This window comes from Pituophis catenifer, unplaced genomic scaffold (genome assembly GCF_029215685.1).
Source record: "Pituophis catenifer annectens isolate HBS135680 unplaced genomic scaffold, rPitCat1.0.hap2 SCAF_3, whole genome shotgun sequence".
Lineage (NCBI taxonomy): Eukaryota > Metazoa > Chordata > Lepidosauria > Squamata > Colubridae > Pituophis > Pituophis catenifer.
In genome coordinates this window covers 84782070-85358785 of record NW_027256883.1, presented here as the reverse complement: position 1 = coordinate 85358785, position 576716 = coordinate 84782070, and positions in this window count along the sequence as shown.

The following is a 576716-nucleotide window of genomic DNA, read 5'->3' as shown; positions in this document are numbered from 1 at the left end:
CCTTGTCCTCGTCCTCCTCCATGTAAAAGCAATGGCAATGACAGTTCTTGGAAAAATGAAGCTTTATTTCTTTGCTTCTTCTGATACTGCTTTGTCTAATTTATTTATTAAATTCATATTCTGCCCATCTCATTGTTGAACGACACAGATGACAATCTCAGGAAGCAATACAGCTAATCCTTGACTTAAAACTGTTCATTAGTGACTGTTCAACATTACAACAGCACTGAAAAAAGTGACTTATGACCATTTTTCACACTTACGACTGTTGCAACATCCCTATGGTCACATGATCAAAATTCAGATGCTTGGAAACTGCTTCATATTTATGATGGTTGCAATGTCCTGGGGTCAAGTGATCAACTTTTTGCAACCTTCTGACAAGCAAAGTCAATGGGGAAGTCAGATTCACTTAACAATCATTTACCAACTTAACAACTGCAATGATTCATTTAACAACAATGGTAAGAAAAGACATAAAATGGGACAAAATTCACTTAACAAATATTTCACTTAGCAACATAAATTTTGGACTGAATTGTGGTCGTAAATTGAGGACTATCTATTGAAAAGAAGCTAAACTCTTGAGAGATCCTCATATTCCTAGAAGCCCATCAGCCTTTTTAGAGATCTCTTGATTATCTCATTAAATTCTCAAATTCCTGCTCACTCCTTTGACCATTCTGAAGAATTTCTGCAGATCTTTAATAAAACATCCAGATCTTTCAGACTGAATATCTGTACCTAATATAAATAAAGCATGCTTCTTTTGGTCTGCTAATCTCCACAGTAGATTCGAACAGAATTAATAATACATTTATGTTGCGGTGTCTGCTGGCTTGAATCAATCTGTATGAGTAGATCAGCTACTGCTTGCTTGTCTCCTATACCAGGAGTCTCCAACCCCCAATCTGTGGACTGGCACCAGGCCGTGGCATGCCAGAAACCAGGCCACAGAAACAAGTGAAGCCCCATCTGTGGGATGCAGGCAGCATGCGAAACCCACACACCCCTCCAGTCCATGGAAAAACCTCTCTCAGTGGAACTGGCCCCCGGTGCCCAAAAGATTGGGTGCCGCTCAGAGGTGGGTTTCAGAAGGTACTGACCAGTTCTGGAGAAGCGGTAGTGGAAATTTTGAGTAGTTTGGAGAATCGGTAGTAAAAATTCTGACTGGCCCTGCCCCCATCTATTCTCTGCCTTCCAAGTCCCAGCTGATCGGGAGGAAATGGGGATTTTACAGTATCCTTTCCCTGGAGTGGAATGGAGATTTTACAGTATCCTTTCCCTGGAGTGGAATGGAGATTTTACAGTATCCTTCCCCTGCTATGCCCACCAAGCCACACCCACCAAGCCATGCCACGCCCACCAAGCCACACCCACAGAACCGGTAGTAAAAAATTTCTGCACTAGGCATTTTTCTTTCAGCTTTGATACCTCTATATGCTAATAAATGCAGGTGGGATTTGAAAAGAGCACATACGCTAAATATACTATGTGGAGTTGATTTCCGGTTTCAGGGCGGGAAAGATGATCACCCGTACAAGGAGCAATCTTTGGTGCACAAATCTGTTTGGTCTAAGCTGGAAGTGATGGATAACTCAGATATCAGGATTCTTGCCAATATCAACTTTTGGGAAAGATAAGTCAGTTTAACAGCTGGCCATAAACAGTTGCATGACTGCTAGAGAAACAGAATGCTCAACTCTACAGGCTTAATCTACTCCAGGAATGCTCATATGATATTCTTTGCCATTGACATGAATTAAAGCAACACAACAATATTTGTGAATAATTTTAAGGATGAGAACTTCTGCTCCTACCGACTTCGGCATTGACTAGGGTAAAATTTTGAATGATGAAGAAGGTACTTGTTAAAATCCCCTTGCCCCCTCTTATTTGTCTCATACCCTTCCCCCCCTTTCCTTTCTTTAAAGAGGTTTTCTGAATTCTGAGTAAATCATACCGTGTTAGAGCTTGACAGCAGCCTTCTATTTCCATAGAAGCAAAGAGTTGCGACCGCATTTATCATTCCACTTCACTCTGTGAGGCTGAGACAATCAGATGCTCTAGAGAGCCCAGGATCTGTCTGCTTAAGCATTAGACTCCTGGAGCTTCATGGCAAGGCCGGTCTTGTTGACTCAGATACATTGGCTGACATTTCATGCCTCCAGTTGCTAGATTGAGTTAGGTTTGCATTTTGCAGCTTCGCAAATGGAAACTCAGTAACTGCGGAAGCTTTTCAGGGGTTGCTGTCTCAGAGCATTGAATAAAATATCTGTTTTGATTTACGGTGATCAGAGGAAAATAAGCCCCTTGCTCATTCTTTCACACCCAAGGAGAAATGAGGAGGTCACTGTGATTGCTGCTATGTTCGGCGATAAGTACTGCGTGAGACTTCAAAACAGGGGTCTCTTTAAATCATCATTTGGCACCAGATTATGTGATCTTTGTCTTAAATCTAAAGGTCTCTCCCTCTCTCTGTGTGTGTATGTATATAATGCATTTTCTTCCATTAGAAGTCAAATTTTGGCAATATTATGGCTGCATTCTGAGATGTCATTTAATTGGAACAAATAGAGGGTGATATGCCAGTTGCCATGGCAACAAGTTCCTGCTGGAGCTGCAAGAGAGCTCTCTGCACATTTTGAAATTACTTCCTTCCCATTAATGCCTCAGCAGCAAGAAAGGTAATGCCTGCTACAATTAAATACAAATGAATATAATTTTAAAAAAACAACTGAGCTGTGTTTTTCGAGTTGTTGGTGACGTGCAGAGGGAACCAGAATATCATGCAACGACAGCATGAACAAAAGCCTTTTAAGCAGCTTTTAAGAGCCTGGGTTGTTATAAGCTTGTCCCTTCAAAGTTTTATCCTATTTTCTTATGTGTGTACCTGGCTAGAAGATGCAATCTGTGTGTAATTTATGACAGACCAATCCTTCTTTTTCCTCATGCTCATCTGAATCTTATTCTACTGAGACAATCAGATGTTTGCTTTGCATGGATGGCTTAATGCAAGGGTTAACAAATCTAAATATGCATTATATTTCCTGGGAATGAACTTGAAAATGACTTTTTTTTTTAGAATCCTAGGGAGGAAGCGCTACTGCTACCTTTAACATTCCTAGACTACTTTGCAGCAGGGGTGAAATGCTCCCGGTTCGGACCGGCTCAGGCGACTAGGTAGCGATGGCGGTGGGCAGTTCAGAGAACCGGTAGCAAAAATCCCTGCCCCCCATGCCCAGCTGAGCAGCGCGATCATCAGAGTCTTTTTTTTCTTTTAAATGGCTCTGACGATCCAAGCTCTGACGATCCCAGCTGAGTTGCCTGCCGATCAGGCAACTCAGCTGGGATCGTCAGAGCCTTTTGAAAGCATTTTTTACATGATTTTACATGTAAAAAATGGTTTTAAAAGTAAAAAAAAAATGGCCACGCCCACCCAGTCACATTAGCCCCCCCCCCCCAAGCCACGCCCACAGAACCGGTAGTAACAAATTTTAGATTTCACCACTGCTTTGCACCCTGAGCCTTACCTCACATACAGCAACTGGAACTTTTAGTAATGTGGAGATAAAGACCCAATGACATTAAAATTGACCATTTTTTTTAAAAAAAACCCTAGACTCTATGATACATGGTTTAACAGAAGCCTGATCTACTATCACAAGCCAAGGAGAGAATCAACCTAGAACTGAGGAGAAATTTCTTAACAATTAGAACAATTAATCAATGGAATGACTTGCATCCAGAAGTTATGGGTGACCCAACACTGGTAGGTTTTTAAGAAGAGTTTGGACAACGATTTGTCTGAAATGGTTTACTGCCTGAATGGGGAGTTGGACTAGAAGACCTCCAAGGTCCCTTCCAACACTGTTATTCTGATTATGAGTACTGCTATGACACAAGAGGAGACCAAAGCATTTAAGACCCAGGGCACTTGCTGTGTCAAGTGTATCTTAGTTCTACCTGTAGAATCTTGAGATTCTCAACCTATTAGTAAAAAATCAAGACAGCCTGCTGATAAAAATCCTTGCAAAGAATACTTCAGGGATTAGTCCAGAAAGTCATCTAGAGTAAAAAACCGACTTGAAGGGAAATAAACAAACATACATACATACATACATACATACATACATACATACATACATATTGTACATACCATAAAATTGGAGGATGAGTCTACATTAAAGACTTTGGGGCATTTAATTGTTGATGTTGCTATGCAGCAGACATGTCAAACATGCAGCCCGTGGACCAGATCCGGCCTGCAATAGACCCAGAGTTGTCATGTGGGGCCTCTCCAGAGATGAGGGACTGGCCCTTGCTGCCTTGGCTCTGACCCATCCTAGCCATGCCCACCCAGTCAGCCATGATGACTAGCTCGACCCCCACCCCACGGGCAAACAAAATCTTGATATGACCCACAATGGGATTGAGTTTGACATCCCTGCTATATAGGAAAAGAAATACCTAACCACCTTAGGTATGAGAAAATTAAGGCACCCTGGAATTGTATATTTGGTCATACAGACCAGTTATAGGTACCTTAATATTCCACAGTCATATGGGAGCCATGGTGAGGAGCCAAGGAAGGCAATAGCATTGAAGTACCATAAAATTATAAAACAGGTCCCCAAGAGCTAATTCAACGGAGAGAACATGATCCATGCCATCAACATGTATGCCCTGCCAGTCATCTGATACCTTGCTGGTATAATGAGCTGAGTGATTTTACAACATAGTTAAAAGAAAAAGATGTTGTAAGAAATAACAGTTCATTAAAGTTCCATTTGAGTAAATTATACTCAAACAGAAGTCTACTTTTATTAAGTTAGATAAAATATAACTTGCACAATTCTAATTTTGCATAAATTAGACAAAAGATAACTCGAGTGTAAGAATTTTACCAGTCATCAGTTTTAACTTCACTGAACAAATATGATGTATTCTCCAAATTCTCCTTTAGCAGTACATTCTCTTTCCCACCTTACACTTTCTTTTTCATTAGTAACCCATTCTTTCTGTATGATTGTTATCCTTTGATCAACAGTGATACATGAAATTGTACTTGTACTCTGAATGGAATTCAGAGATTTGCATAATAGCAAAAAGCATCAAGAATAATATGAAGCTCTTTTTCATTTTGTAATTCGTTTGATCTAATTAGTCCTTTTGAATGAGTATATTAATTTGTTTCTATGTGGAGTTTCTTGTAAAATTTAAACCAAAATAGGAAAGGTCTTTTGCTTAAAGGCTTATTTTAGAGAGCTAGTCAAACAGATTAGCATATACTGTACATGCCCTATCATCCCCATGGTTCTCTGGTCATATGATCTATCGACTGAGGATCTCATTTTGAGGTGAAATGCAGCAACAAGTTGATCTGCAAGTTGCTTCATTTTGGAGCATGGACAGTGATCACTATAAAACACAGTTGGATCTATTTTTCCTGAGCTCTCTGCAAGAAGATGAAAAGACACCGATTCATGTCCTGCTGAAGATCAAAAGAGGAATTGGAAATGGGGCTGAACTGAGGTCAGGCAAAATTATTAACTTTCCACAATTGGGGTTAGTCATTTGCCTTAAAATTATATGTCTGATTTGATTGATGAAAATGTTTTGGGATGAAAATGTCTTTCATTGTAGTGATGGCACTAGGTTACACTGGTTGATGTAACTATCAAGGTTTGGGCCAAATTACTGGAATATTAGCAGTCAGTTCTGAACTTCCTTTTGGCACAGCCAAATAATGATGTTACCTTGATTTACTATGTCATAGTGGCATAGTGGTTTGAATGTAGTATTACAGACTAATTCAGATCACTGTCAATAATTGGAACCTCACCAGCTCAAGGTTGACTCAGCCTTCCATTCTTCTGAGGTTGGTAAAATGATTGTTGGGGGCAATATGCTGACTCTGTAAACCGCTTAGAGAGGGCTGTGAAGCACTGTGAAGTGGTATATAAGTGGTATATAAGTCTAAGTGCTATGGTTAAATCATGTGCCATTCACTAATGTCCTTCCACTATGAACCAATTAATATCATGCTTACACCTCCAAGCCTTAGCATTGTCTGCTATAATCATCATCATGCTTAACAATGGATATAACTGGATCAGGATACATTGTTATCTACTGAATATCTGAAAAAAATTAACATCAGTTTCCGTAAGGGAAAAATGTAGAGTTCATAAGGGATGCATATTTATATAGATCATTAAAATGTTTTAGTGCAGCTGAATATATTTTACATCATGCCAACATCCATTGCATTCTAACGGAGCCAAAACCTGAGGTTAATATGATCTCAGATTGGGAATATTAAAAAAAGTAAAGGTTAAATAAGAAACCAGAGAAATGAACAGCAGCCTCAGCAGACATTTTCTACAGAGTGGGATTCAGAATGGAACAAAAAGAGTTTAGCAGCAGCAGCAGCCTTTGGGCAAAGTCTACATCAATTCAATCTTGGCCTCTCTGCCTGGCTCACAGCCAAGCCAGGAAATGGATATGAGGTTTCAAGAAGAAAATTTAATTGGAATCATGCACAATTCTTCTTTACTTTGTGCAATGCTTTTGGAAGGCTATTTGGCTTTAAAATAAGCCTCTACTTATTAATATGCACAACATGCAGGTTTTATTTTCTCCTCTTTTTTGCCAGCTAAGCCCACTTTCTGTAAATTTAAGAACTATTTTAACTTGCCATAATACTTTTAAATAGCGCAATGCAATTTAAAGAATATCAGTGAGAAACGATTATTTTTCCAAGTTCTAATAAAAATAGTTGTGATATGTAGATGCTAAGGAAGGCTTCATGATTGTATGATGTAGAAGGGGGAGTTATGACAATTTCACCAATCATCTGATTTTCATTACTGATAAATGTCATGTATAAGTGTTTTGTTCTTATTTGAATCTATTTTTAAAACCTTTTTCAGTAATTAAGACCCAAAGCTTCCAAAACACTTGGATCCACCTTAGAATCCTTTCTTCAGCAGCCCTGAGCTTCTGAATCAGTTAAGTGTCCATTAGAGATTGTTGTCTTATACTAGTCTAGAGATAGCATAAGTTTGTCTATTACCAACTTTTAAAATACCAAGCATATACTGTACTTTTACAAATACATTCAAATAGTTTAAGTTTTTCTCTTTGTCTGCTCTTAAATTGATAGATAATTATATTTTTAGATTCTTCCCCGCTCTTTCATTTTTGCAGTTTTCATGGAATTTGGGTTTTTACTGATTTAGTCTGAGAAATTTCTTGTAAACTAGAGAACAGATTAAAAATTGCACTGCATTTATTTGCAACATTTGTTTATCATCCTACCTTATAATGCATAAGGCGCACATTATGCACATCAACAGCTAACAAGTTTATTCTACAAGAGTGAAAAGATTATTACAATTCAGAATATGTACTGTGTCCAGATAACATATTTCATTGATAAAACATCAATAAATTGCTCTAAGTTTGTTTTTCTTAATCAATGTTTGAGAAAAAAATATATGTTTTCTAAATTCTTCTTGGCCAGTAATGTTTGTACATGCTTATTGATGATATCTGAGTGGATGTCCTTCTGGTTGCATTGAGTTTTATACAATTTTAGCCTATTCTCCAAGAAGTACATTTAGAAAAGACATAAAGCTACTATGCAGAAAAACTTAATTCAGTTCTGGTTACTGGTTGAATTACTGGTTACTGGTGCAAACTGCTTACTTTCTGAGCTATCCATGGTACTGAATATTATGCATAGCTCATTGTTTCTCTTAAGACTTGATCTGGCCAGTTCAGCATTTTTCTAGCAATTTACTACAACTCAACCAGCTAATGATTTTTATGTCCATTTATATATGAGTGTGTTTCTTTGGCAGAAAATTGTTTGCTCTCCAATACCGAAACTACTGTGGCAAATATGGTAGGAGTTCATGGAGTGCATTTTGTGAAAATGATGAAGAATATTTTAAAAGGCATATATTTATTAAATAATGCATCAAAAATCTTCATATTACAAAAAGGCTGAACAGAAAACTGTAGAGAAAGCTATGAAAGACAAAAAATATAAATGCTCTTCCTTAAGAAATAACATTTTTCGGCAAATTAACAAACGACTATAAGCAATGCTGACTTGCAGGGCAATAATGTGTAGCTTTACTATATTGCCACTAGAATTTTCTAATTCCATTGGCTGAAATAGATGGGCTATAACACTGAGCTAATGGTATAATTCTCCAAGGTAGCTTATTTATTTATTTATGGCATTTACTAGTTGCAAAAGCACGACAAAGTTTCTGTGACCTCTGCAAATACTGTTTGACATCCCAAAGTGAGAGAACATTTTCATTATGCTAAAACAAATAGAGTCAACTGCCTCAATTGATGTAGATTGATATATTTATTGAGACAGATTATAAATATATCTCTTCCATTTCTAGAAAGCTGCATACTAGGATAACTTCTAGGAAAAAGATGTACCTGCTGAATTAAAGATACAGAAGTACTCTTCATATTAATTAGATTAACAAAGAGATGATTAATGGAAAATGGAATAACCTTTCAAGGAGGTAAATAATATTTCCCCCCTCTCTCCCTCCTTTCCTCCCTCCCTCCTCCCTCCCTCTTTCTCTCTCTTTCCCACCTTCTCTCTCTCTCTCTGTGATCAGTAGTGAGAATGGCATTCTCTCTTTATGTTAGTAAATACCACCTGGTTCTTTTGGTCTGACCCAAGGACGAGGTCAAGAAAGAAAATTGCTAATGCAATGAATAGTAGGAATAACCTTGAGAAATAGGAGGAAGAGCTACAATCAAGCCAACAGTCAGATAAAAGAAATGTAATTTGAGTAAGCATCTCAGGCATGACTCTCCCTAGTTCTCATCAAAGGAGGGAAGGAGGCGAAAACCACATTCAGCCTTGCAAGATTCTGTCACTGTAATCTTATAATAAAATAATATTAGCATTCATAACGCTGACATCCAAGCCTGGTCTACCTTGAAGGGCTGACAGTTAATGCGACTGATTGTGGATTTGCATTGATGATTTGAGTAAACCAGATTTTCAATCAGCAGACATGATTTGAAACCAAAAAAAAAAAAAAAAAAAAAACCAGGCAATTTCAACTTCTTTCATGTTTCTTGCAGGAGCTTGATTTAATTGTTTCAAACCGCTAAAGCCAAAAGGAACATCTCATTGTTTGCATCATGGTTTTTCATACATGACACATAAATAGCTAAGTATTCAGAGTTGAGCACAAAAGAAAGGTCACTAGGTTCTGCATCTGTGCTTCTATATTTGCCCATGTTGCTAAGCAATGCACGAAAATCATAGCCCTTAACTCCAAGATTGCCTTTTCAGACATCCATTATTAAAAGGAAATAAGCAACTGTACGTAGTAATATAATTTTACACAATTACTTGGCTGTCACTTTTGCTGACCCCTGGTGCTAGAAGGATAAATTGTTTTACACTTGACTACAAACACTCTTTGTTAGAATAAGGAAAGTATTGTTATTGTGTATAAAAGAACTTAGCTGACACTAATTCTATCACTGTACGTATCAAGAGATTTGAAATGTGAGAAATAGCTATACTTCTCCTAAGCAATTAAATGCTTTTTTGATAATATATGTTTACGTTCCTAAAGATTATTTTCTCATATCCTCCCGGTGATTCATCAGATCGCAGTAGTTAAATTGGTTGCATCTTTTGTTGTGGTTGTTATGATTGAGGAAGATCTTTCCTGCTGTGATGTCTGGATGGTATTGGAAGACTTTATCTGTAAATGAAGAAGATAAACTTGGAGACAACAGCTTTCAAGAAAATTAAATATATGCAAACAGGAATGATCTTGCTGCTTGGTGAATTCTGGGAATTTGACACAATAGGGCACCCAGCTGGGGAAATCTGCTGTAACAATTTCTTTTTTTTTTTCATGTGCCCATATTGTTTTATTTAAAAATTGATCTTTATTAATTATTTACAAATAAAAAAAACATGTACTATAATTATCAAACAGATGTGAGATATATATATACATACATACATACATACATACATACATACATACATACATATATATATATATATATATATATATATATATATATATATATATATACACACACACACACACACACACACACACACACACACACACACACAACACATAAAGACAACCACAAAGAAAGACTAACCGGAGATCATAATGATCCCCCAGATGAATTAACATTCATAGTTACATCCCGGTAAATCTTTTTGTTCCGATAACATTGACTATTTTGAATACCAAACACTATCTAATTATAACTAAGTATATATTTAATATTATATTGTTTACTCTATGTTTATCTTCTTCTTTAGCCATATATACCAGCGTTCCCAGTTACTGTCGTATATGGATTCTTTTTTCTCTCTTAGGATATAGGTTAATTTGTCCAATTCGGCACAGTTCAATATCTTATTTATTATAAGTTGATCTGATGGTGTATTTGCATTTTTCCATTGCTGGGCCAGTGGCATTCTCACTGCTGTTGTAATATGGATGAATAAGTGCCAATCTTGTTTGCCCATGTCTTTTAGCTTGATTCCGAGTAAGTAAGAATCTGGAGTTAGGGGGAAACTTGCACCTGTTATCTCGTTCAGCCATTTTTGAATCTTTTTCCAAAACTTCCTAATCTGAGGGCAGGTCTACCTGCTGTAACAATTTCTGTTCTTTCTTTTATGATCACTGTGATGGATAGCAGACATAAATAAAGTGACTTGTAACACACACACACACACACACACACACACACACACACACACACACACAAATTTGGATGGTATTTAAACAATAAGCAATGTGGTTTTAATTTGATTAAAACATAGTTTGCCTGTTTCAGTTTCAAATCTCATTATGATGAAACAAGATCAGTTGTCTTGCTTATATAAAATATATTGAAACCCACTTCTAGCATTATGGTTCTTACATCAATATATGACTGATATATGTTTTAGATAATTTATTTGTACATTTTAGTATATGATTATGAATAGTTGAGCTTTAATTACTGATTAATCAGTGGTAATTTAAAATAGTGGGAAAAAAAGCATATTTTACTTGATAAGGATCAGATGTAATACTTTTGCCCATTCATTTTCACATCCTTGATTTTATTAAATTTAAATGCCATCCATCTTGTGGTTCAAGGAGACTCTGATCAATTTACAATAATGGAAAATAACTTAACAGTAGAAGAGAATACTGTATTTTAATAAGTAAAGCTACCTAACTGTTTTGCCAGTTTTGGAAAATGCACATATATGGAGGATTTAATGATGTACAGATATATTTAAGGTTTTTTTCCCCATTAATTGGATTCCTCAGGTAGCATGAAATATTTACCATTTTAACTTTCATAATGAGTTGTATTCTTCTGCTTTCAATATATTTAAATTCCAAACTGCATAGATGATAGTTGCAATGATCTTAGAACTCTGGTCATAAGAGAAAGAGGAAGACTTCTCTTCATTTTTGGTTGGACTTTTGCACCAGATTTGAATGAGACCTGGGCAGAGTGGGCTTCTTCAATCAGGAAATGATGCTGTTCATTTTAAGGAGGATGCTTTAATAGTGAAGTCAAGTGATGGGCTGCTCTTCTTTTAACTGTCATTTGAAAGAGCCAACAGCTTCCCACATTCTCTTTTCTCTACATTTCTCTGGATCTTGTATTATTTGGGGGTTATCACCTGCTCCTTCTCCCTTCCAAAGTTCAATCTGGATCAGTGCCTCAAATGGGTAAAACCAGTATGTATGTATATATTATTTAATTACTCTTATAGGGATCTTTTATCCAATATACATAACATAGTCCATTACTATTACATGTAGTATACATGGCATAGTCCCTTCTTATTTTATCATCTCAGTATTCCAGTGAGACAGGTTAGACTGAAAGATAATCCACAGTCTTCCAGTTCCTACTCCTACTCATCATTATATGGGCTTTCTACTGCTGGACAATCTAGCCTTGCTTGAACGTAATTCTTTTAGGGAGGTTGAGGATAGGCGTGCTTCTTCTAGATCCACTTTCTAAATTTGGTTTTTGCTGACACAAACCTGATTGGGATGGATTGAATTTGAACATTATCAACTTTTCAGAGTTGCCCAGAGGTTTAAATAATAAATAGTTAATCTGATAATGATTGATATTTTGATATTTTTGTTAATTGTTTTGTTTGTTTGTTTGTTTGTTTGTTTGTTTGTTTGTTTGTTTGTTGTCCAAGACCATGTCACAGAATTTAAAAAGTACAGCACACCATTAATGCATATTTGTGTGTATATATGGAAGGGAGAAATCCTATAAAGTTAATATTGCATAGAAGGGACCAAATGGATCTTATAAACTAAGGCTATAAATAAAAGTTTCACTACTGCCTTTAAAAAAACTGGGTTTTGGTCACTGAATGAGAATAAGTCAATCTCCTCATCATGAAGAGGAGTTTTTCAAACAAAAGAGTGTGTGTATTCACTCTAATCGGCAGTGTGTGCATAGTGGACACTTTAAAAGGATGTGCAAAGCAGACTCTTGTTCTATATTCGAGCTGTTACATTCTCATTCTTCATAGGAAAGGCTGGCATATTGACCAGCTGTCACCTTAGTTGGGAGAGCATCTGTACTAAGAGAGAAGGGCCTTCCATATGGGGCATACAAAATCTTATCACTGTAATTGGGGGGTGTCATTGTATTTAATAAAATACTTTGGACAAAGGGAAGACACAGTTTGAGAACTATAAGTTAAACACAACACAAGTTAAACAAGCCACAATAATAGCATGGAAATTTATTTATGTTTGAGTTGGAGAGAAAGTCCAGAGGGATGAAATGATTTAAACATTACTGCAGTGAAACTTTTTATCCAGTCTGGCAGTAAAACTGACGAAAGTAAGTATTGTTATAGATATTATCCATTTGCTTGTTGTAGGATCAGCACAGCTTACATTGTGGTATTGATTAGACTATCAATGACAGGTGCAGTATTGGGAATATACACTAAAGTTCACTGTAGTATCAATGGACCTTGCATTTAAAGGGAAAGAGAATGAGAAAATGTAAAATTGGGCAAAACCATACTATGGTTATTAGTATGTTAATACTATGTTAATTAGGATCTAATGCCCAGTTCAAACTGGTTCTTACACAGAGAGATGACTTTTGATTTTTATGTTACCATATAATAAAATATAAATATTTTAAAATAAGCAACCAGCTTTTTAACAAATAGATCTCAATCTCTTTCACACAGAAAACAGACTATAGTTTTAGAATAAGCTAGAGCTTCCTGATGTTTCCATTTTCAAAAAATTGACTACAACTATCCAATTTTCCAATTTTATTGAAAAATATATACTTTTTTCCTCAAACATGTCCCCAAGATCCCAAGAGGATGGTATATTGGCATAAATAAAATGATCAACAATTTTTTTTCCTCATTGAAGGCATGTGTTGGCTGCAGATAGCCTTGAAATACCTCTTGAGTCTCTTGATTGGTTCAGATTTTTTTTCAATTAAAAATGGAAACAAAATGCCAGCTGCTAACATTAACTTTGTGCACAAATTTTTTTTTATGGGTTTCCTTTTAATCACTAAGAATTAGATGGGCTGTAGATGACCTTAATCATAAAAAAGATGAGTAGTGGCCCAGATCTTTCTTTTGAATAAAGCCATCTGAACACAGCCAGCTGGTTAAGATGGGACCTAGGAGCTAGAAGGGAATGGCAGGGACCAACCTCACCAGTTTGCTTTTATAAATGGATGTTTTGTGACTGGCCACATCTGCCATGGCAGTAAATTTGTGAATAGCTTATAGCTGTTATTTGGAGAATAACAGATTCTCCAAATTCCTAAAATGGCCCTTTAAATAAATTAGCCTTTCATATAATTAATGCACAAATAGAGATATACAGAGAGAATCAGTTTGGTGTAGCAGTTAAGGCATCAGGCTAGAAACTGGGAGACCATGAGTTCCAATCCTGACTTAGGGACAAAATTAGCCGTGAAACTTTGGGACAGTCACCTTCTCTCAGCCATAGGAAGAAGGCAACAGCAAACCATCTTTGAAAATGCTGCCAAGAAAATTGTGGGGAATAGTCCAGGAAGTTGCCAAGAGTCAAATACTGATTCAAAGGTACAAGAAATGGAAAGCAAAGAAAAAAGGTTGTAGGATGTGGCTAGATTAAAGCGTTTCATTGCTGATGTTGCCATACAGGGGGAAAAGAATGAAGCTATGAAGAATTATAATAGGACCATGGAATGTAAGAAGTATGAATACGGGAAAGCTCAATGCAGTATGGGATGAAATGAAACAATTACAAATTGACATCTTAAACCACAAACCAATTAGGTATAAATAGTACCGTATTTTTCGGAGTATAAGATGCACCTTCTCCCCCCCTCCAAAAGAGGCTGAATATTTGGGTGCGTCTTATACTCCAAATGTAGCTTTTTCGAAGCTTTTTTTCAGCCCTAACGAGGTGCTAACGAGTGAAGCGATCTTCCCAGCTTTGCCTGCTCCCTCGACTCTCCGCTGTGCTTTAACAAGGCACTAGCAAATGAAGTGATCGCCCCCCGTGCTTTGCTTCCCTTTCTCATTGCTGCTTCCTCTCAGCTGTGCCTTAGAAGCTGTTTTTTATTCCCAAGCAGGGGATAAAAAACCAGCAAACTAATGTGCTGAAGCTGACCAGACTAAGAACGCTAGCCAGATGAATACCTGGTACGCAGATTTTTTTCCCCTATTTTCCTCCCCAAAAACTAAGCTGAGTATTATACTCCAGAAAATATGGTATATGTCTTTGAGTTCTTAGAAGTTTGAGACTCAAGCAGCGCATGACAGGATGAGCTCCCATTCTTGCCCCAGCTCCTGCCAACCTACCAGTTCAAATGCATCCAAATGCAAGTAGATAAATTGTACCACTTCAGTGGGAAGGTAGCAACATTATGTGCGCCTTGGCATATAGCCATGCTGGCCATATCACCATAGAAATAGCTTTGGACAATGCTGACTCCCTTGGCTAGGAAATGGAGATAAGCACTGCCCCCTAAAGATGGACATGGCTTGACAGAGGAAACCTTTACCTTTTTTACATGAGTACTTCAGGACTGATCAGACAACACACAGTTCATGAGAGTCTTCTTGCAAACCAATATAGTACCCATAAAGGACTTTTCAAAGGTAGAAAAGAATTAGATTCTTTACTAGATTGACTCTTCCAATTATATAACTATGCAAGCAGCATTCAGCTACTGTAATGCAGCATTTCAGTTCCCTCTCACTTGTGGCTTTCGACTTCAAAGGAATGTAGCAAATTGCTTTATTTCCTACTTTCTCTACCATTCTGAGCTTAGCTAGCTCCCTGCATAGAATGTTATTGCTTCTGAAAATATGACTCGGTGCTCATAATAAAATGTAGTTGCTGTTAAATTTCCTGAACTTATTTTGGGAATCAAGAGCATCAATTAATCTAGTGGTTATTGCAACTCAGTTCCTTTCCAATTCTGTTGCTGGTAAACAAATTCCACGTTGCATCTTTAATTTCCTTGCACAGCAATTGGAACACTGGATGGCCACTCAACTCATTTCAAAAGCTCGGGGCTGCTGAAGACACTGGAACTTGCATCTATTTAGACCAGCTTTTCTTCTTCTTCCACTCTGAATTTAACTCCAGTATTACCACCTCCCTGCCAGTTTTTTAAAGCCCATGTCAACTTGTCCTCTCCATCAGAGGCTGTCAGTGTGTGAAAAGCCATTTGTCTTCTCTCAGCTAGTTCCCAGAGTATCAGCCATAACTGTAGTTTGTATATCTGGGAAATCATGTGACAGAGCAGCAAAACACCATTCTGCCACAACAATTCTAGGAGCGGTCAATTCATTATAACTTAAAATCAAATTCAAATATGATATTAATTTATAAATGATACTTCCCTAAGTACCAGTAACTCCTCTAGAACCTTGGTTAAATTTTACTCTAACATAGGGGTGTCAAACTCAAGGCCGGGGGGGGGGGAGGGCGGATCTGGCCTGCAGGGTGTTTAGATCTGGCCCACAGGGTCGTCCTAGAAACAGCAAAGGACCAGCCCGCAGTGCCTCTGCTAGCAAATATGGAGCTTGGGAGGGCCGCATGCTTGGTTTTCACTGGCAGAGGGTTGCAGGAGGCTGGCGTAGCTGAAAACGGAGCTTGGGAGCCTGTTTTCACTGGCAGAGCACTCAGGCCACCACAGGTGCCCCCAACATGAGTGATGTCGAGCTGGCCATGCCTACACTGGATACGCCCACTCCAGCCCCCCGAGGTCAAACACAACCCTGATGCCCCTGCTTGACAGTTTGACACCCCTGCTCTAACAAATACTAATTAAAGGAAAGCATTTCATCTTCAGGCCCAGATAGAATTGATGTGATTCTGGCATGGCACAGCAATTCTAGGTTTTCAACCTAAACATTATTTGTGTATTTATGTAAAAGAACATGTGTGCTGGCCCCACTCCCACGTCTGGGTATGTGCCTGTCTTGCCCTTTCAGTTTCTCAATTTTCTGTATTGAGTACTATGAATGGAAATGTGTGTATGTGTCAGTTTTTCTCATTTTCCTTCCCAACTGGCTGCATTCAAAAAATTCAACATGGCAAGGCTGGAAGTTGAGATGTCATTAACACCAAGTAACTAATTGAACAAGGCTCTTGTTTTCAAACAGGGTTCTGAAAACTCTGGTAAAATGCCCTGGGCTATAACAGAAATCTTTTCAAAAGTTGCATTACGGATTAAGTTGGTGCAAGAAAATCTGAAAACAAGTCTCTCTAAAGCACTGATTGTTTTCTATGGTATTTGAGGTTCTCCATCTGAATAGCTAAGTTGACCGATCCTGCTATACTGTCATGGAAAGTCAAACATTCAATTGTTTTTTCAGTAGGTTGTTGAAAGTTAATTTTTTTTTTAATAAAAAACAGGATTAACATTACTGCATTTTCCCATGAATTGGAAGAATACATAAATGTGTTATGGGTGTCTAGCTCTGGAGTATATAGCTGCAATAAAAGTTATAGGAAGAAGTACTACTATAATTCAGTTTAATGTTAGTTGATTCTAGTTATTTCCCTCTAATATCTGTATAGTAGAGGACATTTTTCGTACAGTTCTTCCATTGGGACACTAAGAACCCAAGAATAAAGCAGAGATTGTGTCAAAATTGAATTTATATGGTATTGGTTTGGTCTTTTTTAAAAAAAATTAACAATAAACTAGACAGGTAGAAAAAAGTATTAAATCATGATTTTGTTTTATTGTATACCATTCCATCCATTCCAAATCATGACACCCTAAAAATGTAATAAATTGCATTATATTAAACTTGTATGAAATCTATGATTTTTTGCTTTTATACTTACTTCTTTGAGAGAGGAAACAAAAGTATGTACTGTAATAGCAAATTTTGGATTCTCAGGTAAAGAGAAATGCTTCCTGAAAAACATTGAGGTTTTATTTTGCTTTTTTTGCCTCTCATCCCCACTATGTCTATGCTAATAGGATATCCTTTTAGGAGCAGAAAATGGATCTGGTATCACCAGCAGTAGTAGGAGTGCTACCGTGTTTCCCCAAAAATAAGACCCTGTCTTATATTTTTTTGAACCCTGAAATAAGCGTTTGGCCTTATTGCCGTGTGCGCAAAAGCCCGATTGGGCTTATTATCAGGGGATGTCTTATTTTGGGGGAAACAGGGTAGTAGTAGCCGGGCCAGTAGAAGAAAGTGAAAAGTTGAGATTTATTTTATTTTATTTATTTATTTAGTTTGTCCAAACATGTACGAGATAACAGGTATAAGTATAAACATGGACATGAACACAGGAAATGAGTACAAATAAATGGAGACAGTAGGACAGGGACGGTAGGCACGCTGGTGCGCTTATGCACTCTCTCTTACGGACCTCTTAGGAATGGTGTGAGGTCCACAGTAGACAGTTTAAGGTTGAAGCTATGGGGGGGGGTTGAGGATGTAACAATGGAGTCAGGTAGAGCATTCCAGGCATTGACCACTCTATTGCTGAAGTCGTATTTTTTGCAATCGAGTTTGGAGCGGTTTACCTTGAGTTTGTATCTTGGTAGTACAAGGGTTTAAGGCACCCTGTTATTAAGCTGCTTAAGACCAGCTGCCTGCAATTACCGCAGGGTTCGAATCTCGCCAAGGCTCAAGGTTGACTCAGCCTTCCATCCTTTCTAAGGTAGGTGAAATGAGGACCCAGTTTGTGGGGGCAATAAGCTGACTTTGTATAAATATACAAAAGGATGAAGGCTATTGCTGAGCACATTGTAAGCCACCCTGAGTCTTCGGAGAAGGGCGGCATATAAATCAAATTAAAAAAAAAAAAAAAAAAAAAAAATTGTTGGCCCACGTATTATTGTGGTCAAAGCTGAAGTAGTCGTTGACAGGTAGGACATTGTAGCAGACAATTTTGTGTACTATGCTTAGGTCAGACCATAGGTGGCGTAGTTCAAGGTTGTCCAAGCCCAAAATTTCAAGTCTAGTGGCATAAGGTATTCTATTGTGAGTAGAGGAATGGAGTACTCTTCTCATGAAATACCTCTGGACCCATTCAATTGTATTAATGTCTGATATACAGTGTGGATTCAAGGCAGACGAGCCTATATTCGAGGATTGGTCTGGCAAAGGTTTTGAATGCCCTAGTTTGCAGTACAGTATTACCGGAGAAGAAGCTTCGCAAAATTAAGTTAACAACTCTTAATGCCTTTTTGGCATTAAGATTTCATCCTCCCATTCTACACTGGAGTGATTGTTGCATCTAAATTTGACACTGATGATGGGACAGTATTCTTCATCACACCTAAGGCCATATGGTAACTTGGGGAACATGAAAGAAGCAATGTAGCATTCATTGTCTTTTCTCTCGGCACCTGGGCTAGAATGCCACAGGGAACGTTCACACACTTCTGCTTTGTGGATACAGCCTGCAATATCTTTCTTTGTTTCTTTTTTTTTAAACTTTCCCAATATTCCCATAATGATAGTGCCTGGAGCTATCCTATTATGATGGAAGGAATGGAAAATCTTTCACCATTTCTAGACGATAACATTACTACATTGCTAGACATAGTACAATACGTTCTTTCTTTCAGACTCTTTCTGAAGTCCACAATATTAATAAAAACAAATGTTATATCCTTGGAAGATTATCAGCTATTGCTGATAATATTTCTTCCATATTTAGTTTTAGGACCCACCTAGATTTTCAAAGTTCAAAGTATCATAGCACTGACATTGTCTTTAAACTCTGTCATGCGTTTTGTTAACTTCTACCAGTATAATAACACCAATTGATAAAGTGAGCAGATAGCAGAACTGAGGCAACCTCATCCAGAATCTCAGTGAGATCAGACATGGTTTGTAATGGGTTGGGATTCCAACAGGGAATACCAGAACTATAGGTTAATCTTGTGGGAATTAAAAAATGAAAGGAAATCCACACAAAAAAAGACAAAACAGTCTTTCCATACAGTTGGCAAGAAAGCCACCTAAATATCTCCATGTGATACAGGGGTGGGTTCTACTTACCTTTACTATCGGTTCGCATTGTGCCCACGCGTGCTCTTCTGCACATGTGCAGATCACCTACGATGACATCCCGGTCAGTGGACGGAGCCTCCCATCAGTTTTACTACCGGTTCTTGTGAACCGATCCGAACCGGGGGCAACCCACCACTGATGTGATATCCAAAATTGATTTTGACTGAAAGCCATGCTTACCCTTTAATAAACTGCAATTTTTGCTGTTGAATTCTGGGCTTTGGAATTCTCGCTTCTTATTTGACAATATGCTATGTACTTGTCCTTTTCCCTTATTTATTTATTTATTTATTTATTTATTTATTGCGATTTATATGCCGCCTTTCTCCCTAGGGACTCAAGGCGGCTTACAAAATGACAACTTCAATACAAATCACAATACAATACCAAATTAAAATCAGTAACCCAATTAAAAACGATTTAAAATTATACCAGTGTACCCCCAAACGGATCAGTTTAATTGGCGGAAGAGCCACGTCTTCAGCTCGCGACGGAAGGAAAGAAGGTCGGGGGCTGTCCTGAGCTCAGTGGGCAATCCATTCCAGAGGGTCGGGGCTCCCACAGAGAACGCCCTCCCCCTGGGGGTCGTCAGCCGACATTGGCCGACGGCACCCTGAGGAGGCCGACTCTGTGAGAGCGCACAGGACGATGGGAGAACGGCTGGAGATGGTCCTGCAAGTACCCCGGGCCTAAGCCATGAAGGGCTTTATAGGTGAGCACCAGCACCTTGAAACGTATCCGGAGTGCCACCGGTAGCCAGTGCAGCTCACGCAGGAGAGGTGTTACACGGGAGTATCTAGACGCCCCCGTAACTACCCGCGCGGCTGCATTTTGGACTAGCTGAAGCCTCCGGACACATCCCAAGGGCAGCCCCATGTAGAGGGTGTTACAGTAGTCCAACCTAGAGGTAACAAGGGCATGAGTGACCGTGGCGAGGGCATCCCGGTCTAGGAACGGGCGCAACTGGCGCACAAGACGGACCTGTGCGAAGGCCCCCCTGGTTACGGCCGTCAGATGGTCATCTAAAGACAGCCGAGAATCCAGGAGGACACCCAAGTTGCGGACCCTGTTGGAGGGAGCAAGGATTTCACCTCCGATCATTAAGGATGGAACCTCCAGATCCCGGGATGCCGGCATCCACAGCCACTCAGTCTTGGAAGGGTTGAGTCTAAGCCTGTTCCTCCCCATCCAAACCCGCACCGCTTCCAGGCAGTGGGACATCACGGAAAGGGCATCCCTAGGGTGGTCAGGGGTGGAGATGTATAAAGATTTAGAGTGTGGGGAGAGGCAAATAGAAGAGACACAATTTGTTATAAAGAAGATCAGCTGCCTAAATAATTCTTCTCTAAGGTTGGAGATCTTCTGCCAACCTAGCAGTTCAAAAGCATGTTGCATGCAAGTAGATAAATAAGTACCACTTTGGTGGTTACAAAACACCCTGGTGCTTCAAGCAACAGTATGAATTTAACTGGTGCCAGACCTGCTCGAATGCAACGCCCAAATGCGAGGTGATATTGGTGATGGGAGAGCCTCAGATGATGCTGCAGAAAGCCACCAAGACTTCTGAGTGTTTAGTTAGTTTGCCCCCTGTGGTGCACTCTGGATAGCACACAAGCATGAACTGAATGGACTAGCAATCGTTGGCAGCCAAACAATTACTTTGCATTGACACTATAGTCTCCTGGCTAATTTAACATCACCACATGCTAAATAATAATAATAAATAAGGTTGGATGCATTCTAACAAATGGTGCTATGGATCTCACTGCCATAGCAAGTCTCCATATAATACTGAGGCAATCACTTTGCAATAAATGTACATTGCCCACATAATCTTTAACTTCAGATTTTTTTCCTGGTCTCTTGTCCATGACAATAAATCATCTTTCTTTCCTCCCCAACTTTCCAAAGAAGTAGGCTTGTTCAGCTGATGGGAGTTGCATATTAAGGCATTCCTCCCATTATGTGCTCACTGCTTGAGCTCGACACAGAAAAATTCATGGGGGGAGGTTCTTGTGATTGGGGAAGAGACTGTACATAATTGTGGATGGAGGAGGGATAATGTTTTGTGGTAGAGCTTGCACTTTATCTTTTCTTAATATCTTTGGTCCCCAAAGACTACAAAAAAAAAAATGTGGCTGGCTAATGTAATTTTAGAAAAATGGGCAGGACATGAATAGGCTTTGTCCACTTAAGGATTCATTGTCAGGTTTGGAGTGGGGGAATCATTGAGCAAAATAAGTGAGTCGGACCTTGAAGCATCTTTATACATTTTTCTTATTTCTGGAAAAAAAATATCAGAAGCTCGACTAGATAATTTGAGAGCATTACCTGGAGATACTCTGGAGTTATAACAATGAGGCTGCAAACCAGGAGACACAAATTATCCACTATCGGCATAGGCTGAGGTAATCACAAACCTTTCTTATGTCAACAGTATACTGAGCTTAAACAATGATGAGGAAAACATGGCTGTCTAATTATTCATCTTCACCATGTCTTAAAAAAAATGAAGACACTGAAGAGACGGGAGGGGCTCATATACTGCCTGCATGGTATTCTGAAAGTATTCTTTTGAAGGTAGTTCAAAGACTGCATTACACAAAATATGAAAGATAGGAAGAAATATATAAAACCTATCAAAATGATTGCAGCCTTTTGACTAATTGGAGCTGGTGGGTCATGTCTTGATTTACTTCCAGCTACATTTCAGGTCTGGAGCATTCTGAAAGCAATTTAACCAAAAAGGGTCATATTAAATATACAAGCAGTTATTTGTCCATTTAATACCAGCATCTTGTGAGACGGTTAATTTTAATACAGTGTTGCTATCAGATGTATGAGACTGTTGGGGAGGGGTTATGTCCCACAGAGGATACATTTGAATTAACATCAAGCTCTACAATTATTATTTTGTGGCTTTTCCTGATTTAAATCGAGGTTCCAATGTGGGCTTATTTTATGTGGTAAACTAAAGTGGCAGCTAATGTTATATTGTATATTCTATTAACCCAAAAAGACTACAAGTGTTGTTCTTTGTGTGTTTACACAGAGATAACTATCATCTATCTGCCTGTGTCTCTCTCAATCATTAGGTTTGTCCTAAGATCCGATGTATCTTTACCTCTTATATCCATATTCTTTCTATGCATACAGCAATGCCATACTGTAGTCCCGTTTCTCTAATTTGCTATCGCAGATCAACATCTAGATCATTAAGTGCCTAATTGAACCTGATGTTGTAGCAATCTGATGCTGTTTTCCTCCTGGGGATCCGTGAAGTACACAGCACCATCTGTTGGGCCTGAACGGCACTGCAAGACATTTAATATTGAAAATAAACAGATATGAGCAATTTCCTGATTCTCCATGCTGAATGTGGGGGTGGGCAGGGAGGGGAGTGACTTATTTGTCTCTGTGCTGTAGAGCATTATTTATTTATCTTTTGAATGGTCTAACAACTCCATTGTCCATTACTGCTGCCTCAGTCCATTGTTTATGCTGTGATCTACAGCAAGGCAACAGTGTTTGATAGCTGTTTCTGGAATACCATTTCTATCAAAAGCTGCATTCATAGGCCAGATTTAGCTGCATGCTCAGATGGAAAGATCTTGTGATTTGTTGTGCTCAACTGGATGGGGGGAATAACTCCAGAGAAGCTTTGTTGTCTGTGAACAGATTCTCATCCACAATCACATGTAACAGTTACTTTCAAGAACAAGCTCAGACATTTGGTGAATGTTGTTTATTATTTATTCTAATAATATCAATACTAATAGAATCCAGTACAGGCTTTTTCCTATATTGGGACATTCAGGCATGTTGGAATATAGTTCCAATAATCCCCAGCCTGTCTGAGAAGAATTATGACTTGATATATCTAGAGGGCCCCAGGTTGGAGTATGGTAACAATGTTTGTTATACTGGTTAAAATGTTAGTTTTGGACCAACTTTTTAAATCAAAGGTTTTTATTTAGAGACATTTGACCACAACTTTGCTGCCTAATTTATGTCACAGGTTTATTGTGAACATATCTGAAGGGGAGGCAGATGTGTAAAATAAATCACTCTGAGCTGCCTAAAAGATATTATGGTTCATCGCACAATCAGCCAGATATTCAGACTGGATTTGGCATTTTTGTCTACCTATCGAGTCCTTTCCAAAAACCTGGGATAGGCAGATGTGGGTGTCTGGTGGTGTTACAGATATCGTTGCAGGATGGAATTTGCTCTGAGTAAAGCCCACCTTTTGCAATTGACTGGTGGTGAATTTGTCAATTCCGATGGTGTTTAAGTGGTAGTCCAGTTGTTTTGGGATTGCACCCAAGGTGCCTATTACTATTGGAACTACCTTTGCTTGCTTCTGCCACAGTCATTCTATGTCTATTTGCAGGCCTTTGTGTTTTGTGATCTTCTCCAGTTCTTTCTCTTCAATTCTGCTGTCTCCAAGTACTGCCACATCTACCATCCAGACTTTTTTTGTCTTTCTTAACGACAGTTGTTAAGCCTGGGATGTTATGTGGCAGTTGCTTGTCTGTTTGAATTCTGACGTTCCAAAGCAATGTAGCTTCTTCATTTTCTATGAATTTCTCTACTTTATGGTCCCATCAGTTCTTGCTTGCAGGTGAATTATATTTCTTGCAGATCTTCTAATACACCATTGTGGCTACTTTTGTCACGCTTTTGCTTGCGGTCTGTGTGATCTTCTTGCAAAAGCTACCCAGGTGGTCCGCTATTTCTTCAGCTTCTTTGTGTGGATTTTGCTGTCTGTTGCTGGTTTTTCAATTCTGGCTTTGTTCTTAGGGTATGAACTTGTGCAGCTAGAATTAGCCCCTCTGTCTCTTTCTTCAACTTCCCTGTTTTTAGCCATTGTCAGGTCTTGTTGTTATCTGTTTTCCCTGCTATTTTGTTTAATGTATTGGCCATGTAATTCTTTGTTTTCCCATGCCTTCATTCTGTTCTTCATTTGGTCTTTCTTGTAGGCCACTTTGATCTCTCCAGTAGTCACAAAATGTTTCTGGTATACCAGCTTCAATGCATCTTTTTCATTGTCCATCAGATATTCTTCCAATACTCTTTTTTCTTTTTCAACCATCTGACACATTTGCAACATTCCATGCCCACCTATTTTCCTTGGTAGGTAGAGTCTGTCTATGTCACTGTGAAAATGAAGGGCATGATTCATTGTCATTATTTTCCTGGTCTTCCTATCCAGGGCTTTTAGTTCTGCTTGAGTTCAGTCCACTATTCCAGCTGTGTATCTAATGACTGGAATTGCCTTGATGGCATTTCCTCCACTGAGTTGGTCTTTAAGATTTTCTTCGCTCTCTTGATGTATTCACTTCTAACCACTTTCTTGAGTTCAGTGTGCTTGATGTTGTCAGCTTGAAGGATGCTCCTCCTCCTCCTATTATGATTATGAGGCTAGAATGCTATTGCAGAGTAGCAGTTTGGTTGCCTGTTTTCCAGTTCTGTCAGGTACATGCTTGCATGCTTCCCACAGTGCACCCCAAGAGGGTGAGCAAGTTTCGTGCTAGAAAAAAGACAAGTGGCTCTTTCTGCAATTCATTCAAGCCCCCCCCTCCTGCCCTTGCCTCAGAGGCTCCTCACAAATTGGCATTGCAACCAGGAAGGTTCAGAGCTGCTAAGAATCTGACCGCCTGCATGGAACACCAACTCGTCTCCCCACTGAAGTGGTACCTATTTATCTACTTGCATAGAACATGCTTTCAAATTGCAAGGTAGGCAGAAGCTGAGGCAAGTTATGGGAGCTCACCCCCTGCCACACAGTGGAGTTACAAGCTAGGAGTTGAACTATCGGAGTAGAAACCATCTCCAGCATCATTAAGCCACTAAGCCATTATGCCTCTTCCCTAGAAGAAAGATAGCAGCCTAAAATGTGCTCCATTAACTTTTTCTCATGTTCCATTTTTCAGTGCCATAATGCTCCAAAATATATAAAATACCAATATATAAAATTTAAGAATAGCAAGTAAGTACTGGGAAAATTCAAAATGATAACTGAGTTATCTTGAGAAAGTAATATATTCTACAGTATTTTTCCCCCACTTCAGAGGGTAAAAATGGGATACTCGTGCCATAAATCAGCATTCATGATCACTAAAAAATCTTTACAGTAGCAATGAACTTCAGATTGAATGCAAAAGCACAATTATAGCTCTGGGTTTCTTTGTAATGCTTCTTTTTTGTGTGTACGACCAAGTCAGTGTTGAGTCTCAGTGACTATGTGGACTAGTCCCTGTAGTTTCCTTACAAAGGTTTTTGGAAGAGATTTGCTACTGCAAATCTGTTTTCTTCCTAGAGCTGAGAGAGAGTGATTGACCCAGGGTCACGCAATTGGCTTTGTGTCTAAGGTGGGACTGGAACTCATAGTCACTTGGTTTCTAGCCTGTTTCCTTTACAGCAATATAGTTCTCTACAATGCTACTAGAACTCAATTTTTGAAAATGAAATTCTCAAAGCTAACTTTACTTTGCCCAGTGCTGAGCTGATTTTCAGCTTTCTGGAAATCATTATGCAATGGCCTTATTACACTAATAAAGACAATATTTTATTTCCTAGCTTTTATTGTTGCTTATCTAATGCTGCGCAAGATTCAGCATTTTTTTTCATCAGCCTCCAGGCTATTTCTGAAAAGTTGAACAAGAAATGCTGTTTTGTTAAATGTACAATTGTCATGTTTTGTTATTGGAAGAATTCAGACTCAATTGGAAAGAATTCTCTTGCTGCTGCTATTTTCATCACTCTTCTCATTAATGCAAAAGATATTTTGTAGTTTTACGGTATATTAAGAAGTCAGGTTTCAGATCTTACACCATGTTTTTTCTCAAGTCGTGCACGTCCTCTTTGAAGTTTTGAGTTCTGATTTATATTTGTTGAAACACACTTGCACCTGGATTAGATTCATGCTTTCCCTCACAACCTGAATTTAAATTACTGTAGAATCAAAGATTTATTTCTCTTTTAACTAGACCATGCTGAGAGTTACAGGAATTGGAATCTAAAGAAGGACTCTAGATTGGGAAATGCCAGGTTAAAAATCCCTTATTACGGACTTCCGGTTTGCGAGCTTCGGTGACGGCGGTGATTTTCTAAAGACCGCCAGCCCCGCCGCCTGTAGAGCCGCCCCGCGAACGAGGAGCGGCTCGAAAACTCCGAAATCTTGAAGATTGCAGGAGCAGAGACAGCAGGGTACAGGTTGAGCCCCTGTAACCCCCCCAGGGAATCGCTTCTGGGGGTGAAAACAGGAGCGGCTCCCTTCCAACCTGCGGAGACTCCGGGCGGCGTGGGACGATTCTGCCTTCAGCAGAACAAGCCGATAGCAGCAAACTTTTAAAGTGAGAGGAACTAATTCTAACAAATAGCGGAAATATCAACTTGAATCCAGAAACCTGAAAATTGCAAGTATTAGTGCTTTATTGACTTTTTAAATCAAAGAGAAAGCGAGCGAGTGAAAGTGATTTGAAAAAATATGGCGTCCAGCACTTGAGTTAACGAGCTAGTGAAAGTGATTTGCGAAGCCTCTCTGCTTTGCTACAAAGTTGAAAAGTTGCTACAAAGTTGTTCTACCTAAAGGAAAAAAATTTTCTTGCTAAAATTTGACTTTGCTTTACTTCAGTTTTACTTGATTAAATCTGGGGGACTTTTTTAGAAGCTTCTGTGGAAGAGGGAAAGGAAAAAGAACTTCCCTCTTTAGAAAAACTAGCTTACGTGGCACGATGGCTTCAAAGAAGCAGGAAGGGAAGGCATCAGGGGGGGGATCCCCCACACACAAACATCAAACGCAACTTCCCCCTGCTCAACAGCTACAAACTCAGAAAAAAGAACTTGATGTGGGAGATTTAAAAGAATTTATTTCTAAAACTTTGGATGAAAAATTTCAAGAATCTCAACAGGAAATAGATCATAAACTTCAAAAATCACATGAGGAATTTTTGCAGGAAATTAATGAAGTTAAAGATATGGTGAAACAGAATCAAAATATGGTGACCAAAAAAATATCAGAAGTGGCGTCTGGCCTGGCAAATTTTATTGGGAAAGTTGATTTTAAAGTTGAAGAACTCAAATTAGAAGTTAATGTTAGGATGAAAGATAATGACTATAAAATTGAAGAAGCTGACAATAAAATGCAGAGAATTGAAGATGAGATTGTCATGATACAATTCCGGGCGATGGAATTTGCCATACGGCTTCGGGGAATTCGAGAGGAGGAGAGACAGGACTTGAGACAAGTTTGCTCTGAAGCCCTGGCTAAGATTTTACAAGTTAATCCTGATTTGGTATTTCATAAAATAGATAAAATTTACAGAGTGAACTCTTGGGTGGCCAGACAAAGACAACTGCCTAGAGATGTGGTCATATACTTTACTGAGAGAGAAATTAGAAATGAAATCCTCCAAAAATCTTTTCACACCTCTGTACAAGTGGGGGGCTCACGACTTGTAATTTTTAAAGAATTACCTCCTAAAATGCTGAAAGCTAGAAAAGAATTTGGTTTTCTTGTTAAGGAATTGAAAGATTTACAGGTACCCTTCCGGTGGGATGCACCAGCTGGGATAATTTTTAGATATAAGGGAGAAGGATATCGATTGAATACCGTGGAGAAGGCACAACATTTTTATAGTACTATTCTTAAGGAAAGAACACCATCTCCACGTACATCTACAGTTTTGGAGATTAAGGAGAGTGAAGAGAGGCAATTGGAAGAACAGTCTAAGCAGGAATTAGAAAATGTGCAAGGTGCAGAAGGAGGTTTTCTGAGTGAGCCCTTGCTGGATTCTTCTCCAATTTTGGATTTGATTCAGTTGACTGAAGTTAAAGATCAACGTATAACTAGAGCTCAATCCAAGCTACTTAAACAAAAGCAACAACAACAACAGGAAAGACAAGACAAGAAGGCAGCTAAGAGTACCCCACAAGAGAGTGGAGCTATGGGAGGAGCAAGATCGAAGCTATTGGATGAACTTCAAATATTTTGCTCTGCGCTCCAGAAACAGGCTGATGACCCTTAAGTGTCTATCTTGGAATGTTAATGGGTTGAATTCAGCACAGAAAAGGAAGAAACTATTTACATATTTGAAACAATTTAATAATGATATAATATGTTTACAAGAAACGCATATTACAACTCAAGATCAGAAATATTTGATAAATTCAAAATTAGGAGTACATTATATATCTTCAACTTCGCAGAAAAAGAATGGTGTGGTTATTTATGTAAATAAAAAATTAACAGCAAAAGTTATAGAAGTAGATCAAGATGGTAGGTTTGTAGCAATTGAATTGCTCACAGCAAATGGTCAAATTCTTTTGATTGGAATTTATGCTCCCAACCAACAACAGGATTATTTTTACAAGATGTTACATACTAAAATATTGCAATGGGACTATAGATCTATTTTATTTATGGGAGATTGGAATGGAGTAATTGATTCTAAATTAGACAAAAAGAGCTTGGCAAAGTCTAGAATTAGACTACCGCAGACCTTTTTTGATATGAAAGAAGATATGGAACTAAAAGATGTTTGGAGAATACATAATCCAAATGAATTGGATTACACTTTCTTTTCCGATAGACATAGATCTTTTTCTAGGATTGATTTTATCCTGTTGTCAAATGATCTACTTGTTAAGACAAAAAGAACAAAGATTTTTCCAAGAACTTTGACTGACCATAGCCCTGTATGGATAGAAATTGAGATGGATAAGGTTGAGAGACGTTCTTGGAGATTAAATGAGAACTTGTTTAGATATGAAAAAAATACAATAGAACTTAAAAAGCATTTGAAAGAATTTTTTGAAATAAATTTGAATAAAGGTACCCCAATTGAAATTGTTTGGGACGCTAGTAAAGCTTATATGAGAGGGGTACTTATCTACATGAATTCTAAACATAGACTGTTCCGACAAAAGAAAAGATTTGAGTTGGAAATGGAAATAAAGAATAAAGAACAGTTACTTATTAAAAACCCAACAGATGAAAGAATACGAAGTGCTATAAAACTTTTGAAAGACCAATTTCAAATGCTTATGGCGGAACAAGTTGCAACAAGTTTACAATACGCGAAGCATAATACATTTTGCAATGCTAATAAACCGGGCAGATGGTTGGCTTACACACTGAGGAAAAAACAAAGTATACGGACTATTGATAGTATTGACATTGGAGGGAAAGAAATTTTTCAACAAAAATTAATTAAAGAAGCTTTTGTGGATTATTATACTAAATTATATGCCAAAGAAGAGGTGCAGAATGGACTTATAGAAAAATATTTAAAGGATAAGAGAGTTACAAAAATTACTGATCAACAAAAAGAAAGAATGAATTATCCTATAACAGAGGAGGAGATAATAGCAGCAATTAAGCAGCTAAAAACAGCCAAAGCTCCTGGCACGGATGGTTTGACTGCAGTGTATTACAAAACTTTACAAGCTGAAATGGTGGGACAACTTAGAGATTTATTTTGCAATATTCAACAAGGGGGTAAAATACCCCCATCTTGGACAACTGCTTATATATCTTTGATACCAAAGGAACAAGTTGGTCCTAAAAAACCAGAGAACTACAGACCAATATCTCTTTTGAACACAGATTATAAAATTTATGCGAAGGTATTAGCCAACAGGTTGATGCCAGTAATCCAAAAAGTGATTCATGAGGACCAAGCGGGATTTATTGAGGGCAGATACATGAAGGACAATGTAAGGCAAGTAATAGACTTATTGGAATATCTTGATAAGAATAAACAGATTTCTGCAGTGCTGGTTTTTTTGGATGCGGAGAAGGCCTTTGATAGAGTGGATTGGAACTTTCTACTAAAGACTTTAAAAAAGATGGGCTTTGGGGACCAATTTATACAGGCGATTTCAGCAATTTATCAAGAGCAAAAAGCACAGATTATTATTAATGGAAGTTTGACGACAGAGTTTAAAATTGAAAAAGGAACAAGACAGGGATGTCCGTTGTCCCCACTTTTATTTATTTTAACATTGGAAGTCTTGCTAAATACAATACGGGACTCAAAAATTTTGAAAGGTATAGTGATAAGGCAAGAGGATTATAGAATAAAGGCATTTGCAGATGATCTGGTTGTTACCCTATCACAACCAATGGAATCAACAATCCTGATGAACGACATTATACAAGACTATGGTAGAGTTTCAGGTTTTAAACTGAACTCAAAAAAGACTAAAATGATAGTTAAGAATATGACACAAGATCGTAAACATGAGCTTGAAAGGAGGGCAGGTTTTGAAATTGTACCTAAGGTAAAATATCTTGGAGTTCAGGTTGCAGAATCAAATATGAAATTGTTTCAAAATAATTATGAGGTGTTGTGGCGAGAGGTTCAGAAAGACATGGAGACTTGGAAAAAGCTGCAACTGTCTTTACTTGGAAGAATAGCAGCAGTTAAGATGAATATTTTGCCAAGATTTCTGTTTTTGTTTCAAATGATTCCGGTGCTTAAAAGTGATAAACAACTGAAAGTCTGGCAGTCTGGTGTGAATAAGTTTGTCTGGAACGAGAAAAAGCCGAGAGTGAAATTGAAAATTATGCAAGATGTTCCGGAAAGAGGAGGCCTTAAACTCCCAAACCTACAGTTATATTATGATGCAGCAGCTTTAACTTTAACAAGTGATTGGTTTGGAAATAAAAAGGCTGGAATATTGAATGCAGAAAGTTTTGATCTTGAATTTGGATGGCATGCTTACTTATTTTATGATGATAAAGTTGATAAAGTATTTAAAAGTCATATACTCAGAGATTCTTTGATGAGAGTTTGGAAGAAGCACCGACTCAAATGGGATTATAAAATACCGCTATGGCTGGATCTTGGTCATACCTTGTGGAATACAAATATAATGTCACTCGGGGGGTTTTTATACAAAGAGGTTCTTTTTACAGATGCGGGCAGATGGCAGCTGAAGACATTGCAGACACTGTTGGACGAAGGGATTAATTTAACCTGGTTACAATATAATCAATTACAAATGAGATGGAAAGAGGACCAAAAAACTGGTATTATACTGCATGAGGAAGAATTAGTTAGACATATAAGAGAGAAAGGTCCAATGCATATTAAAAGGCTTTATAATGTTTTGTTAGAAAGGGACTCAGAAACTGAATTAGTTAAAGATTGTATGATTAAGTGGGCACAAAATTTTGAAGAACCAGTGATGTTGGAAACATGGGAAAAAATTTGGGTTCAGAATGTTAAGTTCACACAGTCGCAGAATTTGAGGGAAAATTTTTATAAAATGTTTTATAGATGGCATTTGGATCCTAAAAAGTTGTCATGTATGTACCCTAATGTTCAGCCAAAATGTTGGAGATGCGAATGTTTGGATGCTACGTATTATCATGTATGGTGGACCTGTAGGAAAGTTAAGGCTTTTTGGATAAAAATTTGGTGGGTCATGCAGAATGTTTTGAAGAAAAAAATTCAATTTTCTCCACAATTGTTTTTATTGGGTATAGTTAAGGGTTTTACACGGGGTGAAATAAAACTAATATTGTATATGATAACAGCAGCAAGATTGTTGATAGGTAAATATTGGAAGAATGAAGCTTTGCCTACTATCGAGGAATGGACTTTGAAGATGGCCAGTTTTGCAGAGATGGCGAAGATTTCAGCGTATTTAAAAGATTGTTCACAAGAGACTTATGAATGGGAATGGAAAAGGTGGATAGAATATGTTCAGAACAAATACCAAACTAGAAAGTATCAAATAGCTTTTATTTGAAAATAATGTATTAGAAATATTTTAATGTAAAGAGACAAAGAGGAAAAATTATATAGGGGGAGGGATGGGTTCAGGTTTATATATTAGTGTTATTAGTTATGAGTATGTAATAGGGAAGTCTGGGGGGGAGGGTTAGGGAGGGTTAGGGAGGATGGGAAGTTTGGGGAGGGAGGTGGGGGGGTGAAAAAAGGGGTGAAAATGTAATTGTAAAACTTTTGCAATAAAAAAAAAAATCCCTTATTACAGAATTTTCACTATTTCCTTTCAAGCACATTGTGAAAAATCTATGCAAGTAAAAAGATTACAGCTTTCTTAATTGCCCATCAAGTGACATTTGTTATATACAAAAATATCAGATGATGTGGTTGTTTTGGAAAGTAATGCCAACAATGAATATGTAGTGCCTTTTTTTTCTTTCCTAGCTACAGTATTTTGCTCCCTGTATAACAGGAAAATATAGAATATAAATATTACCAGGCACTCATGACAGCATTTCCAATAAAGTCATATCACCAAATAATAGTAACAACAGCTGTGAAAATAGGAAGTTTCTATTTATTGAGATAGTCCATTGGCCATTATCCCTCTAACTCTAAACTTTATTATACAGTCAGGTCCATAAATATTGGGACATCGACACAATTCTAACATCTTTGGCTCTATACACCACCACAATGGAGTTGGAATGAAACAAACACAATGTGCGTTAACTGCAGCCTGTCAGCTTTAATTTGAGGGTATGTACATCCAACTCAGGTGAACGGTGTACGACTTACAACAGTTTGCATATGTGCCTCCTACTTGTTAAGGGACCAAAAGTAATGGGACAGAATAATAATCATAAATCAAACTTTCCCTTCTTAATACTTGGTTGCAAATCCTTTGCAGTCAATCACAGCCTGAAGTCTGGAACGCATAGACATCACCAGACGCTGGGTTTCATCCCTGGTGATGCTCTGCCAGGCCTCTACTGCAACTGTCTTCAGTTCCTGCTTGTTCTTGGGGCATTTTCCCTTCAGTTTTGTCTTCAGCAAGTGAAATGCATGCTCAATGGGATTCAGATCAGGTGATTGACTTGGTCATTGCATAACATTCCACTTCTGTCCCTTCAAAAACTCTTTGGTTGCTTTTGCAGTATGCTTTGGGTCATTGTCCATCTTCACTGTGAAGCGCCGTCCAATGAGTTCTGCAGCATTTGGCTGAATGTGAGCAGATAATATTGCCCGAAACACTTCAGAATTCATCCTGCTGCTTTTGTCAGCAGTCACATCATCAATAAATACAAGAGAACCAGTTCCATTGGCAGCCATACATGCCCACGCCGTGACACTACCACCACCATGCTTCACTGATGAGATGGTATGCTTAGAATCATGAGCAGTTCCTTTCCTTCTCCATACTCTTCTCTTCCCATCACTCTGGTACAAGTTGATCTTGGTCTCATCTGTCCATAGGATCTTGTTCCAGAACTGTGAAGGCTTTGTTAGATGTTGTTTGGCAAACTCTAATCTGGCCTTCCTGTTTTTGAGGCTCACCAATGGTTTACATCTTGTGGTGAACCCTCTGTATTCACTCTGGTGAAGTCTTCTCTTGACTGTTGACTTTGACACACGTACACCTACCTCCTGGAGAGTGTTCTTGATCTGGCCAACTGTTGTGAAGGGTGTTTTCTTCACCAGGGAAAGAATTCTTCGGTCATCCACCACACTTGTTTTCCATGGTCTCCCAGGTCTTTTGGTGTTGCTGAGCTCACCGGTGCATTCCTTCTTTTTGAGAATGTTTCAAACAGTTGTTTTGGCCATGCCTAATGTTCTTGCTATCTCTCTGATGGGTTTGTTTTGTTTCTTCAACCTAATGGTGGCTTGCTTCACTGATAGTGACAGCTCTTTGGATCTCATCTTGAGAGTTGACAACAACAGATTCCAAATGCAAATAGCACACTTGAAATGAACTCTGGGCCTTTTATCTGCACATTGTAATTGGGGTAATGAGGGAATATCACACACCTGGCCATGGAACAGCTGAGAAGCCAATTGTCCCATTACTTTTGGTCCCTTAACAAGTGGGAGGCACATATACAAACTGCTGTAAGTCCTACACGTTCACCTGAGTTGGATGTACAAACCCTCAAATTAAAGCTGACAGTCTGCAGTTAACACACATTGTGTTTGTTTCATTCCAACTCCATTGTGGTGGTGTATAGAGCCAAAGATGTTAGAATTGTGTCGATGTCCCAATATTTATGGACCTGACTGTAGCTATTGATCAGAGATCCACTATAATAAATAAAACCTAAAACATGTCAGATTTTTAAACAGTTTCATATTTTAGCAAAATTAGCAATGACCAATTTTTTGTCTCATAAGAGTGACCATATCATGGTATAGCCTTGTTTTTAAATAGAATATATCACCTTAGACTAGCTGCTAAATAAGTTACATAAAATTCCTCACTGCAATCAGGGAAATAACTTAATGTAGGTAGTCCTCAACTTATGACTCTAATTGAGCCCAGAAGTTGTTAAGCGGGTCATCATGTGATTGAGCCGATTTTATGACTTTTTATTTGCAGCATTCGTTAAGGGAATCACCATGGTCATGAAGAGAATCTGCTGCATTTAAGCAAACACCACAGTCATTAAGTGAATGTTAATGTTAATGTTCACAATAGGCATTTTTGCTGGAAACTGGAAGTAAATGCCAGTTTCTGGTTTAAAAAAAATGTTCTAAATTAAGTTCATGTGACCATGGGACATTCAAACGGCTGACATTTGAATCACATGAACATGAAGGGGGGGGGACAGCAGCTGTTTGACTTTGAATCCAGGTTGTAAGTACCATTTCTCAGTCCCCTCATAACATTAAATGGTCGCTAAACAGCCAATCATAAGTCAAGAACTACCTGCAAAGGCTGAAATAGCATCTCAAGTCAGAATAAAAAAAAATACAACCTAAAAATTATATTCTATTAATTCAATCACTCTTGGTGCACATGGGTTTTATCCAGGGGTGGGCACTACTTACCTTTACTAGTGGTTCGCAACGGGATCACGCACATGCGCTTGCTTTGCTCGCACGTACCTTGCTTCTGCACATGCGCAGATCACCCATGATGACATTCGGGGCGGTAGGCAGGGCCTCCCGCCAGTTTTACTACCGGGTCTTGCGAACCGGTCCGAACTGGGGGCAACCCTCCACTGGTTTTATCTCTGCTATACTAGAATATTTTAAAGACCAATTTGTATCTAAGATGGGTGGCTGCAGCAGGTTCCAGGAAGGTTCTTTCTCAAGTCCTACATGAAGATGCTGCAAACTGAACCTGAGAACCTTCCGCATGCAAACCACTATTCTGCCCCGAGTTACAATCCTCTCTGACATTTCTACTGGATTATAAATGACAATATATTTTTAAGAGTCTCAGTTTAGATTTGAGAGTTGTCAATATCTACTGGGACAATACATTGTAAAGATTTTCTCTCAGAACCTTCTAGACATGGCCTCTCAGTTGTGTCCACTGTTAAACGTTTGGCTTTGCATCGTTTAAAAAAGGTTACGCAAATATGATGGAAACCCATTACAATGATAGCAATTTAGGGCTTGTCCTGTTACCTCATGGTCAGTTCAGCCTACTCTGACGCCGGACCTTAGAACATAGCTTTTAATTTCAAAGCATAAAAACAAGGTATATGCTTGACAAAACAGCTAAGTATAGTTTAAGGCTTTTTTTTTTTTTTACAGCCATGGTGATTTGACTTGAACTAGATTGACCTGGTTTAAAATCACTAATTAATAAAATATTGGGCCAGTTTTTCATCTATTAACTGATTCCCATTGGGTGATTTTGAGAGCAAATGCAGTTGTATGAATTGATATCTATACTGGAAATTTAGTATTAATATTAGTATTGCAATAATATTCAGTTCTTGACTGTGGTGTTCAGTATTAGAGCCCCTCTATAAGGGAGATGGGTGCTTAAGAAGATAGAAAGGGAGGGAGGGAGGGAGAGAGAAGAGAGAGAGACAGAGAGTCAGAGAGACAAAGAGGATAGATTACAAAGGAGCTCCTGACAATGATTCTATCATTACCTGCCAGGATTTCACACATGACATAGTTGAGAATACCTAAATTAATTTTTTAGGTAATTCATCCTATAAAATTAACCATGCCTCCATATCTCAGAAGAATCTCAGGCAGATGTTTTTCCAATTGTGCTGTCACAGATACCTAACTATTTCTCCTGATGATCACAAAACCTCTGGTGAACAAGGCAGTCAGCATTTTAAACAGATCCCCAATGTGTGAAAGAACAAAAACAACAACAAAAATATGTTGGGCAATGTGCTGCCTTACCCTCTTGTAAGGTCATAGCACTACTCATTTATTGCAATCAGAATCTCCCTTTGCAAAATTCAGGATTTAAGAAGGCTCATTTGGCAGTTCTAGTCTGCAGTAAAATTAAAAAGAGCTAATATTTTAAAAACTGAAAAGGTAGGATGATGAATTTGGATATATGTTGGAATTGCTCTAATTGTAATTACTGAAAACAGTAAATGTCCTTATTGATTTATGTCACTTGGAGCTCTCAGCAGTTCATATATTGGACTCTCTCCTACCCTCTCCCCTTTTCCTTAAATGCAGTGGTGAGCACAAAATACTGCTGCATTTTAATTTTGGAAATGACTGTCAGGTAAATTATAGGAAATCAATTTTCCAAAATTTAATTATACAATGGGCTTTACTATTCAGGCAATTATCAAACAATGACATGCACTTTAATTTGATCCATAGTTGACCATTCATTCTTCATTCTTAATGGAAGGAAAAACACATACAATCATTTAGACCTGACTAAATCTGACATACCCAGATTGCCACATTAAAGTGGAATCCACTTGTCCTTGGCTTGGCATAGAAATAGCATTGACATGACATTAGTATTTTTCTTTCAAGGGCAATTATAGTAAGGAAGGTCTGAGCACATGTCTCAATATGATACATCTGGACTCAAGGAACAGGCTAAAAACACAACAAGTACTTCTTAATGAATGAAGGAATATATCATAGTTAATGTTCCTATACATAACTGGAAAATAAAAAGTGATTTCAGAGAAGGAGAAGCCCTGGGAAAGATGACAGAATTTGAAAAACGCAGCATCAATCAATGTTATGTATTAGAATATATTTAAAATTGTTACTCAGGTATGACAGAATGAATTTAAAATTGTATGATAAAATGGATGCAAAGTAATAATTTTTATTCTGTAAGCATTCTTACTGCAATGGCATTATTATATGGGTGTTGCTTCAAAAGTTGTTTTAATCCTTTTTGCCTCCTAATAAAACATTCCACATTCAATATGTGTATCTGTGTATGAGCTTCCATGTGTCTGTCACTGTACCTCTAACGCCTGCAGAATTTTTGAGCAAATATTTTACATTACACATTTCAGGCATAAGAGTAATATTTTTATAGAAATGGATGCAGTACCCTAAAGCAGTGATGATATAACAAAGAAATGGTCCCAGAAGCATTTGGAATAATGGATAAGAAATGAAGGATTGCTCACCATACAATTTTAAAGCACTGTAATACGTAAAGTCTCATGAAGCATTGTACTGTTATTTTGGTACTTGAATTAATAGTAGATATAGCTCAGAACTATAGATAATATAACTCATTTATATAAACATTAGAGGATGTAGGACAAATAATTTGATATGCTAAACATTATCTTCTTGACCTCAATATTGCCTTGACTCCAGAAGCGGGCATCTGAAAATTTCCTTATGATATGGTCAGTCCTATTGGTTATAGGAAGAAAATAAAACTCTTATAAATATCTATTAAAAATTATTTATCATACTTGAGCCCATCATGCCATTAATTATGCAGTTATATTTTGTAAGCGGTCAAAAGGATTGGAACTCTTCCTCCTTTTTTGCATTCTTAAGACTATAGCAAAGTAAGATAATTCAGGCTCTTGAGGTGGTGTTTAGTTTGCAGGGTGTCCAGTTTCCTGGTCTAGTGGCAGTCATTTTATATGCTAAACATGAGATTTACTGAAGTGTTTTATGAAAACAAATTATAACATAGAAAAGATGGAGCAGAATTCAGCCTTTTGAAATCAATATGATATTTAGTCTTACTGGTTTTGATGGGAACCACATTTAATTTTCTCTAGAATTCATCTTTTTTCTCCTGTATTAAGATAATTATGCACATTCCACTCATCCTTCTGGTTTGATTTACACAGCATTCTAAAATAAGTTGTGAGTGGCATGTGGTTCTGTTCTTACATATTTGTTCCAATATTTTTCCCCCTCACACATTACATTTCTTCTCTATTAAAATGTGTGCTTTCAGTACATTATCATAAAATGAGAGTTCTGTAGTCTCTAGCATTGCTACTGGCCTTTGTATAAATAGTATTTGGGGAATGACATTTCCTTCTCTTTATGCATTTGTTTGCCCACAACCAAAAGAAATCATTGTCAGTGATGGATTATAAAAGAAGAAGCAGACAACAGCTCATTGTCAGTCTCTCTGTCCTACAAGAAATGAATCCAGCCAAATCTTGGAGAGTAAAAGCTGACTCAAGGAAAAAGGTGATAGAACCAGATTACCAGTGTAGCATTTTGAATCATTTACAAAAGCAAAGTAACACATTATTTAGCAATTACTTATGAAAAGAAGTTAGGTTGTTACTCAGAAGGTTTTTATATATTTTGACTGCAGGGCAGTTAACACAAAATATCCCCAAATGTTATTTGCGTTGAAGATTGACTTATACATGGTATATAAATGTACTTATACATTTATAAGTACATTTATAAGTGAGTTTTAACAAAGAAAACTTACTATATATATATATATATATATATATATATATATATGTATGTATGTATGTATGTATGTATGTATGTATGTATGTTTGTATGTATGTATGTATAATTCCAAATATATTGATTTGTGTATCACCCATCTAGTTTGGGCACTTTGGTAGATCTAACAGAAAAAGGCAGTCACAATTGTACTTAACCCATATTTTAAAAGTAGGACTATCAAATGTAATCTCCAAAAATCTGGATGATCATTATATGATAGCAAATGGCTAGGTTTTTTTTTTTATCTCTATGTTTCCATTTAATATCCTCCAAAGTTCTGCAAACCAAAATCATTAAATACTGATAACCAATGGCCTTATTTAAAGTTGCTACAAAAAATGGGTTGGAATATTGAAGCCAATACGTTTAACAATAAAAGTGGTTTCTACAGCTTTATGATTTAGCAGCTCAAGCATGCTTAGTCAGTAATTAATATATGATTGACAATTACTCTTTCTGTAGAGTTGAAGTAGATAGTTGAAACAAGCAATCTACTGATATTCTTTGCCATATTATATTTGTCAAGTTGCATATTATATACGTTGCAAAAGGTACGAGTGGCACCGTGGGCTAGAAGTGGAGCTCTCACCTCACAATCAGAAGGCTGTGAGTTTGATCTTAGCTAGCAGCAAATATTTCTCTCTCTGGGCGCAATGAGAAATTGTCTGCTGCAAACTCCACATTGGTGTCAGAGAGGGCATCCAGCCAGTAAACACTCAAGCTCCATTCAGTTGCCCTGATTCCACCCTGATGCAAGGGATTATAGTGTCATTAAAGAAAGAAAAAATTGCAAAAGGTTCAGTAGAAGCCTCAATTAGGTTATTTAAAGTTCCCTATAAATAGTTCTCTGGGACACTTACGTTTTTAATGGTTTTTGTAATAAGTTGTTCTAGACTTACCATATGTACTGTTCAGCCTAAATGCAGAGATAAATGGAATTTCAGTACAAATGTTTGAAGATTTAGACTATCTGGAGTTGCTGGATTTATGTGCTCTGTGTGTAGGTAGCAGTTTCAGATCTGGGATGACTTCACCTACCTAGCCTGAATCCTGGATTTTCCTGAAGAGGACATTTGAGAGGACCTCTCCCTTCATTTGAGCCTGAGCTTTGCCAAGATCACATACCCTTAATTGGTGTTTTTAATTTTAATTTTAATCGGTTATTCTTGACCTGGTCTTGAACAATTATCTAATTCACCCATTGATTGGGAGGGAGGGTGTTATGTATGTATCTATTTTGTGCGGGAAATTCAAATGTTCTGTGAATTGTGATTGGTTAACGGTTGCTCCTGAAAAATATATAAAGAGGGCTGTTGCCTGTGTTCCTTTGCTGAAGTCTCACCCTGAATTAAAGAACTGTTGTCACTAGCTTGCTTGTGCCTCTCATTATTCCTGCGCTACAACATTGGCGATGAAGGTGGGATTGAGGCCACAAGAAGCAAATAAAAAAGAGCTCTGAGTTTCAGCCAGGTTGACTAGCGAACATGGAGACACGGCAATGTCTGCCTACGTTCCACCAAAACCCTTCAATCCGACCCAAGAAAAGTGGGGATCGTATCTGACCAGGTTCGAGTGCTCCCTGGAAGCTAGCGAGATGCAAGGGCTCTCAGCGAACCGAAAAAGAGCCCTGTTCTTAAGCCACTGCAGGCCAGACATATTCGAGATGGCCAAGTCCCTCTGCGAGCCAACCCCAGTCCAGACGGTCTTCTGGGACGTCCTTCAAGCAAACCTGAGAGCCCACTACGCTCCAGTTCCTTTGAAATTTGTACAGCGCTACGAGCTCCGGCAACATGTACAAAAAGAAGGAGAACTGGTCAGCGCATATGTGGCTGCCCTTCGAAAAGCCACAACGCATTGCGACTACAGAGACCTTGACGATGCGCTACTCGAGCAATTAATTTGTGGCGTGAGAGACACTCGCCTACAGAGGTGCCTTCTGGAGAAGCCAGATTTAACGTTAGCCGGCGCGCTCGATGAAGCCTGAGCACACAAAGCGTCCACAAAGGCTTCTGAAGTGCTACAACAGCCACTACCAAGCAAAGACGGTCCGAAAACAGCCCCTGTTCACAGAGAGGAGGTGCGAACCAGCACGGAGGAAGAGTCGGATGAGGATGTCTTCCACACGGAAAAGAAAAAGAGCGAGCAAAGTCACCACCACGAGAACTGTTCTAGCTGTGACGGGGATCACGAGAGACAATCTTGCAAATACAGAGACGCCATTTGCAGGCGTTGCGAGAAGAAAGGCCACCTAGCACGAGTTTGTAGAGCTCAATTTCCGCGTAGTCGCAAGCCACATGACTACCACGACCAACCAGAACTGGCACGTTCAAAACAGCCAATGAAAGATGACGGCATGAGAAAACGGCATGAGATTCAAAAGCAGGAGACCTACAGCACGAGAATCGGCCAAGCCAGCTGAACCGATGACGAGAAAGTCTACACGAAAGTAGAAATCGAAGGGAAGGCGTGGGCACGTTCTGGGTCACCTACGGCGAGTTCCAGAAAGAGCTTCCCCTGACCATTGTTAGCAAGCCGCTACCAAGTCTCCTGGGCATGGCGTGGTTCTGGGCCCTCGGCATAGGCTTCATGGGTGTCCACAGGATTGGCGGGCCATCACTCAAAGAAAACCTCCTTCACGAGTTTCGGGACGTTTTTGAGGAGACTCTAGGCAAGTATGTGGGGACCCCTATCTCTTTTAATTTAGACCCCAACGTGGCCCAAATCAGGCTAAAAGCAAGACGGGTTCCATTTGCTTTAAAGCCCAAAATTGATGCGGAGCTCGACAAGCTAATCAAACAAGGGGTGTTAGTTCCCATAGATCACACTAAGTGGAAAACCCCAATAGTCACGCCAGTTAAATCGGATGGATCAATTAGAATCTGCGCTGACTATAAATGTACGATCAACAAGGCGTTGCAGCAGAGCGCCTATCCCGTTCGGATCATCCACCATCTACTACACTCCCTGAGGCCTGGCAAGCTATTCGCAAAATTAGACCTCGCGCAGGCGTACCAGCAGCTGCCAGTAGATGACGCTACGGCAGAATCACAGACCATAGTAACTCACAGAGGTGCGTTTAAATGCACTAGACTACAGTTTGGGGTTAGTGTCACCCCCGGGCTCTTCCAGAGCACCATGGAGCGCCTTCTTCAAGGCCTCCCAGGAGTCATCCCTTATTTTGATGACGTCCTAATTAGTGGCCAAGACGAGACACAGCTAGGGGATAGGGTTAGACAAGTCCTAACCAGATTCAGAGAAGCGGGACTTAAACTTAAAAAGTCCAAATGCAAAATAGCGGTTCCTTCCATGGAATTCTTAGGCTACCGAATCGACGGCACAAGCATTCACCCCATGGAAAGCAAAGTCAGGGCCATTCAGAACGCGCCCACCCCTAAATCGAAGCCCGAACTGCAGGCTTTCTTGGGGCTTCTTAATTTCTACACCATGTTTTTAAAAGACAAAGCCACCATTGCGGAGCCACTGCACAGGCTCCTAGGAAAAAACGTTCCCTGGGTGTGGGGCAAACCAGAAGCGACTGCATTTAAAGCAGTAAAAAAACTTTTGTCTGAGGACAGTTTCCTCATACAATACAACTCAGAACTGCCTCTAGTACTTGTGTGTGATGCTTCCCCCTTTGGCATAGGCGCTGTGTTGAGCCATAGACTGCTGAGTGGGTTAGAGGCGCCCATCGCCTATTACTCTCACACTTTATCTAGTACCTAAGGAAACTACAGCCAGCTGGACAGGGAGGCATTAGCGGCTGTAGCTGGGGTAAAAAAATTTCACGAGTATTTGTTTGGCCGAACTTTTGAACTTGTCACGGACCACCAGCCTCTTTTGGGACTTTTGGCTGGAGACAAACTGACCCCGGCTGCTCTCTCCCCCCAGATGACCAGATGGTCCATTTTCTTGGCTGCCTATTCCTACAGACTGCTCCTCCGGCCGGGCAGAACTCTGGGCCATGCTGACGCCCTCAGCCGATGACCCTTGCCCAAATTGTTAGAGAACCCGACTCCGGAAGCCCCTGTATTACTCATTGACGTTGTGTCCCTGGGCCCCATTTCTTCCAGCGAGGTGGCAAAGGCTTCTGCCAGGGACTCTGTTTTGCGCACTGTAATGGGCTGGGTAAGGCCTACCAAGGTGGACAGTGGGGATTTCCAATTGTATTTCAACAAGAAAAATGAACTGTCAATGTTGGGGGGGTTGCTTGTTGTGGGGAGACAGGGTGGTCATTCCTTCTCGGTTAAGGCATAGAGTTTTAGAAATGCTGCATGAGGGACACCCTGGTATTGTTCGCATGAAAGGCCTAGCTCGAAGCTATGTATGGTGGCCACACCTCGACCAAGACGTCACTGAGTGGGTGGGGAAGTGCAGGCCCTGCCAGGAATCCTGCCCAGATTCCCCTATAGCTCCCGTTAGGGAATGGGAAAAACCAAAGGGACCATGGGGGAGGATTCACATCGATTTCGCTGGCCCGTTCCACGGCCAGAATTTTCTTATCATTGTAGATGCCTTTTCTAAATGGCTAGAGATTGCCTTGATGCCATCGACAACTTCTGAGGCCGTAATTAAAGTCCTCAGGAAACTTTTTGTAACTCATGGGTTGCCAGACACCCTGGTATCTGACAATGGGCCCCAATTCACGGCAACTCAATTCGAGGGCTACCTGGCCAAGTTAGGCATACGACACACATTATCTGCCCCTTTTCATCCGGCTTCGAATGGCCTTGTAGAGAGATTTGTAAGAATGGCCAAGGAAGCACTATCCCGGCTCGATGCAGGGGATTGGCAAGCTAGGATAGACCAATTCTTAGCAATTCAGCATGCAACCCGTGCCCCACCTCGGGCCGCAGCCCAGCCGAGCTCTTAATGGGCCGAAAGTTAAGGTGCATTCTCGATCGCTTACACCCCAATTACTCCTCCAATAACTTCAAGGGGGAAGGGGGAGGATTAAGACAATTCCAAATCGGAACCCCAGTATTTGCCAGAAACTATACCAACGGGCCATTGTGGGTAGAGGGAACCATCGTAGGAATCACTGGTCCAAAATCATACACGGTCGATATAGGGTATGGTAAAATTTGGAGGAGACACATAGACCAATTGTGTAGATGTTTACAGCACGAAAACTCAAACACAGTGAGTCCTAACTTCCAAAGTTTTCCTGACACAGCTACCTCAAGCCTGAGTAAGCTGGAATACTTATCTGGCAAACAAGAGTTCCAGCGCCGCCCCAGCAAGTCGACACTCCCAGCCGGGGATAACCACGCCTCTGGAGAAATGCAGGAGGTTCCATTGGCGGAGCCAGGAGAGACGGGAGGTCCCTCTGACTGGCTCGATGCCTCGCCAACAACTGAACTGCACAGGTCAACCAGAATTAAGACACGCTCTGGTCACCTGCATGATTTTGTATGTAAATATGTAAATAGATAGGATAAGTGCCTCCTGGGAGTGGAGGGGTGTTATGTATGTATCTATTTTGTGCGGGAAATTCAAATGTTCTGTGAATTGTGATTGGTTAACAGTTGCTCCTGAAAAGTATATAAAGAGGGCTGTTGCCTGTGTTCCTTTGCTGAAGTCTCACCCTGAATTAAAGAGCTGTTGTCACTAGCTTGCTTGTGCCTCTCGTTATTCCCGCGCTACAACAGAGGGAGAAAGAGAGAGAAAGGGAGGGAGGGAGAGAGAGAGAGAGAGAGAGAGAAAGAAAGAGAATGAGAATATCCCCTTCCCACACACACATAATAAAACCAACAAATAAGCTTTATCTAATGTCTTGTTATAATTCTGTCATGGTGTTTTTCTCAATGCAGTTCAAGATGTTATTTGTGGGGACCACTTTCCCTAAGAAGACTTACCCAACCTATCAGGTTTGATAGTCCATTCCTTTAAACATTACACAGCAGCCCCTGCCCTATGGAACACTCTTCTCCCTGAAGTTTGGTGAGCTTCTACCCTACTACAAATTTTAAAAGTAACCATGTTGGTGATTTAAGATGTTTCTTCAAACAACATATTGAAGTTGCTTTGTCTTTCTCAAGATATAAGAGAGAATGCTTCAAAGTTCACATTCAGATGTTTCCTATTAGAACTGAAATACTAATATAATAAATACTAATATGGTTTGTAATGTTTTGCATGTAGTATTGTGGAAATTTTGTGGAAAACAATATGGTAATGTAGGAAATATTATTTTATTTATTTTATTGCATCAAGCAAAAGTGACATTTAGTTTCTACTGAAACACAGATTCTTGATTTAGGAGAAACAACTGCCAATTTCATTTCAATTGTAAATTCATATAGTTTTCAATCTGGGGTGACAGGATTGGATGACACTATTTATATGTAGGGATATTTTTGTGCACACTTTTTCTCTATTCCCATCTGGTATTTGAATCTGTATTGCTTCAAATTATCTCCCTGTTATTTTCAGTCTATTAACATTGGTGAGGATGAAATCTTTGGGGATAGGCAATGCATCTTTGCAATGCCTGATGCAGCAGTTCTTATAGCAGCAAAGAAGAAAATTGGCTAGGATATCAGTCTTTGCTGAGTTTATTTGATGCTGTTCAGACTTTTATGGGGGGGGGAAGGGGAATGTCTTGAAAACATTCCAGTATACCCAAAGAAAAACTTTTTGTGAAAATACATGGAATAGTATATTGAAGTTAAAAGGTATGTCATATATAATCTTATAAATATTTATTTGCTAGCAAACATCAATGTGTTAAAAAAGCTTACTACAAATCATACATAAATTGAAGTCTCTATAAAAAAGGACCTAGAGAGCAAACTGCAACTACCGGTACTGAGTAGAGCAAAGGGCTTTAAGCAGTGGTTGGATTCAAATAATTTAACAACCAGTTCTCTGCCCTAATGACTGGCTGGATGGGTGTGGCCATGGTGGGCATGACCAGGGGTGTGACAGGCAGCACTTGGCCTCCTGCACCCCCCTGGGAGCAAAAAAAGGCCACCCGTTTTGGGCCCAGTAGGCCTCCCTGAAGCCTCCTAAGAGTGAGAATGGGCCACCGGGGAGGGGGGTCCACCGCCCCTGCGCATCCTGTTTTGGGCCTAGGAGGCCTCCCTGAAGCCTCCTGGGAGTGAAAATGGCCACGGGGGGGGTGCGCTGTCCCCCTTGCACCCTGTTTTGGGCCTAGTAGGCCTCCCTGCACTTACCTGGGAGCCAAAATGGGGTGCATGGGGACAATGTGGAATACATTGCGATGTGTGATATTATGAGCCAAGAGAACACTACTGCCATACAACCAAGATATACTTTGGAGATAAGGGTTGTACAAAAAAAAATCAAAACTATTTTAATATTGTCCTGAAACTGGACTCTTGTTTTGTCCCCGTCCCACACATGCACCCCCACAGACGGCTCGGAGTTAATAAGCCACACGACAAAGTCTTTGAAGATAAAGCTGGCAGCAACCCAGTGGCTAGCTGCCAATTCAGACTTTACTCACACAAAACAAAGATTAGACTGCAAGCATTCTGATAAAGCAGGCAAAGTTTCAGCAATACAAGGATTAGTCCAAATGCAGTCCAACAAGGCAGGCAAAAGTCCAGTAATGCAGAGATCATGGATTATTTCTAGTTTTTGCTCATCACAAACTGAACTGGCCACCACACCCACATTTATACCCTGTGGGGTGTGGTCCAGTGACTCAGCTAATCTCTGGCACGCCTTCCCCTCTGCTGCACACGCTTCTCCCTGCGCCGCTGTCGAGGATCCAGCCAGCACTTATCTCCTTCGTCGCTGTCCACCTGTGGCTGCGGGGACGTGCTTGGCTCTGGGCCTATCTCTTGGCCTTCGGTGTCCTCCGGAGGCATTGCCAGAAAGGAGGGTCCTGGAGAGGGAGGCCTTGCCAACTCCTCTCCCTCACTCTCAGAGTCTGCATCTGTCGATAGCCCAGGCTCAGGCAACGGAGCCACAACAACTCTCTTATTGTGTGAGCACAGCAGAACAGGGATTGCCTCTCCCTAGTTATGTGATAACTTGATCATTACCTGGTAGAATGAAAGAGTAGCAACCAGAAAATTTCAAAGAGTATATTGCCTTTCATTTTCTGCCTGTTTTTACAATTCCCTACATGATTTAATATTGCCTTTTCCATCAGTCTATTTATTACTTCATCACTCCTTTTTTCCTTTTTTCTGAGCAGGTTCTTTACTATTGTTCACCAAAGACAGAATCTTGCCAGACTATTTTATTATTATTTTATTTATTTTATTATTCATATTTCTATGCCGCCCACTCTCCGAGGACTCTGGGCGGCTTACACCAAAGACATTATACTAAATAGCATATTGCCCCCAACAATCTGGGTCCTCATTTTACCCACCTCGGAAGGATGGAAGGCTCGGAAGGATGGAAGACTAAAGCAATTACAGTATCTACATAACTATCGATGTACTCTGTGAATTGCTAGGAATAGTCTTGTCATTGCCCTCTTCCTGCCTACCAGATACAGCTTTACTCCATCTTAGTCCTCTGAGAAAGAATCCCTCCCTCCAGATTAAATTCCATCACAGTTACTTTGCTAAAATCTCAAATGAAGCAGTTTCTTTGTGAAGAAAAGTGGCTCTACCTAAGAATGAAATGAAGCTAAGTGCTCAAAGTGCTTTCACTTATGCAAACTTCAAAATCACCTCTTCACTTTCATGGGATGAATCCAAACCATCTCATGAAAACCCAATTCATTAATGGTAATGGTTATACTTTACACGCACTCACACACACACAAAAAGGGGAAAGAAAATCTGAGACACAAGGAAAGAAAGAAAAAGGTGTTGATTTCTGACTCTTTTTAGCACAGTACGAGATAACAACATTACAACTTCAACTTTTTACTTTTACACATTAGTATTTAACTGTGATGGTATTCGCTTTCTTCCTTTTCCTGGAGTTCCAGCGTCAATCTGTCCATTTCAGCACACTCTGTTATTTTTGCAACGATTTTGTCTTTGGATGGGAGTTGGTCTAATTTCCAGTTTTGAGTGCACAGTAGTCTTGCTGCTGTCAAGATATGTATGATAAGATATTTCGTTTCCTTAAGATATTGTGCCGTTATCATGCCAAATAAAAAGAATTCTGGACTATTTTCTATTTGAATGTTCGTTATTTCTTCAATAATATTTTTTATATCTTGCCAATAGTGTTGGGCTTTCCTACATTTCCACCAATACTATCTTGTATGGCACCAATGGTATCAATGGCTGGAAAGGAAAATCAGCAAAAATGTAGAGGACAGAAATTAGGGTAAAGACTTGCATAAGGAGATGAACTCATAAATAATGTAAACTTGTAGTGTAAGGTTATAACATTGGAATCAGATATTTAATAATTACTCTTTATTAAACTATATAAGCTCAAAGACATATATTCTGTTGATGACAAAAACGTATATGTAAAATGTTAGGTGGGTTTGTAGGTGGTGAGTTTTTTGTTTGTCTTTGTATTGTATTGTATTGTATTGTCTTTATATCTGTGTTTATATTTTAATAATAAAAATAATAATATTTTTTTTTTAAAAAAGTATTTAACTGTGATGGCTATGGTGAGCCATTACTGTGAGAACACGAGCTGTCACCTTAGATCAGCTCCACCATGCATGTACACACACCTCACACCGACCAGCTGATTTTCGGGTCTCTGACACGCATGTGGGAGACGCGCATGCATGCCCATGCCACCCCACCCCTCCCAGGCGTCTCCACATGGCCCATTTTGGATACCAGGTAAGGACAGGGCTTGCACGGAGGGCCTCTGGAGGGCTGGGGGACCTAGTTTTTGCCCTCCCAGAGGCTCCAGGAAAGCCTCCGGAGCCTGTGGAGAGTGAAGAATGGGCCCAGAACTCCAGAAATGGTTTGTTTCTGGCCTCCGGAGGGCCTCTGGAGGGCCAGGCAAGGCAGTTTTCACCCTCCTGGAGGCTCCAGGAAAGCCTCTCGAGCGTCCGGAGCATGGGGAGGGCAAAAAACGGCCCTACCAGAAGTCTGGAAACAGCCCATTTCTGGCCTCTGGAGGTTTCAAGGAGGCCTGCTAGGCCCAAAATGGGGTGTGGGGGGGAGGTCACACAAAAAGGGGAAAGAAAATCTGAGATACAAGGAAAGAAAGAAAAAGGTGTTGATTTCTGATTCTTTTTAGCACTCGCGTGCATTTTTAGCACCCAAGGAAAAAAAGCTTAACCATGATGGTTAAGCTTTTTTTCCTTGGATGCTAAAAATGCACGCGATAGCATGGACGTGCATGCCCACACCCATAATGCAATGCCCACCCCCTGCGCATGTGCACGCAAACCCCCACGCTGCCCCACCCCCATTTAAGCCATTTCTATAACAACAAATCTACCTAATCCGCAAAACCAAAGTCAAAGTTTCATTTTTTTCCCTCACAAGCACAAAATCCAAAGTGATATCCAAATAAAAAAACATAAATATATTCTTCTCTTTGAATAGATGAATTTAACCATCACTGCTTTATCTTCCTTGCTGTTGAAATAATATGTATTTCATTAGCACTTAATAAACTTTATAAACTATCACCATTTATATTAACAAAATTCACTGTATTCGTTCAGATTCTTTAACCTTAAAGGGAAAATATTTTTTTCATTCATTTTAAAACACTAAGCTTTTCTTTAAAAACATTTCTAATATTAAATACATATTTTTAAACCTCCTCTTAGCATGCATAAAAATTATTCTACGAAGGTAACTTGAAGGGAGTGATCTAAATTTAATGAGTTAATTGGAGTTATTTGGAATTTTATTGGTCTGAAAGTGAACTTTAAAGTATCACTCCTTCTTTCCTAACTAAGTTACTTCTATCTGTCCATCTCAACACAATGGACCATATTCCACCCCTCAGCCCAAGCTGTATTTCATCTTCCTCTGCATTATAGTACACATCAAACTCCAATCTTCCCTCTTAATTTTTCAAAGTACCAAGAGATACCCAGTAAAAGTTTTTAAAAAATCTAATTTATTTATGATTACAAAACTAGAAAACAATTATTGTACCAATAAATAAATAGCTAATACCTAAAAGCGGATGAATTCAAAGTAATTATTAATTAGTAATACGAAGTAATTACAAAGTAAGTAATTATTTTTAAGTAAAGCGTTTGTAAAAAAAAAAAAAATCCTGGATGATAACATATAAGAAGTCTCAAAAATATTGGTTGAAAAATACTGTATTAAGCCCTTGGTTGTTATGGGCAATTAAAATATATCTTTTGTTTCTCTTTTCTTTACAAATATCTTTATTTTCTCTCCAGATGTAGGAACCTTCTAGTCTTCTAGCGAGAAGACCTCCAAGGTCCCTAGTTATTTTGTTATTCTCTTATTTTGTCTACTAATGCAACTAATGCAAGCTCCCCCCGGAGATACGGAGGATCCCGGATCTGCACACCTTCCGTCTCACGCTTAAGACTTTCTTATTTCATCAAATCCTAAATCTTTTCCCCTTTTAAATGTAAATTTTTATTTGTTTTTAAATTATTGGGTATTTTAAATTTGTCTCAGCCAAATTATTTAATTTGTTTTTATTCTATTTTAATTTTTTGTATTTATGTGTTTTATTCTGTGGCTGTTCACCGCCCTGAGTCCTTCGGGAGTAGGGCGGTATATAAATCCAATAAAACAAAACAAAACAAACAAACAAATTAGCTAAATAGAGATTCCTGTGGTTTCAATCCAATAGCTGTACACTTCCTACTGCCCTGCCCATAATAAATGATCATAATGATTTTGTAAAAATCATTTTGTTAGGAAAATATTGAAATAACTTGTCTAGCAAATCTGATAAACAGATGACCTTTAATAAGTTCTAGTATTTTCCTTATATTGCTCTGGATTATAGTTTATTGAGTTAAATATATGTCCTGCTAATTAATTCACTTCAAGGAAAAAGCTTTCTGGCAGCTTGGGATCTCACAAAATTGGAGCGGCATGTATTCTCACAGAATAAATAATAATTTGGGCTCACATTCAATCCTACTATTTGCTTAGAGTTGTGATTAATTAAGAGCAGCTACACAGATTTAAAAGAAACAAGATTTAATGTGCATCAACGATCTTCCGGGTGCTATAGATCACGGCTTGGACAAGATGAGTCTTTTCCAGCCTTACAGTTATATGATTATGTAGTGAAATGCAATGACAATTTAGATGCAAGACAGATGTACAATTTGCTTGCACTGCAATTGTGCTCCCGGGGAGGAAAAATCAATTGCAGTGGAGGAACTTGCTAGGAACAACATCACTGATTGCTATGAAAGTTATCGCTTGTTTTCAAATTACAGAATATTTTTTCATTAACAGACATAGCAGTGACTCAGACGTCAGACTGATACCATCTAGGAAGCAAGAGGCATTCAGTGTACAATAATGGGATCACACTATTTTACTGTATTTTATCTCTTGACTAAATATGTGCCAGAACAATTTTTCATGCAGTATTATGAATTTGGAGGATAGAGAAATAGCTTTTTGCTGCAGTATGTGAATGACATATTTGAATATTCTCCTGCTTTTTCCTTTGAGGCACATTGCCACAAAGAGGTTTTTCCCCCACTAGGTTTCTGCCTCCTTTGAGGAAGCAGGTTGGTTTCTGGTTGGTATCTGTACTCAAGTTGGTAAAAGCCAATCATCCCGCTGCACTTTTTGCAGTAAAAACCAATCATCCTGCAGCACTTAAAGAGTTTGAATACAATTTGTATATTACATTATTGTAATGTGGTCTAGGGGATGCAGTGGCTCAGTGGCTAAGATGTTGAGCTTGTCGATCAGAAAGGTCAGCAGTTTGGTGGTTTGAATCTCTAGTGCCGTGTAACGGGATGAGCTCCCATTACTTGTCCCAGCTCCTGCCAACCTAGCAGTTCAAAAGCATGTAAAAATGCAAGTAGAAAAATAGGACCACCTTGCTGGGAAGGTAACAGCATTCCGTGTGCCTTCGGCATTTAGTCATGCTGGCCACATGATCACAGGATTGTCATCAGTCAGCGCTGGCTCTTCAGCTTAGAAACGGAGATGAGCACTGTCCTCTAGAGTCGGGAACGACTAGCACATATGTGCGAGGGGAAACTTTACCTTTACCTTAATGTGGTCTATGTGAATTTGCCCTTGAAAAAAACTCAGAAATTTACAGTAGGTCTAAAATGAGATAATTAGGGCAAGGCTGCATTGGTGTACCACACTTTTGCTGGCTGAATTCCAGATTATTATACTAACATGTTGTTCTTGTTCAGCCACTGTTTGTGACTCTTTATGACCCATCATTATGACTGCATTGTTTCTCAGTTATCAGTTTCTTTGAGTCTTTGTAAGCTCGTGCGTTTGTAATATGATTATATCTAGACATTTTTGTTGTTTTTTATTACATTTGATTTTTACAATAGAAGCATCTTCTCCAATAGTCTTGCCTTTGCATTATATGCCCAAATTATTTAAACCTGAGTTGTATTATTAGTGCTTTCAAAAAACAATGTGGTTGTATTTCCTTTAGCATGAAACTTTTGTTCTTATTTTGGTCAACAGGTTCTGAATAATTTTATTCATCATCACAATTTATTTATTTTCAGGGGGGTGTTTTTGATTTTTTTTTGTACAATCTAGAACTCCAAAAACCATGGCATTAACAATATATTTTCAATGTGATATCTGTGTTTTTTAATATTTTGTCTAGACTATTAGGGTCTTTTTCCCCATAGCAGTTATTTCTTTATTTCATAGCTGTAGCCACAATTCCTGTGGAATTTAGAGGTCAGAAAGTTAGAGTCTATCAATACTTTCTCTTCATATTTTCTGGAATTCTGGGGAACAAATACCAAATTGAAGACAACTCTACTAAAAACACAACTGCAATCATAGTGGAATGAAAAGTTGCCAAGTACACAGGTTCATCATAATTCAAATCTGGAGAAGGAGAGGAATTGGTATCACCCACAAATGCTCCATACAGTTGCTTCTCATGAGGAGACCCCAAGACAGTGGATTTAGAGCTCTGAGAGATGATGAAATAGCTATCTTGCTCACATCACAAATGGTGTCTTTAAGGATATTAGATTCACAAATTTTTCAGTTTCAAATCAGTTTTGGAAATTGCTTGATAATTGCTTTTTGCCTATTTGGATCTTTTGGATTAACAAATCTGAAAACACTGGGTGAGTTTCCTTCAATACTTAGTGAAATAAGTTTTGAATACAAGTTTAAGGACTTTAAAAATCACATCAATAAATTGTAGTCAAAATTCAGCTGTGAAAAACTCTTAGGACACAGGTAACCTGAGGTTTAATAAACCTGTGTCTGAGACATAAACTTCAGTGTGCAAATTGGGATCTTATACTGAATGAGCATAAGCCAAAGCAAACAAGATCTTCCACATAAAAAAATATAGACTAAGGAAGATAGATATAATTTATTTCCTTTGTCTGTTATGAGTTAAGGAGAGGGAGAGAATTAGTGCGCTGACAGACCACTTTCAGATATCAGTTGTTGCTAATAAATCTAAGATATGTTTAAATATAGGACAGAGTTTTATTTCTTTCTATATATATTCCTTTTGTTTGTTTTGTCTTTACGTCTTCTCCCAACTCTAAGTCATCCATTTTGGACAGAGAGCTGTCTCACTTTAAAGTAAAAAATCAGTGTATGGGCTCCACTGAAAACATACTTTGTAGTTGCTCAGTGAGAAAATGTAATTTCAAACAAACCAGTCTATATATTATCATTTCATCATAAATAACATGTTTCTTTATAGCTTATGTAGAGAGCTGGCCAAAAAAACAAAAAACAAACAAACAAACAAAAAAAGATTGTCAGGCATTTATATCAAAACAGCAAAAAAATTAAAAATAAACCAGTACAAAGTTGCTATATAGCAATGAAACGATAAGCAAAATTTCCTTCTCTAACCAATGTAGCAACTGCAAAACAGGTGCTGCGTGACTCTACTAGCTTTCATTTGCAATAAATGGGCCTCTACATTTTGTAACAGCTGCAGTTGCTGAGGGATAGCCGAAGATAGCCCCACATAGAGCTCATTAGAGTAATGTCTGCTTTCTTCTTATACGAGAACCGATTTTCTTTTACAAAAGCACTGAAATACTCTTTTTAAGACAGGGGAAATTGCTGTAGTAAATTGGACTGATCTTTGGCAGTTTCCAGATTGGTAACTAGTAGGCAAAATGGCTGGCATAAATCCTCCAACAGCCCCCACCCCCATTCTTTTGTAATGTTATTAGGATGGAAAATAAAATGTGGTTGTAAGCCTATCAATACTCTGCTATTTATCTAGTCTAATTCTTAGATTAGTCAGTTTAATTAGTTGCAAAAAAATTGTCTAGCTCTTCGTTGTTCTCCAAATAGCAGCTCCTTAAATGCTTGGGATTTGTTTGCATAATTTATATAACTGCTTATCTGTTACTTTGAGCAAGTTACTTTGAAGAGCATACAAGAATTAAAAACAAAAATTTTGAGCAGCATGCGAGAATTAAAAACACAGCTGAGTTATTTAAGATGGACTATTTCACCTTTAGCATCTCCTTTAGCATAATATATTTCTTGAGAAGTTCAGAATAAAACTGAATTTATACCTTTTTTGTCCAAATGGATTGATTTTGCTAGACCTCTTCCACTTCAGGAAAAACAAACGATACGGGCCCCCAAAATGATTTACAATGCCTGAATCAAAAAGGATGCATTGCAGTTAAAAACTTTGATAATTAGAATTTAACTAAAATGGTCTGCCTAAAAATACTTATTAACACCCCTCATATATGCTTCTTTTGTGTTGAAATCAAGCTGCACCACTATCACACATGTCTAGAAAAATTATGAGAGGAGTAGTCTGATGTCTTATACAGTACCATTTTTACAGGCTCACAAGCTTCATTATAACAGAACATGGAATGTAGAATAGGAGAGTTGGAAGGGACCTTAGAGGTCTTCTAGTCCAACCCCCTGTCCATGCAGGAGACCCTATATAATTTCAGAAAAATGGTTGTCCATTCTCTTCTTAAAAACCTCCAGTGATGGAAAACCCACAAGTTCTGAAGGCAAGCTGTTGAACTGGTTAATTGTTCTCACTGTTAGGAAAGTTTTCCTTAGTTCTAGATTGGATCTCTCTTTGATTAGTTTCATCTAATATTTCTGCCTTTGGGTGCTTTGGAAAATAGGTTGACACGCTTTTCTTCGTGGCACCCCTTCAAATATTGGAACATTGCTATCATGTCTTCCCTGGATGGATGGATGGATGGATGGATGGATGGATGGATGGATGGATGGAGATAGATTAAACATTAGAGATATTATTTTAGTGTAGTGAAAAATTGAAACATATTTTGATTTGTCAATCTATTGACAGTAATTTCCTACATATTAATACTAACTTAATTAGGCAACAGCCAGGGTGGCGTGGTGACTAAAGGCATCTGATTAAAAACTGGGAGACTGTGAGTTCTAGTCCTGCCTTAGCCACAATGCCAACTGGGTGAGCTTAGCTCAATCACTTTCTCTCATCCCTACGAAAAGGCAATGGCAAACCATTTCCAAAAATGTTTGCCAAGAAAACTGCAGGAACTGGTCCAGGCAGTTGAAGGTGTCAAAACTGATTTGAAGACATCATCATTATGATCTCTCCATACCATTTGTTAGGTATGTAAAACGGTTCTGCCTGTATACCAGAGACCTTTCAGCAGGAAAATATTAATGTGTGCCTGAGGACAAAAGAAAAGGGGGAAACTGGAGAAAGAAAGGAAAAACATAAAGGGGATAACGTGAGAAAAATTGGAAAACTATAGGAGGAAATGGAATGGAATTCAATGTCTTGGAAAAAGTCATGGTCTTGGAAAAGGCTTGTTTTCAGAATGCTTTGTTGTTGTTTTTTCAGTGAGTCAAACAGAGAGGAAGAGGAGGAGGAAGAGAGAGGGGGGAGGGAGGGAGGGAGGGAGGGAGAGAGAGAGAGAGAGAGAGAGAGAGAGAGAGAGAGAGAGAGAGAGAGAGAGAGAGAGATCTATAACCTGTGTTAATTTCATATGGCAATCTTTTTCCTGAATGCCAATAAATGTAATATTTTGCAAAGATTTTTGATATTTTGACAAAATAAAAAAAAAACAAATTGATAGTGATTAGGGACTGCTTAGAAAAATGCTCCTAAGCGTCTAAATAATACTGTATATCCTTGTTAAAAATATCAGAAATGCTTCTGTCTCTTAAGTTTCTCTATGTCTTTTTATACGAGAACCCTCACATTTTTCAGATATTCAGAACAAAACAACAACTGAAAATAAACTTCAAAAACAATTTTGTTAAAGCTGTTTTTAAATAGGCTAATTGAAAACAGTGAACAGGATTATTTAGCTATGCTTACATGACACTTTCAGCTGAAAATCTCAACCAATGGGTAGGTATTTTAATTCCATTCACATGTGGATTTTTAAGTAATCCTTTGTAGTTTACTATAGTATTTCAACTCCTAACAACCACCACTTTGGGTTTCCAAAAATTGAATTTAGTCTACAATTCTTAAAGTTCATTTTATACTGTACATGACAATTTTATGTGTTGTTTTAAATGATTTTTGTGGGTTTATTGTCATCTAAATCCAAAACAACTACTATTGGGGGTTCTACAAATATCCAAGTTTGTTAGTACTATAGTCAGCAGCAATGTTTAGAGTTAGAAATCTTTATCATGAAGAGAAATGATTTAAAATTAAACAAAGATTCAACTCCATTTGTTGCTTGAACAATAAAAAGTGGTGGAAGCTGGGACTTCTTATACTTGGGAGTAATTAAATACATTTTAATGTGTGTCATGGGAATTATAATTTGTTTCACTACAGATTCAGCATTTTACCAGGGTAAAGTGCACACAATGCATGTGTGCACATATGCATTGCAGAGAGAATGGATTGATGCTTATGCTAAATTTTATTAACAATATATAGTACCTAAATTGCATTTGTTTCATTTTTTTATTGCTCTATTATTTTTGTTTATGTTTTTCATACTAGTTCTGATTGACAGACTGATAGAGTTGCCTAGAACAGATCTGCACTCCCCCCCTGCTTTGTCTGGAAAGCAAATTAATAAAGTTAATGACGAATCAATCATGGGATGTTAAACCATTCTTTGTCTAAAAATTTGGAAGATGTACGATTGTCTAGTTCAGCCTCTTCCTCTGTTATATAATTTCCTTCTGAACTGTAATTGGAAGTTGTTGCTTCTTTCATATGCACTCCCAGCAACCCAAGGATGACAGAGGAATGTTTAATATGTACAGTGTATGTTGCTCACCTTCAAATAACCCAGCAGACTTTTAATCTTCTACACCCTCTTGCCTGATCATTGGTAATTTCACACATATCTCAGCTGCCTCATTTGTACTGTCTGTGTCTGCAATATCTCTGGAATCATAATTGGAGGCCCCTGCATGTTATTTCTAGTCCATCTGACAACCTTTGATAAGCCCTATTTTGCTTCCCTGCTGTCAGCCAACATGTCATCAGAGCCTATGTTTTGTTTCACAAAATCTGAAAAAAAATTGTGAAATACTTTCTTCCCTGCAGCTCTCGATGTCCCCTTGTCACTTTAACCAGTGAAAGAATCGTAGCAGAATTTTTCAGGAATCGGAGGAGTTTGACTCAATAAAATGAGGATGTGGAAGAGCGATAGAGCAAGGGTCCCAAACCTCCGAGCTAGGTTTAGGAATTGGGTTGCACAGCTAGAGGTGAGCAGCAGGCGAGTGAGTGACCCAAGCTTCATCTATATTTGCAGCTACTCCCCAGTGCTAGCATCACCCACTCAGCTCCATCTCAGATCATCAGGCATTAGATTCTCAGAGAAGATCAAACCCTACTGTAAACTGCACATGTGAGGGGTCTAGATTGTGCATTCCTCCTCTCCTTCCCCCGATCTGGAAAAATTGTCTTCCACAAAACTGGTCCTTGGTACTAAAAAGCTTGGCAACCACTGCTCCTTGGGATACTATGAGAGATTTTACGCTAAAGTGTAGGAACCTTCAAGAACTGATATAAGACACTCTGTTTTGGGGGGGGGGGCTGTCAGTAGTGTGGAGGGATAAACACCTATATTTCATTTATTTATTAAATTTATTCACCGCCCATCTCATGCTTGCATAATATTTGAGAAAAGGTTATCTTTTGTATCCCTTGTACTGGCTCTAACACTCTGCCCTCAGTAGCAATTACAAATTCAGACCTCATATTTGAGGCAAGCATTCTTATTTATTGAGATTCATTTTCTAAGTAGTTATTTGAAGGGGAGAATCTGGCTTTCCTCCCCCTCTTTTCCCTCATACAGTTTGCCTTTTGAAAATTAGTCGGCAATGTGTTTTGTCCTTTTTGAAAGAAGAGACACCAGTCTTTCTCTGTGAGCACTAAGAAGAGATTTTATAAAGTACGTAAAGAGCAGTGGTGGGTTTCAAAAATTTTTACTACCAGTTCTGTGGGTATGGCTTGGTGGGCATGGCATAACTTGGTGGGTGTGGCAGGGGAAGGATACTGTAAAATCTCCATTCCGTCCCCAATCCAGGGGAAGGTTACTGCAAAATCTCCATTTCTTCCCAATCAGCTGGGACTTGTAAGGCAGAGAATAGATGGGGGCGGGGCCAGTCAGAAGTTTGACTACTGGTTCTTCAAACTACTCAAAATTTCTGCTACCGGTTCTCCAGAACTGGTCGGAACCTGCTGAAACCCACCTCTGGTAAAGAGGAAGGATTGGAAAATTTTTCTCTCACCTTTGAGCCAAGATATTAGAATTATGTCCAGCAGTCACACAAAATGCATCCTAGGGAACACCAGCTCAGATGCCACCCGTACATTTCTGAAATACTCAGAAGAGTTGCTAGAGAACTCTGAGGGAATAAGAACAACAATAGTGTGTGAAGTTTCCTTGAAATTATTGCTGCTAAATAAGCCCAGTATGAGGAAAGGGAATAGATAGGCAGATTGACGTTTTGGTTAGTAAAGCAGACACAGAATCTATTGAGCCTGATGTGGTTCTTCAGCACTAACCATTGCCCTACTTGCTGATTACTAATGTGACATTAGAAGGTTTTGATTTATTATGATGTCAAGCTAGGTCATCATAAAAAAAAAAGAGTAGAAGTAATCGAAATGCTGTTATTTTCAATGAATTATCTTCTCTGAATTGGTCAATCGGGGCTAAGTCATTTCACCGTACATTGCTACCAAGTAATCTAAAGGCTGAAATATATGACCTTACTCTCCTCTGTCTCTGCATGGGTTTCCAGATCCTTCTACTAGCTGTGATCCCCAAAGTGTCCTGAAGTTCACACATGAAGTTCCAATGGTTGTCCAACATTCATTCTCTTCAATGAATGGTATTTCCCACTTATTTGCTGCTTCTTTCAGCCAACTCAGCACAAAAGTCACTTTGATGTAATCATTTGGAAACTCCTCCAGCTTGCTTCTCATAAACATTTCGGACAGAGAGGTGACCACCCAGAATTGATCCTAATTCCCTTCAAACTTTTCCAACAAGCTGCCATGTGAATACTGAGCCATCTGTTGTGCTGTTGCAAGTTAGGGTGAATTCTACCCCAACTGTTGCATTAGTTGGAACTAATCATCTTCATCCACTTGCTGCTGCTGTTGCAACAATTTGTTGCCAGATGCATGGATAGTGGACTTCCTTGAGGATCAAGGGCCATTCCTGAAATTCCTCTCTATGGAAGAGACCTGCAAAATCGATGTCAGCCTTGCCAAGTGAACTAGACAGGAAATATCACTGGATGATCTAATTCTACTTTATTGTAAGGCTACATTAATGGAACCTTGCAACTCTGAAAGTAAAATCCTCTCCACCTTCTTTACACCTCAGAAATTAGGGAAAGACTCTTTTGAGCCTCTTGCCCCAGCTGCTGATTATGGTGTCTCGTATTTGACTGTTCCCTAGACATCATCTCTGGGGCCAATCTCCCAAGGCCATTTCCACATACCATTACATTTACCTTTAATAGCTTCGTGTACACAATTGGTTGAACTCAGTGATACACAATTTCACAGAAATGTAGAATCTGTCTAAAATGATAGCACATTAAAAACTATTTTTGAAGAGTAATGCTACAAAGTATCAGAGATTTTCAGAGTGAAGAGATTGACTCAACTTGACAGTGGAGTTATTTTTATAGCAGGGCTTGATGAGATTTCAGACTTAGCCTTTGAAATGTAAGATTCTTTTTGTATCAAAGTGAGAGTTTAAAAAAACAATTATTAATATTTCTCACACATTGATGCACTAAGCAACATAGTGGAGATTCAATTTCAGGACGTCAGTTAAACAGATTAATATAGAAATTTTTCTTTCCCTTTTTTTTAACCATTTATATTTATACCCATTTATTTTAGCTCAATTCTGAAGTATTTTCCAGAGGAGAAACTTTCTACTGTGTTTTCTTTTTTTTATAGCTGCACTTAAATTAGGGGCTTTCTACTTTCTGGAAACCGTTCCAAAATTGATTTTCCTACAGAAGAACTCTCATCAGTAACTGAATGTATCTAGGAGGTTCTAGGAAGTTTTTCTAGTAATTGTTACCTTGTGTACCAATGTATCCAAAACACATAGTTCTGAGTAAACATGTATAGGCATGGTGTAAAAAATATTGATCCTTCCTTCCTTCCTTCCTTCCTTCCTTCCTTCCTTCCTTCCTTCCTTCCTTCCTTCCTTCCTTCCTTCCTTCCTTCCTTCCTTCCTTCCTTCCTTCCTTCCTTCCTTCCTTCCTTCCTTCCTTGCCTTCTTGCAAAGGGTAACATAAAAAGATAGATGGTTGCTGGCTAGGGAATTGTGAGAGTTGAAGTCCAGACATATTAAAGTTGCCAAAGTTAAAAAACAGTAATGTAGTGCACAGTGCTTATACTTGACTTCTTAAAAGGAATAAAACATAATGTTTCTCAGCATCCTGTAATATTATAAAATATTATGAAAATACTGATATCACATTGACTTTAACTCATAATTATAAACCGAAGCTATTCTCTGACACATTCCTAATTCCATTAAATATTGTATTGTGAAGTAGTAAGGAATTGTTCATTTGATAATGTATTAAACATATTTGTGTTTCATCAAATTTAGTACCCTTAGTGTTGAATCTGTGCGGTGATTGTGGAGTGAGGTGATTTAGTGGGATGTTCATTTCCTTTTTCAATGACCAAAATGGTATTTAAAAAGTAAGACAGCCTTGATTTTGAAAGATAGAGTAAAAATGTTAAAAATAAAGAACTTATCAATTAGTCATTGGATTCTAAATGATGAATGAAGTATCAACATAGTGCATTTTGGAACCAAGAATGTAAGATCCATCTCCAAGTCCGTCCTAATATGAAACTTGCCTGGATGATTTTGAGCTGGTCATTTTCTCTCAGTGTAACCTATCTCATGGAATATTTGCGGCGTAGTGAAGGTCCCTGTATAAATCTCAAGGAGCTCAAGGAGAAAAGCTAGGATATAAATCTAACAAATCTATCATCATCATCAACAACAATTATTAAGTCAAGTAGATTTATTATTTTTAAAAAAGCTTAAAACTTATTGAACATCTCACTTCTTATAGTAATGCCAATAGTTACTATTTAAAATACCGTATTTTTCGGACTATAAGATGCTCCAGACTGTAAGACGCACATTAGCTTAGAGAAGGAAAACAAGAAAAAAAAATCTGCCTCTGCCTCCCAGCATCAGTCTGGTATTCATCTGGCTAGTGTCCTTGTAGTAAACAGAAAACAGCTTGGTCAGCTTCAGCACATTATCACAGCCCCAGCATGTGGCTCGTCAGGGCTCCCTTCCATTGTGCACACCACCAATCAACTGAGTTGAGCTGCTGCCACCGGCAGGGAACACTGGAACCTTCACTGCCGAGCAGCTGATTGGAGATTGAATTTCCCTCCTGGAATACCACCGAGCAGCTGTTCTAGGCAGTAGGGATCACAACCGCTCGTTTGCTGCTGCTGTTCACCGCCACCCATTTGGTGTGGTCCATTCACCACCTCTGCGGCCCATTTGCTGCCACCTGTTTGCCACCGCCCATTTGCCACCGCCCATTTGCTGCTGCCCATTCACCACTGCAGCTGCCCATTCACCACCGCCCATTTGCTGGCGATTGCCTCAATCAGTGGTGAAAGAGTGGCAGCAGCAACAGGCGATGACAGCAGCAATCCCTGCCACCTAGAACAACTGATCAGCACCACACCAACCCTCCTTCCCCCCACCACAATATTCGTTCTTTTTTGGGGGGGAGGGAGTGATTTTATAGTCCAAAAAATATGGTAACTTCAGCAGACATTCGTTGCAAGATGAGGACTGGTCTGAATTCACTGGGATTAAATCAATTACCACTTCACACCATGGTAATGATACTATGTGACAGTATGGTTTGAGATGAATCGTAGCTAAATTAGTCTGTATCATTTTGCAATGTTTTCTTGAGGTGCAGAAATTGAAATTGACAAGGATACACAATTAAATATAGGTACTGAAAATTATGTAGATATCATCCATTAAGAACTATGCATCAACTGGAAAGTTTTGGACTCATTTCTGAATGGAATCAGTATTGGTGGCTATTACATTTTTGCCCAATTTTACTCGATCTAATATCATTTTCATCTGGTAAATAGACCTGAAGTTAGAAATCATCCAAAAGCTCAATATATCATTCACAACATTTTCTTCAACAATTTTATCTCACAAACTCTGTGAGGTGGGTTCAACAGAGAGTGACTAATCCAAAATCATTAAGTCAATTTCTATGTGAAAAAAATAGACCAGAACTTGTGTTTTTATTATTTTAGGCTGCACTGGATCTTCTGATCTGTATAGCATTTTCAATTCAAGAACCTTAGGCAGCTGCCATGAGGAAACCTGCTTGGAATGACCTCATTTTTGTCAAAGTTGTCAGGGTAGATGAAATAATGACTTGTCCTAAGGCTGAAGTAGACTTGACTCTAAATATATCTTTCAATTTAACATGCAATTATCAAAATATTCAGCCCCTGAGAGGATTTTCCCCCTTTTCCCAAAAGACTGTTCTCATTCCACATAGAATAGCTAAAGATCAAGTATTACTGTATATTTAGTGGTCAGCTTTAGATCTTAGATTTTAGGATGACTGTGCTCATCATATGGACCATTATTTTCCAGGAATGCTGAACATGCTGGGATGAGTTTATTAGTTAGGCTTCTTCAACATCCCTCTGGACATCTATTAATGAACATCTTCATTCTTGTAACCAGAGTAGAGAGCTTTGTATTTTCTTTTTCTCAGCAACTTGCTACCTGCTGTTTTCCTAAATTTCCTTTTATGAAAGTAGACAAGATTGTACCCAGGTGAATTGAAGTAGAGCTGCTTGTTCATGCTTTTCCAAATGCTCCACTCTGCGTATCCTGATAAAAGCCTTTTCTGGAGATGATTACAAATAAAAAGTGTATATAAAGAATATATAGGATAGTACAGTCACGATAAACATTTTATTCAAATCATGGAGAAACATGATGGAAGAATTGTATTTCTCCAAATGTTGCAGTTATCCCTATCTTGGGAAATATGATATCCCACAAAGGAAACACAACTGAGGATAAACACCTGGACTGTACATAAAAATGACACCAACAATTGACAGTTGACAGCAACTACAGCACTCATTGTTTTAGAAGATGGGTATTCAAAGAGGATCTGTGGGTGAAAAATAATACTGGCCATCTAGAGCAGCATGAAGCTTAAACATAACATTAATGGAAAAGATATATCAAGTTTTCCACTTGTATGAATGAGATACTGTGAGCTCTAATTAAAAGCTAAACAAAATAGAAACAAGTAATAACAAACAGCGTGCTTTCCAATGGGGATTTGAAATAGTTCTGTGATTCACTAGGTGTTATCTAGTAACTTTAACAACTCTGAATGGGGTAACATTACTCCAGGCAGAAATAGTGTACAATCTGGGCTGTGGCTTAAGAAGTAGGTGGCAGCTATGGCCAGGAAAGCCTTTGTACCATTGTATCTTGTATGCCAATTGCACCCATTCCTTGACCAGGCAGCACTGCTCATGGTCATTCATGCCTTAGTCACTTACCAACTGAATCATTGCAATGCACTCTACATGAGCTACCCTTGAAGATCATTAAGAAGCTTCAGCTGATCCAGAATATAATGGCAAGGGCAGTATTGGGCACTCTACAGCATGTCTAATAACATTTCTGCTTTGTGAACTATACTGTCTCCCAACAAGCTTCCAGATACAATTCAAGATCATGGCCATCATATTCAAAGCCTTTTCTATGTAGAATGAGGCCAGATTCACAGGACTGCTTCTCCCTGATGTTTTTTCCCCCATCCAACCAGATCAAGCAAAGTGGGCATGCTCCGGGTGCTTATCATTGAAGCAATATTGCTTGGTGGGTCCTTGGAAGCAAACTTTCTGAGTCATTGTCCTAATTATGTGAAAATGTCTCCACATTGAGATTAGGATGATCCTTAGAAGGACCTAGTGTAGACCTAGTGTTTTCTAGAGTCATTGGAGCCAGGTTGCTAATGATATACACAGGTATGTCTGTTATTCATGAATTTTTTTAAAAGGCTTCAATTTAAAAAAACCATATTTATTGCTATGGATAGTGATTTTGTTCCATTTTATTTTGTTTGCTATCCAGAGTGCCTTTGGTAGGTGAGCAGCCTTATAAATATGTTAAAAAGCAATGCATGTTGTAATAACGGAGAATAGTAATATATGTGCTTGTAATAGCAAAGATAGAAGTTCCATATTTTCAGTCAAATTCATTCTGGTCATTTCTTGGGGAATTGTGAAATCTTCCTATTTAGAAATAGCACAGGAATCCAGAGTGTAGGGCAATTTTTGAACACTGAATGTACTAAGTTATAAAAGTAGTACTCAGATGTCTATGTTTCCTATGGCGCTTCTAACTTTCAACTTCCTACTTCAATGGGCAATAAAGATCTAATACAATGTTAATAAACTGGTCATGATTGTGAAAAATCCATTCCACAACATGTTAATGGAAATAATTCAAGTGATAGGAATTAACTCCCTCTCACCCCGTGCTCAGTTAGGTATTTCTATACAGATTTTCATAATAGGACAAAAATAATAACATTTTCCTCTCTCTCCTTGTCTCCTATTAGAAAAAAAGTATCATATCTGGGAGTATATTCATGTATTTGCTTTCTGAAGAACCACAATTCAAAAGCAGTAGATTGAATTTGATTTTTAATAGACATTCTGTTTCATCTCAACTGTAATATCTGTCCATCTGGAGAGATGCTTTATTTCCACGCTTCTAGAAGTATAAGAATTAGTAAAGTAGGACCATGGACAGCTCCCAATAGAATTTCCTAAAAATATTAAATTCCTTTTATAAGGATGAGTGTAACAGTTGAAGCAGCCTCAGTGACAACTCAAATTGTATAACAAAGCCCATAATCTTTTTACGACCCCATAATCCCTTGCAGAGTGGAGTCTGGGCAACTGAATGGAGGTAGCAGATGCCCTTCCTGATGCCAATGCAGAGTTGATTGTGAGGCGAGAGCTCCACCTCTAGGCCACTGCACCACTCCAAAGGTAACAAAGCCCATGATACTTGCAAAAGTAGATGATAGATAGATAGACAGGCAGGCAGGCAGGCAGGCAGGCAGGCAGGCAGACAGACAGACAGACTGTTTATTGACTGATTAGTCTTACTACCATATCAAAGAAAATAAAAGTAAAATACAAGGTATATAGAAATATACAAGGTATATTTCCAGCATAAAATAGGCAAAAGTAAATATAATAATAAAATACATATTTGCTAAATACAAAGCATTAGTGTTCAGATAAATATATTGATTTTACATGATGCCCCAATCTGTTCAATACAATGGATTCTTATCTGAGCTGCCTTATCTGCAGTTCTGCTAACAATGTATACATTAGAGCCCAGGAAGAAATAGGACAGTCTGGAATTCAGGCACAGTTGGATTGTTCTTTCAAGTAGGAATTTAAAATAACTAAGCCTAAGAAGGACATACAGTACAGTTGACAATCAAATAAAACATGATCAATATCTACAATGACTGGTGCAGTGCATATACATATCCTCTTATATGATACGGCAAGCTATGGTTGTAGTACCCATATTTGTCCCTGGAATCTAACAACTGATATCTTACTCTAGAATAGACACAAATAATTTCCAAAAAAATGTTTCCAGAAAAAGATGATTGACTGTCATGAAAGTTTCCAGTATCATTTAAAAAGCGAAAAACACATGTTTAAAATTATTTTTCAGGTATATTTTAAAGAGATATTTGGAACACCTGAAGCTGATGGACAGCCTTCAGTTTATTTGGAGAAGACACCATATAACTAAAAATGAAAACTACCTATGATACTGAGATGCAGTAACAAAACAAAACAAAACAAAAAACACCAAAAATATATTGAGATGAATCTCAAAACATATGATTCATTGTTGTTTTCCTGTTTTCTTGGATAAGAAGCTTATTATTTGTTTAGATAAGACCTTTATCTTAAATAGTTAGGTAAGGATCTGCAACTGACAGTCTTTAGGCTAAATCTAGTCAACAAAAAAAAAAAAAGGAAAAGGAATACGCAGCTGTTGTTATCTTTTGTTTTGATACCGAGAGTTGCAAATGGTTGTGAAGATCTCTGTGTCACCTCTGTATGTGATCTGTTGTCTTTCTTGCTTTAAAGGAACCAACCATAATTAGCTTGATTATATTTTAGAATCAGGTTGTGGACAGATCTTCTTGGAGAAAATTTATGTATGTGGTCAATAAGAGTTGACACCAATTTGATTTGCAAATAATGAAACAATGTTAGGGAAATGTCTAATGTCTAGGAAAGGAATCTTTCTTTTCCTTTTGGCTATGTTATGTTTTTCCCAACATTTTTTTTTCTACAATTGTTGCTAATAGTAAATGCCAAAATTCTAGGCACTGTCCTTGCATTTGTTGTGGTTGTTCATTTGCTTTTCGGTAACAGTAAATGTACAATAATGTCATCATTTGTGTAATACATAGGTAACTGTTGTGTTGAAGTAACTTCCATCTTTTTTCATAGTACAAACTGAGTTGGAGGACTATTTCATTTTGGTAAAATTGGTTAGCAACTAATGATTAAAATGGTTAAAAGTTCCAAGCATACAGTAGATGATCTTAAACCAGTGTTTCTCAACCTTGGCCACCTGAAGATGCGTGGCCTTCAATACCCAGAATTCCCCAGCCAGCTCTGCTGGCTGGGGGATTCTGGGAGTTGAAGTCCACGCATCTTCAGGTGACCAAGGTTGAGAAACACTATCTTAAACAAAAGAATAATAATTATGATGCAGTTTAAGAGAATGGTCTCAGTTGGAGTTATAACACACGTTAGTCATACTGTGGCTGCTCACCTTTATTTGTTCTAATGAAAATAGTCTCACCAGCTTACATTACAATGTAGCACAATTCTGGAACAGGAGCAAACTACATTTTTGACTATTTGCATATAATCTTCTTCTTGTGCCATATCCATCATCGGATGTTGGCGATCATTTTGGTGATCCTATTTTTTATCAACAGCCACACACATCAACATCTGCATATATGAGAGGCTAGAATCCATTATATTCCCATATATTTTGATATTCTTAAAATTAACCTCCTTTGTTCATTTGTTTGTTTTTGCTTCTCCCTGCACCCACATGGTCTATGGAATGATGGAATTAATGGCACTCAGTTCATGAACTATCTAGGGGCATCCATAAGGTGACTAACAAAGGGGGGGTTGCAGGTTTTTAATAATAATAATAATAATAATAATAATAATAATAATAATAATAATAATAATAATAATAATAATAATAATTTTATTTCTATACCGCCCTTCTCCCGAAGGACTCAGGGCAGTGTACAGCCTATTTAAAAACACAGACAAAACAGACAAAACATGATGATAATGATACTCATGCAAGAAAGGGGCAGTGCTTCTGTAATATGATCAAATGTTGCCATCTTGATCTTTTTGATCACCCTTGAAGACACTCTTGGAAATATCTGTTTTTAAATACTGTTTTTAAATAATAATGTTGCTTCCAGGAAGCCATCATTAGGTTTCAAGATCGATTGTAGGCTTTCTTATTGTGTACCCAGTACAATATATCAAAATAAATTTTGATCTGCTTAATAGGTGAAGAGAAAACCATTGGAAAACTGAAGATAAAATAAAGTTGACTTCAGATATTTTTCTAATACAGGTAGCCCTCGACTTACAACATTTTGCTTAGTGACCATTCAAAGTTACAACAGCTTTTTAAAAAAGTGACCTGTGACCATTTTTTACACTTACAACAGTTGCAGTATCCCTGTGGTCATGTGATTCACATTTGGCAGTATAGCAACTAGTTCATATTTATGATGTTTGCTGTGTCCCAGAGTCATATGATCATTTTTTGGTGACCGTCTGATAAGCGAAGTCAATGGGGAAGCCAGGTTCATTTAACAAACCTGCTATTAATTTAATAACTGCAGTGATTGACTTAACAAATGTGGTAAGAAAAGTCATAAAATGGGGCAAAATTCACTTAACAAATTTCTCATTTAGCAACATAAATTCTGGCCTCAATTGTGGTTGTAAGTCAAGGACTACCTGTATTTCTTTTCTGAGTAATAGCCTAGCCGTTCACTTCTGTCATAGACTAACCACAGATAACCCTGTCTCCACATTATCTTCTTTATTTTACACGAAGTAATTTTAACTCAATCTAAGAACGTTAACAGAGTGTGATAGAAAGTAGGTGAGACACAATTAGAAAGCAAAATGGGACAATCGCATGTAGACAAAGGATGTTCGGGATACAATAGCAGCAAGGAGAAATCTTCCCGGTGGATAAAAATTGATGCCATTTATAATTTTTGTCCTAGAATATAATTGGGAATAATTATAGATAGGTAAAAATATAAATGTATGAAAGTCATTCTGAAGCATAACTTTAACCTTTGAAAGGTGTAGCAATTATCTCAGTTCAGTGTTATTGAAAATAACATCCCTTCAATTCCCTGCTGTAGGTAATTTGTAAATAACCATTTATGATCAAGCTTTGAGTAGGATTGTTGCTGATCTGTCAGATCATATTACCCACTAGGCCACCTTATTATAAGATTATTATAAAAACTTTTTCATACTTTATTGATTTCATAGTCTAGTTTACATTCTAAGATTTCCTATGGTGTCTCATCCAAATATTAACCAGCCTAGAATCTGCTTAGTTTCTAAGGTTAGATACTATGTATTGAGACTTGTTATTAAACAAAACACTTGTGTATGTTAGACTTCCCTTTTCCTTGCAACAAGGAGCAAAATCACTATGACTTACTGCTAATGGTAGCAAAAACAGCAGATGATATCCTGCATCTTGATGATTAGCTGATCATCTGGGACCAAGTAGTGGGTGTGCAGGTTACACAGGAGTTACTACACCTTCTCTTGACGGTGGGCACGGCAGTCATGCCTGGGGAGTGACACTGCCTTGCTCCAATGAGACTGAGTCTGCTGTAAAGTTCTTAAGTCCCGCCTCTTCCTGTGTAGCCCAGTTTTTTGACTCGGTCTTCTCTGGGACAGTCGTGGGACAGTTCTCTACTATCTTTAGAGTATTTACTCTGCTTTTTAATTTAATTTAATTTTATTTTTTGTTATTTCTAATTGACTCTAACTGGAACAAGAAAGGCTTTTGCCAGACCCCGCTCTGAGCCGCTGGAGCGGCTTCGGTCTGCCGTCTGGCAGAACCATTTTAAAATTTTTTTTGACAATTCTGAAGGATTTCTGAAGGGCTGTGAGCTGTTTCAAGGGCTTCGGCTCTACAGCTGATTGGCGCGAAGTTCTTACCGTGCCTGTGTTTGTCGCACCAAGCCAGACGGCTAGCAATCCCAGCGTTCTCAAAACAAATACAACAGCAAGTATTTGGGACTTTTTCTATCAATTTGGCTCCTGTAATCTATTATTTGGTGGCTGTTTTCTCTAATTTGTGCTGTGGGAGGCTTGTGTGTCTTTAAAACTCTCTGAAAACTTAATTTGGAAATCCAAAATGGCTGACACTATTCCTTCTAAGGCTTCTCACAAGTCATCCAAAAGAAAACAACAGCATGGGCCTGACCCAGGGGAGGGCTGCTCTTCCCACACACACCCTTCTGCTAAAATAGCTTGATCATCTGCCTCTAAAGGATCTAAATCTTCTAAAGATGAGGAAAGACGCCACGGAGCCATGGAAAGGGCTTTCAAAAAGGCTCAAGCTGATAAGAACAAAGCCCCAGGCCCATCCCAGCCTTCCTCTCTCTCTGTAATGGCTCCTCCCACAGATGTTCAAGCTACTAGATCACAGCCATCTCATACACCTTCTCTATCTCCAGATAGATCATTGCAAGGTGATACAAATTTGGTAGATGCTTCCACTGTTTTTCCAGTGTCCACAGCAGAGTCCAGCATTAATCAAGCTGAAACTCAAGAGGTTGCTCTGACTGCACCTGCTCAGTCAGGTTCTGAAACTGGGGGGGGGGGGGGTTGTGTGTGTCATTCTTCTCCTGCCCAAGATGTTCCAGAAATTTCTCCTGCTCTAGCCTCCCTTATTTCTATGGCCATCCGCCAGGGTATTTCTGAAGGTCTTCAACAGCGGGCTCCTTCTGAGGCTTCAGAGATGCAGAGCCATCAGGGCCATTCTCATAGGCATCAGGAGTCCAGAGGTACTGTAATTCATCATGAGGCTCATGACTCTCCTCATTCGGATAGTCAGGATTCACTGTCTGAGGGTGAGATCATTCCAGATCAAGAACTTTCTAAGGATGAAGGCCTAGAACCAGACCAACTGGCTTTTGTGGGCCTATTCAAACCTCAGATGTTTAGATCCTTGTTATTCAAAGCTCAAACCACTACACGTATGGGTGTTTCCAGTTCCAGTTCTGGTTCTTCTTCTTTGTCCTCTGATCCAACAACATCTGTTTTTCTGGAACCCACTGTCCAAACTGAAGTTGTTCCTGCTCCCAAGCTGTTTTCAGACGTAGTTCAGAGACAATGGAACTTCCCAAGTACAGGTCCTCTTCCTAATTCACTGGACAAACATTTCTATAACTTGGCAACTGACTTTTCAAATATATTACAGGTTCCTTCTGTGGATTCTCCTCTAGTAGCTTTGTCTTCATCATCTCCAGTTTCAGGCCCAGCTGAAGAGGTCTTGCGCCAGGAGGACAAAAGAGTGGAGCGAAGTCTCATTAAAGGACATCAGGCTTCTTCCTGGTCGGTGCAAGCTTCTTCTGTGGCCTCTTTCTTCAACCACGCTACCATCCTGTGGTTGAAACAACTCCAGGAGAGAATTCCAGCCACTGATCATAGGTCTCACCAGGACTTAAACAAAATTTTGGCAGCGGTGGAATTCTCTGCAGATGCCACCTTCAATGCAGCTCGATTTTCTGCTAAAGCTATCGGTTCTTCAATTACATCCAGGTGTCTCCTCTGGCTCAAAAATTGGCAGGCAGATCAAAGAGCAAAATGGCACCTAGCTTCTTCTCCTTTCCAGGGTGACAAGTTGTTTGGGGCTCCTCTAGAACCCCTCCTGGTTGAGACTAAAGACCATCGTAAAATCTTACCATCTATTTCTAGGAGGTCGGAGATCCGCCCACAGACTTCCTTTCGTTCGGGATCCTTTCGGGCCCACGATTCCGGTTTCTACCAACAACGTTCCACTCGGTCATTTCATCCACGAGGATCTCAACAACAGGACTCTCAGGTCAGACAGGAGTACAGGTTCTCCTCCAGGAGACCATTCAGAGGCTCCAGAGGCCAGCTTTTTCGCCGAGCCTGTTAATTCTCCTCCTGATTCTAGGATTGGGGGCAAGTTATCCTTTTTCACTGACATATGGGATAACACAGTTTCAGATTCTTGGATTAAAGATACTATTAGATTCGGCCTAGCTCTTGAGTTCTGCTTCAACCCCCCCCAATTGTTTTCTGCACTGTCCTTTGTCCTTGGATAGAGCCAAACGTGCTCGTGTTACGGCCGCCATTGAACACCTTTTGCTGATAAAAGCCATCCAACCCGTCCCTTCCCTCCAACGAGGTCAGGGATTCTATTCCCGTTTATTCCTAATGCAAAAACCTTCAGGGGATTGGAGGGCTATTCTAGATTTAAAATCCTTGAACCAGTATATAATTTACCGCCAGTTCAAGATGCAATCTCTCCACACTATTCTTTTAACGATTAGAGAGGGAGATTTTATGTCCTCCATTGATTTAATGGAAGCTTACTTACACATTCCTATTCTCCCTGCCCATCGTAGATTCCTCAGGTTCTGTTACAATGGTAAACATTACCAGTACAAAGCCCTTCCATTTGGTTTATCTTCAGCGCCTAGGGCATTTACAAAAATTATGGCGGCCCTTATTTCTCACATTTCCTCCATTCCGGTCAAGATTCTTTTTTACTTGGATGATATACTCATCCTTTCCCGATCTGAGCTTCAGGCTCATCAGGATGTGGCCACGTCTCTCGATATCCTAAGGACTCATGGGTTTTCCATTAACTGGAAGAAGAGTCACTTGACTCCTTCTATCCGTCTTCAGCACTTAGGGTCTGTAATCGATACGGTGTCAGCTAAGGTTTTCCTATCCTAGGATCGACAAGATAGTCTCTGTGATATGGCCCGTAGTTTGTTCAGTCCAGGTCAGCTTCCCTACTGAGCTTGTCTAGTCTGCTAGGCAAGATGGTGTCCTGTTATGGTATTGTACCCTGGTCTCGTCTTCACAGCAGGGAGTTGCAGTGGCTTCTTCTACCCTACCAGCAGAACCTCAACAGTACCTCAACCTCCCTTCTACATCTGACCACCAATGCCGTCGAGTCTTTCAAATGGTGGACATCAGAGAATGTTTCCAAGGGCTGCTCATTCCTGGAACCACAATGGTTAGTCATAACGATGGACGCCAGCCTAGTAGGTTGCGGGAGCTCATCTGGAGATGCACATGATTCAAGGCAGGTGGTCCCCTCTGGAATGTGACCTCAACATAAATCTCCTAGAACTCAGGGCGATCTTCCTCGCTCTTCAGGGATTCCTTGCCCAGATCCAGGGCAGAGATGTCCTAGTCCTCATGGACAACATCACTGCCAAAGCACACATAAACAGAAAAGGAGGGACCCGTTCCCGAGCTCTTCTCCAGGAGTCTCTTCGGCTGGGGCTCTGGGCTGAGTCCCACCTAATTTTTCTCAGGGCAGAATACATTTGGGGGTGTCCTCAGCCACAATCCAATCGACCCGGCAGAGTGGAGCCTACACCCTCATCTATTCCAGAAGCTTTCCAGAAGGTTCGGCCATCCTCAGGTGGACCTGTTCGCCTCAGCAGTCAACCATCAACTACCCCATTTCTTTTCACATTTCCCAGCTCAGGGGGCGGAAACAGTAGATGCCTTACGCAACCCATGGCCAAAGGGAATCCTTCTCTATGCTTTTCCTCCATTCCCTCTGGTAGCCAAGGTAGTCCAGAAACTCATCAGGGAGGGGGCAGAACTGGTACTGGTGGCCCCCCATTGGCCTCGCCATCCTTGGTTCGCGGACCTAGTGTCCCTGTCAGTGGCCCCTCCCTGGAGGATTCCCGACAGTCAGGTGTCTCTGCTACAAGGATGGCTAGTTCATCCAGATCCACAGTCCTTCCAGCTAGCCATCTGGAGATTGAGCGGTTCCTCTTGACGGAGGCTCAAGTTCCCCCGGATGTCATCACAACCATTCAGGCCTCTCGACGAGGATCTATGACTCGTATTTATGATGCCACATGGACTGCTTTCTCCAAATGGTGTAGGCGGCGCACTATAGTTCCCATGTCAGCATCAGTTGTTCAGATCCTTGGTTTCCTACAAGACGGTTTCTCTTCAGGTCTCTCTCCGAATACTCTACGATGCCAGGTATCAGCGCTTTCATCTATTCTGTCTTACTCATCAGCTATATTGCTGTCTAAAGATCCTTTGATTCACAGTTTTTTACATGGAGCTACAAACCTCAGGCCTCCAGTCATACACAGGTTCCCTTCTTGGGACCTTACCAAGGTATTGTCAGCACTCACTAGGCACCCTTTTGAACCTCTTCGGGAGGTGGACCTCAATTTTCTGTCTCTTTCCTGGTGGCCATAACCTCAGCCCACCAGATTTCAGAATTAGCGGCCCTGTCGGTCCGTCAAGATCTGTGTATTTTTCATGCGGACAAGGTGGTCCTGCATCTGGATCCGGCATTTATTCCCAAGATCAACTCTGTCTTTCACAGATCGCAGGAACTTGTTCTTCCCAATTTCTGCCCTTCTCCTCAGCACCGACTTGAACGGACATGACACACTCTAGACGTTCGCAGAGCCCTTAAGATCTACATTGCCCGCACATCTTCTTTCCGACGCACAGAAGGCCTGTTTGTCGCCTTCCAGCCCTCGTCCATGGGCACCAAGTTGTCTTCTTTGGCCATTGGCCGGTGGATCAGGGCTACCATAGCTACGGCGTATTCAGTCCAGGCCTTGCCAATTCCCCGGAATATTATGGCACACTCCACAAGGAGTGCGGCCACATCAGCAGCCTGGTCCACCAGGGCCCCCCTGGAGGAAGTTTGCAGAGTGGCCACCTGGTCCTCTCCTACTCCGTTCATCCAGCATTACCGGTTGGATACCTATGCCTCGGCTGATGCGGCATTTGGAAGGAGAGTGTTGCAAGGAGTTCATCTGGAGACTGCTTCCCGGGTCCGGCCTGATCCCACCCTATAGGACATTGGCTTTGGTATGTCCCAGGCATGACTGCCGTGCCCACCATCAAGAGAATGGGCGTTGGTCTTACCTGATACGCCCTTTCTGTGATAGGTGGGCATGGCAGTCAGCCCCTCCCTGTTGGGCCGTTCCCGGGCATGGGGGTGGGTGGCAATCTCATGTATGTTCTAATTTTCCAGACACAACAGTCTGCTGATCTACCTCGTCTCAAAACTGGACTACACAGGAAGAGGCGGGATTTAAGAACTTTACAGCAGATTCGGTCTCATTGGAGCAAGGCAGTGTGACTCCCCAGGCATGACTGCTGTGCCCACCTATCACAGAAAGGGTGTATCAGGTAAGACCAACGCCCGATCTCTCAATTATACTGACTATCATGTGAATTGTGTTTTCCCAAATGATCGTTTTGTTATTTTTATATGAGAAGTAGCAAATACAATTATTTTTGTGAAAGACAGAAATGAGCAATTTGTGGCCCATCAAACTTTGAATTCTTGCTACCTTCAAAGCTGATGGAAGTTGAAGTTCAGCAACACTTATATGATCTCAGTGCCCAGCCCTGGATTAACAACAGAACTAGACAGAATTCTCATATTATGACAATCCCATGTTAAATGTCCTTAATTTTCCATGTTATAATAAGGATTGTGATCAATATTTCAACCCATTACACAGCTGCCATGAGATAAATTCTATTTGGTTGTTGCTCATACTCAGTTAAATCTTTAAGATGATAAAGATAGAGACTTATCAAACCTTTATTGCCAGAGTCTGTATTTATCTGAGTTTGATTATGAACCAGCAATCCAAGGTCTTTAGAAAAGTCTGCTTATTTTGATATTTAGAGGGTCAGGCTTCATGAACATTATGCTTCCTTAGAAGTTTTAACATGTATAAATTTGAACTGTATTTGCTCAGATATTGATTATACTGATTTTAATATATTTATGATTTGGTAAGATTTGACTTACCAAGTCATTGACTTGTTGGCACATAATCAATCAATAGCTTATAATTATTAAGATCAAAACCTACACAAATTCTAAAGATGTTTTCTCAGAAGTAAGTGCTACTGCATACAATGGGATTTACTATCAAGTACATTCACTTAAGCCTGTCAGAAAGATCAGCAAAACAATTAATTTCATTAACCAAAATATATATCTACATCAGAATCCATACTTTTGAGAATTTGGATATAGGTTGTCATTACGTCATGGATATAAACATTTATATATAACCATAAAATGTATTAATGCTAGAAGAAACATGCTCAAAAATGTGTCATAGTAGAAAATATATACTAAAATGTGTTTATTACAAGGAAAAGCAGATGAGCATGTATAGAAATATTTGTGCTGATTTCTACAAAATAAAATTGTCAACTACTGTAAAATGGACAGAATTAATATAATGTTGAGAGAAACTAATCCTTTTGGGTTAGGGATTCGTTAGGGATTCGTCAATCCCTAACTGTAACTTAGAACTTTATTTAGTTCACAGATAAAGAGCTTCCAAGAAATCTATAGCTTAAATAAATCTAAATATAACACTTTTAGCTTGTGCTAAAAACAATTATAACAGTATTATTTATTTATTTTATTTTATTGAATTTCTATACCGCCCTACTCCCGAAGGACTCAGGGCGGTGCACAGCCATGAAATAAAACACATACATATACAAAACTTAAAATCGAATAAAATGAATTAAATAAATTTGGCTGAATTGATACCCATAATTTAAAATACCCATATTTTAAAATACAGTAAAAATTTAAAATTTACACTTAAAAGGGAGAAGATTTAGGCGAGGCCAGCTTCATGAAATAAAAGAGTCTTCAGCTCGCGGCGGAAGGTGCGCAGATCCGGAATCCTCCGTATCTCTGGGGGGAGCTCATTCCAGATCATCGGTGCCCCCACAGAGAAGGCTCTCCCCCTAGAGGCCGACAGCCGACATTGTTTGGCTGACGGCACCTGGAGAAGCCCCTCTCTGTGGGAGCGTACTGGTCGGTGGGAGGCTATTGATGGTAGTAGGCGGTCCCGTAAGTAACCAGGTCCTAAGCCTAAGCCTAAGTATGAAAAAAGTTTATGGAAGGGAATGCTGATTTGGCCAGTTATGTGTTTGCAATAGATTTCTGAATGTTTTTTCAGGAAGCATATGATGCCCTTGAAACGTAATATAATTTCTACTTTAAAAAAAAAAACCTCAATGCAAACCAATATAAAATAAGGGGAGAAAAAAGAAAGAAAGCAAATATGAAAGCAAAAAATGTAAAAAAGAAAGAAACAAAATAGAAAATAAAGAAAAATGATACAAAGAAGTGACTTTCTATATTTTTCACAGCAGTTCTAAGGTCAATTATTTTTAACACTTTTCTCTACAGTTATTGCATAATATTCTTCTTTCTACAATCTGTCTATAATCACAAGTTTGTTTGTTTTTTACTCTCCAAAAAATCTATCAGAGATTTCAGTCACCAATAAAGGTAGTGTGTTTTCTCTAATCAACGAGATTTTATCTGCCTTAGCAAGATCCGTCAATTTCATCAATCATTCCTCCATAGTGGGTAGTGTCGAATCTTCCCATCTCTGGAAAGACATGCCATAGAACAGGGACATCCAACCTTAGCAACTGTAGGATTTGTCAACTACAACTTCCAGAATCCTTCACCCAGCCAATTTTGGCAGTTGAAGTCCACAACTCTTAAAGTTGCCAAAATTGGACACCCCTGCCTTAGAATAATCTCAATACAGTAATTATATATTGACATAATCTTCCATAATCTGTTTATCTACTAGCCCTAAAAAGAAAACTTCTGGAGTCAATTGAATAGATGCCTTTGAAACTTAGGAGAAAACCAGCAACAAGGATTTTCCTAGCTTTTCTTACTGCAAAGATGATTTCCTTGCCTCCAGAAGCTGTGGGTGCTCCAACACTGGAGGTTTTTAAGAAGAGTTTGGACAACTGTTTGTCTGAAATGGTATAGGGCAGTGATGACTAAACTTTTCTGGACCGAGTGCCCAAAGCGCGGCCGAACCCCCAAAATGCAATATGCATGCACCCCCATGCATGTACCCCCTGTGCATGTATGTGAGGGCCCCCTCACATGCCCTACCCCCTTGCATGCATGCATGCCCCCTGCATGCATCCCGCCCCTTGCGCATACACGCATGGCCCTCTGCATGCCCCTGCCCCCTGTGCATGCATACACAGCCTCCCCACATGTGCCCCCCCATGCATGCACATGCACCCCCCGCATGTGCTTCGCCCCACGCATGTGTGGCAGAGACCTGAAGACCAGCTGGTCGGTGGGAGGCATGCGCTCATGCTCAGTGGAGCTGAACTGGGGCAATGGTTCACGTGCTATCAGAGAGGGCACTGCGTGTCACCTCTGCCACACATGCCATACCATCATGGGTATAGGGTTTCTTGCCTGAGTAGGGAGTTGGACTAGAAGACCTCCAAGGTCCCTTCTAACTCTGTTATTCTGTTATTCTGCTTTCTGCACACTGTACATCCTTCAAAGTGGGAAAATACAGGGTTGGTTTTTTTTTTAAAGTTCTTATGAAGAACTCTTAACAGGGAGAGGTCCAGCTGTTTTTTTTTTTAAATTGCTTCAGTTATCTGAGGTTGCACAATATGCCTGTGAAATTAACTATTTGTCCCAGCAGGTCTAGTTAAGAAGTAAATTACATGTGTAGATTTTCGACTGGAAGAGGGCCTTTTGGATTTTGTTGCAAATAAAAAGAAATATGGATAGGGGGGAAATCCAAAATTTTTCCCTACCGGTTCTGTGGGCGTGGCTTGGTGGATGTGGCAGGGGAAGGATACTGCAAAATCTCCATTTTCACCCCTCCTGGGGGAAGGATATTGCAAAATCTCCATTCCCAGCCCACTCTGGGGCCAGCCAGAGGTGGTATTTGCTGGTTCTCTGAACTACTCAAAATTTCCGCTACCAGTTCTCCAGAACTTGTTAGAACCGGCTGGATTTCACCCCTGAATACGGATATTATTTTTGTTATGCAACCTTTAAATAAATCTAAATAAACTGAATGTATTTCCCATTCCCCTTATATCTTTTTTTTTTTTGTTAAAGCCCCTTAGTATTTCTGAGGGCCGATATTTTAAACATGATTTTAACTTTGAGGATGTGTTCCTATATATTATTGACAAATTATTCCATTGAGCAAAGCACTGTTATCAGCAGGTTCTTCCTACCCAAGGAGAAGCAACATGTGTAGTAGCTGAGAAGAATCAATGGGAAGAGCTCAATGTTCCGAGTCTTTGCTTGTATCAAATATCGAAACAGCAGGGGCCTCTGGCATGCAGTTTTGCTCAAACTCAAATGATAAATAAGTGAAAGTTACCCTGGCCAGGCCAGGTTTCCATGTGAAAACACCACATGCAGCTAACCTTCTAAAGCTCTATTGCTAAACCTAGGGGCTTCAGAAATGTCTGGGTGAGACTCAAAAAACAAAAACCTTCTGATCATTTGCTGCCAGTTAAGACATGTTCATCCTTTGTATCCAGAACTGGATTCAGAGACAGTGAGGCAAAACAACTGCTGGACCCTGGATAAACTTTTAACAAAAGATCCTCCTTCTTTTCCTCCTCTTTTGGCTATGTGACTCCATGCTTTTGCTCAGATGAGCCTATGCACAGCCCCCATTTAAAAAAAACAAAACAACCTATTCTCTTTTTAAATTATTATTTATTTAATAATTAATACATTATTTATTTTGTTATTGTTTTAACACAACTGTCACAAAAGAGAGAGAAGATAATACGTCTATCAAAATAAAAAGAAACAAAAATAGCAGTAAGTCGTACAAGCAGTAATATGTACAAGTCCTGCATCTCCATTTTTAAACAGTATGTTAAACTTTGATCTTGCATATTATCTATTCTTTACAAGACACTATGGAAGAACCATTTCAAAGGCTGAGAATCAGTGATGGGTTTCAAACTTTTTTACTACTGGTTCTGTGGGTGTGGTTTGGTGGGCGTGGCATAGCTTGATGGGCGTGGCTTGGTGGGCATGGCAGTAGAAGGATACTGTAAAATCTCCATTCCCATCCCACTACAGGGGAAGGATACTGTAAAATCTGCATTCCTACCCCACTCCAGGGGAAGGATACCACAAAATCCCCATTTCTTCCCAATCAGCTGGGACTGATGGCAAAAATAGATGGGGGTGGAGCCAGTCAGAGGGGTATTTATCTCTGAACTACTCACAATTTCTGTTCTGACCGGTTCTCCAGCCTTAATAGATCCAAAGTTCTTCAAACAGATTTTTTTTGGGGGGGGGGGCATTGTATATAATTGAACAGCAATTTTTTTTGATGAATTAGGCTTGCCTTAAGATAATAAGAAATGTGTTTAATTTTTACATAGCAAAAAGGAAATTCTGTATTTGAAATTTTCTATATAGTATCAATATTTATTTTTGTAAATATTTTTGTCCATAGACTTGAACTGAGAGCTTCACTTCTTTACTTAATTCATGATAGTTAAGTGTTCACTTAATTATCATGCAAGGGCTCAGTTGTAAAAGTTGTAAGTGAAGGACTACCTATACCTGTGATTTTAAAATAAGGATTATACCAAGGAGTCAATTTCTCATGGGAACAAAAAACGATCAAAATTTAATTTGTTGCCCAATAATTTGTTGCTTTAAAAGTCAAAAATACAATAATATTTCAGCTACAATTATAACCAAGTACTTGCTTAGATTTCAAAATTATCTGAAGTTATTCTAAACAATAACTCGTATTGAGCCAACATATTTGATTTCTTCTCATTCTATTAAAAAATTGTGTTTAGTATGTATGAACAGTAATACGATCTGAAAGTCCAGGAAAATTATTCATATGGGTATTGCAACTTTTAAAAAGAGAATCTTGTGATCTGATCATTCCAATCATTCCATTATTGATTGTTAACATTTGCTAATTTGTCTAAACTATCTGATTGGATAGACACTTTAAAATATATATCATGAAGTTAGATTTGCTTTCACAACATTTATTCTTTCCCATAGATATGCAGATATTTTAAACTACCTATCACTATGGCATGTAATCAATCAATCAATCAATCAATATTGATCTGTGCTACATAATTTAAAACTTTCAACTCTACAAAGAAATATATTTTGGCAGAATAATTATTTCTAAATATTTAAAAGAGTTAAAAGAACAAAAAGGAAATATATTTTTTTCAACATGTTTCCATAGAAACCTTATTACCTTTTGGGAAATATTAGATTTATTCCAGTGTATTGTATATCAAGAATATTTACCACATTGCCTCTGTAAAATTAAGTAAAGAATTGTCAATAAGGTCCAAAATATACTCTGTATACAGTAACATTTTTTTATTAAGGCTAGCCACCTATAGAGCTTGAATCCTGCCAACCTAGCAATTCGAAAGCATGCAAATACAAGTAGATAAATAGGTACCACTTCAGTGAGAAGGTAACAGCATTCCCTATGCCACAGCATATAGTTATGCTGGCCACATGATCACAGAAGTGTGTCTTTGGAGAAAGCCGATTCCCTCTGGTAAGAAAAGATGAACACCAACACCTTGAGTCAGACATGACTCAACAGAGGAAACTTTTTCATTACTGTATAGCTTGAATATCATTAGTTTGTTTAATTACACAAGGAAAAAGTTCTATAGTCAAATAAATTATAAGATGAGATAACTAGACCAGTAGTAAAATTTTTTAGAACCCACCTCTAATATGAATGCAGCAAAATCGCACAAACTGATTACAAAGCTAGACACTACCGAGTTGCCAAATTAATCCACTGGTTGTTATGTAAAAAATACGACTACCTGTATCCAAAAAGTTATGGGAACATAAAGTGGAAAAAGTTATAGAAAATGAGAAGGTGAAGATCTTGTGGGACTTTCGAATACAGACAGATCGTCACTTGGAACACAACACGCCAGATATCACAGTTGTTGAAAACTGAAACGTACAATTTATTGACATCGTACCAGGAGACGCCAGAGTCGAAGAAAAAGAACTGGAAAAAATCATGAAATATCGTGACCTGGCCATCGAAACTACACGGCTATGGATGAAACATGTAACAGTGATACCCATTGTCATCGGGGCACTTGGTACCATGTCCAAGAATTTTATAAGATACATCAACAAATTGCAGCTTCCTGCAATAACATCAGCGGAACTGCAAAAAACTGTGCTACTTGGAACATTGTACATCTTAAGAAGGTACTTGGTTGATACCTAGGATGATGGCAGCAACCCATATCAACCATTAGCACCAGTCAATGGTATTTGTGATGCATTTTTGAATGTTCAGTTGACTGAGTTTCATGTTTAATGAATAAAGTAAATAACAACAACAACAACAACAGTGAAGGTTTTATTTACCATGCACTTAAGCAGAAGGATAAGAATAATACACTGTAACCCAGGAAATGAACATGGAAAGAAAACAACAACAATTCTGCATCTGTTAATCCAGAATATTGGATAACAATATTACCATTGTAGAGGCCTTATAAAATATTATGGGTAGGGTCCCTTTTTCAAATATCTGTTCAGGAACCAAGATTTCTTTATATTTTGATACAATTCTGTAGAATACTCAGCTGGCACTGGCTTTCATAGAATCCATTGTGTCAAATATTTCCTATGTTGTTTAAAGTGGCTAAATTCTCTAAATATATGCGAGAAGCCATTGAAGTATATTTTATTGAAAAAGGCTTGAGTCTGTTCAGGAGATATCTCTATATTTAGCTATAAACATGTCTGTAGAACTTTTAAAAACATAAAAATTAATTGTGCTTGAATCTTTTTGTAATGCGCCAAAGGAATCTTTAATTATAGGAATTATGCTACATGATTTCAATTGGAAAGTCTACAGTTTCCCTGATTTTTCCTTGTTCTCAATATGTCTCCTTAATATATTTCAGTGAAAATTCTATGCCAGAGGCATACAATTAATCAAATACCAGTTTAGGTGTTTCTTGCCTATTTATTCAGGTTTCTTTGACTTTGCTTTCCAAATTTTTATAAGCTTTGTACTTTCTCATCTTCCTTGAAGCAGATGCTATAATCTTCCTCTCTATATAAGCTTTAAATGCACCCTAAACAAATCTTTAAATGATTCTCTTTTAGAGTAACACAAATATTTTAAAATTGCATTGTATTATCCACTATCAGATTTAAGTGTCACTTGAAGAAATGCTTCTAGTGTGGATCTCAAACAGAGGTGGGTTTCAGGTTCTGACCAGTTCTGGAGAACCGGTAGCAAAAATTTTGAGTAGTTTGGAGAACTGGAGTAAAAATTCTGACTGGCCCCATCCCCATCTATTCTCTGCCTCCCAAGTCCCAGCTGATCGGGAGGGAATGGAGATTTTACAGTATCTGTCCCCTGCCACACCCACCAAGCCACGCTCACCAAGCCACACCATGCCCACCAAGCCACACCCATAGAACCAGTAGTAAAAAAATTTGAAACCCACCATTGATCTCAAAGCATATGTGGTAGAAAAAAATAATAATGACGATGTGTATGTATTTGGACACCATTTCCCACATTTTAGGAAAAAGGAATGAAGACCTAAATTCACACTTAATTAGAAAACCAGATTTAAAAATTATTCATTCTCCTGTACGGGTTCTCTTTGACTTTCAACTTTCACTTGTCAGTACATCCATCCTAATGACAGTGGTGGAACTGCAACTTCCCCACCCACCAATCTCTGTCTGCCATCTCAGTCATCCACCCAGCTCAAAAAAGCACATAAAGCTGCCACAGCTGTGGAGGCCTCAGCCTGATCCCAGGCTACTTCTCCCTGTCCACCACGCTCAAGAGACCTTATCCCTCTTCCTGCTCCATCATGCCAGGAAAGTGCAGACTTTCTCTCCATCCCATCACACCCAGGAAGTCAGAACTCTCTTTCCACCTCACTATGCCTGGATTTGCTTACTTTGACCAAGATGCTGGTTCTAATTGCGGTGGTAAGTCAAGGACTACCTGTATCCTTTCCCCCAATTATGTAAAATCCCAAATGCAGATTAAAATGCCTGTTATTATACCCTAAATAGGCATAATTTATTTAGAAGCTCAATTAAAGGAAATAGCTGCAGTTTATTTTACATGTGTAAAAAATTACCTGTAGATGCAAACATGTAAATTTACCTGTAAATACGTTTACCTGTGAATGTAAACATGTAAAAATTTACATGTGTAAAAATGTGCCTGTGGGAATAAAAATGCAGTATAGCACTTTACAGTTGCTATGGTAACAAAAGACTGCCTGAAGCAAAAGAAAATCATCCGATCTGTGATGAGGAAATCATCTTCAGTTCTGCCTAATGTTATTACAATCACCTCCAAATGTCATGAGAAAATGACATTTTATTCCCCTTTTTAAAAGGCTGTAGACATACCAAGACATCCTCTGCTTTTATAGGCCATACCTGTGTCTCAACTTAGCCCCTGATCCATTATGTAATGGAGCATTGTGTAATGGAGCAGGATGATGTGACAAACAAAAATCCTTCTCTCTGACAGACATAACCCCAAATTACTTGGTAAAACAGATTATTGGAATAGGAAGAAACAGAGATACAGAGAAAGATCTACCTGGTACAGAGAATTCCAAATGGGTATACTTATAAAGCTGTAACAATGCCTGTCTGTTAACATCTCTCAGATATTAGATATGACAAGCTTGGTAACTAGCTCTCACTTCAAGCACTTTAAAAGAAAAGGAATTAGGAGAATACACCCAACCAAAGTCATATGTAAAGCTATAGTGGCTCACACATCTGGGTGGATCTCGGCTCTAGTTGGTAGCACTTCAACACTAAAAGGCTCCATAGGAATCACTGAAGATCAAATGCAAATTATAGCATTAAGTTGCTAGCAAGCATTTTACAGATGGTTACTTCATTCCCCCTTACCCTGCCCCACTGTCTTTGTCAATTCCTTGAGCTTTGAGGGCTGAGTATGGTAACTATTACCTAAAATGGGTCTGAATTTGCCAGGTTGAAATATATCTGTATATCTTGTCATGGCCTAATCACAGAAAAGGAGAGCAGTGAAAAACTGTGGCCTTACAATACATCAGTTGCCCACTCAACTAATCTATCTTGGTGATGCCCTGCCTAAATTTCTTTCTTCATTTTTTTCTCTCTCAAGTTTATCTTCCTTCCATGTTTTGCTAGGCTATATTTTCCTTGTTATTTTTTTACTGTTCAGGACTTGCTCTGAGGCATCAGCAACCGAGTGAATTTTTAACCGAGTTTATCCTGGGTTAAAATTTCTTACATTCTTAGTTTCAACTTCTACACCTTCCTGCCAACAGCAAGACATAACTGTGCTTTGCAATAGGGAAGGGGAATTCATTTTAACTGAGAACATATAAAAAGGAAGCAAGATTTTAATGTTGCATAAAGAAACAAATGAAGATAGAATTAGCCACCAGAGTAACAGAATAACAGAGTTGGAATGGAGGCCATCTAGTTCAACCCCCTCTCAAGCAGGAGACCCTATACCATTCCAGACAAGTGGCTCTCCAGTCTCTTCTTAAAAATCTCCAGTGATGGAGCACACAAAACAACCATGTCGAGTTTAAACAAATATCATGCGTGCTGTGCTGTGAGGCTGTTGCTTTATTGCTTATTCCACTATTGATATCTAATAACACAAGTGGAATAGAGAAACACATTGTGAGTTGGCATTGTAATAGAATTTGTGATATAGGTGTGACTGGGAAGAAGTGACTGTACCAGAGGGGTAATTCTGAATTTCATATTTAAATTACAGCTATCTCCCCAGAGCTATCTGCTTCACACTTAATTAATTATCTGGATAGTAACTCATGGGCTGTCAGAGGGTACAAGGATTTTGAGAAGAAAATAAATATTTCTAATGCAAATTCAAGGTAAAGTATGGCTTCTTGAGAAAACTGGAAGAAAGGAGCAATGTCATCTATTGCAATAAAAGAGAGGGATTTTATTGTGGTCATTCAGTTTAAACTATGAAGTGAGGTTAAATCTGGTTCACAATAAAGCAAACACACCCACTCCTGAGCACCTTTTCATACAAGCTTTCTTAGATACGACAGCATTGCATGCCAGCTATTATCTCTTGTGAAGCACATTGACTTCCAGTTTATCTCCATATAAAGTGCAGCTAAAATTGTTCTACCTGCATCTCAAATCATCTTCAGTGAAATAGATTGAAATGTCCATTCCTGTCTATGCCAGTTTGGACAGCTAGAGTTCTTTAGAATACGTTTATCTACTCAGTTCCCTTGGATCGGGGTGTCAAACTCATAGCCCGCAGGCAGATGCATCACGTGCTGGCCACGCCCAACCCCATTTTAGTGAAGGGGGGAAAAGTCACGATACATCACATGACAACAACGTGATGACGACACGAGTTTGACACCCCCACCTTGGGTAGTACAGAATTTCTTAAAGGCACATCATGCCACTCATCTTGTTGAGATGATTTCCTTTTGGGTGGGCAAAGAAACCAGGAAAACGAAAGCATTAATTGCATATATCGTCACTGATTTTAAGGAAAGTACTGGAAATCTGACTGCTTCTGGTAACCTTTGCATGGAGCTTTTCTCCATCTGCTGGCTGCAAGGAATAAACTCAGTTGGAATCAGGATTGTAGGACAATAATAGTAGCTAAGCTATATTAAATGAGAAAGGTTTTTTAAAGCATCAACCCCCAAGTTTAACTATGCATATCCATAGCACATAGCTTTAACCAAATATACCAGCTGTATATTTTGCAATATATAACCAGCTGTACTTTCTGTGCTTCTGAACAGTTCATATGTTGTTTCTGTTTGTGTTTTCATAGATCATACTATATACCTTTTTCAATATTTTTCAATTCCATTTAGTAGTAGAAAACTGTTACGATATTTTCAGGATCAGACTCAATAAATGAATTAAGAATTAGATGTTCAAATAAAACACTGTTTATTTACAGAAGGCATTCTATATTCACTGAATAATCACAGATAGAAGCACAGAAGGAATACATACAGCTCCTTATATATACATGGGGTGGAGCTAGATATGGGAGTGGTTAAATATGAATATATTAAGTAGTGAAGAATAAGTTAACCCCTGATACCCTGGTCATGTACTATTTACATAATGAAGAATAAGGCATTTACTTGTGACAAATCCCCCTCTAAATGCCGATTCGATATACTACAACAATTACATTCAGATTCAGAACAATATAAAACTTGTAACTTAGAAGTCAAGTATTTATGCTGCTTAGAAGACAAAGGCTTTGTCAATATGTCAGCTATTTGCTCTGATGTTTCGCAATGAACTGCTTTAATAAATCCATCCTGAGATAACTGCCTCACATGTTTGAATTTTATGTCTATATGTCTGGACCTTTGTCCAATAGCATCAGATCTAGATATTTCAATAGCAGCCTTGTTATCTTCATGCATGATAAATGGTAATGAAGGTTTCTTCCAAGTGTTTGACAATAAGTCATTAAACCATATGAGGTTATTTGAGGCTTTAGACAGACAAACATATTCTGCCTCAGTCGTTGAGGTGGCTACTAAATCTTGTTTACCAGTGTACCAGTAAACTGGACAATCGTTAAGGAAAAATATATAGCCAGATGTGCTTTTTCTACATGTGGTATCGCCAGCCCAATCTGCATCGGCATAACATGTGAGGATGGGCTCTTTGACATTATTAGGTTCCAATAATAAACAGAAGTCTAAACTATTCTTTAAATATCTTAATATTCTTTTGACAGCTTCCCAATGATATAATAATGGTTTGCTGACGTGCCTAGATAACAAGTTGAGAGGCAAAGCAATATCAGGTCTAGTCCAATTGGACATATATAGAAGGGAACCGATGACTGATCTGTAAAGTGTATTATCTTTAAATTCAGGGGATGACTCATCTGTGTTCCTCAAAAAATCAGTTTGCATGGGAATGTCACAGGGCTTAGCATTATTTAAGTTACATTTGTTCAGAAGTTCTATAATCTTATCTCTTTGAGAAAGTTTGAATCCCCTTTTTGTTTTACTGATTTGAACTCCAAGATACTTATTTACCTTACCTAATGATTTCAAAGAGAAATGTTCATTTAGTTTTGTTACAAATGTCTCTCTCCTCTCTTTATGTTTACCTATACACAAAATATCATCCACATAAATTAACACAAATTCTAGAGAATCACCCTCTCTTTTGACAAAGAAACAATTATCAGCAGTAGTAGCATTGAAATTCATAGTTTTGAGTACATTGACTAAACATTCATACCATCGTTTGCCAGATTGTTTCAACCCGTATAAACTTTTGTTTAGCAACCACGTTTCATTTTTGTTTGTGTATTGACTATGAGGTGCTCTTACATATATTTCTTTATCTAATTTTGCATGTAGATATGCAGTCTGTATGTCGTATTGGAATACATCAAGGTTAAGTGCTGATGCTATAACTAGAGCTGTTTTAACACTCTCAGTTCTTACTGTGGGAGAGTATGTGTCTGTGTAATCCTCGGGATATTTTTGTGCATAACCTTGTGCAACTAGTCTAACTTTGTATAAGGTGTTGCCTCCCTCTAAGTTTTTGATTTTATATATCCACCTGGTGCCAATAACAGTTTTATCTTTAGGTGCAGGTGTAGGTGTGAATACATTCAACTCTCGTAAACTATCCATCTCTTTAGTCATGGCTGATTCCCACTTTTTCTTTTCTTCGGAGGGAAGTTTTAACACTTCCTCGTATGTGTTTGGTGTTGATGTTTCTCCATCCATATACATTACATAATCTTTGTATTTGTTTGGCACTTGATTTCTGTTACTTCTGATTGTTCTTTCTGGTTTACTATCATTGTCATGTAAATACCTTGCTTCCTTTTTTGTTAATGAATCTGTCTTTATTTTATGTTGACTGTTTGTCCATGTTTTGATTTTGTTTTTATGTGAGTTGTGATTGTATTCTTCTCTAGTCTTTTTTTCTTGATGTTTAGTGTCTGGATTAGTGTTTGGGAATATTTCATTAAGATGTATTTTAGACCAGTTGGCCTGTTCATGGAATACATCCGTTCTGGAAACTATACATTTGTTATTATTATCGATAAATCTGTACCCTTTTGTGCCTGTTTCATATCCCATGAACCTAAGTCTTCTGGATACGTTCTCACCTTTACGTCTCAATTGCTTAGGTATGTGTACGTCTGCAGTGACTCCAAATATGTGCATGTGTGCTATTTTGGGTTTCCTACTATACATTACTTCATATGGTGTCTTGTTTACAATGCTGGACCAAGTTCTATTTTGTGTATAATTGGAATATTGTAAAGCTTCTGACCAGAATTGTTTACCTAAGCCAGCATCTTCTAATGTGCATCTAATCATGGTTTGTAATGTTGAGTTCTTTCTCTCTACCACTCCATTTTGGAATGCAGAGAAAGGGCTAGATGTGTAATGTAACATCCTTTTGTCTTTTAGCCATTGGGAGAATTCCTTTGACATGAATTCACATCCCCTATCTGTCATAATTTGTTTTATTCTAATATTATGTTGCGTTTCTACACGTTTGTAAAACTCCTTAAATTTCTGAAAAGTTTCATCTTTGTGCTTTAATGTATAGACAAACCCATAACGACTATAGTCATCCACAATGGTTAGAAAATAACGTTTTCTATATGTGATTGATGGTGTTAATGGACCAACTAGATCCATGTGTACCAAGTCAAAAATTTTGTTGGTTGATCTTGTTGACTTTCTGGGTTTGGGACTAGTTTTGAGTTTTGTAGATTTACATACTGAGCATTCCAAATAGTTTTTACAATTTTTTATTTTAACACCCTCAGCATGTTCAGTCATCTTTTGTACTACAGGAAAACTGGCATGTCCTAATTTCCTATGTAAGACATGAGCACACTCATCATGAATTGGTTTACCAATTTTAGGTTTTTTTGTCATTGGATGTGTCTTTGTGATTATGAATTATCTCATGTTCCTCATTGTCACTATTACTATTGTCTCCATTATCTATGTCATTGTTATCTTCCATGTTGGAACCAATGTTGTGTAACCATCTATCTTTTGTCATTAAATAAGGTAGACCTCCTTTGATAACCACAGTACCTATGTTTATTCTGTTTTTCTCTAATGTTGCTCTTCCTTTTGAGAACACAATATTTATGTCAGAATCTCTGCTTAGTTTTATTGCACTAAGTATGTTATGAGGTATTTCAGGTATAAACAATACCCCCTCTATTTTTCCTAGGCCAGGTAAGGTTATATTCCCTCTACCTATGACTTGGACCTTTTCTTGATTAGCTACTTTAATTACAAATTTATCTTCTACAAATGAAGATAATATATTTTTATTATTTGTAGTGTGATTAGTTGCACCAGAATCGATAAGCCAATCGTTGTCCTCTGGCTGTAGTATGTTAGTGTTGTCATGTTTATTTAACCCATTCAGTGAACCAGATCTTCTATCCTTTGAATTATCCCTGCCCCCTCTATGTTCTCTATAGTTGGGTGGACTTCTATATCTATGTCTATCAATGGATGACTGTCTGTTGTGGTATCTATTTCTATGGTCTGATTTTTGTCTTTCTCAGAGGAGTTTAGGACAATCTCTCCTATTATGTTCCTTGGATCCACAGTTGTGGCATCCAATTGGTTCATGATATCTTTCTTGAAATGCTACCTTCTTATATTGTTTATGTTCCATGTGATTTTTACAACGACTCCTCCTTGAATTATCTTCAGCTATTAGCTTATTAGATAGATTTTCTATGGATAAATATCCTAAATTGATGGTGTCTAAATGTGATATATAGTTATCCCACGACGGGTCTAGTGAGTTAATGATAACACTCTTCATTGTTTGATCTGAAATTATCTCCCCCCTTAAATGTAGTTCTGCTCTGATTTTGTTTAAAGATATTAAATGTTCACTTATGGTAACCCCTGGCTTTATCCTAGCTGAGAAGAAATCTTTAGACATTCTTGTTGTAGTGGCTACACTTTCACTGTGAAATAATTTAAACATGCATTGAATAATTTCTGAGACAGTCAGATTTTTCTTAATACTGTGGTACATGGCAGGAGAAATACTGGAAATTAATAAGAAAAATGCTCTATGGTGTAGGCAGTCCAATTTTAGAGTCCAAGGTCTTTTTGGGGGGTTAGTAATAAAAAATAGTAAGTTTTCTTTTAGAAAGACAACCTGGAGCTGCTGACACCATTCTTGCAAATTAATACCATCTATTCTCAGTTTTGGGAAGTCATTGGGCAAATTCCCAATATTGTTGGATCCATTACTTACAACTGGGGGTAGTCCGTGATCTTGTAAATGTTGAAAGTTGCAAAATGGCGTAGGTATGCTTGCAACGAGTCTGAATGGTTCTCTCCGTTCCTCATGTCCTCCGAAGCTGTCTGCGTAGTCTTGCACATGCGCGTTGTTCATTTCGCTCCTGAAGCCGTCATGAGAGGTTCTCGCTGCTGCAGCTCCCCCGCATTGCTCTTCCTCCGAGGAATCGGTCTCTGGCTCGATCTTGGGAGTCCTGGTGGTAGCAGGCACTCGCTTTCTTTCGTTGAGGACGCTGGTCCCTGGAATCGTCTGTGGTGTGGGGTGGTATCTGCAGGGCTCTCTGGGTTCAGGCGTCGGTGCTCTCGTCGTTTGGATAGAAGCGGGTAGATTTTGAGATGTTTGCTTGCTTGCTTGTCTTTTCTTTGTTTTTTGACTGCTGTCTTTCATTGATTCTTTAGTGATTTTCAATTTTGGTCCAAATGCTGCAAAGAGCGTTTTCATTGTTGACTTTACCCGCATATCTATTGAAGCTTCTTCGATTTCTGTGTCTGATTCTTCTGAGGTGTAAATTTTCTCCCTTTCATTTCTTGCATCGAGTAAGGCTTTTCGCGCCAGATATTTTGAATCCTGCTTTCTGATTGGCTCTGCTTCGCTCATCTTAGGGGTCTGTTGAAACCAAGATGGCTGCCATTCGAAATTTTGCGCGGGACTGTTAGTTTTCTTTTTCGCTGTATTTTTATCTGCAGGCAGATCGCTCACCGTTTTTGAGTTTTTAGATTCATCCGTAACGATGTGCTTCTCTCTCGCTGTTCCGTTGTTTTTTAATATGTCTTGGAGGTTCGCAATGAGATTTTCATCGTTCTTTTGGCTTTTTAAGAGTTTTAGTATCTCTGACCTGAGTTCGTTGTTTTCTATTTCGTTTTCTTCTTGGTCATCAGTTTCATCCATAATTTTTTCGTTGTCAGTAGTACAGTCTTCAGATTCTCTCGATATTGCATTTGTGGACTCATCGATCATTTCTTGATCTGCTTCCATTTCTTTGCTGTATGCCCTGGTGTTGGGCCTTTCTCTTTTGTTTCTGGAGTTTTCTCTCTCAGACATATTTAAAGTTTTATTGAGTCAATTAAACCATCCTCTGCTACCAGATTGTTACGATATTTTCAGGATCAGACTCAATAAATGAATTAAGAATTAGATGTTCAAATAAAACACTGTTTATTTACAGAAGGCATTCTATATTCACTGAATAATCACAGATAGAAGCACAGAAGGAATACATACAGCTCCTTATATATACATGGGGTGGAGCTAGATATGGGAGTGGTTAAATATGAATATATTAAGTAGTGAAGAATAAGTTAACCCCTGATACCCTGGTCATGTACTATTTACATAATGAAGAATAAGGCATTTACTTGTGACAAAAACTATTAGTAATTTTAATGTACTTGTGCTGAAGATAAACTAAATGCACTGAAGCAATCCTGATACTGAAATCTTATTAAAATAAGTACAGTACATTTAATTGTATTAAGCATCATATTCTATTGCTACTACCATCACCACTGTTACTATTGATGGTTATCAATAGTAACAGAAATAAAATGATATCTTTCTAACAATTTCCTTCTTTCTTTGGTTATTTTGTATCCTGACAAAATATGTATTGAAATTTGGAAATTCCTCAAATGCATGAGAATAATAGCAAAATGATCCTCACAATCACTATTTACTAATGCCAGCATAATATGGCTAGGGCAGGAATATTTTTTGTGAGTGAATGAATGATTAACAATCTCAAAGGAAATAGTTTTTGGAGCCAATATAAATCATATAAAATAGATTTCTTTTTTTATTTGTTTCTTTATTTCCATTTATCTTTGCATATAGATAGAGCAGGGGGCCTCAAACTACGGGCCCGCTGAAGCCATTAATCTAGCCTGCGCAGGACCACGAGGCTGCCCCATCCATCCGCCAGCTCCCACCCTTCAGTCAAGCACAGGACGTACCTTCACGAGCCCTGCGGGCTGGAACTGGAAGGTAAAGCCAACATTTTTGACCTGCAGAATGCTTCTGGAGATGAGGGAAGTGAAAAATGGGGTGCGCGGATGCCCTGGGAGGCCAAAAACATGCCCACCTCCAGAAGCACTCTGCAGGCCAAAAATTGGGCACATGGAGGCTCCCAGGGCATCCACGGACCCCATTTTTTACCTCCCCTGCCTCCAGAAGAGAGAGACAGAGAGACAGAGGGAGAGAGACAGAGAGAGAGATAGACAGACAGAGAAAAAGAGAGCGACAGAGACAGAGACACACAGAGAGATAGACACACAGAGAGATAGACAGAGAAAAAGAGAGAGAGAGAAAGAGAGACACAGAGAGAAAGAGAGAGGGAGGGAAAGAGAGAGAGAGAAGAGAGAGAGAGAGAGAGAGAGAGAGAGAGAGAGAGAGAGAGAGAGAGAGAGAGAGAGAGAGAGAGGAGACAGAGTTGTTGATTGTAAGCTCCTTGGGTCTGAGAAGAATTGCTGCAAAACTGAGTTTCCTGAAGTGAACCACTAGACTCCTAAACAACTGAAAAAATGATACAGTAAAAAGAAAAGACAACCAAAAGAACAACATGCAAACAAAAGCCAATAAATCACCCCCAGGAGCAAAACAAATCAAAGTTTAATTTGTGTGCATTGTTTAATGGACTGCTAAATTGGCCATGCCTACCTAGTTACATGACCACCTAGCCATGCCCACCCAGTCACATGACCACCTAGCCACATCCATCCAGCCAAATTCTCCCCCCCCCACCCACCTTTTACTTGGTATGCCTTTGTCAACCATAATTATTAACATTTCTTGGAAAATGTACCAGATTTTATACACGAGGGTTCCCTGTTAATGTTCCAGATCAGGGATGTCAAACTCAAGGCCTGGGGGCCAGATCTGACCCATGGGGTGCTTAGGTCTGGCCTGCAGGGATGACCTGGAAATAGTGAAGGACTAGCCTACGATGCCTCTGCCAGTGAAAACGGAGCTCGGGAGGGCTGCGTGCGGCCTTTCTGAGCTCCGTTTTCAGTGGCAGAGGGTCACAGAAGGCTGTCACAGATGAAAACGGAGCTTGGGAGTCAGTTTTCTCTGGCACAGCATTCTGGCTGCCACAGGCGCCCCTGACAGAAATGACATCGAGCTGGCCATGCCCACCCTTGCTATGCCCACCCCGGCCCCTCGAGGTCAAACACAACCCTGAAGCAGCCCTCAATGAAATAAAGTTCAACACCCCTGTTCTAGATGAAATTATTATTATTATTATTATTATTATTATTATTATTATTATTATTATTATTATTAATTGAATTTGTATACCGCTCTACTCCTGAAGGACTCAGGGCGGTGAACAGCCAAAAGATAAAATACATATAATACAAATGTTAAAAAACCATTAAAATACAATTAAATAATTTGGCCCAGAAAACAAAATTTAAAACACCCCAAATTTATAAGACAAATTTAAAATTTAAAAAATTTAAAAACAGTTTAAAAAAGCCAGGCCAGCCTGCTGGAATAGGAATGTTTTGAGGGTACAGCGGAAAGCGCGCAAATCCGGGATCCTCCATATCTCCGTGGGGAGCTCATTCCAAATGGCAGGTGCCACTACAGAGAAGGCTCTCCCCCTGGGGGCCGCCAGTCGACACTGGTTGACCGACGGCACCCTAAGAAGCCCCTCTCTATGGGAGCGTACTTTTCGGTGAGAGGCTACTGGTGGCAGAACGTGGTCTCGTAGATACCCCGGTCCTAGGCCATGGAGCACTCTAAAGGTGGTAACCAAAACCTTGAAGCGCACCCGGAAGACCACCGGGAGCCAGTGCAGCTCGTGCAGGAGGGGGGTCACATGGGAGCGCCACGTCGCTCCTATAACTACCTGCGCAGCCGCATTCTGGACCAGCTGGAGCCTCCGGGTGCTCCTCAAGGGGAGCCCCATGTAGAGAGCATTGCAGTAGTCCAGGCGGAAAGTGACGAGGGCATGAGTGACCGTATTTAACGAGTCCCGATTCAGAAAGGGACGCAACTGGCGAATCAGGCGAACCTGATAAAATGGCCTCCCGGCCACAGCCGAAATAAAGAGGCATCATATTTCTGTTCCCCTGGTGTTTCCAGTACTTATTGTATGTACTTATTGTATAATGAAATAAATGTGTGCTTTCCACTGGACAAAGGAAAATTGCATTCTACTATATGTTTTTGTGTGTGCATGAGATTATATACATCCTAAAGCTCCATAATAATGGGAAGTTTTAAAAATACAGTTATTTTCCAAATGTAAATAAAAGACCAGATAAACTCAACCCATTAAAAGTTTAAAATAATTTTTAAAGACTGCTGAATAGCCTTTGAATGAAGTTATGGAACAGAAACCATCCAAGCACCTGCACTAGTAATTTTAAATAGGTGATTAGTGCACACAGTTTTCCCCTTTAACTGAGGCCAATTATCATTCAAATGTACTTATCTAGCTTAGCTACAATGGGCTAATAAGCATGTGGTAGATTTTGTTTACTCAACTGTCTAGACAAAGGAGGTAATTAAAATAGACTCAAGAGCTGACAATGGGAAAGCCAATGGATTTAATACATACGGTAATGACTGAATGCAAATCTTATGAAGGAAAATAAGTCAGTTTGGGAAGGCTTAATTTAAAACATAGGTTTAGATGTCTTTTAATGGACAGTATTTAAATAACAGGAATCTAACAAATAACTAAATCACAATGCTTAGCCACTTAAACCAGTATTAATCATTCTTGACTGTCATCAGCTCTCCAAAGCCCTGTCTTTCAGATCAGTTGCTACTACATTATTCTTTTAACAAGGTGTGCTGTGTTTTGAACCTGCAACCTGGTAGTCATGTGCTCTGTTAATGAGATATGGTCCTACCCTAGAACAATCAGATAACTGATATAGATTTTTTTTTTTTAAATTGAAGTTTAAGGAAAAGTTAGGGCCACTTAAAAAAGTTAACATATACAAAACGTTCCAATAGAAGAGAATATACATGTAGCTCAGGGTTGAACTATGGAATCCTTGGTGCTTTCTGAGCTGGATTGTTTGCTTGGGGACATTTCATTATTCAACTGGGTAACATCGTCAGTGCTAGTGAGTATGGTGGTTTGCTCTCTATGTACGGTAGATTGCTATGCTAGTGCAAATATGGATTTATCTTTGGAAATACTGACAGAGCATGATACAGGATATAAACAGGAAGCAAACCCCACACTCTCTAGCACTGATTACGTTATCTAGTCAGGTAATAAAATATCTCCAAGTAAACTAGCAAGCTCAGAGAGTACAAGAACTCTCCAATACAGAACGTTATATGGAAGTATGCCCTCTCTATCACTGCCCTTGGCCTCTGCAACAGCATCCCCTCAGAGATACAGATTGGTACCTATTCTCCTGGCATTCAGAAGATCTTAAGATCTGGCAGTGTTTGCAGGCCTGAGATTTTTATTTATAAAGCCCATGCCATTTTTAAAGAAATATAAATTGCTTTTTAATCTGGGTTGTTATATGTTATGGTCATATTTTTAACTGTTTTAATTTTCTATTCTGAGGTCGTAAGCTGCCCAGAGTTTTTAAGAGTGAGTGGCCATGATAATACTAACAACAATAATTGTTTTAATAATAAACATTAACAATATTACATGTATCATAATATATATTTTAAACAATAATATTACCTTAACCTTGTTGATATCAACATTAAATTAAATTAAATGTGCAGTACATATAATTACTATTTAGTGGAACTTGAAGCAGTGATCTTTAAATATAATCTGTCAGAAAAAGTAGAATAAAAAAATACCAAGAATCTCTGGACTTGGAAAAAATGAACAGGAGAAGGAAACCTCTTAATTATTACATAAAACTGAAGATGATTTAATTTTTTTTAAAGTGCCATCTCAGAATGATCCTTTTCCTAGGAGAAATTAAGATGCTAAGAATATAAATGAGAATTTAAAAGTCTAAAAGATATGCAGTCAAGAGAAATTTATTCCGAATATCTGATATGTTTCCTCCTATAAGGCATTTAGGACTTTCAGAGAATATGCATATCTGAGACTACAAGTTGAAGCAAATTGACTAAACACATAGTCAGAATTGAATCCAGCTGAAAAAAAAATCTGTAGGGATCAATAGACACTTTTGTGATATTTTTCAAAAAGGGTTTTGAAGAAAAGAAACTCCAATTCTTTCCTATGTATAACACATATTGTCCATTTGTATATTCTTGTGCTTTTAAGAGTCTCTACCCACTTCACAGAAGACTTTTTTTAATTTTAAAAAAGTTTTTTATTAATCATAAGACTTTTTGAAGCTGAGTTCCAGCAACAAGAAGAAAGCTTTCATTTTAATGAATTGCTAAATTAGAAATGCCTTTTTCTGGAAAATTCTTTTTGCATTGCTGACTATCTTTATTTCTGTTTATGTTTATGAAAGAGGAAATGGATCTATTTGATAAAATACAATGAATATACCTATATTCATTGTATTTTATCATATAGATCCATTTCCACTATTTGCCCATGTAAGAATGGGCAAATAGTGACATTAGACAGTGCTCACATGTAATAACTTCTCAGAGAAGATCAAAAGCAAGCAATCCAGTTGTAGCTTTCTCCAATTATATAAAGTACATAAAATCTGAATCTGTATATACACTATGTGTGTTTGTTTCCTACATTGTGCCACATGCATTTCTTCAAGGTAAATTATTTTATTAGGGTTATGACTTTGTTTCTGGGAAAATGAACAGTCTGTTACTTACATCACAGGTTTCAGGGGTTTAACACCCTTCAAATGCCTTATCTCTATCTATGAGGCACAGCTTGAAGTTAATTCAGAAACAGTCTGTTGCTTCACCTTGGCAGTTTTGCTTATCTAGAAGTTACTCCCACTGGAAACATACTTTGGTTATCTTTAAATAAACTTTGCTTAAGCTTGTGCTTTTAATTTATTCATCATGACTACTTTACAAACCATTGACTATTGCTTATGGATAGTAATTAATAATGTAATTTGTCTATATTCAATTTTGTAAAAAGGAACTCTTTGCCCATCAAATGGATGGATGGATGGGTAGATGATAGATAGATAGATAGATAGATAGATAGATAGATAGATAGATAGATAAAAAGAAAGAAAACAAGATAGATGATATGATTTAGGTTTTCTTTGTTAAGACTAAACAGAACTCCAATGGGGTCAATGATATATAGGGGCTTAAAATAAATGGAAGGGGCATGTAAACCTTATGACCTGAAATTGATGTTTCAGATTAGATGACTTTTGATCATGTAGGCTGCATGAGAACATTGACTTGGAAACAGTCCTGATTCTCTTCAAAGTTGACAAATCTGTGTCTTATCTGTTGTGTACCACTGCCTTGAATTGTAAGAAGGTCAAAATGATTTGCATGCCCTGTCATCACAATGTTGATATCCTTTATCAACTTAAGTGCCTAAATTGTCTGCACTTTCTTTCCATCAAAAAATCATGAGTGCACTTGACATGCCTATCCATGGCACAAGTTCCCCAACAAGTCATAGTACGTAATGCTGCCAACAAGTTCTACATTTAGAATTGAAATTTGACAAATATGAAAAGTTTGAAAATTCTGAGGGCATGGCATTATTTATAACACTTCCCCCCCCTTCAACACTCTTTCTGTTTGTTATTGTATTTATGAGAAGGAAGGATGTGAAAAAAGATGTGAAAAATGGTAGAACTTAAAAGATTCAACAGGAGGTAAGCATGCTAGAGTTGAAGGTAGTGATATATTACCCTATTCATCAACCTTTTAAACAAATCCATATTTCTTGTTGTATGCAGGTTTGTCTAATGTGCATCCTTTTAAAGTACAACTGTTATATGCAGTTTTCTATCATATAGATTTGTAACATGTTTATACATCTTCCTTAAACAAAATTACACATAAAATATTTGGCATGCAATTTCCCTTATATTTTTGGTGACATCTCTCATTGCGGTATAAGATACTTTGTACAAAATATTAAGTAGATGATATATGTATGTATATTACATACTGATGTATTGTCACTTTTTTTTGCAGGGATAAACTTATTCTAGTGGGTCCATCATAATTTCTTTTACAACTCTGATTGTATGGGTTATGTCTATAAAATATACAATGCCTGTATAATTTATTCATTTTTACTCATGAAATAAACTGAAACATCTGGCAGAAAGTTATTATTTTTTTCTCATCAAGGGAACTGAATGCTACATAGGCTTGGATAAATTTAATTGCTCTTTAATAAGGAGGAATATTTTAAAATGTGTTCAGGTTCTGGAAATGGTCATACATTTTAGAGCTGCAGAGGTGAGCTAAAATTAGGACGCTGTATACTTATGATACATTATTTATTAATTAGATTTTATACTGCCTTTATTACATTACAAATAACTCAAGGCGGCAAACATTCCTAATACCTTCCTCCTCCTCTTTCCCCCCACAGTAACAACCTTGGGAGGTAGGTTGGGCTGAGAGAGAGTGATTGGTCAAAAGTCACCCAGCTGGCTTTCATGCGTAAAGCATGAAAGTGAACTCAGTCTCCTGGTTTCTATGCCAGCATCTTAACCACTATATACAGTATATCTGATTTATTTACAGATATCTAAATTGAGGATAGGGGAAGCTCACTGACACTATTCAAAATTATTCAAAACTGAAGAATCAGTGCCTCTTTATTCTTTAGCCATCAGGGCCACTGTTGAAAATTCTGGGAATTTAATTGAAGTCTACATTAACAAGTTGCCTTTTTTTTTTTTTTGTGAGACATGCTTTCAGTAAAAGATAACCTCTATAATGGGCTAATCTGAAAGGAGAGACGTGCATTGGATACTGGAAGTCGAAGTTAACTTCTCATTTCCTAAACTGTCCTAAATTCAGTTAGCTTCTGCAGATGGTAATCTTATTTTCGGAAGGGAGGATATCCTATTTCAGGCACTGTTTCATGGCTAACAAGAACAAGGGCCTGAATTCATTCGATGAGCCAAGCTAAAATAAATAACCACATGCTTACTTACTGAAAAAAAATCTAGCTCTTGTACAAGTTGACAGTGACCAGTTAGAGATGGTGACCAGCTAGAGAAGGAATGAACCACACGATACTGCAATTGTCTGAAAAGGGTTTTTTTTTTTTGTTTTTTTTTTCCTGTTCCTTTAAGAAGGCAGAAGAAGAACATCATGGCTTCAAAATCTAAGGGATTGGTTTGGACAAAACTCAAGAGCACTTTTTTGTGTAGCTGTTGATAAAAATAGGATCGCCAACATGATCGCCAATGTCCAATGATGGATATGGCACAAGAAGAAATTCCTTTAAGAAATACACTAGTTGTATGGATTTTTTCCCCAGATATTGATGTATATACATGCACACCTACAAATTAAAAACTATAAATATAAAGCTTTATGAGTTCCAAAATAGCACAAATCCCTCCTGACTTTCCTACATCTGCTTTCTTCACTTGATTAATGTAATGCAATATTAGAAACACACTAGTGTAACATACCGGTGTTAACACAGAAGGCCCAGCATGCTTTGGATGCTATAAAGATCTGGCTATATAGTCTGATGTAACAGAAATCAAAATGTATGATTGAACAATTTCTTTGTAAAGGAAAATGCCTTAGAGTCTCTTATATCCCAAGCAACATTTGAGCTGAATCTGTTGTTGGCCTCCTTAAAAGAATATTATAAGAAAGTAATTGGTACAATGTGTCTCCCTTGGCAAACCAGAACACATTGCTCCTAAATGACTGCTGCTGAACATATTTTGCTTTCTTTACCCAGATGAAATGTATGCTTAATTAATCAGAAAGCAGCGAAAGAGTAGAAACAGCTGGTGACAGGACATGTTTCTGAAAAGTCATCTTCCAGCTGTTCTGGATAGCTGCTTACTTATTGAAAATGTATGTTTTGACATTCAGGAAAAAAAAGTGTGCATGAGGGGTATTCACAGTTTACTACCATTATATAAACACCACTACAGTTAATGAGGTATGGTTCTTCATCATGGAGGCCAGAGATGGGATGAACTATGAAAGGGGTGGGGGGGCAGGAATGAAGCATGTTACTATGTCAGCCTTCTGACTGCTCAAGTATTGGAGAATATACAGTATATTTCCAAAGAATGCAAAGTCTTTCTTCTTTTCTCCAACTTCATATTACAACCCCTTGTATCAGAGGTGGGCTTCAGGAGGTTCTGACCAGTTCTGGAGAACTGGTAGTGGAAATTCTGAGTAGTTCAGAGAACCGGTAATAAAAATTCTGAGTGGCCCTTCCTCCCAAGTACCAGCTGATCGGGAGGAAATGGGGACTGTGCAATAACCTTCCCCTGGATTGGGGAGGGAATGGAGATTTTACAGTATCTTTCCCCTGCCACACCCACCAAGCCACACCCACAGAACTGGTAGTAAAAAAATTGAAACCCACCACTGCCTTGTATCATATCACATACTGTTGGGAAAGAATTTGCAGATCCTGGAATTAATGGGTGATCTTGACAGAATTTCGCTCTTAGCCTTAACTCACACATTCAAACATATTTGCATAGTGCACACATGCAGGGTTGGAGATGGGAAATGGATCTCTAGGGTTCTTTTTATTTATACAAGAAAGACTTTAGATTATGTAACTCATTTACAGAGAGAGATAGGAAAGCAAAGAAAAGCAGGAACTGATAACAGTTGTGGAGCGTCTATCAAACCAGTAGTAACAAGTAAAAGTATACCATCTCTCTACTAACCATCACTACATCTGCTGGGTGTAATGGTGGAAAGGATTTTAGGTTCAGGAAACTAATGCCTGCACTATAGAATCTCTCAATAAAAATAGTGTGTAAAAATGCTTGAAGGACATAGAAAACAAGGAAGAGAGAAGAAAGGTGTAGCTGGGGTGTAATATAGAGGAACTAAACAGATTTTATTCATGCAGAAGGTGGCAGAAGGAACAGCTTAGAACCCAAATATAAAGGGCTGGCTCACCACAGTTTGAAAACTGCAAAACAATTCACATTATCATCTAAGAGCCATGGTGGCACAGTGGTTAGAGTGCAGTACTGTAGGCTACTTCTGCTGACTGCCAGCTGACTGCAATTTGGCAGTTCAAATCTCACCAGGCTCAAGGTTGACTCAGCCTTCCATCCTTCCAAGGTGGGTAAAATGAGGACCCAAATTGTTGGGGGCAATATGATGACTCTGTAAACCACTTAGAGAGGGCTGTAAAGCACTGTAAAGTGGTGTATAAGTCTAAGTGCTATTGCTATTATTATCTAAGTGGACATAAATTCTTAGTGCAATATAATTTTAGCTTCAGTTCTGTAATACAGGAAACAGGTTATGTGATACAACTGTTTCTGGATTGTACAACTGCTGAAAATGAGTGCTTGGCTTGTAACCTAGAGCTAGTTTTAGTATAAAGACTTATCTTTATTCTTTTAGGGGGATTTTATTTTGAATATGTCTGCAGATAAAGAAATCTTTTTGGATACAGAGATAGCTTTTAAATTAACAAGGACCCTGAAAGGAAAGCTTCAGGATATTTCTACAGTTATTTCTAGAAAATAAAGGTGACTGATGCAACTGCTTCAATGAGTGTTTAAGAGAAATGGGAAGACACCCCTGCAGAGGTGGCTGACTGGGTGGGTGTGGCTGGGGTGGACTGGGGCCAGGGTGGACTGGGGCCAGGGTGGACTGGGGCCAGGGTGGCACAGGCCAGTCCCATCCCATCTCCGGGATGGCCTAGTGGGACAATTCTGAGCCTATTGTGGGCCAGATCCGGCCTGTGGGCCGTGTGTTTGACACGTCTGGTCTAGAATGTTGCAGCTAATATAAGTTTTTTTTGTTGGACAAAACCAAGTGCAGAGACTCTTTGACTTGCAACCATTTGTTTAGCAGCCATTTGAAGTTACAACAAGATTGAAAAATCTGACTGACAGCTGGGTGTCGGTCCAGGGGTGAAATGCTCCCAATTCGGACCGGATCACCCAATCCGGTAGCGATGGAGGCAGGTGGTTCGGAGAACCGGTAGCAAAAATCCCTGCCCCCCCCCCATGCCCAGCTGAGCCGCACAATCATCAGAGGCTTTTTTTCTTTTAAATGCCTCTGACGATCCAAGCTCTGACGATCCAAGCTGCGTTGCCTGATCGGCAGAGGGTTTAAAAACCCTCTGCCGATCAGGCAACGCAGCTTGGATCTCAGAGGCATTTAAAAGAAAAAAAGTTTTTTTTTTTTTTTAATTTGATTTATATGCCGCCCTTCTCCGAAGACTCAGGGCGGCTTACAATGTGCTCAGCAATAGCCTTCATCCTTTTGTATATTTATACAAAGTCAGCTTATTGCCCCCACAAACTGGGTCCTCATTTCACCTACCTTAGAAAGGATGGAAGGCTGAGTCAACCTTGAGCCTTGGCGAGATTCGAACCCTGCAATAATTGCAGGCAGCTGGTCTTAATAAGCTTAATAACAGGGTGCCTTAAACCCCTGTACTACCAAGGCTCTTTTAAATGCCTCTGACGATCCAAACTCTGAGGATCCAAGCTGAGGTTGTAGAAAAAATGGTTTTAAAAGTTAAAAAAAAAATTGGCCACGCCCACCCAGTCACATTACCCCCCCACCAAGCCACGCCCACAGAACTGGTAGTAATAAATTTTAGATTTCACCACTGTGTCAGTCACATTATCAGAATTTGGGCTCTTGGCAATTGGCATGTATTTACAACAGTTGCAGTGTTCAGGAGTCATGTGCAAACTTCCCAGCTGATAGAAACCAGATTTGCTTAATGGTTGTATGATTCTCTTAACTTCTGCAGTGATTTGCTTAACGACTGTGGGGAAAAAAGGTCATAAAATTGGGCATGACTTATTTAACAACTGCCCTGCTAAGCAATAGAAATTCTAGTCCTAATTATGGTCATAAATTGAGGACTACCTGTAATCTACTTTGAATAATCCATTGTGGCATGGGTCTCCATTGGATATATGATGGAAGAGTCACCGTCCCTCTGGGTTAGGAAAGCAGATATTAGCTCTTTCACCTTTTAATGGATGGCTTTATATCCTCCCCCTTCCTCCTTAATACCACAATAAGTTTTCTTGAAGGTTCACAGTTATGGGATTTACGCTCCTAGTTCTCTTCCCTGGGAATATAAATCGATCTTGCCCACAAACAAGATTTTAAAGGTCTTGTTTGCCTTTGAATACAAATGCAGAAAATCATTTTACATGCATGCAAGGCGATTGCTGTGCACCTTTGCAGTGAGAATGTCATCTGGATTTGAAAACTATCTTTAGATGAATTGAACTGGCTTATTAATAATGCAGTGATCACAATGGTATGTAATGCCTCTGACCAATAAAAAATTTCAACAGAACAGCTTGGCTTTTAAAAACTAGAATAAGAAATCAATATACAAGCTGGGATCCAGTTTAGGAGAAAAGGTTTTGTTACAGAATATGTGATGTACGTTTAAATCTCGGTATACATGTGTCAGAAAGGAAAGTACCTGACATGTTATGCCATCTCTCTGACAATTGGGAAAGAAATAGTTACAAATCTTCATAACATGCATCTTCTTTTAGGCATGAACTGAAATGAATTCAAATTAATCGGCTAAACAATTGTGAAAATCCTTGAAATCAGTAGGTCACAAAAACAGAATTTGATTCATAGTCACAAACAAATCAGTATATTATATATGGAAAAGGTACCTCTCCCCAAGATTTTTTTTTATTGATACTGTATATCAATTATACATTGGACTAGAACTAGGAAAAACAATTTTGAGTCTTTCTTCATCCACAGGAACACACTGTGTGATTTTGGGCCTGATACTGTCAGACCCAAAATCTCAGGCCATCATTGTTATGGAAATAAAAAGAAAGCTCTTGGAGGAAAAAGAGATAAAAACCTAATAAATAATTATCCCATGTTATTTTTGTTACAAATGTTTGTAACAGTAACAGAGTTGGGATCTTGGAGGTCATCTAGTCCAACCCCTTGCTCATGCAGGAGACCTGTACTAGGGATTCAAACCACCGAACTACCAACCTTTCTGATAAACAAGCTTAACATCATAGCCACTGAGCCACCTAGTCAGGCTCAGTTTGTGACAATATTGAACCTAAAGAAGAATTAATACATTTTCCTATGGGTTTAGGTTCAATGAAAGGCTGTAATGGTATGAGGGGATGACATTGAGAGGTTGGGCCTAGGGAATGGTTAGTTAAGAGATGTCATAGTCCATAACTGGATAATGGTAGGAACAAGAAGTTCAGAAGAGACCCTCCCTAACTTTTGGTGGTATAAAGGATACCAGGACAATTTTTTTTTCAGATTTGCAAGATTCTTTAATGTAGGCTTACAATAAAGTAGAATTAGCTCATCTGGTCATATTACTAGTCTGGTCTACTTGGTAAGGCTGACAGTGGCAGAGTTGATGGAAGAATCACCTAGGGTAGAGCTCTGAGAAAGAGTCAACTTTACTCCTACACGAATAAGGCAATGTATCTCTTTCCTAATCAACCCTCATTTAATTTTGACTGCTCCTCATTTTAATAGCTATAGCTATACCGTGTTTCCCTGAAAATAAGACCCTGTCTTATTTTTTTTTTGAACTCTGAAATAAGCGCTTGGCCTTATTTTCGGGGAGGTCTTATTACTTTGGGGCGCGTGGAGCAAGACGGGGCTCCTCTTGCCATCTTACCTGATTTCCAGCTCTCTCTTCCTAACTCTAACCAGAGGAAATGGCGGGGACCGGCTGCGCATGCGGTTAAATATTTTTGGGGTGGGCTTATTTTCAGGGAGGGCTTATTTTTTTTTTGGGGGGAGGCTTATTTTAGCACATGCACTCAAAAGCCCAATTGGGCTTATTATCAGGGGCTGTTTTATTTTCAGGGAAACAGGGCAGGTCCTCACAGCTGTGCCTTTATGAATTTATCCCGGATATCATTATGACAGCAAGGTTGCTGCTTAGCTTGTAGATTTCTGATTTGATTTTTTAGTATTCCATAACCTGAGATGGAGGATGGGGGGGGGGAAGGGAGTGTGTCTACAAAGACAGACATTTCTATTCGCATAGAAATATAGTAATTCAGAAAACTCTTGATTTGTTCCTTTTGAAATGTCTTTCTAAAGATTTATTGCCTTTATTTTAGATGGGAAAAAAAAAAAAGATGACCTGGGGGATGTCACCACTTTACAGATCTACATATATTACTACTAGGACAGTTGATTCTAATTGCATTACTGCTTTTTTTTTTTAATATAACCAAGCACTTAAATATAACTATTTCAAAATAAACTCTTCTGAACTCTAACAACTTCATTCAGAATGGCAAACAAAGCACAGGAGGCACATCTGTTAGGAGTATCTGAGAACTGAAGAACTATTCTAATCAGAGCTTTGGAAATTTTCATTCTCTATTTCATAGTGGAAATATTTGAGGCTTTTTTTCATTCTTTTTAATACTGCAGGCTCATTTTTGAAAATTTCTAAAGGATCAAATGCATTTTTGAAAAATACAGCTGATAGTACTATTCTTGAAATTTGTTAAGAAACACACATGCGTTACGACTGACTCATGTTAAAATTTGAATTTACTTGATAAAAGTTTACTGTACTGGTCTTTAGAAAGACTATATTTTTTTTTACAAATGAACATTTGAGGAAAATGTATGAGTGGCAGCTATCTGATCTTCTGTAGAATATTCTATTTGATAGACTGTGATTGCTAATAAACAAGAGTACTTTCAAGGTCTCTGAAATCTAGACCAATGTCATTATCACCATATGACAAATTTGGAACAGAATACTGAATGTTCTTGAGTGAAACAAAATTGAATCTGGAACATTATATCTCATTCTTTCTTTAAAAAATATTCCATGTTTAATTATCTGAGATTGATATCTAACAATGTGACATACTGCAAAGTTAAGGGATGGAGAATTTATTCCTGTTCAGATGTTCCTAAATTACAGTTCCCAGAATTCCTCACTTTTGACCATGTTGGAAAGTATGATTCAGTTGTTGGAAAGTATGATTGATCACTATCTGGAAGAGATCATGTTTGTCACTATTATAGAAATAGCTGAAGGATAGCTTGGTGTGTTGAAAATGCATAGAAACCTATCAGTTTTCTGTATTTTTGTTGAAATAAAGATTTCATGAGGAACATTAACTAGGAAAGTTCAATGTCAGTGTAATCCACTTCTTTATGGTATGTGCTCTGTATGGATGGTATATCTAGGAATACTAATCATAAACACAGGACTGATTTTGTGGGTCTTATCTCCCAATTCTTACAATACTTTCTTCTGAAAGAAAAAGCAATGATCATTTCTCTCCCTCCATGCATTTACCCCGCCTGTTAATATTGTGGTATTTGACATAATCCTAGACCATATGGGATTGCAGAACTAAAAAAGGGAAGAGATAATTGTCAATGGCAGCAGGAATTTCAGGGTGGGGGGGGTTTATATAAACAGGACCATTCAATCAGAGGAGAATTTGCAGATAATATTCACATGATTGCAATATTCAAGGTGCTGGTTGTCACCTTTAAAGCCCTTCATGACTTGGGACCAGGTTATCTGATGGACCGTCATTTGCTGTCACATCTGCTCAACCCACTAGAGCAGGGAGCCAAGGAATGTTGCGGGTCCCATCCCCTGGGGTGGCAGGGGTGTCAAACTCGTGGCATCACATTGTCATCACTTGACGTATGATGACTTTTTCCCCCTTTTGCTAAATTAGGCATGGGTGTGGCCAGCACATGATGCATCCAGCCTGCAGGCTGCGAGTTTCACACCTCTGCCCTAGGGAGATACATCTGATGGGACCCAGAAGAAGGGCTTTCTCCATGGTGGCTCCCTCTCTCTGGAACATCATTCCCCCAGAGATTAGACTGGCCCTCACTCTTCTGGAAGATGCTGAAGATATGGTTCTGCCAGTGGGCCAAAGCAGAATGGAGCCCATTAAATGGATTGTATGAATGTGTGTTGTTGCCAGGGTGGGAAGGTGGGGGGTGGGGGTTTATTATTTTATTATTTTTCTTTTTATTATTTTTAATTGTTTCATATGGTGTTTTTATATCCGTATAAGCCACCTTGAGTCGCCATGTGTGGGTAGGCAGCAATATAAATTTTCTAAAATAAATAAATAAACATCCAATTCAAATGATATCTCTGTTTCTAACTTGCACAAGGAACTGCTGAAAGTAACTACATTTACACATTAGCAGGCAATGTCATGCATGAACATTTTTGTAGCTGGTGGATATGATGTTGATTACTAATTTTACTTGTGATTAAATTAACATACAGTAAACTAGCCTTTAGCTGCATTGCCATAGCAATAGGAATAGTGTGTGGGTGGGACTGATCAGAATTTTTTTTATTTCACAGAAAGCACAAATAATTGTTGATGGAGATCTAACAAAGCATCCTGAGATACAAAAAGGGACAAAACAGGGATGCCCACAATCCCATTGCTCTTATTTATTTTAGTTCTTAAAATCTTGAATAGAAAAATAAGATGAGTAGATTGTGGGAATAAAGATTTTAAAAAATCATATTAAGGGCTTTTGCAGATGATTTGGGTTTTAAGATCCTTTAAATGGAATTGAATAATAAATAGAAAAACTATTAACTAAAACAATTTGGTACATTAGCAGGTTTTATGATCTATAAACAGAAGATAAAAATGTTAACAAAAACCATGAAAATAGAGGGTTAAACAGAATTGATGAGCATAATATGTTTTGAGAAGAAAGTAAAATATCTGGATATCACTACGACAAATATGAATTGTATGTTAGTTCAAAATAACTATGTTCGATCATGGAATGTCATTAAAAAGACATATTTAGTTGAGAGGAAATACAACAGACATTGTTGGGGAGAATTTCTGTGATAAAAATGAATGTCTTGCCTAAAATGATGGGTTTATATCAGACAATATCTGCTTTGACAACTGATGTACCATTTAAATAGTGGTAAGAGTATTCATCATAGTCTGTATAGTAGGAGGGAAGAACCATAGATTAAATATAAGATGCTATAAAATGGAAAGGAAAATAGTAGAGTTGTTTACCTTATTTGAAATTTTATTTTTCATCTTGCTGTTTGGTTTAGAGGAAAGAGTGGTGTGAGAAATAGAAAGCTTTTGGAGTTAAATGACATGAGATTTGAATAGCATGGATATCTCTGATATGACAATATCAAGGGTAATTTGGATTTCACAAATCACTATCTTAGACATGCAATGGGTTTCTTATTTACAGTTATGAGAAAGATTTTTGTCAATACTTTTACTGTCTTAACTACCATAATTTTACAGGAATTGAAACCAACAGATGTAGCATATCATCAAACCTTGGTTTAGTAAGATATAATTAAGCATATAGCCGAATTGAAAATTTCATCCTAGGATTTGCCTTAGATGATGAATTGACAAATGAGTCAGGAAATATTCCATTAACTGCAGATTTTTGTTTCTTCTGAATTGGTAAACAATTGTTAATTATTTCAGAAGCAATTATGATATTACATTTGAGTCATAAAATGTTCACACATAATCAGGTACATACACAGGTACTAGATATGCTGGCTTGGATCTCACTGCTTTCCATAGGAAGTTTCTAAAGCTTACGTGACCCTGTTGTATCTTCCCCACAACTCCTGGGGCAGCTCATAAAATATGTTCCCACCACTACGTCAGAAAAAGTGACTTACAAGAAAATAGATAAATCCTCCATTCTTTTTTTCCATGAGGTCAGAAGACATATACCGTATTTTTTGGAGTATAAGATACACTTTCCCCCCCCCCAAAAAAAAGGGTGAAAATCTGGGTGCGTCTTATACTCTGAATGTAGCCCTGCCCAGCTTCTCAAACGGAGGATTCAGAGGCTGAAAAAAGCATCAGAAATGTTGCTTCAGAAAAGAAGCCCCCAAACAGAGCTTCAGAGGCTTTTTTTTCTGAAGCTCTGTTTCAGAGGCTTTCAGAGGCAGGAAAACGTTTTTTTCTGAAACAGAGTTTCAGAAGTTTCAGAGGCAGGAAAAAAAAGCAAAAAAAAAAAAAAGCAAGGCACAGAGCTCACAACCAAGGAACCTGTTGCTAAAATTCACCTCTGGGAACAGCTGATTGGAGGTATTCCGGGAGGCTGATCCACCTGCCAAACAGTTTATTTCTTATTTTCCTCCCCAAAAATTAAGGTGCGTCTTATACTCCAAAAAATATGGGTATGTTAAAGACTGCATCCATTCCCAAGAATGCTCACACTGGATCACAAGAATTATAAATCTTTATCATATATTGTAGGATCGGAGACTCTAGAGGACAAATGGAACTCGAAGGATAGAAGGAAATGCTGATGACAAAGTAATGGTCCGATAAAAGAGACCAGAATTCAGAGCAAGGATGTGGAATGAACAAACACCTTAGACAACTAGACCCTCCCTAGTTCTCATAAAGTTAAAAGGAGGGAGGGAGAAAGTGTATTTATCCCAGATATGGGACCTCCTAGCCCGGAGTCGAACTTGAATCTTGATGATCACATAGTAATATCAATGACATCTCTTTGGCAATTTCTTGGTACAAAAATCAATCTACAGAAGGCCACTGCCTTCATCTGCAATATTTTCTCAACTTCTCATCTGATTTCTTGGGAGTCTCCTATCCAAATATCAACCAACATTGACTTTGCTAATTTTACTAGCCCAGAAAGAGTTGGCTGAGTGCTGATGGATGAATGAACACTACTTACAGGAAAAATATAGTTATATATCATCCTTCCCTGAATAAAACAGGAGGGAAAAAATGTATATAGGAACTAGGGAATTGTACTTTTTAAAAATGTATGAGAGATGGAGGGATCTTTTTCCTGCTTTGTTTAATCTTTAAAAGGATTTTCAGAGATATTTCTGCATCTTCCTTAGCAATCAAGAGATGGATTATTCTGAAAAGCAGGAAAGATGGAATGAAAACGTTGAAGACTGGCAGCTGTACAGTCTATCAGATTTTTCTTGACAGAGGACAGATTTTTCTTGACAGACAGATGCAGAGAGAGAGAGAGAGAGGGAGGGAGGGAGAGAGAGAGAGATTTACTGGATCTGAATAATAGAGATTTTTCAGGATTTGGATATTTCTAATGATCCCTTTTAGCAAATTCAGATGGACAAGGAAGGCCTTAATTCAGGGGTGGGGTGCTGGGGGTTCGCAGGGGTTTGGGGGAACCTCTAGCTAAGATTCTGTGCAGTTTGGAGAACCCCCAAATCCCACTCCTGGCTGGCCCCGCCCACCCCACCCCGCCCCTCCCAGGAGTCCCCACGCGGATTGTTTTGGATGCAGGTAAGTGCAGGGCAAAAAACAGGCTACCAGAAGTTCAGGAAGGGGCTCCGGAGCCTGGGAGGCCATTTTCACCCTCTCAGAGGTTGAGAAAAGCCTCTGGAGCCCGGGGAGGGCAAAATCGCCCCCCACCATGGTGCAGGAGGCCGACTAGGCCCCACCCACCATGGCCATGCCCACCCAGCAACCAAGCAGAGAACCCCTTGCTAAAATTTTTGAAGCCCATCCCTGCCTTAATTATGTGGAAGAAGAATAGGTAAGAGACTATCCTTAAATCAACCCCATCATGTTAAGGTTAGAGTGTTAGCATATTATAGGAGTAACATCAGTACAATATGTGGTAACAGAATTGTTTTCAGTCCTAGACATGCTGAGAAGTGCATTGAAGTTCTGGGAGAGAAGCAAGATTTCACTGAATGTCAAACACAAGTGACTGATACATGTAAATTAGCTATATACCAGTGTCTGTCAAAAACAGCTATATATAAGTAATCTTCCCTCAAATATGCCCATACTATATACCTGTTCTGGAATGGTGACACAATGTACAAAAAAATGATCACGTAGAAAGGCTAAGAGAGATACACATTTAGAGGTAAAAACTGTTGTTATAATATTGCTCTCTGTAACTATTCTGTCAAGTGCTGCCCCCTCCTTTTTTTTTTTTTAAGGCATGTCAAACACAAGGCTAAAGTGGCCACTGTACCTTGAACTTTAGGGTGGACCAAAAATAATAAATATGTAAAAGTGAGATATTATTTAGGCCAGATTTAGAGGAGGGGGGGAACTGACCGCTATGAAGAAAAGGCCTTTTGCAACATGGTAAACCTTAACAAAAATTTTGCAACAGCTCAAAGTCATTAAAACATTTTTCCCACCAAGAGTTACATTTCTGATTTTTTTTTATTTGGATATCGTATCGTATCATATATTGTATCGTATTGTATCTTATCTTATTGTATCATATCATATCATTATTCATCCACAGTAGTTCTGCTGGTGATCAGCTGTTGCGCGCAATCATGGGAAACTTTTAAAAAACTTTTTAAAAGCATTTTTTATTACCAGTTCAAGGCAAATAGGTAGTAAAAAATGCTTTAAAAAAGTAACAAAAAGACTTCGACAATCACAGCTGTGCTGCGCGATCGTCAGAACCTTTTTTTTACCTTTTAAAAGCATTCTTTTACTACCTATTCGCCCAAACCGGTAATAAAAAAATGCCTTAAAAGAAAAAAAAAAGGGATGCACTCCCTTTTTGACTTCATTGTTTTGGACAATATTTTCAAAGGATGCTGTGATCAAAGGAGTCAGATTATTGATTAGAAATGTGCATACTGTCAAAGTGATTTGGAGGAGTGCTTTGGGATCCACAAGGACATGGGTTCAGCAGCTCTTTAAAGCAGTTGTGTCTTTTTTCAAGCTTCCATGTAAACAGCCATGATTTTAACATAAGTCATTAAATCAGCTGTTCTTTATTTGTCTTTTTATTCCAAACATATCTCAAAAGTTTAAAATAACTCCCCTCCTCCTAAAAAAATTATTGGGTTTCATTTAAATTGGTTTTCCAACATGTTTGTAATATCATATTGAACATATAGATATTACTTGCTTGCACTATCCTCCCACATTTTCTCCATAAGGGAGGCACTGTCACATGTACAAATTGATTGATTGATTTACTGGAGGTTTATATATAATTCCAATCCAACAGGAATATTGGATAATTGTATGTATACATTTTGGAAACTGTCTGATTAGGTGAGAAGAACCAACTACTCTCAGAAGGATATGTTATGCTGAATCTGTGAGAGGCAGAAATAATCCCTGATTCTCAATTCTATGTTTCTTCCAAATTTGGAAAAGTGCTCATATTTTCAGTTAGTCTGATAAACAGACAGTGTTCTGTTTAGAATTTGCTTGCAATTGGTTAGTGTAATTTGAAATAATGGTTTGAATAGGTGGGAGAAGAAAATTCACACTGCAGTTGAATCAGGGAATTATCTAAATCAGAGTGTCAAACTCATGGCCTATGGGCCAGATCCTGCCCACGGGGAGCTTAAATCTGACCAGTGGGGCCACCCTGGAAACAGCAAAGGACCAGCCCACGGTGCCTCTGCCAGTGAAAATGGAGCTCAGGAGGGTCGCATGTAGTCCTCCTGAGTTCCATTTTTACTGGCAGAGCACACGGGCCACCACAGGCATCCCGTGCACCAGTGATGTCATGCCCCCTCACCCCCCCCCCCCCGAGGCCAAACACAACCCTGATGTGGCCCTCAGTGAAATTGAGTTTGACACCCCTGGTCTAAATAGACATTTCTCAGCATTAGCAGTTCTTACCTGACCTTGAAAAAATTAAGCAGAATTAGACCTTGTCAGTAGTAGTATGGGAAACTGCACCACTAGAGGTTATACTGGAAAGAAAAAAAAAGTTCTGGAAGAGGCCATGGTACGTTTCTTCCATAGAGTTGCCAAGAAAACAACATTGACATATTTATGCTGTCATCAGGAATTGATGTCCACCGAGAGGATTCCTTACGTCAATCCACATCTGCCAGTGGTCATTTAGTCACAACTAAACTGGTTGCTTATGTGTTTTGATGGACCTGGGGATTGGAACGTCTCTTGAAGTTTCTGTTCAAAATGATCAGTCACTAAATAGGACTGAAAGTAAAACTAGACATTATTTGAACAAAACCAGAATGTATCAATAAGGCTGTAAGCTTTCAAATTAGAATCAAAATATTTTTGCCTTAGCACAAACCTTCATTTTTTTTAAAAAAAATATTTAAGTTACTGGAGAAATTTTCAGACACATCTGTCGCTTGCTTTATTGTTATCTTATTTCTCAGTGATTATAATTGTTCCTTTGAAGGATTAGAAAAATGTGAGTAGGTATATGAGGCTGTAACAGTCTTTTGCCCCAATCTCTGTTGCTTCTTACTAAGATGTATGTCAACATTCAACATCTGTATCGAGTTTTCTTGTCCTGGGAAAGCTACAGTTTTTAAATGATCTTTGGTAGTTTCTATGAACCAAATCCAAGGTTTCTTTGTGCCATCTACAGGATGTCTCCTGAATTACTTCTAGATGCCTGAACAGTAAATGAATTCCAGCACTTTGTTATGTATTTGTGTCCTTACGGTTTTGTTTTTACTTTTCCTCCGGGAAACTCTTAATTTTCTTTTGCAAAACGATAAGAAAGACATTGGCCAGGAACCAAAGAGTTAATTTAGGAATGTTCAAGGCCATGAAATTCTATACTCTCCATGCTCCCCCCCATTTTTTTTAGCTTTTCTTTTTCTTTTGAACGCAGTCCCTAACTTAGTGTCACAAGAAGCTTTAGGCCAGTGATGGCTAAACTTTTTGCCATCGTGTGCCAGGAGATGGAGGGCGGGGCAGGGTCGCACATGCACGTGCCCACACGCATGCGCACGCAACCCCACCCACCCCCGCTCCTGGCACATGATGGCCTGGTAGGCCCGTTTTTCTTTCTTACCTGGTTCCAGATCCTTTCTATGCATCTGGGAAGGGAGAAAACAGCCTTTCCCACTCCCTTGGAGGTCCTACGGAGGCTGAAAGGGCCCATTTCCCAACTTTCGGTGGGACAGGAAGTGACATTTTTTGCTGTCCCCAGCCTCCAGAGTCTCTCTAGGAGTATCCAGAAGCGTCTCTAGGAGTCTCTAGGAGTCTCTGGAGGCTGGGGACAGGAAAAAATGTCACTTCCTGTCCCACCGGGAGTCGGGAAATGGGCCCTTTCAGCCTCCGTAAGGCCTCCAAAGGAGTGGGAAAGGCTGTTTTCGGCCTTCCCAGATGCATAGAAAGGATCTGGAGCCAGGTAAGAAAGAAAAACGGGCCTTCCCCACCCCCCTCTAGGCCCTCCAGAGGCAGGAAACAGCCTGTTTCCCTACTTCTGGTGGGCCCAGAAGGCCCGAAAATCAGCTGGCCGGGTGCGCATGCACCCCAGAGCTGAGCTGGCGTGCCCACTAATATGGCTCCGCATGCCATCTGTGGCACACGTGCCATAGGTTCGCCATCACGGCTTTAGGCTATCCTATCAACTTGAAACACAGTAGGAACATGTTCTGAGAAATACATGAAACTTTATGCCTGTGTAAGTAAACCTTTGAACTCAGGCAACCTAAATTATGAAAAAATATAGAACAACAATTTCAACTCTTTTCTAGTATTACTTTTCTATAGTTTTTAGACTTGGCATAGTTTATTCTATCTTTGTGGGTTGTATGCAGGGGTGAAATGCTACCGGTTCACTCCAGTTCGGGCAAACAGGTATTGATAAAAACTACCGATTTGGGTGAACCAGCAATTTTAAAAAAAAATGGCTAAATCGCGCAGCACAGCTGATCCCCCCTTGCTGTTCTACTTACCTTCCCAAGCCTTCTTTTGCTGTCTACTGCACATGTGTGCGTGCACAGCATGCATTTGGCGCACACTGTGCATGCGCATGCACTGTGCACGTGCACATGCAGCATACATTTGGTGCACAGCGCACATGCGCAGCCAGCGAACCAGTAGCAAACCGCTCCAGATTTCACCACTGGTCATGTGGAATGGTTACATAGGCTACTGAGGCCTTGTCCACCTGAAATCCTTTTGAGCCATCCCTCTGGCTATCAGCTTCAAATCAGGAGACAATATATAAAGTTGGAGTCAAAATTCCAAAATGAAAAGCCATGGATTCAGTAAACAAAAAGAAAATCCAGAACCACAGAATCATACAGTAGTAAGGAGCCATTTGGAGCACTGAGGGCACTCCTTTGCTCAGTAGGACACTCAAATTAAAACATTTCAGAGAGATTAGTATCTAAACTCCACTGCAACATATTCAGTGAAAGTGAGTCCTTCCAAGGAATATAGCAAAATCAAAAGCTGACATTGAAACATTGGTGCCAGTACTGAATATTCAGAAGTGAGAGAAGCTAAAACATGTAGAACCTTCACTAAGGATAACTTTTCTTTAGACGCTTAATGTGTCTTTGGACCTAAGCAACAACCATCTGTCATGTTTGGGGCCTGGTAAAGCTTTTGACTTGGATGAGGGACCCTCTGCTTAATAGTAGTGTATTAGAGCTAGCGGTATTGTTGTGATCCGCCAGTAGCCTGCGGAGCTGGCAGCAGAATCGGACAGTGAGGAGGCTGGGGAGGAACATCGACCAGTCCTAGGGTCTGGGGAAGGCTCAGACGAGGGCTCTGCATCAGAGGCAGAGAGGGGGCCAGGACCATCTGGGAGTTATGTATGGACTCCAGAGCCTCCAGAGTCAGACATCAGCGAGGCAGAGGAACAGGGGGAGCCTGTTCCTAGTGCACACATGTGCAGAGCTGCCAGAAGGCAAGAACAGTTAAAACAAAAGGGACAACTCTGGAGTAAGGCTTGGAGATTATTGGCCCCTTACATAAGACATAAAGGAAGAGCAAAAGCACATGGGCCTTTGCAGGAAAGCAACGTTGTGGATGGTGTCAGTTTGTACTTTGAAGCTCCGTTTTTGACTCTGTGTGGCCTTGCCAAGATAATTGCCAATTAGGTCTTTGGCAGTGTGTCAAAGAAGATAAAGGTAGGTGTTTACCACCCTTATCCAAAGGACTTTGGCAGACTTCTGTTGGACTATTTATAAACTCTTGGTGATTCAGCACATGCTTTGAATGAAAGGAATTCACAGCCTTTAAAATAAAAAAAAAGGGGGGTTTGGGGACTAATTGTGTGCTTTTTACTATATCAGGAAGCCTAGGTCAGAACAGGTATGATGTCCAAACTTCCAAACAAGTAGAACCTGTGATAGTCTCACTCCTAATGATTCCTGTGGAAACAGCTTGAGAGATTAATACAATATTAATACAATAATATTACAATTAATAATACAATACAGAGGGCAATGTGTGGCTCTGTTAGTTTCAAACCAAACACTCTGCACAAAAAGAGCATATATTTAGAAAAGCATGTAGCCAAAAGAGAATATTTGAATGACTTAATTATGACAGATTTGAAATGTTTACATTATGAACTTCATATACTAACTCAGGGGTCTGCAACCTTAAACACTCAAAGAGCCATTTGGACCCGTTTCCCACAGAAAAGAAAGCATTGGAAGCCACAAAACCCTTCCCGTGCCTGACTATTTCTTGAGCGGCCACAAAACTAGCATATGTAGTTGAATTAAACATTCTGTTTTCTTCTGAAACTTTTATTTTCTTGGATTTATCCATGGTTGGACTACCGGGGGTTGAAAAGCTCAATAAATTGCTTGCCGTTGGGTGTTGCACATTGGCGGTTGTATTTTGAGTGACAGGGAGCCTCAGCAGAGGGGTAAAAGAGCCACATGCAGCTCCAGAGCTGCAGGTTGCTGACCCCTGTCCTAACTAAATATTGTGGAAATCTATGGATATTAATAGTTGGAGATTTAAAAAAAAAATCTTTCAGAATAACAATAACATTGATATTATATAGTATTCTATATAGCATTCATAAATTGTGCCTGATTGTCTAGAGATGCAATTTACGGTAAGTGATTCCCTCCCACAACTTTTTTTTAAAAGGAGGAAAGTTTATGCAAGCCAAGTATTCTCATGAATGATGCGACTCATACTGACCATCTGCATAGGAAATAAAAGGCATTGCTGTCAGTTTCATGTTTTTTATAGTGATCACCTGCTGAATGTATGACCTGGGACTCAGTGCTCAAATCCTCCACACCCCAACACTTTTTCAGCCCTTATGGTCTTAAGAAAATGGTGACAAAATTAACTCATTTTCTGCAAAGATTTTAAAGAATTGTTGTAGTGGGTCATGGAAAAACCTTTCTCTTTAATCTCAAGATTGTAGCTGCACTTTATCTTGATATTATTATGATTTTTTTTTTTTTTGTACATCAGAAATTTGCTTTTAACATCTTCCTCCTCTCTGTTTTTAATGAAGGAAGACATTCCAAGCTGCTGAGATTTAATCTCTCCAGCCATGTGTTTGAAGTCTCGATTAAAAAACATTTAAAATCTGTTATCAATTACTCAGATGGGAACCATATTGAACCTACAAAGAAATATCTTCCTGGAAACATTGCTCAGACTGAAAGAAAAGGGGAAGTATGCTGATAGTAACAAGAGCTTCAAAGGATGCATGAGAAAAAGCATCCAGTTCTAAACTAAGTGAAATAGGTCTAATCAGCCATAATAAGTACACCCCAAATTCTTTTAAGAAAATGAATGGGAAAAACACGAGAATCTCCCGCTGCAGCATAATATGTGGTGTCTGCAAAAAGCTCTCTTGACTATGACCAAGTTATCATTTATTCAGATTGAGCCCTTCATATAATTTGTTCATAGGGTATGTACAGGTGATACTCGAAAAATTAGAATATCGTGCAAAAGTTCATTTATTTCAGTAATGCAACTTAAAAGGTGAAACTAATATATGAGATAGACTCATTACATGCAAAGCAAGATAGCTCAAGCCTTGATTTGTCATAATTTTGATGATTATGGCTTACAGCTCATGAAAACCCCAAATTCACAATCTCAGAAAATTAGAATATTACATGAAATCAATAAAACAAGTATTGTTCATAGAACAATATTGGACCTCTGAAAAGTATAAGCATGCATATGTACTCAGTACTTGGTTTGGGCCCTGTTTGCATCAATTACTGCCTCAATGCGGTGTGGCATGGATGCTATCAGCCTGTGGCACTGCTGAGGTGTTATGGAAGACCAGGGTGCTTCAATAGCGGCCTTCAGCTCTTCTGCATTGTTTGGTCTCATGTCTCTCATCTTTCTCTTGGCAATGCCCCATAGCTTCTCTATGGGGTTCAGGTCAGGCGTGTTTGCTGGCCAATCAAGCACAGTAATCCCATGGTCATTGAACCAGGTTTTGGTATTTTTGGTAGTGTGAGCAGGTGCCAAGTCCTGCTGGAAAATGAAGTCAGCATCCCCATAAAGCTCATCTGCGGAAGGAAGCCTGAAGTGCTCCAAAATCTCCTGGTAGATGGCTGCGTTGACCCTGGATTTAATGAAGCACAGTAGACCAACACCAGCAGGTGACATGGCTCCCCAAATCAACACAGACTGTGGAAATTTCACACTGGACTTCAAGCATCTTTCATTCTTCCTCCAGACTCTGGGTCCTTGGTTTCCAAATGAGATGCAAAAGTTGCTCTCATCAGAAAAGAGGACTTTGGACCACTGAGCAACAGACCAGTTCTTTTTTTCTTTAACCCAGTAAGATGCTTCTGACGTTGTTTGTTGTTCAGGAGCAGCTTGACAAGAGGAATACGACATTTGAAGCCCATGTCCAGGATCCCTCTGTGTGTGGTGGCTCTTGATGCACTGACTCCAGCCTCAGTCCACTCCTTGTGAAAATCCCCAACACTTTTGAATGGCCTTTTCCTGACAATCGTCTCCAGGTTGCGGTCATCCCTGCTGCTTGTGCACCTTTTTCTTCCACACTTTTCCCTTCCACATAATTTTCTATTAATGTGCTTTGATACAGCACTTTGGGAACATCCAACTTCTTTTGCAATTACCTTTTGAGACTTTCCCTCCTTATGGAGGGTGTCAATGATGGTTTTCTGCACAACTGTCAGGTCAGCAGTCTTTCCCATGATTTTGATTCCTACTGAACCAGACTGAGAGACCATTTAAAGGCTCAGGAACCCTTTGCAGGTGTTATGGCTTAATTAGCTGATTAGAGTAGGACCCTTTGAGCCTAGAATATTGAACCTTTTCACAATATTCTAATTTTCTGAGATTGTGAATTTGGGATTTTCATGAGCTGTAAACCATAATCATCAAAAGTATGACAAATCAAGGCTTGAACTATCTCGCTTTTCATATAATGAGTCTATCTCATATATATTAGTATCACCTTTTAAGTTGCATTACTGAAATAAATGAACTTTTGCACGATATTCTAATTTTTCGAGTTTCACCTGTATAATATGTTATGACCAGGCTGCAAACATCCAGATATCCCCTAGGTGTCAGCAGAGACTTACATTATATGGTTTTCCAGTCTATAACCCAGATATTTGAGACATCATTACAGCTTTTTGTGTTTTGTAATTATTATTATTATTATTATTTTGGCCACATTGATGAAGCCACCAACTTGACTGACTCTGGGCAGGTTACAATAAAGCAACCATTCAAGAACGTTGGTAAACCAGGACAAAAATAAAGGAAACCAGAATGGATAAGACACAATGATCCAAAATAGAAAATAAAAGCAACATCACCTCCCAGGATTTGGATGAAGCACCAGGTCTTTGAGGCTTTTTTTTTTTTTTTTAATTGATTTATATGCCGCCCTTCTCCGAAGACTCAGGGCGGCTTACAATGCGTTAAGCAATAGCCTTCATACTTTGGTATATTTTATACAAAGTCAGCTTATTGCCCCCACAATCTGGGTCCTCATTTTACCTACCTTAGAAAGGATGGAAGGCTGAGTCAACCTTGAGCCTGGTGAGATTTGAACTTGCAGTAATTGCAGGCAGCTGATGTTAATAACAGTGCTTTAGTCTGCTGCGCTACCAGGGCTTGCTTAAATGATGACAGGATCGACAATGCTAACTTCTGGAAGGATTCCATTCTAGAGAGTAGGTGCCATGATAGAGAGGGCATATTTCCTTGGATCCATTAAATGACATTGGGATTTAGTAATGAATGGGACTCAGAGCATGCCCATGCTGCCAGATCTTACAGGCAGGAAATACAGGAATCACATAAGTGATTCCCTCAGATAACCAGGTTTGTTTTTGTTTTTTTTGCCATGAGGGCTTTATAGATCTCACCAGCATCTTCAATGGTATCTGTTAAGTGCACCAGTGGCCAGTACAAGATCCATAGCAGAGATATCACATGGACATGCTAAGGCACACCCATAACTTTTTGTGTACTGCATTCTAACAGAATTACATCTTCAGAGTGGTCTTCACAGGACCCACTCAGGAGTGTGGGAACCCCATATAAACCACATTGTCACAATGTTCACTTCACGCTTGCCTATTCTGAACTAGTTCTGTCATGTGAACGACTAGTCTTCTAATTTTGAGTGATTCTATATTTGCCCCTAAAGACTGAAGTTTTTATGTTCAAAATGCTTATTTGGGGACGAGGGACAATATCTGCATCCTTGAAGATTGGCATGGGAACCCCCCAATCTCTAAAGCATCCTTGTCATCGAGAACTTTCCTCACCTGGGCTTCCACTATATCACTGCATATAACAGCTTATTGACTTAAAGACAAAGGATGACTGCTGTGGGATACAGGCACAACAGTACCATCAATGAGGTTTCTGCAAGGTGTCTTTATGGGATCCTTTATCTATCTGCTTATTTAACAGAAGTTACATATGTTCTGCATCCTAGGGCTAGGTTAACAAGTGCACTCCAGATGTTTTGCACTAAAGCTGCTATAGTCCCTCCAATGACCACATTCTGTACAGATTTCCATCTTGCCAGCAGTACCCTTTTCTTTTTTAAGAGTGTAAGAGAAAGGTAAACTAGTTCATGATTTCTTGAAAGCACAAATGGATAAAGGACTTTTGAAGCTGAAGGCATATATGAACAGCACATGTGAATCAGCCTGAACATTAAATTAATTTAATCAGTTAATAACTTGTATTGTCATTAATCTTAATGTCTCTTGATGTAGCAATATGTTAATCCAGGAATATAACTACATGACCTCCCTCTCAATTATTCAGAAGTTAATTTCCAAAATGAGAGGTGCCAGGACTGGAAATTGTAGTCTCTGGCCTTACAGCACCATCCTCTAACCTTACAGATATTGGTTATAGAGTAATAAGGGAGATGTTTCTTCTGCCTTTTCAAAGACGGAATATCATTTTTTTTTAATGTCAAAGAGACCCAACACTAGAAATGCCAGATCAGTTCAGTTTAAAATGACACATATCTATACAGAAAGTAGCACTAAGTAGGGTTCTTAAGCCAACACATTGATTTTAAATGGACGTGTAAAAGTTCCAACTAACAAACCCAAGCAAATCAAAAATTTGAGGCCAAAGACTTCCTCAAAGAATTTGTTTATTGGGTAAATCATATCAGCACCCTTGAAAGAAAGCCAACCCTGACTTTTTCCCCGTGGTTACAGTATAGTTAAAACCAGTAATGACCCCTTCCCCCCAGTGTCATTAATCATGTTAGCCAATTAGGTTAATTGGTGTGAGCTTCTCAGGTATTCATCTCCTCCTTCCTCCATTGCCCAGGAGATGACCTTGGTTCTCACAAGAAAGCTGTGTGTTGTGTCTAGTAATAATTTCCAACCTCCCCCCCGCCCCATACAGAGTAGCAATGTTGAACCAGGAAAATGGCTTCTGCCAAGTTCAGTTCAGCGTTGACAGGGCGTTTTGTTGCTATAAGGTGGCAAAAACATTGTGAATCACAGTCATATGACTGTGGAACACTACAAAGGGTCATAAATCTGACCTGCCTGACATACTGTCATGTGTTGGGGTGGCGTAACCATTTACAATGGTCGGGGGGGGTACTTTGCAGGTCACAAAACATCCATTTGTGGCAGTAGTAAATTTGAACGGTTGTAAAACGAGCAGTTGTTAAGCAAGGTGTTCTGTCCCCCCACCTCACATAGGCAGACACACGAGCAAAAGACGTCTACAGTAATTTATTTGTACAAGCCGACCTGAATCCCTTTGGCAGATAAAAATTCTGGCAGCTACTTTCTGAATGCCTGCCAAGTTTCTTATCATCTCTAGAAACAGGAGTCAGTGTATCTGTAGTCCGTTGCTGGGACAACCAAGAGTTCAAAGAGTAGTCAGAAGTCCTTCACAAAGTCCAAGCCTTAATTCAGAAAAATATCCCATCTGAAGCTCACAATATGCAGTTTTTGTCCGTCACAAACAAAGAGCAAACCCACCCACTTTTATCCCCTGTGGGGCATGGCTCAGTGACTCAGCAATCTCTTCCCCCACTTCTTCCTTTGCTGTGCACGCCTCTCCCTCCGACGCTCCCTGGGATCAATCCAAGATTGATCTTCATCACTCCCTATTAGTGAGTGCCCTGACATGCTTTACTCCTGGCCTTCAGCTGGAACCTGAGGCATTGCCAGAAAGGAGGGTCCTGGAGAGGGAGGCCTTGTCAGTTCCTCCCCATCACTTTCAGAGTCATCTTCCTCCATGAGGACAGGCTCGGGAGCCGGAGTCACAACACAAGGTCTACCTATAGAATAAGCCACACTTACACAGAATTATGGGGTATTTAATTGCTGTTTTATTTCTTGTTACATAGAAAGGAAATTTTCATACAGAATCTTCTTTTCATGGTGAAGGACATGCTGTACAGTAATCCATCAAGAAAGTTTATCTTGTGCTGAATTACCTCCTGTTTGGGGACCATGGTGGCAATAAGATTTTATGATTTTTTAATATTTTAATAATTTTATTATTATTTTTTATATTATACACTGCTCAAAGCCCCTCTCCAAGAGAGACGTTAAGAAATATGAAATATAAATAAATAAAGAGAAGTTTTCATATTCCAGACAGACACTAAATGAGTCATCATTTGTATGGCTATCATCTTAAATGTGCTTTTTTATTCTCTCTCTGTGTGTAGTTTCTTCAAGAATAAAAGCAAGGGGGAAAAAAAACTACCACATTTTTTTGCATCTCTTGGTTGTTGCTAAAGCGACTGTATGTTGCCAAATTGAGTGAAGAAATAATGCAGCTGGGTTCTGTAGAAATAAGCAACTGAACACTACATAAACAAATTTCTTTTCATGCGCATATAGATATATTACTCAGCATAATATGTTAATGCTCTCTTAACACACAACACACAACTCTGTCTTGGGTGAAGTAAGAAATAATGCACACAAGGAAACATGGGGAAAAAGAGAGAGGAAAAACCCAAACTATTGTTATGTTCAACCACAGAAACAAGTGAGTGACCTATTTAACCCTAGTTGGCCCTGTATTCTGAGTTGCCAAGCAAAATATTACCATATGACCTTGATGTCATAATTGCCTGTGGTTTCTATAGTGAGATTCTACAAGACTCTGCATTAAGTTTACAAAATAGGACAACCTGAAACAGAGACTACATTAAAGCCTCTTAGTTGTTAAGGATTGATATTAAAGTATATTTATTTACTAATGTTGGGTGTTAAAGTTGCAATTTCTGTTTTATCTCCTAGAAAAGTTATAGGGCTGTGGGGTAGTCAGTCTGTGAATACCTACTTGTCTCCATGATCCAATTCTTTCATTAACATGGAGAAAACAATGTCACACCATACTTCCACATGCTCCATCTCTTTTCTACATGCCTGATAATGTCACAAACACACATATAAAAGATGTGGAGCTTGTGACACAATCAGAGGTGGGTTTCAGCAGGTTCTGACCAGTTCTGGAAAACCAGTAGTGGAAATTTTGAGTAGTTTGGAGAACCAGTAAATACCACTTCTGACTGGCCCACCCCCATCTATTCTCTGCCTCCGGAGTCCCAGCTGATTGGGAGGAAATGGCGATTTTGCAGTATCCTTCTCCTGAATTGGGGAGGGAATGGAGATTTTACAGTATTCTTCCCCTGGAGTGGGGTGGGAATGGAGATCTTACAGTATCCTTCTCCTACCATGCCCACCAAGCCATGCCCACCAAGCCACACCCACAGAACTGGTAGAAAATTTTTTTGAAACCCACCACTGGACACAATGCAGGATCTGCCATTTGCCTAATCCTCCCATGGTTCAGCCTCACTCTGACGCAGCACAAACTCTGTCCTCTTTCTATGTGCATTGTGATCTTGCATGAATTTTCCAAAGAAATGAATCTTTCACTGGATCAGAATGCTGCTTTTGTTACTTAGATGGGAAGGGTGTTTTCTTGTGGACCCCTCAACTTCCTATAAAAGAATGCCCAATATAAGAGGAGAGAAAACCTGACTGGCTTTTTTTTTGTTAATTTTCAGCCAATCATTAACATTGTATTGATTTTCTTTGTCTTTTTTCCTATCCTCCCTAATGCAGACCATTACAGGAGGGAATGAAGTAAACAGTTCAACTATTGAAGGAGCTATGAGAGGAGGGAGGGAGGGAGGGAGAGAGGGAGAGAGAGAGAGAGAGAGAGATCTGCTTTAACTGAGATGGATAGGAGTTGATGCCCTGTGTAATACTCTTCTTCCTGGTTTGTTTTGGTTTCAAGAGAGGTTTTGAATTCTTCTCTTATCTACTTATCAGTTTCACCCACGTTCAGAAGTATCACTCCCCCTTCCCCAATCTCTATTATTCTGTCTGAAGATCTGTAATGCGCTGCCAAGTTTTTGGTCCCCATAGTAACTAGCTTTCTTTCTCCTCTTGTGTTTAAGTTTCAGCTTTCTGGACTGAACATTTGAACCCTTTGGCAAGATCAATTTCCAGATGGGGGTGGGGGAAAATACACAGAAGGCAGTTGACAGAGCCACTGCACTTCTTAGTAGCTGTAAAATATATTATGTCATTTTTAATGTCCTGTCCAAGTAACAGGAATATTTTTGAAATACCCTTTAGATTGTCTTTAAAATCACAATACAACTATTATTATCAAAAGTATTATCCCTACTATTATTTTGCACTATATTTTCACTATATGTATGAACCTCAATGGTACTGGAGAAAGGCTGTAGACACTCATTATGTAATGTTGATGATCAATGCAGAGTGTAACTGTAAACATGATAACTGACATAAGAGTCAGTTTCTTTGGATTAAAAACTGAGTATTCCTAGCACGAAATAGGACAACTCATCACCGCCAACTTGCCATCGAACAACTTACTGCGGGACAATTTAACAGTTCAAATTAATTATTTAAAATAAATGAAAATATGTTAATTTTTGTCATTCACATTTCCCTTCTTTTGCATCATTTCTTTAATAATTCTGTTCCACCATTAATTTGATATTACTGTAATACTTTTTTTTAGTAAATTTTTTATTTATATCAAACATAGAAAAAACAAAACAAAACATAAAATCTCCATCATTCAAATACAATCACAAACAGTATGTTGATCGGTTAAAATTCTTTTGTGCTCAGTCTCTCATCCCAATTTTCAAATTATTTAGTTTCTCTCGTTTAACAGTTTTATATTTATGTTCATTTAACCACTATTGAACAGAAAGAAAGGTGAATACAAACAAATGGAAAGTCGCTTCATATATTCCTATTTCATTTTTTATCTCCAAGTTTTTTTATCTAGCTATTGATAAAACAAATCCCAAGTTAAGTAATATTGTTTATCTTCCTGTTCCCTAATTTCAAATGTCAATTTACCCATTTCAGCACAGTCTATAATTTTCTTAATAATTTCATCTTCATCTTCATCTTCTCGCCTTTCCAATTTTTAGCAAAACCAATTCTAGCTGCTGTTAAAACGTTCACAATTAAATATCTTATCTCTTTATTGTATATTTCTGGTAAAATCCCTAATAAAAATATCTCTGGTTTAAAGTCAATGTGTTTCTTTGTCATTTTTTCCAACCATGTGTGAATTTTAGTCCAATATCTTTTAGCTTCTACACATGTCCACCACATATGGTAATATGATCCTGGGGTCTGATGACATTTCCAACATTTCTTGAACACTCTGGCTATTCTCATCAGGTAGATGCCACCTGTAAAACAACTTATACAAATTTTCCTTATATGCTGTAGACATTGTCATTTTATAGTTTTGTAACCATAATTTTTGCCATTTTTCAAATCAATCCCATGCCCAAAATTTTTCCCCCATGCTAACCTTGTCTCTTTAACTTGTTCTTCCAATTTTACCTCTAGCAAGTATCGGTATAATTTTTTAATCACATACTCATCAGAACCCATTAAAATCTTATCCAAGTTAGTCATAACATTGTAAATACCTTCTTGTTTAACATCTTCTTCATATCTAGAACGTAGTTGCCAATAAGAAAACCAATCCATCTGGAAACCTTGTTCTTCCATTTCCTGTTTCAACTTAAGTTCACCCTTTTCATCCATTAATTCACTATATCTAGCAATTTGTTCTCTTCTAAATATTACAGAATATGTAAAGGCTTCAATCGTTGAGACCCAGACTGGAATTTTCAAATAATGCTGTTTTTTAATCTTCTCCCAATTCAACAATAATGCCTCCCGTATATAATGTCTTCTAAAGTACCCCTGTATTTTTATTCCCTTATACCATAAATAAATCATGACCTTCTAAATTCAATAATCTAGTATTCCTTAATGTTATCCATTCTTTAATCCACATCAAACTTGTCACCTGGTAGTAAAGTTCCCAATTCAGTAAGCCAAACCCCCCTCTCGTTCTAGCATCTTGCAATAATTTTAATTTTATCCTCACCTTTTCCCTGCCAAATATATTTTAACACCATTTTATTCAATTCTTCAAAAAAATATTTCCCCAGTCTAATTGGAATTGTCTGGAATAGATATAAAATTCTGGGCAAGATATTCATCTTGATAGTAGATATCCTTCCAATCAAAGAAAGCTGTAGATTTTCCCATTTTGCTAAATCTATCCCTATCTGTTGTTTCAGTTTATTGTAATTATTTTCTTTAAGTGTGCTACTTCTTGCTGTCAAATATATCCCCAAATATTTAACTTTATTTGTGATCTGCATTTTTTAAATATCCGCCAACTCTTCTTTCTGTTTTTTCAACATATTTTTAATCAATATTTTCATTTTGTCTTTATTAATTTTCAAACCGGCCACCTTCCCAAATTCTCCAATTTTATCTATCAATGTAGTTATTGATGTTAGTGGATCTTCAAAGATAAAAACTAGGTCATCAGCAAATGCTTGCAGTTTATATTCTTCTTTTCGAATTTTCATTCCTTTTATATCTTTTTCTTCTCTTATACATCTATTTAGCACTTCTAAGGTTAGTATAAACAACAGGGGTGATAGTGGACAGCCTTGTCTAGTGCCTTTTTTTATCTCAATGGAATCTGTCAATTCTCCATTTATCATTACCTTTGCTGTTTGTTTATGATATCTAGCATCAATTGCTTGAATAAATTTTCTTCCAAAACCCATCTGCTCCATTTGAAGCAACATGAAATGCCAATTTACGTTGTCAAAAGCTTTCTGCACGTCTAAAAATATCAAAGCCATTTGCTTTTCCGGATGTGCTTCGTAATATTCCAAAGTGTCCAGAATTATTTTCATATTGTCTGTAATGTGTCTTTTAGGCAGAAATCCATTTTGATCTGAATGTATAAAGTTATTTAAATATCTTTTAAGTCTTTCTGCCAGTATTGAAGCGAAGATTTTATAATCAGAATTTAACAGAGAAATTGGTCTATAGTTTTTGATTTGTTGTGGGTCTGTGTCCTCCTTCGGTATCAATGTGATGTAAGCCTCAGACTATGATTGGGGTATTTTCTTCTTTATCATCACTTCATTCATCACTTCTAGTAATGGGAGATTTAATGATTCCTGCAATTCCTATAAAATTCCGCTGGTAAACCATCTGGCCCTGGTGCTTTTCCATTTTTTTTTTTGCTTCTTAATTGCTTCATTTAATTCTATCATTGTTATATTTCCCTCTAACATCTCCTCAACTTCTTTGGGGATCCTGGGTAAATTTGCATTTTGAAGATATCGTATCACTTCTTCCTCCTCTATCTTTTCTTTCTCGTACAATTGTCTATAAAAATCATGTATAATTTTTTTCTTTTCTGTATTTCCAAATTTACTTTGTCCCTGGTCATCAATTAATTGTGTTATTTTCTTTGATTCTCTCTCCTTTTTCAATTTATATGCTAACCATCTTCCTGGTTTATTCGCATTCTCAAAATAATTCTGTTTAGAACTTCTAATTTTTTGAGCTAATTCTTCTTTTTCCAGTAGGTCCATTTTATGTTTTATCATGTCCAGTTTCACTTTAAGATCTTTTTTATACGGGCATTTCTGAAACTCCTTTTCAAATCTCTTATAATCCTCTTGTAAAGTTTTCTGTGTTTGCCTTTTCTTCACATTTCTCTTCCTTGTATAGTCTATTATCACTCCTCTGGCATAGGCCTTCATTGTATCCCAAAAATTTTGTGTCGAGGTGTCTTCTTTCCGATTCTCCTTAAAGAAGAATGCCAGTTCTCTCTCCATTTTTTGTACAAAATCTTTTTCTTTTAGTATAGTATTATTTAAAGTCCATCTAAATTTCCTTTTTTGTCCTTTCCATTTCACTACCACTGGATTATGATCTGCCCATGTACTTGTTTCTATCTCAATTTGATCTATATTCAAATATATTACTGTAATTCTTGTCTCACAAGGAGTTGTCCCATGGCCAGTTGGCCGTGGTGGAGTTGGCTGCAACGAATTGTCATAGACCTTTCATGCAGCATGAGGTCCCAGATTGTTGGGGGCAATATGCTGATTCTGTAAACTTCTTAGAAAGGACTGTAAAGCACCGTGAAGAGGTATATAAGTCTAAGTGCTATTGCTATTGCTGTCTCATGACCAATAGAGCATATAGCACTATACTTAGTAATTTGCTGTGAATGAGATGCTCCAAGCCGCAAACCCAAAATGGCACCCTAGACACCAAACGTAGTGATATCATCTCACTGCCTTCAGTTCTTTCTCCCACTCAGCAGTTTTGGAGAGATCCTTTTGTAAGAGTTCTATGTAAGATTTTTTTTTGTAAAGATTACTTAGGTTTTAAACTGTTACAAGGATGAGGTACACTGTTCATAAGATACATTGGCAAAATAGTTAGAATGTTTTATTTTGGAATGACACTTGGCAATTATAATTGGGCCATTCTCTGCCTTCTGCATAGACCACACATGAATTTGGACAATCATTGGAAAATGTTCTGCTAAATGTTCTAATCATTAGATGCCAAAGAGCATAAGAGTCTCTTCAGAACAAATTATGTGCAAGTTGTTTCTATAGGAAATGATGGTCCTTCATATATCCCAAACTTAGATTCTTAGAGGTACCGAGGACCTACTTGGATACTGAATCCAAATGTAAAGTCCTGAAGAAGACTACATTTTATGTTTTACAACTCCACACTGAACCTGTTGCAATTTCCAAGTGCTTGTCTAAACCATGAATTTCTATACATTAGCTTCTGCCTATCTTTCTCTTTCTCATTGTCTTCACTAGATAATACACTTCGGTATTATAGGGTCTATAATTTTACTTTCCTAGGCATTCATTGGCTTTTGTTCTGAAAAAGATCTGATATAGCTATGAGACTATGTTTAAGGCTATCTTTTATCCTTGGCCCATTCCTGTTTATGCGGATACTTGCCTTTGATTAATACTGTAATTCCATTTTTGTCTCTTTTCGCTGCTTCTTTTTTTAAAAGTTCTTTTGAACCATCTGGCTGGACTATTTTTCTTTTGTCTTACTATGGGTGAACATATTTTAAGGTATCTGCTGAAAAGAACATATTACAATTTATTATAGACATTATACAGAAAACTGTGCATAAATTAAGAGATTTAATGTTGATGTTAAACTAAATTGAAATCTGTGACATCAAAGTAAGGCATTTTACCTTGATATGCAAGTTTTCTGGGGATGTCATGGGAGCTATAATGGGAGAAGAGTTGGCCTTTAAATGTCTCCACCATCTGGATAACCACTTCTGCTGAAAAGCGCTGATATTAAGATCTTTACTGCTGCAGATTTGAAGAACCTCTGGCACATTTAGGAAATCATGATAGACAATGCCCAGCTAAGCTTTATCAGGATATAAATTCTTTGTTTGATCATTTCAGACAGAGATGAATCATCAGATGAGATGAGAGAAGTTGACGTCTAATGTGGTGGGTGGCATTTTTATTTATTAATTAAATTTATAGACTATCCAGGTCTCTTCTACAGTACAACAAAAGATGATTAAAAATGGAATAATAGAAAGATCTGTTAAAATAAATATCTGGAAGAAGAACATCAACACTCTCAAAACAAACCTCCTACAAAGGTTCTACCAATTACTCCAGCCCAAGTTCTGGGAAAAGAACCAGGTTTTAAAGGTTTGATTAAATAGGATCTGGGTGGGAGGCCATATGACTCTTTTGGGCTAGCTTGAGGTAAGAAAGAAGAGGCAAGTCCAAAGCAAATAATCTTAGATTACTGTTCAGTGTGTATCCAGTAGTGGGTTTCTACTGGTTCGCTCCGGTTCGGGCAAACTGGTAGTGGTGGTGGTGGGAGGCTCCGCCCACCCACCCGGACATCATCACAGACATTCTACGCAAGCACGCACGCTTCTGGTAGCAAAGGTAAGTGGAACCCATTACTGATCCAGTCCTATATGTCTGATCAATACAGTATTCTGAGTTGGAGGCGTCATCAGGACTTACTTAATTTACACATTTCTAGATTTGCCCAACCTGATTGTTAGGAAATCTCCACATGTTTTGTTAAAGGTAGCCTGCATTTGAAAGGAGACAGAACGACATAGGAAAAGTCCATCCATTGTTGAAACCCAGCCATATATGTTTCAGAAAGGATGGGTGGGTAGATGTGAGCCTATACAAGCACCTTTTGTGGGTTGTATTGTTGTATACTTCTCCACTTAACACTTGGAAAAATGTAGATGTTAGCTAAGATTAAAAACCATAGGAGTAGGCATCAAGTAACATACAAATACAGTCTCTACAAATTCTCATTGACCTACAATTTATCTTCAACTCGTTCACTTAGAAATTGTTTTCAGTTCTACTTTAGGCCATTTTCAGCTTTCTATTTCTTTATCTTTCTCCGAGGGCTGAGCAATTGCTAAACTTGCTGCTCTCTTTCCCTTAACTCTCTCCAAAGTACTCAATCACACACAGATACTTTTCTAGTCAATCTTCCTTACAGATACCCACTTTATTTCTTGCCAGGCTATATAGGCTGCAGAAATCCAGGCAAGATGGAAAAAAAAAAATGTTACTATCTCTATGCTGGCAAGGAATGGCCATCCGGATTTTGGAAGTCCATATTTTCATGCTTATTGGTCCTTATTAGAGCTAGTCTATTTGGACTCCAGATGACCACTAGATGTTACAATTTCTTTTCTGCCATTGGCATTTGTGCATCTTAGGTGCAGTTGTCCTAATGTTGCCTATGACTTTAATTCCTCTAATCTAGTAATATCTCCTCAGTTTCATGTGTACTTCTCTCCCAGTGAACATTTTCAACTTGCTCTACTTGTTTATTAAACAAATCACTGCTTTTCAAAGAGTTGTTTGTGGCCTTTTGAGGTGTGAGACTTTCCTTAAGCACCACAAGATCCTGCATATGTTCAATTAAATATGTATGCAATGCAGATGGGTGAATGTAAATAAGCATACTTTATTATATGATAAACCATAAGCTAAACACTCTGCTGATTTGTACAAAATGCTAAGTAAAATTTGGATGGTTAGTTTGCAGTTCAGTATCACTCAAAAACTGACGCTGTTGAACAAACAAACAAACAAACACAGAAGCGGTAATCTTTGTGAGCTACATTTAACCCAATCAGTGTGCTTGCAATAATTTCATTTAGCAAACATATAATGTGGAGTCTTTAGTGCTCTCTTGCTTGGTTGTTTGCTGGCAAGAAAGTTTCATTCTTTGCTATTGAAATTTAAAAGGTATATAATGAAAACTTCCTTCTTAAGAGTTAATGCTTTGAATTATCTGTTTGATCTCCAAGAGAGGCTGTATCCCTCTATCTGAAGAAAAGCAAAGGTATCAGAGCAACTGTTAGGAAAATACATCTTATTACAGAATTAATGAAAGGATGTGCAGAGCCTCCAAAATTTTGTCAGCTCCTTTATCAATTTTAAAAAGATTATTTTTGTTTTGAGAGGACCAGAATCTTTGTTTAATGCCCATAGTGGCTAAATGATTTCTCACAGCAGTTTTTAAGATTTTAAGTAAGCTCAGCTGGCTAACAGCAGGCATGATAAACTTGCAATAGCTCAGGCTCTGGTTTACAATCTGCGATGTTTAAAGTTGTTGCTTTCTACTGAAAAAAAAAATAATCACACAGTGGCTTCAATGTAACCTTCTATTCCATCTGTGGATTTCTCGAGGTGGTAGTATTGAACACAGTGAGTTGGATGGCATATACATTTAATAAATAAACACAATAAATTACTAAATGTTATGTTGAAGCATTCCTGTCTTTTTATTGTGACCTACCATAATATTTCGCCTTTGACACTATTGCCAGGCAAATATCAAAATATTCCTTTTCCACAATGGCTTTGCCTTGCAAATTAAGAAAGATAGAAATTGTGAATAATTATGACAATGTTTGTGCTGTATGGACATTACCCAGTTTGCAGATTTTTCCAGGCAGATTGAATTTTAGGGGGTGTTAGGCCCCCTAAACCAAGAGATTGGAATCATTGATGTTCTTTGATCTTGGTTGTTTGCTTGCGGACATTTCATTACTGACTAGGTAAGATCATTCACAAATCAGCTAGTGAGTGAAGGTTTTGTTCCCAGTATATAAACAAGGAACAAACCTCACATGGACTAGCTCTGTTGATGTTAGCTAGTTGGGTAATAAAATATCTACAAGTAAAAAACCAAGCTCAGGAGCTTGCCAAGAGCTCCAAAATTCAACACTAAGCTACATAATATATTTGCTTCTATTTATTATTATTATTATTAGTGTATGGCATTGTTACAATAGCCAGGAGACCACAATGCTATTGAAGAATAATAATTTGGATTGTCAATATACCAGCCCTATTATGGAACATGCTTGCATGGTGTGCCACAGAGAGAAAGACGAGCAGCTCTTCCTGCAGCATCACCCAAGGTCCTTTCTTCTAGGAGCTGCCTCACAAGTGGGCACTACAACTGGGAAGGTTCAGAGCCATCAGGAATCTCCACACTGAAATGATAATCTATCTACTTGCATAAAACATGCTTTTCAACTATTAGGTGGGCAGAAGTGACAGGAGCTCACCCAGCCACACACTACCTAGAGCTCAAACCACTGAGCTGAAACCATCATTTGCTCCTCCTTTATATCTTATGGGAGGGGCCAATCATCTCCAAGTCCTACTCCCGAGTCACCCCTTTTGTCTTAACTGTTCTTGCCTTCTGGAAGCTCTATGCATGTGCGCACAGGGAACAGGCTCCCTCTGTTCCCCTGCCTTTATCTTGCTGATGTCCGATTCTGGAGGCTCCGGAGGCAGCACATAACTCCAGATGGCCCTGGCCCCCTCTCTGCATCCAATGCAGAACCCTTGTCCAAGCCTTCCCATGTTCCTCCCCAACCTCCTCACTGTCCAGCTCTGCTGCCAGCTCCGCAGGCCACCGACAGACCACAACAAGACCTCTTGTATGGAAACTACTACATGCTCCCATTGTGAACTGGTAGTAAAGGTAAGTAGAACCCACCCCTGCTGCAGTGCCTCAGAAAGTCCACTCAGAAAGTGGTAAGTACAGCTGAGGAGATTATAGGAAGCCAGCTTCCTGTCATTCACAATACTGCTTATAAGCGCTATGTGCTTAGAGCTCAAAGCATTGTTAGAGACCCATACACCCACTTCATGGTCTGTTTCTGTTGCTCCCCTCTGGGAGGAGATTTCAAAGTATTTCTAGCAGGACTACCAGATTCTGTAACAGCTTTGTTCCCTATGCCATCCATCTGGTAAACTCACAAGATTTGTTTTTCTTGCCATAAGCAACATGTATACCTCCGAACTAGACTGTCTTGTTTCTCTGTGTCATATAATATATGTGGGTATATACATAATTTTGTATCTATCTATCTATCATCTATCTATCTATCTATCTATCTATCTATCTATCTATCTATCCATCTATCTATCTATCTATCTTGTCATATTTATGTAGTGTATATTGGAGGTGGTGACCCTTTGAGAGCTGTATGCAATGAAATTTCATTTTAATGTATGCCAATTAGTGTACATTCAAAGTGACAATAAAGTTATTTTAAGTCTGAGCCTATTATTTTTAGCACTAAGATTATGCAGTTGGCTGAAATGATGGGCTTAAAATGAGGGGGGAAAGGTTCCTGTGGCATCAGTTGATTTGGAAATATGCATGTTGAAGTTTTCATGAATGACATATGGCTCAGTGGAACCACACGTTGATTTCATATCTTGCCGTTGCGGTGATAAATTACCCAAAGAGTTTCTGCTTTACAGAAAATACATAATATTTTTCTTACCATGTTTTCCTTCAAATGTCAAAACTTTGTTGCATAACGTCCTCTGTGTAGCACCAAGATAGAAAGGAGGGTATGTAGTACACTGAAATGTATGGCATCACCAGTCTAGCATCTCCACAACCTTTACATGGGGCCAGATGTTTCATACCAAATTCAAGATTAATGTAAATAGCCCTAATTTAAGTGGAGTCTTATAGCCAGTGAGTTAGCTTTGTCTGAAATGATTTACATTTCAATAGATGGTGTCTAATGCGCTGATAAAATTGAATAACTTTGCTGGTTTTACATTTAAATAGATCTCTGTAAATTTACAGATTGTTTCTTTTGATGAACTAAGAGATGGTTATCAGAATGGATGGATGTGAAACTGAAACAAAATATATTCAAGTCTGAAATAACGCTGACGTGAAATTTAACATTCATTCAAGAAGTGGGAAAGTAAAGGCATATTTGAGGCTAAATTGTGGAAATATTGTGAAGACAAATGCCGCATATGGTACATCTTAAGACATTATATTACCAAATCTGATTTACTGCATTTTGTTATGATGTCACACATTATTCCTAGAATAGGATCACAGAAAAAGTTATATCTGGAAGGAAAAAGAAAAGGCATCGGGGAAAAGTGATGCTTGCTTGAGAAACAATACTATTAAGCCTTTGGAAATGAGAAACATTTGTTTCCATGGGGGTGGGTGAGAGTTCTTTAACTGGTTTCAGTCATAAAATTGTAACTGGAGGTGTAACTCTAGCTGTAACTGTGGGACACTAAAGGAAATACAGGTAGGTTACAATGAATGTGAATTCAAAGAGCACAAAATTCAATTTTTGGGTGATTTTTTAAAATTGATACCAGGTCTCATTTAATGCGAGCCAAAATTCAGTTAGTGCAAGGCCGACACACATGCAGCTGAGGCTAGCTCATGAACAGTTTTTTAAGACACTAATTGTCTTTTGTGCAAAATGAAGAAAAGGAAAGCTTGTTCGAGGAAAGCTAAAAAAAGAAGAGGCTCGTTTTGAAGAACTACAATCGAATACAGAAAGCAGCCAGTACGCTTTAGATACAGGTTTATTCTCTTTTAATGTTATGCAGTATTTCATTAATAAACTTGATAGTTAATAATTTTTAATTACTTATTTCTATCAAGCTGGAACCAATTACCCTATTTCCCCTAGAAATAGTGCTTTGAATAGTGCAAATTGGAATAATGTGCTCATTTCATGGGGTTCATTAACTGCACTAATGAAGACTTACCTGTAATGAATCTTCAGTAATGTTAAAAGAAAAACAGTGTCAGGCTGTAACCCTTCATAGAACAACTGGCTTCTTACGAGTGCTCCCATTTTCCCCTTTGAAATTTTGGAATGTATGTATTTAAAGGGTTCTATATTTTGATTATGTGACAATGAATGTTCCTGAAAAATGTATTGAAAGTTCTGTCATATGAAAAAAGGGAGCCATCTGGTGGCTAGACTGTGCTACAACAAAACCTAAAGAGGTTAAAGAAAACGGGAACAAATTGCTGTGTATCTAGTCCAGTGATGGTTAACCTTTTTGGCACTGAATGCCGAAACTGGAGTGCACATGGGCCAGAGTGCCGGAACCCAGAAGAGAGCAGCCGGTGTGCATGTGTGTGGTGGACAGTTGCACTTCCAAGTTCCATCGTGCGCATGCACTCTGGCCAGCTGCTTGCTTCCAAGTTCTGGCGCGTGCATCAGGGGTGGGTTCTACTTACCTTTACTACCAGTTCGCATCATGCTCGTGCGTGCGCTCTCACTTTGCTCTAGCGCACATGCTCTTCTGCGCATGCGCAGATCACTTCTGATGACGTCTGGGTCAGTGGGCGGAGACTCCCAACGGTTTTACTACCGGTTCTTGCAAACCCAGGGGCAACCCACCACTGGCGTGCATGTGCACTGGACAGCTGGTCTTTGAGCGAAGACCAGCTTGCCGGCATGCATGCACGCACCAGAACCCAGAAGAGAGCAGCTGGCTGGTTTGCATGCCCACAGAGAGGGCTCTGTGTGCCACCTCTGGCACGCGTGCCATAGGTTCGCCCTCACGGATCTAGTCCATATGAATTTTTTCTGTATGCCTTTATGCCTAAGTCAACCTGCTACTGCATTTATATAGATGACAAATTGGTTTTTAAATAAACCAATACAAGTCAATAAATAAACAAATTGGTTTGAAATTGTTTTTTAATTAATATAAAAAATACTAGTCCACCAATCAACCAATGGAACAGAAGTCGCCTTCAGACATTGCGGGAGCTTCATCACTGGAAGATTTCAAGAAGAGACTGGACTGTCATCTGTCAGAAATGGTATAGGACCGTGATGGCGAACCTATGGCATGTGTGCCACAGGTGGCACACGGAGCCATATCGGTGGGCATGTGAGCGTTGCCCTAGCTCAGCTCCGGTGTACATGCATACATCGGCTAGCTGATTTTCAGGCCTTCTGGGCCCACCAGAAGTCGGCAACCGGGCTGTTTCCGGCCTCTGGAGGGCCTCCAGGGTGTGTGGGGAAGGCCGTTTTTGCCCTCCCCAGGCTCCAAAAAAGCCTCTGGAGCCTGGGAAGGGTGAAAAATGGGCCTACTGGGCCTACCGTGTCATTGCGTGCCAAAAGCAGGGGTCACATGGGGTGGTGGTGCATACACATGCGCGGGGGAGCACATTGAATTATGGGTGTGGCACCCACATGCACGAGCCCCCCCCGTGCAACCCCCACTTTTGGCATGCGATGGCAAAAAGGTTAGCCATCACTGGTGTAGGATTTCCTGTTTGGGCGGGGTGGGGGTGGGGTTTGACTAGATGACCTATGAGGTCCCTTCCAACTCTGTTAATCTGTTAAATCTGTTAGTTTCTCCAAAGTAGCAAATATTCTTTTGAAGGTGTTACTAATTTATTCATTCATGTTTTTTTTATGTGAAAGATATATTGGGATATATAACGGAAAAGTCTAGGAAGTCTTTGGAATTTGCAGAGATGTAGGGCCTCAGGCACTCCATGACTGATTCTGGAGACTATAAAATTATAGAAGTCCATTGTGTGTAACTCTGCAATGTTAAAAGTTTAAATATTATTTAGAGATCTTATCTGGACATGCCATTTCAATTTGCACGTGATGGAAATGAAGTTGCAACTTGAGAAGTAAAAGTAATCAGTTACAGATTTCTTTGTGACTGAAACCCCCCCCCCCACTTCTCAAAATGGAATTTACTGCTTCACAAATGGCAGCAATCAATGTAATTCAGTTATTCAGTATAATTCAGTGTCATTCTTTATTAGGAAGCAGCGCAAAGCCTAACATGTGTTTGGAAACATTACAAAAAATGAAGAACTTTTCAAGAAAAGGTTTTTTTAAATGTGGCAAAATTTTAAAAAAACTGCACAACATACTTGCATAAAAGGGTAGGTTACACAAAGATACTAGGGAAAAAACCCTATGTATCAAGGATCCTTATATAAAACCTGCATGGACTGAGACGAATAACATAGAAATAAAATGAATATTGTGGAATGGGCATTAAAAATCTACACACAGATTTTTAAACACCATTTAATCTTAAAACGTGTTATAGACAGAATGGTCTCTGAAATCTCACGACCCTTAACCAAACAGTTTTAGACATCCAAACATGTCTAGCTGCATTTTAAATCATCTTAGTTTGCATCTGAAAAGAACAATAAAAAACTATCAGTGATAACATTCTTTCCAGATGAGATTTATGTGGAATATTTCTTGTTTTAGAATTGCTCAAATCGTAATGCACTACAGAGTTCCTTTTATAGGAATATATATTTTGGTTGTAAAAATTCAGTATAAAGATGTGGCTGTTTTCCCAAAATATACCCCTGGAGGGCAGTAGAACTTCAAATACAACTTAAATTTGAAGCTCTTCATTTCATTCCTCCTCCATCCCACAGTCTGTTTTGTTTCAAATTAGGATGGCATCATAGCCTTTCAGAAGGCTTTAAATTTACCACACGCAGGGCTGCATCTCTGCTGTTTTAGGGAAGCAATATTTTAGTATTTTCGTTAAACATATGTTGCTTGCTTATTTTATTTTTATATAGAGTCTGGTACTTCTATTCTTACAAATAAGAGGAGATTTAAATTAAATGTATGAGTTAATCACCTTTATAAATTTTACAATTAAAAAATGGCACAGCTGGTTTTATACATTAACAGATTAACAGAGTTAGAAGGGACCTTCTAGGTCATCTAGTCCAACCCCGTACCCAAGCAGGAGACCCTACACCATTTCTGAAAAATGGCAGTCCAATCTCTTCTTGAAAGTCTCAAATGATGAAGCTCCCACAACTTCCAAAGGCAAGCTGTTCCATTGGTTGATTGTTCTCACTGTCAGAAAATGTCTCCTTATTTCAAGGTTAAATTTCTCCTTGATCAGTTTCCATCCACTATTCCTTGTCTGGCCTACAGGTGCTTTAGAAAATAACTTGATCCTTCCTCTCTGTGGCAGCCCCTCAAATATTGGAACACTGCTATCATGTCTCCCCTGGTCCTTCTCTTTACTAGACTAGCCATGCCCAGTTCCTGTAACTGTTCTTCATATGTTTTAGTCTCCAGTCCCCTAATTATCCTGGTTGCTCTTCTCTGCACTTTTTCTAGAGTCTCAACATCTTTTTTATAGTGTGGTGACCAAAACTACATACTGTTTCTTTCTGTTGAATGGGGTGCAGATGTGACAAGAACTCCCCAGTTGTTTCTACCCAGCCAATCCAATCTGGCAGACTAATGCTGGAGCCCACCTTTTAATCTTGTGAGGTTTTGGACTTGTGCTCCAAAAGCTCAGAATATGGTGAGAGAGAAGTTCCTTCAGGATAGGCTCCAGCATGCGTCTGAAAGGTTGGAAGACTAAACCTCTGGTCCAGGTGACCGCTCAAGATTGAGTCCTGCAACATTATCCTGTGACATATATATTTGCCTTCATTTGTGACTAAATTTGAATAGAGAATGGAAGGGGAGGGGGGGAGGAGAGAGGTGGAGAACCAATTACCAATTGCCATGTGGGAAATCACAAAATATCTTTGCCTTCAAAAAGTTTTTAACAACATTAAAAGTGGGAGTGAAAGGGAAAGATGAAGGGATAAATTAACTGTTGATGAACTAAGATCCATGTTCTTTCAAAATTTCAGTTGCAGATATAATCATAGCATCTTCATCTCAGCATCTTCATTGCCTCCCTAACTTGCCTCAGGGTTGCTAGACTGCCCCAGTTAGTCCATTCTGACTGAATAATTAACTTTAGCTGCCCTTTCAGGCTAGTTCTTCGTATTAGAACCCTTGGCATCACATCCAGAAATACTTCAAATAATTGAAACACTCTATTCAAATCTCCCACAGGAGTCTTAGGAGATTCTGTGTTTAGTTACAAATCATTTGAGTTTTCAAGTTTGAATCAATACCAGTTAGTAGATGTAGGAACTGAAGACATATAATATAGTGAAGGTTGAGAACTAGATAGTGTCCAGAGGCATCATCAAACACCAGAAACAGAACTATAGTCTTTATCTATTGTCTGTCTGACTGACTGTCTGACTGTCTGCCTGCGTGCTAGCTTCTCTCTCTCTCTCTCCCCTCTTTACCTTCCTTCCTACCTACCTACCTATCTCTTTTATTATTTTTATAAATAACTCAAGGCAGCAAAGATATCTAATACCTCTTCCTCCTCCAATTTTCCCAAAAACAACACTGTGATGTGAACTGGGCTGAGTGAGGGTGATTTTCATGCCTTTAAGGTGGAATTAGAATGCAGAGTTTCCTGGTTTTTAGCCTGGTGCATTTTTCCTCATGGTGGCCTTTAGATGCTTGTTCCCATCCGTTAAACAGCTGAACATTAAACTGGCTTAAGATGTTCTTTTCTGGATTCAACTCCTTCTCCTACTTTGACTGCAGGGATGGCCAGAAAGTCTGTTCAGACATGGCCCTTGATTGAATTAGTCCTTTGTTTCTTTACCTCATCCATTTGTGCTAGGAAACCAATAAACATTCATGTTTCTTTTCACATTCAGAACTTAACAAGAGATAATTCTTTTTTTTTTAAAGGACATTTATGAAATTCAAATATAAATATGCCCATTTATGCAAACACAATAGACAGCTTTAATTTGTGGATGGGTGTTTTTTTCCACATTCCCAGGATTTAGTGGATTAATATTGGTTTCCTCTCTCCCCCAATACACTTTGAATGTGCATTAATAAAAAAGCATCTCATCTTACAAATTGCTTTCAATCTAAATACACTTCAAAACAACTAGTTTAGAAAAATGAATGCCAATATAAAAAAACTAAAACTACTACTTAAAACTAAAACAATAGAACTCCTATATAGCTCATTTTTGCTGGCTCCCCCCCCCCCACCTCCACTTCATTGATATCAGTAATCCATTCCTTTAGCTGGGTCCCCTGTTCTGGATATAGAGAGAAGCCTTTTCTGTTGAGCTTCATTTCACCTTCTTGATCCATCCAGGATTCTCCATAATCACTTGAGACTTTACCTTTAAAATGACGAAACATTAACATAGCTCATTTTACAATATGAAAAATTTTGTCTTGCTCACTTGCTCCTGGAGGAGACTGTTTCTATGGAATCTCAGATTTTTTTCCACCAAGGCTGCCTGTTTGTTCTTTTTTTCACCAGCAGGTATAATTCCCATGCACTGTATCATTTTCATGGTCTGAATCACTGCCAGAAGAGCTTGAAGACATACAGTATGTTCCTTAGATATAGGCAATATTCCACTTGAATCCTTCTCCATTGGTGGACTTCAATGTCTGTCTTCTTTTGGGTTAGTGGTCAGCAATCCACAGCTCTGGAGCCACATGTGGCTCTTTCATTCCTCTGCTGCGGCTCCATCGCTCAAAATGTGCATCACAACCGCCAATGTGTGACAGCCGCTGGCATGCAATTTATTGAGTTTTTCAACCTCCGGTAGGCCAACCATGGATAAATCCAAGAAAAGAAAAGTTTCAGAAGAAAACAGAATGTTTAATTCAACTACATATGCTAGTTTTGTGGCCGCTCATCAAATAGTCAGGCACGGGAAGGGTTTTGTGGCTCCCTGTGTTTTCTTTTATGTGGGAAATGGGTCCAAATGGCTCTTTGGGTGTTTAGGGTTGCCAACCACTGGGTTAGTCCCAACACTATGCATCTCCTTAACCTTGGCTGTTGTTACTCTTAGTCCAGTGCTTCAACAGAGTAGTGGGTATCATATTTACCTCACGCGTGAAAGGTTTCCAGTTCGAAACCTGGGAACATCATCATCTTCCATTTCTCCTCTTCCTCCTCCTTCCTCCTCCTTCCATTGCTGAGCTACCAACTACATTGCTGTGTTGTTGTTTTTAATAATTTCACCACAAATCTGTTTTATTTCCCTTGGTGTCTTTTGAAGTAGAAGAGAACTAGAAAATGTGCTAATTTTTTAGTTTGTGGCATACATGATGTGTGAGCAAACTCCTTGGGGTAGTCAGGTGGGCCCTCTCTATGGAATCTTTTTCTTGTAAATAAAAAAAAAATGTATTTATTTGCCTACATCTTCTCTTAACTTTGTCTCTGCTTTCTTGACAATGGCCCTAGTAATTATTCATGACTACTGTTTCCCATTACATTTACTGTTTTTTATTCTTTGATATTTTATTGAATGATATAAATATTTTAAGGTGTTTTGATAAAACTTTGAATGAAAAGTAGTCTTTAAATCCCAGTGCATATATAATGTTTGCTGTGTTCTGATCCAACATCCCTCGCATATTTCATAAAGAAGAAGGTGAGATTTCTTTCATCAGACTTATATTTTGTTGTGTGCTGAGCAAATTATTTTAGTATGCCGAATTAGGAATCTCTCTTAAGTGTAGGAGGAAGTGATTTGTTGTTTAAAATATCTGCCTTAAAAATATCTCCTTTTCTCTTTTTAAAAAATAACTTTGCCTTACTTAGTTTCTTTTTATGACATGCTTTGGTAAAAACATTTTAGATACATAGAGGGAGGGAAAGGAAAACAATTAAATGTCGGTAAAAAGATAAAGGACTGAATGTCTAAGCTAATTGTTTATTATCATTTCTGCTTTCTCCTACCTTGTATATTAAGGATACTACACATATTTGTATGAAAACTACCTCATTTTTTTGTTCCCAAGTTTTTTTAAATTCCAGTTGTACATGAAAATTGGATTATACTACCTCAGAGAAAATGAGAAAATATATTCAGAAAAAATAGCATCCAGTGAAGTATTAATGTAGATTATGTTGGTAAAAAGAAATATCACCTATATTTTGTTGTCAAATAAGCCAAGTCATGAAATAGGCATGACAGGAATTCCACAAATGCTTTTTATTGTTATAGGGTAGGATAGCAGGATGTTGACTACCTGACAGAGTTTTTCTCTGAGTAAAATCAAGATAGAATTATTTTGATTTCCCCCCCTACATTCTCCTCTTTCTCAGGACTGAGTAAATATTGCCTGAAAGTTTACTTGTAATGCATTTTCCATCACATAGTCAGGTCTCTGTTTCATTTCTTGTGTTTCAAACTTCCATCAGAACTATGTCCCATCTTGTGATTATTGATACATCATTGTCTGATTCTCAATTATATTTAATTTTTTAAAATCTTTATCTTTCACTGCCTGATATGGACAACAATCTAAGCAGAGGATGAATAGAATGCTTGGTCAGTGATTTTTGACAATAGATCACTTCTCCAATATCAAAAGTATTTGGAAAATGGATCAAGACTCTTAAAAATCTGACTTTAGAACCTTGTCATATAACATGCAAACACATCAGGCTTGTTGGTTCCACAGAATAACTAATAGAAAAATAAAATGAAGGTGATAGCTAACAAATGTTTGAAATTCTAGGAATTAGTTTTCCAGAGAAAACCTGCTTACCTTCAGCTGTAGACAATCAGTTGGTTATGTTCTGGTCTTTGTTCTGGTCAAAAGAGCAGACAGAATTAAATGGAACAAAGCTGGTTTATATATCCATTTGGAACAATTGAATGATCAATACCAACTGAAGTTATGAGTACTACTGAAAAGCTATCAACACAAAAAAGAAAGGTGCTGTGTTTCATATTTTCAAGATAATGGATTGTTTCTGCAATTATGGGATCCAGGCTGGTGTAGTAGTTAAGGCGTGGGATCAAAATCAGTGTAACCCATGCTCAAATGTATCCTCAGCTTTACACATTAGTTATTACTTCCAGCCCATCCTATATCTCATGATAATTTGGAGAAAAAAACACTACATATGCTGCCTTGAACTTTTGGACAGAAAGCAGGGTGCAATGAGAGGGAATGACTGTTCCTATTGTAAACTTAAATGCAAATTTTTGAGATTGTAGGTGAAATCCAATATTGCATAATGGGCATATCTACTCTATTCCTTCCTCAGGCCCTAAGATTCTTCAACATTCAAAATTTACTGTGAAGAGTAACCCAGCTATCTTTAACATTAACTACTCATTATATCACCTATGTGGTAACACTCATATTTCCTCTGAAGTTCTAGTTTGAGATGTGTATAGAATGGAAAACTTTAAATATTTCCTTTCTTCCAGGAAATCCAGTCTCTTGGGAAATCCAATGTTGCCAGGTGGAATTTGAAAAAGAAGAAAAAAGTGCTGATCTTATTCCAAAATAAAAGTAAATCAGGAGGATCATCTTTCTGTCATATAATCAATGTAATATGTATTTAATTGATTTTGGTAGAAACACACACCTCTTTTACAGACTTCAAAATTTATAGGGAACATTCCTTCAAGCATACCCAAGTAGAAATAGCATCCAAGTACTATAGTATTCACTAAAATCTGTCAAGATTTTGCTTGCTTGATTTAACACAACAATGTTTAGTGAAGATAAGACCTTTATTTAAAAAGTTATGAATTTTCAAGTTTTGCTCAATTGTTATGAGAGAGAGGGAGAGAGAGAGGGAGGGAGGGAGAGAGAAGGAATGTGAATACAGCAGGATCAAGAAAAATATATGTAATAAGGATTTGCACAGCTCTTCAGGCAGAATTCTGTATTCTTGTGCTCTTTTTCTTCCTTTAAAAAAAAAAATCCCTATATTTTCTGAGGTTCCTGCTACTGTTGCCTCAAAATGTCAGGAAGTGAAGAGATTTCAAGAGACTTCATGCTGCATGAAATAAGACAGTATGGAGTAAGTTAATATTTCATTGTGTTCTGCATAGACAATTTCCCAAGAGGCAATTCTTCCCAAAATTTTGTTAACTTGGGCCTCATAGTTTCATGAGAAGTTTTTAGGGTGGCGACAAAGGCAATACACAATACATTTGTGAAACTATAAATTTTACTCTTGAAAGGATTAACCAAGTTCATAAGAATAGCTGTAATGTATCAGACCAACGATTTATCTAATCTAGTATGTTTTTCACAGTGTGTAAAATCTTATGCTACTTGGAAATAGGGTGACAGTCTTGTCATTGATCCTACCAATAAGTGATACTCAAAAAAAAGTTGTTTCTAATTCTTGAATTAACAACATACCTGTGATTATTGCAGTAGATCAAAGGGCCTATGGCTACTAACTCTTTCATAACTCTAGCCACTGTCTTCTTCCAGTGAGGGAGGGATTCTATTTGACTTTTTTGACCTCCTTGAAGGCATTCCCCTGTGCTGCAGTGAAATATCAGCATGGACAAATAAACTTGGAGTTAAGAAATGTGCTAATCAGGCTGTGCTGAAAATGATAATGAAACAGGCTGTTTGCTGTTTGCTGCAAGGAGACAAATTGCTGGGAAGCAGAGCAGATTTTTTTTTCTTGTTTTCCTCCCCAAAAAAGTAGGTGCGTCTTATAGTCCGGAGCATCTTATACTCCGAAAAATACAGTAATTCAATTTGTATTGGTATACCTTATATATTATCACTGATTAAATGTCAAATGCTAATTAATTCATAATTTGTAATGAGTAATGAATATTTGACTGGTGAATAGGTTGTTTGGACCAGTCTAAAACCAGCTTGTGCCATGGAGTATGTGCTGTACTATTAGGATTTGAATCAGTTAATTTCCTCCCCCAGTCCCTCTAGTTTCTCCTTCTCCAGTATCTTCCACTTCTTCTTCTTCAGGAGAGTTTTCCATTTATTTTCATACTATAGATGTCGCTGTAAGGCTTCAGTATGAAAGGCAATTTTTCCATACGATGTAAGCCAAGTGAAGAGTGCTGCTTAGTTTTGAAACTGGACATGAAAAGTTTTGAAACATTTACGGATATTTTAGAGAACATTCCCAAAGAAATGTTCTAATAACTCTGGAGAGTCAGAGCAGTGGAATCCTAAGCATGTAAATCTCAAAGAGTTCAACGAGACTTATTTACTAATACATATCCATAGAACAGCACAGCATAGAAGAGCACAGAACAGAGAAGAACAATAGAGTTGGAAGGGACCTTGGAGGTCTTCTAGTCTAATCCACTTCTCAGACCTGAAGCCCTATACCATTTCAGACAAATTGTTGTCCGATCTTCTTAAAACCTCTAGCATTGAAGCACCCACAAATTCTGGAGGCAAGTCATTCCACTGTCAAAAAAATTCTCCTTAGTTCTAAAATCTTTCCCTGGTTCATTTCCCTCCTCTGCTTCTTTCCTGCCTTTGGGTACTTTGGAGAATAGACCCCCTCTTCTTTGTGGCAGCTCTTTAGATATTGGAACACTGCTGTCATGTCACTCCTAGTCCTTCTTTTCAGACCTATCCAATTTCAGTAACTGTTCTTCATATGTTTTAACCTCCAGTCCCAATGGTGGGATTCAATTTTTTTTTACTACCAGTTCTGTGGGCGTGGCTTGGTGAGTAAAATCTCCATTCCCTCCCTACTCCAGGAGAAGGTTACTGCAAAATCCCCATTTCCTCCCGATCAGCTGGGATTTGAGAGGCAGAGAATAGATGGGGACAGGGCCATCTCCGAACTACTCAAAATTTCTGCTACCGGTTTTCCAGAACTGGTCAGAACCTGCTGAATACCACCTTTGTCCAGTCCCCTAATTATCTTTGTTGCTTTTTCCTGTACTCTTTCCAGAGTCTCAACATCTTTCTAGAGTCTCAACATAGAACTGATTTGGGATTTTAAATTGTATGTTGGTGCATTATTCAAGATCCACATGACTATGATTCTTTTTTACGAGAGGGGCTTGGATTGGCTAGCTTTTAGTTTTCATATCTTTGGGACTGTTCATTCAACAATCCAGTTTATTTTGAAAAAAAACCCCAGGTTTGTCAGGTTGCATAAATTCAATAAAATAGTTAGCAATCTAAGAAGAGTCTGGAATCTCTGAGTTCTCATTGTTCAGAATCAAACTGCTAATGGATATGTTCCATCTTGGATCACTCTGAGAACCCCACAGTCCTTTGTACTTTTTATTCCAAACTCTTAAATGAACTTGAGCACAGATGCTAGATATCCTCCTTTAGGCGAAAACTAGCCTAATGGTTCCTGAAAGATTTCTGATTGTGGTTAAGAAGGAAAGACAGAAGAATAAGGTTCAAGGGAAGTCTTTTATATTTAATCAGCATGTGCTACTGCAGAACTGCTGATGCATATGGAGCTACAGCACAATTACAACATTTAGCAATGAAAAATGAAGCATCATAATTAATGTTAAGTCTGCAAAAATAAAAGCAAAGGAAAAGGGGCAAAGAAGCATCCAAACATGGAATTTGGAACTAATGCATGTTTAGAGTCATTCTTCAAAACCAGATAAACAACTTCAGAAAAATAGCCATCCAAAATCTATCTTGCATAAAATGAGTTTTCAAAAACTAAACAGAAATGGTTGAATAATGATTACAGAAGAACTTTTAGCAATTCCTCCAATGAAGAGGATGATTATATATCCATGAAAGATTGCAGCAAGCCTGTGCATCACTGTTTTCCCTTTCTGTTTTTCTGGGCATTAGAAAAACAAAAAGGGAATCTGAGCATGGTGAATCTATTTTATCAAATTTTACATGAATTTCAATTTAGAAAGAGCTCTGGGTTGAATAATTTTTTACATTCTGGGTAGTACACTTAAAATATTGGAGCAAGTGAAGGCTGTAATAGGCAGACTTTTTTGGTGTCCTCACATCCCATGGGTTTTTTTTTAGAGATTTTTTTCTCTCCTTAATATGGAAAAATTTTAGATTTTTGCTACAAACTATGACGTTGGGAAAGACTGAAAACAAAAGGAAAGGATGAGATGGTTAGAGAATGTCATAGATGCAATGAACATGAATTTAGGCAAACTCCAGGAGACAATGAACTACAGGGAGCCTTCGTGTGCTATGGTCCATGAGGTCACAAAGACACAATTTAGCGATTGAACAACAAATATAGTTTTTTACCACACCAATGAATTTTGGCAGCTGTGCTTGGAAGAATCATGCTTACATACAAAAAAGCTTGTTAGCTATTTTTTTTTCTTTACTATATTTATATCCTGCTGCAATGAAGTAATTCTTAATACATATATTTATCTATTTTATGTAAATAAAGTTTTTCTCTCTCCCATCTCCCTATATACCAATTTGAAGCATCCACTGAAACAATAAAAATTAAATACCTTAAAATAACAAAACATAAATAAAAGCACAGATGGCCCAATTGGCTTAGAACCTTCAAAAGGAAACTGGTGCTTTTAAGATTCTTGAAAATCTGAGCAAATTTATCAGCAAAATGCTTTGTGAACTGGACACAATAACCAAGTGGGAGAGCTTGCCATTGACTTTTCCTTATCAGGGAATTAGTTTAGCTAAATAAATAAAATAAAAATAAACCAGGCCACTGGATCACAGTCTTCTGCCATAATTATGGCAGGTGAATAAAGATGCTTTGCTTTGCTTAGACAACTGGGTGGGCACACCTGAATTCATCTATGTATCCTGCAAACATCCCAGGTGGCAGATCAGAATGCAATCTCATTATGACAAACAAATGGTAAAATATCTTCATGTCTAATTAATAAAAACTTCCTAAGATAAAGAAGAGATTTTACATATTTAACATATGATCACATATGTGGGCTAGAGGTTACTATGGAGACCATGAATTCCAAGACTTTATTGAACTAAGCCTCTAAGGCTTGGAGGTTGAAGTCTCCCAACAACAACAACAAAAAAAACATATACCTCCCAATTCAGAGAATACATCCAGAAGACCTCTGGGCAGTAGGAAAGTCAGGATATTAACAGGATCCTCAGCTTTTTTCTACAATATGATTTTACACATATACACTTTAACCCTGGTAATTCAAGAGCAATGTATTGGCCAAAAGGCCAATATTGCATGTCCAAAAGGCCAATCTTGAAAGACAATAACACTCTCTCTAGGATCAAGGACATTGCTCTTGAATTACCAGGGTTAAAGCACCTATGTGTAAAATCAGATTGTAGAAAAAAGCTGAGGACCCAGTTAATATCCTGACTTTTGATCATTTCTGGAAGAGGGGTACAAAGAAATAATTGAATGAGATAGCATGTCAGAAACCACAATTGGTAAATGTCTCTGTAAAAATGTTAAAATAATAATGGGAGGTCTTGCATGCTTTTGTGACTATAGCAGGTATCACCATTCCCAGGTAAACCAGACAGGAAACAGGACAAGATGAGCTAATTCTACTTTATTGTAAGGCTATATTAACAGAATCTTGTAAGTCTTCCACTGTGTCCTTTAGAGTTGAGAACTTAGGAAAGTTCCTTTGTGAGGAACTCTTTCTCTGTCCGTTATGCATCTATGGGTTATGCCCTCTCTTATCTGATAATTCCCTGGGCAGATTTTCTTCTACCATCTTCCAAAGTAATTCCCACATATTATTACATCAGGTAAATGAAGCGAATCAGGTCAATGAAAAAAAGCAGATTCTATAATTTAATTGTGCAATATCTTAAATACCTTTTGTGAAAATTTCAAAGTTGGGCAGATCCCGGCTGAATACATTTCAAAGGATCATAAAGATAAAATTTGCCCCCTTACAGTGGAAAGTAGACGTTTAGTTTCTTTGAAATCTACACACACTTCACTTGTAAACGAGAAAGGTCTCAACTCTAAAGGTCACATTTAATAAAAGAATAAATGTTTCTACTTTCTAGAACCCAAGTGGACAGTGAGAAATATATAAGCAATTAATTGGTGTTCCTGTTCTTATTCTTGGCTGCTGCATCTCTTAGCTTCCTAATATATAATCTAATATCAGAATATTTCTTCTGGGAAATTAATAGGTCCCCCTCTTTTTCTGAAATGAGGTGAGACCTTGAGAGACAAGCGGAAGAATCACAGATAGAGGAATTATCAGATAAAAGGCAGCTTACATTTTTTAGGGGAGTTACTAAAGATTGAATTTTCCAGTTGACTAGATATTACCAGCGACTTCCAGCGGTCTCATAATATACTGAGTGATGTAGTAAGACTGCCAGGCTCTCCTTGGATTGTTGTTGGGCCTGGGAGGCGGCGACAACAGTGAAGAGAGAGGAAGCAGAAGCGGAAAGGCAGAGCTGGTTTGCTCAGTGCTGGGTTTCAAAATTTTTTACTACCAGTTCTTTGGATGTGGCTTGGTGGGTGTGGCATGGCTTGGTGGGCGTGGCTTGGTGGGTGTGGCAGGGGAAGGATACTGCAAAATCGCCATTTCGTCCCGATCAGCTGGGACTTGCGAGGCAGAGAATAGATGAGGGTGGGGCCAGTCAGAATTTTTTACTACTGATTCTCCAAACTAGTCAAACTTTCTGCTACCAGTTCTCCAGAACTGGTCAGAACCTACTGAAACCCACCTCTGGGTTTGCTAGCTCGGTTACAGAAACAGCCTCACAGACCAGCATTACCGAGTATTTTTCTAACCAAAGCTAGATCCTTTGTCAACAATTTTTTTAACCAATTTCGTTGTACATATGATGTACAATGATAATAAGGGCTATACTATACTATACAGGGGTGAAATTCAATTTTTTTCCCTACCAGTTCTGTGGGCGTGGCTTGGTGGGCATGGCAGGGGAAGGATACTGCAAAATCCCCATTCCCTCCCCACTCCTGGGGGAAGGATATTGCAAAATCTCCATTCCCACCCCACTCTGGGGCCAGCCAGAGCTGGTATTTGCCGGTTGTCTGAACTACTCAAAATTTCCACTACCGGTTCTCCAGAACTTGTCAGAACCTGCTGAATTTCACCCCTGATACTATAGCTTAGCTCACCGAAGGAATGTGGATGAGGCAAACATCCTGGTCTTAGTTTCTTGGATTGTAAAGGAGATGGGGGGAGAAATGTATTTTCAGCCTTACAAGATTGATGTCAGCCTTGCAAGATATTCCAGACAGGGAGAATATCCAGATGAATTAATACTGTTTTATTATAAGGGTACATTAACAGAGTCTTGCAAGTCTGACTGAGGAATTCCCCCCCCCCCAGAAGTCGGAGTTTTGGCAGTGCAACTGTAGAGTCTTTTCTGTAGTATCTTTTGAGCTTTTTCCAACTACTCTTTATATCAGAGATTTTCTATAACATTTAGCAAATGATTTAGTTTAGAGATAACAAATCTTTCTTTTGGAGACCATGAGATTTCTATTATTCCTTTCTTGACAGTCCAGAATTTTCTTATAAGCTTTGATTTTTTAAGTTCCAACTGACTGTTTCTCCACATTGTTCCTTTTTTTGGCAACTTTTTGACCTCACTCTTTCACATCTATCTGTCAAAATTTCCACTTCGTCCTCCATTCATTGTCTAAAATACTTAGATATGCATTTAAATTCCAAGAAATGAAGATGCTTCTGTAATAATGAACAGATATTTTATGGTTTTAATAAATTTAATATGGTATTATGTTGTTTTATTATTGATATTGTTTTAATTGTCGATTGGGAGCTGCCCAGAGTTCAGTACATAATGGGTTGTTATACAGTATAAATGTTTTAAATAAATGAATAAATTATAGAAATGAAAATAAGCTACACATACACGAATACGTATTGTATGGATCAGTCACTACAAGCAATCAGGATCAGCTTTCTACAGTAAAGGAAAGCTATTGGAAGGTAACTCTACGTTGCTATTTCTTCATGCTTAAGGAATGGAATATGATGGATCCAATGTAATGAAGAGAAAGAGAAAGAAGAAAATGGGACTTTCAAACATGAAAAGTGGCAATACGTACAGAAAAATATCTTTGCTGTGAATAACTAAGTGGTTCATATATCAGCAAACAACCTCAAGGATTGAAATTAAGTAAAAGATGGTGAAATTAAGTACAATTTTCAGTGTCTTTGTGTCAGTTTTGGAAGACAGTTTTCCTTTTTGCTTCCTAACTGCCAATATTTTAGCCTGGGGTAAAGGTAGAGTTAGTCATAAGAACATTCTGTATTCAAGGACAATTTTGCCTGCATCTGCTGGAGACTGCCTGGAGATTGTATCCAGTTGAATGTGAAGTGTTGATTGGACTATGTGATGAACTTCTGGGGGTGGGGCAGGGCTGTGAACCATTACCTGGGTGGGGGAAACCTGGAAGCTTTCAGATTTGGGTTTTCCCAGATGTGCCATCTCTAATAAATTGGAACTTTGAGGCACCTCAGGCCTCGGAGTTTTATTTCGTTGGGGGTGTTCCTTGGAACCCTGACACTTTGAAAGTTAGACAGCATGCAAGTTAAATATATTGTTTGCTTTCTGACAAGGTGACACAAGGGACCTTAGCCAGGCACAGAACAGCTTCTACCATTTGGAATGGTCTCCTTTTTGTGGTGAGGTGAGGTCAGCATCTATTTTGGCATTCTGAAGACTGCTGAAGACCTAATTGTTCCAAAGAGGATTTGAGGAGTGAGACCTCTTATCAAAATGCCTACTTGAATGCCTACTTGAATTTGTTGCAATTATTGCATTTATACTTGATTATTTTTATTAATTTGTTGATATATGGTTTTATGCTTACTGTTTTATGTCATAAGCCATCATTACCCTTCAAATTATGGAGACATTGAAACACAATAATAATACCAGTAAATATCTGGTGAAAAGACAAACAGTGACCGTTAGGATGATTGCAATTTATTTAATTAAAATTTCCAGTCTTAATATTTACTCTAAACATGGAGCTCCCATGTAACACCTCTCCTGCGCGAGCTGCACTGGCTCCCGGTGATCTTCCGGGTGCGCTTCAAGGTTCTGGTTACCACCTTTAAAGCGCTCCATGGCTTAGGACCTGGTTATTTACGGGACCACCTACTACCATCAACAGCCTCCCACCGACCAGTACGCTCCCACAGAGAGGGACTCCTCCAGGTGCCGTCGGCCAAACAATGTCGGCTGTCGGCCTCTAGGGGGAGAGCCTTCTCTGTGGGGGCACTGACGATCTGGAATGAGCTCCCCCCAGAGATACGGAGGATTCCGGATCTGCGCACCTTCCACCGCGAGTTGAAGACGCTTTTATTTCTTCAAGCTGGCCTCGCCTAAATCTTCTCCCTTTTAAGTGTAAATTTTAAATTTTTAATGTATTTTAAAATTATGGGTATTTTAAATTATGGGTATTAATTCAGCCAAATTTATTTAATTCATTTTATTTGATTTTAAATTTTGTATATCTATGTGTTTTATTTCATGGCTGTGCACTGCCCTGAGTCCTTCGGGAGTAGGGCGGTATAGAAATTCAATAAAATAAATAAATAAATAAATAAATAAATATGTTTATAGTCTTAAAGTGGCTTCCCTCTCATTCGTAGTAATCATATTATATTCCCCATAGTATGTATGTATCTGCTGCTACAGCAAATCTTAGTTCAGGCAATGTGTTATTTTTGAGCTACATCAATGAACTTTTGAACACATCCTTGGAATGAACCCTAGTGGCAAACTTCACAGTAGCACATAGTGTCAAGATCTGCAGTGAGGCATTTCAGATGGAGATGTATTGCATAATATTGATTAGAATTAACACAATTCTTTTGACATGATGGATTATCTGAGTATTTATCTATGAGCAAAGCTACAGGAAACGTTTTAAATGATTTTGGGGATGATCGTATTTCACCAGGGATACTAACAACTTCTCTAGCACTTATGCATTTTCTACTCTGTGGTGCACATAAGGATTCTTATTTATTAATCAAATAATACATAGAAAGCCACCTTTACTTAAATGCTTGACACGGAAGAGCTTGCAGAGACATGTTTGTGCTCATGAAAGATATTATCTTGTGAAAACTGGAATTGATACTTTGGCTTTCTGGAAAAGGGGAATGGCATATTTATAAACATAGCCTTCAGTCTCAGATTTATAATCAATAGCTTCTGCAGTAGCAGCCATGAGAGTGTGTCCATATAATTAGATAGGATCAGTTTTAGGGGAAAAAAACCCTGAAAGAAATATGGACAATATTTTTTTTAATGCTATTTAACAGAATAACAGAGTTGGAAGGGACCTTGGAGGTCTTCTAGTCCAACCCCCTGCTTAGGCAGGAAACCCTATACCATTTCAGACAAATGGTTATCCAATCTCTTCTTAAAAACTTCCAATGTTGGAGCATTTACAACTTCTGGAGGCAAGTTTTTCCCACTGAATAATTGTATATTCTCTTGTTATTCATTCAACATATACTGTATGCTGAATATATACTGAGAGGGGCTGGATTGGAAGTATATTGCTGTGATTTTAAAACTGTAGGAAGAAACATCAGTAATGTGTGATGCTGGTGACACTATTCTGATAGCTAAACATGCAAGTGATCTGGAAGCTTCAATAATAAAAATCTAGGACTACAGTGAAAAAAATGGGACTACTATTAAAAATAAAGAAAATAAAATTAATAATAACTGATACAACAACTGGCCGTAGAACCGACAGTGAAGGTATTGAAATGATAGATAGCTTGTGCTATCAATACTAATTGAACCAGTAGTTAAGACAATATATTGCAAGATAGTTCTTGAAGAGTAGCAATGAAGGCTTTGATAAAAGTATTTAGATGTTGTGTCTATTGCAACAAAGATCAAAACTGGGGAAGCAATGGTTTTCCCTGTAACACTCTATGGAAGCAAAAGTTAAACACTGAAGAAACAGAACAGGAAAAGTATTGATGCTTTTGGTATTAGCGAAGAATACAATGGATAGGTAATGCAGTATGCATAGCACTCCCTCTATTTTTCCTCAGTACAATAATCCTATGAGGTGAGGTGAGTTGAGAGAGTCATTTGATGAGCTTACATACAGTAACTGAGGATGAGACTAAAATCTGGTTCTCCCTGTTCCACATCCAATGCACTAAGTACTAGATATTGGTAGATCTTGGAGAAAAATGCACTTGACAAATTCTCCTAAATGGTGGAAGGAAGGAAAATAATGGGTGCTATATATATTTATAGCTCCTTTTAGTAATTGTTCTGAATATAAAAAAAAATTGATATCAGTGGAAAGCATCCCAACAAACAAAAAAACAAACGAACAGATAAAATGTTCATGACATAATTTTCTTTTTTTTATAATAAGTTCCAAATTCAAATTTTGTTATCTATATTTTATTGGTCTAAAGTAGGTTCATTGACCTGTGTTCTCTTAGATGTTGTTGGACTAGAATTCCATTCATTTTAAGTGCTGCTGGAGCTGCTGTACCACTATTCCAAATTTTGCGGAGGTTGGAGAGATCAGATCTTGGTCCAGGATGCTTCTGACTAGACTCTGCTATCCTTAGCCAGTACCACTATTAGTTTGGGCTTTTATGGTCGTATGTTCCTGTATAATACTGTAGATAAGCCTTCCCCATTTTAGCAATCCCAAATGTACTGGAACATGACTGCCCAACAGTTCATTGTGTTCCCAGGCAGTATGTACTTAGAAGCTGTCAAGTCTGGGAAAACTATCGTAGCTCAGTACATAGTGCTTTAAAATGGCTGCTATATGCCAGGAAAGTTAGAGTAGTACTCATTAACATTATTGTTTTGCTCTTTCCAAAGCAACAATGGAAAAAAGAGAGGGGCAATTCAATGAAAGTGAAAGAAATTCAAATCCCCAAACATGTTTTGGATTCAGATATGATGCTGGAATAATTTGGTCTCTACATAAATTCAAACGACAGTCTAGATGGGATCTCTAAGGGTTGAGGGGTGGTGTTGGTATATGCTTTTTTAGCTATGTAAATTTGGCTGCCGGAATGCACTAACGAGGCCCCAGGATACTATAAGCTTTTACTATTTGGTTGCCTAGGTGAATGAAGCTACTGATATTTTTTAAAGTAGGCATGCATACATACATATATAACTTTATTACTGTCACTGGCCAGATGCAACAGTCAATAGTAGAGGGAGCAACATAAAACAGCTTATAGCTGCTTCATTGATGTAATCAAAGTATGCCTAGTTTTGCAGACAGCGTAACGAAATTTGGCCAGGTTTACAGAAGCACAACTCATACTGGTCTGATAATAACAGCTGTGCATAGAATAAATTAAAGTTGCCTGGTTATTTTATTAAATGGGGAGTGATGAGATGGGCCCTTGCATCTTTATTAAAAATACTACATACCAGGACATGGATTATGATATATAGACTATGATTTCGACAGACCTTTTCCACAGGAGCATAACCTTGGCTAATATGTTTTAAAATATATATTTGTTATTTGTTAAGTAAATGAAGGTACTGAATTTCTTTTTTTTTTTTTTTAGCTCTCTTGGAAACTATTTTCATTATTTACTACTGGTCTTTCAAATGTTGCTCAATCTGATAGCTACCCTTTATGAAGTTCAAATGGAAAGGAAGGTTCAGTTTTATTACAAGAGGAGTCTAAAAAGGTACATTTTTACCTCTGTAGTGCATCAACATTCATACACACCACAGCAGAATTATGAAAAGCTATCTTTTCTTCCACTACAATGCTGCCTGCTACATCTTAAAAGCTAATCTGCAATATTTTCACCAGGAAAATCACTCAGTGATTAAGTTTGATGTATTTTGATATTGGCTTGGTCCGATGTCTATCCCTTGTATTGTGATTTTAAAGCAAGGTGCATTTTCAGCAAGTTCTGTGAATCAACCACCTGTGATTTACTCAACAAACCATTTGTAAACAAGCAACGCTGAATACAAAGTTCATATGCCCGGTTCATATGGGTTATGACATTCAGCACAAAGCTTTTCAAACTATCTTGAATATTGAGAAGCCTTAAGTTCAATGTGAGAAAGGAAGACATTCTGAAGAAGGGATTTCTGAAAGATAAACCGTGTGACAGAAAGATTTTTGTTCCTCTTATGGTACTATTCTGCAAACGGTTGCTCACAAATAAAAAAAGTCTAGCCACAGCAAAGATTCAACACAAGCACACCATTTGAAGTCTTCAGAATAATTTGAGAAATATTCTTTCTAATCATGAAACTGTACTCTTCCACCTATGTGAATTTCCAATTTTTGTTTTAGCAAAGGAATATCCGCCCATTCACACTACAGAGGACTTAGTGAGAAGTCAACACAAGAAATTAAAAGTGAAATTAAAACCCCTAGGTAAACAAACTGCTAACGAATTGAGTATTGAGTATTGAGTAATTAAAATATTTAATATTTAACCAATGATTTCTCACAGTCAAGTATTAAATATACTCAATTATATATTCTGTTTTGGGTTGTTTGTCTGCTTCCAGAAACAATGAATTCAACATATGTTGGAAGTGTCTACAGAAAATAAGACAGCAGATTTAAGGCAATTAGAAAACTTAATCCAGAATGGGTTCCTCAAACGAGGAAGTTAGATATCCATTGTCTTACATTATTTAGGGTTTGAAACATAAAGGTTGGTTTAGTGGTTAAGATGGTCTGCCAGAAGCAGGGATAATTTAGCGGTAGTCTGATTTCAGGCATAAAGCCAGCTGGTTGACTTTGGGCCAGTTGCTCATTTTCAACCCAAGGAAGAAGGCAAGGACAAACTACTTCCAAAAAAGTTGTCCCAAAAACTGCATAAACCTGACCAGGATTCAAGTCTGACCCAAAGTAATGGAAATACTAAAAGCATACTTATTTAGAAGTAAACCTTATGAAATCAAATATAGTTTAAATCGCAATGCTAAAGATGGTTAAAGAGATACATCCCATTATATCTTGTGGAGCATACTTCCTAGTTTATGTCCTAATCTTAATAAATAAGCCTTTGGGAGCCAGATTTTCATTAGTTTCATGAATTTTCTTTTCAACCTCAAAAGAAGTCACATTATGGTAGCAATAGATTAGAATTATGCTTTATTAATGTTTTAAATTGAGCAGTTAGAATGTTTCTCCTCTAGCTAATTGTGGATAATAGAGGTAATTACATGTTTGCATTACTGATTAGCATCTTGTCTTCAATGTACTGCAAAGGAGGAAAATGAAGTTCTGGTAGCTGTACTGATGGAAAACAACATTACTTTCAGTCACAATACATGTTAGGGAAATCGGAGAAAAGGGAGGGAGGAGAAAATAATGTTATGAAATAATAACTTATTTTATCAGTGCAACTTTAATATAAAAACTGTGCAGAAGAATTCAGAAATTGTGCAGAAAAGCCATCCCCAACCTATAAGAAAAATTTGTGCTAGAGTTCACTTGTTGAGATGGTATCAAGGAGGGTCAGTAGTAGTCAGTAGAAAGAGAAGAGAAGATCAAAATCAGAAGCAGCAGCAACCAGGGCTGCACACAAAAGGTCAACTACACTACCAAGTGACTTCATGCAGGGCTAAGAAAGAACTAACCTCCAGCAGCCAAAGAGCTATTGCCAGCTAGTGTGAACAATCCTCAGCTACGTAAGTAGGAGTATTTGTGTGGATACAGGTGGTAAAAAAATAAATAAATCAAGATCGCAGTCAAGATCACTACAATTAAATTCTGCCCTTTTTATTTCCACATGAAGGCATCATCTCTACAAAAGGGATGGAGCCTCTAACACATTGTACAACCATCTCCTTAACTTTGTTGACCTCCCTACTATGTGCATCACAGTGTGATTCGGTAAGCCATGTTTTATTTACATACCTTTTGATTTAGCGACAGTTGGCTATGATTACATAATACACTATGTCAAAACCTGTTATAGGTTCTTCAGATCAGGCAACAGGATCCACAAGAAGACTAGAACTGTATTTTTTTTTTTTTTTGAGATAGTAAGAGAATATTGTAGTAACAGAATCTTGCAAATCTGATGGCATTTTCCATTCCTCCCCCTCATACAGAATTCAATGGGGCTCATTATCATAAAAAAGGCAGCATAATCTATCCACAATATTTGTCCCCCCCCTTTTTTTCCCCCCCTTTGGACAGACTCTATGAAGACAGTTACAGCAGCCATAATTTTAAAGTCAATAATGGCAAGAATTGTTAGGGAGTTAGCTGAGAAGACCATAATTATGTATCCAGTGGCAATAAATTATATATCTGTATAATTTTAAATTAGATTATGAATGAGGTTAACGCAATGCTCCTGTTGACATTCATAATTCTGAGAGTTAATGAACAGATTTAAAAAAAACTAGATATCTTCCTCTTTTAAACACTATGGTCTTTTAGGGCTTGATATAAATCCAGAGAGGGGCATTTTTAAAGATCTATCCTGGTTCTTATTCAGTTACTAAAATGGTAGCCTTCTCTACAAATTTGTAACTGAATAATTAGGCTGGGTAAGGGCTAAGTATTTCCTATTGCCATTTCTGTCATATCACAATGGTTTTAGGGAGAAGGTTGTGTCAAAACTAATCAAGAAGTTGTGACTGTGTGATTAGAGCCACCACCCATTTATTCATACATACAAGGTTGACACATGTAAAAAAAGGTGAGGCTTTGATTACACAATTGTGTTTGCCATCAATATTTTTTTTTTAAAAAAAACCTCCACTTGAGGATGCCTTCATCGATGAAACTTTGAAAGAAGCTGCTGAAAAGCAGAAAGTCATCCATGACCCACAAGGAAAAGTATTTCATCTGAAGTTGCTTGTTACTTTAGAACAGGGTGTCAAACTCAAGGCCTGGGGGCCAGATCCGGCCCATGGGTACGGGTACTTAGATCTGGCTCATGGGTACGGCTACTTAGATCTGGCCCATGGGGCTATCCTGGAAATAGTGAAGGACCAGCCTGCAGTGCTTCTGTCAATGAAAAATGGAGCTCAGGAGGGCCGCTTGTGGCCCTCCCAAGTTCCATTTTCACTGGCAGAGGGTTGCAGGAGGCCATGGCAGCCGAAAACTGAGCTCGGAGCCCGTTTTCACAGGCAGAGTGCTTGGGCCACCACAGGTGCCCCCGACACGAGTGACGTTGAGGTGGCCACACCCACCCTGGCCATGCCCACCCCACCCTCTGAGGTCAAACACAGCCCTGATGCAGTCCTCAATGAAATGGAGTTTGACACCCCTGCTTTAGAAGCTCTGAGTCCTGATTTAGTTTTTGTTGGCTATGTTGAAGCAGTAATTTAAAGCAACCCAGAGACTGGATTCTCTGGATAAGAATTTGGCAGCATTCAAAGCTTTTGTTATTGATTCAGATGAACAAAATAATTATTCAGGTTGAAGTCCTGATAAATAATATTAAGTTAATGTGTGAAGTTTTTCAGTCCAGAAGCTACAAATAGGTTTATTGGGGTGAGATCAGATTGCATGTTTTTTAATTACTGTCATCATTATTAGCTGTTTTTTTTCCAGTTCTTTTAAAAATGTTTTTAAAAAGTTTATGTTATCCAATGAATTTTTAAAGAACTTTTCCTTGAACTTCGTATGTGCATGTGCACATATCTCTTACATATCACTACCTCTTTTCTTCCTAAGACCTCTAAGATGAATGAATACTCATTCTCAGATAGTGGTCTAAAAATTTACTATCCTCTTTATTTGAACATTAAATCTGTGAGTCTCAATTGAAGAGCCATTTAGAAATTAGGCCACTTATATTACTATATACAGTATATTTAATCCTCCATTTGTGCCTTTTTTTTAATTTAAAAGATAAATTCATTGGCATTGAAGCAAAGTAATTGCCACATATGATTTTGAGAGATATATAGATACAAACACATATTGTCTATGGACATGAATATTCATGAACTATTGTCTTTTATCTTTTTGCAATTACATAGATTGTAATATTAACATATGGAGTGCTAATACATAAGGGTATTTAAAATGATTTGAAAAATATGAGGAAATTAGAGGGAAAAAATAAAAACAATTCCTTCCTCAGTATGTAGTTCTGTTTTGTCCTTACTGAAGAAGTTTTTTTTACAAAAATAATGGTGGGAAGGAGATTTTTTTTTTTAAGTGTTTGGTTAAGTATCATTACCTGCTTTAAAGAAGCTATTATTCTTTCAGTTCCTCTTTCAGCTCAGTGTTTAGCTTTTTAGAAATGTAATCTCTAAAAAGGATAGTCTTTTCAGAATGTAACTGAAAAACAAGAGAAAAACAATCAGAGAATGACCATGAAAATCTTAATGAACTATGTTATTTTCATAATAATGTTACATGCCATTGTTGTCAGAAAGGTCAGTTCTGTACTAATTCAAGGTCCTTTATTTGTCACCAGATATTAATGACATTTGTAGTAAAAAAAATCTTGTTAATTACAACTATTCTATTGGCTTCACTGGGTTCTGGAGATGCAAATGTTTCTGAGGTTGTGAAACAATTGAAGAGAGTCCCAAAAGTTGCTCATTTGGGACTGTACAGAATAGTACAAGATCAGGGGTGAAATCTACTTACCTTCCCAACCGGTTTATCACATGCGTGCATGGACTCTCTGCGCATGCGCAAACCCTTCTGTTCATGCACAGAGGGTAAAAAACAGGTTACTTCCTGGTTAAAACCAGGAAGTAACCACAACCGGGCGGGTGGGCAGAGCCTCGTGCTGCCATTGCTACCGGTTCTCCGAACCACCAGCTGCCATCACTATTGGTTCGGCCAAACCGGTCCGAACCAGGAGCATTTCACCCCTGTACAAGATGCCTCTATCTTGTACTAACTTCATCTTAAGCACTTATCCAAATTGCACCATCATGCCTTTGCTTAATTCAGGGAAGGTTGAACACAGTCAAGTACAATTTTCAGTTGCTGGTAGGAAATGGCATTTTGGTTCATCAGAGCACCCAAGCACTTGCCTGGAAAATTGCCCTTAGTTTCCACTCTGACACAACACATAGGAGAAGTTGCCTTTGATGATCAAGGCTGAGTGGTTTATGTGTTGGGAGGTAGTTTAGTAACAGTGTGGTGCATGTCTAAAAAATCCCCTGGTACTCCTATAAAACATACTTTGAATACTGACCCCCAATTTATTCCCTCAATAGCACAAAAGGCTTCACCAGGAGGGATTATGGGTTAAATAAAAGTTATTGGTAGGCAGGCAGTCCAGTAGCTGTTGCATTTTATATCTTGGCAAGTGTAAACAAGCACAGTGAATGGCACAAACACAATTTTTAACAAAACTGTTGTATGGCTGCAAAAAAAGTAAATATCCTAATTGTTGGAGCCTAAATGTCAAAGTTAAACTGTTATGAGGACTATTGCCTCAAAGTCCATTGCGAACTAATCTCCAGAGCTCTTCAGGTTTTCATATTCGAAACTTCATCCTTCATCTTTCTTCATCCTTGTTTCTTCTGCTCACTTCCTAGGAGCCTGGAAGCCTTTATCAGAAGCCTTTGGCTTCTGGGGTTTATGGAGTTGGAGCATGCCTTAGATGACTTAGATGAACTCATGAGGTCAGATTGGCATTGCTGTGAGCAACTAGTAACTTGATAGGAACCTTTCCAGCTTGGAGGCAGATAGGCTTATCTTTGATGCACTTTGCAATACACCCAATCTCCTACTTGCAACTGTTCAAATGGTGCAGCTGCAGGTAAGCCATTCAGATCTTGAACTGCTCTTGGGTTCGGCATTGCTCCTGTTGAAAAGTTCATACAGTGCATAAATAAATTGACAGTGGATCAGGATGAATACCTCTTGGGATAGAAATTATTTCAAAGCCTAGAGCCATTGGTTGCCCATAGACAATTTTATTGGGAGACATCTTCAGTTCCTTTAAAGGTGAGATTTAAAGGAACTGAAGATGTGCTTCTGTATGAATTCCTTCACTTGCTCAAATGTGCTTGGTTCTTTGAGTTAGTGCTTCTGCTTCTTTGTGAGTCTGGTTATGGAACAGTAAGATATGCTGCACTGCCATTCTTGGAATTATTACTTTCCTTTTCAGTTTCCAAATTCTTGCTTCACAGGTTACTGCTTGGTGGTTTTTCCATTTGTCTTTTTCTTCTTCAGCGCCATGTTCTTGCAGAGCTGCTCCATTTCCTAATTCATTTCCTTTAATTCCTGAATGAGCTTTGACCTTGACTATTGCCAAAGTTTTCAGGATTTGAATGAGATGTAAAATAGCAGAGATGAAAAGGCCATGTTCAATCTCTTTTTCACTGCTTATCAAGCACCCTCAGTTGACCATAGTTTTGGGCTATTCCCCGAGCATATCTTGAATCTGCCCTAAATATTTGTTGATTTCATCCAGTGGTGAAATCCAATTTTTTTTACTACCGGTTCTGTGGGTGTGGCTTGGTGGGCATGGCAGGGGAAGGATACTATAAAATCCCCATTCCCTCCCCACTCCTGGGGGAAGGATATTGCATAATGTCATTTCACACCCCACTCTGGGGCCAGCCAGAGGTGGTATTTGCTGATTCTCCGAACTACTCAAAATTTCTGCTACCGGTTCTCCAGAACCTGTCAGAACCTGCTGGATTTCACCCAGTGATGGGATTCAAATAATTTAACAACCGGTTCTCTGCCCTAATTATTTCTTCCATCAACCAGTTTATCAAACTGCTCAAAAAGTTAACAACCGGTTCTCCCGAAGTGGTGCGAACTGGCTGAATCCCACCACTGATTTCACCCCTGATTTCATCCCTATGTAAGGTAGGGCTTGTGACAAGGGTACCAGTTCTGCTACTTGGGCTGAGTTGGGGGGGGGAGAGAGAGAATGCTGTATCAGATACTATAATTGAAAGTTCTGTGGTGACTGCATAGCCTGCCTTGCATTCTTCTCTCTCTGGGATGAAACAAACACCTTCACACTAAAGTCCAATATCTGCATAAACATTAGGATCCTCTTTTTAATCCCTCCCTCAGATTTGTTGCTGCTATTGTAAAGAATAAACAGACCCAATAGTCTGTCCTGGGGGGAGGGCAAGAAAGAATTCAATTGGATTTTTAAGAGGAGCTTTAGAAACTTTGAGACTGGGATTTTGCACAAGTTGTAAGATGTAAGAAGTGACACAATGGGGGTCTCGAAGCTAAATTGTATGATGAATGGCTAAGGGCACTAGGTTTACCCTAATGAAGAGAAGCAGTGATGGGTTACTATCAGTTTGGGTGAGCCGGTAGCGGCAATGGTGAGCTGAGAGCGAACCGGTTCTCTCTGATGGTTAGCTTGGCCCTCCCGCCTGCCCCTGCATTATACATACCTCATTTTGGTTGGTTTTAGCCCAGCTGAAAGGCACAGCAGAGTGGATTGCCGCGTCTCAGCTGTTCTGTAATATACTGCACTTGCACAGAGTGAAGCACACACATGAAGTGAACCGGTGGTAACATCGGTTGAAACCCACCACTGAACAGAAGGTTAGGGGAGACCTAATAATAGTCTTCCAATACTTGAAGGGCTGTCAAAATGAAGAGGGAGTCAATTTATTTACCATAACAAATTGGTGAAGAAAGAATGGGTGGAACCTTATCAGAGGAATCCATCTGGAAATAAGGAGGAATTTCCTGACAGTGAGAACATCTTGCCTCCTGAAATTGTGGGTGCTTCATTGCCAGAGGTTTTCAAGAAAGATTAGACAACCATGGTATAAGGATGCCTGCCTTGTGGGGGTTGATCAAGAAGACCTCCCAGGTCCTTTCCAGCCTACAATTTTATGATTTCATTATAATTTGGTGTGCAATAATGGTAGATGTTTCTAGTTTATCATACAATACATATTGTGCTTGAAAACTCTGCATCTCTGTGTAAGGCTGGGAAAGACTGTCCCAAAGGTGCTTTTTTCCCCCAAAAGCACCTTTGGGACAACCATGACCTGGATGACTGAGAATCTTTATAGATGGATGGGAAAGACTCTTGAACTTCTGCCAATAAATCATATCAATGCCCTCCAATGCTTTAGACTGTAAGATCCATCATCCGTTACCAATCTCTGTTCTGGCTGAAGCTGATTACAGAGTCTAAAACATTGGATTATCTATACATCCAGATATAGATAATTTGAATTAGATGGACTAATAATCAAATTAAATTGGTACGAGGAAGCTTCCTATGAAGCTTAGGTGTGTTGTCAATATGGATTGATATTTTGTTTATAAAGGAATTAAATAGAACACTTACGAGTCCAGAAACTAAAAGGAAAAATGGGAGAGAATTGGAGAAGGAGGAATCTCTCTATGTTCTTTGATTTTGAGACTCTGTTCTTGCATTTAAAACCTTTCCAGAAGGAATGATTTATGACCATACTGTGCTGACTAAATGTTAATTTTCCCCATTTCCCCATTTACAGGTTAGTGCTGAATTGCAGTATTCAATAGAAAATTGCCAATGGCCAGTGTGATGAAAGGAAAATGTAACAAAGCCTCAGGTCTAGGGAAATATATTAGTGTTACATGGAATCAGCCAAGTTGTCTCACTGTAATTGCTATCGCTACACGAAAATCATAATTATGCAAAGGGATGACAACACAAAAAGCCTTCCAATTCATGCAAGATCTATAAAAAGTCCTGCGAAGGTATATGCAAGACATGTCTCATATTTATGAATGCTGTATTTACTGGAGATAAAATGTCTCCATGTTTATCAGAGGAATACTAGTTTCTTTTGGTTTTTAAATGAAAGAAGTAATGAGATAGTTAGTACATTTTGTTATAAGCATGATGCATTGCTGAAGTTTTTAATACTGTTTTTAATTTAATTTGCTAAAGAAATTGTTCCTGGACATAATGTGAGTGAATATTGCGTAATTAAGTTGCAGAACATCCCATTAAAACTAAAATAAAAACTGAGTTGTTTTGGAGGCAGAGTTTGAGCTTAGTGCAGCTATCAGTGGATGTTATTATAAAGATTCTTGTTGGAAATAAAATATTTGTTAAGCAATAGGGAAACCACTCTTCTGTTTAAGCTGTATCTTGAAGAAAAGAAGAGGAGGAGAGGAGAAGAGAGGAGAGGAGAGGAGAGGAGAGGAGAGGAGAGGAGAGGAGAAGAGAGGGGAGCTGGAAGAGGGGAGAAGGGAAGAGAGGAGGGGAGGGGAGGGGAGGGGAGGGGAGGAGAGGGGAGAGGAGGGGAGAGGAGAGGAGAGGAGAAGAGAAGAGAAGAGAAGAGAAGAGAAGAGAAGAGAAGAGAAGAGAAGAGAAGAGAAGAGAGGAATCATAAGATTGATGTCAGCATTTCAAGGTAGTCCTGATAGGAAACCAAAACCATGATAACTAATATTAAATTTTTTTGTATGGTGTTAGTTTTACTCTCCAGAAAAATAGGGAGGATCCCTTCTGATATCCTTTCTTCATCTCCCTTCCTTCTATGGGCTGAGATAGCTCTTATCAGACCATTGCCCTGGCTGCATCTTTTCTTCATGTCCCCCAAAGATATTCTTACAGCTTACTACTTGCAAAAAGGGCTTCTTCTGCATGGATTCCTGTTGAAATTTGATATTTAAATAATTTAATCAGGGCAAAGCAGGTCATTGCAGCTTGTGTGCTATGCTTTTAAAGGTAAAACAATTTTCACAGTCAAGTATAGTGCTGCATAAAATGCAGTCTTTTGTCCTCCTCTCGTCTTTCTCAATGGTTATTTATTGCTTGACACTATGACTCTACTCACTCTATTACCTTTACCTTCACACTGTCTTCTTTGACTTCTTGTCTCAAGATTGTTTCAAGTACAATGTAAACATTTCAGATTTTCTACTTTTTTCCACATCCTTTATGTTCATAATTTCCTACTCTTTAGATAATTAGACTCTAAAAACCTGCCTTTTCTAAGCCTCCTCCCAATGCCCCACGACCTTTTCCTCAAGTAAAATCTATTCTGTACTTCTCCCACTGAACATCTGCGAAAAAGGCCAAAATGCTACCATCATGTTCATGGTTTCAAATTGTCAGCTTCACATAACAAATATTTCTGAATATTTTTCTCTAGCTGCTCTGATTCTCCAGAGTAATTGGTTGTGATATATGTATATTCACACTGTAAAAATAAAAAGATAAATTAATTGCACCAAAACCCTCATCTCAAAAGTAACTGTGCATTTCACCTTTAGAAAGCTCACATTCCCTCCTTAAATGTGAGTTCAACCCATGATGGAGAAAGAAAGCAATCACAGCAGGGGTACTTTCTAGAAGTCTTGAGTAAAATGCAGTAAAAAACCTATCTTTTTGCTCTTTTTTTTTTTAAAAAAAAAACAAAAACAAAAAACGTTTTCTAGATAATATATATGTAACATTCTTCTAAAGGAAATTACCCTAAAATGAAGTTGCTAGTACGACAGATATGTTACCTGGACATTAGTAAAAGTTAAGATCTGTGTGAAATGTGCTTAGAAAATAGCAGTAATAGAATCAAAGAGTCTTTGAAAAAGCCATTTTTTTCTCTAATATATATATATATATATATATATATATATATATATATATATATATATATATATATATATATATATATTCGGGTTTAGGACTTTTCACCTCCTACCCTTGGCAACACCTGCTTTTCCACCAGGCTTCCACCTCAGGGGCTTCTCCTCTAGCTTTTCTCCTTGACTGTCATCGCCCCGCCCATTCGCCTCGGCCAGTCTGCCCCAACCCCTCCATCCCACACGCTTTGGCACGGCCCATTCGACACCACACTGTTTGTCCTGGGCTTTTAGCCTCCTGGGATGGTTAGCCACCAGCCAATTGGCTAGTTGCCAGTGCTTGCACCCACCCCCACCCCTGCACTTCTGGCTGCCAGAATTGGCAATTAGCCAATTGGCTGGCAGCTAACTATCTCGGGAGGCTAAAAGCCCAGGACAAACAGTATGGCATAGAATGGGCCACACTGAAGCATATGGGATGGAGCGGCCGTGGCACACCTCCTGATGCTCTTTTTTTAAAAAACAAAAACAAAAAAGATTTCTAGATAAAATATATATACAGAAACTTTCTTCTACAGGAAATTACCCTAAAATGAAGTTGCTGTTACGACAGATGTGTTATCTGGACATTAGTAACAGTTAAGATTTGTGTGAAATGTGCTTAGAAAGTAACAGTAATAGAATCCCCGAGTCCTTGAAAAAGCCATTTTTTCTCTAAAATAAAAAAAATATATATTCTGTGAATCTACTTAAAATGTCATCTGAAATAATTTATTTCTTATAGAAGTTCAGATTATGATAGAATATTCTGAAGAGGAGCTGGTGCATTTTGAATTTGCAACCTAATCCTTTTTTCCCCGCTCTTCAGTGTTAACAAAATCTCTGCTCAACTCTTCTGTGTGTTCATATTTAGCTGCTAGTGTTGGAGACAGTAATGTCTCTAGACGCATATAAAACTGGGATCTTTTCTAAATATTTGAGCTATGCTTGGATGCATTTAAATGAATGATTAGTAATGGTTTGAGTTAAGTTCTATTCTACCTTCCTGTATCCTGGTATAAATGAGTACTGTGTGTGAGAAGGAGTAATCAGAATGAATACAATAGCTTCTCCCCCTGTTATTCACACTGTTTTTCATACATTTCAGGCAAAGATTTACAGCAGGAAACTTGCTCTTTGTATATACTTGGAATGATGCAATATTAAAGTTCTAAACTGCATGTAGAGCTTTTCATCTACAGCATGGGTGTCAAACTCATGGGTCGCAGGCCAGATGCATCACACTGTCCACGCCCACCCCTGGTTTAGCGAAGGGGAAAAAAGTCATGATACATCAAGTGATGACAACATGATGCCACGAGTTTGACACCCCTGATCTACAGGCATCCTTCTTCCTCCTCCCCTTTCCCTCCTCCCCTTTCCCTCCTCCCTCCTCCCTCCTCCATCTTCCCTCCTCCGCCTTCCATAGTGAGAGATTTTGGTAATAAAATAAAAGTTATCATTATTCTCACTGAAAAACTATTTCCAGGCTTGCTAAAAGAAGAAAATTAATTTGCTTAACTATATTGGCTAAATAGTAACACTATTGGTGGTTGCTATTCAAGCTACGATATCACGTACGCTAGCCTATTATTTACAGGATGATTATTTTGAGTGTGATGTTTGGAATGAAATAAAAAGGAATAATGTTCCAGTCCATTGAAACTTGCTTTTTGTAAATAAATAAATAAATAAATAAATAAATAAATAGAAAAAGAAAGAAAAGAAAAGAAAAGAAAAGAAAAGAAAAGAAAAGAAAAAAAGAAAAAAGAAATGCTTAAAAAACCCATCCAGTTTTGCCAGTTATAAATAATTGTATTAAGTGTTGACGTCCAATGAAGCATTCTTCTTTTTTATACTTGAATATAATCTTACAATCAATGTAGTGTTTTCTCTCCCTCCTTACAGAGAATATCAATAGAACATGCTTTCATTGGGGAGGGAAAAAAATACCAGTGCTTCAGTTTTTTAAAAATAAATTGAAAGAAGTTTGAAGAAAAACAGTCAAACAGAGGCAAAGAGCCGCGGTGGTTATAGTTACTGTTAGTTATATGGAAAAAAATTCTCCCCTTTTGTATTTCCCGAATTCTTCAATATCTTTGCCAGTGAAAATTGTAAAAATGTAAGGCGTGTCTTAATAATATATAAAGGGAATGTACAAATAAATAGTTCCTAGTAAGTTATTTTTTTCTTTTCTTTTCTTTTCTTTTCTTTTCTTTTCTTTTCTTTTCTTTTCTTTTCTTTTCTTTTCTTTCTTTGCTCTTCAGTGCTAGGAAGAGAAAATTTAAATTTTCTATGCCCTTATAATAATATGGTAATACTGTTGTGGTGGGTTAATTTTTGATTTCTAATTTACTGCTTAATGTAAGTTTTTATATTTCATACAATGGTTTAATTATACTTTAATCAACCACTTTAGCTTACTATATTGTTTTAGTTCTATCATAAGCTGCTGTGAATTTTTTAATGGAAAGCAGGCATTAAATGTTCAAAATCAATCAATCAATCAATCAGTTTATCAGTTTAATTTTTCCCTATGGCAGTTTACCGGATTCTTGATGACTTGGAGTAAGTAAAAGCACAACAATAAGAGCAGTTACCTTTTAACATCTTCAGTAGTCTTAAATTACCATATTTTTCGGAGTATAAGATGCACTGGAGTATAAAACGCACCTTAGTTTTTGGGGAGGAAAATAAGAAAAAAGCTGATTGGCAGGTAGATCTGCCTCCCGAAATACCCCCAATCAGCTGTTCCCAGAAATGAATTTAAGCAACAGGTTCTTTGGTTGTGAGCTCTGTGCCTTGCTTTTTTTTTTTTTTTTGCTTTTTTTTCTGCCTCTGAATCTTCTGAAACTCTGTTTCAGAAAAAACTTTTTTTTCTGCCTCTGAAAGCCTCCAAAACAGTTTCAGAAAAAAAGCCTCTGAAGCTCTGTTTGGGGGCTTCTTTTCTGAAGCTCTGTTTGGCGGCTTCTTTTTTGAAACTGTTTGGGGGGGCTTCTTTTCTGAAGCTGTGTTTGGGGTTTTTTTTTTTCTGAAACTTCGTTTCTGATGCTTTTTTCAGTCTCTGAAACCTCCATTTGAGAAGCTGGGCAGAACTACATTCTGAGTATAAGACGCACCCAGATTTTCACCCTCTTTTTTGGGGAAAAAAGGTACGTCTTATACTCTGAAAAATACGGTATAGAGGAGAAAAGTTCAGTTAAATACCAAGAGTTCCCAAATGGTTGAGTCTGTCAGTGGCCTTGGTTTTTTGTTGTTGTTAGTTGTATAGGTACTAATGGCCTACATTCTCAGGCTAGACTGTTATCTATAGAAACTGCTTTGATGTCATCAAATTAGCTCAGCTCTATGAGTTAGAATATCATCTTATCAGAATTATGTTTTCCGAGAAGGCCATGTTGAGATGGAAATAAAGTTTTCTGAGCCAAGTAGCTACTTTCAATTACCTTCATTTGTAAAACTATTAACATCCAGTTGTTATTTTGCCCCAGTCCTATTTGTGGACCTCATTTAGGAATCTGCCAGATCACTGTGAAAATGAGATGCTGGATTAAAGGCCTGATGTTCTAATCTGATTTAGCAGGGCTTTTCTTATATTTTATGGTACTTCTGAGAAAAATAAGTTGCTGCTGTAAAAAAACAGAGGAGGTATCTCAAATCTTCCTATAATTAATTAAATATGGAACTGTTGCTGTGCAAAGGGAATTATTCCAGTGATTTCAGAAGATGAAACTTGAAGGAAATGGAAGGGAACTCCAGGAAAGCGAATGAAAATCAGAACAGCAAATATTGGAGTGGAAGTGTCAGGAAAACAATCAGCAGATAACGTGATAACATGCTGAAGGAATAAAATTCTATATTGGCTCAGCCTGTGAATTAATGATCAGATGAGGTAATGGCAAGATAATAGATCTGGAGAATGTTCTTGCATTGTACTATCGACTCCTGCTATGAAAGATGATAGCACCTGTACTAAATCTATCGCAGTAATAAAAAAAACACTTACTTTATTAAACATAAATGTTATTTGTGGCTGATCATGCTTTAATAATGCATCTTTTTTGTTTTCTTCATTTATCAACATCACCCTCATTTAGAGAATAGTAGAGTTTGTTAGGACTCTTTTTTTTTTTTAATGAGAATTGGCCAGGGCATAGTGGTAATTTAAAAAGAAATGATCTAATGAGAAAATGAACCACCTGTTTACAATATAAAAGGAGAAGAGCAAGAAGAAGAAGAAGAAGAAATATGTTCTATAATCTATAATTCAATTTATTCAACCTGTTTACAATATAAAAGAAAAAAAGGGGAAAAGCAAGAAGAAGAGTAAATATATTCTATGATCTATTCAATGAATACATTTTAATCAGAAGAACAGTGTGAGAAGGTCTGTTGGAGGTCTTCTAGTCCAACCCCCTGTTCAAGCAGGAGACCCTATATCCATGATGGTGAACCTATGGCACGCGTGCCACAGGTGGCACACGGAGCCATATTAGTAGGCACGCCAGCTCAGCTCTGGGGCGCATGCGCGTGCCAGCCAGCTGATTTTCGGGCCTTCTGGGCCCACCAGAAATAGGGAAACAGGCTGTTTCCTGCCTCTGGAGGGCCTGGGAGTGGTGGTTAAGGCCTGTTTTTCTTTCTTACCTGGCTCCAGATCCTCTCTATGCATCTGGGAAGGGCGAAAACAGCCTTTCCCACTCCCTTGGAGGCCCTATGGAGGCTGAAAGGGCCCATTTCCCGACTCTCGGGGGGACAGGAAGTGATGTTTTTTCCTGTCCCCAGCCTCCAGAGCCTCCTAGAGAGGCTCCTAGAGACTCCTAGACAGGCTCCTAGAGACTCCTAGAGAGGTTCTGGAGGCTGGGGACAGCAAACAATGTCACTTCCTGTCCCACCGAGAGTTGGGAAATGGGCCCTTTCAGCCTCCATAGGGCCTCCAAGGGAGTGGGAAAAGCTGTTTTCGCCCTTCCCAGATGCATAGAGAGGATCTGGAGCCAGGTAAGAAAGAAAAACGGGCCTACCAGGCCATCATGTGCCAGGAGTGGGGGGGGGTTGCGTGTGCATGCGCGTGGGCACATGCGTGCGCAACCCTCCCTCGCCTCCCCCTCTCCTGGCATGCAATGGCAAAAAGGTTAGTCATCACTGCCCTATACCATTCTGGACAAGTGGCTGTCCAGACTCTTCTTAAAAGCCTCCAGTGATGGAGCACCCACAACTTCTGAAGGCAAACCATTTCACTGATTAATCGTTCTCACTGTTCAGAAATTTCTCCTTAGCTCTAGGTTGCTTCTCTCCTTGATTAGTTTCCATCCATTGTTCCTTGTCTTGCCTTCTGGTGCTTTGGAAAATAGGATGGTCCCCTCTTCTCTCTGGCAGCCCCTCAAATATTAGAATACTGCTTTCAAATCACCCCTATGTCTAATCAGATGTAGGTAAATCCTTTCTTATTACTAGACAAGAAACTTGAGTATTCAGTTCCTGAATAATATGAATCAGCAGTTAGACAGGCATGCTTGAGCTAAGTAATAGAAGACTTTTCATATACTTGGCCATGGTGGGCTTGGATACTTGGGAAGTAATCTAATTGCCTACATTAGTTAACTGTAATTTTCTTTCAGCTGTAATATTAAAGCAATGAAACGACCATTCATGGTAGTTTTCTACTGTACTTCTAATGAGAGAGGGTTTGAAATTGTTCTGCCTATGTGGGGGCGGGGAGTTTTGAACACTTTCAAGGATTTCCTAATAGCAAAGTTTTATAGAAAATAAAAAAAAAAATCTCAATTTGCAAATATCACATATCTAGCATATAATGTGCATAATTTTGAAAATGCAATGCCTCAGGATCACTCTTCACTTGTTTTGACAACAATATGGAAATAGTTCATGACCACGTCTAGGATTTTTTAAACCAATTTCTGTAGCATACAGCCTTGGGATTTCATGATGGTCTCTCATTTAAGCTCCTTGATTCAAATGCCCGTGAGAACATCAGGCCTGTATTTCCTTGTGAAAGACCAAAAGTACTAGACCCATCCAGAATAACAGAGTAACAGAGTTGGAAGGGAAGTTCTTGGAGCTATTCTAGTCCAACCCTATACCATTTCAGGCAAATGATTGTCCAATTTTTCTTAAAAACCTCCAGCGCTGGAGCACCCACACCTTCTGGAGGCAAGTCATTCACTGATTGTTCTAGCTGTCAGGAAATTTCTCTTTAGTTCTAAGTTGATTCTGTCCTTGATTAGTTTCCATCCATTGCTTTTTGTTCTGCCTTCAGGTGCTTTGGAGAATAGGTTGACCCCCTCTTCTTTGTGGCAGTCCTTACATATGGGAACACTGCTATCATGTCAGCCCTAGACCTTTTTTTCATTAAACTAGACATATCCAATTCCTGCAACCATTATTCATATGTTTTAGCCTCTAGATCTCTCAGGGAATACTATTTCACAGGGCAGGCATAGCAACTAAGTAGACATCCTTAGGTCTCACAAGATGTTACTGTCTTAATATATGATACATGGAACATACACTACCAGCTCTGTCAATACTAGAGACAAATGAGATTGTACTTCAATAAATTTCTCTTTTGTGTGTGGCAAGTTGTATCAAAAGATAAAACATATATCAGTCTATGATCACATCAAGAAAAAAACCAATACAACAAATTATATCTCCTAGGAGGAAAATCTTTCTGGTAAATGGATTGCTTTTCTTTCCTTCAAAATTCCTCATATTTCTCCTTGATAGGTGATTCCATATTTGAGATAACAAGAATTTATTTATTCATTTAAGTTTTTATTTATTTTATTTAATTTATTAGTTCAATTTATATGCCACCCTCCTCTGAAGATTCAGGACGGCTTACAATGCACTTATAGCAATAGCCTTCATTCTTTTGTATATACCTGCTTATTAGGGCTTTTGGCCCCCCCCATAAGCGGTGTTTCTACAAAGTCAGTTTATTGCCCCCACAATCTGGGTCCTCAATTTACCTACCTTGGAAGGATAGAAGGCTGAATCAACCTTGAGCCTGGTGAGATTTGAACTTGTACTAATTGCAGGCAGTTGGCAGCTAAGTGCTACATAACAGCACTTAGTCCGCTGCACCACCAAGGCTACATGCATTTTTGATTGCATGTATTATTTACAGTAAAATTTCATTCAATTTGAAGATGGCAACGTTTTTAAATCTTTATTCCAAGAAATCATGAGATAGATAGATAGATAGACAGACAGACAGACAGATGAAACTTGCAACTTTGACTCTGCCTACTTTCAGTATGTAGGGGTTGCATTTTCATAACAAATTTCAAAAATATTGCTATGATATCAAAACAATTTCTTTTTGTTCTTTTAGATACTTTGCTATTTTCCCCAACTTGATTATTTTTTAAAAAAAAAGATGAAATGACTATTAGCATAACAAGCTGAAATTTCATTTTCCAAATATTACCTTTTAGAAATGAAAAATAAATTTCATACACACACACATACACACAATACATATACACAATTTATATGATTTAAAGAAGGCAAATGAAATATTTAGGTTTCCAAATTTCTAGCTGTTCTCTTATTGATTCAAGCATCTGTCCCTGATTCAGGTTTTTAGGACTATATGCATTTATATCTATATAAAGGAAGTTAAAAATTAATGAATAAGCATAAATGTATACTACTGTCTCATAAAATTGAGGAATAAAGCACATTACGGGGAGCCAGGAAATTGCTAAAGTCAGAAATGTTGTGATTATATTAATTTAACCAGATAATATATTCTCTCTAGTCATTAACATGAAGTATATGTAAAAGTGCAATATATATATATATATATATATGTATGTATGTATGTATGTATATATATATATGCATATTCTTTCTAGCCAGGTTCCACCTATGTAAGCTAAGTTGTTCTTCAGCCCTAGTTCTGTGAAATCTCATTCTAGGTGTGTGTGTGTGTATAGTTAATATTTCGGGTTTCTTCCCGTGTAATTGAGGATATATCCCTAAAAGGGTAGAAGCGACGTTTCGGCAGAATCCCATCTGCCATCATCAGGCTTATGCCAGTAGTCATTTTGCACTAACTGACGTTGGAATTTCAAATCTGGTGCTGGTATTCTGGGATGGCTCCACCTTTTCATTCTGATTGGTTGGGAGTCCCAGTATGTGTTTATTGGCTTGGCTTCGGGTGTATGGTCGGTTTTTCTCCACTAGGTGGCAGGGCTTTATCTTTGTGGCTGGTTTGAATATGATTTGGTTGGGATTTTTTTGTGCAATGTTTGGTCCATGTTCCACATATGGTGTCAAGATTCGTCTATCTATGAGAGCAGGTTTCCAAATAGTAGGCAGACGTGAAGTGTCATCCCGTTTATTCATGCAATATGGTCTTTTTTCCATTTCTATTGCTTCTCTGATTATCCTGCCATTGAGATGTTCTATTTTTGCAACTGTTTTTGTTTTATTAAAATTAATGTTGTGTCCTGTTGTATTTATATGTTGAACTAATGATGATGTGTGTTCTTGCTTTTGTATTGAGTTTTTGTGTTCCTCGATGCGCACACTCATTCTTCTGTTGGTCTGTCCAATGTATGTTGATGGGCAGGAAGCACATGGGATTTCATATATGCCTTGATCTTCTAATTCTATTTTGTCTTTGGGGTTTCTCAGAATGGACGATATCTTTCTATCTGTGCAAAATATGGTTTTGATGTTGTGTTTTTGTAGTACTTTGCTAATTTTATCTGTTGTTCCCCTTATATAGGGCAAGGTGGCTTTCCCATTGTTTTGTTCCTCTTGTTGTTTTTTATTCTGTCTTGGTGTTGTATGTTTGATCATATTGATGACTTTATTTCTACAGAACCCATTTGATGTCAGTACATTAGTTAGTGTATATAATTCTGTTTGTAAATGTGCTTCATCAGCCAGACGTTTAGTTCTTGTGGTTAATGTTTTGGCAACAGAGTTTATTTGTGCTGGATGGTGGTGTGATTTGGCGTTGAGATAGCGGTTCGTATGTGTCTTCTTTTGATAGATGGTGTGTCCTAAGGTGCCATCAGATTTTTTATAAATTAATACATCGAGGAAAGGTCGCTTCTACCCTTTTAGGGATATATCCTCAATTACACGGGAAGAAACCCGAAATATTAACTATACACACATACATACCCGTGAAAACTTACATAAACAAATATATATATATATATATATATATATATATATATATATATATATATATATATATATATATATATATATGAAATATAATGCATATCAAATAATGTGGTTAGACTAACATCATGGAACAATTTTATATGATTAGTATCCTATGTGGACTCTGTATGTGTGCAGTTTTACAATGCTAAATTGATAGCAACCTAGATAGAGTAAATAGAGAAATACATCTTGCTTTTGTTTTACAAGTCAGCCAACATTTCATTATTCCATACAGTTCATCTTTTTTTATTGTGTCTTATTTCTTCATTACATGTGATAATAAATAGTAAATATATAGGTGAAAGAAAATCCTGCTTTGTATACCATCTGGATGTAGTAATTCTGGGTTTACAAATGATCTCTCTTCTTACATCCCAACAAAATAGACATGAATAATTCAAGCATTTTCTCCATTTTCTTCCAAGTTTCTTCCATTCAGTGACATACTAAAAGTAAGAAAGCCACAGAATACCAGAGCTGAAAAAATTAAACTGGAGTCTGTATTTCTCTGGTATTTTAGATGATGTTTATAGCTATGGCTGGCTGACCAGCTGCAACTTGTAAATGATCACACATTATAATTTCCTGGGAAACTCAGGGTGGTTTCATATCAAATATTGATATGAAAGGCCAATTAGTGTTCGTCAAATGACCTTCTCATCATCTTCTCTTGTCTGGATCTCCATTTGTGTTGCTTCACCACATATTCAAAATGGAAATGTTTTGGTGAGGAATACGTTATATCTGAGCACACCATGTCTAAGCTCTTGCATTGAAGTTAAATGTTAGAATTAAGGTTAACAACTTCAGATTCCTAAAACAACAACCACAAAGCAAATATTGTGCTTGTTGTTAAAAATTCAAATGCCCAAACTGGCAATAATGAGGAAACATTTTTGGACTACATGGCCTAGGAAAAAGAAATGCAGCAGAAGAATCACTTATTTTTTTGCCAATCCTATTATTCCTTCCTTGCTACAAAGACCTCAAATAAGTTTATATGCATGAACATCACCAGATGGAGTACATGAAAATCAAATTGATTACATTATTGGTACAAGGAGCTGGAAGAAGTCAGTAATAGAAGCAAAGATGTGGGCAGAAGCTGACTGTGGAATAAATCATAAAATTCTCACGTGCAAATTCCAGGTGAAACTATGACTGAGAATTAAATCTCAAAAAGTCTGCCCACACCTTGTCAATAATGTGATGTCCAACATCTGTATTTTTTTTAAATTTCCAAATACAGAGCATGATGAAAATTAATGTCAATTAATATTGGCTAGTATTAGCCTTTGATGGCTAATTATTACCATCAATTCATTTCCATTTTATGCTCTTGGTTCTTCCTCATATCCAGTATATAATTGTTTGAGAAAATTAATAATAGTTTTAATATATCTCTTCTTATATATTGATTCGTCTAATTTTTCCCCTTCTTTAATCTTTCTCTTGTGCATTTACAACTCACCTGATTAAATAGAATGTGTAGACTGAAAATGTAATGTTTTATATCCTTTGGTAAGGAGTATATAATAAGGTAGTTTAGTTGGCTGTGTAGATAGTATAGAAAGAGCTTTGTGTGAAAAATATAAATCATGAATAAGGAATTGAGAGAGGCAAAAATAATTGGATGATAATAGGCCAGATTATGCATAGGCTGCAAAAGGAGAGGCAGTTCAAAGAAGTACAAAATTAAATAATGGAACAAATGAGAACATGGATATTGAATAATAGTGAGTATGTTCATGGGAAGGAGAATATTAAATTTCTAGACCATGAAAATATTACTGGTGTTCAAGATAAAAAGAACAAATGCATGAATAAGGATCTGAGCTTTCATTAGTCATCAAGCTATACCAAGAGGTGAGATTTCTTCTTGGCAAAGAAAAATATTTAAAAAATTGCCATATTTTAATACCATGTATATTTCTAAAGCATTCCTATCAGTCACAGTTACAAATGGACAATACATTGCGACATGGAAGGTTAATGTTCTCTGCACTCTGTCAGTGCTATATTGGAAAATATACTGGGATGTGGTGGTTCAGTGGCTAAGATGCTGAACTTGTCAATCGAAAGGTCAGCAGTTCAAATCCCTAGTGCCGCATAATAGGGTAAGCTCCCGTTACTTGTCCCAGCTTCTGCCAACCTAGCAGTTCGAAAGCACGTAAAAAATGCAAGTAGAAAAATAGGGACCACCTTTGGTGAGAAGGTAACAGTGTTCCGTGTGCCTTTGGCATTTAGTCATGCCAGCCACATGACCATGGAGATGTCTTCAGACAGTGCTGGCTCTTCGGCTTTGAAACGGAGATGAGCACCGCCCCTTAGAGTCAGGAACAACTAGCACATATGTGCGAGGTGAACCTTTACCTTTACCTATATTGAAAAATGTGATCAGTGCTTGTTCTTGGAGAAGAATGGCATGAGCAGAAATGTGGATTGGTTCAGAGAATCAAATAGTTACGCTAGATTGCCCAACTCATTAGCAACTCCTCTGAATTTTCCTTGAAATATTTTAGTCTTCTTCTGTTATAGGTCCATACTTATAAATTTATAATGAGCAATTATACATGTCCCTTTCTGGGATGAATACAATCTACTTTTCTGAAATGTATCTTGGGGGTAGGTAAGTCTACACCAGCCACATCAATAAGGGAAGAGTTTGGGCATACCCCCTGTACTAAGACATTTAGTAATTAAAGTATTTAATTAAAGTATTTAATTACTGGCTGAAGATCCTATCCATCAACCCAGAGAGCTACCCAAGATGTGCTTTGAAGAACAATTTACATAACAACAACAAACATTTGTGTCACCCAACTTTCAAATGTCATCTCTCCATATGGATTCTCCATCCAATTCACAGTCTAATCAGATCTTAATGTCAAGGAAGCTTTCAAACAAAGACTAATTGATGTGGTTGCCCAAGGTGATATTGCAGCACTCAAATGTGTCAAATCTCTGAAGTGGCTGACTCAAGATAAATCAGCCAGCCAGTTAGAAAAATATTTAACAACTTATATGCCTCAATATCCCAGAAGAGCTTTTTCTAGAGCTTGATTGGAACAACTTGACTCCATGGTAAAACAGGGAGGTTTCATGAAGTCCCAACTGAAGAAAGATTGTTCATTTGTGAAGCATCAGCCATTGAAGATGCTGGACACATTCTTACTGACTTCAAATTGTACTTTCCAGAAAGGGCTGCTTATTTAGACCTTTATTTAAAAACTAAAAATTTTTGTGACACTCAGGAGAAACAGTCTTACTTATTGGTGGGAACATCATCATCAATAAGACTGCATTCTTCATTTCAAAGAGGACAGAATACCTTGGTCTGATTGGAATTAACTGTAGGGGTGAAAATCTGTTATGAAATTTTGCTTTCTTTTTATCTATTTGCATTTTTGTATTAGTTTTATATATTTGATACAATCAACTTAATAACGTTCTCTTCTTACATTTTACCTTATACTGTTTAATTTTACTCTTTATCTTTAATCTTCAATTTATCTTACCTACTATATTTTAGTTTATTTTATCTCACCGTAGCTATTTTATCTCACTCCCTTATATCTTATCTCATTTTCTTGTATTTTATTTGTGCTGCTGTTCACGTTTGATTTGGTCAGTTGACTAATCAATAAAGTACATTGCATTGTATTATATCATAATTAACAATGTTGTCTCTCCATATATAGGCCAACTTTTTCCTGCTGGATTACCTGAACAGACCAGTTCTCGATGCAAAAAGGATCCTGCAATGTGGAGTAAAATAGTCAGCTTTTAAGCAACGTAAGCACTTTTATTGTACATTTTATTGTAAACAGATCATGGAATGCTCAATAGAATAACACAAGTAGACTACATATACTCACACTCACAACATGTAGACCAGGGGTGGGTTCTAATTTTTTTTACTACCGGTTCTGTGAGTGTGGCTTATTTTGTGGGCGTGGCTTATTTTGTGGGCATGGCTTATTTTGTGGGTGTGGCTTGATGGTCATGTGACAATTATTTAGGATTTAGCAGAGGTACTGGTCTACCAGGCTGTATCGATCTACCCATTTATTTTTGCAGGCACTGGTCTATCCATTTATTTTTGCAGGCACTGATCTACTCATGTATTTTTGCAAGCACCGGTCTACTCATTTGTTTTCTTTTAACACTGATCAGCTGTAGGATGGCCCTTTGAAGCCCCACGGCAAGAGTTTTTTTTCCCTCTAGCCATCAGCTGGGACTCAGGAGGCAGCAATAGATTGGGGGTGGGGCCAAATAAAAGGTAAGAATAACATGGGGGATGGAGGGGCGGGGGGGCAGAACTGGTTCGGTGACGTCATGTCATCACTGCTACCGGCTCGGCGGAACCGGGCTGAACCGGGAGGAACCCACCACTGATGTAGACTACCCTCTGCAATGTACTGCCTCTTCATCTATATTGGCCTGTTTAAATTGTGTGCATTGCTGACAGAACTTCATTGCTATCGCGATCTGATTTCAACTAATTACTGTTTTGCTTTCTCTATTCACATTAGTTCATTGCTGTTTTTTGTCTACAGGGACTAATTAGCTGACTGTGGATGTGTACTTCCCAGATTTTTCATTATTGATTTTTTTAGCATATTGATGGATGATATTTGTTTTATATACATGTATTTCAGAGACTCACTCCATCATTCTGTATTCCTAAGAAACCGTTTGGAATACAATTAATTTGTTCTTCACCACAAACTGAATTGGCTAATTGCTTTGTAAGTCATCTATGGAGGAATTCCCCAAATTTTCTATTCTGTAAGATCCAGTTTTGTTGGCAACGGTCCCATGTTCCTCTTCTTTAGAAGCATTCAAATGGTGATTTGTTTTATTTTACTTTATTTATTTCATTTTCAGTAAAACAGAAACAAAAAACAACAACAGATGAAACACTTTGGTATGGAGGCTGAAGGAGGTTTTTTTATTTGTGTGGAAACAGTAATTCTTCAATAAAAACTTTAACAGCTGTAGATAGGAGGGAGCTTTTTGCCCATTAGTTTCTTTATGTCAAGCAGTAAAGATGCTGATGGTACCTTATGTGGAATCAGATTGAAATATCTGCAAAGATGCTTTAAAAAGTAAGATGATGTATAATGTGCACAATGATGAAGCCCTTGCAATGTGACACACATCGAAAAGGATCAGAGCTTCAATCACACAATACCATCTTGGTGTTCGGAACCCTGCAGATGCCTTCACTGGCTTATCTAGCTCATTAATTGCAAAATTGAATGGTTGCATTTCTTTAGGGTAGTATTTCTTAGCTGGCTGTGGAATTCTGGGAGTTGAAGTCCATACATTTTAAAACTGCTCTAGACCAGGGGTGTCAAAGTCACAGCCCATGGGCAGAATGTGTCAAATGTTGGCCACTCTCACCTTGCACATATGCAAGGTGTTCCCCTTGCACATATGTGCTAGTCATTCCCAGCTCTGAAATGGTGCTCATCTCCATTTCAAAGCTGAAGAGCCAGCGCTGTCTGAAGATGTCTCCGTGGTCATGTGGCCAACATGAGAAAATGCTAAAGGCGCATGGAATGATGTTACCTTCCCACTAAAGATGGTCCCTATTTTTCTGCTTGCATTTTTTACGTGCTTTTGAACTGCTAGGTTGGCAGAAGCTGGGAAAAGTAACAGGATCTTACCCTGTTATGCGGCACTAGGGATTCGAACCGCTGAACTGCCGACCTTTCGATCAACAAGCTCAGGGTCTTAGCCATTGAGCCACCACGTCCCTTTAACCCTGGTTTAGAGAAGGGGAAAAAAGTCCCGATATGTCACATGATAACGTGATGATGTGAGTTTGATACCCCTACTCTAGACTTTCAGACAGGAGTTGTTTCAAGTAGTTTTAATCGTAGAAGGACGCATAACAAGCCATCATTACAGGTATATATCTACATAAGACAGGAACCGGAAATACCTCACAGGAACATCTGAAGGGAGCTCCTCGAGAGTCAAGGAATACATCTCAAACTAATCCTGCCAAGATTGCAGACATAACTGTTGTAACATCTTTCCTTTTTCATTCACATTTTAAAACATTATAAAACCTTATTAACCTTATAAGCATTATATATGCATTAAAATGATATAAAACATTGTATTATTAAAACATTATAAACATTATAAAACATTGTGAAACATGCAAAGTTCCTATGCAAGCAACTGTAACAGGAGTTTCCTGTTAAAACAGGCTTAACTGGAACTAGAATACTACTCACTGAATTCATTCATTCCTGTAATCCATACCAACCTCAAACAAAAGAACAAAAACAACATCACAACAATATTAACTAGATCCAAACCAATATTAACACAGAAACAAAATCATCAAATTATAAAACAGAACAGCAGCAATGGCGAGTATAGCAGAAGGTGGGGGCTCTTAGATGGAAGGACTATCATCTCATTCCCATCTAATCTCATCAGGGAAGAGAACTCTCAGACAGCTCTGTATCAGTGCCCAAACCAGATGGGCAAATTCAGTTCTGGCAAGAGTTTTAAAGGAAAGGAACAATATTTTGAATCAGGCCCAGAAACCGCCTGACAACCACTGCTTTACAAGCAATATACTGTAGGCATAATTCTGTAATGTCCTGCCAATAATCTTGCTGTGATACCTACTGAAGAATTTGGGTCATATTCAAAGGGTGTATTGTGGTAGTCCGGCTGAGTGATGATCAAAGCATGAATTATTGAAGCAGGGAGATTAAATACGAAATGAAATTATTTTATTTTGGTCATTGATCAGCCGGAGATGAAACCTTCTGCCTGAAAACAGGATTTCTGCCACTAGAGATACATATGTAGTTTGTTTCCTGTGTCTCTCCTCATACTCAGAAAATGCTATTTAAATTTCATAGCAGTTTATTCATGGATAATCATTGCAATTGTTGAAGATTTATTATTACCATTATTTATGTCCAGTCTTTCGAGCAGCAGCTTACAGCAAAAGATAACAGTCTTTCCAGATCAGTTTACAGCAAAAAGAAATGACTATAAATAGAATTACCATAAATATTATTGAAAAACAAACTTCTCAGATTTTCTCAGATAGTTGCCAGTAATAGTGGTGGAGGGAGAGAACAGTCCATCTGAGCACTCAGAATAGACTAGACTAGACTAGAATAGACTAGACTAGACTAGAATAGAATAGAATAGAATAGAATAGAATAGAATAGAATAGAATAGAATAGAATAGAATAGAATAGAATAGAATAACAGAGTTGGAAGGGACCTTGGAGGTCTTACACTTCACAAAGCAAGTGCCCTGGGTCTTAAATGCTTTGGTCTCCTCTTGTGCCTTTAGCAAATGTTGTATGTAATAGTACTCATAATCAGAATAACAGAATTGGAAGGGACCTTGGAGGTCTTCTAATCCAACTCCCTACTCAGGCAGTAAACTCTATACCATTTCAGACAAATGGTTGTGCAATCTCTTCTTAAAAACTTACCAGTGTTGGAACACTCACAACTTCTGGAGGCAAGTTGTTCCACTGATTAATTGTTCTAACTGTCAGGAAATTTCTCCTTAGTTCTAAGTTGCTTCTCTCCTTGATTAGTTTTCACCCATTGCTTCTTGTCCTATCCTCAGGTGCTTTGGAGAATAGCTTGACTGCCTCTTCTTTGTGGCAGCCCCTGAGATATTAGAACACTGCTATCATGTCTCCCCTAGTCCTTCTTTTCATTAAACTAGACATACCCAGTTCCTGCAACTGTTCTTCATATGTTTTAGCCTCTAGTCCCCTAATCATCTTTGTTGCTCTTCTGCAAGACTGCCATGTTCCTCTACTTCCTCTACTTCTGTCTCTTTTTGAGGATTGTTCCATAGGGCAGTCTACAATAATGGCTTTGTAAAGGAGTAAAGGAGGTAGTCTCCTACCTCATAACCTTTGTTTTTCTTTCTGCTGCTGAAAGTGGAAGGGTAAGGTATAGGAGGCATTTCAGCTCAGAGCTAGACACATAGGATTTTTCTCCCTTCTGTATTTAACATTAGGTTTTCTATTTAAATAAGACTCAGCAACTCAGATATTTAGTTTGCTGATTACAGAAGGGAGGCTTCCCAATATCTCCCTTCCTATTCCCAAAAGTATATCTATAGCATGTGGATTATTATAATGTGGGATAGAAGTGATGGGTTTCTATGGGACGTAGGAACTGGTATATGACAACTCAACAAGGCCAACTTGACATGGCCAACTCACTACAGGACAACTTGCCATGGGACAACTTGCTACGGGGCAAAAGTTACACTAACATCAAAGAAATGGTGGAATAGAATCATTAAAGAAAGGATGTCAAAGGAGGGACAAAATGAAATGAGAATGACAAAATAATAATAATTAAATTGATGAATTGTCCCCTGGTGAGTCATCCAAGACAAGTTGGCCATAGTGAATTGGCCACGGTGAATTGGCCATGGCAAGTTGTCCCATTTTGATAGGAACTGGTCTTCCAGAAATCTTTCTGTAAGAGAAAGTTTTGCACGGGAGAAATGGGGGGGGGGAGGGAATAAGGGAGTAGGAAACTCATTCTGAGTGATTAGTTTTATTTATTTCCTTATTTATAAGGAGATAACATTGTGGATTTGTCATGCTAATTTCTATTAAATAGTTTAAATAAATACATACATACATAAATAAATACATATAAGTTATAATAGCAGAAGTAATAATACTAATTGAGCAAATTATTTGGGAATTCAAATCCCTCTTGGCGGCATTACAGTCTATTGAGGAAGAAAGATGCTTTTCTTCAATGCTTGTGCATATATCATCTGCTAGCATCTTACATTTTCTTTCTAGTCTGGTTTTTTTATTATGAATTATATTTGATTTCCATGAATAAATAGGGACTTGAAAGATGCCTGGTAATTGATCTTCTCATTTATAGAAATTGTGATTCAGCAGAATGTTGCATCAATCAGCATTGAGGCAATTATTTAAACTGCTAGCATAAACGGGGGACACATAATATTTATGTAATTAGCACCTATAAACAAGGGGAGATGATTTCATGAAAGAGGGGGAAAATAGTTCCATTATTGACAAGGAACATCAGCATCATCTTTTGTGCTACAAAAACATTCATTTAGCGTAATTAAAACATACATATCATATGGTTGCTTGAATCCTAACTTTTTGTAATACCATTAATGTAATCAGTAGTTTAACTGAATAAAGTTACATGACTTTGTGCTTAAAACTGACAAAAATTGTACTTCTATGCATTTTGGGCAACAGAAATATCATATTAGAGTAGCTGTAATATAGAACTATTTGGAGAGTACAGTACATTGCTAAGGGTCCTATATTCCACACCCAGTTTGGCTGAACGCTGTATGGTAACATTTTGGCAGCAATAAGGAACAAACAAACAAACAAACAAACATATGATATTAAATGAAGTCAATTTTTCCAGGCAGAGGTTGTGCAAAAATACTTTTTTTCCAAATAAATTACCATCTGATAGTAAAACTATGACAACAACTATCTTGGGAGAATCCAATAACCCTTTTGTAAAATTTTCTTGCCAAAGAAAAGCAGAGTCTAGAAAATCCTATTATCCTTTAATTTTTTTTCCAAAAGCAGGAAATCCACTAAACCAATCCACACACTGAACATTACTATTGTAGGAAGCCCCCCCCCCACCAGATTAAAATATTTTTTATTCTTAATATTAAGAAGAGACAGGATAGAATATTTTCCCCAAAGGAGAAATGGAGAAAAATCTTAACAAAGGTAGAAAGAGGCCCCAATCTTCCTGCCATAAAAAAACACCCTCAAGCAAAAGCTTGAAGAGGCTGGTATTTTGGAATGGAGGCTGGTCTTTTGGAATAGAGATTTTGTATGCATTCAGAAAGACTGGAGCAATCTGTTCATAAGCAAAGAGACTCCTAATAAGCAACACAATTAGGCAAGCCACAGCTGACAAGATTAGCTCAGACAAACACCTAGGATTTGCATTTCTCCTTTTGCCTGTATGACCCCTACATGACCCCATAGGAATCTGGCAACAGCCATTAAAATATTAAAGGGCACATTCTTACACAGGAACAGGCATCTCAATCACAAAGCCCCAAAGAGTGTATAAAAGCCTATCTATCCCAACCCCATTTTGTCAGCCATTCCAGAAACATGCTGCTGTCACTGAAGTTTCTGGCATCCAAATAAATAGAGACCTTCTTTTCTGCAGCCAGCCTCCCTTTTATTTCCAGCATCTTTCTCCTGGATTGGAACTGAACCGGATTTTTCTTCCAACACTAGGTATATGTCCTTTTTATTTATTTTTCCACTTCATTTATCATTATTTTTCCTAGTTTCAATTCTGTTCTTTTCTCATCTTTCTCTCTCTTGTATTTTTCACTATTTTTATAGTCAAGCTAATCCAATAATCAGCACAATATTTGATTAAATCATTAATTAAAGAAATTTTATTCCAATTAGAAAGAGTTGTCAGATCTTTTTTGATAGAAAAGTAATTTTAGTCTGGAGCCTACTCCACTTAAGCCCAAATGGTAATTTTGGCTGTGCATGTCATTATACGAGAATGTAGGAGAGCTAACAACCATTCTTCAGATATTATTGATCCCTGACCCAAGGAATTATTATGAAGCGCACACTCATTTTGATAAAATTAGCCTGCCTCATCCTTTTGTAAGTCCTTTCCTTACACTTAAATGGGTAAATCAAACTTTTCCTAGTAATTATTGAAATACAAAAAATCTTACATGTATGAAACTTGCCTTTCACCCACAAGCCTGAGATTTTTTCAGTAATTGATTGTACTTGTACTTTTCTCTTTCTCTTTCTCTTCACATTTTTTCTTTTTCCCCCTTCTCATTTTTTCTTTTTCTTTCTTTTTAACTATGTAAGTTACCCAATGTTGTCTGGCAGTCAGGCAACATTCTAAATCTCTTGAAATAAATGAATCCAATGAAGAACTCACACAAAAGAATGTAAACTAATTAGCTACGCTAAATATGGAAAAGTGAAAGTGCTTGACTGCTTTGATAAAGCTCGGCTTTTATATCATTTTGTTTCTATAAACAGAAAAAAGGATGAAAAACCTTGGAATCCATGTGACCTTGCTTAATCTACAATTCATGTAGACCTCCTTGTTTGGTCTATTATTAAAAAATATTGAAAAAATTAAGTTATGGGGTCATGATTGGACATTAAAAGCAATAAAATAAAACAAAAGTCATTTTTATATGAGTTGATTGCCTACCATGTGGTAACAATTTCTAGAATTCCTATAGAAGGGTATAATGTGGTAGCAAACTGACATGAGCATTTCAGGATGAAGCAAATGAGGAGGAATCATAGTACACATAGTAGCAATGTGAAAACCTTTATATTTTTGCATATTTTTCACATGGTTAATCAATTTACAATCTTTATTAGGTAAACTTTTTTTTAAAAAAATATTCCAATTTATGTGGAAAAGCTTGTTTTCACATCTACTAGGAACTGGAGGCTTCAATTTCTATTACCTCCGTGTTTCTGTACAAAATGAATCAATTAGATAGCATATACCTTCTCCCACTAATTAAATCAATAAGAACTTAACTTGTGATATAATGAAATTTGTCATTGCCTGAGAAGAGTGTCCAAGATTCTAGTGAAAATAAACAGGAAATCTTTGCATTGACCAATTCAGAGCCCTGGACAGGATGAATAATCCAATTTTTAAGCATTAGGATCCTCTACCGAGGTCACGAAGCTTATGGCACACAGGAGGACTCATAGTACCCCTCTTGTCTCTAGAAGGCTGATTTCTACATTGCCAGGAGACCCTTGGTTTTGTTCTGGTCTGGTTTATCTTGGCATACTTTAAAGTAATTAATGTTTTACAATATATTTCCAAAAGTCCAAAGCTAATTATATATACCTCCTATAGCTTTGCTTCCAATATTCTCTTGCTTCACACAACATCATGTTGCTTTACTTATGGAAAGTGATTTGGGTCTGTTCTGTTCCTTGTGAGCTGACAAGGCACATTTCACTTCCGCCGTGGATTTCTTTCACATCCCTAGTGTGATTACCAATGTAAAAATTTGTAGCAATCATCATGCAGCATAACTGATTTTACCTTTATCTCCCTCTGCTGCTTAGCATATATGTATCACAACAGGCTGTCTTTTGTAGCTGAATCTGAATTTACTTAAATTGAATTAACTGATCCTTTATTAATGAATGTCTAATGTGTATTAGTTTTTGCATTGTCAGCAACCTTCAAATATATCATGATATGTTCAATGAAACAAAATCACATCTATTTAGAAAGAAATTAAAGATGCCACATCAAAACAAGAACTCATGCCTAAGAACTGCCTGTGCTTAAGGAAATTGCATGAAGATATGCAACATTTTTAGAAATATTGCTTAAATTAAATGAAAATTAAATCGTACATTTGAAACCATAAAGGAGGAGCCATGCCGAATATAAACCATAAACCAAAATATCTTCTGCTTGACATTCTAACAATCTCTCTCTATATTCAATAAAAATCACATTTTACTTTTATTATTTTTCTTATTAAATTCAATGAAATTTCTCATTATTTAGCTCTAGAGTCCTTTGTTCAAAATGTCCTTCAGTATATCTAACATCAAATTTAAATGTTTTTCTCAATTTAATTTTAATCTTTAGTTCCTTCTAGTTACCACTAGTGTCCAATCTTCGAAGTTCATCCAATCAGAATTTTTCAAGAATTCAAAACAAAAACATTTTCCCATGATGAGGACTCTTATAATTAATTCCAAAATCTTATTTCAAACCCATCTGGACACTTAATCCATTTGTAACTTTCCAAAATTAAAATGCTAATCACCCCTTTGCTGTTTATTCCAGTGTTTTTTCTGTCCTTAAACTTGTATTTAAACTTCTTTTGCTAAGGATTGAAGGAAACACACCCAGTGCTTTAAAACTTGTTGATACAAAAGTTCTTGATAAAAGAACTTTAAAAAGTTTAAAAAGCAGTTAACAAGCCATTCCTGAAAGTGAATTAGAAAAAAAGTATGCAAACTCGATATCCTATGAAAATGTGCCGACTGTGGTTTCAGCAAAAGATGATTTTCCCTCATCTCCCTGAGCTCCAACGCCATCAGAGACTATTATCTTGTGGTTTCCTAAAGAGGAACTACTATATAGCACTTGTGGGCAATCTCAAATCATCTCTTAGTCCCGTGTTGGCAAACCTATGGCACGCGTGCCACAGGTGGCACGTGGAGCCATCTCTGCAGGCACGTGAGCAGTCGCCCTAGGTCAGCTCTGCTGCGCATGTGTGCACGCCTCCCACCGGCCGGCTGATTTTCGGGTCTCTGCCACACATGTGGGAGATGTGTGCGCATGCGCAGGGAGCAGGGGTTGTGTATGCATGTTCAGTGGGTGGGGGGATGCGCCCCCCCATGGCCCATTTTTGGTCCCAGGAGGCTTCAGGGAGTCCTGCTAGGCCAAAATGGGGCATGGGGGGTCACACGCACATGCATGCGGGGAGGGTGGGGGAGCACAGGGGGATCATGCGTGCATGGGGGGCATTGCATTATGGGTGTGGGCACATGCACATGCGCTATTGCATGTGCAACGCACTTTCGGCACCCAAGGGAGAAAAGGTTAGCTATCACTGTCCTAGTCCATAGAGGAATTACAAAGAGCTGGCTTACTCATCAGCTTTTCATTCCTCCACCACTGTCAGCTCCACTTCAATTCATTATTTCTTCCCCAGAAGAATATCAAGGGGGACTATTCTGAATTTCTTTCTCATGCCTTTTACTTTCCCAGGACTGAAGTGTCATTTTTTTTCTTCCTTAACATCTCATCCATTTCTTCATAATGGTAATCTCCACATTCCTTACAGAGATTAGAGAATTATTGCTAAAACAAGTAATGGAAAGAGAGCAAAGAATGGAGATGAGGAAAAACGGTCCAGATTGGTAGCCTCCTGATCTATGGAAAGATAAAACTATCTGGATTTGTAATAAATTATCTGGAGTTAAACCAGTTTTTTTGGAAAACAAAGATGAGGAAGTGAACTCGGTATCAGAACCCAGAAGCTTCCAGAAAAATAAAGGAATAAAGTTGAATTGTTCCTAAACCCCTAATTAAAAATTTGAAAATCTGCAAGAACAAGTTGTATCAAGTAACAAATAGGGTAACAGACACCATCATGCTTTTATGCTTTTTAATTTTTTCTTTGGAAACTGATCTGTTTAACTGCATCTAATATCTTGATTGGTTTCTGTAACTGCCTCTATAAGATTTTATGCCTGGCGTTTATTGTAGTTCTGCAAAGTAAACTCAATGATTTCATTTTGTTCCATCATGCATTTTCATTGATCATCATCCTATTGGATCTGACCCCAAATTCAAGAGGTAGTTTTGAATTCTAATTTTGCTCTGTAAAGTGGCAAAGTTCCCATAACTTTATGTCATCTACAAATTAAATAAGCATCCTTCCCATTCTATCTTTAAGTCATTTAACCAGGTGGAGTGGAAAGGAAGCTTATTAAATACTGTGGGGGGCCAAGATCAGCACCTTGGGGCACTTGACTTGATATTATTGGCCCTCCAAGTCAATGCAAAATAATTTATGGGCATATTTGCTCAATCAGTTGCAGAACTGTCTAGCCCATGTTTATCAATCTTGTCTACAGGACTGATTCAAATACTTTACTGATATCAAGGTACATTGCATCCACAGCAATCTTTTTGACTGATCAAGCTAATAACTCTGTCTGAAAAAGAGATAAAGTTAATCTGGCATGACTTGTTCTTGACAAAGCAATGCTGGCTTCTTAGTGCTTGCAGACCTGGTGTTTGACAGCATGTTTTATTTAAACTACCTGGCTGAGCTTATATCACATATTCAGGATTTAAAGATCAAGCCCCCATTGATTTAAATGGGATACAGAAGTTACCTAGAGGTAATGTGACTGGTTGATCTAGTGCAAAGCCTGTCTCCATTACCATCTACAAATTCTAATGATTTCATCAAAATAACAGAAAATGTGTATAATCCTACAGTGCAAACTGCTCCTCTTTGCAATTTCATATATGACTTGCTCCCCTTGCCCTCTCTCCCCACATGCTCTTGGTCAATCCCAAATGTATTTATGATCATAAAATAGAAGAACATTTTTCTTTTGAAAAGTGACACAGATTTTTCCATGCAGAAAGACCCAAGCTGATTGGCCACCCACGAGAGGAAATGGGTCTTGCTTTATCTGGATTCCATTAGGAAGCAGGAATGTGTTTCTCCATCAAACAGTTGGAATCACCAGCTAGAAAAAAATAGGGAATGAATATTCCATTTTCTAGACTATTCATTTATTTTGGAATCCAAATTAGATGATTATTAAAAGATGTTAAATGATGATGTTCATCCATCGTGTTCGAAGAAGACCTTGACATCTAACAGGTTGTGGGCTGTCCACGATGTGTCCACAGGTGACTCGTAAGATGCTAAATAATAAAGAAGATGTTAAATAATTCTGCTTAGAAGAACAAAACACTCCAAAAATCAGAGACAGGCTGCTTTACTTAACTTTTCTCATCTCGTAATTCCAATTTTTAAATTTGCTGCTAATGAAGAGGCATCAAAATGCTATTTTATAGAGCATAAGATTAGATATCAGCAATACATTTCTATTCTTGGATTTCAATTATTGAAAAATACGATGTATTTTAAATAATAACATTAATTTCACATGCTTCATTGCTGTATTGCAGATCTCAGAAATATTAAAAAATCTTATATCTGAATCTGCCTCTCTGGAATATTTTACTTGGTATGGGAACCTAAAAGAACCTTTAATGGAAAAAAATATAGAATCACAGAACTGAAAAGTATATTTAAGCTAAATCCAATCAGTTGCTCAATGCATAAATTCAAATCCAAGTAACACTTCTTCTCTTAATTGTTTTACTATTGAACTCCACCTATTCTTAATATGTTTTCCTAATATTCAATTAGAATCTATCATTTTATAATTTAATGTAATCAGTTTATAATCTGGGATACTGCATATCAGGTCTCATCATTCCCTTTAGATACTATATTCTTCATCCAAACATTTTTAAATTTTTAAATTTAAATTTTAAATTTTTAAAACATGAAATATATCAAATTCTCTCAATCTATCCTAAGAAGATTTAGCTTCTGGTATCCAGTTTATCCTTGGAGGTTTTTTGCATTGTTTTAGTGTCTCTAAAACTGTATTTAATATATGTTGACCAGAAGTACATAATAAGGTCTGGTCAATGGAGAATATAGTGCAATTATTTATTAATTAAACTATTATGCCACCCATCTCTCCTACAAGGTGATTCTGGGTAGCTATCATACTTTATTGGATCTATTATTATGGTAAATAATAATTATACTTTTGTGCATTTAATATGGCATTTAATATGTTTTTTTAGAAGCATACCACCCTATTAACTGATATTTGACTTGGGATCAATCACAGTTCTAACACTACAGTTGACCACAAGCCAGATATTAAACATGTGAAGCACTAGCAGTGAAACTAAGTGAAAATAGATTATCATTCAGTCTGCAGTTTGATACTGTTATGTTTTTAAGCATGGTTGTCAACATGCTAATGATGGATAGGGACTGCATAATCCTATATGTATAACCTCTTCTCAAGAATTGATCAAAAAGAATTGCATAGAACCAGATAGACAAATAGACAAATCCTCAATTTATTCAAGTTTTTCAATAAATTAGTGCAAGAGTTTGTTATTTTATTGATTTGTCAAATCACATTCAAGCATTAATCTGCCATTTACAATTATGATTCAGCGTTGGGTGAGCGAATAAGGTAAACAATTCTTCACATTAAATAACTATCCCAAACTTTCTGTTCTAAAAGAAGGAATTGAACGAGAGTTTTCTAATAAAAAGCAAATATTTTGGTGTCATGGAGAAGGGCTAAACCTAAAATAATAATAATAATAATGAGAATTTCAAACCATGATCTTCTCCTGCTCAGTCTGAATAAAGCAACCTGCCAAAAATATTTAATATATGAGTCTAATGATGACATCAACTGTCCCTTAAAAGGCAGTCTAATCATCCAATGTCTGACATACAGAGAACAAGTACTTCATACCATACTAAACTCAGGAACAAACACAAAATACTATCCTGAGATTCTTTCTAATTCCTCAGTACAATTTCACCCAATGCAATTCATGTCCAATGCTGATCAGTGCAAAAAATACGTCAGTCTAAACATCAAATATTCAAAGACGTAAAAATAAGTTAAGTTATTCCTGGTGTTTGAAATGAAACATTTCTTTCAAAATAAACTAGTCTTTCCATATAAATATAAAATTTTCTACATAGCCAAAATATCGCCCATTATTTCTGACTAAACTTTGATTGACTAGTGTTTGTCCACAAGTGTTATCACTCTGGACAGTTTCAGATAAAATCACTATCCAATTTTAATCTTCTCCCTTGAAAAGCCATTTTTTTTACTATTTCCTATCAGGAGAAAGGTAAGATTACTTAGAAAATGGATGTTTACTTTGATTTTGAGATGGAAAAACCATCAGCTGAGTCACATAGATGATGTTGTTGGGGATAATAAAAGAGAAAACATCATAACATGAATTTTGACAAAACCATATGTATTTTTATATACTTTTCCTTTCTTTTCTTCCTGTCCTGGTTATTTTAAAGTAACACCAAAGCTAGAAGGTAATATACTATTTTGATCATTAATTGTGAGATGGTAAAATGTATGAAGTACTTTTAATTCAGTCCTGACTGAAACTATTTTTTCTGTTGCAGTGGAAAAAAATGTGACATTTAGACTTCAACAATGTTCTAATTTACTTGTGTGTAAAAGGGATTAAATATGCAAACAACTGCTCTTATTAAGTAAACCTAATCATGTTTATTCACAAATAAATTCCATTGATAAATATAGATGTAGATCTACATGACATGGATACAGATATAGATATATGCAAGTGTTGTAAGCCACTGGAGTCACATTTATGTCATGCCATACTTATTTGTTTAATAAATAAAATGAAACAAATGTGTTCTTGAGAAGATTGCAGATTAAATTGCAATTTTTTTTCCTTCAGAAGATGTACTGAAATATATTGCATTTGTTGATAGATTGCAATGTTTATGGTCTCCAATCAATTCTTACTAAGTTTCTAAGAACTAATTCTTCTGAGCACGGTTTAACCTTAAATCCAAAATTGTTTTCCTTTGTTTGTTCCTTGATCAGTTTGGGCATAGATATGTCAAGAACTAGAAATTTTAGCTTGGAGGGTGTCTAGATCTTGAGTTTATTAATACATGTGAGTAACTGAAGTCTCTCAACTATATTTTCTCTTTGAATTGTCTTCCACATTTCATTCTCTAGCTGAAAATCACCAAAGAAATGATCTTCACCAAAGGAATGAGGCAAGTCAAGAAACAATGGATGGAAACTAACCAAGGAGAGAATTAAGTTAGAACTAAGGATAACAGTGAAAGCAATCAACTACTGGAACAACTTGCCTCCAGAGGTTGTGGGTGTTCCATCACTGGAGCATTTTAAAAAGAGGCTTGTCAACCATTTATCTGAAATGCTATAGGGTCTCCTGATCAAGCAGGGAATTGGATTAGAAGACCTCCAAGGTCCCTATGTTCTATGAATTAGCCAGAGAAGAGATCACTTAAGTTCTAAGTACTGTATTTTTTGGAGTATAAGACACACCTTTTCCTCAGAAAAAAAGAGGGTGAAAATCTGGGTGCGTCTTATACTCTGAATGTAACCCCACCCAGCCTCTCAAATCAAGGTTTCAGAGGCTGAAAAAAGCCACAGAAATGAAGCTTCAGAAAAAAAGCCTCCAAACAGAGCTTCTGAAAAAAAGCCTCCAAACAGAGCTTCAGACAAAAAGCCTCAATAACGAAGCTTCAGAAAAAAAGCCACAAAACAGAGCTTCAGAAAAAAAAACTCTGTTTTTTCTGAAGCTTTTTTTCTGAAGCTCTGTTTCGGAGGCTTTTAGAGGCAGAAAAAAAAAAAGCAAGGCACAGAGCTCATAACCAAGGAACCTGTTGCTAAAATTCACCTCTGGGGAAGCTGATTGGGGGTATTCCGGGAAGCCGATCCACCCACCAATCATCTTTTTTCTTATTTTCCTCCCCAAAAACTAAGGTGCGTCTTATACTCTGGAGTGTTTTATACTCCGAAAAATATGGTATTATTCTTGGCTCTGTCATTTTTGATATTTGTTTTGAATATTATCAAAAAGTTATCTAAGAGTTAACAAGTGTTGGAGTAGTACTTCATAATAATTAGTTCTACAACATATTGACATAATTTGTGCTATCTTAGCATGCTATGGTCTTTAGTCTCTCTGTACTTGTATTTTTTCCCATACATCTAATGTATTTGAAATAAAAGTAAAAACAGAGTTTAAAAAGAGAAGAGTGCCACTCTACACACTACACACAGAGGGGGGGGGGAGGGAAATAATGAAAAGTAACATTTTATACACATATACAGAAACACACACTGTGTATATGTGTATAAAATGTTACTTTTCATTAATTTTTTTTCCTTTTCTCTCTCTCTTTCTTTATGCTAAACAAGTCAAATGAACTGTACCAGGACTGTTTTAAACTGCAAAACTGTCCTCATTAATTACATCTGATATGAAACAATTAACAGAATCCAATCATTTGCATTTTAATAACATTGTAACCATCTGGTAAATTAATCCATTAATCTAGATTATCTGAGTATCAGGCTCTGGCACATGGAGTTCACTGAAGTGTTTGTGCTATTGCAGGAGATTTCAGAGTCATGTTTGGCATAATTCCTCATACTTAAGAAGCAACTACAAAGGCAGCCCAGGTAGGTAATGCAAGCATGACAGATTTCTTTCATTAAAGGATTATAAGAAGGGTGGGAAGAAGTCATGCAAATCAAGTGTTGATTTCTGTAATGCTTCTAGATTCTCCTCCCATTGCTCTACTACTGCTCTACACCAGGGGTGTCAAACTCACAGCATCATGGTGGCGTCACATGATGTATCAGGACTCTTCTCCCTTCACTAAACCATGCCTGGGCGTGGCTAGCATGTGACACATCCAGCCTGCGGGCTGGGAGTTTGACAGCCCTGCTCTACAGAAAGGACATTCCCAGATGAAAACCTACCTAGATATATACTCCAAAGTGATTTCCCTAGCCTAGCCTGAATCTAATGCTAAACTGGCACTATAAGATTTACCTAGAAGATTCTGGATCAAGGCATTCAAAGCATGGATGAGTCAATTTAAATTTTCCTTGTTGAAAGCTTCTCCTGTCCTCTATAGAAAGTACTATGTTGAATAGACATGCTTTGTCTTCAAGTGACTGATGGAGGAAATTAAAAAAGTATCCAAGTTTAAGGTTTTTAATCAATTTAACTCAAATCTGGTGAAGGCTTCATTTTGTTATTTTGCTGGACTCTTGAATAAATGTCCTGAGTTTGGAAACTCTATTTGATTTAATCTGTTTGGATACACTGAAAGGCATCTTAATCATAGGCCAGACTGATAGGTGTGCATGTTTACCTGGTTATTAAGGAGAAAATAAAGTAAGCTATGGAATACCCTTCTCTAAAAATAAAATGCATGGCTCATATTCTTGGGTTTTCTGTATAAGGTTTAGAAATTGCTGTAAATGATACAATTGACGGTAGCATAACAACTTCTAAATATATAACAAATGAGGTCTGGAAGTCTGTTCTACCTGGCACAGTCAGGTATGAAGATCTTATAGCCAAGTTAATGTAATTCAACTTTTGGCCATTCTGTTTGTGTCAGAATAGATCTAGAAGGGACCTTGGAGGTCTTCTAGTCCAACCCCCTACTCAGTCAGGAGACCCTATACCATTTCAAACAAGTGTCTAGTCCAGTCTCTTCTTAAAACATCCAGTGATGAAGTGCCCACAACTTCTGAAGGCAAGCTGTTCCACCGGTTAATTGTTTTCCCTGTTAGGCAGTTTCTCCTCTCCTTGAGAAGGTTACTTCTCTCCTTGATTAGTTTCCATCCATTGTTTCATGTCATGCCTTCTGGTGCTTTGGAAAATAAGTTGACAGCCTTGTGGCAGCCCCTTGAATACTGGACTACTCCTATCATGTCATCCCTAGTCCTTCTTTTCTCTAGACTATCCATATCCAAATCCTGCAACCATTCTTCATGTTTTAGTCTCCAGGCATTTAATGATCTTAGTTCTCTGCTGTTCTCTTTGTCCAAAGTCTCAACAACTTTTTTGCAATATGTTGACCAAAACTGGATGCAGTATTCTAGGTGTGGTCTTACTAAGGTTTTATAAAGTGGTACTAATGCTTCTTGTGATTTTGAATCTATGTCTCTGTTTATATATTCCATTTGGTTCTATTCTCTGCTTTGATTCTATTTGGATCCATCCACATCATCACTAATGCATACCTTTTTCATTCTTTAATATCACTTTAATTATCATTCATTTCTCCCAAAGGATTATGACCTGTTCTAATCATTCTTGCCTGAGTGATCACTCATGTACTATACCAAGCTCTGTTCCCACCATTTCCTAAAAAGAGGAAATTCTAGTATAAATCTAGAGATAGATATGCTCTATGAGTACACATACAAGGTTGATTTTTATTATTTATTTATTTATTAATCAAATTTCTATACCGCCCTACTCCCGAAGGACTCAGGGCAGTGAACAGCCAAGATAAAATACAGACAATACAAATATTAAAAATCCCTTAAAATTATTAAATATTTCAGCCGAAACACAGATTAAAACACCCAATTTATAAAATCACGAATTAAAAAATTTAAAATTTAAGAATTTAAAAGAGGGGAGTTAGGCCAGGCCAGGGTGAAAAATAATGTTCCCCACAAACAAAAAAGGCTTCAGGAAATCTGTCAATTGACCTTAGACTAAGAAAATGGCATGCATTTACAAATTTGGTCACCTCTAGAAAATAACCTTAAACCATATTGGGACCTGTCAGATTAGGGAATTAGGAAATCAATAGTCACCGTTTTCTCATAAAATCCACTTCAGGAGGGATATCGGCTTCAGAATCTGGATTTGATTCTCAATGCATGGATTCTCTTGACAAAGAAACTGAAAGAAATAATTTGTGAGAGAAAGATAGAGGTAGGGAAATGTTGAGGTAAAACCATCTTGAAAAGTATCATGCAGCAATCACAGGAGCAGTATATGGGATAGCATTTCTGTCTGATTGCTGCCACCTTCTGAAATCACCCAATAATAGAAGGAGCCCTGAAAATTGTTGAATGCTTTGATGATATCCTTTGATGACTGCTTTCAAAGAATCCAGGATATTATATAAGATTCTCAGAAGGCCTTCTTTAATCAGATTCATTAAAAATGAAAAGGGATTAGTTTTCTAAAATGACAAATGAATATTTAACACTTTAGGATCTAATTTATCTCTCACCCCACCAGAGCAATCTTCCTTCTTCCTTCTCTTGATTACAACCTCTTGATGAACAGGTGAGGTAATGGAAAATGTACAGATATTTTGAATTTGCAGTTTAGCCTTTCCCATGCACTAAGTGAGTCAGCTGTGGATGTGTTACTGAATCCCTATTTGTAGTCCTCAGAGAGCTCTCTGACTTTACTAATGAATCCTGGTGGTGCTATTTCTGAAAATCAATGGTATAGTTCTCCACAGTAGGTGAGACTCCTAACAAGACTCATTTAGATAATGAGATAGACTATAAATTTGATAAATAAACAAATACATAAATAATCCATATTGAACAATTGAACAAACTATTAAATAATTCTTCTGAATAACACATTTGAAAGAAAAAGTTGAAAATGTTCAAGTTTAATCCAATCCGATTAGAGGTTAGTAGGTAAGTACTGTGAGGGGGGGGGAAGATATATTGAGAAGTAGATAGTTGCTGGAAAATAAACAAAGACATCTTAAACATAATATTTCATTACATATTTTACTCTGGACTTTCATGCACAGGCTCTTTTTATTTAATTGCAGATTTCTGTAAAAGCTGTTGTAAAACTGTCTTGGAGGATAAATATACATTTTCTTAGTCTGGGGAGGTTAATTTATTTCAGGAGTTGGTGTGGAATACAAAGAGGCAACTTCTTTTCTCCAAGCAAGTACCAGGAATGTTTGTAATGTAAGATGCAAATGCTTCTCTTCTTCATAGCCCTGGGAGGTAAATACACTGTGTCCTTCTCTCTAAAACTGATTCTAACACCCAGACCAGTAAACCTGCCTGAAGTATCCCTTTGTATCTATGCTCCCCACCACAACCAGTTAGGACTTATGCTTTTCTTAATGCAGTACAGTACAATCTCTCCTCTCCTCTCCTCTCCTCTCCTCTCCTCTCCTCTCCTCCCCTCCTCTCACACATGGTTTATATTAAGAAAGAAAGACATACATCAACAACAGTGATGGGACAGTCTATTCAAGTAGATATTTATTTTTAGGTTTTGCTGATTTGAAATGGTGACAAGCCTCATAAACTTTCGTTGTTTATGTATTCCTAGCTACTTTCATCATCATCATTGGTTCCTTTCTCATGAAGTGCACAGGGCAGCAATCTTCTTCCAATGAATCCTATCTGCAGTGTCATCTTCGCATCTTCCCATTTGAAGATGCGACCACTGTCCATACATACTCTTTTAATGTCTGATGCCAAGTTTTACTACTTTTTATAATTGCTAATCGAAGATAACTATGCTGACATTGAATCAAACCCATGTTATCCCAACTTTGTCCTGAATTTTTATATTATTTTTGGAGAGGTCTTTAACATTCATGTAGTTTCACATTTTTAATATTGCTTGTTAATATTTATGATATGATAAGCTGCCTTGAGGGAGGATTTTGTTCTTAATTTTGAACAGTGATATCAAATCAAAATAAATTAACAGCATTGTTGAAAATCAAAGTTTGAATCAACTAATGTAAAGGTACCTATTTACTATATTCTAACATAGCTATTTGAAAACATTGTAATATTTCTTTCCTATATATTTACATGTATATGCATATGAAACACAAACTTCTCTTATATCAGGTCATGCTATTTGCATAAAGCATAGTAATCTAGTACTCTTAATGTTCTTTAAGGTATCCAGAAGAGATATTTCCATCACATGGAAATTAACCTTTTTAATATGGAAAACAGTACAACTAAGCTAAATTCCCTCTCCTAAAATTGGAGTGTTATCCTGCTTGACTTCCATATGTTTTGGCCTTCAGCTCCCATCAGCAAGGCCATGAGAGCAAGGGCCTATAAAATAAACAAAGAATTAAGGAACAATTCGGTTAATCAAAGGACATGAACTGGCATGGTTATGGAAGGGAGGATAGAGGAATATTCAGTCAAAGTTCAGGAAGACTTTGTGGCTTAGACAAAGTTCAATTGAAACCTAACATCCACTTCTCTTTTTTCTTGTCCAGGACATTATCTGTTGAAATGACTTGCGTTAGAAATTCTGATCTATGTACCCCTAGCAATATTGCAAGTCAAAATAGAGTCATATTAGTGGAAAGTAATAGTCTTAAATTAGAGTGTAATTAGGAATATCGTTCTTGTTACACTTCTTTAAATGCATGTATGTAATAGTAGTTGGATATATACTTTCCCCTTTTTAAATACCATAACAGGTGCCACATAAGTCTTTCTCAGAGCTACAGGGTAAAATCTTTTTTCGATTAACAACTAAATATGATAGCCATATGCAGCATATTAAAAACAACAGTGTCATCTTAAGGCAACGTTTGTCCTAAGACAATTGAAAATACATTTTGTGGGAATTTGTTCAGTAGTTTGCTTTATGAGGATCATAACATAAATTACCTTTATTTTATAAAGCATTACTGCTCTTATCACACAGTTAATAAAGCTGAAAATAATGCTATGAATTAAAAGGCATATATTGGATTTAGGTCTTAAAACCCAGATAAGGGCGTGTCAGGATGAATGACAGGCTAGAACAAATGGTCACATGAAGGATTAAATGTAATTGCTTTGGCTATTTAGGAATCCACCCTTAACAAACACTGAATTTATAATGGGATTAGCTATAACTGCAACAATTAGAGTTATTTTATTTTCTTAGTTATTAAATATGGCCATAATCAACAGAAATTATTTGCAAAAAAGAACCCCATTCATTTATTTTTGTAACATGAGCCAAACATTGTCCAGGTACATTCAGACTTGCCATCATTTTAAGAAACCTATGGAAATCAATCGGCCAAATCCATCATGCCTAAATGGATTTCCAGTGCTGGGAGCATGGCTAAATATGAATTCAATCTACTGCATTCTTTCAAAAGCCTTAAATTTGTTACCATGTTTGCTTTTGATGGCATATGGTAATTAGATCATAACTTGGAGTTTATAAAATGCTGTTCAGATATGCTAAATTATTGTCAAACCAGTCAACTGAAGGAAAAAGGAAATGAAAACAATGAGAATGCCATAGTTCTGTTTTCTGAACATAAGACTGCCAAGGATAATGTCATTAGTCTTAATAACTTGCTGACTGAGTATGCAGTGACTGGATAACCAAGGCCTTATTTCCAGAAAAGGAACCAACAAGTTCAGATCACCAATATGTTTTTCTTTAAAATAAAGTGTCCTTTGCTTCGCAGCCACAGACATTGCCAAATTGACAGCGCTGCCAACTCTATTTGGAATGGGTCTAGTAATTCTCAGGCTGAATGTGTGCCATCGGACTTGGCCTGTTACTTTTCAAAGAAAGGAGAAGAAAAGACAAGGAAAAAATGTTTTGAATAGGAGATGAAATGGTGGAGCTACATTTGAACTTTTGAGAGATGAAATGGTGAAACTCTAATTACTGGTGAGAAACGACATTGACAATTATTACTGTGTACCATGCACAGAAGCTCTCAGAAAGATGTTGCCTGTTAGATTGTCCTGTTCCCTTGGTGTTTCTCACTGTTGCCTAAGCAAATCATGAGAGACTGACTATGTGTGGAAAGCAATGACATTCGGACGACAGAATGGCTCATCATATTGCTAGAGCAGCAGCCTGTTACTCCAGCACTGAACATACTCTGCAATTGCCCTCCAAAAGTTGCTGCTGAACTGTCATTTTTAATGTAAGAAGAATGGAGAGATTCTTAAATAGCAACATCAATAGACATATGTACCGCTTCATAATGCTTTACAGTCCTCTTTAAGCAGTTTACAGAGTCAGCATATTGCCCCCAACAATCTGGCTCCTTGTTTTATTGACTTTGGAAGGATGGAAGGCTGAGTCAACACAGAGAATAGTCAACTAACTTCGTTATTTTAATTTTAACTGTTGAAAATCTCCCTCCCTCCCTCCCTCCCTCCCTCTCTCTCTCTCTCTCTCTCTCTCTCTCTCTCAAGTACCTCCTACAATGAAATGTAACGGTCCGTAATATAAATACAAGTGACTTAGAGGGGGATGGTGGACCTGGGAAAAAGTGAAAATACTAAAATAAGGTACAGGGAAGCCAGAGTTATTGTGACGAAGTACTGAAGTACAAAGTTCTTCACTTTAAATCACTTAAATCACTTTAAGATATTTCTCTTGTTAAACAACTTTTCTTGAGTTGTTGTTAAATGTCAGCATGTGATGCTGCAATTTAGTAATTCTATTAATATATACAAACCTTTGGTGCCAATGACAACTATATTTTATTGCACACACTTGAAATAAGTTGTTTACGTGATATTATTTCTTGAAGAAATGGCACAATTAAAAATATTTTTGCAAGTAGCAATTAAAGCAATATCCATACAAAACCCTTCCTTCCTTCCTTCCTTCCTTCCTTCCTTCCTTCCTTCCTTCCTTCCTTCCTTCCTTCCTTCCTTCCTTCCTTCCTTCCTCAGATAATAAAAAGAGAAGGACAATTCTCATATCTTAGTTCTGCCAAAAAAGAAAGCAATTTCAGGAATTACTTTCCCTCTCTTCCTCCTGGCAGCTTAGAAATCGTTGATTATAAGACTGGCTCCAGAAATGAAAAGCAGTTTATATCTACTTCTAAACAGATGTAATTCCACCAAACCAACACATTTTCTATCTAAAGGAAACCAAGTGCTGAAAAAATCCTGTGGAGTGAATGCAATTCAGCCAATATGACATCCTATTTTATAAGGACAATTGGTAAAAGATGCTAGCCAGAGAGCCATGTGTTGTGTTAGTAATAATTCTTTAATATAGTCATTGGCCAGAATTTAACAAAATGATTTTAAGCACAATAAAATACAAACATAAAATTATACTGTACCCGGATCCTTAAGGTAATCAAAGCATCTTGAATAGTATATATATAATGAAACAAAATTTTGCCACATTTAAGGAAATGAGATTATATTGCTTTGACAGGAAATGTACATAAAATAAATCTGAAATGTCTTCATACATCCCCCAACAGAGTGCTATGACACTGGCTTTTGTGCCCTTATAGAAGGTGCAATATATAAAACAAGGATTTCTTTTCAGTGGATATATTTTCACAATGAAATATTCCCCTAATATTTTACCCAAGTAATTAAGGACCATGGGCAGGACCAGGACCAAATCTTGTGGAACCTCACTTTATACATCTCTCTAGTATGATGTTGATCATGTTTGGGAAGATTTTTCAAGTCATCTTTGTATCCACTAAGCTGTCATGCCATACAGTCCACACTTAACTAATTAAAAAAATTGTGGTATTTTGTCAAATATTCTTCTAAAATACAGGTCTGTCTGCAACTAAACAAGACATGTGTACCATACAGGGTTACAGTTGAAAGCTTTTTTAAAACATATCCCATTAAAAATAAAGAGTAATGAAGTAAAATATACTTCCCACTATGCTTATAATATGACCTGAGTCAAGTTATAGCTTGATTCAATGAGAAGCTCATATCAAAACTACTATAGCACATATGAAAACCTGTCAGATCTTAGGGTGTGCATACATACAGAAAGATGACTGGACATCTCCCTTTGAGTCAACCAATTCAGGTTGAAGGGGTTTTATACTTGAAGGAAATCCTTTATCATTCAACCAGTAGTGGGTTGCCCCCGGTTCGGACCGGTTCGCAAGAACAGGTAGTAAAACCAATGGGAGGCTCCACCCATTGACCCGGGCATCATCATAGGCGATCTGCGCATGTGCAGAAGCTTCTGCGCATGCACAGAAGTGCATGCGTGGGCTCAATGCGAACCGGTAGTAAAAGTAAGTAGAATCCACCCCTGCACTCAACCCATATGTACAATAAATATAATTTATATCTCATATGCCAGGTTACTTTAGAAGTGAAAGTCAGCACTCACTAATAAAGAATTGTGAACTTTTCCTTCTTTATGTCTAATTCAGCTTCTATAACATGGGGACAGCTGGTTAATTCTATACGTTTGGAAGGCTATATGCATTTCCTCGAGAGATAAGCATAATAGAACATTATACCTTTAGATACCTTTGGAAAAAGTGAGAATTAGCTTTGGTTCCCAAACTTTGTCCTCTCATTCCTTTTGAGACATAATCTAAAAAGCTAGGATAATTTTTTTTTCAGTACCAGAAATGAGAGAGGAAAATACGGGATTTTGTAGAATGTGACACTTTAATTATTATCAAAAATTCTCTTGTATATATTTTATAAAAGCATTGGACACAAATTCTGTCTTGATTTTAAATTGATCCAATTCAGTCATTGAAAAATTTGTCATTAATTAAGACAGAGCTCTGCAATAGTTCTGAAGAGAGCAATTCAGGCTGCTAACCTTCTAGAGCTGTAATGGCAAACCTATGGCACATGTGCCAGAGGTGGCACGCAGTGCCCTCTCTGATGGCATGCGAGCTGTTGCTCCAGTTCAGCCCTGCTGTGCATGGTCTTATTGCCAGCCAGCTGATCTTCGGGACACTGCCACTCATGTGTGGGCATGGGGTATATGAGAGGGGTGTGCGCATGTGCAGAGTGCATGCAGGGGGCGCACACACATGCATGGGGCATGCGTACACATTGCATTTTGGGGATTCGGGCGTGTGCGTGCTTTGGGCACTCAGTCCAGAAAAAGTTAGTCATCACTGTTCTAGAGGGCTGCAACAAGTTCCCATGTCATTGGAAAGCACAGGAATAGAAATATTTTGAGTTTTTTAGATTTGGAAGGGGTTAATATTGAAAATTGGAATGCTAATGGGAGAAACATATCCCCTTTTCTTTTCATCCACCTCAGATGCATAATCAATATTAAGGGGCAGATGATTTGTTTTTCATAGTTCAAGGGGGTGGAGTTGAAGGGTGTATTACTTCATGGAGAGTTCCCACTCTTAATTTGTGAAATAAAAGAATTACACTATTTTGTGCCACTGTTTTACCATTGGATTTTGACATAATAATTTGGCACATAACAAGTGAGGCACAGAGAGTTACATATGGTCCCTGGGCCATAAGGGTTACCTACATTTGAATTCAACCAATATTAACATTGTATGCTTGATGTGCATCTAATTGACTTAAAAGCAAAAGGATCTGCTCAGTATGATATAAAAATCTTGTACTTTCCAGACTGTCCATTTTCCCTTTGTTAGTTGCTAGGTTTGTGGCAAAAACTGAAAAAGGAAAATTTGTCTTTGATGCCATCAGTGGCATTTTAGAAGTGTGCTTGGACATTGCTTTGGAAGAAAAAAAAAATTGCCGCTGCAAAGTATTATACAACTGGCATATATTTATGAAAATCTGGTAATTTATTATATGCATTAACAGTGTTATCCTAATAGACTGCATTTATGTCTATAATTGTCCTGAATAATGCACACCACACACACACACACACACACACACACACACACACAAACAAACATGTATATTTGCTTATATTTGTTTGTTTTAATATCAGTTCAACTATCAAGGCCTTCATCTGGAACACTTCTAGCAATTGCAATTTAGTGAGAAGTTTGAGCTTTTGGAGACCCTGCCCCTTATGGAACTATAAGATTAACTTGGAAAGAGGCAATAATTGCTAAAACCTTTCATGAGAGAGGATTAAACTATTGGGACATCCAGTCTCAGGATAATGAAAGAGGAGGACATATTTCAAGGGCTCCTCTTTCAGAATGTCTTGTAAATAGAAAGCCAAGGCCAGACATTGACAATGATGAATTCAATTTTTCTGCTACTAGCTCTAATCCATAGGAAACAAGCACGGACCTTAGAAGTTCCTGTAAGGCAGGCTATGATCCCAGAATGAAGGTAGTTACACCTAATTAGGTTATTTACTTTGTGATAATTATGTTGCTTCAAATGAAAATAACAACTGCAGCTGCTGCAGATGGAAGATTAGGCAATGAAACAGTCTACCAAATATTTCCTGCCTGTGTAACTTGCTTCAAAATTAATGTACTGTACATGGGGCTAATTAAAGTTTGTGACTGTTCCCTTAAGAAAGGGACAAAAAAAATTAAGTAGCATCTGTGATCATTTTTGTTTTTTACTCTAATAGAACAATCCATTCTGTAGTAGACTGAAGTTTATAAAACCTGGGGCTTCTGGCATGGTGTGCAATCTGACTGCTGGAATAAAACAGGAACAAGAAATGAATGAGAAAAAGAATCTGAGGAAAAAAGACACACACATTTAATACATGTTGGACTTAAAGGAATAATGGACTCCCACAAATCCTCAGAGTCCATCCAGAAGATTACAAGATCCATGGATCCAGATTCTCTGTGACTGCAGGAAGAGTGATGGTGGTGATTCATGGCAAAAGACACTGTATAAGCATCTCAAAGGAGAAGAAGCTCAGCCTGCATCAGCTTGGTGGTCAAGGCTGCTGTGGGAGGGTTGAGGAAATGGGGACAACATAGAATTGAAAATTGCCTGATTGTGACTTCATTCTGATCAGTTCATGGTTCTAGGTGTTTCCTTCACTGAGCAGGTTACATGACCTTTCATTAAGCTCTTACATCTTTCTTGGCCAGAACAAAGGCTAGATTCCCTTTTGCTCTGGCAACCTTCAACCATCAGGAAAAATTGGAGGGGCTTTTGGCATTTACATCGACTTATTTGCTGACCTGGTTTTACCTGGGTGCTTTTGTTTCTGTTTATTGATTCATTTTTAATTGCATATCCAATTTATTTATTGGCTTCTGATTGATTTGTGGTAACATTTTCATTATACTCTTGTAAACTTATTGTGTTATTGTTAAACCCATCAACCTAAGAAAACAATCAGAGAAAATAATGGCTTTGACTTCATGAATTAAACATAGGAATAGATTCTTACCATCACATGGGGGATTAAAATGAGCTATGTTTGAATTAAAATCTAGCACAAGTATGTCAGAGAAATCGTATGTTTTAGAGGTAACAAAACTTAATGTTCTCACATATACACATATTACTCAAGGCTTCTTTCTGTTTGGGATCTTGGCAAGTTAGCTAACACATTTTTTCCCCCCGATTATTGACTTCATTCTGTCTAGGAGTAAAACAGCTGATATTTGTACAATTCTTATTTCTTGCAGACAAGGAGAGAGGTGGCTGAAATGAGCACAAAAACTTCTCAAAGGCAGGTTATTCAACTAGCTTTTGTAGAGACGAGAGTTTTAGAAAAATTTTTTATGAGAATATTACAAGGTTTTATAAAATAAAGATTTCTTCAGTGAGACAACTATTTTATATTTATTGTATTGTTGTTTCCTTAATTGAATGCTTTTTTAAAAGATGGTAAAATAGACATTCAGTAAATTAATGGTCTAGTGCACATGAGAAGAAAGTGGGGTACAGATTTGTTTATGGGTTTTTTAAAAAGATGTTTATGAAAGATACCATTTTAGGACTCCATTACAGACTTATCATCATAAATGAAATGAAAAATTGAGAATAAAACCATTAAGGAAATAAAAAGGCAATAAGAATAAGTAATCCCAAAGGTGCTTTTTCAAGAAGCAACTGGACGTCCAGTTGCCTCTTGAAAAAGCACCTTTGGGAAACCATGACCTGGATGACTGAGAATCTCCATAGAGAAATAAATAATAATATTTGCATTGGTGACAATGACTGTGAATATTGATATTTAACTTGACATTTAGTCTATAGTCTATTCTAACAAGGATCCTGAACTGGACTTTGTATAGACCATATTTGAACACACAGTGAAATAGAATATTTATTCATGGTCTAACAAGTGAATTTTTTACCTAATCATACATTTTACCACCCATTATTTCCTGGCAATATGAAATGATCATCTGAATTTGGCTTGGTAGCACCATATGTTATATTTCAGAAAACATAAGTATTCAATTTCTGCTTCAGTCCTTGGTACCAGGGGTGAAATCCAGCAGGTTCTGACAGATTCTGGAGAACTGGTAGTGGAAATTTTGAGTAGTTCGGGGAACAGGCAAACACCACCTCTGGCTGGCCCCAGAGTAGGAAGGGAATGGGGATTTTGCAGTATTCTTCCTCTGGAGTGGGGTAGGAATGGAGATTTTGCAGTATCCTTCCCCTGCCATGCCCACCAAGCCACACCACTCCCACCAAGCCACGTCCACAGACCTGGTAGTAAAAAAAATTGGATTTCACCACTGCTTGCTACATAATTCACTATGGCTTCAAATGTTACTGTTCTTGCTCCTCAAGATGCTGTCTCTATAGACAACAGAGAGTTCACACATAATGAAACTGTCTTTTTATTACTATTAACTGTTGCTTATAATATTTTGTTTACTCTTATCACTATGAACTGAGACTGAAATTACTACTAGTTCCATTTTGAAGATGAATGACATACCTGCAACTGCTGAGGCCTGCCTTTATTTCATCAGATTACTTAGTGGAAATAAAAACAAAAAACATCCCAAGAGGTTAAGCCAGATAGCACTATACAGAAACAAAAATACCATCTCTTCCATAAATACAGTAAAAAAAAAATAGGCATAAATGCAGTACAAGAACAGTAATATTAGTATAATAATAGTAATACAAATAATAGTGGCAATCACCTACATTAGCAGTAATCTCACTGAACATTTCCCCCCAAAAAATGTTTTGCTTATTTAAGAACTTTTGGTAATTATGATAGACTCCTTCAAATGGAACACAAATATAATTTTAGAATGATTATCTTGCATAGAAATCTTGAGAAATATGAAATTAACTTTTAATGACTAATGTATTTAATCTCTTAATATTTCTGACATGCTGCATGAATTCAACAGGGCCAAAAGTGTTTTGTTACTGATTTTCATTTGTACTCTGCAGTGTCTAACAATAGTTACCCAGCATTGATGGATTCCAGTTGACTTAATACTGTTTTTCCACTGTGGCAATGCCCTGGAAAGAAGTCCAGTGCTAAAAAGAAATCTTCAGTGACAAGTTGCACTTCATGGTCTTGTATACTGTAAGATGTTTGTTTTACCAACTGAATGTAATTTGGTGCTCTGTAGCTGCCAAGAAAATTCTCAACAACATCCTTGAATGCTTTCCATGTGATTTTCTCTGTCTCATTAACAGATCTTTGAACCATTTGATGATGTATCTAATATGTGGACCAACAAAAGTACCTTTCTTAATCTTGGCATCAGTTACTCTTGCCATCATCTATCTCAAATGATAAAAACCTTCACCTTCCTCATTCATCGCTTTCCCCAAATTTTTCATCAGTCCATGTTTTATGTGAAGCAGAGGTAAAAATATTTTTGTTGGGTCAATAAGTGGTTCATGGGCCACATTTTCTGTCCTAGAACTAAATTCTTTGGGAACAGCCATTTTTTTGCAATGTAATGTGACTCTCTTGCACAGCTGTCCCATTTGCATATGTAACACATTGTATATCTGAGCTGCATTCTCAGCAGCAAAGCCAGAGGTGGGTTTCAGCAAGTTCTGACCAGTTCTGGAGAACCGGTAGTGGGAATTTTCAATAATTCAGAGAACCGGTAATAAAAATTCTGACTGGCTCTGTCCCCATCTATTCTTTGCCTCCTGAGTCCCAGCTGATTGGGAGGAAATGGGGATTTTGCAGTAACCTTCCCCTGGAATGGGGTGGGAATGGAGATTTTACAGTATCCTTCCCATGCCACCCTCACCAAGCCACATCCACAGAACCGGTAGTAAAAAAATTTGAAACCCACCACTGAGGAAAGCCACTACTTTTAGATCTCCACAGATATTCCAGTTGTACTTGGTGTATAAACCCTGTATTGGGTTTGCTTCAACAACAGTTCCATGTTTTTGTATGTTTCCTTTATGTGTGTAGCATACATTGCTATTGTATAAAAACAGAAGAGTTCTATAAAATTATATTTGATAAGTAAAATTACAGATTATATTTCATGATTAGCAAACAAAGACCTATAAAATACACCCAAAAGTGCTCAGAAAGTAAAATCTTGGAGGGAAGAATAGAATAATTGATGCAAGCAATCTGGTCAGATTGCTGATTGGGCAGAAGAAGTGACAAATAAGCATCAAACTCCTTGCCAGGGTATTTGTTTAAAATGGGAAAGAAGGATGTCATGTGAGATTCCCTGTGAATAGAGGAACCAAATAGCATTTGGGTCCATGGAATCATCTTTACAAGGGCATACACACTGCTATAGAGGGTAATGTATCCAATCTGGCCAAGATGAAGGCCTGGAGAAATTTCAAAATTGGAATGGAGGAAAGAGAGGATGATGGCACAATTGGCACATGGTCTTTTGAAAAATATACATGGACTGCGGGGTTGGATAGTGGCATAGAAATGCATAACCCAGATATCTTCCTGGCACTTTCAAACTCTAATGGGTAAGAAAGTATCTAAAGAGAGATCTGAAAACTAGAATCTGTTAATAGATCTTGTTAGCCGGGTTGATTTAAAATGATCTATGAAAACTTGAGGGGGCAGTCCCATAGGAAATAAATAGAACTGTACCAAGCTCTGGCATCCGTGGAAACCAAATCTTTCTGAAACGATAAAGCAGCATTCTGATATATCATGGAAATGTAAGAATAGCTTTGATAAATTTGAATTGGACAATTTCCAAGGTGCTGAACTTTATGAAACTACAAATCTGAACACCGGAAAGAAGCTGAGAAATAACTTAGCATGAAAGGCCTTTCAAGCAACACTGGACTGTTAGGAGAAATGTGTGTTCCAAGTTAAGAAGGCTTGGAATTGCACTCCAGTACATCTATAATATGCTCTACCGGGGTATGATTTGCTGTTTATCCAATCTAAATCCAACCAATATCTGTGCATGTCCAAGATGGCGGCGCCCGCTGGGATCGCAATCTGAGGATGGGGCGCCGACCTACCCTTTGGGTCCTTTGGGGGTTGTTCTGAAGATCTTCGACCCCAGGACCAGTCAGGGGAGCTCCTGGCCAGCACGGAGAGGGTTTTCTTTCCCTCCGTGACTGAGCAGAGAGGAAGGGGTGATGCGTGGAGCGTCAGGGTGATCAGCTGGGCGTCGGCAGCGTCGGCAGCGTTTCTTCACAGCCGGAGGCCATCAATTAGTTGGAGCGGCGCTGTGCCGGGGGCACCTGCCGCGCAGCAAGTTTCTAAGCCCGGGGGGGTTGCCCGAAGGGCTGCAAGATGTGTCGGGCACCCTATGAAGATCTCTGGGACGTCGCCAGGCTCTTTCGGGGGCTGGCGACGATGGCGCGGTGGCGGCGGCGATGGCGGTTGCTGTGGAGGCTAGCTGGCGGTCAGACGGCGCTGGGGACCCCCCCCTTGGAATAGGAGCTGGGGGGGCAACAAACCAACAGGACTGGGAGACCTGCAACCACGGTTGGGGCGGAAAAGACCCGGAGCGATCTTCTGGGCCTTGGGAGGCCTAAATTTGTGGTTGTGCGGGGGGCTGGGGGCTCGAGAAAACTGCCCCATTTCTGCCCCATTTCTCTCTCCTCCAGCATTCCCTTTTAGAACTGGGCCCACCTGGACCAACTGTCAGCCTGTGGGACTCATTGGCGCTATGCTCTATTACTATTCTGAACCCCCCTGACTTTGGAGAGGGCTATTTCCACCTGAATGGGAGACCGGTACATGGCTGCATCCCATCGGCTGAGGGGGCTAGACATTTGCCTGACCACCGTGAGAGGGTGGCCAGGTGCCAGAGCCCCTGGGGACTGAACCGGGAGGCTTTTTACATATATGCACTTTACCAGCGAGGGGACTTTACCAGCGAGGGGACTTTACCATCGGTCTTTACCACCGGACAAACCGCCATGAGAGGGCGATTTTTGGACCTGACCCCCGGACGCTGTCTATATGCATCGGTTCATTGCTACCACCTCACCACAAGAGGGGGCTGTCCAGCTGACCTAACCACCATGAGAGGGTAGTTGGATCTATTTTCCCCCTTGGAACTGTGGTCATCTTGGCTTTGGACTATGTCCTCTGTTGTGAGGGGACAGGGGACTTGGTCCTGTAAATACGTCTCTGAGATCCCCCATTCCTTTGTCTTCTCCTCGGTCCTTTATATATACCCTCAGGATATGGTCGTGTCACCCATTATGATCAATGTACTCAGCAGCGGAGCTTCTTGGTCTGCGAGACTCCCCCCTCTCGCAGGCTTGGCCCTCCATTCTATCGAGGGCCTACCTCGATGACGGGCTCTGGAGTCCCGAGAGGTGGCATGCCGCAAAGAGGGGGCTGCGGGGTTTTTTAAAATTGTCCTTGTCTAAACTTTTAAGGGGTTCGAGGAGGGGGGAGGGGGTGGGATTGGAATTATGGTTGTGGGTTTGGGGGATAACCCACTAGGGGGAGAGTCGGGCTTGGCCAGGACGTTCGGCAGGGGTGGTGGGGGATCCGGAGGGGGTCGAGCTGGTCCAGACGGTGTTTTTACCATCGGTACTGTGTGTGGGAGAGGTAGATATGGCGGGAGCAGGGGGCCATATCATGTTAAGGGAGCACGCACCCATCTTCAAGCAGTAGGGTGCTCCGGCCCCCAAGACTCCACCCGTTCTCCAGGTAGTACAGACCTTCAGGGCCTGGGCCTTCGCCTGATGTTGTGCAACGCCAGGTCCGTAGTAAATAAAGCCCCCCTCATCTGTGATCTTGTTTACGAGGGGGGAGCGGACCTGGCGGGTATTACGGAGACCTGGTTGGGCCCAGAGGGAGGGGTCCCTCTGGTAGAAATGTGCCCACCAGGTTTCCATGCATTCCATCAGCCAAGGTCACAGGGGAGGGGCGGGGGAGTAGCGGTTATTATTAGAGAAGGCCTTAGGCCGAGGGAGACCACTGTACCTCAGACAGCTGGTTGTGAGTCCCTCCTTGTGAAGTGGGGCCACGGGGTTCAGATGAGTTTGCTGATCATGTACCTGGCTCCCTGCCACGTGGCAGCAGCCCTGCCCGAGCTACTCAACGTTATTGCTGCGGTGGCGGTTGATACCCCCAGACTTATGGTCATGGGGGATTTCAACCTGCCATCTGTGGGTGAGGCGTCTGAGGTGGCTCGGGAGTTCATGGCTTCCATGACGGCCATGGACCTGACCCAACTAATTCATGGCCCTACGCACACTGGGGGAAACACACTGGACTTGGTTTTTGTCTCTGGACAGTGGTTGAGTGATCTCGAGATAGGGGATATAGTCATCGAGCCCTTGTCATGGTCAGATCACTCGCTCCTTCGCCTTGACCTTCGAACTGCGGCACTCCACTGCAGGGAGGCGGAACCAGTAAAATGGTACCGCCCCAGGCACCTGATGGAACCTGATAGGTTCCAGATGGAGCTTGGGCCAATCCCGGAGGTTCTGGCTCACGCCTCGTCTGGGGACCTAGTGGCCGCCTGGGATAAGGCAGCTGCTGGAGCCCTGGACCGAGTCGTGCCTTTGCGGCCTCTGACCCGGCGCCGATCTCGCCTGGCTCCTTGGTTTACCGAGGAGCTGAGGGAGATGAAGCGCCAGAAAAGACGCCTAGAGAGCTGTTGGAGGGTTAGTCTTTCTGAATCTGACCGAACACTGGTAAGATCTCATATTAGGAGTTACCTAGTGGCGATAAAAGCAGCAATATGTACTCATTTTACTGCTCTTATTGCGTCATCAGATAATTGCCCGGCCGCCCTGTTTAGGGTGACCCGCTCCCTGCTCTACCAGGAAGCACGGGAGGACCCCTTGGAGGGAAGAGCCGAGGATTTTGTTCAGTATCTGTATGACAAAATCACTCAGATTCGGGCAGGTCTGGACTCTGACAGGATAGATCCAGCGAGGGTGACGGAAGCAGGTCTTGAGCAGGTCCTGTTATCTGGGATGAGTTTGATCCTGTGACCCCAGATGACGTGGACAGGATTCTGGGTAGATTGAACGTGACCACATGTTTGTTGGACCCGTGCCCCTCCTGGTTAGTGCTGGCTTCCCGGGAGGTGACACGAGGCTGGCTCCAGGGGATTATAAATGCTTCGTTGGGTGAGGGTGTCTTCCCCGCCGCCCTGAAAGAGGCAGTGGTAAGGCCCCTCCTCAAGAAGCCTTCCCTGGACCCGGCAGTATTGGCTAATTATCGTCCAGTCTCCAACCTTTGCTTCGTTGCGAAGGTTGTTGAGAGTGTGGTTGCGCGACAGCTTCCCCAGTACCTGGATGAAGTGTCGTATCTAGATCCATTCCAGTCGGGCTTCAGGCCTGGGTACAGCACGGAAACGGCATTGGTCGCGTTGGTTGATGATCTCTGGAGGGCTCGGGACAGGGGTTGTTCCTCTGTCCTGGTCCTGTTAGACCTCTCAGCGGCTTTTGATACCATCGACCATGGTATCATGCTGCACCGGCTGGAAGGGTTGGGGGTGGGAAGCACTGTTTTACGGTGGTTCTCCTCCTTTCTCTCTGACCAGTGGCAGTCTGTGTTGACAGGGGGGCAGAGATCGACCCCGAGGCCCCTTATATGCGGGGTGCCGCAGGGATCGGTTCTCTCGCCCCTTTTGTTCAACATTTATGTAAAGCCGCTGGGCGAGATCATCCGTGGTTTCGGGGTGAAGTACCATCTGTACGCTGACGACACCCAGCTGTACATCTCCACCCCGGACCACCCCAACGATGCCCTTGAAGTGATGTCCCAGTGCCTGGAGGCCGTACGGATCTGGATGGGGAGAAACGGGCTCAGGCTCAACCCATCCAAGACCGAGTGGCTGTGGTTTCCGACGTCCCGATATAGTCAGCTGGCGCCATCGCTGGCTATTGGGGGCGAATCATTGGCCCCCACAGAAAGGGTTCGTAACTTGGGCGTCCTCCTGGATTCACGGCTGTCTTTAGAAGAGCACTTGACGGCCGTGACCGGGAGGATTTTTCATCAGGTTTGCCTGATTCGCCAGTTGCGTCCCTTTCTAGATCGGGACTCATTACGCACAGTCACTCATGCCCTCATCACCTCCCGTCTGGACTATTGTAACGCTCTCTACATGGGGCTCCCCTTGAGGAGCACTCGGAGGCTCCAACTGGCGCAGAGTGCGGCTGCGCGGGTGGTTATGGGAGCAACGTGGAGCTCCCATGTAACACCTCTCCTGCACGAGCTGCACTGGCTCCCGGTGGTCTTCCGGGTGCGCTTCAAGGTTCTGGTTACCACCTTTAAAGCGCTCCATGGCTTAGGACCTGGTTACTTATGGGACCGCCTACTACCATCAATAGCCTCCCACCGACCAGTTCGCTCCCACAGAGAGGGGCTCCTCCAGGTGCCGTCGGCCAAACAATGTCGGCTGTCGGCCCCTAGGGGGAGAGCCTTCTCTGTGGGGGCACCGACGATCTGGAATGAGCTCCCCCCAGAGATACGGAGGATTCCGGATCTGCGCACCTTCCGCCGCGAGCTGAAGATGCTTTTATTTCATCAAGCTGGCCTCGCCTAAATCTTCTCCCTTTTAAGTGTAAATTTTAAATTTTTACTGTATTTTAAAATATGGGTATTTTAAATTATGGGTATTAATTCAGCCAAATTTATTTAATTCATTTTATTCGATTTTAAATTTTGTATATCTATGTGTTTTATTTCATGGCTGTGCACCGCCCTGAGTCCTTCGGGAGTAGGGCGGTATAGAAATTCAATAAAAACTAAACTAAAAAAACTAAAGTTATGTCATACAAAAATTGACACTTTATTTATTTGATAATTTATTACAATTATCCCAGGTATTTGCAGTGATCATCTTCATCCAGATCTTGATGTTATTTCCATACATCAGGGGTGTCAAACTGGTGGCCCGCGGGCCAGATGCATCATGCCCAGGCCATGCCCACCCCAGCTCTGCAAAGGGAAAAAACATTGTGAAACGTCATGTGATGGCAACGTGACATGCTGAGTTTGACCTGTGCCATACATGATTTCTTCAGTTTTCAATATTTTCATCAAGAGCAGTTTTCTGCTCTTGATGATAAGAGTGGCACATTTCTGGCACTTACTTGGAATAAAAAAATTAAGAGAATAATAATAATGTCTAATGTGGCCTTTGAAAATCGTTTTAAGAGCTTTTACTGAGATGATCCCTTTTAGCTTTCTAGAAATAACAGGCATTTTTTAGTTGGCACACTGACTGAATATCTTGTCTGACTTTCTAAATTATTCTTAATTATAAAGGCTATGTCCCTAGTTACAATTTACAGCTTCATTTCATACAAGATTTCTCTTCATTTAGGTTGCTCCATCCATTTATCTACTTTATTTGTTACTTCAACCACCCATAAAGTTTAGGACAAGCAGCTTATCTTTTTTATAGTTCTTGGTAGAAGGAGGGGGGGGTGGAGGAGCAAAGCAGAGCTGTGAAAGGGATAGATTTAAGTGTTTAGTATGCAGTCTGTTCAATCATCAGGAAATATAATTTAAACATCTGCCCTTTATGAAATGAGAAGCTCTTTGAAAAAAGCTGCAGAGAAAAAGGAGCACAGAATCCATTTGGTCTTTCAAGAACTTTCAGCTCGGTACACAAATCCCTATTTAAAATATATAATAATTTTAAACTAACAGTTATAATTTTCACCACATAAATGAAGGACTGGTGATGCACCCCTCTGAATTTTTTTTTTTTACTTTTTTTTTTAAGACTGACAAATTGTAAGGCTAAATGTTCATTACCATTTTAATTACTTTCCCCAAATATTTGCCTTATCTTTCTCCCACTCTTCTAATCTTCTAGGTAGATTTCTTTCACAAAAATCAGCTTTAGATGGCTGCATGATTTTCTGTCTAGCTTCTCATCCCACCCCCCACTCCCACGTTTCTTGCATCATGACATTTACTACAGATTTTCTGTTTTCTATCTGCTTCAGCAGAGTTGTTTTACTCCTCTCTTTCTATATATCAACACAAGAAATAGTGCTGGAAGAATATTTTCACATTGTCCAGCTATATGAACATAAATCTATGAACATAAATTTAACTGAGAAGAGATCAGAAGTAACTTTGTATTCATTTCCTTGTTCTTCCTGTGCTTAAAAAAGCAAAGAAACCTACAGACTAAATTAGAAAGCTTAGCAATCTTGCTTCAGTGTGGTGTCAGGATGACGGTTCTTGACAATTTTAATAACAACAACAACAGCAGCAGCAGAAACAACAACCAACAACCAACAACCAACAACAATAATAACAACTACAGATAGGAATATGGCATGTGTTGTGATCCACCAGCAGAATGCGGAGCTGGCAGCGGAGTCAGACAGCGATGAGGCTGAGGAAGAACATGGGCCAGTCCTGGAGGCTGGGGAATGCCTGGATGAGGGCTCTGTGTTGGAGGCAGAGATGGGGCCAGGGCCATCGGGGAGTGATGTGCAGACTTTGGAGCCTCCAGAGCAGGGGTTAAATCTAAATTTTTTTGCTACCAGTTCTGTGGGCGCGGCTTAATTAGTGGGCGTGGCTTGGTGGCAAGGTGACTGGGAGGGCGTGGCTTGTTGGTCAGGTGGGCATAGCCAAGTCAATGTCACTTCTTTGCCCTTTTTTAACCTACAAAACACAACACAACACAACTGGCTCACCCACAATATAAAAGCAGCTGTGCTAGACCCAAAATGGCCCCTGCAACAAGCAGGAACCTCACACAGCCACAAAAAGCCCAAAAAAAAACAACTTTCACACTTTACACACACACACACAACACAACACAACACAACACAACTGGCTCACCCACAATGTCAAAGCAGCTGTGCTAGACCCAAAATGGCCCCTGCAACAAGCAGGAACCTCACACAGCCACAAAAAGCCCAAAAAACCAACTTTCACACTTTACACACAAAATTCCACATACAGCTTTGTGAGATTTTGTGTGTTTGTGTAGTTAGAGTGAAACACTACAGAAACACACTAAATCTCAGAAAGCTGCACACATTTTATTTTATTTTATTTTATTCTTATTTTTATATAAAAGCAGCTAAATTTAAAACTTCCTAAACTTTAAATGGCTAGGTCTAAAAAAAGAACAACTAAAAAACCCCCCAATTTACTATTTTTTAAAAGCTCCCAAAGGGGAAAAAAACTTACCCAATAGAACAGGGGTCTCCAACCTTGGCAACTTTAAGACTTGTAGACTTCAACTTCCAGAATTCCTCAGCCAGCTTTGCTTTGCTGGCTGAGGAATCTGGGAGTTGAAGTCCACAACTCCCTGCCTGCTTGATTGCAGGCAGGGAGATTCAGTTGCTTGCTGATGCAATGGATTGCAGGGATTACAGCAAGGCGTTGCGACCAGCAGGTAAGGTAAGAAGCTGAGGGGGGGAGGGGGAGGGATTTTTTGCTACCGATTAGCAGGCAACTTAGCTGGGATCGTCAGAGCCATTTAAAAGAAAAAAAAGGCTCTAATGATCGCGCGGCTCAGCTGGGCATGGGGGGCGGAGTGGGGCAGGGATTTTTGCTACCGGTTCTCTGAACTGCCTGCTGCCATCGCTACCTCCTCCCCGAGCTGGTCCAAACCGGGAGCATTTAACCCCTGCTCCAGAGGCTGACAGTAGAGAGGCAGAGTAACAGGAGGAGCCTGTTCCTAGTGCACATATGAGAAGAGCTGCCAGAAGGCAGGAACAGATAAATCAGAGAGGACGACTTGGGAGTAGGGCCAACAGATGATTGGCCCCTCCCTTAAGGCTTAAAAGACCAGCAACGGCTCTTGGCCTCTTTGCCAGAAAACAATGTTGAGAGAACTGCTTCTTGTTTCACTGTATTCATTTCTTGTTGGCGTCTTCTGCTTCTGAATTTTTGCCAAGAAAAGCCTTTGGTAGTTTGCCTAATTATACCAAGGTCGGTGATAAACTGAGGAATGGTGTTTGAAGAATTTGCTTTAATTTAGTTTGGACTACGCTGAGAATTTGTTCTAATAAAGTCTGTTTGTTTTCGAACTGTTTGCATTTAATACTAACTACTTGAACCTGGGTCACAACAGCATGCTGACAAATAGAGTCCCATCATCATTTTTATTTCCCAGAATGCCTCTAGGCCTGAAACTAGCCTTACAAGTCTGATGTAACCACTTGCCCAGAAAAAAGAAAACATTAAGCAGGGGCAGGACAAAGGATCTTCTAATTAAGAGAAAACAGAGAGCATTCTAGTAAATTGATGATGAACCCCAAGCTAAGCAACTATTCTGTGAATGAGCAGACCTTCTCGAGCAGCTGTTTTGTGATAGCACCCACATCTTCCAAATTTATCAGAAAATAAGGCTGGGGGCTCCTCATTCTCATTGAGGTGAAGCTCAGTTGAAAGTCTTTGGGTTGAAACACAAGAAGACATTTTTGCTCTGTAGGACTCCACTATGCCTATTGAAATCTTTAGGGCAGTATGTACAGTATGTACGTAAGGGTTGCCCATGACTATCTAGGCTACTGCTAATCCAGTTGAAGCCTTTAAATCAGGGGTGTCCAACTCACATCGTTACAGCAGCATCACCTAATGTATCAGGACTTTTCCCCCCTTCGCTAAACTGGCCGTGGGCATGGGTAGCATGTGATGCATCTGACCCACGGGCTGGGAGTTTGATAGCCCTGCTCTAAATGGTCTTCAAGAAATTTCCTGTAGAGTTTATTGCAGTAATCCAGATGAGAGATTATCAAGGTAGTTGCTTCAGCAGGTACTCACTGTAACAGTCAGAATGGGCAGAGGTTCAAAGAACCGGGGAAGAGGACAGCATCCTAACCACTTCCTTGGGGATCACAGATCAAAACTCATTCAAGATAACATTACAAGTGGGTCACCTAATTACCATCAAGGATTATGCTTATGAGGAGTCAAGGCTTCAGTAAATCTGTGTGATTTTATAATTAATCATAGTGGCCAAGTGGGAGATCACTTATAGACACTTTCCAAAACGGAGTCACTCTAAATAAGCCCTTGAATAATAGTAACAAAGTAAGCACGGAGAAATAAGCATTCACTGACTTACTTATCACCACGATTTAGTCTTGACCATATTTGGTCAGATTCACTTCTTATTTTTATCCACTGCCATTCCGGCATAATTTCTGTTGCTTTTTTTTCTAAAGAAACCCATAAAACTAACACACCAACTAGGATTACCATCAGGAAATAGCTATTGATTGAGCAAAGATGACCAGTAGCTAATGCACTACCTATTGTCAATTGTGCATTAGGCCATGGACAGAATTGCCTACTATAGAGTTGGGAAACTCCCCAGGACCTTTTGAAAGTCATTAGGCAGCTAGGGTAAACTATCTACCGCTATCCTTGGAATCACTGGTGGCTCATAATTGTAACCAAATCAGGACCTGATCTGATCATGGTAATATTGATAGAAATACCCTCCTTCATTTGATCATCAGTTGTCTGTTCTGTGACAAAAATTATGCCTAACGTGTGACTACCAACATGAGTCAGGCCAAAGATTACCATATTTTTCAGAGTATAAGATGCACCTTTTTCCCCCAAAAAAGGGGGTGAAAATCTGGGTGCGTCTTATACTGTGAATGTAGCTCCGCCCAGCCTCGCAAATGGAGATTTCAGAGGCTGAAAGAAGCCTCTGAAGGAAGCTTCCAAAAAAAAAAGAAAAAAGCCTCAGAAATGAAGCTTCAGAAAAAAAAGCCTTTGAAAGGCTTTTATCTAAAATAATATGGCAAGCAATAAAAGAAGAATCAGTAAAGGTTCTAACCAAACTATGCTAACAAATCTGGAGAATGACACAATAACCAACAGATCGGAAGATGTTAATCTATATACCAATACCAAAGAAAGGAGATTGAACAGAGTACAGATAGTCCATCAGAATAAAAGCCTCTGAAAGAAGCTTCAGAAAAAAAGCCTTTTTTTCCTGAAGCTCTGTTTTGGAGGCTTTCAAAGGCAGAAAAAAAAGATTTTTTTCTGAAACAGAGTTTCAGAAGTTTCAGAGGCAGAAAAAAAAGCAAGGCACAGAGCTCACAACCAACGAACCTGTTGCTAAAATTCACCTCTGGGAACAGCTGATTGGGAGGTATTCTGGAAGGCAGATCCACCCACCAATCAGCTTTTTTCTTATTTTCCTTCCAAAAAAATAAGGTGCGTCTTATACTCTGAAAAATACGGTACTTAAGACAAGCCCTGATCACTCAGGATGGGCAGGTCAAAATCCAAGAGGGAGGTCTTTAAGAGATGAAACTGATAGCAGGTTGAAAATAGGAGTGCATGATCTGTTGTGAGATAAACCTGTTTTTTAAAAAAATGAATCTTAGATGTAAGACATATAAAATCTCAATATTTCCTATTGAATCACCTAATAAATTACTTGCACAGTTAATCTTTAGCTATAATATTTTAAGGGAAATGACATTTAGCAAGTTCTATCTCATGTGCCAACAAAGATGAATGGGCCTTTGATGTTCATTGTGCCATTACTTTTCTAAAAGGCCATTTGCATTTTTGGAACAAGTCAACTATATCCCTGTAATTTTCCATTTCCTTGTACATACTTGTGATAATGAAGTACCTTATGCTCTAGACACATAACAATCTTAGTTACATCATCATTTGACCTTGGTATTCTGTCTTCCATGAATCTATTGCCAAAATCAATTAGCACAGTTATTAATTGTTTTTAGAGCATATTGAGCAGAAATTTAGAATTCAAAGACTCATCTAGGGTGAGTCATTTTTAGAATGTGTAATGTTATGGTATCTATCTAGTTATCTGACAATTGCTTATTCTGACTGGCACAGCAGCTCACCAGAATTTCAAGTTCAAGTTGAAACTGGATCTTCAAAGACATCTGTAGATTTACAAAACCATCCTAATGATGTAACTGAACAGTGGACATTCTTTTGGGTCCAAGGGCTGCATTCAAATTGTACATAAACAAAGATGATAGACAGGAGGATCAGCAAGTCAACTCAGAAAACTATAAATTTATTAGGCATCAGAAAATTTATATTGTACAGTATGTCTGCCTTACTAGGGAGATTCCAGGATATTTGAAAGTGTATATATGCATATACAGAAATGAAAGCACCCACCCTTTATTGAATATACCTATATATGCATGCACACACACATACATGTTGCTATTGTATACACTCACATACAGTATATTTTTATTTTATTTTTATTTGTTTCAATTTATATACCGCCCTTCTCCAATAGGACTCAGGGTGGTGAACAGCCGAAATAAAAACAGAACATACAAAATTTAAAAACAGTTTAAAATGATTAAATATTTTTGGCTGTGATTTAAAACAAACCCAATTTAAAATCAATTAAAATTTAACCCAAAACTATGGGATCAAGCCAGCCCGGCTAGTTGAAATAAATAAGTTTTCAGGGCCCGACGAAAAATCCAGAGGTCTGATATTGTACGTATCTCTGGGGGGAGGTTGTTCCAGAGGGTGGGCGCCGCCACAGAGAAGGCTCTCCCCCTGGGGGTCGCCAGCTGACACTGTCTGGCGGACAGCACCCTGAGGAGGCCCACTCTGTGCGAGCGTACTGGCCAGTGGGAGGCTATTGGTGGCAGAAGGCTGTCTCGTAAATACTCCGGCCCTAAGCCATAGAGCGCTTTAAAGGTGGTCACCAACACCTTGAAGCGCACCCAGAAGACCACCGGGAGCCAGTGCAGCTCACGCAGGAGAGGTGTCACATGGGAGCGCCCCGTCGCTCCCATAATCCCCCGCGCGGCTGCATTCTGGACCAGCTGGAGCCTCCGGGTGCACCCCAGGGGGAGCCCCATGTAGAGAGCATTGCAGTAGTCCAGGCGGGAGGTGACGAGTGCCTGAGTGACCGTGCGTAGGGAGTCCCGATCTAGAAAGGGGTGCAACTGGCATATCAGGCGAACCTGATAAAAAGTCCCCCTGGCCACGGCCGTCAAATGGTTTTCTAAAGACAGCTGTGCATCCAGGAGGATGCCCAAGTTGCGAGCCCTCTCTGTGGGGCGAGTGATTCGCCCCCAATAGCCAGCGATGGCACCAGCTGGCTATATCGGGACGCCAAAAGCCACAGCCACTCGGTCTTGGAAGGTTGAGTCGGAGCCTGTTTCTCCCCATCCAGGCCCGCATGGCCTCCAGGCACTGGGACATCACTTCAAGGGCATCGTTGGGGTGGCCTGGGGTGGAGATGTACAGCTGGGTGTCGTCAGCGTACTGATGGAACTCCACCCTGAAGCCACGGATGATCTCACCCAGTGGCTTTACATAAATGTTGAACAGAAGGGGCGAGAGGACTGACCCTTGTGGCACCCCACAAGCAAGGTGCCTCGGGGTCGACCGCTGTCCCCCTGTCAACAAAGATTGTGACCGGTCAGAGAGGTAGGAGGAGAACCACCGCAGAATGGTGCCCTCCACCCCCAGCCCCTCCAACCGGTGCAACATGATACCATGGTCAATGGTATCAAAAGCCACTGAGAGGTCCAACAGGACCAGGATAGAGGAGCAACCCCTATTCCGAGCCCTCCAGAGATCATCCACCAACACGACCAATGCCGTTTCCATGCTGTGCCCAGGCCGGAAGCTAGACTGGAGTGGGTCTAGATGGACAGCTTCATCCAGGTACCAGGGAAGCTGCTGTGCCACCACACTCTCAACAACCTTCGCAACGAAGCGAAGGTTGGAGACTGGACGATAGTTAGCCAAAACAGCCGGATCCAGAGAGGGCTTCTTGAGGAGGGGCCTCACCACCGCTTCTTTCAAAACAGCCGGCAGGACCCCCTCACTCAGAGAAGTGTTAACAATCCTCTGGAGCCAGCCTCATGTAACCTCCCGGGAAGCCAGTACCAACCAGGAGGGACACGGGTCCAATAAACATGTGGTCATGTTCAGCCGTCCCAGGATCCTGTCCATGTCCTCGGGAGCCACAGGATTGAACTCCTCCCAGATAACGCTCTCAAGACCTGCCTCCGTCATCCTGTCTGGATATACCCAGTCAGAGGCCAGCCCTTCCTGAATCTGAGCGATTTTGTCATACAGATACTGCACAAAATCCTCAGCTCGACCCTGCAAGGGGTCATCCCACGTTTCCAGATGGAGGAGGGAGCGGGTCACCCTAAACAGGGCGGCCGGGCGATTATCTGATGACGCGATAAGAGCGGCAAAATAGCTAGATTTCGCCACTTTTATCGCCACTAGGTAGGTCTTAATGTGAGACCTCATCTGTGTTCGGTCGGATTCGGAGCAGCTGGTACTCCAACTACTTTCCAGGCGTCTTTTCTGGTGCTTCATCTCCCTCAGCTCCTTGGAGAACCAAGGAGCTAGGTGAGTTCGGTGCCGGGTCAGAGGCCGCAAAGGCACGACATGGTCCAAGGCCCCAGTGGCCGCACTATCCCAGGCGGCCACCAGGTCTTCAGCCGAGTCATGAGCCAGAGTCTCAGGAAATGGCCCAAGCTCCATCTGAAACCTATCAGGATCCATCAGGCGCCTGGGGCGGAACCATCTGGTCGGTCCCGCCTCCCTGCGGTGGGGTGCAGCAGTTAGAAAGTCCAGTCGAAGGAGCGAGTGGTCAGACCATGACAAGAGTTCGATGGCTATATCCCCTATATCAAGGCCACTCAACCACTGACCAGAGACAAAAACTAAGTCCAGAGTGTGTCCACCTGTGTGAGTGGGGTCATGAATTAACTGAGTAAGGTCCATGGCCATCATGGAAGCCATGAACTCTCGAGCCACCTCAGACGTTTCACCAATAGATGGCAGGTTGAAATCCCCCATGACAGCAAGTCTGGGGGTATCAACGGCCACCTCAGCTATGACGTTAAGCAGCTCGGGCAGGGCCGTTGCCACGTGGCAGGGAGCCAGGTACGTGACCAACAAGCCCATCTGTACTCCACGACCCCACTTCACAAAGAGGGACTCACATCCGGCTATCTATGGAACAGTGGTCTCCCTTGGATCCAGACCTTCCTTTATAATAACCCCCACCTCCCCACCCCTGCCCTGAGCCCTCGGCTGATGAAATGCACGGAAGCCTGGTGGGCATATATCCACAAAGGGAACTCCCCCCTCCTGGCCCAACCAGGTCTCCGTAATGCCCACTAGGTCCGCCTCCCCCTCCTGAATAAGATCGTGAATGAGGGGGGCTTTATTAACAACGGACCTGGCATTGCATAACATCAGCCGAAGGCTCTGGACCTGAGAATCTGGACAGCCTGGGGAACGAGAAAAGCATTGGGGACCGGAGTGCGCAATCGCTCGAAGATAGCGAGTGTGCGTTCCCCGAACATGATGTGGTCCCCAGCTTCCGCCATATCTGCCCCTCCCACTCACTATACTGATGGAACAGCCCTCTTTGAGTCGAACTCCAACCCCCTCCCCGACCTCCGGTTCTGCGTCGCTAGTGTCACAGCCCTCCGCTAAGGCTGGTCTTGAACCCGGTGGATTTTCCCCAGAACTCACTCTAATCCCCCCCGAACCCCTTAAAATTTTTATTAAAAACCCACTAAAAAACCCACTTAAAAAACCCCTCAAACTCTTCTTTGCCGCATGCCATCTTTCGGGGCTCCAAAGCCCGTCATCAAGATAGGCCCTCGATAACGAGGAGGGCCAAACCTGTGAGAGGGTGGAATCTCGCAGAGCACGAAGTTCATATGCACTTACTACAAACACACATTACAAGCCAAAAGTTTGACACTTGCATTCATTGTTGGGAAGGATAATTATGTACTGAGCTATACCATATGAATGTTTTCACTTTGAAAAAGTGAGCCAATACTTTAATAACTAATGCTAGCTTTCTTTTTGCATTACTGTTGCGCTTTCCATGCAGAAAAATGTTTATTGCTCACAGTTCCCAAATATAATTCTTTATAAACTGACAGCAAGGCCTATCTATTCCAGCCTAACATCATTTGTTCTTGTTTTTGTTTTGTGGTTGTATGTTGTTGCCAAAGTGCTTAATGATAAAATCAAGTTCTTTGTTGGGGGCTATTGATCAAGGGATAGAGAGTGATGTTTGTAAGGGTTTATATTAATTCTGGTGACAAAGAGGCAATGCTGCAAATCCTCTATGCACTGAGTTTGTCAGATAAGAAGAAACAGCATTGCTGCATCTGAGAATCAATGGTAGGAAATAGATATTTAATCTAATAAAGCAAACATCTAATCAACAGTTGTTTTTAGAAATATTACAAAAGACTAGTGTATAATTAGGTTGCTTGGTATATTGTCTTCAGTAGAATTATTTATTTGCTAAACAAATTCATATAGACACACAACTCACACATGATGATTCAAGACAGTGTTCAGCAATAAAAAGCTATATAAAAAAAAACCTTAGCCCCACCCCTTCTCACATTACAAACACAATCAAATAAGCCACTTGCTTGGCTCCAAGTCCACCTGGGTTCCCCAAGCCCACTGACAGAACCATATCTTAAAGGACATTTCAGAAAAGTAACAAAATGGAGGCCCGTCTTATCTCCAGAGAAATGATTTATCACAAGGAGGGAGCCACTACATGAAGCCTATTTTTCTTGATCCCACCAAATGTATTTCCTTCATAGATGGACATGCAACAACCCTCCCTTCCTGTTCTATTCTGTGTACATGTAACAGGGTAAAGCAGTCCTTCAAATAACCTGGTCCAAGACATGTAGGGCTTTATAGGTGACAACCAGCACCCAGCACCTTGAATTGCACCCAGAAACAAATCAGCAACCAATGCAGTTCCCTCAAAAGAGGTGATATACATATGAGAAAACCTGTGCTTGCACAAAGCTATGTGGGCCCCTATGTTTTGAACCAATTGAAACTTCAGGATATTCTTCAACTGCAGCCTTATATAGAGCACACTACAATAGTCCAAATAGGAGGTTTGCACTACAATAATTTTACAAGTGTTTGAGTTCATTGTACATCTTTCACCAGCGGTGCTCCAGATGTCACTTGATTCACTAGAACTGAATGTTTTCAACAGCAGGCACCTGCCAGTATTGTCAAATATTCAGTTTTATTTCTGGATTCTTTTCTGACAGGGTGCATATACTTTTGACATTCATCAAAACAAAATAAAACTAGCTATTGGTAAATTGTTAAATAAACAAGGGTGTGCAAAATAATTCAACAGTAAAACAACAGAATTGGGGAATATGGAGAATTGTAGGCAATATGAAATATACATCCTTATTAAGAAGTCATGGACCCCATCCATTTCAGCGCATTCTAAAATTTTCCCTATTACTTCTGTTTCACTTGGTATTTTTTCTTGTTTCCAATTTCTTGCGTAGGTTAACCAAAGAACTACAAGAAAAAGAAGAATCAGACTATTATAAAATATGGAATAGTTGGTATAATTGGTTAAAAATTAGAAATATACAAAAAATATAGGGGATATATTACCGATTGATACATATATATGTAATAAAAATATTATTAGATTACAGAAAGGTGAAGGAATATATTATAAGTAGAATTGTAGAACGTCACTCTGAAAAAATGCTTAAGAAGAAATTATATTCTTTTTGTGTATATGTTGTATAAATGTTCGTTGTGTATATGTTACGTATGTCTTTTTTAATATTTATATTCAATAAAAACTATTTTAACAAAAAAAAAAGAAGTCATGGACCCCAAAGAGAAGGAAATGCTCACAACTGTTAATAGAGGGGTGGAAATCAATAACAGTACAGATGTAATTTTATTGCATTCAGCTTATAAAGCAGACAAATAAAATCAATTTATTCAAATTACATCACCGAGTGCAGATATTATTTTACATTTCATTTTGGGGAAAAAAAAATCAGTGCTGACTCTTAGTAACCACATAGATAGATTTTCTCCAGGACAATATGTCCCCAACCTGATTCTTTGCATCTCCCAACAATGTACCCATCACCACTGTAACTGAGTCCATCCACCTTGTTGCTGGTTGTCCTCTTCTACTTTCCTAATTATAGTCTTCACAAGAGAACTGGGGTCTTTGAATAATGTGTCCGAAGTATGATAACTTGACTCTGGTCATTTGTGTCTTAAATGGGAATACTGGTTTGATTTGTTTGATGATCCATTTGTTTCTTTGCTTGGATATCAATAGGATTGTCAGAAATATTCAAAAGCACATATTATCTTTCTTTCCTGTTTCTTCAGAAAGCACCTTTTGCTTCCATAGAGTGTCATAGGGAACAAATCATAGCCTGCATAATTATGGTATTTGTAGGTATAGACATTTCCTGGCATCTGAATATCTTTTCCAAAGTTTTCACTGCTTCTCTAGTAAGTGCTACTCTGCAGCATATTTTCTGACTGCTGGTTCTTTTACTGTTGAAAGTCAATCTTAAAGGCTATTCACCACCATATACCAAATCTGGTAACTGTGGTATATTCAGAAGAGAGGGGAATTCCCACAATACAGACCAGAATAAGGTGTTCCTCAGGCTGCAAACCATGGCAAAGCCCAGACCACATTAACTCACACTATTTTTTTTTAAATATACTTCTTCCCAACCATTAGCTGAATCCCTGAGCACCTGTATCTCAGAGTGCAAGGGTCTATCATTAAACAAAAAAAGGGTCCTGGTTTGATTCTCCCACTTTTTATCAGCGACTGGTAGTACTTAGGAAGTACAAAAGGAAAAAATGTTAATTCCATGTCTCTGTTAGTAACCAATGATAGGAAAATGGATGGGAAATGTGTGATATGATTAAATATCCCCAGTAAAAAAAATCACACAGAATCTTATTATTTGCTGAGGAACAGAAGTATGGAGCTCCAGCACAAGTACCAAAGCTCAGAAGACAAAACTCTGGTCCCAGTGACTGACCCAGATTGGATCCTGCAACATGCTTAAAAGCTATCAACATTTAATGTATTTCTCTCTGAGTGATAAGGACAATAGCTGTATAAGGAATAAATAGAAGAAAAATGTTTTGTTGCTAATTGTTTTATTATGTATCATGCTTTGGGTTAACAGCTTTGAATTCCAAATATTATTCTGTGAAGACAGAACACAATGGAGATGTGGGTTATGGGCAGAGAGATTGTCAGATTAATCCAAGAGAAAACATTATACGTTTCATAAAATACTGGTGGGTTTGCAATCCTTCAATTTCAAAAAGCCATTTGAAATAATTTCATATTTTTTTTTCTAACAACATCCCTATTTTATTCTAAGTCTAGCTAAAACTTTATTTCAACTACTTAGAATAAGTCATATAAAGATGACTGCCCAAGCATGAAAAAGGCAAATAGAAAAAAAGTATTCTTACTCAGATTCTAACTTTGCCCTGTATATTTCCATAATGTACTGAAAATTTGGCCTTTCCAGCTGATAGGAACTTAATGCCAGTTGAAAATGGCAAAATGTCAGTATGCAGTAATATAATCTGGACTGTTTATTTAACCACAATGCTCCATGCTTAGCTGAAATAAAATCAAGGCAGAGTTCTAGTCACTTCATAAATTGCGTTGCATTTTCTCAGGAGAATGGTTTCCAGTATAAACAAGTACAGAAAAATCCTCGGCATGTCAACTGAAAAGTAAATCTTACTGGGTTCTCACAGACTTATTATCTGTTAGTTGATATAGAACAACAGCTTTATAAAAATCTAAGAGACATATTTTTTTCCATAACTGTTATTCTTTAAAAGCCTGGACTCTAACATGACTGTGTGATTGACACCTTACCCCTTTTTATGTGCACCATGTGACACACATAAAAAGGGTGTTATAGATTTCCATGGTTGAGGTAGAAGGTAGGGATGGGAACATGAGTCAAAATCAATATTACTTTCTTTGTTTTTAAAGAGTGGGGGCTAGGGTTATTTTTCTGTGATATAATTTTTTACTGACATTTCAAGTGCAAATTAGAAACTATCTTCCCCATTCCATTTTTTCCAGTCCATCCTGCTTAATATTAATAGCACATGGTTGAGCCTTGAAGCCCTTTTTCCCTTTTCTTAAGCAAACACAATACCTGATCTGCCTTCTTATGAGGAGAGAAGAGAACGTTACATCACAAAGTCTTTCAGAGGTAGATGCATGAAGGGCAACAGCTCAGAAGAAAGAAATCTTTCTTAAATGAACTATGTTTCTATTGGTGTGTATTCGAAGTAATTTTAAAATTACATTTATTGTTGAGGAAAAAACATCCATCTACTTTGATAAAACCCAGAGAAACAAAGAGCAGCATAACAATGCATCTACTTTACGGCTGATTTTTAAGTTCTCCAAATGATTATGAGATGAAAAGTAAATAACCCCTACGGCTCTTTAACTCCCTGAAGCCAGGTATAGGACTACACTTTTAAGCTAGTATTCATTAAATAGATTATTTTAAGAGCTATAAAATAATAAAATGCTTTTAACATACTATAAACATGACTTATTTCATTTTTTATCAGTTCTAATTTTTACCATCAGAGATGGTAATTTATTGTGCAGGAACCCTGAAATATATGCCTTATGGGCATCAGCTCCCATGGAAGTCTACTGTATATGAATTGATTTTATCCAGGTAAATTTCATATGTGGGTTTTGGGGTGGATTTGGAATCTTGGAAATATGCATATTATCTTCTTGAATGTGATGTGATAAAAGTGATCTGGTAACTGAACTGGCAGGTAGATGGGGGAGAATGGATTTACTTCTTCATTTAAGTTTGGCTCATCTTCATGCATTGCAAATGTATGAATAAAAACACAATTATTCCTAAGTTTGTGAATTAATTTCCCAATCACAACTGTGCAAATTGTACCAGTTCAGGGAAGGTACAGACAAGAATACGTATTAGAGAAAATAATTTATAAAATTGATTATTCTAGGGAACATTGTTTAGTGTGTGTGTATTCAGATAAATTGCAATACAAAAATGTAATGGAGCAATGCACACAGGAGCATCTAAGAATTATCATACAGGAAACTCTCAAAGATACAGAAACAAAACAAATGAGTTTTAAGACTGGAGAAATGCAAATGAAGAAAAGCTGATGTTGATTTGTCTCTTCCAAATAAGAAGTGTAAAAAGTGAAATATCCATTGTGATAGTGTGCTATTTCTATTGCAATTTCAATTTTTTAAGGTTAATTTCATTTATGAGGTTTGCAATGACGGCATCTCCTTGTTAATGTTCCCTGGAGAGGTATAATCACAAGCTGCTTCTTATTCAATATACCAGCTCATGTATTTGTTAGCACAACTGAATTTTATTTACAAGCATAAAACTATATGCCGATGGAAAATATCTAGAAGGAGCTGTGTAGAAATCGTGAAGTTGCATTTGACCTTGTATGTCTGCCCACAACTTAATATCAGCAATATCTCATCTAAAATTGCATTAGATTTCTCACACAAGATTTACTCTTTATGAAACCCTGCTCATATTTCTTCAGATATTTTATTATCTCATCCTTCAGAAACATGCTGGAGAACCTGCATAGCAAAGGTTATGATCATAATTTCCTGCCTTTCCTCACAGGTCTTTTTTCTGTTCTAAGATTGTGGTTATCTGTAGTCTCTTGGTAATTTTGTTCTTTCATATATATTCTCGGCCATTTCTTGCTATCTCTCTGGAGTACCAGAGTGCAATCACCTTAGTCTTAGGCACCCAGTACAATAAATATATCCGATTTTATATTTCAACATGTTTTTCTCAAGAGAGTTCCAGTCAGTTCTGCCTTTTTCTTTTCTTTCTATTGTTTTCTCATGAGACCTTAAGACTTACTGGGCAACAAACCCCTGTCAGTTAATTTCAAGGTGTTCTTAATCACAAGATACTACTTTTTCATCTTGAGATATTTTTTAAATGCCCTGGTTAGAACTAGGAAGGTTTTGCTTAGGTAAGTATGGGATGGGAAAGTATCAAGAAAGTTCATATATAGACCTTTGAATTTCATCTTGGCCAAAGTAGGGGATAAATCTAATAAATACATAAATACAGTTTTGTTGATATACATCTGCAATTGATGACAGGCATTACTTATCTGCTCATCCAGTAATTTCAGAACAAATTTACTTTCTGTAATAAAGTCATGATACCTCTTTTCTATTTTTGTGTTTAAACAAATGCTGTGTAAAAGATTCTGCAAATCTTTAAAAGGTTTTCTTTGTAGGCTTCTCTTTTCCACCATTGAGAGGCTGCTTGAGAATTTCTTCTGGTGGCATTTTTAGCTTGTTTTCTATGAAGTAGCACTGTTGCTTCTGATGTTGTAAGATGGACACATCTTCTACCACCCTGAAGCTTAGTTTAGCTTAGCCCATTGACAGATCTGATAAAGTTCATTGTTCTGTCAGGATATTGACCCTTGGGATTAATTGGGATTGTAGAATCCAAAAGGCTGCAGTTCAGTGAAGAAACGGTTTGAAAATAAAATACAGGATACTGGATATCATCATGAAATAAATAGGTCAATGCCTTAGTACTCCCATTAATTTTAAACTCAAAATGCTCCTTTGAAAACAAATATTTGAAAGTAAATACTTTTTTTATCAATTTTTTTATCAATTTTTATTAATTGGAAAACAAACTGATAGGTTTCTGGAGAGGCAAATTGAAGATGGCTCTACAAAAGCGGAACCAATGACCACAACAAAGACCAAAGAACCATTGAGTAGACCAGTTCCTTGGAATCTATCCTGATAAGGAGAGGATGGGAGATTGCCCACATATACTCCTCATGGCTCCTGCCTGGAAAGAGACTGCAGGACAGCAGTTTTCTATGGGTTTGACACCATGAGGCACAGAATTAGCCATCTTGCTCATAACCTTGGTAACTTTCAAGTTTAACCACTTTCAGAAATTGCTTATTAATTACTTCTAAGCTATTTCAGATCTTCTGAATAACAAGTTAGAAAAATCTGCCTTAAACTCTGAAAGAAACAATACTTTAATGATAAGATTAAGAATTTAAAGAATCTGAAATAAACAGCAAAAAGCTAAATTATTTTGATCATAGCAAGTTATAAATGGACTAAGAGTCCAGAAAAAAAATGAAATATTGAAACTTACAATTAGATTTTGAGATTAATTATAAAGTATGAATAGCTTCTCATAGGATATAGACCCTATTTTGGTTTTTGTAAGAGTCAATGTAGATAAACGTTTTCATAATTTCAAAAACTGGACACTATAGGGGAATAAAGATTTTACGTAGGAAAATATATACAGGCCTGTGATATGGTTATGACAATTAAGATACTGAAGGAATCTTTTGAAGAATGGAATCAGAAAATAATAGCCAGAATTGAAAGTAGCCCGAAATTTAAACTTTAAATCTTTTTTAGGTTTTCACCACAGCAGACAAATGTACTTCTCAATCAGGAAGTTAAATGTGTGTCTTTTAATCAGGCTCATTGATACTTTCTCCATCAAATGCTTTGTCCTTCTATTTATAGCACATAGGAAAATATTGTATCTTGAGGTTTAATATACCTCTTTTCTAGCTCTCCTGTTGTGCTCTATTCCTGAACTCTTAATGACATTTTACTAAGTTCACATATTCATAGTCAGGTTTGTATGCACTACTTGTTTCTTCAACTCTGAAGCCTGTAATTAGTGAAGTCTTGCCAATTTCTATGGTAACAGCACAGCAGTTTATTTTCCCTACCAAGGTGATGAAATCAATGTTGCGGTAGTTCTTATAATGAGATTTATTTATTTGATTTATATTTCATGGTATCCCATGAGCTCAGAGTGATTTAGCTGCTGTGTTAGGAACTCGCAGTTCAAGGGAACAAAATAAATGGAAAAATTAAAAGATGAAATGCAAATGACAGAATGGTAAACATAAAATCAACTTTGAAAAACTCAAACTCCATATCACAGGATAAATAACCAGATGAAAATATCATCCAAGGGGCAGTGGCTTGTAATGGCAGCCACTTGCTAAATGCCCACTTGGCTCATAAATTAAGTGTCAGGAATGTTGCTTTCTGTGAGGGCTTTCCAGCATGTAAATGGTTCATTGCTAGATGCTATCCATTCCTTGAATTCTATCTGTAAACTTCAGTTATCCAACATGGATAAAAATTATTTCTTGCTTTCTAATTACAGTATATCTGTGGCATGCATTGCGCTATTATATGCCCTGATAAATATGGATTGGGATTCCTTGGTGGAATTTAGTCTTTGTAAAGACTAAAACTGGCTGCACAATTTGGATGAAAATAATATGGTTTATGGACCCACCAAAACTTGGATGAGTTCTTTAGCAGAATAGAGGGACTGGAACATTTTAGAAACACCTGCTATCTGAATACCTCAACAAAACCACAAAAGGTCTATTTACATCTTCCTTTGCAAAAAAATAAAAATAAAAATGAGGGTACTGAATTTATCCATGCATAATATCCAAAGACAATTCAGGCAGCATTCCCTGAAAAGTTAATTGCTTGGAGTTTTTATAGTTCTGCTCAGATGATATGTAATGACATGATTGTCTTTTCCTATACAGACAAAACACTCAGGCAGTTTTGACAGAAAATATCAATATTTGTCATCCTGATCTGTTCGAATCATTACATACAATAAGGCCACACATACAACCTTTTGTGCCTTCAAATTTAGAGTTATTTTAGAAGATGTGGAAATGTTGCAACATCTTTTTTTTTTGTTTAAAGAATCAAACACAGTTCTCCTTAATTGATGTTTGTATTATTAACTCAAGTGCAAGGTATGTGCACATTTTCTTCTGCTTGTAATCTTACAGGGCAACTGCTGGGCTACTCTCCAAATCCTGTATTAGTTTGGAGAATGGATTTCTTCTAGCCAATGTTCATCAGTGAATAAGATGGTTCCAGATGGTTAAGTGGGACATGGCATATCCTAAAAGAGTTACAAAAGATCTGCACTTATTTCTAAAAGGAAATAAAATGTATTTTAAGTTTGAATCCCCAACAGGACTATGAAGTAAAACAGAACTAACAATTCACCTAAGACATTTTCAGTGAAATTTTAATAAAAGATATGCTATTTTCTTTTTGCAGGTTGGTCTTTATCTTGTCACCATGTTTGAGGAAAAATTGTGAAAGGTAAAAGAGGAAAGAAATTTAGAGCAGAATGGAGGTGGAAATAATGTAGGGTTTTGTGTTTCCATCACTATCTATTGTTTCTCATTAAGGGAAAAAATTATAATAGAAGTTCCTGTCATTATTCACAAAAATTTACAAAAATTATGTGCATTTTTCTTTAAAATACTTGCAGTTGAATGGATTCCCCGCACCCTTAATAAGTGTTTAGAGATGCAATGTTATTCCTTTGGCCAATGCAAGTCATGCCTTTCCTGTACTCTTGATTAATTTATTTTCTGTATGAACTTTGTTCTTCCACAGGTTTCCTTGCCTTACTATCCTCTTCAAAGTGTAGACTATAGTAGACGCAGGTTTAACAAACAGTTTGCCCCATCTTTGCTGAGATAGAAGCTAGGTAACTCCCCAGTGTTTTATTTTCTGATTTTTTTTTTTTGGTGTGTGATTTAGTTAGTAATAGGAAGAGGCAATACTGATCAAAGGTATAACCAAAAGTATTTATTTATTCCACCATTAGTTTCCTTAGCTAATTTATGTCAGTTCAGTAGATCTCTCCTAGTGTTTTTCTTTTGTAAAAGATATATGCAGAGACCATCCTCCTCCCATTCTGATTCACCTGGCACAGATTTGCAAAAAATATAAACAAGGTTGCAGTAACAAATTTTCGGGGAGTACAAACCTTGAGCAATCCAATTTTTTTGGAGGATTGCATTCACCTAAATATAGCTGTCTTCTTTGTATAGTTTTAACAGAATAACAGAGTTGGAAGGAACCTTGGAGGTCTTCTAGTCCAACTCGCTGCTCAAGCAGGAAATCCATTACCAGGAGTGTCAAACTCCTGTCATCACGGCATCACATGACATATCAGGACTCCCCTCCTTCGCTAAACCAGGTGTGGGCATGGCCAGTGCATGATGCATCCAGCCCATGGGCTGGGAGTTTGACAGGCCTGCTCTATACCATTTCAGACAAATGGCTGTCCAATCCCTTCTTAAAAACCTCCAGTGATGGAGCACCCACAACTTCTGAAGGCAACCCGTTCCACTGATTAATTGTTCTCACTGTCAGAAAATTTCTCCTTAGTTCTAGATCGTTTCTCTTCTTGATTGATTTCCACCCATTGCTTCTTGTCTTGCCTTCTGGTGCTTTGGAAAATAGGTTGACCTCCTCTTCTTTGTGGCGGCTCCTTAGATATTGGAAAATTGCTACCATGTCATCCCTAGTCCTTATTTTCATGAAACTTGTTGTTGTTAGTCGCAAAGTCATGTCCGATCCATTGCGACCCCATGGACAACATTCCTCCAGGCCATCCTGTCCTCTACCATCCCCCGGAGTCCATTTAAGCTCACGCCGACTGCTTCAGTGACTCCATGCAGCCACCTCATTCTCTGTTGTCCCTTTCTTCTTTTGCCCTCAGTGAGTCCTTCCTTCTCATTAGGTGGCCAAAGTATTTCAGTTTCATCTTCAGGATCTGGCTTTCTAAAGAGCAGTCAGGGTTGATCTCCTCTAGAACTGACCGGTTTGATCACTTGCAGTCCAAGGGACTCGCAGGAGTCTTCTCCAGCATCATAGTTCAAAGGCCTCAATTCTTTGGCCTTCCTTATGGTCCAACTTTCATAGCCATACATTGCAACTGGGAAAACCATAGCCTTGACTATACACACTTTTGTTGGCAGGGTGATGTCTCTGCTTTTTAGTATGCTGTCTAGGTTTGCTGTAGCTTTCCTCCCCAGGAACAAGTGTCTTTTAATTTATTGCCTATAGTCCCCATCTGCGGTGATTTTGGAGCCCAGGAAAATAAAATCTGTCACTACCTCCATTTCTTCCCTATCTATTTGCCAGGAATTGAGAGCGCCAGATGCCATTAAATAGACATACCCAATTTCTGCAATTGTTCTTCATATGTTTTAGCTCCAGTTTTTAGTTTTGCTCGAGCAACAATCAGAATTTAAAAGGTGCAGGAGAAATATCAAATATCAGTAAGATCACCACAGAAATTTCAGAGTAAATGATAACAACAAGGAGGGGGCAGTTAGCCAGATGAAGATGTGTTGGAGAGAAAATGCCTACACTCATATAGCTAGATTTATGCAATTGCAATAGAGTGTCTCCAACAACAGGTGGCAACACAACCTATTTTATACTTCATTATAGTCATTGATCTAAGCTAGCTTCTCTGTAATGTCTAATCGGTGAGTTTGGGGAAAGTGTGTCATTACAAAAAGGGGTTTCAAAAATGCAGTCCAGTATGCCTGATTGACACCCCCCCCTCCAGCAATATGCATTTCAGCATGGCAAAAATAAATAAATAAATCCATGTCTAGGGATTGGAAAGAATTAGCAAGGGCAACAATTAACTAATCATGGAAGGATGGCAAGTAGTGTTGATGTGAATAACGGCAACTGGCACTTTGAAATGTTTTGTGAAGAAATACTGAGATCTAACAATGGATCAGACTTATAGATATTCCTAGCAACACAGAAATCTAAAAAAGGAAGGCTCCTGCTGGAAACTAATATTAATAATAATAACTTTATTGTCATTGTATGTGTATACACAGTATACCTATACAATGACATTCACTTAACACCCAAAGACCAGGTCCAACACACATAACAATCCCCAAAGACACTCCCACCCACCACAATTCCCCACCCCAAACCACCCAAACATCCACACAACAGACCACGTAATGCTGCCCAACAGCTCACCGATGGAGGCCCTTTAGTTCATTGTTGAGTGCAATTATAGCTCTGGGATAAAAACTATTCTTAGGGAGTTTGAGACACAGAGTCATTATTTCATACATTCTTGCTTTTAAAGAATGTGGTAATAGTTCTATATTCCAGTAATGATCAGACAATTTTTTTTAATGCTAGTTTACTTTGGGTTAGGGATCTTTTATCTTTTGTTATTCGGTCTGGTTTTTTTAATGTTTGCAAGACGGTGTGATTCTTCAAAAACAACAGAGGAATTAAAACAGTAGGAGGAAAATGTCTGCAATATATAATAAAAATATGTTTTTCCTAAGCCTTCAGCAGGATTTTTTTTTTCTTTTGCTATGGAGCCATAGAGCTACTGAGAAATGAATAACTCTGCTGCAACCATTTCCTCTGTCCCAAAAGAAAATGAGGTGAGTTATAATCAAGGAGGTGTATTCCATCGGAAATTAAAACAGCTGGCAGAATCTCAGCGGGATGCCAGTGCAAACTCATATATCTTAAGGTGAGAGGCAATGCCTGTGGCTCCTTTCTCTGAGGCCTAGTTGAAGAGACAGATAGTTAATTTGCAGGATTCCAGTAAATATCACAAAATTGGAACTGTTACCTCCCATAAATAAAGCAAGAATAAAATTAGATTATTATGCATGATGCAGCCTAAAAGGAGGTTTGCTGTTTCAACAATCACAGCACACAACTATTGCATATTCACTTTGTAATCAAGTTTTTTTTTTAAAAAATGTATTTTTATTTAATAAACTTATAGGCTGTCTATCTCATACATGTGACTCTGGGTGGTTAACAATAAAAAGAGTAAAAGTAATAAAACAACCAGAATTAAAGACAACAAAAGTAACATAAAAGTAGCAGCTGGGAATACTCATAAACACCCAAATTAATCATAAAATCATACTATTAGGACCACAATTGAGGGCAAACATAGGTTTTTAGTGCCTTGGAAAGGGCCAGTAGATTTGGAGTAATTTTAATTTCTGGGTAGGTAAAGTTTCAGATGATGTTCACTATGACAGAAAACTGTTCCTGCTGAGTGCCAACAGGTGCACTTCCTTACAGATGGTACCTGGAACATTCCTCTCCTCCTAGCTCTAACAAGATGGTAAACACCACCGGCGAGAGATGTTTCTATAAATAAAGTTCGTTCTCTGTTTATATACAATAGCTTGCATTGTTAGTATTGGTCGGTTGGTAGCTCTTTGACTAGGCTATTGTTTATTGCTTGATAGTTTCAACTAAGAAACTGTGAGCATCTAAGACCAAGCTAACTTCAATAAGCCTATGGAATTCCTGGAAGTTTGACCCTCAGACAAATCAACCATCAACAGGCACGTGGAGATAAACAATATCTACATTCTACTCAAAAGAGACAATAAAAAAGCTAAAAAGGAAACAAAAAGATCTCCTTGCTAGCAATCAACACCCAGGTAGACAGGGATTAACACTAAAATTACATCAGATAAACAATAATACAGTATATTAACAAAGAACAAATCCCATTTCCTTCTAGCAGTGAAGATGTTACCTGGTCTGATAATGAAACATCTGCAAGCAAGCAACCAAGCTTAGAGAGCACCAGGACTCCCTAATATATAGTATAAGTGATCATAAGCATTGACTTCTAGTCCAGCAATGGGCACAACATGAAGCTATAGAAAATCTTTCCTGGCCACAGCTGTCTCTTGCCCATTGAGTAGGAGCCACAAAGTCCAGGAGGATTCCCCCCCCCCAAATTGTGCACAGAATCTATTTAAGAGACAACAAGAGATGCAAGGTCCTCCAAACCTGGGGATCCCTAAACTCAAATCCACTCAGTCTTACCAGGGTTGATCTAAAAATTGTTATTCTCCATCCAGGCACCCACAACCTTCTGACACTAAACCAAATTTGCTTGGCATCACTTAGATGGCTGAAGGTGGAGATACTGTACATCTGACTGAATATCATCTGTATACTAATAATGCCATTGTTGTTAAACAGGAGAGGAAAGAGCACCAAGCCCTACGGAACCCCACATAGCAGAGGCCATGGACTGCACCACTTCTCTCCCATCAACTCTGACTGGACCTATCCTGGAGGAAGGGGATGATCCTGGAGGAAGGGAATGAACCAACATGGTTCCTTTTTACATATATTCTTTCAAACCTGCTATCTCTATCTTATGCCTATAGCTTTCTTTTATTTAAATTAGGAAGTTTGTTTTCACTCTGCTAAATGTCATTCTTTTTTAATTTTCATACATTTTGTTTTGGCTTTCTAGACTTCTAGACATTTTGTCTAAGAATGTAAGAATAGTTTCTCCATTCAAGTTATTTATGAGAACATTGAAGAGAACTAGATACAGGACTGGACCATATGATATTCAACTTAATAAATCACCTTTTTGTTTGTTTGTTTGATGAGGAACTTGTCAAACATAGTTTTAGAGCTATTGTTAGCCACTTCAACCTTGTCATCTACTTTTTTTAAGCACTGGTATGACTCAATAAATGAGACTGCTCATTTTTTTTTTCTGCTGAGGACTGGACTATTAACAGATGAATCCAACAACTCTTTGTATCAGATAGCTTTCAATGCTGATAGCTCTTTGGCTAATTGCAAATGCCATTTGAAGACCATCATGATGCATGTTCTAATGAATAATGCACTAAATATGATACTAATCTTGAGGCTTTATATCATGTCAGTGGCAACTTCATGAGAGAATTGCCTTGATTTTTGTTTTTGTTTTGTTTTTGAGCAGATATGAAATACAGCTTAACAGAGATTTAAGTCAAGTGGGGAAAGTAGCAACCAAATGCTAAATCAATGATATTTGATTTTGATCCAGAGATGAACAAAAGCTAATGCAATCTGGGATCAAAATGCTGATATCCCATTTCAATGAAGAATGAGAAAAAGAGAAAGAGAGAGCAGCCTTCTATAGTTTGTTTTATCATTTGAGTATCTCTGTTATACTGTATTTTCATATCATTTGCATACAAACCGATAGATTTTTTTTTTTTTAGGAAAGATTTGATCCCACAGAAGCAATAGGGTATTAGGCGCTCTACACAAATCCTTTAACACTGTCAATGCTGTAAAAGGAAGGTTAACAAATTGTCTTTCAAGGCACATGGTGTAATCACATCACTCAGCTGTATTTATTTGACTTCTGCTGGACTAAGTACTTGCAAACCATGCCTTTGTTTTCCTTGAGAATCACAGTTTGAAAAATGAAGACACCCCTCTGAGTAAAGTCTTGTTCATGCATTCACCTGAAGTTTATTTTAAGGACATGAGCCAAACAAACTTTCCCTTCCACCATGCATACATTTTCATGCTCTTTTTATTCTGAATCTCACAATAGAGGAAGGCAAATTCTAAAAGAGAGAAGACCCTAACCTAAAATCTGTAATTAATGGGATTGAAGTAATGGGATTGATGTTGAGAGACAGCAAATTGGTTTTTTCCTGCACAAATCAGCTGATCCCAACCCAGAACTTTAGAGTTAGTCTCTTTGAGTAAAATTTTCAACATTTGAGAATTCTTAGAGGGAAATATTGAGGGAAACTGAGGGGAAAAAAGACACTTTCTCCTCACATTTTTGGAGGGAGAACTTTTATGCTCCTTTGTATGCTGTATATGATTGACTCACAACTCAAATTAGCTCAAGTCTTTGTGAAAATGATTCCCTTATTCTTCTTGAAATTTTTAAATCTGTCTCCCACTGTGCCAACTATTTACAATGCAAACTCAGAAAGGTTTTGCTTTTCCTCATTTTGAAGAAACTATTCTAAAATGATTTTAGATAATTCACCAGAGGTTTCAGCATTTTAACTCTAGAAATTTAGTCCTTATTAGTGTACCATAGTCCTTATTATCTTCAGCTTATTGAGGAAAAGTTAAGATGTTACTTGATGGCTCAACACAACATCATTCAAATTGACTTTTCTCAGGGTGACAATTGAAAACCCAAGACTACAAAACTACAAAAAAAAATTAAAAATAAAATAAAAATAAAAACCTACAAGACTACAGAACACAAAATACAAGATGTGTGGACACGACCTTGTAGATGACCCTCACTCTGTCAAGGACCTTGGAGTACTCATATCTAATGCTCTAAGTGCCAAAGCCCACTGTAACAACATCACCAAAAAGGCATTAAGAGTTGTAAACCTAATCTTGCGTAGCTTCTTCTCCAGTAATATCACACTACTAACCAGAGCATTCAAAACATTTGCTAGACCAATTCTTGAATACAGCTCATCTATCTGGAACCCGCATATCGGACATTAATACAATTGAACATGTCCAGAAATATTTCACAAGAAGAGTCCTCCACTCCTCTGCTCACATGCATAAGAGCACCAGCATTCTTACCATCCAGGAGTGAAATCCAGCAGATTCTGGAGAACTGGTAGTGGAAATTTTAAGTAGTTTGGAGAACCGGCAAATACCACCTCTGGCTGGCCCCAGAGTGGGGTGGGAATGGAGATTGTGCAATATCCTTCCCCCAGGAGTGTGGAGGGAATGGAGATTTTACAGTATCCTTCCCCTGGAGTGGGGTGGGAATGAGATTTTGTAGTATCCTTCCCCTGCCATGCCCACAAAACCAGTAGTAAAAAAAAAATTGATTTCATCACTGCTACCGTCCATGTCCTAATGTTTTCCCCATTTGTATCTATTTTATGTATTCAGTTCATGCTTATACTTATATAAATTACCTTATTGTTCTTGACAAATAAATAAAAATATTTTCAATATAAATTTTTGATAATTTGCAGCCTTTGAATAATGCCTTAAATTTACTATCTATATTGGTTTGTCTCTCTTTTCACAGTGGTAGGACTAATTCTGGATTTGCGAAGTTTTATTTTTCTACATTGGTATTCAGATGTATGGTGAGCTAAGCCACTGTTTGATGCTTCTGGTTGTCTAGGAAGGCTCCGGTTTCTGCTGCCTTTATTTCTATACTTTACATTGTGCATTGGTTCCAAAACTTTACTTACAATTATTGTTATTGCTATGTTTTAAATACACATTACCTGAATATAAGATTAACTAAATTTATCATAAATATTTATGACTCCTCCTGTACTTTTAGCTGATTCTCTGGCATTGGCATGTCAAATTTTTCAACTTTTAATTTCCAAACATCAGGGGTGCTCAAAAGTTGTGCCATGCCTTGGGGATTGTAAATATATTTTGATTACTTTAATATAATTTAGATGTGCTTGGTAAGTAACTACATACATATCATAACTTTTTAACAATAGATAGAACACTTTACAGTTGTCCAAGACAGTTAGTATGCATGCCAGAATCTATCAAAACAGGAACTGTAGGAGCCATATTGAATCCTTGACATTAAATATTAAAGGAATAAAGAACTTTGCTGGTGTGATAGGATGGCTGCTATATATTGAAATTTCAGCATATTAGCTTGGTTTTTTGATATACAGGATGTGGTAATGGCCTTGATATTCATTTGTGGCTTGACAGCCGGAATGTTACAAATATATTGGGAAGATGGAGTGCATTACAGGATTTCTATCATGTAAAATGACAGGCTTGTGTTTAAAGTAATCTCTCTGACTTCTGGCATCCATTTTCTTCTTCCCAAGTTAAACATTTTCTAAAATGGTTTTGTAATCTCAGATAGCATCCATTTGATGCTTTCTTCTTCCTCTTTTAAGATCCTGCTCATACAATATTATATTTGTCAGGGATATCACATGCAATTTTTGTTTCATATGGGTTTCACAACTCAGGGAATAAAATGTGGCTGTTAGTTATATTGACATGTACTCCCCACAAATGAGTAATAACATATCATTATAAACTTCTAAGTCTTAGAAGTTGGGAGAGGAAAGTGCAGTTGAAAATAATAAATTAGAAGAAGATAGATTGTTTGTTTTTAACAAATGGTTTGTCTCCTCCTTTCATACCAAGAGAGAAAGAGTATCACTATACTTCAAAAAAAATAAAATAATAATAATAATAAAAAAAATTAGGCAAGCATTTGTAGAACCCTTGCTGCATTCTGTAAGAGTTAAAATTGTCCAGAAACACTGTATATACAGATAGGCCAATTGTTCATAACAATCATGATTAATGTATTCTTCTCCACCATATTGCACCCTCCTGTTAAATTTGTATACCTGCTTGCCTGCTTGTCTTCAATCACTGTGGTAGAATAGGGAGAAAAAAATAATTTGAAATCTGAGGAGAATGGTAAAACCATTGATAATGTTTGGGGTTCTAAATTTCTGATATCTTGTGTCATTCACTTTTGCCACACAGAGGTGCTTCCCCAACAATGTAGCTGTTAGGTCAGAGGTGGGTTTCAGCAGATTCTGAGCAGTTCTGGAGAACCAGTAGCAGAAATTTTGAGTAGTTTGGAGAACCGGTAAATACTACCTCTGACTGGCCCTGCCCCCCATCTATTCTCTGCCCCCCAAGTCCCAGCTGATTGGGAGGAAATGGGGATTTTGCAGTAACCTTCCCCTGGAGTGGGGTGGGAATGGAGATTTTACAGTATCCTTCCCCTGCTTCGCCCACCAAGCCACGCCCACCAAGCCACACCATACCCACCAAGCCATGCTCACAGAATCGGTAGTAAAAAATCTTGAAACCCACCACTTGTTAGGTCATTAGATAAAATTATTGTACCAAAATGGAAGAGTTTTGCAGCTATGTCCTAATTATTGTGGACAATAATTTTCTGTTCAATTATGCTCTCATCTTAAAATAGCAGTGCTCTTGGCTGTCACTTCATTCCTCTATTCCACTGCTCTAGGAAGACCGTTGTGTGCTATCAGATGTTTCAGATAAATTTGTTGAAAGAAATTCATTGCGATATGCAAAAGTAAATTGACGGTTCATAATATGCCATTAAGTGAACTTTTGAATTACTGGAAAGACTCTATAAGACAATGGCAATAACCAAAATCTAAGCAGTAACTTAATAGTAATGGAAGCCTCCAAACATTCACCCCTTGTGAAAATAATTTGTCTAGGGCCTTCATAGTTGATGGAGTCTGACAATCTACAGAGTGATACGAAGAATTATGTTCCTGCCAGAATGTCAGAAATTTATCTCCAAGCTACATTTTCCTATCCCAAAGAAGTGTTAAACTGAATTGACACATCAGTTTGTAGGGGCAACGGAATGAACATTTGCATTTATCACTGTCAGAGTCTACTTTCTTAGAAGAAATAAGGCCAAGGGGCAACTTCCTTGTTTGCACTGAGCAATAATTCTGAGGAATTATTTCCCCCCCTTTTGGCTGCATGGCTTTTTCCTCTCTTTTTGATTGCATACAACTATTCTCAGTGCAACAGATTGGTCTCTCTTGTTATGTGCACAGAGTTCCCAAATGAAACTTAAAATCAACATGGAGTTTCTATATGGGCATTCTATAATGAGGTCAAATGAGGTGTGACTTCTTAATCATTGACCTCAGGACTATTCTTCTAATTAGTTATTGGTGCTCTTTTTTTTTTTTAATTCTATAGGGCATTCTTTGTTTATGGTCTTACACTATTTGTAGAAATGTGATAGAAAATGCAATGCACTGTACATTTCAGAACCTATGGGACAGTATTGTTTTATCTACATTTCAAATGTGGAAGGACATTATGGGATACCTACCAACATGTTATTCTTTTAGGCATAAATGTTTAGCTTCAATTATTGTAGATATTAGTTTCCAGGGCTAGTTAAAAAAGAAGTAGCTGTACCTTCTTTCTCCCTGGTATGCTTTGATTGGAAAAACTAGAGACCTAAGAAGGAGTGTATATGTATGTATGTATGTATGTATGTATGTATGCATGTATGTATGTAGTAAACATCAGGAATCTGTTATTAATCACATAACTTCATTGTTGTAATTGTTATTTGCTGCAAAGATCATAGTTGGTTATAAGTGTTTTAAACACCCGCCCATACACATACACATACATATTAAACATGAAAATACACTATTATTTTTATGAGAAAGAAACATTTATTTTTTAGTTTATCTTATTTCAGTTTATTGAGCTACGTATTCAACATGATCACATCACATAACATGATAATTAGAATCATATTACAGCAGATTGCAGATAGGGGATTTATTCTTCCCTGTGTAAAATGATGATGATGAGGAGGAGGAGGAGGAGGAAGAGGAGGAAGACCTTTTTTTAAGAAAATGAGCATAATATGCCGATTGGAGAATTTTTAAAATGTGATCCCACTCTGAATCTTCTGATTCAATCACATGATGCTGCTTCTGAATGTATATATTTCATCTGCTGGTTTTTCAATAAGTATTCTATATTGAACTATCTTTCTTTAAAAGGAGAGTGCTTTGAAATATTTGCACTGGCCAGGAGTACTTTTTAGCCATTTGATATAGAAGATTGCATTTGGACATTTTCTTCCCAATACTCTTTGTTCCAGGGAAAATTATCATTTAATTCATCTCCTGCCACAGTTGTAGGGATAAAACAGAGAAATACCATCTAGAGAGCCTGGAAATCCAAGCACAGAGCAGTTTAGGATGATGTGCCTACCCTGTAGTTAATCTTTGTCTTGCTTTTTTAATAATCTGCCTTTGAATAGCTATATTGAGTCTTGCCCTTTCAGTAGCAATGGAATGCTGATGGCAAAAAATTTAATCTCTCAGCACTTTTAGTATGAAGTAGTTTTGTTTTTTGGATTGCTCTCCTTGGTATTTGTTTTGCTTCATCTGCTCCAAATAAAGGCAAATGTTGAAAATAAAACTCCCTGTTTCTAAAAGTCTCCATAGTTTCAGTTTTTACTGAAGGCAGTTGATTAAAAAACTCGAAAAGGAAGTCACCATCCACAATCTTTTAAGGAATGTTGTGTCATCATCAATGGGTTGGAACATTTTATGTCTGTTGATGAGAAAAACTACAGATTGGGAGTGCTGTTTTCTGATTTTCTAATAAGTGCAAGACATAAATGGAATTAAAGTGAGTAACCCTTTCACATGGTCTCCCACCCCTGAAATTTAACAATAAGTCACTGATGGTGGGGCTCATTAATAAGAACAATGAGTCTGCTTATAGAAAGGAAGTACAAGGGCTGACATTGTGGTGTAAAGAAAATAATCTTACACTTAACACCAAAAAAACTAAAGAATTTATAATTGACTTCAGGAGGAAGAGAGATGTACATTTACCATTGTATATAAATAGTGAGGAGGTGGAGAGGGTTGGTAGTTTTAAATTTCTGGGCATTTGTATCTCGGAGGACCTCTCATGGACTATAAATGCTAACATGCTTGTGAAGAAGGCACAGAAGAGGCTGTACTTCCTGAGAATGCTCAGGAAGATAAATCTATCTCAGCATCTACTTCTGTCCTACTATTGCAGCATCATTGAGAGTGTCCTGACATACAGCATTCTTGCATGGTATGGGAGCAGCTCTGCAGCGGACAAAAAAGCTCTACAGAGAATCATTAGAACTGCCCAGAATATCATTGGGCTCCAGCTACCAGCCCTGGATGACATTTTCAAATCTCGCTGTTTGAGGAAGTTGCATAACATTCTCAGAGACTCTTCTCATTCTGCTTACAATTTTTTTGGACTGTTGCTTTCTGGCAGAAGATACAGAACAACTAAAACTCGGACCACACGTTTTCTGAATAGTTTTTATTCCAGAGCTATAATTGCATTCAACAATGAACTAAAGGGCCACCATCAGTGAGCTGTTGGGCAGCATTACTTGGTCTGTTGTGTGGATGTTTGGGTGGTTTAGGGGTGGGGAATTTGTGGTGGGTGGGGGTGTGTTTGGGGATTGTTATGTGTATTGGACCTGGTCTTTGGGTGTTAAGTGAATGTCATTGTATAGGTATACTTGTGTATACACGTACAATGACAATAAAGTTATTATTATTATTGATGAATGACAAAGTCATTTCTAGTCTTTCTGGGGATAGGAAACAGAAATGATATATAAGCCATAAAAAGGTAGCATGGATCCTTCCATATGGTTTTCATGACACTAACATGGAAATGTATTGCAACTGCTTTTCTCTGGAATGCTCTTTTGACTTCATGGCCCTCAGAATTCTTGTGATCTTTCTAGATAAAGCCACTTAGCTCATAACACATGTCCCCTAAACTGCACTCAACAACCTTCAGAAATTGTAGTCAGCCTACTTGTGAAATATAGTTATTTGGCCTACTCTTTTGCCCCCAAATGTAGAGAAATAAAACAAACTTCATGGTAGCTGAAAGATTGCCAGCCTGAGCTATATACTGCATACCTATTCTAGAAGATGCTTCCAAAATTGTTCTACAGAACATTAAAACTACTGCTATTGTTTTTAGTTCTTTATAACTATCCATAAAAATCTATATAAATATCACTTATTATGTACATAAAATGGAGACCTATAACTGTATTGCTTTCCTATAATGCCAAGATTTATAACTATGGGATGACTCACCACATGTCAGTTAGCCAGAAAGTGCACTCTGATAAGAACAAGATGTTGCAGATGTTATTGAAAAATGATATCTTTATGTCTAATTCAGTTTATAAGAAGGAGGTGAAATGGTACATTGTTGCTCTGGGAAAAAATGATGGGAAAGAAATGAAAGACAACAGCTGTTGTGGAAAGATTGCAGATAGTGAAAGAAGCAACAGGGGACCTAGAAGAAAAAAGTGAGCCAAATTTGTTTTATAAGCAATATAGGGCTTAGAGAAGAGAAAGAGGGAGGGAAGAAAGTTAATCTTATGCCGCGTATCATTGGAGTGTCATTTTAACATTGCAGAATAAATTCTATATCTTCTGAATCTTCAACAATAGTAGCTACTTACCATGTTATTCAAGGTACTTGAAGAAAAATTGTAAAAGGCTTTCTGATGTTTTCTTATTTATCTAATCTTTACGGCTACCCATCTGATAGCATGTCCACAATTTCCCCCGTTTAATGTGAGTCAACCCAATTCAAATATTATTCTAAGGTGCCTAATGGTTTGACCACTAGAGTGGTCAAACTCTAGTACTCATCAGCCTTGGTTCAGCAAATTATGGAGAATAACAGGAGTTGCAGTTGTAGGCATCTGGTACAAGCTAGGATGATGCCACATACATCATGATGATGTTACTGGGAAAATGAAATGAATATTCCAATTTGTGTTATTTACCTGATATCATGACAGTTAACTGTCCTTGGTAATTTTCCTAGAAAATACAGACACAGGGGAGAGTAGAGAGAATTAAAGAGGACCTATATCTCTTCCCCCTTATTTCAATCAATAGTTAAAACATCCTTTCAGATTTCAAGTAAATTGATTTCAGTTTTGGATTGATCTCTAAGTGGCAGTTGAGAAAGTGTCTCCTCTGAATCTTTCTATTTTCTGACAAGGAAAAATGTGTAATATTAGGTGATCAATATCCTTAGTGTATTTATCAATATTAATGTATCAACATTTGTGGTGTAATTGAGTTTGATTGGGACTGATCTGAAAAGCCATAGCTGGAAAGCCTCATTCAAAGCAGAGTTTGTAATTTGGACTTCTGAAATCCATTCACCCCAATTATTTCATTATATGTGTCTTTGGTCAGGAGAAACATGGAGGATTTTCCCCTCAGTGTCAGGATAGGGACCTTTTCCATGTGACACTCACCAACAATCTACCATACAACAATTGCTTATTGTTGAATCACATCAATAGATTACCCCATTAGTACATTTCTCAATTCCAGCCAAACAGACATTGCCCAACATGATTTTCCCAACTACTTTTAGCAGAGAGTTATCTAAATTAGTAGCCATATAGTTACCAAAAATGATCTTGTAGTTCCTTAATTCCAGAAGGATAACCAGTGTGGAAAGGACAGGAGAGGAAAAGTTGACAAAAAGAAGGGAACAAAATAGCACTCTGTTACTATATGCACTGCATGAAAACGCACACACAGCTTATATTGCTAAATTTCCTACTTTATAACCTGAAATGTTGGCCTTTGAAGATTCATTCCATGTTGGTATCAGAGGATTTTAATGTATTATTATTTTTTATAAACAATTTTAAAAAAATGAAAAATCCACATTCTTTTTCAGTTTTCCCTAGTATATAGTGGGTTCTCCGAGTATAGAGTGTGCCTATTATATGTAAATGTATGTTTTGTTGCTGTTTTCAAACTGGCTATAAGTAGTTCTGGGGTGGTCTGTTGTAACTTAAATTGCTAAGCATTTGGTCATTAAGCAAGGACTACCTGTAGTTTTGAAAGAACTTTGCTGGCTGAATTTATTCTGAATAAAACAGTAAAGAGTTGGCAAAATAAAGCCAATTTAAGGATATTAGTAATCTGTACCTTTAATGCAACCAGTGTAATTCTTCTGTAGGGTCCTTATACAATTATTCTGTGTCTTTGAGCCATGGTGGTACAGTGGTTAGAACGCAGTACTGCAAGCTATTTCTGCTGACTGCTGGCTGTAGTTCAGCAGTTCAATTCTCACCAGGTCAAGGTTGATTCAGCCTTCCATCCTTCTGAACCGAAGACCCAGATTGTTGGGGGCAATATGCTGACTCTGTAAACCGCTTAGAGAAAGCTGTAAAGCACTGTGAAGTGGTATATAAATCTAAGTGCTATTGCTATTTTAGTCTTCATGGGATGAAGGCCTAGCCTCTCAAATCAGAAAGCCAAGGCTATATCTTCTGATTGATCCCAGAATATAAAACTGACTGTATCTCTCCTGATAGAACTTAGAATGAAAAGTTCTCATTATACTGAAAGACAGCATCCCTTTCTCCACACAATCTTTTAATATGCTTTCTCTAGCCAGCACTCAATCGTGATTTTTATGGAAAGGGTACTCTATGGTTAAGATGATAATAATGTAAAGGGAACTGAGAGGTTTTTATTCCAAGAAAACAAACATGAACATGAATTTAGAGTAGATGGAGGGGGAAAAGGGAACTGTGCTGGCTCCTTGTGATTACAACATCTGTGTCTGAATTATTTCCCAAATAATTCAAACTAAAGACTTCAGTTTAGTTCCTGAATATTGATCTCTATGGTCAACATAACAAGAGAGGCATGATGAGATGTTCATACTTGAAAATGACTCACTGTTTTACAATACTCTAGGGAGGGGATTTTGCCTTTCTATATCCCTAAATAGCTTATACTGGCTAAATCACATATTTCAGTATAAAAGTAATGAGTTAAGTGAGTTTTCTATTTACCAGGAACCAAACGCAAAATGAATTATAGTTAGTATTCAGTAATAATTATTGTAAATCTATATAACACCCAAATTTATTGCTGTTTTATTTATTTATCTCTGAAAATAGAGTACTGCTGGTAGCAATAATAATACTTATGCATATCTATTTTACTTCAGCTTTACCTTCCAACTTCTAAGTACTAAAATCATTGTAAAATACAGTAGGATGATAATTAAATCTTTATCTGTATGCATTTAATGCTTCATGTCTGTGAGATTAAAATCAACTCTAATTTAAATTATTTTATTAAACAATTTCCCTAATATATGTTCAGAAGGAGAAAGTCAAATAAAGTATGAGTTTATTCATATCTCAAAATGACAGAAACATTTGTTCCTTATTCTCCATATTAATATCATAATAATCATTATGAAACAGAACATTTTTGTGGTCAACACTAACATTTACATTTCTCCTATAAAATAGTGAAAACATTATTATCTTCCCCATCTTCATCTCATGTAAAAAAGTACTTTTGAAAAGGAAGGAAGGAAGGAAGGAAGGAAGGAAGGAAGGAAGGAAGGAAGGAAGGAAGGAAGGAAGGAAGGAAGGAAGAAGGATTTTGAAGGAAGATGGTAATGAGTATGAAAAATGTTAGGAAAAGGTTCTCAACATCTCTTGGTTAAATAATCTAGCTTTCTTTCCAGTTTTAGAAATCTTAAATCTTAAATTAGATTTGTTTATTTTATTATTTATTTAATTAAGCAATCAATTAATTTAACTTACTTTCCAAAGTGCCAGAAGGCAAGACAAGAAACAATGGATGGAAACTAATCAAGGAGAGAAGTAAGCTGGAAAGGAGAAAGTTCCTACCAATAAGAACAATTAACCAATGGAACAGCTTGACTTCAGATGTTGTGGGTGCTTTATCGCTGGAGGTTTTTAAAGAAGAGACTGGACACCCACTTGTCTGAAATGGTATAGGATCTCCTGCTTGAGCAGGAGGTTGAACTAGAAGACCTCCAAAGTCCCTTCCAGTTCTATTCTGATTGATTGGAGAAGAACTCCCAGTGTTAGAACGATACAAATGTTCCTCTGCCAGAACAAAAGAGCACTATCAATGGAACAAGATACTGCTATAGAAGCTGAGATTAGACCCATAAAGATGGAGGTGACACTAGGACCCAGAAAGCTTTTTTAGTTATTACAAAGACCTGCAAATCATCCCTTCTCTCATGAATGCTACCATGCAGCTGACTTAACATATTCCTTCTCAGCACTGCAAGTGATGGGAAAGATCCACATGTAAGAACTGGGAAGGGAAGAACCAAATGTCTTGCTTTGCTTTCATTCTAGCTAACATGAACCAGCTGGTGTTGGATCCTTTATAATTTACCCCCTCCCTTTGGCCTCTGCCTCCTTTTGTGATATTGCTCCACTATAGGATCCCTTCAGTCCCACAATTAATTGCTGGTGAGGTAAGGTAGAGAGGTTTATTGTTTTATTCTGGGCAGATGATATTTCCTTCAGACCTCTTTCTTCATTATTCAAGGTCATCTATTTTGAGTTAAATAGGTTTCCTATAATGAGGAGCAATGATAAACGAAAACATAAACAAAACATTAATTTTCTTCATTAAATCTTCCACCCCCTCCCCCAATCTCCCCAACACCCCAGAAGAATATATGAAGAACAAAAATAGATGCACGAAATGGATCATCCTTCTTCCAATTGCCTACAATGTCAAGAAAGTTAGTAGAGAGGGTGTAACCATATTTAGTTGCACTATTCCTGTAGACCATCCTATTAACACAGGATTGGGGGACAGTCAGCAAGAATCCCTACCACCAACACATTTTTAAAGTAAATATATATAATAATTTAAAATGAACACACACATCTTGATTTAGATGTTTTTAAAAATTAAAACATTGAGCATCTCCTATAATCGGCTTTAAATATTGCTGAAGAATTTTACTTCCCTCTTTGAAATCTGCCTGAGTGCCATAAATACTACAAACACAGCAGGTGCATCCAGCATTAACCATGCCCGAAACAGAGCAGAAGCAGTTCAAGGAACTATTTTTGTGAACTGCAGAAGCCAACATGTGAACGTAATTTAAGGTACCAGGACAAATAGTGGGGGAAAAAAAAAACAAATTATTAGCAAAAATATTTATAGCTAAACAAAACAAAACAAAATCCCACATTGAGATAAATTAGCAAAATAAATTTCAGTGCATTTTATAGCTTTTTTTCTTTCAAGTACTTTTTTAACTGCACACAGAGCAGGTACATCTTAATTACTGTCTGCTTCAAGAACCAAATTAATTTTAGCATCTGCTTTCTGCATATCACAAAGACATGATACTGGTAGCTCTAATTTGCCTTGTATCTATTCCTGCATCCTTGGAAACATCTTGTATGTTATCATTAGAGTTACCTTGGTGCTTTTGTTGTTACTAGCTCCTTTTCAAAGAAATTACCTCTAAAGAAAACACAGCGCTTTGTGTTTCTATACAAAGCAATATAAAAATGCTTTGCATTGACTTCTTCAATCATCTCCTTATCCTCTTCTTCATCCTCATCCTCATTGCCCATTTGGAGTTGGATGTTTATAACAAGTTTGAATAAATAAAAATAAACATAATCTCTAGCCTAGGCAATAGCCCTAAAATATTGGATTATGATGACCATAATCCAATATCTTGACAGGGTTAGATTGGGGAAGCATTGGCTATCTTTCCTACCCAAACTGGGCAGTCTTCAGCAACAGAGTTTTGCAATCAACACTTCTGCATTTTTCATCTCCATGAGTAATATAAGGGAAATATGGGCACTTTCAAAAAGTATTACCATATATATTTACGGATAAACCCATCCACGGATATAAATTCAACCTAATTTTGGGGGTGGATTTTGATATCTAAAATTCTTGGTTCATCTGCAAGATTATATGGTAGATAGAACACAATTGATTTTTGTTTTACAACCTCCCCTTCACCTGATCTTGCTTTGAAGAGATCTATGAAAGATATTCTATGAAAGTAGAATGCAGAAAGAAAAAAAAGGTCCATCTTAGAAACATTTAGAACATGTCATGAGAGACATGAGACTCTAGAAAGAGTGCAGAGAAGAGCAACAAAGATGATTAGGGGACTGGAGGCTAAAATATATGGTTACAGGAATTGGATATATCTAGTTTGATGAAAATAAGGACTAGAGGTGACATGATAGCAGTATTCCAATATCTAAGGAGTTACCACAAAGAAGAAGAGGTCAAGCTATTCTCTAAAGCACCTGAGGGTAGGACAAGAAGCAATGGGCAGAAATTAATCAAGGAGAGAAGCAACTTAGAACTAAGGAGAAATTTCCTGACAGTTAGAACAATTAATCAGTGAAACAACTTGCCTCCAGAAGTAGTAAATGCTCCAACACTGGAAGTTTTTAAGAAGATATTAGATAACCATTTGTCTGAAATAGAATAGGGTTTCCTGCCTAAGCAGGGGGTTTGACTAGATAACCCCCAAGGTCCCTTCCAACTCTTCTCTTCTACCCTACCGTACCCTACCCTACCCTACCCTATTAACATTTCTTCATGTCATATTTCCTGTTTGTCCTGCATTTTTTGCCTTTAATCTTCCATTAGATTGCTAAACTTCACTGTTATTTACCAAATGTTAGATACTTTATTTTATAGCTATTTATTAAACTTTCAGGGTGGGGGAAGAGCCTAAAAAAACCCCTTATGTCTGAATTTCAACTCATGATAGAGTTTTTCCATAGGACTTGAAGAGATGTGACTCAAGTGTTGATATGTAATAGAATAGAATGACATATGCATGGAATATTGAAATCAAATTAGCACAGATATTATTGTGGGTATCCTGAACCTAGATTTGGTAAAGATCTCCCCATAAAAAATCAAGCTAAGATTTCCTAAAAGAATTTCCATAGTCAGTTCTAGAATCTTAAGGGTTACTTTGATTAAAAAAAAAAAGGCTTGGAGAGCAAAGATATTTTAAGAGCTGGGTTCTTACTGCTGGATCAGTGGACATTGGTGGTGGTGGAGGAGAAGAAGTTGCTCTTTATTGATCTTGGATTTAATTTAATTCATCATATATTTATGTGTATGAACCTATTTATGTATATGCATGTGTGTATGTATGTATGTGCGTGTATATATATATACTAGATCAGTCTCATTGAATTTCAACTGCATAAACAAAATTAACACAAGCCAATTTCTATTGAATGGCACTATTGAATTACAAAGAATAGGAGTGCCATGAAGTTTAGGCCAACTAGGAAAAAAGCCTTAAGAATTAATTAATACATATTGCTAAAACCGTACAGAGTCTATCAAGTGACAAAACAACTCAATTAAGATTAATTTTGTTTCAAGTGAACAGAAGTAATGTTCTTTTCCCTTTTTATTAACAAATGTAAACCAGATGGTTTAAATATATTGTTGACTGTAACTCCCTTGATGTTATAGTTTACAAACCAAAAGCCTATTTTTATATCTGATTTCCCATTTTTCTGTTCTGACCATTACTCTTTTCCCATTTCTGCTAATTACTGCTTCTACTTTTCTGACATCTTACTTTTGATCTTGCTTTAAAAGATTTCTTGTACTTTCCAAAAAAATTAAACTTATTGGATGGTAGGCATTTCCCACCCCCCCAACATTAGTCATGAATATTTTCATTAAAACAATATTTTTTTTAAAAAAAGAAGCATATCTGTACATTGAAATGTTTTCTTAATCCTACCTTTTTTTAGGCAATTCTACTGCATTCCAATTTTGTATTTTTCTGCTAAGGTTATTTTTAATATTATGCCCAATGAAAATTCTTAATCTCCATTGAACTATGAAATCATATCCATTTTACCGTATTTTTTGGAGTATAAGACGCACCTTAGTTTTTGGGGAGGAAAATAGGAAGAAAAAAAATCTGTCTACCAGGTATTCTTCTGGAAAGTCCTTAGCCAGGTCAGCTTCAGCACATTAGTTCCCTCACTGGTTTTGAGGTTGGAGCTGGTTGGGGCTGGCTGGAGCTAGTTGGAGCTAAAAAAACAGCTTCTAAAGCAAAGCTGATCATTGGAGGGAGCAGCAATTAGAAAAACAGGCAAAGCATGGAACATTGCTTCGCTCACGTTGGGGCTGAAAACAGCTTCAAAAGCACAGCTGATCACTGGAGGGAGCTCCAATGACTAAAGCAGGTTAGGTTCGGGTGACAATCGGCAGCAATGTGCTTTGGTGATCCCGCAGCCTTGAAGGGCTCTCAAATGGAGCATTTGGAGGCTAAAAACACAATGTGTGCAGCCCAAAAACACAAGCCATTGTCGGTGGCAATCTTTGCAGCCAGGAAGAGGATGCGCGGAGGCCGAAGGGTGGGGACCAGCAGGTGGACCGGGTTACATTTGGAGTATAAGACACACCCAAATTTTCAGCCATTTTTAGGAGGAAAAAAAGTGTGCCTTATACTCCAAAAAAATATGGTAGTTAATATGAAGATAAGAGGCCGGTCTGGGCAATGATTGAAAAGCAGAGGTGGGCTGCTGCCGGTTCGGACCAGTTCAGGTGAACCAGTAGTTCTCACCAGTGGCTGGGCTCACCCACCCGCCCTAGCGCTATCCTGTCCTATATAATTGCTGTGTCTTTGATGCCACATGTATGTGTGCTCACATTTTTGGTTCTGAGTGAACTGGTTGTTACGGTATGTGACACCCATCTCTGTTGAAAAGGATGCATTTTTAATGAATCTCTCTCAGATGGTTTTATAAGAAGCAGAGATTTATATCCAGACATGCCATTTTGTGCATGGATGAGTTTTAAGATTATGACTCTACTTATGTAAACCATTGCACACATATTGTCATGATGGATAATATCATTATGTTAGGTACTTTAGACATTGGTTATGCTAATAATACTTCTAGCAGTTGGGCAAAATTACTAGCAGAACATATAATCACAAGCAGAATAAAGTGACCATACACTTTTCTGTTAAGTTTAACATAGATATAATCCATTGAAAACAATAAATATGTTATTAATGTAGCCAAATACAAAATATTTAAGACTTTTTTTTAAAAAAAATTGACTTCTGCTCATTTAGTATCTTCTGCGTTTTCCCAGAATTTTTGATCCAATGTATTTCTTTTGCTAAATAGAAGTGATGGTTCTTTTTTTATTGGACTTGACAATGTCAGGGAATGTAAAATTATGATCAAATTTTCCAAGCCATTGACACCATAATTTAGTTACATTTGATTTGTCCAGTGTAATATTGCTAGTAATAAGACACTCATTTCAGTAATAAGACTGATTTAGGGAACGAGCAGAAATTTATTCTTTCAACTTGCATAAATCTCTCTTACTTAGGGATAGCACACATAGTAGTATAAGAAATCTTGTATGCATTATGCAATTTGAAATATTCAAGTCTACCCAGAAATATATTTTCCTAGGAATTATTTCAAAATATTTAACAGTCAACACAAAAAGTCCAATTTTTCTTACAGTTTTCTCCATAGCAACTTGATGAACTATTAACTTTGTCCAGTGTGTTGTGCATCCAGAAATTTAAAGAGCTTTATAAAAGTGTTATCCACTTCTAACATTTTGTGATTTATTGATTACTGTGAGAACTGCTTTTATATTTCAACATCAACGTGGGTTCCAAACTGTGTTTTTGAGTAATTGGAAGTGATATCAGGATCAAAAACTTTTCTCACTCCTTGATACACAGAAATTCTGGTTTTGGTCTACAGTAAGATTAAAAATTTGATAGAATGTACTGTCTTCTAAAGTACATGCCTTCTAGGCACAAGACAAGGATGTCCGCTGGTCCCATTGCTATTAATATTAACATTGGAAGTGTTAAATAGAAGTATTAGACAAGATCCAGAAATAGAAAGTTTGGAAATAAAAAGAGAAAAATATAAACTACAAGTATTTGCAGATGACCTGTTATTCACTTTAGAAGAACCATTGGAAACTGGCCCTAAACTAATGGAAAAAATAGAGGAATATGGAGAAGTGGCAGGACTGAAAATAAATAAAGAAGAAACAAAAATACTAGCTAAAAATCTTACAGATGAACAGAAAATAGACCTTCAGGTAGTTAAGAAAGTAAAATATTTGGGAATTTACATAACAGCTAGATCTTCTTTCATATTAAATAGTTCTCCAATACATAACTCTAGTAGACACGAGGACGATTTACATTTGTTCCTAATGCTGGACTCTTTGCTCATGAGTTTCTGACATTAATTCCCAAGTCTCCTTCTGCATGGAAACAAATTTTAAATCAAGTATACCAACATGATAAATTGTATCATGACAAGGAGATTAAAATAATTCTCTTGGCTCCACTTCAGCTGGCAGTTTAGGGGTTAAACTCAATGTCTATTAACCAAAACAGTTGTCTCTTCTGATGGAGCCAAGCTCTAAAGATTAGATTAGATCAAAAGTTGATAAGGGTTTTGTTAGAATAAGTTTTTAGTTAGGTTGTAGAGGTCAATGAGATCTTTCAATGTCCCAGCAGCTACAATTAAGCCAGATTTCTTTTGTCAAGAAAACTTTAATTGTTTATTTAAAGCCAATAAACTATTTACATTTTAAATCACAGAACATTGTCTCTTGGTCTTTATTTTGTTTCTTAGATGAATGTGCCTAGAGCATATTCCCTTCTTATCTAGCCATTTTGACAGACTGAGTGTCTGTTGTTGAGTGTCTGTGATAAGTCTGTCAGGTCAGTGTATCTCTTTGTGTGTTCAGTTTTCTGACAGAAAGGGGGGGGGTCATATTTATAGGGTGGCTAAGCCATTCCCCTTTCTGTCCCTTAAAAAATGGAGGGAAAGTATAAACACAAAACTATCCTTTCAGTATAGACAGTGTAGTTCAGTGGCACTATTTTAGATTATTATCTGACAGGTTTTTCAGTCTCCATCTGAAATGTCTCAGTGGGTAACTAAAAGGTGTCTATGAGATGTAGCATCTTACCAAAATTCCAAAAGTAGTAAAATGGTTTAATTAATATTTGTGATTTTTATTTTGAATATGTAGTTTATATTTTTTCTTCATCTCACTGAGAAAGAGAAACAAACTGTAATATAACATGTCTTCATTCTGACAGTTCAAGAAGTGTTCAACAGGAGGAAAAACTGGGTTTAAAAACATTGAACTCTCATTCATTGGTGATAAAAAGCAAAAGCTGTATGGCCATCTTTCAGGGATGATGCAGGTTCATTCTCGATTATAGATTATTCATGTAGAGAGACATGCTGACTTCCATAACCTTCTAATTCTACATTAAGATTCTGTGTGATATAAAAGAAGTATGGGGCGAGGGGGAGAATTAAATCCTTTCTTGATATCACAGAAAGCAATATGTTAAGGAGAATGGTTGCTAATTATCTATTTTTTCACTGTAATGTTTTAATTTTCTGGTCCGTCAGAAATGTCACACTATATATTTGCCAGCTCTGGAAATATATAATGCAGGTATAATTTGACCATGTAATTTTTCATCCTTGCTTCTCTAAAAATGAATATCAACTGGAAAAAAATGGACTCCGTCTCATGAAAGAAGCTGTTAAATTTCAGTTTTGGAAACTGAAACCCAATCATTTTTAAGCAAGTGAAAAAAGTTGTGGAAGCTTTTTTTGTTAGGGAAAGTTTTTGAGGGCTTTTTCCTTTCCTATTTACTTCCTGTTCTCTTCTACCCCCCACCCCCTGGACCCAGCAATGTGTTTTATTAAGCTTCCATGATAATGAATAGACTCAGTGGTGGGTTTCAAAATATTTTACTACCAGTTCTTTGGGCGTGGTTTGGTGGGTGTGGTGTGGCTTGGTGGGCATGGCTTGGTGGGCATGGCAGGGGAAGGATACTGTAAAATCTCCATTCCCACCCCACTCCAGGGGAAGGATACTGTAAAATCTCCATTCCCTCTCCAATCCAGGGGAATGTTATTACAAAATCCCCATTTCCTCCCGATCAGCTGGGACTTGGGAGGCAAAGAATAGATGCGGACGGGGCCAGTCAGAATTTTTACTACCAGTTCTCTGAATTACTCAAAATCTGCACTATCGGTTCTCCAGAATTGGTCAGAACCTGCTGAAACCCACCTCTGAATAGACTCTTTTAAAAGACTGGATGCTCTTCAAAATCATGACTTGGAAAGAATAGGAAGATACAACCATTAAGTTGGGTTACTTCAGAAAATCCGTTGATATGTATGACATATCATGTAGGAGGTGGCGCAGTGGTTAGAGTGCAGTACTGCAGCTACTTCAGCTGACTGCTAGTTCAGCAGATCAGCGGATCAAATCTCACTGGCTCAAGCCTTCCATCCTTCCGAGGTGGGTAAAATGAGGACCCAGATTGTTAGGGGGCAATATACTATTTAGTATACTGTCTTTGGTGTAAACCGCCCACAGTCCTTGGAGAGTGGGCGGCATAGAAATATGACTAATATAATAAATAAAAAATAAATTTAAGCATAAAAATCAGCCATTGATATTAATGGAAATTATTTCTTCAAATCTATAGAAAGATCCTAAGGGAGTGGGCTGTAATATGTGAGAAAGGAGGGTACAGTTCATCCCACCTTTCCTCTGCTTTCTTTTCATACATACAGACTCCAATTGAGTCTAATCAGCCAGCAGATATACAGCCAAATAACCTTTGCTACTAGTTGGATGTGTGAGCAATTTCCCGCTGACTAAAAGGTGATGAGTGGTCTTCTAGATATCTTCTGGTTGGCCCACATGCTTACATTATGCTTATTTTAGATAAGAATTCAAATATATTACAACGAGACACAGTTTTTACAAGGAGAAATAACTATGGAGACCATTATAAGCAAAAAAAAGTTAATCAGTGAAAGAATAATTAGTGACATTTCCCATGTGAGTGCTACTCCCTATGTTTCTTATTTTTTGGAAGTGACCAGCTCAAAATAATGTCATAAGCAGTGAGATAATATGCAAAATCCTTGGAAATGCACACAATTAAACCACAGCTTAATAATTATAACTAGCAGATGTCTCAGAATGCAGACAAGGAAAAATTACATTTTCTTCAATGGAAATTAATTCAAAGTGTTAAGACATGAGTTTGGAGCAAAACATGGGGTTAGAAGTTCAAGGTCCAACTCAAAAGGATGAATAGCAGAACGGGCATATCAGTTCTAAAAAATGTGAAATATATTATGATAAAAAATGCTCTATTTGCCAGCCCATGACTGTTAGGTCTGTTTATAACTTACTGTCAGCATATCGAAACCTGACACTTACTTCATTTAATTATTATTCATTTAATTACAGCAACTAAACTTTTCTGCACACATAATTCACAAAGATGAATTCATACTTCACATAAAACTTCTCTTTTCCATAAGAGCTTGGGAATTATTGCAATAAGAGATATAAGGAATATTTTGTAGGACTGTCCTGTTAAATTTACTGAGTACAAAAATACACCTTAGGTGGTTTTTTCTCTCTTACAGCTTTCATTTTTCTTTTTAAAAAAGAAGTGTCCATTAGACATGTAGCTTGTGGATTTTCATTGCGTTTTTATTGTAAAATATCAAGATACGGTGGCAATTGGCAATGCAAGAAGCAAAATAAATAAATAAATAAACATTTCAGCTGAGACTGCAGCTAGAAAACAGCAGATGTTCACATCCAAATCAATTGCTTTTTAAAGTCATATTAAGAAATAAACTTCCACAATGCTTTTGGAAAGAGAGAAAACAAAATAAATGGCATAGCTACCATTTGAGGGTTGATTTATTTCCCTTATGCCTTCTCCTTGACAACTGTAGTTTGTTCATCCTTTTTTTTTTCAGACTTCACGTTTTCTAGCTAATAGAAATCAAGATAATATGCCTCCTCCCTTTATCAGAAGACAATGTCTTTTTAAGAAAGGGAAGGAAAGAGAAACAAAGAAAAATGCTAATATTTCATGTAACATTTTTAAAAAATGGCCGATGACTAGAAAAAAAATGATTTATAAGAGAGCCCCAGTCTAAGATTTGGTTATTCTTGTCATACTGGCTGTTGTAAGGAATCTTCTGCCTTCATAAGGAAAAGGCAGAGAGTAATATAGAAAAGTCATGCACTGAGAGAGATAGTTGTGATGAAATATGACTGATATAAAACCTACTGTTGAAGCTAACAATTGTGTGAGTAATGTATTCGCTCTATACTGCATATTGTCCCTTACTATAGTAATTTTTCTTTCCTTTTCACTTCTTCTTCCCTGTTTTACTTTGCAGTGGCTGACTGACAAGCCAAAAAAATCTGAAGCTGTATTAAAACTTCAGAGAAGATGCAGGCTGTTAGAAGTTGAGGTTGTCAGAAAGACAGAGTAGGAAAAGTATAAATATAATCTTAAACAGCAAACTCACAGTTAGGTTTCACAGGGCTGTAGAATATATTAGTTAATATTAGTGTTTGATATTAGTTAATATCAAACTAATACAAACAAATTAATGTGTGTGTGTGTGTGGGCAAAAAATTAAAATCTCTGGTGTTTTCTTGCGTCATGTTAAATAAGTTAGTTAAAATGTTTAAAATTCTGGTTAAAATCCTAGCTTAAAATCTTCCAAAAATACTTACAGAGCAGTCTGCAGGGTCCTTTAAAACCTTAGCTAAAATCCTACCAGTATCTTAAAAGTTTTTCTTTTTAGCAACGTTTCAACAGGCTCACAACCCTGTCATCTTCAGGCTCTTGTTTAGTTTAGAAGCTAAGGGTGTGTTGCGAGGTCGGAGCTGTCGCTTTTCTATGTTTGCTGCTGCTGACGTATGCTGGTTAACCTGTAACTCTGTTTCTTGATTGGAGGACAGCAGTTTTTCTTGCAGAGTGCTCTGTAATGATTTTTGGAAGATTTTAAGCTAGGATTTTAACCAGAATTTTAAACATTTTAACTAACTTATTTAACATGATGTGGGAAAACACCCGAGATTTTAATTTTTTGCATATACACACCCACGAAAACTTAAGAAGACATATATATATATATATATATATATATATATATATATATATATATATATATATGTATGTGTGTGTGTGTGTGTGTGTGTGTGTGTGTGTGTGTGTGTGTGTTTGTGTGTGTGTGAATGTATGTATGTAGGAGAACCTTGGACCTATAGACGTTGCTGAACAATTAAGTCCCAGATAACTCATCATTGAGCATGATAGTTTGACTTGCTGGGAATTATAATTCAGCAACATCTAGACCACTACAGATTCTCCCCTTTATTAAAATATATTTTCATAGACATTATAGGCATTCCAGGAAGTGTGCCAGTTAAAGAGAACAGCTATAAATTGAATTTATTTAAAATAACAAAGAAGAAGAACATCCTTCAGTTATCTTCTAACATGAACTAAACTAATATTACTCTGTAACTTCCTGCTGGTTTTGCTAAATTATCACCCTCTCCTTTTTCCCTGCCTCCTCTATTACGGCACATGATTTATTTTATTTATTTTCATTGTCATTTTTATTATGGCCAAAAGCATAATCCATCAACATTTTTGGAGCAGGATTCCTTTGCCTGCAGAAAATCCCACTTGCAATCTTCTATGGAGATTCTCAGTCATCCAGCTCATGAAGAAGCTTCTTAAATGAGAAGCAAAATGTCTTCAAAGAAAAATAAGAAAGTTCAGTTGCCTCTTGAAAAGCATCTTTTCAAAAGCAAACCAGATGAAAATGTTTCATAGATGGCACTTTCCACCTGCTAGAATAGCGAAGATGTTCCCTAGTAATTCACCGAAATGTTGGAAATGTAAGAATAACTATGGGACATACTATCATCTCTGGTGGACCTGCCCAGTGGCAAAGAAATTCTTGGTGAAAGTTAAAAAGTGGATAGAGGAAATAACTCAGAATTCAATACAGGGAGAACCTGAGCAGTTCTTACTGGGGATATCTATAGAGAATTATACCAAGGAAATATATTATTTGATATTACATATATTGACAGCAGCCCGCATAGTCTATGCGCAAAATTGGAAGAAGGAAAATCCACCATCAGAAGAATATTTAATTAGGAAAATTTTAGAATGTGCAGAGATGGACAAACTAACAAAAGAACTCAAGGAGAAAGAGGAAACAGAATATTACAAAGTGTGGTGTAGATGGTATGAATGGTTGGAAAATAAGAAAAAGGAGAAAAAGGAATAAAGGGGAGAGGGAAAAAAAGTGTTGAAGATCAAAGTACAGGGTAGACGAAATAAAGAAAGATGGAAATTAAGTGTTGAATAAGATTTAGTTAAAATATGTGAAAATAGATGTATATAGAAAGAAAGGATCATTTCGAAATAGCTGTAAGAAAAAATGATTTGTATATAAATGTTGTGTGTCTGTGTCTTGTTTTAATGTATTTAAAATAAAAAACTTTAAAAAAAAAGAAGAAAAAAAGAAAAGCATCTTTGGAACGCCCAGTTGCAATCCCTAATGTCTCCAATTAAAAAGATCAGGGGTAATGTCAAAGAACACAAAGGAACCCCAGATTTCTGCTGATCAGAATAGACAATACTGAACTAAGAAAGCCAATAGTATGTCTCGTGATGAAGCAGTTCCCTGAGCTCAGATGGGTAGTTGAATATGGCACTAGTTCTAAAGTTAGGAACACTCTTTATGCAACACTTAAAAAAAACAGAAAAGTTCTTGTGTAGTCAACATATTATATAACAATAGTAATAAGCATGTAGGCTTCTATACTGCCTCATAGTGCTTTACAGCACTCTCTGGGTGGTTTACAATGTTGAACATTATTTGCATATTGCCGCCACCAACCTGGATCCTCCTTTTGCTGATCTCAGAAGGATGGAAGGCTGAGTCAACCTTGAGCCCCGTCAAGATTGAACTCTAAGCTATGGACAGAGTTTGCCTGCAATACTGCATTCTAACCACTATAACACTAGGGCTCATAGTGCTCTTTATATATGAAGCATAGTTTTCTCCAAAAATATTTGGTCCTCAAAACCTCTGCTATTGAACCAATAGATGAAAAAATAGCAGCTTATCACATTTATGACAAACTGTCAAAGATTTAAATAGTCTTTGTATGAAATGGGCTATTTAAATCTAAAATTTATCATGGTGTAGGTTAAGGAACACAGTTTATGGCATGTGAAATCAATGTCTCCTGAAAAGAATACATGTGAATCAGTAGTGGATTCCTCCCAGTTTGGTCCAGTTCAGCCGAGCCGGTAGCGGTGATGATATGACGTCACCGAACCGGTTCTCCCCCCGCCCTCCCCCCATCCACATTATTCTTACCTTTTATTTGGTCCCACCCCCAATCTATTGCTGCCTCCTGAGTCCCAGCTGATGACTAGAGGGAAAAAAACTGTTTAAACTCTTGCCGCGGGGCTTCAAAGGGCCGTCCTACAGCTGATCAGTGTTAAAAGCAAACAAATGAGTCAGGTCGTAACTGCGAGGACTGGTTGTAAGTGCGAGGACCTTCCAGAAATGACTCTGACCAGCTAGCCACGCCCACCTAGTCACATGACCTCTAAGTCACACCCACAAAATAGGCCACGCCCACAGAACCGGTAGTAAAAAAATTTAGAACCCACCCCTGATGTGAATGGATGTACACATTTCCTGTATTCCTTGCCTTTTTAAAAATAATTGCTGTGGCACAATCTTACTTCATAGAATAAATTTAATGTACGATTCACCTACTCATGATGCTATTTTGTGATCACTGAAATATATCATGTGAAAAAAAATCATTGTTTTGATAGCTTCAAGGAGGGAGGGAAGTGTTCCTATTTGTTTTTTCAATTAAGGAATTTATGTGAAGACAGGGTCCTGGCCACCAAATGACCCAAAGAGGGAGCCAGGGTTCCAAATAGCAATAGCAACAGCACTTAGACTTATATACCACTTTACAATGCTTTATAGCCCTCTCTAAGCGGTTTACAGAGTCAGCCTATTGCCCCCAACAATCTGGGTCCTCATTTTACCCACCTCGGAAGGATGGAAGGCTGAGTCAACCTTGAGCCTGGTGAGATTTGAACTGCCAAATTGCAGGCAGCCGGCAGTCAGCAGAAGCAACCTGCAGTACTGCACTCTAACCACTGCGCCGCTGTGGCTCATGATAGCTTAGTACTACCCACACTTGTTGCTCTCAGGACAGCTTGGGATCTGTTGAATACAGAATGACTGAAACAGCTGTAGTAATTACTGATGACCCCAAAGAAGTTACATAAAGGAAGGCTGTCTGTTTTAACATGGGATTACAATTTTCAACTGCTTTTTATATCATCTCTGATTATGCTTTCATGCCATCTTTAAGCTGTCACTAATTGAAAGGCATGTCCATTAAAATTGCATAGGTTCAGAACCATTTTCCACATGGATTGTTCACAGGGAATACATAAAGAGGTTATTTGATCTAGCACATCTGCACATGAAATATTTATATTCAATAGGGTCCCCAACCCCCAGGTGGTGGCCTTGAGCCAATTGGAATCAGGCTGCAGAAGTGATGGGTGTATGACATTCCCTCTTGCACAAGCAGCAGGCAAGTGCAATGATGCTGTGTGTGCACATGCCCACCTCTCACATGGAACCATCCTCTCTCCTGCCCCATCAGTCCACAAAAGCGGAAAGGTTGGGGAACTCTTATTTATAACAGTGTCCTAGAAGTGATTCTGAATTTGGCTTGACATATAACGTTCTGTAAATGCTGGCAGCCTTAATAAATATATAAAACTAGTTGTCAAACAGTGCAATACTTAATATAAAAACATAGATGTGCTTGATTCTTCATGGCATATAATATTGAAGAAAGCAATTAGGACATCAAACGATTTATAATTCATATTTACAGGGGGAAAGTAGAGAGCCATCTGCGGTGTCTGCATTTTAAAAATAAATAAAAGACTTGCACTAAGCATTTTTAACAGTTGGAAGGGGAAAGCTAACAATTTCTAAATATTTCATCTTACAAAATGATAAAGCTCCCTCATTAATATTCATTAAGATAATGAAATACAGACACAGGCACCTGCAGTTTTCTGTTTGTCGGCTTGGTTAATGGTATTTGTTCACAAATAATGGAATTTACAATGAATGAAATAGACATCATTTTCGTGCATTCTAACTTTTAGTGTGAATGTAAATGTAATGAAGACATTTAAAATAGTGAATAAGCGCTCCAAAATGTTAACATTATGGAAACAGTAAATATTAAGTTATTTAATTAAGTCACATTCTTTGCCTTAGCCAATGCCCCCCGCGCATGCGCAGCAGAGACCTGATGACCAGCTGGCTGGTGGGAGGTATGTGCGCATGCACGGCAGAGCTGAACTGGGGCAATGGCTCGCATGCCCACAGAGGGGGTGGCACGCGTGCCATAGGTCCAACATCATGGGGCTAGGTTATCTAGAACAGATTGGTGTTGATTGCAGGGTTGATAATTTATTATGATTATATTTATTCAAAATAAGTATCAGACAAGAAAATATCAAATAGCTTATGAATGAATGTTAAACTTTAGAAGTATTATGTTATCCATAGTGGAGTTAAGGTTTCGGGGGGGATTTGGTAGTTTAAGAATAGTTAGGTTAATTTATCTTATGATTGTTAATGGAAATACCCTGTATTTTGCTCTGGGAAGTCTGGGGGGGAGGGGGGGGATGGGAAGGGGGGAAGGGGTGGGGGGGGTGGGGGGAGGGAAAAAGGGTGGGGGGAACATTGGGGTGGAATTTTCTTTGTAAAACTTTTCAATAAAAAAAATTATTATGATTATATCCTGCTGTTTTATTTGCATTGTATTTATAGGTTTTTTTTAATATGGCCAGAAAATGTATTGTAAGCATTTAACTATTGTATCTATAACTTCCCATTCCATAAATATTGACGTGGCAGCTTAACAGCAAACACAGCAATGAAAAAGTAACATAAGAAATGATGTAACAACAGTGAAAGTCAAGAAAGCATCAAGATATAAGTACATTTTTTGATGTACTTAAAATGCAGGAAAGACTAAAATGCAAGAGGTAAACGTTGACTGAGTAAATCAAAGACTCCTTATTTGGATGGCCTGTCTGAGTCATCAAGAGTCTTATCAAGAATTAAATTATCCTATGAGACACCAGCATCACTGTTGGTGTACTGTAATAGATTGTGTATCTCTACAGTGATCAGTGAGTGTTTCATTAGGATTCTTGTTGAACAAGAAGCTATTATTATTAAACAAGCTTTGTACACATACTTTTAAAATAATCTGGTCAGCCTAAACACTGATTGCACATGTGTAGAATTTCATTATATCTTACAGAGAAAGAATGTCTAGGGCAAATGGTACTTGATTTGCAAATTAGTGTTATGAGCTGAACACATTTGTGTTTTTAATTAGACAGTAATAAACTCTAGCTTCTACATTTTCCATTATGATTGAAGCATAGGAGAGGAACCAGCTCTATTCAGAAGCTAGAAGATAAATCTCAACCTTCTCCATCAGTAGATCATTGATTAGTTTCTTTCTATTATTTTCTGGATGTTTACTTGGTACAAAGCTCTTAATTTGAAATAACAAGGCAATTTATATATCCAAAGAATAGTATGCATTTAACATTGATGCAAATAAGGTATGTGTTAAATGAAACAAACACACACCTTTGCATTACACATTTGTAACAGGAGAACCTCAATTTTCTTTTCTTTTGAATTAAAGAGTGCAAAGCTGAAGAAAACGGTTCCTGACTTAGAATTACATTGCTCAATATATTTCAATGATTGCTTCATCCTAGGTGCCCTATAATGGCCTCTAAGATGTTTTGTGGAATCTTTAAAGACAAAAGAGGATGTGGAGGGGCTTTTTGGCTTCCATTAAATCCCTATACAGATTCACTTCCCTTATAATTTGAGATTTAGGGCTCAGAGTTCAGTTATGAAATGATAGGACAGTGATGACCTTCTAGTACATCTAAAAGATGTTTATTACTGCTTCACATCATATCAGAGGATACAGCAGAGATGTTTTTTGGATACCTAAGATATGAAACTATAGCTTAAGTGTACGATCATCAATTATATATAACAGTTCCCTTTCTTATATGGCCTTGTGGCCCTTCCCTAATGAGGTAATTCATACTGTTGTTTTTCTCTAGGAGGCCAAATGCAGGACATCTTCTTGCCCCTCTCTTTGCATTCCCAACTGAGTAAAGATGGAGTCTTACATAGACAGTTTCCAGGGGTGGGCTTCAAAAATTTTAGCAAGGGGTTCTCTGCCTGGTTGCTGGGTGGGTGTGCCATGGTGGGCATCACCTATTCGACACCTGCACTATGGCAGGGGGGTGTTTTTACCCTCCCCAGGCTCTGGAGGTTTTCCACGAGCCTCTGGGAGGGTGAAAATGGCCTCCCCAGGCTCTGGAGGCCCTCTGGAGGCTGGAAACCAGCCTGTTTCTGGCCTTCCCAAACTTCCGGTAGGCCTGTTTTTCACCCTCCCCAAGCCTCCATGTGCGCCTTGCACTCACCTGCATCCAAAACAGGCCATGTGGGGACTTTTGGATGGGGCGGGGTAGAGTGGGCAGGGCCAGCCAGGAGTGGGATTTGGGGGTTCTCCGAACTGCACAGAATCTTAGCTAGAGGTTTTCCCGAACCTCTGCAAACTGCCAGCAGCCCACCCCTGAGAGTTTCTCAAGTGTTTTGTTGTTGTTGTTGTTGTTGTTGTTGTTGTTGCACCTATGAAATAATTTCCACTGTTTTTTATTCATTGCGACCTTGGCAAAACATCCTTCTTCAGGTAACCAGAATGGCTTCCTATCCTACCTGAAACTTCAAGAAAAAACCTTCGGAAAATTAAAGAAGTATGAAATGATGGTGTCAATTCTACCTATAGAAACATAGACTGATTTGATCTGCAAAATCTGTATTCACCTTGTAGAAAGCAACAACAGACCAAAAGAAAAAAAAATGTTGGCAAAGTTGTATTTGACAGGACGATTCAGTTTTATAGTATTGCAAACAAATTCAATTTCAAACTATGATTTTTTTTGATTAATACTCTAATGTCTTTACTAACACTTTATATTGCTTTTCTGACAGTGTGTATCTTATTTCTCTCCTTTTACAGTTTGTAGTCTTACTAAGTTTATTGTTGTGTAGTGTACTTAACGGTAAATTGCTTTTTCCTTTCATAGTTCAGCTGTTATAATTTTTCTATCACTGCCGTAATTGTATATTCTGTTTGTGGGAGGGAGTTGCTGTAAACATTTTAATAAAAAGTTTTAACACACAACAAATAGAAGAGGAAGAATGGAAGCTATATGCTGTGATAAAAGTTCAAATTTCTTAGAAAATTGGAGCAGATTTAGTGAAAAAGTAATGCTGGATTATTTTTATCCTTTTCTGTCTTTGAATTTCATTTATCTTAAATAAAGGGGTTTTCTACTTATAACATTCTTTTTAATAAACATAAATGAGATATGACCAACACTTGTCTCCATGTATGCTAGCTCTTCTGTTTTTTTCTTTTTCCTTTTTAACATTTATGATAAGCCTCAAATGCATCAGCTAACCATAATTTCCCATATGATTCATACTGGAAACTCTGCTATATATTGTGATTTCACTATACTTCCCAGTTCAAATGTAGGGAATAAATTGAGGATTTTTGGAGTTAATTGAGAAGAGCCCACCCTGTTTGGAAATATATTTAATTGAAAGGTTTGTCCTGTTAAAGCATTCCTTAAAATACTGTAAAGTTAAATAAGTTAAAATATTAAGTTTGATACTTCACAGTTTAGTCAATGTAAAGAGATAACAAAACAATGCAAACTAGAACAGAGATTCCCAATTATAGCTATTAAAGACTAAAGAGAAAGTTTGAAAGATAAAATGATAAGCTTTATATCCATTTTTATTGAGCTTATGGGCTGGAGCAAGATTCTACAATTTTCCTAGGAAATTCTTCTACTGAAAAAAATAAATAAATTCTAAATTATCAAATTCTATTTTACTATGGTTGCTTTCAAAAGCCAACAGGTTTAAACTAACTCTGGATTATGTTGTTTAGATCAAAATGACAGCTCCTTATTGATAGATATTACTTTGTTATTCATTACTATGTTGTTGTTTGAAATACGTATCTATGTGTATGCTCTAACTTTACCAATTTTATCATATTTTATTTATAAATTAAATTATTGTATTATTCCATTTTAAATTGTTTTTATCAGATTTTAGTAATAATTTGTGTCTGGAACTTTGATATGGCCCAAGGGCTAATCAAGAAAGTAAACTCAATAAAGAACTCAATTTTACCCTGTTTCATATGAATGTATTTGTGATCTACTATTATAAATAAACATGTTGACATAACATTTCTATAGATCCAATTAGTTGAGGTCTGTAATAGTATGAAGGAATGAACTTGGGAGATGGGGAAGAGCTGCAGCTAGGAGAACAGTTAGATAAGAGGCAGCTTAGCCCTCAACAGGAATGTCGACATGGCAACAGGGCCGGATTTAGATGAAAAGAGGCTCTAGGCTATTCCACTTATGAGGCCCTTTCACCTCCCATTTTTAAGTTTGTAAATTACATGAGAGATAATAAAATACATCATTACTGTGATATATATCAATATGTTAAATGAAACATGTTGTGATTGGTACTAACCTTTATAAAAAATGTGGCACAGATAATAAATAAAAAAAAAGTCGAGAACACTTATTTGGACATTTATTCTCAGCACCATATATAGTACTTGTAACAATAACTAATCAAACATAACACACAACATTTACAAAGAAACAAAATTCAAATAATGAAAATCTTTGACTACAAAAATAAAATACGCAATAAAAATTATCATATTTTCTATCAAATTAAATTAAATATATTCAATACATTGAAGATTAAACCAAATTCAATTCAGATAAATTTATTTCATAATAATTCGCATTTAAAGTTTAAGTATGAATTATTATGAATTTTAAGTCTTAAACTAAACCAAAAATGGAACTTTATTCAAACAAAATCCAGATCACAAAAAAGAAAATATCAAATTGTATATCATATTAAATTTTATGTTAATAGTTATTTTATTTAAGAACAGATTCAATCCAAGTATACATTTAAAACGAAATAGTAGATTAGAAGAATTTCTCTCTAAACTTTTTCACACAGAATTCTTCTATAAATTCATCAAATCTATTTTTCTGAGGGTCTCATTTTTGATGCACAAAATACTCAATGAAGACAACCTCTTCTGGGTCATTGTGCTTCTTAATTGATTTTTGATATTTTTAAGTCTTGAAAATGACCTTTCTCCAGTACAATTAGTGACTATTAAACTGAGACTTCAACTGGGACTTTAATTCCCAGAGTTCCTCAGCCAGCCTTTAACGTGTCCCGCTTCCCTCCCCAAAGCCCTCGAGGTGGCTGCAGGAGGGGGGGGAGAAAAGAAAAGGCTTTGAAGGGGTGTGTGTGTTTGGCAGCGCTGAAGTGAGCCACGCGATCCTGCCACCTCTGCCTCTTCCTTCTCTCTGCCTCCATAGAAGTCGGAGGGGAAAAAGCAGTTGCTTTGCTGAGCGCTTCTCTGTGTTTCCAGTGAGGGCGGCTGGCTTAGGATGAAATGCGGAGAAACACTCCTTTTTCCTCTCTGACTTCTGTTGGCAGAGAGAGGCAGAGGTGGAGGCAGCAGCGATCGCAGCCGGCATTGTTACCCAGTGGGCTCCCTTCACGTGGCTCACTTCAGTGCAGTCAAACACACACACACACACCTTCGAAGGCTTCAGAAGCCAAGGGTTTTTTTTTCTTTTCCCCTCCTGCAGCTGCTTGGAGGGCTTTGCGGCGTGGAGGACGCTGCCTCCCAAGGTTTGGGGAGAGAAGTGGGGCGCGTTAAAGAAAGCTAAAAGGGAAGCGGGGTGGGGGTGGATGGCAAGCTGGGGATGCCTGGAAGGCAGCCTGGAAGGCAGGCAAGCATGGCAGAGCTTCGGGGAAGGAAGGAAGCTGCTAGCTCTCTTCCCCACAGCTGGGTGGCCCTGCCATGCTTGCCTGCCTTCCCGTCGGTCCCGGGAGCCAAGCCCACTTCCCTGCCTTCACAAGCTGGTCTCGGGGACACTGGGAAGGCCATGTGGAAGGCAGGGAACCATGGCAGGGCTACGGGCTGCGGAGAAGGGAGTAGGGGAGGCAGGTTGGGATGGTGGGGGCAGAGGGGGGCCAGGGGTAGGCCGCAACTCACAGGCTTACCTGGCAGGCACAGTACTTCAGGCAGGCAAGCTGCAAGCGAGGACCCACACAGGATCACTGAGGAGTGACTGGGTGGAGGGGGTGGGGCGAGCAAGCGTCGGGCGGCTGGGGCGAGCGATTTGGGGGTGTGGCCAGCCAGCAGCAACCCACCACTGCTGCGAGGCCAATAAATTAAAAAAACACCAAACCATTTGTTAAATTACTGGCTCGCCCCGCCCTGCCCCCACTATTTATTGGCAAGGGGCAGGGCGAGCCAGCAATTTAAGAACCGGCAGAATCCCACCACTGTGTAGGCCCCTCTTGATCTTGAGGCCCTAGGCTGAAGCCTAGTTAGCCTATAGGAAAATCCGGCCCTGCATGGCAAACATCTCAGAAGGGACCCTCACTAGTACCTTAGATTTTAAAGGCAATGGGGGAGAAACATACTTTCAGATTGATAAGATTCTGTTAATGAACTTTGCAAGTAGTTCATCTGGTTGTGTTCCCTCTTTATACTACCTCACAAGGCTGACAAATTCCAATCAAATGTGAAAGAATGCTCCAGGAGATAAAGCATGTTAATCCTGAGTATACATCAGTAATATTTAATGTAGGGATGTCCTTAAGGGCTGAGTCAGATTATCTTGCAAGATCCTTTAGATACCTCTGTCAGTATCCACCATCTAGAGTTTTATAACATTCTACTGTATACAATTTTCTGCACAGTTTAAGGCTGTAGATACAATGAAGTTTGTTTAGAGACAACTAGGCCATTCACTTCATGACCATTCTTGATTAATTTTTTAAAAACATTTTGTTGCATTCCCAAACTAATACATTAATTTCAAATAGGAATTTTCATCCCTGAGGTAAAAATTAAAAGGCAAGCTAACATCTTTTCTTTTAATAAATTCTGCACACATGTAACCAGGACTGCTGTGGAATGAATTATTTCAAATGCAGTCTAGAATGGATTAGATTAGCCTCAAAGGAACACTTTCAGAACTGAACTCCTGCTAGCTGTGTGTGACATCCATCCAATAGCGTGGGAAACAGGAATCTAAAATCCATTAGCTGGCAACTTCCTGGTATTCAGGAATTATGTTCAAATGCCATAAACATTATAGGATTTGAACCAGTACAATGTCTGCTACATGATGTTTCAGCAGTACACAGAATTAAAATGTCCATCAGAAAACAAACTGCAATAGACCCTTGTTATTACTAAAAAAATTGATTTTTAGGAAACGTAGGAAAACAGTATTTTTGTGTTCTCATTTTTATCGATAGCTGTACTGTCAGGGAAGAAATTGGGTCAGGCATTGTATTTATATAGGACTCATGGCAAAGTTAAGGCTATCAACAGTGTAATAGAATCAGGCTGAAGGTGAACTGTTGAAGACTGAGTCTGTTCTCAAATAAGAAATCACTGGGTGATTTGGGCCTTAGGTCAATCAACCTTTTGGCCTAACTTCTCTTCCAGAACAGATGGATGAGAGAACAGGAGAAATATTTCAATCTGGCTTGCTTGGATGAGGGACAAGATTTCTTCAAGTCTGGTTGATTTCAAGTAAAGAAAAATTGTAAATAAGATGAGCATGATATTTATTTATTTTGTTACCAACAATTTTATATTGCTTACTTGCATGACTTACTTGCATGATAAGTGATAGATCTTAAAATGAATTAAACAAAAGATTAGGATTCTCACATTGTGGCAGGTGGCACATTTTTTTTACAGTGCATGTTGAGAGATGACTAAACTTGCAGCGTGCAGATTAAGGTTATAGGTAATGACTTTCACCCCTTGTCTCTGGAGTGTTTATAGAAGGGGTATGCTAGAAAATTACACATTTTTTCCATGGCTTTGATTTTCTAGACTTTCAGAATAGAAAATATTATGTTGGCTAGTAGAAATATGCTAAAAGACATACAGTCTAAATCAAGAAGTTATTATGAAATGTGCACATCTTTTCATAAATTGTGTTCCCAATGAAATCATCAGTTTGAATGCAATGCAATTTTTTTTATATTTCATAGGATAGTAGTAGCCAAATGTTTGAGAATCTGTTAGATCCAAGCATATTTTATTTAGTGAGTTGTACACAAACACACATATATTTATAACCATTTTACATTTAATTAGCATAGTATCTATCTACCATAGAAGTCCTTTTCTAGCCCTGTTGTGCTCCCTACAAGTAATTGACAAAAATGTAGATTTTGCCTTTTATCTGTCAGGAATAAACAAAGAGAAAATTTGTTTGTTTGTTTGTTTATGATCAATTATGTGATTTTCTTGCTAGCTCAAAAAACATAATAAATGATTAAACTATGTTAAATATAACAAATTTTCCAACAGCTAAAAATGGTAGATTAAAATTTCACAAATCCAAATAGAAAAATAAAAGAGAAGAAAATTATACTCATTGTTGTGTCTTTAGGGACGACTCTGGAGCCAGGCCGTTGAATTCTTAACTTTATTAACCAGGTAACATGACACAACAAGTGAGTGAGAACAGAACGCGAACGCACGATCTGACAGCTCCTTAAAAACCCAAGCTGTCAGACAGCGGCAACCAATTAACACCCAGGCAACTCCCGCTACTTTTGTTGCTGTGCGTCTCCGCCAATCCCATCCTGCTGACGACACAGCCGGCTCCAAAGCGGCCGAGCCGGCGGGGACTTAACACCCCTATCCCCCCGGATTGAACAGGCGTAGTCAGCTAAGTAGGCGGGACGACGCCGGAGCCTCCCGGACCGCCTTAATTCAGGTATGGAAGGGGCAGAAGGTGGAGCATTGCCCTTTGAATTGTCGGCGGGATCTGCGACTACAGATGGTGGAACGCCGGTCTCCGCGGATGGCTCAGCATGCTCCAATAAGCCTTCTGACGGAAGCTGCTCAGCTGGGAACTGGTGGTCCACGACCGGCCGGACAGGTTGCGTTCCTGGGGCCGGTGACGTTGTCGGTGAACGCAGGGAATCTTGCAACATTGGAGGATCGGAACCATCAGCATAGCGGTGTCTTAGTTGGTTAATGTGCCGCCGCCATACACGGCCATCGGCCAGCTGGACTCTATAAGAATAGGGTCCGGTCAGTTGAATGATGTGCCCCGGGAGCCACCTGACTGTAGGGTCAAAATTAAGGGCGAAAACTAAATCGCCCACAACGAAGGAGCGAGCTTGACTGCATTCCTGCGGGGTCGGTTCCTGGGTATAACTAGGATGCAAGCGATCCAGGGTAATCCGGAGTCGCTGACCCATCAGAAGCTCGGCGGGACTGTGATTGGTAGAGGCGATAGGGGTCGTGTGTTGCGCCAACAGGTATTGATACACTTTCTGGTGCCAATTTGAGGGCCCTAAACGGCGTAACGCCTCTTTCGCTGACCTTACGGCCCGTTCAGCCAATCCATTAGCGGCCGGATGACAAGGTGCCGTACGGGCATGGCGCATGCCACGCTTAGCGAGGAATAATTGAAAGGGTGCCGACGTGAACTGCGGGCCGTTGTCAGTAACTATAATATCAGGTAACCCATGGGTGGCAAAAAGACCCTCTAAGACTCGGGTGACAGCTTCTGTGGTTGTTGAGGACATGATCGTTAGGTCCACCCATTTAGAATAGGCGTCCACCGTGATTAGGAAAGTGTGGCCGTAAAAGAGGCCCGCCAGGTCTAAGTGCAATCTTGCCCAGGGACCTCTGGGCGTATCCCACTCCTGGAAGGGGGCCGCGGGGGGAGCGGACCGTGACAGTTGACATTGGGGACAACGGGCCACCCACCCCTCTATATCCTGATCAATCCCTGGCCACCATACATAGCTTCTGCCTAACCCTTTCATGCGCACGATGCCTGGATGGGCATCATGGAGGCATGTCAACACGTGAGATCTAAGCGTGAGGGGAACAACCACCCGGCTTCCCCACAGAAGACACCCTGACAGCACGGACAACTCATGTTGCCTGCGCAGGTACGGCAAAAACTCCGACGAGGGGTGAGTTGGAGGCCAACCCCTGCGGACCCAATCTATGACACGGGCCAGAGTGGGGTCGGTCGCAGACTGAGACCGAACATCGGCCGCGGTCACTAAGGGAGACAACTCGTCCACCAGGAGAATGGACGACGCCGGGGCTGGGTCCCGGACAGTCAAGGGGAGGGGGCAGTGGCTGAGGGCATCCGCATGCCCAATTGCCTTTCCGGGCTTATACTGCAGCTCGTACGAATAGGCAGCCAAAAACTCAACCCACCGTGACATGCGAGGGGAGAGGATAGGAGGAGTTTGACGGTCCGCCGCTAGCAAACCCAACAAGGGTTTGTGGTCGGTGATTAGATAGAAGAACCGACCGTAGACGTAATCATGGAATCTTTTGATTCCCGTGACGGCCGCCAAGGCTTCCCTATCGATCTGACTATAATTACGTTCCGCACTGGATAAGGTACGGGAATAGTAAGCAATAGGTGCTTCCGCCCCGTTGGGTAATACGTGGCTCAACACTGCGCCCACCCCATAGGGGGAGGCGTCACAAGTCAGGGAAAGGGGCAAACTGGCATCATACTGCACTAGGACGGCCTCAGACGTGAGAACGTCTTTGACAGCCTTGAACGAGCCAGCTGCCCGTCGATCCCAATGCCAGGGAGATTTAGAGTCAAGGAGCCGATGCAGGGGCTCGGCCAGAGAAGCCTTGTGCAGTAGAAATACAGCATAAAAATTAAGCAGACCAAGAAAAGCCTGCAACTCGGCCCGGTTTTTTGGCACTAGCGCATCCTTAATCGTGGCCACCTTGGCCGGGGCTGGGCGGATTCCGGCAGAATCAATCAGGAAACCCAGAAATTCCACTTGGGGAACCGCCATTCGACACTTATCGGCCCTAAGCTTTAACCCCGCCTGCCTGAAACGTGTGAGGACAGCCCTGATCTTAGCGATGAGGTCCACCTGATCCGCGGCCGTGATCAGGACGTCATCGAAATACGGCACGACCCCCTGTAACCCGTGGAGCAGCCGCTCCATCAGGCTCTGAAAGATCCCCGGGGCGACACTAACCCCGAATTGCAGGCGGGTACATTTGAACGCCCCCCTGTGTGTCACAATCGTCTGGGCCAGGGCAGTGGCCTCGTCCACGGGCAGCTGTTGATACGCTTGGGCGAGGTCCAACTTCGCGAAGACCTTGCCCTGACCCAGCGAGTGGAAATGTTGGACCACGGGGACGGGGTAGTGATTAGCCTGCAACGCCCTATTAAGGGTTGCCTTGTAATCGGCGCAGATCCTAATAGATCCGTCAGCCTTTAGAGGAATCACTATAGGGGTCTCCCATTTAGCATGTTCTACAGGTTGGAGAATCCCTTGTGCTATTAGTTTATCCAGTTCCCGGTCTACTCTGGCTCGCAGTGCAAGTGGCACCCTTCGAGGCTTCAGTCGCCTAGGAGCCACCTGGGGGTCCAGATTGAAAGAGATGGGGAGCCCTGTATATTTACCAAGCTGGCCATCGAACACGTCTGCAAACTCGCGAGTCAGTTCAGCGGCGATGTCAGAACTGGTGGCATGGACTCCGGACACACCCAGACGTAACACAGTGAACCAGTCTAACCCCAGCAAGCTAGGAAGACGGTTCCGCACGACAATCAGAGGCAGGCGACCTGAAAAAGAACCATAAACAACATGGAAAGAACCACAGCCTAACGTGGGGATTTGCCTCCCCTGGTAGTCCTTGAGTTTGATAGGGCAGGCATCCAAGCGCTGTGGAGAGAAAGAAGGAATTAGAGCCTTTAGAGTGGACCATGCAATTAAGGAACGGGAGGAGCCCGTATCCAGCTCCATACGGCACGGCGAGCCTTCCAGCTGGATCGTGAGGAAGATCTTGCTGACAGCCCCGGGTGAGGAAGCGTGGCTGATGCCCACAGTGTCGACCTCTGCGTCTTGAAGTTCCTCCACGCGATTCCCACGGCGCGCAAACCGTTTTGCCTTAGGACGCTTGGGAGCAGGCTCGCCCGAGTCATCATGGAGCGGAAAGGCAGCTCGGCAGACCCTGGAAAGGTGGCCGCGTTTCCCGCAGTGGCAGCAGATGGCAGACTTAAAACGACACTCTGCCCGGCTGTGCTGGCCCACGCAACCCAGGCATCCGCCCTGGGGAGGTTTAACAACAGGTGGCACACGTTGCTTCCGGCTGGACTTTAGGCGGCACACCTCCCCCTCGGTCTCTGGGGCATCCTCCCCGTCAGATTCCTCATAATGCACGGCTTGAGGCGGGGCGGATGAAACTCCTCCCCCCCGGCCTGCGCCCTTTGGATCTCAGCAGACGAGTGGGCTGACATCTCTGACGCCCTGGCTTCGTCCATGGCAACAGGGAGAGTCAAGTCCGAACGAGCAAGTAGTCTTCGCTGAAGTTTTAAATCGCGAATACCACAGACCAGCTGGTCCAGGAGCATGTCGTCAAGCTCCCGAAACTCGCAGTGCAGTGCCGCTGCACGCAGGGATGCCATGTACTCATTGACAGACTCCCCATCCTTCTGAGAACGCTGGTAAAATGCGTGGCACCGGGCAATTTTAGAGGGAGAGGGGGCGTAGTGTTGCCTCAATTTCTCTAACAGGACCTCCCAGGGTACGGTAAAGACTGGCTGCGGGGCAGTCAGAGCCCTGGCCGTGGCAAAAATGTCACGCCCGCATGAACTTAAGAAATAGCCTCTCTTCCTGGCGGGGGATAGATCGGCGAGATCATTAGCATGTAAGAAACACTCAAACCGTTCTAGGTAGTTGTCCCATGTCTCTGCAGCCGGCTCGAACGGCGAGAATGTTGGAAGCGTGACAGCCATTCCGAATACGATCAGGCGTAGGTTTGCCTCAGGTCTCCACCTTCGTCGCCAGTTGTTGTGTCTTTAGGGACGACTCTGGAGCCAGGCCGTTGAATTCTTAACTTTATTAACCAGGTAACATGACACAACAAGTGAGTGAGAACAGAACGCGAACGCACGATCTGACAGCTCCTTAAAAACCCGAGCTGTCAGACAGCGGCAACCAATTAACACCCAGGCAACTCCCGCTACTTTTGTTGCTGTGCGTCTCCGCCAATCCCATCCTGCTGACGACACAGCCGGCTCCAAAGCGGCCGAGCCGGCGGGGACTTAACACTCATTTACTGCTATGCTAATTATACAGAGGGATTTATGAGGAACCCACCCAATTCCACAATCAAGGAGCCACCATCACCAAGTATCACTTTCTTGTAAAACTTTGTTTGTTTCCCTTGATGGGACGTCATGAAGCATTCCCCTTTACATTTCAGATCTATGAGGTATTGAAATATCAGAATCTGCATCTGTAAATCTCCATCTCTTGGGAAATGACCTGATTCATACTTTTCAGACTACTGTTCCAGTTGGAGATGCCTTGTGAGTAGACCTGGTCTACTTTAGATGCTGATTTTTAAACATTGTTACAAGGCAATAAATGACTAGTAATTTGATTTTCCTTCCTTTCTCTCCCTTCCCTTCCCTTCTCCTCCACTCCCTTCCCTTGCTTGCTTCCTTCATCCTTCCATCCTTCTTCTCCTCCCCCTCCCCACTTTCTTCTTATCTTGGTTCTTTCTATATTACAGTTGCAACTACTCTGGTAATTTTCATGGTAATGCTTATGTTCAGCTGTGATTACTGGATATTGGCAGTAGATGGAGCAAATAACCTGTCACTTTTGTGGATATATTTGGGATAGATCAGAAGAGAACGTTTTTCATTTGTTCATTTAAGTTTCTTGCAATACTTGATCCGTTATAGGCTTACTGTATTACCTTGTGATTCCGTATATAGAGAAGAAGCATCTTACTTAATAAATGCATTGCTATTTGAAATGACATTTTTGTTAAAAAGCACTTCAGAGAGGTTATGAGGTAAATGTTTGGAGCAATAGTAAAATAGTGGTTAAGGTCCTAGTAATAATTACGATAATAATAATAGTAATTAGTAACACCTGCTTAACTTATGCTTTTTTTAGGGAAATACCATGGAAAATATTAGCACACAATGATTGAAACTTTGTATATAGGGTATTTGACAGTAAAATGCAGATACATTTATATATCCTATCCTGTCTATATCCTATCCTGTCCTGGACTAAAATACTAGCACTGGTGAAGAGGTTTTTAATGATCAAACAACTCCTAGTGAAGGAAAACAATGATGCAGCTGAGACTTAATGCTCACTTTTCCCCTGAACTCCCCAAGGTTTGCTGTCCAAGTTGAATGTAGATATGGATCAGGTAATGCTATTGGTTAATTTTAAATATTGGATTGAAAAGACTTGCAGGTATTCCACCTCCAGGTGATAGATTGATAACTGTAAGTCAACTCACCAAAACGTGTGGAACTTCTTGGACCTTGGACTTCTGCCTGAATATTCTGCCCTGACATCACCAGTGGGCATATTAAATGTTTCTCTCTGTATTCCATCTTGTTAAAACTAAATTTAATGTAGTTAGGAAAAAGTTTTAAAAGTAATATATGCATTTTGGAGGAATCATTTTTTTCTTTTCCTTTCCTGTCTTGAGAGAGATTTCTTTGCTGCCGCTGAAAGCTGGGTTTTAAAGCACGGACCTCCTACCAGCAGCTGATCTCATTCCACGATTGTAGACAGGTTTCCTACAGCCAGAAACTCATTACCTGCCAGCAGACACTATTAAACCTCAGGAGGCGGAAGGTAATATTATTGTTGTGGCCCATTTAAAAATAATAATAGTATTATTTTGCTAAAACTTTGTAGCACCTTTATGTAATATATCTAACTATTGTGGAAGAAAACCTTCATTTAAAGAACTATAAGAAAAAAATAACATAACCCTTTCCTCATTATTACAGTGTATAATAGAGGTACTCCTCAATTTATGGCCACAATTGAGCCCACAGTTTCTGCTGCTAAGTGAAACATTTGTTAAATGAGTTTTGCCCAATTTTATGAACTTTCTTGCCACAGTTGTTAAGGGAATCACTGCAGTTGTTAAGTTAGTCACATGGTTGTTAAGTGAATCTGGCTTCCCCATTGACTTTGCTTGTCAGAAGTTCGCAAAAGGGGATCACATGACTTTGGGACACTGCAACTATCATAAATATGAGTCAGTTGTCAAGCATACGAATATAAATCCTGTGACTATGGGGATGCTGCAATGGCCATAAATGTGAAAGATGGTCATAAGTCACTTTTTTCTGTGCCATTGTAACTCTGAATGGTCACTAAGTGAACTGTTGTAAGTTGAGCTCTACCTGTACTGCCAAAAGTCCATCTTTTGCCAACATTCATTGGTACCTATGATTTGCTTTCAATATTGCAATATTTCATACTCCCCAGATTCCAAGATTCTTTTCATCAACATTAGTAGTGCAACACTTTGAAATACATTATTCCAGTGTATGCATTCCAATATTGACTAGTATTTTGAAATGTAAACTGTTGTACAACTCACATTAATCTGTAATAAATCATGCTGGAAAACCTGATTCTAAAGAGTGGTCTATAGATAAACATAAAATAAATTTGTGTACCCTATACATTTCCTCCCTAAATGCAATACTTTAGGTTGTTCCTTTCAGGTCAATCTTCCAAGGAGACCCAATTATATTGTATTCTGGGTGTAGACCAGATCATCCCATTTTGTATCATCTGGAAATGTGTTAAGAGGCCCATCAATCCCTTTATCCACATCATTAATAAACATATTCAATAATAATTGGCTCAAGACAGATCCCTGTTGGACATCACTAGTTATTGCTGTCCAACTTGATACAGAGATGTTAGCTGGTTGGTTGAATTTAGGCACCAAATGACTTCAAACCAACTCTATCAAAGCCGATTCTCTGAGTGCCAGCTATTTGTGAGCCCACCTTTATGTCCAATCCAAACCATATCAACAGCAGATTAACATTAATCTGTGCAGGGAAGGAGAAAGAGAAAAGGAAAACAATTTTCACAAAAGAAAGGAAAAGAAGGGGAGTGTAAAAGATGTTAGAAAGAGAAAGAATAAATACCCATTACTGTTTTACTATTTTTACTATTGGAATGTGATGGCTCAGTGGCTAAGATGCTGAGCTTGTTGATTGAAAGGTCGGCAGTTCATTGGTTTGAATCCCTAGTGCCACGTAATGAGGTGAGCTCCCATTACTTGTCCCAGCTTCTGCCAACCTGGCAGTTCGAAAGCACGTAAAAAATGCAAGTAGAAAAATAGAGACCGCCTTTGGTGGGAAGGTGTTCTGTGAGCCTTTGGTGTTTAGTCATGCCGGCCACATGACCATGGAGACTTCTTTGGACGGCACTGGCTCTTCGTCTTTGAAATGGAGATGGACACCACTTCCTAGAGTCAGGAACAACTAGCACATATGTGCGAACCTTTACCTTTAATGTTTTACTCTCATTCTATCACTATTGATAAACAGCTGCCAACAAGGGATTTCAACATTTGATAGAAAAATGATTAGTTTTCTTATTCATCTGTAATAAATACACAGTATAGATATAAGATTTTCACAGAATTTAATAAATGCATCCTTAATTAGAAAGTACTAATTGACATATTTTGTTCATGAAAGATTCTAATCACTTCAAAGACATATCCACTTAACTGTTTTAAAATAAAAAAAGCAGCCTATTTAAATTTCAGAGAAGTTGATTAAAATGCTCTATGATTGTCACAAACTGCATTACATTAATTTCAAATGTGGTGTGTTAGTGAAAATTGACACAAATCTAGAAAACCTGAATCTAATATGGAATCTGGGATCAAGAACACTCTACTAACTGTTGTCAGGCTGCTTTATATATAAAGGTGAGGTGGTTTAATATATTTTATTACTTTTGAGTGAAAGCACTGTTTTATTACTTAAGAAAGAAAAGGATACATAACTTCAACATTCTGTGATACCATGGGATTATCTATATGATGGGAAAAGAGCTATATTCATTTTATTTTCTCTGAAAAAAGATCACCAGGATTTATCAATAACATCTGCTTGTTTGCTTGTCAGAAGAGTTCAGGGTTTCTTTTTGAAGAATCAATTAATATATATTTTAAAATTGCTATAATTTTGTATTTGTTCCATGAATCAGTTCATCCCGAATATGTGTCAATACATTGCATTTATTTCCTAACTGGTCAGATGCAGGCAGCAGTATATATTGTTTTGCAAGGTAGTCTGTAGATTAGACGTCCTAGTTCACATTGAACAGCTTGACCATGCTTGAAATAAAAGTGGTATTTCATGATTCTTGTGGTTTGTGAGGAAAAATAAGCCCAAATTGATTGGCACTGTTCTTATTGTTTGTGGGAATGCTACAATACCTACTTCTGCATTGTAAACAATGCCATTTTGATGGCAGAAAACCCATTTTGATGGCTGAGAGATTAATCAAAGACTGGATTTAACTGGGAGAATGGCATGAATGATAGAGACAGGGAGAGAGAGGAGGTAATTAATTTTGTATCTTGATAAAATGTTTACTGAAGATAGAGAATGAAGAGACAAATGTTGGTAGAAAGATAGCTGGATACCAAGTGATCTGATGCTGGGAGCTATAGTTTATTAAAAGAAATAAAAGGGTTGTTTATAAAAGCAGCATTCTATGAAGAGGAAAAGGTGAAACAGGTGCTTTAAAAGCTGGAGAAGAAGCTGTTGAGAAATATGAAATAATTGTGGTGTATTAGAAGACAGCTCACCGTGAGGATGATCCGAAGAGGCCATAGGTTTCTAAATGTGACCTTTATGTGAGAGAAAATATTTCTCCTATCTTTAATTAAGCTTGGTGAAAAAAAGGAAGCTGGAGCAGGTTATGAACTGCAAGGTGGTAGCTGAAAATAAGAGGAGGCCATGCTGAACAAATTAGATTAATTTATTTGAGAACTGATGGTGAAAGCTGACTGGTTTGAAACAGGAGACGATAAATGTTGAAGCTTCTTAAAAGCCAGTAACAGGAGGGAAAGAATTAGTGTGACACATAACACTAAAGAGCCATAGCAGATTAATACAAGAATTGTGCTACCACATATATAATGAATAGACACAGATTGACTTTGTTTTTTCCATTATGTGGCTATGGGCCAGAAACCATATTTAGAAGCTTGGTCTATATGAAACCAAGGAGCAATACACACACCTATGCAATCCAATATTGCACTGAAGACTTTTAGTTTCTCAGATCCTTTAATCTATTGCAGTTTTATGACTTTACTCTGCAATTTTCATTGTTGACTTGTATTATTTTTTGCTGTTGTTTTTCTCATTTATGTTTATTATGAAATGTAATGCTGTTAATAAAAAGTCCCAATACCAGTAAAATGCACAATTAATCTCCCCTTCAACTTCATTATCGTGTGGAGTGCATACACAGAATAATGTGATTAATTGTATGAATTTCCCATCCACAACTAGCCAAAAGTAAAAATTGATTTCTGTTTACTTGCAATGTTAGATTATTTAGGAAATAGACTGGAGGATGTCATTTAAAAACTGGAGGTATTTTTAAATGTTTCCTTTCTAAAGGAATCATAACATCCTGGAAAGAAGGAAAGAACGAAAGAAGGAAGGAAGGAAAGGAAGAAAGAAGGAAGGAAGGAAGGAAGGAAGGAAAGAAAGCCAATATCCTTCTAACTCAGTATTAGTCTTCTATTATTTTTTCTGTTAGGAAAGGTCCCCTCCTTATATGGAAGGGAATTTACCCCCAAAAAAGTTATCTTCCATCTGTAGTCTCAAATAGTATTCCACTCTCTCAGAGCTTTACCAATGTACTCCCCAATGTGTAGAGGAGATCCATATTGCATGTCAAGCGTTTCTGCAATCCCTGTTTTAATTTAAAAATAAAACACACAACCACAACAATGGTTGTGGTTATATCCTCTAAGAATAGAGGATATAAGCTAGACATAAATCAGGATGGAAGGAAAAATACCTTTATTTAATATTGTGTTCTTTAATATTTATACCTTCACATTTTTGGGCAGAAGTGGCTTGCCATTGCCTGCTTTGTAGGGCTAAGAGAGAAACTGGCTCAAGGTCACTCAGTTGGCTTGGGGTCTCAGGCAGGACTAGAACTCACAGTCTCCCAGTTTGTAACCTGGTACTTAATCATTACACTAAAATGTGGTTCATGATCACTGTGCAAGAGTTAACAAACACTTTTAAGAGTATTTCCCCCCCCACCACGCCCCAATTTTGCATGAGCCAGCCTTACAATTGGTAGACAGCAGACTATGGGGTGCTGAAGAATCAGCATTACTGAAAACACACTTCTAACTTTTACAACCACTTTACAACTTTGCCTGCCTCCTTACAGTGGATATTCCCAAATTCTCTTAATGTTTATTACCAATATTTAGCATTTGGCTCTAGATTTTCCGGTGATGACATGTACTGTTTTATTATTTTAACTATTTATTATTTTAAATTCAAATGTTTGCTTTTAAATACATACCTCTACATTTATGCTACCATTTGCCAATCTGCATTGCCTTTTATTGTGTGTGCATGTGTGTTGAAAAAATAGTAAACCTATTTTATTTATTTATTTATTTATTTATTTATTTATTTATTTATTTATTTATTTATTTCGAATTTATATACCGCCCTTCTCCCGAAGGACTCAGGGCGGTGTACAGCCACAAATAAGAAACATAAAATACAAACATTAAAAACAATTAAAAGAATATATATCTATTTGGCCCCATAATTTAAAAAGTGACAAACCAATTAAAAAACATTTAAAAAATTTTTTAAGCCAGCCCAGCTTGCTGGAAAAAGAAAGTTTTAAGGGCGCGGCAGAAGGCACCGAGGTCTTGGATTCTCCTTATCTCTGGGGGCAGCTGATTCCAGAGGGTAGGTGCCCCCACAGAGAAGGACCTCCCCCTGGGGGTCACCAGCCTACATTGTTTGGCTGATGGCACCCCGAGGAGGCCCTCTCTGTGGGAGCGCACAGATCGATGGGAGGTCATTGGTAGCAGCAAGCGGTCTCAAAGATAACTAGGTCCTGTGCCATGGAGCGCTTTAAAGGTGGTAACTAAAACCTTGAAGCGCACCTAGAAGACCACTGGGTGGTCTCCAACTCACGCAGGAGAGGTGTTTTGTGGGAGCGTGTTATGTGGGAGAATTATTTAATGGAAATCTGTATCCTAGCCCAACATTTCCTCCATACATTCTTTATTTCTTTGTTTCACAGATGTTCCTATAACGAAATTATTAACATGCTATCTATGGTGATGTTCTGATGATTGCAATGGGATAATGTGTTCTGTAGAGCCTATTTTGTTTGGGACTTTTATAGGTTAGAAGGACCACATTAGATGTGTCTGGAACTGAATAGGAAGGCAGTGAAGATACTGGAACCCTCATTTAGTCTGCAAACAGTAAATTCCCTTTCTATAAAACCTGTGGGAAATGTAAGTTAAATGGCAAGATATTGAGCAATCATTACAGTGTATTTCAGAGGTTGTTCTAGGTTAAGAATGCTGCTGAGAGAGAGTAAATAAGACAATTTTAAGGTTGCATTGACTTCCAGATTACTAAATGTCTGCTTAAAGAAACAGTGTTTCCTTTCACCTGGATATTTCTGTTTTCAAGAAGAAAATAATTCTAGAAATAAAGAACCAATATTCAGGCAACACAGTCTGCATGGGAATAACCATCTAATTATGAATGTGTGCATGTTTATTTTAGATTATCTGGGAATGAATCCTAATACGTTTCTCATCCTGTTGCTATTTCTGAGAGTACCATAGGGGACATAGAGGGAAAGAGAGCATTTCAATCTTTTAAAAGGAATGTTGTTTTCTTACTGAAATCTCTCCCCTTCCTTCCATTACTTCCATACAATGAAACCTGAAATGAATCAAACTTTTCTATAATTCACCCTCCCCATGACATCTTAAACCGCCTAATCCTCTGCATTACATACTTTATTAAAGCGCATCGTTTATTTCCAGTGATATAACTATAGCAAAGAAAAGGGAGATAGCTACCTAGGCTTGCAAGTACAGCTCCACATTTACCACGCATTCCTGTGTAGCAAATCTAATACCACACAGTATCGCTACCAGATCTGGATTGCAAAATCTTGGCTGACCACCACATGATAGCAAAGAGAGTTGCTTATATCACTTTGTCTAAGGCAGGAGTGTCAAACTTGTGTCGTCATGGCTTCATCACGTGACGTATCGGGACTTTTTCCCCCTTCATTAAACTGGGCAGGGGAGGGGCCAGCACATGACCCATCCAGCCCGTGTGCCATGACCGTGTCCCTGGTCTAAGGGACATCCAGTTGTTTTGGAGCATGGAAGGCCAAGTGTTCTACTATCTCTTCCATTCCATCCAATTCCTAGGTCCGCCATCACTTCTGCAGCAGCCTCATGATATGGAAGTGGAGCCCTCAGATATTCTGGCAACTTTTCTTGTCCTTGTTATTGATCTTCCTGCTCCTCCTCCTTCTCTCTCCTGCCCTTTATGTAAAGGAATGAGAAGAGAAAAAGTAGGCCTAACACATACAGGCATACTATAACTGGCTGAAAGAGTGAGCCAAGCAACTCATTCTTTTTGTGAAGGTTATCCCCTCGTCTATTTAATTCAAGGTGGATTATTATCTTTCCAAACAATCAGTTAACAACCTGCAGTGGAGTCAATTAGAAGAAGGATGGAATTTAAAAAAAAAAAAAACCAGCCACAAGAAAATGGTTCTGTTCTTACTATATTTTTCCCCTTCAGAGCCAAAGGTTCCTATGATTCATTTTAATTAAAACAAAGAGTCAGGAAACTGTTAGAGCATTTGTATGTAGCAGGTAGTTTTTCAAGGTGATTAAAATGAATGTTAGCTTTTTTAAAAATGAAAAATCTTAGGGAAGTTATTTGACTTTCAAAGTAAAGGTTTATAAATATACAATAGGTCACCTCGTGCATTTATTATTGGCAACAAATCAGGATTATTTATGATGTCATTGACCTCAAAGCATAGGCTATTAGTTTCATATGATAAAGAAATACTGTTTTGTTATTAATTACTAGTCTTCTGCTGAAAATTATTGGGCAGTTAATCCACAGCACAGCATAGCTTAACATGTACTGCTTCGTGTCCTTTGATTTTAAGAGAATTAGTAAACGAGAACAGAAATCCATAAAGTTCACAGTAGCCTAATGGCACCATTCATGTCTCTCTGTCTGTATCTGTTTCTATTATCTCTGTCTCTCTGTCTCTCTATCATCTATCTATCTATCTATCTATCTATCTATCTATCTATCTATCTATCTATCTATCTATCATCTATCCTAGGTAGTTTACCTGAAATTTTGAATTATGTTCTGAGTTAGCAAGAAGACTTTATTTAGCTGCAAAATAATGTTTTTAATTTGTTATAACAGCAGCGAATTGTATATGATATTCAAGATTTTTTAAAAAGAATTTAAATCAACAATTTAAATTAATTCATTCATTGGAAAAATGAACAAAGGAACATCTGTAAACAGATGATAATATTTTAGGCTATGCCATTCTATCTTTTTTTTTATTGAAAAACATTGTATTTCCTATGTCTGTAATTTGGAAAAATAGGTAAATATATAGAGGTCTCGATGTCAGAAAGCAATTTTTAATGAATAGATTAAGGATTTATTTCCTTTCCATGCCTTTTTATCTGTGCTAACCCATAACAATCACTCTTTACTTATGGATTTAAATACTGTTTTTAAATGCTTTTTCTTTAAAAACCAAATGAAATTGTACTATTATAACCCATACATTTAAATTATCCAAAAGAAATTTGCACTGTGTACAAACAATCATGTTTAAAAAATGTGAAAATAAAGTTAGCAGAGTTAATTTAATTTAATTTAATTAATCATATTTCTATGCCGCCCAACTCCCTAGGGACTCTGAGTAACATCATTGCTTAGTATTTGCATACATTTTATAAAGAAATGGTAGGAAATATGGCAACTACATTTCAGATTATTTTGATAAAGGTACAGAAGTTGGAGTTGACCAAATATTTGATTTGAGGGATTAACTGATGTCCTACTTACTATCTTTATTCTACTACATAAAAGGATTAACAATAATCATAATATATATAAAAGGATTAACAATAATCAATAGTATTGACAATAATAATAATAATAATAATAATAATAATAATAATAATAATAATTAACTTAACATTTTGACTCTACAAAAAACCACCTTACTTGGAACAGCTTACATCCTCCGACGATACCTTAACAGTTCCTAGGTCCTTGGTTAGGACTCGAGCTGCTGAGCTATTAACCAGCCTCAAAGGCTGTGAATCTCACTAAAGATTAATAATAATAATAATAATAATAATAATAATAATAATAATAATAATGCAAAAGGAATATACCAGGAGGGTCCGCAAAATATTAAAATCAAAGTTGAATGCTGGAAACATAATTAAAGCCATTAATACATGGGCAGTTCCAGTGATACGCTACTCATCTGGAATCATCAACTGGACTTTGGCTGAATTGGAAAACTTGGTCGTGCAAACTTTTGAATATATATCACACTTTGCATCCACGAAGTGACATCAACAGATTGTACCTGCCAAGAAAAATAGAGGGTAGAGGACTATTGCAAATCCATCAACTGTAGAAGAAGAAAAATGAAGTTTGAATGATTATGTGAACCAAAGTACAGAAAAATTGCTGCAGGCTGTGAAAATGGAGAACATTATAAAAACAACATAAACAAAGGCAGAATATAAGGAAAAACAGCTGGATGACAGATTAAATAGATGGAAAACCAAAGATTTGCATGAACAGCACTTGAAAAACATTGAAGGAAACTGTGGTGACAACTTTACATGGCCATGGCTTAAGGTGGGAACCATCAAGAAAGAAACGGAAGGTTTAATACTTGCTGCTCAAGAACAAGCACTACAAACTAATGCCATGAAAGCGAAGATACAAAAATCCACCGACAATCCAAACTGCCAACTTTGCAACAACAAAGCTGAAACTGTTTCACATTTAATATGTGAATGCAGAAAAATCGCACAAACTGATTACAAAGCTAGACATGAGTGAGTTGCTAAATTAATCCACTGGTCATTATGTAAAAAATACGATTTACCTGTATCCAAAAAGTAATGGGAACATAAAGTGGAAAAAGTTATAGAAAATGAGAAGATGAAGATCTTGTGGGACTTTCGAATACAGACAGATCTTCATTTGGAACACAACACACCAGATATCACAATTGTTGAAAACTGAAATGTTCAATTTATTGACATTGCAGTCCCAGGAGATGCCAGAGTCAAAGAAAAAGAACTGGAAAAAATCATGAAATATCACGACCTGGTCATTGAAACTACGTGATTATGGATGAAACATGTAACATTGTCATCGGGGTACTTGGTACCATGTCCAAGAAGTTTATAAGATACTTCAACAAATTGCAGCTTCCTGCAATAACACCAGCGGAACTGCAAAAAACTGTGCTACTTGGAACATCGTACATCTTAAGAAGGTACTTGGTTGATACCTAGGATGATGGCAGCAACCCATATCAACCATTAGCACCAGTCAATGGTATTTGTGATGCATTTTTGAATGTTCAGTTGACTGAGTTTCATGTTTTTTTATTTTATTTTATTTTATATCAAATTTATATACCGCCCTTCTCCCTGAGGACTCAGGGCAGTGTACAGCCAAATAAAAACATAGATTACAAACATTAAAATACTATTAAAAAGATATATATAAATTTGGCCCCGTAATTAAAAAAACAATGACAAACCAATTAAAAACATTTAAAAGCGTTAAGCCAGCCCGGCTTGCTGAAAAACGAAAGTTTTAAGGGCATGGCGGAAGGCACCGAGGTCTTGGATTCTCCTTAACTCTGGGGGCAGTTGGTTCCAGAGTGTAGGTGCCCCCACAGAGAAGACCCTCCCCCTGGGGGTCACCAGCCTACATTGTCTGGCTGATGGCACCCCAAGGAGGCCCTCTCTGTGGGAGCGTACAGGTTGATGGGAGGCCATCGGTAGCAGCAGGCGGTCTCGAAGATATCTAGGTCCTATGCCATGGAGCACTTTAAAGCACTTTAAACACCTCGAAACACATCCGGAAGACCACTGGGAGCCAGTGCAGCTCACGCAGGAGAGGTGTTGTATGGGAATGCCATGCAGCTCCCGTAACTACCCGCGTGGCCACATTCTGGACCAGTTGGAGCCTCTGGGTACCCCTCAAGGGGAGCTCCATGTAGAGAGCGTTGCAGTAGTCCAGGAGAGAGGTGACAAGGGCATGAGTGACTGTGTGCAGGGAATCCCGATCAAGAAAGGGCCGCAACTGGCATATCAGGCGAACCTGACAAAAAGTCCCCCTGGCCACAGCCATCAGAGGTTCTGCCAAGGACAGTTGCACATCCAGAAGGACTCCCAGATTGTGAGCCCTCTCCGAGGGGGCCAAAGACTCACCCCCAATAGTCAGAGATGAAGTCATCTGACTATATCGGGATGCCGGGAACCACAGCCACTCAGTCTTGAAAGGGTTGTGTTTGAGCCAGTTTCTCCCCATCCAGATCCGCACAGCCTCCAGGCACCGGGACATTACTTCAAGGGCATTGTTGGGGTTTAATGTTTAATGAATACAGTAAATCATCATCATCATCATCATCGTCGTCGTCATCATCATTATCATCGTAAACTGGACACAGGCAGAGCTAGACAGACTGGATAGGAAAACAAGAAAACTGATGACCATACACTATGCACTGCACCCGTGTAGTGACGTCGACAGGTTATATTTGCCCAGAAAAGTAGGTGGCAGAGGACTTTTGCAAGTGAACCAGAAAGTCGAAGAAGAGAAGCATGCTCTGGCAGATTATGTGAAAGACAATGTTGAACCAGCTTTGATGGAGGTCAATAAGAGGAAGCTGCTCAGAGTGCAGCAAACCAAGACTCAATATAGGAAAACAGTGATGCAAACTCGGGCTGATAGCTGGTCTAACAAAGCACTGCATGGACAGTTCCTTCAGAAGATGCAAGGAAAAGTAGATAAGGAAAAGACCTGGTTATGGCTGACCAACGGAACACTGAAGAAAGAAACAGAAGGCTTGATTCTTGCAGCCCAGGAGCAAGTCATCAGAACAAATGTAATCAAAACCAGAATAGAAAAATCTGCTGATGACCCCAAATGCAGACTCTGCAAAGAAGCGGATGAAACCATTGATCATATACTGAGTGGTTCCAAGACAATAGCTCAGACTGACTACAAACAACGTCATAACACAGTCGCTCAGATGGTCCACTGGAACTTGTGTCACAACTACCATCTGCCTGTAGCAAAGAACTGGTGGGATCATAAGCCTGAAAAAGTGGTCGAAAATGAGCATGCAAAACTACTATGGGACTTCTGAATACAGGCTGACAAAGTTTTGGAACACAATACCCCGGATATCACGATTGTGGAGAAGAAAAAAGTGTAGATCGTCGACATTGCCATACCTGGTGACAGCAGAATCGACGAGAAACAACTTGAAAAAGTCACCAGGTATCAGGACTTGAGAATCGAATTGCAGAGACTCTGGCATAAACCAGTGCAGGTGGTTCCAGTGGTACTTGGCACACTGGGAGCTGTGCCGAAAGACCTAGGCAAGCACTTAAAAACAATTGGCACTGACAAGATCACCATTGGTCAGCTGTAGAAAGCCACCTTGCTAGGATCTGCTTGCATAATTCGCCGATACATCACACAGTCCTAAACGCTTGGGAAGTGTTTGACTAGTGATTTGGGATATGAAATCCAACATGGTTATCTCGTTTGCTGTGCATATTGTCATTTTTGTGTACAACAACAACAACAACAACAACAACAACAACAACAACAATAATAATAATCAACAGTAGTAACTGTGAGAGGGATCTTGGAATCCTAGTGGACAATCACTTAAATACTTTGCTGCATTAACAGGTATATAGAATCAAGCTCACACAAAGTGTTAATATCACTTTATAATGCCTTGGTAAGGCATTATAAACACTTGGAATATTGCATCCAGTTTTGGTCATCATGATGTAAAAAAGATATTGAGACTCTAGAAAGAGTGCAGAGAAGAGCAACAAAAACGATTAGGGAACTGGAGGCTGAAACATATAAAGAATGGTTGCAGAAATTGGATATGTCTAGTTAAATGAAAAGAAGGACTAGGGGGGTTAGGATAGAAATGTTCCAATATCTAATGGGCTGCCACAAAGAAAAGTGGGTCAACCTATTCTCCAAAGCACCTGAAGGCAGGACAAGAAGCAATGGATGGAAACTAGTCAAGAATAGAACCAACCTAGAACTAAAGAGAAATTTCCTGATGTTAGAACAATTAATCAGTAGAACGATTTTCTCCCAGAAGTTGTGGGTGCTCCAACACTGGAGGTTTTTAAGAAGGGATTGGATAATCATTTGTCTAAAAGGGTTCAGGGTTTGGGGTTGGACTAGAAGACCTCCAAGGTTCCTTCCAACTATGTTATTCTTTTATTCTGATTAGGGTCAGAATAGTCAAAGAACATTTCCTTTCAGACAATCCATGCTAATTGTTCTAGTATTGTTTTGCAGGAGTTCTGGATTCCCCACCCCCATTTTTGAGAGAGAACGAATATATATATTCTTGTTTGTCATTCATGACTCCCTTCTTCCTGCCTTTTGTCCCATGTTGTTAATTAACATCAAGTCACATTTTTTTTTGTGAGTACCTCCTCTGATTTGGGTATTAGCATGTAAGAATTTTTTGGGAGTGTCCTGGGTACAAACAAAATGGGGAATTACCCACAGCAGTTTTTCAACATTGATTATCTAAGAACCTTTGCTCTGGTGTTTTTTTAAAAAACTGAAATAGATTTCCTATGGGGGTGATGCTCACCAGTGTGCCTCCCATGCACCATACAAGTGTCAGCAGAAACAGAACTTATTAAAAATGGCTATTAACTTTTTCTGTACTGATAGACTTCATGAATTTGGAAAACATCTCCATTTATTTTTAGCTCCTGACCTTAGAAGGGCTCCTCTTAATCATCCAGATTGCTTTTTTTCTGTGGATAGAGCATTACAGTGATAATTTCAATGGAATTGAATTCTCCCTATTTTAATAAACGGACACAGAAATATACCTTAAGTGCAGCCAATAACTTTCTAGTTTAAGAAGCAGGATTTATTTCAGCCTGGAATGTTATCCTGTGGCTTTTGCCTGCCTATGCCCACAATTTGTAAGTGAGATAAAGTGAATGCTGATTTAAGCATCCTACTAGTCACAGAGTGAGTGAAGCACCAAAATAAACTTGAATTTTAAGCCTTAGATCTGATACTGTTTTTACAGAATGCTAATAAATATAGCAGTCTGTCTGCAGCTTTCACAAACCAATAATACCTTTCAGTAGTGAAATTAAAGAGTTTTCATCATGTCTTCTGACTGCTAGTTGGTATTCATGGATGCATTCTACTAGTCTTCTGTCTGTTTGTCCTGCATAGTGGCTGTTGCAGTCATTAATTTCACAACATATGAACAGACTTAACCATAGTTTCAAGTGGGAAAGTGTGTCCATCCTCGACCAAGCCAAGTCCAAAAATGCTAGAGAATTCCTGGAATCCTGGCAGTCTGACAAGTTGGACATCAACAGACACATAGACTTAAACAAAATCTACATGCCGTGCAAAGGAGACAATCAACAGGCCAAAAAGGGAACAAAAAACCCCCCCAAAAAACACTTCCCCACCAGCAATCAACATCCAGATGAGCATAGATTAAGATCAAGATTAACATTAGACTAACAATCAAGAGGTATTCTAATCAAGGAACTGGCAAACAAGTTAACAGTAAGCAGCCCAACCAAAGAACCATCAAAACCACTCCCACCAACACGGCATTGAGAGCAAACCCCATTCCTTACAGCACTGATGATGTTACCTAGTTTGGGTAATGAAATTTATTTATTATTTATTAATTCAATTTGTATGCCGCCCCTCTCTGAAGACTCAGGGCGGCTAAGAAATGTCTGCAAGAAAACAACTAAGCTCAGAGAGCACCAAATTTCAAACATGAATGTTTGAATGTTTACATGAATGTTAAAACTGGTTTTGAAAAACTCTATTCTTTGGATATACAGTATGTTTTACAAAGGGTAGGACTTCCTTTCTTTGAAAAAATTGTGTGCGCCTATAATGCCAGTAAGCTAGCTCCAGACACCTATCTTTAATAGCAAATGGTACAAGCTCTTCTCTTCCAGTGTAGAAGCAGAAAATTAACCTTGATATAGGATCCTTTACAGCAGTGAATGTCCTTCATTTATTTTCCAATCCTGACATTTCAATGGCTATTGGCTATATAGCAAGGGAAGAAAATTAATGCCCTAAACAAATACATATTAATGAAGCAATCTGTATCATGGGCATTTTCAAATTATTAACATGTTTTTATTTCTTTATCTTGGGGAAAAAAGTAAATTAAAAAACAGCTATACAAGATTGCAAAATCTGAATGAATGCAGAAAAACAGCATGCCAAAAGCTATAATGAAGAGGTAAACTATATTTCTCTTTGGGATTGCATTAATGTCTCTATTAAAATAATAATAATGGGAGGTAAAGATTTATCTCAGAGTTACACATTATATGTAAAATTCACAGAGTTTAATTTGAGACAGAAATTACAAGCTGAGGTTCATCCTTGGAATATATTAAGTTAGCATTATCTACTTCTGAATAGGTGGGATATACCTTTGTTGCGTTGATAATTAATTTGTAAATAATAATCCATGCAAATGGATTACTGGATGGACAATATGGTTCAGAAATTGTAGGTTTCCATTAGGTCTTATTTTGGAAATAAAATTTTAAGTAATCATGATAGGAACATAATAAAATATATTAATTGGTTAATTCCAAAATAGATTCATGATCTGGAAACTCATAAATAATCAATGAATGGACACATACTGATGACATCAAAAGAAATCCACAATGAATACTTAATTAACAGGGTCACAAATTTGAATCTTGTACTTTTCACATTTTATTCAAAATTTTATATGTAGTCTTCCATTTACAACAGTTCACTTAGTGACTGCTCAAAGTTACGACATCATTGAAAAAAATGACTTATAAGCATTTTTCACCCTTACAACCATTGCGGCATCCCCCATGGTCAAAATTCAGATGCTTGGCAATTGACTCATATTTATGACGGTTGCAATGTACCAGTTTATTAAATTTATTAAATTTCTATACAGAAATTTATCACCAGAATGATGTGATCCCTTTTTCAACCTCCTGACAAGCAAAGTCAATAGGGAAGTCAGATTCGCTTAACTACCTTGTTACTATTAAATGTCTATGGAGATTCTCAGTCATCCAGATCATGGTAGTGCCAAAGGAGCTTTTTCAAGGAGCTTCTTGGATGAGAAGAGAAACGTCTTCAAAGAAAAGCCAGAAAGTCCAGTTGCCTCTTGAAAAAACACCTTTGGGACTACCGTGTTATTAATTTAACAGCTGCAGTGATTCACTTAACAACTGTGGCAAGAAAGGTCATAAAATGGGGCAGAGCTAACTATCTCACTTAGCAACATAAATTTTGGGCTCAATTGTGGTTGTAAGTCGAGGACTACCTGATTATGTTTCTGTCATATCTATCATTTCTCCCTCTCCCTCCCTCCCTCCCTCTCTCTCTCTCTCTCTCTCTCTCTCTCTCTCCCTCCCTCCCTCCCTCCCCCCTCCCTCTCTCTTTGACCAAGGAGGTTGACAGTCAGAAATGTATGTAAACCACCAAATTACAAAGTAGTAAGAGGAGTAAAACTGAAAACCAATTACCCGCTATGTAATAACACAATTTGTTTTCAAGCTAAGAGCGTACAGTGCAACAGACAGTGGTTGCAGTAAGAGAAATCTATGCCTTTCAAAGGAATGCACATTAGAATATAGAGATACTTAGTGTGTCCATTGTTAACTGTACTGTATTTAAAATTCACACAATTAGAAAACTTCACTATATATATATATATATTTAAATAATTTTTATTAAACAATTTTTAAAACAAATTTTTTTATAATTTCCTTCTTTACAACATTTCCACATCAGTATTCATTTCCTGTATATCCATTTTTCTCCCTTACTTCAATTTACCTTTATCTATACATGTAATTTTGTTATTTGCTTATACTTCTTAACATTTCAGTGTACTAAATTACAATCATACATTCTGTGTCATTTCTATTTCTACAAGTTTGTTACTACATTCAAACTCCTGTGTCTGTTGTGACTCCGACCCCCGAGCCTGTCTTATCAGAGGGAGAAGACTTTGAAAGTGAAGGAGAGGAGTTGGCAAGGCCTCCCTCTCCAGGACCCTCGAGTCTTGGCTGGATCCCTGATAGCGTCGGAAAGATAAGCGCGCACAGCAGAGAAAGAGGCGTGCCAGAGATTAAGCTGAGTCACTGGACCACACCCCACAGGGGATAAAAAGGGGGTGTGGTGGCCATTCAGGTCTTGTGACGGACAAAACTGAAAAGCTAGCAAGTCATACTGCGTTTCTGGAACTTCGTTATATGCCCTCCTTGGATTTATGATGGACTGGACTTGACAATTCTTTGGCTTTGTGGACTTATTTTGGTGTATTGGACGGAGGAGAAAAACCTCCCTTTGTGAGTAAAGTTTTTGGCAGGCAGCTACTGGGTTGCTGCCAATTCTATCTCAAAGGAATTCCTGACTGCTGGTTTTATTAACTCCTGGCTGACTGTTTGTGTGCGTGTGTGAGACGGGGACAGAACAGTGTCTTCCTCATTTAATCTTTCCTTACCCTTTATACCTCTCCTCTAACCATTCATACCATTTATTCCAAACCATGTAGTACTCTGTTTCTCTCTTATCTTGTATTTCTTTTGTGAGTTTATCCACCTCACTCTAAAACCTTTTTAATCACATTTTCATCTGATGGTATATTGTTATGCTTCCAATTTTGTGCATATGTTATTCTCGCTGCTGTTGTGATATGTATAGTTAAATATTGTATTTTTTTCATAGTTCCCTGGGAGTATTCCTAACAAAAATAATTCTGGTTTCATATCAGTTTGTTGTTTGATTATTTCTTCTAAATATATTCTTATTCTATTCCAATATTGTCTTACTTTGAGGCACGTCCACCACATGTGGTAATATGTTCCCTGATTTTGTTTGCACTTCCAACATTTTGATAAGGTATTCGGGAACATTTTGGCCAGTCTCGCTGGTGGAAGATGCCACCTGTAAAACATTTTATACATATTTTCTTTATAGGCTTCTATAAAACTTCACTATAATTTTATTCTACTTAAAAAATGTCCAATTCCTTTATGATTCATGCTGATGTCCCATGCAACAAAGTTAATAAAATAGTCCAAGTGTACAGACATTACAGATCAGAATCCAGAGGCCACAGATTGCTATTTTTATTAATTACATTGTATATGAGTGTTGGAGATCTTCAGCAATGGAAACAGAACATTTGTAAAAGTCGTCACCAGCAAAGTTACTGAATCCTACTATCATTGTTTCATTCCCAGATAACTTACTTCACTGTTTTTACAATATCCAACTACCTGTATATACTTGAGTATAAGCCAACCCAAATATAAGACGAGGCACTTAATTTTACCACAAAAAAGTGGGAAAACTTATTGACTCGAGTATAAGCCTAGGGTGGGAAATGCAGCAGTTACTGGTAAATTACTTGTATTCAGCAATGCTTGGGCGGAGCAAGCACGGGTAAGACTGTAAAGGCTACATCATTGGTCACAGTCCTGGAGAAGAACGAGAGAAGAAGAGCGGCACACAGAAGCAAGGAGGTTCTTGCCCAGTACGGCACGGACAACATAGAGGGTGCCGGCAAGCAGGAGAAAAGAAGAGCAGTGATATCAGCAGTTATCAGACCACCCACAGAGGCTGCAGGCACCCACAGATGAGTGGGAGAGACCGGAGAACACCTGCACTGCACCGGAGAACAGGTAAGTGGGACCCTCACTCAAGTATAAGCCGAGGGGGCCTTTTTCAGCATAAAAAATCTGCTGAAAAACTCAGTTTATACACGAGCATATATGGTAAATGGCAGCATCTAGTCAATCTTGGTTGAGCATTAAAATCTAAACCAGGCTTGTCAAACTGGCGGCTCATGGGCCACATACATCCTACAAAGGCCATGCCCACCCACCCCATCTTTGCAAAGGCAAAAAACATCACGATACATCACGATATGTCATGTGACACGATCAAATTTGACACCTGTGATCTAAACAATTTGACCCTTATACATATCTATAAGGGAAACTCTCAACAAATAATAGAGCTGTAGGCTAGACAGAAACTAAAGAATCATGGCTAGCACACTGTTTCTTCTAGCGATAGATCTACTAGTCCCAGTGGAATTAAGTTTCTAGACTAGAACCTAGATTATATGGTTTGAACTGCTACTTGAACTGCAAAATCCATGTGGTTAAAAATAAGTACAGTAATATATCAATGTTCCTTTTGTCTAATAAATAATACATAAGTGATTAAATCAACCAATTCTTTGAATGTGCACATATGTAGTAGTTGCTCATCAAATAAAAATGATGCAACAACTGCACTGACTGTTACAATCCAGGATGAGCAACACATGCCATATTGTATTGGTGAAGAGATGAGAAATAACTTCATGACAATTAAAGATAAGTACTGGTAGTTCTCCACTTACAACAGTTCACTTAGTGACTGTTCAGTTACAATGGCACTGAAAAAAGTTACTTATGACTGTTTTTCACAGTTATGACCTTTGCAGCATCCCCATGATCATGTTGTCAAAATTCAGATGCTTGGCAACTGTTTGATATTTATGACTATTGCTGTGTCCCAGGGTTACATGATCCTGTTTTGTAACCTCCTAACAAGCAAAGTCAATGGGGAAGATGGATTCACTTAACAAACATGTGACTAACTTACCAACTGCAGTGATTCACTTAACATCTGTGGCAAGAAATGTTGTAAAATGGGGCAAAATTAACAACTATCTCACTCAGCAACGTACATTTTGGGCTCAATTGTGGTTATAAATTGGGGACTATCCAGTGGTGAAATTTAAAATTTGTTACTACCGGTTCTGTGGGTGTGGCTTGGTGGGTGGGTGGGGTAATATGACTGAGTGGGCGTGGCCAACTTTTTTTTTTAAAAAAAAAATTTAAACCATTTTTTCTACAACCTCTTTGGCTGAAGAGGTTGTAAAAAAAATGTTTTTAAAGCCTCTGATGATCCCAGCTGACTTGCTGATTATTTTTATAAATAAAAATAATAAATAATAAATAAATGATTGTGCAGCTCAGCTGGGCAATGGGAGGGGGCAGGGATTTTTGCTACCGGTTCTCCAAACCACCCGCCTCCATCGCTACAGGATCAGGCGATCCGGTCTGAACCGGGAGCATTTCACCCCTGGGACTACCTGTAATTTTATATATTAATGAGATACAAAGTGGGAGGGGGGGATGAGATTCCTGATACAATCAGCCAATATCCTTGAATTCCACCTGAATCAGCACAAACATTTACAGAAAAAGAAAGTATGTGGTTGTATTCTGCACAAAAGCATGTGAAAATATGTGCAAGTAGGAATTTCCCATAATTAAGACATACAATTTTACCTCTCTTTGAAATGTTTTAATTAACCTAAGTCACAAGTTCAGAAAGGAAATGGAAGACAAGAAATAATCACAATCCAACATTCTTTCTAGAATAAACACGCCCACACACAAACACACAAGATGTGATTTTAGAATCTTACAATAGCCTTACAATTAGCATCTAATTAAAACAATCAAAATGATTACAGCAAAAGAATTATGCATTGTTTATATCAAGAGAACATCCTGAAATCTTCTGGTCAATTTTCAAGTATGTTCAAAATCCTAAAAAGAGGATTGTATTTTAAAAAAATCCCGAATTTGATTAGACAAACCTGGAGAGGTAATTGAACTAATTGGATTTGATAAGTTTTATATGCCTATGAAGAAAAAAGTTAATCTGATGGAATTGGGATCCTGAAAGGGTACCTAAAGCTGCCGAAAATTGAAATCAGTTTGTAAAACAAGGGGAAAAAAATTGTAAAGAAATGAGTCTTCCATTTGCAGCACAACAGGGATCTGAAGAAACCAATCAAGGACGGATTTGCTTCACGGAGGGTTTTTTTTTTTTTTTTTTTTTAAATAAACTAAGCCTTGCAGAAATATAGATCTGCTCTGAATTAATTTGCTTCAAAATTGAATTTTGACCTAATCCGATGCACAACCCTAATAACCAGCAAGTAAAACTAGCTAAGAGAGCCCAAAGGTGTTTTTTCAGGAGGCAACTTGGTTTTTTTTTTTTCTTTTGAAGATGTTTCGCTTCTCATCCAAGAAGCTTCTTCAGCTCTGACAGGATAGTGGGGAATGGAAGGATTTATATTCCTTGCAGACAGCAAGGAATATTCCTCTGCATCCTTTTAAAAATATAAATCCTTCCATTCCCCACTATCCTGTCAGAGCTGAAGAAACTTCTTGGATGAGAAGCGAAACAACTTCAAAAGAAAAAAACAAGAAAGTCCAGTTTCCTTCTGAAAAAGCACCTTTGGAATAACCATGACCTGGACGACTGAGAATCTCTACAGATTTAGCTAACAGAGCACTCATAAAACCACAAACAGACAATATATTCTTAACAAACCACCAGGAAAGATTGCTATCAAGTAAACTAAGAACAAATTTCTGAGATATAAATTAATATTAAGTCTTGATTATGTGAATTGCATTCAGAGAATAACTGTTTTTAAGAAAACTCTTCAAAAGTTTTAAGATTTTAGTCTTCAGAATTTAAGAGTCCTGATTAATTTTAAATGATTTATGTGATATCTCACAGAGAGTCTAAGGCTCTGGTACAAGGCTACAGCTACCATTAAAAAAAAGAGAGAAGAACTAGCATCACAAATTACTTTTTTTTTTAAGTTGCAGAAATAATTATCAATTGCCTTAATGAGTTTGGATGGAAGTATCCATAGAATAGAAACATGATTAATTAAATTAAATTAAATTAAGTAATTTGGAATAGTGCCAATCTGGGATATAGTGAATTGAAGGATGACAGACAAGATCATGATGCAGCTACTTCATTGTTCCTATATCTTATTCACATTCCTTTCTCAGTCACATTAGAGAAGAGATATACATTTTTGCCCTACCTTGAATAAAGTTTGCTGCAGTAGTTACAGCTGTGTAAATGGATAATGTATGGAAGAGTCATATTTCTGATTCACATTTTTGTGTCTAGATAGATTATTTCTCTTAGGAGAAAAAAAAAGGAAAACAAAACATGACCTGTTGACTAAAGGAAAATAATATCATCTTTATGATCCTTGACATAACTGTAATTAATTATGCAGAGTGATTATTTAAAAGGCCAACAGATTTCTGAAAACTTAGAACACCAATTAAAAAGTGATTTATGTAAATGTCTAAGGTTTTCACCTCAGCAGTTGCAATGAATACTGCAGGGATATAATGAATAGGGTAAAACTGGCAATACTTATGAGAATGGTTTTGAGTGATCTTTCTTGGGAGGAGAAAAAGAGAGAGAAGTGGGGGAGGGAGGGAGGGAAGAAAGAAAGGAAGGAAGGAAGGAGGGAGGGAGGGAGAAAGAAAGAAAGAAAGAAAGAAAGAAAGAAAGAAAGAAAGAAAGAAAGAAAGAAAGAAAGAAAGAAAGAAAGAAAGAAAGCTCAAAATATTGCAAAGGGAAAATTATAGGTTCAGATTTTCAAAGCAGGTGTTACAGGCATTAATGTACTTCTTCTCAAACCATCATCCAGCATCATTTTTGGAATGCTGTCAATAGTGGAATAGAATAGAATAGAATAGAATAGAATAGAATAGAATAGAATAGAATAGAATAGAATAGAATAAACAACGTTGGAAGGGACCTTGGAGGTCTTCTAGTTCACCCCATTGCTTAGGCAGGAAACCCTACACCATTTCAGAAAATCTTTTTCCTGAATTTGTGTTACATTGGCCCATCACATAGTAGGAGTACATCTATCAACAGGATTGAAGCCTGAAAGTCTAAAAAAATAAGGTAAAAGTTTCATAAAATCTATAGTTCAAAGTCAAATGGAGGTTGGTGAACCAAATTTATAGTTGGTACGAAGTGTGGATAACAGATTATATTTAATGATTAGTGGAAAAGAAAGTAGTTGTTCCTTCCAGCTCTGAAAACAGAAAGACCATTTATCTCCTGTCTATCTTGTTTTATGATTCACAGGAAAAACAAATTCACTCCAATATTCTGCCAAGAAAATCCATGGACATTCATAACCAAGATTAAGTCAACATGATACTTAAGATGAAACATTAATTCCCCATATTGGAAGGCATATACTGAAGAACTAGGAGAACAGAGGTCAGTATAGATGCCACAAGTGCTTATGTTGTGGCTGGATCAAAGTCAAAAGGATATCCAACTGCAGATATGCCCACAGTTAGTTTACTTTATTGATTAGCCCTTGGGCCATATCAAAGTGCAGAGTTCCAGACACAAATTATAACTAAAATCTGATAAAAACAATTTAAAATGGAATTGGATAAAATACAATTTAAAATGAAATTGGAACGATTTAAAATGAAATTGGATGCAGATATGTGCAGAGGTAAAAGGCAAGTCTAGTGTTGCAAAGATAGATAGATACAACTCATACTACTACAACAAATATCGTTACCATGAGCCAAGATAAGTTTATGTTGTCAGAGCAGAAATGTCAAGACTGATATTGAAATTCTGTAAATCAGCATCCTGATTCAGAGATTTCAACCTCTGAGAAATACATCCAAACTCAAGCCCGTCGTTTTCCTAATATAAAATGGGACAAATCTCATTTCATCTCACCTGCTTTGCAAGGGAGCTGTCCCAATCTGTCCTAAGTCCCAGTCTTACAATAAGCATGGAGCTTATTGTGCCCTATCTCAACTGCTCCAAGTTAGATTGTTACCAACTAAAGCTAAAGCACTCCAAGATTCAGAAAGGTCTGAAAAGTATCAATAGTTGTTACTCTTAGCTCTCTTTTTCTGTCAGCCATTTTAAGTAAGCCAAATCAGGAAATAGATTCTGCTAGGACAACTAGAATTCCATTGTAGATGGAATAAGAGAATCTTGAAATTGGAAAAGAGATTCTCTCTCTTGGTGGGAATGGAAGCATAGATGTGCTCAGAGTTGACATTCTGAAGATCTTTGAGACTGCAATTGGATGTGGAACTACACTTTCAATTCTACATAGTGAAATTCAGTGTCTTTTCTTTGTTTAATTTTATCCCTATTCTTCTCAAGCTATAAATTGTGATAAAACTCTTCTCTTGAGTTCCATGACATTTCTCATTCCCATTCTGGGATACATTTTCCCCCTATTCATTCCCTACCATCTGATAAAAATATTTTAATATATTTCTGATGTGGAAAGTTCGTTGGGAGATAATGTGCTTTTCTTATGGTACATTGCAGCCAGAGGAATTATTTTGATGAGATGAGCACTTGTAATTTGTTTACTGTATCTTCATGAATTAGTAGTCATCTGCACACCAGCTGAAATGGAGGGTCATGTGCATTACCATTTGACATCTCCTGCCTTCAATGAATTAAATTAACATCTTAAACATCTCCCATCTTTTTGTAGTTCAGGAACTGAAAGTGTAGCAGAACTTCCCCCCGAAACTTAATTCCTGAAATAATCTGAAAAGATTTATCTTAAAAAGTAGATGTAGGTTTTATTCAATCAATGATGCTCTTGCTCTTATTACTAATTCCTTCTAAATTCTGTAGTCTGTCAAATTGGTTTAGCTTTGAAGTTGTCCGTTTCCCCCCCCCCCCCCCATTGTAAATTGCTTCTTTGGAAATATTGGGAAAAGAACCACTAAAATTTTAAGAAATCAAGTCTGGGTGGGGGGGGGAGATAAAAGCTATGGAATATTAAATTTGAGAAAACAGCATGAAATATCCAGAAAATGATGCTATGCTAAAAAAGATGCCAAGTCCTGTATGATTATGTAAATTCTTACATTGGGAAATGGCTAAAGAAAAATAGATGTAGCTCAGGAGATTTCCAATACTCAGGCATTCTTTCATTGTTTGGGCTCATGGATTAAAAACCATATTTTATTTTTTCATGTTGCTGAATATTTTGAAAAAAAAAAGTTCCATTCTGACACCATATGTTTGCCTGTTTTATAGGTAAATCTACGTACATTTTAATGCAGCTCTCTGGCTGAGGTGAATAATAGCTCAAGTTCTGAAGGCTTTTGGTGTTATTATTTCCATTTTCATACATGGTCCAATTACAGTACTTGTAAAACTGAATTAACTGTTACAATTAATGAATTATACCAAATTAATTGTTATGCTGGGTTGTATTTTTATAGTCAAAAAAGTCATTAATAAAAAAATGCACATGTATTTTGACAAATAAACATCTGAAGAATTTAAAGGATTACCTGACAATCTATGGTTAGAGTTATGGGTGGCAGATAGATCTCTAGAGATACAAACATCTATTTTCTTTTTTCTTTTTCCCCACTGGAAGAAGTGCATATTTTAAATGCAACTAAATGTGTTCTTGGTCTTGGTTAATTTTAAATACTGTGAGAAATTCATTTAATCTACATGGATGGCCCTGGGCATTTGTAGCTAATTTGAGATTTAAAAAATGTACACACTTTAGTTAAATTTTGAATTATAACTTCTAAACCTCTTTTGTAACTGGCGTTACTTTGAAGAAACATGAAACAATAACTTTTCAATGGCAAATTACAGAAAGGACACAATTGTCCACCCTCCAATCTCAAGAACAAATGAAAAGGTTTATTGTATTACCTTTCTATCTATTCTCAACATTTATAAACATGGCACCTTGACTTTGTTGCCATGTTACTCATATTCAGTGGAATATTCTACAAAATCTCAGTTAGAATGACTGCAATTGGAATTAGAATTATTTTCTTGCAGTAGTTGTCACACTATTCTAGCATACGTATCGAGGGTTACAATACACCTGAGATGTCAATATGAATGCCAAAGCAGTAAGAATATAAAAAGTAAGCTTAAATTCCAAGTTTAAAGTATTCTCCCTATAGAAACCCTTGTATTGTTATTGATGATGGTTTTGGTTCTTATTTCTATCTGTCATATTGATTTAATACTGGCTCATGGTTTTGGTCTAGAGTAGGGGTCCTCAACCCCCAGGCTGCAGCTTACTACCAGGCCATTGCCTATTCAAAATCAGGCTGTGCAAGCGATGGGCAAGCACGTGTGTGCAAAGCTCCATTTGCATGAATGGAGCTTTGTGTGAGCATTCTCTGCTTGTGCAAGTGGAGCTTTGTGTGTGAGCACAAGCGCATGCCACTCAAGTGACCTCCGCTTGCCTGAATGGAGTTTCATGCACAAGCTCCATTGGTGTTGTGGCTCCGTTGCCTGAGCCTGGGCTATCGGCAGATGCAGACTCTGAGAGTGAGGGAGAGCAGTTGGCAAGGACTCCCTCTCCAGGACCCTCCTCTCTGGCAATGCCTCAGGAGGACACCAAAGGCCAAAAGATAGGCTCAGAGCTAAGCACGTCCCCTCAGCCACAGGTGGACAGTGACGAAGGAGATAAGTGCTGGCTGGACCCTCGCCAGAGGCGCAGGGAGAAGCATGTGCAGCAGAGGGGAAGGTGTGCCAGAGATTAGCTGAGTCACTGGACCACACCCCACAGGGTATAAATGTGGGTGTGGTGGCCGGTTCAGTTTGTGACGAGCAAAAACTGGAAATACTCCATGATCTCTGCGTTACTGGACTTTGCCTGCTTTATCGGACTGCATTTGGATTAATCCTTGTATTGTTGACACTCTGCCTGTTTTATCGGAATGCTTGCAGTCTAATCTTTGAGTAAAGAGTAAAGTCTGAATTGGCAGCTAGCCACTGGGTTGCTGCCAGCTTTATCATCAAAGAGTTTTGTCATGTGGCTTATTAACTCTGGGCCGTCTATGGGGGTGCGTGAGTGGAACGGGGACAGAACAATTGGCATGAGTGCAGGGCGTGCACATCTGCTACTTGCACCAATAGAGCTATGTGCATGTACTTGTCACTCTCTCTCACACACACATGCATTGACCTGGGCTGCCAAGCTGGAAAGGTTGGGGACTGCTGATCTAGAGAGAAGTTCCCAGATAGTAATATTAACAAAGCTTAATAATATTTAACCTAGAATAATTTTAATCATATTCACATCAAAGAAAAACTAGGTCCCCTTCAATACCATTTTGAAAGAGGTGTTGCCTTAAGATTAGGAAACATTTTTTTCCTATGAACTATTTTAAATTCAGGCAATTTAGCCTATTTCAAGAGTTTCTGGCAACTGTGTCCTGCACTATTCAACACTACTGTTGAATACAACTCAATACTGATAAATTGCTACAGAATGAACAAGACTCCTGAACAAGGACTCCTGAGAATTTCCTATTAAGGGTTGCTTGATGCAAGATGGGTGACAAATAAATTTGACAAATAAATAAAAAAAGGGGCCCAGGAAACTTCCCCAGAAACTTCAGAAAACCATCCAGATCCATCAATCACAGAAAATTCATTTTCTCTTTTTTTCATTTCCTTCAAATTCCAGTTAGGATTTATCCATGTCCTGGCAAAAAAAAAATCAGCCAGTTGCCTTCACAAAGTGTAATGATTCTCACAAGCTCTGATTGTTGATCATGAAGCAGCTAAGCATTGATTAAAATTAGTCCATCAAACTTGCAAGAATAGCAGATCAAACTTAATCTGATATTGCAACCAGACATTGGGATGATAGCAAAATTATTTTTATCTATCCAACCATAGATAATCATATTCTAAAGTAACACCATAAACCAAGTCCAGTATATGATTTGCTATATGCATCAGGCAAGATATTCATTGAGACAGGTCTATAGAGGTAATAGTAGACATGACATCCCAAACCATTAATGATGAATGAGCCTCAGTGTGTACATGTTAAAATCTCCAAAAACTACAATCTTTGAGTGCATGGGCAGATATTGGTAGCAAGTGGATAGTACATTAGCAAAATTCTTCTGAATGTAGCCCCAACATCAAATGCAATTATTCCAGATTTGTATACTGCTGCTTGAAAGACCACTCTATTCCTCAACACCACCACTGCTCTTATTCCAATACAGAGTTTGATACTATATTTCATAAATGATGGGCACATTTAGGATAGATCTTCCCCTTTCTCTAATTAGTTTTCCTGACTTATTGATTAAAGCTTTCCATCAATCTGACAGGATTCACAACAGCATCACTGCTGTTTACAATCATAATTATGGTTGCTTTTAGCTCACTCATTGTCTCCCCTTCCCAGTTGTTCCCCCCATAGCAAATTGTTATAGTTAATATATTAGCAGATTGTTTATAGCATGGATTATTTTATCACAGATTTCTTTCTTTTAGTTTAAGGCTCACTCTTGTCCAGTCTATGAGAAACTCTTAAAACTCTGCAGCAGAGTTACTCAGGCAAACAGTTTTATTTAAAACACAAGAAAGGTTTCCAATAATACTCAAACCTCTGTGCTTGCTCTCAGATCAGGATTTTTTCACCAAATTATTGGCTGTTTTGAATTGTATTTTTCCATTCCAGTTATTTTCATATTGTTGCATTATCATTAAAGGGTTGGATATGGAAACTTCAAATACAGTGGTTATCTTTAACAAGATGACACTGTACACTTTAAATAACAATATAATTTTGTCTGAAAATGATGATTGTTTTTTAAACTTACATCTTTCTATGGCATCTTCAGCTCCGAATGGCATTCTCTGAGAAATGTCATGTCAAAGAGGCTATTTCCTTTAATTTTTCTGCATTTTTTCCCTCCAAACTAGTTCACAAGTTACTACTGGGGCTGAGCTGAACCTATTACTTAGTTTTGTTTCTGGAAATGTTGAGAAATCTTTCTCATTTTATTCAAAAACACAAGTGGTAGAGGAGCATTTTGGCCTGTAAGAACATATGAGTGATAAGTAGTCTTAATATTTTTTTTTCATTCCTAACTTCCTGATTCTGTTTAACCATTGAAAATATGTTGTCTGGTTTCTGCTCAGGTTTTGTGGGAGACCCCCCCCCCCCAGGAGATTGTTGTTTGTTCAACTTTTTTTTAATCAAAATGCTAATGTTCTTGCCAAACCTAATTGTTTAGCTGGAAAGGGTGAACATGATTAACTTTAATTTGAGCACCCTGATAACTAATTAAAATTAGGATCTTTTGGCTATGCTCTAGGCATCTTTGCCCTTTAACATAGCAACACAGAATTGTTTGTCACTGTCTCATGTGAAATTTTAGTTTGATTTATTGACACTTTAAAGCCATCTTACTGTTGGAACTTAATCAAACCTAACTGCAGATTTTGCAATCTGGATGGCTCAAGGCTTCCATTCCATAGTTTACCTCTAAATATTGCTTGTCAGGCAGAATTTTCTTTCCTGATTTTCTCATGGCACTTTGCATTAGCCCTAGATTGCTGTGTGCATTGTTTAAAGATTTTGCAGATATAATCTTGTATCTGCTAAAGATAAATGACAAGCATTTAAAGCACTTTTATAAACAGATATTGCTTGATGATGGATATTGAACAATGTATAATTTATCTTCACACTTGACTTCTTTCCCTTGCAGCATTTACAGTTATGAAAAATATTGTTAAAAAAGAATTCTTCACATGGTAAATGTCAAGGGACAATTTCCACAAGGTCCCTGTCCTGTAAAGAGAGGAAATGAGGGATATGGAGCTTATGCAACATATTAATTTAAATTCAAGATAAACATCAGTAAGCAGGAAAGCATCCGTTCAAATTCTTTCAGTTAATCCAAATACCACTGATTCATTGTTAGCATCTTCTTAAATTCCTTCTTGCTAAATTACCTTTAAGCGAATATTAAAATTACTTCTTTAATGATTACACTCAGAATTACTCTCAGTCAACAACAGAATTCGATATAGTGCCTAAGGCACTGGGTTGGAAACTGGGGGACTAGGAATTCTAGCTCTCCCTTAGGCCTCCCCCCACAACCCCCTCCCCACAAAAAATAAAAGCAAAAAAACAAAAAACAAAACTTGGCTAGGTGACTTTGGGCCAGTCATTCTCTTGTATGGGAAAAATAGGAGGTGGAAACATGAGGTAAATATGAGACCTTGAGCTGATAAAAAAATAAAGAAGGGATAAAACCTAATAAATAGAAGATACCACCACCCCTTTTTCCCAGCATCTTGTGATGCAAGCGGGATGACTTGCAGGAGAACAATCTATTAACTAAATGTTTTGCAAATATTGTAATGGGAATATTCTGATTGGGAAAGCCTTAGGCATAGCCAAAAGCAAAGTGTTTTATTGTGTTTGAAGCCATTTTCTTTATGTATTAGTTTTGTAATAGTGAAATGGATGTAATGGATGTAATAATGAAATGGAAACTAATGAAATGGAGTTGTCACCAGGAGATTTAAGTCCCAATGATCAAATATTCTTGCTTTAAAATTTTTTTATTATAGTTCAAAAAAAAATCAAAAACAAATGTATAATAATTTTTCTATCACAGTGTAACAGTGCCAAAATATCCATCCATATATATATATATATATATATATATATATATATATATATATATATATATATATATATATATATGCTAATAATCAGAGAGTAAAAATAGAAAATATTTACAAATTCTTGTATACAAATTTACCTTTCCAATACTTATTAATTACCATAAATATACCATCATCTATAATTATAATCCAACATTATCCTTTGTCTCTCTCCCGTCGTTTCTGGATCCAATCATACCACATATTCCAACTACCATAAAAGTCTGAGTCTCTTTTACCCTTGATCAGTTTTGTAAGTCTGTCAGACTATGCACATTCCATGATTTTATAAATTATTTTTGAGTCCTTTGGTAAATCCTCATTCTTCCATTCTTGTGCAAATGCCACTCTCCCTGCAGTAATTATGTGCAGCATCAAATACCATTTAGTCAATCCAATATTTGCGGGTCTAATCCCCAACAAAAAGGTTTCCGGTTTCAGTTCCATTCTACAGTGTGTAATTTCAAGCAACCATCGTCGTATTTTCATCCAATATTTAGCTGCCAGTGAGCATGTCCACCATTAGTGGAAGTAAGTTCCATTGCTATGCCCACATTTTCAGCACTGTGAAGATGTCCCGGGGAACATTTTAGCTAATCTTGCTGGAGGTAGGTGCCATTGATAAACCATCTTATAAATATTCTCTTTATAAGAGGATGCCATAGTTAATTTTAAATTTTTAAGCCAAATCTTCTCCCATTTTTGAAGATCCAATGAATAACCCATATTTTGCCCCCAAGCAATCATGGAGTCTTTAACAACTTCCTCCCCCGCTTTCAATGATAATGGATAAGAATAGCATTTCGATAAGACTTTCCTGTCATTACCTAATAAGATTTTATCCAATTCTTGTTTTCCATGATATATCCCTTCACTCTCCTGATCTTTCTTCCACCTTGAGTGTATTTGGATGTAGGCCCATCAGTCTATGTTACACCCCTCTGACCTCAGTTATTCCCGTGTCTTCAGTTTGCCCTGAGTATCCAAAATATCTTCATAGGTCAAGACTTTCTCTCCTTTATATAACGTCGGGTATACCAGGGCCTCCTGAACTGAGATCCAACATGGTATCTTCAGATACAACTTTCTCCTAAGTCTTTCCCAGGTATCCCCTAGGATCTTACGTAAATAGTGATTCCGAAAATACCTCGGTCGGACTGACTGTCCTGGCCATAAAAAATAGTGCCAACCGTGTTGAAGGCTATAACCTTCTGCTGCCAATAACTGCTCCTTTTCAGGGCAATCCAGTCCTTCACCCATATCAGAATGGCTGCCTGATGGTAAAGCTCCCAATTTGGGAGTCCAAATCCCCCTCTAATTTTAGGTTCCTGTATCATCTTGAGCTTAATCCTTGATTTTTTACTTTGCCAAATAAATTTAGAAATAACTCTGTTCAAGGTGTTGAAGAATTCCCTATCCAAACTTACCAGGGCAGTTTGGAACAAAAACAACCATTTGGGGAGGACATACATTTTGATGGCAGCAATCCTTCCCATAAGTGATAACTGTAAACTTTTTCACCTCTCCAAATCTCTAACTGTCTGATTATAAAGGGGAACATAATTATCCTCCTTTACTGATGAACACCTTGCTGTCAGCCAGATTCCCAAATATTTTATTCTATTAATTATCTGCATCCCCAGGAGTCCCTCCAACTGACATCTCTGCCTCTGCATCATGTTTTTAACTAATATTTTCATTTTTTCCTCGTTAATTAGCAATCCTGCTACTCTCCCAAAATCCCTAAGTACCTGTAATAGCTTCAGTCCTGATTCTGATGGATCTTCCAGTCTGAAAACTAGATCATCCGCATATGCCTGAGCTTTCACCTCCTGGTGCCTAACCCTCATTCCTCTTATTTCTGTGTTCCTCCTAACCTCCCTAAGCAATGGTTCTAGTGTTAGCACAAATAATAGCGGAGAGAGTGGATAGCCCTGCCGTATACCCCTACCAATCCAAATCTTCTCTGTTTCCTCCCCATTGATTAATACTTTTGCTATCTGTTCACGGTAGATTGCTTGCACTGCTCCCATGAACCTCTCACCGAAATCCATGTATGTCATCTGAGAAATCATAAAATCCCAACTCACTCTGTTGAACGCCTTTTGGGCATCGACAAAAATCAAGGATAACTGTTTGTCCGGGCAATTTTCATAATACTCTAAAATATTCATCACCATTCTCATATTATCACGTAGCTGTCGGTTGGGCAGGAATCCATTCTGATCTGGGTGTATAAATTGGTTAAGGAAACATCCAAGTCTCGCGGCCAGAAGTGCCGTAAATATTTTATAGTCCGAATTAAGCAATGAAAGTGGTCTGTAATTTTTAATAAGTGTCAAATCAGTGCCTTCCTTCGGTAGAATAGATATATAGGCCTCTGACCAAGATGCCGGTATTTGGGAATCTTTCATCACCCCATTAAATAGTTCCATCATGTGCTTACCCAGCATCTCAAAACCCATTTTGTATAATTCTACAGATAATCCATCCATCCCTGGTGTCTTCCCATTCGCTTGTTTTCCCATAATCAATTCTACCTCACCCTCGGTAATTTCTGCATTAAGCAATTGTTTTATTGTCCCAGTAATTTTTGGCAAGTTTGTGCTCTCTAAATATGTCCAAATATCTTGCTCCCCTTCTTCACCCCTTTTATACAGCTGAGTAAAAAATTCTTGCACCACCCTTCTCTTACCTTCCATATTAACATGCAACCTTCCACCCTTATCTTTTAACCCCTCTATTCTTCGATTTTCTCTCTCCTTTCTTAGGCGATAGGCTAACCACCTCCCTGGCTTATTGGATTCTCAAAATGATCTTGCTTTGCCCATTTTATTTTATTGGCTAACTCTTCCTGATCCAATTTCCAGTTTCCTGACCCCTTTGCGTTGCCTCTTCAGCCAATAATCAAATATTCTGAACAAGTTTTAGGATGGCCAATATTATTAATAAAAAGCTGAGTGCTATGATAATAAGTTGTTCTACAGGCATCCAGACAACGAAAAACCATGCCAAACCAAACCAAAATTTGGAAGGCCTTGAAATCATTCTACCTCAAGGATGATTGTCTTCAATGACTTCCAACATGTCATCAGAGTAAGAGCCATATAGATCTCTGAGGAGATATCATTCTACAGAGGGGAGACCTCAACAGAGAAGGCACACTTCTGGGGTCTCACTAAATGACTTGAACATGCCTTTTGTCACTTCTTACTAGATGGGCAGAAATTATTGAAGAAAGGAGATTCTTCAAATAATGAGTCCTAAATCTATAAAGGACTTTATAGGCAATTACCAACAGTTTGAATGAAACTGTTAGAAGACTGTTGTGAGACCCAGTGTGGTATTTTATTATTTATTTATTCAATTTCTGTAGCCACCCCCCTCAATCAGTCAATGACTCTGGATGCTTACAATTCTAAAAGTATAAAAACAATAAAAAGCATTTTGCAAACATTAAAAAATCCAAAATAAATATACGCAGCAGCTGAAATACTTAGCCAGTTAACAGTAAAGCCAAGAAACAGGGGCATTAACACATTAAGTGCCTCAGGCTCAGGAACACAACTAGGTTTTTAGACCATTACAAAAGTCTAACGGCCATTCTAATCTCTGAGGGGAGGATATTCCACAGAGCAGTGATTACTGCAAAAAAGGCTTGTCATCTAGTTCCTGCTAGCGAAAACCTTTTAACTGATGGGATCTTCAGCATGCCCAATCTGCTAGATTGTCTTGGATGATTAGAGACTCTTGGAAAAAGTTTGTCAGTGTGTAAGAAATTGTGAGCTGGAATAGCCATAACAACAAGTCAGCCAATGGGAGATATATATATATAGAGAGAGTTGGTTTATGCTTTATATTACTGTATATAAAGAACTTTCTTTTATACATGAAACCTGCTGAATTATTTACTTGTGTGCTGGATGGATTGCTGCAAACTCTAACAAAGTTGGTCACTCAGAATATACTTCTCCCTTTAAGGTGTTCAAATACAAACAGGGAGACTCAGGTGGTACTCCACTCTCAGCCCTGAAACCTATTCTCACAAGGATGTTGTTCTGGGGACAAATGGGAGAAGGGACCCCTGTGTATACTCCTTTGAACTCCTATACAAAAGAAAGAATATAAAATAACATCTTCAAGGGCCAGAATCCAAGGGTGCAGTATAAATCTCCAGTTGTGAAATGGATGAAGAAATAGTAATTAATGCATAATAAAAAGAAAGTGAAATGGTCAGATAAAAAGAAAATTTAAAAAAATAATTGCTAATGGGGTAGTGGTGGTGAGAAAGGCAGGATATATAGTAATTGTAATACTGCTGTGTAAGTATTTTCTTTGGCTTCCTTTTTTCCTCTTAAAAAGATAATTACATTTGGAAGAAATAATATTTAGACAGAAAATATGCAAAATCCCCAAACAGGTAATTCATGTACCTCCATATTAATAAAATTTCAATAACCTAATGTCAACATTGAAGTTTATGTTAAAAATAATTAGAGAAAGTAGTGGATTTCTTATGGGTTTCTTGTGGTATATTATACGTTGTATTCAGTGTGTACAATATAAAATATATTCATTGATAACAATTATTAATAATGTATTAAATTTGTATGCCAACTGACTCTGGGTGGCTCACAATAATCAAAGAAATTATAATAAAATCATTGTTATGTTTTTGGGTTGATATGTTGACCATGCATCATCAATGTTTAATTGACAATGCATCTGAAAGAGCTAATGGGACAGCATCGCAAATGTCTTGTTGCTTAACAATGCTACATTTATACTATTTGTGCCACTTGTTATATACTTCATTCAGAAGCATCTGTTCAAAACTGTAATTAAAATACAGTAAAAGTACACATACAACATTGAAAAGCAGGTGGCAAGTATGGCCAAGGGAGCATGATATCTTTGCACAGCTCCATCTGGTGCACTAACTGAACCTCTTCTTGCCTTGGGAAGCCCTTCAGACAGTCACTCCGGACACTCTAGACATGGTCTAGCAGTGGTGGGTTGCCCTTGGTTCAGACTGGTTCACAAGAATTGGTAATAAAACCGGTGGGAGGCTCTGCCCACCGCCCCGGATGTTATCATAGGCAATCTGCGCATGCGATCCCGTTGAGAACCAGTAGTAAAGGTAAGTAGAATCCACCCCTGTACTCTAGTCACCTGAAGACACAATGCAATGTGTCTTCAGGGTCTGACCTTTGAAAACCACTTAAAAGCTTGAACTGGTACAGAAAGAGCAATGTGGACATGCCTCAACATGCCCACATGATAGCTCTGTTCCATAGGGCTACACTGGTTGTCAGAATGCTTCCAGATGTGACTTGAAGCGTTGTCCTAAAGCAGTGATGGCTAACCTTTTTCAGACTGAGTGCCCAAAGTGCACATGTGCATGTATGAATGCACATGAAAGTACGCACGCACCCCCAAAATGCAGTGCGTGTGCACCCCCCTCCCCGCAAGTGTCCCACTCCCCATGCAGATGTGTGACCCTCCTACAGGTGGCCTGCCTCCCTGTGCAGGCATGTGCAGGCCCCATGCACACGCCCCACCCCCACGCAAGTTGGCAGAGATCCGAAGACCAGCTGGCTGGTGGGAAGTGCATGCGCACATGTGTAGCAGAGCTGACCTGGGACAATGGTTCTCGTGCCATCAGAGTGGGTGCTCTGTGCCACTTCTGGCCCTAAAGCCATAAACACATAAAGCCCTACATGGTATGGGACCAGGTTATTTGGAGGATTGCCTAAATCTCTTGTTTTCTGTTCTGCTATTCTGTGGGAGCTGGCAGAGGTGGTGAGCTCCAGGTTCTTTTGTCTAAACTTTGCCATTTAATGAGACCTAGGAAGCATACAATTTTTCGCATAGTCCCTGGCCTCTGGAGTGAGAACTCTCCTGAAATATATGTATTTCCAACCATGCTGATAAGGCCTTGGAGAAATGAGAACAATTAATCAGTGGAACAGCTTGTCTTGAGAAGTTGTGGGTGCTTCATCATTGGAGGTTTTTAAGAAGAGACTGGACAGCCAGTTGTCTGAAACTTGCCTCCTGCTTGAGCAGGGGGTAGGACTAGAAGACCTCCAAGGTCCTTTCCAACTCTGTTCTGAATTTGAATTTAACCTAGTTAATCTCCCATGCCTTAGATGGCAAATGTGGTTTTTTTAAAATATATTTAACTTTGTTCTTGTTTCTTTACAGTGATATGATCTTTTTTTGTTTTGATGTATATCGGATTTTTATGGAAATATATATTGTGAAATGCCCATAGTGCAGAGTCAGTCCTAAATGTAACAATTTAATGGTTTAATGAATTAAACATTTTAACTGGCAAACAAGCTTCAGAATTTTTTTTATTTTTGATTTTTTTGATTTTTGATTTATATGCCGCCCTTCTCCGGAGACTCAGGGCGGCTTACATGGCGTTAAGCAATAGCCTTCATACTTTTGTATATTTTATACAAAGTCAGCTTATTGCCCCCACAATCTGGGTCCTCATTTTACCTGCCTTAGAAAGGATGGAAGGCTGAGTCAACCTTGAGCCTGGTGAGAATTGAACTCGCAGTAATTGCAGGCAGCTGGAAGCTAAATACTACCTTTAACAGTAGCATTAGTCTGCTGCACCACTCAGGCAATTGACCCAGCAATTCAAATTCCAGGAAATGCAATAAAATCCAGGATTTTTTTTTCTTTTTCTGTACACTATGGAGTGTAAACCTATGGAAAAATAGCATAGGGAAGGAATGGATTTGATATTCCATTTCTTATCATCATTATGCTTTCAGGTCTTCTCATAAAAATATTGTTTTGGAATTGCACAACATTGTGCTGATCTGGATATTTTCCCCTAGCTTTGGCTAATTAATTGGTTGTTATTTTGAACCTGATGATATTGAATATAGTTAAGAGTGATATAGTTGCATTTATTATGGTTAGAAACACCTTTAAATAAAGCATTGACCCCTGGCTCTATTCCCAGGCCCTGAGTTAGGGCAGGACCATTTGTGTGATGTTCTGTTTTTTTTTAAAAAATGTTTTTTTTTTCCTTTGACTCCAGTATTTGTGTTTTGTGCATATAGTCTTGCAGCAGATAATATATAAAAATAATCTTCTAAGAACTTTTTTTTCTAGTTCTTCAGGGGTCATCTTGGCACAGCCTTAATTTGAATTTGGAAGGGATGTTGCGTAGCTTGTATATATGATGTACATTGTTCCTGAAAAATCTGTTTTGATTGCTTTTTTCATTTCCTCTTTTATTCTGGAATCAAGAAAAGGTTGACTGAGGTGCTTTGAGCTCCGTATTACAGTAGCCCTCGCCCCCTCCCAGTTGATGTTTGTGTTTCTTTAGATTAGTTCACATTTCAATTGCCATTGATTGTCGTATGCTTCTTTCTAGATTGGCTTGTTTATTTTCTGCTCCATGCTCCACTTTAGCAACTTCATTAGTAGAAGAGACTTCCAAACACAGTACATTTCTCCAACTGTTACCACCTGTTCAGCTCTCTGGGAAAATCATTAAAAACTTATTGAATCATTCTTGCTTTTCTGAGAGAGATATTCCTAGAATCAGGTCAAGTGCTGAAGCACCAGAGTAACAACATAGGTCTGTTCTATGCCCCATATCTACTAAAAAATAGATTGATTTTTTTTTTACCTGGTACAATTATCAGAAATATGTGAGAGTGCTGAAGTTTGTCCTTTCCATCTTTAATTCCAACTCCAAATTTTATGGATGGAGATGTAATCTTCAAATCCCTCTACTAAAAGCAAGCAGGATTTTTTTTAAGCAAAGCAACAAAATAACCTCAGACATAGAATGCAAAGGCATGCTGAAATTGATATCTTCAGATACAAGCTAAGGTCCAGGGTGATTTTGCCTGTATATTTTATCCCTCATATCTTACAAAACCCCATCTTTTCTGCAATTACATTTCAGTGGTGGATATTTTCTAAGGAATGTAGAATTATGCAAAAGAATACAAGATGTATGCAATGCAGGTTTACATAATATCTGCCTAACTCTTCCTCTCACTTTGCAGATAGTTTTTCAAATCGTTTGTGAAGGAGAGGCTATATTGCTTTTCGTAGTATATACAGAAGTCCAGCAAGTAATTAACATACCTTTCGATTCTGTATCTGAGGCTATTTTGTTGCAATGCTTTAAAAAAGCTGCTTGTTTTTGATAAAAGAATTTGAAGATTGCAGTTTTATCTGTAAAATTTAGGGTTGGAATTCAAGATGGAAAGGGAAAATTCTTACACCTGACTCACTCCCTGGAATTAACTATAGAAGGCTAATTATAGAGTCTATTGGAACAGTCATACAGTCATTGGACTGTTGGAAGAATTATAACAGAGCTATGAGCAGGGATGTTAACTATATTTGGGGTTTACCTGCTTGAATAGGTTCCAGTTTAGCTTACTATATTCCCTCTACTTTTTCCCAGTAGGACTATAATCTTTATCAAAAGGCACATAGGCAATACATTAAACAGAACCAAGCTATTCCTATTTTCTCCCCTCCACACACCCCAACCACAGAAGACTGCCTATAGTGTGTATTCTGTCCTCTGATCTCACATTTAATTATAAGGAGACTGAAAGCTCTTTTGTGATTAATAAAAGCTTGGTTATTTCAAGATGAAGCCCAGAAAGAATAGGAGGGGAAGAAAACCAAAACAAAACCATAACAACAACTAACAGCCAATTCACACAAGTGAATCAAACAGCTAGATAATATTCCCTGCTGTTAGTGGTTTTTGACAATTATTCAAATTACCTTGTCTATTTCTCAGAAGCTTCATAGTGTCAGACCTGATTACTATTAGGATGGGAGAAACTTCATGAAGTAGCAAGGCTTTATGTTAGACCAAAATGTTTTTCTTAAAAAAAAAAAAAAAACCTTCTGAAAAAAATACATTAATGTAATTTTTGTTTGTGAAGTCACCAGAAAGCATGCTCATCTTGAAGAGGACTTTAACCAGAGGTGGGCTGCTGGAGGTTCGCAGGGGTTCAGAAGAACCTGTAGCTAAGATTCTGTGCAGTTCAGAGAATCCCCAAATCCCACTCCTAGTTAGTTCCGTCCACCCTACTGGAAGCTCAGGAAAGGCCTTCGGAGCCTGGGGAGGCCATTTTTGCCCTCCCGGAGGCTTGAGAAAAACCTCGGGAGGGCAAAACCACCCCCCACACCATGGTGCAGGAGGCCAACTAGGCCACCCTCACCCAGCAACCGGGTAAAGAACCCCTTGCTAAAATTTTTGAAGCCCACCCCTGACTTTAACTTGTTATGTGAAGCAGATGATCAGCATAAGGCTAAGAGCCATATGCAATTTTTAAAATGGATGTTTCTAAAGCCACCAAGAGAAGCCTGATTTCCATGCTGAGATACAGCAGTTGGCCACAAAAGACATATGAAACATAGAAATTCCAAGAAGTTCAATAGGTGCCATTTTTAATGTTGTTATTCTTACATTAAACTTAGCACTTTATTATTTTCACAGGGTTTGAAAACTCTGTATTCTGCTGCTGCCATCTCATTCTTTTTTTTTTCTTCCTGATGCCTTTTCTTTTTTTTTCTTTAAATGTTCTGCTCTTTTCTTGATTATACGTACAGTATACTGATTTTCAAAGATTTTCTTTGTACATGGTTAAAAAGTGACTAACAACTGAATGAACAAATAAATTCTTCCATGGTACTTGGTACTCCAGGGTACTTTCAAGAAAAGTCAGGTATTGCTTGATTAAAGAAAGTGGAATAAACTCCCTTTTTATGGCCATGTAATCCCTTAATTCAAGGTAGAATCAGGGCGACTGGATGAAGCTGAGTGTTTACTGGCTGGATGCCGTTCCAGACACCAATGAGAAGAACTGGAATAGGTTAAGGAAATGGAGACCATTATTTGGCTGATTTTTTCTATGCTCAGAAGTTAAGCAAAATTAGATTTGGCTAGAATTTGGATGACATGCCTTAAAAGGATAGCAGGGCTTTAGGCTAGATCACTGCATTTGAAGGAGGTGCGATGCCTATAGATGATGCTACAATTTCCAGTTGCTGCAGTTAAATGAAGGCTTCACACTTTGATCAGTCCATCTTGCATAAACTCAAATTACAGATGCCTCTTGAATGACTGCCTTTCAAACCCCACTACTTCAAATAACCTCCATGTTTCTTATTCCTTCATTCTGTCAGTAATGATATAGTTAGTTCCAAAGATCTCACAATAATAAGCACACTAACATTATTTTTGAGGCTGTAAAAACCATCTCTGCACCCAAAATTATTTCAGTGCAGGCTATCACCAATTGCTCTATGTAAAAGGGGCACAGGACCCCTTTTATAAGAAGACTACAATGGATAACAGAAATTTGTTCTCAGTGGGACCTCAATTGGTTCATTAAAGTCAATGCACTTGAAACACAAATTTTCCCAGCTTTATTTCTTTTTTAAGAAGCCCTGTTAAATGACCCTGTAAAAAGATTACAGCTATATTTCTTTAAGAATTATTCACCTTTGACTTTAATGATTCAATGGTTCTTTCGGCTGAATTTACATTCTACTGACTGAAGGAAACATGTGGTTTCATTCAAAATGGAAAAGATTTCCAAAAGAAGTATATGAATTTTGTGTTTCTATGTTAGGACCAAAGTTAGGTTAATGTCTTTAGTGGATTAAAACATAGCATTTACTAGAACTACCAAGAAGCTTCTTGTATGAGAAGCAAAATGTTTTCAAGGAAAAACAAACCAAGAAAGTCCAATTACTTTTTGGAAAAGCACCTTTGGGATAACATTTATTAGGTTTTTGTATCTCCATTCAAAATATCAAAAACAGTTGGCTACCATTTCTTTTTCTTTTTATTTAAACTCTTTTCACTGCTCCTCCAAGACTTCCTGTCTCCCATAACATCTGCCTGATTCAATCCTGCAAAGTTGATGTGCTCTGCTTCTCATCCTCCACCTCTTCTACAATTTTATTGACTGTCAGAAATGTATAAAATTCGAATAATAACAAACAGGTTTAAAGAAAAAAAGGGGGGAAGCATGGAAAAAGCAAAATTAGAAGTAGAGACAGGAAGGGGAAAGAGGTTGCAGAAAAAGTAGCTTCCCACTTTCTTTCCAACTTCTAGATACAAGCATGAAATATAATAACCTTTGAGTTGGAGTAGCACACAGTACCTTTATCCTTATAAACAGTTGTAGTCATCAGATCCCAAGGTTAAATTTTCATTTCTTTCAGTTTCAAGCAAAAAAATTTAAGAGTAATTTCCATGTAGAAGTGAAATTAGATAAAGTCTCCATTAACTTCACCATCCATTTTTCCATCGTGGGGACTTGTGAGCCTACCCATCTCTGCAGGTAAAGAAGCCTTACTGCTATTATCATATACATTTCCTTTGATTGAACAGTAACTGTCAGGTTCCAAGTAATGCACCCATCAAAAATCGAACTCCGAGGCATTCTGTTTCCTCAAAGAACAAATTTATTTAGATATCATTTTGGCATGAAGTGGTGGAAAGCCAGTACTAAAGTTCCTGCGCTTTCCACCCCACTATAAGGACAAGTTTCTCAATCTTTCAAAACAATATGTCACACTGTCCAAGTGGGATGAGAGCTGGTTGCTTGGCAACTTCTCTTTTCCTCCTCTGACGAGAATGTCTCTGACTCATCGGCTAGCTATGTTGTTTTGGCTGAAGACTCCATCCACCTCAGCTCTCCCTCCTTCAGCTCCAAATTGTGTCAAACTGAATTAATGTGAGAATAACCCAGGATATAAACAATCCCACAACCCAATCAAATCCAGGCTTGACAGTAACATCTAGTGGGACCCTGGAAGTGTGTCTTCTCCTTACCAGTGCCTGCTCTCTGGAAGAAAGTTTTCCCCAAGTTCCAAATGGCCCCCAGTGCTGTTGTTTAGAATAGTCATGAAGGCCTGGCTCTTCACCCAGCCATAACCATAGCAACGGGAAGGTCATGGAATAGGAAAGCAGATTGTTTAAAAGATGTTTGGGTAATTAACTTCTATAAATTAATGACATGGATCTAACTTCTTTGTTCATAAAGTTATGTGGAAACCCTGCAGAAAATATCCTACCCTGAGGACAGCCCTTCAAGGTAAGCAAGGTCACAAAACAGGAGTCACTATGTAACTTGAAATGGATTTTATTGTACATTAATGTAGTTATGGTATTACAGAACCATGAAAACCTGTCAAAACCTCTCTATACTTTGATGTAACCTCCTGCAACCACGTTTGAGTTATCTTGAATTTCTTTCCCATTTTCTACTTTCCTGGAACTCAAATACTTTTTTCTGTAATAGCTTAGCAATATCCTCCCACTTCTCTGAGCCAAACCAAAAATCCATTACACCTGCTGCTTAGCAGAATAACTTCAAACCACATTTCTTATTCAAGTATAAAGCGACAACTGCTTTCTTTCAGCCAATCCATCTCAGTTGGTTAAGAGAATGAAATGAACCAGAGGCTTCATAACCCTAGCTGAAGAACACTGAAGAGGACTAAGAATACAATGGTTCAAACTCTTTCTTGTTTGTGCTTTCCTAGCCCCAGTTTTAACTCTCTCATGATGAAAGAATTGAGAGATGTATAGCTACACCATTTTCTTTTGTGTTCCAGAAGGCTGAGGCTTCAGAAGTGCTCATGGTTCTCTTTATGTCTAGCATAGCACTAGACCTAAGATATCTTGTATCCTCCGCTGAAAATAGGGAGATTCTGAACAATGGTTCATTTAAGGTGAATTAGCCTAACCTGTAATGCAGGGCAAAGTTACATTGGAAAATATAAATGTGCCTCCCTATTTTTATCTCAATTTTTTGTAGGGCATTATGTAATATGAGAGCTAGTTTGGTGTAGTGGTTAAGGCATCAGGCTAGAAATCAGGAGACCATGAGTTCTAGTCCCATTTTAGGCATATTGCCAGCTGGGTGACTTTTGACCAGTCGCTTTTTCTCAGCCCTAGGTAGGAGGCAATGGGCCAACCACTTCTGAAAACTCTTACCAAGAAAACTGCAGCGACTTGCAGAGGCAAGCTCTTTAAATTGGGCATGATTGAATGGAAGGAAAAAAAAAATCCAGACACAATAGGTGGTTACTCCCTGAAATCCAGATAGCCCTCACTCTGCTGTTCAGAAGAGTGGTGAAGAACTAGCTCTTCCCTCAGGCCTTTGGTGAGGGAAAATGAGAACCTCTCATTGTCATACTTGCTATCTATTAACTTGTATCAATTGTATAATTGTATAATAGTTTTTTGTTTGATTATTGTGAACCACACAGAATTGTTTGGGAGCTGGGCAGCATACAAGTTTAATTCATGATGGTTGGTCACCCAGACAGTTGTTTAGACTGGATTTTTGGCATTTTTTATCGAGTCCTTAACAAGGAGCTAGGACAGGCAGTTGGTGTTGCTTGTATCATTCTTATTATTATTTCATGAGAATGAAAAGTGATGTTTATTCACACTAACTAATGATTTTGAGAGTGTTGAAAAAACGTATTAGAATCTTATCTTGTTGAATTTTCATGGTGCTAATTTGATTTGCAAAAATGTTTTTCAGCCCTCAGCTGTGGTATTATTACATAGATCTAGCATTCTATGTCAGACACAACATTCTATGTCAAACAAAGGAAAGCATGCTGTGTTGTACATGTTTTAATTTCATTCCTTGACAACTGAAAAGTTAGAAATTATAAATGAGTGAATACTTGAATAAAAGAAGACTAGACAGATAAAAGAAAGACAACAATAGTGGGGTTCTTACTGGCACAATGAAAAATCCTAATGTTATTTCAAAATAAATTGAGGAATAAAATGTTAATACATTGCTTTGTGATTTAAAGTTGAAATATATTTTGCCAAGGAATGTAGAACAAATAATGTATTAGCATTTATTGGAACAGTAAGCTAAGAAGCAAAGTTTGCAGAGCTTTTGCAGGAAACAGTCCTAGCCTTCATTAAAAACATATTCATTCAAAGTTTCCCTTCTCCCATCATTTTACATCTGTTTATTTATTTTCATTGTCATCTGGAAGAAAGTAAGAAAGAAAAATATGTCAGTGGTGAAGCAGATGCATTTTACATAGACTGACTGTCTGTCTATCTGTCTGTCTCCAGCTTGTGAATTTGGAAAGTTTCAGTAAGCCTGAGTTCCAACAATGGAACTTGTTTACATTGGTGAATTTGGTTAAAACAGCTTATTTTCCAAAAAATGAAACATTCTTTGAATTAAAGTCATTTTTGTGGTTTCCTTTAAAACTCCTGGCCACAAATGATAGGAATCTTGCTCAGTTTTTGACTGAAATTAGATGAATGACAGAAGCATTCTGAAGAAGCATTCTGAAAGTGTTTTCAAGAAAGTGGGTAGATGATTTGCTAGCATCCTACCAAGTGTAATGTAGGTACTTCTACTCACTGTTGAAAATGTGAAAACATGAAGGGACATTTTATTATGCATGATGGATTTGTGACAAAGCAAAAAGATATTGGATACAAATACATATGGTGATGGAGAGAGTTTTAAAAAATAACATTTAGATTAAACTGTAATTTTTCTTATTAGAACTTGTGGACACCCAACTGGAAAGGATTCATGTACAATTGGTTTTATATATGGTAACTGCAGTGAAGCTATTACATGGGCAAAGTTGAAAGACTACATAAAGACCAATAATTAAAGAATGAATTGTGAAGATGGCTGAGTTTACAGAAATTGACTTGTTTGATTAAGGAGGGAACTACAACTACTTTTTATAAAAGACTGGATATTTTATATTGTTGAAAATGGATGAAAATGAGCTGATGATTTGGGGATTTATTAATTCAAAATATTTATAGGAAGAATGGAAGTATGATATGTAATATGGGAGGATGGACGTGATAATGTCTAAGTTTATAACTGCTGCAAAGATTGGAAGTTGCTTCCTTATTCATCTTTCTTTTTCTTGCTTTTTGATTATTCACTTTTTCTTTGACCATCATTTATTTATTTACACACACACACACACACACACACGTTTAATTGTTCTATTTCTTTTTCTACATTCCTGCAGTTTTGAAATCTTTGTAAAATGTTCTTTTGATAAAAAATATTTTTTTTCAAAAAAAGAATGTAGGTAGTTTTCCTACTAGCTACTGTACTTATTCAGTGGCTGCAACTGATGTTCATTCTGTCCCTTATCCTTTATGTCTTTTTCTCCCTCTGTAACATTTATTTGATTTATATCCTGCTTGTCTTCGGGAAGCTCAAATCAATTTACGTGGTAATCTGCCTGCATTTTATCTTTGCAATACCAACCTCATCAATCCTAGTCCCACACTATACGTGACATTTTGTCTATAGGAATGGCATAGAAAAAGCATATGTTATGCTACAACAATCCTGAAATGAAGAGGGTTTAATTGTGAGCTATCCTAGAACCCATTGTGAGCTGAGCCAAATTCCATTAAACTCTGGGCCTGTCTTGTTAAGATTACATTAGTGTGTTCTCTTCTCCTCAGTTCCTTGTAGTCTTCTCTTTTTCTCAGAATCTATCCATCAAAGACATAGGACATATTTTGTTCCAGGCAGTCCTCAGATACTGGGAGCTGGGGTTCAACAACATATGGAAGACCATGTGTTGCTCAGCTCTAATTATTCCTATGGCTTACACAAGGAATAATAATGTCATAAGCAACATGTTGCTATTACAGCATTTGGACCATATCCTAGAATGGTGACCTTAAGCTTAAGGGGCCAAATCGACTTCTAATTTCCCCACATGGTTCACAGAGCTCGTGCTTTAATGAGGTATGCAAAAGTGTTGGTCTTTTCCAGTTATTTTATTGTACCACTCATTGAACTTAATCTGCTTTGATATGGGGTTTGCTAACACGAGGGTTTTCCATTAATAAGTGCAGACTAGTTAATTTTCAGTATTCTTACCAAAGAGCTTTAATTTTTGGTAGCTTGAGGGTACCATCTTGTACTAGTCCTAATTTATAGTCTCAAGTAAGAAATCATTAAGGGCTTAAGTGAATTAACTGTCTGTTCCTTAAATCAGGTCAATGTAATTTGGCTAAAGGTCCTAGACCTAGAAAATAGTGAGGGCGCAGGACAGTGAGTAAAGCTGTTCCTAAGAAATCTGTTAAAAACACATTAAAACAATATGCTTAACAGGCCTCTCCAATATTACTTCAATAATTACCATTTTTATTCAAGCTCCAATTCTACTGAAATGAAGCCACCATATGCTCCTCTCCCCTCCCACGTTCCTGCTTGGATTGAAAGAACAGGCAACACAACCTTTATAAGGCAACACAATCAGAATGTGGAATCTGAGGAGCATGGAAACCCCCCCCCCCCCAAAAAAAAAAAAAACCCTTGAAATTGTCAAAGGACAGAGTACACATACCAAACTGGATACCTTAGGAATAAAAAAAAATGTGACAATTACTCAGGGCACAAGATTGCGTGAAAGAATGGAATGTGCAAAGATATACACGTAATAAGGACATTACCAAGTGTGTGTATCATCTATAATCCAAAGAAGAGCCAGACCAGCTGTATTAGATTTAGTGGCTATCTAGTCAATACCATTGTTCTAATTTACGTATACACACACATACACACAGAAGAGTCAGCTTGGTGTAGTAGTTAAGGCACCAGGTTACAAACCAGGAAATCATGTGTTCTAGTTTAGACACGAAGCCACAAAGTGATTTCAGACACTCACTCTACATCAGACCTGGGAAGAAGGTAATAGCAAACCATTTCTGAAAATCTTGCCCAAAAAAGTGCAGAAATTAATTCAGGCAGTTACCAGGATTAAAGACTGATTTGAAAGTGTAAACACTGTGTGTGTGTGTGTGTGTGTGAGAGAGAGAGAGAGAGAGGGGGGGGGGGGAGAGAGAGATCATGTAGTATCTATAGATTCAGTATAAGATATTGAGTATTTCAAAGGCAAATTGCAAGTAACAAATGCAACATAAGGATAGGACATTGTACTACTAATATACCATTTGATTGTAATGCCAAAGCTGAACAAATACATCTGGAATCACAGGATGATTTGAGAGCCAGATTAGTTTAGTGGTTAAGGCACCAGACTAGACAGTGGGAGGCCATGAATTAAAGTCCCACCTTAACCATGAATGGTGACTTTGTGACTTTGGGCAGTGTCTGTGACCCAACAGGTTATTGTGGAGAAAATAGGAAAAGGTGTATTGGATATGTTCATGACCTTGAGTTATTTGTAAAGATAATGAAGGTGGATGCAAATAAACAATAAATAAATTTGGACTGCATAATACAACAACTCAGGAAATACATTAATAGGGTTTTGCAAAAAGAAATTTACTTAACATCTGTTTCAAGCAACAGGTTCTATTGATGGTCATTTCCAGATTGACAACAATGGAATCAGTAGACTACATAACAGGAAACAAAAGATGTAGATACACTATCCAGTAAGCCAGGACTGGAATAGACCATGAATTCTTGTTAAATATATTGATTACTTTATGTGAAAGTGAACTTACATGCTTTGAAAAGAGAAGGAATGAAGAAAGGAAAAGAAAAGCCTAAACTTTCAAAAGAGAAAAGTTTAAAGTGCATCTTAAAAAAAAGTTAATATGATAGCCAAGGAAAAAAATGGAAGATGAAAGTCTTTGATAACAAGAAAAACACTAGACGACCAAAAGCAGATTTTCAATATCAAACAAGAAAGGACAAGGAAAGCCATATCAGCCAAGTATGCCAACAAAGAAATATAGGAAGAAAAGGAAAGTGAACTATCTTTTTAAAATATGAGAAATCATACGGAAGTTTCCAATTAAAGGGTTTTGTTTTGTTTTTTGTCTTGGAAGAGATCTGACAGAAACAAGTGACATTAAAGGAAGATCATAGAGTAACAAAAATACTTGCAAGCATATATTCAGGAACCAATGCAATCAAAAGTGAGGTATAACATATAATTGATCAGATGCCAAATAAGACTCTGCCGTTTATTTATTTATTTATTTATTTATTTATTTATTTATTTATTTATTTATTTATTTATTTATTGAATTTATATACTGCCCTTCTCCCCGAAGGGACTCAGGGCGGTGAACAGCCGAAAATTAAAATAACATACAATATAAAAGTTAAGATAACTAAAAATAAATTAAATTAATTGGCCTCCCAATTTAAAACCCCAAGCTATACAATTAAAAACTAACCAATAAAACCTATTCAGGCCAGGTCGGCTTGCTGAAATAAAAATGTCTTCAGGGCCTTACGGAAAGTGCGGAGATCCGGGATCAGTCATATTCTGGGAGGTAGCTCATTCCAGAGGGTGGGTGCTCCCACAGAGAAGGCTCTCCCCCTGGGGGCCACCAGCCGACATTGCTTGACCGATGGCACCCTGAGGAGGCCCTCTCTGTGAGAGCGTATTGACTGGTGGGAGGTTATCGGTAGCAGAAGGTGATCTCGTAAATACCCTGGCCCTAAGCCATGGAGTGCTTTAAAGGTGAGAACCAACACCTTGAAGCGCACCGGAAGACCACTGGGAGCCAGTGCAGCTCGCGCAGGAGAGGTGTTATATGGGAGCGCCATGTCGCTCCCGTAATCACCTGCGCGGCCGCATTCTGGACCAGTTGGAGCCTCCAGGTGCTCCTCAAGGGGAGCCCCATGTAGACAGCATTACAGTAGTCCAGGTGAGAAGTGACTAGAGCATGAGTGACTGTGCGTAAGGAATCCCGACTCAGAAAGGGGCACAACTGGCGTATCAGGCGAACCTGATAAAAAGTCCCCTGGCCACGGCCATCATGTGCTCTTCTAAAGACAGCCGTGTGTCCAGGAAGATGCCCAAGTTGCGAGACCCCTCTGTGGGGGTCAATGACTCACCCCCAATAGCCAGCGATGGCACCAGCTGACTATATCAGGATGCCGGCATCCACAGCCATTCGGTCTTGGAAGGGTTGAGTCGAAGCCTGTTCCTCCCCATCCAGACCCGCACGGCCTCCAGACACTGAGACATCACTTCAAGGGCATCGTTGGGGTGGTTTGGGGTGGAGAGGTACAGCTGAGTGTCATCAGTGTACAGATGGCACCACACCCCAAATCCACGGATGATCTCATTGATGAAATACCCATTGAATTATTTTGAGCTACAGAAAGAGAAACAGTTCTAGTTATAAAAACTTGATGTCAAGAAATGAAGAACAAGATTGTGCAGTCTAGAAATGGGAAAGAATTAGTGTACATACTTGAACTAAGTAAGGAGATGCAAGAGCATTTGTAAATTGCTGAACTGTTACAATAATTGCTTGCATAGGAAAAGTTTTACTTATACCATACTTATATGGGAAAAAGAAATGCCAAGTGAACAGAAAAGGCAGAGAGATTTTGAGGTTGAGATTACACATTCTGATGAGAGAGAGGTTCCCTGAGGATGGGCTCCAGCATGAGTCTGAAAGCTTGGAAGACTAAACATCTGGTCCTGGTGACCGACCAGGCAAGATTGCATCCTGCAACATTATCCTGGGACACGTATATTTGCCTTCATTTGTGAGATTACATAACTGATATCAGCTGGATAGTGAGCAGAACAAGAAGATATGGAAAAGAGCTTTATTACCGCTTCATTGACTAGATAAATGCAACTATCATACCAAAGTGTAGAATATATTTAGAAGAATGAATGTGGAGGAATACTTAGTCTTCTGAGAAACCTTTGCAATGAATTAGTAGCTTCTGTAAGAACTGGATTTGAAGCAAGAGACCAGTTAAGAATAGAAAAGGGAATGAGATAAAGATACATTGTTCTAATATCTTTCTGTCTTGCAGCAAATATATCATTAGAATGGCAGGAATGGAAGAGATATCAGCAAGAATTAAGGATGAATTGCAAAGTGTTACTTTATACGTGTATCCAATGTGTGTAAGTGGGTGTGTGTGTATATCAAAATGAATGAGTGCAGGCATGGCATCATGACTGAAGCACTGTTCCTTTTTTATATTCACACATGCCAAAAGAGTAGGATTTCAAATACAAAGACTAACCAATAGTGGATGCCCATGTGTTTAAGCAACATTATTTTATTCACTGAATATAAAGACAATTTAGAAGAACTAATTATGAAAGTAAACATGGAACTTGAAAAATATGGATAAATATGAAATATTAAGAAGGTAATTCCAACATACTGTATACACTTAAAGTATTTGTGATGAACATTAAACATGAATATGGAAGCTTGTTATTTTGGGTTCAAGAATAGATAATGTGCTGGAGGAATGAAAATGGTATTAATTTCATGGATGGGACAATGATAAACTTAGATCATAAATGATAAGAAAATTTCAGTGGCAACAAATATCTGAAGACTTAAAGGAATGATGTTACTAGATGTAACAGTTGAAAAGCTGGAGTATGAGAAAGTGAAAACAGATAGACTTTTTTTTTTAATTAAAATTTGTAATTTTATTATAACACATATATGACATTTACACAACATATAACATATAGAAAAAAACAGATAAGACATTTTAAATTATTGATTTGGAAGTCAAGGTAGAGTACAGTGAACTGAATGATGCAATCACTCCATTCTGGGCCAAATAAAGACATTACATTCTCTTGAGATGATGATCGTCAAGCAGAATCTCATGTATTTTGAATGGAACTCAGAAAATAAGTACTATGCTTGAGGGAAATAAAGAGAAGAAGTAGATATGGTGAGTGGATGAGGTTAAAGAAATTATTTGAATGTCTGGAACAGCTGCAAAGTATGACACAGGGCAACAAACCAACCGTTTGTTCATTCATTTTCATTGGAAATGAAAACCAATTTAAAGGCACCTAATCAAAATGATTATGTGTCCCTTTGTCTTAAAAAAAGTGGCACATCCTTAATAATACAGCTGGTGGACATCCCATTTCGCATCATCCTCTTTATAAATGATCTATAAAAATAAACAACAATATAAATTATTAATTAAATATATATTCCATAAGAAAGTCCTCTTTGTCAATCTGGAACAAATTTCCAATTTCTTTTACAGTCAGAGTCCATGCAATCACGAGGCAAATTGGCCGCCACCCCAGGCACATGAACTTGAATGCTATTTACTCAAAAGATCCTGAATTCGTCGTCACTATAATTATATCACCAGGAAAAGGAAAAGGAAGAATAAGAGAGTGCCCCAAACTTCCAATATGTTGGTGGGTGAGTGATGCCATCTGATCACTCAGGTCAAAATGTCTTGGGTGTCAAAGTAGGAATGAGGAAAATTTGGCCTCAAAGTCTTCATTCTATGCTTAAAACAAGTTACAGAATACCATGAACGAGTAAATATTTACAATGAATAAATCTTTAAATAGATAACTTTTGAAAGAGAGAAAGGTGATCACTTTGTATGTCACTCATACAGTACTTTTTTAACTGTCTCCTTTTACAGGTTTTACTTCTGCCTAGGAAAAAGTTTAGGTTCTCTCCCTGCCCCCAGGCTAATGAGCCTTTAGTCATTGAAGTAGAATGCCTGTGTGTTGCATATTCAAAACCATGTCAGTGGCTGACATATATTTGATGATGCCATTTTATTGCAAGAATGAAAGTCATCTTTTGATATAGATTTTGCTGGCAGCATTGGCAAGATATTAAAATTGCATTAATTTCTGGACATATTATGAGCAACAAAATCTGTTTCTCTACCATTAAATGGTGGTATAGTCCGACATTATTTTGAATTGATAGTATGGTTGCCAGCTGTTTCCCAGTGCAACTCCTATAAAAAAAATGAGTTTGTTTTGCCTTGTAGTAAAGACTATATCCCTTGGGGTACTGGTGCACTTATGGAAATGTAGTCTGCTTTTTGAGGGTCTGGTGCCCACTTTGCTTTGTCTATGTTATGTTCCTTGGAAATTCACCAAGGAAAAAGACAATCTGCTCAAAATACTTAGATTGCCACTGATACAGTTGTGCGTTATTAACTTGTTATTCAGGGAATATATAAACTTGGTATTACCCATCATTTTTCTTCTTTTTTTTCAAATCAACAAAACCTCAAAGATGCAATTAATTGTTTGTAGCTTGAGTTTTCATGCCAAATGGTTGGTCATTTTTAACTCGAGCCAACTTTTAGGGAAAAGCTGCTCTTGATAACAGAAGATACTAAAAACAATTTAAAGTGAATGAGATTGCTTTTGCTCTATCAGTGGATAATGCTTGGATGTGATTTTTGGTGGTTATTCCAAGCAGATTTATTGTTCTTGCAATCACTACTCCAGATGGCAAACTGGAAATATCAGTTCCTAGTTTTGCACTGATTATCATGGCTATTTCAAAAGCTTAAAAAAACCCAACCAGTTGTTAACTGTTTGCAGCATATATTCCACTGGCTTACTTCTTCACGCTCACAAGATCACAAATGAAAAATGGAACTTATTTCTAGTTCTTTTTCTCGTTGCAAAGATTACAGTAATTCTTTAATAGTGAAGAATTTTGGCATACTGCAGGTTGTAGTAAATTATCCATGAACAGAATGATCCATTTTAGATGATGACATATGGCCTTAGGCATAAAGAAGTTGACAATAACAACTGATTTTAAATAATGATAAGTCAAGAATATTCAATAAAGATTTTAATCCTGCATTGAAGGCTATGGAACTTTCTAAATAGCTACACATTTCATTACATTAACTATCAAAATATGCAGTCTGGTGATGAAAGAATAGTAAGGAAATAGTATACATCATTCCTATAGGTCAGGGGTGTCAAACTCATGGCCAGCAGGCTGGATGCGTTACATGCTGGCCACACCCATCCCAGTTTAATGAAGGGGAAAAAAGTTGAGTTACATCATGTAATGATGATGTGACAATGCGAGTTTGACACCCCTGACCTATAGGTTATTTAAATAAGGCTGTATTAGATAGCAAGTACATAAGTAAAACTGTCTGTTTGAAATCAGTGAAACAAATATTTTTGCCCCATTGATTCTCCTGCGTAAAATTGGAAGTGTCTTGGCGACGTTTCGATGAAGTCTCATTCGTCATCTTCAGGCTGGTGTTTTTGGCTTCGTGCTTCTAGATATTATGCAGCATAATATCTTGGTTTACATTGGTAGAACCTGGCTAAAGAGAAATACACATAAAACCTACGGAAAAAAAAGAAAAATAAATATTGTACCTTTACAGGGAGGATACATGAGATGAGGGTGTAGCTAACTGATGAGGCCTTATAAGGCCGAAATAGATCTATCTTAGTCTCCCAATAGGCAGCAAAGGTTCTGCTGGCTGCCAGAAGAAAAAAAGCCCAGAAACTAGTGAATTGTGATTTCACTGAACTAGGGCTGCCTAATATCTTGGTTTACATAGGTAGAACCTGGCTAAAGAGAAATATACATAAAACCTATGAAAAAGAAAGAAGATAGATAGATAGATAGATAGATAGATAGATAGATAGATAGATATATGTAGGTCTTTGGTTATTCGGGTTTTCTCCCACGTAAAATTGGAGGTTTCTTGGCAACGTTTCGACGAAGTCTCATTCGTCATCTTCAGGCTGGTGTCTTCGGCTTCATGCTTCTAGGAGCAATGTATGTGATCGCAGCTGTTTCTTCCTTTTAACTGCCAGTGGGGGTGTGAACTGATTGGGTGGGAGCTTGGCTGTGTTCTGATTGGGTGGAGGTGTGTTCTGATTGGTGGGGGTTTGGCTGTGCTCTGATTGGATGGGGGGTTGGCTGTACTCTGATTGGCTGGGTGTGTGTTCTGTTTAGGTGGGGGCTTGGTTGTGCTCGGGTTAGTCTGAGTAGCAGGGGGATTTGAGCTGGTGAGCTGTGTTGCTGTTGTTTGGCTTCGTGTTCGTGGCCGTGCTACCTCTTCATGGTGGGTGTCAGTCTGCTTCATGTATGGATTGGAGGGGTTTAAAGGGGCTAATGATGCAGCTGTGGTCTGGCTTCTGGTCCGCGGTCATGCCTCATCCTCAGTGTGGGTTTGAGTCTGCTTTCTGCGTGGATGTGTGGTGGTTACATCCTGTGTGGCTCTCGTGAGTGTGGGTCTGGTGTCATTCTTTGTGTTAGGGACTCATTTGTCAATAAGGGCGGGTTTCCAAATGGCTGGTAGGCGGGAGGTATCATCTTGTTTATTCATGCTGTGTGGACGTTTTTCTATCTCAATGGCTTCTCTGATTATTCTGTTGTTAAAGTGTTCGATTTTGGCGATAGTTCTGGTCTTTTTAAAGTCAATATCATATCCTGTGGCTTTGTGGTGTTGGACCAGGGAAGAAGTTGGTTCCTCTTTTTTGACTGAGTTCTTGTGTTCTTCAATGCGTGCACTTATTCTTCTGTTGGTTTGTCCGATGTATGTGGTGGGGCAGGCGGTGCATGGGATATATATATATATGTATATATATTAATTTTGATTATGTCAACTGAAAAATAGAAATTCAGGTGGGAGGAGGAAGAAGGAGACAAAATAAAAATAGAGCACAGATATAAATAAAACCATTGTTCCTGTAAATATAGCTTTAACAAACAAGTGTAATTAACACCCAGCCTTCTAGAATTGTAACATTTTGGCTAGAAGGAAATGTGATACCAAAACATGAGACAAAAGCTAACCATCCACCAACAGGAGCTTAAAGACATGCAGTTTTGTTTTAATCTTCCATGTGGTTATGAAATGATTTCTGATTTGATAATTTCAGAAGAAAGACAGCTGGAAACACAATGCACTACTCTTGAGCAATAGTTTTTCTTCTTGTGTTTATTATCTTTCTCTATTGTACAATATTTTTATTACAATCTGGAAAAATATGAAACTTTTTTTATCTGCAATTTGATTACTTGAACAAACTTATGTATAATTTCATTCCTCGTAGCAAATATTTAAGAAATTAGCGATGAATGTCAGAAGACCTCAATATTTAATTGACAATCTTCTAATGCTTTCTGAGAGCTTCTATAAAGATTCATCACTTTATGTGTAAACTGGCATTGGAAAAATGAGAGCTACAAAGGACCTTACTTTGTCCTAAAGACTCTTAATAGCTTTTACTGAATTAATTATAGATGCAGTCACTGACTTTCCTTATAAATGTATTCATTGATGTTCTATTCCCATTCATATCCAGTAAGAATATTCACGGTGTTAAGTATGTCTCTAGCAGGATTTATATCTCTCATCTCCAGAATAGTCATCACATCTTTGTCAGTAGTTATTGAAATAGTCACCTTTGTGGGAGCAAATGGTACTGGAAAATTTTGAGTGTCATTCAGACAAGTAATAAATAACCATCACCAATAATCTAAACACAAAGTAACCACATCTTTCTACTCCATTAGTAACAATTAAAGTAGTAAATAAACAGTTGTCAAGATGAAAATATTGTAAGGCATGCTAGAGAATGCCAATGCCCATTCCAAATGTGATCTTAACCAAGAGTGCCTTCTTCAACTTATTAATGATGAAAATTAATTGACAATAGCCTTTGTCCCAGTGCTGATTTGAGGACCCAAATAATTTGCAATGACATTGCATTGCAGTGACAAGGTAGACAGATAGGACCTAACCTTTTCCAATCAAGTGTCAAACTAACATAACATTCCCCAGTGATTATTTCCGATGCTATCTATTCAACAGACATTTCTCTGTTTTGTTTTTTGTTTTCTATCCCTTGAAAATGTCAGCAGCTGGAATGTGAGAACAAGCTGGTGACTGATATATCTGAATTAATTGCTGCTGTTAATTTTAATTGGATGCAAAACAATCCTGCTTGGCATATATTTAAATTACTAATTAAGATTCATTTTTTTGTATACATGAAGAAATTTTAGGATAGCATATCTTTAAAGTAACTGTTGGGTCCTTGGTGCTCTCTGAGCTTGGTTGTTTTCTTGCAGATGTTTCATAATTAAACTAAGTAACATTATCAGTGCTAATAAGGAGTGAGGTTTATTCTTATTTTATATAGGGTTGACTTGCTCTGTCAGTGTTGGTGGGAATTGTCTTGGTGATTCCTTGATTTGGCTGTTGCTTACTGTTAGCTTGTTTGGCAATTTCTGGATTGGTGTGTTGTTTGCTTCTTGATTGTTGGTCTAATGTTAATCTTGGTGTTAGTCTCTGCTCATCTGGCTGTTGATTGTGGTGTGGTGTGGGTGTTTTTGTCTTTTTGTTTCCTTTTTGGTTTTGCTTGTCTCTTTGGAATAGCAATAGCAATAGCAATAGCACTTAGACTTATATACCACTTTACAGTGCTTTACAGCCCTCTCTAAGTGGTTTACAGAGTCAGCATATTGCCCCCAACAATCTAGGTCCACATTTTATCGACCTCGGAAGGATGGATGGCTGAGTCAACCTTGAGCCTGGTGAGATTTGAACTGCCAAATTGCAAGCAGCCGGCAGTCAGCAGAAGTAGCCTGCAGTACCGCACTCTAACCACTGTGCCAACATGGCTCTTATGGTATGTAGATGTTATTTATGTCTATATGTTTCTTAATGGCTGATTTGTCTAATCAGCAGCAGATGAGCAGAGATTAATACCAAGTTTAACATTAGAAAACAACCAAACTCAGAGAGCACAAGGATCCTCAGATCAACCCTGCACTGCAAATATTCTTTAAGCTAAATTGACAAAGGCAAGAATGGCAATGGCTTTGTTGGTTCATACAGCTATTGAAATTCGCTGCCTTTTTAATAGGAAGTACCTCCTGACATTCCATTTCTAAGCATCTCCACTGACATATTATGTGAGTAAGCCTTGCATTTTGTAAATGAACTGAATCAGCAGTTCATATTGTACACTCAGCTATCTCATCTGTTGACAGAGCAAATCTTAGGAATTAAGCTTCTTAATAATAAAAACAAAATAGTACTTTACATTTAGAAAACAATGTGATCAAATAGGCATACAATATCAGATTTCCTAGGTAGCGGTTGCTTTGGGGATGGTATATTTTTCTGGTATATTACACAATACTTGTGAAGTGCAATGCTTGGGAGGCCTCCTTCTGTAGCCGTATGATACTGTATTTTGCCTGATTCCTTTGGGTTTTGAAAATACCATGCATTCAATTTTACAATGGCATTTATACAAAAGATGATAGATGATAGACATACAGGCAATACATAGATAAGATTTATTATGGTCAGTGTGATATCAGCAAATTAAATAATTGAATTCTTATAAGAATAAAAGCATAAAAAGCCCTGATGATAGATGAGGGAGCATAAAGATTAGGTAGGAAAAAAAAACAATAAAATGCCAAAAATTGAGACTGTTTCTAAAATATACTGTAAATTAAAGTGCATATAACAATATACTACAATACAGTGAGTACAGTATGGGAATACAGTCTACATCAGTGTTTTTCAACCTTGTTGAAAACATCAGTGTTTTTCAACCAGTGTTTTAGATTTGTGGGCTTCAATTCCCAAAATTCCTCAGCCTTCATGGCTGGCTGGGGATTCTCGGAATTGAAGTTCACAAATGTAAAACTTGCTAAGATTGAGAAATATTGGTCTACATAATAGAAACAGAGTAACAAATTAATTAGTAAAGTATTGGAAGAGTAGACTCTTGTAGTTCTACCAACGAAATATTGAGACATAGCAACCTTCTTTGGCTGATGTTGTGCACTTTCTCTTTTGCCAATTTTGGTAGAATTCTTCAGGATGGGGTTCCTTGTTTGTTTATGTTCCTTACATTCACAACCTCTTTCCTCCTAAATCCTAAGGGAAAACACCATGAAGAATCCCTCTTATGTAATTCTTATTTTCATTGGAAAGCTGCCAAGGATGGTAGAGAGTGATAAAGCCCCTTTCCAAGGAAGGTAACCTTCAGGAAGCTGGGACAGAGATCTATACATGGTACTGAAAACAAGAGATGTAATGAATCAAGTCTGATGGTAATAATAAATGAAGCAGTGAGGTATACTTTCTATAGCCTCAGTTGGTTTAGGACAGAGTTGTACTACTGTGCAAAGCAGAACATCTTACAATTATCATTAAATGAAAGTTATAGTCTTTTTTTAAAAAAAAGGCAAAATATATAGATGGTTTGTAGATATTAACCAGATTCAATAGATCATAGAAATACCTCTGAATTTCTTTCCCATCTAAGAACATGGAAAACAAACTTTTAATACTCATCTGAAAATGAAGAGTGTATTGCTGCCAGACAAATATTTTGGAAGTCAAAACATTTATTATTTGGTTTTATTTGACTATTTTTAGTCTAAAATAGTTGATACATAATAATACTACAATTTATACCACTAAAGATTATACATTATAATTGTGTTTACATTTTTCTAGTTGATTTGAAGAGTGAGCCTAATGCAGACACAGGATTAATAACAATGGCAGCTAGAGAATGATTATACCATTATAACTTTTGGTAGAACTGAAAGTTTAACCAGGTTGCTCAAAAACTCTCACTGTAGCTTCTCTCTCTCTCTCTCTCTCTCTCTCTCTCTCTCTCTCCCCCCCTCTCTCTTCCCCCCCCCCCCATAGTAGATTTGTTCCTCACTTGAAGAACATTTCTTCTGCACAAAAAGTCTACCATTCATAAAAATAGATAGATGACGGGGATACCACCAAACAAAACAGGATTGTATTTAACCAACAATGAAATATCTAACGTCAGCTGCAAATGTAGCAATTTAACATTCCAACTTCAGAATTACATTTCAAAAATAAGATAATTGTACCCAACTCTTATTTTTTATTTAAAAAGTTTTACAAATACATTTTCTCCCCAGTTCCCCCCCAAGTCCCCCAAACCCTCCCTAACTTAAACCCCTCCACCCCCTATATACCATTTATACCTTCATAAAACTCAATTAATCTATCCCTACATAATACATTCATTCAGCTAAAAGCTATCTGATATTTCCTAGTTTGATATTTATTCTGCATATAGTCTATCTACTTTTTCCACTCCCATACATAAGTCTCTTGAGTTCGATCTTTTAAATATGATGAAATCTTCGCCATCTCTGCAAAACTGGCCATCTTCAAAGTCCATTCTTCAATAGTGGGCATAGCTTCATTTTTCCAATATTGACCTATCAGTAATCTCGCTGCTGTCACCATATACAATATCAGCTTTGTTTCGCCCAATGTAAAACCCTTAACTATGCCCAATAAAAACAATTGTGGAGAAAACTGAAGTTTTTTCTTCAGAACATTTTGCATAACCCACCAAATTTTTATCCAAAAAGCCTTCACTTTCTTACAAGTCTACCACATATGATAATATGTGGCATCTGAACAATCACATCTCCAGCATTTTGGTTGAACATTAGGATACATACACGATAATTTCTTAGGATCTAAATGCCACCTATAAAACATTTTATAAAAATTTTCCCTCAAATTCTGCAACTGTGTAAATTTAACATTCTGGACCCATATTTTTTCCCATGTTTCCAACATCACTGGTTCTGCAAAATTTTGTGCCCACTTTATCATACAATCTTTAACCAATTCATTTTCCAAATCCCTTTCTAGCAAAACATTATAAACCCTCTTAATATGTATTGGACCTTTTTCTTTTATATGTCTAACCAATTCTTCTTCATGCATCATTATACCAGTTTTTTGATCTTCTTTCCATCTCAGTTGAAGTTGATTATACTGTAGCCAAGTTAAATTAATCCGTTCTTCCAACAGTATTTCTAATGTCTTTAATTGCAATCTGCCCCCATCCATAAAAAGAACTTCTTTGTATAACCCCCCCCCCGAGTGACATTATATTTGTATTCCACATGATATGACCAAGATCCAGCCATAACGGTATTTTGTAATCCCATTTGAATTGGTGCTTCTTCCAAACTCTCATCAAGGAGTTCCTAAGTATGTGGCTTTTGAATACTTTATCCACTTTATTCTCATAAAATAAATATGCATGCCAACCAAATTCAAGATCATGACTTTCTATATTCAATATTCCAGTCTTTATCCTTCCGAACCAGTCACTTGCTTGCGTCAAAGCTGCTGCTTCATAATACAATTGTAGGTTTGGAAGTTTAAGGCCTCCCCTTTCTGGAACATCTTGCATAATTTTCAGTTTGACTCTCGGCTTTTTCTCATTCCAGACAAACTTATTCAGTCCATTTTGCCATTCTCTCAATTGCTTATCACTTTTAAGCACCGGAATCATTTGAAACAAAAAAAGAAATCTAGGCAAAACGTTCATCTTAACTGCTGCTATTCTTCCAAGCAACGACAGCTGCAGTTTTTTCCAAGTCTCCATGTCCTTTTGTACCTCTCGCCACAACACCTCATAATTATTTTGAAATAATTTTATATTTGAATCTGCAACTTGAACTCCTAAATATTTAACTTTTGATACTATTTCAAAGCCTGCCTTGCTTTCAAGTTCCTGCTTCCGATCTTGTGTCATATTTTTAACAATCATCTTAGTCTTTTTCTGGTTCAGTCTAAATCCTGATATCATACCATATTCTTTTATAATGTCTTTCATCTGGATTATTGATTCCATCAGCTGTGTTAGGGTAACAACCAGATCATCTGCAAATGCCCTGGTCCTGTAATCCTCATGCCTAATAGTTATGCCATATAATGAGTTTGAGTCCCATATTGTATTCAACAAGACTTCTAATGTTAAAATAAATAACAATGGGGATAGCGGACAACCTTGTCTTGTTCCTTTTTCAATATTAAAGTCTGTTGTTAAACTTCCATTAATAATAATTTGTGCCGTTTGCTGTTGATAAATTGCTGAAACTGCCTGTATAAACTGATCCCCAAAGTCCATTTTTCTCAGAGTCTTTAATAGAAACTTCCAATCCACTCTATCAAAGGCCTTCTCCGCATCCAAAAACACCAGCACTGCAGATATCTGTTTATTCTTCTCAAGATAGTCCAATAAGTTTATTATTTGCCTTACTTTATCCTTCATGTATCTGCCTTCTATAAATCCTGCTTGGTCATGATGAATCACCTCTTGAATAACTGGCATTAACCTGTTGGCTAATACTTTTGCAAAAATTTTATAATCATTATTCAGAAGAGATATTGGTCTATAATTCTCAGGTTTTTTAAGACCTGCTTGCTCTTTCGGTATCAGTGAGATATAAGCTGCTTTCCATGAAGGAGGTATTTTACCCCCTTGTTGTATACTACAAAATAAATCTTTAAGATGTTCAATCATTTCTGCTTGTAAAGTTTTATAGTACACCACAGTTAAACCATCCGTTCCTGGTGCTTTGGCTGTTTTCAATTGTTTAATTGCGGCAATAATCTCCTCAGCTATAATTGGTTGACTCATTCTTTCCTTTTGATCACTAGAAATTTTTATAATTCTTTTTTCTTCTAAATATTTATCTATAAGTCCAGTCTTTATATCGTCTTTAGCATACAATTTAGTATAATAATCTAAAAAGGCTTCTTTGATTAATTTTTGTTGAAAAATTTCCTTCCCTCCAATATCAATACTACCAATAACCCGTGTGCTCTGACGCTTCCTCAATGTGTAAACCAGCCATCTGCCCGGTTTATTAGCGTTGCAAAATGTATTATGTTTCGCAAATTGTAAGTTAGTTGCTGTTTGCTCTGCCATAAGCATATGAAATTGATCTTTCAAAAGTTTTATGGCTCCTCGTATTCTTTCATCTGTTGGGTTCTTTATAAGTAACTGTTCTTTCTTCTTTATCTCTGCTTCCATTTCCAATCTTTTCTTTTGTCGATTTAATCTATGTTTAGAGTTCATATGAATGAGTACCCCCCTCATATATGCCTTACTCACATCCCACACAATTTCAATAGGGGTACCCTTATTCAAATTCATTTGAAAAAATTCTTTCATTTGCTTTTTGAGTTCATTTACATTTTTTTCGTATCTAAACAAATTTTCATTTACTCTCCATGATCTTCTCTCAATCTTTCCCATTTCAATTTCTATCCATACCGGGCTATGGTCGGTTAGAGTCCTTGGGAAAATCTTTGGGTTTTTTTGTTTTTGCAAGTAAATCAGATGATAATAAAATAAAATCAATCCTAGATAAGGATCTGTGCCTGTCTGAGAAGTCCAAATCTTTTGGGTTATGTATTCTCCAAATATCTTTTAATTCCAAATCTTCTTTCATATGAAAAAAAGTCTGTGGCAATCTAATCCTTGACTTTGCCATACTCTTTTTATCTATTTTGGGATCAATTACTCCATTCCAATCTCCCATAATTAAAATAGATCTGTAATCCCATTGTAGTATTTTAGAATACAATGTTTTATAAAAATTTTCTTGTTGTTGGTTAGGAGCATAAATTCCAATCACCAAAATTGGACCATTTTCTGTATAAAGTTCAATTGCTATAAACCTCCCGGAATCATCTGCTTCTATAATTTTAGATGACAGTCTTTTATTTATGTAAATCACTACTCCATTCTTTTTTTCTGAACTAGAAGTTATAAATTGTGCTCCTAATCTAGAATTTATTAAATATTTTTGATCCTGTGTTCGAATATGAGTTTCTTGTAAGCAAATAATATCATTATTAAACTGTTTCAGATAATTAAATAATTTCCTCCTCTTCTGTGATGAGTTTAGTCCATTCACGTTCCAAGATAAAAACTTAATTGTCATCTGGGACATCTTGAAGCGATAGAAACATTTGCTGAAGATTTTCTTCCAGGTTGATAATCTTCGGCTTAGCTCCCCCCATGGCTTCACGTGCTTGTATACCCTTAGCTCCCTTCTTGTCTTGTTGTGGCTTGGACCTCTCCTGTTGTTGTTTTTCTTTATATTGCTTATAAACTGCTTGAGTTATACGCTGTTCTTTAGCTTCAGACATCCGGACCAGGTCCAAGGCCACTTCTCTTGTGTTTGTGGGTACTCCAGATAGTTTCCAGAGGAAGATCTAACAAAGGCTCATCTAAAAACCCCCCTGTAGCTCCCTGCATTTCCATTGCCTCCCGCTCCATCTGTTTACACTGTTCCTCGGTCTCTTGTTCAAACTGCTTCTCCTTATCGCTCTCCTTTATCTCCAACACTGAAGATGTACGTGGGGATGTTGTGCCTGTTTTTTTAAAAACTGTAGAATAAAATTCTTCCGCTTTCTCAACTGTATTCAATCTATACCTTTCTCCTTCATACTTCAATATTATGCCAGTTGGGGCATCCCATCTGAATGGAATTTGCTGTTTCTTTAGTTCAGACACTAAAAATCCAAAGTCCTTTCTATCTTTTAACATCTTGGGTGGCAGCTCTTTATAAACTCCAATTTCTCTTCCGTCCACTTGGACAGTAGAAACAAAGGACCTTTGTAGAATATCATTTCTTATTCTTCTATCTGTGAAATATATCATCACATCTCTAGGCAACTCTTATTAAACATTATTTGAGTTGTTTAATAAACATAATATAGAATTTTGTGTTTTACTAATCTCAATTTAATCTAAAAAGAAACTAACTTCATTCTTTAAGGAATCCTTACAAACAGGAGCATTTAAAGTTGTTACCCTAAATTTTAAATATTTAATGTCAATTACATGAATGTTCTCCAACTTATAAAAGTATATAACTAATTTAAAGATTTCAATTGATTCCTCCTATAAGAGAAGACTGAAAGAGAAGCATATTTAGTTCTGAAAAAAGTCCAATGCAGAATAAATTTCTTGGGTAAATTCAATTATACTTTAGGTTCTATAGAAGTTTTATCAGTTTTAAATTGTTCCAAAAGAATATGTTGTGGAAGATCCAATTCATAAAAAACAAAAACAAAACACCCTGATTTACTAGCTTTTTTCAAGTAGGACAATCCATAATGTAAGCTTTGAAGACTATGACAACTATTTATTAAATTAATGGTGTGTTATTTAAATAGGTCAATGTTATGCCCATAACCCAATATTTTTCCAGTTTCAACAGGAATTGAAATTGATCTTCAGGTAAGCAAGGATACTAAAGTTTCCCAGGATTTGAGTGAGCTCATATAAGAGACTTCAAGTACAGAGCAAAGATGAAATGAATTCCGAAGTTTCCCACATTCAATCAATCATTAAAACTCAAATAAAAGCCCAGTGATTAGCTTGAAAGAGTGGGAAATTAAATTCACTTTTCCCAATAGATGGATTTAATTTTCTATGCTTTCAGGATTATCACTGTAATCTGTACAGCAAAAAACTTTAGGGAATGCTCAAGCCAGAGAAAGATGTTTAATATCCTATTGATCCTGCTGAAATAACATGAAACAATACAAATAGGAAGAGTGAATATTAACTTGGAGTTGTTCATCTTAATTCTATGTATTTATCCAAATACTTAAAGGTATAGTAGAGTATTTGTCTAGGATTTTCATTTGAATAAAATTCAGGATTACATTTAAAATTATGAGTTCAAAAACTTTCCTATAAATTCTTATACCAAGGTAAAAGAAATCAATGTAATCCAAACTTCAGTATATATCAAAATTATCACAAAGATAAAGTCTGATTTACTCAAACTTACAGCATAACTTGACACAGTACCAAACTCATATATTAGTTAAATTACATTTAGAATTAGGTTTAGGGCAGATTTATAAAATGTAAAATATCATGGACACGTAACAGAAGTTTGTCTTTTGTCTCCCTTATCCTTTCTAATGCCACAACCAAATTAAAAAGAAAAGGAAAAAGAAGATACCACTGAGCTATGGTGGCATAGTGGTTAGAATGCAGTATTGCAGGCTAATTCTGCCCACTGCCAGCAGTTTGGTTCTGACTGGCTCAGGATTGACTCAGCCTACCATCCTTCCAATAAAATGATGGCTCAGATTGTTGGGGGCAATATGCTGACATTGTAAACAACCTAGAGAGTGATTTAAAGCACTATGGAGCAGCATATAAGTTTAAGTGCTATTGCTACAGCATCTATTAGTACAGCATTACTTTAACCAATGAGATGACACAACACTGACAATTATACCAGATCTGTGAGTTAAATAAAATCAATCAATCCAGGCTAAGGAATTTTAAGGAGGAAACCATGCTAAATCAGCAACCATTTCAAAAGTGCCATGAAACAATGTCAAAAACTTTCTTGATAAATAATTGTTGCTAGATTCTATGGGCTTGGAATTACGTTATTCAAAAATATCAGAATCTTGATGATTTCATATAAATTCAGTTTTCTATGAGAACTGGTAATTTGCTCTTTTGTAATATTACCAGCAGGAGGGAGAAATTGTTCGCTGTGTCTTCCTTAAACTGATCAACTGGTCATTGGGGAACCCATTTGCAAGCTGTCCATTGCATAGACCTTAATTTCTTCTTCCATACTCTGAAGAGCAGAGAAAAGTTTTATTTTGTTTTTACCAACATTCTTTTCATGCAGATGCTTTGACCTCAGCCATCAATGTTCTTTCCTTTCTAATCTTGTAAATCATACTGCATTAGCCATGAGTACAGAAAAATAAAGTATCCCCATGGTTTTCATAATGTGATTTTACTGACTGTTAATATACATGAGAAGCATTTTTTAAAAATAAAACAAAATCAAAACACTCTAGTCGACTTACATTCAAAGATGAAGCCTCAAACACAAGCAAGGAAAGACAAGAAAATTCAAAGTTTGTCTTGACGCTAATTTTTGGTGGATGTAGACATAACACTAGGAAATTGGCTTGTCTCACTGAGTGCTCTTTGGGTTTGTGATATTTGTAAACCTGCTGTATTTTATAGTATTTTTTTAATACCATTTTTTATTTGTTCAATCATGACCAATTCACGGAGACTGCCTGGACAAGTCCTTGCAGTTCTTCGGGTAAGGTTTACCGACTGAGAGAATGTGTCTGGCCCAAAGTCGTCCAGTTGGTTTGTGCCTATGGTATGACTAGAATTCACAGACTCCCAGTTTCAAGCCTAATACCTTAATCATTACACCTACCTGGGTCTCAGTTTGTACTATATATATATATATATATATATATATATATATTTGTACTATGGTTTTGTACTACACTTCTAACGTACTAACACAAATATATAAAATTTGTTTCCCTGGAACTGAGAACTGAGTGTTCCAGTGCTTAGGAACAGGCCTTCACATATGTACTCAGCAACCAATCTCATGCAGGCCTTAACTGACAAATCTTGAATGAGTTGATGTTCTTTATGAAGAGAGCTGATGATGATTATGAAAAAAGTGACTGGGTACTTTTTGCATTGTGATGATTTTAATACTACTTTCCAGGTATTAATAGCTTTCTAATATCCTTTTGAAATATCTCTTCAGGGCAAGATCATGGAAAGGGCAGTGAGTTACAACATTAAGTATTTTGAGTAAAGCTGATAATCTAAATTCATTTCAAGCTTAGATATAGCACCAAATGTTTCAAAAGATCTGATAAATGACTGCTGTTAAGAAAGAAGTAGGGGAAAATGGAAGCCTGTTGATTTTCCTTGATTCTTGGCAGATTTTGATAACATAGAATCAAACATGATATTTCTCTTGAACTGTAATGCTATCATGTCTGTTTCAGGTTAAGGTTGAAACTGCTCAACAATGACAATTGTGTTGATCCGTTTTTTTCCTACTTGCTGCTAAACATCTGCATGAGCAGGGACTTTTTAGTGTAAAATGTAATTGATGTGATTAAGTTAAAGTGTTATCCATCAGTCCTGAGCTGGCCAAAATGTATGCTGGTATAAATTTTGCTTCACCTTTTACCAATCCCTATCCTACCTTCGTAAAAAGGCTAGCAAGTTACTTAGTTATTATGGGTCATATTAAGGAAAGGGATAGCTTCTTTTATTCTCCCACCAAACATCACTTGCAGTTGGCCATCATTCATTGGTGGAGTGGGGAGCATGTTAGTCAGATGTTTAGAATAGTGGGTTTAGATATGTGGCATAAAGTGGTGTGGTAAGTGGAGTGGAAGGGGGCTCTGGAGAAGACTTAAAACAAGAGATCAGAACTGGATTGCCTGGTCACTTGTTAGGAGCACTAGACTAGGCAGAGCTCAGGCATAATCAATTGCTTTCTCCCACTTCATCCCTTACTCCTTCGTGCCTTTTTCTTTTCATGGGTTTAGCAGTCTTTTAGTACTATGTCTCTAGTCCGAAATATCTTGATTGATGACTACAACTATGGAAAATGGGCTTTGGGTGACATAGTGGTGTTACTGAAGGTCAATCCTAATTTGCTCAAGGATGACTCAGCCATCCATCTTTCCGAGGTCAGTAAAATGAGGACCCAGATGGTTGGGGAAAATATGGTGACTTTTTTTGCCTCCCAAAACTGCTGCAAAAGGCTGCCCCATAAATCACGTAAAATCTTCTTTGAATCCATAGAATTTAAAATTGTGTATGTTGACCTAAAGCGTGCCTGGAGTATCTCAAATGGAAGTTGAGTTGGAGAGGGCTGAAAAGCATTGTGAAGTGGTATATAAGTCTAAGTGCTATTGCTATTGCACAGTGCAGAAACAGCAGAACTAGCAATTCACAGTTGATCAAACCTGGCTTATTTTTTTGACCTTATGTGCTATGTCATCTAAGCTGAGTTAGAATATAATCTATTCCATCTGAATTACAATTCCCTTTATAAAACAACTAAATAGCTCAGGAGTCTCCTTTGAGCCAATATTCATACTTGAATCCCAAGAACACTTAAATGCTTATGAGCATCTTTTATCAGCTTTTCTATTTTGCCAATTATTGTTCTAAAAGGAAATAATCTGTTTACAGTGACACATACAGATTCAGATTCAGATTAACAGAGTTGAAGGAACATTGTAGGCCTGTGATGGCGAACCTATGGCATGCGTGCCAGAAGTGGCATGCAGAGCCCTCTCTGTGGGCATGTGTGCCATTGCCAGCTGCTCTTCTGGTTTCCTGCATGCTGGTCAACTGGTCTTCACGGGCGCCAGAGCACCAGGAAATGACCTGTAAATGGCCTGAAAAATGACAAAAAACCAGGCTGTTTTTTGGGCCATTTTCAGACTGTTTGCAACCCAAAAACAGCCTGAAAATGGCCCAAATATGGCTCAAAAATGGTCTGAAAATGGCCCAAAAAATGCCCAAACACAGGCCTGTGTGCGCCAGCCAGCTGGTCTTCGGGTTTCCGGTGCTCCAGCACACGTACATGCACGCACATTCCAGTTTCGGCACTTGGTGCCGAAAAGGTTTGCCATTACTGTTGTAGGTCATCTAGTCCAACTTCCCATCCAAGCAGGAGACCCTATACCATTTCTGACAGATGATAGTCCAGTCTCTTCTTGAAAGCCTTCAGTGATGAAGCTCCCATAACTTCTGAAGGCAAACTATTCCACTGGTTGATTGTTCTCACTGTCAGAAAGTTTCCATTAATTATTCCTTGTCTGACCTTTGGATGCTTTGGAAAACAGGTTGATCCTCTCCTCTCTGTGACAGGCCCTCAAGTATTAGGTATCATGTCTCCTTTGGACCTTCTCTTCACTAGATTAACCATGCCCAGTTCCTATAACTGTTCTTCATATGTTTTAGCCTCCAGTCCCCTAATCATCTTTATTGCTCTTCTCTGCACTCTTTCTAGAGTCTCAGCATCTTTTTTATAGTGTTGTGACCAACACTATATGTGCAGTATTCTAAGTGAGGTCTTACTAAGGATTGATAGCAGGGGTGTCAAACTCACATCATCACGGCGGTGTCACATGACGTATAGGGATTTTTTTTCCCCCTTCACTAAACCAGGCATGGGTGTGGCCAGCATGTGACACATCTAGCCTGCAGGCTGGGAGTTTGATAGTCCTACTTTATAGAGTGGGGTTAGTACTTCACTTGATCTTGATTGAATCCTTCTGTTAATGCAATTTAGGATTGCATTGGCTTTTTGGCTGCTGCCACACACTGTTGGCTCATATTTAATTGGTTGTCCACTAAGACTCCAATTTCCCTCTTACAGTTACTGCTATTAAGCCTGGTTTCATCCAGTTTATAAGTGTATTTTTGATTTTTCTTGCCTAAGTGCAAGGCCTCTTTTCTCTACATTAAATTTCATTTTGTTAGATAGGGCCCAGTGTTCAAGTCTGTCAAGATCAATCTGGATCTTGAGCCTATCATCTAGGGTGTTGGCTATTCCTGTCATCCACAAATGGTAGGTTCCCCTTCTATTCCCTCATCTAAGTTATTTATGAAGATATTGAAGAGTACTGGGCATAAGACAGAACTTTGTGGTACCCTACTGTTTAATTCCCTCCATGTAGATATAGTACAGTTAAGGACTACTTGTTGAGTACAGTTTGTCAGCCAGTTACTGATGGTAATGCTGTCTATCCCACTTTTTTCTAGCTTACCAAGAAGTAGGTTGTGGTCTACTTTGTCGAATGCCTTGCTGAAGTCTAAGTATACTATGTCCACAGTATTTAGCTGCTCCACTAATTTAGTGACTATGTTGAAGAATGAAATAAGATTGGTCTGGCATGATTTGTTTTTAACAAACCCATGTTGACTTCTAGTTATTACTTTACTTGTTTCTAGATGTCTTTTCCAGTATCTTCCCGGGTATTAATGTTATGCGGATTGGTCTGTAGTTTCCTGGGTCTGTTTTTTCCTCTTTTTTGAAGATGGGAACCACATCAGTTCTTTTCAAGATAGAAATAGAGATACACACAGACACAGACATACATACATATAGTAAGTGTGAAGATTGGTTGTAAAGGTTTTTAAGCACTGTCATATCTTTTAACAGTCATTAAAAAGGACAGTCATTAAAGAGTTACTAAATAGTCATTAAACAGGGCAGTCACTCAGTATCTCTCTCTCTGTGTTTTTTTTTTTTTGAAATATATGCTTAAAGGGCTAAATGCTTTTTCTCAGAAAGAAGGAATTTGGATTCAAGGCACCACTTGCATGAAATATGAGTGGGAAGTTGAAACATGGAATTTTATAATTAGCGCTGGGCTGCATAAACTAAAATGAACTTTATTTGGCAGAAAAGACATAACAGTTTTTTGTATCTCTTTGCTGCCATCTAGTAAGTATCCACCCTTTTGCAGCCTGGATATATATTTCAGCTGCAACATATGCTAAAGATCATCATGAAATTCTTTTTTAAATTCCTGCAGAAAAACAGGCAAGCAAAGCATAAATTGGATTTTGTATCACCTTGTGAACACCTTTTCTTCATTTTCCTCTGGAATACCAGTTACTATAACTTTAAATCTGCCTTTCTCAGATGGATTTCAACATCCATATTTCTGTAGTATAGTGTAGTGTAGTGTATTATCCATTTTGAATAAGGTTGTTCTTTGGTGATGTTATATTATATTATATACCGTAAAACACTGCTTTCTCAACAACACAGCATTTAATTTTTAGCACTCACCTAAATATATTTTAGTTGTCAGTGCTAGATTTATGATTAATTTCTAACCTTTTGAGCTGATATTCTTTAAAAGAAATGCTATAACATTTTTCCCTCACGGAAAAGAAATCAAATGGCACATTTCTATTTTTCAGTAATGTCTTGATGATAGGTGATAAGATGTTAGTCATTGCAATTCAGTGTTGACAAAGTGATAGATGTATCATCTTTTAAATTCATTTTTCAACAGTCACTCAAAATGGAAAACAGGATTAATAGCAACAAAAACTAGTGACAATATTCTAATTACTATCGCTTGCTTGCTTGCTTGCTTGCTTGCTTGCTTGCTTGCTTGCTTGCTTGCTTGCTTGCGTTAGTTAGTTAGTTAGTTAGTTAGTTAGTTAGTTAGTTAGTTATAGAAAATAAATTAGCCATTCTTCATTACCATACAGTGTTTGGGAATGGAAAGAACTTTAGTTAACATTTAGGAGTTACCACAAGTTTAGATGGTGTTATGTGATAAATAATGTCATACCCATATAAATCAGTAAATGACTGCAAATTTAAGACTGGAAGTTAGCACTAAAGTCATTTATGGCACTTAAGAATTTCTTGGAGGGGAGAAAGGAAGAAGATAGTACTATGGTTTTTGACTAGCTTCTCTCAACTGCAATCCTAAAATATATGGGACTTCAACTGCCATTGTTCCCGAATAACTTAGTCAGGAATTTGTTGAGGGGAAAGACTAATTCCATGCATTCCAGATAGCCCCTTCAAAGATTCAGTGTGCACTGGTATTGACCTGGTGAATAGGGGAATTATTACAGGTTTATTGGCGTGGAGTTTTTTTTTTTTAGTTGTTCAGTTTTGGAAAGTGTAAGTGGAACAAATTAAAGTTAGTCATGTATTGACATTTGGTTACTAGTGCACAATGGTGAGTTAATTCCGCAGGAAGTAAAAAGGGTAAAAGACTTTGTTAAAGGGAGTGCAGTCTTTAGTGTAGTTGTCTTTTGAATATGTGGTTTCATTAGGGTACTCTGTGTCGATTTTAAAAATTGTGTTTATGCTGGTAACCTGCTGAAACCCAATCTCCATATCTGACAGCACACTGGAGAAGCATCTGAATTTCAATTTCACCCCAGTTAGTTCAGGAGATGTAGCAGCAGAAAATTAATCGATGACTGCTCCTAGTCTATTTATCAAAACATGAAGGCCAGGATTAATACATTCTGGGATGGGAACTGATTTGCAAAGAGTTTACAGCTGCAGCAATTCTATTTTCAAACTTCCAAGAGAATTAGAGTAATAATAAACAAACTTTGGCTCTGTAAATTTTCCATACTATAGTTTGATGGATTAAAAGAAAATATACTGATTCACAGCTGCTATCAAATTTGTGTAAAGAAAAGTGAAGAAGATTGAAGTTTGTGAGAGATCTCTCTGGGGGATCTTCCATATTCTGTGTATCCCTAATATTATTTCACTCAGGTTTGGTCAGTCCATATATACTGCCTTAGAAGTTCTCAGTCCAGAGAGAGCAGAATAAGAGACAAGTATAAGCTTCTGCGGTGATTAAAATCTGAATCAGAGGCATTACTAAATCATAAGCAGGGAAGGACATATTCCATATGTCTTAAAATATCACTCAAATAAATTCCAGCCAGCATAGCCATCCTTCAATAATAATGGGAGTTCGATCCTAAAATATATGGATGGCTACAGTTTGCCTGCAATTCTATTCATTAATTAATATTAGCAAAATGGTATTTCCTATATGCTGCAAGTGAAATTCAGAGTTCATCACACTTATCTATCTTGAAATCAAGGTGTTTAAATTAGTCACAGCTAAAGTAGATTCCCTAACTTCAGTAAGGCCACTGAAAAAAGTCTAGATCCAAAGCTATGTTAATAACAAGTAGTAAAAAAGCATTTTAAAAAAGCATTTTTTAAAAAAACTAAATTGTAATAATAACACATTAAAGTCATTCTGATCCCATTTTCTTATTAAAATAGATTTTGTTTAGATCTAATACTGTAGAGCAGCCTATAAAGAGTTTCTTACTATAGTACAAAATTGAATACTATACAACAGAAAAGTTGTGCAGCTTTATAACTCTACTCCATCTCAATGTTATAGGTACTACTAACACATTATTCTATTATGTTTAATTTTACAATGAATTATTACTAAGAAAATCACTTTGAAAAAAGATCTGCCTTTTTGTCCAAAATCTCTTCAGATAACTGCCAATTTGCCTGATAATATATGTGCAATATGTATGTGTGTGTGTGTGTGTGTGTGTGTGTATATGTATACATATATACACACACATATATACAAACACACACATATGTATATATATATTATGTACATATATACATATGTATATATTTACATACATATATGTGTGTATGTGTGTTTATACACACACACATACATATATATACACATACACAAACATAATATGATATATATATATATATATATATATATATATATATATATATATATATATATATATATATATATATATCAGGCAAATTGCAAATTTCCCTACATATATTGTTCTTTATGTAAAATTTCCAAACATACCCCTAAGTTTGTGTAGCTTTTTGAAATATATGATACTGAGTGTAGATTTTGCAACCATATATGTTGATTATTTTTCTGCTGTAGCAAAATCCACTTTAGCTAATCATGGGCTTTTTTGTTTACAAAAATATTGTAGATTTTCACTATATCCCTATGTTGCAAGACTCCACTTCCTTGCCCCTACATACTGGTTCTATAAGTCCTTAGCTATTTTCTCTGTAGACTTGTGTTTTACCTACTCTGCTTAAGTTTGACAAGTTACAAAATCTATATCAAGTTAATTTGCTTATTATTATTTTTTTCAAATGAAGATTCCTTGGTTGTAGTACTGTATCTTTTAATTCTGCAGGAAAATCTTCACATGCAAAGATACACATAATAAATTTAGCATTCGTAAGCTGCAGTTTGTAGATAATAGGAAATAAGAAACTGTTATTTCAATTTCCTTCAAAAATGACAGTGAGTAAATAGTAACTGAAAATGTAAGAAAACCTGAGAAATCTCTAGTGACAGTCTTGTTTACAAACAGAAAATAAAGTCTGTGTTTCACCAAACTTTTGCCAGAGGAAAACTCTCATGAATTTAAAATATGTAAGTTTTCCCTAATGAAATGGAAGTTAATAAATAAATCCATGCTAATATCAGCATTAGTTAACCTATTGGGAATTAGTTTGTTAAATAAATTTTCCTTGTGTAGATAAGACTTGAGGCTAGATTTGCTGCTGAATTTTGTATAAAATAAAATTCAAATATATAGTCACAACTCTGAAGGCAGCAAGAATTGCAAATGGAAGAGAAAAAAAACTTTCAACATTTATATAGGATTTCTTTAGGCAGTTCTGAATGTCTACAATTTCACTCATGGAGTGCCCTATGTATTCTGCCCTATACATTTTAATATTTGTTCCTAGTTACTTTTTTATTCCTTTTTATGCAAGACAAGTTGAATGCACTATAATATTTATTATTTACAATAATTTAAATATTCAAACACATTCAGTTAAAAGGAAATATCTGGTATCATAATTTTGGAAAACTTGATTAATGATTTTGCAAAAGGAATTAATTACATAAAATATGCAAAACAAATCTGAATTATCTGCAGACTTGTTTAAACCAGTGGTTGTAAAAAATGCAATTGAATTTCATTACAACCTTGTAGAATTGTACTGGCATTTTTCATTATATGTGCAAACTAATAATTAAATTCTCTTGAGGCTGAACCAACTGCAGCTAATGTTAATTGACCATATTATTATTATTTTTATTTAAGGTAGCTGAGTCTGAGCTAAAAGTAAGGAATAGGTATATTCTATATGGCGTAATTAAGAAAATCCTATTTACTTGAGCAATGAATTTCTAAGCACTTATTATCTGACCGACCGTTTTTTAAAAGGATAAAATTAGCTACTTAGAATTACAGACTGAGTTCAAGTAGTTGTGCATGTTAATGTCTGGCTATTTCTTCCTATTCATCACATGAATTATCAAAGACACAGAGAATGGCAAGAAATGCAGAAAATGTTCTTGAAAGGAGTCCAGAAAACATGAATTAATGAATTGCTTTGATTAACTGAATAATTCAAATGCAAGTACTATTTTAATCAGCTTTCCTTGGAAACAGGATATTCACTGAAAGTGCCATGAATACTAATCATATTTGTGCATCATATGTTTAAGATTTATTTCCTAAGAGCAACAGTTACATTTCCTTACCCCCACCCATAGAGACATATACACAATCATTTTTGGTGTTTCATTTTTAATTTCAGCAGATCAATACTCATCTGGGAATTCATCTATGGAAACAGATAATCATTAGAATTTTTTTAAACTAAGACATTTTTACTTGATATTGACTGTTAGTTTTATGGCTGTTGGATCTGGACTGAAGAAATCCAGATGATGTCTAAATTGCACATAGCCCTAAGAGGCATTTCTGTGTGAAATTGCCAATTTTTTGCCTACAAAACCTGTGAGCCTTTGCTTTTGCCTACAAAGTGTGTGCTTTTGCTTATAAAGCCATTTGTCACTGAGTTCTGGTCCTATCTATTGTAACGTATCATTTGATTCCTTTCTATAGTAAAATGCCAGTCTTGATTCCTGGTGATTTTAGAGGCACATCTATGTACTTTCTTGTCAGAAACATTATTCCACCTGCCTTCTGCTAGAATTTTCTCAATTTCTTTCTCAACCTAGGCTGCTTTAAGATGTGTGGACTTCAACTCCCAGAATTCCCCAGCCAGCCCTGATCTAAAGCAGGAGTGTCAAGCTGGCGGCCTATGGGACAGATGCAGCATGTGCAGGCCACACCCACCCCAGCTGTGCAAATGGGAAAAACGTCACGAAATGTCACATGATGGCAATGTGACGCCATGAGTTTGACATCTGTGCTGTAGAGATTTTCCATCTAAGTACTAACCAATCTTGTCTCTAAGTTTTTCAAGAACAGTCAAGGTTACTTAAATACTGTCATCTAGCTCAGCTGTATAGGATTGACTTATAAATAAATATATATAGAACTATATACAGCAACGAAGCTACCAATTGTTCTGACCCAGCCTTAGCAGAAGCAAGAAACAGACTCCTTGTCACGAAAACCCCCTCTTTATTTAACTCTTGTGAATTAATTGCATTCACCCACTGAAAAATCCAGGCAATAGTCCTTCAAAGAGTTAACGGCAGCAATAGACCTTATCAGTTCCATATGATAATTGCAAGGCCGTGAGCTCCCAGCCGAAAGGCTGAAAATTAAGTTCTGGCAAGCAGTCTCTGTGGCACAAAATACCATGAGCAAAACCTTCAGAAATACGAACTGTTGTCTTCTAAGACAATCACTCCCCTTTCCTTCTATTTATTCCTCAGCCAGGGAGGGGCCATTTAGCATCCACATGTGCTTTGCTTCCCAAGTTGACTCCTTGTCCTCCATTGTTCACCTTTCCTAAAAGCTCTGAGCATATGTGCATCTGGAACAGGCCTCATCTGTTCTTCCTCCTCACTCATATCAGCCTCCAAAGGCAGCTGCCTCTCCAGGGGCTGGGAAATGTCAGACGGCCCTGGTTCTATCTCTGCATCCGACGCAGAGCATCCATTCCAGAACTGGCCCAAGTTCCTCCCCAACCTCCTCATTGTTCAAGTCCACAACACCAACTGAGACCGAGACCATATGCTTAACGCTTGTTCCCATCACATCTGATCAAGTTTGAGATCCCTTCAACTACTGTTTGCATCAGGAGTTAAATCCATGGAATATATCAGACACTTCCCACCGATACAAAAAAATGGAAAGGGAACTTTACAGGGCAAAAGATAAATGCCCCTTATTCATTTTTTTTGAGGGGGGAAGTATGATAAGTTTAAGATTCTTATGCATTTTGTAACCCTTTGCACTTTACTTTATCTTAACTATATCATTACTATTGTTGTTTTAAAGAAATTACGTTAGTGAGGCAGAAACTAGTGATTCCGAGGCTAGGAAGCTGTTATGTCAACACAGATGAAATGTCTCTCAAGGAGAATAGGATAAATACCTGTTGATTTAAAAAAAAAAAAATCAAGAATAAAAGTTCTGAAATTTAAACCCCAGAACAGAAGTCTATATACAAGTTGTGATTCCTCTAGATTGCAATTGGCAGATCTCTGTTGAATGTGGCTTCATTTTTTGTCTTCAAGTAAAGAAAATAACACCATTTTCTGCTGAATAAGCAGTTCCTGAATAAGAGATTAAGTGTCTGGAGAGCTGAGATTTTTCTGCTGCGCTTAGCTAAAAGCCTGAAAATTGCTTTATTATTTTAGTGGTTCTTGTGATAAGATGGGAACTAGGGATGAGTGAAACCGTTGTGATTTACCTCTGTCAGGCTCTTTTTTTTTTTCATGGGATAATGCAGTTCACATCACTGAGGAGCAGAGAAAAAACGGTTTGCCTCATTGAGGCCTTCTCCAGCAATTTTAAGAGCCCTCCAATAGTCCTTTCCTAGATTTCCATTAGCTAGCTAGGAGACTAAAAAAGCTTTTGTGACATGAATAGCACATGTGCAGAGCTCTCTTCAGGTTAATGGAGCTGCTAGATGAGAGACTCAAATTAGAAGAGGGAGTAAAGTATATGCATAGTATCTTTGTAGGGGTGCTTTTCAGAAATATTTGTCAAGCAATTAGGATTTAGCTTCAATCCATGATAGGGCTGGAAAAATTCCTCTCCTGGCAGGAACGACAATGAAGAGCTAGATGGACCCAATTAACTTTGTAAATTAAGCCTAAAGTTCAAATCCCATATTTGTAACCAACAGGGGCACTGCTTGTAATTAACAAGAGCAGTGTTAGCATTATTATACCGGAATATAGATCTTGTCAAATCACTTAATCAAATAATGACATAGAGGCAGGAACAGTGGTGGGTTTCTACCAGTTTGCCCCAGTTTGGTGGCAGCGGCAGCAGGAGGCTCTGCCCACCTGCCTGGACATCATCACGGACACTCTGTATATGCGCAGAAGTTTCTGCCCATGCAACCGTGCACAAGCAAAGCAAGCGCATGTCCGCACATGCTCACAGTTCCGAACCGGTAGCAAAGGTAAGTGGAACAGTGGTGGGATTCAAATTTTTTTACTACCGGTTCTGTGGGTGTGGCTTGGTGGGCATGGTGTGGCTTGGTGGGCATGGCTTGGTGGGCCTAGCAGGGGAAGGATACTGTAAAATCATCATTCCCACTCCACTCCACTCCAGGGGAAGGTTACTGCAAAATCCTCATTTCCTCCTGATCAGCTGAGACTCGGGAGACAGAGAATAGATGGGGGCGGGGCCAGTCAGAGGCGGTATTTACCAGTTTTCCGAACTACTCAAAATTTCCGCTACCAGTTCTCCAGAACTGGTCAGAACCGGCTGAAACCCACCTCTGAAGTGGAACCCACTACTGGGCAGGAAGCACATTCAGACTTGCAAGATTCTATTACTATAACTTTATGATAACAGTATTATAAAGTATCTGCATGATTTTGCATTCTTAGTCTAGTCTACCATGAAGGACTGGCAGATAAGCTGGTCCCATGCAATGGACGAATTTATAGGTGATAACGAAGACCTTTCCTGTGTAAAGTAGATTGCAATAACCATGGTGACAAAGGCATAAGTCACTGTCTAGAGCTGCCTAATCCAATTAACATACAGCTGGCATACCAGATGTGTCTCTGCAAAATCCCCATTGGCCATAGCTACTACATGCTCTTCCACCAGGAGTGAGAGTCCAGGGGAACCCACAGATTGTGTACCACACATGACTATAGAAGAGCAACGCAATCTAGGAGTAAGGATCAAAGATCCCTGAACTTGGGTGATCCCAACAACCATGCCCACTTGGTCTATTTAGAGTCTGTTGTGCATAACAATGTGTAAAACAGACTAAATTCAGTTATGCCTTCAAATTGTATTTGTAGTTTCATGATGCATTCTCAAAATGGATCACATTTAAGGCATCTGCTTAGCAGGGAGGGAGGGGAAATCAAGGATATAGGACAGGACTCCCAAACATTAATTAAAGTGAAATCTTGATACCTGTATAACAATAGACTTATGCAATAATAACAAGGAATATATAATAGCACATACCCTGAGACAGTCATGAGCGTCCAATGTAACGTATGAACGCAAAGTATGAAATAAAAGTTTCCTTGTCATGGAATCTCATTTTATGAGGAAGGAAGAAGACAGGCAGGTTTATACATAATATTAAACAGAGCAGGGATACTGCAATAATATAATTCCCATTAAACATCATCTCTGAACATTATTATTGTTATTAGGAACAACCCTTTCCTAATAACGTTAATTAAATTACATAGAAAAAAGTTCTTATTTTATTTAAGAACTCCAATGCAACTGTAAAATCCTTTTTATCATGCCTATAAAATTTTGTGCGTTCTTTTTCTCGTCCAAATACTTCCATATACAGATTTCCCTGGTCTCCTCATTTGGAAGTTCTACAGTTTAGTTTTATCTTCCTTGTTCGTTGTTCTTACAGTTTTCCATCCCTAAAGCACAATGGCTTTGGTTTTCGGTGAAATGTTTTTATGTACCTGGTAAAGTCAAAGTACTTAAAAAAAAATTATGAGGCTATGTAGACATAGTGAAACAAAGAGCATAATCGTAGAGAAGATTGTACTGTCACACTGCAACAGGTTCCTATTTTCTTTATTCCAAAGCGACAAATATAGTAACATCGACTAGGGGAAAATGCTATGTAAGAAAGAGGCACAGATGTGGTGATTATCATGCAGGACACAGAATGTGCTTGGAGCTCACCACCTCGTTAGATGCTTAACAAGCCTGGCTCTACCCAGGTTTTTTTTTTAAAAAAAAACATTTCTAGCTAAAGTGGAGAAAGTTCTTATCAGGCCATCATGTTTATTTTCATAGTTCACTGACTAAACTGGAACAGGAAAAAGTTGAGCTACCCAAAAACTGGAAGTTGCCAGAACTTTTACCATTTTTCTAGTAAAAATGTGTTGGTAAAATATTTATTTTTATCTTCAAACAACTTTAGAATGTTTTTTGATTTATAGGTAGTCCTCGACTTACAACAGTTTGCTAGAATAGAATAGAATAGAATAGAATAGAATAGAATAGAATAGAATAGAATAGAATAGAATAGAATAGAATAGAATAGAATAGAATAGAATAGAATAGAATTTTTTTTTATTGGCCAAGTGTGATTGGACACGCAAGGAATTTGTCTTATTTGTCTTAAACAAGGTATTGTTTAATGATTGTTCAAAGTTACAACGCCACTGAAAAAAAGTGATTTAAGACCAGGGGTGAAATGCTCCTGGTTTGGACTGGATTGCCCGATCCGGTAGTGATGGAGGTGGGTGGTTCAGAGAACCAGTAGCAAAAATCCCTGCCCCCCCCCATTGTTCAGCTGAGCCATGCAATCATCAGAGGCTTTTTTTTTTATTTTTAAAAGCATTTTTTCTTCAACCACTTTGGCCCAAAAAATGCTTTTAAAAGTAAAAAAAAACCTCTGATGATCGCGCGGCTCAGCTGGGATCATCAGAGGTTTTTGAAAGCACTTTTTCTACAATCACTTTGGCCGAGTCGGCCATGCCCACTCAGTCATATTACCCCCCCCCCCCACCAAGCCACGCCCACAGAACTGGTAGTAACAAATTTTACATTTCACCACTGCTTAAGACCATCTGCACACTTATGGTTGTTGCAGCATTCCCATGTCGTGTGATTTATATTTGGATGCTTGACAACAGGTTCCAGTGTCCCGGGGTCATGTGATCCCCTTTTGTGACCTTCCGACAAGCAAAGTCAATGGGGAAGCCAGATTCACTTTTACAACCATGTTACTAATTTAACAACGGCAGTGATTAACAAAAAAGTTGTAAAATGGTACAAAACTCACTTAACAAATTTCTCACCTAGCAACAAAAATTTGGCCTCAATTGTGGTCATAAATCGAGGACTACCTGCATTATTTAAATACATTATTTATATTTATATTTATAATACATTATAATACATTATACATTATTTAAATACACTATGTATACTTTTATATACTAATGTATATTACATAAAGCCCATATGTATACTTTTCCAATAAAACGACTGTGGTTAGTCAACGAGGCAATATCTGAGGGGGACATTATTACATCTTGACTGTACCACTGGGAGGAATACTCCATTTCGATCTAAGGTTACTTGTAGGCCGCTCGTCATGTGAGGGCGAGTTGGATGTTACTCCTATTGAATTGTATCTGTCAGGACCCTTCCCGCTGTCGTGAGAGGACAGTGGAAGTACCAGTATGCCTCATCAAACTATACCTGTATTTTACATCTTTTGTGAGACCCCTGTTTATGCTCCGTGCCTCCATCGTTACACCTGGAGATGTATATGACACTGGACTTGCTTGCGCTGCGAGATTCCCCCCTCTCGCAGATGTGGCCCTCCTCTCTATCGAGGGCCTACCTCAAGGATGGGTTTTGGGACCCGGAGAGGTGGCATGTGAAAACTAGGGGGTTGAGGGGTCTTTTACTCAAATTTTTAGTTAAATTTTTAAGGGGTTCTAGGGAGGGGGAGGATTTGATTGGAATGCGGGTTGTGGGCATGGGGGATAGCCCACTAAGGGGAGGGGCAGGCCTGGCAAGAAAGCATGGCATGGGAGGTGGGGATCCCGGGGTCGAGGGGGGAGTCAGAGTTTGTCCAGATAGTGCTTTGAACATCACTACCATGAGTGGGAGGGGTAGATATGGTGGGAGCAGGGGGCCATATCGAGTCAGGGAAGTGCACACCTTCTGTTTACAAGTGGTGGTGCACTCCGGCCCCCAAGGCTCCACCCGTTCCCCAGGTTGCACAGACCCCCACGGCCCGGCCCTCCGGCTGATGCTGTGCAATGCCAGGTCCGTAGTAAATAAAGCCCCCCTCATTTGTGACTTAATTGGTGAGGGGAGAGTGGACCTGGCAGGTATTACAGAGACCTGGTTGGGCCAGGAGCGGGGGTTCCCCTTATGGAAATGTGCCCACCAGGTTTCCTTGCATTCCATCAGCCGAGGTCACAGGGCAGAGGTGGGGGAGTAACGGTTATTATTAAAGAAGGTCTGAGACCAAGGGAGGCCACTGTTCCTCAAACGGATGGTTGTGAGTCCCTCCTTGTGAAGTGGGGTCATGGGGTTCAAATGGGTTTGCTGATCACGTACCTGGCTCCCTGCCACGTGGCAGCAGCCCTGCCCGAGCTCCTCGACGTTATCGCCGCAGTGGCAGTTGATACCCCCAGACTTATGGTCATGAGGGATTTCAACCTGCCATCTGTGGGTGAGACGTCGGAGGTGGCTCGGGAGTTCATGGCTTCCATGACAGCTATGGACCTGACCCAGTTAATTCATGGCCCTACCCACACAGGGGGAAACACGCTGGACCTGATTTTTGTCTCTTGACAGTGGTTGAGTGATCTTGAGATAGGGGATATAGTCACTGAGCCCTTGTCATGGTCGGATCACTCTCTCCTTCACCTTGACCTTCGAACCGCTATATCCTGTCGCAGGGAGGCAGAGCCGGTAAGATGGTTCCGCCCCAGGCACCTGATGGAACCTGATAGGTTCCAGATGGAGCTTGGGCCATTTCCTGAGGCTCTGGCACACACCTCGACTAGGGACCTAGTGGCCGCCTGGGATAGGGCGGCCGCTGGAGCTCTGGATCGGGTTGTGCCTTTGCGGCCTTTGACCCAGCGCCGATCTCGCCTAGCTCCTTGGTTCATTGAGGGAGATGAAGCACCGGAAAAGACGCCTAGAGAGTAGTTGGAGGGCCAGTCTTTCTGAATCCGACCGGACACTGGTAAGATCTCATGTTAAGAATTACCTAGTGGCAATAAAAGCAGCAAAATGTACATATTTTGCTGCTCTTATTGCATCATCAGATAATCGCCCGGCCACTCTGTTTAGGGTGACCCACTCCCTGCTCCACCAGGAAGCGCGGGAGGACCCCTTGGAGGGTAGAGCCGAGGATTTTGTTCAATATCTGTATGACAAAATCACTCAGATTTGGGAAGATCTGGACTCCGACTGGGTAGTTCCAGGAGGGTTGACTGAGGCAGGTCTTGAGAATGTTATCTGGGATGAGTTTGATCCTGTGACCCCTGATGACGTGGACAGGATTCTGGGTGGACTGAACGCGACCACATGTTTATTGGACCCATGCCCCTCCTGGTTAGTGCTGGCTTCCTGGGAGGTGACGCGAGGCTGGCTCCAGAGGATTATAAATGCTTCGTTGGGTGAGGGTGACTTCCCCGCCACCTTGAAAGAGGCGGTGGTGAGGCCTCTGCTCAAGAAGCCTTCCCTGGACCCAGCAGTGTTGGCTAACTATTGTCCGGTCTCCAACCTTCGCTTTGTTGTGAAAGTTGTTGAGAGTGTGGTTGCGCGACAGCTCCCCCAGTACTAGGATAAAATGACGTATCTGGATCCATTCCAGTCAGGCTTCAGGCCTGGGTACAGCACGGAAACGGCATTGGTCGCGTTGGTTGATGATCTCTGGAGGGCTCGGGACAGGGGCTGCTCCTCTGTCCTGGTCCTATTAGACCTCTCAGCGGCTTTTGATACCATCGACCATGGTATCATGCTGCACCGGTTGGAAGAGTTAGGGGTGGGGGCCACTGTATTATGGTGGCTCTTTCTCTACGACCTGTTGCAGTCTGTGTTGGCAGAGGGGCAGAGGTCGACCCCGAGGCCCCTCATATGTGGGTTGCCACAAGGGTCGGTCCTCTCACCCCTTTTGTTCAACATTTATGTAAAGCCGCTGGGCGAGATCATCCGTGGTTTCGGGGTGAAGTACCATCAGTATGCTGATGACACCCAGCTGTACATCTCCACCCCGGATCACCCCAACGATGCCCTTGAAATGATGTTCTGGTATCTGGAGGCCGTGCAATCTGGATGGGGATGAACAGGCTCAGGCTCAACCCATCCAAGACCGAGTGGCTGTGGTTTCCAATGTCCTAATATAGCCAGTTGATGCCATCGCTGACTATTGGGGGCGAATCGCTGGCCCCCACAGAGAGGGGTCACAACTTGGGTGTCCTCCTGGATTCACCGCTGTCTTTAGAAGAGCACTTGATGGCCGTGACCGGGAGGATTTTTCATCAGGTTCACCTGATTCGCCAGTTGCGTCCCTTTCTGGATCGGGACTCCCTACACGGGACTTGTTACGCACGGTCACTCATGTCCTCGTCACTTCCCGCCTGGACTACTGCAACATTCTCTACATGGGGCTCCCCTTGAGGAGCACCCGGAGGCTCCAACTGGCGCAGAGTGCAGCCACGCGGGTGGTTATGGGAGCAACATGGCGCTCCCGTGTGACACCTCTCCTGCGCGAGCTGCACTGGCTCCTGGTGGTCTTCCGAGTGCACTTCAAGGTTCTGGTTACCACCATTAGAGCACTCCATGGCTTAGGACCTGGTTATTTATGGGACCGCCTACTACCACAAGCAGCCTCCCACCAGCCAGTACGCTCTCATAGAGAGGAGCTCCTCCGGGTGCTGTCAGCTAAACAATGTCGACTGGTGGCCCCTGGGGGAGGACCTTCTCTGTGGGGGCACCCACTATCTGGAACGAACTCCCCCCAGAGATACAGAGGATCCCGGATCTATGCGCTTTCCACCGTGCTCTTAAGATTCTTCTGTTCCAGCAAGCCGGCCTGGCCTAATTTTCTCCCCTGTTTTAAAATTCTTTTACATCAAAATTTTAATTTGTTTTAAATTATTGGGATTTTTTAATTGTCTTGGGCTAAATTATTTAATCTGGTTTTAATTATATCTTTTAACTTTTGTATTTATGTATTTTATTTTGTGCCTGTTCGCTGCCCTGAGTCCTTCGGGAGTAGGGCGGTATATAAATCTAATAAAAGAAAGAAAGAAAGAAAGAAAGAAAGAAAGAAGAAAGAAAGAAAGAAAGAAAGAAAGAAAGAAAGAAAGAAAGAAAGAAAGAAAGAAAGAAAGAACAAACCTTAAAAGTTTTAATTACGTTGAGTTTAATGATAACCCCACTATTATATGTTGGATAACTATATCTACTTCTCTTTTTATCTCTTTCTGATTTTTTTTACCTGCTTTCATATTTAAAATTCTGATAATGTAAGGAGGCCCCTCTGTTCCTTTTGGATAAATAGCTGGAGGGAGAATTATTTTATCATTTGCATCACAACCTGCATCACACTGGATATGATCTATAGTTTTCCATGGCTTTATGACCAGGTTCAGAATAATGTTGCTTAGTATACATGTGCAGAATTCATAATTTAAATCATGTTCTTGTTTATTGTTGATCTTGCTAGTAATCATCAGTCTCTCAGGGACAATAGAATAATGTTGCACTAGAATATACTTCTTGCTTTAAAACATGTTACCCAAGTGCTTTAATGGCATGTGGTCAGTTTGAGAAAAAGACAAGAATGGCATCCCTTCCTCTTTCACAAAATATATTATGACCAAAAGCCTGTAGATATTTAGAGTCTGCCTTGCATTACAATGTGTAGAACAGGCTAAATTCAGTTATGCCTTCAAATTGTATTTTTGTTCATCTTTTCCATAGTACAAAACGTAAAATGGTAGAGGCAATTCGCTAGTATTTTTTTTAAAAAAAAAATACAGCTGCAAATTTATAGGTGCCAACTTTGTACCATTCCAATTGGAAAATCATCAGGAACTTTACAATTTTGCAAAAATTGAATCAAATGAAGTATTCCTTAAAATGACAAATGCACTATCATTAAAGGCAATTAAAGATTAATGGACTAGAGTATAGTTACTATATCAATGGCAATGGAAGCCCTAATCATGATTCAAGGCTTTTGAAGGAAGGGTACACAAAGTAGCATCTAAGAGTGATCTCTGAGGGACGCTTGCTACTAAGGGAAATTCCCAGGTGTGAAATCCACAATGTCACATTGCAAATGAATGAGATGACAAAAAAGATTCAAACCTATCAAATGCACCACCAATAATGCCCTAAGTCTGCAGTAATAGCAGTAGCACTTAGTCTTACAAACAGCTTTACAGCACTCTCTGAGTGGTTTATAGAATCAGAATATTGCCCCCCAACAATCCGGGTTCTCATTTTACTGACTTTGGAAGAATGGAAGGTTGAATTAACCTTGAGTTGGTCAGGATCGAACTCCTGGCTGTGAGCAGAGTCAGCCTGCAATACTGCATTCCAACCACTGTCCCACCACAACTCCTACACAACAGTGCCTAAATATTCATCAGATTTCAGCCAATTCCATTAATTGATTTTATGGAAATCATTTTTAAATGTAATCAATAAGAAATCCACAGTTGGTGGGGAACAAAATTTTACCTAATAAAATATGGGAAAGTGCCCCGTATCATACATAAATATATTTATTCATTTACATTATGTATTCTTTTTCTAATATATTATATTAGGACATACTTTTTAGTAACATGTACATTTTTTAATATAACTATCATAATGTATCCTTTTTGCCAGCAACTATCGTATTTTCCCAAAAATAAGACCCTGTCTTATATTTTTTTGAACCCTGAAATGAGCACTTGGCCTTATTGCCATGCGCTCAAAAGCCTGATTGGGCTTATTATCAGGGGATGTCTTATTTTGGGGGGAAACAGGATATAGACATAACTTTCCGTTTACATGCTACTTTCCCAAGAATGTACTATTTGATGTATATGTCTTTTTATATAATTGTTTAAAAAAAATCCAGAAATATTTCATGAACTCCAGCAAACTGTGAATTATATGTTTACTCATGCCAGGAATTTATTTGATGGATTTTGCTATTTTGCTTCCTTTTTTTTTTCCTCCAGTATTGCTCTGTTGGAAGGATATATAAAATCTGAAAATTGTTTTGGCAAAACGTGTGCTAGATACTTGGATATGAACTATGGCATTGGCTCTTTGAGTAACATGCACAACTCTTTTCTCTTTCCAAATTTTTAAAGATGATGACATCAATAGGCCAGTTTAAAAAAAAATCCACAAATTCAGCTAAGTGAGCAAGGCCCATTAAATGCTATTCTCATTCACAATGAAATAGGCAGCAATGGATGTATCATGAACTCTTCTCCCTACTGATGTGAAACTATAACTAACGAGATGTCAAAATTTTTAAAATTGTTGATCTGCTTGAATTGCACATTATCAAAGCCCTTATTCTTCCTATAAAACATTCATAAGAGAGATTAAGGTCTTCTGCAACTGTTTATTAAATCATTGGCTCCAATAAAAATCATACTACAGTGGAAATATGTAAATATTAAGTAATATATTTAATCATATTAATAATATTTAACAATATTAAATAATAAAGTTAATTGAGAGATTTTGGGCCAATCACGTTCTCAGCCCAACCTATCTCACAGGGTTGTTGTGTGGGGAAAATAGGAGGAGAAAGTCTGATATGTTTGCCTCCTTGAATTATTTGTAAAATAATAAAGGAAGGATTTGAATAAATAAATACATTCCATTAATTTCTGTTGGCCTTCAATGCAACTAGTTCTTTGGGACCGGGAACAAAGTTAAAACAAAAAGAGGGGGAAATCTGAAATATCAAAAAATTGCATCAATTTGGAAAGCCACATGTTCATTTCCAAATAGGACTGGGCAGTAGGTCATCCAGTTTAGGAGCAATCTGAAAGCATGAAAGTAGAGATACCCACCTTAAGATTCTTCATTCAAATTGTTTCTCCACTGAAGCAGATATGCAATATTCACAAGGCAGACCTATAACATAGTAGATTAGGTAGCTTGTTAACACCCACTTAACTTAACTGAACCTTATGTTTCCCATTACAAACACTGTTCCCTGTAAGCACTATGATGTAGAGCCGAACTAATGTGCCTAAGGGCTCATTCACAATATTTTGTATATCTAGTCACTTGTGTGGCTGGATGAAAGTACATCATTATAAGAATAGAAAGTAAGGAAGATGATCTTAATGTACATATTATGCAAGATCCATTGCTAGGAGAATGGGAAGTGAAACATATTGTATGTCTACAACAGACAGATAATATTCAGAAGTGATTCAGGCAGACGCATACCCAATTCACTGAACTATAAGAAGAAAGAAGAGGTACAGCACAATCAGACTTGCAATTATTATAGCCAATCTCAATTAGAGTAGTTATAGCCTTCCTGTGGAGTTGATTTCTTGTTCCAGTTTAGCTAGTGGGGTGGATAATAGGGACATACAGGTGGTCCTTGATTAACAAGCATTAATTTAGTGACCATTTGAAGTTCAGCACGGAAAAAATGACTTTATGACCATTTTTCACACTCATGACCTTTGATCATCTCCATAGTCACATGATTACAATTTGTGCATTTGACAACAGGCATGTATTTATGAGAGTTGCACTACCCTGGGGAGATGTGATCATCATTTGTAACTTTCCCAGATGGCTTCTGAGAAGCAAAGTCAATGGGGGAAGTCAGATTCACTTAACAACTGCATGATTCACTTAACAACTATGGCAAAAAAAGGTCATAAATGGGGCACAACTCCCTTAACAACTGCCTTGCTTAGGAATGGAAATGTTGGGTTTCATTGTGGTCATGAATTGAGGAATACCTATACTATTTTAGAACAACATAAGACTGCAATTTTAGGGATCTAGGTTATGGTGATATGAATTGTTAACAAAATATTTAGTGCATCATTTTATATTTATATTATCTTGGGGGGGGGAATGAGGGGTATTTGGGGGACTTCTCCATAGAAGGGGACTTGTTAATCTCAGGCAAAATATATCTGGGGCAGGTACCTTGGGTCTCTGAGTAGTTGTATTGCAAATTATAGTTGGTGTTGATTCTAGCACAGCCATGAGATTGTAGCAATATACCCACTTGGATAGAAAGCAAAAAGAAAATTGGCATTTATTATAGGCTTTTTCCTTAAGGGAGAGTAAGACATTATGACTCAGATTATTTTTATCAGTACTCCCAAACTTGTTGTAATGGAGTTTGACAGAATAGAAAAAGCAATTTATATCGTGTTCATTGCAGCATGTTCCAATATGACATTTTTAATGTTTATAACATCATATTGAACATACTGTACCTGCCCCACATTGTAGAATGGATGATTTCTAGGTTGCTTTATAAGATCAAATTCCTCCATGTGTTCACATGTATTCTGTTACATAGGCTAGATTGTGAATAGATATATGAAACTGGCATATAAATCATGTCCATGTGCCTATATCAATGGATAAAGCTTCCCATTTCAAGTTCATTTAAGTTTGTCATGTAATTATCATAATTCTTTGCAAGTCCTGAAATATCTGTAAAACAGATACACAAACATGAAAGTTGGTTGTTACATATTTTCCATGAATAGGTGCAGTTTCATATAAATACTCTTTGAAGCAATTTTCTGGAGTGCTTCATACTTACTTAATGTCACATTTATCTGTTTATTTATGCAATTTCCATGGCACTCAGTTCCAACAAGGCTCTTAGATCCTGCCTTTCCTCTGGGAGCTCAAAACGTAGAATGGTATCATGTACAAATGTGCATATGCTGTTAGTAAAATATTTTTATTTTATGCAAACAACTGCACTGCATTATTTGAATTAACATGTCAGTCCAGGAAGTATGAATTTGTCAGTCAACTTGCTTAAAAAGATTGAGCACAAAAAAACCATCTTTCTTTTCCCTTTGTAAAAAATGTGTTAAATTATTTCTGTACTTTCTGTTAACATTTACATACTACTGCCAGCCAAAGTTTCTGCCAAACAGCTAAGCAAATGGTATCAAAGTCATCACTTTTAGTGAAAGCTTAAGGGGGAATGTAAAAAAGCTGTTTTGGATTGCAAGCAATTCTCTAAAGTTTGGGGCTAGTCCAGACTTAATATTTTGCTACTCAACATGTGAAGAGTAATTGATGTAGCTTTCCTTAGTAGTAGTAAAATCTTGATCCACCACCAGTTGTTACCATTGTTGTTGAATCTAGACGGTGAAGATGGAATAGACTGGGGTGGCAGATTGTTTGGGAAATCACAGGGTTGTAATTATACTACAATACATTGTTGTAATAGGTTCTAGGTTGTTTGAAGTTGACTGAATTGTTTTTCAGTTAAATAGTTTGATTTACTACAACCCAATGTGAGTTATAATTGCAAGAATTACACATCCTTAAGGTATCAAAGGGGGATGTTGATCTTTTACATTTTATTGTTAAACGTATTTACTGAGGATTGAACACCAGCAATTACAACTTTGTGATGACTGTTAAGCTAATCAAAGTTTATAGGACTTCTTAAACTTTCCTGAGATGGATGGATAGGTAAATGAACAGATAGATAAATAGAATGAAGTTACAATTTATATCTAAATATTTTTGCGGCCATTGACCTTCAGCCTTCTATAAGCACATTAAGTGTGACTTATTGCATATTTTATACATTATTATGATTGATGGACTTAATCACAATATTACGTTACTGCTTGGTAATGGAAGGAACTTTAATACTGTTGTTGCTATGACCCAATAAATAATCTCACCTTCAAGACTATCTCACTACTTAACAATAGTACAACTTCTTTGTAATATTCTAAGCATAGGTTGGATTTGGTCCAGAAAAAGACAACTTAGCTGTGCAGGTACATCATTGGCAAGAAATGATGGGGAAAGGGGGCTATAAGATTCTACTTCAGTTAACATTTTATTGTTTTTTAGAAAAAATGTAATAGATTAAAAATAATCAATTAAGCAGACTCAATTGCTAAAATTTAGGAGCCATGGTAGTGCAGTGGTTAGAATGCATTACTGCAAGCTAACTCTGCACATTGCCAGGAGTTCAATCCTGATTGGTTCAAGTTTGACTCAGTCTTCTATCCTTCCGAGGTCAGTAAAATGAGGATCCAGATTGTTGGAGGCAACATGCTGATATCTGTAAATCACTTAGAGAGCACTATGAAGTGTATATAGGTCTAAGTGCTAATGCTATTTACTGGTTAAGTTTCTGTTAAATGACAAGATTGAAAGGTGAGCTTTAAAAAAATGGTGCTAATTCTGTTGCAATGTAAACTGAATGCCAGGACAGGTAATTGTACATGTCTTTTCAGGGATATGGTTCTCTTAGGGATATGGTTCTCTGTTGAATTATAAAATCTAAATAGCCTTAGACGGCAATGCAATATTAAGAATTTTAGAAGAGATAATTCAGCAATATTCACAATATCCTAACTGATGGTATATAATCAGGGGTGGGTTCTACTTACCTTTACTACCGGTTCGCAGCGGGGCTGCGCGCCCTTCTGTGCATGCACAGAAGCATTTTGGTGAGGTTGGGGTTGGTGGACAGGGCTTCCCACTGGTTTTAGTACCAGTTCTATAGAACCAGTGTGAACCGGGGGCAACCCACCACTGTACATAATGTAGCAGTCAAAGGGATGCGGTGGCTCAGTGGCTAAAATGCTGAGCTTGTTGATCAAAAGGTCAGCAGTTCAGCGGTTCAAATCCCTAGTGCCACATAACGGGATGAGCTCCTGTTACTTGTCCCAGCTTCTGCCAACCTATCAGTTCGAAAGCAAAGCAAAGGACAAAATGCAACTAGAAAAATAGGGACCATCTTTGGTGGGAAGGTAACAGCGTTTCATGCGCCTTTGGTGTTTAGTCATGCCGGCCACATGACCACGGAGATGTCTTCGGACAATGCTGGCTCTTTGGCTTTGAAATGGAGATGAGCATCACACCCTAGAGTTGGGAACAACTAGCACATATGTGCGAGGGGAACCTTTACCTTTAATGTAGCAGTAATGTATTGCTTGCTATCTGTTGTCACTTGATTCTGATCATGAGGTTAATGTTCAAATTGAGCCTTTTGGGATAATCCTGTAACAATCATTATTCTTTTGTTTTCTCCTCTACAGCATCCGAGAACTGCTCTTTCTTTCTCTCAGGAGCTTTTAACAGTTCAAAATCTATTAATTATTGTCTACAATAATGCTGCATGCTTTGTGTGTGTGTACCATTGGGATGAATGTAACAATCTTGCTGGTTTCAGAATTAAAAATGAAATTTTCTAACCTTGAGAAGGAAACTCAAGGGTCAGCATGACCTGAAGAGATGAAGAATGCATTTGTTTTCATCATGGAAAAAAAAAAAGATAGCAGAAGGGTAGACTGTACAAAATTGTATAAATTAGAAAATGCTTTTTTTTTTCAAAAAAAAATACATTTTTACATTTTTAAGGCATCTACTGTATATGAAAGTTGCTGAATTAGGGGGTAGATAGGTTTAAGGGTGAAGGTTCATTCTGTGAGCTTGTGGGTTGATTTTCGAATGTTTCATTACCAGGCTAGGTAACAACTTCAGGGGATTTAGTTTAGGGGATTGGTTTAAGACAGGCATGGAAATGGTAAACTTTGGGCCAAACAACCTATCTGTTGTTGGGGAATAAAATCAAGGAAGATCCTCAGATAATTGCCTTGACCCCCAAGGGAAAAAGCACCTTAAATATATACATTTAACAGCAACAAAAATGCTACCCTTTATGCTTGATATTATATCCACTGAAGTTAATTTTCATATTGAACCTAGACAAGCATTATGCTGCATGTGTCACTGCTTGAATTTATACTCTATGGTCACATCTCAGCAGCTTTCACCTGCCATATTAAATGTGCCATTTTATAAGTATTTTTTGTTTGAGTCCATGGTCACTGACAACCAGTGACAGCTGGAAAATGAGCTTGGAAACAGCCAGAGTGATAAAAATGCTGAGACTGACCAAGCAATGCTACTGCCTCTATTTCATTCTGGCTAGCTGTGAAAACAGGTGTGCTTTGTATTGCAACAACAGATGGGTGAGTCAGATCCCACCTTCTTCAGGCATACCATGTGGCAATTTGTTGTTTTGCAGTTGTATTAGACCAAAAAAAGAGGACTTAGAGTTCAGCCTCTTTTAAATAGATTATTTCACTGATGTATTAAAAACTGCTCTGCCATCATTTGGATTCTGCTCTGGCAGAGATTTATTGCCCACCATCAGAGGTAATGCACAAGCTGTGCTATTTCATCCTTACTTCAGGAAAGCCAGATAGACATGAAGGACAGATAGACAGACTTATAATAAATTCCTCTGGATGGTGGGTTTCAAATTTTTTTACTACCGGTTCTGTGTGTGTGGCTTGGTAGGCGTGGCAGGTAAAATCTCCATTCCCTCCCCACTCCAGGGGAAGGTTACTGCAAAATCCCCATTTCCTCCCAATCAGCTGGGACTCAGGAGGCAGAGAATAGATGGGGGCGGGGCCAGTAAGAATTTTTACTACCAATTCTCCGAACTATTCAAGATTTCTGCTACCGGTTCTCCAGAACTGCTCAGAACCTGCTGAAACCTGCTTTGAACCCTGAACACAACATATTGCTCCTTCAATGACCCCATGGACCAGTGGTGGGTTGCCCCCAGTTTGCACTGGTTCTATAGAACTGGTAATAAAACCAGCACGAGGCTCCACCCACTGACCCCGACGTCATCAGAACGCTTCTGCGCATGCGCAGAAGAGCGTGCGCACAAGCAAAGCGAGCGCGTGTGCGCTGCCCCGTTGCGAACCAGTAGTAAAGGTAAGTAGAACTCACCCCTTCCATGGACCTAGTGCATTCACAATGGTTACCTAGTCATATGACTGGGAGAAAAAAAATACTGGTCAAGTGCACATATCTCTTCCACCCCACTCCTTGATTTTAATCCTAAAAGGGAAAAAGGATGTGAAAGCAATCAGTTAATCCTTCCACTCCTGCATCTCTAGTGCCTCATAAAACCCACTTTAAAAGAGAGGTATATAGGGAGAAAGAGGATTATTGATGCTTACTCCTAGCCCTGTTCCTCTAATGAAAAACCTCCTGTTTTTAATGATGGAATCACTTCACTGGCAGAAGATCTAGTTCATCCAATTTAATACCTAGGGAGGAGAAAATGCATCTTTATCCTATTTTTTTTAAAGGCCAAGTAAAAACAGATACTTTCAAAATTGGAAGTGGAGGGCTGCCTATAGATTATGAAAACAGGGTCCATTCCTAAATCCTTCCCAATGTTTCCTGGAAATTATAATTTCTCATCGAATAAAAAAAGATGGAAGTGCCAAATACATGGGGGATAATCATATTAACTGTACACAATTCTTAAAGTTCATTATTGATTTTTTAACCTGATACTGGAAGACCTTTTGGTAGAATATTTTTTAAAATTTCCTTTTATTCTATCTGTGTAAAATAAAACTTTAACATGTTTTTCCACATATATTGGAAAGCGAAAGATATTAGTTTATGTTTTGCTTTTTATTCAATCTAATTTAAAGTTGTTTACTGCTAGAAAAAAATTCTAAATATCCATAGGAGCTTAATGTAAAAACTATCAGATTAATTTCCAGTTCTGTTGTAGGCACAGGCTTAAAGGTGTGTTTTTATTTCAGTGTTGTTATTTTTGCATGTGAGGCATTTTCACTCTTCTATTGAATTCAATTTAAAATAAATTTGCAAAATATTAACACTGACACACATCCATGTATGCAGATAAAGAGACATGGGAATAAGGAGAACTTGCAGGGCACAGTCCACCAAAAACATCTTATGATCAAAGCATCTCTATCTGGCTGGGACAAATATGGTGATAGAATATAGTGGATTTGAATTTCCAGAATAGCAATCCAGTATATAGTGAGAGGTTGCAATGCACACATGGAAGTCTATATCAATATTCATTTTAATGTAGTCCCCTACTGTGTATAGAACAATATTTCTGACAGGATAAAGAAAGAAGAACCTCTGATCACACAGAAATCCCTGTGCTTGTTTAAATGAATGTGACTCTCTGTGTCTCGTCATGTTTTTGGATTCCCACCATAGTCTTAAGGTATCCTGAATGTGCTTAAATATTAAACAAAACTGATTTGTGTTTGAATTGAATCTCACATGATCAATCAAGACATTCTATAGTGCTGTAATACTGTACCTTGTTATAACAAATTAGACAACCCTGTGATCCATCGGGTCATCCTTTGAGAAAAAGGTAGCACAGTCTGATGTGACCAGAATGAACATTAAACTTTCCTGAATGGCATTCCTATCGCTGTCAAAATTAAAAAAAATAACAGTAGTTTATTAAAGAAAAATATTAAAGTAAGGGGTGTGGTGGCTCAGTGGCTAAGATACTGAGCTTGTCGATAAAATGGTCCGCAGTTCAGCGGTTTGAATCTCTAGTGCTGCATAATGGGGTGAGTATCTGTTACTTGTCCCAGCTTCTGCCAACCTAGCGGTTTGAAAGCACGTAAAAAAATGCAAGTAGAAAAATAGTGACCATCTGTTGTGACCCAGGCCCAAGTAAGTAGAAGGAAAATCAAGTCAGTGAAAAAACAAACAAACTTTATTAGAACAGCTGAGAATTACTTCATTCCCAGTGTCATTCAACTAAATTAAAACAAATTCCTCCCAACACAAATTCCTCAGTCCTATCGCAAACCTTTGTCCAATTAGGCAAACTGCCAATGGCCTTTCTTGGCAAACATTCAGAAGTCACAGATACAAAAATAAATACAAGACTGTTCTGTTCCTGTCCCACACACGCACCCCCACAGATGGCCCGGAGTTAATAAGCCACACGACAAAGTCTTTGAAGATAAAGCTGGCAGCAATCCAGTGGCTAGCTGCCAATTCAGACTTTACTCACACAAAACAAAGATTAGACTGCAAGCATTCCGATAAAGCAGGCAAAGTTTCAGCAATACAAGGATTAGTCCAAATGCAGTCTGACAAGGCAGGCAGAAGTCCAGTAACACAGAGATCATGGATTATTTCTAGTTTTTGCTGGTCACAAACTGAACCAGCCACCACACCCACATTTATACCCTGTGGGGTGTGGTCCAGTGACTCCAGCTAATCTCTGGCATGCCTTCCCCTCTGCTGTGCACGCTTCTCCCTGCGTCACCATCGAGGATCCAGCCAGCACTTATCTCCTTCGTCGCTGTCCTCCTGTGGCTGCGGGGACGTGCTTGGCTCTGGGCCTATCTCTTGGCCTTCGGTGTCCTCCGGAGGCATTGCCAGAGAGGAGGGTCCTGGAGAGGGAGGCCTTGCCAATTCCTCTCCCTCACTCTCAGAGTCTGCATCTGTCGATAGCCCAGGCTCAGGCAACAGAGCCACAACAAAGATGTAGACTAAGAAGAAGATGAAGCTACCAATGTTGTTTTCCGGCAAAGCCCAAATGCCATTGCTGGTCTGTTTTAAGCCTTATGGGAGGGGCCAATCATCTCTTGGCCCTACTCCCGAGTTGTCCTCTTTGATTGAGCTGCTCTTGCCTTCTGGCAGCTCTTCTTATGCGTGCATTAGGAACAGGCTCCTCCTGTTCCTTTGCCTCACTCCTATCAGTCTCTGGAAGCTCTGGAGTCTGCACCTCATTCCCCGATGGCCCTGGCCCCATCTCTGCCTCTGACACAGAGCCCTTCCCCAGCCTCCAGGACTGGCCCATGTTCTTCCTCAGCCTCATTGCTGTCCTACTCTGCTGCCAGTTCCGCAGGCTGCTGGCAGACCACAACACCACCTTTGATGGGAAGGTAACAGTGTTCCGTGCGCCTTTGGCATTTAGTCATGCCGGCCACATAACCATGGAGACATCTTTGGACAGCGCTTAGAAATGGAGATGAGCACCACCCACTAGAGTCGGGAACGATTAGCACATATGTGCGTGGGGAACCTTTACCTTTACCTATTAAAGAAGAAAGAGGTGTAGCAAGAGAAATACAGCTCCTCTTTGATTAATAAAGGATACTTTTGATGGCAACATTTCTGAATGTTGATCTGCCATCCTTCAAGAACACCCTAATGTTCTTATTTCTTTTCCCACAATTGACCATTTCTCTGGATTTCTCCAGATAAATCATCACATTCTGGATTGTTTGCCTTGTACCTTATGTATAGTCATAGTAAAGTATGATTGTATCGGGAACCTGCTGTGCTGAAGAGGGACATTTTTACCTGTGGGAGTAAGAGCAACTTTCAACTTCAATCAATCAAATCTTTATTATGGTCAAAAATTAGCATAAGGAAGGAAGGGTAAATAAAAAGAATAAAAGTACATCAAAGACTAAAATGAAAAAAATGAAAAGCTAAAAAATATAAAACAACATTATATATAACAGCAGAAATCTAAAAGAAATCTAAAATGGGGATAAAAGGGAGCATAAAGGGGAGCATATGGCAGACCAAATCTCTCACAATACAGCATACTCTAGAACGATGAACTAGATCCTCATTAAGACCACTTTATGGCACAGATCATCATCTGATGGATTTAAAGCAGTACTGTGTAGCACCAGGCAACATTATATGTTGTAGTAGGGTTAGTATCTAAGAGCAGCAAGGTGCAGAATTGTCCTGTGCGCACTGGGCATTTATGCACTAATGGTGAAATGAGACTAGTATTAGTAGCAAGCCTCCAATTGTTAACAAAATCTATTTTTCCAGGCCCTGGAATTAAGATAATTGTGAAGTCCTTTTAGTTAGTTTCTTTATGATTGGAATAGTGTTTTTCCAGACAGTTCTGCCTTTTTTATATTGTATATTGTATATATTGTATTGTATTCTGTTCTTTATAAACTGGCCAGATCATCAAGGAGTTGGGCAGCCTCAAAGAGATAGATGATGGATGGATGGATGGATGGATGATAGATAGATAGATAGATAGATAGATATCCCGGTATTATTATCAGAAAGTATTACCTTTATCTAATGGATAAATTGAAAGATGTATTGGGGCAGGAACCTATCTTGTGAAAGGAAAGACTAAAGAGGAAACCACAGGTGGAATAGCACAGTTCAGTGTTTGGCAGGCACAGATTTTAGAAGTGTGGTATCGACTTTCCTTCTTCATACTTATGAGACCTGTGTAATAAATAGCTGTTGTATTAAGAGACTAGATATTTTATATCTAGAGTAAAGAGTAAAGTATTAAGTGAATCTGATAACTGTCTGGGAAGGGAAAAAAAATCTGTGATGTGTTGTGGAAAGCAAATAACAATGCAATTCCTCAAAAATCCTATTTCTAGATTGGAAGTGCCCCATTTAAGAAGCTAGAACTATGTGCCTTTTACCCAACAGTTCTTAGCCAATTGCATTGTTTAAAGAGAAATATTACTGAGTGCGTTACTGGGAACAAAGTTATATTAACTATATTTATACAGTATATTTATGGAACAGAGCTTTGCATTTGTTCTTTACGATGGAAGGAAGATTTTAAAATAAGGTATATGAAATGGAATTCAAATTAACATTTTCTATGGCCACTTTCACTATTTCCAGGTGAGGCCAATCTCTACCCCCATCCCCCCAAAAGAGTTATCTCTTGCTCTGTATTAAAAATTATACTATTTGACAGATTATACCAGTATTACTAGGAGCGGTGCAGTGGTAGGTTTCAAAATTTACTACCAGTTCTGTGGCGTGGCTTGGTCAGTGTGGTATGGCTTGATGAGTGTGGCCTGGTGGGCATGGCAGGGGAAGGATACTGTAAAATCTCCATTCCCACCCCACTCCAGGGGAAGGATACTGTAAAATCTCCATTCCCTCCCCACTCCAGGGGAAGGATACTGCAAAATCCCCATTTCCTCTCAATCAGCTGGGACTCGGGAGGCAGAGAATAGATGTGGGGGGGAACGAGGCCAATCAGAGGTGGTATTTACTGGTTCTCCAAACTACTCAAAATTTCCGCTACCAGTTCTCCAGAACTGATCAGAACCTGCTGAAATCCACCTCTGGACTGGTGGGATGAGATCAGGGATTCCTCTGTTTTTCAGCATAAATACATTCACATCCATCAACCTTTGCAAAACAGCCCCATGGATATTTTGATTAATGACTCAATGAGCAAGTTTCTGGTCCCAATTGTAGTCCAGGATTCAATTTATACTTTTTCTAATATCTATTGGTCCCTCTAGAATTTGTTTGTTTTTATTCATTTATTTATTTATCAAATTTATTTGCTGCCCATCTCGAGATTTAAGGTGACTCTGAGTGGCTTGAGCGAATTTAATATACATAGCACCAGTCTCTCTAAATCTCTTTTTGTTTCCCTTGATGTTCTTTGGACATTTTTATGATGCAGGAACTTCCAAATTTGTTTTATTGATATTTTAGTTAAAATGGATGGGCAACACTACTTACAGTTTAGGTTCATCCAGATGGCTGCATTAAATTCATCCACCAGTCCACTCTTACACTTGTAGAAAAGTAGGCTGTCATCAATTGGGATGCTCCCATTGTTGACCTTATATGTCACAATTACAAGGTTAGAGAATGGTGCTGTTCTTACTGATGTAATACTGGCCAAGTTCAAGAAAACAATTCATGCATTCCTCTTGGCTTCATATTCTGTGCCATCACATACATCTGTTAGTGAGAAAAACAACCACCAACCACTCTCCTTAGTACATTTTGGATTTGGATTGGATGATTGTAGGAGCTGTGAATTTAGCCAACTGACATGTTGCCTGACTAACAGGTGACAGGCACTAACATTTGATTGCACAGTGAAGCAGGGAAAGTTTTCCTGATGCTCCTGCTTAATGCAATCCCTCCTCTGCACCTGTGCTCTCTTAGATGGGTCACTTATGAACATAAATCCAGGAACAGTGTCAAGGGGTTGGAATAAATGAGTGTCACACTATGCCTTACCATCCACTGAGGGATCCATAACCAAAGAAGTTCCACCACATTGTAATGCTCATGCTAGAAAATTTGAGGGCTATATATAAGGGGCATTGAAGTTTGGAACTGCTGCTCCATGCTGACAATTGCACCAGAAACTCTAGCATGTTATTTCTCTATATTTCCCTATGTTTGGCAGAAAGGATGGACTGTTTGAGCCTGCTGCTGATGGTAACACATCCCAACACTATGTGGGTTATGTTGAAAGCCTTTGAAAACATTTGCAAAATATTTATCTACTGGTACAGGATGCATCTAGTTCAATAGTGCTATGTTCACATGGGTGCTTACTGCCCAAGCTCGGTGTTCTTAAGCATCCTGGAGACAGTGAAAATTTTCAGCATCCTGAAAATTCTGGGAATCTACACTGACACATAAGGTATATATGTAGACACTATACCACTTCAAACTGCAATGGGGAAGGTCATTTGGAAAGAGAGTTTGATTGCCTTATTTATTAGCTCTGTCAGTGAAGTATGCAAAAATAGCTACTTCTTTTTTTCCTCAAGAAAACAGACTTGCTGAAGAAACAAAACCATTCAACTTTTAACAAGAATTTGAGCCCACAAACTGTGCCAAATGGAACACATTTTTACCAGTTCAGCACTTGCTCCTGTCATTTCCTATTCAATTTATGACTGATTCACCCTTTATCATCTATGGGGAAGAGGCCGTGTTTCCACTGAACCAAGAGTTCTTAAAGACCTGGCTTCTTAAATCTGCCATTTTCATGAGGTATAAAACACAATCCTTGAGGGAATATAGTACCTTAGACTTCTAGCCACTCTGCCTAGTCCAGCAGCGTGACAAAATTGATCATAATCCTATCAGCTTGAACTGATTGAATTTTAGTGTCAACAGCATTATCAGTTTTTATTTATTTTTAAACTATTTTATACTGCTACCCTGGCAGACTATTTAAACAAACTTTAATTGCAGACTTAATCAATTAAGCTTGCAATGGAACCTTGAAGTAATAAATGTATTAAATAATTGTTTTACAGAAATCAAATCCTTTCTTAGAGAGTTACAGTTTGATTTGTATTTGTGTTTGTTGCATTTACATAGGCCTTTAATAATATTTAGCTTAAAATGCTTTATACTGAAAATTAAATAATGAAATGAAGCATATTATAAAACTTTGACTGTACTAAGCTCTCTCTCTCTCTTTCTCCTCCCTCTCTCTGTGTATTTCCTTGACAGTTTTTGACTCTTGATAACTACCTGGGGTTAGTGCCTGCATTTTCTTGGCAAGGTTTTTCAGAAGTAATTTGTCCGCTTCTTAGGGCTGAGAGAGTAACTGGCCTCAGATGGGCCAGTTGTCTTTGTATCTGGAATGGAACTAGAACTCAAATATCCTGGTTTCTAACCAAATGCCTTAACCACTGTACCAAACTAACTTTTGTACTAAACTACATGCCCCCCAATTGTTCAGATATGATAATATTCCACTTATATTATTTGCTATTCAATAAATAAAACTTTATTTTTAAAGTTACAAGTCTTTGAAACTGGATATGGGCAGTTTGAAAATAGTGTATTTACAATTTCTTGGACCCACGCGTATCCACCTTCAATTCGAATAATTGAATTGAACTTCCAAAGCCTTATTTCAATTCAGTTTGCTACTAGGAAGGCTACAGGTTCAAATCTGTGTCTACCTGAAACTTAAATTGCCCTCTGGACAGATTCACAATTTCTGTTTATTCTTTGCCACAACAGACCATTTACCACTCCTTGAGAGCAGGACCAGATGACCTTGCTCTGCTTCAAAACTACTGTTTTCCTTTGAAAATTTCCTTAAATACTCATCCCCTGATATTATTTTCTCTGGAAGATTTTCTGCTTATTTCATGACTTAGCTAGGCCTTTGAAGAAGTTGTGGATCCTGTCCATTACTGAATTCCGTTAGTTTCAAATTAATTGAAATATCTCTCCTATTTATGACCCACTAAGAGAGTGCCATTAAAATAAGAAGGCAAAATGAACCAGGGAATTCTATGCCTGCATTGTAAAACGGCAGAATTCTGCAATTAATGAGATTAGGTTGTTTGATAAGAACAGGTCATGAATTAGCAAGTTTGAAGGGCAAAATGGAAAAAAATATATATCTCTCATCTCTGTTTGCCACAAGAGATTGGTGGGAAGGAAATGATTTATTTCATTCATTAAAGGCTTACATCAAACAGGCAGGAATATTAGAACAGCGGTTTTAACTGTGTTATGTTTGTAGACAGAAAATCAGACTCAAATATGCAAAATAAGTAACAAGCCCAGCAGCAACCGAAGCCTGCAGTCTCCGAAACCACACAGATTTTTTTTTAGCACCTCCTACTCCTTTGACAGTTACAAGGCACATGCGTCATGCTGATATTATAAACACAGAAGATATTGCACTGTACTGATTGTCATGCACCTACTGAGCAGTAATTGCATTTTAGAAAACTATAACACCATGAAAGGATAGAGCCTTCCACATCCCTCACTAATAGGCTGCTCACTTACAATACTGTATATTGTGTGCAAAAAATCAAGCTCAAGTCATTCAGCTATTATATGGCCTTGAGTCTTCCCTTTCTAGTGGTAGAAAAGATGGAAAGAAAGAGAAGAGGGCAACCCAGAAGCAAGGTAGATGGAATTCGGTTACTATAGTGATTGGTGCACCATTGGAAGTTCTGAAGGATCAGGTTAGAGAAAGACTGTGATGTAGAAAGTCTATGTATGCGGTCATTAAGAGACAAGACCAACTTGATGGCACATAATCAATCAAGTCTTCCCTTGGAAAGTAGACAGAGTTATTTTCTCTCCAATTTTCAAATTAACGAGAACTGTTTATCTTTCCCTCCCATGAAGAACAGTACAGGTAAGAGGACTCTTCTCAGTGGTGAAATCTAAAATTTGTTACTACCGGTTCTGTGGGCGTGGCTTGGTGGGGGGTAATGCGACTGGGTGGGCATGGCCAATTTTTTTTTTTTTTTTTACTTTTGAAACCATTTTTTCTATAACCTCCTTGGGGAAGAGGTTGTAAAAAAATGCTTTCAAAAGGCTCTGACGATCTGAGCTGAGTTGCCTGATCGGCAGAGGCTTTTTTTCTTTTAAAAGCCTCTGCCGATCAGGCAACTCAGCTTGAATCATCAGAGGCATTTAAAAGAAAAAAAGCCTCTGCTGATCAGGCAATTCAGCTTGGATCATCAGAGGCTTTTAAAAGCATTTGAAGATCCCAGCTGAGCCGCGCGATCATCAGAGGCTTTTTTTTTTAGCTTTTAAAAGCATTTTTTTGGCCGAAGAGGTTGTAAAATTTTATTTTTTTTATTTTTTTTAATTTTTTTTTTAAAAAGCCTCTGATGATTGTGCAGGTCAGCTGGGCATGGGAGGGGGGGCAGGGATTTTTGCTATCGGTTCTCCGAACCACCTGCCTCCATCACTACCAGATCGGGTGATCCAGTCCGAACCAGGAGCATTTCACCCCTGCTCTGAACATTAAAAAAAAATGAATTAAAACGCTGCTCTGCCCTATAACCTTCCTCTCAAGTGAAATTCTCAGAGGAGGAGAGATCACAGAATGTGAACAGGTGTAAACCAAAATTTCATATGTGTGCTGGGGGAAAAAAAGGTTCAACATTGGGCCACATCAATGATGATGCTTTATCTGCCAATACAAATTCCAGCAACACTTATCATCAAGGCATTGGTGTTATGCAAATATCTAAACATAGTAGTGGATTTGAGTGCTTGGCTGTGGGAAACCACTTTCCCCACAAATCTCTGATAGTTTTGGATTAAGACTGCAATCGGCAAACATGGCCTGTGATTGCATTTATTTACAGCTCATTGTAATCCTCAAAATAGACAGTAGACTTGCACCAGGCTACCTAGCAGAAACAATTTAAAGTTTCTTGTTTGACAAAACATTTTTCAAAAAATGTGCTAAAGGGCATCATATCTTACTTCCTCCAGATAGAAATGCAATTATCCACAATACTTAACATCGAAGTCTATAATGTGAGGAAAGCCAGGATGAATTTATTTGAATGTAGACTTCAGTAACACATTACTTTGTTAGAGTACAATTGCATTCCACTACTGTTTACTGGAAAATCAATCCCAAAACTACAAGAAACATATAGACATAAACAACATCTACATACCATAAGAGCCATGGTGGTGCAGTGGTTAGAGTGCAGTACTGCAGGCTACTTCTGCTGACTGCCAGCTGCCTGCAATTTGGCAGTTCAAAACTCATCAGGCTCAAGGCTGATTCAGCCTTCCGTCCTTCCGAGCTGGGTAAAATGAGGACTCAGATTGTTGGGAGCAATTTGATGACTCTGTAAACCGCTTAGAGAGGGCTGTAAAGCACTATGAAGTGGTATATAAGTCCAAGTGCTATTGCTATTGCTATCAATGCATTGTTATGGTTGATCCCCACTTTCAGTCACTTATTTCCAATTAAATGACCGTCCATAGGATTTGGCTTCACAGCAATGAATGGAATAAAAGAATAAATTTTAAGAATAATTTAAGAATAGAATAATAGCAACAGCACTTAGACTTATATACCGCTTCAAGTACTTTACAGCCCTCTCTAAGCAGTTTACAGAGTCAGCATATTGCTCCCAACAATCTGGGTCCTCATTTTACCCACTTTGGAAGGATGGAAGGCTGAGTCAACCTTGAGCCTGGTGAGATTTGTACTGCCAAATTGCAGTCAGCCAGCAGTCAGCAGAAGTAGCCTGCAGTACTGCACTCTAACCACTGTGCCACCGTGGCTCCTAATCTTAAAATCATCATATTTTAACTTACAATTTTAGAGGATGCTTTATATCTTTTCATCCCTCACTAGTATAGTGATCTATATGAAAAAAAATTATTCCCCACTTTTCAATTAACCTAACCCACAAAGAAATTATTATATTTTCATTAATAAAGCAAGGTTGCACAGGTCTGTTTTTCAGTCAGACTGGTTGCTATAATTAAAATGGTAATACAGGTAGTCCTTGATTTACAGAAGTTCATTTAATGACTGTTTGAAGTTACAACGACACTGAAAAAAGTGACTTTTGACCATTTTTCACAATTATGACCATTGCAGCATCCTCATAGTCATGTGACTGACATTCGGATGCTTGACACCTGGTTCATATTTATGACAGTTGCAGTGTCCTGGGGTTCTGTGATCCCCTTTTGCGACCTTCTGACAAACAAAGTCAATGGGGAAGCCAGACTCACTTAACAACTGCGTTATTAATTTAATGACTGTAGTGATTCATGCGCTCTACATGGGGCTACCCTTGAAGAGTGTTCGGAGACTACAATTGGTCCAGAATGCAGCTGTGTGAGCTGTCATGGGTGTACCTAGATACACTCACATTACACCAATTCTCCGCGAGCTGCACTGGCTTCCTATGGGTCTCCGGGCACAATTCAAGGTGTTGGTTATTACCTTTAAAGCCCTACATGACTCAGGGCCAGGGTATCTTCGAGACCACCTTCTACCGCATAGCTCCCAACGACCGGTAAGATCCCACAGAGTTGGTCTCCTCCGGGTCCTGTCAGCTAAACAATGCCGGCTGGTGGGCCCGTGGGGGAGGGCCTTCTCTGTGGCTGCCCCAGCTCTCTGGAACCAGTTACCTCCTGAGATCCGGACTATCCCCACCCTATTGGCCTTCCAGAAAGCGGTGAAGACCTGGCTTTTCCGGCAGTCCTGGGGCCGTTGATCTCACTGTTGCAATCTTGCGAGATCTGGCCATGAATGGTGTGCATGGACTTTTAATGTTTTTAAAATGTTTTTATAAGGTTTTTTTTTAATAATTTTCTTATGTTCTTTGTTGTATTATTTTTTGCTGTAAGCTGCCCAGAGTCCCTTGGGAGTTGGGCAGCATAGAAATTTGATAAATTAAATTAAATTAAATTAAATTAAATTAAATTAAATTAAATTAAATTAAATTAAATTAAATTAAATTAAATTAAATTAAATTAAATTAAATTAAATTAAATTAAATTAAATTAAATTAAATTAAATTAAATTAAATTAAATTAAATTAATTCACTTAATAAATGTGGCAAGAAAAGTTGTAAAATGGGGCAAAACTCACTTAACAGATTTCTCATTTAGCAATATAAATGTTGGACTCAATTGTGGTCATAAATCGAGGACTACCTGTAGTGAAAAGTTGAGTATCTGTATTTTTATGATTCCTAGAAGCAACTCTAACAATTTAAACAAGTCTTTACAATGAAAAAAAAAGAAGATCTAATCTTCTGTTTCTGGTTTCTGTTCTGTTTCTGTTTCTAATCTTCTTTTTAAAAAAATATCTAAGGAAAAATTGTCCAGGCATTTTCTGACAATGAATATAGGTTAGCAAAAAGAATTTGCTATACCTCAAAAACAACTTGCTATACCTGAATTTAAAGGAGTTTTCTCATAGTCTTTAGGGGAAAAGAAAATGTTATGCAATCATCCTGCTAGAGTAAATGTTTGAAAAATGTATGTTATTACCTTTCAGCTAATGACATTGCTAGCAGCCTGACAAAACTGAAGGCAGGTATGGTATGCTGTGCCCAGCCTTATGTTAGACATTTCAAACAGAACATTTTCATTTCTTTCTTATTAATTCAGCTTGCAGATAAATTAGTTTTCAGCTGCACTTTGGCAATATAGAGTAGGAAAAATGAAAATAGTGCACTCATCCAGAATACCAATGTATCAACTGTAATCATGAATGTCATTTGGAGAGGGCAACGTGGACATTATTAGTCTCTCCCAGCCCTCCCACCCTTATTTCAGAGTAAATATGATTAGTTTCTTGGGATGACTCAACTTTCTGGCCTATGCAATGAGTATCTGGACAGTACAAGATAGTCTATGTGGTGCTCATATGAATGTCGCTCTGTGTAAAACAATTCCTTGGAATGTCTGTGTGCTGGAGGAGGAAAAGGAGGAGGAGGAGGAGGAGGAAAAGATTTTCTCTTTGACATTCAGCTTTATATGTACAAAGATGTTATTTTAATTAGTAGTACAACCTCCTTTTATGCTGGCCTTCGTGAAGAATGCTTTATGTGTGCAGCCTCATCACTTCACTAATGAATGATTATCCTTAGTTGTGTGAGTTCAATATTTGGTTAGCCACCTTAAGTGCTTGCCAGAGCAAAAAGGCAGGGTATCAATCAATAAATCAAATAATAATGTTTCTCTACAGAAATCAATTAAAGAAATTGACAAACAAAGCCAGCAAAATGGAGCTGTGAAATTGCTCACAGCGCCTCTTCTTTCTCCTATCTACTCACCAAAAGTGTCTTCAAGGACACTTTTTCAATAAAAATGTGACCTTGAGATGGGGAAAGTAAATCAATTCAACACGCTGTGGTAGGATGGATAACAAACAGGGAACAGATTTTTGAGAAGGGAAGGGCCTTACATCTCCCAAACTCCAGCCTCCAGAAAATGTGCAAATGTGTGTGTGTGTGTTATTGCACACACTATGAAAGCAAGTTAAAACAGAAAAAGAGCAGAGCAGAGACAGGTTCTGAGAAAGGACAGAAGTTTTGATATATGGGAGAAGCCTTGACTGCTGGCTGCTGTGGTTTGGGCGCATTTTTGGCCATTGCCTATGGGATAGAGGCCCATTTGAATTTGGCCTAGTTCTGTGCCTTCCAGTTATGATTGCAATGAAAAATTTTCAGAGGAGAGACAGTCCAATTTTAAATTAGATGTTAATTGTTAGAACTTCCAAGGATTCTGGCTGTTATCAAATAGAAACAAATAACCCTATGTACCCATTTTAACAATGTAACCTTGAATATATTACATTTTAGTTTAGTTTCAAGCTAATCAAGTTTAAAAACTGTTCCTGAATTTGTGATATCTATTTCGAATAGTTCTTCATAAGAAGGGGACAAAGAACTAATCAATCTGGAATTTAAGAACTAAATTGTCTCCTTCTTTCTTGAAATTACTTCTTGCTTTTCCAGCAATGGTCAATTAAAAACTTGACCATGGTAAATTCCTACTTTCTTTGAGCAATTCTTGTTGTATTTTTAGTCTGTTTCCTGCATGGGGGGTGTACCATATGAATACCGAGATAGCATATGTAATTTATTTATTAAAATATTCATTTATTTATTATATTTATTTATGTACTAATTAAATTTATATGCTGCCCATCTCACTATCAAGCAAATCAGGATTGTTTACAATGCTATAAATAATGATATAAAACTATTTTAAACTCAAAAGGCTAAAACACTGGGCAGCAAAAGTAAAACATTATGTTAATAACAAAGTGAATAAAAGAATCAATGCAAACATGTAGTGCTTGCTATCTCCTATTAAATCTTTGATTAAATATTTTTTACTATAGTTTTCTCTGAAAATGAAAGGCATTTGATAATGAAGCTAATGGTAAAACTGCTGCTTTTAAAAGATTCCATATTTTTATCCAATTTTGCCTTATATGTCATCATTTTCTTTCTTTCTTTTTTCTTTTTGATTCTTTATGCCTTATTCCATAAATATCTATAAAGTGCATTGGTTAAGTTGGCTCTTCTATTTTTGATATTTTGCTATTTGAGAATTTTATCTATTCTGTTGATCATGATAGACAGCTTAAGTTATATTTATAAAATGGCTACCTTGCAATAAATGCTTCAAAATACATTTTTATACTTTCTCAATTTTTTAAATCCTTCCTCCCTTATAGATTTTTAAAGAAAACTGTCTGAAATTAAAAACAATTTAATGTTTCACAGGATCTTTTCAAATGTAGTGTCAATATTATTCTGCCAGAGGGTACACCAATTTATGCATATTCAATATTTATGACTGAAATAAGATTACCATTACTAATGTGTGTTCCAAAGACTGCAGATCTAAAATAATTACTGAATATATATGCTGTATTATATGAAAATAACATTCCACAGCTCCCAAGTCAAGAATGTGCAGATGTGCCACATCTCTGATTCTATGTGATTTGTAATGAAACTTTTTTTTTGTCTCTGTGAGATATTCACATTTACAATGCACATAATGTATTTAATAAATTCCCAAGGAATCTCTCTGTTGCCAAAGCAGAACAATAATCTCATCTAGCATACAGGCAATATGTTGGATTTAAGAAAGCTGCCATTGAAAGCAATGAATCTTGGAAATAAGCTCCTTTGGAAGAAAAAGTCTGATTGAATAACAACAGTGACTATCTATTCAAGAAACTTAAATATTTCCACCAAATAGTATGCTACTGCCAATAGAAAAACTGTTAAAAGGGAAAAAAAAAACACGATAGCAACCGAAAGAAAAAGAAAGGTGGGTGAACAGAGAGAGAAACAGTGGCAAAAGTGTTCAGAAACTCTATATTAGCTGCATTAGCTCACAATTTTTTAGTTCTACTCTATTCACTTTTGAAGCTGATTCCGTTCTTGACAAATGGTTGTAGATAGTTGCTCTCGGACAGTGGAGGAAGACAACAAAAATACAGCCATCCTCAGACTTTCACAATCCTATTTCTGTTCTTCCTTCTTGGTACATCATTGCCAATTTTCACAGCAATAGCAGGAAATCCAATCTCTGCAATGACTCTCCTGTTCCCTCTGGACTACTACTATGTTGAATAGGCCCAAGGAGGCGGGGAAAACAGCGGGAAATAAATCTCAGCCTTAGTAGATAGACCAGACCAAAATACCAATGCCATGTAGGTCTAGAACTACTTTTATTGTAAAGCTATACTAACAGAATCTTGCAAGACTGAATGTGCTTCTTCCTTCCTCACTTTATTTATGTGAATTAAATTAGGTTCTTAGAATGGGATCAAGTCATGCTTGTTTAATCATTGCCTTCTTAGTGATTCTTCCTTCTGTCTTTCAGTGTCATTCCCAATGCTTTCTATAACAGCTCTAATAAAACAGTTTGAGAAAGACCTTGCTAAGGATCCTTTACAAGTGACAGAATGTCATGATTTAGGTAAATCCCACAGTGGGTAAAAGACATTTAACAGGCATAATCATTAAGTCAGGATCTATAGATCTGGAGGGTCTGTTGCCTACAGGGAGTGTTCCCTCCCTCTAACTTTTCTTCATTTTGGGCATTTTTAATTGATTAGTCAGTACATTAAAAGCCTTCATTTTCTGCAAATATATATAAAAAACATATCTCAGGTTACATGTTCTCTAATAAAATGCCCAAGGTTTTTTTTCCACTTGCCCTATTAGAGAAGTCATTCTGTGAAATTTTAATTAAAGACTCCTCCATTTTTCCCCTCCTCCATTTTGCTTCTTTGTTTATGGACATTTCAGTTCTCTTTAGTTATAATGTGCTGGATTGTGATGAGATTCAGGTTATTGTAGAATATAGAAAATAGCCCATGATATTTCAAAAGATACAAAATAATGAGCAGGCTGCTGGAACAGCTGCTCCTTTCATTTGCACTGGCAGAGAAACCAAAGTTCTTCCTGGAAAAAAGGTATACGCAACCCAGACAGATGCAGCGATGATGAGATTATAAACAAAATGGCTAATGTTGTTGCAGTGTCTCAGAAGAAGAAAGCTAACTTGGCTAATGGGCTTCTGAATGCATAGATCTGGAACTGGAAGCAATCAGAAGCAGAGGAAATAGGACCTCAATGATGTTAAAATAAATTGATATAGCAGTTAAGGGGAGCAATAAAGTGACTGCTGGTATACAGCTTGGATTTACTAAAGAAATCAGAACTAGGGACCTATAGAAGGTATGTAGTCTGTCTATCTCAAAGATTAGAAATGCAAGAAGAACATTTAAAAGAACCAGGAAAAATATAAAAAGTTGGGAAGTGTGGGTGCAAAGTAAGACATATACACACATGCATGCAGGAACAAGGAGAAGAGCAAAAGTTTCATCTGAAGGATGGCTACAAAAAAGAGAAGGAGGAAACAGCCTAAAAAGTTAAATAAGATAAAAATAAAACCTTTAAATTAAGGATGAAAAGTAGATAGCAAGTAAAAGAAGGTGCAAAGTATCTGTCCCAGCAGAACTTTGCCCACAGGGATTCAGTTCTGGGGAGAAAAAGCATTTGGGAATCAGCAAAAGATTCAGGAATATCAATTAGCAAAAGCCAATGTGACTAGAAAGACCCTGGCAGGTTCAAAAGAGAGAAAATGAGTGGTTTGAGTGGTGGGGGTGAGGGTGTGGGAATGTTGGCTTGAAGCAGTGATGGGATTCAAAAATTTTTACTACCGGTTCTGTGGGCATGGCTTGGTTGGCGTGGTATGGCTTGGTGGGCATGGCAGGGGAAGGATACTGTAAAATCTCCATTTCCACCCCACTCCAAGGGAAGGATACTATAAAATCCACATATGCTCCCGATCAGCTGAGACTCAGCAGGCAGAGAATAGATGGGGGCGGGGCCAGTCAGAGGTGGTATTTACTGGTTCTCCAAACTACTCAAAATTTCTGCTACCGGTTCTACAGAACTGGTCAGAACCTGCTGAATACCACCTCTGGCTTGAAGGGTTGAACGGAGGAGAAGCAGAGTGTAATTCAGATGGGCCATATGGGAGGAGATTTAGTGCTGAAGGACCTTATATGAGAATGACAACAGAGATAATGAGTTAAATTGATACAATATTTTTGCCTTACTAGCTGTTACTATGCAGTTTTTGCAATGGAGACTAGAAGGATGTTATTGTTGTTTTAAACTTACATGAAATGTATATTTAAATGGGTATGAAATATATTGATTTTTTTCAAGAGACTGCTTAGTCTATTATGTACAAACTGCTTGCTCTGAACAAGGACATAAAATTAATCGCATTGAGTTCAACAGTTAACATAGTTTTTTTTAAGTTGTTCTTCTATAGATACTATATACTGTATATCTGTATGATCTTTTTTTAAAATGCAAGTAATAATGTTCACATTTGTACAAAAATAGAATTTGAGTACATATTTATTGGATTTGTGGTAAACGTCACACCCTCAGACATGTGGAGGATTTAACAGCAGGCTTCTTCGAGATAGAATCCTAGTGGATCCCTGTTTGGAAAATCTCTGAGGGAGGCAAATGTCCATTAAATTCTCCTCAAGCATAACTTTCCTTCCAGTTACTTAAAGGAACTAACAAATATAAGGTTTCAAAGCCAGCATCTGTGTTATCAAAGAAGATACAGGAGTGACTGCTAATGTGTTGTTGGAACTTATCTTTGGGAATTTTTTTTAAAAAATTTACTCACTTAAAGGGAGTAAAATCATCTGCCCCTTCCTCATTTGTTTATCTACAAATAATGTGGAGAACTTTATATGCCATATACACTAGTACAGGGTTTCAAATCCCAACGCTATCAATTCGCCATTGGGAGCGTGTGGGCGCTCACTTTGGGAGCGCATGGCGGTTCTGCGTATGCACAGAAGGTTCTGCGCAGGAGGGTGGAGCCACCCGCCGCCGCTACCGGTTTGCCCAAACTGGGGCGAACCGGTAGTAACCCACCACTGATATACACATATTGTAACATTAATAAAAAAGGCAATAATTAAACAGAGTTCATGTATAACAAATTATAGAAACTTGTGATTTTCTTCAAAATCCTTTTGCTTGTTGCAGAGAATTAATGTTCATTTTAATTATTTTTGAAAAAAAAGTAATGATTTCCATGAGTCAAAATATTAACTTGTGCTTGTTAATAAAACTCTGATGATCATCTATATTGATTTCAGTGAGCACTATTTATAGGTGGTGGAACTTGATATTTTGTTTGCTTAAAATCTCCATCTGTGCCAACAAACCACTGCCAGATACTTTATTAAAAATATGGGTAAAGTTTTAACAGCAACTAGAAAATAAAATAGATGAGGGTGTTACTGAACCACAGAGTGTAGACCTTGTTCCATCAAACTTTCCTTATTCTCTCACCTGCATTAAGACAAGGGCCACTTACCTTGCATCAGTTAGAGTAAAAAATGGAAAACAACATCAGAGAAAGGTCAGCTTTTAGTGACTTTCTCCCACTTCAGCTGAATCTTCAAGGACTAAGATTGCTAGGTTATGCCCTGAAAACTTATCCAAATATGCCAAGTAATATTGCTTGTGAGGCCCCCTCTTGTGGGAGCTGTTGGGCAGGAAATAGATTAAAACTGGAGATAGATTGTCTTGTTGCAAGATAGCCTAGTTTCTATGAATTAAGATTTAAGAAGATCCCCCAAAGGTTAAGAAATGGGAGCAATGATAAAACTATGGATGGGGAAGCAGAAGAGAAAAAAAAGGCTACCTGTAGGAGAAGGGAGAGAGCAGAGTCATAGGGTATAACACAGAGTATAAAAACCAGATGAGCCCAGGTGAGTTTAAAAGATAGAAGGACATTTTGGAATAATCAGAGCTGAGAACTTTGCCCTGTCTCCTTCCCAGCAGAAAGACAACTTGTGGGTAAACAGAATAAGTAGTTCTGTTCAGAAGGGAGTTCCCTCACCTTAGTGACACACACAGAGACAGCTTGTCAACTGGATGTCAAGAGAAACAACTTGGATACAGGATCAAAGCCAAGGAGACCAGAGCCAATAGATTGGAGTAAGAATTCTGAAGGGAAGCTGGGGTGAGAGGCTGAAGCCAGAAGCCAGAGGGATTTGGGAAGAAGGGAAGGGGAGATCCCCCAGAAGCATTGGAGATCAGCAGGGAAAAAAAAATTAAAAGCAGTAAGCAAATGAAGGAGAAAAGATCCAAAGCAGCTAGAAAGCAGAATTCAGAAGACAATAGAATGAGTCAGGAAATGCATTTAGGGAGGAGAAAAAAAAAAAAGAAAGGTAGGCTATATGAAGCAAAGGGGATCTCTTGCATATTTGGCTTTTACTTAGCCAAAGCAAATGCTTGTAATTGTTAATATTTGTTTTCTTGTTCTTTGTGCCATTATACACTCTGATGCGTGTACACATTGTAACACATTGTAAGCCGCCCTGAGTCTCCAGAGAAGGGTGGCATATAAATCAAATTAAAAAAAAAATTGATTTAAAAATTAATATGCAGACAAGACAACTCTTGTTTTGTCCCAGCTTCTGCAGTTCAAAAGCATGTAAAAAATGCAAGTAGAAAAATAGAGACCACTTTGGTGGGAAGGTAACAGTGTTCCGTGTATCTTTGGCATTTAGTCATGCTGGCCATATGACCACGGAGATGTCTTTGGATAGCGCTGGCTCTTTGGCTTTGAAACGGAGATGAGCACTGGCCCCTAGAGTTGGGAACAACTACCACATATGTGCGAGGGGAACCTTTACCTTTACTAAGACAATTCTGTCTGCTGGATGACTAAGGCAAAGGATTCCTCATAAGCTGTCTCTTTTGAACAAAAAGGGATATTAACCCAGGGGTGAAATCCAGCAGGTTCTGACAGGTTCTGGAGAACCGGTAGTGGAAATTTTGAGTAGTTCAGAGAACCAGCAAATACCACCTCTGGCTGGCTCCAGACTGGGGTGGGAATGGAGATTTTGCAGTATCCTTCCTCTGAGTGGGGTGGGAATGGAGATTTTGCAGTATCCTTCCCCTGCCACGCCCACCAAGCCACACCCACAGAACCGGTAGTAAAATGATTTGGATTTCACCACTGGATTAACCCCATGCCATAGTGTTGTTATACCTGTATCACCTGTTCTTGATGGTAATAAAATGTGTTCAAACCACTAAATTTTAGTTTTACTGGTTTTCCTAGGGAATGACCCAAAGTACCAGGCTTTGTTTAGCAATAGCAATAGCACTTAGATTTATATACCATTTCATAGTGCTTTACCACCCTCTCTACCACCCTTTACAGAGTCAGCATATTGCCCCAAACAATCTGGGTCCTCATTTTACCGACCTCGGGAGGATGGAAGGCTGAGTCAACCTTGAGCTGGTGAGGATTGCACTCCTGGAAGTTGGCAGTTAGCCTGCAGTACTGCATTCTAACCACTGTGCCATCATGGCTTAGAGTAAATTGCAAGAAAGATGAGAAATACTTCACAGAGATCTCAAGGAATTCAGCTTCTCAAACTCAGACCTGCCTCTGTTCCAACAAAGTGGCTGCATTTCTTATGCCAATTAATATTTCTTCCTTGTTAGAACTGCAACAAACAAGTTGGAAAGTCACACTGCTTCTAAATTTCATTCTTGTCAAATTCAACTCTATATTTAAGTTTTGTCTTCATTGCTTCCTTTTTAAAGCTCAGTAGAAACTGTTTAGTTCCTATTCTCCCTGCTTAATCCAGTATGATTATTACTGAAAATAAATTCACTATTTTAATTGAATTCTTGGCTCTACTTAAATGCAGCTTGACAATAATAATTAATAAGGAATTATCAGCTATAAGAAATGCAGTTCCAAGTGTAATGGCAAAATGAAAATTGTGAATAAATGTCTATTAAATTCTCCTCTTGCTTAAACATAAGTTACAGAAAATTCATCCTAGGCTGAAAGAACTCAAAAGCGAAAGGTTGCAGTTATCAGCTTTAAAACTCATTTAGTTGCAGATAACCAAAGAATTCAACAATAAAAGAAAATTAATTTCCTTTATGGAAAAATTAAATGGTAGAAGTGCTAATATATTAATATTAAACATTTGGATGAAGATATTTTGTTCCCTTTCTATCTTAAAAATCAGGCTTCTACTGCTTCTGACTCATTTCAAATGCAGTAACAATGCAAACCACTCCTAGTGCTTGTTGATTCATTCATTTTCAGTAAAACTATCACTGTTGGGTTTCCATTGGCTCATATAAATTGTACAGACCTATCATGCACCAGTGTTTTTTGCTTTTTGCTTTTAATTATAAATCTAGGATGATGAAGGAAGTGGTAGGAAGGTTTGCAATCCATACCATGTTTCTCCAAAATGAAGGCCAATTAGTATTGATACTATAATTATTTTATAATTATAATCTTATTTTCTTTTGACCCCCGAAAAAACAGCTAGGTCTTCTTTTTGAAGGATTAGGGTTAGCGTTGACTCACCTCACAGCGATGGCACCAACAGACCCACCCAGCAGGTGTCCACTGCTGGCCCACTTCTTCTGTGGCTGCTTGCTGCCACTTGCACACATTGCCCTGGCCTCCATTTTGCCTTTAGATGCCTGCCGGAAGGCACCTGCAACCAATAACAGAGTTCCGGATTGATCCAGAGCTCTGTTATCAGCTGCAGATAACAGATGCCAGCAGGCATCTGAAGGTGAAATGGAGGCCAGGGCGATGCGTGTGAATGGCGGCAAGCAGCCACAGAAGAAGGCGAGGCAGGTCTCGGGGTGTGTGAGGCCTGCTGTGCCTTGCCCCACCCCCTGAACCATGGGATGGGTGGGGTCTTAATTAGGGTTAATTTTGTAGGCAGGGCTTAATTTGATCACATGCACTCAAAAATGTGATAGGGCTTCTTTTCAAGGTGGGTCATCTTTTTGGGAAAAAACAGTAGCTCTTACTGTGCCTTACATAATCCCTGAAAGCCAGAGTTCTCTAGCCTAATTTTCCTCCATGCTTGTTTTTTTTTTTTCACATGCCTTCATTACTCTGCTTAATTTGAAGAAGAAGATAATAATTAAGTTTCCATTTAGAGAAAACAGGTTTGTTATGTAGTTGTCAAAATATTACAACAGTGGTTGGTGAAGGGCGCTGAATACTTTTATGCACAGTATTAAACTAGGTAGGACCTTGCTTGAATTCACCTCTCAGTTAGGTTATAAATCCATAGTATATAAGATTGGCTGGAACAATCATAGGCGGGGAGATGGATCTGAAGGATAGTAATACAGAAATCATTCTGCAACTTTTTTTAAATCTATTTTTTTCTCACTATTTTAACTGTGGAAATTATCCTTTATACCATGCTGCCTGGTCTAATTAATGCCTCAGGCTTTTGAAAATGATGAATATCCAGCCTGGATAGATACATTTCTTAATCGTCTAATTTTATTCTATTCATTGATGGGTATTCCCTCTCTACTAGCCCTTTTGACATCAATATTGATTTAGAATTATAAGACAAATGTAAATATTTGCCATGTGCAAAATGCCAGTATAACCCAATTCTCATTTCATTGCTGTGTTTAAGAAAGCATGATAAGATACTAGAGATAAATAAGTGTATTTACATATTGTTTGACATCCAGAGCAAGTCCATTATCAAGACCTGCTGAGATAGCCAAGGTTTAATGGCTTTTTGAAATCTCAGCAGGATCAGGGCTACCTGGATTTCAAAGGGGAAGGTATTCTAAAGAAAGGGCAGCAAGAGACTATAGTCTCTGTTGGTGCCATTCCCTGTGGCAAGAAACCTTAAGGAACCCAGACTTGATCTTCTTGGTTTTACAAACATGAGGTTTTTGAAAACATTGATGTTACCATGGGGCAAATGGCCAGTTTATCAAAGAGATGCAAATAAAAACATTTAAGATCATAACCCACCTTATATAAAAGCTCAGTGATTTGGATTGTCTGTTCTAATGGTAATTATTTTTAAACTGTGTTATCAGGATTCAGGGAAACTAAAGGACTATTCACTATCCTAACTGTGTGCTACATCAAACATCAGTAAAGGTCACAATAGAAAGAGATGTAAGATGCACAGTCCAAAATATTTTATTTCAGGTGTTACAGTTGAGGAATTAACATTTCTAAATGGATATATAAAGAATTGTTAATTATTTTTGTAAATATGTTGGATAACACCACCCTTCATAGGATTTAGATCATTTGATGTCTTAAAATGCCAATTAGTATTGATACTATAATTATTTCATAATTATAACAGCCGTGGTGGCACAGTGGTTAGAATGCAGTATTGCAGGCTAACTCTGCCCACTGCCAGCAGTTCGATTCTCACCGGCTCAAGGTTGACTCAGCCTTCCATCCTTCTGAAGTTGGTAAAACGGAGAGCCAGATTGTTGGGGACAATATGCTGACATTGTAAACCACCCAGAGAGTAATGTAAAGCATTATGGAGCAGTATATAAGTCTAAGTGCTATTGCTATTGCTACTTTCATAAGCATTTATACAGAGCATTTTTACACTAATAAATAACAGCACAAATAGCTTGGCAATTCGTGCTAAAAGATGTCTGGAGAAAATACCTATAAATGTTAGAATTCTCAAAAATTCCAGAGTTGAATGTGTTCTGGCTTAGTCTTGTCTTGGGATAGGAGTAACCCTACAATCATCAATGGGATATTTTCTAAATAATCAGGCTCAATGACACTCACAAAAATAGCTCCCTAGATTGTATCCAATATATGTAATATTGTGCTTTCTGATCACGTTGTTACTTTCTTCCATCTTAAAGATAGTAAACCCCCAAGCATAAAGACATTTTGATCTGCTAGTTGCTGATTTACATCTTTCGCCTAATCCTCATCTAAACAAAATGCAACTAGATCTCCAACATTACCTCAAATTAATAGTAAAAAGATCCAGATTTTGGGCAGAGGGAGTAGGGAGATGTTTTGCAGAGAATTTAAAATAAATAAATAAATAAAAGAAAAAGATCCCGATAGTACCACTGAACTGTGCTAATGTTCAGCAGCTGGAATAGTGTATATGTAGAAGCATATTCTTAATGCAAAACTCTGAGATTTTCTAAACAGAATGAATTAGCTCTATATGTAGTTGTAGCAGATTAAAAAGTGTGTTTTAAGCTATCAGCATACGGTGTTTTTTCAAGGCATCTGAAATGCAGAAAATAAACTCTGCAAATATCGAGGCACAGAACTGAGGGTTTTTTCTCCACTCCATCCTGCTTCTCCTGCTTCCTTCTCCATTCCTCTGTTTTATCTCATTGATGCTTTCAATCACAGTGTACAGTGTAAAAAAAGGAAAAAGAAAAACCCAACCAATCCCTTAGTAATGCTGGTCACATTTATTTCAGTGTGTGTTTTACTCGTGAAAAAGAAGTCCAAAATAATTTACAGAAGTTTAAAAACAAAATTAGACAATCGAAGGCCAATTAAGAAAGAAAAAATATTGAAAACTGTCAGTATGAAGAATCATAAAAAGGAAAGCAATTGCAACTGCATGGTAGAAGTGTCTTAAAGCTGGAAAGGAAGCATCTTGCATAATTTTGAATCACATGACAGACAGTTGTGTGTCTCATGAAGGTTAGCTTTTTATAGCAAGGGCCAATCTCAGATTGGCTCAGCCCCTCTTTGTGCAAGGAACCTGAAATAATGTTACATTTCTAAACCAAACATCTTAAGTGACAATCAGGTTTTGTTTTGTTTTGTTTTGTTTTGTTTTGCTCTTTTGACTTTGATAATATTCTCTCCTTGACTACTTTCATTTCTTCTCTCCAACTTCTGAGATTTACTTAAGATAACCTGGCAGACTGTCTTCCATTTATTGAAAGGCCCTCTTGACTGAAGCCCCAACTTTTAAAACATGTCTTCTTTCCCCAAGAGGCTTTTATGAGAGGAGGCCAAACCAGTAGTGGGTTTCTACTAGTTTGCCCCAGTTTGGGCGAACCGGTAGTGGCGGTGGCAGGAGGCTCTGCCAACCCGCCTGGACATCATCACGGATGCTCTGCACATGCACACACTCCCAATTCTGAACCGGTAGCAAAGGTAAGTGGAACCCACTACTGGGCCAAACGCTTCTCCTTCTCCTATATTGTTTTCATCAAGAAACCAAAGAAACCAAACACCATTTGCTTGAGCTTTGCCATCTTCAATCAGAATTGAAAAGAGCCTCTATATTATAGATTATAAATGCTGTTAATAGTTATCTTCTTTTAATGACCCCCATAATCCCTTGTGGGGTGGAGTCTAGGCAACTGAATGGAGCTGAGTGTTTAATGGGTGGATGCCCTTCCTGTCGCCAATGCAGAGGGTTTTCCCCCAGAAGACATATTCTAATTCTGCCCAGAGAGAAATATCCTCTACCTAGGATCGAACTCACAGCTTCCTGATTGTGAGGCAAGAATTCCACCTCTAGGCCACCACACCACTCATGCTGTGAATAGTATGCCTTCCTAAAAAGTAAGGGATGCCATTCATAGCAATTGTATTCAACATATAACATGATGTAAGACTGGTTTCTGTATCTCTTTCCACACCATCACCCCAAGTTTCCTTAAAAGTTCTGCTTTATTTATTAAATATGAGCAGCTTAGAAAATCTCTATTATTAATTAAAAATTAGTTCTAGCCTTTGCATTGCTGGAGGATGTGGAAGTTAATTTTTTACAACCCTACCTTTCTGTTAGACCACATAAAAACCTGCTCCATAAGGATGGAGTCTTCAAGTCAGAACTTGAAGTCAGAACTTGGTGCGAAGCGAAATGTCTTCAAGGAAAAATAAAGAAAGTCCAGTTGCCTCTTGAAAAATACCACATGTGCAGAGGGTCAAAAATGGGATGTGATGACGTTCAGGTGGGTGGGCGAAGCTTCCCACCGCTGGCACTACCGGATCACACAATCTGGATAGATCAGGCTGAATTTCACTCCTGGGGATAAGGATGGTAGAACTCTCAGAACCCCATGTGTGACAAAGCTGAAATAACAAAAGAGTGGAGGGGGGGGGAAGAGAAATTTGCATCACTTTCTCCAGTAAAAAGAAAAAAAAAAGCTGTTCCATCTATTGTCTATTCTATGAATAGAAATTCTTTTTTATTTACAGAATAGCTAACCAGGATTAAGAACAAGATTAAGGGATTTATTCTATCTCTAATCAAAAATGCACCATTAAAATAATGAGCACTTCACTTTGCTAAAGCAGAACATTGCATTGGCCCCTTCTGCATCCGTTACCAACCCTTGAAAAGCAAAATCGACATGAATAAATCTCACATTCCAAATATCCAAGGTTTTTTTTTATTCCTTGGGGCTACCACTACGAGAAGATGAGAAGATGAGTGTCTGTCCCTGTAAGCATTCATTAGTACAAAAGCAAAACAATGTTTGTCATGCTTTCTGTATCTAAAATGTTTTCTCTTTAATATTTAATTTGTTAGTTGAATATCAAATGTTTATTGTCTGAGACAACATATTAGTCTACTAAAACAAGAATTGTTTACATCTTTTGAACTTCTCAGGGGATCCGAATAAGATTCCAGCTTTTTTTTTTTAAAAAAAATATTTTTTCTACTATACTATTCTATGATTTCTATTCTATCATATCTTTTCTATTACCCTGTTTCCCCAAACATGAGACATCCCCTGTTAATAAGCTCAATCGGGCTTTTGAGCACATGCGCTAAAATAAGCCCTCCCTGAACATAAGCCCTCCTGGAAAATATTTAAACAAATGCGCCGCTGGTCCCCGCCATTTCCTCTGGTTAGGGTTAGGGAGACAGAGCTGGAAATCAGGTAAGATGGCAAGAGGAACCCTGTCTTGCTCCACATGCCCCAAAACAATAAAACCTCCCCAAAAATAAGGCCAAGCACTTATTTCAGGGTCTTATTTTCAGGGAAACATGGTATGTATTCTATTGACACATATCCTTTTCAGAATAGGGAAATGGGACAAATAACATTTATTCTATTTATTCTATCTGCAAATCTAAATTAGCATTCTTGTCACCATGTGTAAAATAGAAAACATTCTTGTTATCATGTGTAAAATAGAAATGTGAAAGAGTTACATTACTGTTTTTAACTGCAAACCTTATCTGTGGTGACTTAGAATGAAATGGAACAGGGCTGTAGGGTTGTTTTCACTGTATACTAACTTTTTAAACTGTTTGCTTTAGCTGCTTTCAGTTTAACAATCCTGTTTTGTCTCTCTAATCCCCACACAAAGCACTGTGGCATATTATTACAGACATATTGTCCACTTGCTGGCTTATATTGTCCTGAATGTCCCTAAAGGATTATGTAACACATGGTTACAGGAAATGATGTGATTATGAGGTTAATAAAATTATTTCTTCCCATTATTTTTAATACCGAAATCAGATACTTGAGTTCTACCAGACTAGAAATGGAATCACTTCAGATTAGGAACATGTTCATAGGAGCATTTACGTTTTAAGCTGCTCTTGTTCTGTGTTCCAACTGGTTTCATTCTAAAGTGGTTTTAAAAAAATCTTGTTGAAATGTACCATGCCCTCCCACTTGAAAATTTTCCTACTATTGTATCTTCCTACTTTCCTATTGCCCATCCTATCAGTGGGATGGCTTTCCTTCAGAAGTTGGGGGTGCTTCTTCACTGGAGGCTTTTAAAAAGAGACCAGACATCCATTTATGTGAAATGGCATAGTGTCTCCTGCTTGAGCAGGGAGTTGGACTAGAAGACCTCCAAGGTCCCTTCCAACTCTGTTATTCTGTCTGTTGCAAATGCAGAGAAGTAGGGGTAGATGATAACTTTCTCAATTGATGATCCTTTTTCAGAAAAGCAATGGCCAATTGCCTTCCTTCCTGAAAGGTTTTCCTGGAATCACATGTTATTAGATGTGTGAATAGATATTTATCCAACCAACCATCCATCCATCCACCCACCCACCTATCCATATCCATATGTTCTACACATCCACATGCACATATATGTATACAAAGAAAGTTAAGTGAAATTTATTTTAAAAAAGCTAACACAAGCATTTTAAAAATCCTCTCTTACTAGTCCATTGCATTTTGCATCATAAATCAAATGTTAAATAAGGATGGTTCAAACCCCAGTAGGAACATTGTTAATTTGGGGTGGGGGTGGGGATTGTTTCTTAGTTTCCTTCCTTTTCCCATTTGTTTTATTTTTTAAAAATAAGTACAATTTACCATTTCACTCCCAATGGTGCTTTTTCAAGAGGCAGCTGGACTTTCTGGTTTTTCTTTGAAGACATTTTGCTTCTCATTCGAGAAGCGTCTTCAGTTCTGAAATCCAGTTGCCTCTTGAAAAAAGTACCTTTGTGACAACCACGACCTGGATGACTGAGAATCTCCATAGACATTTACCATTTCTCTGATTTTCTAGCCAACTAAGATATAAAACCAAAAATATTTTGTAGTATTTGCTCACTCTTCCCAATTGCACATATAGATATTAAAGCTTAGTTACTGTCCCCCGCCTGTTTCAAAAATGTGTCAGATTCTCAAAGGCTACCTGGACAAATCCCTGGAGGTTTTTTGGCAAGGTTTTTCAGAAGTGGTTTGCCATTGTTTGCAGCCAAGGGCTGAGAGACAGTGATAGGCCCAAGGTCACCTAACTAGCTTTGTGCCTAAGACAGGACTAGAACTCATAGTTTTCAGATTTTCAGCCTGATGCCTTAACCACTACACCAAACTAGCTCTCATTGGGTGCATTTAAAGTTTGATTTTATTTTGCAATATTCTGTTAATTAGCAGCATTTATTTCATTGCACTTGAGCAATTTTAATAATTTCATTCCTTAGTTGTGCACAGAGAACATTTGCTAGTAGCTCTGGTTCCCTAATTATCTTTTCCCATCTTCTTCGACAAAAGTCAAATGATTTATACTGCTCTGTAGTTCATTGTTGCTGAAATACCACTATATCTCAATAGAATGACTGCTTACTGCATACAGCCTGCTAATTAATGCTACCCCTGCTAACATATGTCAGACATTTTTCCTGCTTAGGTTTGTCAGGATTTCCTGTTAACTTTTGGTTAATTCCCAGTTTCAGTCTCTCCAAACCTGTTTCTACACCTGTCACTAAATTCATGCTGTGGATGTAGCAATCTTAGTTTATGAAGTCATTCTAATTAAGTTTGGTCAGAAGCTGGAATGCATATTACTGCATTCCCATTACCTCAAAGAACCTTGTGGAAATTTAATATTCCAGAATCATTTGTAAATCCCCTTCTGTTGCTTTAGATTGTAAGCTTAAAGATATATTTAGATTTAATAGTTTGGAGTTAAGTGAGATATATTGAGGGCCAGGCTGGATATGATGAACTGTATGGCAGGAGGAAGCATAGCATTTCTTCACACATTAAAAACAAAAGCAAATCAACAACAGCAAGGTAACAACAGTAAATCTTCTTGGAAACTTTTCTGCTCCATTCAGTCTTCTTTATTTTGCATGCTTGTCAGGAAAAGATACAGAGAATCTTTCCATTTTCAGTCTGTCCCTTCAATCTGTTGATCTATAAAGACTGCCAGACTCTCTGTTTATTATATCAAATGTGTATGTGCAGTACTATCAATGCACCTGTGGTTAAGCCATAATTATGGGTCAACCTTTCAACTCAAATGACTATGCAAAATATCACTGATGCACTACGAGCCTTCAGATACTATGTCTTTGGCAATTAGGAAAGGTTTGAAATCAGGATGCTCTGCTTTTGCTGATGGATAACAGACACTAATAATAGAATTCAGAATGCTTTGTAGATTGCCAGAAGTAACACTGAATTAAAATCTACAGCCTGCTTCTCCTCCCCTCCCCTCCCCTCCCCTCCCCTCCTCTCCTCTCCTCTCCTCTCCTCTCCTCTCGTCTCCTCTTCTCTTTTCTTTTCTTTTCTTTTCTCTTCTCCTTTCTATCTTTCTGTTTGATTTTCTGGTCTTACCCATTTACTTCTCTTTCTGAACTCAAGTAAATCTTTGTCATTAGATGTTGGAACAGACTGAGTGGATTTATTATCCAAGAATGTGGATTGTCTGTATGTGTATACATATACACATAGATACAATTATACAGTATGTGTATATAGTCTTCTGTATAGTTTGATGTACATCCAGATTAAGATATTTTCAGAAGTACCTCTAAAAATATCTTAAATCTAGATTACAATCTTTGCTCAACACTTTATTGAATTTCATTACTACTTGACATAAAATTCTTAATCTGCGAAAGCCTTCTCATTCAAAAATGTAGAATAGATTACAACATGTTCCCTTTGTTTTAGTGAATGCCGGTTGATGAGAGAAGAATTTACTTTACTCCCTTGGTTGAAGCTACAGAACAATATTTTCCCCTCCTTTCACTTCCTTTTTAGAACTAGCCAATATGGATTCTGATAAAGACAACCATCAAAGCGTAGGCCCATGAGCGTTAAGTAAAAACTTTTACCATTAAAAGCTTAATAATCAGAACAATGAAAAGTTCTTGCAACTTGGAAAAAGAAGAAAGTAAAGGAGAAAACACGATACTTCAAAGACTGGCAACTAGTAGGGTGGCATCTTTGCATCATCAAAGATAGGGGAATTAAGTGAAAGAATTCTGCCAGCTTGAAAGGGCTCTGTTCACCCCATTTTAAGTGAAGTTCAAAACATTTTGAAGTTTGATGCTAATTTGAATTGAGACCCAGTTTTATCACTTGTAATGACAGTCTTTCCCATGCAAACCCTATGCACTGTTCATTACGATTTAGAAAATTTTAGCTACTCTTACTGGCAATCCAACCACTGTAGTCTTTTGCTAAAGATCTCTGTATAAAGAACTAGGAGAACCCATTTATCATTTTGCATTGCCACCAATACAAGTACATAAAACATGAATCATCTTTATTAAGGTGTTTTATGATTCTGCCCAACTGTGAATATACAGAAACAAATAAAAGAAAATTATACTTACATTCCCAGACACTAAAAGGCAATCAGTTATTTCTCCTTGACAACAAACCAAAAATATCTATGTCTAGAAGCCAGTTGGTTTAATTAGGCAAACAATTATGTATGGTAAGATAGACCTTTTCAAATGCTTTATTACCGGTATGTACAAACAAGGTTACTATTAGTCCTTATCTTGCATTCTTTTTAGAATATGAATCTATTATATACAAACACATTGCATGTTTTGTAAGGACTCCATTCCTTTGTGTGTGCATGTTTATTTGATATTTTATTGAACCTTTTAAAAAAGATAAAAACTAATTCAAATATAAAGCAAAGAAGAAAAAAGAAAGAGAAAGCAAGAGAAAGCAAAAGGTGCAAGTCAAAAGATAAACCAAAATAGAACAGAAAGAAAGCAAACAAAAGATATAAAGTGGCTTCTAATATTCTTCACAGCACTTATAAGTACAATTATATGTTACCTGCTCTCTCTAAATTTTCATCGTAATACTCTTCTTTCAATAATCTATTCTATCTAATCATCCAAGCCATAAATCACATTTTTTTTCATTTTTACACAAAATGTCCATTAGAGGTTTCTAGTCACCAATAGAGAATATTTTTTTCTTTAATCAAAAAGTTACTTTATATATTTCAGCAAACCTATCAACTTCACCAACTATTCCTCTATGGTGGGTAGTGTCATGTCTTTCCATTTCTGTGTATATATAAAAGGAGCTGTGGTGGCAGAGTGGTTAGAATGCTGTATTACAAGCTAAAGAAGAGCCTTGGTGGCACAGCAGACTAAAGCACTGTTAAGTAACACCAGCTGCCTGCAATTACTGCAAGTTCAAATCTCACCAGGCTCAAGGTTAACTCAGCCTTCCATCCTTTCGAGGTAGGTAAAATGAGGACCCGGTTTGTGGGGGCAATAAACTGACTTTGTATAAAAAAGAACACCACTTTGGGGGGGGGGGGAAAGCCTTACTAAACAGGTATATACAAAAGTATGAAGGCTATTGCTTAACGCATTGTAAGCCACCCTGAGTCTCCGGAGAAGGGCGGCATATAAATCGAACAAATAAATAAATAAATAAATAAATAAATAAATAAATAAATAAATAAATAAATAAATAAATAAATCTGCCCACACCTGGACTTCGGTCCTAAATGGCTCAAGGTTGACTCAGCTTCCATCCTGGACCCAGATTGTTGGGGGCAATATGCTGATATTGTAAAACGCTCAGAGAGTGCTGTAAAGCATGTGGAGAAGTATATAAGTCTAAGTGCTATTGTTATAATAATCTCACTGTGTCTCTCTGCATGTGCATATTTGTGTGTTTATATTTGCCTTGATCTTAGAATGATTTTAATTAATAAATATTTTTTTAAAACACATCAGGCCAACAGTATATTTACTGATGCCTGGAAATCTACCCCTTTCATCTTACAGTCTATTGGGCAAAGTCTTTGCTAGACTCAGAGGCACTACCCAACATTTTCAGGATCACCAGCAGAAGGGAAAACAACATTCTTGAGATATTCCTGACTGGACTAAATAGTTTCCTTTGAGTTCAAGTGAGGAGGCTAAGTGTTATTACTATTGCTACTTTCATAAGCATTTATACAGAGCAATTTTAAACAAATAAATAACAGTTACATGTTATTAGCACAAATAGCTTGGCAGTTTAAAAGATTTAAAAGTTAGTCCCTTTTAATAATTTAAACAATATAGTCAAAAGATGAACAGAGGTAGATGCATTTCATATTGACTCATCAGTACCTACATTCAGAGGTGGGTTTCAACAGGTTCTGACCAGTTCTGGAGAACCGTTAGCAGAAATTTTGAGTAGTTCAGAGAACCAGTAAATACCACCTCTGACTGGCCCCACCCCCATCTATTCTCTGCCTCCCGAGTCCCAGCTAATCAGGAAAAAATGGGGATTTTGCAGTAACCTTCCCCTGGAGTGGGGTGGGAATGGAGATTTTACAGTATCTTTCCCATCACACCCATCAAGCCACACCCACCAAGCCATGCCACGCCGACCAAGCCACACCCACAAAACCAGTAGTAAAAGTTTTTGAAACCTACCATTGCCTACATTACAGTAACGCAGTTTAAAATCAGCCTCAAATATAATATAGTTAAAAACATAGTTTAAAAGATGTCTGGAGAAAATACCTATAAATGTTAGAATTCTCCAAAATTCCAAAGTTGGATGTGTTCTGGCTTAGTCTTGTCTTGAGATAGAAAATTAGAGGTAAAGCATGGTTACCAAGTAATAAAAAGCCAAAAGGAGTGAGATAACTTTTTCCACTCTCTAGCAAGTCCTTTACCTTTCAATCTATTCCGTGATCCAAATAGAAAAGTTTTAATCTCTTCTTTTCTTCTTTGCTTCTTCTGTTACCATTTTGGGTGTTGTGAGAGATACAAAGTTCTGGTTCTTGCTTTTCTGGTGTCCTCAACCATTGTTATTTGATGCTGTTGTAGTGTGTCTTTGATCTTGCCTCTCCATCTTCTTCTGGGTATGCCTGAAGTTCTTTGACCGTCTCCTCTTTTTGCACATTGTAGTAGAAGCATATAATATCAGCCAAATACTTATCCACCATATTCAGACAGTTTACAGTGGTGATATATAGTACAGTCTTAGAAATGAAGGAAAGAAATTATCCTGTTTACTTTTTCACAATAACTTAATTGAATTTAAACTCCCTAAATAAACATGCCAAACAAAATAGAGATTTCTTTCAGTACTCTTCTCTAAATTTTATTCTAAAGTTCCCTATATTTTTAAGTGTTCAAAATGTACATATTGCACATTATAATTACAGATACAGTTATATTAAACAAAAATATATTAAAAAAATAACAAGAATGTCAGGCTAACTCTATCTTTCATGTCCTATCTACACAGGGCAAAGGTTTTCAATCAGGCTTTGGGTATTTAAGCTGATTTGTTGTGGAAACAAGTTTGATTAATGTGTTGAGTTCATTTGGTAAGCGATCATAGTTTTATTTCACTTTTAGCTAATTTAAAATGCTGTTTTTGGCTGAAAGACAGGATAAGATTTAATAAATAATAAGTTACTCATTTATTAATAGGGATAGTATACCAAAATGTGTACATGTTTTCCCAAATGATATAACAATAGGATGAAGCTTTTGGGGAAATTAAATAATTAGACAAAACCAAACCTGATTAGTCTCTCCATTCCTATTATGCTTGGTGGAAAGTGCAGATGCAACTGTAGACAGATTACTGTACAATTTTGTCATGTCTTTTATTCTTGAAAATTACATTTTCCTTCTTTGAACACTTATTTGAGTGCACTGTATAACATTATGCAGACTAATAATCAAATACAGACTTGAAAATTATTATGCTAGTCCTATTAAAATGAATCTCAGAATAGTTTAAATGTGCATAATGCATGACATCCTTACTAATGAGTTTATCCTCCACGTTGTTGTACTTGTGAAGCTCAAGCAAACTTCATATAGCTTCATAGTCTTAAACTGAAATCTGTCATAATCATATTGATGATCTGACTCTCTGATGAAACTGGACTCCTGGAACCCATCATATTTAATAAATAGGTCTTAGTGTAACTTTATTTTGCTATTATTCCTTTAAAAATCTGCTTCAAATCAAAGTACAATTAATTAATTTTGCTAATTGATGAATTATTTGCCATCAAGTCAGTGTAGATTTATGACTACCACAAAATTAGATTTCTTGATGATTTGTCCCTAATCTGGTCTTTCAAATCTTCTAATATTGCACCCATCACTACTGTACTTGAGTCTAACCGTATTTCTTTTGACCATCCTGGCATTTGAATACCTTCTACAAGGCCTTCATGGTTGTCCTACCAAGTGCCAGTCTATAGAACATTTCTGGTTCTATAGTAAAGTAAAGTACTGATTCCTTTACTGTTGATTGCCAATTATTTTATTTTATTTATTTTATTTATTTATTTTGTCGAGTACATATTAGATAATATATATAAGTATAAGCATGAATTTATTACATAAAATGCATACAATTAAAGGGAACATTAGGACAGGGATGGTAGGCATGCTGGTGCTCTTATGCACATCCCTTACAGACCTCTTAGGAATGGGGTGAGGTCAACAGTAGTCAGTTTTAGGTTAAAGTTTTGGGGGTTTTGGGATGAGACCACAGAATCTGGTAGTGCATTCCAGGTATTAACAACTCTGTTACTGAAGTTATCTTTTCTGCAATCAAGTTTGGAGCGGTTCACTTCAAATTTGTATCTATTGTGTGCTCATGTATTGTTGTGGTTGAAGCTGAAGTAATCATTGACAGATAGAACATTGTAGCAGATGATTTTATGAGCTATGCTTAGGTCATACTGAAGGCGGCGTAGTTCTAAATTTTCTAAACCCAGAATTTCAAGTTTGGTGGCATAGGGTATTTTGTTACAAGCAGAGGAGTGGAGGACTCTTCTTGTGAAATATTTCTGGACGTGCTCAATTGTATTAATGTCCGATATGTAGTGCGGGTTCCAGACAGATGAGCTGTATTCAAGAATTGGTCTAGCAAATGTTTTGTATGCCCTGGTTAGTAGTGTAATATTACCAGAGAAAAAGCTATGCAAGATTAGGTTTATAACCCTTAATGCCTTTTTGGCGATGTTGTTACAGTGAGCTTTTGCACTTAGATCATTTAATATGAGTACTCCAAGGTCCTTGACAGAGTGAGAGTCATCTACAAGGTCATGTCCACTTAGCTTGTATTTAATGTTCTGATTCTTTTTGCCAATGTGTAAGACAGAGCATTTGTTGGTTGAGATTTGGAGTTGCCAATTTTTTGACCATTCCAACACAAAGTCAAGGTCTTTTTGAAGGATTGTTGGTAGTGTTAAATAGTTTAACATCATCAGCGAAGAGAACACAGTTACTTATAATATGATCACAAAGGTCATTTATGTATAGTATGAAGAATGTTGGTCCTAGAAAGCTGTCTTGGGGGACACCACTATTAACAGGTGCAGGATTTAATAGGGCACTCCTATTTTGACCACTTGTGTCTGTTTGACAGAAACACAGTTATCCAATTATGGAGGGGTCCGGAGATGCCATAGGATTTTAGTTTTAGAAGTAGTTTGTCATGTACCACTGAATCAAAGGCTTTACAGAAGTCTATGTAAATTGCATCTATTGCTTTGCCCTGATCAAGATTTGTAGTCCATATGTTTTTGCAGAATAGAATTATGACCATTTGTCTATTAATGGCTAATTTGACTGAAAGCAGAGCCACTACTTTTAGATCTCTGCAGGTATTCCAGTTGTACTTGGCATGCTGGATATGTTTCAATAACAGTTCTATGTTTTCATATGTTTCACGCAACAGGTATTGAAATGTGCAAAAACAAAAGAGTTCTGTAAAATTGTATGTGATAAGTTAAATTACAAGTTATTTTTGTGATTAGCAACCAAAAGTCTGTAAGATACACCCAAAAGTGTACATGAAGCAAAATCTTCATTGTTCAGTGTAATAGTACCTAATTGGGCTATGAAACATCTGCAAGAAAACAACCAAACTCAGAGAGTATCAAGGACTCACCTTTTCCTGGTGGTGCAGTGATTAGAATGAAGTATTTCAGGCAAACTCTGCCCACAGCCTGGAGCTCAATCCTGAAAGAGCTCAAGATTGACTCAGCTTCCATGAGGACCCAGATTGTTAGGGGCAATATGCTTACGTTGTAAACCATCCACTGAGTGTTATAAAGCACTATGGGGCAGTATATACTGTAACTCTAAATGCTATTCCTCTTGCTATATCAACCCTGAGCTTACATATATTCTTTTTCTATTGAAATCCATCACTATTGAAATTTGTCCTAAAACATAGCAGAATGGCATTAGCCTGGATGTTGACTCCCTTGGTTGCAATCTTTCTCCATAATGACTTCCTTTCGGTGCTATAAATTGAGTCTGTGCGGCTATCTATTAGCAAGGCATGTGATTGACTGTGGTGGTTCAACTTTTGTGGACAACATTACTTATGGATTTTATTAACATGCCTGCTCTCCCCCAATCCTCATATTTTTTTTTTCAAAGTATCCCCTTAAGGTTCCTACCACCTTTCTTCTGATTTACACACAAATTTTTCATTTTTTATGTCAATGCTAAATTTTAAGGAGAACACACCCAAATTTTCAGCTCCCCCTGGCCCTAAGGCTTTCCACACATCTTACAGTTTAAATTAATTTCTTTGAGAACAACATCCCATTCTCCTTGGTAATGAAGCTAAGCCATCTTTGTCATATTCCATAAAACCAAATGCTACCACGTAAATTATCCTTCTCGTTCAGCTCTCAGAAAATGACACCCTCGGCATATGTGTTTACATTGCTTTTTCCCCCACCCAGATTTCCTGATCTCTCAGGGCCAGAGTTGGGCTTTGTAGGCAAATATTTGTAACACTCCCAAGTAGCATTTGTTTTTCTTTGAAATGTGACTCAGAAGGGGTTTCACGTGAAGTGAAAAGTGGCAGAAGGACCACTGAGCCATTTCTTTATTTTGGGAATCAATATCCTGCCTGTTGATTTAAAAAAAAAATGAAATAACACAGTACCTTAAAGCAGCTTAGAATAAATTAAAATAAGACACAGCAACAGTCTCTCCCTGGCCTGTATTCATATCCCCCAGAACTAAGCAATCATTAGCTTCCTAGTTAATTTAGGGGTGTCAGAGTACCTTCCTTCATCTCTACCAAGTTTAATAACTGAGAAATGAAAGAGAAACATTTTTCTAGGATCTGAACCAGGGGTGGATTCTAATTTTTTTTACTACCAGTTCTGTGGCGTGGCTTATTTTGTGGGTGTGGCTTGATGGTCATGTGACAATTCTTTAGGATTTAGCAGAGGTACTGGTCTACCAGGCTTTTAACTGCTTGCAGAGCAGCACCTGTCTACTGATTTGTTTTTGGAGGCACTGGTCTACTCATTTTTTTTTTTGAGGCACTGGTCTATTCATTTGTTTTTGGAGGCACTGGTCTACTCGTTTGTTTTTTGGAGGCACTGGTCTACCCATTTGTTTTTCAAGTGCTCTGGTTTACCACCACACTGCCTTTTAACACTGATCAGCTGTAGGGTGGCCCTTTGAAGCCCGGTAGCAAGAGTTTAAACAGTTTTTTTCCTTCTAGCTGATAAGCTGGGACTCTGGAGACAGTGAATAGATTGGGGGCGGGGCCAAATAAAAAGTAAGAATAATGGGGGGCAGGAGGGCCCAGCTCTCAAACACAGAGAACCGGTTCGGTGATGTCATATCGTCACCGCTACCGGCTCGGCCAAACCGGGCCGAACCGGGAGGAACCCACCACTAACCTGAACCATCTCTGATTTTTCATTTACCACAATCTTCTTTTAATACCTATATTGGTGTTTCTCAATCTTTGCAATTTTAAAATGTATGGACTCCAACTTCCAGAATTCCCTAGCCAGCATGAAATCCACACACGTTAAAGCTGACAGAATTAAGAAAGACTACTATAGATGTTTTGGATTTCAATTTACATAATCCCAGTCTCTCCTTCTCTGCCTTTTCCTGTACAATACATATACATACATAATTATTTACAGATATTGTGCTGCCTGAAGTCTCTGTTACCTCAATATGTACTGGTATTGTAGAATAGAAGAAAATGGAAAGGCATTTCTTCGCCTCTGTTTCTGAGGGCAAAAGAGATAGGAGCATGAAAAATTTAGTTCTTATACTATTTGAACATGTACATTTTTATTCTTCCCAATATAAACAAAATGTTGGAAAGAAATGTGTGGTGAATGGGCTCAAAATTGTCCATCTATAAGCAGAGAAAGATTCTGAAACCTGGACAGAATAGAACTAAAATTGGTTTGATTGTGCTTTTATACCAAGGTTGGTTGGGTAAACTGATGAGATTGGGGAAAGTATTATACTATAAGACTTGAATTCTCCAGGGTTTAAGAATGCACTCTTATTTATGCAACTCAGTCTGAGTTTCGCATCATTTATTTATTTGGCTGGCATGAATATTTTACCTATTTTGGCTAGCTTTGAAATTACAGCAATAGTGCTCTGGTAACTCTACTACTTGAAAGATGTTTTCAAATGTTTATCTACTGTCACCAATAAGGCCATTCTAAAGATTGTTTTTTTTGTCCTTGCAAAATTGTATCCGCTCAATATGGATGACATGTATATACTTTTTCTATGTATGCATGTGCTTGTCTCTCTATCTGTCTAAATATTGTGTCATTTTAGTGAATAATCCAGCAAAGAAGAGGCAACCTGCGCTACTCAAGATGGAGGTAGAGTTGCAAATAGGAAACCACATTTTTTTTTCAATATAGTAAACATCCCTTGAAACATCTCTTGAACCATAATAAGCTAATATGACTTTTTTCATTTTCACTCGGATATAGAAATCAAGTTGAAAGACTTAATTCTCAGCATAACTGCATCATTTATAACAACATTTGATGCTAGCATGGTAATTTCTCTGTCTCTCCCTCCCTCCAGCAAAGCATGGATGTGGGAACAAGAATAAATTTAAAACAAAGTGGCAAATGGACTAAATTAAACACTTCCCCTTACTATGATCCTTATCCTGAAAGTGAATAGATTTAAAAAAAAAAAAAAAACAGTTGCAGTGATCAAGTCCAGAACATGCACTTAGATTGGTATCTGGTCTTAACCTGATAAGTGCTGATCTTTGTCTCAAAATATGTCATTAATTATGAATAAAAAAAGACTTCATGGATAAGAATGTAAATAAAATAAATATTATGAGCTCATAATTCTTGAAACTCATCAATACCATCAAAATACTCACATGGAGTATTTGACCAAATACAACTCAGGAAAAGACCAGAATCTGTTATATTTTTTCCTTTTTCTACTACTGCCAGCTCTATTACCACTTTCTCTACCTTCTTCTAATTTCTATTTTTATAATTATGGTACCAGTGATAATAGATTTGACATTCCCCAATGCAAGTGAACTGGTGAATTTATCCTTCCCTTGTCCTAGTCCAAAAATGGTTCCAAACAGCCCAGTTTGGTCTCATTCTAATTTAAAATTCATTGCTAAATTATCCAAGGGCTGGGGCTATCAGCTTTATTTTAGAGAAGGAAAAGTATTACCTCTAGAGAGCATTGTAGCTTTATTGTTAATTTCACAGTTTCTACATTTTTGCAACAGGCAATTGTTTCAGACTTTTTGCTTGCCTATGAGAAAAGCTTTGATTTTTCTTCAGGCTATTACCTTTCCAAATGGAGCACCTCCATCACTCTATGCTTATTTTTTAGATTTTGCTTTCAAATACTTTGAGTGCAAGCTTCATGATCCATTGTGGCAAATGCTAGTAGCCAAAATGTAAATATATAAGGCACTCTGGGTGAAAAGGTTTTGAAAGATTTAACATCAAATTGTGTCTCTCTCTCTCTGTGTGTTCATCCAGAAGTTCAGAAATCTGGAACAGAATAAACCCAAGGCACACATTTGTAATATATGAAATTTATTCTGGCAGGTAGATAATCAAACCTTTCTCCCCAATTCCCCCTGATCTCCAGGTGTTTACCTTCCTTCATATTTCAAGCACACTGGAGAACTGCTATCCCCTGTGTCTTCTGCCTAGATTTCAGATAAATGAATCTGGCAGCATCTTCTGGAGAAAATCCCTAGCATTTAAACTGCGAAGATGTATAATTTAATTGTGGTAGACATCTTTACTTAATTGTTCCCCATAGCCTAAAGCTGTCTCTTCAAAGTTAGTAGACATTGTTCTATAGAGTTTTCGCTCAAGAAAACTGAGAATGTGTTATTTTGGCAAGAGATTCCTGATCTCCCAATTCCATGAAGGTAAGGGATCCACAAAAGCAGAATAGTGTGTTAATGCAGTCTTTTCCTTTATAAAGGAAAAAGGGGAAATTATATGATCTTTCTGTATTCCTTGAAAACTTTTTTCATGAAACAGCACAAAGAGAAACAGACAAGGAAATTGATTGTAAATATTATTTGAGAATGGTCATAATTTGTTATTCCTTTTCTGTGGAACTATATACAAACAGCAGTTTCACTATTTTATCCCCGTTTTCTTAGTCTTCAGTTGTATCCTACAGCTGTATTCTACAGGTCTGTTAATTTGTCAGAAAAAATATCTCCAAAAGCAGAAGATAAAACCAGAAAATGAAAATGGTAGACCACTGACTTAAATAGATGTTTCTAGAAATAGATACACCAGGTAATTCTACTCTCCTGGTGAAAAGAAGACACGTACACAGTACAATTCTGAAACTTTGATTAATCTTATCAAACAGTTATGGAATGTAATTTGTCTATTTTCCTGTGGAGGGAATGATCAGTTGAACTGTATACTTTGCAAAATGGCTGATTTGGGCTTGTGAATTGCAGATAAGAACTGCATTGAATTTATGTGCCAGTTTGATCTCAAAGCTCAGTCACACAGCTGAGGTAATAGGCTTCCTTCTTATTCTTCAGACAGGAAGGAAAGATATTCACATAAAAAGTTCTGACACCAAAGTCTATTTTTACTGTGCCTCACCAACAAGGCTGGAAGTATTGTAATCCAGGATGCTTTCAGGGGAATAATTAGTGATTTTCTTAGGGTTTTTTTCCCCTACCTACCCAGTGTTACCTAGCAGGGCAAGAAAACAAAAACACTCTCCTGAAATAGTGGGTGGAGTTCAGAGTTCAGTTCAATTCAGTAGTAGGTGGCAGAAAGAAAGAAATTAGATTGGGAGGATGTGTCTATTGAGAAACAGTTAATAGGGTAGTTTCCTGCGAAAGCAAGGCAGACATGTTGGTGAGCTTTTAGGGTATCGATTAATTCAGAGACCAAAGAGGGAAAAATCAAAGGGAGCTCATCAAATATTATTGTTGAATTAAATCAAGGTCCTTCCCATTATGGAATCTGAAATTGAAAACCATTATGATTCACTTCCATACTTGTGGATATTGACTCCCTTGGTTGCAATCAGTGATTGTTGTGGATTGTTGTCTGATTTCTTTAGAAGCTTATCTTTTTTGTAGAATGTTAAAGTATTAATAAAAGTCAAACAAAATCCATTTAGCCTCATCTCCTCCTCTTTCACTTCCTCATATTTATTCAATTATTGTGGCAGTATTCTCCCAGTGATGCAAACAAAGAACTGGCATATTTTTTGACTGCAGATTATATATGTTGATGGCACAATTATTACACTGTTGAAGACCAGTCAGATTAAGTTGTAATTCTCACATCTTGACCCCTTGAGATAGTAGCATAATTCCTTCCTTCGTTGTTTGCTGTGAAGTCAATTAATGAAAATGAAATACAGAATGAAGTTTGGTACCTTAAAATACACTTGTGCAATCAGAATAATAATCTGAAGGATTATCCACATGATCTAAGAATTTATTCACAAAATATTAGATTATATTTATATTTGGAATGGGTTCATGGAGTATGTTTGTATACATTTGTTGAGAGATTTCATACTCTCATACTAGAGTTTGGAAGTCCAAATAACTTGGATGTCTCACATAGGTACTGAAGAGGTAGGAGGGATAAGGAGGGCAAGTAATGTAAAATGTGATTCAATGTTGTGAGACAAGCTCCACTGTCTACATACTAGCATGCAATATCATGATGCAAATGTGAAAGGACAAAGCTTGCATAGTGGTGTTGTAGCACAGATTTTGGAATCATTATGGTTAGTGTAAATGTCTAGATGAAGAATCATGATATGGCTGGGTGTGGATAAAACCACTGCCTGAAAAATTGTTGGGGCAGTGTTTCATGTACCTTTCACTCTTGCAAGGAATAATCTTAGAATAACAATGACTCTATTTTTTTTGTCTCAAAAATAAGCATACAGAGGAAGTTAGATATTCCAAATGGTCAATATCACACAGAATTTCCTTCAATTGGTTCTATCTTAGATAGCATACTTTTATGCAAGCACCTTGCAATAATATTGCCAGATGTTCAGCTTTGTTGCCAAATCTGGATGATAGAATAGGCAATTACCTAGACTGTAAACAAGGCAATAAAATGTATTTACATGAAGGAATATATTTTACTGTGATTGATAGTCCTGGTCAGAATTTTATTTTATTATAACTCGTGTGCCAAATTGTTGCAAATGATTTACTCAGAAGTGCTGGCTTTGCTTTTATGCTGAACACTTGGATTTCTATAGAAAATTTCTGATGGAATTATGTTTCAGCTCTTTCTGATCCATTTCACAAATTATGATTTCCATTCGTGTTATATGTATGTATGTATGTATGTATGTATGTATGTATGTATGTATTTCTCTTTAGCCAGGTTCTTCCTATGTAAACGAAGATTTTTATGCAGTCCTAGTTCAGTGAAATCCCAATCCACTAGTTTCTAGGCTTTTTTTCTGGCAGCCAGCAAACACTCCTAATGTAAGGTGACCAGACGTCCCGCTTTTGGCGGGACAGTCCCGCTTTTGAGCAATTTGTCCCGCGTCCCGCGGCGTTTTAAAAAAGTCCCGATTTTTCATTCTGCCTCCTGGTTCCCGGCTGCCTCCTGAATCCCCGCTGATGGCTAGAGGGAAAAAACCTGTTTAAACTCTTGCCGCGGGGCTTCAAAGGGCCGCCCTACGTTAATTAGCTCGGCTTCCCCCTCTCAGCTGATTTGCACAGGGCTCTGCTCTTGCTAAATTGCTCAGTTTTTTTTTCCTCTTTGTGCAAACCAAGCTCAAAACGAAACTGAAAGTAAAACAGGCTGTTGGCTTTGCGGTTTGCTTGCAACATTGGAAAATTAGGCAGCAGATTTATTTTCCTTTTCCTCACCAAAAAAGGTAAGTGCAAACAATGGAAAATTATTTAGGGCAAAAGAGGAGAGTTCAAGATTTTAAAACACAAAAGAAAAAAAAGCTCTTTTTAACTAGGGAATTGTAATAATTGAGATATTATTAATTGTATACTGTGTTGAAAGCAGAAATGGTTAAGTTGTGGTTTGGAGGAATATATGGGGGAAATTATTTGGTTTATTATTATTGGTAAGTATAATTAATTGATTTGTAAGAAATTGGATTGCATGGAAATAATTGGAATATTCATGTTCATATTGATTAATATACAAAAAAGATAGTTATATAACTAATTGATTTATATTAAAATGTTGAATTTGTATTAAACAACTGTATTACATAATTACATAATTAACCAATGTGAGGATGGATATAAAAATAGATGACAATGGGAAGGGGTATAAAATAGAATAGAAGGGAAAAATTGAATTTGATTAAGATTAGAGATGAGGATGAAGGGTAATATTGTTTTTTTAAAAAAATAGATGAGGAATAAATATGCCAAAAAGGAAATATAGAAATTGTAAATTTAATTGAAATGACTAAACACTGGTTAAATTTGTGAACCAGCCAAATATTCTGTTCAAAGAAAATACATTGTATGTATGTGTGTTTCTAATTATTGCTATTTATTCATATTTGTTCTCTTTTATTCTTTAAAGTTTAACAATTCATTCTTTATCTTAATATCTTTATATTTGTTTGGGGTTGGCTTTCTTCCCTTTCATCTTTTTTATTGTACAGCAATCTTTCTCCTCAAACCTACCACCTCTCTTTTCTTTCCTTCTTACTTTCTCTTCCCCCCCTCTTCTTCTCCTCCCTACTTCCTCTTCCTTTCTCCTTCTCCTCCTCTCTTCCTCCCTCTCTTAACCGTCACTCCTACTCTAATTTCCCTTCCCTTCCTTCATCCCTCTCAATTACTGTATCCTTTTATGCATATGGACTACTCAGAGGGCTGAAAAAGTTATTTTTGACTGGTCCTCGCACTTTTGACCAGTCCTCGAATTTACGACTGTCCTCACATTTTACATTTTTGCCCTATCTTGTCACCATGGTGAAGAGAAGCAGTTGTGAAATGAGTGACATGGTTGTTAAGAATGCTGCACGGGCATAAATGTGAGGATGGTCATAAGTGTGAGGACCAGTCAAAAGTGTGAGGACCTGTCAGAAATGACTTTTTTCAGCCCTCTGGTTAGTCCTTTTGTGCATATGGACTACTCAGACGGCTGAAAAAGTTATTTTTGACTGGTCCTTGCACTTTTGACGAGTCCTCGAACTTACGACTGTCCTCACATTTTACGTTTTTTGCCCTATCTTGTCACCATGGTGAAGAGAAGCAGTTGTGAAATGAGTGACATGGTTGTTAAGAATACTGCACGGGCATAAATGTGAGGATGGTCATAAGTGTGAGGACCAGTCAAAAGTGCGAGGACCTGTCAGAAATGACTTTTTTCAGCCCTCTGGTTAGTCCTTTTGTGCATATGGACTACTCAGAGGGCTGAAAAAGTTATTTTTGACTGGTCCTCGCACTTTTGACCCGTCCTCGAACTTACGACTGTCTTCACATTTTACGTTTTTTTCCCTATCTTATCACCATGGTGAAGAGAAGCAGTTGTGAAATGAGTGACATGGTTGTTAAGAATGCTGCACGGGCATAAATGTGAGGATGGTCATAAGTGTGAGGACCAGTCAAAAGTGCGAGGACCTGTCAGAAATGACTTTTTTCAGCCCTCTGGTTAGTCCTTTTGTGCATATGGACTACTCAGAGGGCTGAAAAAGTTATTTTTGACTGGTCCTCGCACTTTTGACCAGTCCTCGAACTTACGACTGTCTTCACATTTTACGTTTTTTTCCCTATCTTATCACCATGGTGAAGAGAAGCAGTTGTGAAATGAGTGACATGGTTGTTAAGAATGCTGCACGGGCATAAATGTGAAGATGGTCATAAGTGTGAGGACCAGTCAAAAGTGCGAGGACCTGTCAGAAATGACTTTTTTCAGCCCTCTGGTTAGTCCTTTTGTGCATATGGACTACTCAGAGGGCTGAAAAAGTTATTTTTGACTGGTCCTCGCACTTTTGACCAGTCCTCGAACTTACGACTGTCCTCACATTTTACATTTTTGCCCTATCTTGTCATCATGGTGAAGAGAAGCAGTTGTGAAATGAGTGACATGGTTGTTAAGAATGCTGCATGGGCATAAATATGAGGATGGTCATAAGTGTGAGGACCAGTCAAAAGTGCGAGGACCTGTCAGAAATGACTTTTTTCAGCCCTCTGGTTAGTCCTTTTGTGCATATGGACTACTCAGAGGGCTGAAAAAGTTATTTTTGACTGGTCCTCGCACTTTTGACCCGTCCTCGAACTTACGACTGTCTTCACATTTTACGTTTTTTTCCCTATCTTATCACCATGGTGAAGAGAAGCAGTTGTGAAATGAGTGACATGGTTGTTAAGAATGCTGCACGGGCATAAATGTGAGGATGGTCATAAGTGTGAGGACCAGTCAAAAGTGCGAGGACCTGTCAGAAATGACTTTTTTCAGCCCTCTGGTTAGTCCTTTTGTGCATATGGACTACTCAGAGGGCTGAAAAAGTTATTTTTGACTGGTCCTCGCACTTTTGACCAGTCCTCGAACTTACGACTGTCTTCACATTTTACGTTTTTTTCCCTATCTTATCACCATGGTGAAGAGAAGCAGTTGTGAAATGAGTGACATGGTTGTTAAGAATGCTGCACGGGCATAAATGTGAAGATGGTCATAAGTGTGAGGACCAGTCAAAAGTGCGAGGACCTGTCAGAAATGACTTTTTTCAGCCCTCTGGTTAGTCCTTTTGTGCATATGGACTACTCAGAGGGCTGAAAAAGTTATTTTTGACTGGTCCTCGCACTTTTGACCAGTCCTCGAACTTACGACTGTCCTCACATTTTACATTTTTGCCCTATCTTGTCATCATGGTGAAGAGAAGCAGTTGTGAAATGAGTGACATGGTTGTTAAGAATGCTGCATGGGCATAAATATGAGGATGGTCATAAGTGTGAGGACCAGTCAAAAGTGCGAGGACCTGTCAGAAATGACTTTTTTCAGCCCTCTGGTTAGTCCTTTTGTGCATATGGACTACTCAGAGGGCTGAAAAAGTTATTTTTGACTGGTCCTCGCATTTTTGACCAGTCCTCGAACTTACGACTGTCCTCACATTTTACGTTTTTGCCCTATCTTGTCACCATGGTGAAGAGAAGCAGTTGTGAAATGAGTGACATGGTTGTTAAGAATGCTGCACGGGCATAAATGTGAAGATGGTCATAAGTGTGAGGACCAGTCAAAAGTGCGAGGACCTGTCAGAAATGACTTTTTTCAGCCCTCTGGTTAGTCCTTTTGTGCATATGGACTACTCAGAGGGCTGAAAAAGTTATTTTTGACTGGTCCTCGCACTTTTGACCAGTCCTCGAACTTACGACTGTCCTCACATTTTACATTTTTGCCCTATCTTGTCATCATGGTGAAGAGAAGCAGTTGTGAAATGAGTGACATGGTTGTTAAGAATGCTGCATGGGCATAAATATGAGGATGGTCATAAGTGTGAGGACCAGTCAAAAGTGCGAGGACCTGTCAGAAATGACTTTTTTCAGCCCTCTGGTTAGTCCTTTTGTGCATATGGACTACTCAGAGGGCTGAAAAAGTTATTTTTGACTGGTCCTCGCATTTTTGACCAGTCCTCGAACTTACGACTGTCCTCACATTTTACGTTTTTGCCCTATCTTGTCACCATGGTGAAGAGAAGCAGTTGTGAAATGAGTGACATGGTTGTTAAGAATGCTGCACGGGCATAAATGTGAGGATGGTCATAAGTGTGAGGACCAGTCAAAAGTGTGAGGACCTGTCAGAAATGACTTTCCAGCCCTCTGAGTAGTCCCTATACACATAGCCATGGCCACCCGGTCACATGACCAGCTAGCCACGCCCACCCAGTCACATGGTCTCCAAGCCACGCCCACACAATAAGCCACGCCCACAATGGTGTCCCTCTTACCAATGTTAAAATCTGTTCACCTTACCCTATACACATAGCCATGGCCACCCGGTCACATGACCAGCTAGCCACGCCCACCCAGTCACATGACCAGCTAGCCACGCCCACAAAATAAGCCACGCCCACAATATCCCTCTTTACCAATGTTAAAATCTGGTCACCTTATCCTAATGGGTCTCCCATAGTCTCCGAATGGGCAGCAGAGTGTTTGCTGGCTTCCAGAAAAAAAGCCTAGAAACTAGTGGATTGTGATTTCACTGAACTAGGGCTGCATAAAAATCTTGGTTTACGTAGGAAGAACCTGGCTAAAGAGAAATACACATAAAGGCCTACGAAAAGAAAAGAAAAGAAAACAAATACTGTACCTTTACAGGGATGATACATGGGATGAAGGTGTGGCTAACTGATGAGGTCATATAAGTCCGAAATAGATCTATCTTGGTCTCCTTAGTCTCCCAATGGGCAGTAGGGAGCTTGCTGGCTGCTGAAGAAAAAAAGCCTAGAAACTAGTGGATTGGGATTTCACTGAACTAGGGCTGCATAAAAATCTTGGTTTACGTAGGAAGAACCTGGCTAAAGAGAAATATACATAAAGGCCTACGAAAAGAAAAAAAATCATATATATATGATGCTTTCCCAGCATTAGGCTCTTCTCCAGTGAGTCCTTCCTTCTCATTAGGTGGCCAAAGTATTTCATTCATCATCAGGATCTGGCCTTCTAAAGAGCAGTTTTGATCTCTAGGATTGACCGGTTTGATCACCTTGCAGTCCAAGGGACTCGCAGGAATCCTCTCCAGCACCATAGTTCAAAGGCCTCAATTATTTGGTGCTCAGCCTTTCTTATGGTCCAACTTTCACAGCCATACATTGCAACTAGGAAAAACATAGCCTTGACTATACACACTTTTGTTGGCAGGGTGATGTCTCTGCTTTTTAGAATGCTGTCTGGATTTGCCAAAGCTTTCCTCCCCAGAAGCAAGCATCTTTTAATTTCTTGGCTATTGTCCCGATCTGCAGTGATTTTGGAGCCCAGGAAAATAAAATCTGTCACTACCTCCATTTCTTCTCCATCTATTTGCCAGGATATAGTCATTACATTTAGATTAAGTTAAAATCACAGTCTGAAATAATTTAAGACTGTTGTAATGGTGATTTTTTTAGCATTTTCATTAAGCCAAACCTTATGCTGAAAGCAGACTGATATATGAAGAAAATAAGAAAATAATATATATCTCAAGCCATTATCAGTAATAGGCAAACTTTTCTTCTTAATCCACTTTTTTCTAATGCCATTGTGAACCTTTACATCATTTTTAAAATATTTCTGTTTCAGCCTCATTTTACTCACAAATGTAAATCCCATCTTTCATCTGTGCCTTTTTTATTCATTTACCTATCATATTTGTACCCTTATACTTTCTCTAACAAAATTGACTGCTTTTGATACAAGAGAAAATTTGTGCTCTTTTCCACTAGAGTTTTCTTCAGACAGTTACTTTTTTTAATTTAATTTAATTTTTTTTAAAATTTGATTTATATGCTGCCCTTCTCCGGAGACTCAGGGCGGCTTACAATGTGTTAAGCAATAGCCTTCATACTTTTGTATATATTTATACAAAGTCAGCTTATTGCCCCCACAAACTGGGTCCTCAATTTACCTACCTTAGAAAGGATGGAAGGTTGAGTCAACCTTGAACCTGGTGAGATTCGAACTTACAGTAATAGCAGACAGCTGGATATTAATTACAATGCATTAGTCTGCTGAGCTATCCAGGCTCCTTTATAGGCACAAATAATGGTCTTTCACTATTTCTAAATGGACAGGTCATATAAAAAAGAAACCAAGGTAATAAATTATCAGGCTATACCAGGATGGGTAAGTGACAATTCAAATATTTTAGAAGACCATTTAGGGCAGAGATCCCCAACCTCGCTGACACCAGGGACCAGTTTCATGGAAAATGTGTGTGTGTGTGATGGTTTCATATGTAATCTAGATCTTGTGCATACACAGATGAAGCTTTGCTTATTCACCCACCGCTTGTGTGGCCCAGTTCCTAACAGACCACAGACCTGTACCGGTCCATGGCTGATGGGTTGGGGATACCTCATTTAGGGGATTAAGTGTCTTTATGTGTACAATTTTTTTTTAAAAAAAATTAACCAAGTAAGTCCAAAGCATACATTAAACCATAAGAAATGGACAGACTGCTATGCATATAACCATCCCAGTAGCGGTATTTATTCCTGAGAAAAGATCAAACAATTTATTTCTTTTTTAGTTCTGCATTGATAGTTACTCGTTACCCTAGTCATTACACCACCATAGCCTGGAGGAGTGAAAAGGGTAGAGAACAGGGCAACAGACACCAGCCGTAACCTTCCTTTTTGTAGTTGTAGTCTGCTAACAATGTTAGTGGAAGTGGTCAACAGGAAGAGTTATTCCCCAAAGCAACCCACTGAAAAGGAAGAAACAAAAAAATATATTGAAAGTTTGGATTGCAAATAGTAAAAGCAGAATTAATATTTCAAATGTTATGGCAAGAAAGAGAAAAGTCTCAAAGAATATTAGAACATATTTCCAGGATAGCTCTCAACATCTCATACTGGAGGCTTCTCTTTAGATATGCAACATTTTCCCCTATCCAAGCCAAATATAAACAGTATACAAAATCCTATAGAAAAGAAATGTTAAGATATATTGTAAATATGTATGAGGCTTCCTTTTCAGTATTTGGTTCCAAATCATGTAGATCTTTATACAAAAATACTAGCATTAAGAATTAGGAGAAGAATCAAATAGAAGGGCAGTACGGTTCTATTAAAAAATAAAGGGTTTGCATTTCTTATACAGAGCATATTCAAGGCATACAATGTAAACCTGGGAAGGAAGGAAGGAATTTTGCACCTATTTTGGCAAGTCACTGAAGCATCTGAACCAGTGGTGAACTGGTAGCGGTGGCGGAAGGCTCCGCCCACTGCCCAGACATCTCTGTGCATGACTCACCCAGACATTGCACTCGTGCCTGCAAGCAAACCAGTAGCAAATGAAATTGAAACCCACTACTGATCTGAACAGTTGAATCAAGGAGTTATTTGTTACAAGAACCCTACATGTTAAATGTTAAATTTAATTGATCATTTTTTCCTCTTTTTTTGCACATTATTTTTTTTCTCTTTTGTTGTTAGAGTTGAATGTATGTTTTTGTTTTGTTTCCTTTTGTTTGTTTTACTGTTTCGTATTTTATTTTTTACGATAAAAAATAAATAATATTACTGAAACAATTGAAACACTGTTCCATGTGGTTGATTTGCCCACCTCTGTATCTCATGGAACCTTGTCATTTCTTTTCCTTAATAAACAGGAATTTAAAAAGGTTCAATAGAACCTTATCTTAGCCTAAACATGGCATATTAAAAAAAAAAAAAAAAAGGACAGGACCACTGGGGGAATAAACTATGATTCAGTATATGTCATAGAGTGCTTCAGGTTAGCAGCTCAAAACCTACAAGGGGCAGAAAGCATAGAGAGAAATTGTCTTTGTAAAAGCCTGAAAATGGGAGATATGATTGAATTGAAATTGGGCAACTAGTTTTATTTTTTAATTCTTTATTGAGAAGATAGCTTTCTATTTTGGTTCTGATACAAAAGCAAACACTATTTTAAAATCCATTTAATATCATTTTGAATTAAAGAAGAAACTTTTCCAGTAAAAATGGAAGGCAAACAGAAGTTAAATAAGTTTCTGATTAGAATTAAACAGTTTGTGGTAGAATTATGAAGTATATATTTCCCTGATCTTATTTTTTTTTTCAAAATCAAATCAACAGCACCATAAATAGATTTAAAACTAAAATTGAAAAATTGCTGCACTCTTTTTGGAATTCAACTGGATATCTGTCATTTACAGAAACAAAATTTACAGTTAGGGGTAACATTTTCTTCAATCAGACAATAATTGTAATGTAATCAAGATGTGTTTAGTCTGATTATCCTCTATCCTGCCAAGAGGGAATATCTCTCCTTCCAAAGTAGTTTTGTACATACAGAACATCACTGCTGTTATCACTATGTCACTCTGTAGTTACTCTGATTAGAAAGCAAAACTCGAAATCGTGTAACCTAATCAAAGCCTCAACATATTGATCTTACTGGTTACAAAGAGCTCAAACTATGAATGATGACATTTAGGAAGACTAAGGTTAGAGCTAAGAAAAATTGCCTGTGCTTCTCAAATACATTACCCAGATTACACCATGGTTACTGACTATGTTTTCATTTGTTTATTTCCAGAGTTTTTTTATCCTCTAACAATTTTTGGCATTTTAAAAAAAATTATATGTTTGCCATGCTACTAGTTCTCTCTAGTGTGGTTATCAGGACTTTCTTTAGTGTAATAAAAAAGAATAGATTCAGAAGTTTAGTTCTTTACCACAATCTAGCACTATCATATTGCAAGGATCTGAGAAGATTAAAAATAATTATTCAAAAGCTTGTGTCTTGGGGATCTCCTCATACTGATCCCATTATTTTTTTTAAAAAAAAATTCTAAACCTACATTTCCAAATATGGATCCCTTAAGATATAGTAACAAATTACCAGAACTCCCTAGCTAGCTTAAAATTCTGGGAAAATTCTGAGAACACCCAAGTGGAGAAAAAGTGGATCTAAATGATTTCTTAATTTAAAGAAAACATCTGTGCAATAATACAGCTGTTGTGATTTTATATCTGATAACAGCTTTTGTTAGAAAATTGTTAACTATGTAATATAGGTGCTAAAATAAAGTAATATTGTATAATACATGGAAGTACTTATCATACATTTTAAGGTCTGTATTCTGCTCTTTCCCTTTTATACACATAAAGATACCTATATTGTATAATTATTTTTCACTTTTAAAGGCTATGTCTAGAAGACAACAAACAAAGAAGCTGTTCTGCCCCAGCTACGGACCCCAAAGAACGCAGCACACACAAAATCTATACAAAGTTTATTTTACTCAAATAACTCAGTCTTTTTCAACCAGTTAATAAACTGTCTTAACAGCCTACAAGAGTTTTAAGATAAGGTAATCACAGTCTTACTAGAGTTGGCAGAAATCCCAGAAGCAATTTTGCAGAGAATCCAGACGTGAAGGAGAGTGAACTAAAGTTGTTCCCTACAGCTTGCTGCAATTGGCGTTCCTCCTTAAATAGGCTAAGGGAGTGGCCAATTAGTCCTGAGCCTTACTCTCAAGGAAACCTCCTCCTGAGGAGCCACTCCTGCCTTTTAGCAACTCTGCGCATCCTTGCATTGAGAAGAGGCTCCTCTTCTTCATCCTCTTCACTTAAAGGAGCTTCTGGAAGTTCTGAAGGCCCTGGCTGAATCCCTGCCTCTGGCACCACATCTTCTCCAGCCTCCTCACTGTCCAACTCGAGCACCAGCTGTACAGGCTGCTGGCGCAGCACCACACCAGCCTCCTTGTTGTCGGAATCAGCTACAATCTGCACAGGCCACTGACGGGCCACAACAGAAGCTTTCTCACCAGTACAAATCCCACTTTATTTTATTGTAGTCTCAGAAGTTTGTCTGTATCTGCAGGCACAGTTATCTACACCTGTATGTAGATACGATGATGCCAATATGTTGCAAGGACACAATGCAAGTTCCACCTTTATGAACTTGTGTTACATCGTTGCATGCACATGTATAACGGGCAGAATATGAGTTGGGATATTGTGACATGGTTTTGTCACTGACTTTCCTTTGGTCCTTTGTGGATGTCCATGTCTGTGTGATGAGATGCCTTTGCTATTTTGGCAGGAATTTACTAAATAAACTGAAAGGGACAAATGAGGCTAGTAGTAAAAAAATGGTCCTATTTAGATAAAACATCCAAATAATTTGAACTAAAAAATGATACAGTGAGGTGAAATGCTTATTTCTAACATCTACACCCACTCCTTCTTCTTGCTTTTCTAAGCCTTTCCTCATCTAAGTGCTAAGTAAGAACAGCCAAAGGAGGTGTGACAGTAACTTCCTTCTCTGGTAGGTTGCCATCACAAGTTTTAGTAAGGCGTGGGAGAGCATATACATCCAAACAAAACAAGAAACCTCTGTATGTTTGTTACTTCAGGTTTTAGAGAACCTGTCAGAATCTGCTGGATTTCACCCCGTCATACACCACATACTTCCAAACATTATAACTCCAATTTTCAGGAGCAAATAGCCAAGAATTGTATGATTTCTTTCTTTTTTAAAAAATATTTTTTTCATTTTTTAAATACAAATAATACAAACATAATACATATACATCTAAATTCAAAAAAAGAAGGAAAAAAGAAAAAAAAACAAATACTACAGTGCACCCCCCCCCCCGGAGTTCATTTCCCCCCTCCTTATATTTCTTCATCTATAACAATTAAAAGGTATACAATATATTCCAATTGTGCCCTTATCCTCTCCAAAACAACATATAGTCTTGAGTAGTTTTATTTCCTTTGCCTTCCACCAACACTAATATTATAAAATCCCCCCATATTTCATTATACAGTAATTTTTTGGTTTGATTATCCCTTTTTTAAATTTAATTTCTGTTGTTAATTTATCATTTGTTGCTATACTCCAAATGTCATTATACCACTCATTTCTTTGAATATCCCAATTTCGTCCCCAATATTTAGCCATCACTAATCTAGCTGCCATTATCAGATTTACAATCAATTCCTGATTGTAGGATTTCCTTCTCCTATGAGGAAAAAAAGCCAAGCCTTCATAGGCTTGTAACCCTCATTTGGGACTCATTGTATCAAACAATAAGAAAGAGAGACTGAGGAAGGAAGGCAGACAGAGATACAAAATGCCTAAGACATGTTTAAAAGTCCTCAACCTACCATAACACTACCTGTCCATTGTGTCCTTCAACCAGCCATTTCTTTAACAATAAAATTCAGCCAAACCTATTTCTGCAGATACAGTCAGGTCCAGAAATATTGGGACATCGACATAATTCTAACATCTTTGGCTCTATACACCACCACAATGGAGTTGGAATGAAACAAACACAATGTGTGTTAACTGCAGACTGTCAGCTTTAATTTGAGGGTATGTACATCCAACTCAGGTGAACGATGTAGGACTTACAGCAGTTTGCATATGTGCCTCCCACTTGTTAAGGGACCAAAAGTAATGGGACAGAATAATAATCATAAATCAAACTTTTCCTTCTTAATACTTGGTTGCAAATCCTTTGCAGTCAATTACAGCCTGAAGTCTGGAATGCATAGACATCACCAGACGCTGGGTTTCATCCCTGGTGATGCTCTGCCAGGCCTCTACTGTAACTGTCTTCAGTTCCTGCTTGTTCTTGGGGCATTTTCCCTTCAGTTTTGTCTTCAGCAAGTGAAATGCATACTCAATGGGATTCAGGTCAGGTGATTGACTTGGCCATTGCATAACATTCCACTTCTGTCCCTTCAAAAACTCTTTGGTTGCTTTTGCAGTATGCTTTGGGTCATTGTCCATCTGCACTGTGAAGCGCCGTCCAATGAGTTCTGCAGCATTTGGCTGAATGTGGGCAGATAATATTGCCCGAAACACTTCAGAATTCATCCTGCTGCTTTTGTCAGCAGTCATATCATCAATAAATACAAGAGAACCAGTTCCATTGGCAGCCATACATGCCCACGCCATGACACTACCACCACCATGCTTCACTGATGAGGTGGTATGCTTAGGATCATGAGCAATTCCTTTCCTTCTCCATTCTCTTCTCTTCCCATCACTCTGGTAAAAGTTGATCTTGGTCTCATCTGTCCATAGGATCTTGTTCCAGAACTGTGAAGGCTTTGTTAGATGTTGTTTGGCAAACTCTAATCTGGCCTTCCTGTTTTTGAAGCTCACCAATGGTTTACATCTTGTGGTGAACCCTCTGTATTCACTCTGGTGAAGTCTTCTCTTGATTGTTGACTTCGACACACATACACCTACCTCCTGGAGAGTGTTCTTGATCTGGCCAACTGTTGTGAAGGGTGTTTTCTTCACCAGGAAAAGAATTCTTCGGTCATCCACCATACTTGTTTTCCATGGTCTCCCAGGTCTTTTGGTGTTGCTGAGCTCACCGGTGCATTCCTTCTTTTTGAGAATGTTTCAAACAGTTGTTTTGGCCACGCCTAATGTTCTTGCTATCTCTCTGATGGGTTTGTTTTGTTTCTTCAGCCTAATGATGGCTTGCTTCACTGATAGTGACAGCTCTTTGGATCTCATCTTGATAGTTGACAGCAACAGATTCCAAATGCAAATAGCACACTTGAAATGAACTCAGGGCCTTTTATTGGCACATTGTAATTGGGGTAATGAGGGAATATCACACACCTGGCCATGGAACAGCTGAGAAGCCAATTGTCCCATTATTTTTGGTCCCTTAACAAGTGGGAGGCACATATACAAACTGCTGTAAGTCCTACACCGTTCACCTGAGTTGGATGTACATACCCTCAAATTAAAGCTGACAGTCTGCAGTTAACGCACATTGTGTTTGTTTCATTCCAACTCCATTGTGGTGGTGTATAGAGCCAAAGATGTTAGAATTGTGTCGATGTCCCAATATTTCTGGACCTGACTGTATATACAGAAAGAGAGAGAGAGAGAGAGAGAGAGACAGACAGACAGACAGACAGACAGACAGACAGACAGACAGAGAGCATATTTGATCATTCATATATATGTATATATGTATATGTATATTTGTTTTCTCAGGTTTTCGCGGGTGTTTGTATGTAGGTCTTTGGTTATTCGGGTCTTCTCCCACGTAAAATTGGAAGTGTCTTGGCGACGTTTCGACGAAGTCTCATTCGTCATCTTCAGGCTGGTGTTCTCGGCTTCGTGCTTCGTTGCTCCTGGAAGCACGAAGCCGAGAACACCAGCCTGAAGATGACGAATGAGACTTCGTCGAAACGTCGCCAAGACACTTCCAATTTTACGTGGGAGAAGACCCGAATAACCAAAGACCTACGTATATGTGTATATATATATATATATATATATATATATATATATATATATATATATATATGTTCTGTCCCCGTCTCACACACACACACCAGCAGTCGACCAAGAGTTAAAATAAACCAGCAGACAAGAATTTCCTTTGATAACAGAATTGGCAGCAACCCAGTGGCTGCTTGCCAAAAGTTTTTACTTACAAAGGGAGGTTTATCTCCTCCGACTAAAACATCAAAGTAAGTCCACAAAAGCCAGAGAATAGTCAAGTCCAGTCCAAAAATCAATCCAAGCAGAGCATATAACAAAGTTCCAGAAATGCAGAATGACTTGCTAGCTTTCAGTTTTGTTCGTCAGAAGGCTTGACTGGCCACCACACCCCCTTTTATCCCCTGTGGGGTGTGGTCCAGTGACTCAGCTTATTCTCTGGCATGCCTCTTCCTCTGTTGCGCGCGCTTATCTCTGTGACGCTGTCGGGGGTCCAGCCAAGACTCATCTCCATCGCTGTCCAACTGCGGCTGCTCGGAAGTGCCTGGCTCCTGGCCTATCTCTTGGCCTTCGGAGGACACCTGAGGCATTGCCAGAGAGGAGGGTCCTGGAGAGGGAGGCCTTACCAACTCCTCTCCTTCACTTTCAGAGTCTTCTCCCTCTGATAAGATGGGCTCGGGGGTCGGAGTCACAACAATATATATGCCAGTGTATCTGATCATTCCTTAGGTTGATACTGATATATATATATATATATTTAAACTGTCAAACTCATGGCAGGCCATAACATAAAGTTAGTCAAGTCAAGAGGTTATTAAGCATTTTCTTTCACATTCTTCTTTCAATTACAGGTGCGCAAATTTGGAAATATAACTGAAACTGCATCTGCTACTGCTGGTTAGATTAACTCTGGCAAGCAATTTTTAATTGTCTTATTTCTTTCCCTCTTATGCTTCCTTTAGATTTGTGGAGAGAGGAAAGAAAAAAAAAATTGAAACATCCATCAACATCTTCTGCCCCTGGCCAACCTCCTGATAAAATGAAGAATGATAGCTACTTCATTGATGTGAAAGTTTAATCCAAAAATTCTAACACCTCTAAAGACAAATCACTAATTGGCGTGCTGACATAATTTGAAATGTTTTCTTCCTTAGTTATGCAAATATTGTTATTTCCCCAAATCAATTTCATCTGCACAAAGTGGAATGGTTTAAAATATGAAATTGCATATCTGATTAAGCGGCAGAATCATCCTAATGGTTAATTCCACCTGCCATTATGCATAATTGCATTTTTCTACTTGTGTCAAAAAGAAGCAAAGGTAAAAACAAGTAGCAGAGTATCACAAATACACTTTATGTTGGAAACTCGGCTGCTAAACTTATTCTGGTGAAATTGGTCCTTCAGGCATGTTAGGGTACACATTTAAATTTCAAAGAGCAGCCAGCCAATTTGGAAGAGCAATTATTTATTGCTAGGATAGTCATGTGGCAATCTGGATTTGAAGGAGAAAAGAAGATTCAGGGCACATAGGGACGCTCATATTGTATCTGTCAGGAAAAAAGATTCATGTTTCTCTGAAATTACAGTGTTTTTCCAAGAAAAGTCATGTTTGATTTAAAAGAATACTGACAGGTGCTACATGCACCTCCATGTAAACCTCCAAATCGCTTTCTCTTCTTTGAACTTAAATTGCTTCTTCTTTTTCTGTGTCTAGATCAATCTTTAAATTGCCAGACTTAAGCTGCTACACAGTTCTAATTGTTATATTTGTTGTATCATTATATTGGTATTTTGCGATCCAAATTTCATCCCAAAACAGGGGTAGCACTTTTCACTTTTTGACAAAAGCTGTGTGTTCTGCTGATGACCTGAAGTGCCTGATTGTCCATTCTTCAAACAAATGTCAAAGTGTTGTGTTTGTGCAAAATGAAAAGCTAAGTGGCAAATATGCACGTGGCACTTAAAATATTTGCAAAGGATTGAAACACATCAAACTATTTGCCAGACTGCTACCTGAACCAGCATTTAATCTGGAAGTATTTTTCCCCATATAAAGAAGGAAGAAAATACTTCAAACACAAAGGATTTTTTTTTAAATTTGATTTATATGCCGCCCTTCTCCGGAGACTCAGGGCGGCTTACAATGCGTTAAGCAATAGCCTTCATACTTTTGTATATATTTATACAAAGTCAGCTTATTGCCCCCACAATCTGGGTCCTCCAGGTACTCACCTGGATTTTGGTGAGTAACATAAAATAATACTAGGATTTTGCCAGCTTGATGCCAAAAATATTTGTTTTTCTCCTTACAGAGGTGTGTGTGTGTGTGTGTGTGTGTGTGTGTGTGTGTGTGTTTTAAATCCAAGTTTTCAGTTAGGTTACCATGCCTTTGCTGGAAAAGGGAATGCTATATAACCTTTTCTTGCAGACGGTACAAGTAGTTAGCTGATTATTATTAGACCAGAAATTAGGAGATATTCTTGAGGATTGCATGGCACAACAAGTAAACATGATTTGATTATACTTTCATATAATTTCTAAAAATGGAATATCTCTGAGTGTTTTCATCCCTGAAGTATATCTAAGACTCTTTCTTATCCTAGTTTGATAACTAAAACAATTTCAGTTACTGGTTTGCCCAAAGAAACTATCTTCATCCATTCTCCATGTGACTGGCATAACAACAACACCCTGAAGTATTAGACTTAAGAGAGGGAGCCATTAATTATGATATAGGCCATTATTTTAGACAGCTCTAGGCAAAACACTAGGAAAGAGACCAATCACAGACAAAGAAATGACAATAACCCTGTCTTTAGATGTTACTTCCTATTTGCATGTGGCAATAAAGACAGTGTGTCATTATTAAGCACCATTCTAAAGCTCAAAGGTAGATTGCAAAAAGTATTTTTAAAAGCACTTAATAATAATAAAAAAAGGAAATCAAGACAGGTCTAATATCCGCTTGATCCACTAAGCAATCTTCTTATGCAAAATGACATTTGGTTCTCTGCCAGTTTGATAAACACATTTGCAATGTTTGAATGATGGGAGATTTCCTGATATATAGATTTATCCTTAAGCCAGCTATTTTAGCTGGGTAACTTCTTTTCTGAATGTGCTCTGAAATCATTAAAAAAGACCTGCCTTATTTTCATTGCTTCTCTCAACAGGAACTTTCTTCTCTATAGCATGAGTTTCCACATCTCCTTCTTTTGTACCCAGGATCATTTTTATAGGTTCAATAGATGAGCTATAAGGTCCCTTCCAACTCTGTTAATCTGTTATAATATAGGGAAGACTGTTTCCTGGGCCAAAGTCTCTCAAACAGGAAGTTTAAAAGGTAAAGATATCTAAGAAAAATAGTTTACCAGGATGTAACAATTTTATATAACATATAGGATATATATCCTATAACATATAGCATATATATGGATGCCGCGGTGGCTCAGTGGCTAAGACACTGAGCTTGTTGATCGAAAGGTCGGCAGTTCAGTGGTTTAAATCCCTAGTGCTGCGTAACGGGGTGAGCTCCTGTTACTTGTCCCAGCTTCTGCCAACCTAGCAGTTCAAAAGCACGTAAAAAAATGCAAGTAGAAAAATAGGGACCACCTTTGGTGGGAAGGTAACAGCGTTCTGTGTGCCTTTGGCATTTAGTCATGCCAGCCACATGACCACGGAGACATCTTTGGACAGTGCTGGCTCTTACGCTTTGAAACAGAGATGAGCATTGCCCCCTAGAGTCTGGAACAACTAGCACATATGTGCGAGGGGAACCTTTACCTTTACCTTTACCCTTACCTTAACAATTTTATATGAGAACTTGGAAATCTTACTAACCAGAAGTTCTTAAAGATTTCCTCTGTTAAGTGATGGTTTCTTGCTCCATCTCTCACACAATTGTTTTTCATGCTAGACAACCACTTTTGGGAAGAAAAAAAAGGAAGCTGCTCAAGCCTTATTTACAACTGAACTTATTTACAAACCTAAAATTCAAAGGAAATTTGGCTCAGAGTTTTATGAGTGTTTGTATTCTGGACCAGGCATGTCGTTTGTAATCTTCAATTTAGTCCATTGTCATACTTCATATTATTTCCCTACAACTGGTAACAGTATCAGTTAAAAATGTTTGTGCCTGGAAAGATATGTTTTATATTTATTTATTTATTTATTTATTTATTTATTTATTTATTTATTTATTTATTTATTTTTAAAATTTTTATACCGCCCCCTCTTCCGAAGGACTCGGGGCGGTGAACAGCCAAAATTAAAAAAACATACAATATAAACATTAAAATACTATAAAACAAAATTAAATTTATCTTTGGCTTCCCCCAATTTAAAACCCCTTACCCACAAAATTCACCAATTACAAGATTTTTAACCCAGCCCGGCTTGCTGAAATAAAAAAGTCTTCAGAGCCTGGCAGAAGGTACGGAGGTCTGGGATCAGTCGTATCCCTGGGGGTAGCTCATTCCAGAGGGCGGGTGCCCCCACAGAGAAGGCTCTTCCCCGGGGGGTCGCCAGCCGACATTGCCTGACCAACGGCACCCTGAGGAGGCCCTCTCTGTGGGAGCGTATTGGCCGGTGGGAGGTTAACGGTGGCAGAAGGTGGTCTCGTAAATAACCGGGCCCTAAACCATGGAGTGCTTTGAAGATGAGAACCAATACCTTGAAGCGCACCCGGAAGATCACTGGAAGCCAATGCAGCTCACGCAGGAGAGGTGTCACGTGGGAGCGCCATGTCGCCCCCATAAGTACCCGTGTGGCTGTATTCTGCACCAGTTGAAGCCTCCGAGTGCTCCTCAAGGGGAGTCCCATGTAGAGAGCGTTGCAGTAGTCCAGGCGGGAAGTAACGAGGGCATGAGTGACCGTGCATAAGGAGTCCCGATCCAGAAAGGGGCGCAACTGGCGTATCAGGCGAACCTGATAGAAAGCCCCCCTGGCCACGGCCGTCATATGCTCTTCTAAAGACAGCCATGCATCCAGGAGAACACCCAAGTTACCCGCCCTCTCTGTGGGGGCCAATGTCTCACCCCCAATAGTCAGTGATGGCACCAGCTGACTATATCGGGACGCCAGCAAGCACAGCCACTCAGTCTTGGAGGGGTTGAGTCAGAGCCTGTTCCTCCCCATCCAGACCCACATGGCCTCCAGGCACCGGGACATCACTTCAAGGGCATTGTTGGGGTGGTCTGGGGTGGAGATGTACAGCTGGGTGTCATCAGCATACAGATGGCACTGCACCCCAAAACCACGGATGATCTCGCCCAGTGGCTTCACATAAATGTGACAAAATGTTATTTTGTCAATATTGGCGGCGGGGGGTGGAGATATTATTTCCTAGGTCTTTCCAGTGTGGGTTTCCTTGGGAATTTATTTTTCTTCCCTCCTTTTCAATTCTATTTTTGTATATAATTTTTATTATGAATTTGGTTTATAATAATAAAATCTAATAGAAACCATACTTAAAGAAAAGAAAATATTCCTCCTTCAGCACTTCCCCATTCAAGGGTAGTACATAATCTAGGGGTTTTTCTGGGCTCAGAGCTCCTGCTCAGTGAGCAGATGGCTTCTCTGGTCAGGAATGCCTTTGCATAACTTCATATAGTATGCCAGTTTTGGGGGAAGGGCACTTCAGACAGTCACTCATGTCCTGATCACCTCATGCAGTGGTGGGATTCAAATTTTTTTACTATCAGTTTTGTGGGCATGGCTTGATGGGCGTGGCATGGCTTGGTGGGCATGGCTTGGTGGGTGTGGCAGGGGAAGGATACTGTAAAGTCTCCATTCCCTCCCTACTCTAGGGGACGATTACTGCAAAATCCCCATTTCCTCCTGATCAGCTGGGACTCGGGAGGCAGAGAATAGATGGGGGCAGGGCCAGTCAGAGATGGTATTTACCAGTTCTCTGAACTACTCAAAATTTCCACTACCGGTTCTCCAGAACTGGTCAGAACCTGCTGAATACCACTCTGACCTCATGGCTTGACTACTGTAATACTCAATATGGAGCTGCCATATTTTAATTATTCACTTTTTATTTTAGTATTTTTTTTAAAAGAAACCTGGTTATTATTGTATTTTTGTTTTAGTTGTTGAACTGCCCCAAATCACTTGGAATTGAGCAGCACGCAAATTTGATAAATAGATAAACCCATTCTGTCATCAAGTTATATATCAGTATATACTCATCCGGTTGTAATAACCAAGCAGGTATTCTGATTCTGCCATAAGAATACCTTAAGCAATTAACTTTGATGATGAATGGCTTGTGGAAGTTCCCAAAATGCATTGTATAACTTTGCTTCTAGCTAGCTATTCAAAGAGGTATTGTATTCGGTCTTAATGGGAGCAGGAGACACAACAATCTCATTTTAAAATTTGTTAGAAAAGATTTTGAAAGTTCAGCATCATGCTTTATGATAGTAAGAGTAGAAATTTTGATTACATGTTGCTTAGAAATTTGTACAGATATTGTCTGTTCACTTCTTCACTTCACATGAAAGGTGATGCCTGTCATTAAATGGTTTATTACAAATGACACGAATGCCAGTATCATGTGAAAACTCAACCTCGAAAAATTGACACAGTTCAGAAGAAATACAGAATAATACATTTCTTATTTATAAATAAGACACTGTATTTAACATGAACGATGAATGTAGTGATATCCCCTCTTCAATGAGGGGAAAACAAAATTGTCAACTTATGGCTGACCTTCAAATGTATAGTATAGTATAGTTTATTGAATAGCCCGAAGGCCTTTTCAAACAAAACAGAAAAGAAAAAGGGAAAAAGATAAAACAGTTACAAAAATAGCAATCTAAAAATATATGATAGATGACATTAAAATTTTACAATATCAAATTTCAATAGCTAAGTTGCCAAGACTAGATAACCCAAATAGGATAGCTCCTCTCTAACTGAGCTCATCTTCCTTACAATCAATAAAATGTTTTTTGATATAACTGGCTCGTATTGCCGTCATTCTTTTAAGGTATCGAATGATCGCTCTTACCAGGAGAGGAGAGTCAGCCCTCAACAGAAATGCTAATTTTTGGCTTATATTCCAGTGGGGAAATTTATTTATAATTGGGGACAGATATTGTTTTCTTACTTCTTGATAGAGACTACATTTGAATATTATATGTGCCTTGTCCTCCACGACGTTTACCCCACATATGCATATTCTTTTGTCATACGGGATTTTCTGATAGCGGCCGAATCTAATGTTGGTATCTAGAAGTTTGAATCTAAACTTAACAAAAAACTGTCTCTCCACTGATGGCATTTCTAAATGTAAATACTTTTCCAGAGTGAAAATTGTTTTAACTGCTGTCAGCAGTTTAAGGGAATGATTAGTTGAAAGGGTTGCCATGTCCATTTGCCCATGTATATCTTTAATCCGTTGTTTAACTTGGTTCAGTGTGTCACACAATGGGAACCCTACGCCATATCGGTTCAATATTTCTGACAGCCGGGTTAGCCAGGAATACCTTTGAGGATTTGAAATCTGCTGTTCCTCTAGACATATTTTAGGGAGTCTGCTGGCATCCATCTGGGTCATTTTTAGCCAGTAGGCTACCGCCCTAGTGATTGTATAGGGGTACAGTGAGAAATGTCCCAATTCAGCTCTGACGGCTGCAGCTGAAGTGGAATTGTTTACCCCAAGCATCCTCCTTAACAAATTATTTTGAGTTCTCTCTAATATGGGGGCCTCTGTAAAACCCCAAATTTCAGCACCATAGAGTATGATCGGAACAAGTTTAGCCTGAAAGACTTTATGAAGAGGTAAAATAGAGGTTGGTTGGATTCGTTTACTTAATTTGGATACAAGGCTTGCTCCTGCTCTGACCTTTTGAGAAAGGTATTGATGGTGCGGAGTCCAACCTCCTGCACTGGAAAAAACAATTCTGAGATAAGTATATTGGGTAACTTGCTCAATTTTTGTGTCATTAATCTGCCAATTGTGCTTTTTATTCTTATTGCCAAAGACTAAAACTTTTGATTTAGCTACATTTATAGTCAAGTGGTTTGCAGTACAGTAACGTGTGAGCTTGTCAAGAAGTCTCCTCATTCCTATTTGGGTTCTAGAAAACAACACTAAGTCATTGGCATACATTAATACGTTAATAAATCTAGAGCCTATTTGGGGGCTGTGCATCAGAAGATCATCCAGCTGCGCTGGGATATCATTTATATAAAGGTTAAAAAGAGTAGGGCCCAGCAGGCAGCCCTGCCTCACTCCTCTAGTTGTCGGTATGCTGTTTGTTGAGGCCCCATTTGCTGCATATCTGACTCTAATTGCCGTATTAGTATAGAGAATCCTGATCAACAAAATAAGTCTGGGGTCCATCCCCATAACTTGTAGTTTCCTCCACAAGTGGTTCCTATCTATAGAATCAAAAGCAGCAGTAAGGTCAATAAAGGCGGTATACAGCTTTTTCCCCGGGTCTTGTATTTATTAATTAAGTGGGAAAGGACAAAACAATTGTCTATGGTAGACCTACCTGATCTAAAACCTGCTGCTCATTTGCCAGAATTTCCTTATCCAAGCACCAGTCCTCTATTTTATTTAGGAGATGTTTCGTATACATTTTTGAAATTATATTAAGAAGACTGATGGGTCGGTAGTTGGATGGGGCAACTACCTGTTACCTTTCTTAAAAATTGGAAAAACTATAGCTAACCTCCACCCTTCAGGGATTATCCCTACTTTATCGATATAAGTAAACAGTGCTACCAGCACCGGTACCCAAAAGTCAATGTTGGATCTAAAGAGTTCAGGAGGCAACAAGTCCTCTCCAGGGGCCTTCCCGGCCTTTAAGGATTGAATTATATGCTTAACTTCGGTAGGGGTAACTGGTGTCCATTCCGGACATTTCCTTAATTCTTGCTGGAGGATATCCAATTGCAAGACATTTGTTGTATTGTTACCATCAAATAAAGCAAGATAGTGCTTCTCCCATTTTACTGCTGATATATCAGTGTCCATAAATGGGGAACGTTGTTTTAATATACCGGCTATCTTATGCCAAAAGATCGTAGGGAATTGGGATTTCGCTGCCATTTCTACCTCTTTCCACATCCTGGTGTTATAGCTACTTTTCTTGTTTTTCAGTAGGGATTTGTATGCTCTCCTGAGTTGAACCATATTTGAATAATCACCATCCTGTCTGGATCAGTTAACTTTCTTAACTGCGGCTCTTAGATTTGACCTCAAGTTATGGCAATCATCATCAAACCACTTTCTAGAGATCCCATCTACTTTTCTATCGTTCTGGATCATTAAGTTCTTAAGAGTAGAAGTTAGCTCTGTATAAGCTGGCATTGGGGTGTTGTCTCCGGGCTTAGATTGGGAGATTTCCCTTGCTAGGTGTCTGGCTTCGTCTGAGCCCAAATAAGTGGTGACAGATTTGACATCAAGTCTGTGCCAATATAACCTTTTATAGTTATAAACCCGGGCGTTTGCTAAGGTGTCAATTTCCTCTCTTGAATGAGGCCTAACTTCTGAAGAGAGTGAAACCAGAGCCGTGATGGGAAAGTGGTCACTTTCCTCTCTAAATATAGCTCTTACTTCTGAAAAATGGTGTACTAAACTAGAGGAAGTGCAGATATAATCGATAGAGGTTGAGGTTTTGTTGGACGAGAAAGTATAGGGATATATATACCCATCACTCGAGCCACTAAGTACTTGCATATCATTCATAAACAGCAGGGAAATTAACCTCTGGGCATATTTATTGGTCCTCTTGTCCATTGAGGACCAAGTGAACTCATTATAAAAGTAACCAGTTGGTACCAGGCCTCGGTTAGCATAGCTCTTCATTGAGGGACCTAGTCTTGCATTAGTATCTCCAGCTAATATAATTTTTGCTTGGGGAAAGCGTCCTTTAAGGTAGCTAATACTGAATCTAATTCATCCCACAAATCCCTTCCTAGAAGGTGGAATGAAAATGGAGTGATATATACATTAATTAAGATTAAGTCCATCCCCCTGAACGTACATCTAATAGGCAGAATATATTGGAATTGAGGATCTAAAGAAATTTCTTCACCCTTCCATCCCGTATCCCTTTTGACCAACGTGGTTAAGCCCCCAATTGCCCTCCCTCTTAAATTAACTTTGCCTGCCGGTTTATGCCATGAGGTAAGCTGATCTGTGGATCATTAGTAGTCAGCCAAGTTTCTTGAAGGAGGATGAGATGATGTGTTGAAATCAATTTTATAAAATCCATCTGGTTTGCAATGCCTTTCCAGCCCGCTATATTCCAGGACAGGAGGGAAAGGCTGGGGATATAAGGTACCCTAGTTGTTGGCCATTTGTTGTCTAGTCAGTCACCCCGAGGCACTACTCCTTGTGTCTCTTCCTCCACCCTTCTGGTGGAGGGGTCCGAAATTACTACCACCGCCTTCTCTAGAGTGCCAAAGGAGTCAAAAGTGGCCTCTGTTTGTTCCTGAAGTGCCTCCTCCGTTCTTAAGGAAGATGAGACAGGTGAGAGCAGTTGCACTGTTGGGGGAGGGTGAACTTCTGCCGCTACGTTCATGGTCTTTGTTTCTTTGAAAAGACTTTTGCCTTCCCTTCTATCCTGCTGGATGGACTTAACGACTTTAGGCCTTGTCTGCACATGCTTTCCCCGTTCTTCCGACTTGGATAGCCTTCTCGTTGAACTACAGGCTTCTGCTAGTGAAGATCTTAATAAATCAAATTCAATTAACATCGACCTTTGCTCCTTTGGAGACAAGGAGACAAATTCGCTGATTATAACATCCTCTGGTTTGTCAGTGCTTGCCTTCATATGTGGGACCCCCCTGATCTGGCCTGCCTCCATAGTTTCTCCGGATTCTGGAGGAAAGACCCTGGAGGTAGCAGAGTGGTTCCTAGGTACCATTTTTGATGTTTGGTTAAGTCCTTGTAAAAGTGGTTTAATAGGCCCACTCGAGAAGACTCTTGTAGGAATGACTTCAAATCTGAGCAGGGATCCTTTTCTTTTCATTACAGCGTTCGGCATAGTATTGCTGTCAAAATGCAGTATTAGTCGAACACAATTGCTATGCTGGGGAAGTTTTTCATATCTGAGTAGATCTATTAATAAAGGATCAGATTTCAATAGCTGTGCAAGTGAGAGGGTTATCCTTTCCTTTGAAGTCCATCGTCCTCTATTGCATGGGATTTTCCTTATCCTTAAAGTGATTTGTTTCTTTAACAACCTTCTTCCTTGATGAGGGTTAGTATCAGTACTTGCAATGCTTTGTTGTTTGGGTTGAGGTCTTATACCCTCCCACTCTCTCCGCGCGTCAGGACGGTGTGCAATCTCACCCTCCTTAGCTGCGGAGTGAGGGCCATTTAAGAATTGGAAGATCCTCTCGATGTCTCTTTTGATCAATGTCAGTAAGTCATATATTGAATCTACTGTGTGCGCAGTTAACATACTCTGGGTACAGACCATCTCTCTGAGGTCTGAATATGTTGGAACTTCTTTTAAGCAGCTAGAAGTAGGAGAGGGGATAGAGCTTGAAAAATCACCCATTCTAGCAGGTGAGTTTGAATCTGAAATCTGGGAAGAAAACTCCCCTTCTGTATCTCCCTCTCCCAATGATACAGTCGACAGAGACAAAGTTCGAAGTTCAGATTGGGGTTCTGGATTACACCTCTCCATAAAGTCATCCAATTTAAGCTGTTTAAGAGGCTTGGAATAATTAAGTTCTGTCATAGATTTTGGGGAGAGAGAGCAAGCTCTCTGCCTCTTACTTTTCTTTCCCATTCTGGTAGATAGTTGATCCAGTATCTCCCAGCGAAATTAAATATCGCAATAATTTATCCTCCCTCGGCAATCGTAGTTAAGGTAGGCCTTAATGATGGTCTCAGCCGAGGCACCACAGAGGTAAAAACCAATCTCCTTTCCAAACAACGGCTTGTCTTTTACTCCTACTTCTTTGCTATCATCTATTTTCAGAAATGTTTAAATTGTTTAAATTATTTCACAGGGAAATATGTGGGGGAAGGAGACTAAAAAGCTGATAAGGTTTCATTAAAGGCAGGCCTACCGGGAGTGTCTGCAGCCAGTTCCTTACTGTACTCGTTCCAAAAACAAACAGCTCAAAATCCCCTCCGAAGTTAGCGGCCTCCAGTGAGGTTTGTCAACAAGTCCGGTAATCCGAATTTCAGGCCTTGCAAGGAGGAGTCACAGGAGTAGCCTAGGCCAGGAACGCAGGTTGTAGTGTTGTTAAAATATGTCTAAAACAAACAGTAGCCACACTATGTGTGCTTTGTAAGAGTCCGGTATAGATTAAAAATAGATTAAAAGTGAGTTAAAAATATAAAAATACTTTAAAACGTTAAAAAGAAAAACCTAATTTGCTTTTGGGAGAGCTCCTTACAGCCGTTCTCCCGGTTGTAGTCTCTTAGCCACTCGCAAGCTATTGTATCTCTCTGCCGATCAAACCACTATCCCTTCAAATGTATGTTCAGTTATCTTACACTCATCTGCCCAGGAAGCACTGTTTATGAATATTTTCACTTGATGTGTTGTAGATTAAACAGAAAGGATTATATTATTTCATTTTCATTTATTAAGGGCTAATATCTGAGACATTAATACAGATATGTAATATATGACTTTTCTTCAGCAATATATTATGATTTGAAGGCAGCGGTGATTATTAGAGAGTCATAGGCCTGGAGTTTTGTACAAGTAAAATATGAGCAGTATTCATTTCAATACTACATAATCAGGTTTACTGATTGCCATAAATATTGTATGAAATCACAATGTTTTACAAAATTACATGGCCTACTCAAAGTATTTTAAAAGTTATCTTAAAACCCAAAGCTTGAGGAAAGAGAGAAAAGCATTAAGCACTTAGGAAAAGTGCCTTGCCATAAAGCATCAAAAGAATAATATGTAAAAAACATTGTATGGAAGTTATGTTTCACTCTAGTCTTCTGCAGTTAGGCTGGAAACAAAGAAATATACTACCTTTTATTAAAACTTTTATTACAGTCATAGACTGGTATAAGAAGGGTGGGATTCAAAAATTTGTAATTTTAAAAAACTAAAATAATATAAAATACACAAGGCTGAAATATGTTTCAAATCCAAGGCATTCTGAATTTGACTTGCATCTGCAGAACAAAAAAAGCCCACCCTAAATAGTGCAGAGCTGCTGCCTTTCTACCTTGTTTACTCACTACACAACAGAGGTGGGTTTCAGCAGGTTCTGACTAGTTCTGGAGAGCCGGTAGTGGAAATTTTGAGTAGTTCGAAGAACCGGTAGTAAAAATTCTGACTGGCCCCGCCCCCATCTATTCTCTGCCTCCTGAGTCCCAGATGATCGGGAGGAAATGGTGATTTTGCAGTAACATTCCCCTGGTTTGGGGAGGGAATGGAGATTTTACAGTATATTTCCCATGCCACACCCACCAAGCCATGCCCACCAAGCCATGCCACGCCCATTAAGCCACACCCACAGAACTGGTAGTAAAAAATTTTGAAACCCACCACTGCTACACAACACATCTGAAATCAAGAATTTAAAATAAATGCACCTTTTCACAGAGAATGAAGCAGCACATTATCTTTCTGGCTGCACAAGGACATTGCCAACTTCTTGTCAGTTCATTAGTGTCTTTCCTTAGTCAAGAAATGAATGTGTTCCTCACAACTTCATGGAGCCCAAGTGCGATCATGAACTGAGGAAGCAGTTTAGGATAAAGTATATAGAGAAATACAAGAATTGTGAGGAAAATATTGAGAATATTTTGAAAGAAGAAAATTATAGTGAGACTTAATATCAGTGCTGCAGGTATGCACCCTAGTCTTTGTGAGTATCAATCCTATGTCATGGCTCCATTAACCTAAAAAAAGTGTACTCTCAAGCAAGAATTGGAAGGGTGTTGGAGATCTTCCCGTTCCGAATCTGATCGAACACAGTTAAGAACCTATATTGGGTCTTATCTTGTGGCGATGGAAGTGGTGAAATGTGATTATTTCGCTGCTCTCATTGCGTCTGCAGAAAATCGCCCAGCAGCCTTGTTTCGAGTGACCTGCTCTCTTCTCAATCAGGGAGTGAGGGAGGACCCCTTGCAGGGCATTTCTGAGGACTTTGTTCAATTTCTGCAAGATAAAATCGCTCAGATCCGGGTGGGCCTAGACTCCGACTGGGCAGGACCGGGCAAGGAGACAAGAGTAAGTCTTGAAAGTAACATCTGGGTTGACTTTGACCCTGTGTCCACATATGAAGTGGACAGGATTGTGGGTAGATTGGGGCCTCCACATGTTTGTTGGACCTGTGTCCCTCCTGGCTTGTTATGGCAACCAGAGAGGTGACCGGAGACTGGATCAAGGTGATTGTCAATGCTTCATTGAGGGATGGGGTCTTCCCTGCCATCCTTAACGAGGCAATGGTTCGACCCCTTCTCAAGAAGCCTGCGCTGGATCCGGCCATTTTGAACAACTTTCATCTCATCTCCAACCTTCGCTTTATAGCGAAGGTTGTTGAGTCTGTGGTGGCATACCAACTTCCACAATTCCTGGAGGAAATGGATTATCTAGACCCATACCAATCGGGTTTCAGGTGCGGACACAGCACGGAAATGGCATTGGTCACCCTGGTGAATGATCTCTGGTGAGCCCGGGATGGGGGTTATTCCTCCATCCTGGTTCTACTTGACCTCTCAACGGCTTTTGATACCATCAACCCTGGTATCCTGCTGCGACGACTCAGGGAGTTAGGGATGGGGACATTGTTTTACAGTGGTTCTCCTCCTACCTCTTGGGCCGCATGCAGTTTGTCTGGGCGGGGGGACAGAGATCCTCCCTGAGGACCCTCACTTGTGGGGTGCCTCAGGGGTCGGTTCTCTCCCCCTTGCTCTTTAACATCTATATGAAGCCACTGGGTGAGATCATTCACAGTTTTGGGGTGAGGTATCATCAGTATGCTGATGATACCCAGCTCTACATCTCCACCCCTGACCACCCCAGGGATGCCCTTTCCGTGATGTCGAAGTGCCTGGAAGCGGTGCAGGTCTGGATGGGTGGGAATAGGCTCAAACTCAACCCCTCCAAGACAGAGTGGCTGTGGATGCCGGCATCTCATGGCCTAGTACCCCCATCATTTTGGATGGGGGGGAGTGGCTAACTCCTTCTGAAAGTGCTCACAATCTTGGCGTCCTCCTGGACTCATGGCTGTCCTTGATGGACCATCTGACGGCTGTGACAAGAGGGGCTTTTGCACAGGTTCACCTGATGCGCCAGTTGCACCCCTTCCTAGACAGGGATGCCCTCCGTACAGTCACCCATGCTCTCATTATCTCTCGCCTGGATTACTGCAATGTCCTCTACATGGGGCTGACCTTGGGGTGCACCCGGAGGCTCCAACTCATCCAGAATGCAGCTGCACGGGTTGTTATGGGAGCTTCCCATTACTCCCGTGTTACACCTCTCCTGCGCCAGCTGCACTGGTTACCAGTGGTCCTCCGGATCCGCTTCAAGGTGCTGGTACTCACCTATAAAGCCCTTCATGGCATGAGCCTGGGGTACTTGCAGGAGCAACTTCTGCTGGCCTCCCACCGTCCAGTGCGCTCGCATAGGGCTGCCCTCCTCCGGGTGCCATCGGCCAGGCAATGTCGCCCTGATGGTGCCCAGGATGAGGGCGTTCTCTGTGGGCGCACCGACCCTCTGGAAAGGGTTACCCACTGGGCTCCGGACGGCCCCCTCTGCTCCTTCCGCAGGGACCTGAAGAAATGGCTCTTCCAACAAATTGTCTGATCTGCTGGGAGTTTTTAGTTCTCTAAGGGTTTAATTGGATTATTTTAATTAATTTAAATTAACTTATTAACTTATTGTTCTGTGGTTTTTATCTTTGTGAGCCTCCCCGAGTCCTTCGGGAGAAGGGCGGCATATAAATATGATTAAATAAATAAATAAATAAATAAATAAATAAATAAATAAATAAATAAATAAATAAATTTTATTTATTTATAATCAAATTTCTATACCGCCCTACTCCCGAAGGACTCAGGGCGGTGAACAGCCAAGATAAAATACAGATAATACAAATATTAAAAAAATCCCTTAAAATTATTAAATATTTCGGCCGAAACACAGATTAAAACACCCAATTTGTAAAATCACGAATTAAAAAATTTAAAAATTTAAAAGATGGGAGTTAGGCCAGGCCAGCTTGCTGAAATAGAAAAGTTTTGAGAGCACGGCGAAACGTGCGCAGGTCCGGGATCTTCCGTATCTCTGGGGGGAGCTCGTTCCAGATGGTAGGTGCCCCAACAGAGAAGGCTCTCCCCCTGGGGGCCGCCAGTCAACACTGTTTGGCCGACAGCACCCTGAGGAGCCCCTCTCTATGGGAGCGTACTGGTCGGTGAGAGGCTATTGGTAGCAGAAGGCGGTCTCGTAGATATCCCGGTCCGATGCCATGGAGCGCTCTAAAGGTGGTAATCAAAACCTTGAAGCGCACCCGGAAGACCACCGGGAGCCAGTGCAGCTCGCGCAGGAGGGGGGTCACATGGGAGCGCCACGTCGCTCCCATAACCACCCGCGCGGCCGCATTCTGGACCAGCTGGAGCCTCCGGGTGCTCCTCAAGGGGAGCCCCATGTAGAGAGCATTGCAGTAGTCCAAGCGGGAAGTAACGAGAGCATGAGTGACCGTATTTAACAAGTCCCGATCCAGAAAGGGACGCAACTGGAGAATCAGGCGGACCTGATAAAAAGTCCCCCTGGCCACGGCCGTCATGTGCTCTTCTAAAGACAGCCGTGAGTCCAGGAGGACACCCAAGTTGCGAACCCTCTCCGTGGGGGCCAGTGACTCGCCCCCAATAGTCAGTGATGGCACCAACTGACTATATCGGGATGTCGGAAACCACAGCCACTCGGTCTTGGATGGGTTGAGCCTGAGTCTGTTTCTCCCCATCCATTACATTTGTGTAAAAGGCTTTGATTAGTGCTAGTGTCAACCCTGAAGCTGACCTGGCTGTGGCTATTTTGGGTCTTCAGGCCTGCCACAACAGGAACTGTGAGGAAGGGAGGGGGAGTAGAGATAGCTGGGATGCTGTAGCCAAAATAAAATACTTTCTCTTGGGAACCAAGGACATTCCCACCAGTGTACAGAAGGAGGGGACTGGTGTCATCTAGCAACTGGACTGTATCCTGATTGGACCATGTGATTACTTGTTTGGAGAAAGTGAAAGAACTTTTACTTTTACTTAGGTGAAAACCACGGGAACATTTAGAGTCGGTTTTCACCAGATTGTGGCAATATGACATATCCAATAAATCTATTCTTTGAGGAATCCACCTGCCTCAGATTGCTGTTTTGAGTGTGTTACTTGGAACCCTGACAGCCAGCAGCTTGGATTCCATATTGAGGACAGTCATTTTGCTCCATAATAGTTCCCTGTTTACTGTGTAAAATGTTGCACTAAGGTATATAAAGGCAGCAACAGTTGTTTCCCTTTCTGGCATGTTTTGTAATTAGATAGTTCAAGACAAAGCAATTGTCAATAGTAAATCGACTCTGTCTAAAGTGAGCTTGTTCTATGAGAAGGCACTTTTCAGCTCTCCAGCTATCAATTCTACTCAAGAGGAATCTGGCATACATTTTAGCCACAATATCTATTAGATTAATGGGCCTGTGATTTCTAGGCTCCTTTTTATTCCCTTTTTATAGGAACTACTATTTCCATTTTCCACCCAACTGGGATATGGCAGGTATTATTTATATGTGTGAATAAGCCTGCCAGGAGAGGGGTCCACCAATTGGTGTGTTTTTTGATAGCTCAGCTGGTAGAAAATCCTCACCAGGGGCTTTATTCCTCTTTGAAACTTTTATGATAGATTTGATCTAATTTTTAATACTCGTGGCCAGAAGGGTGAGGCTTCAGTAGCTGATAAATGACTACTTACGAATTGTTTTTCCACAGGTTCTGAATGAGCAAACAAGTGATGATAATAGTTTTCCTAAACCTCAGCAGAGACTGAGATATCGAATGTGTTCTTCCAAGGCATCACTAGAGTGCCAAAATGTAGCCAAATTATGACTGCTCAAGTGCTGATCAATTTAAAGCAGTATAAAGGAGCCTTGGTGGTGCAGCAGACTAAAGTGCTGTTAAGTAGCACTTAGCTGCCAGCTACCTGTAATTACTGCAAGTTCAAATCTCACCAGGCTCAAGGTTGACTCCTTCTATTCTTCCGAGGTAGGTAAAATGAGGACCCGGATTGTGGGGGCAATAAACTGACTTTGTATAAAAAGAACACCGCTTGGGGGGCCGAAAGCCCTACTAAGCAGGTATAGACAAAAGTATGAAGGCTGAGTCTCTGGAGAAGGGCGGCATATAAATCGAACCAATAAACAAATAAATAAATAAATAAATAAATAAATAAATAAATAAATAAATATTTTTTTAAAAAATTGAATACATTTTGTGTATTCTCTTCTTAGAGACAGCATCTTAGTGCATATATGTTCAGAAGAATGCCTCTGGGAAAGTTTCTTGGCTACTTTTAATTTATTTTTCATCAAACAATATTCATTGTCAAATAGACAGATCTACCTATATAGAAACTTTTGGTGGAGGATTTGGTTATTACCGTATTTTTTGGAGTATAAGACGTACCTGAGTATAAGATGCACCTTAGTTTTTGGGAAGGAAAATAAGAAAAAAGCTGATTGGCAGGTGGATCAGCCTCCCGGAATATCCCCAATCAGCTGTTCCAGAGGTTAATTTAAGCAACAGGTTCCTTGGTTGTGAGCTCTGTGCCTTGCTTTTTTTTTTTCTGCCTCTGAAACTTCTGAAACTCTGTTTCAGAAAAAAAACTTTTTTTCCTGCCTCTGAAAGCCTCTGAAAGAGAGCTTCAGAAAAATAGCCTCTGAAGCTCTGTTTGGAAGCTTCTTTTCTGAAGCTTCTTTTCTGATGCTTTTTTCAGCCTCTGAAACCTCTGTTTGAGAAGCTGGGCGGGGCTACATTCAGAATATAAGACACACCCAGATTTTCACCTTCTTTTTTTGGGGAAAAAGGTGCATCTTATACTCTGAAAAATACGGTAGGTGTTTCTCTTCAACATGTGGCACAAATTTGTGAATGCATTGCAGACTGACTGCTGACTGGACTATTAAGACCCAACTGATAGTGTTCTCTGACTAGAGGCTATTCAGTGTTGCTTTGGTATCTGCTTTGGATCATATTAATCTTTTATTCTGACTCATCTCTTAGTTAATTATAATCCAGCTATACGTCAAGTTACATGATTGTAAGCCTGAATAAGATAGGGAGTTTACACTCCCTGACTTACAATAGTTTTCTCTTCTTGGATAGACCGTAATGTCTGAGAAGAAGTTGGTTTTACTTTTCAATACACAAATAAGGTCTAACAACTTGCTTGAGTGGTCTGAGTGGAAGGCATGTGGATATACATCACTATCCTTGCCTCCAAGAATTTGAAGGTTACATTTAAAAATCAGTGATGCCAAGTATAGGCAAGCATTGTTACTTCCATGATCTCTAGGATAACCAGTGTAGATGCTTTAAAAAATAATTCATTTGGGAGGGCATTAAATTGAGCAAAATCAGAGAGAGGTTGGCTTCGTATAGCATTAAGGTTACCATAGTGGGTATGGAATAATTATTGGGTATACAAGGCAATTATTTCTTCCAATGTTATTTCTAAACTTAACTAATAGTCAGAGTTGTAATATGATTAGTTTTTTGGAGAAATGTTTTACTCAAAATTGCAATTCTTCCTTAGTAAGAAGCAAAGGCTCCCAAGGCTCACTCTATATTCTTTAATTTTTGGACCAGCATTGAAAACCAGGGAGTTATACTATGTCATCCTCTCCTGCTAACCAGGTTCTTGTAAAACTATTGTGTCAAATTCAGAAAGCAATCTTATCAGATGGCTCTCAGCAGACTCTTTCTAGCCAGCTACATTCCAAGTTACAAGATTCAGACAGTAAGCTTGTTTCTGGAACTGGAACAATATTGTTAATCCTGCCAACATATACACATTTATTATAAAAGTCAGCTTTCTTCTCCCTAAATCGTGATTGTTGTCCTTCTTTATCACAAGAGGCAGTATTCAACAAACTCCCATCTGGTATTTGTATGTGTAGGCCAAGCAGCTACTGCCAGTGGCAATAAACTCAATCCATCCCTCTCATTTTTTAATTACTGGGCTAGAGAGCAAAAAGGATCAACTTGAGGGCTGATGGCAGAAAGGATCCTATGAATAGAGTTGGCTGATCTGAGTTTTTTCTACTATTATATTAATGGGTTTGTTTGTTTGTTTGCGGGGGGGGGGGGGTGCTTTCATTTTCACAATTTCTCTGAAATTCTTGCAGTTCTCTGAATATTTTATATCTGGTAATGAATTTCTTTTTATCTTTTAATTGTTGTTCAGTGATATTTGAGTGTGGATAAATTATTTTCCAATGTGAAACTATTCGCTTTAAATAGTTTCACTTTATTGGTTCAGGTTTCAATGAGTCATCTAATATAGGATTCTTTTTCTGTTTTCTCACCATATTAAATGGGTTGGTAGATTCACTAAAACTACTCTGCCAGGGGTGGCCGTTCTGGTAGAATGCACCAACATAGCTCTTAACCACATCAGAGCATCACAAGCCCCTCCCTGATGACAAGGGACTATCCATGGAGAGATTTATTATTATTACTATTATCTGTTCACAACAATGTGAAGTCACAGCTGCCAGCTCTTTAGTTGGTGTTAGCCTTCATATGCTTCAATGTCTTCCCAAGAGCCTATGATATGTATCAGTGTAGCATATATGGAGATCCAAGCAGTGTTGGCCTCTGACAATTGACAGGTGGAAATTTTGTCAATACACAGATTTTGTAAATGCCATCCAAGATTTTTTGGTATGGCACCAAGTGTGGTGATACCCAATGGGACCACCATGACTGGTTTATGCCATACTCTTCCAATGTTGTTTTTAATATCTTGATTCTTTATGCTGTTCTCCAGTTCTTTGTCTTCTATTGTACTATCCCTTGGTATTGCCACATCAATTATTCACACTTTCTTCTTTTTAACCACAGTTAAATCTGGTGTCTTATGAACCAAGACTTTATCTGCCTGCGTTTAGAGATCCCAGAGCATTTTAATAAGCTCATTTTGACTACTTTTTCAACTCTATGTTCCCACTAATTTTTCATTACTGTCATATGCTAATTTTTACAGATGTTCCAATGAATCATTTTGGTCATTGTGCTAAGTTGGTTGGTTATAATCAGTTTGAACGATCTTCCTGCATTATCTGAATATATGCTCTATTGTTTCTTTTCCTTCTTTGCACAATCTGCACTTTCAATCAGATGAAGACACCGATGATGACGATGATGATGATGATTTTAGCAGCTTTGGGAGGTAGCATTCCTGTTTGAAAGTAGAAATTTACCAACCTAATACATTCTTCCCAATCAGAAAGGATAGTCATTGCTATTTCCTGAGTGAGAGGAAAAATAAAAGGTTGGTACAGTTGGGAGATATACTTTCAAGACTGGGAAAGATAGTAAAGTTTTTGAATGAAGTTTTTAAGTTTTTTAGATGCCAACACATGCCAACTCATAGTCAAGATAATGTAATAGATTCCATTAGAATCATTGTTTTCATGGATATAAAGCAGCTCTTTCTGCAAAGCAGTTATTTGACAAGAGGAGAAAACAAAACTCTTTCCCCATTTCTTTTTCCTTTAAAACAAAGCATCTTCAGGTATCATCAGAAAAATAACTTCATTTCCACAGAAATAAAACTCAAACTAAAAAGGACATGATTCCATTTGCCTTCCTTTTAAAATAAAAAATTAAAAATTGGAATTAAGCCACTAATCCTTGCCACAGGCCTACATTTACAACTCCAAGGACTTGTGTGACACATTAAAAGAGATGTTTGCATAATCCCCATGTAATAGGATTGCAAATGTGTAGGTTTTCCATGCCATTCTATGTTCTTTTCATTAGCTAAGTAATGGTGGTGGGTGGGTTTTGAGTGATCATGTGAGAGAGAGAGAGAGAGAGAGAGAGAGAGAGAGAGAGAGAGAGAGAGAGAGAGAGCTTTAACTAGAGTGTACCTGTTAAAACTCCTCAGTTCCACCACAAATTAGGTTGACTTTTCCCAAAAAGATTAAGGACAAAATTGATGACTTAAGATTCAGGTTTTATTTATGTTATTTATTCAGCTTCTATGGCCACCCATCTCAGTCAGTGACCCTGGGTGGCTTATAATTTAAAAGTTACTTATTTTACCATAAACTCTCAAACTGGAAAAATTAGTTTGAAAATTCTGAGCCATTCCAGTCACATTTCAGTCTTACTTAATTGTTTTCATATAGCAACATTAGCTAAAATTTCTGTTTCTAAGGCTTTCTTTTAAAATGTTATTCTACTTGTTGATGTCATGAATTTCGAGGCTAATTTTGATTTCATTTATATCTAATCATCCCTCATACCTGCTTACAATGATGAACATGGCCCTATTCCTATTCTCATAAGATTACACTGATAGATTGCACTCACAAAATGGATTATGCTGTAATCATTCATTACTGTCCCAAGTGAGCTTCATAGTAAAAGTGTCCATCTAACTTCAGATTTTCCCTGTTTGATAATCTAACAATTATACTACTTAGACTTCTTTCCATCATTATTTTCCTATTAAGAACAAGGAGATCTGGGATATTTCATTTGCTTCTATTTTCTTACTGTAAACTTCCTATTTGTTTTATAAAAATACTGCCTCCTCCCTCTTCCACTGCAGTTATGTTACCTTGCATATTTTATAAACAATAATCTCAACCACACATAGATACAGTCTCTGGAAGAGTTTGAGGTTAGAGTTTTCCAGTTTCTGCTCAATTTGAACCCTATCAGGCTCAAACTGACTGGACAATGAAATGAAATAATTTGTAGAATTTTCATTGAAAAAAACATGAAAATGCTGTGCTCATTCAACTCAACCAGCTATCAGTCTGTCAATCACATTTTAGACTAGTGTTTCATACACTTCTAATCTCAACATCCTCATCATCCAATCTGTATTCCATCTATTCTTTAATATGTTATACAGATGCAGAAAATTGGGTTAACTGTATAATTATTCACTACTGAACTGTGGTAAACTGAAGATTAGGTGGTGCAAAATGTGAATCATAATTGGAATAAATTGAATTTCATTTTTTTAAAAAAGCTATTAGGCTAGTCCATGCATAATGGCACTTGGAAACCTAACTGAACTAGAGACATCAATGTTTAAACAGAATTACCAGTTATTTCAACTATATAAATTATAAAGAGGTGTGTGATCTGGCCTTTCTAATTTCCAGATAACAAATGAAAATGTGGGAGTATTACTGGTCAATATGGAATACCCACATAATAGCAGAGTGGGAAGTGAATTTATTTTTAGAAGTTAACATTAAACCATTCAAGGGTGCTTATTTGTACTGATATATAATCCAAAAGAAAATCTGAATAAAAATTACAATTAAACCATCTGACTAGGCTGGATGTATGTAGGTGTTATTATGTTATATTTACTAATTAGATGGTAGGATGTTTACTCTTATTATTTACTGTCTCCAAATTTTTGGAAAAATTAAAATTTACTGGGAAGAACAAAGAAATTGTTTATTCTTTCTCTCTGAAATTTTATTGCTTGAAATGGTTAGTTATAAGATTTGACCATTCTGTAACCATAATGCAAATTTATCTTTTATCAATGAAAAGACCTCTCCTCCCACAGAAAGGGGGAAAGCTATTGGAAATAAATTGAAAAATGTCTCCACTGTAGTATATTAGAGAATAAAGGCACATAATTGTTCAGTTGCTAAAAATCTTGTAATCCCATTCCTCAATAAAAGCGGACACTGCCAAATAGTAAGTGGATTCCCTTAAACCTGATGGCTTGAATTTTTTTTATGTCTTTCTGGGAGATCCAGTCCTGAAGTTGAGCCCAGAGCTAGTGGACTAGGACCAAATAGAGCTTCATAAGGAGAGATCACTGGAAGGCAGCTTAAAAGAATTAGAAATTAAAATTTATTTATTTATTTATTTATTTATTTATTTATTTATTTATTTATTTATTTATTTAAAATCTAAAATCTAAAATCTGCCAACATCCTGTTAAATGCTTTGCTGCCTTAGACTTCTATGTCCATCCGCCCCCACCACCCCAACTATGAACCCTAGTTTCTAATGTTTTACAGTCAACTCTCATATCAATATATGGGGATCTACCAGTCCTTCTTATAGGTGAATTTGAGATATATTAAACTGTCACTTTAATCACCCTTAGTTTCAGCATCCTTGAACAATTAGATGATGTGGTGGAATCACCAGTTGAAGGGGAGGGGCAGTAGAGAGACATTCTAGTTTAACATCCATTTGGGGGAGAAAACATCTGAAGTCAACCCTCTAGATCTATATCTGCTGTTTCCCAAGTTATGAATAAAATATCTACTTAGTCATATCCATGAGTGGTTCTGGTTGCTTGTGCCTAAAAGATAGAAATTTCAGGATTAGAAATATTATTTGTTTTTTAAATGTGAAATCTGTAACTGAAGTAAGCCCTAAGTAATAAAAAATAACTATTCTAAGGAGTTGTGTTTTGCTGCTGTGAATGGTACATTAGCAAGATTTAGTGAAGAGGGTAGAGACCATAGCCCATAGTGAAGGGACAGTTGTGTAGGCCTCTAGTGGTGAATTACATTCACTAAGTACTCTGTTGAGAGGGATATACTGCATAATTGGATGATTATCGGTGAGCAATATTAAACAGGATTTTTCCCCTCCCCCTCTCTGTACTCAACTTCTCCTTTCTAAACTACACCAACTTGAACATACAGCTTCCTTAAACCATTGGAGACACAGATCTCAATATAGCTTGAGAGCTGTCTGGTTCATCTACCACAGGGGTGTCAAACTCAAAGCCTGGGGGCCAGATTTGGCCCATGGGGTGCTTAGAAGCTGCTCGCAGGGCCGCCCTGGAAACAGTGAAGGAAACAGTGAAGGAAACAGTGAAGGACCAGCCCACGGTGTCTCTGTCAGCAAAAATGGAGCTTGGGTAGGCTGCATGCAACCCTCCCGAGCTCTGTTTTTGCTGGCAGAGGGTTGCAGGAGGCTGCCACAGCCAAAAACTGAGCTCATGAGGGCCGTGGGCGGCCTCTTGAGCTCTGTTTTTGCTGGCATAGGGTTGCAGGAGGCTGCCACAGCCGAAAACAGAACTTGGGAGCCCATTTTCACTGGCAGAGTGCTCAGGCCACCACGGGCACCCCAACATAGTCAAGCTGGCTATGGCCACCCTGCCTACACACACACCCTGGCCCACCAAGGTAAAACACAACACTGATGTGGCCCTCAATGATATCAAGTTTGACACCCCTGATCCACCATATTCAGTTTTCTGGCTGAAACACTAATTTCCCTCACTTTAGAGACGATAATTAGAAAATGCATTATTCTGGCATTACGGCTCCAAGAAAACATCACTCACCTTTCTGTCAGAAACAGCGTTCCCAGTAGCTTTCTGATATATGTCAATGGGAATGTATGAGAATTGGTAAATTACTGAACATTTCAAAATAACATAATTAAGAAAAGCGACAAATGAAAATTATTTTCATGGGGAATCAAAAGATTTTATTTTTAGCAGCATTAAACAGCATTTCTGCACAAAGGTAAAGGAAAAAAATGAATATGTATTGGTAACCCACTGATGCTTGGAGAGAAGGAAACAGAAATAAATTGCTTCAATCAGAGAAGATAATTACAGTATACAGATGGTCAAAATGGTATCATAAGGTAATAGTTTCAACAAGAGACATGTACATACTTCCTTCAAATAAAGCTATAACTACTTTTTCACAACCAACCATTTCACATTGGTATATAATTGTAAGGAATACTAATTTCTAATTAGACTGGCCAATATATCAATGTAAGAAAAACTTGTTTCAACAATTTAGCAGAGACTAATATGGGCTTTCTGTGAGGATGGTTATTTGAAAAACATACCACTTAAAATTCTCATTGGACACAAAAGGACACATCCACAGAGAGGCTAGGCTAAAATATCTTTTGATAAATTAGGTTTTTTATTTAACATTGAGTTAATAATTTTGTGTTGCTAGTGACATTGTGATTATGTTTTCTAAAAGATAGTGATTAGGGTTGCCAGGTCTGCTTCCAAAAAATAGCAGACAAGCGGGGGGGGGGGGGAGGGTTAAGTAGTAAAAAAATAAAAAGAAATTACAATTAAATTATATATTTTCTTACAAACATTTTAACATGTATTAAAATAATCACTTCAAAACTTTACTTAAAATTCAAAACATCAAATATATTATAATAATATGTAAAATATTAAATTACATTTTACTTTGCTGTCGTGTGTATTTTTTATTTGACTGTGCAGCTTTGATCAATTCTTTGTGTTTAAGGAATAATTCTTTAATTTCAGTACAACGTTGAGAAATATTAAAAAATATACAAAGTTCACTTTGAACTGATACAAGCAGTCGGTTACGTTCGTCAGTCCACAAATTTCCTGTGATGCTGAAAATTCGTTCAATGTTTGCATTTGATACCGGAATTGATGCATAATACTGGAACAGTTTCAGTAAACTCGGAGCTGGCTCTTTCTTGAAAAAGTACGTCCACTTATCAAGGGATGAATCGCCCTGCAGACGAACATAAACTTCTCTTAAGGCAGAAATTTCATCGAAGAGAGTGTTGGGTGGAAGTTCTTCTTGCCATGGTGATAATAACCAGGTGTTCATCATTTCTTTTAAAGTTGGAGGATTATTGCGATCAATTACATTGAAACAATTTAGCATCTCATATACTGAATCGGTGAAATTATACCACTTTTCTAGGTACGCAATGGCTCTTTGATACACGTTGATGGCTTCTTTCTTGAACTTTTGCACGGCATTCTCAGGCAAATGTTTTTTATGTAAGGCAAATAAAACTTTCATTCCAAAAAACTGCTCATCGTATTTTTTTTGCAAAGAATCACGCAGCTTACACATGATAATGTGAAGATCACATGCAAGAATTTTCTTGCTTTCCAGCTTCAGTAGGGTGTCTTGCATTATTGACATGAAGAAGTGTGTGAAATATAAATACAATTCTGAAATTGTTGGTTCATCGTCCTTTGCGAGTTCATTTTCCTGATCCGAAATAAGGTTCCAGATAACCTTATGGCACTCATCAGATCCAAGAGAAATAAAATATGATTTTAGAGGAAGTTTAAGAAGATCTAGTTTAAAAGAAGTCTTTTTGACCGCTTTAAACAAACTTAACCAACATGTTGGAACATGGCGCAAAACTTCATGGAATTCTGACTTGCAAAACTCAAAAAATGATTTCAACTCTTCTCGTTTCTTCGCAGAATTCGAAAATTCAGCAAAAACCTTCAGCACTACATTTTCGATATCAAAAGATAACTGCTTTAATGCATTTTTTGCGCTGTTGTGTAAAATGTGATTATTGCAATGAGCATTCGATCTTTGTCTCATTCTAACTTATGAAAAAAAAGACAAAACGCGATTCTCCTATCCTTATTCTCTTAGACTGTACAGCTTTAGATTACGTACCATTTCATCATAAAGCTTTTGAATAAAAAAATGTCCACTATTTTGTGAAAAAAAAATAGTGAACATCATGTGAAAAAAGTGGACTGTCCGCTCAAATAGTGGACACCTGGCAACCCTAATAGTGATTCATTATCCCAAATGCCCCCCCCCCCCAAAAAAAAACAGTAATAAAAAGTTTTCAAAAATTAGAGGAAGATTAAAAGCACAATCCAGAAAAAGGGACTCGGATACAGCACCAATGGGCCTCAGAAATGAACTGATGGAACCAAAGGTGCCTTTACAAGAGGCAACTAGATTTTATTTTGTATTGTGGCTTGTGTTTTTATTATTGTGAGCTGCCCTGAGTCCATTGGGAGATAGGGCGGCATATAAACCGAATAAAATAAATAAATAAATAAATAAATAAATAAATAAATAAATAAACAAACAAACAAACAAACAAACAAACAAACAAACAAACAAACAAACTGGACTTTCTGGTTTTTCTTCGCTTCTCATCCAAGAAGCTTCTTCAGTTCATCTTCTTGGACGAGAAGTGAAACGTCTTCATTTGTTTTTCCTGGTGGCATCATTCCACACAGTCCAAAGCATCAATTTTTATTTTATTTTTTTAAAATATTTTTTATTAAACAATTTTTTGACAAACATGCAGACATAAATTTTTTTATACAATTCTCTTCTTCACAACAATTTCACATCGATAATCCTTTCGTATGTAACCATTCTTCTCCATTGTTTCATTTTACTATATTATACGTATAGTTCTATTGTTAATTTATATATTTACAGATAACAGTGTACTAAAATTTTAATCATATATTCTGTGTCAGTATCATTTCCATTTATCTAATATTACAGTTCTACTCCTATATCTTCCTCTCTTAATCCTTCCTTATCCTTTATATCTCTCTTCTAACCATTCATACCACTTCTCCCATACTACATAATATTCTGTTTCCTCCTTATCTTGTATTTCTTTAGTGAGTTTATCCATTTCTGCACATTCCAAAATTTTCCTAATCAAATTTTCTTCTGTTGGTACTTTGTTGTTTTTCCAGTTTTGTGCATATATTATCCTTGCTGCTGTCATAATGTGTATTATTAAATATTGTATTTTTTTTTTTGTATGTCCCTGGAAGTATTCCTAATAAAAAAAATTTCTGGCTTCAACTCTATCCAGTCCTTAGTTATCTTAGTTAGCATTAATTTTCTGTTTAAATTCTCAGATTTCTGATTCATATTAACCACAAATGTTTTTATCTACATGAATTCAGTTATTCTGAATATCTATCTATCTATCTATCTATCTATCTATCTATCTATCTATCTATCTATCTATCTATCATCTATCTATCATCTGTCTGTCTCTCTATCTTCTATTTCTTTATCTCTATCTGTCTCTCTAATCATCTATCACTGATCAATCTATCGCTTTAAAAGTGGTAAGAAGCTCAGTTTACTGTTCTTTTTCTGTTGTCTAAACTAAATTCAATTGAAGCTGTCCGTTGTTCTCCTGCCAGCTCAGCAAACTGGTCTCCATCATGCAAAGGAAAAAATGTTTGTTTTCTATTTCATCTTGATTACCACTAGTCAGAAGCCTACAAGAAAACTATTCTATTTATCAATTAAGCAATAAAGCAGTCAAAAAAATAAAGAAATAACTACTTTGGTCAAGAGTTATACTATCACAATTCATGACTCATAACAAAAATTGGAAATAATCCATACTTTAAGTTTTGATATTAGTCATGCTAATATGATACTAAATTGTAATTCACACACACCACAGTAAATCCCTGTTCCACAATTTCACATTACAGTCCTTCTATGTCAGCATTACTATGTAGATCAGATAAGAAACACAGTCCGATTAGCTAATTCTACATTATTGTAAAGCTACATTAACAGAAGCTTGCAATGTTACAAGGATTGATGGACCAGGCCCAATGAAGAGACTAGAGTCATCTGGTTAAATATCTTTCTTTTATTTACAGGTTCTGTGCATCATCACAAGTTACATCTGGACCTGGAGAACATGGAGGAGTGTGCACACCTTTTATATCTGTGGGCGGGGATTCAGGTAAGGAGGGGTCTATGGGAGGAACTGACCAGGTGGGTGTCTGGGTTAACCCCTGCACTACTGAGCTATAGCTGATCCTAGGCACTGGTAGGGCATTTATACCTGACAAATCCCCCTCTAAATGCCTGACCTGTGTCTGTAAACCTGACTGACTGTGTGGTACCTTGAGGCGAATGTTGAGCTTAGAAACTAAGTGTGAGTGTTGTTTGCCTTGTAGAGGTTTTGTAAGTATATCTGCGGTCTGTTCTTCCGTGTCGCAGTGTATGGCCTTTATGAAGCCGATTCTAGAGAGCTGTCTCACGTGTTTATATTTTATGTCTATGTGCCTTGACCTTTGCCCTACAGCGTCGGACATGGATATTTCTATGGCGGCCTTGTTATCCTCGTAGATATTTATTGGGTAAGCTGGTTCTCTCCACACGCTGGCGAGTAGGTCGTCGAACCAGATGAGATTGTTGGCGGCTTTGGAGAGGCATATGTATTCGGCTTCAGTGGTCGAAGTTGCCACCAAGATTTGTTTGCCTGTGTACCAGTGCACGGGACTGTTATTTAAGTAGAATATGTACCCAGATGTGCTTTTCCGGCCTTTGGCAACTCCGGCCCAGTCAGCATCAGCATAGCAGGAGAGGATGGGTTCGTCGGATTTTTCAGGCTCTAGGGTTAGGCATGCATTGGCACTTTGTTTCAGGTATCTTAGTACTCTTTTCACCGCGTCCCAGTGGTATGTGGTGGGTTTGCTCACGTGCCTGGACAGTAAATTAACAGATAGAGCAATGTCCGGTCTTGTCCAGTTAGCGATATACAGGAGGGAGCCTATCACTGACCTGTACAGCGTGTTGTCTCCAAATTCGGGTGATTCATCATGCATGTTTTTTAGGAAGTCCGTCTGCATGGGTGAATCACACCCCTTGGCGTCTGCCATGTTGCACTTATGGAGTAACTCTTCTATTTTCTCTTTCTGTGACAATTGGAAACCTTTTGGTGTTTGGTTGACTTGTACCCCCAGGTACCGGTTTATCCTTCCAAGGTATTTTAGGGTGAAATGCTCGCTCAGCCTGCTGGCGAAGGTGTTGCGGTTTCCTTCGTGCTTGCTGACGTATAGAATGTCATCCACGTAAACTAGGATGTATTCTGGCGAGTCCCCCTCTTTCCTGGTGAAGAAACAGTTGTCAGCTATGGTTGCTGTGAATCCCATAGACTTCAGGGCCTCTACCAGGCATTCGTACCAGCGTTTGCCTGATTGCTTTAACCCGTACAGGCTCTTGTGAAGCAACCAGGTGTCCCCTCTGTTGGTTTCTTTGCTGTGGGGGGCTCTGATGTATATTTCTTTGTCTAGTTTGGCGTGCAAGTAGGCGGTCTGCACGTCGAACTGGTGCACCTCCAGCCCTAGCAGGGATGCGATGACCAAGGCGCTTTTGACGCTCTCCGTTCTCACGGTGGGCGAATAGGTGTCTGTGTAGTCCTCCGGAAACCTTTGAGCAAACCCCTGGGCAACTAATCTTGCTTTGTATAGGCTTTGGCCACCCTCTAAGTTCTTGACCTTGAAGATCCATCGGGTGCCTATTGTGTTCTTGCCCTCTGGGACTTTGGTGGGGGTGTATACCTCTAGCTTCCTCAGGCTGTCCAGTTCTTTGGCCATGGCTAACTCCCACTTTGCCCTCTCCCCTTGGGGTAGTCTCAGTACCTCTTCGTAGGAGTTTGGCGTAACATGATTCGTGTGCACGTGCATCACGTAATCATTTAACCTTCTTGGCAGTTGGTTTCTGGTTGACCTGACTGATCTGGTTACTGTCTGCTCAGTGTCATGCAGGTACCTGGCCTCTCTTTGTGTCAGTGAGTCGACACTTATCTTGGGGTGGTTCTCTTTCCATCCCTCAACCTTGATGCCTTGGAGGTTGGGCTTGGGCCTGCTCCCTTCCTGTCTATCTATTATCTCGTTCTTGTTTTGAGCCTGCTCGATTGGACTATCCTCTCGTTTGGTGGGTACCTCATTTAAGTGTATTCTGGACCAGTTGGCTTGTTCATGGAATGCCGCTGTTCTAGATACCACGAACCTATTATTGCTGTCCACAAACCTGAAACCCTTGGTTCCTGGCTCGTATCCCATAAACCTCAGTCTTCTGGATACCTTATCCCCTTTCTTGCGCAACTGCTTGGGTATGTGTACATCAGCAGTCACGCCGAATACATGTAAGTGTGCTATCTGAGGCTTCTTGCTATACATGAGCTCGTATGGTGTCTTGTCTATCACACTGGACCATGTTCTGTTAAGTGTGTAGTTGGAGTAGACCAGGGCTTCAGACCAGAAGTGTTGGCCAATGCCCGCGTCCTCTAAGGCGCACCTGACCATTGTTTGGAGCGTGGAGTTCCGTCGTTCTATGACCCCGTTCTGAAAGGCAGAAAACGGGGACGACGTAAAGTGAATCACGCCTTTGGACCTGAGCCAATGGGAGAAGTCCTTAGATAGAAACTCAGATCCTCTATCGGTCATGATTTGTTTGATCCGGGTGTTGTTTTGAGTTTCTACTCTTTTGTAAAACTCCTTGAATTTTTGGAAGGCCTCGTCCTTTTTTCTTAAGGTATAGACGAAGCCATATCGGCTATAGTCATCCACTATAGTGAGGAAGTATCTTTTCTTATAATTTACGGATGGCCTTAGGGGCCCTACCAGGTCCATGTGTATTAGGTTGAATATTTGTTTGGCGGCACGTAACGACTTCTTGGGTCTGGGTTTTACCTTTAATTTAGAACACTTGCACACCGAGCACTCGAGGTAGTTTTCACAGTTTTTTATTTTGACACCCTCGGTGCAATTGGCCATTTTCTGGACCACGGGAAAGCTGGCGTGCCCTAGCTTCTGGTGTAGCAGGTGAGCACAGTCGTCATGTATGGGTTTGCCTATTGAGGGGCCCCTTTTGGTGTGCCCTTTGTGTTGTGTTCCTTGTGTCGTGTTACTATCATTATCTACCTCCCTCCTGTCTACCTGTTCCCCCTCAGTCCTGCCCTGGTCAGTGTCCTCTGTGACCTCTGAGCTGGTATACACGCTGTGGGTGTCTCTCTCGTAGAAAGTTATATAAGGTAACCGTTGACGGTGACTCTCCCTATATCTTCCCCTTCCTTGCTAACTTTGACATTACCTTTGGTAAAAGTCACCTCAACCCCTGATTCCTTGCTGAGCTTTACTGCGGCTAGGATGTTGTGGGGTATCTCCGGGACTAGCAGTACCCCCTCTACTTTCCCTATGCCTGGCAAAGTAACTGTCCCCTTGCCCATCACTCTGACCTGGTTTTGGTCCGCTACTTTGATCGAAAAGTCCTCCTTTTTAAATGATGAGAGTAGTTTCTGATTATAGGTAGTGTGGTTGGAGGCTCCCGAGTCTAGGAGCCATGAGCTGGTGCCTATGTCCTGATGTGTGGTGTGTGTGTGCTCCCCTATCCCGTATAAGGATCCTGTCCTGCTGTCGCGCGAGCTATCTCTGTTCCCTCTCCTGTCCCTGGGATTGGGTGAGTCCCTGCGCCTATATCTCTCTTCAGATGTGTGTCTTTCCGTTTGTCTGTACCTATGCTCTGGCCTGCCCCTTTCCCTATAGTTCTTGGGGCAGTCCCTTTTGATGTGTCCCCTCGACCCACAGATGTAGCACTCGGGGGTGTTGTGCTGTTTCTCTTGGAAGGCTACCCTCTTCTCACTCTTATGTTCTCTGGGAGGGCCTGGGCGGCTCCTCCTCAGGTTATCTTCTGCGATTAGCTTGTTGGATAGCTTCTCCACGGATAGCATTCCTAGACTAACGGTGTCTAAGTGTGTTAAAAAGTTATTCCATGAGTGATCTAGGGAGTTAATTATCACGCTCTTCATGATTTGGTCGGAAATAACTTCTCCCCTAAGGTGTAGCTCTGCTCTGGTACCGCTTAATGACACTAGGTGCTCGCTCATGGGGGTCCCTGGCTTAAGTCTGGCGGAAAAGAAGTCTTTGGAAATTTGTGTGGTGGTGGACACACTCTCACTGTAAAACAACCCAAACATTTTCCCTATAATTTCTGACAATGTGAGGTTATGGCCAATACAGTGGTAAATTGTGGGGGATATGCTGGCAATTAAAAGATAGAATGACCTATGGTGCATGCAATCCAGCTCTAAAGTCCATGGTCTCTCTGGTGGGTCATTAATAAAATGAGACATGTTTTCTTTCAGGAACACCACCTGAAGCTGCTGTGACCACTCTAGGATATTGCCCCCATCCATTCTCAACTTGGGAAAGTCTATTGGTAAGTTCCCAGCACTATTAGTAAAGTTACTTACTGCTGGCTGCTGTCCATGGTTCCTTATGTGCCTATAGCAGCAGTAAGGCATGGGAACGCTTGCCGGTAGTTTAAAAGTCCCGCTTTGTAATTTTTTTCTTTTTTCTTCTTCTAGGCGGAAGAGCACATGCACGAAGTCCATTTCAGCTCCGCCGTCACCGAGGAAGGACCTGTTCATCGCGGCTCCGCTGTAGAGGCCTCTATCGGTCGGGTAGGCCTCGGCTTCGGATTTGGGGGTCCAGGTGTGCTCCGGAAGGCATCATCCAGCAGCTGCTTCTCCGGAATGAGGATCCTGGCGGCGTTGAGGCTCCGGCGATGGCTGTAAGTAGCTGCCCCAGTCCACGCGGTCCGGGGGTGCGCGGCCTGGGCGATCGGAGGCGCGGTGTCCCTGGGGTGCGTAGGTGGGCTGGCGAGCTGGCACGGGCGTCGGTGGCTCTCGGGTGGGTGCTTCGTTGCCCCTCTCCTCGCCTTCCTTTCTGTTTTGGCCTCTCCGGCTTCTCTTTTGTAATTTTGAGGCCTGGGCCGAAGGCGGCGGCAAGGGTCTTCATGGCCCTATCTACTTGCCACTCGCTGGGGGTGTACCAGGGGTCAGAGTCGGATTCGGTCCCCTCTCCCCGGTCACTTTCCTCGTGGTTTATGGTCCGGCATTTTTCGCGCACCGGCCATTTTGAATTCTGGCTGCCGATTGGTTGTGGGTCGGCCATCTTGTCCGACCACGTGGACAAAGATGGCCACCGTTTCAAATTTTGAGCGGGGCTTCGGGGCTCGGTGGTCATTGGGGGTGCCCTTTTGGGTGATCCACTCACCGAGTCCAGCTCCTCGAGTTCGGAGTCCGAATCCCCTTCGCTCCTTGCCACCTCGCGGTCGATTATGAAGCTCCGCAGGTCGGCAAGGAGGTTCTTGTCGCCGGCTCGTTCTTTCAGTAGCTGCAGGACGTCGAGTCGCAGCTTTTCTTCTTCTTGGTCGTTGTGGTGAGTCCTTTTCTCTTTCTGGATCTCCCCCTTTTCTCCCATCGCGGTGGTTTTGGGGGCAGTTGGGGTTTCTACCTTCCCAGGCGAGTCCGATGGGTTGCCTTCCCGTTGCTTCGGAGGTGTCGCCATTCCGTGGGTAGGTATGGGTCCTTGTCTCGTGGTTTGATGTCACTGGGCCTTACCAACCATCCTCTGCTACCATCTTGTTACAAGGATTGATGGACCAGGCCCAATGAAGAGACTAGAGTCATCTGGTTAAATATCTTTCTTTTATTTACAGGTTCTGTGTATCATCACAAGTTACATCTGGACCTGGAGAACATGGAGGAGTGTGCACACCTTTTATATCTGTGGGCGGGGATTCAGGTAAGGAGGGGTCTATGGGAGGAGCTGACCAGGTGGGTGTCTGGGTTAACCCCTGCACTACTGAGCTATAGCTGATCCTAGGCACTGGTAGGGCATTTATACCTGACATGCAACTCTGAAAGTATAATTTTCCTTCTGTCTACTTTACAGCCAGAAAAATCTGGGAAAGTCTCTTCTGAGCCTCTTGCCCTGCCAACTATCCAATTTGGGTTTTGCGTTCTCTTATCTGATTGCTTCCTAGGCAGTCTCTCTTGTCACTTTCTCCCAAAGTCTTTCCCACATATTACTACATTTTAAAATGGAATTAGTTTGAAAAGTGAGATTTCTAAATTTCATTTTAAAGACACAAAGTATCAAAACTAAATGAGGAAAGGATGGCATTGTTTCAGCTTTTGAAGGGAAATACATTTCCTTCTGTTTATTCTGTAGTGTTGTTGGTGGTAGTTACAGGGGTAATTAGCCCTTTAAGAAACACAATGTCACCTTGCATTTAAATTTGGAAGAAAATTTCCATGTAGTCTAACATGCAGTGCAACATGCCTCTTTTTGTGTGTATGTATATATGTGTGAGTGAGTGAGATTGTAAATGAAAGAAATCTGTGGACTGATGCTCCCTGCAGCTGCTGCTCTTTTCTAATTACTGTTTTGCTTCTGATTTTCATGTCAGGTCTCTTGACACAAGCAAAAGGCAAGTTATAGACAGCATTTAATTAGAAATGGGCTCAAAGTACAACTCCTGTTGCTTATCTCTTGCATGCATGAAAGGAGAAGTCAAATTCTATCACCAGTCTGAACCCTGCAGCTGGACCTGTATTTATCATCAGGAGAATAGCTACTTATCTGATATCTCATCAAAGAGAGAAGTTGTTGCAAAAGGATACTGCCGAGACAGGACAAAACATAATGGTTTACTTACTGCTTTGCTACTAAGCACTGCCTCTTGAGCATTCCAGGCAGTAATAGAAAACCATTAATCCGGCGGTGATGACATTGTGAGCAGGGTGAGGAAATGGCAGCTGCCGTCTCTGGAACCCAAATATTCTTTAATAGAAGCTCTTTACGAGCTTTTCCAATCCCGTAGAGATTGATTGGAAAACAAGAGGGAAAGTTTTAAAGCCCCTGGACGCAGCGCTAGCATCAGAGAGGAAACAAGACAAACTCCTCAAATCTATTGGAGAAGAAGTCCGCCCTTCAGGCAGACAGGAATGATGGCGGCCGTCTAAAGTGAAGCCAAGAGTGGAAAGCGGTTTCAAGTGGCAGAGCGGAGCGGAGATTCCCCAGAAGTGGCAAGATGAGGAGGAACGTGGAGGAGAAGGGGCGCAATCTGACGATTCAACCCGTGGCAGCAATTTACGAGAGGAGCGCATAAGCCAGGACAGAGCAGCAGCGAGAGGAAGTATAACCTCGTGGAGTGACTAAGCTGTATTGAAATGACGGACTCTAAGACTCTGAAAAGCAGCCGAGCAGAGGAGGAATAAGTACAAAAGAAGAAGACAAATAAATAAGCAACAGAACTCAGAGATTTAAGGCGAATTGAAAGAACGCTAAGTTGCTTATTGGTGCCATTGGCGACTGCAGTGATAAGACTAAGACGGAAGGGGAGAGATGTGGATTTGAACGGAAAGCAGGAGTAGCCATATCTAAGCCATTGAAGAGATTGGACTAAAAACGCTAAGTACGATTTAAAAAAAGGGGGGGTAATTTTCTTTAGTCTCTATCTGCCAATAGTTTGGGCACGCTGTATATATTGTATAGATAGCAAGTAAACAGAAACTCTAAAGTGATAGAAGAAATACTCTTTACAATTTATAATCTGTATAACTTACAATTCACAATTCATTTATTTATTAATTTACTTTAATTTATTTGATTTAATAAAATATTTAATATTTAATAAAATATTTATAAACTTTAAATATAAAGTGTATTGTGATTTTATAGAATCTGGAAAAAGAGGAAGGGGATTGAATGAAATATAATTAAGACTTTTTGATTGACATTGCAAAATAAGAGGTAATAATTGATTGAATATTAATTAATTATTGATTTAATAAAGCTGGCTGTTTACTAAATAATCATTACGGGATTAAAGTGTGATTAAAGTGTGATAGTTTATAAGAATAAAAGTAAACCTAGTTGAAGAATTAAAAGGAACAGAGAATAGAAAATCAACATTTAAGAATTATATGTTAGCCTGGGAAAACTTCTCTCGAGCATTAAAGATGTCAACAACATCTACTATAATGAAAATGGGGAAAAAACCAGTGGTAAATACTACAACAGTGGCGGCATCACCACTACAACAAAAAACACTAGATAGTATGGTAGGAAAAGAAAAGGAGAAAGAAAAAACAGAAATGACTTTAAATGCTATGCAAAGTATGTTTTCGATGATACAGGAAACGTTATTAAAAACACAAGAAAAGATGGCAGAGAATCAGGAAGAAATGAGATCACTCCACACAGAAATTAAAAATGAAATTGGAGAAGTTAGGGGGGATATTAAAAATATGAATGATAGAATTGGAGACATACAACAATCAATAACCGAAAATGAACAAAGAATTGGGAAAGCAGAAGCTAAAATAGATTCAGTAGAGATGAAAGTAGAGGCAATGGAACAGAAAACTGCTCAAATAAATAAAGAATTGTCCGACTCCTTAGCAATTCTCGAGATGGAAAAAGCTTCATATTTTCTGCGGTTCCAAAATATATCAGAAGAGAAAGATGAAGACCTTGGTGGAAAAATGGCAGAGATAATAGCAGAAATAACAGAAAAAGATAAGCTGGATATAAAGGGACAAATAGACAAAACCTATCGCGTCCATACAAATTCCATAAGAAGACATCATCTGGCAAGAAAAGTACATGTTAAATTCTCAAAAAGATCAATTACGGATGAGGTATATATGAAATCCAGGGAAGGGACGTTGACATATAAAGGCAAAGAAATTATAGTCCTAAAACAAATACCTTGAAGAATTAGGAATCAGAGACAACAATACCAGTTCCTAACAAACCAGTTGAATAGACACAAAATAGCCTTTAGATGGCTAACACCGGAAGGGATTCTGGCTACCTTAGAAGATAAAAATACAAAATAGATACATTAGAGAAAGCAAGAGAGTTTTATGATTCACACTTCAATCAGGAAGATGACCAAGAAAGTAAGGAAGAAATAGAAAGTAGAAGTCAAGAAGAAGCTCAAATAGAGGCAATACAAGAGAAGGAAGTAAGGACAAGTCAAGAAAAAGAAAGAGAGGAAAGAGAAGGTGCGAGGACGAAAACGTGGATGGAAACAAGACATACAAAAAAACAGCTACATTAGACAATGGAAGAGGCCTTCTGTAAATATTAACGGCTTGAACGCACCAAAAAAAAAGATCCCAAATTTTTACCAAACTACGAAAAATGCAAGCGGATGTGACTTGTCTTCAGGAAGTACATATAAAAAAAAGACACCAAAAAATCTTAGAAAATTCCAAACTAGGGAAATTATATACATCTTTGACTTCAAAAAAGAATAGGGGAGTGGCGGTCTACATTAAAGATTGGATCCTTTCGAAATTAATATATGCAGACGAAGATGGAAGAACAGTCATGACTGAATTAATATTGGAAAATAGGAAAATACTGCTAGTAGTAATATATGCACCAAACCAAAATCAACATGAATTTTTTAAGGGCATACATAATAAAATAGTTGAGCTGGAATACGAAGATATCTGCGTAATTGGTGACTATAATGCGATAGTAGATGTGAAAAAGGACTATAAAACTACTAAAAAGAACAAGAGAAAAAAAGAGACTCTTCCTAAAGAATGTTTTGATATGGCCATGGAACTAAATTTGAGAGATGTTTGGAGGGAAACTCATGAAGATCAGAACCAATTTACTTTCTACTCTCACCCCCACCAATCCTGGTCTAGGATTGACATGGCCTGGATGACCACGAATATCAGAAATTGGGTGGATAAAATAGAGATAGAAGTGAATCAATGGGCAGACCATAACCCAATACTGGTAAATTGGAAAGGAGTCAAAAGATTCAGAAGATGGACAATGAATCAAAGAATTTGTAAACAGAAAGAATTTAGAGAAATGCTAGAAAAAGAATTAGATTTGTTCTTTAAAACAAACAAGAAAGAGGATACCTCTATTCAGAATACATGGGACACGGCAAAAGCACATATAAGGGGTTTGACTATAGCATATACAGGAAAACAGAACAAAGAAAGAAAACAACAGCTAAATAAATTACAGGAAGATTTTAAAAATATAGAACATAAACTCCAACAATACCCCCAGAATAAAAAGACAAAGGAAGAGTGGAAAACAATAAAACATAATTTAAATTTGATGAACCAAAAAGAACTAGCACAGAAAATAAAAATGGCCAAGCAGAATTACTTTGAATTTGCAAATAAAACAGGAAGATGGCTGGCCTATAGATTGAAAAAAGACAGAGACAAAAGAATGATATACCAACTTAGAGATTCAAATGGGGAAATCCATTATAGCAGGAAAGAGAAAAAAGAAATCATCCAGATATTCTATGCCAATTTATACAAACAAGAAGAAGTAGAAGTAGAAAAGATAAAACAATACATACAAAGATCGGATATGCCCTACATCACAGACGAACAAAGAGAAATGTTAAATAGACCGATAACTATGTTGGAACTGGATACAGCACTGAAAAAACTAAAAAAATAACAAAACTCCGGGACCTGGCGGACTACCAGGGGAATTATATAAGACAGTGCAAGAAACAATAGGAGAGATCATTCTGGAGGTATATAACGAGGCCTTAGAGAAGGCAAAAATCCCACGGACCTGGACGGAAGCAATAAGTACCATCATACCGAAAGAGGACACTGACCTCCAATTAATCCATAATTAGAGACCGATATCTTTACTAAACACAGATTACAAAGTGTTCGCCATAATTATAGCGGAAAGACTTAAAAAAGTATTGAACAACTACATTCATTTGGACCAAAATGGATTCCTACCGGGCCGCCAAATTAAGAACAATATGAGAGTGATAATAAATGCACTTGAATATTATGAAGTCCACCCAGAGAAACAATCTGCGCTGGTTTTCCTTGACGCCCAAAAAGCGTTCAATAATTTAAATTGGAAATTTCTAAAAGAACAGTTAAAGAGTTTGCAATTTGGACCAAATCTGGAAAATATTATAGGAGAAATATACATGAAACAAACAGCAAAGGTAATTTTGAATGATGATATGACAGACCAATTTGACATGACAAAAGGGGTCAGACAAGGCTGTCCACTTTCCCCTCTACTGTATATCCTTTCCTTGGAGATCTTGTTAAAAAAAATTAGGGAGGACCAAGAAATTAAAGGATTAAAAGTGAGACGAGAAGAATACAAGACCCAAGCTTTTGCCGATGACCTTGTACTTATAGCAGAAGAAGCACTAGAAGTAGTACCAAAACTTCTTAAGAAAATAGAAGATTATGGAGAGGTGGCTGGTTTAAAGATAAATAGAAATAAATCAAAATTATTAGTTAAAAACCTGATGAAAACTCAGGAGATAGAATTGGAGAATAGTATACAAATTCAAGTGACTAATAAAATCAAATATTTAGGTATATGGCTGTCACCAAGAACCTCCTCTATAAAGGAAAATAATTATGACAAACTAATAACACAGATAAAAAAAAGACCTGGACAATTGGAAAAATCTACAAATCTCACTTATGGGAAGAATCTCCACTATCAAAATGAATACACTACCAAAATTGTTGTATTTGTTCCAGGTTGTACCAATTAAATTAGAAAAAAAATTTTTTTGTGAGCTTAAACAAGATCATTTCTAAATTTATATGGCAGGGGAAACGTCCACGAATAAAATTAAAATTACTCCAAGACTCCAAGAGACTTCCTCCAAAGAGGAGGAACAGCACTCCCGGATTGGGAACTTTATTACCAAGCGGCAGGACTAGTATGGGTTAAAGATTGGATGGAGTTGAATAATAGCAGAATATTAACTATTGAAGGCCATGACTTACAAACAGGCTGGCATTCCTTTTTATGGGATGAAAAATACAAGTCACACACCTACTTTAAAAGACATTCACTCAGAAATGCTCTATTACTAACTTGGTTAAAAATTAAAAAAACAACAATATACAAAAATCCCGATTTAGTTTTCACCTTCAGAAGCGCTGAAACCCCCAAAACCTAACAGAACCCAAAAATATAATTAGATATAAAGACCTAATTGACCATCAAGGAAAACTGAAATCCAAACAATAATTGGAAACAGAGTTAAACAGAGAAATCGATTGGTGGACCTTCTCACAGTTACAATCAAAACATAAGGAATACATAAAAACGTATGAAATATGTAAAGAAAAACTGGAACTAGATAAAATTATATTAGATTCTGGAGAGAAATTAATTAGTAAAATTTACAAATTTCTGTTGAGATATAAGATGGAGGAGGAAATAGTTAAAATACGATGATCAAATGGATGCAAAACTTTAAGTACTCGATAGAATTGGAGAGATGGGAAGAATTCTGGCAAATGAATACAAAAACAACATTGGCGGTGGCATACAAGGAGAACCAGCTAAAGATGTTTTACAGGTGGCATATGTCACCTACAAGATTAGCCAAAATAAACCCGAAAAACTGTTCGGCGTGTTGGAAATGTAAGAATCCACAAGGCACCTTTTACCACCTGAAATCCTACTAGCTGTGTTGACTATTGGAATAGATTGTCCTGTTGTCACTCTCCAGAAATTTCCACCAATAAACTTAAACCTCTGTGTTGGTGAATATACCTTTGATATAGTTTAACCTAATAAATTTTGACCAAATTAATGTATTTGTTGTCATTGAGTCTCTGTAAAACAAAAAATGCTGTTTGACAAGATCCTTTTGGGAAAGAAAATTATTTTTTCATATAATCATATGGTGGAGGTGGCTGGCATGTTATCCTTTTCACTGTTATAAAAAGTTCCTTTATTTTTCTGTGGTATACATGTTTACACTCTAACAGCTTAGAACTGCCAGAGGATAAAGATATGTTTTAAACCCAAAATATTGATCTTGAAAATCTTGTTGCTTTGTAGTTATGAGAGAGAGAGAGAGAGAGAGAGAGAGAGAGAGAGAGAGAGAGAGAGAGGGAGGGAGGGAGGGAGGGAGGGAGGGAGGGAGAATTTGACTATAAAGAAAGGATATTAAGCAATCCAGAAGAAGCAATCATACTTACAGTATGTATCCATCTTAATGTCCCTTCATAGGACATTTGTTCAGTTTGCCTATCAATCAAACAGAACAAATAATCACATTGGTTAAAACTTAAATAATTGTTCCATTTATTGCTATTGTGCAAAAAATAATTGGCGAATCTGATGCTCCCTTTTTATTGAAAGCATAAAATAGGTTATGATCTTGATTGCTACCAAAAAGCTGTAAAAGAACTTTCGAACAAAACTGCAGAATCAGTAGAACTGATTTACTATGCTTATTTTATACGTGTACTTCATTTTTTATATTAAATATGTTGCAATATTTTCAGGATCAGACTCAATAAAGATAATAGAAGTTAAAGATTTAAATATATTTCTCTTTAATCATAATAGGCATTCTATATTCGCTGAATATTCAAGATAGAAGCAAGGAAAATGGGGAGGATGGCTCCTTTTATATACAAGGGGTGGAGCCAGGAATGGGAGTGGTAAATTATGAATACATTAAAGTCCAAAGAATAAGTTAACCCCTGATGTTCCATATATACATTATTTACACATTAGAGAATAAGGCATTTACATCTGACAAATCCCCCTCTAAATGCCGGTTCGTTATACAACACCAGTTACATTCAGATTCAGGACAATATAATACATATAATTTGGAAGTTAAATATTTGTGTTGTTTAGAAGGTAAGGGTTTTGTTAATATGTCAGCTAATTGTTCAGAAGTATCACAATGTATTGCTTTGATGAATCCGTCTTGAGATAGTTGTCTCACGTGCTTAAATTTTATATCAATATGCCTGGACCTTTGTCCAATTGCATCGGATCTAGATATTTCAATGGCCGCTTTATTGTCTTCATGCATAATAAATGGTAAAGTAGGTTCCTTCCAAACATCTGTGATCAAATCATTGAACCATACAAGGTTATTTGCAGCTTTAGACAAGCAAACATATTCCGCTTCTGTGGTAGAAGTGGCTACCAGTTCTTGTTTACCAGTATACCAGTAAACTGGACAATCGTTCAATAGAAAAACATAACCAGAGGTACTCTTTCTGCATGATGTATCACCAGCCCAATCTGCATCAGCATAACAAGTAATTTTTGGTTCTTTGTCATTATTGGGTTCCAATATTAAACAAAAATCTAATGTACTTTTTAGATATCTTAAAATTCTTTTGACAGCTTCCCAATGATACAAGGTTGGTTTGCTAACATATCTTGACAATAAATTGAGAGGTAATGCAATATCTGGCCTAGTCCAATTAGATATATAAAGGAGTGAACCTATAACTGATCTGTAAAATGTGTTGTCTTTAAACTCAGGGGAAGATTCATCATTGTTTCTAAGAAAATCAGTTTGCATAGGTGTGTCACATGTTTTGGCATTATTTAAGTTACATTTGTTTAGGAGTTCAATGATTTTATCTTTCTGAGTAAGTTTGAATCCCCTTTTTGTTTTGTTAATTTGTACACCAAGGTATTTATTCACTCTACCTAGTGATTTCAATGAGAAGTGTTCGTTTAACTTATTTACAAAGATTTCCCTGCTCTCTTTATGCTTTCCAATATATAAAATATCATCCACATAAATTAATACAAATTCAATATGATCATTACTCTTTTTTACAAAGAAACAGTTATCAGCAGTGGTGGCGTTGAAATCCATGGTCTTTAGTACTTTTACCAAACAATCGTACCATCTTTTGCCAGATTGCTTCAATCCGTACAGACTCTTATTTAATAACCAAATTTCGTTCTTATTAGTGTATTGACTGTGTGGTGCTCTTACATATATTTCCTTATCTAATTTCGCATGTAAGTATGCAGTCTGTATGTCATATTGAAACACGTCTAGATTGAGTGCAGATGCTACTACAAGAGCTGTTTTGACACTCTCTGTTCTCACTGTGGGTGAATATGTGTCAGTATAGTCTTCTGGATATTTTTGTGCATAACCTTGTGCAACTAGTCTGGCCTTGTATAAGGTATTACCTCCTTCTAAATTCTTAATTTTATAAATCCACCTGGTACCTATAATTGTTTTATCCTTAGGTGCGATCGCAGGTGTGAATACATTTAATCCTTGTAAACTTTTCATTTCTTTTTCCATAGCTAGTTCCCATTTTTCTCTTTCTTCACGGGGAAGTTTCAATACTTCCTCATATGTATTAGGTGTTATTTGTTCTCCATCCATATGCATAATATAATCTTTGTATTTATTTGGTATTTGGTTTCTATTATTTCTAATATTTCTTTCAGGTTTGCTATGGTTGTCATGCAAATATCTGGCTTCCTTTTTTGTTAATGTGTCTGTCTTTATTTTATGCTGACTATTTGTCCAAGTTTTGGTTTTGTTCTTACTTTTGTTAATATTTTGATTTTCTGTTGTTCCTTCCTCGTAAGATATATTATCTTTGCTTTTATTAGGAAAAATTTCATTAAGGTGCAACTTAGACCAATTGGCCTGCTCATGGAACACAGCTGTTCTGGATACTATAAATTTGTTATTATTATCGATGAATCTGTACCCTTTGGTTCCAGTTTCGTATCCCATGAATCTTAATCTCCTGGATACGTTTTCTCCCTTTCTCCTTAATTGTTTAGGTATGTGCACGTCTGCAGTAACTCCAAATATGTGCATGTGTGCTAATTTAGGTTTTCTATTGTACATCACCTCATATGGTGTCTTATTCACAATACTGGACCATGTTCTATTTTGAGTGTAATTTGAATAATGTAAGGCTTCTGACCAAAATTGTTTGCCTAAACCAGCATCCTCTAATGTGCATCTAATCATGGTTTGTAGTGTGGAGTTCTTTCTCTCTGCAATCCCATTTTGAAATGCAGAAAATGGATTGGACGTGAAATGTAGCATCCCTCTATCCTTTAACCATTGGGAGAATTCTTTAGACATGAATTCACATCCCCTATCTGTCATAATTTGTTTTATTCTGATATTATGTTGTGTTTCTATGCGTTTGTAGAATTCCTTAAATTTCTGAAAGGTTTCATCCTTGTGCTTTAATGTGTAAACAAAACCATAGCGACTGTAATCATCCACTATTGTTAGGAAGTAACGTTTTCTATAGGTAATTGATGGAGTTAATGGACCAACTAAGTCCATATGTACCAAATCAAAAATATTGTTAGTTGATCTGTTAGATTTTTTTGGTCTGGGACTGGTTTTTAGTTTGGTGGATTTACATACTGAGCATTCTAAATAATTTTCACAATTTTTTATTTTTACACCTTCTGCGTGTTCAGTCATTTTTTGTACTACAGGAAAGCTTGCATGTCCTAACTTCCTATGTAAGATGTGAGCACACTCATCATGAATTGGTTTACCTATTTTTGGTTTCTTCTCATTGTGTGTATTTTTGTTATCATGAGTTATTTTACATTCATCATTGTCACTGTTACTGACATTTTCATCATCTGCTTCAATACAATCTTTCATATTTGAATCAATGTTATGTAACCATCTTTCTTTGGTTATCAGATAGGGTAGACCCCCTTTTATCATCACAGTGCCTACATTTGTTTTGTTCTTTTCTATAGTTGCTTTCCCCTTTGAGAAAACTATATTGATGTCAGATTCTCTGCTTAGTTTTATAGCACTTAATATGTTGTGAGGTATTTCTGGGATTAATAATACCCCCTCTATTTTCCCTAAACCAGGCAAGGTCACATTTCCTCTGCCTAATACTTGAACCTTTTCTTGATTAGCTACCTTTATCACAAACTTATCTTCTGTAAATGAAGATAATATACTTTTGTTGTTAGTGGTGTGATTTGTTGCACCAGAATCAATAAGCCAATTATTGTTCTCATCTTGTTGTGTTTTGGTGCTGTCTTGTTTATTTAGCCCATTTAGTGACCCAGATTTTCTCTCTTTTGAATTTTCTCTACCCCCTCTACTTTCTCTGTAGTTTGGTGGACTTCTATATTTGTGTCTATCTGTGGAAGATTGTCTGTAATTGTATTTGCTCCTATATTCTGGCCTATGTCTCTCCCTTGGGACTTTGGGACAGTCTCTTCTACTGTGTTCCCTGGATCCACAATTGTGGCAACTAAAGGCCTCATTATATTTATCTTGAAAGACTACTTTCCTAAAAGATTTGTGTTCTGTTTGGTTACTGGAACGATTTTTTCTTGAATTGTCTTCTGCTATCAATTTGTTAGATAGACTTTCTATTGATAAATATCCCAAATTAATGGTATCTAAGTGTGACATAAAGCTATCCCATGATGGATCAAGTGAATTGATAATAACACTTTTCATAGTTTGATCTGAAATCACTTCCCCCCTCAATTGCAGCTCAGCTCTTATTTTGTTTAGATTTATCAAATGTTCACTTATAGAAACCCCTGGTTTCACTCTAGAAGAAAAGAAATCCTTAGACATTCTTGTGGTTGTGGCTACGCTATCGCTGTGAAATAGATTAAACATGCATTGAATTATTTCTGATACAGTTAGGTTTGGTTTGATGCTATGATACATTGCAGGAGACACGCTAGAAATTATTATGAAAAATGCTCTATGATGTAAACAGTCTATTTTTAAAGTCCAAGGTCTTCTTGGAGGACTAGTTATAAAGAATAGTAAATTTTCTTTCATAAAAATAACCTGAAGCTGTTGGTACCACTCTTGTAAATTAATGCCATCAACTCTAAGTTTTGGGAAGTCACTGGGTAAGTTCCCCACATTATTTTGTCCATTACTTACAACCTGAGGCAGTCCGTGGTCTCTCAAGTGCAGGAAATTACAGAACGGCATTGGGATGCTTGTAACGAGTCTGCGCGGTTCTCTGGCCAGTTCAAGTCTTTCGGGGCCGTCTACGTAGTTTTGCACATGCGCGTTGCTCATTTCTTCTTTGGCGCCGTTGTGGAAGGTTCTCTCCATTTCAGCTCTCTCGATCCGCTCCTCTTCAGATGAGTCGGTCTCTGGCTCGGTTTTTGGGGCTTTGGTGATGGCGACGGTTCTTCTCTTTCTCTTGTGTGCGCTGGCACTCGATTCTGTCTGCGGTGTAGGACGGAATCGGCATGGCTCTCTGGGCTCGGGTGTCGTCGTTTTCGAAGTCAGGATGGGAGCGTGCAGGTCTTGAGTTGTCGGTTTGATTTCTTGCTTCTTCGTTGATGTCTTTGAGATTTTCAATCTTGGCCCAAAAGCAGCAAAAAGCGTTTTCATTGCTGACTTTACTTGAGACTTTGTTAAATCGTCTTCACTTTCTGATTTTGGTTCATCTGAAGAGTTTGAGACTTCTTTTTCACTTTCTTCGTCTGATAGCGTTTTTCGCGCCAGAAATTTTGAACTGAGCGTTTTGATTGGCTCTGCTTCACTCTCTTTTGAAGTTCGTTGAAACCAAGATGGCTGCCGTTCAAAATTTCGCGCGAGGTCACATCTTTTCTTTTTTACAACTATTTTCTCAGTAGTCATTTCACTCACAGTTTTTTGATCTTTGGGTTTTTCTTTAATGACGTTTTTCTCTCTCGCTGCTCCGCTGTTCCTCAGCATCTCCTGGAGGTCCGCGATGAGGCTTTCATCATTCTTTTGGTTTTTTAATATCTTTAATATCTCTGACCTGAGTTCGTTATTTTCTATCTCAATTTCTTCCTGGTCGTTGTTTTCACTCATCAGTTCTTCTTCTTCAGTGGTGTATTCTTCGGATTCTCTCGAAATCGCATTAGTGGATTCGTTGATCATCTCTTGATCAGTTTCTATTTCTTTGCTGTAGGCCCTGGTGTTGGGCCTATCTTTCTTGGACATTTTTAATTACTTATTGAGTCAATTAACCATCCTCTGCTACCAGCTTGTTGCAATATTTTCAGGATCAGACTCAATAAAGATAATAGAAGTTAAAGATTTAAATATATTTCTCTTTAATCATAATAGGCATTCTATATTCGCTGAATATTCAAGATAGAAGCAAGGAAAATGGGGAGGATGGCTCCTTTTATATACAAGGGGTGGAGCCAGGAATGGGAGTGGTAAATTATGAATACATTAAAGTCCAAAGAATAAGTTAACCCCTGATGTTCCATATATACATTATTTACACATTAGAGAATAAGGCATTTACATCTGACAAAATATTTCCATTCTCTATTATATTTTTATAATACTTTGAAAGATTTGTTCAAATTTCATCAAACCATCAGTAAGTCTTAAAATGGTAATATAGATTTTTCTTCTAGCCCTGCACTTGGGCCTGTTCTTAAAAATAAATGGATTTAATATTTATATTCTTCTTCCAAAATCTAAGTGATTAGCATAACATCTACAACTTTGTTCCTGGAGCTAATAATAGTATTAATGTTCATAATTTATTCAATTCTGAATAATAATATAATAAAAATATTACTGACAGAATGATGAGAGTTACATATTCTGAAGTTGAGGAAAATTTATTTTGCTAGACTTTAATGAAGATCCACGATAGCAATCTTTTTCTGGAGAAAAGAGAATAATATGGGATATATATCTTTTTTGATATTTGATATATATAACTTTTTGATATGCAGTTCTATGGTGCATCAAACAATTTTCACACTTGCCATATTTCCGACTTTCAGTGAATCAATCACAGTTTATAATAAGACACACTGTGGATTTTCAAACTGGTATCCAAGTAGTACTAATGCAGAGATGGAAAGCGTTTTATCATTAAGAACCAAATTTTCATTTTTAAAATGCTTTCAGCCTCTTAGATTTGCAGAGCATATGTCTGGTGTGACACAGCGACATTGCTCATTTGATCAGTTTTGAAATGTTGATGACTTTTGTGGGGGGAATGTTGAGATGATTAAGTTTGAGACACAAATCTACACACACAGAGTCTTTTTGCCTCTTGTTTTACAACTATCACCACCTCTACCAAAACAGAGAAAATTGTACCACTGCCAAATGTCAGTGAGTTATTTTTGAAGGGAATTCTGATTGACAAACAAATCACAAGCCATTTAGGCAAATAATAAACAAGGAGCAGATTGTTGCTTATTTTATTTATTCATTTATTTTATACCACTTTTTCCCTGAGAGCCTACAGTAGCTTATATTGCAGTCCTCCCTAATTTAATCTAACATCAGTTCTGTTCCCCAAAGCACCAATTACTTAATTTTGTAAGCAGAGAGGGATTTAATAAAACTATGGGTTTTGTTTTCACTATTTCTCATTTTTATAGGCCATGAGATTAGTTTAACATTTTAGAATTCAAGAAGAAAAATGTGTATGCATTTTTGTGTTCATTTTGGTGTACATTTGCTAGAACATTTTTTTTTTTTGCAAATTAATGTTTTGTTAGAACTTTATCCTTGTGCATGTGAGTATATGTGTATGTTTCTTTTGCTATTATATACAATTTGGTCCACATTTATTGCGTTAACAGCAGCAGCATCACAAAATCAACTAAATTGATTCAGATAATGCAATAAAATTATTGCATCTCATATATATATATATATATATATATATATATATATATATATATATATATATATTGTCTATGTAAGTTTTCACGGGTATATATGTGTGTATAGTTAATATTTCGGGTTTCTTCCCGTGTAATTGTGGATATATCCCTAAAAGGGATATCCTTTTAGGGATATATCCACAATCACACGGGAAGAAACCCGAAATATTAACTACACACACACACACACACACACACACACACACACACACACACACAAACACACACACACACACACACACACACACACACACACACACACACACACACATATATATATATATATATATATATATATATATATATATATATACATATATATATATGTATGTATATGAAGTCTAGTGTTCTTATACTATAACTAGCCAACAGTGTCTTCCATTTCTGCTATTAGAAATGTATGAATGGAGAAACAAGACATCAATAGACAATTATATATCCCATCAGAGATGATTGCCACAGAAAATGATATAAAAGAATATGTGCTCTGTTACAAAACTGAAATATTAAAAGCTTTCTCTGCTCAGGGGTGGAATGTTACTCATGTGACAAGATTTATTAACAAAATGTTTGGGTTTTTATCAGCTACATTTGAAACATTTCATTATAAACCTGCTGCTGAAGGGGCCATTGTGGAAAACAACTTATCTAAATTTGCTATCCTATGCTATCCTCATTTGGAGATGAATGCATTTGATATATGTCAGCTAGGAACCAATATGTTTTTGATTTACATATTGCTAGTCGAAAATATATTAATCTTATAGCCCTATTGCAGATGGAGAAATGACTGTATGAAATGCAGTCTACTCTGACTGTGGCATACAGTACTAATGAGAACAGTACAATTCTTAAGATACAGAAGGATCTTGACAGACTTGAACATTGGGCTAGTAGTGGGTTCCACTTACCTTCGGTATTGGTTCCGAATCAGGAGCGCATGTGTGTGCACGGTTGCTTTGCTCGCACATGGCGCTTCTGCACATGCACAGAGCATCCATGATAACATCCAGGCGGGTGGGCAGAGCCTCCTGCTGCTGCCACTACCAGTTCGCCCAAACTGGGGCGAACCGGTAGAAACCCAACACTGCATTGGGTGCTATCTAACAAAATGTAATTCAATGGTGAAAAAAGTAAGGTTCTACGTTTAGGCAAGAAAAACAAAATGCACAGGTACAGTATATTTCACAGGTACCTTGCTCAATAGTGGTGACTATGAGAGGGATCTTGGAGTCCTAGTGGACAATCACTTAAATATGAGCCAGCAGCGTGCTGCAGTTGCCAAAAAAGCCAACACAGTTCTAGGCTGCATAAAAAGAGGGATAGAGTGAAGATCACGTGAAGTGTTAATACTATTTTATAATGCCTTGATAAGGCCACACTTGGAATACTGCATCCAGTTTTGGTTGCCATGATGTAAAAAAAGATGTTGAGACTCTAGAAAGAGTGCAGAGAAGAGCAACAAAGATGATTAGGGGACTGGAGGCTAAAACATATAAGAACGGTTGCTGGAACTGGATATGTCTAGTTTTATGAAAAGAAGGACTAGGGGTGACATGATAGCAGTGTTCCAATATCCCAGGGGTTGCCACAAGGAAGAGGGAGTCAAGCTATTCTCCAAAGCACCTGAAGGTAGGACAAGAAGCAATGGGTGGAAACTAATCAAGGAGAGAAGCAACTTAGAACTAAGGAGAAATTTCCTGACAGTTAGAACAATTAAGTAGTGGAACAACTTGCCTCCAGAAGTTGTAAATACTCCGACACTGGAAGTTTTAAAGAAGAGATTAGATAACCACTTGTCTGAAGTGGTGTAGGGTTTCCTGCCTAAGCAGGGGGTTGGATTAGAAAACCTCCAAGGTCCCTTCCAACTCTGTTATTGTATTCTAATTCAGTTATAGACCTTACACAATAGTATGAATTAGTTTTCATTGGTATTCTTCTGTTTTATTTCCACTTATTACTGATACTTATGAGAAAGAGAGAGGGAGGGAGAGAGGGAGGGAGAGAGGACTCACTTTCAGTTTTTTAATGAAATTAGTTTAGAAAAAATGAATAGTTTTTGAAGCGCCATTAATGTTATATTCAATGCAGCTTATAAATACAGTAATTGACAGTAATTTGATGTTTTAATATTTTGATTTGCTTAGCTTTATAGTTTTAATATGAATTTATATGTTGTTTCATCTTTTGATTGGGAGCTTCCCAGAGTTGGCTAGAAGCTGGGCAGCCATGTTTTAAATAAACAAATAAATAAAATATTCAAATTCAATAACTTAAACTAAGTTATTGCCATGTCCAAAATACAATAATCTATCTAGATTATTACAAAGAGATAAATATTGATAACGAGAACTTTTGAAAGTAGCTTTTTCTGATACTGGAATTTTGGAAAGAAAAAACCCAGACTACTTTATTTCTGTTATTTAATTCTGTAAGTCTGAAAGACGGGGCTTTTCCACTATTGTTGAAGACACATGATCTCATAGTTCTTGCAGTATAGCTTGTTCCTTTAAGAAAGTAATTAAAATTTCCAGCAAACTGTTTTCAGAAGAAATAGAAATGCATAATAAGGTAATGTGATAATTGCATTTTTTTTTCCACAGAAAGGAAAAGACATAGATGGAATATAGACAGGAAATATATGGAACTGGCAAATAATTTTCAATAGTCTGATTTCATAATTTCAAAAGACTGGTTTATAAAGTGCTTATTTATTTATTTATTTATTTATTTACATATACATTTATGTATTTATTAACTGGATAGCCTGCCTTTGTTTGGTACATCTCCAGGCTTGCTACATAATGCTTCCTCTTCCTAATTTTTCCACAATAACAACCCTAAGAGATGGGTTGAGCTCACAAAAGGTGATTTGCCGGAAGCCACCCAGCCAGCTTTCATTGCCTAAGGAAGAGTCTCCCAGTTTTTTAGGTCAGCATATTAACAACTATATCAAACTACGGGCTGTTTCTCCCCCTTTTTAAATTTATGGAATTTTTGCCAGCAATTAGTCTTTAAAAGCAAAAATTCTGCAATGTCCCTGTTTGGATTCAGGAGGTTTGTTATGGAAGAAAGCATTCAGTCTAATCTTTTTTTTAATTATTATTTAAAAAGTTTTAACAATCATTACAACAATTTCCCCCCTCCGACCCCCCATCCTCCCTCTCCATCCAACCCCCTCCCCCCAGACTTCCCAGAGCAAAAACAGGGTATAGCATAACAAACATAAGCTAAAATAAGCTAACTTTCTGTGGTCTCCAAACTCCCTCTTGGTCTTTAACTCCCCTTTCAACTAACTAAACATATTCAAAAAAAAAAAAAAGAAAGAAAGAAAGAAAGAAAAGAAAAGAAAAAAGAAAATATAGGTTTCATTCATAAGCTATTTGAAACTTTTTAGTCCGATATTTGTTTTGAATATAGTCAATCCATCTTCTCCATTCCAATATATATCTTTCATTTGAATGGTCCTTCAAATACGCTGAAATTTTGGCCATCTCTGCTAAATTCACTACTTTTAGTGTCCATTCTTCAATAGTAGGCAAGTCTTCCTTCTTCCAGTACTGTGCCACCAAGAGTCTGGCTGCTGTTATTAAATTTAAAATCAACTTAGTCTCTATAACAGTACAATCTGTACAATCTGTAATTATGCCTAACAAAAAGAACTGTGGAGTAAATTTTATCTTCTTTTTGAGAATATTTTGAATAATCCACCATATTTTAATCCAAAATGCCTTAATTTTTTTACATGTCCACTATATATGATAATACGTGGCATCATCACATTCACATCTCCAACACTTAGGTTGCACACTTGGATACATACAGGCTAGCTTTTTAGGATCCAGATGACATCTATAAAACATTTTATAACCCATATTTTTTCCCATGTTTCCATCATTATTGGTTCTTCAATATTTTGTGCCCACTCCGTTTCTGAATCTATTTCTACCAACGCATTATACAACCTTTTTATGTGCATTTGACTTTGATCTCTAATCTGTTTTACCAAATTCTCCTCATTTTGCAGAAAACCAATTTTCTGATCTTCTCTCCATCTAGTTTGCAACTGTACATATTGAAACCATGTTCGAATTGTCCTTTCTTCTCTTAGTTGATTCAAAGATTTTAATTGTAGTATACCTCTTTCCTTGTTAAGAAGCTCTTTATATGTAATCACATCCTGCCTTTGCTCTACACTTATATTCTGTATCACGTGTCTGGGTATTGCCCACAATCGTAACTTCTCGTTTAGTTTATACTTATACTTTTTCCAGACACGCAATAGAGCATTCCTTAATATATGACTTTTAAAAGTCTTGTCCACTCTCTTATCATATAATAAATAAGCATGCCACCCATAAACCAAATCATATCCCTCAATATTCAATATTCTTTCTTCTGTTAAATTCATCCAATCACTCATTGCTGATAGGACAGCTGCCTCATAATATAGTCTTAAGTTGGGCATTTTGAGACCTCCTCTTTCACGTATATCCTGCATTATTTTTTGTTTTATTCTCGATCTCTTCCCTGCCCACACAAAATTATTAATACCCTTCTGCCATATCTTCAAATTCTCATCTTTTTAAAGTATTGGTATCATTTGAAAAAGAAACAAAAACTTAGGCAAAACATTCATTTTTACTGCTGCTATTCTTCCTAACAAGGATAATGGTAATTTTTCCAGTTTTCCATCTCTCTCTGTATTTTTTGCCACAACGGATCATAATTATACTTAAATAATTTCGCATTTGATGTCATAATATAGACCCCTAAATACTTAACTTTTTTTACAGTTTCAAATCCTGTTAGTCTTTCTAATTCTTCTTTTTGATTTATAGTCATATTTTTAGTTATTATCTTCGTTTTCTCTGCATTCATTTTAAATCCAGATACTTGTCCATATTGATTAATTATATCCATTAGACCTACAACCGACTGTAATGGTTGGGTTAAAGTAGCAACCAAGTGATCTGCGAATGCTCGTAATCTATAGTCATACTGCCTAATCTTAATTCCACTTATTTTTTCCGACCCACGTATCTTACTTAACAAAAATTCCAAAGTCAAGATAAACAATAATGGAGACAAAGGGCACCCTTGTCTTGTTCCTTTTTCTATATTAAATGTATCTGTTAAACTACCATTAATTATTATTTGCGCTGTTTGTTTCTGATATATTGCCTTAATAGATTTTGTGAAATGTTCTCCAAACTGCATCTTTTCGATTATTTTTAATAAAAATTGCCAATTCAATCAATCAAATGCTTTCTCCGCATCAAGAAATATTAGCACCGCAGGGATTTGGTTGTTCTTCCCCAAATACTCCAATAGGTTAACAACTTGCCTTACATTACTCTTCATTTGTCTACTTACTTACTTACTTACTTACTTTATTTGATTTATATACCACCCTACTCCTGAAGGACTCAGGGCAGTGAACAGCCAAACAGTAAAAATACATAGATACAAAATTTAAAAACAAAGTAAAATCGAATTAAACAATTTGGCTCAGACAGATTAAAACACCACAAAACACCCCAATCATTTAAAAACTGATTAAAATTTGCATAATTAAAAAGAGGGAAAAGATTAGGCCAGGCCTGCCTGGTGGAATAAAAAGTCTTAAGAGTGCGGCGGAAGGTGCGCAGATCCGAGATCCTCCGTATCTCCGGGGGGAGCTCATTACAGATAGTAGGTGCCCCCACAGAGAAGGCCCTCCCCTTAGGGGCTGCCAGTCGACATTGTTTGGCCGATGGCACCCGGAGGAGCCCCTCTCTATGAGAGCGTAGCGGCCGGTGGGAAGCTATTGGTGGTAGTAGGTGGTCCCATAGATAACCAGGTCCTAAGCCATGGAGCGCTCTAAAGGTGGTAACCAAAACCTTGGAGCGCACCCGGAAGACCACCGGGAGCCAGTGCAGCTCGTGCAGGAGAGGTGTTACATGGGAACGACATGTCGCTCCCATTACCACCCGCGCGGCTGCACTCTGCGCCAGTTGGAGCCTCCAGGTGCTCCTCAAGGGGAGCCCCATGTAGAGAGTGTTACAATAGTCCAGGCGGGAGGTGACAAGGGCATGAATGACCGTGTGTAGGGAGTCCCGATCCAGAAAGGGACGCAACAGGCGAATCAGGCGAACCTGATGAAAAATCCTCCCGGTCATGGCCGTCAAATACTCTTCTAAAGACAGCCGTGAATCCAGGAGGACGCCCAAGTTGCGAGCCCTCTCCGTGGGGGCCAATGATTCGCCCCCAATAGTCAGTGATGGCGCCAACTGACTATATCGGGATGTCAGAAACCACAGCCACTCGGTCTTGGATGGGTTGAGCCTGAGCCTATTCCTCCCCATTCAGATCCACACGGCCTCCAGGCACCGGGACATCACTTCAAGGGCATCGTTGGGGTGGTCCGGAGTGGAGATGTACAGCTGGGTGTCATCAGCATACTGGTGGTACTGATCTCGCCCAGCGGCTTCACATAAATGTTGAACAGGAGGGGCGAGAGGACTGACCCTTGTGGCACCCCACATATGAGAGGCCTCGGGGTCAACCTCTGCCCCTGTCAACACAGACTGCGACCGGTCAGAGAGAAAGGAGGAGAACCACCGCAACACAGTGCCTCCCACCCCTAACTCTTCCAACCAGTGCAGCATGATACCATGGTTGATGGTATCAAAAGCCACTGAGAGATCTAACAGGACCAGGACAGAGGAGCACCCCCTGTTCCGAGCCCTCCAGAGATCATCTACCAATGCAACCAATGCCGTTTCTGTGCTGTACCCGGGCCTGAAGCCCGACTGGAACGGATCCAGATACGTCGTTTCATCCAGGTGCTGGGGGAACTGTTGCGCAACCACACTCTCAACAACCTTCGCCACAAATTAATTAACCAACATTGCCGGGTCCAGGGAAGGCTTCTTGAGGAGAGGCCTCACCACCGCCTCTTTCAAGGTGGCAGGAAAGTCACCCTCACCCAATGAAGCATTTATTATCCCCTGGAGCCAGCCTCGTGTCACCTCCCGGGAAGCCAGCACTAACCAGGAGGGACATGGGTCCAATAAATAAGTGGTCGTGTTCAGTCTGCCCAGAATCCTGTCCACGTCCTCAGGGGTCACAGGATCAAACTCATCCCAGATAACATTCTCAAGACCAGCCCCAGTCCCTCCCCCTGAGACTACCCAGTCCAAATCTTCCTGAATCTGAGTGATTTTGTCATACAGATACTGAACAAAATTCTCGGCTCTACCGTCCAAGGGGTCCTCCCGTGCTTCCTGTTGGAGCAGGGAGTGGGTCACCCTAAACAGGGTGGCCGGGCAGTTATCTGATGACGCAGTAAGAGCAGCAAAATAACTACATTTCACTGCTTTTACTGCCACTACGTAATTCCTAATATGAGATCTTACCAATGTCCGGTCTGATTCAGAAAGATGGCCCCCCAACTACTCTCTAGGAGTCTTTTCCGGCGCTTCAACTCCCTCAGCTCCTCAGTGAACCAAGGAGCCAAATGAGATCAGTGCCGGTCAGAGGCCACAAAGGCACGACCTGATCCAGAGCTCCAGCGGCCGCCCTATTCCAGGTGGCCACTAGGTCTCCAGTTGAGGCGTGTGCCAGAGCCTCAGGAAATGGTCCAAGCTCCATCTGGAACCTGTCAGGTTCCATCAGGCACCTGGGGCGGAACCATCTTACCGGCTCCACCTCCGTGCGGCAGGGTGCAGCGGTTCGAAGGTCGAGACGAAGGAGAGAGTGATCCGACCATGACAAGGGCTCGGTAACTATATCCCCTATCTCAAGGTCACTCAACCACTGTCCAGAGACAAAAACCAGATCCAGCGTGTTTCCCCCCGTGTGGGTAGGGCCATGAATTAACTGGGTCAGGTCCATCGCTGTCATGGAAGCCATGAACTCCCGAGCCACCTCAGGCGCCTCACCCACAGACGGGAGGTTGAAATCCCCCATGACCATAAACCTAAGGGTATCAACCGCCACTGTGGCGATGACGTTGAGTAGCTCGGGCAGGGCTGCTGCCACGTGGCAGGGAGCCAGGTACATGATCATCAAACCCATCTGAACCCCATGACCCCATTTCACAAAAAGGGATTCACAGCCGGCCGTCTGAGGAACAGTGGCCTCCCTCGGTCTCAGACCTTCTTTGATGATAACCGCTACCCCTCCGCCCCTACCCTATAACCTCGGCTGATGGAATGCATGGAAACCTGGTGGGCACATTTCAACAAGAGGGACCCCCCCTCTTGGCCCAGCCAGGTTTCCGTAATACCTGCCAGGTCTGCTCCCCCCCTCCTGAACAAGATCACAAATGAGGGGGGCTTTATTTACGACAGACCTGGCATTGCACAACATCAGCCGAAGGCCAGGGCCCTGAGGGTCTGCGCAACCTGGAGAACGAGTGGAGCTTTGGGGGCCAGAGCGCACCACCACTCGTAGATAGCGGGTGCACGCTCCCCTAACACGATATGGCCCCCTGCTCTCGCCATATCTACCCCTCCCACCCACAGTATTGATGGTAGAAACTTTATCTGGATATGCTTTAGCCCCCCCCTCGACCCTGGGCCCCCCACCCTCCATGCTGCGCTTCACAGCCATGCCCGGTCCTCCCCTTAGTGGGTTATCCCGCATACCCACAATCCTACTTCTAATCCAATCCTCCCCCCCCCCGGAACCTCTTAAAAAAACCCTTAAAAATTGGCTAAAAAATTATATAAAAAAACCCTCAACCCCCTCTTCGTGGCATGCGAATTCGCAGTTTTACCATTTATAAAACCAGTTTGATCATTATGAATCATTTGTTGCATGACTGTCATTAACCTATTTGCTAATATTTTAGCAAAAATCTTGTAATCTGTATTTAAAAGTGATATGGGTCTATAATTTTTTGGCTGGGTGTGGTCTTGCTCCTCCTTTGGAATCAGAGAAATATAAGCTGTCCTCCAAGATGGGGGTACATCTCCTCCAGATTGTATATTAGTAAACAATTCTTTGAGTGGTCCCACCATTTCTAACTGCAAATGTTTATAATAAGCAGCTGTCAAACCATCCGTCCCAGGACTTTACCCACTTTCAACTGCTTAATTGCAAACGTAATCTCCTCAGTGGTTATTGGTTGATTTAAACCCTCCCTTTGCTCTTTTGTAATTGTAGGAATATTCTCTTTCTGTAAATATCTATCTATATCTGTACCTTGAATTTTATCACTGGAATACAACCTCGTATAAAATTCTAAAAATGCTTTTTTAATCATATTTTGCTGATAAACCTCTTTACCTTTATATTCTATTTTCTCTATAGTCCGTGACTTTTGTTTTTTCCTTAACAAATATGCTAACCACCTCCCTGGTTTATTAGCATTACAAAAAATATTCTGTTTAGCATATTGCAAATTAGTTGCGACCTGTTCTGCCATTAACATATTAAATTGCCCTCACAATAAATTAATTGCCTCTTTTATTTTCTTATCTGCTGGATTCAATATCAAAGCTTGTTCTTTTTTTTCTAATTTCCTCTTCTAAATCCTTCCTTTGTTTTTCCTGTTTGCGTCTATATTTATTATTCAAATATATCAAAATGCCTCTCATATATGCTTTACTTGCATCCCAAACCATTTTCATAGATGTACTCTTATGCATATTTATGATAAAGAATTCTTTCATAAATTTTTTACATTCTTTTACATTTTCATTTAACCTCCAAGACCTCTTAAATCCCCTTCCATACTCTAATTCCATCCAAACTGGACTATGATCTGTTAAAACTCTTGGACAAATCTTTGTCTTCTTCACCCTGGAAAAGAGATCATTTGTAATTAATATAAAATCAATCCTGGAGAAAGATTGATGTCTATCAGAAAAAAAGGTAAAGTCTTTTTCTTTGGGGTTTCTTTCTCACCAGATATCTCTCAGCTCCATATCCTCCATCATTTCAAAAAACAATTTTGGCAATCTGGCACACGTTGACATGTTCTGCAAGAGCCCCTTCTTATCTTTTTTAGTGTCCAAAACTCCATTCCAATCACCCAATAAAATACATGATTTATAATCCCATTGTAGTAACTTGGAATGTAAAAGCTTATAAAATTTTTCCTGTTGTTGGTTTGGTGCATAGACTCCAATTAAAAGTATTTTTTCTCCTTTTATTAAAAGTTCAATTGCTATAAATCTTCCTTGATCATCTGCTTCAATTAATTTGGCAATTAAGTCTTTTTTTTAGGTATATAACTATACCATTCTTCTTCTCGGGAGCAGATGCAACAAAATGTATACCTAACCTTGCATTTATTAAGTACTTTTGATCTTTACTTCTAATATGAGTCTCTTGTAAACAAATTACATCATTTTTAAACTGTTTCAAATAATGAAATATTTTTCTCCTCTTTTGTGGTGAATTTAGTCCATTAACATTCCAGGTCAAAAATCTAGTTGCCATTCTTGGTCCCCTGAAGCATTTGGAGCATATGCTGGAAATCTCCATGCATTTTACTTTTTGGCCTTGCTCCTCCCACTGCTTCTGTTTTTGTAGTATCTTGAATCATTTGAAGTTGCTGCACTCTTAATTCTTCTTGACGCTTGGCTGCCCCTCGAGTCTGTCTTTGATCCTTAGGTTCTTCTATCTCCAAAGCTTGAACAGTAGTCGAAAATTGTATTAATTCTTCTTGAATAATCAAATCAGCCTTTTGGGCCTGTGCCAACGATTCTTCTTTCTCCCCCTTTCTTGCCCCCTTTATTTCCGTCTTCCTTCTAGCTTCCTGGGGCTGTGGGCATCCAGCCTTTAATACATTGGTATAGAAATCTCTTGCCTTCCACACTGAATTGAGACGATATCTTTCTCCTGAATAATTCACCACTAGACCAGCTGGAACTTCCCATCTATACTGTATCTGACGGTTTCTCAGTTCTTCCACCAGAAAGGCATAATCCTTTCTGGCTGTCAACATTTTGGGGGGAATTTCTTTCAATGTTAAAACCTCCTGCCCCTGCATTTGAAGTTTATTTTTAAAAGTGACTTGTAGGATTTTATTGCGTAGTCTCCTTGTTGTAAAATAAACTACAATGTCTCTTGGTAGATGTTTCTGTCTGGCCATGAATTGACACAATAAATTTTGTCAATTTGCCATTCAAAATTTGCTTTTTGATCTCCCATTAGCTGTGCAAATGCTTCTGAAAAGATCTCTCTCAAACTCTCTTGCTTATTTTCCTTAAGGCCTCTTATTCTCAGAGCAAATTCCATGTCTCTATAGTGTATCATTATCACATCAGCCTCTGCTCTTTCCATCTTGTCCTGGATCTCCCCCATTTTATTTTCCAAGTTCTCATTAGACTGCTTAATTTCTTCCACTTTTTCATCTATTGCTTCAATATGTCCTGCCAATCCTTGTACTGCCATGATAATATCTTCTCTAATTTCTTGGTTTCGTTTTTGAATAGTCTCTTTGACTTGAGCTATCTCTTCAGCAACCTCTCGAGTTTGCTCCTGAAACATTGAAGCAATTTTTTTTTCTGTAACAGAGGCTTGTGTTTTGAGGGCTTCCTGCAACATTTCAAATGTTAATATTGTTGGTTCTGTTGGACCAGAGAGAGATTGCAATCTGGATGTTTGAGCTGGCGAAGTCCCAGCACTTTTGGGACAATATCCTTAATTTGTTTTGAAGCCATTTTTAGTTTCCAATTTAAATTTAATCAGCTGCCAGAACAATAAATCCACCAAATCCAGAAGTCAGTCTTTAAATAATATCAATCCTTTTTTAAACAATCACTGCTGTAATCTTTGATCTTCTCCTTTTTTTTCTTTAAAGCAAAAATCTCTAATTTTAAACAGGGGCTGCCAACACTAAAAGAAACTTCCTTTTTAACTTTCGTTTTCACGCCCCATTAAAGCTCAATTGCCATCTTGGTTTCACTTTCTCCCCTTAATAAGTTAGAAGGAAGTAATACCCATTTGGAGTTAAAGTTCAGTACTTGCAGATCTAATCTCTCCTGAGTCTGCTCAGCCTGCTTCTGAATGATGTTTATTCCAAGCGTTGTTTGCAGGGGTGGTCGCGGCGTCTTCTTCTGCTTGAAGCAGAAACGTCCCAGATCCGGAGCTCTGTCGGGCTTCCAGGGAGCTCTCACCCTTCGAGCCTCAGAATTGTTCCTGGGGCTCCTTGGGGAGCTCTACCTACGCCCATCTGCTCTCTTCCTCCCCTTTTCCCAGGGAGAAAGTTTCCAAGCCACTAGACAGCTGATTTGCGCTGTTCTAGTGGCTTTACGAGATCGCAGGGCTGGCGCTCAAGAAAAGAGTATCCTCGGCGCCTGCGGTGCCACCGGAAGTCCAGTCTAATCTTTTTGTAGGCATACTTTGCACAATCCAATGAGTACCTCATGCAGTTCAGTATTTGCAAGCAGGAATAACATCAGCTGAATATTAAAGCTATTAATTTGTGGTGAAGAATATTTCCCTTAAAGGAAAAAAAAAAAAAGATTTGACTTGCCTTTCAGTTTTGAAGTCATTTGAAAATGCCTCTGTCTCAAACTACTGAGCCAATTTATAGACCCACATTTGAGTTAATAAGTCTAAAAGTGAAACAAAAATATGATAATAATTTTTGCAGCAGCTGAAGGACCGTGTTCATCATTACAATTAGCAATTTATTTGGATCATTTGTGAATTTCTAGACAGAAAATCTTTTTCTCTAACTGACTGTGATGATATTTTAATTCAGGTTTGGGGAGGGCGGCACGGGACAGAGAATCTTGACTTTGTCCTTGTGCATCTCCTGGAGTAGAGCAATTTTTTACCATAGCGTGAGGTTTGTAGAGATATAAGGAAAGAGCTTTTATTGCTTTCCTTATTGAAACATCCCAGTGGAGATTTCAAATTCTATGAATCATTTTTATTAAAGGACTATTTTGGTTTGTTTGGTTTTTTTCACAGCGCCCTCAAAATGTCCATGGACAGCTATGTTGGCTAAGAAATAAGTGGTTAAGAATTTATGAACTTTGGGGAAATAAGTATTGTCTTTTAACTCAGAGGCTTGTGATACTTTATCTGTGTTATTTTTGTGGCAATGGCATCGCTGATCAATTATGCAATAATGAATGTCACTCATCTGATTTACTGATTCTGAAAATGGCCTGCAGCTAAGGAAAAATTTCCATCTCCAACTTTTATTTATTATTTTAATGTTTATCTCCACTTTTCTACTCAAAATTACTCAAGGCACCTAAGACTCAATATTAAAATACAAACAATTAAAATACAAAGAAACTAAAATCATGATTGTTCTGACTCAACGGACATGGCCAAAGGCTTTTGACTCTGCTTGTGAAGATAGAAAGAAGGAGGAGGACTTTAGCTTCAAAGGGAATGCAAGGAGATAGGAGAGAATGTCCTCTCCAATATGCTTGGAATAGGTGGCAGGGTGGTCAAACTTGCTAAAAGAAGAGAAAGAGACACATTATATGATTATCTGAGGTCTGAGCAGGTTGACAGAATTTACTATGCTTATAAAATATTCAGCTTTGGAGGAGGATATTTGTTGCTCAAATACCAGTAAGGGGTCTTCGGAAGTTCTTTGTTGTTTTCTTGCAGATGTTTTGTTACCCAAACTAAGTAACATCATCAGTGCTAGTAGCAAATTGGTTTTGCTTCCTGGTTATCCTCACCAGCAAAGAAAGTGGTGGAAAACTAGAAATACAAGTCTACCGACAAATGACCAACACAAACCAAGGGCTTCACTACTGAAGAAATAACCCAATCTCCCACAAGAGAGTGTAAGAACATTATTCTTGTGTAAGAACGTTATTCAGATGAGCACAAATACACTGCAGCTACCCTGAACATAAAAAAAGAAACAGATCATCTATGCAACATCTTCCAATAAAATCCATGCAATTTTATCAAAAAGTGCCTGACCATTCAACCCAATACAGCACAACCACAACACAAGCTGTAAAAAGGATAACACTGCCATACATCACAAACTTCTCAGAAGCCACCCACAGACTATTACAACCAGATGGCATCAGCATAGCACACACAAACCAGCTAAAGCCTTCGAAAACATTCTAAACAAACTACTTAGCCCCAGAAGAAAAGATGGGAGTCATTTACAGAATACAGTATACAGCAACAGCCACTACATAGGACAAACAGAAGACTAGCAGTGCGCATCCATGAATGCCAACTAGCAGTCAGAACACATGACAAAAATGTCTTAATTTCACAACATGTGGACAGATTTAACAATAATGTCAACTGGGAAACGGTGGTCATTCTAGACCAAGCCAAATCCAAAACATTAGAGAATTCCTGGAAGCCTGGCATTCTGAAAAATTGGCCATCAATAGACACATACATAAACAAAATCTACATACCTTAAAAAGAGACAAGCAACAAGCCAAAAAGGAACAAAAAGACCAACACGCCTCCCACTAGCAATCAACACCCAAATGGGCAAAGATTAACACCAAGACTAAAATCAGACCAACAATCAAGAAATAAACAGTACCCTAATCAAGGAACTATCAGACAAGCTAATTGTAAACATCTCAACCAAAAAACCACCAAGACCATTTCTACCAAGATTGTCAGGGCAAACCACTAGAATATAAAATGAGACCAAACGCCACATCCTACTAGCACTGATGGTACCTAGTTTGAATAATGAAACATCTGCAAGAAAACAACTAAGCTCAGAGACTATCAAAGATCTCTCAATACCAGCCTTTCCTAGATTGGTGCGCCTCACAATTTTGAGACATGAGCACTGGAATGTGGCAAACTTTAATATTTAAGAAAAAAATAAATTTACAAACCTATGGAAAATTTGTCTAAAATTAATGTCCTTCTTTATTCCTGTTTTTTTTTTTTTTAATATATGGATTTTGCATCTCTCCCTTGTTTCTTTATTGATTGACCAATGGCCTGGACAATATTGCTTTATTTCCCCTAGACTGTATTTTTCAGTTATAACTTGTTCTACTTCTAGTTTTCCCATTATAACAATGCTGGAATTATTTCAGGCTGCTGATCTTTTATTCTGGAGTAGTACCACTGAGACATAATTGATAGAGATGCCAGGCAAAGGTTAAGCAGACATGTTTCATTTTATTCTATGTTAAACTTTAGAAAAGTTCTATTATCTTTCCACAAATATGATTTTTGCCATCTGATGAAATATTGATTCATTACCACTCTGCCTTTAGATGCAGAAGCAAGAGAAAACCTAGGAAACTTTTAGGTATTGATTTCCTTACTTTTCTGTGTGTGAAATTTGCAAGTGATGGGACTGCTTGTCTGACCTACTACTTAAAAAATGTTTATTGACTACCTGAGACACCTTGTGGAAATTGATATACACATGTATCATACCCCATAATATTGTACTAAATGGTATCATAATCTGCAACAGATCTACTGATTCCTTTTGCAGAATATGATTTAAATGTGTTTGTAAGCCGCTCCATGCATGGTATCTATTCAAAGCTTATAAGGATGCAACAAAGCTTCATAATTCATGTGGTTATCTAGTTCATTTACCCATAATCTTTCAGTCCTTCTTGTCTGCTCATTTTATTTGCTGTGTAGAAGATGCATTTAGAAGTTGTTTTTGTTATTAATATGAGTGGCTACATTTACCATTCGGCAATTTAGCCCTTAACCATAGGTCTAGGGTAGTTTGTGAATACTGTGTGGCCATATAATCTAATCTGCCATTTTACAAAGTGTGGTGAGCAAAACCACCACACTTATAATCTAGAATCATTCTGCAGAGGTTAAACTCTATAATCATTGTGTATACTTTATTGTAATGTATTTATTGATGCTACCCTCTAGCAATATTTATTTAATGATTACATTTTTATATTGCCAAGTATTCTGCATTCTAGAATAAATGTGACAGTTGTGTATCAGCTTTGCTCTGAGAGACCAAAAGGAGAAGATAATTTGAACCGTTTTTTTTTTTTTTTACCAGACAGCTTGATAGGATGTGGGAATAGATGATATTTGGATATAATCAGCTTGGCCTCAATGGCAAATGACCAGTGGAGGTGAAATATGATGGCATGAACAGGGATTTCTTATATGGTTTCTGATTTGATCTGGTTTCACATTCAATTATAGGCAGAATGGCCATCAAAAGGATTTCTGATTGCTATTTGCTATCTATCCTAAGAGAAGATGTCTTCCTCATGCCTTAGTTCTTGTTCGAAATGGAGTTCAATATATATGGGCAATGAAATTGCAATCACTAGCCCAGGATTCTATATTATCCTATCCTCATGGTGACTAAATCAGTCAAAGTATGTTATTGCAATACTGTAGGCAATAAATAAAAAGAGGGATTCTATTACAGGTACTGTATATGCCATCCTAGGGGAAGGCTCAGTCAGTTGATGATCTTTGGAAACTAGAGATGTACATTTTGGTTTCTCATATTTCTAATACCCTGTTTTCCCCAAAATAAGACATCCCCTGATAATAAGCCCAATCGAGCTTTTGAGCGCATGACAATAAGGCCAAGACTTATTTCAGGGTTCAAAAAAATATAAGATTATAAATATAAGAATTATTTTCGGGGAAACACAGTATTCAGTTTGGTTTATTAAATTTCATATTAGTTTAGCATTTTTTTAAAAAAAGGTGCTCGCGTCAGTTTTCCTAGGTGTTTATTTTGATGCATTCTTTCTGGTTTTGTCTAATATGCATCTTTTTGTAATGAAGTTTTCCCATTATAATGTATTTCAGCAAAAGCTTTTTTTGAGGGGAGAGGGAAGAGTACATTTTCCCCAACGTATGTACTGTGTTCCAACATTTATATATCTTTTAAAAAGAAACATTACTATTTTAAACTTCCTGCCTGGATTGAACATACAAAACTAAGAACATTTGCATTAAAATACATGTCTAACAAAACATTACCCAAAGTCTTAAAAAAATGAGCAATTGAACAAGAATAGCTCATATGAAATGCTGCAGGAGATACTAGAACATTTTTCCTGATCTCAGATAATAGATTCAAGCACTTTCTTTTTATAGATAAATTAAGAATCAATGCCTCCTCTGTTATTTTTTTTTTAAAGCCAGCAATTGGTTGCCTTTAATTAGATCTTTCAAATGTATGAATTTCAATTATTCTAAGTGTGGGAGCATTATTCCATTGTGCTCATAATAATCAGATGTCTATCAAATATTTATAATAGCCACAAAGATATAATAAAGTCTGTCATAAATTCAATTTAGCTTTGGATGAAATAAAAATTATTTTAATGCTGTGATTTCTGGTTGAACAGCAGTTCCTGTAGTAACTGTATTTTAGCTCTATTTAGAGGCAAAGCCTGTCAGCATTTGTTGCTCAAATAAGATCCATTCAGAAAAAAAAGCAAGCAACAATCTATAATAATGATCCTGAGAAATGAAAAATAACAGAAGAAGAAATTCTCGGATAATACTGGGTTTTTTCCTCCAATGTAGTAGCAGTGTGCTTGACAGCATTCATATTTTGTAGCAACAGATTTCACTTTCTAACTGCAATTAACAACTTGTCTTTCTTTCTACACGTTAGAAAATAATACACAATGAAAAGGAGTCATGCTATATAGAAGAAATCCCTAGAAACCAATTAAAGGAAATAGATGACATTTCCCATAGTTATGTGGCCAGTAATGAAGTCATCAAGTTATCTTAAAATGGACACTGGTGATTGAGAAAGTGAAAGAAAGTATTTTGAAATAATCCTTTTTTGCATCGAATCTATTACTAGAAATTATTTTCTAATTAAAGGCAACCAATTACCAGTACTGGCTTTAAAAAAATAACAAGAAATTTGCCCTTATTTGCCAGTGTAGTGGTTTCTCTGTAGAAGTAAATGCCAGCTCATTATTTATATGCAACATGGTTAGAGTTAGTTCAGTTGGAGAAAGCAAGTCAGATCTGTTTCACAGCCCTGATTCTTCTAGAAATCCATTAGAAATTAAGGTGAGTCTAATTTGCATGGCCATTCTTTTACCCATACAGTCCTGTCTGGATATTATTTCTTAATTACAGTGGACTACGACAGAACCAAAACTGTCTTCTTAAATAAGTCTGCTTTGTGCCAGTAACACACACCTTTTGGGGATGTCATTTTTATCACCATACATAAATTAGAAGATAAATGATATATAGAAGATAGCAAACATATCCTTCCTCCTCTTATTTTCCCCATAACAACAACCCTGTGAGGTGAACTGAGTTGAGAGTGAGTGGCTGGCCCAATGTCACAGTTTTTCATCTCCAAGTAGGAATTAGAACTCAAGTCTTCCAATTTCTGGCTTGGAGCCATAACCATTAGACAAAACTAGCTGTATTTAAAATGTAATTAAGTAAAAGAATTCCTTAATATTTTTCTCCTTTTATCTTGTATGCTATGGATTTACCGAAGCAATACTTTTCTTATGATAACTGGAGGTTTACAAATTACATGCAGGTTTTTGCATTTTTAAGAATTCATTATCAGAACAACAACAACAACAAAGCAATACAATCCTTGGAATGAAAAAAAAATGGCAGGTCTTTTCTAAACCTTTAGTTGGTTTTGTTATTTTTATTATTATTTTGTCTATCACTTGTTACAATATTTTATAATTTGTAAATATAAGGTAAATAAGGTTAGATTTTTTTTTAGATGTTTATATCCTGCCTTTTATACAAGCAAATATCAAATTTCCTTAGGCAGCATAAATAAAATAAATAAATAAAAGCAAATTTCCTTAGGTAGCAGTAAAAATAAAATTATAACAGTAGAAAACAGTGCTGATTTTTATATAGCGATTAAAAGAACCACAATTAAATCCAGAACAGCAGATGGCAGAGCAGGAACTTCCAATTAAAGTTTCAAGGAAAGCATCTTGTAGTTGATAATAACATTGACCCAGTATGCAGTTGCCATGGAAAAGGCAAGTTCCGTGTTACAGATTATGGGGAAATAAATAATAATAAAAAAATAAAACTTTGAATATGATACAGCCTTTATCTTGGGCTGCTGAACCCTTGATAAAGGATGCTTACAACTACCATTTGTCCCCCAACAATTTTTTGTGTGTTACACCTTTCCCGGCATTTGTCCAGCTGATTGGTGATCCCCTCAAAGCATGTTCTTATGTTGGAAATGCTCACTCACACACAAGCTGACCAATCAGCTGCACTGCATGAGAACAGAAGAACAACAAAGAGTGTTTTTCTTAGGCACTACCAAAGATGAAAAACCTCCTTCCTTCCCAAAATCCTGATCCAAATTGCTGTCTTTGAACTGCTAATGGGATAAAGATCTGGAGGAAAATCAAAGGGCAGATGGCCATAAAGTTTTTCAGCAATGGAGAAAATCTGCAGCTGGGTTACTGGAAGGGACAGGTGAGATTCATTATTCTTTGTCCCATATGTTATTCTCCAGAAATTGGGAAGTAATGGGGATGAAACAATATAGTAGAGGTAGTCCTCAACATATGACCACAATTGAGCCCCCAAAATTTCTGTCACTAAGTGAGAAAATTGTCAAGTAAGCTTTGCCACATTTTATGACCAACTTGCCATGGCTGTTAAGGTGAATCATTGCAGTTGTTAAGTTGGTAACTTGATAGTTAAGTGAATCAGGCTTCTCCTTTGACTTTGCTTGTCAGAAGGTCGCAAAACGTGATCACATGACATTGCAACTGTCATAAATATGAACCAGTTGCCAAGCATCCAAATTTTGATCATGTGACCATGGGGATGCTGCAACGGTTGTAAGTGTGAAAAGCAGTCACAAGTCACTTTTTTCAGTGCCTTTGCAACTTTGAATGGTCAGTAAATGAACAGTTGTAAATCGAGGACTACTTGTAAAGGGAAGAAGGAGATGGGGGTGAGATCACCTGTCCCCAATACTTACACCAGTTTGCCAGACTCCCATCTGGGATCTTCTTCCTTATTTATTTATTTATTTATTTATTTATTTATTTATTTATTTATTATCAAATTTATATACCGCCCTTCTCCCGGAGGACTCAAGGCAGTGCACAGCCAAAGTAAAAACATAAATACAAACATTAAAATACAGTTAAAAAGATATATATGCGTTTGGCCCCATAATTAAAAAACAATAACAAACCTATTAAAAACATTTAAAAATGTGTTAAGCCAGCCCGGCTTGCTGAAAAAGATAGGTCTTCAGGGTACAGCGGAAGGCACCGAGGTCTTGGATTCTTCGTATCTCTGGGGGCAGCTGATTCCAGAGGGCAGGTGCCCCCACAGAAAAGGCCCTCCCCCTGGGGGCCGCCAGTCTACATTGCTTGGCCGATGGCACCCTGAGGAGGCCCTTTCTGTGGGAGCGCACAGGTATACCTCCCATACAGTAGTGGGATTCAAATCCTGTTGTTACCGTTTGCTTGTGGGTGTGTATGCGCTCGCAATGCTTCTGCGCATGCACAGAAATGTCCGGGTGGGTGGGAGGAGCCTCCCAATACTGGTTCACCCAATTCAGGGTGAACCGGGTAGCAACCCACCACTGCTCCCATACCTGCACTCTGAGATGTCCAGAGTGTAGTTATTCCCCCATATGACAAGCAGAGGTGGGTTTCAGCAAGTTCTGACCAGTTCTGGAGAACCGGTAGCAGAAATTTTGAGTAGTTTGGAGAACCGGTAAATACCACCTCTGACTGGGCCCACCGCCATCTACTCTCTGCCTCCCGAGTCCCAGCTGATTGGAAGGAAATGGGGATTTTGCAGTATCCTTCCCCTGGAATGGGGTGGGAATGGAGTACAGTATCCTTCCCCTACCATGCCCACCAAGCCACACCCACAGAACTGGTAGTAAAAATTTTTGAAACCCACCTCTGATGACAAGAGCAATTGGCTATACATACTGTTGTTGTTTTTTTATATATGTTTTATTTGCAGTTTTTCTTTAACAACCAACATTTTTTGTAGACAGTGTAATGACTGGGTTATTTTTCACCCAATGCTCACAGTAATAATACAATTACGTATACAGAATTTTTATCTTTTAACTTCTAACCAACTTCAAAAACCTATTCTTGAATGGAGAGTTTTCTCTCTTCACATGAAATTTGGATAGAGTTAAGTAGAGTTTCCCCCTTTGCCAAAGATCAGCTTTTAAACAAGTATCTCCTTCTGAATCAGGTTTACAAGGCCCAAGCAGCTAGGGAGTATATGGTACTAGATTACAAATCAATATTGGACCAAACAAGAAAAAAAAAAAAACAATAGAAGCAAAAATATTTAAGAAAACAGTTTAAATGTAACAAACTAGATAATGTTTGCTGGGATCTATGAGTGATAAGTGGGACAGATGTTGCCTCATGAGAAACAATCGGTACTGTAGGCAAAGGTTCCAACTAATATACTTGCTTCAGAAGACAGGACTAAAATGATGATATATCTATCTATATATTATTAAAATTTACATTCCCATAACCTTTAATTGAGTTGGATAAAACAGTACATCGTAAAGTAACCATTTTTGAACCACCATACCTCAAATGGGATAATTTATGGAATGTGTCCAAAATCTGGGCACTCCGACAGAATTGAAATTTAGCAAATTTTATAACATATGACATAAAAATATCACAAAACAGTTTATGACGTAATACAAAACCTTCTAAAACATTTTAAGTGGTAACATTTGATTGTGCTATAATAATAACAATAACTTTATTGTCATTGTACATGTATACACAGTATACCCATACAATGAAATTCACTTAACACCCAAAGGTCAGGTCCAACACACACAACAATCCCCAAACACACTCCCACCCACCAGAAATTCCCCACCCCTAAACCACCCAAACATCCACACAACAGACCAAGTAATGCTGTCCAACAGCTCACTGATGGTGGCCCTTTAGTTCATTGTTGAGTGCAATTATAGCTCTGGGATAAAAACTATTCAGAAAACATGTATACAGTTCAACATGGGGTATTTTCATAGCAGATACAACTCTGAATATACCCAAATTTTTCCAGTGAAGGCAGCACGTTAGAAATTCTATCATTGTTGAAGGCATTGAGGAATTAGTCAGGAAATCTCTCTGAAGTGGGTCATCATATATCATAACGGTGGTATTTATATGATGTTGTCATCATTATGACATCACTTTTCCACAGAATACTATGGGGACCAGGGATGAAATCTACATTTCAAAGTCAGCATTTATTAATCTGCAAACAGATGAACCAAAAAGAGGAAGACAGAAACAGATGATAGGAGCAGATACAAAATTACTGAAACTCAGATGCAGAGTTCTGAACACATTGAAACAAACAGACAACTTTTGTGCAATTAAGAAATGTTCCCTACCTTCCTCCCAGAGATTGTTAGAGTTTGAGCCTGAATCCTCAGATCCAGTTGCATTAATGAAGGCAGAGGCTGTAATTTGAGGAGGCTTAAGGAGTGTCTTAAGTTTATTTATTTATTTATTACATGTATTTATATGTTGCCATTCTCCCGAAGGACTCAGGGCGGCGAACACAAGTTAAGAAACAAGTACAATAAAATCATAATTTAATCCAAATAATTAATTAGTAGTAAATAATAAAGCCCGGAATCAGTCTCAGCCTATTTGTTTGAAAAGCCAAGTCTTCAAGTCCCGACGGAAGGAGCGGAGATCAGGAGCCGTCTGGAGCTCAGTAGGTAATTCATTCCAGAGGGTGGGAGCACCCACAGAGAATGCCGTACCCCTAAGCACAGCAAGGTGACATTGGATCACCGTCGGAACCCTGAGGAGAGCGGCCCTATGTGAGCGAACAGGACGGTGAGAGGCAGGCAGGAGAAGGTCATGCAAATATCCCAGACCTAAGTCATGAAGGGCCTTATAGGTGAGGACTAGCACCTTGAAGCGGACCCAGAGAACCACTGGTAACCAGTGCAGCTCACGCAGGAGGGGTGTTATATGGGAGTAACGAGGGGCTCCCATAACAACCCGTGCAGCTGCATTCTGGATCAGCTGGAGTCTCCGGGTACATCTCAGGGGCAGGCCCACGTAGAGGGAATTGCAGTAATCCAAGCGGGAAGTAACCAGGGCATGAGTGACTGTGCGAAGGTCATCTCAGTCCAGGAAAGGGTGCAACTGGCACACCAGGCGAACCTGTGCGAAGGCCCCCCTGGTCATGGCCGTTAGATGGTCTTCTAGGGATAGCCGAGCATCCAGGAGGACACCCAAGTTGTGAGCCCTATCAACGGGTGCAAGTTTTTCCCCATCTATCAAAAGTGATGGAGCCTCTAAAACCCGAGATGCCGGCATCCACAGCCACTCAGTCTTAGAGGGATTGAGTTTGAGTCTGTTTCTGCCCATCCAAGCCCGTACCTCCTCCAGGCAATGAGACATCATGGAAAGGGCATCTCTGGGGTGGTCTGGGGTGGAGATGTATAATTGGGTATCATCAGCATATTGATGATATCTCACCCCAAAGTCACGAATGATCTCACCCAGTGGCTTCATATAGATGTTAAAGAGCAGGGGGGAGAGAACCGACCCCTGAGGCACCCCACAATTAAGGGGCCTCAGGGTGGATCTCTGTCCTCCCACCAATACAAACTGAAAGTGACCCGAGAGGTAGGAGGAAAACCACCGTAAGACAGTGCCTCTCCACCCCTAACCCCACAAGTCGCTGCAGTAGGATACCATGGTCGATGGTATCAAAAGCCACTGAGAGGTCAAGTAGGACCAGGATGGAGGAACAACCCCCATCCCGAGCCCGCCAGAGATCATTAACCAGAGTGACCAATGCCGTTTCCATGCTGTGACTGTGTCGGAAGCCTGATTGGTACGGGTCAAGGTATTCCGTTTCCTCCAGGAATTGTGGGAGCTGTTGAGCCACTACAGTCTCAACAACCTTCGTGATGAAGCGAAGGTTGGAGACGGGACGATAGTTATTAAGTGAGTCTGGATAACCAATTAATAATAATTAAGTGAGTCTGAGTTAACCCCCAGACCACTCAAACTTTTATACACTTTCAGAAAATTGGAAAAGCTGTCTTTAATGGTAGCTGGAGAAGCAAATTATAGGCACCCAGGGGATCAAATGATGAAGTGTAAGGAATCCTGCTTTACCACATGGTCCACTTAATGCCAGGGATGGTAACCTATCATCCCATAGGTCTATCTAGATGTCTAAACCATCACTCAATCACATGGGTGCGATTGTTTTGCAATAGATGGATAGTTTCTCACTGAACGATCACATTGGAAAATAAAGGAAGTCAACAAAGATAAATACTTCAGGTGGTGCCTTTGCTTAGCATCCCTGCACATCCTAAATCATAGCACCTCTATCTAGCAGAAGTGTCTTTAGAAGTAGGATAAGATTTCTTAGTGGTGATACATTGGAATGCTTTTCTAATAGTTTAAGGTGAATGGATAGCATAACTTGACAGGAGAAAAGGCTCATAGACTTTCTGACCAAAGAAGCAAAATAGGATTGGCAAAAATTTTCTGTATTGTTTTTCATGCATTCATTTTATCTTTTTTATTCAGACTTCCCTGAGAAACATTTTTATTCTGTAGAGATTCTCATTCATCCAGGTCATGATAGTCCCAAAGGTGCTTTTTCCAGGAGGCAATTGGACTTCCTTGTGTTTGGGTTTTTGTTTTTTTTGGAAGATGTTTCACTTCTAATCCAAGAAGCTTCTTCAACTCTGACAGGATAGTGGATTTATATTTGTTGCAGACAAAAGATGCTCATTTGCATCTTTTTAGAGGGTCGTTGAAGCACTTGGAGGTTTATCTGTGTCCTCAGACTTTTAGCTATACAATCTGAGATTGAATGGTGTGGGAGTAGGAATGGATTTCCAGAGGGGGAAAAAAATTACAGACTACAGGAACCAGGAACACTACTCAGATGACCCTGAGGACATAGATAAAGCTCCAAGTGCTTCAATGACCCTCTAAAAGGATACAAATGACCAGCTATCTGCAAGGAATATAAATCCTTCCATTCCCCACTATCCTGTCAGAGATTAAGAATTCACTTTGGATGAGAAGTGAAATGCCTTCAAAGAAAATTAAGAAAGTCCAGTTACCTCCTGAAAAAGCACCTTAGGGACCAACATTTTTAGTCTACTGTGGAATAAACTATTTCAATTTTATCTGGGCTGGAGTTTAAAGTCATATAAATTGCATGACCCAAGAGACTTTTTTAAAAAAAAATAAACAAATGAAATAATACTGTGAAATAGTAACATAATATTTGGGACCATGAATGAAGCAGACTGAGAAAGTGAGACAAACTGAGAAACACACAAATTATTAAACAATGTCTCCCTACTGTAAGTAATAGTGATGGCCATTGTTTAATAATGTGTATGCTTGAATAGCACAAAGCTTGTTCATATCTTGCTATAGGTTTCCAATAAATAAATGCTGAATACCCTGTTTCCCCAAAAATAAGACATTGATAATAAGTCTAATTGGACTTTTGAGCGCATGCACTAAAATAAGCTTCCTCCCAAAAATAAGCCCTCCCTGAAAATATTTAAACGCAGAGCTGGAAATCAGGTAAGATGGCAAGAGGAACCCCATTTTGCTCCACACGCCCCAAAATAATAAGACCACTCCGAAAATAAGGCCAAGCACTTATTTTGGGGTTCAAAATATATAAGACAGGGTCTTATTTTTGGGGAAACATGGTAGATAGTCCTTGGTTTTATGCAGTACAACTGTTCCTATGCTTGCTAAAATAATACTTAACAAGCTGTCTGATCAAATACTTTAGGGAAAGCAATCTACAATTAATTAAAAAAAGGAAAAATTTACATTTCTAAAGTTAAAGTCACAGGAAGAACAATTTTACAATATGTGTTGTTACCATTTGTAGGAGAGAAAATTACTCAATTTATCTCTGAAAAAAAAGAGGAACTGATATAGATATTTTGAAATATATATCTAGTTTTGCTCTGTATCTTTAAGAATTCAAAATTCATTCTCATTCCAGTGGTGATCTTAATGAAAGTAAGATGCTCCAGAGATGCAGGACTTTAATAATAATGACATCATCAGAAGTTCTGCACATATGGACTGACATGTGTGGTGCTGAAGCAAGAACTATTTTGTGCTCGTATCTAAAAATAAAGCCAGAACCTTAGATATACCTTTAGAATCTTGATCACAAGAGTGCATATGCAAATGTTAACTCTTCAAAACCCTAGAAAACAGAAATGTAAACAGCAACTTTTATTTCTCATTCCAAGCTCAGATAGTTAATTCACACACTATTATTTATCACTTCTAAAACAAGATAGGAATTATTGAGTGAATTAGCATCACTTGCAGAGAAGGTGAGAGGCAATTTAACTTTATTTTTAATTCTGTAATTGGGAGAAGTACAGCATCTTTTTCTCTGTATGTACCTTGTTATAGTATCATGTCTTTAAACATTTTTATACAGGTTTTATATATTTCTTTTATAGGTAAGCCTTAGAGATAATGGGACAATGTAAGCAAAAGAGAAGTCATCAAAACAATGCCACTGCAGTGGGATCAGAGTCTGAAGTATTAAGAGCCATTAGGGTTAAATGTAGTGATTCACATTACCTAACCCAGGGACTTAACAAAAATCTTGAAACAGGAAGAATTTTGAACAATGTACATTTGTGGTCAGGTAAAGTTCAGTCTTAGTTGAGATCCATTTGAGAGACTTAATTTTTTCATTAGTGGGGGAAAGATCCAGCAATGCCAGGGATGCATTGGAATAACATGTTAAATTCAACACTAAAGAGACAAAAAAAGAATATGGAGATAGATTTATCCTTTTCTAAAAGCCAATATCACCATGAGTAAAAAAGTGAAAGTAAGAGGTTTTTCTCCTTAAAGCTACAGTAGATAAAGGTAAAGGGTAAAGGAGTCCTTGAGGATTCCTACAGTTGCAAGAACAGAATGTAACAAACTAAAAGACATGCATATATAATATTTCTACAATAATGAATTCAACTGTAGGAGAAAAGAAAATCTAGTATCATATATTTGATGGGAACATTACAATAAATTTGTTACCACATTTCCAGATTCACATCATCTGAGTGTTATTTTCTCAGAATTTCAGATTATAAATTGAATATTCTTTCAGACAATAATGATATTTCTCTTACTGGAGAAGAGGGTGGTTTTTTTTTCTAAACTCTCTTAATATCATCTTTTTGAAAGCTATTAAAAAGGCAAAAAGGAAACTGAGGACAGACAGAAAGACAGATCCGATGTAGTGTGAAAGAATTCCTTAAGGAATATATGTTTGTAGAAAAAAGTTCTTTACTTGTGTGAAGAAAATAGAAGGGACATCAATGTGCAGTTGACAATCATTTTGCTTCAGGCCTTCAAGCCTTTACCCACTAATGGTATGGCACCTCCGCATTACAGATACTTGGGAAATAAATAGTAAAAGGAATATAGTTATCCAAAAAGCAGGCTATGTTCTCTCATTTATCCTTCTGTATTGTATCAGCGTTTCTTAATGATGAATAGAATAGAATAGAATAACAGGACCTTGGAAGGGACCTTGGAGATCTTCTAGTCCAACCCCCTCCTCAGGCAGGAAATCCTATGCCATTTTATTGGATGGCCATCCAATATGCAGATCTTTATTCAAAAACTGTGACCTCTTGTGTCATCCATTGAGAGAAAGGTGGTACAGTTTGATGTGACCAGAATGAACATTAAACTTAGGCTGACCATATATTTTTTTTACTCCAATGCTGGACTGTTCTGTGATAATATAAAAAGAATATGTACCATAAATAGAAAAATAATTGTAGTGGTAAATGAACTTCAATAGTAAGTTAAAATTTCCTTATTTAAACAAATAAAAGAATGACCATGGGCAGGCAAATAAACCATGGGATTGACTTCCAACTTCCTGCTGGTTTTCCCATTGATTTTGCTTGTGGGAAGTTGATAAGGGAGCATTGGAAATCACAATCACATGAAATGTAGAGATGCTGCAATGGCTACAGCTTTGCAAAGAAAACTGGTCTGAACATCATGGAGATTTCAATCTCACAGGAATAATGGGTGCTGGATTTCTTATGCATTCTTTAATTTAGCAGATTTTTGGTTACCTTGATTCAAAAACTGTCATAATGTAAGACACAGTTTGAGCTAACCGAGAATACAAGCAGATAAACATTATGAGAGTTTTAGCAGTATATAATTGCACGGAAATACAAAGTACTGTCTCTGTTGAGGAGAAAGCATCAGCAACAAGTCTGGTAGGGGAAAACATGTTTCCCCCTTAACTATTAATTTTGCCCAGAATAAGCTTTGAAGGATAACAAATGTTTCCCACAATAGGCTACAGATTTGCTGTTTCCCAGATGTTCACACCTGTTAAAAATAGGAATGAAAAGATTGCAATTATTTTGTTCCTTGCAAACTAAGTGAAGAGATGCTGCCCACCGCAGGAGAAGGGAAAGGAAAGGTGTTGTATTATAGTCTACAAGAATATGAATAGGGGGAAAAAAGCAAAAAGGGGAAAAGGGAGTGGAAAGAGAAGAGAATGACAAATGATTTGACAGCTGTGCAGGATAGTTAAGCTAAACTTTACCTAGAAAACTTAGGTTAACACACAAATCTTTATACAAAGTTGGTACTTTTGTATAACAATATCAACAGTTGCCAGTTCGATCAGCAATGAAGCACAATGATTTTGCACAAAGCAGGAGCAAAGTTGCTATGTAGTGGTGAGGGAGCAAAAAGGGCAGGGGAGGCATAAAAGATTATATAACAGGTGATTTAAAATCTGTGTATTTACAGTTTGTGTGGATGAAGAAAACTTGCAAAACACAGAGATTAGTGACTATTTTGACACTGTACTTTCCTCTGGTCTGGCCTATTTTCTTTTTCTGGGCTTACAATAGTTTTGCTTTGTAGGAAAAATCTTTTCCTTCTCCTGGCCCAATTTCAAGGCCCACCTACCTTTTCAGCAAAGCCTTTTATGAACCACTGTATGTTTACCACCACCTAACACCCAACACTCTGATCCTCCGTGTCTATTTATTACACCTTGATATGTCCCTGCTAGTTTCATTTCTACATCTTCTAGGAAAGATAGTAACAATGCAGGAGTGGGTTCTACTTACCTTTACTACTGGTTCGCAACGGGATCGTGCATGTGCACTTGCTTAGCTCACCCATGCGCTTTGCTTCTGCACATGTGCAGATCGCCGATGATGACATACGGGGTGGTGGGCAGGGCCTCCTGCCAGATTTACTACCGGTTCTTGCAAACTGGTCTGAACTGGGGGCAACCCACCACTGGAAAAATGCAATGCTCAGAATCTCAGTTCAAACATGCAAAACCAAATTTTGTCTTCCATGTTATGCAGTTGCTACAGGTACCTTTCAAATTAATCGACTGATTGTATGCTATTGAGTTATTTTCGATGCTGTGAGATCACGTCGATTGATTTTCACTCTGACTATTTATTCCTAACCCGTCATTTCAAGTTTCTCAAGTTACTCATTGCCACAGTAATTGAATCCATCCATCTTGCTGCTGGTCATCCTTTTCTTCCCTTTCCTTCTACCATTTCCAGAGTTAGAGCCTTTTCTAGTAGGATAATAATTTGAACCTGGTCATTTCTGCCCTGGGGAGAAGTCCGAATTGAATTGTTTGATAATCCAGTGGTTTGTTTTCTTGGCTGTCCATGTTATTCTCAGACGTCTTCTTCAAAGCCAAAAGTCAAAGGGATCAATCCTCTCTGAGTCTAACTTTCACTTTCCTTTTCAGTGAATATTCTGACTTGTGCAATTCTCGTTTTTGTAGTATAGACATAGCATTTGAATATATTTTCCAAGGACTTCATGGCTGGTCTACCAAATGCTAGTGTGTGGTGTATTTCTGAATTGCTTATTCCTTTAATGTTGATAGTTGATGCTTAAAGGAAGAAGCTGTCCATCCTACTGATAAAGACATTTGCTTATTTTGTTAAATTCCACTGAACATAGTAAAAGTCTCTCTTTTTTTTTGTTTCCAAAGTTGCTAAATTATTTGGAATGATTATATGCAACCGACTAATGGTCTTTTGGGTTAGACAACCCAGTGCTAAAATCTTTCAGATTGGGAATATGGGTTGCTGAACTTTTACTTTGATCATACACATGAGAGGGGAATTCCTTCTCCAAATATATGCCAAGTTGTCAATTCTCCTCAGGCCATTCAGCATCATAAAGGCTTAACACCACAATACTATGATCAGGAGCTCCAGTTCTTATTTGGGTGGAAATCTAATATTTCAGACTGTTTTTCCCCCCTCAAAAATAGCGGGCATTTTTAGAAATTTGCTTTTCTAGGGCAAGTATGAAAAACAGCCACTTTCCACATTGATTTTAATATGAACAATAGTAAGACCATAATAAACTGACTGACAAAATGATTTCTATCATTAATAACCCCCACATTCTAATTTGGCTCTGCACTAAACCAGTAACTGCAGATTAAGTGTTTGTTAGAACAGAGATGGGAGAACTCTGCAATTGGTCCTAGTAACCTCAATAACATGATCAATTAACAAAATGGCTGGGGATTGAAGTTCTGTCACATTTTAGGGCCGCAGGTTCTGAACCAAAGGCACTTGGCATGGAGGTGTTTAAAAGATAGAATGTTAGGATATGGTATAAGCCTAACAAGTTGTCCAGGCAATATATGTGTTCTATCACTTTAAATGTATTCTTTAACTCTAAGATGTAATGCTGAATAATTGTACTGCTGAGTCATTGTAATGACTAATGACTGCTGACTGAATGCTGACTGCAATTATCATAATTGTACTGTTGAGTCATTGCACTGCTGACTTCACTTATCGTAAGTGGATAATTACTGTAGTGTAATTAGTGTAAACTAATTAGCGTAATTATAATTAGTGTAAACTGTATATAAGAAGGAAGCCGAGCTATAGTCATTGTTGGACCTGCTCTCATCATTGCTTGACTTGCTGGTTGGAACTGTTACTGTCGTGTGTGAAGAAATGGATGGATCTGCTACCATCGTGATTTGTTACCAGCGTTGAATTGCTGTTTATTACCAACTGCTGTTTGTATGGTAAAAAAATATCTGTAACTTCGGACTGATTTGAATGGCTAAAGACTTGGATTGACTAAAAGACTATGCAATTGTTTTTCACTACAAAGTAAAAACTTTGTTAACCCAGTTTGTATGTATTGTATTCATTGCTCTCAGTACTGTTTCTCTGTGCACTTACTGTGCTGGTTGGTAACACAACAATATCCTTAACATAGATGATTCAGTTTTTAACCTTAAGTCTTATTGACATGTAAGAAGTTAACGTTATGAAGATCAGTACTTCAGAACCAGATCATTTAAGACTTTTCTAAATTGTGAGATATCTAAATAAATGGGAATGGAAAGTTAACCGTAGGTACATTTCATTTTAATTAAATGAACCTCAATTCTTTGAAATTACTGGTATTTGAATGCTATTATTCCAAGAATACACATAACAGGGAAGCATACCTATCAGTAAACAGTACAAAATAATCAACTGAAATTGCGTCAGACTTACTGATGGATGTAGAGCTATTGAAATTGAAATGAAACATGATTAAGAAGTGACATGGCCTGTATTTTATACTGACAACTTCATCATTTCTTGCTCGCAGAGAGCCTACCTTTCTTATTAGCATATTTGACATGCCCAAATTTGCATAAATATTTGATTCACAAAATGCCTTACAGGCATAAAAGTAACAGGTAAAACATTGGAAAGGAACATAGTATTGCAGCTCAATCGCCTTTTTTTTTTTTTTTCAAACCTTTCCTTTTTGAGGGGGAATTTAACTCATTTGCTTGTGAGATTTTTAAAAAAATGGAATTTCAAGCTTATATTTTCAGCTTCAGTACATTGTGCATACACTTTTGTAGTACGATGCTTTGCTTTTTCCAGCCCTCTGCCATTAGCAGACCACAATATGTCCCTTTGGAGGTATACTATGTGAAAGATATGCAATACATGGTCAATGAGCTGCATGCTACAAACCAGGGATGAAATTCAGCAGGTTCTGACAGATTCTGGAGAACTGTTAGAGGAAATTTTGATCAGTTAGGAGAATCAGTAGCAGAAATTTTGAGTAGTTCAGAGAACCAGCAAATACCACCACTGGCTGGCCCCAGAGTGGGGTGGGAATGGAGATTTTGCAATATCCTTCCCCTAGAAGTGGGAGGGAATGGGGATTTTGCAGTATCCTTCCCCTGGAGTGGGGTGGGAATGGAGATTTTGCAGTATCCTTCCCCTGGCGTGGGGTGGGAATGGAGATTTTGCAGTATCCTTCCCCTGCCACACCCACCAAGCCCACCAAGCCACACCATGCCCACCAAATCACGCCCACAGAACCAGTAGTAAAAAAAATTGGATTTCATCAGTGCTACAAGCCCATTGAAGCCCACTCAGATCACATTGCTAAAGTTTCAAATTTTGCTCACTAAAAAATTAGTGAAAAATTGCCATATGAGAGCTGAAAAGTGCATTGCTATTTTGAGTTTAATTTTTAATGTTCTGGGATTTTGTGTATATTTTTTTTCTGGGAGAGGGGTTGTGTTTTTCTAAAGGAGTTTTTCATTTTCTCCTCCTCAATGCTATTTGTTGTGGTCCTCATCCAGAAAAAAAAGTTAAGTGTATCCCTCAGCTAATGAAAAATTCAAACCTGTACAGCAATACAGAGATATGAAGAATAGTACTTTAGTAGAGGGGGCTAGTTGCAACCAAAATTTCTTTCAAAATCTCTTTTTAGGGAACGAGTGAAAACTCCAGATTTAGTTACGTGCTTGAACTTGCAACAGGTAGATAAGTTATGAACATCATTGAGATTCTGTTCCTTGGCTCATTATGTTAAAGTTACCATTGTTATCTGGATATTATACATATCTGCATGCCTTCTTACATCTTACTTTTTCTAAATAACTTTCTTTTAGAGAAAGAATTATTGCTTCACTTTCTCATTCCATTTGGCTTCAGATTTTTTCCTCTGGCTTTTACTTCTATACTTCTTTTAATTCTTTACTTCTTTTAATCTTCACAGCAGTGTGGATACAGAGAGCATGTAATAGCACACAGCAAAACATTGTTATGCTTCATTCACACATACTTACCAGAGGAACAAGAATCAGTACAATTGATTTTTGAGTAATTAAAAAAGCAACTCAATCTGCCAGAGATGCCCATCACTCATCAGACAAATCTTTGTATTCCACATCACATTTTTACAGTGCTCAGACATGAATTATCTATCTTGTTGAATAATAATTAGGACAAGAAAACAATTTAAGGATCTGTCTTTACCCAAAATCTCTCTACAGAGATCTACGTTGATTTGTACTTCCCATTTGGGAATTCTATGTGTAAAATCAATGTGTAAAAATTCAAAATCAGTAAAGAATTCAAAATGTCATAGTATGACAGTTGAAACATTGCTGAAATAAAAATCAAACACATAAAACTACAGTAAACATTGTTGAACATGATTTAGAAGACTTTAAAGTTTCCAGAAAGATACCAGATTGAAGCTACATCTTTTCTCTACCATTCCCCAAGAGAATTTCATAGGCCTTCTTCTGGTACTTAAAGAATCAGAAATTTGTCATCCCATAAATATTGCTCAGTACCATCCCCAAACAACAAGGTCAATGGAAGGGTATTCTAGGAATTAGAGCTCTGCCATTTCTGTAAAACTTTAGATTCCTTGCCTTAATAGAAGCTCGTTTATCATCAGGATCTAGGCACAGCTTTCAATTCCAACAGAGACCATTTTCCACATCATAGTTTGTAAAGCAAGTGTCTTTCAAAGAATTTGATCCTGAAAGGTTTTAGAGGAAACAAAAGAATTTCCAGATGTCAGCCTTTCACAGATTGAAGGACAATGTGAAAAGGTGCTTGATCTAATAAAGCATTTTTCATAGCATGGGGTCCCTTCAAAATTATGCTCCAGAGGTTGGGTAGCTCTTGCAATTTGCATTAAATTGGTACTGAAGATGGCAGTGGAAAGGGGTAAGTGGTGAAAATTGCCTTCCGCTAGCTGAAGGGTCTTAGGCCAAATGTTACATAGATGGTGTTCTTACTCTTTGGCAGAAACCTGGATTCAGTCCTGAGTAACCAGCAAGCAGAATGCTTAAGAGATCTAACATTAAGATGTTTGAATGGTGAAACAATTGGTAAGGTACTATGCAGATTACACTAGTGTATTATTTCATTGTGAAGGGTAAATCTAACTGCTAATGGCCTTTTCCAAATAATTACTTCAGCAATTTGTTTCAAGCTATTCAAACACGTAGGTCATTGTTGTGTTTGCTGAAACCACAGGCCTAAATTATAGCTATTACACTGCTTAAGTGATTTTGCTCTAATAAATGTGTTACTGTAACTGATCAGACACTTAGTAAAACAAAATTAAAAAAAGAAAAAGGTCCAGCTTTCTACTGTAGTCACCTAAGAGAGAGCTTCCAGAACTATCTATCAATTTTTTGGTTTACTCATTATCTCAATTCTCTGATTTTTCTACATGCCTTTAAAGCACCCATCCTGTTCCTTCTATTTTTTCATCAGAAGAAAAGATAGTTGAAAACATATAGGAGACAGGGGAAGCATGCAGTGAAAGACCTTGAAATAAGAGCATCATACTTAAGAGTGACAATGTTTTTTCTACACTAAGAGCAATCAATGTCTTTTTTCTTGTGATGAAAGGTGATGGTCCCTCACCACTTCCCTAGTCTGAGATAAGTCTATGAAAGATTTTTTGTCTTTTTCTCTTGAAAATCCATGATTAATCATTGTTTTGGAATTTTCTAATAAATTTCAACTTGTATTTTGAGTTACAGCTAATTCACAGATGAGGGAGGAGCAGTAGTGATATTTTACTGGTTCACCCCGGTTCGGGAGAATTGGTAGCGGCAGCGACAGGAGGCTCTGGCCACCAACCTGGACATCATCACAGATGCTCTGCGTATGTGCACATGTACAGAAGTGCCGCACATGAGCGAAGCGAACGTGCGCACATGCGCACGATCACAGTTCCGAACTGGTAGCGAAGGTAAGTGAATATCACTACTGAAGAGGAGGACTATGAAATGGATAGAAATGGAATAGAATATGTTGAATACAGAAGCCCTCTTATTGCAAATCCCATGTTCAGGTGATGTAGACAGGTTTTATCCATAATGACCTTGTGAGACAAACTGTGCTAAAAGAATGATATTTTTCCAAGTCACCCAGTGAGTTTCATAGAGAAATGGGGAAACCTGAATCTCCCAAGTCCAAGTACAATACCTAGACTTTTCATTACACTTGCTATTTCTTAATTATGTCTAAATCCATAAATGCATTCTGAAGCTGGTGAATACTTTTTAAAAAAATCATCATGATTGTTAGCAACAACTATTTCAATCTTGAAATAAAAACTCTGATTTTCTCATTCTCCCAAATGTGTTGCCTTAAAATGGGTGTTGGTCAGAATAAGAAAGTCACATCTGTTATGGAGTTTATTGTAACAGTTTTAATTATTTCAAATGGGAAAGTGTGAAAGTTTAAGCATATTCTCCCATACGCTTTCAGTTAACCTTACATTACAAAGAATCTGTACATTTTCCCTATTTCTTATATGTGAATAACTGGCTGCTTGTTGTAAGATATTTTTATATGGCATAAAATATTGTATGACTGATTTCCATCTCCTTGTTCTGTTTGTGGGTAGAATGACAACATTAAACCAGAACTAGGGATGCACAAAGCTGTTTTTAAAATCCCATCATTTAGTCGTCAAGTATTAAAATGTTTCTGGTAAAATATGATTATGACACTTCTTCCATTAGTTCATGAAGTTTTATGAAGTTATTTGCATATAATTGTATGCCTAATGTGCAAAATGGCATTTACTTTCATTGGACATGCAACATTAAAAACTGTGGCTGCAACCCAAGATGTAATAATGTGTGTTTTTAGCTCAAATCTTCCATAGAAATAATGGCTAATAATTTTTGAGGTAGGTGGCTAACAATCCATAACACCATGTCTTCTTTTGGGAGGAAAAGTAGTATATTAACAACTTGCCAGATACAAAGTATTGTAGAAGACCCCTCTTCTTTATTCTGCCTGTCACTTCCAGATGATTGATATTAAAATCAAAATGGTAGGCAGACAAAAGTTTGCTCTTCTCTACCAGGGCAGTCTTCTTCTGTTTGTTGAAGGAGGTTGCCCAATATTACTATTTTTTTTTTTATACTACTGAGCAAGTGCTACTTCTTCCCTTTGATAATTCAACCATTGTACTAAGTTCTTGTGATGCTCTGTAGTGAATACAAATCCTGATATTTCAACCATCAATAGTGTATGCACACCATGGTCAGTTGAGATTGCAAATGAAATTAATTGTTAACTTATTAGTTTAGTTAGTAAAGGTTACAGTGTATGAGGTAGTGACATGGTAATAAAACTAAAGCTGGGGAAGAAGTCTAGAATTTCTAAAATTTGCCTTTTGGGGGAGGAGGTTTGGTGGAGTTAGTTTTAACTTATTTGCCCAAGAGAAGTTTCCTCCCTTAAAACTATTCCAAACTACTGGAAATTGTGCTTTTGTAACTCATTGCAATTTCTGAAGTTTTGTGGGGGTGGAAAAAGAGGATTAGCCAGCCCTGGAGCAAAGGCCTATTAATTTGCTCCTTTTTCAGCTGTTGCCATACTACTCTCTGTGGAGTGAGGAATACAGAAATGCAAGCAGTGAATATTACAATGTCTTTACAATGTCTTATCATTCTATATAGTTGGTTGAACTCTTGTCATAAAGTATTGAACCATCACCCAATACTGTAAGCTCTCCAGGTGATTTAGAATAGTGCTGCAAAAGTTCTGATGTCCACTACTAGATGACAACTGGATAAGGAATTCACAAAACACTAATTCTGTTTTACCATCCAGTGGTTGTGTGGCTTTTCCAGCTCAGATATGATAGTTCTAATTTGGAACCCAGATTTGGAACCTAAGCTGCTAAATCATAGGAGAAACTGCTAGAGTACAAAGGTCTTCCCCACCATAAACCTACAGCTTGCAGTACATAGGTACTGGAGAAAGAATAAGGAGTCAAGCCTTTGCCTATCGCCTTGAATAATAGAATAGACAGATGGAAGAGAGAAGATCGAATAGATGTTAAATGTTCAAGGATTCTAGGCTCATTGAAATATGGAGGGGATCATGATCAGAGGTGGTTTCAGCAGGTTCTGACCAGTTCTAGAGAACCAGTAGTGGAAATTTTGAGTAGTTCGGAGAACCGGTAGTAAAAATTCTGACTGGCGCCACCCACATCTAATCTTTGCCTCCCAAGTCCCAGCTAATTAGGAGAAAATGGGGATTTTGCAGTATCTTTTCCCTGGAGTGGGGAAGAAATGGAGATTTTACAGTATCCTTCCACTGCCACACCCACCAAGCCATGCCCACAGAACCGGTAGTAAAAAAATTTGAAACCCACCACTTATCATGATGCTTAATGTTATAGATGAATAGGTTGGTCCAACCAAACAACATGAAGCAATGTTGCTACATTATTGCAGTATCCGTTTTTTACATGCTAGAAGCTTGTAAATCAGTCCATTTCTGATCCATGACATTTTTGCCTATGTTCATCCATGCCCATCCTGTTTATGTAATAATTTTAAAAGAATCCCTTGAAAAATAGGTTTTTGCCATTGTCAGATTGACTGTATTTATTTGGTCTATTTAATTAAACTTCTATGCCATTTCAGACAAATTACTATAGAAAGTTTCTATTTGGGGATCTTATCCATGGTGGTGCAGTGGTTGGAATTCCTATTGTCAGGAGTTCAAGGTTGACTCAGCCTTCCATTCTTCCGATGTCGGTAAAATGAGGACCCATATTGTTGTGGGCAATATGCTGACTCTGTAAACCACTTAGAAAGAGCTGTAAAGCACTATGAAGCAGTATAAAATCTAGGTGCTATTGCTATTATCATTACAAAAATAAGTTATTCTTTAATGTCACTCTTGAATAATGAACTTGATCTTTGAAACATTGAAGCTTATATTTTAATTATGAAATCACTTCTATTGACATTAAAGCCAATGATTTTGTTCTTCTCCCTTTAAGGAAGGAAATATGAGCTCACTGAATGATGGACGTGCTGAACTAGTGGTAGTCTGGGTACTCCTCCCCTATTGACACTATTGTCAAGCTCAGATTAAATATGTCCCCTTTCATTTGCTTCACTGTCGGTTATAGTCATATCACACTAGAATAAAAATAGGAAAGAAAACATAGGCTGGGCTATGCAATCCAGTTTCATTCATTCCAAGAGTCAAGGAAACAGATTTAAATCGCTGAATATATCCTCTATTTCTACTGTGCCAAATATGGAATAGCAGCTCCTTCTCTAAACCCACCCATGCTTGGTCTCAACAGTGATTCTGTGCATACATTGTGCTGAGCTGAAATCATGATATGATTTGATTGCTTCTGTAAAGCTACAACAACCATGTGGTTATGAAAGAACTAGATCACTATGGCTTGTTCAACAAAATATACATCAGCAGAGCATGCTATATAGTGTATACCCATAACTTATTGCTGAATGGAAGAGATGTGAAGAAAGGAGGATCAAAGGTGAAAACAACTGATGTGTTTAGAAGAGATAGCACTAAAGATGCCCAACTAGTGAGAAGGTTGTCAAAAACCTGCCATTTCATGCTTTCTGAGGCAAGGGTCAGTTTATCCCTGTCCTCCCTAGACATGAGGGCTTTTGCATCCTGACTCTACTAGGAAACTTATTTAATTTCCTCCACCCCAACCTGCTGACTGACACAGATTCACCCCATAGGGATCCATGCCGGCATCACAGTTAGACACTATTTCATAGACATAATAAAATCCATAGCTGGCTAGTAAGCCACAACTTGACTTTTTCAAGAGTGATATCCATAGGAAGCCAGCTTATTACACCACACCACAAGCACATAGCCTAGAAAAAGGCAAACTTAAGCAGAGGATGTGAAAGGATAGATGAAGAGAAAGAGATGGCAAGAGGACAAGGAAGTTTAGCAACTCCAGGCAAGATATAAGGCTGATATACAGCTGCCAGGAGAACAAGCTATACCAGGGGTCGGCAACCCATGGCTCTGGAGCTGCATGTGGCTCTTTCATCCCTCTGCTGTGGCTCCCTGTTGCTGGTCAGCTCCACAATTGATAGGGCTTTTGGTTAGGACAGGTAGAGGAAAAAGGACGCCATGCTAGGAGGAGATTATGTTGTGGGAACCAGACTTCCAGTCCGCTCCAGAATTGAACGGGGGGCTTCCAGTTAGGACCTTTGTGGCTTTTTGTTTAAGGTTGCTGACCCCTGAATTACACTAAGCAGCTAATCTTGGTTTGTATCAGTCTGGAACTCTATTTGGCAACTCAGTTTGATGCTCAGCAGCAATCTTGTTTCAAGCACAGTTTGGAGCTGGGTCTGAAGCTTGACTGCAACCTTGGTCTGCAACTGGATTTTCATAAGGACCAATCAAGCTGATACTGCAGATAACTCCCCAAAACCTCTGAAGAATTCAAGGATTGTATACTACTGAACCAAAAGACTTCGCTACATGGCTAAGCCAACTAGGAAGGTGGAATTAAGGACCAAAGCCTTATATTGGGGAATATAAGAAAGCACTGTGCAACATTTTCATCCAAGTTGGGGTGAATCCATTTAGTTTTTTTAAAAAAAGTTACCATAAGGTGTGGGGAGATGAAGAAAGAATAACATGGAATGATTCTGTTAAAAGAATGAAGATCTGTTTCTTACCCAATGCACTTTTGATATACAAAATATTAAACAGGAGTTGTAGCTTTCCAGAAAGCAGCACCCTCATGTTTTCATATTATGAAATTCTATTTTATGACATTTCTCACCTCAACCTTCCCCCCCCCATCCTTTCATGATGCCCACTGATAATGACTTTGCTCTTGGGAGAGGTGATGGCAATATTAATATGCATTTACTTTGCAGATTCTTTTTTATCATTGCTATTAAAAACACATTTAAAAAGTACAGAGGCATCATTGAAATCCAATCTTCTATTCAATCTGCAGCTATTGCTTTTATTTGCAGATATTCTAGAAGCACTGGCTGATTGTTTCATTCAAAAACGCAGAATTGCAAAGACTGAAGACTAGAGTTATGAGGAAATTCATGGAAATATACACAACATCAAGGTATAATATGGTGAAAATCTTCCACTGTTGACATTTTCAGGTATCCTATCAAAACTATTTATAATCTGATTTGCCTAGCTTTGCAATAGTGCCGATATTTTGACACAGATCAAGAGGATGTTTTAAGCAGCCTTTACCTTACCAAAAAAAAAAAAAAAAAAAAAAAAAACCACCATGCCTCCGCCTAGGGAAACATGAAGTTAGATTTCAATAACCCAAAATCAACCGCAGCTTTATTTCCATATCAAAAGCAAAGAAGTTTTATTTTATGTCAGAAAGAAAGCTTTCTTATTCTGCATAAATTCCATTGCTTCTTTATTTTTTTCCCATAGACTAAATTTCTAAATCACCCAGTGCCATTCTCTTTATATTTTACAAATATGAAAACAGTGTCAAATCACAAAAACAGCAGGAATTCAAGTAATTAAAAGAACATTAAAAGGATAAAACAGGAATAGACGCAGGATCATTTGCAAAATGAATAATGATAGAGCTATTAAAATTTCAGAAGATTATGCACCCATTATAAAACAGCCAAAACCAGGACTCAGATATACAATTTTAATTCCACTGATAATAAAAAGGAGTTATTCTAGTACCAAGAAAATATTAACACTGCTGCAAGCTGAGCCTCTCTAGGAATATACGTAATAATAAAAAAATCATTGCATAGCATACTTAAGTTATGTATATAAACTCTCTCTCTTATAAGACTTATAAGAGGAAGGCCTCTGTTTATGATCTTAAGATATAGACATACCATATACCAATGGATACGTATTTCTTTTAAAATCAAACACAATTCCACCACCACAGTATTTGCTTATGTGAGTCCATATGTTTATTAAAATACTGTGAAGGAAGATTTTACTTATTTATTTGGCTACAAAAAGATAGCTGACACATACATTCACAATATCAGAGAGCCTGCTGTAATCCATAATGCTCTCACACCAGTGGTGGGTTGCTCCTGGTTCGGTCTGGTTCTATAGAACTGGTAGTAAAACTGGCGGGAGGCCACACCCACCCACCACGACGTCATCATGGGTGATCTCCCATTGCGAACTGATAGTAAAGGTAAGTGGAACCCACCCCTGTCTCACACATTCCTTTAAAGTTTGGGAAAGTTCAAGTGAATGTCCCACCTGCTGTTCTCTTAGTAGCCTATCCCAACCAAAACAACCTCCACCAGATGTATACATTCACTTCCCAGAATTCCCCCAGCCAGCAGAGAATTCTGGGATGTAAAATCTGCACATCTAGAGGAGTTCCAAGTCATGATAAACTAATCTTAAATGTCCCAAAACAAAGATGAATACAAAGATGTTTAAGGGTTGATAAATTTAGACAGGTTAAACTTGTCATTCTGTAATATAAGTGATAAAAGGAAAACAGCACTGTCTTTTATATTGGATCATCTGCTCTTCATGTGGAATTTCAGATTTATGTCTGCTTCTTCATAATGCTCAAACCCTATGTCTTTGAAGTATAAAACATGTTCTTCATCTTTTGACCCTCAGACTAAAATATGTTGTTCTGTGCTTCAATGGCAAGACACTATGTAATATTTGCCAAACATAAGAAGCAGGTGAGTTAGCACTTTTAAGTACCTTTTTGGCATATTTTCTGTTTCCTAGTTCCTGTTCTTTTTCCTTCTAATGCTTTTGATCCCAAAATTGTGCATGGTAAGTTGAAAAAGGAAATTAGGAATCAATTTTCTTTGCTCCCAGTTTCTTTCAAACCAAAGGTATCAAATTAGTGACCCATGGGCCAGATGCGTCATGTGCAGGTCATGCCCACCCCAGCTCCGTGAAGGAGAAAAACATCATGAAACATCATGTGACGGCAGCATGCAGTGGTGAAATGTAAAATTTGTTACTACCAGTTCTGTGGGCGTGGCTTGGGGGGGGGGTAATGTGACTGGGTGGGCATGGCCAGCTTTTTTTTTTTTTACTTTTAAAAACATTTTTTCTACAATCTCTTTGGCCAAAGAGGTTGTAAAAAAAATGCTTTTAAAAGCCTCTGACGATCAGGCAATTCAGCTGGAATCGTCAGAGGCTTTTAAAAGCATTTTTTCAACCGAAGAAAAAATGCTTTTAAAAGTAAAAGAAAAAGCCTTTGATGATTGCGCGGCTCAGCTGGGGGGGGGCAGGGATTTTTGCTACCGGTTCTCTGAACCACCTGCCGCCATCGCTACCGGATCAGGTGATCTGGTCCAAACCGGGAGCATTTCACCTCTGGCAGTGTGACACCGCGAGTTTGACACCCATGTTCTAAACAAATAAAATGGAAGAAGGTATCTGCTAATGGAAAGAAGTTAGTATTTTCTCCCTTTCTTGTCTCTTTAATATGTACTGTACATCATTTCCAATCACTCCAAATCAGTTTTTGGATTGCTTTACCTACATTTTAATTCCTTGCTCTCAGATCTTGTAACTTTTTTTATTGCACTTGAGAAAGAATGATTCTCCCTTCAGGTGGAAAATCTAAAAATATACAGCAAATCAGGGGGAAAGGATGGGGAGGGAGAAAGAAAACAAGAAAGCACAGGTAAAGTTTACTTAGATTGATTTCTTGTAAGTGTTTGGATATATCCATGTAGTTTCTTTACAATAATATTGATCCTATTTTTCCACTTTGTATTTCTGTATTTGTTTCACTTCCAAAACTGCTTGGAATTTCATTGTATTCATCACATTTAATCCTGCTTAGCTTTTTAAGATCAGCCAAGATCAGCTAGGTATCACCAGCCGAATCTTTATCATTTTATCACTATCTTTCATAGCATCAATGTAGGCGGAGGTCTTTGATTCAGGGAACGAAGGAAGGAATTTTCCCTTATTGTGACATGACCAGCTGATTGATAATTAGGCTGATTCAATCAGTCCTCCTCCTCTAAACAGCAGTTGAAAGCAGGAACATTCATCTAATGTTCCCTGCTATCCAGGCTAATAATCCATTGTTATTCACCATCTGCTGTTGCCTGCCATGTATAAGTTGGAGCCTCAGCTTTCTATGGTGAAAGAAATGCCACCATAATAAAAGAAATAGCATGACTTCCCCCTCAGGAACACCCCAAGGCCTAACAAACAGTAGCAGCCTGGAGTCTTCCATAGCTGATAGTTTCCAACATGGGGAGGCAGAACAGTAGCACAATAGCAGATGGGATAACTCTTCCCTTGGGTCATTAGAAAACTTCATTTGTATTTGCAATGTATTGGAAAACAAACCTGGTTTGCTGAAAAGATAACTTGTCTCCATCTCCTAAACAGGTGGAGGGGATACTCTTTAAGTTAGATGTAAATCAAAGAAAAACCAACAAACTTGGTGCATCTTGGTTACTTTTGACAGTTGCTCTGAGTCCTTTGTGATAGAAATGAGTGTGCACAATCTTCCTGACAAGCGGTGGGGTATTCTTCACAAGCAGTTGGCTCAGTGGTGAAATCCAATTTTTTTTACTACCAGTTCTGTGGGCTTGGCTTGGTGGGCATGGTGTGGCTTGGTGGGCATGACAGGGGAAGGATACTGCAAAATTGCCATTCCCACCCCACTCTAGGGGAAGGATACTGCAAAATCCCCATTCCCTCTCACTCCTGGGGGAAGGATATTGCAAAATCTCCATTTCCACCCCACTCTGGGCCAGCCAGAGGTGGCCTTTGCCAGTTCTCAGAACTACTCAAAATTTCTGCTACTGGTTCTCCAGAACCTGTTAGAACCTGCTGGATTTCACCCCTGAATTGGCTCCGAAAAGCCCTCCTCTGCTCAAGGGAGCAACAAACAAGGAAAAGAATATATTATAAAAATATAACCGGCCAATGTGGGGATGGAAGAAAGACAGAGTATGTCAAATCTTTCTTCTGAGATGATAAATTAAGGTTGTTTTTATCTGATTATTGGTTTAGCAATTTTTATGTCTCCCTCTCTGCCCTCCTGTGGAGCTTTCAACATTTTTTAATACTGTTACTTCTCCCTTTCCTCCCTCTCTTTCTTTTGCTGTTTCTTGTTTAACCTTGTGGAAATTTTTGTTGTGCCTTCCCTGCTGTTTGCCTTCTTTAGGTGCATTCTCACACTGTGATGTTTCTGTTATTCCCCAAAACAGGTGCCTGTGGATTGTTCACATAACTTTCGGATCCTGGCATTAATAGCTGATCAAAGGCATTTTCCCCCCTTCTTGCTCTATTTAAGTGTATTTGTAATTGGCTCTACAACTTCTCTTGCCACTTCCTGTCAGCACCTATGACTTGAAGTCAAAACTGTGGGTGATAGTTAGAGGTGGTTTTCAAGTAGAGCAGCATTAAATCCTGAGATGGGAAAATATTTCACTGTTAAAATGCCATCTCTTTGAAGTAGTTCTCTCTGTCTTTAAGCTTGATGGGATTTATTCAACTGGACATGGAACAAATGTTATCTTCCTGACAGGTTGAGGTCTATCCTCATGGGGCAAAACAGGCTGCATGTTGGATGGCTATTTATGTATCATTCCTCCCTCCCTCACAAAAAAAGGGGGCACCGGATGAAGGACATAAGAATGGCTTTATATAATATATGCATAAAACACAGAATGAGATGATGTGCGTTGCTTGCTAGCCTTGACCTGCAGTTTCAGTGTTATTATTTATTATTATTTATTCAATCTTGATGTCGCCTGACTCCAGCTGACACTGGATACACTACATGCAGAAATTTCTTCCAGCTGCTGGAATGGGTAGAAGAGATCTCTGAAATGAGACCAAGCGAAGCAATATGGCCTCTTTGCATCACTGGTACAAGGATGGGGGAGGGAGATTAATGCATTGCTTTACAAAGTCACTTCAAAGGTGTGCTTCCCTCAAAGTGTCATTGAAGCAAAGCATCCCTTTGAAACTGCACAAATTTAAAAATAATTAACATTCTTTCAATAGAAACACCTTGATGAAAGTAATGTTGTACCTTTCATTGATCTTTGTGCCTACCCAATCTGTGACTAGGTGCTCATTTTGAGCACCTATTCCCTTTTTCTTTAAAATAAATTTGAATAACAGGCCTTTCTGATGATAAGAAATTCATTTCCTTTTCTTAAAAAACTATAGTGCATATGACTGAAGTTAAAATGACCAAATATATTTGGTTTGGCATTTATATATCCATATATTTATACAGGGATAGGTGATAGAGATACAGATACAGATAAATATATGTATGTATGTATGTATGTATGTATGTATTTTAGGATAATTTTCCTGAGCTCTTATATCATGACAAAATATGTCCAGAATAGTGGTGGCTCTCCTCACTGCAGGTTTTCAGATGGAGACTACTTCTTGGGGATGGCTTCATAAATTCTTCAATGGAATAATTGGCTGGAGTAGATGACCCATTAATCCTACATTTTATGATTCTGTCACTTTGGGGTAGTAGTGAAATTCAATTTTTTTACTACCGGTTCCGTGGGCGTGGCTTGGTGGGTATGGTGTGGCTTGGTGGGTGTGGCAGGGGAAGGATACTGCAAAATCTCCATTCCCACCCCACTCCAGGGGAAGGATACTGCAAAATCCCCATTCTCTCCCCACTCCTGGGGGAAGGATATTGCAAAAACTCCATTCCCACCCCACTCTGGGACCAGCCAGCGGTGGTATTTGCTGGTTCTCCAAATTATTCAAAATTTCCACTACCGGTTCTCCGAACTAGTCAAAATTTCTGCTACCGGTTCTCCAGAACCTGTCAGAACTTGTCAGAACCTGCTGGATTTCACCCCAGCTTTGGGGCCTTTGGAAAATGGTTTGAGGGACAAAACAGATGCATAAATTCTTGAGGCAATGTAATACTGTAATTTTGCCTTTAAAAATGAAAGAGGAAAAATGGTATCTCTGACAATCAGTGTTTTTTTTGTTTTGTTTTGTTTTGCCATCCAATTTCTGGACCACAAGCTGCAAATGCTCCACATATGACCAATGATCTATGGGATGTATCACCCTTTATATTGAGCATGGATGAGTCAGAGGTGGGTTTCAGCAGGTTCTGGTCAGTTCTGGAGAACTGGTAGCGAAAATTTTGAGTAGTTCGGAGAACTGGAAAATACCACCTCTGACTGGCCCCACCCCCAACTATTCTCTGCTTCCTGAGTTCCAGCTGATCGGGAGGAAATTAGGATTTTGCAGTAACCTTCCCCTGGATTGTGGAGGGAATGGAGATATTACAGTATCCTTCCCCTGGAGTGGGATGGAATGGAGATATTACAGTATCCTTCCCCTGGAGTGGGATGGAATGGAGATATTACAGTATCCTTCCCCTGGAGTGGGGTGGAGTGGAAATTTTACAGTATCCTTCCCCTACCATGCCCACCAAGCCATACCATGCTCACCAAGCCACACCCACAGAACCGGTAGTAAAAAAAAATTGAAACCCACCACTGGGATGAGTTCATCTCAAAAGAGCCCCTTTGCATTTAAGCAGATGGAGGATACAGACTGGGGGAGGTGTGGTTTTTAGGTTTAGTTTTTATCAGAATAACAAAATAACAGAGTTGGAAGGGACCTTGGAAGTCTTCTAGTCCAACTCCTGCTCAAGCAGGAAACCTTATACCATTTTAGATAAATTGTTGTCCAATCTCTTCTTTAAACCCCACGGTGTTGGAGAACCTACAACTTCTGGAGGTAAGCCATTCAGCTGATTAATTGTTCTGTCAGGAATTTTCTCCTTAGTTCTAAATTGCTTCTCTCCTTGATCAGTTCCCATCCATTCCTTCTTGCCCTGCCTTCAGGTGCTTTGGAGAATAGGTTGATCCCCTCATCTTTGTGACAGCCCCTTAAATATTGGAACACTGGTATCATATCACCCCAGTCCTTCTTTTCATTAAACTAGACCTACCCAGTTCCTGCAACCATTCTTTGTACGTTTTAGCCTTCAGTCCACTAATGATCTTTGTTGCTCTTCACTGCACTCTTTCTTGAGTCCCAACATCTTTTTTAATATTCTGGCAACCAAAACTGAAAACAATATTCCAAGCGTGGTCTTATCAAGGCATTATAAAGTGGTGTGAAAACTCCATGTGGTCCCGATTCTATCCCCATATTAATGCACCCTAGGAATGAGGCTTTCATTAGACATTTTCATTAGAATTTTCATTTGGAATTAGCTTAATGAGTATATATTTCTGGCTGATGGCTTGTACCTTTGGAGGCATTGATCTGAAAGTAGTGCTACAAACCATGGAGTTATGTTATGAACTATAGCTACACTGATATTCCAAACCAAAAATATTCAGCATTCCAGGGATTGCTCATGTAATACTGTTGTAGCCTTTTTTGGATAGAGATATAAATGGGAAAAATCATATCTTATTCACTTGAAGATAGATTAGATAGATAGATAGATAGATAGATAGATAGATAGATAGATAGATAGATAGAGTAGATAGATAGATAGATAGATAGATAGATAGATAGATAGATAGATAGATAGATAGATAGATAAATAGATACAGTAGATAGATAGATAGATAGATAGATAGATAGATAGATAGATAGATGATAGATAGATAGATAGATAGATAGATAGATAGATAGATAGATGATAGATAGATAGAGTAGATAGATAGATAGATAGATAAATAGATACAGTAGATAGATAGATAGATAGATAGATAGATAGATAGATAGATAGATAGATGATAGATAGATAGATAGATGATAGATAGATAGATAGATAGATAGAGTGTTTTTCCAAAAATAAGACCCTGTCTTATATTTTTTGAACCCTGAAATAAGTGCTTGACTTTATTTTTGGGGAGGTCTTATTATTTTAGGATGCGTGGAGCAAGACGGGGCTCCTCTTGCCATCTTACCTGATTTCCAGCCCTGTCTCCCTAACCCTAACCAGAGGAAATGGCGGGGACCGACTGCGCATGCACTTAATTATTTTTGGGGAGAGCTTATTTTCGGGGAGGGCTTATTGGGGGGGGGTGTTATTTTAGCACATGTGCTCAAAAGCCCGATTGGTCTTATTATCAGGGGATGCCTTATTTTCAGAGAAACAGGGTAGATATATGACAGACAGACAGACAGACAGACAGACAGACAGACAGACAGACAGGATAGATAGTGTTAGTTATTTCCATCTCAAGGAAAAGAGGTGAATTAAAGAGCGATACATTACTTTTAAATGCAGTTTTAAGAAAATCACGGTAAATTTATTCCAAATCCAAAATGCTGTCTGGAAACTAGGACAGAAGATTGGTAGAAACCAATTGTTTTTTCTTATAGGTTTATTATTAATGTTTATATTGCCTCAAGCACTGTTGAAATGCAAGAAATGTGCTGTAAATTCATTGCCTTTCTGCCCTTCATTTAAGTTATACCTCTTGTTTTCAAGGACATCATGGTATGCTTACAGGAAGTCCTCTAGAAGCCCTCAAGAGGCAAATTTACTTTGGACTCATGAAAAAAAAAAGTGTTTAGTGTCATCAAACTGACCCCAATACCAACAGTCTCAAGGTAGTAGAAGTATCACAAACAATTAGCTTTCAATTTGAGCATATTACATTTACTCTTTATTCCCATGCAGCATTCTGTTATTATTTTCTGTTCCCACCTGAATTTATTAGAAATTTGCATTATTTTTAATTATTAGATGTTGCTGATTTGGATTTTATAATACTTATGTTCAAAATTATTTTATTTTAGGTATCAATGTATATTACATCTATGTTATTCAGAGTTTTCGTCTTATACACGTTATATTTATTGGTGTATACTGCTATCTAGAGATCTTTTCTCTTGAAGGTTCTACTGACCTTATCAATGCTGTTCAGTGTTAAACAGGTTCTTAGTCACTGTTAAACAGTCTAAACATGTTGAAATGCAGTAAGCTTTATTTATTGAAAATGCAAAACCTAGAGGATTGGTGAATGGAGTATTCCATTCCATTTGAGTTTAAAAATGAGCCCATGGATAAACTAAGAGATTAGAGACACTGGGAGACCTTAAATAATTTAATTAAACATTATGTGATTAATATTGCATAGCTGATATTAATAATTTTGAAGCTGAAAGCTTCAGGATAATGATTTGCGTTATCCTGTATAAAATGCAGTTTGTGCATTTTATAAATGAAACAATGCAGGGTGTTTATGTAATAATTCATATTCCTACTGCTAAGCTGTGTATTTTTCATTGCTCAAAAAACCTCAAAAACAGCATATGTTTATGCCATATACCATTCCAGAAACAATCATACAGTCTTTGCAGCTTCCATGCAAGGATAATTCTGGGTTTCACAAGAGTCAAATTTGCTTTATGCAAGAGCTGGAATTTGATTCCCATCAGCCAATTACATGTTAAAACCTCAAATGATAAGCTTCCAACCAATTCTAACAATTGTTCTTTTGGATGTTGCCATGGATATTGTACACTCATCACATCCACATGATGTTTCACGTACAGCTGCAGTCATTGGCCTGAAGCAGCTTCTAACTCTAACTTTTGCAGTGTGAGGAATATAGAGACTGTCAATCCATATGTCAGTTTGGAACTGAAATGAAGGATTAATGCAACCAATTTATTTTTTTTACACATTTTGAAATTTATCTCCCGATAACACACTGTGAATATAATAGATTCAATTCTGGATAGAAAAATATCACATGGTACTTAAAGTTGTAACAAGGTCCACAATTTCCACTTATTGACTCCCAAGTCATATTTTGGGTAGCTACTTAAAAATAGCAGCCAAGGATACCAATACTAATGTCACGATAGCTAATTTGAGAATCAGCATCCTGTGACCTAGACTGGTGCATTTTTTGGAAGAGGTGCAAAGCTGCAGAGAGGGCAACCCAATGCTGTAATTGGAAAGTATAATTCACTATTTATGTTCTACTACAGTTTGCAGAGTATATTAGCATTTTCTCATTTCTTGAGGAAGTAACTCAAAAGGAGTTCATTAGGGATGCTTGAGAAAAATCAATATCTGCTCACTGTATTACGAACTGGCCTGCTTGCACATCTCTAACCTTTGGGTATGCCAGACATTAGCTGGCATCTGGCTTTGAACCCATTACCATGATATTATCAGTTCATAAAGAAAAAAGAAAAAAAAAGATCAAAATACTTTTTAGAAAACAGAGGGACTATATCTGTGATGGCAAACCTATGGCACGCGTGCCACAGGTGGCATGCAGCGCCCTCTCTGTGGGCACGTGAGCCATTACCCTAGTTCAGCTCTGCTGTGCATTTGTGCATGCCTCCCGCTGGTCAGCTGGTTGTCGGATCTTTGCCGCCTATGCGGGATCGTGTGGGGGCGGGGCAGTCTCTGTGTCAAGTCTCTGCCACGCATGCACAGGGGTGGGGCGTGCCATCACCACTGATCCTCACCACCTGGAACCATCCAAAAATGTGTTGCACAGAGTCGAAAAACCGGGCATGCGGAGGCCGAAAATGCGACGCACGGAGGCCAAAAACGTGACATGTGGGGGCTGATGGGTGGGCGGGGCTTCAGCAACATTCGCTGTATAAGGCGCACAGACATTTCCACCCACTTTTTTTGGGGGGGGAAGTGTGTCTTATACCCCGAAAAATATGGTAGTTACCAACTTCTCCTCATTGTTATCTTCAGGCCATCAACCTTTCCCAAGTGATATTTGGGTTTAAATGCCATAAGCAGTTTAGTTGTCAGAACACAATATGTTACGCTCAGTATGTATTCTGTAAACTGTACAAAGCAGTTAATTCAGGAAAAAAGACTGGAGGGTCATCTTCTGATGCTTGGCAACATGTTTCTTACCCCAAACCCCCAAAAAGATACTTCAGAAGGTATCAAGAAAAAACTTTCTTTCATTGGGGGGAAAAGGTGAAATTTTAAATATTTTCAAGCAGTAGGATGAAATTTTTTAAAGAAAATATTTTTCTTCTGAACCACACAGGCTTCCTACAATGCTGCTTTGTAGTTTTGCTTTAGGTGGCAATTGCCAACTCTTGTTGCCACCTCTCACATACCTATTTCCAGCAGGGACTCTAGTTAGAAATGCTTACAAAAAAGAGAAACTAGTGTTGTTATTTTGAAAAAGGAAATAAAAAGCATGGATTTAATTATGTTGAAAAAAGGCAACACAGATGTCTTTCTGAGCTTAACTTTTGCTACGGTCCTGCTCAAGTCTATTGGGGGCAGAAGAGTTGTGCAGAATTTGGTTGTCCTAATTAGACAATTATTTGATTGTGAATGAGAGGAGCAGATATGGCGGGAGTAGGGGACCATATCATGTGCGGGGGGTGTGCACTTGCTGTTTGAGAGCAATTGCACGCCCCGGTCCCCAAGACTCCACTCAGATACTAGGTGGCTTAGATACTCAGGACCTGGGCCTCCGGCTGATGTTATGCAATGCCAGGTCCGTGGTTAATAAGGCCCCCCTCATTTATGATCTTATACAGGAGAGGGAAGCGGACCTGGCAGCTATTACTGAGACCTGGTTGGGCCCGGAGGGAGGGGTCCCTCTGGTTGAGATGTGCCCACCGGGCTTCAGAGCATTTCATCAGCCGAGGGCGCAGGGGAGGGGAGGGGTGGTGGTGGTTATTATTAAAGAAGATCTTGGTTCGAGGGAAACCACTGTGCCACAGATTGCCGGATGTGAAACCCTCTTTGTGAGATGGGGTCATAGGGTTCAGATGGGCCTGTTGCTCACGTACCTGGCTCCCTGCCATGTGGCAATGGCCCTGCCCGAGCTACTCGACGTGATAGCCACGGTGGCAGTTGATACATCCAGGCTTATGATCATGGGTGATTTCAACCTGCCATCCGTTGGTGAGATGTCTGAGATGGCACGGGAGTTCATGGCTTCCATGACGGCCATGGACCTGACCCAGTTAGTTCATGGCCCCATTCACAGGGGGGGTCACACTCTGGACTTGATTTTCGTCTCTGGCCAGTGGTTGAGTGGCCTTGTTATAGGGGATATAGACATGGAATCCTTGTCATGGTCTGACCACTTGCTCCTTCGCCTAGATCTTCGAACCGCTACACCCCACCCAGGGAGGCGGAGCCTACAAGATGGGTCCGCCCCAGGCGCCTGATGGATTTTGATAGATTCCAGACGGAGCTTGGGCCTGAAGTTCTAGCTCAGGGCTCGGTCGGGGAACTGGTGGCGGCCTGGGATCGGGCCGCTAGCGGAGCCTTAGATCGAGTCGTGCCTTTGGGGCCTCTGACCCGGTCCCGATCCCTCACGGCTCCTTGGTTTACTGAGGAGCTGAGGGAGATGAAGCGCCAGAAAAGACGCCTGGAGAGTGATTGGAGGCCCAGTCGCACCGAATCTGACCGAACACTGGTAAGGTCACATATTAAGACCTACCTAGTGGCGATAAAAGCGGCAAAGTCCAATTACTTTTCCGCTCTTATTGCGTCATCAGAGAATCATCCGGCGGCCCTGTTCAGAGTGACCCACTCCCTGCTTCAACCGGGAGTGCAGGAGGACCCTCTGGAGGGCAGGGCTGAGGATTTCAGACGGTATCTGTATGACAAAATCACTCAGATCCGGCAGGATTTGGACTCTGACTGGGTAAATCTGGGCAGGGTGACGAGGAATAGTCTTGAGAATGTTATCTGGGAAGAGTTTGACTCTGTGACTCCGGATGACGTGGACAGGATTTTGGGGAGACTTAATGCGACCACATGTTTACTGGACCTGTGTCCCTCCTGGTTAGTACTGGCTTCCCGGGAGGTCTCACGAGGCTGACTCCAGGGAATTATCAACGCTTCGTTGAGTGAGGGTCACTTCCCCGCTACCTTGAAAGAGGCGGTGGTGAGGCCTCTCCTCAAGAAGCCCTCCCTGGATCCGGCAGTATTGGCTAACTATCATCCTGTCTCCAACCTTCGCTTTGTGGCGAAGGTTGTTGAGAGTGTGGTCGCACGACAGTTCCCACAATTCCTGGAGGAAACATCCTATCTAGACCCGTTCCAGTCGGGTTTCAGGCCTGGGCACAGCACAGAAACGGCATTGGTTGCGTTGGTTGATGATCTCTGGAGGGCTTGGGACAGGGGTTGCTCCTCTGTTCTGATCCTATTAGATCTTTCAGCGGCTTTTGATACCATCGACCATGGTATCATGCTGCACTGGTTGGAAGAGTTGGGGATGGGGGGCACCGTGTTACAGTGGTTCTCCTCCTTTCTCTCAGACCGGTCACAGTTCGTGTTGGCAGGGGGGCAGAGGTCGACCTCGAGGCCTCTCATCTGTGGAATGCCGCAAGGGTCAGTCCTCTCGCCCCTTCTGTTGAACATTTATGTGAAGCCGCTGGGCGAGATCATCCGTGGCTTTGGGGTGAGATACCACCAGTACGCTGATGACACCCAGCTGTACATCTCCACCCCAGGCCACCCCAGCGATGCCCTTGAAGTGATGGCCCAGTGCCTGGAGGCTGTACGGATCTGGATGGGGAGGAACAAGCTCAAGCTCAACCCTTCCAAGACTGAGTGGCTGTGGTTCCCGGCATCCCGATATAGTCAGCTGACTCCATCGCTGACTATCGGGGACGAGTCTTTGGCCCCCATTGAGAGGGTGCGCAATCTGGGAGTCCTCCTGGATACACAGCTGTCTTTGGAGGAACATCTGATGGCTGTTGCCAGGGGCATCTTTTGTCAGGTTCACCTGATTCGCCAGTTGCGCCCCTTTCTTGATTGGGATTCTGTGTGCACAGTCACTCATGCCCTCGTCACCGCTCGCCTGGACTACTGCAATGCTCTCTACATGGGGCTCCCCTTGAGGAGCACCCGGAGGCTCCAACTGGTCCAGAATGCGGCCGCGTGGGTAATTACGGGAGCTGCATGGCGCTCCCGCATAACACCGCTCCTGCGCGAGCTGCACTGGCTCCCAGTGGTCTTCCGGGTGTGCTTCAAGGTGTTGGTTACCACCTTTAAAGCGCTCCATGGCATAGGACCTAGTTATCTCTGAGACCGCCTTCTGCCACCGACGACCTCCCATCGACCCGTGCGCTCCCACAGAGAGGGCCTCCTCGGGGTGCCATCAGCCAAACAATGCAGGCTGGTGACCCCCAGGGGGAGGGCCTTCTCTGTGGGGGCACCTACCCTCTGGAATCAGCTGCCCCCAGAGATAAGGAGAATCCAAGACCTCCTTGCCTCCCGCCATTCCCTTAAAACTTTCCTTTTCCAACAAGCCGGGCTGGCCTAACAATGCCTTTTAAATGATTTTAAATTTGTATGTTTCTTAAATTTTTGGCCAAATTGAGATATTTCCTTTTAATTTGTTCTTAATGTTTATATTATGTGTTTTTATCTGGCTGTACACTGCCCTGAGTTCCCAGGAAGAAGGGCGGTATATAAATTCGAAGTAAAATAAATAAAAATAAATAAAAATAAATTAGCTTTAACTTGCTGATTACAGACCCTTGCAAGCATGGTAGAACAATTAAAATGACCTGTCTCATGGACCTGATGGATCCTGAGTTGGTCAAGGTTGACTCAGCCTACCAAGGTTGGTAAAATGAGGACCCTGATTGTTGGGGGCAATGTGCTGACAATTTAAACCACTTAAAGCACTATGAAGTGGTATATACGTCTATTGCTTTTGTTATCTGAGTGGCTTTCTGAATGCCCTTGGGAATTTCTTTCTTTTCTTTTTTTTCTGTTGGTGACCTTAGCACGATCAGTTCTTCCATACCATGGAAGTGATTCAGACAAAAGACACTGTTGCTCCTAGCTTAGTTTCCTTCTTCCCTTTTTCAGAGCCAAGTCATCCCCCTGATTTAGTGGGGAGCTGAGAGTAACAGGAAATTAATGCAAATAGAATATTGCTCAAACTGAATATGGATTGCCCTGTGAAACACAGAGCATGGTCTGAATTTCTTTTGGTCCAATGTTCCATGGCAGCACAGATATCAAAGAATCAGTGGTGAAATCCTAACTGGTTTGTTACTGGTTCGCTGGCCGCACATGCGTACTGCACACCAAAAGGAGGCTTGGGAAGGTAAGTAGAACAGCGAGGGGTGGGGGATCAATTGTGCTGCATGATTTAGCTTTGCTAGAAAGCAGGATTTCCTGCTTTCTAGCAAAGCTAAACCCCTCAGCACAGCTGATCATTGAAAATACTGATTTGGAGGAACCGGTAGCTTTTTAAAACTACCGGTTCAGGCTAATTACTGGTTCGACTGAACCAGTAGCTTTTTTAAAATCACTATCGGTTTGCCCAAACCACAGTGAACCGGTAGCATTTCACCCCTGCAAAGAATCCTTTGTTCTATGTCCGCAGTCAATAGGCTGATGTTACTTTGTTACACTGTGCAGGGTTTCCTCCACTAATAGGAATGGAGAACCGGAACAGTTGCAGATTTGGTGCTCAAGTCAAGAATCAGGACATGACCATGGCACCAGTTTCTTAGACTGTTATTTTTGATTATTTTCCATTTGTGAATCTCAATCATACAAGTTTGATGAGGTCTGTAGCATATTTGTTCAACACTTGCACATCCTAACTGATTAAATAACCTTGTGGAGGGCTAGCTGCATGGCTGAGAGGAAAAATATTTTATCTTTATTCAAGAGATGTGTCCCACTGGGTCTAAAGAATGTGATGCTAATTTTGCTGTTAAAGAACACTTCCTTTCAGTCAGATAAACTGGGAAACTATCACAAAGTCTCAGTTGTATCATTTCTGGTTAAGATGATATTCTCAGTATGGGTGCTTCTCAACTCAAGTTTTTTCCTAAAGGACCATTTCAGTTGGACTTTTGACCTGAATAAGTGAATGAGATTACTTTGGTCGATTTGATGGATGATCTCTGTGGGGAACTGGTTTGGGAAGTGCAGTCTTACTATTTTTTTTGGGGGGGGGGGAGGAACCTCTTGGCAGCTTTCAGTACCATTGGCAATAGGATCCTTCTAACTGACCTAGCAGAACTGTTTTTTCACAGATAATCCATGGGATGAAGGTTCTGCTGGAAAAGTATTGGTTAACATCTAAGTTGTTGGCTTGTAATGCCTTACAGGATTCCACTTTGTCATTAATGATGCTTAATATTTTTGTGAAACTATGAAGAGAGGATCTGGGACAGGTATTATCTGTATGCTGTTTAAGGCCAACATTGCTCCTTGCCATCCATATCTAGGAAGACAGGTGATATTCTAAACTGATTTCACAGTAGGCTGGGTGAAGATTAAGAAACTGAAATTAAGTCTAGACAAGACAGAGATATTTTTCTTAAATAGGAAGTTCACTCCTCCAACACATCCTGTTAAGCCTAAAAACATACAGCCTAAGATCAACAGTACTTAACTGTTAAGCCTAAGGACATATGTGCTTAACCAGATCCTATTTTATTTAAAGGAACTTATGTAACAGTACATAATTCACAAAATTATAATAGTATGCAAATTTAAGGGTTTGGAAATGTTATCAGTCAACTAAAAAGCAAATTCTGTAAATGAATCAAATAAGAAATAGTAATTGATGCATAAAGTTCCTCCCTTCCCCATCACATGGATATGATTACAGAAGAACTATCTTATTTGAAATCGCTCACTGAAACTGACAGTGTAAAAATATGAATAGGAGAGAAGTAATTAATGTCTTCATGATAGAAAACACTCACTACATCAAGGTATTTTGCATTAATTTCTGTAGACACCTATAGGGATAATTTTGTGCAGCACTGGCAATCATTTTATTCAGGTGTAAATAAAAAATGAAATATTTTTCTACTTAATTGTTGCATACAGCTTTGTTTACCCAGACTTACTGTTAGGATGTATGTGTATGGTTTATTTTTGCATCACTGCAGCTATCTTATATCTCTATGTTAATATTGCAGAATGGAAGGGAAAGGAATGCAAGAAAGGATGCCTTGAATAAATCAGACCTCCCTGCTCCACCCCCTGCCAGGTAGCATACCTCAGCTTATAGCTTATCCCCTTCGGGGAGAAGGACGGGATATAAATTCAATAAATCAAATCAAATCAAACACTGGAATATGTGTATGTATATCTATAGGTAACTTTAAGATTTGTGGACTTCAACTTGTGGAATACACACACACACACACACACACACACACACACACACACACACACTTCTGTGACATATCAGAGAGGAACATCTGTTGGCTTATTTGGAAGAACTCGCTACCCCAAACACTTTTTATCTTTCTTTCATGTTCTAAAGCTGACCTCCAGCTCAGGTACTATGAACAAAGGATCTTGCCACACAATTTCTGCAAGGGCATTCATTTTGGTTAAAATAAAAGGTTTAATTTTAGCTTCCAGAGCTCATTCATCACAGCTCTAATTATGTTGGAAGACAAAAAGGCATTTGCTTTTGGGAGAACTGACATGGAAGAAAGAAGAATGCCAGCGGTCTTATTGCGTTCAGATTCCAAGGCAGTTGCTCAGATTGCCATGAAGAGTGCAAGATACGGGAAATCATTTCAAATACAAGATGGCCAGAGGCAGGAAAACATCCTACCACAGTCCTGAAATGGGTAGAAACCATTAGGAAAAAAGAGGGAATCACAGTTGACATGATTTTGTATGGCAGGGAGAAAACATAATCAGAAGAAAGTTTATAACAGGAAATGATGATTTCCTCAAATTTTAGACATTTTGGGGATTTAGGGGAAAATCCTTAGTTATTTTCCATAGGAGAGGCTCTGATATGCTGTGGATAAGAAGGCCAATGGGAGAGAAAAGGATTGGAGGCATCCCTGATCCACCCCCTATAAATTCTAACTTCCACTGATATTAGTTATTACTTGTCAATTGCATCCCATAGACCCACAATTGCACCCATAGAAATTGCCAAGCACTATTTATAGTGTTTCTGCTAGTGATGGGACCCAAAACAAAGCATTGCCTGAGAATGTGAGAGACATATAAAATGTGCCTTGATTAAAAAAAAAAAATCTACTCTTTTCCCTTATACACCAATAGATTGGACCCACATAATGTGCCATTTGGAATGGAGCTAGTCTCAATGGGAGGAAAAATAGCCTGGAAAAACATGATGGAAAAGCTACACAAAATAATACCATTCTCCTTCTATAATGTATACAAACCATCTCAATGTTTATAGCCTAGTCAGTGGTGACAAAAGATCAGGAGTTCAGTGGCAACTTTTCCACCAAACAAATTTTATTGAAATTCATAAACTTTTATGAACTGCAACTTCAGATGCATAGAGTAGTTAAACTAATGTAGGACCTGATAGGGATTAAGTGAAGAAGAAGGGTGGGGAAAGACAGGTTGATTATATATGAAAAGATTTCAGGAAATCTGAGTCAGTCTCAACAACCAATGTGTTTTTAACATGTTGCAGTTGTTAATTGCAAGATAGTATAATCTGTTTCTGCATCTATATAATCTATCTGTTAAAAATAAAATTTCCTTCTATTTGGAAGGAAATGCCCCATGGTGTCCATTTCCTATCACTTGTCTTCTTGTCCATGATATTCTCAGGATTCTTCTCCAATGTCAAAGTTCTAAAGCAACAATATTCTTCCCATTCTACTTCTTTAAATTCCAACTTTTGCTGCCAAAAAAGTGTCACAGGTCCATTCTTAATCGATCAATCACCTCCACTGTGATATTCCCACATAGGAGCCCCAAGATAACTGGAAGAGCCAAGTCTTTAGGCTCTTCCAAAAGGATTAGGAGGGTTGGGGCCTACCTCACACTGAGGGGTAAGATGTTCCACAGGGTAGGTGGAGTGGCAGTGAAGCCCCTTCTCCTGGATCCTGCCACTGGAATAGTCAGGATTACAGGGCCCATAGCACGCCTCCTCTGCTGGCACAGGTAGAGTGGGCCAATCCCAATGGGATGAAACAGTCCCTCAGGTATAGCCTTAAAAAGTGTACTTATCTTTTCATTTTTAGGCCATAGGTACTTACTAATGCCCTGTTCACTTTCTCTTTTTTTGAGTTCACTTTCTTCACTGAATAGTACAAACTAATAATGGATCATGTAATGAATATGTCCATCGATTGGACAGCAAGTGTGTGTTCCTTCTGCATAGGAGCACTCCTTGCAAAATAGGAAAAGGGGGGCTTTTACATATGCAAGGGGGCAGGGAGGAGTTCAACAGGATGAGAAGAAAGTTGTAGCAGTTGTACATGCATGCAACTTCGGCACGTATAAAAAGGGGCGGAGTTCAATAGTGCTTCCGTGACCAACATTTTCTTAAAAATACTTTATTTTTGAAGAGTACAAAATATAGACAAGGTGCCAAGATAAATAATGAAGTCAAACTAAACCATCTTTGAAGGTAAAAATTATTTAAAAACAGAGAATTAAAAACAGAGGAAGAAAAATAAAAAATAGACTATAAATGTGTGTGTGTGTAAACACACACACACCCCTACCTTATATATTAAACTTAGCCACTGGATATTGTGACTGACATCTGGTCTGTTTTGACTTCATGTGCACACCTCTGCCTCTCTACTATTTTTGGATTTTGCACTTGTCAAAGGGTATAAAATTCTTCCTACACAAAGAAAGAATCTTGTTCTCAGACTATAAATGCTTACAAAATGCTTGAGTTTTGGCTCAATTCTCATTTTCCAGATACTATTTACAGAGATCCTCTTTGAAGTCAATTGTTGTTGTGTTAAATCATTTAAAACCATTGCAAGCTAAATTGGTTGGTCAAACATGCTTTAAACCTCAGTGTCAAAAAAATTATTGCTATTTTTTTTAAAGCATAAGAACTTAATTTATTTTCCTGAGAGTGGAAGGATTGAAGGAAGTATTCCATCATTCAGATCATTTGCCATCCTCTTCTAACCATGAAATAAATCAGCAGCTACTTGGCATAAAAACATATTCTCAGTACATTCCTTGATCATTGCTAGCCCAAGACTTCTTAAAAATATTGCATGTCAAAAAGTCTTCATCTAGCTTACTAATACAAGTAGAAATTAAAATTACATGCAGGGGAAGAACATTAAAAATCAAGTAAACTGACTGTTGACAGTGATCAGGAGCAGCTTATCTCAATATTTACAGCATTAAAGAAAGCAATTGTTGGAGGTTTCTATAGCAACGGTAAATATACCATGAAAGCAATAGAAGGATGGAGTGGAATGGAAACAGCAAATGTTGTGTCAGAAACACTCAAGAGATGAGAAATAATCTGTACTCAGCCTCTCACAAAAATCTACAGATCAAAATTGTGCAGATTTATTGACAGAGAAGCAAAACACTTTGCTTTAAAAGGACAACATTAACAGCTACAGTGGAAGAAAAAGATTAGGAGGTGAAAGAGAGCTCTATCTGTTGCATTTAATAATAGATGTTTCCAAATTCCAACAGATCAGGTTGGCTTCAAATTCCAAAGACTAATTATCAGCCCATTTTTGAGTAGACTATATTGTGTAACATTAATGTACAACAACAACATCAGCAGTTCTGAATGACTCTTGAAGCTAAAGGCTGTTTAGAACTGTGTGTAGGTTTTTTTTTTTTTTTTGCATATTCACAACCTATTCACTTTTTTCTGTTATATAATTTCATTTGCTATGCATGCTTAAAAACAACAACAACCCTACAAGCTACTGTACTTATGCCTGCATTTCAAACACTTCAAGAAAGAGCTTTTAAGAAACCAGAAAGAGGTTCAATGTGAGATCTTATGGATGTTGAACAGCAGGGACCTCTGTAAGAGCTTTTAAAAACTTGTTACAATGAGTAAGTAGAAGTTCATATTAATATGTCTCATACTGAACATTATTTATCAACATAAATTGCATATAATGGTAGAATATTAAAAGCATATTGTATCAATATGGATGCATATTAATCAAGTTTTACATTCTGACTCATTCATATGTGTGTGAGAGAGACAGAGAATTAGGTTCTACTTAAAATAACTAAATGGTGATTAGATTATCATTCCTTTAGAATCAAAAATGAAAAGCATTCAACTTCCTGAAAGGCAAACAACAAAACAGCTAAATATTAAACAAAACAGGAAAAAACAGCAAGGAAACATTAAAATTGCTTTACACTGGTATCATAATGCAGTGGGGGTACCACTATATCTTGTTTAGAAGCATACCAACTCCATTCAACACTTAGCATTTGGACTCATCTCTTCATATATAGAATTAAACCAACCCAAATGAGTTCACAAAACCACAAAGTACACTGCATGATTTTTTTGTGTGTAACTCTTTTAGTTTCTGTCTCATCTTATCTGCTCAAAAATATCCGTGCATTTTTGCATAGCTTTTTTTTCAATTAACATTGCCCATAACAATGCTGGAACTAATGGAAGCCCGCAAAAAACAAAAGAACAATAAGACTCCAGGACTGGATGGAATTCCTACTGAATTCTATAAACTCTGTCAACAATCGATAGACCAAATACTGTTACAAGTTTTTAACAAAGCACTATTGATAAAGAAATTCCAAAATCTTGGACAGAAACTATTATTACATTAATACACAAAGAAGACTCAGATCCGACGCAAATTAAAAATTACAGACCAATTTCATTACTCAACGTGGACTATAAGCTATTCATGTCAATACTAGCTCAGAGACTCAATAACTATATACAACCAGACCAAAACGGTTTCATACCTAAAAGACAAATTAAGAATAATTTGAGAAAGATTATAAATATTCTGGAATACTATGATCAGAAGATAGACAGAGAAATGGCCATAATCTCCCTTGATGCCCAGAAGGCCTTCAACAATTTAAATTGGTCTTTTTTCATAAAACAACTTGAACTAATGAACTGTGGAGAGAAATTTCATAATCTGATTAAAAAAATCTATTCCCAACAAACAGCAAAAATCTCAATAAACGGTGACATGACACAAATTTTTGATATTCAGAAAGGAGTACGACAAGGATGTCCCATGTCACCGCTAATATTTATAATAGCATTGGAGGTATTATTAAACGAAATAAGGAACGAGGAAGAAATCAAAGGACTCAAGATCCGGGGAGAGGAGTACAAATTGCTCGCCTTTGCAGATGACGTAATTTTCAACTTGGAAAATCCAAGACGATCTGGACCCAGACTGATGTTGATGATAGAACAATACGGGGAAGTCGCGGGCCTCAAAAAAAACAAACAAAAAACAAAAATAATGACGAAAAATATGACCCAGACTCAGAGATCGGAATTAGAAGAATTAGGAATCCAATTAGTAAAGAAGATAAAATATTTAGGTATTTGGCTGATGGCAAAAGCAACCACGATCAAAGAAGACAATTACACGAAATTACTAAAAGAAATTAAAAAAGACCTGGAAATCTGGAACAGGCTACAATTGTCATTGATGGGCAGAATCAGTTCAATTAAAATGAATATATTACCGAGAGTACTATATCTATATCAGGTAATACCATTACATCCAGGAAGGGACTTCTTCAAAAATCTCAACAAAATTACAATGACCTACATATGGCAGGGAAAGAAGGCTAGAATTAAGATTAAAGCGCAACAAGACACACGAGACAGAGGAGGCCTCGCAGTACCAGACTGGGAGCTATATTACAAAGCAGCCGGATTGACCTGGATCAAAGAATGGATGAGATTAGAAGACAAAAGAACTTTATATCTAGAAGGCTTTGATCTCATACGAGGATGGCACGCGTTCCTATGGGATGGACCAGACAAACAACACATGTACTTCCAAAGACACATAAGTCGGGCCTCACTCTTCAAGATTTGGCAGGGAATTAAGAAAACTTATTATAATAAAATACCAAAATGGTGGTCCCCGATGGAGGCATTGATATTTCCAAATACTCTTGAAATCGGAAAGATGATGAGATACCAAGATTTACTGAATCATGAAGGAGAACTCACTCCAAGACATCAACTCCAAAATGGCGATATAAATATTGATTGGTGGCACTACACTCAAATACACTCAAGATACAATGCGGATAAAAGCAAATATGGAGTTGCAAAAGATCTGAACGAACTGGACAGAATTTTATTAGGAGCAGACCAGAAAATGATTACTAAAACATGTAACTACCTTTTGAGAAACAAATTAATAGAAGAAACAGTTAAACATAACATGACAATGTGGGCCAGGGACATAGGACATAATATTCAATTGGCAGATTGGGAGAAATTATGGAAGCAGAACATTAAAATGACAAGAGCCACATCTTACAAGGAGAACCTCATTAAAATGTTTTATAGATGGCACCTACCACCAACCCGACTTGCCAAAATATACCCAAACACTTCGGCATTGTGTTGGAAATGTAAATCAAAAAAGGGGACATATTACCACACTTGGTGGAAATGTAGGAAAGCCCAACACTATTGGCAAGATATAAAAAATATTATTGAAGAAATAACGAACATTCAAATAGAAAATAGTCCAGAATTCTTTTTATTTGGCATGATAACGGCACAATATCTTAAGGAAACGAAATATCTTATCACACATATCTTGACAGCAGCAAGACTACTGTTCGCTCAAAACTGGAAATTAGACCAACTCCCATCCAAAGACAAAATCGTTGCAAAAATAACAGAGTGTGCTGAAATGGACAGATTGACGCTGGAACTCCAGGAAAAGGAAGAAAGCGAATACTATCTTGTATGGCACCAATGGTATCAATGGCTGGAAAGGAAAATCAGCAAAAATGTAGAGGACAGAAATTAGGGTAAAGACTTGCATAAGGAGATGAACTCATAAAAAATGTAAACTTGTAGTGTAAGGTTATAACATTGGAATCAGATATTTAATAATTACTCTTTATTAAACTATATAAGCTCAATGACATATATTCTGTTGATGACAAAAACGTATATGTAAAATGTTAGGTGGGTTTGTAGGTGGTGGGTTTTTTGTTTGTCTTTGTATTGTATTTTATTGTATTGTCTTTATATCTGTATTTATATTTTAATAATAAAAAAATTAAACCAAAAACAAACAAACTATGGAATTTAATTAAAGTCAGAATAAACTGCTGAACTCGTTGAAAGTCAAACTAGTGAGATTTGCCTCTGCCTGCAGTTTAAGCACTTCTCCATAGTAGAAACTTATAATAAGAATGCTGTAATGTACCAGTAGTATGTTCATCTAAGGTCAGTTTGGCTCAGTTTTATACAAATCATTATTAGCACCCGATCTAAATGTTCTTTTACTTATTCATTCACATACAGAGGATTTGATGGCAGAAGGAGCCTGGTGGCGCAGCAGACTAATAGCCTGTTATTAACATTCAGCTGCCTGCAATTACTGCAAGTTCGAATCTCCCCAGGCTCAAGGTTGACTCAGCCTTCCATCCTTTCTAAGGTAGGTAAATTGAGGACCCAGTTTGTGGGGGCAATAAGCTGACTTTGTATAAATATACAAAAGGATGAAGGCTATTGCTGAGCACATTGTAAGCCGCCCTGAGTCTCCGGAGAAGGGCAGCATATAAAAATAAATAAAAATAATAAAAAAAATTGATGGCTTCCCACTTCTATTGAGAGGCATGTACTTTAAATGTCTGGATAGGTTGAAGAGAGCAAGATTTGTTTAAGATTATGTCAGTGTTTTTCTTTTAAAAAAATTGTATGTACTTTCCCCCCTCAAACATCATGGATTAATAAAGAGGAAGGATGAATGAATGTAAATATATAAATCAAGATCCAACACAAGGTGGAAACAGATTGTTCCATTAGCTCCTCTTACACAGAGAAAGATACATACAGAGGGAATAGAAAAGAATAGAATAGAATAGAATAGAATAGAATAGAATAGAATAGAATAGAATAGAATAGAATAGAATAGAATAATAGATTAGCGTAGCGTAGAGTAGAGTAGTGTAGCGTAGCATAGCATAGCGTAGCGTAGAGTAGAATAGAGTAAAATTCTTTATTGACCAAGTTTGATTGGACACACAAGGAATTGGTTCTGGTGCATAAGTTCACAGTATACATGTAAACAGCAAGTAATAGGTCATAGATCATAAATCAATGCAGAGAGTTACAGAAAATAATAGAAAACATCAGAAAACATTAGAGAGCATTTCACCAAGGCTGGCATCAGTAGTGCCATCTTTAACAAAATCCATTAAATAGATATAGATGAGAGATATAGATGAGAGATGCCATAGTTACCCAGCAGATACCCAGTAGTTACCCAGTAGTTCAACACCAATTCTGATATTCTAGGCCACTCTTTTCTCTAATTCCATGTGAGTTTTCAGGCAGAAGGAGCTCTCTCTTCCAACTCCTTTTTTTTTGTGACCTCCCCTTTTTCTTGCCAGTCCATGAGCTGAAAGATGAAACACATCACACATGCCGGATATCTGCACTGATCAGTTGCCCAATGCCTTTTAAGCAGGATCAAGAACTTGTTCCACCCCTATGGCATGGATATTTAAAAACGGAATTTCTCAAATATGTATCAACTAGTCCAAGATATAGTTTGGTGATATATAGTATAATCTGGAGATTTAACACACAAAGCAAGGAGTCTTAACACCTTTTATTCCATTGACTACTAGAGGCATTAGATGTATAGATGGCAAGCAAGGGACACACTTTTTATGCTGTTCATTATCTCTGTTTGCCTTTCTCTGTTTCGAAGACTGATGCTCTTAGGTTTATCTATGCAGTCTGTTTCCTACAGGAAAAATAAAATATTTTCTTTTTCCTGGAAAAACTGAGAGACTTTCCTGAGAGAAAGCTCAGCGATGGAAACATATTATTGGGGCATATAATTTTTATTACATGTGCTGTTTTCATTCTTAGTATCTGCCTGTTGTTTAGTTCTAACCGTATAGACTTACCTTGCTAAATCCAATCCCAGAAGCATGAACAGGAGGATCCCAAACTGAGTAACCATAAATTTTAACTTACAACATAAATCAAAACTTTATTTAGAAAAAGCCCCAAAAGTGCTTATATGCCTGGTGTGTGTGTGTGTGTATGTGTCTCTCTCTCTCTGTGTGTGTGTGTGTGTGTGTGTGTGTGTGTGTGTGTGGGCGCGCGCGCACGTGTATACACACCAAGAATAGCTTTGTGCTGGGCCAAGAAACAATTGCTTTTATAAATCTCAAAATCCATTAAAACAGTAAAAGGTTTTCTGAAAGCTTTCATTTTCTGCATTAGTGATACTCTATATATTTAGTGGTACAAAGAATTATTTGGTGGGAGGTATTTGTTTTAAATAGATTTCTACTTAACTTTTCATGACAAAGGCTTTACAATACGAAACACAACATATTATTTAAATAACATAACCTAGGAAGCAAGAACATTATCCATTATTTCTACATATCCAGAATTCCCTCATGTTTTTAATCCATTAGTAATCTCTCTCTATCTCTCATAGTTCATCTTGTGTGTAATGTACCATATATTTCAGAGTATAAGATGCAGCTCACTTTTTGGGGAGGAAAATAGGGAAAAAAAATCTGCCTACCAGGTATTCATCTGGCTAGCGTCATTACCCTGGTCAGCTTCAGCACATTAGTTTGCTGGTTTTTTATCCCCTGCTTGGGGATAAAAAACAGCTTCTAAGGCACAGCTGAGAGGAAGCAGCAATGAGAAAAGCAGGCAAAGCTCGGCTAGCACCTAGTTAGGGCTGAAAAAAAGCTTCTAAAGAACAGCTGAGAGTCAGAGCAAAGCATGGAGATCACTTCACTCACTAGCACCTGGTTAAAGCACATTGGAGAGTTGAGGGAGCAGGCAAAGCTGGTAAGATCACTCACTAGTGCCTCGTTAGCACCTCGTTAGGGCTGAAAAAAAGCTTCAAAAAACTATATTGAGAATATAAGACGCAGCCAAATTTTCAGCCTCTTTTTAGGGGGGGGAAGGTGCATCTTATACTGCGAAAAATACAGTAATCAAAAAGTTATTTGACTCCAATTCAGAGATCACAATACAATTCTCTGTATGATCATGAAAAGAGATCAAATTGAGGACTGTTGGGCTTAACTCAAATACATGGCAACCCTAGAAGCTCAGGATTATAATTCTCAAAGTCATTTTATAATGACTTTATAAAGTTGAACATAACTTTATAAAGGTATGATAAACATTCTTGAAATCATTGGAACTCAGAGTGAATAATAAATTATTTCATTTATTATTTTAATTAGTACATTCCTTGGTCACATACACTACCTCAAACTAAATGGGTGGCCTAGAAGAAAAACAGTCACTTGTGGAGCAAAAACTGACAGGGTAGAGCTTTTAAATGTAGAACTTGTTTACAGAGATTCAAAATTATTACAGTAAATAAGATGTTCATAGTACAATATACATGTAAATGGACACTTAAAACCTGTGCACAGTTCTCTGCCACTAATAGATACCATGCTCTTTTTTTGTCTGCCTGCTCAATTTATATTTGTGAAGTAATTTCAGATATTCAGTTTTCTTGCCATTGTTCCAGAACTGACCATAAACATATCGTTAAATTAAACATAAAGTTAAACATATCTACAGTTGAGAGGAATGGCAAGTGGGGGTTTAGCCATTATGAAAATTTGACTCCTTTTATTTCATGGTTTAATCAAACAGCACATCAAAAATTGCAATTGTTTGATAAAGAATTCCAGTATAAAGGTTTTATTTCATGTTTTCCTATCAGACTGATAGATTAAGATTCAAAAAGACACCCTCCTCCTTTTAAGCAAATGACCTTATTTGAAAGCTGACCAAGAAATTCACTGATTCATCTCAGCAATAATTTCTTGCGCCATCTGCCCCAAATTTCCTTATGACTAGCGAATTCCCTCAGTGTCCTTTTTGCAGTTTTGATTTTCTGTTTGGGCTTAACTTTAAGATGGTAGACTGCAATTTGCTGATTAACAAATATTGACAATAATATTTGCACAGTTCATAATTGTGCATATCTTTACTCTCTCAAAAACACATTGAATAACAAAATTATTAGAATCAATTAAAAAGATATATATCTTCATTTCAGTAACACAGAAATCATTTTAAATGTCACAGATATAATCAAATTTTATCTATTTTAAATCAAGGTTCTACTAAAAATCTAGAAAATTATATTTTGGAAAGGGTTGTAGAGACTTTTCTTTCAGAAGTCCTATTTATCTAAAATGGTTGAGATTTTCATGAGGCTATGGAATGATTGCTACCTAAATTAACATTTATAGTAAGTAAGTCACTAAAAATATAAGTCAGCTCCTTATGCAAATGCACATCCATTGAAGCTTCAGTTTTGTATTCTATAGTACATTTGACCTTTTATTGCTTAAAATATTCTATTTAATATAACAAGGAGATATCTGAAAATTACTGAAATGTAATTTATCTGAAATGTACTTGGGTTGGAAGAGTGGCATGGATTCCCTCTTCCCTTCCCTTCCCTTCCCTTCCCTTCCCTTCCCTTCCCTTCCTTTCCCTTCCCTTCCTTCCCTTCCCTTCCCTTCCCTTCCCAGCAAGCAGGTGGGAGAGGGAGTGATAGATTGCAAGGCTGGAAAATTCTCAAGGAATATTGAGAATGAAGAATTAATTGAAGATATAAGTGCAGTAGCAGCGCAGCAGTACAGCAGCAGTCAGTACCACTGAACCAACCAAAATTTCCCCAAATTTCATTCCCTCAAGACATAGATCTCAGATTTTTGATGCATTCTATGTTAGCACCATTTGAGGTACCTCGGTTCAGAAATTTTGGTCCTGTGATGCACAATTCCACCCAGTTTAAGGTCGTGACAATGAAAGTTTTGTGGGATGGATGGAGGGATGGATGAAAAGAAAGAAAGAAAGAAGGAAGAAAGAAAGAAAGAAAGAAAGAAAGAAAGAAAGAAAGAAAGAAAGAAAGAAAGAAAGAAAGAAAGAAAGAAAGAAAGAACAGAAAGACAGAAAGACAGAAAGAAAGATGATAGATAGATAGATAGATAGATAGATAGATAGATAGATAGATATTTTAATATAATAGAACAGTTCAGTAATGATTTTAAACATGAAATCTTTTGTTTCCTTACTATAAACCCAAGGGATAGCACTGAATATGGCTTCACATTTTCATTCAACTGTAATTCAGATGATACTAAATACTGGATTTTAAAAATGGGCAAACGAACTTGCTGTACAAAAGCTCTATTCAATGGCAAAATACTATTTTTAGATAAACTGCATTGACAGTTAAACATAAATACTGTATATGTAACTATGTAACTATGTGTAAAAGTTTATATACAGTTTAATACAGAAATTAAATTTATGACTGAATTCAATAGGATATGGATAAAATCCCAATGCTTCCAATTATCCTCTACAACATATCTAATGGTAGGGTTAAATTAGTTAGAGATTTTTAAGAGTATTCCAGAAACTATTCCAGAGTATTCCAGAGAGCTGAAATGGATAGAACAATATACCATCATAATTGCTAGTATGGAAATATGTTCACATAATTGGTATCACAGCATGGACCTGCACAATGGCAATAGCAAAGGTGAACTTCTTTTTGTACCAGTTTTCTGGGTAGCATATACAGACTGCCAAGTTGCCTGTTTATGGGCCACCAGGATAGAAACAAGTAACATTATCCTCTATAGACTTCAGTCCATCACAAATGGGACCCTCACTCATATTTTCTTGTTGTGCTACAGAGAGTAAAGTGGACAACCTTGATAAGAGAGAGAGAGATCTGTTACCAGAGCTTAAGTCCAAACAATAAGGGAGAAATTCTGGGCCGAGCCTACTTTGTAGGGTTGACATTGCATTGAAACTGTTTTGGGTTTGCACTTTTTTGACCTGCTATGCTTTAATTTCTTTTTTGGTAGGCCTCTGCATTTTAATTGGTTACTATGCATAGTGGCAGGAATGACCCCTTATCTGGAGCAGCAGCTGCAACCCCATAGCTCTCTAATCTCTACTACAGATATTGTTACAAATAGTGTACTTTTAACACTATGGTTATACCACAGTAGTGGGATTCAAATCCCGGCACTACCAGTTCACTATTAGGAGCGTGCGGATATGCATGCTTGCTTTGTGAGCGCACGGCACTTCTGTGCATGCGCAGAAGGTTCTGCACATGCGCAGAGAGTTTTATATGACATCTGGGTGGGTGGGCGGAGCCTCCCGCCACCACCAATACTATTTCGCCCAAACTGGGGTGAACCGGTAGCAACCCACACCTGTTATACCATTTGCCTGCAATATAGAAGATGCTTGTATGACTATCACATTTCCACAGGTCTTAAAAAAACTCAATTCTGGAACATCCTTCTTTTCTTCGTTGCTCCAAACCTACTTCCTAATTGCCCAAGCAAATTAATTCCTTTACAGGATTTATTAAAATGGACTATATGGGAGCCGGGGTGAAACTCTTCTGCCTGACACGATAAGAAATACAATGCACAGGTGAACTTGTTTGTTTTTTAATGAAAATAAGCAATAAGGTAAATAATTCAGGGAATGAAAAATAGTAATAATCCCCCATACACCCATTTCTAGTGGATTTTGCACTGGTGACATTTTGTATGTCAGGCAAATGTTATAACCACTATGCGGTTGAGAGAATGCTACAACAGTAGCTGCAACAAATGTTATTCAGGGAAAATGAACAAAAGTGGGTTTTTTTTCTTTTAAACCAAGTGCTCTATCTCCATGTATGTTTGATGCTTTAATTTAACTTTGTATACAGTGAATTAAACTTAATTTTGTATGCAAATAGATAGGTATGCAATTCCAGTAAGAGTGAAAAAGTGAAAAAGGAAAAGCATTGACAATTACCTTTCTGGCATAGAAAGTTGGGAGGGCACATCACAAGGAAACTATCTGGGTTGAGGAGGTAGAGATATGCAATCAGCAATCTGGATTGCACACTTGGCAAATTGCTACCAAAGTGTAATAAACTGGCTTAAAGTTAAACAAGCATTCTATCAAGACATCTTGCAGACACAGTGTACGTGTGTAGAGAGAGAAGTGAATTGTTCTCTTCAGCATCTTCAGAAATTGTTCTCTTCAGCATCATGTCAGTTAAGCTACCTGTAATAATATGTCATCATGTTGCTTGACTTTCAAGGTATTCTGGAAGCTGATAGGACAGTACCTGGTTGTTTTTAAAAAATCAGAGAAATCCTTGGCTATCTCAAAAATTTAAGTTAGGATGGAAGAATGGAATGGAATTGTTCGCAGGGGACCGATATTTTCAGGATCCAGGAAAGATGAAAAAGTCAATTTTTAAGGAAATAAAAATAGGAATTTTACTACTACTTCAGTGAAGTGATTGAAGTTGCTGACAATGATCTCCATGACCATATGGAGATGGTCTTGGGCTAATTTGTTGGGGTTTTTCATAAGCAAAGATTTACATATATAGCATACATACTTCAAATTCCAATTCCATAGTGTATAGAATAAAGCTTTTTTCCCCCCATGATAAGTATCATGCTAGCTCAGCCCTGCAGTTTTAGAATATAGGTTATGTTGGTTTCTTTATTTTGGTATCCAAATGCCATTCAGTCTCTCAGTTTCAAGAGCACTTGTTAGATGCAATTGAGGTCAGAACTCTGATGTGCTTTGAATTAACTAAAGAGCATGCTCTGAAACAAAGAAATATCAAGGATTTGCTGCCTAATCACATAAAAATTTTGCTTTCAAAGTATTTATGTTCATAGCAAGAGGGAAAAATAATAATTTGAAGTGAAATAATTTGATCTGTATGGTATAAATTAATGTTACAGCCCATTTGGTCAGTCCTACTACATAAGCAGAACATGGCCAATTTTCTTGAGCCTCCATGACACAAAAGAAGATGATTATTTCTAAATAGGTATCCTAAGGAGAACTGTGTATCTCATGTTTACGTGTTTCTTTCTTATGCATATATGTTTTATATGCATAAACATATAAAACTAGACCAAACCAGTGGTGGGTTGCCCCCGGTTCGGACTGGTTCGCAAGAACCGGTAGTAAAACTGGTGCGAGGTCCCGCCCACCGCTCCGGATGTTGTCATCAACTATCTGTGCATATGCAGAAGCAAGGCGCGTGCATGAGTGAAGCGAGTGCGCACACGCGATCCCGTTGTGAACCGGTAGTAAGGGTAAGTAAACCTACCCCTGGACCAAACCTGTAGTGCACAAAGCAGTGGTGGGTTGCCCCCGGTTTGCACTGGTTCTATAGAACCGGTAGTAAAACCGGCGGGAGGCTCTGCATACTGACCCTGATGTCATCAAAACGCTTCTGCACATGCGCAGAAGAGCACGCACATGAAGCAAGTGCATGTGCGCAGCCCCACTGCAAACTGGTAGTAAAGGTAAATAGAACCCACCCCTGGCACAAAGGCACCTAATATATGTAGATATCCAAACCCTAGTGGAAACTTCTGGGAAACAAAATGAAGTGGCTTGTATTGAAGTGAAGGTAAGTGAGTCCAGCAGAACATTGCAGGAGGGTATCTGAAGAATCAATCAATGGCTGTTTCTAGGCTGAACAGAATAAATGCACTAAAAATACCTTTCTCTTAAAGCTCAGTCGCTTATGAACTTCACAATCTTCTGACATTTTTCCTTCCTGACAAAGACAATTGCTTTGAATGGAGTGTAGTTAGCACAGGTCTGACCACATATTTTGAGTTTTCCTTAAAGCAACTATCAATCAAATAGTTGTACATGTTCATTCTTATAGTGCTACTGTAAAAAGATTTTTTAGTAAGCCCGGTTTTGCTAAATTGACTTTTATGTATTGTTTTAGGCATTTATCTTATTTTATGTCCTATTTTATTTTATCTCTCATTTTATCTTATGAGCCTTTCATAAAACTCATAAAAATTTTGTGTAAAAAATAAATTTTGATTTGGAATATACGCTACAATGTGAGGTATCATTTGGAAATATCTTCTTCTCACTGTAGTCAAAGAAAGTGAAGATTAACGCTTTTACAACATGAAGATACAGATATAAAAACCCATGTAACACATGTAAGTCATCTGTAAGTTATCTGATGACACTTTGGTAATTAGAGATAAAAATATGAGAAACTAGACAACCCATGCCCCATTGGGCCATAATTTCAGAGATATTTCCTTATCTAAGCAGAGAAAAAAGAATGACCTGTCAGTGGGCCAAAAAAAGCAGTGGGAGCAGGAGCAATTTTTGAGTTCCTCCCAGCTTCTCCATTGCATTTCCTTTTGGTCAGCTGGCAGGGAACATTGAACATTTCCTTCCTTCCTTCCTTCCTTCCTTCCTTCCTTCCTTCCTTCCTTCCTTCCTTCCTTCCTTCCTTCCTTCCTTCCTTCCCAGGAGTATATCACAATAATTTATTAGGAAGAATGAATAAATGCATCCAAAAGTAATTGTATAGATGGGGAGTGGGGGAGATGTAGAAATAAATTTAAGATCAGAACATGGGAACAAATTATATTGTCAACTCCATTCATCTCTGTTTGGTTTTTTTAGTTCATCCTTAATGATTTTCTATTTGTTTTTCTATGATCAATAGACACCATAATGATTGTTGGCCATTTGGCTATATACTGCATCACTCTCAGCCACATTAGAGTTATGAAAATGATTGTATTTATGAGATTCACAGATCGGGCAAATAATCAGAGGCTCCACCCACCCGCCTGGACGTCTCTGCACATGTGCAGAAGCTTCTGCGCATGCACAAAAGTATCACACATGCATGTGCCCACGAGCAAACCGGTAGCGACAGGATTTGAATCCCACTACTAATCTGCTTCTGTGGTAAAACTGACCAAGTGACCTACAAGATTGCTTACATGTCCCAGTATTAGCCTTCCAGTAAAATGTCACTGCTTTGAGATGTGTAAAAAGATTGAAGATTTGACAAAGGTTACCCTTCTATGGAAGCTTGATTAATTTTAGTGTGCCTAGCACAAAATCTTGATAGATTAAGTAAGTTCATTTATTTCTCTTATCGGTGACCTGCAGCAGCAAACAAAAGTTGTTCGTGTCCCATTGGATGACCTTCTAGCAGGCATTGAACACAATAAATAATGTCTTAATTATATCCATATTAGTCATACCAACCCTGCAAGGCAACTCTTGTCATGCTGTTAATATTCAAAAGGGTAGCCTAGGTTAGTTTCATCAAATTCAAAGGGAAACAATGTGAACTGGCATTTATTAATCGGCCCACTGGTCTCTAATGAACATCTTTTAGAGCACTTTGCTAAATAACTGTTCTCCACATAATTGCCTCAAGTAGCTAACTGTTCTGCATTAACAAGAGCTTTTTAACAAGGAAATAGTGATGGATGCCCCAGTCCTATTTTGAGACTTCAAAGAATATAGAGATAGGGCAAGTTGCATGCCAAACAATGGCTAGAGTTGCTCAGTCAATTAAAGTGAATGGAAAATCCTAGCATTTTCTGTGCACTTTGTGGAACGTGCTGAACTCTTCTTCAGTCTATTATCAGGAAAAGCTGTACTATTTGTCTGTCACAGCTAATTAAGTTTCTTCACATGGCCTTGTTAGGGTTTTTTTTCCTCCCCTCTTCTTTTAGTTGGTTATTAGTGAGGGGCAAAGAATCATAATTCTGAACGCAGTGGCCATATTGCACGCTGTGAGTTCCAAAGTTCAAGCCCAGCGTTATGTACAGCATAAATATCCATTTCCAATTCTTGGTTTCCTCCCGATCTTTTTTGGTTTGCAAGATGAATTTGTGACCCCGAAATAGCACAGTGCCAGGCAATGAAGGCTTCCAATCAAGAACAAAACTATTATATATGAATTGCTACAGCATATGGTATCTTTGATGTGCTTTATAACAGCCAAAGACTTAATTGGCTCTACTTATAGTAAAAACAAGTTCAGCATATTGAGCAGAAATTTATCTAGCCCTTTGGCATCCAATGCACTTTATCCCTATCTAAAGCCCAAAAAATATAATATCCTTATGGTTGTTGTTTTTTTTTTTTTTTTTTTTTTTTACAGCCCAAATAATATGTGAATCCAGATTTGGGAAAATAACTGAATTTGGGAACTATTTCTGTTGGGCAGGATGGGGAAACAGGGGAGTTTCTTAATTTGAGGGTACCCATTTCTCACTACTGACATTTCTTGACTGAATTCTGTTGTAGATCCTTATATTTTAATGCCACAAAACACTATCCTGCCTTTATTTTATTATTCCCCTATGAGCACTTTGGCCCCAAAGATTCCATTTTGTCTAGAAAGGAAATTGTAATAGTTGAGCCCAAAATGCACTTAAATGTTCATGCTGACATTTAATGAAAGGAAGTGAAATGATTCTCCATTGTCTTCCTCTTGCTCTGTGCAAATATCCAGTCTTCTCTGAGAATTCAGGATGCTTACATGACGATGAAGTAGCTGATCTGAGAAAGAAGGACAGGGATGTATTCAGTTATTTCTATGGTCATGCAGCAACTTTAATGTAGGACTTCTAGCCCAAATCCCAGACTTATTACTTGCATTTTGATCAAAGTAATCAAAGGAACATTGCAGTTTTATTTTTCAGTTCTTTCAATTCTTCCTAATGTCCACAGCCCCTGCTCCTTTATTTAGCAGGAAAAGCAAATAAGCCCTACATAAGAATTCCCTTGTAATTTCTCCACATTCAAAGACTGAAAGCTCAGGAAGAAAAGGAAAGGAAATAATTTTTTGCAAGCCCTTAACATTCCCATCCTCCTTGTGTTGAGCAAAAGAGGCCAATGGAGGAATTTCTAATCAAATTTACTTGAAACTAGTGCTAGTCCCTTCCTTCAGATTGTTTCCTTCAACATGGAAAAATCAAGAATTGAATCTAAGGATTATCTTGCTGGCTATTCTGACTAACCTGGGCTACTACTGGTTGGCTGCAAATTATATTTATACGGTTGAATGTATCATATAAATTTAGTTAATTGAGAAAACCATAACTAGGGATAAGCATGTTGAAGATGGAGGTTGAACCACTCTGTGTTCCTGAAAGAGAGCAAGTCCCTAAGAATGGGAATTTATCTTAAGCAATGCTTAGCAAAGCAGGTTTAAAACTCCTATTGTAAAGGAGAGTTGTTTAAAGAAAAGATATTACAGAAGTAGGGAAAGTCTAGCCCATGGGTGTCAAATTGAAGGCCTGAGGGCTGGATCCGTCCTGTGAAGTGCTTAGATCTGGCCCTCAAAACAGTGAAGGACTGGCCAACGATGCCTCTGCCAGCAAAAACAAAGCTCAGGAGGGCTGCATACAGCCCTCTTGAGCTACGTTTTGGCTGGCATAAGGTTGCAGGAGGCCATCGCAGCTGAAAACAGAGCTTGGGAGTCTGTTATCACTAACAGAGCACCTGAGCCACCAGAGGCACCCCTGACATGAGTGATATCGAACTGACCATGCCCACTGTGGCCATGCCTACCCCGGCCCCCTGAGGTCAAACACAACCCTGATGCGGCCCTCAATGAAATCGAGTTTGACACCCCTGGTCTAGCCCTTAGCTAAAATGTATCCTATAAGGAAGGAAAGAAAATGAGGGAAAGAGCATGGGTTCTGCGCATGTGTCTCTGAGAAACAAAGATTGAAGGAAGTGCCTTGAGTAATAATCTCATAAAACAAAAAGTAGGCAGAGTGATAAACAGGAGATACACAAGTAAATACTAAACTGTCCTCCTATTCCTCCTTTCCTTTGATGACTTACTGAGATGCTGCCATTGGATTCATACCACCAAACAATAGGAACACAGTCTTCTTCTCTCACCAGGTTTTCTATTCCTACTTCAAGTTTCTCCCATTCTCCCCTTTTCCAAATTGCCCTTACCCAGTTGCTATTGTTTTATAGAAATGTTGATACTCCCCCCTCCCCCTGATCTTCTTGTGGCAAAGTTGAGCAAAGGTATCTACAAGGTCTTCCTATGCTGTCCAGTAGCACTCTAATCTCTGGAGAAATAGAGCCAATGTGCAGACTTGTTTATTCCATATTAAGAATTTTTGTAGACTTAGATATTCAAGAGGTTTGAACAATAAGAATAGTATTGAAAAATATAGAAAATAATCTATATACTACTAAAACTCTGATTCCTGTAACCTTGAATTAGGTGAAACAGTGTACCATAGGGCAAAATCTTTTGAAACAAGGGCCCCAAACTTACAGAGTACATCCAAAATCTGGGACTCAGGATTCCTTTGGAATTGCGATTTGGCAAATTTGATAAAACATTGTAAAACATAAAAATTACCATAAAGCAGTTTATGACCTAATACAAAATATGATAAAATATTTCATGATGTTTGATGTTTGACTGTGCTACACCATTCAACAGAGGCTGCTTTGAAGGTAGATAAATCTTTGAATGTAACCCAGCTTTCTGTCATCGTTGAAGGCATTCAGGAGTCTGGTAAGGAAATATTTCTGAAAGCATGACTGCAGGGGTCATGGGCTATCCAATATCTCCCTGAATTTTTAAGAATTTTTTCAGAACTTTAGAAGCTCTGCCACTTTTGAAGGCATTGAGACATCTGATAAGGAAATATCTTTGAAATGATGGCCCAAGAGGTCACCAGTTGTGTAGTAATAATATAATAATATATACTATATTTTTAAAGGCATATTGGAAAATACCCATACATTAAGCAGAATATTCTCTTTACTGTAGGGGTGCAGATACTGTATTTTCTGATATATTTTATTGTTCTGCATATATACATGCATTCACTTATGTGTACACATGCATGCACACATGCAGTAAATACATTAACACTGACATTTAGCTAATGACTAGTGCATCTGGGTCCCCCCTCCCCCCTTTGCATTATTTTGGTGGTACAGACAACATTCTTTCCAACAAGTCACTTTAATGAGAGCACTGGTTATAAAAGAGTAGTTTACTCATTAAAATGATTGACAGTGCTCCAATACAAAAGAAACCTCCCATTTCTTTGACAACTGAAGTTGTGTAGGAAGCTCTCAATTTAGCAGCAAGATAAAATATGTGTCCCACTTTTCCCCTCGATATAGGTTTTTTGTAGAGACTGCTTAGCACAATTAGCAAGCCAACATCATGAGCAGCAGTTCAATAAAATTCTTAATGATCTAAGAGTTATTTTTATAGTGAGCAGAAGAATTATGGGGAGCATGAGCCATCTTGGTGAGCAATTATTTGATGCATTCGGTACTATTAAGACTAGGCACAGGTTGCTTCTGCCAAAAATAGTGTGTAATCTTTATGAATGTAGAAAGACCATTAACTGCAATTAGCTCATCACATTTCATATGATCTAGATCTTAAAATCAGGGCTGTGACCAAGACATGCTGAAGATAGTCTACTAATGTGATAATGAAGGTACTCTTCCTAGTCAAAAAGCTGACTCTTTATTTCATATTGGTGATGTGAAATCACCTCTACTGTTCTTGAGGGTAACAGTATTGATTGAGCCTGGTAATAGTTAATCATATACTAGTTGCCACAACTAACTTTCTTTTTTAAAAAAAATTAAACTCTTTAAGTTTTGGATAATTTAAGAATTTGATAGGTTGAGAGATTTATGAAGTCCAGGTTTTTTTTAAAAAATAAACTTTTAAAATTTACACCCCAAAGGGGAAAAAAAGCAAGTCTTAAATTTAAGTTTATTTATTTATTTGTCAAGCATATATAAGATTACAGGTAAAAAGTATAAACGTAATTTGAATATATGAAAAGAGTAAGTAAAAAGGAATATTAGAACAGGGACAGTAGGCACACTGGTGCACTTATGTACGCTCCTTACAGACCTCTTAAGAATGGGGTGAGATCAACGGTAGACAGTTTAAGGTTAAAGTTTTGGGGGTTTGGGGAAGAAACTACAGAGTCAGGTAGTGCATTCCAGGCATTGACCACTCTGTTACTGAAGTCATATTTTCTGCAATCGAGTTTGGAACGGTTTACCTTGAGTTTGTATCTTGTTCCAGGGTCTCAGCTGCAGTGGTAGAGTTAAGGATGATTAGAAATTGTCTCTTGTTTTAAGATACATACTTTCTGGGCTCAAGCCCCATTGAGGAACATAGTCATTATAACATTATATACTATAACACAAAATAGTATATTTTGTGAATATACTATTTAAGTTAATCTAAAACCTCTTGCCAATGCTATATGGAATGAACCGAGAGGAAGAGAATTTAAGAAGTTACAATAAGAAGAGAACTGACAATATGAGGAACAATGTAGAGAGCTGGAAATACAGGTGAGGTTTGAAAAGATACACATGAAGACAAGCTTCTATGAAGACGTTGCATAGGGAAGATGAAACTCAGTGCCATGGTCAGTTAAGCTGAGTTATGCACAGATCTGGGGACTGTGTTGCGAGTGCTGAAGGGGCTGTGAAAGTTGTATCTGAGACTGAAGGGAGGGGGTCAAGGAATTCAAGAGCTGCTGCCTGAGATTTGTCTGTTTGGTCCATCAAGGAACAGGATAGAGGTCACAGTAGGGGATTAAAATGCCCATCATATCATCTGAACTGGATCAATGGTACAGAGGGAGGGAGGGAAGGAAGGAAGGGAAAAAGTTAGAATGAAGGGAAGAGAAGATAGAAGAAAAAAATAATGAATATAATGAATAATGAAATATACAAAACTGTGGGGTCCTTGGTGCTCTCTGAGCTTGGTTGCTTTCTTGTGGATGTTTCATTACCAAATTAGGTAATATCATTAATTCTAGTAGGGTGTGGGTTTTGCTCTCATTTTATATACTAGTGGCTTGCCTGTTGGTGTTGGTGGAAGTGGTCTTGGTGGTTCATTGATTGGGCTGTTTTTTACTGTTGACTCAGACTAATCAGCAAATACTCAGACAAATCAGCCATCAGCAGGCACATAGAGATAAACAACATCTATAAATCATTCAAAAGAGACAACCCAAAACCCAAACAAAGAAGCAAAAGCATCCGCTCCTACCAGCGATCGACACCCAGATGTGCATGCATTAACACCAAGGTTGACATTAGACCAACAGTCAAGAAGCAAACAATACTCCAATCAAGGAACTACCAAACAAGCCAATGGTAAACAACAGCCCTGAGCTACAAATATTCTATTCTGTAGAAATAAGAAACGACCTCGAAACCTGACAGCTATGTGATGGCAGTAGAATTATACCAAACAGCCAAATTCCTTTCAGTTAGGTTCTATATGGAAGAGGTCTATGGGACTGACTTTGATGAAAAGTGAAAATTGTAGTGGAGAGAGCCCTTGACTTGTATTGAGACTGAAATGTATGTCCATGGAGGGAGGAAATGATAAAAGAACAAGCAGAGCAACCAGCAGATAAAGAAGTTAAATAGCAATAACACTTAGACTTATATACCACTTTACAGTGCTTTACAGCCCTCTCTAGGCAGTTTACATGATCAGCATATTGGGTCCAACAATTTTGGGTCCTCATTTTACCCACCTCGGAAGAATGGAAGGCTGAGTCAACCTTGAGCCTGGTGAGATTTGAACTGCCAAATTGCAGGCAGCTGGCAGTCAGCAGAAGTAGCCTGCAGTATAAAAGTGCCTCAGTTAAAAAAAAAAAGTCCACTTTTGACTTAAGCCAGGCAGGGATGGGAAGAACTACATAGAAATAATAAAGAGAAACCAATGGTTTACTGTTAGGATTGTTGTGTTTAGGTCTAGATCATTGCATACGATTGTCAGGCAGATGCTTGTTTCTTTTTCTTCTCTTCTCTTCTCTTATTTATGCAGATGGAGTTGAATTGGAAGTGAGCTTGTTTCTTTGGCACATTAGCTGATAGGGAGAAGGAGTTGGGTAGTTGAGAGGACACAGAGATGGAGTAGAGGTTAATGGGAGTTATAGTCAAGGGGAAGTGTGAGGGGGAGAGGTGGGTGATCTTTTCCAGGGAAAGAGAGATTGGACATTTGGTTCCAATCTCTGCATACAACCTTTGAATCTCTGTTTATCAGCCAAGCATCCAGCTTGCTCAGTATGCCAGGCTCAAATGGATGGCTTTGAGCATCAGACTTGTCTGCAATAAATCCACAGTTTAATTTAACTGTATATGAGAGGGCAGACCTGGTACCCATCAGACCGGATAGACAGAGGTGGAGGAGCTCTCTGTATTGAGATCTGTGCAGTCGGGTCTTGTGTGTGGATTATTTTCAATAACTCATCAATAGGACTAGATGCAATGTATGTATACATACACTTTTGAAAGCAACTCTCCTGGAAATCTGTGTATGTCCATATTCACTTTCTGACTCAGATCAGTCTGCTTACTGTAGGCATAATCAAAAGTGGCTAGTGGGTAGACACAGAATATATCTTAATATGGGATTTGTTTTATTAAAGATTAGAAAATAGAGCTAGAAAGTAAAACTTGGGAAAATGTTTTTTTTTTTATTGAAAAGTTTTACAAAAAACATTCCCCCCCAATATTCCCCCCACCCTTTTTCCCTCCCCACAACCCCACCCCCCTTCCCCCCTTCCCATCCCACCCTCCCCCCCAGACTTCCCAGAGCAAAATGCAGGGTATTTCAATTAACAATCATAAACTAAATTAGCCTAACTATTCTTAAACTACCAAATCCCGCCCTGAAACCTTAACTCCACTATGGATAACATAATACTTCTAAAGTTTAACATTCATTCATAAGCTATTTGATATTTTCTTGTCTGATACTTATTTTGAATATAATCAATCCATCTTCTCCATTCCGTTACATATCTTTCTTGTGCATAGTCCTTCAAATATGCTGAAATTTTCGCCATTTCTGCTAAATTTGTTACTTTCAGTGTCCACTCTTCAATAGTAGGCAAAGAATCCTTCTTCCAATATTGCGCTACCAACAGCCTAGCTGCTGATATTAAGTTCAGAATCAGTTTAGTCTCTAATGCTGTACAATCCGTCATTATACCCAATAAAAACAATTGAGGAGTAAATTTCAACCTTTTTTTCAAAATGTTCTGCATCACCCACCAAATTTTTATCCAAAATGCCTTAATTTTCTTACAAGTCCAGCATATATGATAATGAGTTGCATCATCACATTCACATCTCCAACATTTAGCTTGCAAATTCAGGTACATACATGATAATTTTTTAGGATCTAAGTGCTATCTGTAAAACATTTTATAAAAATTCTCTCTCAAATTTTGTGCTTGCAAAAATTTAACATTTCTAACCCAAATCTTTTCCCATGTTTCCATCATCATAGGTTCCTGAAAGTTTTGTGCCCATTTTATCATACAATCCTTAACCAATTCCGTTTCTGAATCTATTTCCAATAAAGCATTATACAATCTTTTAATGTGCATCTGACTTTGATCTCTAATCTGTTTTACCAGGTTTTCCTCATTTTGCATGACACCAATTTTTTGATCTTCCCTCCATCTAGTTTGAAGCTGACCATACTGAAACCAAAACTTGGGGAAATGTTATTATGCATACTGTTACATGATAGAAGTTACTATAGTTACTATGTATAAATAAATGTTAGACTACTATTATATATGCTTAAAAAGTAAAAAATAAGAGATGATGGATAGATTCATAATACTTTTTAATATGTTGGGAATTGTTGTATTAGGGGTTAGAAATAAGAGACAGAAAGTAGAAATTGGGAAAATACTACTATGTATACTGCTACAAAATATAATACATTATAATACATTATAACTACAATGTATATGTAGAGCCTGTGTGGCGCAGCAGACTAATGCTACTGTTAAAGGTAGTATTTAGCTTCCAGCTGCCTGCAATTACTGCGAGTTCAATTCTCACCAGGCTCAGGGTTGATTCAGCCTTCCATCCTTTCTAAGGTAGTTAAAATGAGGACCCGGTTTGTGGGGGCAATAAGCTGACTTTGTATAAATTATACAAAAGTATGAAGGCTATTGTTTAACGCCTTGTAAGCCGCCCTGAGTCTCCGGAGAAGGGCGGCATATAAATCAAAAAATTTTTAAAAAATAAACCTTAGAAGCGGAAAGATTATTATTATGTATATCTAAATAATACTATTATTTTTACCAGTATTTTGTATAGAGTAAATTGACCCAGACAATATACTGTTCACTAAGTATGTTGAAGAAAAAAAAAACTGTAGATAAAATTACAAAAAAAGAAAAAGAAAAAAAGTGGTTAGTTCTTTGGACTTAAGGAATCATCTCCTATACACTTTTATAAAATTCCAAATAACTGAATTAGGGTCAGCATTTTTATTTGATGTTTATGAATAATTCAAATAAGGCAGCATTAACAGCTAAGGCTATTAAGTAAAAGAAATAGAAAAGCATACCTTTAAACAAATGCTATAATTATCATTGCTTCCATTTTTCTTCCATGTTGTGTTGCTATAGGAACATTCATGATTATCTTTTAATAAGCATCTTACAGATTGTGCCTGCATATATCATTCAACAACAGTTTACATTCACCAATATCTATTGAAATGTGTAATAGAGGATGTTTTAGAGAAGGGTACATTTTCAGAGAATTATGCCATATATTAACCATGACAGAGGAATAATTTTCAAATTAGGTTTAAGCAGACTTGAAGATATTTTGATTTATTAGAATCTAAATCTATCTGTTAGGATGGCTTTAATTTAGGTTCTTGCATTGATCAATTGGCTTTAATAACATTCTAACATTCTATGAGTATCAGGGTTGTAGTTATATAACTAATGTGTACACAGTTACATTTTTGTTGGATGGTAATTTATATTTTAGTTTTGCCAAATGGAAATTTGATTTGAGAACTTGAATTAGCAGCTTCAGGAATTAAAATACACACCATCAGCTACCAGCTAATTTCTTTTAGTGGTGCATCTGTAATAGCTAGAAATCAATGTTTCATAGATTACGTTGTGTCTCTGGCCAGAATTGCTTGTGTAAGTGTCTAGTAGCATTTGTTCACAACATCTAATCTTACTAAGAGAATAACATTAAGTCCAATATGCAGAGAATTGATTCCCATGACATAGAAGAGATGAGTCATTTTAGATCTTAGGAACTTTGTCTCCTAAATCATGTGTAACCTACACAACGATGCCATAGAACTGGCATAGTTCTGATACATCCTCACTTTCTTTCCCATCTCTTTATTACGCTTGAATCCCAAACTTTCAGGATTTCTTAAACCACATTTTATTTAATTACATTCAACTCAGAGGTGGGATTCACTCACCTTCCCTACCGGTTCGCAAATGTGAGTGTGCTCTCGCTTCACTCAAATGTGCTTCCTCTGTGCATGCACATGGCCTTCCGCGCATGCTCTTTGCTCATGCACTACGTCCAGGCAGGTGGCCGGAGCCTCCTGCAGTCACCACTACCGGTTCTCCCAAACCAGACAGAGCCGGCTGAATTCCACCACTGATCTACTAATAAAGCAATGATAAAGTAACTACCATTTTATCTTGGATTACAGATTAAGATATCAGGTTAGAACCTGATCAATGATTTAGGTTACACATTAGAGTTGCTAAATGTGCCATGATCAGAACAGATCAAACCAGAGGAATTTAGAAAATGAACCAAACTATTCAGAATCACCTAATAAAATTCCTTCTCAATTCCACTTTAGGGAGAAAATGTTTAAACTTTACATTCGCAATGATTGAGGATCCCAAAGAGTTTTGGATTACATGGATTATATCTACTGTATGAGTAGATACAGTAGATATAACCCACAGTAGATTGAGTGTGGTGGCATAGTGGTTAGAATGCAGTATTGCAGGCTAATTCTGCTGCTTGCCAGCAGTTCAATTCTCACCAGGCTCATGGTTGACTCAGCCTTCCACCCTTCTGAAGTCAGTAAAATGAGGAGCCAGATTGTTGGGAGTAATATGCTGACTCTGTAAACTGTTTAGAGAGAGCTGTAAACTATTATGAAGCAATATATAAGTCTAAGTGCTATTGTTATTGCTATTTGAAATTAAAACAGGGAAATTTTACAATATTTGTTCATTTGTCTTCAGGAACCCACTAAAAGGATCTCTGATAATCCCCAGGAGTCCACAGACCACACTTCAGAATGGCTGCTCTAGAAGTTGCTACTGTATATAGTAAACAATTCACAACATGAGTTATTAACCTTAATAAGTATTATAATCACAGAGTATATTGGAAGCCTGGGATGGTGAATAAATACATTTAAGATTTCTGGCTGAAATTGGAGTGTTGCCTTGTGCCCATCTGAGAATCATCCTAGGGATTTCAGCTAAAGATAGTTCCTTCCATGAGACATAGCAGAGAATGATAGATTTATACTCTTTATTGTTAAGTCCCCTTTAATAGGCATTGACTTAAGTATCTATCAAGTCTTTAATAGGCTTTGGATCAAATGCTTATTCATATTCTGAATAGCCAACATTTCAGTTCAGCAAATCCTTTCAACACCAGATTCCTCTGCTTCGCTCTCTTCATTTTCTATATAGCTGACAAATGCCTTTCTTCCCTCTGGCCCCCATCTGAGTTTTGCTTCCCTAGCTATCAGCAATAAAATGGCATATATAACTAAAGTAGAAGTACTTTAAAATAAGAATCCCATCCTCCCATCTATTGCATTGTTTTTAAGTAGTTTGATTCAAATCGTTAGCTCTTAGCCAATTAAACTTAATAGTTGTCTTCCTAGTGGGCTTAGAAATCAACACGTTATGGATCTGTCTCTCTGGCTGGCAATCTCTAGCATATGCCGGGGGAGAAAAAAAATACATTTTAGAGATGACACTCCAGGGCAAACATACCAACTGTGAGCAGCAGGCCTGCAATGATCTACTGCTATGTTTGATTTAGCTGTTAAGCTGAGTGATTATACCTGGTATGTTCTGTTTTTGTTTTATCACAATCAAATGGGCCAGCAGCTCAATGGCATTTGCCATCTTTTGGAGACTTTCCCTTTGAGGCCCATCTATTGAAGGTGACTGATGATTAACAGGCGTATCTTTGTTCTTGGTGTGATGTTCAATGAGGAACATGCTGTTCCTGAATAGGATTAATTTTGCAAGATTACCTCTCTATGGAACTGGGCTGCAGTTTGCTGCTGTTTGGCAGCAAACCTGTTTGTAATGTAACTTTACTCCACATTTCAGAAAGTTTGCAATAACTTCATGATATTAGCTAGGTTTGTGCAGTAGGCAAACAGATGTACGTACAGCAATGAAGATTAACATCAGCATTCAGCATTAACAATTAACATCAGCTTTCTCCCCAGTTAAGGATAAAAAAAGGCATTTTGGTCTACTCTAGTTTAGATATTTACTCTCTGAAAGCAATTTAAAACAAACAAACCAAACCAAACCAAACCAAACTCCAAGTTTATGAAAGAGTGATTCAATCTAGCATTAAGGAGAAATGTCTTATTGATAAGAATAATTAACCAGTGGAACAGCTTACCTCCAGAAGTTGTGGGTGTTCCATCACCAGAGGTTTTTAAGAAGAGATTGGACAGCCATTTGTCCAAATGGTATACAGACTCCTGCTTGAGTGTTGTGGTCCACCAGCAGCCTGCAGACCTGGCAGCAGAGTTGGATAGTGAGGAGGCTGGGGAGGACAATGGGCCAGTCCTGGAGTCAGGGGAAGGCCTAGACGTGGGCTCTGCGTCAGAGGCAGAGATGGGGCCAGGGCCATTTGGGAGTGATGCATGGACTCCAGAGCCTCCAGAGGCGGACAGCAAAGAGGCAGAGGAATAGGAGGAGCCTGTTCCTAGTGCACACATGAGCAGAGCTGCCAGAAGCCCTGTTAATAATCCAACCCTGTGCCATGAAAAGCTTAATACGTGATACAGAGGAGGTTACACTTGGAACCCTATAGCTGTCAAACTCCCAGCCCATGGGCCGGATGCATCACATACTGACCATGCCCAGTTTAGTGAAGGGGAAAACAGTCCCGATACGTCATATGATGCCACCGTGACGACATGAGTTTGACACCCCTGCTATAGAGAGATAGTGGCACAAAGTAGTGATATCACATGGGTATACTTTGGTGCAACTCTAATTACCAATGTCACTACACTCTTGATCAATTGCCATTTCCAAATTTTTTTTATTGTTATTTTTTATTTATTTTTATATGCCGCCCTTCTCCGGGGACTCAGGGCGGCTTACAATGCATTAAGCAATAGCCTTCATACTTTTGTATATTTTACACAAAGTCAGCTTATTGCCCCCACAAACCGGGTCCTCATTTTACCCACCTTAGAAAGGATGGAAGGCTGAGTCGACCTTGAGCCTGGTGAGAATTGAACTCACAGTAATTGCAGGCAGCTGGATGTTAAATGCTGCCTTAGTAGGAGGCATTAGCCTCCTAGGCCACTCAGGCTTATGGTTCTCATGTGCCCATAAACAGTGCATTACAATAGTCCAAATGGGAAGTGAGGAAGGTATGAGTAGCCATGAACAGGGCCTCTTGATTTGAGAATCAACACACTTGATGCACATTGGTGGGTTTGTGCAAAGGCCCTCTGGTCATGTCTTCCACTTGCTCCTACAGGGCTTATTAAAGGATCTGGGAAAGCTTTTACTGCTGAAGCAGCAAGTATCAGGCTAAGTGTAACTTGGATTTTAAAAATTCCAACCGAAGACAAAATATGTAGTTCAGGGTTGAATTCTGGAGTTCTTGGTGCTCTGTGAGCTTAGTTTGCTTCTAGATATTTCTTTACCCAATTAGTAACATCATCAGTGCTAGTGAATATGTAGTTTGTTCTCTGTACACTGTGGGTGTCCTGCTACTGTGGGTGTGGAACTATGATGATAGATAGATAGATAGATAGATAGATAGATAGATAGATAGATAGATAGATAGATAGATATCCTTTCTCCAATAAATTACTAAATCATGATATAGTTGTATAGTTTTCCCTAGAATCAGCTGCATTCCATTCTGTAAAAGTTTTATTCCTTCCCCAATTAGATAGGAAACAATGGCCTTGAAATTCAAATGTAGGCTCCTGCATCTAGGTCACTGTAAAACAGAAATAAGCTGAAGTTCTGCAGCTATAAATATGCCAACATTTGTTAACAATTTGCTGCCAAAAGTCTGTTGTGGATGATAAATGTCCTAATTGCAATTGCTTTGGGTGCAAACTGTTCTTGCTTTGTAGTGAACAAAATTTAGAGTAATAAAATTTGTGATCTCTTTTCTTTAAAATCCAAGTTTCAATCCAAGGAAATTTCATTGTATTACAGAAACTAAAATAAGCTTCATAAACTATGAAGTTTCTCATTCTTCACTGAGATCAGCTGACTCCTGTATAAATTAAATGGCTGAAAAATTTGCATTTGTTCACTTTAGAAAGATGGATTTGTCTTCCTTTGTATGTTATTCTCAAAAGGCAACTGTGGCTATGAAAACTGCTAGTTGCAATACAGAGGCATTCTGAAAGTTTGGCTGGTTTAAATTTTCTCTTGTATGTTGACATCTAGCATAACTTCATTTGATGACTTTTAACAAATAGGGCCAATGGAAAAAAATATTAAATCAACAGCCTGCTTTCACAGGATATTTATCTTTTAATCTAAATTCCAATTTGCACTCTTGTGATACTAGGCGAACTCCCCAAACACAATCCTTACCTATCATCTCCAAAGAACAATTATTGTTTTGGCCAGAAATTATAGAATTGTAGTCTATCACATTTATGATAGTTGAGGAAAGAAGGCTACAATCATAGGGGATGATTAAAACTGATTTTGATTGCCCACTTATTTTCTGTAAACTGTGGAAAAAACATAGAATTATTCAGAATCCACCTGATTATCAATTTCTGATAAAATAAGTGGGGTTTGCAAATTCTGTCCATGAGTGATACGTTTGAGATTATGAGGAGTCACACATGTATGGAAGGGAGCCAGGTCCATCCTACAACTATGATGCATCTTCAGAAGAACAACACACAAACAGGGTATTTATTTAAAGCACTGCTCTTTAACTTGGTCAAGTATACAGTATATGCCTTTTTCCAAGCAATATCCATTTTCAGAATTTGTTTAGTTATCTTCATAGCCCTTTCATTTTGTTGGCAGTTACAGAGAGCAGAGGCAAATGGGAACAAACAATTAGACATGTCTATGGAGATTCTCAGTCATCCAGGCCATGGTTGTCCCCAAAGTGCTTTTTCAAAAGGCAACTGGACTTTCTGGTTTTTCTTTGAAGACGTTTCACTTCTCATCCATCAAAGAAAAACCAGAAGGTCCAGTTGCCTCTTGAAAAAGCACCTTTGGGGAAACAATTAGACAAGTATTTTTCCGGGATGGTATAAAACTCCTGCCTTAGATAGGGGGTTAGACTAGAAGGCCTCCAAGGTCCCTTCCAACCCTATGATTCAATAGATCTTTCTGAGATACAGCTGGCTGCCAACAGTTGAACCAACTACTTATAAAGACATTCTCAAAAGCACATTATAGCAGTCAATCTATAGGTCAGAACTAAAGATGATAATTTAGTCACTGCGGGTTTGCATCAAACTTAATAGTTCCAGCCTAAATCTTACAATGAAAGAGCATAATATAATGCTATGCCTATCTAGGCAGTGGTCTCATCCATTTCAACAAGGCTTACTTTCAAGTATCTGGTATAAGATACTAGCCTAAGCCTGGCCAACATAAATTCTTAGTCCTTGATTGTCTTTGAGCTTGCTTGTTTTCTTGCAAACATTTCATTACCAAACTAGGTAGCAACGTTAGTGCTAGTAGGGAGTGGGGATTGGTCTCATTTTCAGTGTTGGTGGGAGTGGTTGTGATGGTTCGTTGATTGGGTTGTTTTTTGGCAATTCTATGACTGGGTTATTTTTTTCTTCTTGATTGTTGATCTAATGCAGTGATGAAATCCGGCTATATCTATCCAGCCCATGCAAACTGGTAGCACCGGTGGCGGGAGGCTCCGTCCACCCCCTTGGATGTCATTACGTCCTGTTTCTGACCCACTGTGCATACCCATAGCACGCATGTGCTCCCATTCCTGAACCGGTAGCAAAGGTAAGTGGATTTCACCGCTGATCTAATATTAATCTTGGTGTTAATCTATGCTCTTTGAGTGTTGATTGCTGGTGAGGAGCTGTTTTGGTCTTTTTATTTCCTTTTTGGGAAATAAAAGATAGGATAGCACATGAGTATTAGAAAAGTGCAAGGCTATGAAGCCAGGCACTTTGTGAGAAGATAACCACCAGCTGAAAGCTAATCCCTGCTACCTCGGTCTCGCTGACTCATTGAAAATAATCTTTGACCATCTATTTGCTGTTTTGTGGTCCAAGAGCTATAATCTTAACTTTCTTCTTAATCTGTCTGCCAGTATATAGTACTGTTGGAAATGCACTAGATATTTGTACCTTTTCTTCTTTGGTTATAGGAACCTTAAAAACAAGGTTTTTTGTTTTTTTTAATTTGCTTCCCCCAGCCACATCCAACAATGCTTTGTCATGTTCCTTTCATATACTGGAACTTGTATGAGATCATGCTGCACTAACACTTGCTGTCCCCTTTGTGTATCCTTCCTGCACACTCATCAGTCAGTGCTGCATTGCTGTTCATGCAGCTTTAACACATGACATTTCCCAAGGATGCCCCATGCCTTTTCCCCTCCTTTCAGTGTAATGTAATAAGCATTATATCATTTCAAGAGCACCATCCAGGTATGTTAGGATGATAACTCTGGAAACATAATCCCAACCTGACTGTAAGATGCCAAGCTGGAAAGTCAAGGGAATCATTATGTAAAGAATCAGAGAAGTAAATGAGTTGAGAATGACGGAAGAGAAATTAAGCAAAATGCATATCTCATGTTAGAAAAACGATTTCATGAAATATTCAGAAGCTGTTCATAAATTGAAGTTTTCAATTTATGTTGAAGTTCATAAATTGAATGAACAAAGGAGAGAAATAATTGCATGTATTTGGCTGAAAATAAATGCCCAGGATGAATTACTGAACTGGGTCTAATCTTAATATCAAGTGCTATCAAAATTAAAATTTTGCTTATCTCTTTTTTTCGTATTGTGTGAATTGAGGCACTAACTCTTAATGCTGAGGAAAAATAATTATTTCTAGAACAAGGAATTTATATCTGTAGTTTCAAGTGATTCCAAGTACACACACACACACCTCTTTTTGTTTTCCAGAATAGTATTTATATTGATAGTCTCCAGAAATAAAGTTAACCAGATAATCAAATACCTTTTGTTGGTTGAAATTTTTGATTAATGTTTTATTTTTTTTTAATTTTCCCTTTTATTTGTGTGTGTGTGTGTGTGGACATTTTATTGTAGTCTTAAACTAAGAAAGTAAGCATTCTTTATATCCTTGAAAGATGTTGGAAGTCATTCTTTGTATATATTTATGTTTCCCTTTCCTTTTTACTTTTTCACACTCCCATCCCTATTCTCTGTATACTTTTCATGGTTTCCTTGATTGTTAGTTTATATTGTTTTTATGCTTATGCTTTGTAAAATGTAATAAAATTATTTGAAAAGAAAAAAAATCTTGATTAAAGTAACTAATTTTGGTTGTTTCACTTCTTCACTTTTTACAAGCATTTTAGCAATAGCAATAGCACTTAGACTTATATTCCACTTCACAGTGCTTTTACAGCCCTCTCTAAGCAGTTTACAAAGTCAGCATATTGCCCCCAACAATCTGGGTCCTCATTTTACCCACCTCGGAAGGATGGAAGGATGAATCAATCTTGAGCTGGTGAGATTTGAACTACTGAACTGCAGCTAACAGTCAGCTGAAGTAGCCTGCAATTAGAGTGAAGAAGCCTGCACTCTAACTACTGTGCCACCTCGGCTCTCTATCTTCACAAGCATTTAAAGCCAGCTTTTTAAAAAATGGATCTTAAGTTTTGTTAGGTAAACTAAGTTTATATAAAAAATATTTATACTATATATTATAAAAATATTGTTTTATAAATAACTTTAGGTGGCAAGCATATCTGATGTTTCTTCCCCCTTCTGTTTTCTCCACAACAACAGTCAGGTAGGTTGGGCTCAGGGGTGGATTCTACTTAAGTTTACTACTGGTTCGCAATGGGAGCACGCACACAGAAGCTTCTGCACATGTGCAGATTGTCCATTATGACGTCCAGGCGGGTGGGTGGAGCCTCCCACCGCTTTTACTACTGGTTCCCAAGACCCGGACAGAACCGGGAGAAACCCACCACTGGTTGGGCTGAGAGAGAGTGACTATCCCTAAGTCATCCAGACATCTTTCCTACTTAAGGCAGGAATAGAACTCATAGTTTCCTGATATCTAGCCTGGTGCATTAACCATTAGACAAAACTGGTTCTCTCTCTCTTGATTATCTTGCTCTTTTGCTGTTTTTAAAGGAAAAATCACACATCAAAACATTATTAGTAAATAAACATCAACCATTTAATAAGTAGAGATGCAACTGGAATTGAGAGCTCTGGTCAAACAGTAGT